Here is a 576,716-nt window from a genome sequence, read left to right on the forward strand (position 1 = left end):
AAAAAAACAAAAAGTTTGGAAAAAAGAGGTCTACAAGGCCTTTTATGATCAAACATTCAAACCTATTCCTAAGTGCCTAGCACTTGATTTGTTTCATTTTTGTCTGCACTTAAAATAGTAAGGCTTCCCCTTGTGGCTCAGCTGGTAAAGAATCCGCCTGCAATGCGGGAGACCTGGGTTCAATCCCTGGGTTGGGAAGATCCCCTGGAGAAGGGAAAAAGGCTACCCACTCCAGTATTCTGGCCTGGAGAATTCCATGGGCTGTATAGTCCATGGGGTCGCAAAGAGTCGGTCTCAACTGAGCTACTTTCACTTTTCAAAATAGTAAGCCTGAACATCACTGATGGGGATTTGAAACTCATTCGGTGAGGTTCCATACACTACGCTTTCGGAAGTTTTATTCCAAAAGGGCGAGGAGAAGAGAACTGCAGTGAACCAACGCTCACAACTTGGTGACCGCAGGATCACTGGGCGACGGCGACATTCTTGCTATCCAATCGCCGGGGAATCTGGAGCGAACGCTCTGGATTGGTCAGAGAAAACATCCCTCCAGGTTCATTCAAGGAGGGGCTTGGTGTGGGCGCGGCCGGCAGAGCATTTTGGCCAATCAGAGAACGCATGGGGGCGGGCTTGGCAGCAAGAGGGTGAAACGGAGCCTATCTGAAGGCGACTATCCGCCAATCAGATCCGCCTGTCGCTAACGGAGGGGGAGTGGCCTCCGGCGGCGGGTTCCCTACTGCTGAGGCCCAAGCGTGGAGGAGGTGGGGCCCCGGGGGGCCTGGGCGGGGCGAGCGGTGTCGGCGGCGGAGCCGGATACGGGCGGCGCCGCGGCCGCCGCGGCCCTGGGGATGGGCGGAGCCCCGGCCGCCAGTGCTGGTGGCCGCTGCGAGCGGCCGCCTCTGCTCCCGCGCGTTGCTGCTACCCAGGGTGGCGGTATGCTGGGGAAAGGGGTAGTCGGCGGTGGCGGCGGCACCAAGGCGCCGAAGCCCTCCTTCGTGTCGTACGTGCGCCCCGAGGTGAGGGGGCGTCGCGCCGGCGGGGCGTCGTGCTGGAGTGGCCGGGGCGGGGGGCGCCGGGAGCCCCTTCCCTGCCTCCGGAGGGCCGCGAGCGCTTCCTGTCCGTGTGCCGGAGGGGAGCTGAGCGGGATGAGGGCCCAGGGGCGCGCTGGGACTCCGGGCGGGCCCGGGTGGGATTCCCTGACGCGGGCGGGCAGGTGCTCGAGTGCAGGGCCCGCCTCACCGGGATACCAGGTGAAGGGGCCCTGGCCGGGAAGGTCCTGCGGCCCGGCTGGCTCCTGGCTACAGTAGAGGGGAGCTGGGGTTTGGGGCACCACGGGAGGGGAAGGGCTGGGGGGACTGACCACCTTCCCCCCACCCCCAACTCCGGGGACCTGCGTAGAGCTTGCAATCCCGGCGGGTGGGTCTGCCCTGCTCTCGGAATTTCTCAGTGAGTCTGTAGAGCTTGCTTATCTCAGCTGCTTGCTTCTAAGAGTGCTATCTGATGCCGCTGGCGGGATCCCGTGCCCTGCTTCCCGCTTCCCATCAGCACTCCTGGGAGAAAGTGGGGTCGGCCCGGCCTCAATCAGTGTCTATCTCGTCCTTGTAAATTCCCCTGTCGCTTCTTCCCTCTTTCATTTCACTCCCTCACCATCAGCCTTTCCACCTCCTTCTGGCCCTCCTCCTGGAGTTTTACTGTCAAGTTCATTCATTCATTCAAAAGATATTTTTTGAGCTCCTACTCAGGGCCAAACACTGTTCTAAACTGCTTGGGTTATACACCAGTAAACAGAACAAATATCCCTGTTCTCTGGGAGCTTATCTGAGGGAGAGAGGAGTAAACAATCGATAAAATAGATATAAGTAATTATATGGTATATTAGAAGTTGCAGGTGGGATAAGAACAGGGATTGACTGATGGCCCATGGGGCAAAGAACCTGCCTGCCAATGCAGAAGACACAGGAGACATGGGTATGATTCCTGGGTCAGGAAGATGCCCTGGAGGAAGGCATGGCAACCCACTCCAGTATTCTTGCCTGGAGAATCTCGATGGACAGAGGAGCCTGGAGGGCTACAGTACTTAGGGTCGCAAAGAATTGAACATGACTGAGTGACTAACACTCTTTTTTTTTTTTCAATTATATGGTGTATTAGAAGTTGAAAAGTATGGTGGGAAAAGAAAAGACCCGCTTTTCCTCCTTGCACATGGGGCATTTGAGCAAGGACTTGAAGGATGCTTGGGATCTGAGGGTAGAGTCTGGAGTATTGGAGGGCCATCAAGGAATCCAGTCCTGCAGAATCCAGTGAGGGAGGGGGATCCCTGAGTCCTGGGAGAGGAAGTTAGGCTGCAACTTGTAGGCCACGCGGAGCTCCTGATCCAAATGCCTAATGAGATGCATTTTCATTTTTGATTTCTGAAGGGCTTTTTTTCCCCTGCTCCTCTCTCAGCACTTTAATCAGCAAGGGGTGCAGAAGCATTGGCAAATTCTTGTGCTGTCTTCCCACCTCTGTAAAGCAGAGGCAGGTGGGCTGTGAGGAGAGGTGTTCATCAGGGAGTGCTTCTATAAAACCACCAGCGGCCTGAAGCCTTTGCATGTGTATCTTTAAATTCAAATGTGTGTCTTTTTTTCCAGTGCAGAGTCCTCTTCTTATTTTTAGTCCTAATTTTAAAATAAAAACCACTTCCTCTGTAAATGCTTGATAAGGAATCAGGGTCATCTTGAATATTCAGCAGGCTCCCCTTATAGTATTGAGGGTAAGTAATGTGGTCAGTTTCTCTTTGTGTCTTTTTGATTGAGCCTGGGTTGAAATGCAACTGATCTTTTAACCTTTCCTCTTTAGTGAGTTTCGACTGCAAGCGGAAAGTCTTCTGAAATGTGGCCAGAGCTCAAGAATGTTCCAATTTTTTATCCACCAAGCACACATGTTGTAATTAGGCATATTTTCCCTCTTTGCCCACAGCTCCTGATATATTTCCTTTGAGGGATAATTAGGGAAGGGGAGTGGGTCAACCCCAAAATAAGCCTGAAGTGGTCGAATTTTTCAGATCCTTATAGTTGGCAGTTCTCTTTCCTCGCAAAAAAATAATGCTGTGTAGACATTATGCTTCTTTGTTGAAATCTGTCTCTAAAAATATTTTGTGACAGAGGATAAGGCTCTGACCTAAATTGTCTATGAGTTTTAGAAGATAAAGGAATGAAGGAGTGAGGCTGCAATTTGTCATTAAGTATGATCTAGCTTTTGCTAGCCATTACATTATCGGAAATACGTGTGAGCAGTTTTGAGGTGTAGCTTTGTGTCTCTGAGAGCCCTGGGTCTGATAAACTCCTATTGGCTCACTTCATAGGAGTCCTTCTGAAGATTGTCATTCTGCTGTTCCTATTCCTTTCCCTCATATCAAGTTCATCTTTCGTGCTTTTCATGTGTGTTTTCCCATCACTTCCTTGTATGCACTTTGCTTTTGTTAGCTGGGAGGTCGCAATTTCTCACACCTCTTTTTGCTGGTAGATCACTAAGCCGCCAGAACAACCTTCAGGATGTAAGGTGCTTTACAGTACCTGTGCCCAGTGATGAACTTGTTCTTGACTGATCAGATCTTGTAAGATTTAACAGGATCTGTGTTCTGTATGCCAAAGAGGCTATTAAGAGTTAGCACTTTCTATCAAAAGCAGAAGGCTTAACTGGGTAAAAGTATTTGAAGATGATGCTTTTACACATAATGACTTTTTATTTTTCCTCTTGTGTTCAGAAAGGGTTGGCATTGGACGGCCTAAAATGAGAGATAGGAGTGTACTTCCTCTGTTAACATTGGATCTCTGCCACGGTAACTTGGCTCTTCTGTCACTGATTCTCCTAAATCAGTGAACGTGCAAGTTAAAATCTTGAACTGTAATTTAGGAACTCTGGTCATGTTTTGTAAACTCTGTCCAGAGGGTGGCACATCAATAAATTTGGTAAATGGGAAGTCGATGGGTTTGGAAGCTGAGGTGAACAGGAGGGAGAGAGCTGGGCCGGTCTTGGTGGTACCCAGTGGCTGGTACCTGAAAAACATGTCAGCACCTTCACCCCAGCACAGGCGCGGGCACACGGCGCCTCTGTGCACTGGAACCCTGGATGCTGAGCTCTGCTTCAGCGAGGTGTTCGCTTATAGTTTGGGTGCCGGCTCTTCTTTTCTTATACAGAAAACCCCTGTTTGAATTATTGTGATTCCAGAAACCATTAGTGTTCATTGTAGAAAAATAAGACAATGTAGATAAGCAAACTTTTTTTTTTTTAATGGAAAAATTGCAAGCTTGTTAGTGACTTGGAGTGTATCCTGTCAGATGTGTGTGTAGGGCATATATATATGTGTGTGTATATATATATATATTTTTTTAAATTAATATTATGGGATTAATTAATATGGGATTAATATTGCTGATCACATTATTGTATAATCTGCCCATTTCACCAGAAATGTATATTGTAAATGTCTTTCCGTGTCAATTGTCAACCTGTAACTTCTTTTTAAATTAGACCCCTTTCCCTCAACAGAGACGGACAGTGTGATGGGAGATGTTAGGTAGCACAAAGAGGCCAGGAAGGTAGTATGGTTTTAAAATGGTTTTCTGGTCAGTTACCTTCTCTGGTACCGAAGGACAACTGATTTCCTTTAGACTGTCAGTTATGTGCTCAGTTACCTTGAAATTGTAAGCTCTGGTTTGGTAATTCTTAGTGGTTAGAAATGCTTACTGTCTGTACCTGGCTGTTGCTGCTGCTAAGTCGCTTGAATCGTGTCTGACTCTGTGCGACCCCATAGACGGCAGCCCTCCAGGCACCCCTCCCCCCCCCCCCCCCCCGCCCCGTCCCTGGGATTATCCAGGCAAGAACACTGGAGTGGGTTGCCATTGGCCTTCTCCAATGCATGAAAGTGAAAAGTGAAAATGAAGTCGCTCAGTCGTGTCTGACTCTTCGAGACCCCATGGACCACAGCCTACCAGGCTCCTCCATCCATGGGATTTTCCAGGCAAGAGGACTGGAGTGGGGTGCCATTGCTTTCTCCGCTGTACCTGGCAGCTTGTATTAATAAATAAAGCACCACTGTGTGTGTGTGCGCTCAGTCGTGTCCAACTCTCTGCGACCTCATGGACTGTAGCCCGCCAGGCTCCTTAGTCCATGGAATTCTCCAGGCAAGAATATTGGAGTGGGTAGCCATCCCCTTCTCCAGGGGATCTTCCGACCCAGGGATCGAACACAGGTCTCCCACATTGCAGGTGGATTGTTCACTGCTGAGCCACTGGGGAGACCCCGTTAAATGGTGGTCCTAGGAGAAAGTTCTGACTTAATAAGAACGGGGTCTCTCGTGATGAGAGAGCTGAATAAACGCCTCGGGGTGCTTCTGTGTCGCCCTCTGAAACTAAGACCAGGAAGAATTCATTCAGCTTTGAGGGTCTGCTCTACTTGTGCCCGTGTTCGTGTGTTATGCCAAATACGGTGAAGATGTACTTTCTAGTTGAGTTTAGGTCAGTGTTTGACTTGAACGTACTAATAATAGTCATTAGTTACTTAGTTGTGAATTTTTAGAGTTGGAAGAGAATATAGAGATGATCCAGTCTGCCCCTGAACTCTTGGTCTGTTCTGTTGATGTGGAAATGAGGCCCCTTAGGGTTAATTGGTACAGTGCTTTTGTAGAGCAGGGTTAAGAGCTGTCTCCTGAGGCCAGCAGTGCCTGTGACTAAGCCAGACCCACAGGGGTTCAGGAAAGGTTTTACATAGATTTGAGGAGAAAGACAAGAGATATGAAGACTGAGAAAAGTCCAAAAAATCCAGATTTAAAAGCCAGTGCTTTTCATTGATTCCCCAAGGGAGAAGAATGCATCTGATTGCCTCTTCCTCACTTAGGGCCATTTCTTTTGGTTGGGGTGGGGGGAGTGAACCTGTGATCCTGTATGCTTCCCAGAGCTAGGACTGTGGGTATATATTAAAATTTAAAAAAAATTTTTTTACTGGTATTGATAAGGCACTTCTGTGTCCCAGAAACTCCTTATCTCATTTCATCTTCATCTGTCTTAATGCGGTGAATACTACCGTGACCTCTCTTTTTTGTGTCTAGACGTGCAAAGTGAGACCCAGAGAGTACCCTGCTCAGGGTCACAGCTGGCAAGGGTGGGTGCCAGGATTTAAACGAGGGTGATCGGACTTCAGGGCCATTCTCTTATCCTTCTGTTTGTGCATGCCGGGGATATCGTATGCCTCATTAACGATAGGCATGTAGGCATGCCTGGTGTTTGCACATGAGAGTGCTTTTTCCTATTCTCTAGCAGCAGTTTCTTACTTGGCTTTTGTTAGGTTGTCCACCAGGGGATCATGAGCAGATATGGGGCTCATTGGAGATATGATTAATTTGTTCAACAGATACTTACTCAGCACTGGCTGGTGATTGGCACTGTTCTAGATGTTGGGGATCCAGGACAGATGAAATGATTGAGATTATTTTTTGGTGGAACATGACAGTATTGGACTATTAATGCCAACTTTGATGACTTTGATGGGTCGATGACAAGAAGATATTGGCTTATCCTAAAACAGACCTCCTTCCTCAGTTCTAGCAAGAAAGGAATACCTCTGAAAGCAAAATCTAGATCCATTACTTTAAGATCCTGTGACTTCTTCTCCATTCCCAACTACTTTTTCTAAGGGCAGAATTTTCTCCTTGAGCTTTGAGATCATCGGTAGTGACTTAACAGGTTATTAAAAGACATGGAGTTCTTCCTGAAACGACCACTTTCCTAGCTGTGGCTTTAGCCTGATGGTCTGTGCAGAGCTTCCGCTTTTTCTCTGTTGCATGTGCTTCCTGCGGCATCTCCCTGGGTCCCTTCCAGCACCACACAGCTTCTGCAGAGGGAGCCCCAGAAGATGTCAGGAGGCTGAGGGCAGGCAGTCCTGCCTGCAGCCAGCCACAGCGGCCACTGCAACAGCCCCCATCGTGGCCACCACCCTCCTGCACCCTGCTTCTGTCTCTGATGTTAGAACCAGCCGTGCTCTTAGAGTCTCAGGCTGTGGGACACCCGTGCTTAGAAACTTAGAAGTTCTGGATCCTTCTCTGCACATGCTCAGCTGCATGTTTGGTGTCCTTTGACTACGTCCACAGGAAACCGTCCTGTGTGACAGTGTGTGTCAGAGAGAACTCAGTTTTTAGGGGGTCAGAAAATTTTCTTTTGTCACTATAAAAGATGTATACCTTATTTTTATGATAAAGACACTATTGCCGACTTTGGAAGTTAGGAAAATGAAACTACCCTTAATATATGCTACCCTAATAACCAAAGTGACTATTTCCATTTTTTTCTTTTAGTATGTCCAGGCTTGGTCTGTGTCTTAACACAGTTGCAATCACAATATGTGTAAAAATTTATAGCCTGCCCTGTGGTAGTCGCATTTGAACATGGCACCTCTGATTCCGGTCAGCAGAGCAGAAACTTAAGAGCTGTTTTTCCAGCAGGGAGCCACCCTCAGTTTTTCATGTGACTCCTTTTTTTTTTTTAAGTTTTATTTATTTATTTACTTCTGCACTGGCTGCACTGGGTCTTCATTGCTGCCTGTGGACTTTTCTCTCGTTGCGGTGAGTGGGGGCTGCCCTAGCCCTGGTCCCGGGGCTTCTCATGGCAGTGGCTGTTCTTGTGGTGGAGCGCAGGCTCTGGGGCACGTGGGCTCAGTAATTGTAATGTACAGCTCAGTTTCCCAGCAGCATGTGGGGTCTTCCCAGACCAGGGATTGAACCCATGTCCCCTGCACTGGCAGGTGGATTCTTAACTCCTGGACCGCCAGGGAAGTCCACACTTGTGACCTCTGATGCGATCTTTTGGAGACCGCGAGGAGAACAGAGGGTTTGCAGTTTTAATGAATCACTTAGAGTCAGCCTCTTGAGGTAGATTGGGAGGTAGGATTGAATCGGAATAATTCTGCCAACCTCTAATCTGCTGCCGCTTCGGAAGGAAGAAGAGGGGAGGTAGACATGGAGGGGGACTCTGGAGGGAGCAGACCTTTCCGAGAGCTCGAAGGGCCACAGGGCCTCCCCTTCCCCTAGGCACCTCTGCGTACCTGGGTCACTCTCCAGGGAAAGCAACCACTTGTCATTCCTCTGTCCTGCCACCTATGTGTGAGGCCAGTCCTGCCAAGCCTCAGTTGTATTTTTACTGGAAAAGTGGAAATAGTGACATCTGTCTTATCTGATAGGTGTATGTGAACAGTTATGAATCAGAGCTGTGATTGTGCACAGCGGGTGCTGCTTAGCAGAGAACTTGGTAGCTAGCTGGGTAACCTTCAGGAGATGTGGGCTTTCATTGTTACTGTTATTCAGGAGCCCCCTGGAGGGTTCCAGAAAGTCCTCAGTCATCAGTCTTAGAATACAGAAATCTTTCCCTAAGCTAAGGTGTTAATGACAGGGGAGTGTTTTAGTTGTGGCAGTTGTTGCCATGGCACCATGCCCGGAAAGTTTGCTGTGTGGTAACTTTCTTAGAGTGTTTTTCACTATCTCTGAAAGTTTCTTTTCCTCTTTTCTTATTTCCTTTTTACTTTTGAGAATGCTTTGATTATATTTAAAATTCCAGCCTAATGAGAACACTGAGTGGTTGGCTTTTTTTTCATTGTTAACATTTGGCCTTTGACATTTTGCTGGATTCATTCTGTGGACTTATTTTTTCCTCTCTCCTCATTTCTGAGTCTCTCCATCATAGGCCACATTTTGTGCATTTATCACATCTGGTCAATGATTTACCAAAGATATGAGTAAGGAAAATCAAATCACCTCTGGGAGTAATAATTCTTCTTTATGTGCTCCAAAGGCAGTAGCCAGATCGTTTGCTGTTTTGACTTTAAATGCTTCAGTCCTCGTACACCTGGCTGGTGGGTGGCCTTTCAGAGGAGGAGTCTAAGCCCTCACTTGTTCGCTTTCTGGGGAGAGGGTGGCTTCAGCCAGGAGAAAAGCAGGACTTGTGTATGAAAGCGCTGGCCGCAGGGGTGACATATTTTGAAGTCTGCCTTTTCCCTGGTGACAGATGGTCAGCCCCCGTTTCAGGCAGTGATCCTGAGCTGCTGGATTTTTTTGTTTGTTTGTTTGTTCTTGTTTTTGCTGAGAGGGTTTTTGTTTGTGTTTTTAAAATTCCTGAGAATGCCTTTGACGGGAATGGTCCCAGTTTTTTGGATGAAAAATCTCACTGCGTTCCTACCCTTTTCTCCATACATAAGATCGTATCCCTGTCTTACTTGAATCCCTTGAGGCTTCCCGGTGTGACTTCCTCTCTCTGAGCCTCCCTTTGTTTCTTCATGTAATGTTGGGTGCCCATCTTCCTGGCAGGCTTATTTTGAGCATGAGCAGAGACACCCTGTACGCCCAAACAATAACTTGAACTGGCAGAATTACTGAGTGTGTCGCTGCCATTTGCTAAGCACCGTGTTAGAATTAGGAATGAGAGAAAAAAGCAGCCTGTGTGCTCAGGAGGCCCACATTCCGCCGGCGAGATGGCACATCGACAGATGGCCACGATGCGTGGAGGTAGGTGCTGCCTGTTGACAAGTGCCTGGCGCTCCCGGGCACGGGGGAGGGCCCACTGCGGCCCCACGGCAGCATCTGGCCTCGTTGGGAGGCTGCGTGGGACTTGGAAGGGGCAGCGTTGACGTGGGCTCCGGTGTGGGGAGGAGGAGGCTGCAGGCAAGAGGGACAAGTTGGAAGACCCACAGGTGCGTGGGGACAGGGTGGTCGGGCCGTCTGTCTGCATCTCTTATGTAAGGTGCACGCGGGCGTGCAAGCGTGGCAGGTCCTGAAGAATAGAAGCCGGGGGTACCGCTGGGACCTGCGGTTTTCCCCTGTTTCTGTGGATGCTGCTGTTCAGGTCAGCCTGGCTCTTGGTGAGCCTGTAGGCAGCTTCTCATTTGCCCCATTTCCTCTTGCTCCAAGATCATGGAAGAGCTACTGCCGCAAGGCCTTCAGCTCCTTGCCAGCTCCTCTGCTGACCTAGCATCTATACATAACAGCCCTGGGGGGCTTCCCTGGTAGCTCAGCTGGTAAAGAATCTGCCTGCAATGCAGGAGACCCCGGTTCGATTCCTGGCTAGGGAAGATCCCCTGGAGAAGAGATAGGCTACCCACTCCAGTATTCTTGGGCTTCCCTGGTGGTTCAGATGGTAAAGAATCTGCCTGCAATGTGTAAGACCTGGGTTCGATCTCTGGTTTGGGAAGATCCCCTGGAGGACGGCATGACAACCCACTCCAGTATTCTTGCCTGGAGAATCCCCATGGACAGAGGAACCTGCTGAGCCACAGTTCATGGGGTCACCAAGAGCCAGACACAACTGAGTGACTCAGCCCAGCCCTGGAGGGGGACAAGGAGGGGCACCCGGAAGGCAGTGCCGTGTGTTTCTGCAGCTGCTGTTGGTCCCATCAGTTAGCTTAAATGATGAGACCGTGGTGGTCCCGTGACCGCCCCCAACCCCTTTCTCCTCTCTCTGTGTACATTCCAGCACTGCCCTCCTCACTGTCAGTGTCACGAGGGGTTAGGGCATGGCTTTGGAATTAGAGTTCTGCTACTCACTGCGTGGATTTAGGCTGGGTATGTAAGTTCTCTAAACCTCAGTTTCTATATGATGGAAATAAAGGTCATAGTATCCAGCTCATACCAGTGTCGTTAGTCTCAAGTGAGGCCCTCCATGGACAGTTGCTAACTAGGTACAACTCGGCTTGTAGTAAACGCTTAGAAAGTGTTAACTGCAGTACTTGCTGTTAAGTCTTCACCCCGGAAGTCGCAGCTGTGTGTCTTCGTTCGTGCGTTTTTGTCTTTGGCCTCTGGAGCAGGTCCCGATAATGGCCAGATTTGACCTGTGTTCCTTTTGAGCATCATTCTTCGCTCTGCCTCTCAGAGGCGTGAGTCTGGAGCCGGGGGCGCCATCCCTCCTGTGGGATCCTGCTGTACCCACAGTGGGCACCCTTTCCATCTCCCTCCCAGCACGGTTTTCTTTCTCAGCTGTTTCACGGATGCCCTCTCTGCCCTCCTATAACAGTATCTTCCCTTGTCTCGGGGCTTCCAGCGGGACCTGGGGTTTGGGCAGCGTGTTAGGTCCTGGGCCTTTGCCTTCAGTTCAGCTTCACTTCCCTCCCTCCCAGCTGCTGCCAGCACCTCTCTCGTTTGCTCAGTCCTGTGTGGTCCAGACCCAGCACTTCCTCTGATGCCCGGGACCACCAACCACAGCTGCTTACCTTACACAGGTTCTCCCACCTGCCACTGCTCCATTCCGAACCCCCCTCCCCTAGATACCCCTCACATCATGGCCAGGCTCCTTTTGGACTCCGCCTTGACATGTCATTTTCCTCTTTAAGGGTCTTTCATGCCCCCTGCCCCTTTCACTGGTCCGAACCTTAGCACCTTTCCCAGGCTCACCCAGATTCTGCCTGCTTCTGGTTTGTTGATAGAGCAATAGTTTGGATTCAGGAACCTTGGGCTGTGGCCATTTCTTATCTGAGTGTCCTCGAGGAAGCCTCTTCACCTCTTTGGGTCTCATTTCCTGGATTAGGCAAGTGTTTTTAAACATATTTTGTGCAAGGAGCTTTAAAAAAAAAAAACACCACATGGTTCTTGAACAACTTTTTCAAAACTCACTGTCCCCAGTCCTGCTCTAGAGATTCAGCTATGACCCCTGGGGGCGGGGGGAAGGGTGTATGTGAGTGGTGTGTGGGCGTAGGGAGTGGAAGGGGACCTGCAATAGGAACCTGCATTTTTTTTTTTAGCTCACTAGCATCTCTTCCTGCAGGCTTTCTTGAGAACTGCTGTTTCAGATGAAATCACAGAGGAAGCCCAAGCGTAGAGACAGACCAGAAGGGAGAGGGTGTGAGAGGTGCAGTGTGAAGGCCGCTGACCAGGCTGAACCGAGGGCTCCTGTCCTTCAGCCCCTGTTTCCTTCAAGCCTTTCCTCGTGACTGGCAGCCTCCTCCTTTGTGTCCGTGGTACAGGCTGGCTGTAGCTGTGGGTTTTGGTGGTGCCATCGAGCGTTTATTGTCTCCTCCTTTGTGCTCTGTGGCTGTGGCTCTTATTTCCCCAGCAGGACTGTAAGCTCCTCGAGGGCAGGGCTGAAGTGCCCACCACTCAGCGTGGCCTTGTGGAGCGCACGGTGGCTTCAGGGTGGGTGAATGGACTCAGGGCCAGGGCCATCCGGAGAGAGGCCGCCAGAAGGTAGCTGGCGGGCCCTTCACTTGGAGGTCGTGTTCACCTCTTCTGCAGAGTGAGCTTTGGGGGCCGAGCTTAAGAACTATGTGAGGAACTTCGGTGTGATCGCTGACTTGACTCTGGGTCTTTGTGCCCCAAGAGTCTGCTTTGGCAAGAGGTGTTTTGCCTAAAAATATTCCTTTTCACTGTCACTGTGGTGCTGAGGTTGGTAGACTGTTGCCCTCAGTGGATGCGTGAAGCCCAGCTGTTGCCCACAGTGTGTCTTGGGCCGCCCTTAGCTTCCCCAGGCAGCTCCTGAGCTCAGGCCCTGTCTTCTGGAATCGAGCCAGCTCTTTGGCGAGGTCAGCTCTGTGGGTTTTGAGGCTTACGCTGCCCGTGGGTCTCACCATTTCCTCTCTAGCTTGAGTTTCCCACCAGGGAGAATGTGATAAAGGGTTTGGATTATTTAAAGGCCTGGGGAATGCCTAGTAAGAGGGATCCTTGCTAAGAAGCCAGAGTCAACCCCCCGCCGCTGTGCAGTGGGTGATGAGCTGTCAGAACAGGTGAGGGCTTTACTGCGGGTCATCGTGGCGAGCAGTTCCTTTCTTCCTTCAAAAAAAAAATCTGAGATAAGGGGGACTAGCAGAAGATCTAAATGGGAGAGAAGGGATTTAGAATGACACATGAGTCAGTCTGGCTCAGCTGTTGTGGGTGGTGGTGGGCAAGGGCGCCGTGGGAGGTTGTTGCCTGTTCCCTGGCCCTGGAGACTTGTCAGAGTCGAAGGGATACTTGATGGTACTATTTTGTAATAAGAGAAAAGTTTAAGATTGTCTGCCTAGGGCTGTGGGAAGAACGGGGTGACTGCTCTAGGGTACAGGCAGCTTTGGGTACCTGAACATATTCTAGAGTTGACTATGGTGACAGGGGTACGATCCTGTGAGTGGACTGATAAACACCTTGATTTGTATACTTTAAATGGGTGAATTGTATGGTATGGTAGTTATGTCTTAATAAACTCTTATGGAATCACAGTTTATGAATCAGAATGACCAAACTTAGGGTCTGAAGTCTTGGGTTCTAGCTTCACCACCTATTTAGCGCTCTGAGCCCAGGCACATCATCTAACCTCCTGGAGCTTCACTGGTTTTATCTGTGAAGCGAGGATGAAAATTCCTTATGGGATTGTTGTTAAGACAAATGACACAGGGCATGTGAAAGAGGACATAGCAAAACCTCTGCTAATTACATATTTACATGTTTAAGTTAGACGTGTATTTTTGTGGATAATGGCTGTTTAGCCTGAAATGCTCCTGAGAGTTCCCAGCTCGCCCTGTAAAATGAACACTGCTTGTGGCTGAGAACTGATTTGCATGATGTGTAAAGAGCAGAGTCCTTAAAGACCAGGTCTCAAACTGCCTCATGTCTGTGGTCTGGGGCTTTGAGTCCAGACAGAGAACGTCAGTTCGCCTCTTACTGGATGTCAGATGCTGACATCGTGCTTTATTGTAACAGTAGTTGTTGCTTGTCTCCACCTGCCAAGGCAGTGTACTGTTAGTAGAGTTGAGCTGTGGTCAGCGGCAAAGGTGGTACCTGGTCAGGCTGGCTCGACGGGGTGCAGAGCCGTCTGTCCAGGAGTGGGGGGGCCAGCAGCCTTGGAAATCGGCTCCAGGAAACAAATCCTAATTTGATTTCTCCAGCTTCCTAGACTTCAACAGTAGGTAGACTCACTCAGTCTCTAACCTCCATCCTTAGTGATCAGGCTTCTGATTGAGAGTCTGTTTTTGAATATGCCCCTGCCCTACCGCTGAGACTAGAGCGTGTTTCAGGAAGCTAGCTAATAAGGGAGAGGTGTGAGGAAAGATCAGTAATACTTGCCACTGATCACGTACTTAGGTGGTAGTTTTTATTTATTTATCCCTAAGCTTTAAAATTTGAAAAAAAAATTTTTTTTTGTTTGAAGTATAGTCATTGTAGAATATTATAGAAGTTGGGCCTCCCAGGTGGTTCAGTGGTAAAGGATCCTCCTGCCAGTGGAGAAGACATGGGTTTGATCCCTGGGTCGGGAAGATCCTGGAGAAGGAAATGGCAACCCCCTCCAGTATTCTTGCCTGGGAAATTCCACAGACGGGAATCTGGCTGGCTACAGTTGATGGGCTTGCAAAGAGTCGGACATGACTGAGTGACTAAGCTCACACACACATTATAGGTGTACAACAGTGATTCACAATATTAGGTAGTCAATTTGAATAGAATTGTCTCAAGAACTATGTCTCAGATTAAAAAATATTTACCAGGATCAGGAATTGTATGTCTCTTTGTATTTTTTTATGCATGCTTTCAGTAGACTTTTATTGGCAATTTGCCATCTAGGAGCATATTAGTTGTTGAGGCTAAAAATACAAAAAGTACAGCTCCAGCCCCCATTTAGCATCACTCGATGGGGAGACAGACAAGGAAAGAGACTACTGCAGTATAAGAAAGGTTTGCAGAGGACGTGAGCTATGTGACAGTGGGTTGGATGGTGAATTGGCTGGGCGGGACTGGGGAGGGGGATGAGGGGCTCTGTGGGTGTGGGGCGGGATAGAGGCAGTGTGACGGTAATCAGAGAAGTGTGCAGTGTGCAAGGTACACCCGATGGTGGCTGGGGTAAGTGCCGCAGCCAGGGCGACGGGTGTGGATGGCTTCTGGAGCTGTTAAGAAAGCAGAGCAGACAGAAATACGAGAGGCAAGGGAGAGCTGAGAATGGCTGCCGGGCGGATGGTGGGGCTGGAGTCCAGAGGACCACAGGTTCAGGGAGGGACGGGGGAAGTGAGGAGCTGACTTAGAAATGGGAATTTGGAGGGTCCGAGGGCCATTCCAGCGCGAGCGGCCGGGAGGCTGTCTGGGGTCCAGCTCCGGATCCCTGAAGAGGACTCTGGAGTAAAGGTCCGTTTAAGGGGAGGAGGGCCATCAGCATGTGTTGCTGGAGAGTTTCCCCAAGGAGCAGAGGTCCTGTGAGGAGATGCCCAGAAGGGAGATGAGGAAGAACAGCCAGCGGGTTGGTTGTTTGGCCCGGAACTCATTTCTGCTGATTCTCAGGTCTCAGTCTGAATGGCACTTCCTGAGGGTAGCAGTCTCTTCTGGCCTCCCCTCCGAATGTGGTTAGGTGTTTGTGCGTGTCCCCGTGGTGGCCTGCCCGCCCCCGCCCCCGGTGTAGCATTGCACACGTGCCGTCATCGCTGCCTGCACTGCGGTCGGACCCCCATGCACTCTGGGGAGGGGGGGCTGTGCGCTGCATTCACGCCTTCTTTTGCTGGTACAGCAGGTACCTGAGAAAGGACAGTGTGATCAGGGAAAGAGTGTCTGAAAGGCCAGGGGGAGGAGACAGTGTTGCTGGGGAGGATGTGGTTGGCGGGCAGGCACAGAATTGTAGTGAAGGGCATGGCTCTAGGCAGGCAGGCCCAGGCTCAGGTCTCGCTTCACTTACCCTTGGTCAGCCTTACTCTCCTCATCTCTAAAATGGGAGCAGTAATGACAGTCAAGAGCTGTGAGGATTAAACGAGATGTGTAGAAAGAGAACCTTCTGACACCTTCGGTGTCTATTAATATGTTACTGGCTTCCCAGGTGGCACAAGTGGTAAAGAACCCGCCTGCCAGTGTAAGAGATGTAAGACACACAGGTCCCATCCCTGGGTTGGGAAGATTCCCCTGGAGGAGGGCATGGCAACCTACTCCAGTATTCTTGCCTGGAGAGTCCCCATGGACAGAGGAGCCTGGCGGGCTACAGTCCTTGGGGTCACAAGAGTCAGACATGACGGAAGTGACTTAGCATAATGAATGGATATTTATAGCACTGATTCCCTAGTTTTCCAGTTGTTATTTCTTTATGTGTCAGTTTAAATGTCTTGAATGCTGGAGTCAATTCACCGTCTTTTATCCCAGGCGTTCGGTGGTTAGCCTACCTGGAAGCTGTTTGTTGAAATCAGTCAGTATCCATTGGAGGCAGGTCCACCTTGCAGCTCTGAGGACACAGCTCGAGTGTTGACTCACCGGTTTCGCTCCACAGGCTCACTGCAGCCTTGTGCTCTCTGCCACTCCTTCTCAGAGACGAAAGTCTGAGCGATCAGGTGGACGCCTTTTAAATGCTGGACCAGCTGCGCAACAAGGCGGATGTACATAGTGCCACTGAACAGTGCAGTGGAATATAGTGAACATACTATGTTAACTATAGTTATATATATATATATAACTATTATATAATCATAGTTAACATAATTATGTTGCCACAATTAAAAAAATGGAAAAGGAATCCATGCTGGGCCAGCTGTGTGAGGTGGGTCCCAGTGGGCGTGCCTCTAGCAAGCTTGCTGGAGAATGGGTGGCAGTTCTCACATCTTGTCTGGCACGCAAGTGGCCACAATGGGCGTGCCTCTGGCTCAGCGCGGGGCGGGGCTCCTAGGCCACGTCGGGGCAGCAAGTCCTGGGAACTGCTGATTGTCCAAGCGCAGCAGGAACAGAGGTAGCTCCTTTTGATCTGTGGGGTAAAATGTACGGAAACCGGAAGACCTGCTGTTTGTGCCCCTTATCCCCTTTTAAAACAAACAAACAGGGAGCCATAGCATTGGGGTAAATATCAAAATAAGCAATTAACCAAAAAAACCCAACCTTGATCCCACCCCTCTGGCATAACTGCCCTCCATTTATTTCAAGCCGCTGTTCTGACTGAATTCAGGCCTCTCGGATTCCCGGGTTTGAAGACTTGGACGTTCTGTGACCAGCGCCAGCTGGCAGTCTCTGCTACTCTCTTGTGTCTAATAGCAAGCTCTGTCAGAACTCAGAGACGTGCTGCACAAACCACAGGGGCCCTGGTTAACACCCCATTTGTTGAAAATTTGCATCACTTTCCAATTGAGTTCCTTTCAGGGCCTGTGGCAGAGAAAAAAGTCTGTCAGCATAACTAGTAGAACCAGTTCTGCTTGATTGTTAAAAGAACTGTACTTTCCTAACCTTCTTGTCTTATACATTGAACATGATATGCAGTTGGGGTCAGTAAGGGATTTTATCCCACATGTCCAGCTCCGGAAATAAGGCTGTGGCCATTTGCTGATAAGGCAGCTGGGCAGGGAGTGTCACAGTTGAAGGGTCCTGGGCTGGAAGAAGCAGAGGGTTAAGGGGGAGCCCAGGGCCCTTTGCTGAAACCAGGTGACAGTTAGGAAGCTCCCACTGCTCCAGAGAGCAGGGGGAGGGTAGATGCAGCTGTCCCTGGACGCTGGTTGAACTGCCTGTGAGATCCTGGGAGGACACCAAGTCCATCCATGGTGGCTTCTGCCCTGCCTCTCTCACTGGACAGGCTTCACGACTTCCAGTCTTTCTGGATGAATATCATATGCGTGACAGTCTTCAATGGAATGTTCTTTCCAGTAACATGAGAGCATTTGGTGATGCCGCCCGTGTTAATGCCCAAGCCTAGATATTGTTTCTTAATCTTCCAAATGTTTCTCTGGGCCCTGCTGGAGTGGTTTAAAAACCTCTTGTTACTTAAAGTCATTATTAACTAAATTACTCAGTGAAATCTTTTGAGCACTTACTGTTTGCAAGGCCTGTTTTGGGGCTTCCCAGCAGCATTAGTGGTAACAAACCCGCCTGCCAATGCAGGAGACATAAGAACCATGGGTTTGATCCCTAGGTAAGGAAGATCTGCTGGAAGAGGGCATGGCAACCCATTCCAGTATTCTTGCCTGGAGAATGCCATGGACAAAGGACCCTGGTGGGCTACAGTCCATGGGGTCACAAGGAGTCAGACATGACTGAAGCAACTTAGCAGGCACATGTACACACACTGGATTCTGGGGCAATATGGTGAACAGAAAAACAGAGAGCCTGCCCTCAAAAGAGCTTATAAACTGATGGGGAGAGAGACTTAAATAATTACATAAACAGATGTGATACTGCAATTGTGACAAGTGCTAAGAGGGAGAGATACACAGGGCTTAAAGAACCTGATGGCAGAGAAGGCTTCCCAGAGGAAACGACCCTTGTCCTGAAGTCTGATGGGTGCACAGAAACTCACAGGGCAGAGAGGAGAAACATGCCACGCAGGGGCTTGGACTCCAGGCAGGAAGGAGCTCGGCAGGTACGAGAGGCTGACAGAAGGCCGGTGTGGCCGACATTCAGACTGAGGAGGAGAGTGTGGGAGACCAGGCTGGATGGGGAGGCAGGGACGAGGCTGTGCAGAACCTGGCGGGCGTTGTCAGGTCATTGTCCTTCTCCCAGCAGTCACCCAGAGCAGGCTGTGTCCTGAAGGGTCACGGCCCCTCCAGGGTGGGCGGTGGGTGCCAAAGGGGCAGATGCAGGCTGAGCAGTTGGAAAGCTGCTGCACTGGTCCACGTGGGAGACGATGAGAGCCTGGACTAGGCTGGCCCTAGTGGAGGTGAGAGAGGAGCATGGGCTCTGGGTGTCTGTAATAGGCAATACCAATAGGATTTGGTCCCAGACTGGATACTGAGGGTGAAGGGGAAGGAGGTGTAAAGGGGACTCCTAGATGACATGCTCTTGAAGGGAAGCACAGGGTAGCCCAGACCATACTGTGTTATTTGCCTTGGGACCTTTCCTGGAGTGTGGGACTGCACAAGGTTCTCACGGAACTCTCCAGGGTTGGTTGGAGTGACATTCAGAGACCTAGGCCTTGGAGGATGGAGTGGAATAAGTCCTAAGAGGTGATCTCTCAGCTGGTGTTGAGGAAGCCCCCGAGTTCTTCCCCACACAGCGGCCATTACTCCTGGGAGTAGATGTATTTTTTTTTTCTTTCAGCTTCTTTCCCTCTCCACAACAATTTGAGGCTCTTCCTGGGGCTTCCCAGGTGGCTCAGACGGTAAAGAATCTGCCTGCAATGTGGGAGACCCGGCTTCGATCCCTGGGTCAGAAGATCCCCTGGAGAAGGGGATGGTTACCCACTCCAGTATCCTTGCCTGGAAAATCCCACGGACAGAGGCTTCAGTCCATGGGGTCGCAAAGAGTCAGACACGACTGAACAACGAACACTTTGGGTTCTTTCAGTGATGCTTGTCTAGCAATATATTCAGTGATCTTCCTGTGCTGTTTTCCTTTTTTTCCTTCATTCCACAGAAGAAGTAATGTGGCCTCGTGTAAGAACTCAGGTTGAGCCAGCTATCAGGTTTGACTTCCACCTCCACCACATGCTAGCTGAGTGTCTTCACCTGCAGAGTGGAGGGAAGACTGGGTCTAAGAGCCCTCCCTCAAGGCTTGCTGTGAGGATTAAATGAGTCAATAAGTATAAAGCCCTTTAAACAGTGCCTGGCACGTAAGACTCTAGAAATGTTTGTTACTATTATATACCTCTCAGCCTCCGTAAGCGCTGGCCCTTGAGAGTAGCCGCTTTGATGTTCACAGAGTGGACACTTGTGATTTCTGCAGTCCACCAGCAACCCCTGAGTCACGATGGAGTAATTTGTGATGTCAGTAAGGAAGAGATTGTATTTTCTCATCCAGTTGTAAAGGTCAAGTTGGATAGCCTTTAATCACTCACCCAGTAAATTTGCCCAAGAAGACAGCAGCTTATTACGCGTTGAGAACTCAGCTTGATCAGGAGGAGGAGGTACACGTGGGAATTTCATTGTGTCCTGTAACCCTTGGTGCATCCAGACGTGGGCTGTGACTTATTGTTAACCACTTCCCCTCTTCTCCATTCAGCTATGCTCATTCCCCCAGGATCAGCAAAAGCAGATATTACAACTCTTGTTTCTCAAAAAAAAGAGAAAACACTTGGAAATATTAAAATATTATCTCCATATTTGTTAGTTCTTTCTGTGCTTTTCTTATGGAGTCCAAAAAAAGTACTATAAAAATATGTAGGCAAAGGAGCTGTAAGATGTGAGAACTCTCCATTCTCCATTCCCTGACTTCCCCACCTGTACAGGTGGCTTCGCAGAGAAAAGGGAAAATTTCACTTTTTTTCTAAGGAAACGGTTTCCTTTTCATTCCTGTTTACACAGCCTGATTTATTGGAGTCCCTTAGGTAGTTTCTCTTCTCAGGACTAGGTATATTTTGATTTCAGGGGTGAAGGGATGGTTGATGGTGATGGTGCTTATTTATACTGTTTTTGAAATGATAAACAGAGACAGGTTAGATATCAGTGATGTGGGTACTAGATGTTAGTGATATTAGCCTGCGGTATGGCTCTTTAAATTCCAGTGCGAAAATGCTTATATAAGTTTTTATTCTCAGTTTGTCACCAGCTTTCAGTAGCTTAATCTACTCTGTGTTTGTGTGTGATCTTAGTTCCCTTATCAGGGATCGAACCCAGGCCCACGACAGTGAAAGTATCAAGTCTTAACCACTGGACCACCAGGGAATTCTCAGTTTACCCTACTTTGAATAAACTCGGCAGTTGAGAAAACTCCTTTTCTCGCTATGCCTGAGCAGTCTCTTCCTCAGATGTGGTGTTCGCTTAAGGAAGCTGTTAGTTTACTCTTTTGGTCTTGTAAGTGGGTTCAGAGTACTTTCTATTGCAGAAGAAAAGACACCAAATGACCAGACCTAACTCATTGTAGAAAACAAGTCCTATTAATAGAAAACGGCCATTTCTTTTTCCATGACTTCAGATAGTCCTGTGTAGTCAAAGTCTAATGGAATTAGGATCAGCCTGGGTGTTGCTAATAGCAAGAGTTTTCTTTTCTTTTTTTTTTTTTTGCAAGAGTTTTCTGATCCACAGAAAAAAGAATTGAGAAGTATCCTAAGTGGAGTCAGTTTCGTTTAATGTGGGAAACAGGATTGACAAAAGAAACAGAAATTATTCTGCTCATGCAGAATCTTAAATAATTACAGCTCTTAAGTAGTATGTTGAAATCTTTATTTAATCATCAGAGGAAAGGAAGAGAAAAAGAAAGGAATCAAGAAGGACAGATTCTGCTCAGTCCAATAGTTGTAACAAATCTCGTTTACTGAATATGTATGCCAGGTGTTTACACCCATTTCTGTTCATAACCTCATACTAGGTTGTGTTGTTTCCATTCACACAGGAGGAAACCAAGCTCAGTCACATTAAATGTCAAGCCCAAGTTCATGTCTGTAGGTACCAGAGCTGGGTTTGGACTGTTGCCTCAAGTCCGTATTGTTTTTAATACATGCACAGAGACAAATTTGGAGAAACCAGGGGAAAGACAAAACTTAAATTCCTAGTACTATGCTGTTTTAAAAATACAACTCTTCTTTAAACAAAAAAAAGGTAAATTTTGTTCTGAGATAGACATGGGTTGCCACCTAATATGTAGCCACAAATGCATCTTCCCCCTCCAATTTTCTATTTTAGCAGAGAAAACAGAGTATTAAGTGTCCACTTTAGAGCAGTGGAGTGACTTGGAGGAAATAAAAATGTTTGTATTATGTCTCTTTAGCACTCGGTGCCAGATGTGATCAAAAGAAATTGTGTTTTGGAACCTTTAGGGATGTTATGTTGCCTCTTGGAATTTGCCCTTCTGCCTGGATGAAATTAAACTGAGAATAACAACTTTGGTTTTTGACTCAGAGCCCTTGTAAGCAGTGAAGGGTTGACGTGAACATTTACAAGCATCTGGCCTAGGAGAGCTTCATGGTAGAGACCCCCGCCCCATTCTTTTCAAGGTCAGTGGTCAACCTGCAGAGCCTTCCCTTCTTCCTTCCGCCTTTGCCAGGATTCTAGGTCCACCACACTTTTGAGATGTGTGCATCCTGAATATGAACTTGGTAAGACACTAGAGAAAACACTCTCTCAGAACCAATGGAGTGAAAACAACCAGGCTGCTTTGCAGTCTCTCAGCAGATTCTCAGGAGCACAGCTGACACTTGCCCTCATGTGCTTTTGTCCTCTATGAGCCAAAGCCTTGTACAGTGGAGTACAGTTCTTGTAAGGGAATTTTTCTAATTTGTTCTAATGAGTTTTGTAGCAGGAGAGTGGTTTTCTGTTACTCGCAATGGATGTGACCGTGTTTTTTCTTTTGTGGTAGGAAACTAGGAGACCATGTTTGTTGGAACACAGCAACAAGGAATGTGGGCTCTGGAGTTAGTCAGGGCTTGGGCTGAACCCTTGGTTAGTGACTTATTTTCCTATTAAAGGGAAGTTCCTGAACCTCTTTAAGCCTCAGTTTCTTCATCTGTAAAATGGAAGCAATACCGATTCTGGTGTTATGCGGATTAATGAGATACTTATGACGAGTACTTATCTGGCACATCATAGAGCTTAATAAATGTGACTTATCATTATAGTTAAACATGTGCAGTTGAAGTGGAAGCTGAGACTGACAGCTTGTGGAGGGCCTTGATTGCTGTGTACAAACTTGGACACCCCTGTCTTTACCACTCAGAAGTCTTTTTTCACTTTGGGATTTTCAGCAGTGTTTCTAATAGCTGAGGTTGCTGTATGGCCTATGTTTGGGGCAAGTAAAGCGGTTTACTTGTTTAGTCTTCCCTAGTGGCTCAGATGGTAAAGAGTCTGCCTGCAATGCAGGAGACCCAGGTTCGATCCCTGGGTTGGGAAGATCCCCTGGAGAAGGGAGTGACAACCCCACTCCAGTATTCTTGCCTGGAAAATCCCATGGACGAAGGAGCCTGGCAGGCCCCAGTCCATGGGGTTGCAAAGAGTTGGACACAACTGAACGGCTCACAACACCCTCACACAAAGTTATTTAGTGGCTTCGAGGCAAGAACTCACAGGCACTGGGTGGCTAGACTCCTTTTTGTTGAACACCAGCTTGTCGGCAGCAGTGTGTCTCTTACTGCATTATTCTGACCTCTCCTCCCCTCTGTCTGCAGCTGAAGGAAGTCTGATGAATAGTGGCAGCTTTAGTAGGAAGTCAAGCACTGTTAGGAATCTTGGTGGTTTTTTTTGCTGCCGCCTCTTGTGCTGAAATGTCCCGCACACTTCATGAGACATGTGGCTCCTCCACGACCTGGCTGCTTGGTCAGTGTCTGGTCAGCAACTTGTTGCCAGCGTCAGAATGCATTTAACATTATTCCAGAGAAGAGGAGGAGTCCCTACTCTTTAAAAAATATATTTATTTTCATTTATTTATTTGGCTGCACTGGGTCTTAGCCTCTGGATCACCAGGGAAGTACAAAGGAGTCCCTACTCTTAAAGTGAAAAATGTGTAATAAGCTTCTGGGGCATTTGAAAAAGACAAGGGTGAGTCTCCAGTTTCCCTTTTTCCACGAGGGGAGAAGTTCTCCAGTCCTTTCCTTTTTTTTCTCCGAGGAAATGCTTCTGGTAGATTTATCTTCTCCCCTCTGAGATCGTGGTGCCCTGTCGTGCCCATGTTTTAGAATGGAGGGCTGGTCTGCAGGAGTCTTCCTTTGCCGTTCTAGTGAGGGCGAGGCACCATGGACCCTGCCTCCTTTGAGAGCACAGTGACTGAGGCTCACTGCGCTGTCGTGATGTGATCATAAGGCAGGCAGTGCAGCTCTTGATTCCTTTCTCTTCAGTGGGCACCCCGAGGCCAGGACTCTTGCCCAGATGGTCCTGCTTGCTCCATAGGCCAGAACCCACCCAGGTTTCTGACTTAGTCCTGTGCTGTTACCTGAAGGACACTTGATGCAGATAGTAAACACCATGTGTTTAGTGCACTCCTCTGCTCAAACTCCTTGCTTCTCACAGCCCACAGGATAAAGCCCAGACTCCTTCAAACGGCCTTCTTGGTCACCATGTCTGTACCTTCTCTTTCCTCTCCTCCTCCCTCTGCTGGTCCGTCTGTTGGACTCCTGCACACTCCTTGTGAGCCACTTCCAGGAAGCACGTACTTGAACAGTCTGCCCTTCCCCCCCACCCTCTGTTGGTCCCTCTTCTGAGTCAGGTCCCCACTTCTGTGTTCCTGGAGCCCCCATCAGAGCCTTCGTTAAATCGTCATCCTATCGCATATGGCGGTACAGTGTGTTAGTATTGTCTCATCTCCCCAACTGGGCTGCGAGCTCCTGTTTACCTAGCACTTGGTAGAGATTCGTTCAGTTACCTTTGTTTCTTATAAATCTCCTTCTCCTTTTTCATGTACAAACCTAAATTATCTTTAGAAGCCTGGCATCCTCTGCTTTTATATACATCTGTACATAGGCTTCTCAGGTGGCTCAGTGATAATGAACCCCCTGCCAATGCAGGAGACGTGGGTTCGATCCTTGAATCAGGAAGATCCCCTGGAGAAGGAGATGGCAACCCACTCCAGCATTCTTGCCTGGACAATTCCATGGACAGAGAAGCCTGGCGGGTTATAGTCCATGGTGTTGAAAAGAGTCGGACACAACTTAGCAACTAAACAGCAATACATGTGTGTGTGTATGTATATATATTTGTGTGTGTATGTGCACAAATACATACACTGTACGACTTAGTTTGGAAATGACAAGGCTAAGAACATTATGGGATTTTTTTTTTTTTTTTGGCATGCAGTGCAGCACGCAGGATCTTAGTTCCTCTACTGGGGACCCAACCTGCACCTCCTGTAGTGGAAGCGGGAGTCTTAACCACTTGAAGTCCCGGGGGTGTTTTGTTTTTAAGGCAGTTTCTGCTTTACCTGGTATGTGGGAAGGGATAGAGCAAGGAGTAGTATGTGCCCCTACACCCTGAGAGGTCATGCAGGGATTGTGGGGGGAGCAGCTAAGGCACGCCATTCAGGGGGGGCTCTCTCCGCTTGAATAATGGCGAAACCCTGTGAGGCTTTACAGCCTGGAGGCCTCATACGTCCTCACCTAAAATCCACACAGTTGAAGTGGCAGGTGCTAGGTCTGGCGTGGTAGGAATACCAGTCTTACTTGTGTGAGACGGTGTCTCTGAAGTCGGTTGCTAATCCTGTAGCCCTGGACATACTGCACGTTGACATGTTGCATGACATGATTCCGTCATCTCTGGTTTGTCTGTAGCTGGTACAGTTGACCGAAGTCAGTACCGTTGGTGATGGTCAGCAGAATCACTGTAGCTAGCTTTGGCTCACAGGGGAATCTGTTATAAAGATACCGGTGTGATGCTTGGAACTGTGGGCCAGAGGCGTGGTTGGGCGTCACCAAAGCCTGGAAATCCTTGGAGAGCAGGCCAGAACTGCTTATTTGTTTGGGGGACGGTCTTTTGTCTCCACCTAGCTTCTTCATGTGTCTCATTCTCTACAGAACAGCTTTCTCTGCTGCCGCATATTTGTAGCCAAATCTACAAAGTCTGTGGGCTTCCCAGGTGGCGCTAGTAGTAAAGAACCCGCCTGCCAGTGCTGGAGACATAAGAGATGCAGGTTTGATCCATGGGTTGGGAAGATCCCTTGGAGGAGGGCACAGCAGTTCACTCCATTATACTCATCTGGTGAATCTGATGGACAGAGAAGCCTGGTGGGCTCCTGTCCATAGGGTCGCCAAGAGTCGGACACCACTGAAGTGACTTAGCACACATGCTACAAAGCCTGTAGTTGGAGTAGCCAGCTTGATTCACTTCTCTTAGCCCTTCAGCCAAATTAAAGGGGGAGATAAAATGATCAGCCACCTGCAAGTATGTCTGTCTGTTAGCTCACTCAGGTGGTGGGGAGGAGGTGGTTCTCTCCAGGAAGGAGATTAGGGGAGCAGGGAACAGTTGTCCAAGACAAGGGAGTTTTGGGTGGGACCATCCTGAAAGATGTCTCCTGATTGCCTTGTTCTTGGGATGTAAACAAAGGATTTCACTAACCATTTCAAGAATTGATGTACACAGGTAATTTGGGATAGTATAAAATCTTTAAATTGGAAGATGATACTTCTGTGGACAGCGTAACAATAAGGCAGTTTCTGTGTCCTGGCTTCAGTTTTTCAACTGAATTCCAAGCACTAAAGATGATTGCTAGTTTTCTAATAGCTGATTGAATTTAATGCATAGCTTTGCTTTCCTCAGACAAAGATGATAAACCTGTCAAAAATAATTGTGCTTTAGCTTAGTTCTTTGTCAATGACAGATGATGAAAACTCTCAATGAGAATTTTTAAATTACCAAAGCCACCCCTAACATTTACATATGCAAAAAACAGTCTCTCTTGTGTAACCTGGAGCAGTGTGTCAGAGTCATCTGGGGAGCGTTCACAGATGAGAGACTCAGCTGCGGCCCCCACACCCTGATTCCTCAGGCTTGCGGCGGGGCTGAGTGTCTGCGGAGGTGAAGAACAGGCTCCCCAGATGACCTGATGCTCCATAGCTTTGAGAGGTACTGCATCAGGGAGGCTTCATTTATTGGCGTCTCCTGGGATGGAAATGATAGTCATCTCCAAAACAGACCAGGCACAAAGCGGGTTCTCTGAAGACGCCATGACTTCATCCTTCAGCCTCAAGATGGGCTGTCTGGCCTCTTCCAGCCTCAGCTGTAATGTGGTTTCTTCTAGTACTGGGGGGCTTTCATCTGAATCAACAGATTTTCCAGAAACTCATACCACCCAGAAACTTCTACCCAAAACAAAATAGAAATACTACATTTTTAAACATTGACAGAACTGGTTGTGTTTTGTAGAATTTCCTACAGTCAGGATTTGATTGTTTGCATCCCCATGGTGTCATTTAACATGTTTCCCTGTCCCAGTGTTCTTGTAAACTGGTAGGTAGCAGCTCAAGCAGATGGAAGTTAGATATTTTGGCAAGAATTCTTCATAGGTGATGTGGTAGGTTGATGAGGGGGCCCAACAACATGCCTCTCTTTTTAACAGTTTTTGTTTTTCCCCAATGTTTTACTACATGATATTTTTTATTCTTTCTTTTTGTGGAAAAATTTGATTTTGACCCACTAAGTTGATTTACAACCCATTGATAGATACAAGCCCTAGTTGGAAAAATACTGTTATTGAGAGGGAGATGAGCTTGCACTTGGATACTTAAAAGGTGATATTATAGATGCCTGTAGAAGAATGTCTAACATGAACATTCTAGTATGAGGATAAATTGTTCTTAAAAGTAGTGAAAATCTCGATAAAGAAGTAACCCCCATTGAGTCAAAATTAACAGCCATTTATGATTGTTGTTTTGGTCCATTCATTCATTAAGGATTGCTAGTTATCTTTGAATATCTGGTAAACACTGAACCCTGGATAGAAGCATTTGAAAAGACATTGTTAATTGAGAAACGGTGAGACAGAACCTCGCCTTGGACTTCCCTTGGTGGTCCAGTGGATAAGCGTCTTCCTGCCAGTGCAGGGGACACGGATTCAATCTGTCATCCAAGAAGATTCCACATTCTGCAGAGCAATAAGCACGTACTCCCTAGAGCTCATGCTCTGCAACAAGAGAAGCCAGCCCACCGAGAAGCCCGTGCACCACGAAGAGTAGCCCCTGCTCTCTACAACTAGAGAGAGCCTGCTCGCAGCAGTGAAGACCCAGTGCAGCCAGAAATAAGTAAATTTTAAAAAAAAAGAACCTGGCCTTGATTCTTTACTAGAAATGATTGCATCCTGGGGCACTGTTGGGTGGTTTTAGGGAACTTAGAATGAGCAAATATGTTCCCAGCCACCTTTTCTGAGCCCTAGTGTGCTGCAGGGCTTCCCAGGTGGCGAAAGTGGTAAAGAACACACCTGCCAATGCAGGAGACATAGGAGACATGGGTTCGATCCCTGAGTCTAGAAGATCCCCTGGAGGAGGGCATGGCAGCCCGCTCCAGTATTCTTGCCCGGAGAATCCCATGGACAGAGAAGCCTTGTGGGCTACAGTTCGTAGGATCAGAGTTAGAGATGCCTGTAGCGACTTAGCATGCACGCACATGCTGCAGAGTGGATGGATCAGTATTGACTTGATATGTTCATAGCTTCCCGTTTTTACCTTCAAGCCCTTTACACAGGTCCATTTTCTCTCAGAAACACAGCAGTCTTCTTTAGTTTTTGATCCTTGATTCTCACAGGAGGAAGAAGGGAATCATTCTTGGGCTGTCTTCCATCCTCTCGCTGACTCTGTTTGAGCTGCCTTGCCTTGCTGAGGGACATCTGTTCCTGCATGTGGGCAGTGCCCATCCCTGCCCCTCCTAATCATTGTCAATTCTGAATCGTTAGTGTAATCCATTGAACTGACCTGTTGGCTTCTTTAGTTAAAGATACTTTAGGTACTTCCCTGGTGATTCAGTGGTTAAGACTTCTCTGTTTTCCCTGCAGGCAGCTGGGGTTCAATCCCTGGCTGGGGAACTAAGATGTTACATGCTGTGCTGCCAAAAAAAAGAACAAACCAAATGTACCTATTTTCTTAAAAGTTTTTTTTTTTTTAATTACTTTTAAAAAGCTATTAACACAGCATTGTAAATCAGCTGTGTGTACTGAGTTGCTCAGTTGCGTCTGACTCTTTGCGACCCCATGGACTGTCTCCCGCCAGGCTCCTCTGTCCTTGGTGATTCTCCAGGCAAGGATACTGGAGTGGGTTGCCATGCCCACCTCCAGAGGATCTTCCCGACCCAGGGATCAAACCCAGGACTCCTGCATTGCAGGTGGAGTCTTTACCATTTGAGAAATCAGTTATACTTCAATTAAAAAAACAAAAAACGCCTAGCTTGTCAAACAAAAAGCTGCTGAACGTGATGTTTTAGCATGTATTCTGAAAGTATGGCTTTATGTTATTCATTTGAGCCCTTAAATATATTACCCTTTGCTCTTCTCTCTTAGGAAATTCACACAAATGAAAAGGAAGCAACTGAGAAGGAAGTAACTCTTCACTTGTTGCCAGGTAACGGTCATGTTCGCGTTGTACCTCCTCGTGTGCAATTCAAAGCCAGAGATAAATTATGTCATTTCTAGTAGCACTATTTATAAACCCCTTTGTTTTCATCCAGACCGTGTGTCACAATAATGAGTTGGACCAGAATATCAAGGTCTTTAGTTCAGTAACCGCACACCTGGGACTGAGTGTTACAACATCTGCAAAGAATTTTTGTTTCCCCCTCCCCACAGCGGATGAAAATAAAGGTGGGAAATTCTCACCTCTTTGTAAGCAAATGAGGTCTTTTTTCAGGTTGCCTTACTTGACCCCATCAACCATTCTGGTCCCCATCCGGAAGATCCTGGTCCCTTCTAGATCCTTACATCCCACCCTGGTGGGGCTTAACCAACTCCCCAACCCTGGGCTGCCAGGGCTTGCTGTTTGTCATCACCAAGGAGACTGGATTGGTTGGATTTTTTGTTGTTGTTGTTGAGATGGAGGAGAGTGACTGTCTATAGTGTAAGTCGAGTTTTAATCATTTCTGAATTCAGAAACAAACTACTTGGTGGGGTAGCCTCTCCATATATGGGGCTATCCTGTGAGTTGTGCATTCAGTTCTTCTGCTTTCTTTTTTCCCAGCTTTTTTCATAAGTATTTTTAGGTACATTTCCCAAAACAATTGAAGCCTCATTCTGGTTCTTTTCATTTTATTCCCTTTTATTGGGACAATATGAATATGCACAAGTTTCTGACTGATCCGCCTTATTTGGTAAACATCAGAATCTCTAACTTTAAAAAAAAAAAATGTTTTTAAGTGTCAAAGGCTCTTCCCTATAAAAATGGCCTAAACTTCAATCCATATAACCTATTCTATTTCCTCTTCTTGGGTTACGGATTCGGAAGTTTACTTCTGTCTTCAGCTTAGTGTTAGGTACATTCTCGCATTCCCTGGACTCCTGACGTCTCGTCTTGGTGTGCAGCCCAGGTTTCCTAGATTAGATTAAGATCTTTCCCAGCTCGTGCCTCATATGACCCGAGACTTTGTCTGTCTGTACTGGTTGACGAGTGTGGCAAGGTCTCCAGTGCCTGACCATGGACCCATGTGGCTTGCCTGGCCTTGGGAGAGCTTCACTATTAAAGCTGTTTTATTTATTTATTTTTAAAGCTGTTTTACACCAGGGGTTGAAAGCACAGAAAGCCTTGCTCACATGCCTTCTACCTTGAGCTCAGCTAAGGCACTTTTTCTGAGACTATTTTAAACCCCAGTGAGGCCCTCATCACTTCATTGTTTTCTTCAAGCCTGGTGGTTTGAAGACACTGACCTATAGAGGGTGACCTCTCTGTAGAGGCTGGACCTGGTGACGGAGCCATCTTCCTGTATTTCTATTGTGTTTAACCGCTTGGAAGAGAGAAGAAAACAAGGTGAAACATTTTATGTGTCCCTTGATAGTCTTAGTATCTGAAATTCTTCTTTGTTTTCATATTGAAAGTTAGAATAGATGAATTTTGAGCCAAAGGGTAAATTTAAAGACATTGAAGGAAAAATCCAGAGGGAGATTTTAAGAAGAAAGTTGCCTATTGGATGAGGAGAAAATTCTGTTTTTTCTTGTCACAAAGTATTTACACTTAGGTGGGGTTTTTTTTTTTTAATTTTATACTTAGTTTTTCATTTCCCCTGTATCCTTCTTTTATTTTTCTATCCTTACCATCCAGCCGTCATGAGCCTCTGCGCTTCCTGCCTATCCCTAAATCCTCATCTCTTTGACTGGAGACGGAAGTTGTCTCTCTCTGTCACCAGGAAATACAGCTCTCATGCTGCTGGGCGTCTGCAGAGAGAGCAGGAAAGGTGACACAGTGAGAGGAAACACGCTCAGCGAAGAAAGAAAGGAAACAGGCTTTCTTTCCCACAAACCTCTGACCTCCCTTTTCCTCCCATCCTTGTCTGCGGAGCCAGACCGAGTGCGGTCATGCTGTACCCCCTGGGCCTGAGGAAGCTGCCCGAGAGCCCCGGGCCAGGCACACACCCGTCCTCTTTCCGGGGTGAGGAACGGGCACTCTCGCAGGAAGGGGAGCCCGAGAGCTACGTTCCAGAGCTTGCCGGCCAGCCCTTCCGGCTTTGCTCGCTTGGGTACCGCTTCTGCTCGGGTACAGAATGCCTGTTCAGGTCCAAGTAATAAAAGCACTGAGATCTGTGCCTGCCAGTGTAGCCTAGGTCGTTTCTACCCGTTTGGACACGTCCGTTATTCACCGTGAGAAGATAGGAGTGCCCCGTGTGAAGCTGTGTGTGAATCACTGATTTCCCTTCTCCGTGGGCCCCACTCTGCATTGTCTCCCCCGAGGTTTCGCAGCTCCCCTGTGCTGTGTTGTGGCCTGTGTCTGTCTGTGCAGGAACAGAGCCGGGGAAGCCTGTACTGCCTGCCTGAGGACTCTCAGGACGCGTTGTTTTGGTTTCCATCAGGTGAACAACTGCTGTGTGAAGCCAACACAGTCCTGAAGTGTGTCCAGGAAGATTCCTGTCAGCGTGGAATCTACGGGAGGCTTGTCTGCACAGACTTCAAGATTGCTTTCTTGGGCGACGATGAATCTGCCCCGGATAATGATGTGCGTGTGAGCTGCACCTGGCTGAGTTTGGGGTAGCACTGCCTCTGTGACCCCATTGTCCTTTTTTCCCAGCTTCTCAGTAACTTGCCCTTAATGCATGTAAACACAAAAACACAAAGGCCAGAGTCCTTCTCACCACTGACCTGCTCTTCCTCCTTGGGGATCTCCCTTCAGTGGGAGGACCACTCTGCAGTTCCACCAGTGCCTCACATCATGCTCACCTGCATTGGACCTCATAGGTTGACACCATCAACTTTTTTATTTTCTTCTGTATCTCAGCGTGGTACATCTCACTCGGGGGAATCACAGTTCCCCATGTTTTCTCTGTACTGAACTCTTCCTTAAATTTAGCACTAAGCTCAGTTATGAGACTGGTGCTGAATGCAGCACTTGAGTTTGGGTTTGTGTTTGCTCTGCACCCAGCAGCAGTGTTCTTGTGTAAGACTTGTCCCCCTTATGAAGACCGAGCAGAGGAGAGAAAAGGAATGTCCACACCCCTCAGAGCACACCGCGTGGTTATTGAAGCCGGCCGGCCAGGCCACGGCAGCATCTCGCTGCCTCACAGTGTGGGCCTCTGTGCTTCCACTGCGGTAACAGCCTCGTTCCTAGTCCTGTACAGAGATAGCTTTTGCAGAAATGTGACTCTCCCGGGGTTTTCTTCCTGCCCTCTCGTAGCTCTGTCACTCATCTGCATTTGGGTAGAAAAATCCGAACCTGCGTGCCACCTCCCAACACCTCTCAGAGCGCATGTGCAGCTGCCTGGCCTGTCGGCCTGGGGGCAGCCCAGGACTGACATGTCCCGCCCCGGTTTGAAAACGAGTGTTCGCAACATTTCTCACACACTTTGCTACTTCATTGTCCTTTTCCTCGGGATGTGACATTTCCCTGTTTGTTTAGGGCGTATACCTTTTCATTTATTTTTTCTTTAGTTTTATTGAGATAGAATTGACATATAACATTGTAGTAGTTTCAGATGTACAACATGATGAATTTGGGATATGTATATATTGTAAAATGATCATCACAATATGTTTAGTTAGCATCCATCTCTTCACATAGTTGTACAACTTTTTTCTTGTGGTGAGAATTTTTAAGATCTACCCTGTTAGCAACTTTCTAATGTACAGTGCAGTGTTACTAACCAGAGTCACCATGCTGTATGTTATATCTCCAGGACTTACTTACTTTATAATATAACCTAAGTTTGTACCTTTTGACCACCTTCACCCATTTCCCCCACCCACTTCTCATTTTTCTTAGTATGCAAGTTGGGGATAGTAATTCATTGTGCCTGTAAATGTCTAACAGTGCTTAGCAAGGAATCACAGTTCTTTCCTTTTGAATTTTTTAGGAAACGCAGTTTAAGAATAAGGTCATAGGAGAAAATGACATTACCCTCCACTGTGTTGATCAGATTTATGGAGGTGAGTATCTGTGTTCCCCAGGCCTTTGAATGTACAGCTTGTAATGATGGGTTGGTTTTGTTTTTTGGCCTTCTATAGTTTACTAAAATTTCTTCACCCATTTATCTTAAGATACCACCATATCTTATCTTATGGATGATAAAACTGAGATGTGAAGTGGCTTATTTGAGGAGGAGCTTATTAGCTGGAGAAGCATGGACTTAAACGTGAACTGTTCTTTCTAATACTCCACGGTGCCCATTACAGGCTAGGTGTTGGTCATATGTCAGTGTTAGCTATGCAAGTCTTACTTTAAAGGCTAACCTATAAAAGTCTGTTGTTCCACACTCAGCTGTCTCTTCTGCTGATTACACAAAGCCTCTCTTAGCGTCACTTCTCTATTTTGGTAGTCAAGGCTTTGTGAGCAATTATTCAGTAGCCATTTATGGAGTTCCCAGCACCAGGAAGTCCAAACTCAGGGTCAGGGTCAGGGTCAGGAGGGGCCCTAGCCATAAACCCAGGAGTCAGCTGTCCCAGGTCAGGTCCCTAATGATCTCCCATCTTTTGTAATCTCAGCTTTCAGAGCTGGGGTTTCTGCAGGAGTTGATTCTGCTGACAGTGGCAGGTCCATTTTGGTCTTGTACTTCCTCAGGAGGAGTGAGGAGCCCTGGCTGTTGCAGAGTCCCGGGCCCCTGCTGGGTGGGACAGGCCCCAGCTGGGTGGGATGGGGCCGTACTAATGGTTACTGAGAATATGGCGCATTTCCTCTCACTTTTGAGAGGCCTCCTTGAAAGTTAACAGTCTACCTGTTTCTTTAGCATTAACCTGTCTTATAGCATGATTTCCCGTCTTGATTTCATTGTTTTGCAGTGTTTGATGAGAAAAAAAAGACTCTCTTTGGACAGCTGAAGAAGTACCCTGAGAAGCTCGTCATCCACTGTAAAGACCTCCGGGTATTCCACTTCTGTCTGAGGTACACAAAAGAAGAGGAAGTCAAAAGGGTAACTAGTCGCATGTGTTTTTAGGTTTTATTTCCCATCAGGTTTTCCCCACTTACTCAGTTCTTGCTTCCACTGCACGAAGGTTGAGGGGAGCCTTTCACTCTGAAAAGTTGAAATTGGTTATAACGTCATGTGCTTCGATTAGAATTGAGAGAGAACTTGGTAGACCGGGACAATATTATCATGGCACATACAATGTTTAGTCCTTCGATTCATACCGTGTTTGTCCCCAGAGCCTTCAGAGGGTGGGAGGTGGGAAACCAGCGTCAGAAGGCAGTCAGGGAAGGGAAGATGGATGGAGCAGCTAGAAGCAGTCCCCTTCTCCCACCTCGAGAGCCTTTCCAAAAGCAGCAGTAGCGACCCCCAACTCCCAAATGAAGGAGTTGACATCTGGAAGGTCATGGTTGCATGTGGAGGGAGGTGGAGGTACATGGTCATGGGCAAAATGAGTCACCAAATGAGCCTGTGCTTTTGGTCACTTACTTAATCTGGTTGCTGCAGCAAATTGACATGTGTAACCGGGTGAACTGGTTACAATGATTATTGTAAGTTCCAAGGTTTCTCTTAAGATATTGAAGGTCTCAGACTTGCTACTGTCATGGTAAATGCATCCAGGGAAGCCTTTAGCGAGAGGCCAGTTTATCTGTTGGCTTTGGCTACAGTGAGTTATTAGACATTCTTTTTAGATATCCCCTTGATCTTTCAGGTAGCACGGGAGTTTGGTTAAAATAATAAACATGACTCTGGTATCTGTTTTGAGCAGGAAAAAGTGGTATAGATACGGAAAATTCCCTGAGAAGCAAGAAACTTCCATTTGAATGATGATTTTCATCATCTGTCCAAAATATACTTTTGTTTGGAGCTTCAAACAAAAAGCATGGTAGATTGAATTCCTTATCTTCTAGAAAGAAAGAAAGTGAAGTCGCTCAGTCGTGTCCAGCTTTTTGCAACCACATAGACTGTAGCCTGCCAGGCTCCTCTGTCCATGGGATTTTCCAGGCAAGAATACTGGAGTGGGTTGCCATTCCCTTTTCCAGGGGTATCTTCCCGACCCAGGGATTGAACCTGGGTCTCCTGCATTGCAGACAGACTCCTTACCATCTGAGCCACCAAGGGAAGTCTGTCTTCTAGAAGAAGATCCTTAAGGGCACAACACATAGATTGGAGTAGCTAAGTGTCTTGGTTATTATCTGATATCAGCTTTACATCTTTAGAAAGACTTCCCTGGTGGCTCAGACGGTAAGGAGTCTGCCTGCAAGGCAGGAGAGCCGGGTTCAATCCCTGGGTCAGGAGTATCCCCTGGAGAAGGAAATGGCAACACACTCCAGTATTCTTGCCTGGAGAATTCCATGGACAGAGGAACCTGGCGAGCTACAGTCCATGGTGTTGCAAAGAGTCAGACACTGAGTGACTTCACTTTCTTTTACTTTACATCTTTGACATGTCAGATTTTTGGAGTGTCTGAATATGGCACTTAAGTTTTTTTTAGCACTTTGTCTTTGATAGATTATGTCTTAAAAATTACCCTAGAAATTCAAAGCTCTTAAAAAACCTGACAAAATAGTTAGCATTCTGTTTGTGTGGCCTTATTCCAAGAGATAACATCACAGATACAGAGTTAGCATGTTGCTCAGCGGAGCCCATGGGCATTATTGAAAACCTAGATAACTTGGGTCTTGTCTCTCAGTGTTTACTTGCCAAAAGCATGACTGTATGCATTACTTGGTTCTTTTCTAGATTGTCAGTGGCATAATTCATCATACCCAGGCCCCTAAACTGCTTAAACGATTGTTTCTGTTTTCCTACGCGACCGCAGCACGAAACAATCCAGGTAAGCTTTCATCCTCAGGTAGGCAGGACCTTCCAGTTCCTACCTGCAGCTCTTGGGAGAAAACCCATCCATGGGTTTTTTCCCCCATCTTCTCTAGCAATGGGTCACCTCTTCCATGAGTGTTTGATTCAAATTTATTTTTTTTAAAAAAGGTTTCTGTTTCTTTCCCGTGATCTTTGTTGCTTTAACTTATCTTTTAGGTTTGTTTGCTTTTTGTGAGGGATTATTTGATGGGTTCTTATGAAAGACTAAAATCAATAGATTGTCATTGGAAATGTGAGACTATAGAGAAAGAAAGTTGAGACAAGTTTAAAATCACCCTTTCTGTCCCTGGGTTCTTTTTTCCACTTTAATATACTTGATTTCATTTCATAAGACCCTAAAAACTGTCTTGCATTCTAGAAAGTTTTTAAACAGCCAGAATATGCTTTATAGCAAATATTTGGGGATGGGGAATGGAACACTTGTACAGGAGAGAGCACATCCGAAAACCAGTTTGGTTCGAAAACTTGAAATTCCAAATGTTTTCCATTTGGTTCCCTGAAAAAGAGCAATCTTTTTAGTAAGAAACTGTGGTCATCTGAGTTAGTTATTAATAATGCCCAGTGTTGTACGGTGTTTCCACAGATGTTTGTCTTCATCCTTCTCTGGATCCCTCCGTCTGTTCACTTGCTCTTCCTGTTCCTTTTTTTTTTTTTTTTAATTCCAAATTAAATTTTTTTTCTTCCAGTTTGACTGAGATATAATTGACACAGCATGTATAAGTTTAAGGTGCACAGCATAATGATTTGATTTACATATGTCATGACATGATGCCCACAGTAATTTTAGTGAACATCCATCATCATACATAGACATGATATTAAAGAAACAGAAAAATTTTTTCCTTGTGGTGAGAACCCTTAGGACTTACTCTCTTTAACAGCTTCAATACATAAACGCACAGCAGTGTTAATTGTATTCGTCATGTTGTACATTACGTCCCTATCTTCCTGTCACTCTGAACATGAAGTTGGTGTTGACCGATCCTGTGTGCCATGAGCCTTTCTTCAGGGACATGACATGTTCTACCTGCACATATCACGCTTTGTGGAATGCAGAGTTGCTTTGTCACCAACTGCTCACTTGGTAAATATTTCTCGAATGCTTGCTATGGGTCAGCACCCTGGAAATATGAACAGGACTAAATCTCTGCCCTCTAAGAACATCGAGTCTCGGAATTCCCCGGCGGTCCAGTAGTTAGGACACTGTGCTTCCACTGCAGGGGGCCTGGGTTTAATCTCTGGTTGGGGAACTAGATCCTGAACGCCATGTGGCGCAGCCAGAAAAAGAAAGAAGAGCAACCAGTCGGAGTGTTGTGTGCTCTGGTGGAAGGGACTGGCCACACTGGGGATGGAGGGCTGTCAGAGGGCAAAGGCCAGGCCTGAGCTGCTGGTGGAGATTGTAGAGTATCCGAAAGGCACTCAGGAGTGTTTGAGGCAGTGGGACTGGCCTGTGCAGAGGTGAAGATATCTGGGAGAGTGGGCTGCATTTGGGGAACGGTGGTGATCTTGCAGAAAATGTGTGAATTTCCAGGTCTGTCCCTCCTGAGTTCAAATCTTTGTCCAACTGCCTAGTAGCCTAGACCCTGGGGATGGCACTTAACTCCTGGGGCCTCTGTTTTCTCATTTAAAAAACAGTAGTGTTAATGCTTCCCATGAAGGTTTTGAAGACTGTACATTGTTAAATGCACGGCACATAGGGTGCAGTCATTGACTGAGGGTTAATTGAGAGTATAACTGCTTATTCAGGGCAGATTCTGCCCAGAGAATTACATTGACATGAAAATGTACTTAGCACTACTAGTAGTCTGAACCTAAAACTTGTGCCTTCATGTAGTAAGTTCCTGTCTGTGAACCATCTTTTCATGGTAGCAATACGTGTACATGCTGATTAGCTGGGCGCTGGCTGACAACAGCGCGTTGCAGTATGAGCTGTACAAAACACAACCTCTTTGTTGATTGCTGTACTCCGTATAAACGTTTATTGTGTCTACATGTGAAAATCGTACCGTTTTTAGGAGCTCTGCCTCTCGCTTGTATCCTGACTCTTGGTCTGGACCAGCACAGGACGATATCCCAGCTCCCCAGCAGATGTCGATCTCTGTGCCAAAACCCTTACCTTGACTGACTCTGGCAGTTTCATTACCTTATGGAGCTTTTTTGGTGCCAGAATGTCCAAGCTATGTAGCATCTTGTATTCTATCCAAATTCCAGCATCCTTCTCTTCTCCTTCCAGCCTCCTTTTTTTGATAAAGTAAAGGTTATAACTGAGAGGTGCAAGGGGACCAGTTAGTTTTTATATTGTGTAGGGGTTTGTAGAAATAGGTGCTTTGCAACCTGAACATCTTTCATTTTTCTCAGGTTTAATAATTCACAAATGTGCTTTGGCTGAAAGGTCCTAAATGTTTATGACATGGCATTTTAGGGAAGAACTTATCTGTGTTGCTAAGAAAATGACCTAGTATGCTTGAATAGGAATATTGGTATTACTTATGTCTGTGGGGAAGTTTATTTGTATCTGTTAACTTTATGGAAAATTTTATGCTGCCTGGGTTTGAATTCCATTTCTACCATTGCCTAGCTATATGACCTTGGACAAGTTAATTGACCTCTCTGTGCCACTTCTGAATGAAGGAGATAATATTGCCTACCCTATAGGGTTGTGAGGATTGACTTATTACATGTAAGGTGCTCAGAATAGTGCCTGGCATCCTAAGTGCTATATAAGCTTCATTACTGTTGCTGTTTTTTAAAAATCATTGTTTGTATTATCATCCTTTGTACTATGATGTGGTTTTATTAAAAGGAGCAGGTGGGCATTTAATTTAATACTTTGTTTTCCCCAGACGGCTTGCTTTTTAAAGATGTGCACAGGTTGGAACGAACTGATCTGTGTGACCACCCAAGGGTGTTTTGGCGCATGTCACCCGCATCAGGCAGTGCTGTGGAGAGGACCACAGGCACACCTGCTGGGCTGCCTGAGCAGCACTCCTGGCCCCTTCCTCCTTGCAGGGAGTGGCAGGGTGAGGGGCGGAAGTGCCCATCACCGAGATGTGGCCCTTGGCCTATGGGCCCCGACCCTCAACGTGGCCATCTCCTTTGTCTGTGGCCTTCAGAAGCCAGGTGTCACACTGAGGACTCCTCTTCTTGGCAAGGAGGTTTCAGACTCAGGAATCTGACATGCTGTTCAAATGAGTTTGCCATCTTATGCACACATGGGTAGGGCTAAAAATATTTTATTATTTTAGCATTTGTGCCAAGCCAGTCTTTTAGTGCTTCACGGGATCTTTTTATGTTATATAAATTATCTCATGGTCAGATGACTCTAAATGGAGCTATAAATTACTTTTGCAAGGAATGGAACGAGAACAGCTCCTTTCCCCTGGTACAAAAAGATAGAGCCTCGCTCATAATTTTGGATGAATGACAGAGAGAAGGGAACAAGGTTAGGATGAAGCAGTGAGTTCATTCTGCAGGGATAAAAATGGGCCTTGTGGAGGAAGTTGGGGCCCAAGGAGCCACTTTCACAGCATTAGAACACCAGGGCTTCACGACAAGGTTTTATGTCTCTTTCCATTTGTTTTGTTAGCTACGGACCCCAAGAAGCACGCCATAATGTTTGACGCACTTCAGGACTGGTTTCGGGAGCTGGAGCGGACCAAAGGCAACATGAAGTACAAGGCAGTGAGTGTCAATGAAGGCTATAAAGTCTGTGAAAGGTAAGCTCTTGGCACCATGCGTTTCTTTTTGACAGATTTGTTGAGATTGAATTCGCGTGCCGTACCAGTTCGTCCACGTGAAGTGTGTCGTGGTTTCCGGTACGTTCACAGGGTTGGGCAGCCGTGTATGCTCAGTGGCCCAGTCAGCCGTGTCTGACTCCATGTGACCCCGTGGACTGTAGCCCACCAGGCCCCTCTGTCCATGGAATCTTCCAGGCAAGAACACTGGAGTGGGTTGCCATGCCCTCCTCCATCAGATCTTCCCGACTCAGGGATCCAACCTGTGTTTCTTACATCTCCTGAAACCATCACCCTGGTCAATTTTAGAACATTTTCATCATCCCCAGGATATCCCCATATCCCCATCCTCCCTGCCCCAGCCCTAGACCACCGCTCATCTACTTTCTGTTTCTGTAGGTTTGCCTGTCCTCAGCAGTTCACATAAATGGAACCATGTAATATGTGGCCCTTGTGCCTGGCTTCTTTCACTTAACATAATGTTATCAAGGCTCATCCATGTCATAGCAGATACCAGAATTTCATTCTTTTATTACTGCTGAATAATATTTCATGGTATGGGTATGCCATATTTTATTTATCCGTTCATTAGTTGAGGGACATTGAATTATTTTCATTTTTTGGCTATTGTGACTATGCTGCTGTGAACATGAGTATAAGGTTTCATATGGACGTATTTTCAGTTCTTTTGGGTGTATTCCTAGGGGTGAAATTGCTGGGTCATATAGTAACTATGCATTTAACCTTAAGAGGAACTGCCAGACTATTTTCCACAGCCACTGCACCATTTTTACACTCGCGTCCACAGCAATTGAGGGCTTCACTTTCTCCACATCGATACTGTGCTTTTTTAAGAAACCCTTAAGAGTAATGACAGTGTATTGAAAGGTAATAAGTGCTTTCCTGGTGGCTCAGATGGTAGAGAATCTGTCTGCAGTGTAGGAGACCTGGGTTTGATCCCTGGGTGGGGAAGATCTTCTGGAGAAGGGAATGGCAATATTCTTGCCTGGAAAATCCCATGGACAGAGGGCTACAGTCCATGGGGTCACAGAGTCAGACACAACTGAGTGACTAATACTTTCATTTTCACTTCAAGTGCTATGAAGAGAAAAGTAGATCAGGCGAGGGGCTGGGGCATGCCGGAGGTGTTGGTGGGAGGGTGGGTCAGGCAGAGGGGACAGCATGGGCGGAGGCCCTGAGGTGGGATTGAGTCTGGTGGTGTGAGGAACAGTGAGGGACCCAGGGGCTGGAGAGGACTGAGCAGGGGGCAGAGCGGTAGGGGGTGCTATCAGAGAGGAGAGGACCAGCTGGGTGCTGACGGCTGGGGAGGTTTCCAGAATTTAGAGCGCAGAGCGGAGGAGCTTGAGCAGAGAGGCGTGATGTGGTCTGACCTACATTTTTAAAGGATGACTCTGCATCACCCTTTTTTTGGAAACTTGAATCTTATCATTTTGGAACACACTCCTCAACACCCTGCTAAGAGTTTCCAAAAATCTATTTTTCTAGAGTTTCCAAAAATCTATTTTTCTAGAGCATTTCGTTCTGAGGGGCCTTGTCAGCAGATCAGTTTTTTTTTTAAATTAATTTATTTATTTTAATTCGAGGCTAATTATGTTACAATATTGTAGTGGTTTTTGCCATACCCTGACATGAATCTGCTATGGGTGTACATGTGTCCCCATCCTGAACCCCCCTCACACCTCCCCCCCCACCCCATCCCTCAGGATCATCCCAGTGCACCAGCCCCGAGCACCCTGTCTCATGCATTGAACTAGGACTGGCGATCTGTTTCACATATGGTAATATACATGTTTCAATGCTATTCTTTCAGATCATCCCACCCTCGCCTTCTCCCACAGAGTCCAAAAGTCTGTTCTTTACATCTGTGTCTCTTTTGCTATGTCGCATATAGGGTCATCGTTGCCATCTTTCTAAATTCCGTATTTATGCGTTAATGTGCTGTACTGGTGTTTTGTTTTGACTTTGATCAGTCTTAGACATTTATACGGTTAGCCCTCTCGTTAAGGCACACACCAGGGTGATGGTGGGGCGGGGCCTGCAGGACAAGTGTGGGATCACACACACGTCCCTCATGCCTCCTTGCCCCTCCTCACAGACACAAAGCGTGCGAAGGAAAAGCTAGTTAGAAGGAGGTCAAAAACCCCTGCTCCTCGGAGGTGATTTTTGTAATGTGATGTTGACAGTGAGAGAAGGCAGCCCCACTCCCAGGGTTGTTTTTTAAAATCCTGCCGCTTCCTGATTAGAGTCACTGGTGTTGGCATAGGTGTCAACACAGCAGAAATACACCAGGTAGAGAAGGTGGGCAGAGCAGTGTGTCGGGGTTGGGGTGGGGGGTTCTAATTAGTGGTCAGCGGGGAGGATGGAGCCTGAGCAAGGTTTGGTGTTCAGAGCACTCAGTGCAAACACACTCCCCGAAACTGCCCCAACCAGGCTCCCCTCCCCAACACCCCCCTTTTCTGCCCCATTAGAATGATACAGGAGAAGCTATGCTTTGGTTCACACCTGGGCCACGCGGTAGTTGCCTGCATGGTCTCGCCCAGCCACTCTGGCCCCAGCATCCGTGCTCCATGGAGCAGGTTGAGCAGGTGGATCCAGCAGGCTTCTCACTGTCCTCTCCCCTGCGTCAGTGCTCCTCACTGTGCATGACAGGGAAGATGAAACTTCTGACAGCCCTCCAAGGCCCTTCGTGGTTGGATTCCTGCCTATCTCTCAGTTTTCCGTGCACCACCCCTCCAGCCCCCGACCCTTCCCGTGGGCCTTGCCTGTGTGGTCTCCTGTCTGGGACGCTCCTTTCACTTCGGGCTGCGCAAATGAGTTACCTCCACATTGTCAGTCAGATCTCTGCTCAGGCGTCTCTTTTAGGGAGTCTTCCCAGGACTAGGTGAGGTCTTCTGGGAGGGCTTTCCTTGCACCATATGCCTGTCTCCCTGCAACTCCTCTGGCTTGGAGTTTATTTTTATCTGTAGGAGCCTGGCGAGCTGCAATCCGTGGGGTCACAAAGAGTCGGACATGACCGAGCACCTATTGCCATTTGGTTCATGTTTGTTTCCACAGCCCAGCAGTTCTGGGGAATCAAGGACACTGTCTTTATTCATCTCTCTACCCTCATTACCATGTATAGTGCCTGACTCATAAGACCCACTCAGTAGATAGGGGCCAAAATGAATGAACTAACACAAGCCCCGGTGGTTAGAGGAGGGACCCCAGTCAGCTTGGATAAGAATCAGGAACTGAGGGTCTACTTCACCTTCTCCTGAAAAGCCTTCCTCCTCCCACCTCCCTGAGAAGGCAGAGAAGGCTCCCGGCCCTGTAGGGAGTGTGTGACCCAGGAGCCGAGAGGCTGACGCTGCCAAGGAAGACACTGCTGCCCTGGGGCTGTTGCTCTAGGGGTTCCCTCACCCTGGTACCTGAGAGGGTCATACAACTTTCCTTGAGGAAGTCAGCTTGTGTTTGGAGAGACTGTTTACTTTGTCTTCAGAACTCATCCTAATGACAAAATGAGCACTCTCCAAGGAGGAGGGTGAGTTGCTTGTAAATGCTGGCAGTCTAACGGCAGAGCCTCCGTAGAGCCACCTCGAGTTCACTGGGACAGGAGGGGATGTCACAGACCCTACCCCATGGACTGTAGCCCACCAGGCTCCTCTGTCCATGGGATTCTCCAGGCAAGAATACTGGAGTGGGTTGCCATTTCCTCCTCCAGGGAATCTTCCTGACCCAGGGATCAAACCCGCATCCCTCAAGTGTCCTGTGTTGGCAGGCAGGTTCTTTATCACTAGCGCCACCTGGGAATCCCCAGTGACTGCATATAAACATGCTAATACACTGGATTCTGACATTTTCCCCCACTGTGGTGAAAGACTTTATAAGAAAAAATTAACTGGTTCACCAGCATTGTAAAATACTCACCCTCACCATAGTAGCGGAGGGCATGTAGATTTTTAAGGCAGTGTGGCCCCACCTCATGGGCCCCTGGGGACGGAGCTAAGAACCTGCTCATAAACGAAGCCCACAGGTGATTCTTCTGAAAGATTTGGGGAAAATCGGTCTGTTTGTAAGTTGCCGTCTAGGGCCATGCTTCTCATGGTTGACTGTGTGGCCCCGTCACCTGGGAGCTGGTGAAAGCATAGCTTCTGATTCTAGATGTCCAGGTGGGGCTGGAGAATCTGCTTCCTTCTAAGCACCATCATCCCCTGTGCACCCCTGATGTGCAGGAGCTTCTAGAACAACAGCTCTCATCCTCTGTGCACCCCTGATGTGCAGGAGCTTCTAGAACAACAGCTTTCATCCCCTGCGCACCCCTGATGTGCAGAAACTTCTAGAACAACAGCTTTCATCCTCTGTGCACACCTGGAGAGCTTTTACATCTCTGCTATTTAGTAGTTCTGCGTGCATCCTGGACACTGGGACTCTTTCAGTCTTCCCATGTGACTTTAACAGGCAGCTTGAGTTTGAAAGCTGTTGATCTGTGAAGAGGTTTTTGCGTCAGTAACAGCACCTGAAGAAGCCCACCCACTCAAGCAGACCTGAAGGAAATAGCCTGAATGCTTCAAAATCTCAAAAAGTCAAATAATTCTTCTAAGCTTTAATGGTTTGATGTGTTAATATCTTAGCCTCGACCTGTGGTTCTCAATCTGATTTTGCCTCACATATTATGGAAGCTTTGTTCTTTTTAATTACCGTTAAGAGTTAGGTTTTTTTTTTTATTGAAAACTTCAAACAGTATAGAAGAGAATTTGATGAATTCCTTTTACTCATCACCCAACTTCAGCAGTTACTGACTCATGGCTAGTCTCTATGCCTCTACTCCACCCCCACCCCCGCCCTTACTATTTTGAAATAAATCCTAGAGCTCATCATATTTCATTCATAAATATTTCGGTTTTACATCTCTAAGGATTAAGGACTTTTTATAAACATAATCATAAAACCATTATCACAATTTTCAAATAAGCTACAGACTCTCATACTGTTATCTTTTTCTTGCTTGTTTACTTGAAGAAACCAGGCCATTTGTCTGATCTTTTCCCTACAGTGTGGATTTGATGATTACATCACCATGGTGATGTTTAAACTATTGCTTCATCCCCTATGAATTGATTAGATCTAATGACTTGATCCCATTCAAATTCTGATCTCTTTAACTTGGAAAATCCATCTTTCCCATGCCCTGGTACTTAAGAAACTTACTTCAAACTAGGGGTGTGCACACAAACACCATCCGATTGTTTGCCATTGTAGTTTTTATACCATAGGCACCCTCTTCCTTCTCGTCCTTCCTTCAAGCTTTTTGAGTGAAAGCTTTTATAGCTCCACAATGGTAGAACTCAGGAGGTCTTTTTAATAGAAACCTACATCTCCTAATTAGAGGAAGAGATAGTGTCCCTGTATATCTCTGACCTCTGCAGCTCTAAAAACCTAGCTCTGCTACATCCTACTACTTGACAGGTTTGTTATTTTTAGAACCTAACTTTATTTTATTCTTTAGAAACAGAAGTCATACTGCTTGGGTCCCGGTTCCAGCTCCACGAATTCTTACTAGTTGTATAACCTGGAAAGGGCCTGAGTAGAGCTCTGTTTCTTTATCTGTGAAATGGGAATGAATACTAGTACACATACCTCGTAGCGTTAGTGGTAGGATTAAATGAATAATTCACGTTAAGTAATTAGAACAGTCTGACATACGGTAAGCAGTTAAACATTGTCCGAGCACTTGATAAAAACTGTCTGGGCAGTAGTCATCATAATTATTGGTTTTCATGTTAGTCTGACTCAGGTCAACACAGGTACTTATATTGTCTCTGTATGATGAGAAAGATCCCTCCCAGTTTCAGAATTCTTATACTCAGGAATTTAGAAAATTGGTATTGATGAACCTATTTGCAGGGCAAGAATGGAGACACAGATGTATAGAGAATGGACTTGTGGACACAGTGGGGGAAGGAGAGTGGGACAAATGGAGAAAGAAGCAGCGATGTATGTATGCTACCATGTGTAAAGCAGGGAGCTAGTGAGAGGTTGTTGTGTAACACCGGGAGCCCAGCCTGGCGTTCTGTGATGACCTAGAGGGGTGGGATGGGGGGAAGGGAGGGATGCTCAAGAGGGAGGGAATATTGTAAAACAACTTTCCTCCCATTAAAAAAAAATTTTTTTTAAAGAATTCATATACTGTTAGATATCAGATGTCCAATTCCCTTCATTTTATACATGAGGCAACAGACCCAGAGAGGTGCGGTAACTTACCTAGGGTTACACAGAATCAGAGGCAGAGCTGGGATGTGAACTCAGATTCCTGACTGATTTGGACAGAGACAGTTTATCTGCGCTGGTTCTTAACAGGGAGATACAGTCCATGTAAAGACTGTCTGCACAACTTCCTGTGTTCATCGATGGCGAGCATTCATATTTAATGAATTAACTCCGGTACTAAAACCGATGACATCTCTTTCCTCTAGGTTGCCGGCATACTTTGTCGTCCCTGCCCCTCTTCTTGAAGAGGACATAGCGTTCTTCCAGGGTCGTGGCATACCAGTAAGTGCACCTGGAAACCCTGAAAGCTCGGGTTCTCATTGGTCCGTTCTGGCAGATTATCCTACTTAAAGCCCTTGGCTTTGGTATTAAACAGTTTGTCCTCAGCCTGAGAGCAATCTAAAAATACCTTCAGAATTCCCCCAGAGGAGCCCCTTCGACAGGAAGCTCCCCGGGGACAGAGTTCTGAAGTTTTCCCAGAGGCCCTGGGGCTCTTAGCAGAGACATCTTTAAAGAGCTTTAGGAGGATTTCAGGCCCAGCTGGTGTGGAAAGCCAGCCTAATTTAACATCTAAATTGTTTCGAGGCTGAACCGTCCCCTCCAAGGGTTGTAGGGTTTCAGATCCTTTTCTGTCTCTCTGTTAATCTTGAATGGGCATGGCTGAGTTCCCGCCCAGAGACAGCGTGGAGACTTACTTAGTTTTCACAGAACAGACTGGGATGGGAGCCATATTTCACGTGTCGCTGATCAAAGAAAGCAAGACTCTGGCAGTTATTTCAGTTTCTAATTGGTGGTTGGGAGTTGCCAAGCCTGCAGGGAATTGAGTACAGAATGAGAATCACAGATAAATGCTGGGCCGAGCACATGGCTGGTGCCCCACAGAGGTCACTCTTGTAATGGGAGGTGAGGTATGTCAGCAGCGGTCCCAGTCCCAGCAGTGCGTGCAGGCTGGGCAGGCAACGAGTGTGGTCCTTGCGATGAGCCGGAGACCCTCTGCCTGCATGAAGGGCTGCCCGCTCTTCTGTGCCGGCCTGTTTGTGCCATGTGGGAGCATGGGCCTGATCTTACCAGGTGCCCAGACTTCTCAGGAGAAATCAGAGATATGGGTTTTTATGTGAGTGTTCCCTATTTCTAAATGTATGCAGCTGTTTTCAAACTCTCTGGTTTCAGAACTCTTTACACTCTTGAAAAATCATTGAGGATGTCGAAGACTTTTTGTTTATGTGGTTGTATCTGTTGATATTTGCCATATTAGAAACTAAAACTGGAAAATTGTTTAATGTTTATTTTAGTAATAAACTCATTAGATGTTAACATAAGTATTTCTATAATAAATAGCTATATTGTCCAAAACAAAAAGTAGGATAGTACTGTTGTACGTTTTTGAAAATAGACAACTGCCTTCTTTTATCCCCTTTCCTTCATTCAGTCTGTTGCGGTGTGTTGGGTGTGGCTGAAGTGTATGAAGACAATCCAGCCTTACACAGATATGCATTTGGGAAAGGAAGGAGTATTTAATAGCCTTGTCAGATAATATGATGGTACACAAAAAATTGATAAATGGTGGTTTTGTAAAGGTTAATTGCAATAAAGAATCTGAAAACATAATCAATGAACTTTTCATTCACTGCATTAAAATCCATTGGTCTGTCTTGTACTCTGAATGGATCTTAAAACATGCATGATTTAAAAAGCATAATACATTGGTCATTAAGAAAATATTAACTCACTAGGTTATGTTCAAATATTGACATGCTTTCTTAAATACAAATCACATTTGTTACTATCATCCCTATCTCATCAGAAAAGTCTTTGAATATTGGGAATTCATTCAACTAAAAAGGCAGAGACTAGTCTTCCAAAATTCTAATTTTTGCTGGAAAATTCAGCTTTTATCATTGGCAACAAATTGTCAGTTGTTTTCTTTGTTGTTGTTCAGTCACTCAGTCATGTCTGACTCTTTGTGAGTCAGCATTCTTCAATGCTCAACCTTCTTTGTGGTCCAACTCTCACATCCATACATGACTACTGGGAAAACCATAGCTTTGACTATCCAGACCTTTGTCAGCAAAGTGATATCTCTGTTTTTTAATACACTGTCTAGATTTGTCATAGCTTTTCTTCCAAGGAACAAGGAGCAGATATTTTCCTTAAAGTTGTTGGGTTTTGTTTTGTTTTTTTCTTCAAAATGAATGTCTGCCAGATACCAAAGTCAGAACACCCCTAGTTTGTCTGTCATTCACTCTTGCAGTTCCATGAAGATAGCACGTAGCTCAGCTCTCAGGTCAGTCTCACAGGTGCTTTTCCCTGAGACAGACACTTCCGTGGTTGGTTTCCACTCCATCACACAGAGTATAAAAGATATTAGTATTAAATATATTGTACACCATGGGGAATATAGCCAAAATTTTATAGTAAGTATAAATGGCGTATAACCTTTAAAAATTGTCCCTCTGTATTGTACATCTGTAACTTAATTTGGTACATCAGGTATACTTCAATTAAAAAGACCAAAAACAAAGGAGACTTAGCAAATAATGGGGGGATTTATCCCCTTTTTAAAATAAACAGGATCATCAAACTGATTCTTGTCTGTTGTCAAGTCCTTCATACGAAGAACCTGTGGCCCTTTCCCAGACAGAAATTGTACAGATAGTAATAGGGGAACTCATGTGTCTTCTGCTGAATTCCTATGAGAAGTCTCTCTCTGACCAAGAATGTTGCTTGCTTTCTATTTACTGTTTCAAATAGAGAAGGCCCTTTTGTGCCTGAGCTGAGAGGAGATGGTTACAGTTGAGCCCCAGTGGGGAAAATGAGCTATGGTTGGCTACTACCAAGAGCAGATTCTTTCTGCCCCAGGAGAGGAGATAAAGAGGATGAGAACACGTGACTTCCTAGAACCTGTCACCAGTCATGGCTTAGAGGGTCCCCCTTTCTCAGAGTGAGCCACACCCCGCAGCGGGCAGGAGTGCCTGGGCTGAGGGCAGAGTGTGACTCTGGAGAGGGGAGTAAGAGGGCAGCAAAGGGCCTTTGGTTTGTCTGTGTTGGAACACTTCTGCCTCGCCGGGAATCTCAGGCTCTGCGCTCGCTTTGGCAGCTCATGAGGCAGCTGTGTGTCCCTCAGCGGCTCTGCCTCCGTAGCTGGCAGTCGGCTCCCGTGTCCGCAGTCCTGCCTTCCCCTCACCTTGGCGCCTCCTCAGTCTCTCCACACAGATGTCCTGTGGGCACTAGACACCCAACACACCCAGTACTAATTTACCATCTTCCTCTGAAACCCCAAACCAGTTCCCCTTTCTGAGTGTAGTGCAGAGTATTGCCTGGATTGTCTGCTCATCTCCAGCCCAGGCTGCCGCTGGCATTCCTGTGTATGGTTATTATTTACGTTGCAGGTGACTCACAAGAGGATGCCCTCTCTGGACAGCTGAAATCCTCTCTGTTGACCTTTGACTTCTGGCCTAAAGGCTTGGTCAGCAGAGCAGGCTGGGCTTTCAGTTCAGTTCAGTTCAGTCACTCAGTCGTGTCCGATTCTTTGCGACCCCATGAATCGAAGCACACCAGGCCTCCCTGTCCAAACCCTTAACCAGACCTTTACACAGGCTCAAAATCCACAGCTGCTCCAACCAGCCTACCTTCTCCTCCGTTTCAGGTTCTACTGGCAGATGACATTACTTTGCCCCCAAATCACTTCTAATCTCCTTCTGGTCCTGTGCAACAGAACAAACAAATGAAACTCCCCCTGTCTCTAGAAAAATGCTTAAAACACTTGACTCTCTCACTTACAGGCAGTCACATGATTTCTTCCTCTGTTGCCCGCCCTTTGTTGTTCATTGAAATTCCCTTCTCCTGTGGTTTACCACATTCTGCTTCCTATTAGATTTGCAAATTTATTTCCCTTTTTGGAGTATAAAGCCCTCTGAAGGTAGACAACGTATCTTAGCCTTCTTTCCAGCTTCTCACAACCAAATTCAGTGTCTTGCATGTGCAAGTCTCTTATCAGTGTATGTTGAATAACCAGCTGTCCATTCTTTTTTTTTTATGTGATCCACATAAGTGGAGAAAACAGATTTATTCCCAATTAGATATGGGTGAGTCTTAGAATAAGTTCTATTCACCTAGGGTGGGTCTCTTTTTTTTTTTTTTTGCTGAAATATTTCTTTTTTTTTTTTTATCATCTTATTTTTTTTTTTTATTAGTTGGAGGCTAATTACTTCACAACATTTCAGTGGGTTTTGTCATACATTGATATGAATCAGCCATAGATTTACACGTATTCCCCATCCCGATCCCCCTTCCCACCTCCCTCTCTGTCCATTCTTTCTAGTTTGAACTTTCTGTAATGATGGGAGCTGCCCCCTTTGACCATCTCAGTAGAGGAGGGCCTTCAGAGTCATTGCTATACTGTGTGCAACTTGGGGAAGTTTCTCAGCCTCTCCATCCCTATTTCTTGTTGTTAGTAGGGCTAGTACTCATACCCGTCTGAGTGTGGTTGTAAGAATCAAATGACTTCACTCATGTAAAATCCTGAAATAATGAGCTTTACCCCAGCGATAGCCTTTAAGGTTATAGTAATAATAGCACTTATTATAATAATAACAGTAACAGTAATGATGATGATGATTTTATCATCATCCTCCAGGTTACCAGCACTAAAGCCAAGTCATAAGGTATAGTTAGACCATCAGTGAGTCTGAATGTTACTACTTAGACCTGAGGTGGTGGTGGTGGTGTTAAGACTAAAGCAGTCTTTTTTGTTGTGAGTATAACACATTGATTCCTTGGCATCACAGCGTTGCCTGTATTCAGGTCTTTCGTATTGAAGGTGTAATTTCCCTGTATGAATTTCATGGCCCAGCTTACCTGCCCTCTGTAAAGTGGATTACATCATGTCTGGAAAACCTTCCTTCTCTTCTGCAGATATGGTGTTGGTCCTGCCACAACGGATGTGCCCTCTTGAAAATGTCGGCCCTGCCCAAAGAACAGGATGACGGCATGTTGCAGATCCAGAAGAACTTCGTGGATAGGTCAGCACTGTTGCATATCTTGTTATCGTTTAGTTGGCTCGGTTGTTTTCCGGGAAGCTGGGAACAGTTCTTGGGAGTAAGTCCATTTCAGTTTCCCTACTGATAAAGCCCTCGAGTGCTGGGAATACAGCTCAGCGAGGTCGTTTTTAAATGGAAAAAGAGTCAGGATGACATGGTCCTGAAGTGCATCAACTGCATTGTATTGAGAGACACATGGCGGAAGCATTTAGGGGGAAGCAGCCTGATGGCTTTAGTATTGACAGTTGTCAAATTTGGGCCAAGGTATAGATGTCACTGTGCTATTCTTTTCTGGCATGTTTGAAATTTTTCAAAATAAAAAAGTTAAACGTTTTTATTCACCCCTAAACTGGATGAGTTTAAAAACAAGAAAAGGAGTGGACTTAGGAGTTAAATTGCCTTGGTTCACATCCTGGCTCTTTCGCTTATAAACTTGGTGGTTCTGCTCCTTGTCCCTGAGTTCCTGGCTCCAGTTGACCAGGAGTGGCCGCTGGGCAGCAGTTACCTCACTGGGGAGGAGTTGGTGGGAGCTCTGCACACAGATCCTGGTGCCTAGGAAGTGCTCAGGAGAAACAAACTTTCTGACTCAGGCCTGCTCTTTTAATCTCTCATTCCTTTCTGATACGTAGGATTTACAAGACTGTCCACAGGCCCCCCTATGAGACTGCTAAAACTGAAGACCTCTCAAGCAACTTCCTGTCCCTGCAGGAAATCCAGATGGCTTACTCTAAGTTCAAACAGCTGTTTCTGATAGGTGAGAAGAACACTGAGCCAAAACTCGCTGTCACCTGGAAAAAGACCTGCTGCATGGCTCGGGTGAAAGGCGATGCCTTGTCCCTGGGTTCCTCATGGTCGGACACAGCTGTGGGGGTGGGGGTCACAGAACAGAGGGGCCGGTTACCATGGGGCGGGCGGCCCTGGCCACACTTCCTCCCACCGTTTTCCCCTGGGCTCTTGTCCCGTTGCCCCTTCTCAGAGCAATGAACACAGAGCCACCCTTCTCCTCTCTTCCTTCCCTAGCAGTGAGCATTGGGCTTCTCCCTTTAGAAGTTGCAGAACTATGCAGTACCTGTATTCCCCAGTCGGTCACCTGTTGATTCTTTTCACTGCTTTTTTCTGGTGGCACCACGTGGCTTATGGGATCTAGTTCCCCAACCAGGGATTGAACCCAGGCCTGCAGCAGTGAAAGCGCTGAGTCCTAACCACTGTACTGCCAGGGAATTCCCTATTACCTTCACTCTTTTTTAAAAAAAGATATTTTATTCATAAATTTATGTGTCAAGCTGCACTGGATCTTAGTTGCAGCACACAGGATCTCCGATGTTCTTTGTAGCATGTGAAATCTTTTAGTTGTGCCATGCAGACTCTTAACTGAGGCGTGCAGACTCTGTAGTTGCAACATGTGGGATCTAGTTCCCTGACCAGGGATCGAACCCAGGCCCCCTTCATTGGGAAGGGTGAGTCTTAGCCACTGGACCACCAGGGAAGTTCCCTCCCTTCACTCTTTTTTTCAAATGTATTTATTTTTAATTGAAGGATAATAGCTTTACAATATTGTGTTAGTTTCTGCCATACATCAACATGTATCAGCCATTGACACACATATGTCCCCCTCTCTCTTTACTCTTGAATGCGTGTTTACCCTCTGAGATTTGTCACGCTTATTGGCAGTTTCCCAGCTTTTCCTTTTTGGCCTAGTGGTCTGACTTGGGATTACTCAGTCATTCAGCCAAGGTGTGTTGCATTTGCATTATACACACCAGCTATGCCAGGCATTGGAGACAAAGATGACTGTGACACCAAGGGAAACCAGTGTGCACCTCTAACTGGAACACACAGAAAGGAGAAGTAAGAAATTGCGTTGGTTGATCCAGGACTGTGATTCTCCACTTCTTTGGTTTCCATCCAGTATTGGCAGGGGTATCTGCCTTCTCACTGATTTGAGTTTGCAGCTTTCACATGCCATAGACTTTTGCAGCGCTTCTGTCTCCAGTTGGGTTGGGAGGTTGTGTCCAGTGTGCAGGATAACGTGTGTGTGTTTAAGACTCCAGTGGAAGCTAGCTCTCCCTTCAAGTTTCCACGGCATCAGGACATGGCCTGTTGCATCTTCCGCTTCTAAGAGCAGCAGGCTGAATGTTGACTGTGTCTGCCTAAAGCGTGTTTCTCTCCTTGTCGAGTTACAGAGTGACTGTGGCTTGGTAGACAGATTGTAGGGCACTTTTTTACTTGTGCAAAAAAAGTCTGGTTTTGACTACCACACTCTTCCAGAGGTTTACAGTTCAAAAGCCACTTCAGCTGAAGGCTTGAAACGCGCTTGACTTAAACGGCCATGCCAGTGAATAGCACAGGTTCTACAGCGGCATGTCAGCAAGCAGTGCCCGACTTCTTCACTCTGTTTCCTTTCTTTTCAGATAACAGTACTGAATTTTGGGACACAGACATCAAATGGTTTTCCCTGCTGGAAAGTAGCAGCTGGCTGGACATAATCAGGTATTTCAAGGCGTTGTTTTGCTCATAAATTTCACAGTTCCGTAAACCAAAGTAGTAAAGCAAACTGACAAATAATTTAACTGTTTTCTCTTTCACAGTTAAATATTCTTAGGTCACATGTTCTGTTCAGGGCTCAGCTGGATTTTACATTCGTTATTTATTATTTCTGTGCATGTCTGATCAGAATTTACGAATATGCTACCTGCCCACACAGATCTGCTCCTGAGACTACGGACCAGGGATGGGAAGGCTGCATAAAAGGGGGTATGGGACCCCAGCATTCTAACTGAGCTGCAGTGCTCACCTCCAGGGAGGAGGCTAGGGGTTGGGAAGGTGGGGGGATGCTGAGTTTTTCAGTTTTGTTTTTATTTTGGGGGGGAGGGGCGGTTGGTGACAATCAGGGATTTAACCTGCACTGTTGCAATAAAAGTACAGAGTCCTAACCACTAGACGGCGAGGGAATTCCCAGATGCTGAGTTTTTATTGAATACTTTTTTAGAAGAATTCTCTATCTTTTATGTCTCTTACATATTTAGGTTTTTTTTAGTATAATGAATGCCAATTAGTCTTTTTCATTTTGGGGATTAAGTAGAGATTCTGAGAGAACAAAACTTTATTCCCTGTCCTACTTCCTATTTTGAATAGCTTCTCTCTGTTGCCCTTAAACAGAGGCGAGGGCAGAGGGAGGCACAGAACAGGCACAGCACTGGGGTGAGAGCCAGTGAGAGAATGGCTCCAGCCCCGGGGCACCGCTGAGGACAGGGCAGGCCCCTCTCTCCCCTCGCTCTGCATTCTTCCTCAGACCCGCCTGGTTTGTGCAAAGGAGCCGCAGGCCTCCAAACCCTTCTTAGCAAATAGGTTTTGACGAGCCTGCTGCATGTCCCATAATTTGAATATATAATTGCAAGTATTGTGATAGATGCTGTAAAATAAGAGGCCCTTTCTTTCTGTGGGGCTTGTAGAGAAGGTGCACGTCCATAACCAGGTAAAGAGCCTGGGGGAGGCACCCCCGAGGCAGGGTTATCAGTCCAGAAGGTGGAGCTGCTGATGGTGGCAGCAGTTTCAAAGGGAATAGTGTGTCTAGAGAGACAAAGGGATTTTGGGGCACAGTGGGCCTTTCCAGATAGGCGGATACATTTAGCCAATGATCTTGAGTTAAACAAAATCAGCCTGTAGCACAGCCTCCAGATATAGACATTTTAGGGTCTTACTAGGACTCACTGCCACACTCAGGTATAAATCTGCAGTAAGAACAGTTTAGGAAACACCTAAGAGCATTTTTTTTACGTCCGACTTTGGAATTCCCTTCTGAAAATTATAAGTTTCTAATAAGCAGATGAATGTCTTGCAGTACCTGAATAGTATAAACAATAATTTGTTTCTTTTCTGGAGAATTTTAGTATGAGACAGTAAATGAGATGGAAAACTGAAGATCAAGTTAGACCACCTCTAAATTTCTTGTTGTTCACGATACCAAGCTCAGGATCTAATATCTGTTTTACTTGTCTCTCTCCTATATAGGCGCTGCCTGAAAAAAGCAGTAGAGATTATAGAATGTCTAGAAGCCCAAAACATGAACGTTCTTCTTTTAGGTAATACATTTAAAGCACAAAGGGTGGTTTCCTTTTTCTTCTACTTGGGGTTCTGTTTCTGTATATAGAGATTTATGTAAGTGGAATTGTCTTGTAAAAGGAGTGAGCTAGTGTAGAAATCCTTCCCATACCTTTTACCCTGACCTTGGAATCCTTGCCTTGGATTTCATTGTTATAGTTTAAAAATAAATTCCTTCACTTGGAACTTGGCAGACGTATTCGCAGCCCAAGAAGGAATTGTTTGGTATCTTTACCAAAGCTCACATTTCCTGATATTTTGGGGTTTTGTTTTATACTAACTCAGTTGAAGTTTGGATGTCCTTTTTTGTATGAAGAGACCCATGGATGGTCTAATTCTTATTTCTACATCTTTGTGTCTGACAGCTTTGTGCAGTTGTTGTAGAAACTGTGTGGTCCACGATTTCCTTTTCCTCAGTGGACTGAAGTTGCTGTACATGTGGACCGGACATACACACCCAGAATGTATAAGCCTCGTGCAACAAAGATTGTTGCTGGGATTGGTTAGATCTGAGCTAAATTGTTATCTGCTATTTTGAATATTTAAAGTTTCTTGTGGCCCCATGCTTTAAGCAGAGTGTCTCGTGCTTCCACACCCTCAAGCTTTTATCAGAGAGTGTCAGACTCCTGGAACTTAGCTTCTGTGAGCAGACCGGAAATGTGTCAGCCTGTGGCTTCTGTACCCTCTGACTTAAATTTTAGCATGTGGACTGAGCACTCCTACATATGGAGCTCTATGCTGCTGCCTTCTAGAAGTTTACACCCTATTGAGTTTGAGAGAGAGCCGGCATAAGGGTGTTATTGAAAAAGATCTGGTTAACAGCGGCCAAACAGAGTACCGAGTAACTGGTGAAAAGGAGGGATAAAGACTGGGGGCGCTGAGAAGTGCAAGTACCCAGGTCAGACTGCACAACCCCAGGGGTGTGCAGAGTGAAGTGAGAATGGTCAGCGGATGAGGCTGAGCTGTGCGTCACTCCCTGACGGACAGCGGAGCTGTGTCTTCTCTGAAATCTTACTCTCTAGCCACTCTTCCTGGGACTTGTAGGTGTACTGATAACATACTTCATACGCAAGAAGGAAGATTCTCTTGAAAACCGAAACTTGTTTCTAAAGAAAGACGAATATAAAAATCTGTTTCTAAAAAAAAAAAAAAATCTGTTTCTTCTGAACCCTTGTGTTCCCATAGTTTAGTCTTATTTTCCTGGAGGAGATATAGGAGCACAGTAAGCCTGGTCCTGGAGTGCTTCCTGGTCTCGGGGTCACAGGAGAGGTTAACAGTGCAAACACCTCCCTACTTAGGATTCATTCTGAAGTTTGTCTAACCCTGTGACTACCAGACCATCGTCCTCGTGGATGTTTTAAAATAGCAACTTGAGTGGCACTTCTTTTCATAAAGTAGAAACTATGAGGATGTAGACCTTGACTTTCAGGACTGTAAAACTCTTCAGACAAATGCCCAGATATAGACATATGTTGCTATTTGCTGTGAGTGATGGATGGTGAACAAGGACATGAGCAGAGTTTTCATCATGTGAGTTTTGTACCATCGCCCGAGGGGTGGACACGTGGCTTATCCTTAACCAGGGAGAGTTTCACCTCTAGGCTAGGCAGGCCCCTCCATGCTGTCAGACAAAAGTGGACGGAGCCATGGAGCTGACAATCAGAGAGCATTTTGGTGCAATTCAGGAATGTTACGCTTTCTCCGAAGCAGAGATAGTGGAGGAAAGGTGGCTGAGAGGCAGCTGAACCATGAAACAGTGAGTTCAGGGATGGTGATCCTGACGCCCCAGCTGAAAGGGTTTTAAACTTGGTCTGTGGAGCCCAGCAAGCCACCATACCTGTGCCCTCATTGTGTGGTGCATCTGACCCGCCCGCGTGCTGACACTGGGTTTGCTGCGTTGGGTCTATTCACCAGTAAGAAGTCCATCATTAGTGCCAGTGTGCGCTGGAGCCGGTGCCAGCCAGGCCAGAAGCGTTAGTGTCTCAAGCTGAACACGTTACCTCCTGCCACCAATGGCCCAGCCTTTTTGGGAATTAGAACTTGACTGTCGGGATAGACGTGGGTGTGGGGCCCTGCTTTCACCTGCACCCTCTGTGGCTCTTTTAACACTTGGTCCCCTCTTTCCTCTCTGCGCTGTTGCCCGGCAACCCCCTGCCCCACACACCACAGAGGACAACGCCTCCGACCTCTGCTGCCTCATTTCTTCTCTGGTGCAAGTGATGATGGACCCCCACTGTCGAACCATTTTCGGTTTCCAGAGCCTTGTCCAAAAGGAGTGGATCATGGGTGGGCACTGCTTCCTGGACCGCTGCAACCACCTCCGTCAGAGCGACAAGGAGGAGGTGAGTGTCCTCGGCGCGGACCTGGGCAACCTCGGGGACGCGGAGCCCTGTCTCTGCTTTAATACCTGCGCGGCGCACACCTTAGGAGCTTGTCAGGAAGGTGAGGGCAGGTCACTGGCCAGTGACTCTGCATGATCTAAACACTGGAAACCCTTCCCAGGGAAAAGGGATATTCATTAGCAAGTGTGTTCGGAGCCTTCTCTTCTAAATTGTGTGTCCCAAGGGTGTATTATAGTTCATGGTGGAAGTGATGTTGACTTGTAAAACTTAAATAAAAATGAACTTGGTGGAACTCCCACATTTTCTGCGAAGTTAGTCTTGGCAAAAAAATAAATAGGGTACAAGTTTCCCTGTACAGACAAAATAACGCATAGTAACAAGAAAATACATAATGATACATACAAAATACATAATAACAAGAAAATACATAATAACACAAAGTAAATTTCCCTTGCAATAAACCCTTTCAAAATAAAGCCCAGGGTTATGTGAGTGCCATCCATTACCCGGGCCTTCGCCATGATAGCTGCAGGCCTGGGCTTCTGAATTTAAGCACTGGAGAGATATCGAGACAGTTTTAGTGAAAACGAGCCCCCCCCCCCCCCCCCCCCGCCTGCAACTGGGATGTACTTGTCTCAGTTATAACTGTACCAACTGCTTTGACTGCATTGTTAACGACCATGGAAGAAAAAATGAAAACGTGAACTGTAATTAAATCACCTGCAGAGCTAACACATGCTAGCAGGGCGACTGGTGGTTTTTCTTCCCCCAGATAATAGGCCTGTCTGTCTGCGGTGCCGGACAGCTTGACACAGCGCCTCTGGAAACAGACCTGAGGCTTCTGCCCATAAGGGCTTGGTGTGTCCTGGCCAGGCCGCTCTTGCTGGGTCTGCACGTTTCTCTGAGGCCTGGTCTATACTCCTCCGTGTCCCATCAGGATGATGGTGAATACGCATCACCATTGTTCAGTCTTAGAAGGGACTTGCCTTTCTGAGAAACTAATTTGAAAGGTTGCTGGCACTCAAGTAGCAGAGAGTTGGTACTGTGTCGGGAAGAGGGTGTTTTTGCACATCTTGTGTAGTCTGTGTATCTTGAGAGCAGGGAGATGGACGGGCACCATGTCTAAAGGGGAAGGAACCCCAGAGCAGATCCGCCTGCTCGCCCAGGGCTGGGAGGAGTCACCTGTACTTTCTGAGCCCATTTCCCTGACTGTGCTGTGAGATTCAGATATTTTCCACTCTTGTCTAATGCCACTGAACGTAACATGACGTGTGAGATAAAGCTGCCACGTAGACCATTCTTCACATCGCAACATCAACACCCTGGAGTTTTGACGGAAAACTGGGCGGTCCAGTTTGCGATGTAATTGACGCAGCCCGGGACTGAGTCAAGAGCTGGACTGCCAGCTCCCGCCTCTCAGGACCTGCGTGTGAGACCTCAGCCGGGCCCAGGAGTGGAGAGGCCGAGACGTAGTCTGCCTTGTCCACCTTACAGGGTCACTGGTGACTGGAGGAGGAGCACTGGGGAACGACAAGGTGCCCTCAGAAGCTCCACTAAGAAAGAGCTTGCCTCTGAAGCTAATAAAAGAGGCCACCGATGGAAAAAAAAATCATTTGTGAAAAATGTTAGAAACTCATTTTTGCCGCTTCTGCTTTCTTTCCCATCCTCTTTCTCTTCTGAGCCCTCATTGTCAGGGCGCTGTGCATAGTCACTCAGTCTTTGTGACCCCATGGACTATAGCCCACCAGGCTCCTCTGTCCATGGGGATTCTCCAGGCCAGAATACTGGAGTGGGTAGCCTTTCCCTTCTCCAGGGGATCTTCCCGACCCAGAGATCAAACCCAGGTCTCCCACATTGCAGGCGGATTCTTTAGGAGATTTTCCTTCTTCATCTTGGGAATGTCTTTCACTTAGAGAGCTACTGCTGAGTCCTGAGCTTAATCCAAGGGGTGTGTGGGTTTTCAGGCAAGCATGTTTATCTCTGTGGTTGGGATGCAGTTGGGAATGGCAGTCACCTGGAGTGTGCTTCCCAGAGCATGCAGCGCCCAGGAGAGGCTACTCCACGGCTGTCGAGGTGGCTGCCCTGTACCCGGGACCGCTGGCTCCGGACCGCTGGCACCCCTCCATCACGTGTGTCTTGTCTTCACGTAGGCGCCCGTGTTCCTGCTCTTCTTGGACTGCGTGTGGCAGCTGGTGCACCAGCACCCCCCGGCGTTCGAGTTCACGGAGACGTACCTGACCGTTTTGTCAGACAGCCTGTACATACCTATTTTTAGCACTTTCTTCTTCAATTCGCCTCATCAAAAAGATACGAACATGGTAAGAGTCGCTCTTAGGAACCTGTGTATTGAAGAAGCCATGTCTAACAAGTAGGATGTAAGAGGAATGATGATGAAAATGATATTTTCTTTATAACAGTGATTACGCAGAGGGCCCTGTTCTGAGCGCTTTCTGGGTATTGATATGTAATCAAGTCCGAATTACTGTTATCTCTGAGAGTGAGTCACTGAGACAGTGAAGCAGTCGCCCTGGGTCACAGGGTAAATATTGGGGCTGGGAGCCGGTGTGAGAGCTGGGGATTAAGCACATTAAAAGTAGTCTTTGTGAACAGCTCAGATGCCTTCTCTTCCACTTGACGGATGCCTGGAGTGACTCAGAAGAGAGTGGAGGCTGACCAGGAGAGCTCGGCTTTCACTCTCCGCCTTAAAGATCTTTATAGTCTCCCTTGAGGCCCTCCTCCCGAGGCTTCAACCCTGCACCATCAGGGCTCCGACTAGCCATTTGGGGACCTGGGGTTTGCTGGAGCTGCCCTCCAGGTGGACCTTACCACATCTCACGGGGAGTGGGAAACAGCGCCCGGGCCTCCAGTCACATAGCCATGCTGCTCACCAGCCTCATGGCCTCAGGTGGTTCACTTCCGTTTTCCCAGCCTCCATTTCCCCAAAGGTAAATTGGAAAACTAGGAGCGACCTCATGAGGGTGTGGTGAGCGTGTGCAGCACAGTGGCCGGCGCAAGTTCTGGGAGTAACGTGTCCTGCCTCCTCCCCACCTAAAGCCATTGGTGAGCGACCACCGACGGCCGCAGCCTTCACGTGCGATGCCGCGGAGGTCTCAGCGCAGGCCGGCTGCGCCGTCCTGGAGCCTGTCTCTCGGCACTGTCTGCTTTCCTCAGCCCTCCCTGCAAACACTGTGACCTGTGCTTGTTTTGGCAGGGCAGGGAGAGCCAGGACTCACAAAGCAAGCCTTTGAATCTGCTCACCGTGTGGGACTGGTCCGTGCAGTTTGAACCCAAAGCCCAGACGTTGCTCACAAACCCTCTTTACGTGGAGAGGCCAAAACTGGAGAAAGCCCAGCGGAAAGGAACACATTTCAAAGTAAGATTTGTGCGTGTGTAACCCCCTCGTCTGTGCAGAGATCTCCTTGTCTGGAAGGATTACATTTAACCTGTGGATTCTGGGCACAGTTACAGAGTCGAGACTGTGATGGGCAGGTTGTCAGGGCCCCTGAGAATCCTTGCCTTCGGCAGATGCACATTTGTCCTGAGTGTCACTGGGGATGCTGCAGGGAATCAAGGGTCTCAGCCCTGCCCAAATGTGATTGATACGGCCGAGGGAACGCTGATCACAGTGTGGGTTTATGTCATCTGTACCAGTTCAAGTCTTCACTAACAAGGCCTCTCTTCATGCTAAAAATGGTGTTTGTGACTGACATGTTCTGTCAGGGGCCACAGAGCTCTGGCACAGCCACCTCCCCCCCGCATATTCTGTTGGAGCTGGAAGACAGCCATGGGCACCATGTGAGCAGATGGGCCTGGCTGTGTTCCAGTATTTAAGAGGCTGGCACGGGCCAGAGTGGGTCTGTGGGCTGTTATTTGCGGACCTGGGCTTAAATGACAAACATCAAATTATTTGGGTTTCCCTTTAGATATTTGTTCCTGATTTTACTAGTTATTAAAACTCCGACATTGCCTAGATGATGTATGATGTACATGGCATTTCTTGTTCTTTCTCCTGACTTGGGAGCCCCCCCACAAAGAGGAGAGCAGGGTGGTCAGTTATGGTCACTCGCAAGTCAGAGCATGTCACTGCCTACTCCACCACCATCTTTCTGATTCAGAAATCCTGCGGGGCTCCTAGGAGCCTGGCCAGTTCTGGTGCGGGAGGTGGCTCCATTCTAAAGGGGCTTGGGGACCCATGAGTCAATGCCAGCACTCACAGAAGGTGCCTCTGCTGGCTGCTGCTTCACCCCTCCGAGGGTCCTCAGGCCCTGCCTGGGTGTTCGCGCTCCTGGTCCAAGCTCTGTCCTGTCTGCGGGGCCAGAACCGCCTTGCGCTCCAGCACAGCCGGGCCAGAGGTCAGTTTCGCCGGTGAGCTGTGCCCCCTGGTGGCTGCACACACACCTCCCGCCGGGTCAGGATGGCCCAGCTGCCCCCACCAGAGGGGCAAGGGCCCTCAGAGGTCTGAGGGAGGAGGTGAAAGCTCTACCTGTAAGGCCTTTTCTCTGCCCAGGCCCCTTTTCTCTGAGGGTCCCTTCTTGTAGGTGGGAGTGGAGAACCTAAGGGCCCAGGTTCCAGGAGCTGGCCCGTGGGAGAGGCTTGAGCTGCAGGTCAGGGCATGTGAGGTTGTATTAGCTCCTGCAGGGCCAGCATTGGGCCGACGAGAACCTTTGAGGCCGTTGGGTGAGGGGTCCTGGTGTCAGGCTTGGGGCCTGTTGTTGGGGTACAGGCAGCCTTGGAGACATTCTGTAGAGACCAAAGAGCCGTAGCCAACCACAGCTGCCCTGGGAATGCCCAATGCGCTGCCCCGGGAATTACCCCTCCAGACCATGGGGTCCGCTCAGGTGTGGGGTCCCAGCCGCAGCCCCTGGCCTTGACCAGGCTACAGGGACACAGTGCTGCCCCCACCTGGCCTGTCCGGAGCGCTCCATTCACTCTGGGCTTGAGAGGAGGGCTTCCAAGACATGGAGGGCTCTGTTAAGAGTCCCAGCTCCGTCCGGAGCCAGACGGTGTGAAACCACACCTGGCACTTGGTAGCTGGGGCCTTTGTGGTTGACTTAACCACTGCGCCTTAGTTTTCTCATGTGTCAAATGGGGCCATAATGGTGACTCTTTACTAATAATGGGTGAGTGGTTGCATGTTAAGCACTGAGCATGGAACCCGGCAGGCAGTGACAGGCCCACCTGCCTCCCTTCCCCTGACTCACCTGGGTCACTGGGCAGAAGAGGCCAGCCCCCAACTCTCCTGCCCCCAGGTGGAAAGTCAGAAATCCTGGTCATCTCTGACTTGGGGTGTTGTGAATGGTTTTGCTTTCTACGTTATATTTTTATTGTTTGTTCTACACTTCTTAATAAGGACGAACCACTGGTAGGAACATGTTACAGAGGCCTAGCCCCAAAATAAAACTTCTGTCTCTTCTTATTTCACATGATACCTCAGGAGCAAAAGAGATGGGGGGAAACAGCTCCTCCTCAGATTTTTACCTTTATCTTCAAGCACCAAGGATCTGTTGCAACTGTCCTGACCATCCTTACAGCCCTCTCCCACTGCATCCCAAAATATAGCACCTAGCTTTGGCTGCAGATCAGATTCCTGAGGAGGACAAGCATATAGATGCTCTCAGCATCTTCCACCCTGTGCAGCTGGTCGACAAGAACATCCGGCCCATTTAGACAGTCCTCAGGCTTCCTTTGCTCCCATCTGTCTCTTTGTCCAAAAGAACCTTTCTGACTTAGGCTTGACCTCCCACTGGATGCCTTACCTCCCACCAGTTAACCCTGTAAGCTATTTCGTTGGAGCGACAAGCTCTTCAGGTCGTTGGCCCTGCTTCCTCACAGGTGTTCAGAATATTGTGGAAGCCAGGCCCCTAAGTTTCTCAAAGAAGAAACATTCTGCTCCCTTCACAGATGAATCGGCCTCATCTCCAAACTCCCCTGACTCATCATCTGCCTCTCTTGTTATTCACTTATTTATCAGCTGCGCTGGGTCTTTGTTGGTCCACCCTGGCTTTTTTCTAGTTGCAGTGAGTTGGGACTAATCTTGGTTGCAGGGCATGGGCTTCTCGTTGCAATGGCTTCTCTAGTTGTGGGGCCCTAGAGCCTGGGTATACTGTACTATATAGTACAGTATTCGTGGTGCACGGCCTTACTTGCCTCTTGTCATGTGAAATCCTTCTGGACCAGGGATCGAACCCATGTCCCCTGCATTGGCAGGTGAGCTCCTAACCCCTGGACTACCAGAGAGGTCCTCATCGCCTGCCTTAACTTCAGCTTGTTCTTCACGAGTGCTTAATACCCTGCGCCGGGTCTCGCCCATTTATTTAGCAACCGAGCGTGCATCTGATATGCTCATTGTGGAATAAACAGGCATCCCCCACCTGCCCACTGCCACTTTCTCTCTGTGTGTGATGGCATTGTAATGAATTTGCGTTCACAGGGCAGTTCTCATGACTCTTCTTAAAGTAGGATTATGCTTTTTTTGTTTGTTTTTTTGGATGGAAACAACCATCACTGTGCTCTTGGGCTAACCAAAGACTTTTTTTTATTTGTGTTTTCTCTCAAAGCATCAAAGACAACTTTCTCTGCCCCTCACCCAATCGAAATCATCTCCCAAAAGAGGATTTTTCAGGGAAGAAACAGATCACTTAATTAAAAACCTGCTAGGCAAGAGAATCAGCAAACTGATCAACTCCTCGGAAGAGCTGCAGGACGGCTTCCGAGAGTTCTATGACGGCTGGCACAGCAGGCCCCCCAGCTACCAGGGGCTGCTGCTGCCTCACCTTGAGGGCCCGGAGATCAAAGTCTGGGCCCAGCGCTACTTGCGCTGGATTCCAGAGGCCCAGATCCTGGGTGGCGGCGGAGTGGCCACCATGAGCAAACTCTTGGAGATGATGGAGGAAGTCCAGCGCCTACAGGAGAAAATTGAGGCGAGACACCATAGCCAGGAGGCCCTCCAGGCAGAGGCTGCCTCGCCACCGAGGACCTCGGGCCGCCTGTCCTCCTTGTTCCCTTTTGCGCTGCTGCAGCGCCATCCCTCCAAGCCTGTCCTGCCCACCAGCGGGTGGAAAGCCCTGGGAGATGAAGACGACTTGGCCAAGCGAGAAGACGAGTTTGTGGACCTAGGGGACGTGTGACTGGCCTGCTCGGTGGCGGTGAGAGAGGACCCTCGCAGGCTGGGACAGGAGGTTGGACATGTCTGCTCTCCACGTCGTTGTGGAGGGCAAGCCTGGGTCTTCTGGAAAAGAGCTGGTTCTCATTTCTCCCCACCCCCAGTTCTGAAAGACTATGCAGTTGACTACCCGTATTTGAGTATCATTGAAAGGAGTTAGCGCGTGACCTGTGAAACAGCTGTGGCCGGCGTCCTCTGCGTTAGCATCACTCGGACCCCACGGTAGCTACTTTACTACTTAGAAAGGGCTTTGGTTAGCTGTGCTTGGACGCTGTACGGTCCTCACATCTTTCCTGTGCCAGCGTGCTTTATCCAGTCGTCAGGAGTAGCGTCTGTCTAGCCCATCCTGGTTCAGAGCAAGTTCAGCTTTACATGGTGTGTGTGTGTGTGTATATGTGTGTGTGTGTTGGATTAACAGATTCAGACAGCGTTGTTAAGATGTGTGGCCTTCATTTCCAAACCGTAGCAGTTTTCCTATGTCCTCTTGCCATGCGTGTTACCATCCTGACGTTTCCGACCACCCTCAGACTGTGTCACTTTATGTGGGCGTGGGGGGCTGGCTCGTGGGCCGACAGCTCCAGGTCCCCCCCACCCCGCCCCACCACCAGCTGTGCACCGCTTCCACCATCCCTTCACACTCCCCGCCTTGGTGTACCTCGTCCTGGGATCTTGCTGCTAAGCCTGTGGGTCAAACTGGGGGAAATCTCTTAGGTTTGCCCAGAGGCGCCTCCATTCTTCCGGAGGCACGCAGTGTTTGAAAGAGGTTGCTTCGCCTTTTTCCAACAGCATGCCGAGGCTTCAGAGCGTCTGTGACCGCCGTCCTCAGGCGGTGTCCCCAGTTTCTGCTACCTTACAGCCTCATGAAGATCACTGTTGAACATGGCTATCATAGGGAAGCGGTCAAGCATAAGTTTCAGAAGTGATGGTGACCACATAGTACCTCAGTGATTTAAAAAGCCATAGAAGAAACTTGACTATGCCTGGTAACCTTCCTGGATCTGCTGTTTAAATGATCTATAGTTTTTAAGTGCCGGAAAAGCACACTTAAGTGAGGACCCGTTTTTTCATTCTCCGTGGAAACCTGTTCAGTTCCACAAAAGGAAGTGGGAAAAATGATCGCTCTCACGTCAGAATGTTCCCTATCAGAAGTTTGCCTTTTATACCTGTTTGCTCTCCAGTATGGATTCCAATTTGAACATTACCTGTTTAGAAAAGCTTTCAGTTGCTGAAGGGCAATAAGAAAATTTGAAAGTGTTGACAGAGGAGTCTCTGGGTTTGCACTGAATCGTCTTTTGTACACCACAAGAGATTGCTTTGCAGTCCTCCCCATGCCGTGTTGATGCTCAAGCCTCGTTGGTCTGTTCAGACGATGGAGATTGAGGGGAGGGCAGAATTTATGCATCTGGGGCCAAACACATGCCCAGTCTTGGTTGCCTTAAGAGTCTCACTAGTAAGGTCAGTGTAGGCTTGCAGTGGGGACTATAAAATGACCCTAATTCATTGGTTATGTTCTGTGGGCCTTCTTAAATGAGCACGAACCTCCTTTCCCGGCCCCACTGCCTCCCAGATACACTATGGAGTTAACTAGTTTTGTTACCATATTATAATGGGAATATTTATACAGTAGCCTCTTCAGTCTTAAGATCTTAGTAATTTTCATTCCAAAAATGCCCGGTGTGATGCTTTACACTCCATAAAGTATGGTTTAAAGGCACAAGGTCATGGCCCCTGTCATAGCAGTTGAATGTGCATTGAAATATTTTTCTATGATTTTTTAAAAGTAAAATTACAATAGAAGAATAAGCTGTTTTAACATGTAAGGTCATGACAGTTTATGTATTTATATCTGAAATGAGATTTCTATAAACTTGTATTTGTGTACAGGATTCTCAGTGGATTTATATATTGTGACATTTTTATTCAAGATTGAGATATGGATTATGGTTAACAGTAAAAGCTAAAATGAGATCATGTACTTTGTCTAAAATGCTGCACTGTGCACGTTTGGAAATGTATATTAATTTCCTGTATATAATATCTTGAGTTTGTTTATACCTCCAGGTTTTTACACTGAAGATAAACTAGCTTTAATTACATTAGAAACTTTTTTTTTTTAAAGGGAATAAGCTGTTGGGCTAAATCTGTATAAATGTGCTTTTTATTTTCTGGATGTTCAATGAAAGTTTATACTTGTATTTCACTGCATCGTATCTGATTGCAGAAATTAAAGCACAATTTACAATACTGTATTTGGTGTGGTTGGTATAACATGGTATAATTATTTTCATTTAGTCACTGTGTGTGTCGTGGTGGGGGTGGTTGATTGGTTAGTGGGTGGATGGAAAACTAATAACCAAATGGAGATTTAAAATTTCAGGAGGTGATAAAATACTATGACAAAAAATAAAATAGGGTAGCACCCTATAGGTGCGCTATAAGGAGGTGGCGCTAGTGGTAAAGAATCTGCCTGCCAGTGCAGGAGACATGAGAGACTCAGGTTGGAAGATCCATCCTCTGGAGCAGGCCATGGCAACCCACTCCAGTATTCTTGCCTGGAGAATCCCCATGGACAGAGAAGCCTGGTGGGCTACAGTCCATGGGGTCACACAGAGTTGGACACAACTGAGGTGACTTAGCATGCATGCATGCCTATAGGGTAAGTCAAGGGAGAGAGTTTTTTAATCCCTGAGATTAAATATCACTGCCTCTTTGCTTTTGTGGGGATATATAAAATGAGAATAACTTTGTCGATGGAAGGGGTCTGATGAAAGAGAAAAGCCTTCGTTTCCTGCCTCAGAGAGTAAAGCAGGCTGGCCTGGGTGGGATGGTGTGTACAAGGAGGACTTTTTCCTCATTCATTTGTTCAGTGTTTGTCTACGAGATTGGTTGAGAAGCTCTCTTCTCTGCCCTCTCCTGCCCGCGGCCCTCTCCCCTGGCTCTGCCCACCCCTCTGTTGCTGTGGGCCAGGCCTGTCACAGGGCCAGTTCCGAGCCATCCCTGGAACTCCGCATGCTCCCACTGCTGCCGCATTGCCCTCACGTGTGGCAGGTACTTGGTATTTGTATTAAACTCCCGTTAGAAGTTCTGGTGCATGCATGCTAAGTCACTTCAGTTGTGTCTGACTGTGACCCTGTGGACTGTAGCCTGCCGGGCTCCTCTGTCCATGGGATTCTCCAGGCAAGAATACTGGAATGGGTTGCCCTTTCCTCGTCCAGGGGATCTTCCTAACCCAGGGATCCAACCCACATCTCTTAGGTCTCCTGTATCAGCTGCAGGTTCTTTACCACTAGCGCCACCTGGGAAGCCCTGAGGTTAGCCGACTCCAGTCCTGTTTTCCACATTTGTTAACTAGCTCTTGGACTTGGGAGCACTCCCTCTCTCCAGGTTTTGCTTGTTCCTGGATTTCCAAGTGAGGGCCGTGGGGGACTGAGGGAAAGCAGGGCAGGGAGAGGAAGAGAGCATTTCCTTTCCCATCCAGTGTGAAACAGGACCGTGGGGAGAGGCGGCTCCTGCTGAGAACGGACTACCTGGCTCCCGTGTCACCTCCTGTCCTGGAAGGTGCGTGGACAGGCAGAGGGAACCTGGACTCTCGCTTGTTTTCTGAGCCCCTCCCGTGGTTGTGCTCACTGTTTCTCAGCAGGAGAGTCTCAGCTGTGCTTGGGCCCTGCTGGGCCCTAGGGCATTTGTGAAGCCCACCCCGGGGCAGGACCACTGCAGGGCCAGGAGACAGGGCCTTCAGTGACAGGTCCTTCCACATTGACCCTTCTAGCAACCATCCCCAAACATACTTGCTCTTAAAAATGTTAGATGGGGATGGGAGAGAGAAGGCCCTATTTGTGCCATGGGCTCCAGTGTAACCAGGTATTGTGCAAGGGTTTATATGGGAATTTATTGGCAATCAGGCTGGCCAATCAGGGTAACAATGAAATAACTGGTTAAGGGTCATTTATATATTGAACAGGAAAGTTATTTGTTAGAATGATGGTTCTGTATCTCTAAAAACAGACAACTTGGTCTATTTTGTGGTTCCGGCCCAGGTTCTTTTAAATTCTTTGGTCTTTAATCCTCCCATGACACCGTCTGCCTTTAGCAGTTTAAGGATATGAAGGTATGTAATCATATGGAAATACACACAGTTCTAACCAGTGGACGGCCAGAGAAGTCCTTGGCTTTTTTAAAAAATCTAGTTTTGCTGGTCAGTCCAGTGTTTGTTAAATTTTTAAAAAAATACTAGGTTTGAATATTCCTTTTGTGAAAAGCTGTGTGACATTTGTTTGTTTTAGTCTTGAATGGAGAACTTTTCAAATAATCAGAGACCTGGGGCAGGCCAGTGCACTGCTAATCCCCAGCGCTGAAAGGGCACAGGGCGTGCCATTCCTGGGCTGGGAAGGAATGCGGAAGGGCAACATTTTATCCCTCAGACTGACCTGAGGACCTTGGCCTGGAATGCACTGCCGCAGGGAGAGCTGAACATTCAGTTCAGTTCAGTTCAGTCGCTCAGTCCTGTCCGACTCTTTGCAACCCCATGAATCGCAGCACACCAGGCCTCCCTGTCCATCACCAGCTCCTGGAGTTTACTCAAACTCATATCCATCGAGTCGGTGATGCCATCCAGCCATCTCATCCTCTGTCGTCCCCTTCTCCTCCTGCCCACAGTCCCTCGCAGCATCAGAGTCTTTTCCAATGAGTCAACTCTTCACATGAGGTGGCCAAAGTATTGGAGTTTCAGCTTCAGCATCAGTCCTTCCAATGAACACCCAGGACTGATCTCCTTTAGGATGGACTGGTTGGATCTCCTTGCAGTCCAAGGGACTCTCAAGAGTCTTCTCCAACACCGTAGTTCAAAAGCATCAGTTCTTCAGCACTCAGCTTTCTTCACAGTCCAACTCACACATCCATACATGACTACTGGAAAAACCATAGCTTTGATTAGACGGACCTTTGTTGGCAAAGTAATGTCTCTGCTTTTTAATATGCTGTCTAGGTTGGTCATAACTTTCCTTCCAAGGAGTAAGAGTCTTTTAATTTCCTGGCTGCAATCACCATCTGCAGTGTTTTTGGAGCCCAAAATATAAAGTCAGCCACTGTTTCCACTGTTTCCCCATCTATTTGCCATGAAGCGATGGGACCGGATGCCTTGATCTTAGTTTTCTGAATGTTGAGCTTTAAGCCAACTTTTTCACTCTCCTCTTTCACTGTCATCAAGAGGCTCTTTAGTTCTTCTTCACTTTCTGCCATAACGGTGGTGTCATCTGCATATCTGAGGTTATTGATATTTCTCCCGGCAATCTTGATTCCAGCTTGTGCTTCCTCCAGCCCAGTTGCTGCCCTGCAAATAAATTCTTTGATACCATCTTTCCAGATTCCGTATATATGCATTAGTATACGATATTTATCTTTCTCTTTCTGACTTACTTCACTTTGTATAATAGGTTCTAGGTTCATCCACCTCATTAGAACTGACTCAAATGCCTTTTTTTATATGGCTGAGCAATATTCCATTGTGTATATGAACCACAGCTTCTTTATCCATTCATCTGTCGAGTCGATGGCTATCTAAGTTGCTTTCATGTTCTATCTATTATAAATAGTGCTACAGTGAACGTTGGGGTACATATGTCTTTTTCAGTTTTGGTTTCTTCAGGGTATACAGCATTCTATATCTTGATAAGCAAATCTCGGTGAAATTACATTTAAGCTGTGTGTTTCACTGTATTTAAATTTTGCATTAAGAGAATATTAAGCAAATCTTGAACTCTAGTTAATGATACTGCCAACAAATTATTAATGGGGAAATGCTCTGTTGTCTGCGTTTTACTTTCATTGGCACCAACACCAGGAGGGATTAATGGCTGGGTAGAGGGATGGACATGGCTGGATATGTGATAAAGTGAATAATAGTAGATAAAATGACAGTGATGTGATCTTGAGCTGGGTATGTAGGAGTACGAGTGTCCACAAAATTCTTTAAAACTGACTGTGTTTGGAAGTTTTCGTAATAAAATGTTGGATTTTGGGGACTTCCCCAGCAGTCCAGTGATTAAGACTCTTTGCTTCCAATTCAGGGCCCATGGGTTCAATCCCTGGTCAAGGAACTAAGATTTCACATGCCATGCAGTGTGGCCAAAAAGTGAAAAAAAAAAGTTGGGTTGTTTTGGAGGAGGCCATGCCTCCAGCATGCCGGAGCCGATTTCTCCAACCAGAGGCTGAATCTGTGCCCCCTGCAGTGGAAGTGTGGCATCTTAACCACTGGACCACCAGGGAATTCCATAGAAAATTTTTAAAACAAACTCTTCAAGAATTAATTCTAAACAGAGGGGGGAAAGGTACATAGAACTATATCAGTCTTTTATGGGAGAAGAGAAACTCTATCCTTATAAAACTACCTGGCCACCAGGAAGATACAATGAAACTCAGAGAAGTAACCAGAATGTTCATGTTCTCCCTACCTCCACCGCCCAGAGCCCCCTATTTCTGTTTCCATCATCTCTGCACCATCATTTTCTGTTGCCTGGATCATCATTCTAAACTCCTTTCTCTCTGCTTTTGGTCCCTTCTCTCATGTTGCCAGTGAATCTTCCTAAAGCAGTCATGTGATTTTTTTTTTTTTTTTTCTTTTTCTTTTTGACTTGAAAACATGTGATGGATGCATCCATTAGAACCCTGGGTTACAGTATCTTAAGACAAAAAGAGAGACTGTGAGTTTGAAGGTGGAGGTTAGAGATGCTGTTGGGTCTCTGTTCCTGAAGCCCATGTAGTCTTTTTTTCTTTTTTTAATTTGGCTGCTCTGGGTCTTAGTTGCAGCAGGTGAGTTCATTGCGACATATGGGATCTTTAGTTGCAACATGTGGGATCTAGTTCCCTGATCAGAGATCGAACCTAGGTCCTGCATTGAAAGTGTGAAATCTTAGCCATGGGATGAGCAGGGAATTCTCCCTGAAGCCCTTGTATTCTATTCTGAGCATTCTTTGCTGTTCTTAGGTCTGCACACCAGCTTTCTTGTCTTCCCAGTTGATGAAGTGGGATGAAACTCCCACAACAACTGTTTTCAAGAGACCAGTCAGATTGAATTGGAATCTTGGTCCCATTCCAGAGCCAGGACGGAGAGTCTAGGCCAGCCAGCTGTGGGGCGGGGTCTTACTGGGCCACTCCCCCCAGCTCTGAGTGTGCTGTGCGCTTGCCTGCCCAGCACAGATGCCAGCTATTCACTGCTTATTCATTGTGAGGCAATCATCTTTCCCTGTCAGATTCTCGAGTTTCTTCATACTATGAATGTCACATTTCTGTGTTTTTCTGCATTGACTGACAGCGGCCCCCATCAGGGGCTGAGGAGTGTGATAGTTAAGGGGTGGCCTCTCTAGAACCAAACTACCTGAATCTGAACCCCTGATTCACAACTTATGAACTGTGGGACTTGGCTGAGGGAGTTACCATCCCTCTCTCTCAGTAAAATGGCAGCATTCACAGAATCCATCTTATTGGAGCTTTGGAGGATTAATGATGAGTTCCTCTTAAGTGTCTATTACATAGTAGATGTTCAACAAATATTAGCTATTATTATGTGGTCATTTAAATACTTTATGTAAACAGAGGTGTGTATGTGTGTGTAAACTTAACCAGTAGCTATTAACATTTAAATACCCCAAACAGGAATCCAAGTTCCAAAGGTGGCTACGTAAGCACTTCAGATATTCAAAATCTACCTCCAAAGGTTTGCTGAGCATCTTCTAGCAGTGAGATGTGTCGGTACATGGGATATACTCTTGCCCCTGCCCACTGCTGATTTTCAGAAGCTACTGACTTAGCAGAAAAGTGTCACAATTATATAATGGCCAAATTGACTTGGATCAAGTCTTGACTTCAATTCAATCATTATATATATCAGGAGTTAAGATTTACTGGATGTTCAATAATAGTTGTACCTGGGGGAACTCCTCCCTGTTCCCTACAGTTGTATAGGAGGCTTAGGGTATATGAAGTCAGCCTGCAGTTTTTGGTTCATTGTGGCTGCCACCTAAGGTCTCTATGTCTTTGTTTTTTTTAATTAATTAGTTAATTTCTGGCTGTGCTGGGTCTTTGTTGCTACACGTGGGCTTTCCCTCCTCGTGCTGAGTGGAGACTACTCTTCGCTATGGAGCACAGGCTCTAGGGAGTATGAGCTTCACTAATTGCAGCACACAGGCCCTAAAGTACATAGATTTCAGTAGTTGTGGTGCACGGGATTAGTTGCTTTGTGACAGATGGGATCTTCCTGGACCAAGGATTGAACCTGTGTCCCCTGCATTGGCCAGCAGATTCTTAACCATTGGACCACCAGGAAATTTACTCGGTGGCTTAGTTTGGATTTACCCAGTAGCCAAGACTCTGAGACAAATGTTTGAATGCAACTTGTTTATCTGGCAAGTGATCCCAACTAACAGCGTCAAAGAGTGAGCAATTAAAAAAGGTTCACGTAAGTTACTGCAGTGAGCGATGGGGCCCAGCCCTGCCAGGAACCCTCTGAGAGACCATATGAACTTAGGAGGGTGTTGATTATACCCATATCTCTTTTTAAAAAACAATTTGTTTTCGGTTGCTTTGCATCTTTGTTGCTGCTAGCAGGCTTTCTCTAGTTGTGGCAAACGGGGGCTACTCTTAGTTGTGATGTGTGAGCATCTCACTGCAGTGGCTTCTCGTTGCAGAGCACGGGATCTAGGCACATGGGCTTCAGTAGCTGTAGCACACAGGCTCAGTAGTTGGGGCTCTTGGACCCTAGAGCACACTGGCTTCAAATAGTTGTGGTGTGCGGGCTCAGAAGTTGTAGCGTGTGGATCTGGTTGCTCTGTGGCATGTGTAATCTTTCCAGACCAGAGATTGAACTGGTGTTCATCCCCTGCATTGGCAGAAGGATTCTTATCTACTGTACCACCAGGGAGGTCCCCATATCTCCTTATCTTGCCTCACTCAGCATGGTCTTGTGAAAATTCCTCTAAATTAGGAGGTAAAGTTCCAATGCATTTTATATAATAGCACCTCAAAGAGCATCATAAAGGGCTTTTGTAACAACTAACCCTTTCAGCTCTCTCCTACCTCAAGATAAATTCCTTGATTTCTCCCCAGATTCCAAATGTGGGACTACCTGTGGCTCCCCTCTTGTTTAAGGGGTACTATGTCTATATATCCTCAATGCCTGTGGGCGTTTCTAAATGCCCTTCTTATTTCTACTAGGAAGCTGAATTTCGTTCTGCCCCAGAGCTTCTGGTTACAGGTTCTGATTTCCCAGAATTCTTGAATACTTGACCCACCCTGTCCCTTGCCTCCCAGGAAGTGGTGAAATTAAACTAGATGAGTATGTGATTCAATCCTTACTGTGAATTAGAACCTTTTGTTTAATTAAATAAAATCAAATAACTGTAGTGTTTTCAGTTCCCAGAGCACCCATACGTTCATCCAGTTCCAAGGCTCCCCACCAGCCTTTTCAAGTGCAATAACATTCTCAGACGTGCACCACTGCCCCAAATCCTCTGAGCTATGAGACACCAGGAAACAACAGCCAGAATTCAATAAATAAGTGTTTTGTGATTTTTTTAAAAAATTGAGCAAAATGCCAAGACATTAAACAGCCTCTGTTTATAGTAGGTGGTAAGAAAAATGTAATGTAACACATGCTATTTCTTGCCTGTGCCTAACCAGTTTGATCTATGCTTCTACTGTGTGAGCAGCTTCAAAATTTGTCGGTTTTCTTCGCAATAACATAGCACATGCCAGGGAATAAGGGCTCAGTGTTGTCGGCACAAGGAGAACTTATCCTGGACTGACTCAGGCAGAAAGGAGCCAAGTTGTCAAGACAAAGGGCAACTGAGCTCCATGAATTCCAGCCTGACACCCATGGCTGCTCAGTCCAGAGATACAGTCCATGGCTGTGTCCCAGTGAGCCGCCTTTTTGGGTACCCCTGTTCTTAGACCAGGTGGTTTAAAGTATTCATGACTCCCAGAGAGAACAGGCTGGGGAGAAGGAAGCTGCCTTTTCAGTCAGTTCAGTCGCTCAGTTGTGTCCGACTCTCTGTCACCCCATGGACTGCAGCACGCCAGGCCTCCCTATCCATCACCAACTCCCGGAGTTGACTCAAATTCATGTCCATTGAGTCGGTGATGCCATCCAACCATCTCATCCTCTGTTGTCCCATTCTCTTCCCGCCTTCAATCTTTCCCAGCATCAGGGTCTTTTCAAATGAGTCAGTTCTTCACATCAGGTGGCCAAAGTACTGGACTTTCAGCTTCAGCATTAGTCCCTCCAATGAATATTTAGGACTGATTTCCTTTAGGATGGACTGGTTGGATCTCCTTGCAGTCCAAGGGACTCTCAAGAGTCTTCTCCAACACCACAGTTCAAAAGCATCAATTCTTCGGCGCTCAGCTTTCTTTGTAGTCCAACTCTCACATCCATACATGACTGCTGGAAAAATCATAGCTTTGACTAGACGGACCTTTGTTGGCAAAGTAATGTCTTTGCTTTTTAATATGCTGTCTAGGTTGGTCATAATTTTTCTTTCAAGGAGCAAGCGTCTTTAGCTGAGAGTTTCTATTTTTGGAGGTGGGAACAGGTAGCAGCTTTATTGAGGTATAATTCACATACCACACAATTCACCCATTTAAGGTGTACAAAGCAATAGTTGTTAATATATTCACAGCTCTGCAGCCATCACCACAATCAATTATAGAACATTTCCATTATCTCCAAAACAAACTCTTACCCTTAGCTATCAGTTCCCAACCCTCATGAGCTGCCAGCCTTAGGCAGCTACTAGTCTGTCTGTCTTCATATATTTGCTTATTTTGGACATTTCATATAAACAGAATCATGTATGTGGTCTTCTGTGATCAGTTTCTCCCACTTAGCAGAATGTTTTCAAGGTTCATCAATATATATAGGACGTATCAGAACTTCATTCCTTTGCGTGGCCTAATAATAGCTTGTTGTATGGATATGCCACATTTGATTTATCTGTTCCCTAGTTTGGGCATTTCACCTGTTGGATGGGTCCATATCCATGCAAACCACTAAGTTTACCCATTCCTTAGTTTGGGTTGTTTCCGCATCTTCCACATTATTGACTAATGATGTTAGAAACATTTGTGCAAGTTTTTTTTGCAGACGTGTGTTTTTATTTCTCTTGGATAGGTATCTAGCAATGCAATGTCTGGGTCACATAGTCACTGTTTAACTATGTTTAACTTCTTGAGGAACTGCCAGATTGTAGTCCAGAGTGGCTGCACTATTTTATACTCTCCTCAGCAACTTATGAGGATCACCATTTCTCCACACCTTGCCAGTACTGGTTATTATCTGACTTTCTTATTTGAGTTACCCTAGTGCGTCTTACGGAGAAGGCAATGGCACCCCACTCCAGTACTCTTGCCTGGAAAATCACATGGACGGAGGAGCCTGGTAGGCTGCAGTCCATGATATCACTAAGAGTCGGACATGACTGAGCGACTTCACTTTCACTTTTCACTTTCATGCATTGGAGAAGGAAATGGCAACCCACTCCAGTGTTCTTGCCTGGAGAATCCCAGGGACGGGGGAGCCTGGTGGGCTGCCATCTATGGGGTCGCACAGAGTTGGACAGGACTGAGGCGACTTAGCAGCAGCAGCAGTGCGTCTTAAGTGGTATTTTTAGTTACATTTCCCTGATGACTGACTAACAATGTTGAGCATCTTTTCATGGACTTGTTGGTCATTGGTCTATCTTCCTTGGAGCTGGAAAAATGTCTATTCAGAGTCTTTGTTCATTTGCTAATTGTGTGGTCTTTTTGAGTTAAGAGTCTTTGTATGTTCTAGATACCAGCCCCTTATAAGGTATATGACTTGGTGCTGGCACAAACACAGACGCACAGATCAATGGAAGAGAATAGAATGCCCAGAAATAGGGTAAGGATTCAACTTCAGTGCATTCCGTGTGGATATCCATGCCGTGTGTGGATGTGTCTCCTGCTTTGGCAGGTGGATTCTTATCCACTGAGCCGCCATGGAAGCCCAACTGGTCTCTTTTTGAGGTTTCTCTTTCCATTCTGGCCTCTGGCAGTTGAGGTTCCTTTTAATTAGAGACATTCAATAGGATCCAGAAGTGATGTGCCTGGACATTGTAACCTTACTGTATAATTCTAACCCAATAAATACATATTGAAGAAGTTAATTCAGGAGGAGATGAATTTAGTCTAAATTTGGTCTCAGACTTGTTATAGTACTATGAAAGATTGGCTTTGATATTTATGAATAGAGCCATCACTGGAGATTAATAGAGAAGATAGGATTTTTTTTTTTTTATTGGAGTATAATTGCTTTAAGGTGACATAGTGGTAAAGAATCCGCCTGCCAATGTAGGAGACGCAAGAGATGTGGGTGTGATCCCTGGGTCAGGAAGATCCCCTGGAGGAGAAAATGGCAAACCACTCCAGTATTCTTACCTGGAAAATTCCATGGATGTAGGAGCCTGGCAGGCTACAATCTAGGGGGTTGCACAGAGTCGGACACAGTTGAGCACACACACACACATAATTGCTTTACAATGTGATGTTAGTTTCTGCTGTACGGCAAAGTGAATGAGCTGTATGGACACATATACCTCCTCCTTCTGGAGCCTTCCTCCCAGTCCCCCACCGCACCCCTCTGCATTGTCACAGGGCACCACCCGAGCTCCCTATGCTGTGCAGCGGCTTCCCACTAGCTCTCTACACGTGGTAGTGTATACTTGCCAATGCTACTCTCCCCGTTCATCCTGCCTCCCCTTCCGCCCCTGTGTCCACATGGCCATCCTCTATGGCTGAATCTCTATTCTTGCCCTATAAATAGGTTCATCTGTACCATTTTTTCTAGATTTCACGTATATGCATTAATATACAATATTTGTTTTTCTCTTTCTGACTTACTTTACTCTGTATGATAGACTCTAGATCCATCCACATCTTTACAAATAACCCAATTTTGTTCTTTTTTTCTGGCTGAGTAATATTCCATTGTATATATGTACCACATCAAGAAGATAGAATTTATTAATAGAGAAGATAGGAAGGAAATCCTCTCTAGTGCTATGGACCTAACTAGCATTGTTCAGGGAGGTTGTGGCTCCCAGTCCACACTCCCCATCATTCCTGGCTTCCCTCTGACTTTCTTCCACTGTTTTTCTCTCTGTTGCTCTGAAAGACTTGACTGCCTCCCAGGACTCCATGACCTGAACACTGGCTACCATTACCTGTTATCTTCTCAGGAACCTTTGCTCTCTATTTTCTGTCTCCCTGGTCCTTTATTTCAGGGAGATAGTCCTGGGCTTCCTTGGTGGCTGGGACAGTAAAGAATCTGCCTCCAATGCAGGAGACCTGGGTTTGATCTCTGGGTCAGGAAGATCCCCTGCAGAAGGAAACAGCAACCCATTCCAGTATTCTTGCCTGGAAAATCCCCTGGACAGAGGAGCTTGACAGGCTACAGTCCATGAAGTCACAAAAAGTTGGACACAACAGAGTGACTTACATGGCCCTTTAGTCCCTACTGATCCTGTCCATCAGTATTACAATGAGCCCCACTCTAGCTTATCTCAAAACAAACAAAACCGTGTCTTGATCCTATCTTCCTCCTCCATCTGTGCTCCCCACCCCCATGCCTGCCCTCCAGCACTGTCGCATCTCACATTCACTTCTCAGTACACCCAAAACTTCTTCTTCTTCTTTTTTTTTTTTTTCTTTTATTTTCTTCCTAGAAATAACTTTATTTTTAAAAAGTAATATGGAATTATATGAAAGGCAGCAAGCATGTAATACTTGAATAAGACAATTTTCTTAAAAAACTTACACGTAAGAAATGTGTATGTTAGAAATTTTAACATTAACAGAATGCATTTAGAAACATTACCAAGAATACAATTTGTAGCCAAACCTTTTTTGGTTTCTACTAGTAACGCTTTTTTACCACTTAAGTATGCTGCTGCTGCGTCGCTTCAGTCGTGTCCGACTCTGCGACCCCGTAGACGGCAGCCCACCAGGCTCCCCCGTCCCTGGGATTCTCCAGGCAAGAACACTGGAGTGGGTTGCCATTTCCTTCTCCACAAAACTTCTTTTTTAAAAAAAATTTATATATTTGGCTGTGCCAGGTCTTAGCTGAAGCACTCAAGATCTTCGATCTTCGTTGTGACATGCAAACTCTCAGTTGTGGCATGTGGGATCTAGTTCCCTGACCAGGGATGGAACCAGGCCCTCTGCATTGGGAGCATGGAGTCTTAGCCACTGGACTTCCCTTAGCCACAGGGAAGTTCCCAACCCCAGACTTCTAAGACTGTTATCTCAAGAACCCAGTGAGTTCTATGTCACCAAACCCAAAGGACACTTTTCAGTTCTCATCTTGTGGAGCAGGTAGGCGTGAGCATGACAAGCCAAGAAGGCGGAAGTGGGCATTGGGGAGGTGGCCATCAACACCCACCACACCTTGACTGACTCCCTCAGTGGCCGGCACTGTCAGCCATTTCCTTCTTGAGTAAATCTCTTCTCTTGGGCGCCATGATAATACACTCTCCTAGTATTCTTCCTACCCCTCTGGCTGCTGCTTCCTAGTCTCCTTGACAGAAATTCTTTCTTCTATCCTCCTCAGGTCCCTTCTCACTCTTAACCCTCTTCCTGGATAATGTTGTTCATTCCTGTGGCTTTAATCACCATGTGGATATGAATGACTCCCCAATCCTTATCTCCTGCCTCTACTCCAGATCTTTATCTCCTGCTTGCTACCCATATAGCAAGACTTGAATGTCTGTGAAGCACTTAGAACTCAACATATCCAAAATTAAACTCATTTTATTCTTTCCAAACTTGCTTCTTCTCCAGAGTTGTGTCTTCATGAATGGCTGTACCATTCACTTCGCTGCTCTGGATGTCTTCTTTCCCTGTTCCTTGACCCTAATTAAACGCAAGCCCTATGCAGTCTAACTACTACATGACTTCTGAATGGCCTTCCTCTTCTCTCTATCCTCATTGTCACCACACACATCTTAACCAGCTTGGGCAGCACCTGGACTGCTTTCTCAGTGTTTCTCATTTCGTCTTTATGGATGTTAATCTCCAAGTTGATCTCCACTCTGAAGCCAGAATCTTTCCAAAAAGTCAATCAAATCCAGTCACTTCTCAAGAACGTAAATTGTCATACAGTCGTGAAAATGTTGTTTATGAAGAGTATATTAATTGACACAAGAAAATGCTCACAACATCATCCTTAAGTGAAAAAAGCATGAATTTAAAACTCCTGTCAAATTTCTAATTTCCTTTACAAAAATGCAGGGAAGAGGTAACAGGAAAAATATTCCAAGATATTAGAAATACTCAGACTTGTAGAATTATTGGTCATTTTTTATTTTCTTCCTTATAGGCTTCCCTGATGGCTCAGACAGTAAGTAATCTGCCTGCAATGCAGGAGACCTGGGTTTGATCCCTGGGTCAGAAAGATCCCCTGGAGAAGGAAATGGTAACCCACTCTAGTATTCTTGCCTGGAGAATTTCATGGACAGAGGAGCCTGGCGGGCCACAGTCCATGGGGTTGCCAAGAGTCAGACACGACTGAGCGATTAACCCTTTCACTTTATATTTTAAATAATTTGACAATTGTTTCCATAATGAACTTGTGAATGAGTCAGGAGTTTTTCCCCCCTTTGGTTGCTAGAGATAGAAACTCAAATCAAATATACTTTAATCAGAGGGGGAAGTTATAAGAATCCTGTTGTATCTCAGAAACTAAATGACAGGAAACCAGTCCAGCCTCAGCAATTACTGGAACCAGAAATACAAACATGGCCTATGTTCTTTCTCTATCTCAGTGGCTTTCCTCTGTATGTCTACTTAGTTTCCTCCTTACTTTTCAGACCAATTTTCTCTGGTTCAAGTAAGAGAAAATGTAGTCCCTTGAATGCCCTGACTTCATAGTTCATGGTCATGGGATTCTTAAGACAGACAAGACCACCTGTCTCTAGATCCAAATCAGCTAAGGATTAGGAGTGTCCCAGCTCAGATAAGTGCACCGGTCTCCTGCAGACAGAGGCAGGATCATGGTGCACTAACATGGCGGCTTCTCTGCTTATCATGTGAATGGTGTGTATATGTGTGTGTGGTAGGGAAGGAATTGAGAAAAATAGTAGGTGGTTTGGACTTCCCTGGCAGTCCAATGGTTAAGACTCTGTGCATCAAATGCAAGGGGTGCAGGTTCAATCCGTGGTCAAAAACTAAGATCCCACATGCCATGCAGCATGAATGAAATGAAGTGAAAAAGAACAGTAGTGAAATGGAACAGGACCATATGGTCCTTGCCCCCCTCCACCATGTCCTCTGCCTGCCTATTGCTGGTGGACAACTTTAGTTAAAAAGTAAATTTACTCAGAAAAGTGAGAAATGCTGAAACAAAAACACTAAGGAGACTAATGCAGTCATTAAACATAGTCAAGGACCTTTAGTTCTTTCTCAAGGACTATAGATAATATTCTAAGCCATATCCTGTGAGCTGTCTTATAGATACCAAAATACCAGGTTGGAGAAGTTAACTACATGAGGACTGGACTGTACCCAGGACTTGAACTACCACAATTCCAAGAACTAACTGCAAAGAGATGAGAACAAGTGCTTGCCAGAACTAAAGATTAACTATACCAAAAACAACCAAGATGATGTTAGTCAGACCACTGATGACCAATTTGAAGATGACTGTTAGAGCTGACTGTGCTGTTTCTGCATGTTGCCCATCCCCGACTCTGCTTGTAAATGCTTTCACCCCCTCTTGTCGGGGTGGGGAGTCGGCCTTTGGACAGATGTCTACCACCCTTCCCCCACCCCCAGTTGCTGGCATCTGAAATAAGGCAAACTTTCCTTTCCACCAACTCGGCCTATTTACTGGCTTTTGAGCGGTGAGCAAGCGGAACCCCCACACATAGCTTTTGGTAACAGTAGGTATTTGTTTCCAGAAGGAAAGGAGCTCTGTATTTACAAAACAAAATCTTCACACCAAAATGAAATTTTATTAAAGTTAGAAAAAGTATACAGTATGATATGTTTTTAATCTCATAAACTATTTTCAGTAACTTCCTAGTGACTCAGTACTGACTTATCCCCCTTTCCTTTTCCCAACAGCTAAACACATTCCTGTCTAGCCTTCTCATGAATTCTTCCTGCTGGTCACTTACCCATAAAATGTACAGATTATTTGCTTCAGCCCTGTTATTTCTGAGAGGACAAACTCAAGCCCAGAGGGATGACATGACTCGCTGAGCTCCCCCAGGGGGTTAACAGAATGTCATCTTCACCTTTCTCGTCCACTGTGTTTCCTCTCTTCTACCCAAATCACCTGCCTTCATAAGCCCTCTCCACATCTCAACTTGTGTCTCCAAGACTACTCAGAGCAAAGGCTTAATTAAGAGTACAGCAAGCCTGACAGTCCCGTGGTATTATTCTCTATTCAGCTGCCTTTCCTAGACCTAAACACTCACTGGGAAAATTTGAGTCTTTTCCTGCACAGTTATTCTAACTCCCTATTGTTCAGTAGAGCACCCATAGGACAGAGGGCTTCCAAGGACAACCAGAGAGGATACAGGCACATTCTGAGGCAGGAGAGCTTCTTGCCTCTAAATGCTACAGGTTGTAGATCTAGGAGTCTAATACCTGAACACATCCAAACAAGGACATGGCTGTGGAAGACTCCCCCCAACTACCCTACCCCCGCGCACCAACCCCCTACCCCCAGGCTTCATTATGCATTCATTTGTAAAAAGCACACCACTGTATTCGTGGAAGGATGCAGGATGTTCTCCAAGTATGGACTGTCAGGCCTGGGTTGACTTGTTGGCCATATCACATGACCTAGATTATCCTATAAAGACAGGATGGGGGATATCTCAGATGGTCCAGTGGTTGAGAATCTGCCTGGCAATGCAGGGGTTGCGGGTTTGATCCCTGGTCAAGGAACTAAGATCTCACATGCCAGGGACCAACTAAGCCTGTGGGCTGCAACTGGAGAGTCCCTGCACTGTACCTAAAGATCCTGCATGATGCAGTGAAGGTCCTGCCTGCTGCAATTAAGACCCAACACAGCCAAATGAATGAATGAATGAATTTAAAAAGACAAGATGGTAAGAACAACAAGGATCGGGAAGAAGAAAATTACTCAGTGTGGCAGGCAGACTCTAGAATGGGTCCCAGTGGTCATGTCCTTGTGAATCTTCTCCCCCTGAGTGTGGGCTGGACCTAGTGACTCCCTCTGACAAATAGGGTATGGCAAAAGGGATTAGTAAGAAGGACTGTGACTTTCCTCTCTCTCTCTCTCTCTCTCTCTCTCTCTCTCTGTTTGGAACACTTGGTTTCTAGGGAAGCAAGCTGTCATTTTGTGAGCTATCTGTGGAGAGGTCCACATGGCAAGAAATTGATGTCTCTGGTTAATGGTATTGAGGACCTAAGGTCAGATAACAACCATGGGTAAGCCTGGAAACAGACCCTCCCTCCCCTAGCTGAATATTAAGGTCCAGCCCTACTGGAAACTTGCAGTCTTGCAAGAGAGCTTGAGGCAGAGCAACCAGCTAAGCCATGGCCAGATTCCTGATCTTTAGGAGTTATGACTGTTTCGTCATTTAAAGCTACCATTTGGGGATCATTTGTTATGCAGCAATAGTTGGCTAATACACTCAGTCAGAAGCTCTTTATATGGAGAACGAGTCATAAATTTTGTAAAATAAAGGCTACTTAGGGACTTCCCTGGTGGTCCACTCCACACTTCCAATGCAGGGTTGTGGGTTCAGTCCCTAGTCAGGGAACTAGGATCCCACATACCACACAGTAGGGCCAATAATAATAAATAAGTGAATAAAATATAATATAAAAAAAATTTTTTAAAGGCTGCTTACTGCTGAGCTGGAGACAGTCTGGATTCATAAGCTGAAAGAGAAATTTAAAGGGGAATGACCTTGCAAGAGCTGACAGATCTTTTTTAGTAGAACAGTTACTACAAATCTGATAAGAAATTTTGCCATATCCTTATCAGCAGATCACCAAGGAGTTCCTAGTTTAAAGTGTTATATGTCTTGCTTTTGCATGATGCTTTGGGGAACAAGGCTCTTTTTTAAGGAAATGAGTGTACATTATAAACTCTGATTCTTTTGGTCACTAAAATTGTTAAGTAAAATAGTTTTGAGTCTAATGACTAAATATTCAGGAAAATTGATTTTCCCCATTTTTCAGCTAACAGGGTTGGTTTTGGCCCATGGCAGCACAGTGCAGTGATCAAAGGCACAGATTCGGAATCCTAAAACTGTGTCAGTTTCAACTCTGACGATAGCTGGTGACTAGAGTTATTAGTTACCAGAATTACTAGCTCTGCGACTTTGGAAAGTTACTTAATCTCTCTTGACCTCACTTTCCCCATCTGGAGAGTGGAGATAATATGTTATCCACCTCAAAGGGGTTTTATGAGGAGGGCACAAATTAATAAAGTGGGACTTACCTGGCGATCCAGTGATTGACTCTGCATTTCCACTGAAGGAAGCACAGGTTCAATCCCTGGTTGGGGAACTAAGATCCCACATCTCTCGTTGCATAGCAAATAATAATAATTATTATTATAAATAAATATAAAGCAATTAAAATAGCATGTAACATATACTTAGGATTCTATAAGTATTTATGTGCTAGGAGGAGGCTGGAGAGGGTGTTGAGTGAACCAGTTTCCAGTAATCTGCCTGAAGAACACTGCATGATGATATGGAATTTAGGGCAGCTGATGCCTCCCCTCCAAATCTTGGGCAGAGTAGGACCCAACAGCTCATACAGGAGGTAAGTCATGCCTTGTCTGATTCAAACCACTGGAGAAAATGTGGTGGCTAGTACTTTACTTTTAGTCTTTTCCAATAAGTGGCTCAGTGGTAGAGAATCTGCCTGCAAATGCAGGAGATGCAAGAGACGTGGGTTTGATCCCTGAGCTGGGAAGATCCCCTGAAATAGCAATTGGCAACCCACTCCAGTATTCTGGCCTGAAAAATCCCATGGACAGAGGAGGTTGGTGGGCCTAATCCATGGGGTCACAAAGAGTTGGAAACAACTGAGCACAGAATAAAAAGTGAGAAGGGTACTTCATACAGTTAATGGATATTTTTTTCCCCATGTGCAATTCTACTGGCGGCTGCAAGTGGCAAGACCCTGAAGAATTCATGGCACATACACACACACACACACATACACACAAACATACCCTCCCCAACCTCTCTTGACTAAAGGTCTCTTGGCTAGGAAGAAGAGTTGGCAGAGAGCAAGGGATGGGGTGAAGCACCCCTCTCCTACCCATTGAGCTCCATGAGTGTGAGCAGAAGAAGGTGGGGACTCCACTCCCCAACAACCCACAACATTGATTTGGGGAATCTGAGCATCCCATGAACAAAAGGAGCCTGGCAGTCTACAGTCCATGGGGTCACAAAAAGTCAGACACGACTGAGCATGCACACACAAGAGTAGAAGAGGCCTATATGTCTCATGCCCATCTGTAACTTAGGGAAGAGGTGTGTTTCAGAGAAGTACCCTCAAGCCCACCCAGGGGTGTAAGAGTAGATGGTTAGGGGGGCCATGTGGGAAGAGATGCCTGAGGAAGAACAAAAGGATAATTTGGGAGCATCACAGCTCTTGCTTGGGCTTCCCTTGTGGCTCAGCTAGTAAAAAAAATCTGCCTGCAATGTGGGAAACCTGGGTTCTGTCCTTGGGTTGGGGAGATCCCCTGGAGAAGAGAAAGGCTACCCACTCCAGTATTCTAGCCTGGAGAATTCCATCAGACTGTATAGTCCGTGGGTTCACAAAGAGTCGGACACTACTGAGTGACTTTGACTTCACTTCACAGTTCTTGCTTAATGAAAGAGCATGGTAATGGGTCTCAGAATACGGTGGCTCTGGCTGGAGACTGAATATTGAGTGTTCTGAGAAGTCAGTTTGCCATGGGTTAGGCATGGCCCATGAATGTGGGTATGAACATGGTCACAATAAAGTGAAACTTCCTGATCATAAATAATGGAAGATAGAAGGGACCCCACTCAAAACTGTCCAAGAGAAGTTGGCCCCACAGGGCTAAGGGATCCATGGGGCCACAGTGAAGCTTGGGGGATACCAGAGCAGCTTTGCAAACGATGTTTTCTTTGTTGGTGCATTATTTAAAAAAATTCAAATGAGGGTTTGCTGCATTGGTAGCTGTAGGAGCTGCTACTGCTACTGCTAAGTCACTTCAGTCGTGTCCGACTCTGTGCGACCCCATCCCTGGGATTCTCCAGGCTAGAACACTGGAGTGGGTTGCCATTTCCTTCTCCAGCTGTAGGAGCTGAGTATTCCCTAAAAAGAAGATAGAGAGCATCATTGAAGGTAATACCTTAGAAGTATCTTAGTGGCTTCTTAACTGTCTCATAAAACTACTATTTCTTCATTGTCAAAAAGACAGAAAGGAAATGGAAGATGGGATCTTGTTTATAGCACATCACCTGTTTCTCCTATCTCTTCTCCCCCTGATGAGATGCTAAGCACAGTGGTGAGAGCACAGCAGCCAGTCCATGTCTACCCCTTCATCTCTGTTTCAGCATCAGTCCCGTTAGACAGCAAACTGATGCCCTCAATCTCATCTCTCTAAATGTTGATTCCTAACCAAACTTCCTATTCCCGAGATATGAATTTTAGTTCAAATTGCAATGGCCTTTTTAGGTTTATTTTTCTACTATAAACAAGCAAACAATTTTTGGAGTTAGACAATTTGAAAGATGCCTCTCAATAACAAGCAAACAAATAGACCACCTTTACAAAGAAACTTTTCTCATGGGGGACAGAAGACATCTGTGGCAACTGGAGTGGGACTATCACAGCTCTGAGGAATTATGGTTGAGGAAGAAAACCCTTCTTAGAATGGTAGGTGTATCTTTGATATAGCTAGATGAAATACTATAGTTTTACTGACATAATAGGTGGAATTCAATTCAGTTATGTCAGGCCCCAGAACAAAGGTTGACTTATAATTAGCTTTGCCTTTGAAACCTCCCACTGGTCTGACCTTTGTAAAAGGCAAACCACCTATTGGTTTTCTACCTCCCCTCCTCAACCCTTATTGAGATAAATAGATAAAAGTAAAACTGGTAAAACTGAGAAGAGGAGAGTGAAGAAGCTGGCTTAAAACTCACCTTTCAAAAAACTAAGATCATGGCATCTGGTCCCATCACTTCATGGAAAATAGATGGGGAAACAGTGAGAGACTTTATTTTCTTGGGCTCCAAAATCACTGCAGATGGTGACTGCAGCCAGGAAATGAAAAGACGTTTGCTCCTTGGAAGAAAAACTACAACACACCTAGACAGCATATTGAAAAGCAGAGACATTACTTTGCCGACAAAGGTCCATCTAGTCAAAACTATGGTTTTTCCAGTGGTCATGTATGGATGTGAGAGTGGTACTATAAAGAAAGCTGAGCGCCAAAGAATTGATGATTTTGAGCTGTGGTATTGGAGAAGACTCTTGAGAGTCCCTTGGACTGCAAGGAGATCAAACCAGTCAATCCTAAAGGAAATCAGTCCTGGGTGTTCATTGACTGATCTTGAAGCTGAAACTCCAATACTTCGGCCACCTGATGTGAAGATCTGACTCATTGGAAAAGACCCTGATGTTGGGAAAGATTGAAGGCAGGAGGAGAAGGGGAAGACAGAGGATGAGGTGGTTGGATGGTATCACCAACTTGATAGACATGAGTTTGAGCACATTTTGGGAGTTGGTGATGGACAGGGAAGCCTGGCGTACTGCAGTCCATGGGGTCAAAAAGAGTCAGACACGACTGAGCAACTGAACTGAACTGAACTGAACAGAAAACGGAACACCCCTGGTGGTCCAATGTCTAAGATTCCATGCTCCCAATACAGGGGGCCCAGGCTTGGTCAGGGAAGTAGATGCCACTTGCAGCAACAAAGACCTGGTGCAGCCAAATAAATACATATTAAAAAACCAAAAAACTGTTAAATAAGTAAAGCTGGTAAGCCAGACCCAAAGGCTGGCTATAGCTATGATTATCTTGCTGTTATCATTTAGTTGCTAAGTCATATCTGACTCTTTGTGTAGACCACCAGGCTCCTCTGGCCATGGAATTCTCCAGGCAAGAATACTGGAGTGGGTTGCCATTTCCTTCTCCAGGGGATCTTCCCAAACCAGGGATCGAACCTGTGTCTCCTGCATTGGCAGGCAGATTCTTTACCACTAAGCCACCTGGGAAGCCTGGCAATTAGATTTAGACTTGGCCAGGTGACCTTTGGAAGAGACAGTAAGATTCTAAGGTCATGAGGCATCAATTAGTACCACAAAGCAAATGTATCTGTCGGAGAGGAGTTTAACAGGATAAAGGAGTTAATGACTCTTCCAAGGGTTTATGCCATTCAGCCCAGACAGTCATCTACAGGGGCAGAAAACAGCTACTTTTAGCTGAAACCTTCTACATTCATGTTATAAGGTTTCTTTTATTTTAAAAGCATATATTTATAATCAAGTCTTAACTTTGCCCAAATAACTAAAAATAGTAGGGGAACTGAGAAAGGTAAACATATGTCAAGGCCATCTTTCTTAAGAAACTCTTGGGGAGACCAAAATTGCTTTCCCGTGGCTCATCTCAAATTCTCTGTCTTATTTAACCTCAGCTTCTGCAGAGCTCTATTTTCCTGTCACTGGAGTCTTCTGTTTCTTTAGGGAATAGCCCTTCTAGAGTTCCTCGGGAGCAGTCACTCAAAAAACAGTCCTTAAAGGCAGAGGAGAAAAGGATGTCAGAGACTATGTGAATGTTATGTCAACAAGAGAAATAAACCAGGACATGAGCTGCTTTATCCATGAGCCCACACTCAATCTGAGCTATGGAATCAATCTTCCAGAAACACTTGGCAGGCAGATGTTTGCACATAGGGGTTTCTCACAGCACTGTTGGGATAACGAACATTTAGAAATAACGTAGGTGTCCTCATCGTTACTGAACAGATTAAATTGTTTGCCCATACTGTGAAATATAGTACAGCAAAAAGAATGAGATAGAAAAGCAAATATTGTATATTAATGCATATATGTGGAATCTTAAATGGCGTATGTGATTTTATTTGCAAAACTGATATAGAGACACAGACACAGAGAACAAACGTTATGGACACCAACGGGGAAGCGGGTGGGTGGGATGAATTGGGAGATTGGGATTGACATATATATCCTATTGATACTATATATAAAACAGATAACTAATGAAAACCTACTGTATAGCTCAGAGAAACCTACTCAGTGCTCTATGGTGACCGAAATGGGAAGGAAATCCAAAAAAGAGCAGATCTATGTATTGCTGATTCATTTTTCTGTACAGTAGAAACCAGCTCAACATTCTAAAGCAACTATACACCAATAAAAAGTAATTTAAAAAATAAAAAGAATGAGAGAGAGTTAAACACACTGATATGGGGAGATTCTGAAGACACATTGTTATGTGAAAAAAGCAACATGCAGCACAATGCGTACAACACAACCCTTTTACATGAATCTGTATAACGTATGTGTATGTGTCACACGTAAACGCATAGAATGGGGATGGAAGGATGGGGGCCACACCACAGTCCTGGCTAATTTGGAGGAGAGATGTGAAAATGGGGATGAGGATGAAAAGTGCCCTCTGGAATTGACTCTAGTTTGAATCTTTTATCACAAGAATGTGTTTGTTACTTGTGTAATTTTCGAAAGATTGTTTGGTTCAGGCAATCTTCTAAAAACAAGAAGTACTAAACTCATTGAACTTCTTTGGCATCTGACTTCATCCTACCCACACCCGCTTTCGAGAGCTAAAAAAACAAGAGACAATTTCTGAGGCAGCTGCTCAAAATCAGCTGAAGTCACTTAACTGGCTTGTCTTTTTCTGTCCTGCCCTCACAGTTGGAGGGGTCTCACCCCATCTCTTGAGAGCTTCTCAACTTCCTTCTGTTCCAGACTGCCTCATGAACCTGCTTGTCTTTCTCAGTCAGACTGCTCCTGGCTCTGGTGTCCACCAATGACTTAACTTCCTGTTTAAAACCTCCGGCCTGTAAAATTAGGGTAGGGTCAACTTTCACTAAATTACTTGTTGAGATGATGGAGGCTGACAGAAGGTTCAGAGTTCTACTGGCAGTTAACAATTCCTCTTGATTCTTGGCTTGGTTGATTTACCTCAGAAAGAGGGAATTCCTATGAATCTGAATCTGTACCAGACTCCACTCTAGAGCAGTTCCAGCCAGGAGAATCCTTCCTACCTGGTGCTTCAGTTCTGTTTCTCAGTAGTGAATGCCCTCTCTTTCTCAGTCTCTATTTCTCATCTCTGCTCCACGTGGCATCAGCTGGGACGGCTCAGCTGGAGGCCAGAATTCACTTCTGGGACGCCTCACTCACATGGCTGGCAAAGTGTGCTGCTAACTGGGAGCTCAGCCAGACGTGTGGACCAGGGGCCTCTGTTCCTTTCTAGGGGGCCTCTGGACAGTTTAGACTGTTTGGATTTCCTCACAGTATGGCGGTTGATTCCAAGAACAATCGCCCTTAGAGAACAAAGCAGAAGTGTGTATTTATTTATTTATTTATTTTTTTAGAAGTATGTATTTATAATCTCCCTCAGAAGTTATGTGGTCAATTCCACCATCTCCTGAGGCTTTCCAGGTGGTACTAGTGGTGAAAAAAAAAAAAAAAAAAAACCTGCCTGCCAATGCCAGTTTATGAGGAGGTGTAAGCGATACAGGTTCAGTCGCTGGTTTGGGAAGATCCACTAGTGAGGGGCATGGCCACCCACTCCAGTATTCTTGCCTTGGAAATCCTATGGACAAAGGAGCCTAGAGGGCTACAGTTCACAGGGTCGCAAAGAGTCAGACATGACTGAAATGACTTAGCATGCACACACTAGTTGTTAAGGCAGTCTCAAATTCTACTCAGGTTTAAGGAGAAGAGCTATGGAGTCCCTCTCTTGATTGGGGGGCAGATGTAGGCCAGCTATTGGCCACAGATTGGTTTTGAGAGGTAGCAGAGAAGAGTTGATGAATGGATCTGAAATAACAATAGAATATAATAGCAGTTAAGCAATGCAGAGATGGAGAAACCGATCTTCCCAGGACTTCCTCAATCAGATCTTCTGTAGTTGGGTGATAATAAAATTTCTGAAACCCATTTCTTTTGCAAATGCAAAAAGAATAATAATTAAAAACCAAATAATTAAAATAATAAATAAATAAATAAAATAATAATTAAAAACCAAAACCGAAACCTACCTAATCAAGCAACTTAAACAAGGAAACCAAAGACCCCAATGTCAATATCAAATTTAGGATTATTTATTACTTTTTAAATTTTGACTTATTGGAACATCCCTTTCTTAGAAGAAGGAAATAGAGTTACTTACATCCTACTATCTTATTTATTAAGTGGGTCAAAATAAAGTTTTACTGGGATTTTGAGTTAAAGAAGACATAGTCATTATTAAGATTATTATGAATATTGCTAAATTACCTATTAAGATAACTTTCTTGCATTCTCAACTCATTTCGGTGGGAAGAAATAATCTAGTCGAAGTCATCATTTCTATTTTGAGTAGGTTAACTCTTGGTAAAATTAGTGTTTTGTATCTGAATCTTGTTTCATATGATTCATATGGTCAGTATGCTTTATTCAGAAGAGCTTTCCCTGTTCAATTCATGTGGAGTACTTTCTGAATTTTGTTTGTGAATTGATGGGAGGGGCTTTGTTGGGGAGAGGATAACAGAGTAGCAACAAATATGAAAGAAATGTTGTGGTAAACCTCAGGAAGATATTGTAAAAACTGCCACATGGTACTGAAGAGGTATCATGAGCTTCTAGGAAAGGGGCTACATAAATGCAAAATAATACCACAATTTTAACTTTTAAAACATGGGTAGGAGGACGTCTCTGGTGGTTCAGTGGTTCAGAGTCTGTCTTGCAATGACAGAAGACATGGGTCCAATCCTTCATTCAGGAAAATCCCACGTACCTTGGAGCAGCTAAGCCTGTGAGCCACCACTACTGAGCCTGTTCTCTAGAGCCTGGAAGCCACAGCTCCCGAGCCTGCTCACTTAGAGCCCATGCTCTGCAACAAGAGAGGTCCCCTCAGTAGAAGCCCTTGCACCATAACGAAGAGTAGCCACCACTTGCCACAACTAAAGAAAGCCAACATGAAGCAACAAAGACCCAGCACTGCCAAAAATAACTAAGTAAAAGTTAAAAAGTAGATTCGTGGTTGTGAGGGCCAAGGGAGTGAGTTTGGGAGCAGAGGGGAATGACTGCTATAAGTAGGTGCTTTTTCGGGTGGAGGTGATGAAAAAGTTCTAAAATGGATTGTGGTGATGGTTGTACAACTCTGTGAATACACTAAAAAACATTAATTTGTACAACTTAAATAGGTAAATTATATATATATGAATTATATCTCAATAGAACTGACATTTTGAAAAAGTATAAAATTGAATATAAATAACAGATACATGTATGCTTAGGTTTTTTTTTTTTTGCTTAGATTTTTTTAAAAAGTGCTATGCCACATAGAGAAACCTAATACATCATCTACTTGTTCACCAATGTGTCCTATTTTATCTCTCACATCATGTACTACTTTTTGTTAATTTTGTCTGTATCTTTTCAGGGCTTTAACAATACACATATAAACAAAATATGAATATGTATTCTTTTGTTCTTCACTTTCTTACAGGAAAGGCAGCGTATTATGTAAACCTTTCTGTTATTTGTATTTTTCTCTATACAATGTACATCAGAGATCTTTTCTTTTTAGCACACAGAGAACTTCCTCACTCATTTTCACAGGATATGGTCTTCCATTGTGTTAATCACTCTTCCATTGATGATCCATCAGACTATTATTTTCCAGTCTTTCACTTCTACATTACAATGAACAGACACCTACATGTGTCATTTCACACATGGTTTCGCCATGCTTTTGCCTACATGTTATATTTCCAAACTAATTGGTGAGATGGTTTTATTGGTGTACTTTTAATGTTCCTTCATTATTAATAAAGTCAGCTTTTTGTCATATTTAAGAGCCAACTCTTTTTATGGGAACGATCTGTTAAACTGTTGTGCTGCCATTTGCCATGTGTCTTGACTGATTTTTTTCATTCAGAAATCTTTGATTTTTATGGAATCGATTTTACTAATGTTTTCTTTCATGATTCTGGATTTTATGTGATAGTAAGAAAAGATTCTCCTTTTCAGTGTTACAAAAGAGTTCACCTACAGAGTGTTCATCTAAAACTTTTATGGTTTATTTACTAAATGCTTAGAAGTATTTATCAAAATAAAAATTTGAAAGAAAAAGGAAAACAACTAGCAATATTTAAAATGGACGTTTATTAAAAGAATAAACCTAGCAACATTTCAGACTAACATGCAAAGATATGTGGAGATAGTAGCTTATTTAAGCAAAGATCAATTAGCTACTTTAGCAATAACAAACATGAAATGCTGCTGAATCTTTAACCAGCTAAGAAATGCTCTGTATGTGAGGATGGATAGTTTGTAGTAGCTATCAGGTAAATAGCTTGCAGGGGTCTCTGTTTTGAAATTCACACAAGTCTAGAAAGGAAAAGAGGTGGAATCTATTTCCCCACTTGCTGCATCTGGGCTCACCTTTGATCAATAGAATGTGACAGAAATGATATTGTACAACATACGAGCTTTGTCCCTTCTCTGCCTCCTGGAACTCAGATGCCATGTAAAGACCAGGCCAGCCTACTGGAGACCTACAGCCTGCACCAATTTCCACAGATGCGAATGAGTCTGTGTTAAAGCAACCAACCCATGTCAAGCTGCAGTTTGACTCTTGCCATACAAGTAACCCCACGGGAGACCAGCAGAACAGCCCAGTTGAGGCCAGCCCAAATTGCTGACCCTCAGAATAATAATCAAACAGTTGCTGTTTTAAGCCACTATTTGGGGGACATGGTTTGTTAAAGAGCAATAAATAACTCATGTAAATGCTATTCTGAGGAGTAATGAAGAAAGAAAATAGATAACATAAAATACTGAAAGATAGGTTAGCCTTTCTTTATTAATTTGTTCAGTCACATACTCCATCTCTATGAAGAAAGGATTCAAGTTGGCTGTGCTGGGCAGACCCAAAGGTGATCTCCAGTGATCCCTGTTTACTGGTATTCATGCATTCATGTAATCTGTCCTCCTGAGTTTGGGCTGAAACTAATGACTGTTTCTAACCAACGGAATATGGCAAGAGTGTCGGGATGTCGTTCCCATGACAACGTTACATTCTATAAAACTCCATGACGTTGACAGATTCATGCTAGGCATTCTCCTTGTCGGCTTGATGAAGTAGGCAGCCACGCTGAAGAAGGCTATTCAGCAGGAAACCGCATGCGGCCTCTGGGAGCCAAGGGTGGCCTTCAGCCAACAGCCAACGACAAACAGAAGCCCTCAGCTCTATTGTCGTCTGGAAGTGGTTCTGTCAATAACCCAAGCAAACTTGGAAGCTGGTTCTTTCCCAGTTGAGTCTTCAGATGAGAATGCAGCTCAGCTGACATCATGATGGCCTCCCTTTAAGCCCCAGAGTAGAGAATCCAGCTAAGCTGTGCCTGATGCCAGCGCCACAGAAACTGTGAGATAATATTGAAAGGTTTTCTATTTGTTCTACAGCACAGAAAGCTAATAGAGCTACTCAGGAAGCGTCAGCATTCAATCCTTTGACTGGAAAGCAACCTCTGTTCCTAGAAGGAAAATTTGTGGTTTGTGGAAAGAGGGAGACATTCTTTAGAAGGTTAATTCTTCACAGCATTGTAAATCAACTATACTCTAATAATTTTTCCCCCCTAAGGGTCAGTTCATTCTATCAAACTGTGATTTATTTAAAATCTTGGATAAGAAAGGCATTTATTTTCCTGGTCGACTCAGGGAACTAAGGATAATTTATTTAGAGAAGGTAGGGCAAAGAACACATTAAATTTGTATATGTGTATAAGGAACTGTTTTCCTAGGTATCAGTAAGTAAGCTATTCAGATTCCATTGAGCTGAGAAAAAGGGAGAATGTTTAGTGCAACAGAAGGGTTCAGGATTATACTTAAACCTGAAGTAAATTCCAAGATTATAGGCTTCCCTGGTGGCTCAGACAGTAAATAATCTGCCTGCAATGCTGGAACTTCCAATGCTGTAAGTTCCAGAAAAACATATATTTCTGCTTTATTGATTATGCCAAAGCCTTTGACTGTGTGGATCACAATAAACTGTGGAAAATTCTGAAAGAGATGGGCATATCAGACCATCTGACCTGCCTCTTAAGAAACCTATATGCAGGTCAGGAAGCAACAGTTAGAACTGGACATGGACCAACAGACTGGTTCCAAATAGGAAAAGGAGTACGTCAAGGCTGTATAATGTCACCCTGCTTATTTAACTTATATGCAGAGCACATCATGAGAAACGCTATGCAAGTTGGAATCAAGATTGCTGGGAGAAATATCAATAATCTCAGATATGCAGATGACACCACCCTTATGGCAGAAAGTGAAGAGGAACTAAAAAGCCTCTTGATGAAAGTGAAAGAGGAGAGTGAAAAAATTGGCTTAAAGCTCAACATTCAGAAAACTAAGATCATGGCATCTGGTCCCATCTCTTCATGGGAAATAGATGGGGAAACAGTGGAAACAGTGTCAGACTTTATTTTTTTGGGCTCCAAAAATCACTGTAGATGGTGATTGCAGCCAGGAAATTAAAAGACGCTTATTCCTTAGAAGGAAAGTTATGACCAACCTAGATAGCATATTAAAAAGCAGAGACATTACTTTGCCAACAAAGGTCCATCTGGTCAAGGCTATGATTTTTCCAGTGGTCATATATAGATATGAGAGTTGGACTGTGAAGAAGGCTGAGCACTGAAGAACTGATGCTTTTGAACTGTGGTGTTGGAGAAGACTCTTGAGAGTCCCTTGGACTGCAAGGAGATCCAACCAGTCCATCGTAAAGGAGATCAGTCCTGGGTGTTCATTGGAAGGACTGATGCTGAAGCTGAAACTCCAATACTTTGCCCACCTGATGCAAAGAGTTGACTCATTGGAAAAGACCCTGATGCTGGGAGGGGTTGGGGGCAAGAGGAGAAGGGGACGACAGAGGATGAGATGGCTGGATGTCATCACCGACTCAATGGACATGTGTTTGAGTAAACTCTGGGAGTTTGTGATGGACAGGGAGGCCTGGTGTGCTGCGATTCATGGGGTCGCAAAGAGTCGGACATGACTGAGTGACTGAACTGAATTGCAATGCTGGAGACCTACATTTGATCCCTGGGTTAGGAAGATCCCCTGGAGAAGGGAATGGCTACCCACTCCAGTATTCTTGTCTGGAGAATTCCAGAGGACAGAGGAGCCTGGGGTAAAATTCCAAAAGGATTACTTTGGTCTAAAACTTCCAGTCATAGTAGAGATCTTAATAACTCAGAAGATTCCTTATCTCCATGCCAACAGCTTTCGTATCTGCCTTATAAAGACTAACAATTAAGGATTTAACTTAAAAGTTTGGAAGACTTCTACTGATCACACTGGATAGGTACTAAACTACCTGGTAAAGCCACGAAATCTTGCCTCTCTAGAATTCCAGGAAAAATGAGTAGGCAGTTGGAAAAATTTCAGAATTGTAAATTGTTTGATCCCATGTTATGCTGTCGTTCACTCAGTTGTGTCCCACTATTTGTGACACCATGGAGTGCAGTATGCCAGGCTTCCCTGGCATGTCCTTCACTGTCTCCTGAAGCTTGCTCAAACTCATGTCCATTGAGTTGATGATGCCATCTAACCATCTTGTCCTCTGTCACCCCCTTCTCCTCCTGCCCTCAAACTTTCCCAGCATCAGGATCTTTTTTAATGAGTTGGCTCTTTGCATCAGGTGGCCAAAGTATTCGAGCTTCAGCTTCAGCACCAGTCCTTCCAATGAATATTCAGAGTTCATTTCCTTTAGGATTGACTGCTTTGATCTCCTGGCTGTCCAAGGGACTCTCAAGTCTTCTTCAGCACCACAGTTCAAAAGCATCAGACCTTTGGCGCTCCGCTTTCTTTATGGTCCAACTCTCACATTCATACATCACTACTGGAAAAACCACAGCTTTGAATATATGGACCTTTCTTGGTAAAGTGATATCTCTTCTTTTTAATACGCTGTCTAGGTTTGTCATAACTTTTCTTCTAAGGAGCAAGCACCCTTTAATTTCATGGCTGCAATCACCATCTGCAGTGATTTGGGAGCCCAAGAAAATAAACTGTCACTGTTTCCCCATCTATTTGCCATGAAGTGATGGGACTGGATGCCATGATCTTCATTTTCTGAATGCTGAGTTTTAAGCCAGCTTTTTCACTCTCCTCTTTCACCTTCATCAAGAGGCTCCTTAGTTTCTCTTCACTTTCTCTCATTAGGGTGATGTCATTTGCATATCTGAGGTTATTGATATTTCTCCTGGCAATCTTGATTCCAGCTTGTGCTTCACTCAGCCCAGCATTTCACATGATGTACTCTACATAGAAGTTAAATAAGTATGGTGACAATATACAGCCTTGACATACTCCTTTCGCAATTTTGTATCAGTCCATTTTTGCATGTCTGGTTCTAACTGTTGCTTCTTGGCTTGCGTACAGGTTTCTCAGAAGGCAGGTAAGGTGGTCCGACATTTCCATCTCTTTAAGAATATTCCACGATTTGTTTTGATCTGCACAAACTCTTTAGCATACTCAATGAAGCAGAAGTAGATGATTTTCTGGAATTTTCTTGCTTTTTCTATGATCCAACAGATGTTGGCAATTTGACCTCTGATTCCTGTGCCTTTTCTAAAGCCAGTTTGTACATCTGGAAGTTCTCAGTTCATGTACTATTGAAGCCTAAGTTGGAAGGATTATTATGCTAACATTACCTTGCTAGCATGTGAAATGACTGCAATTATGTGGTAGTTTGAAGATTCTTTGGCATTGCTCTTCTTTGGAATTGGGCTTCCCTGGTGGCTCAGGTAGTAAAGAACCTGACCGCAATGCAGGAGACCCAGGTTCAATCCCTGGGTCAGGAAGATCCCCTGGAGAAGGGAATGGCAACCTACTCAACTATTCTTGCCTAGAGAATTCCATGGACAAAGGAGCCTAGCAGCCTGAAGTCCACAAGGTCACAAAAAGTCAGATACAACTAAGTGACTAACACTTTCACTTTTTTTTCTTTCTTTGGGATTGGAATGAAAACTGATCTTTTCCAGTCCTATGGCTACTGCTGAGTTTTCCAAATTTGCTGGCATATTGAATGCAGCACTTTAACAGCCTTATCTTTTAGGATTTGAAATAGCTCAGCTGGAATTCCATTACCTTCGCTAACTTTTTTGGTAGTAATGCTTCCTAAGGTCCACTTGACTTCACAGTCCAGGATGTCTGGCACTATGTGAGTGACCACACCATCGTGGTTATCTGGATCATTGAGATCTTTTTTGTACAATTCTTCTGTGTATTTTTGCCATCTCTTCTTAATCTCTTCTGCTTCTGTTAAGTCCTTACTGTTTCTGTCCTTTATTGTGTCCATCTTTGCATGAAATGTTCCCTTGGTATCTCTAATTTTCTTGAAGAGATCTCTAGTCTTTGCTGTTCTATTGTTTTCCTCTATTTCTTTGCATTGTTCACTTAAGGCTTTCTTATCTCTCCTTGCTATTCTTTGATCCCTTGAGAGCTCCTTAAACTATATAATTCTAGAATTTGTGTGACAGACTGTTACATAAAGAACTAAAAATATTTTTACAGTTTATCTAGTCTGTGTATTTCTTTGATGTTTATTTGTTTTCTTACTATAATCTTCAATGAAGTTAAACAAAAAAACCTTGTTCTACATTTGTTTAAAATTTTAAATCCTCATCCAAATTTATTGGTTAAAACTATGAGCTTATGTTTTATTATTTCAAAAGTATGTTTATTATTCATCACCAAAGAGCCAACTTGTTCAAGACATTTTGAATTAATAATTAAGAAGCCCCTATTACAAAAAGTACATTTTAAAAAAATCCAAAAAAATTTTTCTCAATAATACAGCATCTTGGAACATGCTTGTAATTCAAAGATCCCTACATTTTGTTAATAACAGATCTATTGGAATATAATCTACATACCACACAATTCATCCTTTTAAAGTCTATAATTCAGTAGTTCTCAGTATCTTCACAGAATTGTGCAACCGTCACTATTAGTTTTAGAACATTCTCATCATCCCCCAAAGAAACTTGGGACCCATTTAACAGTCATTCCCCATCCCTTTCTGGTCTCCCCAGCCCTGGGCAATCACTAATCCGCTCTCCATTTCTATAGATTTGCTCATTCTAGACATTTCCTATAAAGAGAACTGCACAGTATGTGATCTTCTGTGACTGGCTCCTTCAGATAGCATAAGGTCTTCAAAGTTTATCCATGCTGTAGCATGTATCAGCACTTGCATTTTGTTGCCTAATATTTTGTGATGTACATATAGTACATTTTATTCATCAATATCAGTTGATGTATTTGGGTTGTTCTGACTTTTTTCCCCCTATTATTATGAATAATGGCACTATGTATATTCACTTACAGGTTATTGTGTAAAATATGTTTTCATTTATTTTGGGTATATACGTAGACATGGAATTTCTGGGTCATATGGTAACTTGATGTTAAAACCTTTGCCAAATGGTTTTATCTTACAACAAGTTCTACTCGGGTTCCAGTTTTTCCATATTATAATACTTGTTAATATAGATTTTTTTTTTATTATAGCCATTCCAGGGGTGTGAAGTAGTATCTCATTACGATTTTGATTTGCTCTTTCCTGATGATATTGAGCATCTTTTCATTTGCTTATTGGCGACTCTTTTATCTTCTTTGGAAAGTATATACCTATACTTTGCCTATTTTTTTTCAGTCAGGTCATGTAGTTTATTATTTGGCATAAATGTTAGCAACCAAGGCCATGGTCCTGTTAAACATCTCCCTCCCCAGCCCTCACATCCCATCCCAACCCTGCTATAAAAACATAATAGAGCACAACAAAATACCACAGTTCAGTCTGAGATGGGAAGATAAAGTGGCTCCAACAAAAACAAGACCGAAACACAAGACACAACATCTTTGAACAGTTATACAAAAACTGCCATGGCCCACAGGGCGAGGGGTCAAAAGGAGACCTCAGATCTAGGGCACTCAGAGGTTCGGGACAGCTGTCCCTTCTGGCTACATCTTCTGGGCTCTGCTGCAGGAACAGGACAGGACGGCAGGTTGCTGAGGGGCTGGGCAGGACCCCTTCTCCCACTTTAAAGTTCAGGTCACTGACTGGAGTGTTATTGGTTGGGGGAGATGTCGCAGGCTCCTTCCAGAGAGAGAGACGCAGGGAGACAGCAGGGGCCCCAGCAGCTGCCCCTCCCCCGCCCCATGCCCAAGGTGGGAAAAGTTAGCGGAGTCCCTTCCTAGAGAGAGTTCATGGCCCCCAGGAGCCAGCATGCTTGCATTCACATGGCATAAAGCCCCAAGTTGACCGTGGTTATCAGAAAGCTGAGCGCGAGGACCCATCGCACAAGCGGCGCCTTGGAGATGATGCTGGGCTGGGGCTTCCTCCTGGACGCCTTGGTGGGAGTGGAGTCTTGCGCCTTGCTGACAGCTCGCCTGCGGAGGTCTGGTGTCCGCAAGCATTGTGGGGTCCTAGTCCTTGGCATTGTGGGGTCAGCAGCCCCTGCAACTCCTTAAACAGCTGCATGTTGCCTAGGAAGGCGGTCTTGGCCTCGTGCAGGATCCTCTGCCCCACCTTGGGGATCCTCTCGAGAGTGTTCATGCGGGAGCCGTACAACTAGCTGCTTGAACTCGGTGGCACCGGTCATGTTGGGGAAAGTGAAGAAGGCCAGGCCCTCCGGAGCTGGACAGGCCCAGGGCCTTCTGAGCGATCTTTCTGAGGACATGGCACCCCGGACGGGTCGCCCAGGTAGCGGGTGTAGGCGTGGGCCACCAGCAGCTCGAGCTCTTGGGGTCTCCGCACCGAGTGCTAGGTGGCCTGCGCATACGGGAAGCCCTCCTGCCCGCGGGCCCGTACCGGAAGGCCGCGTTCTGTTCCAGGGCGGCCCTGCGGTGCAGCTTTTCGGGGAGCTGAGGCGGGGCGTAGACAGGGTTCTCCTGGTTGTGTTCTATCTGCTCCTCCAGGGCCAAAGAGACGTGGTACCGAGACGCCATCACCAGTTTACAGCCGTCTGGGGTCACCCTCGCCCTTCTGACAGCTCTGCGGGAGCCCTGCATTCTTCTCCTGGGTGTGCACCTCCGTGGTGGCTTCCTTCATGGGTGTGCGTGCCAAGTCTCTTCAGTCGTGTCCGACTCTGCCACCCTGTGAATTGTTGCCTGCAACTCCTCTGCTCATGAGATTCTCCAGGCAAGAATACTGGAGTGGGTTGTTGTGCCCTCCTCCACGGGATCTTCCCGAACTAGCGATAAAACCCACGTTTCTTAAATCTCTTGCATTGGCAGGTGGGCTCTTTACCACTCGAGGCACCTGGGAAGCCAGGCCTCCGTCAGGGCCTCTGACTAATCCTGGGGTACGCTGTGGGCCTGCAGGTGCTCCATCCAGTGGCTGCCCTTGTTCTGGCTCTGGACTGGCTTCCGGGACTCTGCCTCTAACTCTCAGGTGGAGGAGGCAGGAGGGCGACTGTCTACTCTGCCTATTTTTTTATTTATTAAAAAAATTTTTTTTTCTCTGCCTATTTTAAATTGGATTATTTGTGTTTTTATTATTGAGTTGTAAGAGTTCTTTATACATTCTAGCTATAAGTTCTTTATCAGGTATATGATTTATAATTTTTTTTTTCCCATTACACCAGTTGACTTTTGATTTTTTTTTGGATGGTGTCCTTTGAAGCACATTTTCTTTCTTTCTTTTTTTTTGAAGCACATTTTCTTAATGGTATTCTTTTAATAATGTTCAATTTATCTCTTTTTTTGTTTTCTAATTTGGGTTTTTGGTCATATCTAAGAAACCATTAAAGCTCAACATTCAGAAAACTAAGATCATGGCATCTGGTCCCATCTCTTCATGGGAAATAGATGGGGAAACAGTGTCAGACTTTATTTTTTTGGGCTCCAAAATCACTGCAGATGGTGATTGCAGCCAGGAAATTAAAAGACGCTTATTCCTTAGAAGGAAAGTTATGACCAACCTAGATAGCATATTAAAAAGCAGAGACATTACTTTGCCAACAAAGGTCCATCTGGTCAAGGCTATGGTTTTTCCATTGGTCATGCATGGATGTGAGAGTTGGACTGTGAAGAAGGCTGAGCACCAAAGAACTGATGCTTTTGAACTGTGGTGTTGGAGAAGACTCTTGAGAGTCCCTTGGACTGCAAGGAGATCCAACCAGTCCATCGTAAAGGAGATCAGTCCTGGGTGTTCATTGGAAGGACTGATGCTGAAGCTGAAACTCCAATACTTTGCCCACCTGATGCAAAGAGTTGACTCATTGGAAAAGACCCTGATGCTGGGAGGGGTTGGGGGCAAGAGGAGAAGGGGACAACAGAGGATGAGATGGCTGGATGTCATCACTGACTCGATGGACATGAGTTTGAGTAAACTCTGGGAGTTTGTGATGGACAGGGAGGCCTGGTGTGCTGCGATTCATGGGGTCGCAAAGAGTCAGACACGACTGAGCGACTGAACTGAACTGAACTGAAGAAACCATTGCCTAATACAATAGCATGAAGATTTATGCCGTTTTTCATCTAAACATTTTATATTTTTAGCTATACATTTAGGTCTTTGATCCATTTTAAGTTAATTTTTGTATATGGTGTAAGGTAGGGTTTCCACTTTATTTATTGGTATTTATTTATTGGTTATTTCTGTACCATTTGTTTTGAAAAGACTGTTCTTTCCCATGGAATTGCCTTGGCAGCCTTATTAAAAATCGACTGACCACAAATGTGAGAGTGTATTTCTATTAACTTTTGTGAGAGTGTATTTCTAGTGTATGTGTGTTTTTTTTTTTTTAATTTTTTTTTAATATGTGTGGTTTTATATTTAATTTTTTATTGAAGTACAGTTGATTTACAATGTTGTGTGTGTGTGTGTGGTCTTAAAGTCTATTTTGTCTGATGGTTGCTGTTTGCATGATACATAGTTTACCACTCTATTTTTCCCAACCTACCTGTATCTGTGGCATAACAAAAGTACAAGTTCAGCGTCTTAAAACAACACACATTTATTATTTCAGAGTTTCTATCGGTCAGGAATTTGGCATAGCTTAAATCGATTCTTTGCTCAGAGTCTCACAAGGTTGTGTGTTGGCTGGGCTATATTCTCACCTGGAACTTGAAGTCCTCTTCCAAGCTCATTCATATTGTTGGTATAATTTGGTTGCTTTAGTTCTAAGATTGAGACCATCAGCTCTTAGAGATTACCTCTCTCCATAGGCAGTTCACAACACAGCTGTTTCCTCAAGAGAGTGTCTCAGCTGACTCAGGTCTCTCTGATTAGAGAAGAGATGGCTTCATTTTCAAGAGGAAGTGATGATGTCACCTGATTATGCAGACCCACCCAGGATAATCACTTTTGATTAACTCAGTGTGAATTTATTAAGGACCTTAATTACACCTGCAACATCCCCTCCCTTTTGCCATATTCTAGTGGTTAGAATGGGACTTCCCTGAGATGGTAAAGAATTCACCTGCAATGCAGGAGACCTGGGTTTGATCCCTGGGTTGGGAAAATCCCCTGGAGGAGGGAAAGGCTACCCACTCTAGTATTCTTGTCCGGAGAATCCCATGGACAGAGGAGCCTGGTGGGCTACAGTCTATATAGGGTTGCAAAGAGTCAGACACAACGGAGTGACTTTCACACACACGCACACAGTGGTTAGAAGTAATTTACAAAATCTGCTCCCACTGAAGGAGAGGGGAATCACACACACATGTAGATAGTAGGGCTGCAAGAATTATAAGGGCCATATTACAATTATGCCTTTGATAGATGGGAACATGGGAAGGAGCACAAATTCTCTATGTAGGTTCCTTTTATCCATTTTGATTTTTGAGTATGTGAATTTATTATCACTTACTCAAAAATAAAATTTTAGGAGACTTCTCTGGTCGTCCAGTGGTTAAGGATCTGCTTTGCAATGAAGGGGATGCAGGTTCAATCCCTTGTTGGGGAACTAAGATCCCACATGCCAAGGAGCAACTAAACCCAAGCACCTGAATTACTGAGCCCACCTGCCTCAACTAGAGAGTCCATGTGCCACAACAAAGCATTTTGTGTGACACAACGAAGATCCCATGTAAATAAGTAAATATTTAAAAAAATTTTTGTATCTTTGCATATGTGTCTTTGGACCTGATTGTCTCTTATGAAAAGACCACTTCGTGTAACTGTTCTTACTGTAAAATCATTACATCATTCTGAGGTTTTGGTTAAGAACATGGACTTTGGAGGCAGGCTGTGGATTTTGGGTAAGATACTTTATCTCTTTGTGCCTTTCCTGTAACATAAGGCTAATTATAGCACATAGGATGTTGTGAGAACTGGGTTAACATGCTAGTATCACTCAGATACTGCTGCTTGATAACACAAAATCTTAGTCACAATAACAAGCATTTATTTCTCCAAGCATCAGGCTTGCAATTTGCCAGATGTGCCTGCTTGGGCTGATTACTTAACTTCCCCCAGCTTGAGTTTCTTTGCAAAAAAGATAGGTGTGTCACTCTGGGATTCCCAGAAGGCAGGACCCAAGACAAAGGCTTCTGTGCTACTATTTTGTTACGGAGTCCGTCTCCCAGGAATGGGGAGCACAGGACAGAGGGATTGAGGCTTAAAGTGGGATAGCCATATTTAGAATGTGTTGTTGAGCTTGCTGTAGCTTAGTATCACTGAGAAGTTGTACAAACGATCTAAAAACAATCCATTAGGGAAGAGAAAGAACATTTATCCACCAGCTTGAACTGCTAACTCCTGAGCATTTGGAGGTGACCCACGTGGACATGAGGTATGGTACCGACAAGCTGCCCTGCAGGAAGCAGTTAAAGTCCATGCCTAACAGCAGCAGGACCTAATCTTCACCATTCTGCTGTGGGGTTTCGGGAAAGCATGCCTGGCACATTTCCAGCAGTCAATAAATAAATGGTCCTGGTTATTAGGAATATATATTTTGGTCCCCAAATAGAATTTATTCCTCTCTTCCTTCCTTCCTTCCTTCCTTTGTTTTTTCTTTCCTTCCTTTCCTCCCTTTTTCATTGTATAGAGACAAGGTGATTTTGAAGTCTACTTTGTAGAAAATAAGGAAAAAAATGCTAGGAAAACTTAAAAAAAAAAGAGCAATGAAGTTATGTAAAGTCTGAGTAATTTCAAAAGTATGATACTGTTGCATGAATAGACAATGAGCATATATTTTTGTGGACAAAATACATGTAGCTATCCACTGTATCTATTATAGTATTGTTTGCAATAACAAAGGACTGGAAACAACCTAAATGTCCATCAATAGGGGTGTGACAAAAAAACTTATGGTATGTTTATACAATAGAATATGAAGCAACTGAAAGAAATCACAAACAAGCTCTTAAGTACTGATATATTTGTGTGTATATGCCCAAGAATTTTAGTACCTGTGTGTGTGTAAGTTGCTCAGTTGTTTCCGACTCTTTGAGATCCCATAGTCTGTAGTTCACCAGGCTCCTCTGTCCATGGAATTCTCCAGTAAGAATACTGGAGTGGGCTGCCATTCCCTTCTCCAGGGGATCTTCCCGAACAAGGAATCAAACCTGGATCTCCTGCGCTGCAGGCAGATTCTTTACCATCTGAGCCACCAGGGAAGCTCTTAGTACCTATACTGCATAACAAATGATTCCAAACTTAGTAGCTGAAAACAACAAATATTTATTATTTCACTGTTTTTGAAGCCATTCAGGAATGGCTTAGCCTGGTGGTAGAGGTTCAGAATCATTAATGAGGTTGTAGTTAACACATTGGTCTTCCCAGATGGCTCAGCGGTGAAGAATCTGCCTGTAATGCAGGAGCTACAGGAGACTTGGGTAAGAAAGATACCCTGGAGAAGGGAATGGCAACCCACTCCAGTATTCTTGTCTGGAGAATCCCATGGACAGAGGAGCCTGGCGGGCTATAGTCCATAGTGTCACAAAGAGTCAGACACTACTGAAGGGATTTAGCACACATTCAGGGGATTCACTTCCAAGATGACTCACTCACACGGCTGTTCCTTCCCAACTAGGCCTCTTCGTAAGGCTGCTTGCATGTCTTCATGACAGGCGGCTGGCCTCCCTCACATCTCAGAGAGAAGAAAGGAGAACAAGGGAGAAGCTGCAAACACTATTGTCCTAATCTAAGAAGTCATGCATGGTCCTGCCTGCCACATTTAATTCCTTTGAAGAGGGTCACTAAGTCTGGCCCACACTCAAGGGGAGGGGAATTAGGTTTCCCCTAATCTGCTAAGGTATTTGAAAGTCACTAAGGGAAGAGAGGAACAACTGGGTGAACAGGGTCAGGGCTAGAAGGACGATTTTCACTGTATCTATCTTTATACTCTTTAAACTGTGTATTTGACTATATTTCTTTTAAAAGCAACATTTTAAACTATTTGCGAAAGAACTGGGAGGGGGAGAAAAAGAGGGGGAAAAAAAGAGTTGAACAGGATGCCAGTGAAAGAAATTAGTTGAAGTGAAATCGACCTTTGCCCAAAAAGATAGGAAATAGGAAGGGAACATTGTGCTCATCCTGCCCTCTTCTCCCCACCCTAGATTTAGCTTCCCACTTTTCGCGGCAGGGGGTGGTGGTGGTGGTGGTGAAGGCCAGCATGAGTTCTGGATAATGGGTTTGTGGAAGGAAAAGAACTCTGTAGCCAAAATGTTCCATGCTATGGTTTTACCGTGGGCGTATATCTCTTATTACAGTTTCAGTCCAGTTACATTCCTCCTACCTAAATCATTCTGAAGCCACAGTCTGTGGTCACTCCTGACTTTAAATAATATCGGATGGCATACAATGCCATTTCTGGATAATGTTTTATGTGTTAAGTTCCACTCTTCTGGCCTTCCAACGTCCTCCCCTCAGATTTGACATCTATGCTTTAACAGAACGTGCACAGTCAAGCACGCCAAGAGGATTTAACCTAGTAATTAAATTGAAAAATTTAATGTGTACAAAGACGTGGCGTGAAACCCAACAGGTTTATTGTCTCTATAAAAAGCTCGTTAAGGTCGACTGTACTGACCTGTGCAGTGCTAACTGTACTCACTGCGCCCGGGTTGGCAGGAGGGACAAAGTTTTAGAAACCAAACTATTCAATTTGTTCTATCCTCTCTCTTTATACCGTAATACACCTGGAAAAACTAAAAGTCCGCTTTCAGGATATTTAAACGCAGTTGCTCCTTCTGAAGGGTCTGGGAGTGTGGGCAGAGAGGGCGTTCTCTCCACGCCCCATCGGCGGTGAGCAAAGTCCTTCCAGTGTCTCACCGGGACACCGGACTCCAAGCCCGGCCCCCGCAGCCCGGGCCGAGGCCTACTCCGAGGAGGGTGGTGTCGGGGGTGCTGTGGGCGCAGCTCCAGACGGATCAGGGTTCGCCTTCGCGAGGCCTAGGCTGCCCCGATTCGTTGAGGCCTTTCCAATGTCTACTTTCAGCCCTGGCTCCTTAGGGGACACAGGGGAAGGCGGGTGGAGGAAGGACACGTCACGGGAGGCGGGCGCGGGCGATGAAGGGACTCCAAGGAAACGGCAAGGGCCGGGGGAGTCCCAGGGGCCCGGGAGCAGGGGTCCTTGACCGCAGGCCCTGGCCCCCGCCGACTCCTCGGCCCCCGGGTCCCTGCCCGCCGCTTCCGGCGCCCTCCGGGCCCGCCCCGCGCAGTCCGTGCCACATCCTCCAGTGACGTCAGCCGGCGCCGCCATATTGGAAAGGCGCCGCCGCCGCCGCCGCCGCCGCTTCTTCCTCAGCCGCTTCCTCCTCTACCGCCCCCGTCTAGCTCCTGCTGCCTCACGTCCGCGGCCACAAAAAAGATAGAGCCCCTCGTCCGCCCCACCGACGCCGGGTCCACCCGCTCCCCCTCGGCCCGTCTCCTCATGACTGCACCCGGCCCTGCTGCCGACGGACCTCTCCCCAGTGCCCGGTCTTAACACGGAAGCGCGGGTCGGGGGCCGCGGAGGGAGGAAGAGGGAGACCCGGCAGGTCCTGCGTCCCTCTCGGCCCGGCGCGGCGGAGCCATGACCTCGCTGACCCAGCGCAGCTCCGGGCTGGTGCAGCGGCGTACCGAGGCCTCCCGCAACGCCGCAGACAAGGAGCGGGCGGCGGGCGGCGGCGGCGGCAACGATGAGGACGACGCGCAGAGCCGTCGCGACGAGCAGGACGACGACGACAAGGGCGACTCCAAGGAAACGCGGCTGACCCTGATGGAGGAAGTGCTCCTGCTGGGCCTCAAGGACCGCGAGGTGCGGGCGCGGCGGGCAGGGCGGGGGCGGCCGGTGCAGGGCCCGGGCGCCAAGCGGGAGCCCGGCTGCTGGCTCCGCGCGTCTGCTCTCCGAGCTCCCGAGCTCCGCGCGCGGGAGCGCCCAGCTCACCCTCCCGCACTGAGTGCTTGGATTTCCCTTTCTGGTTTCTCAATCACTCCTTTCATTTTGACTCCGCGGCGGTCTGTTGCGTCCTCACTTTTTTTTTTCCGCGTGTTTAACCCGGGTAAACCTCAGGGTACAATTCCCATGGAGTGCAGGTTAGCGTGAAACACCTGGAACCACCAGCGCCCTGAACCCATAGGTTCTGCAGGTTTTAGGACCTAGGAGGGGTCCACTGATCTGCTGTCTGGGGGCTAACAAAAAAGAACAACTTAAGGTGTATTGTTTGGAAATTTTGAAAAATTTCCGTGAAATGGTAATGGAAGCAAAAGTTCTATTTTTCCTGTTAAAGTCCAACAAAATTCTAATGAAATCTGCAAATTGACTTTCTAAGTAAACATGCTTTGGGTGAGAGATTATTTTTATAATTTTATCATTTTTTCAGTTTTACTGTTCTCAAAAATTAAGTCTTGCAGTCTCAATGAAGGGAGGGACTTTTTCTTGGGGGTGCTTGAAATGGTAGGTTTGTGACTTGATGAAAGGCCTCAGCGTTTCGATAGATACGTGTGTTCTCACTTTGAAACAATTATTTTCACGCTTATACCTTGTGAAAATATTCACACATAGAGGAGTTGGGAAAAATGCTACGGTGGACACCTGTATACTCACCTAGGTTCTATAATTAACATTTTGCTGTATTTGCTTTATCATGTGTCTATCTGCAAAGTTGATTATTTTTAGAGACCTGCGGAGGGTGAGACAGATGAATGGATATTGTATAAATCATGTATGGTGAGGGGTCCCAGAAGCTTGTTATATCTCTCTGTGGAAACTACAGACAGCACATTTTGAGAGTCAGATACAAAAATATCTAAGTTTTTTTGTTTTTCAATAGTTTTCCCAATTCACAGAGATGGGCAAAAAAACTCCATGTTAAGACAACTTCGTCATCTTTCTCCAAAAGTTATCAGATATAGGTGAGTTTTGTATGGATTGTTTGTGGACTCCCGATAATTAGTAATCTAATGAGTTAAAGTTTACCTTGATGGAAATGTCTGGAGTATTTGTGTTATCTAGGTTTCCAGTTTGCTCAGGTCTGTCTTTTTTTTTTTTTTTGCTCAGGTCTTTCTGATGATCACTTGATGTTCCTTTGGCCACTAAAGGGACCCAATCTCTCTCTTAGTTCCTGAGTTATGCAACCAGGCTGTATATGAAATTTCTTTTTTCTCTTTGGAAAAACAAACTAGAGGTATAATGTCCTAGACATGTGATTTTGGAAAGTATTCTTATAAAAGATTCTTTCAGCTTCAAAGTTTAGAATCTTGGTAATAAACGTTTTTATCTTTTTCCTCTGGGACAAAAGTAACATTGTAAAAAATAAAAAAAAAGCGAAATGAAGAAAACAAGTCTCATCGGTATTCCTCAATGAATATCTGGTTTATAAGTTTTGAGACTTTTCTATGTGGATATATTCTTTGTGTAAAACTAAAACTTAAAAGCTAAACCAAAACTAGCTTTTGGACTTCTGAGTCACTGTAAATGAGAAATTAAGAGTGAGAAAGTACCTTTTTGTTTTTTTAAATTGTTACTCTGAATGTGGCAGCCCACTCCAGTATTCTTGCCTGGGGAATTCCATGGATAGAGAAGCCTGGCGGGTTACAGTCCATGAGGTCCTAGGAGTCCGAAACTACTGAGCGATGTTTAAGCTGAAGCATATTAACATGCTCTTTTCCCTTGATTGGTTTTCATGAAGGTAATCTAAAGAATTTATTTGTTGCAACTTAATAGTGCTACAAAATCTAGAAAATTTGAAGTTCTTTGGTGGCAGGTAATTGAGGCCATCTGTTGTGTCTGTGTCAGGAGTCACTATACTCTGCCATGTCATGGCCAAGGTCCAGACACTAATTCTGATCATTTCAGCAACCACAGAGGGAAGGAAACTTTTTTCCCTTTAGCAGGCAAGTTCATGGAATTGTGGTGGTGGGTGGGGTTGGGACTTTGCATTGCTTTATAAAGAGTTAGGTTTTAGGGATTAATCTGTGTTTCCCCTGGTCTTCACATCTTTACATATAACTAGCCCTGGCAACTCATGCATTTGTATCTTTGTCCTTAGGAGATCCCACCCTCTCTCCCACTCCCCCCTTCCTCCCCCTCCTGTCTTCTACTTGTATCATTTTTTTTAGGGGACAGTAATTACTCTCATGTAGGTTCTAGGCATTTATGCTTATTAATACTAGGTTTTAACTTATTAAATTTAATAATAGCAAATTCTAAATTTTAGCTGTAATATAGAGCTCACTTCTTTAACTTTTTATTATTATTTTTTTAACTTTTTATTATTTTAACTTAATATCCATCTTTGTCATAGCTGGGTACTTTTAAGATACTCAAAAGCTAAATTCAGAGGTTATGTTTGTCATTAATAATGGATACACTTTATATATTTGTGAGCTAACCTTAGATAGATAATAGTTGCTCAGTCCTTTCTGACTCTTTGTGACCCCATGGACTGTAACCTCTGTCCAGGGATTCTCCTGGCAAAAATACTGGAGTGAGTAGCCATTCTCTTCTCCAGGGGATCTTCCCAACCCAGTAATCAAACCTGGGTCTTCCGCATTGCAGGCAGATTCTTTACCATCTGAGGTACCAGGAAAGCCCTAGAGCTAACCTTACTTGAAATCAAAACAAGGAAAATTTTAAATAAATTGTGAGAGGTGAAATTAGTTCGATTTTAATTTTTTTTTAATAATGCTGAGACTAACGGCTTGTGAAAAATACTTTTTGTTGAATAATAAACCTACAGAAAAGTGCACGTGAATGTGAAGAATTTTCGCAAACTGAACACACCTGTTGAACCAACACCTACATCAAGAAACAGAACCTGAGCAGCTCTCCGGAAGCCCCACTTGATTTCCTTTCCAGTCACTGCCTGGTCCTCAAGAGCCACCACTTGTTTGACTTGAGAATTCCACATAGAGTTTCCCCCTTTTTTGTACTTTCATTTATATCTTTTGTAAAGCAAGTTTGTGACTTGCTTCTTGGAGGTTGTCATTTGTTCATTCTCATTTTATTATCAGCTTAACTTTTAGCACATTTACATGTACAATATTTTTAAAAATTGTTTAACTCATATCCTGAATCTAGTATTCTCCTCCTCGCCTGTTTACTGAACAGAAGGCTCAGCTTGCCTGCCAGTGAGCAGATGGTCTGGCTTCAGATTACCTATTAGGGATAACTATAAAGTTATCGTGAATTTCATCTCACATTTCTTTTACCAATGATTTTCCTTTCTGTCTTATTAAAACACAGATGCCTTGGCCCCTCCAGGGGTTTGATGCTCAATATAGGCAGAGGACATAGGTATTGAAGTAAATAAAGAGAAGCCCACAACAAGATGGCAGATAGGTTTATTTTTTATTTTTTTTTTGGCAGATAGGTTTAAACTTGAATTCAACTTCCAAATAATTAGCAAAGATTTCTGCAATCTCTCCTGTGTTTAAGAGGAAGAGACAGCAAACAAGCTAGGTGTGTCCCCCCTCCCAACTATTTGAATTTTCCATAGAGGCCTCCTATAGTCACTGTTTTCTGAATGCCTCTTTGAGAATTAAGTGAAATAACTGGTGTCGTATACTTTTAAATATCTTCATTCATGGAACATCTTAGTGCTTTAAAGTTGGATTTGTTTATATTAAATGACCAGGTATAATTTAGAGTGGAATGTGGAATAGCAGAGTGGAAGGATGTGGTGTAGTCTTTTTTTTTTTTTTTTGTCGTGTAGTCTTGGTCTGAGGTATATCCTTTGCTTTCCATGTTATTCAAATGCGCTGAGCCTCAGAGCTCTCTAAAATGGAGGCATAGACTTCTCCTGTAATTTTGATGACTGTTGTGGACATTTCTTGTTTTACCCTTCACTTTGTCTCTTAAGGTTTTATTTTGCCTGTAGGGTGTTCCCCATTGTATACATCCCTGGGATGCCCTATTGAAGCATTCACCCCTTCCCTTTTGTAGTGTAGTCAGACCTAGACTTGTCCAACCAGATGTTTTCTCCTTGGACTTTGGCTCTTGAGAGCAGAACAAGAGGCTGTGGGGGTTTGGGGGGACCTGTCAGTGGAGCGTCAGTGTGTGGGTAAGATTGTTCTCTGACTTGGTTGTTTCAGATTCCTTCTCCCTAGCCCTGTGGTGCTTGTCTTTTCCATCCTGATTTCCCAGGCATCTTTCAATTTTGTAAGCTTTAAGAACCTTTTTAAGTCCCTTTTTAGAGATTGCCAGAGTCAGTTTTTGATGTTTTGAATGCTTGCAGGTAAGAACCTTAATGTGCTAATTTAACGCTATATCTTGAAAAATAAGGAGATGCTTGAGCTGGATAATACACACTTAGGATAAAATAGTTAAGTTTAACTGAAATGATAGAACTGACTTTTGTGTGACTTTTAAATTAGCTCTAAAGAGTGATCCAAAAGTGTTCCATTTTTGTAGTTTCCCAAGGTTTCTACCTTGAAGTACAGTACTTATTAAGATGGATAACTTTTTAAAAATAATTCTCCTTCTGGTACATGCAGTAATACACATATCTGCATATCAAATCTGTTAGTGAGAAATTCATTCAATACTCAGTATTTAAAGATGTGTTAAGATTTTAGTAATTTAAAGCATAATAAACACTTCTAGGTTGTAGAATTTTGTTATTCCTTGAATAAAAATAATGTGCTGTTCATATTTTTGAATGATTTGAGTGATCATTTATTTTTTCAGTTGCATTTAAGAGTACACACGTATGAAATATTAGTTATAAAATTAGTTTTTGGAGTTCATTGAATCACTTGATTGTATCTTTTACATAAGATTTTATATTAGTGAAGTTACTTTTCTTCAGGGTTCTCACAGTTTGGCCAAAATATTCACTGATTCATTTTATATGTCATACTGACATTTGATATTTATTCATTTTAAACCATCTGAGCATTCCTGTATGGATCATTTGTGAATATCTTTTAGAATTACACTTTGAAGTTATTTTGATCAAATATTTAGGCATACTTTTTGACATTTAAAGAGATAACCTATTGCAGTCATTGTCTGCTCTTATGTAAATCTCGAAAGATTTACAAATACAAAAGATTTACAATTCCAAAAATGCATTATGCTTGTCCAGTTATGTTGTGTTAAACTTGACCCAACACTGCTTTATGTCCAAGCAAACTTTCAGCTTTGTATCCGCATAATTTTTCTATTAATCAGAGTAAATTGTGTCACTCAGAGTTGCTGTAATCTTTGTTGAGGGGATTTTATTTTCATGGGAGTGTCCTTTTGAAGCCGCTCAAAGAGATGGCTTGTCTTCCCCTTGTTTCTTCCATTTAAGAGTGACAAGTAACAAAGGAGAGAACCCGACTTCATTTTGAAATTGATGCCAGTGGCTTTAGGTTTCTCTGATCAAAGCTTGAAAGACTGCAACCTGTTTGAATAGTATTGTACAGTATTATAATCTAGTGAATCTTGAGGTTTTAAATTAGGTATTAAAGAGATATATATATGTAGGAGGGTGTTATTTTATTCATATTGTCTTACTAGTTGTTTGGTAAATCTGTGATCTGCAAGAATACAATTAATATTAAAGTACATTATTGCCAGAAAGAATGCTTCTGGTAAATATATTCTTAAGCTGAAAAAGTTAAATTTTAAATGGAAAAAAAAAAACACCTTTATTTTTAAACAATAAATTGTATATGATTTACATAATTTTTTAATAGAGAAATTCTTAAATTGGAGTCAAAGGATGGAATTTAGAAATTCTGTGAACATTCTGTAGTTAGTTGTATGTATTGTATGTGTATATTTTTCTAGAGAAAGGGAACATAGCTTTTGTGAGGTACTCAAAGCATTTAGTGAACCGGAAGCTTAAAAATGATCTAGTAGAGAAACTGTTTCTTTGTTTTAGTTTATTGTTTTGGCTGTGTTTTGTCTTTTTTTCCTCTTGAAAATTGACTACAGAAGGTTTCAGGTTTCAGGGTTGTGGTGAGTTGGATTTTAAGTTTGAAATAGGAAGCCAGCATTTCTGTACCTTGGTTATCTTGCTAGATGACATTTGCAAATTGTGTAACTACCACATACAGAGTTCTAATAACTTCGTGTGTTCATCATATGTTTATTGAGCTAAGCCTTTGATGAGGTGCAAATATTAGGAAGAACGTCTCTGTCTTCAAGCCCTTTTCATTTCAGTTCTCTGGGTCAAAACTCTTAACAGTAAACTAAAAAACTAAATTGTGTTGCTGTCATTAAATTTTTCCATGGTGAATATCTCAGCCTGGCATATAGCTTCCACACAATAAATATTTACTATACTTAGTAAAGCATGTATTTTCATTGAGGGTCATGTCATCCCTAAGGGAGAGAAAATTGGTTCTGGGGATGGTGATGAAAAATTCTTACTCCTTTAATGTATAAAGCGTAGATATACATACAGTATATAAACAGATCAGGTGGTGCTAGTGGTAAAGAATCCGCTTGCCAGTGCAGGAGACTAAAGAGATGTGGATTTGATCCCTGGAGAAGGAAATGGCAACCTACTCTAGTAATCTTGCCTGGAAAATTCCATGGACAGAGCAGCCTGTCTACAGTCTATGGGGCCTGAAAAAGTTGGACTCTACTGAGTGATTGAGTACATACAGTGTACCATCTTACCAAATTTTATGGGAGAGGATGTGGTTAGAGAAAAAACTCTTTGAGAAAGCTCCTTTAGGGAGAAGAAATGGGAAAAAGAAGTTGAGAAATACTGAAATAAATTAATATTGAAAATACTGAGTTTGTGCTTAGCTGAGGTTTAGATCTTTTTCTCTGATATGAATTTTTATTGTAATAGAATTTGACTAGTAGTTTGGTAGTAGGAGGAATAATTTTAGTATATTGAACTGTAGGGAGCCATAAGTTAAATTTTAAGACAAAATTATCCTTGTTGGTTGATAATTTGTAGGTAAAGTCTTTGTTCCCCACTCTCAACCCTCTGCCCTTTGGAGAAAATGGAATTAAAGGAGTGCATTTAAATTGCCAATGGTTATTATTATTATTATTTTCCATTTATTTTTATTAGTTGGAGGCTAATTACTTTACAGTATTGTAGTGGTTTTTGCCATACATTGACATGAATCAGCCATGGATTTACATGTGTTCCCCATCCTGATCCACCCTCCCGCCTCCCTCCCCACCCCATCCCCAATGGTTATTTTTACTCTGGTTTCATTTTCTAGTTCCAGTTTCTTACATGCAACTGTTAAACAGTTTTATACCATGTTAACAAAATAAGCTCAGAAATAGCATTTTAAGAATTTAGCTTAAATTTCAGTTCAGTCACTGAATTGAGCTGCTCATTTAATTTTTTTGTCTGTACACTGTTATAATGGAAACAGATTTAGTTCAGTCCAGCTATTGAACATCTGTGTGCCAGTGTCTTTGCTGGTGGTGAAGTTCCGGGGAAAATCCTCTTAACCTCAAGGAGCATCCAGTCTATATAGAAGACAGATTTGCAAGTGGTTCCAATAAAATGTTATTGACTTAAATGGAAATACGTTTTAAGTGTAATAGTGGATTCCTTGGATCAGGAATCAGAAGATTGCCATATTTCTTGACTTCTGGCCCTGCTGTTGATTCGTTAAAAGGGTTAAGATAAATGCTTTGGATTCTTAGACCTCAGTTTTACCCCCTGAGCACAGTGAGCCTGCTTTTGTGGGCTGTCCCATAACTTCTGAATTGTAGGGCTCCAGTGAATTGGCATATGTGCAAGTGCTTTTGAAAACTGCAAGGTGTTGAACAAATGCAAATGGGTAATTGCCTAGCCTTGAGAAGTGAATTAAGATTTATAGTGATCCTGACAAGTATTTAATACTTATACTGTTTTTATTATTTCTTAACCTTTTTGTGCTTTGCTGGGCTTAAGTGAGCCTTTCCTTCAAGTGCAGTTACTTATTGTGCTTGCTTATCTATGTGTTTGTCCTGAGCCTACAGTCTGGTTTATTTTTTGATAATCGCTGGCATGCTGTGCTGGAAAATGTGGACACCTGACGTACCATTTCTTACTTTCAGGTCGAATCCAGAGTCTTTCTTAATTCTCATAAGAAATGGCTGACTCTTCAGAGGCATTAGAAGCCTCCAAACCTCCAAAATGATAATATGACTCTAATGACAAGTAAAGTGGCTGATTCCTCCTCTCACTCCTGCATGCCCTCTGCTTCTTTGGGGCTCTTGCTCTTTTAAGTCTTGTTTCTTTTTCCTGCATCCATCCGTGTCCTCTAGTAACAACCACAGACTGGCATCTCAAGCTTTGTCATAGTTACTTTACCCATGCCTTTGTGGGTGGTTTCTGATTATAAACTTTGTTATTAGAAACTCTGCCTTCAGTAGAATTGGTATTGGAGGCCTAGGATTGGTGGTTTGGTTTTATTTTTAAATTTATTTTTCATTGGAGGATAATTGCTTTACAATACTGTGTTGGTTTCTGTCATACATCAGCATGAATCAGCCATAGGTATACACATGAGCTGACTCTTTGGAGAAGACCCTGATGCTGGGAAAGATTGAGCCTGGAAGGGGAAGGGGGTGACAGGATCAGATGGTTGGATGGCATCATTGACTCAATGGTCATGAGTTTGAGCAAGCTCCAGGAGATAGTGAAGGACAGGGAAGCCTGGTGTGCTGCAAGTTCTACCTTCTACCCCATCCCACCGCTTTAGTCTGTCACAAGATTTGTGTTTTTTAATATAGTTTCTTTAACTGTTTGGTGGGGGAGTGGCTTTTCTCTTACCTCCAGATTGCTTCACTCACATTTTGGAGGATGCCTTTGCCTCCTCTGTGGAACAGTGGCAGCCTTTGTCTATTCCTCTTACGATGGTTTCTTTAAAAGTCATCTTAATGGCTGGTAAGAAAGGGGCATTCTTTTGAAGAGAGGAGTTCCTCATGTTGGGCTCTTGTCTCGATTTAATGAGGAAAGGGAAAGTAGCTCTGTTATCACTGGTGGAATGGGAAGCAGTGCGCAGTGTTGTCGGGACTGGGGCAAGTGAAGAAGACCTGAATTGGGTGTGTCACCAAAGAGGAGTGTTGGAGATGGAAGGGAGCACTTTAGGAAGATAAGTTTTGAGCAGAATTTTAAATGAGATGTGGCATGTAACTTCATAGGAAACTAGCATTCTAGACAGAATGTTATGACGGGATATATATGTGAAAGTAAATAAATAGGATATTTCTCAGCTATTAAAAAGAATGCATTTGAATCAGTTCTAATGAGGTGGATGAAACTGGAGCCTATTATACAGAGTGAAGTAAGTCAGAAAGAAAAGCACCAATACGGCATATTAACGCACATATATGGAATTTAGAAAGATGGTAACGATAACCTTATATGCGAGACAGCAAAAGAGACACAAATGTAAAGAACAGACTTTTGGACTCTGTGGGAGAAGGTGAGGGTGGGATGATTTGAGAGAATAGAATTGAAACATGTATATTACCATATGTGAAATAGATCGCTAGTCCAGGTTTGATGCATGAGACAGGGTGCCTAGGGCTGGTGCACTGGGATGACCCTGAGGGATGGGATGGGGGGGGAGGTGGGAGGGGGATTCTGGATGGGGAACACATGTACACCCATGGCTTATTCATGTCAATGTATGGCAAAAACCACTACAATATTACAAAGTAATTAGCCCCCAATTAAGATAAATAAATTTAAATAAATAAATGGGAAAGTTATCCTTCTAGAAATGTTATTTTACACAGCTGAAGAAGAACATCTGAGTTGTTTAATAATAAAAAAAATAAGATATGAGGGATATTATGTGTGGAATAGGGAAAATGAGAAAACTCAGTACCTTTAAGCCTTTAAACTGATAGTGGAGATGATAGTGGAGAGAGTTGTTGCTTGTAAAGATAGCAGTAATGATGTAAACTAGATTTTTAGAAAGACATTTAAGTGAAGAAAGAATTGGTAGATGGAAAAGTTGGAGGCAGGAAGATTTGTAATAGGCTTGAAGTTACTAGAATTTGTGAAATTTGTTGCCTGGGTCTTGGATGAAGAGGGAATGAGACAGATCAGAAAGATAATTATTAAGGAAGAATTATTTGGATTTAATCACCATTAAAGCTTAGAGAAAAGATGATTGGTTTGAGTTTAAAGAACCAACAGGTAGTATACTGTTAATTACTTTCTTTTACAAGTCTGTGCTCATTTTTGAAAAAGATTAAGAAAATCTAGATTACAAAAGAGAAAAATAAAATCCATAATTCAACTTTTATTCCTTCAACAAACATTTGTGGAATGTCTGCTATACAGAAGGTATTGTACTAAGGCAGATAGATACATATATAGGTAGGTATATACATATGTGTGTAAATATATGTGTGTAAATTAAACACTGTGATAGTTACTGTGGAAGAAACTCAGAGGATGCTGTATGGGAATGGATGTTGAGGGGAGAGCATAGGGAAGAACTTTCTAAGGACATGACGTGAGACTCAAAGAATGAATAGCTGCCAAATCCAGTGAAGACAGACTAGTATGTTTCAAGGTCGTGAGGTATTAAAGAGCTTCGTTTGGTTTGAGGAACTGAAAGGTGGTTGAAGGCAGGAATGGAGTGATGGGGAGAAAGACCTGAGATGATGATAGAGTGCTGCAACATAGAGGCCTTACAAATCAGGTTAAGGACTTTGTGTATTAAACTGTGTGCAGTTGGGAAGCCACTGAAGGTATTGGGGAGTGGTATACCCACTATTTGTGTTATCAATAAAAAAAATTCTGTGTGGGGAAAGGACAGACACAGAACTTTTGGGGCTTCCCTGGTGGTTCAGACAGTAAAGAGTCTGCCTGCAATGTGGGGGACTCAGGTTTGATCCCTGGGTTCGGGAAGATTCCCTGGGGAAGGAAATGGCAACCCACTCCAGTATTCTTGCCTGGGAAATCGCATGGACAGAGGAGCCTGGCAGGCTACAGTCCATGGGGTCACAAAGAGTCAGAGATGACTGAGCAACTAATACTTTCATACCCACTCTTTATATTATCAATAAAAAAAAAGTTCTTTGTGGAGAAAGGATTGCACAGAGGCAAGTAACGGAAGTTGGGAGTAATATTTTGGTGTTAGATTATTTTTCCAGTCCTATTTTCAATGAGTTTGCCTATGTTTATTTAAAACTTAAAAAAAAAAAAACTCCTTCCAGTACTGGTTTGTAACCCCTTTTCTTTCTCTTTTTTAACCCTGTTTTCTTAATAATGCACGGTGACCACCTTCCCATGTTAGTAAATAAGGATTTTTCCAATGAGAAATAAGATGCTCTATTATTTGCTGTGACTGCATGACAGAATATATTATTCGATGTACCATATTTAATAGGGGTGTATTATAAATATGGTCGTGCTGTGGACCTTCATCCTTTAATTATTTTTCTCTCTAGTAGCCTGGAAATCACATTATTACTTTTTTAGGCCTTCGTGTTTGTAGCAGATTCTTCTGTATAGGATCTCCTCCTTTTCTTTACCTGGCAGCCATTTCTTACCCATCTGTTGATGCCCAGCCAAAGCTCTTTACCTAATCTCCAGGGCACCATACGTTGCGCTTATCCCTTTTCCCTGTCATTGTGTACACCTAGCACAGTGTCTAGAATGCTGTAGGTATATATGCATGTGTGATAGTCTGCTGGGGCTGCCATAAAAAAATACCAACAGAATTGGTTTAAACAATAAAAATTCCTTTTCTTACCATCCTGAAGGTTGGATGCTTGCATGATTGGCTTCTGGTGAGGTTCCTCTTGCTGTGTGTCAAGACAGACAGCAAAATCCCTATACTGTCTTCTCCTAAAAGCACTAATCTCATCATGGGGCTCCACCCCCATGACCTCTTCTCAACCTAATTATCTCCCAGAGGCTTTGTTTCCAAATACGGTCACGTGAGAGTTAGGCTTTCATTTTATTCATATCAGTATTACAATATTTATCACACTGAATTATGGTGTTTTTTTTTTTTTTCATTTTGTGCCTTGTAAATATCTTGGTCATCTCTATAACCTCTGCTTAGCAAGGTCTTGGTACTCAATAGGTGTTTCTTTAATTAAATTATATTTTTCTTATTTTAAAAAAATAGAATCGTGCAGAGGCCAACATCTAATAAGTAGTTTTATGGTGATTTGATAGAAAACTTAAATGCTTTTATTATTCTGTATGCTTTCCAAAATGTCCTCAACTTAAAATACTGACAATGTAACATGGTGGTCAAAGAACAGTATCTAGCCAGAGCACTGTAGCTTGAGGTTTAACTGCTGATAACCAGATTATACTTCTTAATTTACCTAAACTTCAGATTTTTCCATTGTAAAATAATGCTTTATTCAGTTATTGTAAGACAGTGATAATTTACATATATGAAAACAGCTTTGCAAAACTGTTTACTATCCAAAACCTTCATGCTTCCTAGGAAAGACTATGGAATTATGGTTAAATCTTATTAATAAGATACTGTTTTTAAATACACTTTTAAAAACTTTGCTAGGGAATTCCCTGGCAGTCCAGTGGTTAGCAGTCCGCTCTCTCACGGCTGAGGGCCCAGGTTTAGTCTTGTCAGAGAACTAAAATTTCACAAGCTGCATGGCATGGCCAAAAAAGAAAAATACCTTTGCTAGTCAAAAGTACATGCATTTTTCCCAGAAATCCTTTAAAAAATTCATTTTCTTGAGAGAAAGTCAGTTTCTGCTTACACTTTGTGCTCTGTGAAGTGAAATAAATGATGGCACGCACGGAAAGAAAAGTGAGTACTTCAACATCTCCATTTTCATGGAAGCTGAAAGGAAGCACTTGTAGATCACACATTAGACAGAACTTGGAAGACAAGACAGAATGATGGAGCTAGAACAGTTTCAGTTCCAACTTTGCCACTCATTAACTGGCAGGTTCCTTAATTCTCTTGAGCCTCAGTTTCATTGTCTTATGAAAATGGAAGAATAAATCCTACATAATTTGGTCTTGTAAGGACTAGACATGGTGCACATTGGGCTTCCCTGAAGGCTCAGACTGTAAAGAATCTTTATGCAATGCAGGAGACCTGGATTTGAGCCCTGGGTAGAGAAGATCCCCTGAAGTAGGAAATGGCAGCCCACTCCAGTATTCTTGCCTGGAGAATCCCATGGACAGAGGAGCCTGGCGGGCTACAGTCTCTGGGGTCACAGAGTTGGACACGACTGAGGGACTAAATAGCAGCAGCATGGCACATTTCAAATGCTTAGCCCAGTTTTAAACTACAACTGTCTGCACATTGGAAGAATAAAGGATTTGGGGAGGATATGTTCCAAATGTTAGTAGAAGTTCCCCGTGAGGGTGTGGGTGATGGAGGGAAGGGAAGAGATAGGGACTTTGCCTTCATGTAATGCTGTTTGAAAATTTTTTCAAGCAAGCAAGAATGGTTGAGATGTCTCAAGAGTGTGTAAGTCAGATGTGAAAAGTCCACTTACCAAGACAGTACACTTGAGAAATAGGTAGAAGAGTAACCTTTGAAAGCCTAAACAGGAGCTGTGGAGGAAAACGGGAGAGTGGAAATCGGGAGGAGGAGGGAATGTCAGCAACATTAGCTTTTGTGGGCTGTTATTCAAGAGAACTGTGTCCCATTACATGGGTTGGAAAGTGGTAGGGAATTTTTTTTTTTTTTCTTTCTTTCCACTATCAAGGAGTTTGGGGTGAATGGGAAGAAGATAGGGCCATTTTGGTGCTTGACTGTCTCTTTCTCTTGATGGACAAACTTGAGGGAGTTTGAATGCACTTAGGAGGGTGCTGCCACATAAGGGAGAGTTTGAAGCTGTTTTAGGAGGGCAGGAGTTGTGAGCAAATATACTTCTTGAGGTGGGAGAGAATGGGTAGCAGGGTTAGCCTTAGGCAGTTTTCCTGTCATAACCAGAAAAAAGGAGGAGTGTGGGCTATGAAGTTGAGTTCGTTGATACGGTTCATTCCTGGAAGTTGAGGTTGTGCCTGTCTGATGGTATTTACTTCCTGTGGTGTTAACTGCTGAAAATGAGCTGGGTTGAGATTTGAGGGAAATGGCAACCCACTCCAGTGCTCTTGTCTGGAAAATCCCATGGATGGAGGAGCCTGGCAGGCTATAGTCCATGGGGTTGCAAAGAGTCGGAGACGACTGAGCCACTTCATTCTTTCACACTTTGAAATTTGAGGGGAATGTGGTTTTGAAGCAGCTGCTCTGTGTAAGAGCTGTGACCAGGGAAACGTAGAAGGATTCTCCAGGATGGGTTTAATTTAAATCGATATGGCAAGATTTCTTTCTTGCAGTTCAGAAACACAGGCACAGAAAAAGAAAGTGGACAGTTGGATCAGTCCATTGGAGTTTTGGTAGGTGAATGCAATGGAAGGAAAATAGTTGCAAGTGTAACTATCAGCTTAGAAATTATCAGGAGTGTGTTTGAAGTGGTATGATACAGAGAACAGTACTTGGTACAGAATAGTGCCCAGTAAATGACTGTTGGAGTTGCTAGAGATGAGCGTGAGAATGGAGTGGACTGATGTGAAGAAGGGAGGAAGGCTCAGAATTGGGGTCTGCACAGAACGGAAGATGAGTCATACATAGATTGAATTCATTACTTGGATTGGGTTCTTTTTTTTTTTTTTTAATATTTATTTATTTATTTGGCTGCACCGGGTCTTAATCGTGGCACATGGGATCTTTAGCTGTGGCATGTGGGATCTAGTTCCCTGACCAGGGATTGAACTCAGGTCCCCTGCATTAGGAACACAGAGTCTTAGCCACTGGACCACCAGGGTAGTTCGTGGATTGGGTTCTAACAGAGTGGTTCTTGGGTTGAGACTGGTATCCCCATTCCTAGGGAATAGATTGGTCTTTAGCCTGGAGGTAGTGGTAGAATTCAGGGTAAAATGCTTGGGTGGGAAAAGTAATTTATTTTTAATGACCTTTAAATGAAACTTATCTACTACAGTTATAAACATTAGGCAAGCTGAAGTAGTACTAGTGATATCTGTGAGTTTGTCATTAGTAGAAACCAGAGATACTTTCATATCTTATTACTTTTATTTAGACACATTACATTATTGTCTGCTCATCACTTTGTTGAAATTACACTTGCCACTAGGGTTTGTTGTTTGGTGTACTAATAAAGAAGCACATCATTTCAGTTCAGTCGCTCAGTCATGTCCGACTCTTTGTGACCCCTGAATCGCAGCGCGCCAGGCCTCCCTGTCCATCACCAACTCCCGGAGTTCACTTAAACTCATGCCCATCGAGTCGGTGATGCCATCCAGCCATTTCATCCTCTGTCGTCCCTTTCTCCTCCTGCCCCCAATCCCTCCCAGCATCAATATATTAGCACAGATTTGTTTATTTTTAACACTTTGAATTTTATCTCCTTTGTAATCCTATGCATTTTATTTTATGCACTTAAAAGGCAGGATAGGGACTTCCCTGGTGGTCCAGTAGTTAAGAATCTGCTGGCCTATGTAGAGGACACAGGTTCAGTTTCTGGACTGGGACTCTGGGAAGATCCCTCATGCACAGGGCAACCAAGCCTCTGCGCCTCAGAGCCTGTGCCCCACAAAAGAAAATCCACCACAGGGAAAACCCGGTGCATTACAGCGAAGAGTAGCCCCATTCGCCCCAACTAGAAAAAGGCTGTGCACAGCAGCGAAGACCCAGCACAGCCCAAAATAATAAGTAAATACATAGTTTTTTTCTTTTTTTTAATGCCAGGATAAATACAGTAGTCTCTCAGTGTCCAAGGGGCATTGGTTCTAGGACCCTACATTGCAGGGGTTACCAAAATCCCCGGATGGTCTAGTCCCTTACTTAAAATGCTATAGTTTTTGCATATAACCTACACACATCCTCCTGTATCATCTGAGTCATCTTTGTTACTTATAATACTTGGTGTAATGTAAATGCTATATAAATAGTTGTAAAGACAGTGTAAATAGGGTCAAATTCAAGTTTTGCTTTATTTTCTATCTGTGGTGTGTTGGATCCTTGGGCACAGAGGGCTGACTAAATTTTCTCTTTTAATAAAGTGCTAAGTTTTAGAATAAGGAGTTAGTATTTTAGTGACTTTGTGTGAGGTGTGGGCTTTGTTTTTTTAAACTGTGATGTGTAGGTTTTTTTTTTTTTTTAATGTATTCATTGTGTTTCAGTCACTTGTATTTTTTTTAAAGGGAGCATTTAGAAATTTGTTCTCTGCACTGAATCTGTTAGCTGCGGCACAGGGATCTTTTAGTCTGCAAGCTTTTGGTTGAGTCATGTGGGATGTAGTTCCCTGACCAGGGGTCAAATCTCGACCCCTGCGTTGGGAGTGTGGAGTTCTAGCCATTGGACTGATAAGGAAATCCCAGTCACTTGTATAAATTGGTCCTGAATATTCATTAGAAGGACTGATGTTGAAGCTGAAAGTCCAATGCTTTGGCTACCTGATGCGAAGAACTGACTCATGGGAAAAGACCCTGATGCCGGGAAAGAGTGAAGGCAGGAGGAGAAGGGGCAGACAGAGGATGAGATGGCTGGATGGCATCACTGACTCAGTGGACGTGAGTTTGAGTAAACTCCCGGAGTTGGTGATGGACAGGGAGGCCTGGCGTGCTGCAGTCCATGGGGTTGCAAAGAGTTGGAGACGACTGAGCAACTGAATTGAACTGCGTAAATTACTCTTTTTTTATGTTAGTTTTATGTTTATGTTTAAAGTTGTCCCACCTTTGGCTAACAGGAATTCATTTCCTTTGGCTGCAGTGTTCTTTTGATATCACTTATTAACCTTTGATAACTTCTTGTGTTCTGGTCAACATCAAAATGCTTGAGACTCATCTTCCAAATACATACCCTGTTTCAGACTTGAGATCAATCTTCACTTTTTTTAAGTGGGTAATGAACCACAGTCTGGGTACTAGGTGTCCTCAGTATTATTGGGATGTCTTTGCCTCTAGGACTTTTCAGTACACAGACATAGAATATATTTTCTTTAGGGGATAGAACTAGCATTTGGGGGGAGGGAAGAATCAGTTCACATAGTTTTTGATTCAAACTTAACATGGATTTTTATTTCACTTATTGAATTTTATACCTGTATCTTTTTTCTCTTAATTTAAATTCTTGGTTCCCCAAAATATTATTTTTATTGGATTAGTTACTACATGTATTTAGTTTTAAAATAATAATAATGTCGGTATTACTACAAATTGTTTAATTCAGCCCCAGATTTCTTTGCAATACTTTACTAGGATGTACAGTTAAAATACTGTATTCTAAAGGCAGTTGAAATAGTTAATATTTCTTTGTGGCTGTATCACTAATTTTTGTGCAGTTAGATTAGTTCGTTTTCCTTCTTTAAAAATGTTTTTTCTGTTTTGAATATGTATAACTATTACAAGTTAGGAGTCTTTACTTCCATCATCCTTTCTACTTCATTCCTTCTTCTCGTGTTGGTCATTTTGAAAACTTAGTTTGGAGTTTGTTTTTCCAGTGTTTTTGTAGCAAAATTAAACATACTTGTTCTTGCCCCTCTCCCCCAAATACAAAAGATAGCCTACTCTATGTGCTGTTTGGCATTTTCCTTTTTATAGATTATATAGCCTGAGGATTATTTCATATCATTATATAAAGATCTTTTGTGGCTCCATAGTGTTCCATTATATTTATCTTCATATATTCGTTGTTTTTATTGAATTTATGGACTGTTACCAAGTTTTACTTCAGATAATGTCATAGTTAATAATCATATGCATTTATTGTTTCATATTTATGGGGATGTAGATTTTTCAGAGGAGATTTCTAGAAGTAGGCTTGTCAAGCTAAGGACACGTACTCTTTCATGATTTCTGTCAGGGGTGATAGCTTTTTTGCATTCCTAGCACAGTGTATTGGCCTTATCTTTGCCAATGGTGTCAGATATTTTTCGATTTTTGCCACTTATCAGATAAGCATTGTCTCATGTAGTTTTAAAAATTGTACTAAAATGTCCATAACAGAATTCACTGTTTTAGCCATTTTAAAGTCTATAGTTCAGTAACATTAAGGACATTCTCTTTGTTGTGCACCCGTCGCTACTGTTCATCTCCAGAACCTATCATCCCACACTGGAACTCCTTACCCAGTAAGTGACAGCTCCTCATTCCTCCTCCCACCTGCCCGGGGCAGCCACCACTCTGCTTTCTTCAGGGCTTTTGACTCCTCTAGGACTTCCCTTGTGGCTCAGACGGTAAAGCGTCTGCCTACAACGCGGGAGACCCAGGTTCCATCCCTGGGTCGGGAAGATCCTCTGGAGAAGGAAATGGCAACCCACTCCAGTACTCTTGCCTGGAAAATCCCATGGACGGAGAAGCATGGTAGGCTACAGTCCATGACGTCACAGAGTCGGGCACGACTGAGCCACTTCACTTCACTTCACTTCACTTCAGGCACCTCATAAAAATGAAATCATACAGCCTTTGCCTTTTTGTAACTGGCTTATGTCACTTAGCAGACCGGGTTCATCATGTTGTAGCATGTGTCAGAATTTAGTTTCTTTTTAAAGCTGAATAATCCTCTATTGTATGTACATACCACATTTTGTTTTTCCATTCATCTTTTTTTTCTTCCCATTCATCTTTTATAGACACTTGTTTTGCTTATTTTTGGATTGGTTTTGTTTTTCTTCTGTTATTTAAATATGTATTGTTAATGATAGGAAGCATCTTTTCATATGTTTAGGTCATTTTCATTTATCTTGTGAATTTACTGTTTGTATCTTTGCCTTTAAAAAATTGAGTATTGATCTTATTTTCCTTTTTTTTTTTAAATTTGTTGGCTGCATCATGTGGGATCTTGATTCCCCTAACAGAGATTGAGCCCACATCCCCCTGCAGTGGAAGCACAGAGTCTTAACTACTGGACTGCTAGGGAATCCCCTTGATCTTATTTTCCTTTAATTTTTAGGAACTAATTGTGTATTTGTGAGATGTATATGCATTTTCCTACGTTTCCTTTTGTTTTTTTTACTTTGTTGATGCTTTTTGCCATGGGTACTTTAAAAAAAAAAACTTACGTAATACAATTTATCCATATGTATTTCTTCTAGATTTTGAGCAGTAGCTGAAAGCTTTTCCACCCACCCCCTGCCCCCAAATCAGGTTATGAAGGTATTCACTCCAGTTTTCTTCTAGTGCTTTATATTGTTTCATTTTACATTTTAATCTGTCATCCATTTGGAGTTAATTATGGTGTGTAATATGAAGTATGGGTCCAATTTTGTTTTTCTAAATGACTATCCAGTAGTTTTTATTTTTTTAATCTAATAGTTTTTAATACTAATGATTAAATTGCCCATCTTTCCTTCTTATACTGAGTACCATCTACTTTGGAGAAATGTCTGTTTGGGTTCTTTGCCCTTTTTTTTAACTGGATTTATTATTATTTTTTTTGCTGTTATATGAGTTCTTTATGTAATTTGGATATTTACCCCTTACCAGGTATATGATTTAAGATAGCACGTTTATCATATACTAGATTTCAGTGTATTCTTGAGTCTATTTCTGGATTTATTTATTCTCTTGGTCTCTTTGTTCATGTACCAGTATCACATCATTTATCTAGAGGCTGTTGGTGAATCCCATAAATTCTGTTTCCATGTTTGTTTGTCTCAGGAAATTTTTTTAATTTCTCACTTAATTTCTTGTTTGATCAGTTTGATATTTAAGATGATCTCCGTGTCACGTGAAAACTGGAAAATTTTCTTGTTCACTTCTACATTATGTATAATAGTGCCAAGCACCAGTTTTTAGGTACCTTATTATAAATGGTTAAGCAGTTTGAAGAATACCCTTGATGATTGACCTGCAAATGCTTTTTCAGAGATTAAAATAGATCATGTATCCTGTTTTGCTTTAAGCCACATACCCCCTCAGGGAATTCCCAGTTGCTTAGAATCATACTTGTAGAATGCTTGAAGTCTGTCTTTTCATTGTGTAGATGAGAAAGTGAAGACTTAAGAGGATATGAAATGACCTGCTTAAACACCGCCCACCGCCCCACCCCCCAACAAGTTTTCTTGTGGCTATGGGCAACAGTCAGGTTTATCTACATCTGGTAGACTGATTCTTACATCTCAGTAACACTCTTTGAAGATAATTCAACTCCTCATTCAATTTCTTGTTACAGGTTTTATTCTGATTTTGTATTTCTTCTTTAGTTAGTTTTGGTAATTGCTCTTTATCCAGCAGTTTGAACATTTTGTCTAAATTGTTTAATTTCTTGGCATAAAGCTGTTTATAGTATTTCCTTATAATCCTTTACATTTCTGTAGGGTTGGAAATGATGTTCCTACTGTTTTTTTATCTTGATACTTCGTGGATCTTTTGTCCCTCTCCTTCCTCTCCATACACCTGTTTTAACAATCGATCTTTTTAAAAGAAACAAGCTGGCTTTATTGACCTTTTTCCCTCTTCTATTTTTCTGTTTTACATTTCATTGATTTCCATGCTAAGCTTTATCATTTCCTTCTCTTTGATTGCTTTGGATTTAGTTTGCTCTTTTCCTAATTCCTTAAGGTAGAAGATTAGGTTGTTGATTTGAGATCTTCTGTAATACAGATATTTAATAAAGCTGCAGATACCTTTCTAAACACTGCTTTAGCTGCATCCTGTAGGTTTTTATATTTTGTGTTTTCGTATTCTTTTAGTTCAGAATACTTCTTCCTGCCTTCTGTAGTTCTTTGAGCCATGGATTATTTCTCACATGGGGATTATTTCTCACATGGACATTTTTTGCATTTTATTCTGTTGTTTTAATTCTGATTTAATTCTCTTGGAGTAAAGCATTTTCTATGATTTCACTCATTTTAAATTCATTGATTTGTGGGCTGGCTTATGAGGTATCTTGGAAAATATTTGTGTGCTTGAAAAAATGTATTTTGCTGTTGTTGGTTGGAGTGTTCTATAAATGTCATTTAAGTCAAATTGGTTGATATTGTTGTTCAATGGTGTATCTTCGGTTGTTTTCTAATTGTATCGTATTGTTCAATGCTGTATCTTTGTTTTCTCTGTAGTTGTATCAGTTAACAGTGTGGTCTTCAACTACTATTACTGTGTTGTCTGTTTCTCCTTTTTGTTAGTTTTTGTATCATATATTTTGGGATTCTCTTGTTAGGTGTGTATGTGTATAATAGTTAAATCTTCCTGATGGCTAACTTTGTTATCATTATGAAACTTTCCCCTTTGTCTCTCTGTTTTCCTTATTCTGAAGTCTACTTTGTCTCATGTTAATATATCTATTCCAACTTTCTTTGGATTAGTGTTTCCATGGTTTTTAAGAAAATTCATTCTCTTAAACCTGTTTGTGCCTTTGAATCTAAACTGTCTCTTGTAGACAGCACAGGTGTGGTTAAATCTTTTATCCAGTCTGTGAGACTTGACCATCAGAGTATCTGACCTAGCCCACACATGTAATGTGATTACTGATAGAGTTGGATTTACACCGGCCTCTGTGCTCTTGGTTTTCTGTATCAGATGTCCTTTTCGTTTCTCTCTTCCTCTTCTACCATCTTCTTCTGTGTTAAATGGAAAAATAAAGTTACACTATTTAAATTTCCCTACTCCTCCCTTTCTTCCACCTTCCCTTCCTTCCTGCATACCTATATCCATTGGAGTTTTTTCCTTAGTCTTCTTTAAAGTAATACTCATTTAATTCCATCAAAATATAGAAACTTTGCTCCAATATATCTTCATTTACCCCTTTCCTTTGTTCATTATTGTCAGAAATATTACAAGTTCACATAACTCAATACTGTTTTATACTTACTATTTTATGCAATCTTTTGCTTTTAAGTGAGTTTTTAAAGTCAAATTAGAAAGTATATAGTCTTTCTTGTTCATTTACCTTTGTATCTAGCTTTTCTTTATATGGATTTGAAATACAGCCTGATATTAATTTACTTTCAATCAGCAGGACTTTTAGTATTGCTTATAAGGCAGATCTGCTAGCAACAAATTCAGCCTTTGTTTACCTGTAAATGTCTGGTTCATCTTCAGCTTTGAAGGGTGTTTTGCTGGGTATAGATTCTTGGTTGATAGTTTGTTTCTTTCAGCACTTCGAATAGGCTATCCTAATGCCTTTTGGTTTCCAGTATTTCTAGTGAGAAGTTGTCTGGTAATTGTATTGTTCCCTTAAATGGGATAAGTTGTTTTTTTCTTGTTGCTTTCCCAGAACATAATACATTCTCTTTGTTTAATGTCAGCAGTTTGACTGTGATGCATCTGGGTATCATGATGCTCTGGATCTTCGATGAATATTTTTCACCATATTTGGGGGAGTTTTCAGTTGTTTTTTTCTGCCTCCTCCTCTTTTTGAGATCTTGTCACTACTGGGAGGCTTGCTTGAACACTACTCTCTGAAGTGAAAGTGAAGTGCAAGTTGCTCAGTCATGTCTGACTCTTTGTGACCCCATGGACTATACAGTCCATGGAATTCTCCAGGCCAGAATATTGGAGTGGGTAGCCTTTCCCTTCTTAAGGAGATCTTCCCAACCTAGGGATTGAACCCAGGTCTCCTGCATTACAGGCAAATTCTTTACTAGCTGAGCCACAAGGGAAGCCCACTGAGGCTTTTCCTATTTTCTTCATTACTTTCTGTCTTGTTCTTTAAATTCAAATTCAGGTTCATTGACTCTTTCTCCTCTTGCATCTACTGTTGAGCTCCTCTAGGAAATTTTTCACTATAGTCATAGTGTGTGTGTGTGTGTGTGTGAGAGAGAGAGAGAGAGAGAGAGACGTATACACCCTGCTATATTTACTTATTTTTGGCTATGCTGGGTCTTTATTGCTGCATGCAGGCTTTCTCTAGTTGCAGAGAGTGAGGACTGCTCTCTGGTTGTGGTGCATAGGTTTCTCACCGTGGTGGCTTCCCTTGCTGTGGATCATGGGCTCTAGGCACACAGGCTTCTTTAATTGCAGCACTTGGGCTTAGTAGTTGCAAGTTGCTGGCCTTAGGGCACGTGGGCTTCAGTAGTTGTGGCACAGGAGCTCATTAGCTGTGGCTTGCAGGCTCTGGAATCTTCCCGGACCAAGGATCAAACCTGTGTCCCCTGCATTGGCAGGTGGATTCTTATCCGCCATGCCACCAGAGAAGTCCCAGTCATACTTTTTTCCTTTGGACAGGAAAAAAAAGACCTTTATTCCCCTATTTTCAAACAGATGGTTGCTAGTATAACATTTATGAGTTTTGGCAGATATAGTTTCCCAATTACTTTCATATAGTAACACAACTTGTATTATGCATTAACCACGAAAACAAGACGTTTTAACCTTTTCCCAAGTACATGAATGAATCCATCCATACTTCTTTCTTTCCAGCAATTTTTACACATGGTCATTAGTTTTTCTTCCTCTTTCCTCCTCCCCAGTTACTTTTGGATCTACTGTCTATACAGGAATTAATAATAGAGGAGGACGACAGTGATCTGTTTTATTCTTGGACTTCGGTTAAATCATTTCCTTAGGAGATACTTCATTTTAGAACTAGCTGAACATGTTTTACTCCAGGAATACAAAAGAAACCTAAAAGAAACTTTTTTCAATGAAGTATATAAAATAAGCATTAGCTCTTTTTTTATTTAAAGAATTATGGGAAATAAAAGGTTGAAAAAACAGTGGAAAAAATAAGAGTAATTATATTTTATGGTTCATTCAGCAATACGTTTTAATTAAAGAATTTCATTCTCTTAACTGATGTTCTATATTTTATGAATCATTTTTATTAATGAATCATTGTCCTTTTTCCCACTAATTCTTTAAATATGGTTTCCTTCAGTTTTTTTTTTCCCTTTAGTTCGTAACTCATTATTTGATAGAGTGCCCCTCAGTCTGGATTTGATGTATACGTAAATTATTAATGTGTCTCTTTGTGTGTATTTTCTTTTAAGGTTAATGATGTTGGGATTTCATTTGCTTCTAGTTAGATGAGTTTAATTGGAATGTGGCACTTGATAATCACAAGCCCTATTTTGCTGTCTGACAGATAGGTTCCTTTTGTTGATGGGACTGCTATTTGTTTTCAGTAAGCAGCTACCCTGTCACAATCAAACTTAGTGGTGTTCTAATAACAACTAAAGGTTACATATATGCAAATTTGAATTCCTTGGCCACGCGTAATGTTTTTTTAGCCTGTGATGAATCTTTTAGTTATAGTTTCTATACACAGACTTTTTCAGCTACCACTAATTTAATATTTCATTAAATTCCTTTTGGCATTACTAAAAGTTAGCTGCTTGCAAGAACGGAAATCTTTGCAAGTAACCTAAGATAAGGAGATACAGGTGAATCTCATGGGAATAAGGTTTAGAGGCACAACCCAGAGACACAGGCACACTTCTGTTAGGACGCTTGTCTCTGTCTCTCTGTGTGTGTCTGGGTCTGCCGTACATTGTGTGTGCTCTCATTTGTGCATATCTCTCTTCTATTCCTTTCTGTTAATCATGATTATCTGGTTGCATTTGTGCATAATGGCCAGTGACTTCTGAATCCACATAACCAGTTACATCTCTATTGTCCATGCTCACCTAAATGATGCAGCCTCTGTGTGCCAATTTCAGATTCCCAGGAGGAAAATTCTAACGTACCCATTCTGGTCCAATTAGATTTGGCAGAATACAGTCATCCCTTTCTATAAAATCTGTAGAGGGCAATTTTTAAAAGGTGAATGTGAGCCAAGACTGGTCTCAGGAGTACAACTTTTAGAGTGAGTTTGGTGCGTGTGTGCTGAGTCATTTCAGGCATGTCTGACTTTGTGACCCTATGGTTTGTAGCCCACCAGGCTCCTCTGTCCATGAGTTTCTCCAGGCAAGAATACTGGAGTGGGTTGCCGTGCCCTCCAAGGGATCTTCCCGACGCAGGGATTGAACCGTCATCCTGCATTGTCTCCTGCATTGGCAGGCAGGTTCTTTACTGCTAGCACCGCCTATAGTAAATCCCAAATGTTTTTGGAAACCTGATATTTTCTTTTGCTGAGGAAAGTCTGTGTAGAAAGCCATCTCTGAAACAGTGGTCAGAACAGAATTAAACCTTATATACAGATATGTTGTTTTTAATCATTTCATTTGGAAATACTTTGTGCATAAAAACAGAAACATGCACGTAAAATATGAAAACTGTTCTGTGTACCTTGTCTATATATTAACAACAGCTAGTCTTAAACAACAAAAGGCTTCTGGTTAAATATTCTGGAACTTGAAAATTGAATGATGAGAATTCAGTGTTAGCATATTTAGGGGCCCAGTGAGCATTTCCCTTTGAAATCCTCCCAAGTGGAGCCACCTGAGAAGAAAAAGTGGATCAGGCAAATAAAGACACAAGTAAATTTTATCTCATCGCTGAGAAAAAGTTGTGTTGGAGGTTGTTGCTTTTATCTGCAGTAATGTCAGGTTTCCTGTATGTATTCTCTGTCCCCTACATTTAGATCTTGGAACTGCCCACTGAGGGAAGGAGTGTGTCTGCAGAGCTTGTCCCTGGTATTATTGCCTCATTTGTTCCTGTGCCTTCATTCTTTCTGTTCTGCTCCTTGCCTCTGGGTGGCATACTATATGATAAAGGTCATATATCCCAATTAAGGTCACAAGCTTCTCGTGAGGTTTGGCTAAAGATTGGCCATTTGTCTGAGTCACGGATGCTGAGTGTTACCAAAAACGTAAGATTGATGGGAGCACTCTGTAGTCAATTTCGCTGACATTCTGTTGGGAAAGTTTGCATCTACTGGTTATCATTAGTTGTTACTATTAAATTTTGGTAAAAGGCTAGTAGAGGTGCTTTGAATTAGTTTCCAGGGCCTTCTGATTGCCTGCGTCTTGCATTCTAGTCTTGGTTTTGTTGAAGGCTTGGGCTTCCCTAGTGGTTCAGACAGTAAAGAATCTGCCTTCAATGCAGGAGACCTGGGTTTGATCCTTGAGTCGCAAAGATACCCTGGAGGAGGAAATGGCAACCCACTCCAGTATTCTTGCCTGGAGAATTCCATGGACAGAGGAGCGTGGCAGGCTATAGTCCTTGGGTTGCAAAGAGTTGGACATGACTGAGTGACTAACACACTTGTGAGCTGCACATTTCAAACGTGCCTGATTTGATTTTCTAGCATTTCAGCTCCCCAGGACAGCTAAATTAGGGTCTTCATGGGACCATCTGTTCTTGAATGTTTCCCCTTGTTTTGGACCCATGCCTAATGAAATCCTGTTTCTCTGGATTCTTGTGGGGGTAGTGTATGGTCCACCTCTACTTGGCATATCTCTGCCTCTTTCATTCTTAAATTTTAGAAATAGCTGATTCTGATCCTAATCTTATATGTGTAGGGCCCAAAAATATATATATATATTTTTTTGTGGTTCTCTAACCTCCATCAGGACCCAGAAGTTGAGTCTTCTGCAGTGAGTAGGGGACATCCTCAAGATCCTGTGGCTACTGGTATTCCTAATGCAGTGCTGCTGCTTTGTTACTAAGTTGATTGCCTGGCCAGTGGTTCTTCCTTCATGTGACCCTGAACTTTGAGTGCTAGTACCCTGTTTTTGGATTAAGCTAGGGTAGTCAAAGCTATGGTTTTTTCAGTAGTCATGTATGGATGTGAGAGTTGGACTATAAAGAAAGCTGAGTGCTGAAGAATTGATGCTTTTGAACTGTGGTGTTGGAGAAGACTCTTGAGAGTCCTTTGGACTGCAAGGAGATCCAACCAGTCCATCCTAAAGGAAATCAGTCTTGAATACTCACTGGAAGGACTGATGCTGAAGCTGAAACTCCAATACTTTGGCCACCTGATGTGAAGAACTGACTCATTTGAAAAGACCCTGATGCTGGGAAAGATTGAAGGCAGGAGGAGAAGGGGGCGACAATGGATGAGATGGTTGGATGGCATCACTGACTCAGTGGACATGGGTTTGGGTGGACTCCAGGAGCTGGTGATGGACAGGGAGGCCTGATGTGCTGCGGTTCATGGGGTCTCAAAGAGTTGGACACGACTGAGCGACTGAACTGAACTGCCCTTTTGACAGATATGGTATAAGATATTTCCTAGGGCAAAGACACATTCATGCCCTGAATATATAGCCATCCTGTTTAGACCACAGGTCCTTGGAATTGTTTCAGGAGTGGTGTTTTATCTGAGGACAAATCCCCAGGGTGGTGTGGTGTTACCTGCTCTGGTGAAGTCTTTTTTTTTTTTTTTTTTAGTTTTTTAATTTTTTATTTTTACTTTACTGCTACTGCTAAGTCACTTCAGTCGTGTCTGACTCTGTGCGACCCCATCCCTGGGATTCTCCAGGCAAGAACACTGGAGTGGGTGGTGAAGTCTTTTGCACTGAGAAGTCATGTAGATTGGTGGTCTGCCTAGATTTGGATGTTGAGTCAGCCAGTCTTGTACCAAGTTTTAAGGCTCCCAGTAACTGACAAATTAGACTCTAGTTCTTCATTCTACTGCTATGCACCTGTGAGGCCTGTACCACATGTCTGTTCTCTCTTCCGTGGGTTTAGGTTAACTCAGTAGCTATAATACTGTATTTCTTTCAAGATACCGTCTATTTTTAAATGCATCCCAATACCAGAGATACAACTTCTCCCCCTCAGTTTTATTGAGAAATAATTGACATAGTCACTGTATAAATTTAAGGTGTACAGTGTCATGGTTTAATTTACATTTGCAGGCATACCCTCTTTTATTGTGCTTTGCTTTACTGTGCTTCACAGATACCATATGTTTTACAAATTAAAGGTGTTTTAGAATTAGCAATAAGAAATTTTAAAACTAAGGTGTATACATTTTCTTTCTTTTTGGTTATAACTATAGTGTAGTGTATATATTAACTTTTATGTGCACTGGGAAACCATAACATTTGTGTGACTCACTTCTTGTGATACTGGCTTTATTTCTGTGGTCTGGAAACAATTCTGTGATATCTCTGATATTTACCAAAGCGAGGTAGGCCTGTATGGTGAAATGATTACCACAGTAAGTTTAGTTAGCTTCCATCATCTCATATGGAGACACTAAACTTATGTTTGGAGATCAGTGAAATGTAGTTGTAAGGTTAGCACTAGGGATTAAAAGATGGAAGTGCTCTCTAGCACTTGGCAGGGTCTAAGCTGGTGCCCCAGCTTCAGTGGTTTTGCTTGTATGTGTTGTGACATGGATTCACTCCACAATCTTGCTGGCCTAGGTCATGACCAAATTCAGTTGGCTCTTTCCAGTGTACTGCTTCCCTTCTAATATACTTAATTCTCAAGGATGGCATTGCCACCATCTTATCCAGTAAGATCATAAAATATTTTTGTTCAGCTCTGGGCTTCCCTCATGGCTCAATGGTAGAGAATCTGCCTGCCAATGCAGGAGACACGGGTTCGATCCCTGGGTCAGGAAGATCCCCTGAAGGAGGGAATGGCTACCCACTTCGGTATTCTTGCCTGGAGAATCCCAGGAACAGAGACTGGCGGGGCTAGAGTCCGTGGGGTTGCAAAAGAGTTGACATGACTTAGCGACTAAACAACAACTCCCCCTTTCTCTCCTGCTTCCAGCAACTTGCTTAATTCCTGATCATACTTTTATGATGTGGATTTTGGCAGGTGTCGTCAGCCTGGTTGGTATGGTTTTGGTGTCTTCATTGATCTTTGGAATATTGTGTATGAATCCTGGAAGCTTTGCTACAGAACTGTCCATGTCCATTTGTCTGTTTTCCCGTGTGAAGTCAATTCTGTTTAAGCATGTGTCTTTAATGTTAATGCCCAAAAGCCATTCACTAAATGTAAATCTTTAAAGTCCTGTTAAATACTCCATTTTGCTAACTTCTCTGGGTATACCTTTATTCTCAGGGCAGTTGAGGTGTATTTTGTTGTCTGCTAGCAAATGTAAGATTCTTCCCTCTCCCTTTTTTCTAAGGTGAAATTGATCATCATTTTAATTTTTATTGTTTATTGCTTTTAGCTGCACTGGATCTTTGTTGACCTCGTAGGCTTAGTTGCCCTGAGGCATGGGATCTTAGTTCCCCAACCAGGGATTGAATGCACACCCCCTGCATTGGAAGGCAGACTCTTAACCACTGGACTGCCAGGGAAGTTCCTAAGTTTCTGATAAGTACTCAGAAGTTTCCAGGCTGCAGAGACAGGGCATGGTCCTTTATTTCATCCATCACTGTCTTATGAGGTGTACTCTATTATTTATAGTTTGTAGAGGCTCACCTGGGCACTCCCATCTGTATGTCCAGGCCAGTTGAAGCCAGATAGCTATAAACTTTGATTTCATGTGAATCCATTTCTGGGCTTCCTAGAGCTTTAATTGTATTGGATGGATATACAAGCCGTGGATTTTACCTAACATCTGTAAGTTACTGGTCTTTTTAACTACTTAGCTAATCTCTAGTGATCTTAATTTAACCAGATCCCTAAAACTAAGTTTAAAAGAATCCCCTCAAATCTAAACAGTATCTGCTTCCCCTGCCTCACATTAAAATCTTCTTCTTTATTTTTTATATAAATTAAAATAATATTTATGTATAAAGTACTTGGTTGTTGTGGGTCTTCTTCGCTGCCTGGGCTTTCTCTAGTTGTGATGAGCTGGGGCTACTCATCTCTGGCGTGCGGGCCTCTCATTGTGGTGGCTTTTCTTGTGGCCCACAGGCTCTAGGCGTGTGGGCTTTAGTTGCCCATGGCATGTGGAATCTTCCTGGACCAGGGATCGAACCTGTGTCCCCTGCATTGGCAGATTCTTACCCACTATTCCACCAGGGAAGTCCGGCTCTTTTATTTTTAAACAAATCTAAAAAAAACCCAACCAAACACACACTTATTTGGCTGCATTGGGTCTTAGTTTTAGCATGTGTGATTTAGTTCCCTGACCAAGGATTGAATCTGGGCTCCTTCATCGGGAGTGTGGCGTGTTATCCACTGGACCACCAGGAAAGTCCCATAAACCTGCTTCTTAATGTTAATCTCCTTTTGGCTCCCTTAGTCTAAACTCAAATTTTCTCAAAGCCTTCATTCTCAGAAATGGTAGTAGCTTCGTCATTTTAAGTTGCTGTATCAAAAGTGAAGTCCCATGGACCATGATGGTCAGTCATTGTCTTAAATACAAGCTGCCCACTGTGACCTGGCAGAGTACCAAGACTGACCTCAAGAGAGTACCAGAACCCTAATTCTAGGCCCTCCTTTCTTCAAAGAATCCTTTGACCTGTTTTCCCTCCCACCAGAGTTGCATGTTACCTTATTCTGAGTCTTAAACAGTACTAGTGACAGCTGCTGATTTCTCTTCAGAATTTAGTACTCAGTGCTGAGTCTTGTCCAACTCTTTGCAACCCTGTGGGCTGAAGCCTGCCAGGCTTCTCCGTCCATGGAGTTCTCCAGGCAAGAATACTGGAGTGGGCTACCATTTCCTCCTTCAGGGAAACTTCCCAACACAGGGATTGAACCCACGTCTCTTGAGTCTCCCGCATTGGCAGGCAGATTCTTTACCACTAGTGCCACCTGGAAAGTCGAGTACTTTAGTAGTTGGCAACTCTTCATGGCTTTGCAATTTGGACAGACCCAGTTGTTAGCGCTCAAAGAGTGCCTGTTTTCACTTGAGTATTCCCAAATCCTTAAATATCTATCAGTCTCATTTTTCTGGCTTTTTTATTCACCTTGGATGTTTCCCTTAAATTTCTCTTGGGGTTGTGTGTTGGGAGGTGCTGGAATCTGATTGCTTTACAGTTTGTTATTCAGAGTACTAGGCATGGCCTCATGCCTAAGTTTTCTGATATATTCATCTAAATTTAACCTTGTGTTTTTATCCTAAATGGCATTGAACGATGTTCTAATTCTGCATGAGGCCTCAGTGGACTAGATTATTTTTCCTGAGCTTCTTCATTTGCCCATGTTATAAACCGCTATGATCTGAGCTTAACTGAATGGGTGAGCCCTGAAGTCTGAAAGGGCCTAATTAGCACAACTTAATGACTTCCAAAGTTATGTGTAAGAAAGTGGTGAAAAGAAAGTAAGTTCTTGAAAATCCTAGTTTAATAATGTATAGTACTTGTATTTTTTCAGTATTTTGATTTTAATTACAGAAAGATATGAAAGGTAAAAGGCACGAGATACAGCTTTGGCTAAAAAATACTTATTTTCTTGACTTCAAAGTAAATTAACTCTTTTGTTTTCTCTTTTTTAAATAGGGTTACACATCGTTTTGGAATGACTGTATATCATCTGGATTACGTGGCTGTATGTTGATTGAATTAGCATTGAGAGGAAGGCTACAGCTAGAGGCTTGTGGAATGAGACGTAAAAGTCTGTTAACAAGAAAGGTAAGAGGGGGCCTATATATATATAACATAGCCTTTTTGAATAATGTGCTGCCTAAAGATGAAGAATGTTTCTACTAATTTCTATTTTATTGAAGTATAGTTGATTTACACTGTGCTAATTTCTGCTATATAGTGAAGTAATTCAGTTATATGTATACATACATTTTTTTTTTTAAGTTGGAAGTTAAGTTTTATTGAGGACCTTACTGAAGACTGTAGCTCAGGAGACAGTCTCTTGGATAGGTCTGAGGAACTGGTCCTGTACATTCTTTTTTATATTCTTTTCCATTGTGGCTTATCACAGGATATTGAATAAGTTTGCTGTATTATACAGTAGAACCATGATGTTTTACTAATAGCTTTCAGAAGTTAAATTGATTTTAAAGTTAAATCTTTATTGAATCATGTTTCCATATCTTTTTTTTTTTTGCATCTTTGATTTTTTGGTTCTTTGTACATAATGAGTAAGGTAATTCATTGTTAGGATCATTGGCCGTTGCATCCTGCATATTTCAAAAAGACTCCCAAACTTTATTTGCTATTCCTGAAAACCATGATTTGGAAGACTTGACATACTACTCAAAAGGGATTACTGTGCAAATTAACTATCCATAGGCAATTGATCTTTTTGCCAGAATACAAATACTTTTCAGATCTCCTCCTCTCTATTGTTAAGGTCTGTGTTAATACAGGTATTACTGACTAGTTTCTAGAATTTTTAACTTTCATTTCAGCCTAAAATATTCAAGGCCATTTCTCTTCGTCTGTCATTGTTTCTTGGGGGATGTAGGGTGTTTCAAAACCATTTTTTCCATAATGCATTGTGTTATGATGAAATCCAAAATGTTTTAGGGTGAAAACTGAACATTTTTTGATTGATATACCAGACAATAATAATCCTATGGGAAAGAAAAGAATATATTTTTGAAAATTAGATACACAGTAGACACGGTATAGCAGAAAATACTCCTCATGGAGTATTAAAATTAAATCCAGTCATTTAAAGTAGAGTCAAATGAACTTGCATGAGATTAGTTTTGAAATTACTGTTTTAGATATTTGTCATAAAGCAGAATATAATTTTTATTTCCATTTTACTGTGCAACCATAGATTTATGGGGGACAAAAACCTTAGGAATTTTTAATTATCAGTGAAATATATACATTAATTACTAGTAGTAATAGAAATCACAAGTAATTTTACATTAATGTTATGGATCCCAGACCTAAGAAAAAATATCCAACTATACCCAGTTTATTGTAATCCTGACACCTGTCTCAAAATGATGGGCGTGTGGTGTGTTGAGACCAGATGGCAGTCGATTTCAGGAGTTAATGGAAAGTAAGAAGTGGTGGCATGACCACAGCATATAGATATACAACTTTTTATCCCAGGGCTTTTTATTTTTTCTTATTCTCACACCCTACTATAAGCATGGCCCAGAATAGCACTCTGCAGTCAAACTCTCTGTGATAATGAAAGTGTTCTTTATCTCCTCTGTCCAGTATGGTGGCCACTAGCCACATGTCTGTGAACTAGACACTTGAAATGTGGCTCATGCAAATTGAGACATGTTGTAAATAAAAACACACTGGCTGTTTGAAGACTTAGTGTGGAAAAATAAGAATGTGAAATAATCACATGTCAGTATTTTGGCCATGGTAGGTTAAATCAAATATGTTAAAGTTAATTGTACTTATTTTTCTTTTTAAATGTAACTACTAAAAAATTTAAAAATAGATTGGTGGCTTGTATTTCTGGCTCTAATTATATTTCCATTGGGTCATGTTGTCTCTGAAATAGATTCTGTATTTTCTTTAACCTTTTATAGCTCATTATTGACCAGAGACATATTAATACATTAGTCTTTTGTACCTGAACGTTACTGACTAGAGATGTTTCAATATTCACTTACACATCAAATCGCTTGCCACAGGGGTCAGTTTTTGCCAAAATCCCCCAGTCAGTAGTATGCTAAGATTGATCAAAGAGGAAAGGACATGCTGTCAATGCCAAGTTTTCAAGAAGCCTCCCATTTTAAAAATAGTGTTGTTAAATTTCATAATATTTTAATAGTTAACAAAGTATCAATAATATAACAAATTAAGCTTTGATATTACAGAATTTCAGCTAGAGATTTGTTTACCCAAGAGTGCTATGGAAGGCTTTAAAAAAACTAAAGCAGTGTAGTGTTTTCTTCTGTCATCCCCTACTTCTGGATTTTTCTACTCTTTTGCACCACACAGCAGGTAGGATCTTAGTTTCCTGACCAGGGGTGGAACACATGTCCCCTGCATTGGAAGCACAGAGTCTTAACTACTGGACCACTAGGGAAGTCCCTGGATTGTTCTGTTCTTCAAGTGGATTTTATATCCATCTTAGCTTAATGTTTTGTAGTATTTAAAATTTTTATGTAATCAAACCTATTGGTATTTTCAGGGTTTCTGCTGGTTGTCACAGTTTTAAGAAAACTTTCTCATTCTCTCAACTATATTTCATATTTAAATCTACCTTTTATTGTGGTATAAACTCTGAGGAGCCAAGTCTTACTTTTTACCTCTAATTTATTAGCCAGTTGTTTTAGTAATGTCTATTGAAAAATTAATTGCTCCAGTAATGTGAAATGTCACCTTTATTATATACCAAATTCTGATATGTAATTGAGTCTGTTTCTGTAACTAATACATGTTTGAAAAATGAATTTTCTGTATCAGATAGCCCAAGGTTTAGCAGTGAAGGGAATTGCAATGAGTATAAACTCTTCTACCATTTTGCTTTACTCATTAAGGCACATTTTCATTTATGTTGTATTTTCATTTATGATTGTGGCTAATCTGGTAAGGTTAAATATTGGATTTCCTTAATATGGAATTAATTTAAAATCTGAACTTTGATAACTGCATGAACACTTAGAGTTTTAAACATGGTGAAATGTTTACATAATTTTTTTTAATCTAAAGAGATCAAATAGATCATGTAATTCTTACTGATTACATTGTAGGTGATTTGTAAGTCAGATGCTCCAACAGGGGATGTTCTTCTTGATGAAGCTCTGAAGCATGTTAAGGAGACTCAGCCTCCAGAAACGGTCCAGAACTGGATTGAATTACTTAGCGGTAAGCTTCTGTGTGTAAGTTGAAAATTGAATTCTTGGAAAGATTTTTGTAAAAATTTAAAATCCTATTGAAAGGAACTTGGACAAAATAGCCACAAATTTGTTTAGTGGTAGGCAAACCTGAGAGCAGATTAGTTACTAAATGGGGAAAACGGTGGTTTTTAAAATTTCATCACCTTTAACGAGACAGCAGGTGTGACTGAGATTATGTATACTTCCTTAGAGCTCCTGTCATTCTTTGTCAAAATTATTTCATGCTATCTTATTCTGGATAGGCTAGGTTAAGCTGTGGAAACAAACAACCCTAAAACCTCAGTGGCTTAAAACAGAAGCTCATTTTTCACTCATACTGTAAATCAGTCACAGACCACTTCATTTTCACTTTGGCAGCCAGGCAGATGGAGCTGCCACCATCTGGAGTATTGTCAGTCACTAGTGTAAAGAGAAGAAAGGTATAAAGATCACCTGGGCTCTTAAATTTTTGCTCAGAAGTGCTGTGTGGTTCAGGCTGCATTGGTCAGAGAAAGTCACATAGCCTCCCCTAACTATAAGGAGACAGGAAGTGCAGCCATAGAAAGGAACAGCTCCCTGTTGATAGCACTGATGACTGCATTTATTTTAAAGCTGCTTGTATATTTGTCTAACCTGCTAGATAGTGAACTCCTTCAGTATAGGACCTGAGTTACCTTGCTCTTCCTCTCTACTATTATATAAAACATAGCTTCTATGTATATTTATGCTCATTTCATTTCATGTCCAAATATATTACTATTTAGAGTACCTTTCAAAAACATTTGGAGGTTATCAGAGATTAGTAATTAACATGATGTCATTTTTCTCACTTATCAATGGAATTTCTAAAGTAATAGTTTTATTATGAAGTTGTCTTTGTATCAGTAAAAGATTGTTTTGCATGTTTTTTGAAACATAAATATACATATTCCAAACCTAGCTGATAGAGCAATAAATGAGTACTTTACACTTCTGGCATAGTTCATTCTTCCTTCTTTTTGGTAAAGAACATAAATTTTCACAAGGTTGTCCTGGTAATTTTGAGAGGTTTTTTTGGCCCACACTATGGGAGAAGGAAATGGCAATCCACTCCAGTATTCTTGCCTGGAGAATCCCATGGACAGAGGAGCCTGGCAGGCTACAGTCCATGGGGTCGCAAGAGTCAGACACGACTTAGTGACTAAACCTCCTCCTCCTGGTAGATCTGTTGATAAATTTTCTTTTTACCTCATTGGGTAAGAGAAACGTTAATGTGGCCCCTTTTCTTTCTTTGTGCTTGTGATGTTGGTGTGGTGTTCAATTCCATTTTTTATTGTAGGAAATCTTAAATTAAAATTACTTTACCCATGTGATGAAAGTTTGTTTAGTTAAAACTAGGTACTTACTCAGCATGTACCAAGACTGTCACAGTGCTCAGAACACTGTCAGCCCTCTTTACATGAGCCTTCCACCTGTTTGGCAAACCATAGCTATTTACAGAGGCTCAGTGAGGGTATGAATAATTAAATCTATGTGTTAAAAATTAGCAAATATGATTTTTTAGATGAAAATAGAAGTGTTAATAACTTCTAACTGTACCCCGACAGATTATTTCTGCGTTCTCTGGAGATCATTGGCCTAAGCAGTCTTTGTGTCCTGCTTGTGTTGTACTGCCATTGTTGCCCCATTACTACCTCTGGTGTGCAAATTAGAATTTGTAATTAGATTATCAACTGACCAAAAAGCATTTCTTAAAGTTGTCATTAGCTTTTTTGGGAAGTAAGAGTGCTAAAGTTCTTTTTATGGTATATAGTGGGTTTTGCCTTAAGTCAGTGTTTTTGATATCCACTTTGGTGCAGCTTAACACTGTGGAGGTGTTTCCAGACGCTCCCTCCATCAATGATCTCTTTATCTTACATTGTATGTGCTAATGTCACATGGGGATTTGGTTCAATAATATATCTTAGACCACCAGATTTCCTTTGATAGTTTATATACTTGTAATGTGTACATGCTATGTAGGGAGTATGACTTGCAAAGAGTTTAATTCTTACCATTTAAGGTGGCTATATACTTCTTAAACTTTACATGTTAATGTAGCAGTTTATGCATGTAGCTTATCCAGTACTCAATTTCTATGATAATTGAACATGGTTTTCAACTTGAGCTGGTATGCACTCTTATCTGATTCAGGAGTGAAAGGAGGGCAGAAGTCTATAACTTTTTCTCAAAAGTAGTAAATATAATTAAGACTTCGTGAAACAGTATCCATGTAAGTTAGGAACTTGTGTAAACCAGAAAGCTAATACTTAGAAAGTGCCTTTAAAAATTTTTTTAAACAACATCCTGTGAAGTTTAGTACGGCCGTTAATGCCAAAATACTGTTACCTATAGTACTTTGGTTGCATTGATGTACAATAAGAATGATTAGTAATTTTAGCATAAAAGAAAGGAATCTGGAGTAGGAGAAAGAGGGAAAAAGCACATTTCTTTTAAATTAAGAAAATACCTTCTTCTGATCTAGTTAAAGTACTGATAGTTCAGTTCAGTTCAGTTGCTCAGTCATGTCCGACTCTTTGCGACCCCGTGAACTGCAGCACGCCAGGCCTCCCTGTCCATCACCAACTCCCGGAGTCCACCCACACCCATGTCCATTGAGTCGATGGTGCCATCCAACCATCTCATCCTCTGTTGTCCCCTTCTGCTCCTGCCCTCAATCTTTCCCAGCATCAGGGTCTTTTCCAATGAGTCAGCTCTTTGCATCAGGTGGGCAAAGTATTGGAGTTTCAGCTTCAGCATCAGTCCTTCCAATGAACACCCAGGACTGATCTCCTTTAGGATGGATTGGTTGGATCTCCTTGCAGTCCAAAGGACTCTCAAGAGTCTTCTCCAACACCACAGTTCAAAAGCATCAATTCTTCAGTGCTCAGCTCTCTTTATAGTCCAACTCTCACATCCATACATGACCACTGGAAAAACCATAGCCTTAACTAGACAGACCTTTGTTGGCAAAGTAATGTCTCTGCTTTTTAATATGCTGTCTAGGTTGGGCTTTCCTTCCAAGGAGTATAAGTGTCTTTTAATTTCATGGCTGCAGTCACCATCTGCAGTGATTTTGGAGCCCAGAAAAATAGAATCAGCCACTGTTTCCACTGTTGCCCCATCTATTGGCCATGAAGTGATGGGACTGGATGCCATGATCTTAGTTTTCTGAATGTTGAGCTTTAAGCCAACTTTTTCACTCTCCTCTTTCACTTTCATGAAGAGGCTCTTTAGTTCTTCTTCACTTTCGGCCGTAAGTGCATTACCCCAGAGAAAACAATTCTTTGGGAGCTTTAGTAGTTGGAGGAAGTGGAACTTGGTTTGGGCCTTTGAAGGGCAAAAATGAGACAGAAGAAAGTGTTCCTGTTCAGAAGGATAAGAAGAGGGCATGGTAAAAATTGGTAGGCCTGTCCTTACACAGCTAGGTCTTTTCTTGTTTCTGTGTTTTCAAAACCATGTATTGTACTGTATTGTTGAGGGATACATATGCATAGGGAGTCAGACTGTATGTAAAGAAAAAAGAATGATTAACTTATGTTGGTCTGATGGTTACCTCTGAGGCGGAGAAGACACAAGAAAAGCATGTAAAGTCCTGATGTATAATAGGAATGACTTGTCATTTCAGCATAAAGAAAGGAATCTGGAGTAAAGCTTTCTTCTTTACCTGGGGTGGGAGGTTGAATATCCAAGAGTTCATCTTACTGTTATTTGTGGTGTACATACTGTTGTTCATTCAGTTGTGTCTGACTCTTTGAAGCCCCATGAACTGCAGTACACCAGGCTTTCTTGTCCTTCACTGTCTCCTGGAGTTTGTTCAAACTCATGCACATTGATTCAGTGATGCCATTCAACCATCTCATCCTCTGTTGGCCCCTTCTCCTGCCCTCAGTCTTTCCCAGCATCGGGGTCTTTTCAAATGAGATGGCTTTTCGCATCAGGTGACCAAAGTATTGGAGCTTGAGCATCAGTCCTTCCAGTGAATATTCAGGACTGATTTTCTTTAGAATTGACTGGTTTGATCTCCTTGCAGTCCAAGGGACTCTTCAAGAGTCTTCCCCAGCACCACAGTTCGAAAGCATCAGTTCTTTGGTGCTCAGCGGTGTACTTATATGCCTGTTAAAACTACCAATTTTTAGACATTACTTATATATCTTGTTAATTAAAAATTAATAAATATATATGTTGGAGGCAAAGACTAAAAAGTTTATTTAAAGACTACTGTTTTGAGAATAGTTTTTTTTGCTTTCTGAAGTCTTAAACATGTAATTGATCAGTTTGGTCACAAGATGTCACTGGAGTGCCAAATTTATGAACACAGCTGCTTTTTTTGATAATATATCAAGGAAGATGGAAGGTTTTTTTTTTTTTTTAAAGATGGAAGTTTTTTATAGTGAAATTATTTAGGTGCCTGCCAGTGTATCCTTTTCACTGAAGTAATTGTTGGGCAGTGGAATATAAGTAACGTTTTAAAGAACTGCATAAACTTACCAGTTTCCTTCTTTAAAAAAATAAACTATAACATTTAAAATATGTTTATATAACTTAAAAGTCTTTTCACATAGTAAATAATTTAGGATGAATGACGATACGGATCACAGTAACATCTTTTAATCTAGAATTTTGAATGGTATTCATTCATCGGGGTTTTGTTACAGTGCATTTAAAAGATATTCAACATCTGCTTGGAATGAAGCAGCTAAATCTTTAGTGGACAGTATAGGTTAAACCTTTGGGCTGCCCTGGTGGCTCAGACTGTAAAGAATCCACTTGCAATGTGGGAGACCTGGGTTCAATCCCAGAGTTGGGAAGATCTCCTAGGAGGATGGTCATGGCAATGCAGTCCAGTATTCTTGCTTGGAGAATTCCCGTGGACAGAGAAGCCTGGTGGGCTACAGCCTGTGCGGTCACAGAGAGTTGGACACGACTGAGCGACTAAGCACGCACAGCATACATGGGTTAATAAACCTCTACTGTATCTTCTCTTCACTTATCCAACTCGCCTCCTCTCATCCCAGTTTATACTGTTGTCTTAAGCATGTTAATTTCAGGGGTAACTTTATTCTTTGTATTTAGCGTAATTTAGTTATCTGAAAATAAAAGGCAGAATTGCAAATCAACTAAAACAAAAATTAAAAAATAAAAAATTAAAAAATAAAATTAAACAAAAGGCCCAGTAGAGTAAAAGAGAAATGTCAGGATGCCAAGTCACTTTGACCACTCAGTTATTTTATTGTGCCTTTTTTGGAGTACTCAAAGTAGTGTTAAACAACATTTACATGTTACCTATACTCGTTCAGCTTTCTGCTTATGGAATTTCATTTTAAGAACATATCTAAGGAGATCTGAATAACATTTTTGTTGGCGTGAACACACAAGATTTGCCCTTTTCTAGGGAATTGCTTCAAAAGATGATGTCTGAGTCCTTTTTTTTTTTTTTACTTCCTCTGAGGCAGAAATGATTGCTGGTGAGAAGGTCCGGTCATAAATGGAACACATTATTTTAGGCTCTTTTCTTTTTTAGTAGCAACACTAAACTAAGCTGACATATTTTAGATTTGAGAAATCTGTCACATGAACTTTGTAAGCACTACTTGTTCTATTGGTTGCAGTGTAAGATTTAATTGTGGATAAGATGTGGATAAACTTTTTTAGCATGACTTCTGTACCATAGACAGTATGTTATAAACAGCTAATACCCATTTATTTCCAATGAGAGGAAAAAAGTCACTGTATACCAACATTGGAGGGATTCTTTTTTTTAGGTCTGCAAAGACAAAATCTGTGAGTTTCTCAGAATAATCTTAAAAATCTCCCCCACCCCCCATTATTTGAGAATAGATGGCCAAGATGTTTTCTGAGACCTCAAATACCCTCCTGATTGACTAGTGAGTTGGCAGGGAATAGTACTTCTTTGATAACTGACAGATTATTATAATAAGTATAGTTAATTACCCTTAGATTTGAACTATAGTTTTTTATGGGCTTTTGTAAATTTGGCTGTTGATCATATTATGTTTAATAGTTTAAATTTCCAAAAGTCATGTAAGAATGTCAGAAAACACAACCTAGCCAATTCTTGCCTAGTGTCTTAGGCTGCCTACCACGTGCCAGTGACATAAGGAAACAAAATGAAACCCAGACTCTCTGGTGAAAGGTAGAGCAGGCAAGCATTTATCTATCAGCGAGAACAGTGGGTTGGCACAACAGTGAAAAAAAATGAATACCATGACTAACTAATGTGTGCCCGCTAACATCAAACTCAGGTAACTTCTTATTCCTCTGGGCTCTTGGTTCATATTGTTTTTATGGCCTTATTTACATCTTATCCTAGCCAGTACTGTTAGTTTATATTATGAATCTTTTTCCCTTCACTAGATTTAAAATTTCTAGAGTTAGAAGTATGTCTTATTAATACTGCATCCTCAGTACCTCATATGATTTTTTAGACCATTATTAATAGGATAAATTCTAAGTGCCAAAGTGCTGGTTCTTGCACACAGGTAAATAATAGCTAATGTTTATTGAGAACTTATCTTGTGCCAGTCTTTATTCTAATAACTTGATATAGCTTTAACTTACTTAATCTTCATAATAACCCTTATGAGCTGGAAAGAGTTCTTTTCGTTGCTTTACATAGTAGATACAGTGGAATAGAGAAGTTTTGCCCAGGGTTGCACACTGAGGAGATGACCAAATTGGAATTTAGATCCAAATAGTCTGCCTCCAGAACTTGCTCTTACAACCTTGTTACTGTGCTGTAGTGCTTCATCAAGTTGCTGTTCATGGTTTCTCTTTTTTGTTTTTGTTAATGATTTTTTAACATTAAATGTAGGTGTGGATTAATTTAATACCAAAATTGAAAACAAGTAGAATTTCATTTATTATTGAGTTATATTTTTCTTTTGTACTGTTAAGTTTTAAAATCTAATAGGGCCCCAGATATATTTCAGCTCTTTTCATTTTTGAAGTTATCAAGAAAATTGAATGCAGTGATTATTTTTCTTTTTGTGGAAGCTGATTTGCCGTGGTTTTTTATTTGAAAAGTTTGTTTTCTCTCTCTCTGTATTTTTCTTTGTGTCCTAGCCTTGCGATCCCAGTTCCCCAACCAGAGATTGAATCTGCATCCCTTGCAGTGGAAGTATGGAGTCTTAACCATTGGTCCACCAGGGAACTAACTCCCTGGTTGACTGTTTTTGTTGATTCCCCCTGACCCATTAGTTTTGGGTCGCAAAACTGCTTCTTCACAAGACTAGTAGTTTTTGTTAGATGCTGGACATTGACTGCCACTTTGTTGTGTGCTGAATTTTGTTTGTCTTTAAAGACCATTGAAATTTGTTTTGCTAGGCAGTTACTTGTGGATCAGTTTGTTCGTAAGCTTTGTTAGGCTGGGTCTGGAATAGCCTTTACTGAAGGCCTGGTTTAGCCGTTAATACAAAGATGTGATCCTTTTGGAATTCTTTCTAAATGTCCTGGGTGTTCAGTGAGACCTTTCCATTTAAGCCAGTTGGCACTCAGCTTTTTCCTAGCCCTCTGTGAACTCTCGGTATTGTTCACCTTACAGCTTTGTGGTAGTGCCCCTGGCGCCCTCCAGCCCCCCCACCTTATTTTTACCTTTGTGGACTTTGTCATCTTAACCCCTGTGCCTTCGTTTTTCATCACACCTAAGTGAAAACACCATGTGGGTTTCTAGAGCTCTTACTCTGCATAGTCCCCTCTTTCCCAGGACTGCCTTGCATATTCCAGTTGTCTTAGCTTCCTCCAACTCGGATCTCTGCCTTTTTAACAGTGTGACTCCTTTGCTCTGCTTGAGATCTGCTCTCCTGCCTGAGATGTGCCTTTAGGTGGTAGGCTTGGGCAGTCGTAGGCTCAGGTTTCTCTCAAAAGATAAAAAGGTAAGTCCAAGATTGATTACTTAGTCATAGCCTAACACTTCTTTAGTGTTAAGTCATGGCAAAATGACTTGGAACACTAATATGGAGCTTTCTGTGACAATGGAAATGTTCTCTTTCTGTGCTGTCCATTCAGTAGCCTCTTGCCCCACTTGGCTAATGAGTACTTGAAACTGGCTAATAGCACTTGAAAGTGGCTAGGGCAGCTGAGGAGCAGAGTTGTTTTCCCTCTTTATTTATTTATTTGGCTGTGTGGCTTGCAGGATATTAGCTCTCCAATCAGAGATCAAACCTGGGCCCCCTGCAGTGGAAGGATGGAGTCCTAACCTTCGGACCGCAAGGGAATTCTGAATTTTTAAATTAGTTTAAATATAATAGCTGTGTAAACTAGGGTGGCCAAAAGATTCGTTTTTTTTTCCCCTATATGCTGGCACTAGTAGCTTTAGTTGCCTTTAACTTCATTTGAAACAGTTTTGTTAGATTGTATTGTGACAGCTGGTCATATCAGTGAGTACTTAAAAAAAAATCAAAATTGAATTTTTGTGTAGCCATTTTAATATTGAAGGTGAAGGAAAAAACCAACATTTTTGACATGTTACGTTTCATTTCAAGAAAGGGTAAAAACTGAAATGGCAAAAAAAAAAAAAGGTTTGTGCAGCATTGGAGAAGATGCTGAGACTTAATGTGTCAGAGGTGGTTTGCAGAGTCTCGTCCTGGAAATTTCTGTTGGGTGATGCTCCATGGTCAGGTGGCCAGTTGAAGTTGATAGGGATCAAATCAAGACATTAACTGAGAACAGTCAGTGTTATTCCACATGGGACATAGCCGACATACCCAGAATATCCAAATCAAGCGTTAAGAATAATTTGTACCTGCTTGGTTATGTTAATTGTTTTGATGTTTGGGTTCCACATAAGTTAAGTGAAAAAAACCTCTTGGCCGTTTCCTTGCATGCAATTCTCTACTGAAACATAAGGAAAACTTTTGGGTCATGAGAAGTAGATGTGGTACAGTAATGTGAAACAGAAGATCATGGGGCAAGCAACATGAACTACCAGTAACCACACCAAGGCTGGTCTTCCCCAAAGAAGGTGATGATGTGTATATGGTGGAGTTGGAAGGGGGGTCTCCGTTACGAGCTCCTTCTGGAAGACCAAAGAATTAATTCCAGCAAGTACTGTTCCCAGTTAGACCAGTAACTGAAAGCAGCACTCGACGAAAAGCACCTGGAATTAGTCAACAGAAAACGTGTAATCTTCTATCAGGATAACAGCATGTTTCTTTGATGACCAGCCAGAAACTGTCACAGTTTGGCCAGCAAGTTCTGACTCGTCTGCCATATTCCCTAGACATTGCACCTTCAGATTTCCATTTATTTCAGTCTTTATAGAATTCTTTTAACAGAAAAAAATTCAATTCCCTGGAAGACTCTTACTGTAAGAGGCACCTGGAACAGTTCTTTGCTCTAAGAGATAAATTTGGAAAGATGCAATTATGAAGTTGCCTGAAAAATGGCAGACGGTAGTGGAACAAAATGGTGAATATGTTCAATAAAGTTCTTAGTAAAAATGAAAATGTGTCCTTTAATTTTCACTTAAACCAAAGGAACTTTTTGGGCAACCCAGAGTCGGACATGACTGAAGCGACTTAGCAGCAGCAGCAATAGTTAATGACTGCTGTAGTAGACAGTGGTGCAGTGTTTTTTCCTCAGTATTATGAAATTTCAGTCTTACAGCTTTTGTATATAATAATAAGTGCATGTGGTTGATCTCTGCCGTGTCCCAATTTAGAATCTTACTATAGTATTTTTTTCAAATGACCCAACTAGTTACATGTTCATTGGAGATTGATTTGAAAAATACAGAAAATACAAGAAAGAAAATTTGTCACATAAAATCCGAAAAATAATCAAGATTATTTTGATGTATTTCCTTCTAGTCTTCTATAAAGAAAATAATTGTTTTTGTAAAAAATATTTGATTTTTAGTGTTTCTGTCTTGAAAGGGAATGTGCATAGACAGCAAGATTGAAATGATGAAAATGATTTGTCCTTTTGTAATTAGCTTTATATTATTTGTCATCAAAGAACAACATTTGCCTAACAAGCTTTCATAGCTTTATAGGCCAGGTATATGTAGCAGTTTCAGGAATGACATACTCATCAGGAAACTTTTTAACTCTTTTTCTCTCTTTGTTGCAGATTGGTGTTTAATAGGAAAGAAAGTTCATAGTTTGCTATTGGCTGCTTTTTGACAATAGCTAGAGAGAAGGCAAACATAATTTAATATTTGGCTTATTTCCACATTAGGGGAACTGGTTTGGAGACTTCTTTCAGTTCCGTCTTTTGAGTAACTGTTGTGCCTGAAAATCATTTGCCAGGTGCTTAGAAACCAAAGGCCTTGGCCCTCAAGGGGTTCATGGTTTAGTTGGCAAGAAAACAACTGGATTTTCTTCTGTTTCTCTGGAGGAAAAAATGTCAGATGTTACTGTTCATTTTAATGATACAGAATTTAATAAAATTAGCAGCTAATACCTATCCTTTCTAACTTCTGGAATCTTTTGTTTAGGTGAGACGTGGAATCCATTAAAATTGCATTATCAGTTAAGAAACGTGCGGGAACGATTAGCTAAAAACCTGGTAGAAAAGGGCGTGCTGACCACAGAGAAACAGAACTTCCTCCTCTTTGACATGACGACGCACCCCCTCACCAACAACAACATTAAGCAGCGCCTCATCAAGAAGGTACAGGAAGCCGTTCTCGACAAGTGGGTGAACGACCCTCACCGCATGGACAAGCGCCTGCTGGCCCTCATCTACCTGGCCCACGCCTCCGACGTCCTGGAGAACGCGTTCGCGCCCCTGCTGGACGAGCAGTACGATGTAGCCACCAAGCGGGTGCGGCAGCTCCTGGACTTGGACCCCGAGGTGGAGTGTCTGAAGGCCGGGACCAACGAGGTGCTGTGGGCGGTGGTGGCGGCCTTCACCAAGTGACCCTGCCCCGAACCACGCGTCCCCCTTTCTCTCTCGGGAACCAGTCCTTTTTCTTCTCGGACTTCTGGTTTTCTGCAGTTTGTACTTCCCACACTGTAATTGGCTTCTGTTTGATGAAATGGTGGGTGGCTTTTTCTTTTCTGTATGTATGCAGGATTCTGCTGGTACGAGAGGCCTTCCTCTTTCTGTTTTGAAAAAAGTTTTACTGCCATATTGGCATTCCATTCCTTGTTGCCATCCTCACTGTTCCCGTTTCGGGTTTCTGGTGTTCTTTGACTTTCAAAGTACCACCAGTCTCCTCACCTGCACATCTTTTGGATTACCTCAGGCTGAGTTTTTCCTGTATGTGCGTGTCCATCTAATGTTCTGCCTGCAATTCAGACAGAAGTCACAAAATGGCCTTTAACTCACCAAAGGTAAATATCTGTATCTATTGGGACATTTTATACATAGACCTCAGTTGAGATGTATACTTAGCAAATTATTTTTAAATTGAAATACACAGTAAATAATATAAAGTGCCCCTTGATTTTGCTTCCCATGTAAATCTATTGTATTATTACACTTGTTATAATTTTAACTATTAAGTCATAAAGGTCCAGTTGTTTCACACAGCCAGTTTGGGATGAGCTGCATTCCAGTTATGCTGTATATAGTTTGAAGTATATATAAATTGTTCGTTCTTCTGGCCACCCCTGCCCATCTTAGTATTTTGCAGGATTTAATTGGTTGTACACCTGGTGCCCCTTACTTGCTACAGTCATTATAATTTGGTGGCAAAATAGACCTCATCATTAAGGAGAGAAAAGATGTATGTCTTAATTGGTCCCAACATTTTTTGAGCTGTGCCATTCATGGTACTCTTTGCTTATGCATCTCCATTTTGGATTTTTTTTTTTTTTTGTCTTACTATTTTTATCATTTCTATAGAGAAGAGGCTTGTGACCAGTACTAATCTTGAGTACAGTTTTATCTTTTTCTGTCCACAGGTAAATTAATGTCTGCTCTTAAATATCTACTCACACTTTCTTGGGGGAAAACAATCAAATGTCAGTACTAGCAGATGTTGCATGTAAATCGTTAGCAAGTAATGACTACAACTCAGATGATTAAGAATTTTGTAACAGAAAGCTCTGCTATGTTTTAATTTTTATATACAATTATGATAATTAGCACATTCTAAGAATATAAACCTTTGCTTTTTAAAGTTTATTTTTACTATTTCTTTATCACTGTTTATTGGATCACCATTGGTTTCATAATGTAAATACTATATATTGAACAAATTAAATGTCAAATTTTTTATTACCATAGTTCATGTTACTAGTGGGGCTTTCAGGTGTTTAGAGATTTTTTTGGTTAACATTCAATGCAAAAGTACTAGATGGTGTATAACTCTAGAGTTGAGTTTTAAGGGATTCCCTAATATGTATACTATCTTTTTATCTAAAGTAATAAATAAACTATGATCTTGAAAGTGCCTGAATCAGAGCAAGCATGTTATTTGTATTTTTGTATTCTGAGTTTTGTGGCCTTAGAGTTCTTTCTGAAGAAGTTTTACTTAGCCTTAATGTAGTGTGGCAATATTTCTACAAAGGGGTTGGCAAAATTTTTCTTATTGGTTCAAATAGTAAATACTGATATTTTAGGCTTTGTGAGCCATATACAGTGTTGCAGCTACTCAACTCTGAGTGAAAGTTGCTGTAGACAGTACAGATAAATGGGTGAGGCTGTAGTCTAGTGAAACTTCATTTACAGAACAGGCAGCTGGCCATGAGCAATGGTTTACCAATCCCTATTTTAATTCACGAAAAAAGTCAGATTTTTCTGTCCATTAAAATAACCTCTTTTACCTCCAGACGATACTATTGGTGGTGATTAAATATAGAAGGTATTAATTTATTGTTTCTTCCCATAAAATGGATACTTGAAACTTACACCATGTCCTGGAATTTCTTTTTAGGTGAACATTTACGTTTTTCTCCTGAAAAGATTTTAAAGGTGAGGTACTCGATGTTTCTGAGGTCTTCTTGACTTCTGCAGCAGCATCTGTATTCTCACGCAAGGAGGAAAGGGCTCACCTGTACTTCCACCAGAGTTTGATTCAGAGCAGAGTGCCCCTCAGCTCTGCCTGTGTGTGACCCCAACTTCAGTATTTGCTTGTGTCTCCAGAGCAGAGGGTGTCATCTAGAACTCAGTTCTTCCACAGAAGGCTGCTGCTTCCAGCTGTCTGTAAGCAGGATTGGTGTGACTCCAGGGACCATGTTCTGTGTGGAAGGTGCAGTGTGTCCACAGGTTTCTGCCACTTGGTAAAAAGCCTTCAGATCCAAGAATCGGGGAGAGAGTTTTACTATAATAAAACTTAAATAGAGATCTGTTGTGCAAAGAATCTGCTGCATTTTGACTTCTTCATATGTTATTTAATTACTGAGTGTTCCCTAGAATAACCAGGTCTAGAACAGGGCTGTAACAAAAAGGAGAAAGGAAACTTAATGCATGCTCTATGCCTAGTGAGGGATTTTATATCTTGTTATGACCTCCCCAAACTGCAATAACTGTCTCATTTAATGAAGAGCAGGCTTGGAGAGGAGGGGTTGCCCAGTCTCACATTATCTGGTAAGTGTTTGAGCTTTTTAATCCTGAAGTAATTGAAAACATAATTGCATCCAACCATAATTTTTCCCTTCTTGTTTCGGGACTGGGAGGGGGCTTCTTTCTCCAACAGAAACAAAACAAGAATAGTGGGCATGCAAGAAGATCTCATGGTGGTGCAAAAGACAGTGATAAATGGATATCCCTACTTTATTCTGATATCTTGGTATAACTTACATGGGTTAATCTTTCAGGGATGAAAAAGTTGACTGTATGTTCTCAGAAGAAAGCATCATCATCGAATGTCAGTTGGCCAAAAAAACCCTGGCCTGCCAAATGAAGCAGGATTGGCTTGCGACTTCTGATGCATTCTGCTACTCAGTTCTTCCCATTATTTGTGAACAGCAGGACAAACCTTTGAATTTGGCCGCCACCTGAAGGGAAGCGAGAGCAGCTGGTGTGCAATTCAGTGGCCACATAGGACCAGTGAGTGATGACGTCCAGCCTGATGATGACAAGGATCCATGACTGCCACGCACGGCTCCTCTTGGCTCAGGAATGGGGAAGCCGCCGTTACAAGTCTCTGTGAGATATTTATGAAGTTTAATCCCAACTCAGTGGCCTCCATCTTAAATATGAACACTTAGGCTGTCAGATAGCATTGTTCTGTTTCGCTTTCATCCAGAACAAGATGACTGACAGCTGGAGGTAACTTCCAATTCATTGCAGCCCACTGGGTCCCAGGTGATATCCCTGGCTCTTGTAGCTTTTGTGCAAATGACACATAGTCTTTAGTAGCATCAAGTAGAGGTATTAATGTTTATAACCTTGCAGGCTACTCTTGAGAGAGGTACAGATGGTAAAGTTAAATTGGTATCCACACTTCCTCAGCCCAGTGTTAGAATTACGTAGGCATTCACTCCTGCAGAGCAGTTGTGTGCTAATTCCCACTAGCATCATATACTGCTGTGCAATTTACTTTTTGCACTTATATTACGGAGAACTTTAAGAATAAGCACACATCTTTCTTTTTAGTCATTTTTGGTTTCATGTATAACTTCCATTAATGGATATTTTGATTGTTCTCATATTTACTGTTCTAAGCAGTATTGTAAACATATATTTTCGTACATATTTTTATATTTTATTTCCATGGGAGGAATTAACAGATGTGAGTTTGCTCAGTTTGCTTGAAAATGTAAAAGATAAGTTCTCTAAGATCTGTGTTAATTTCCACTTCAAATAATGTGAATGCTGGCTTCCCTACACACTAGCTAATGCTGTAGAGCGTATCATCAATCCTGGTCTTTGCCAAGGTAATAGTAGAGAAGAATGATCAAATTATTTTAATTGTTGAAGGGTTGATTATTATTTACAACCTTTATTGGTAATTTGTGTTCTTTTCCTATGAGTTACCTGTTCATGTTCTTTATTCGTTTTTATAATTTAGGATATTGATCTTTTTACAGATTGGTTCACCAGGTTCACAGGACTTTCTATGTATTATGGATATTAACCCCTTGTGTCTATGATGTATTTTCCCCAGTGTTTGGAGTTGCTATATATGGTAAGTTTTTTTTTTTTTTTTTAACCATGTAGTAAAGTGTAAGGTGCAGTGCTCAAGCATGGAATCTGTGGAGACTTTATCATACTAAAGAGATCAGCATGGTGTTAGGTTTGGGAATATATATACACATATATGACTTCCCTTGTGGCTCAGACAGTAAAGCTTCTGCCTGCAATGCAGGAGACCTCGGTTCAAGTCCTGGGTCGGGAGATCCCCTGGAGAAGGAAATGGCAACCCATTCCAGTATTCTTGCCTGGGAGATTGCATGGACTGAGAAAACTGGTAGGCTACAGTCCATGGGGTCACAAAGAGTCAGACATGACTGAATGACTTCACTTCATTTTACTTCATATACATATATATACACACACACACACACACACACACACACACACACACACATACTTCAGAAAAATTTGGGATGTGTGCTAAGTTGCTTCAGTTGTGTCCAACTCTGTGAGCCCATAGACTGTAGCCCATTAGGCTCCTCTGTGCATGGGATCCTCCAGGCAAGAATACTAGAGTGGGTTGCCATGCCTGCCTCCAGGGGATCTTCCTGATGCAGGAGTTGAACCTGTGTCTCTTATGTCTCCTGCATTGGCAGGCGGCTTCTTTACCACTAGTGCCACCTGGGAGGTATGATTAAATGCAAGCAATATAAAAATCACAGAAATGCGTAATGTATGAGCATATGTATAGGTAAACATTTAATTTTATGATTAAATTATATATGAAAAATCTCATAGACAAATGTATAGGCTAATGGATTATTTTAAGGCAGTATGCTTGCAACCATCACCCCAGCCAGGAGATAGAACCTTGCTGGCTCTCCAGAAGCTGTTCAAGGCTTCCTCCCAATTACAGCTTCCCTGACCCCTAGGACTTCATAGACCCATTCAACTTCAGCTTCTTGAGCGTTACTGGTTGGGGCATAGACTTGGATTACTGTGATACTGAATGGTTTGCCTTGAAAATGAACATAGATCATTCCGTCATTTTTGAGATTGCACCCAAGCACTGCATTTCGGACTCTCTTGTTGACTATGAGGGCTGCTCCATTTCTTTTAAGGAATTCTTGCCCACAGTAGTAGATATAATGGTCATCTGAATTAAATTCACCCATTCCAGTCCATTTTAGTTCACTGATTCCTAAAATGTCAGTGTTCACTTTTGCCATCTCCTGTTTGACCACTTCTAATTTACTCTTTTACTCTCTCAAAGAGTCAGACACAACTGACTGACTGAACGGAACTGAATTTACCTTGATTCATGGACCTAACATTCCAGGTTCCTATGCAATATTGTTCTTTATAGCACTGGACTTTACTTCCATCACCAGTGACATCCACAACTGGGTGTTTTCGTTTTGGCTCCACCTCTTCATTCTTTCTGGAGTTATTTCTCCTTTCTTCTCCAGTAGCATATTGAGCACCTACCGACCTGGGGAGTTCACCTTTCAGTGTCCTTTCTTTTTGCCTTTTCATACTGTTATGGGGTTCTCAAGGCAAGAATACTGAAGTGGTTTGCCATTCCCTTCTCCAGTGGACCACATTTTGTCAGCAAATTTGGGAAAGGTCAGTTTTCCAGTCCAGTCCCAAAGAAGGGCAGTGCCAAAGAATGTTCAAACTACCACACAATTGCACTCATCTCACACACTAGCAAAGTAATGCTCAAAATTCTCCAAGCAAGGATTCACACACAGTATGTGACCCGTGAACTTCCAAATGTTCAAGCTGGTTTTAGAAAAGGCAGAGGAACCAAAGATCAAATTGCCAGCATCCATTGGATCATTGAAAATGCAACAGAGTTCCAGAAAAACATCTACTTCTGCTTTATTAATTATGCCAAAACCTTTGACTGTGTAGATAACAACAAACTGTGGAAAATTCTTCAAGAGATGGGAATACCAGACCACCTTAGAAATCTGTATGCAGGTTAAGAAGCAACAGATCTAGAAATGGAACAACAGATTGGTTTCAAATCGGGAAAGGAGTATGTCAAGGCTGTGTATTGTCGCCCTGTTTATTTAACTTACGTGCAGAGTACAACATGAGAAATGCCGGGCTGGATGAAGCACAGGCTGGATTCAAGATTGTGGGAGAAATACCAATAACAGATATGCAGATGACACCACACTTATGGCAGAAAGTGAAGAGTAACTAAAGAGCCTCTTGATGAAAGAGGAAAGTGAAAAAGCTGGCTTAAAACTCAGCATTCAAAAAACAAAGATCATGGCATCTGGTCCCATCACTTCATGGCAAATAGATGGGGAAACAATGGAAACAGTGATAGACTTTATTTTCTTGGGCTGCAAAATCACTGCAGAGGGTGACTGCAGCCATGAAATTAAAAGATGCTTATTCCTTGGAAGGAAAGTTATGACCAACCTAGAGAGCATATTAAAAAGCAGAGACATTACTTTGCCAACAACGGTCTGTCTAGTCAAGGCTGTGGTTTTTCCAGTGGTCATGTATGGATGTGAGAGTTGGACTGTAAAGAAAGCTGAGCGCCAAAGAATTGATACTTTTGAACTGTGGTGTTGGAGAAGACTCTTGAGAGTCCCTTGGACTTCAAGGAGATCCAACCAGTCCATCCTAAAGGAAATTAGTCCTGAACATTCATTGGAAGGACTGATGTTGAAGCTGAAAGTCCAGTACTTTGGCTACCTGATGCGAAGAACTGGCTCACTTGAAAAGACCGTGATGCTGGGAAAGATTGAGGGCAGGAGGAGAAGGGGACGGCAGAGGATGAGATGGTTGGATGGCATCACCGACACAATGGACATGGGTTTGGGTGGACTCTGGGAGTTGGTGGACAGGGAGGCCTGGCGTGTTGCAGTTCATGGGGTCGCAAAGAGTCGGACACAACTGAGTGACTGGACTGAACTGAACTGAACTCCTTGGAAGGAAAGTTACGACCAACCTAGACAGCATATTAAAAAGCAGAAACATTACTTCACTGACAAAGGTCCGCCTAGTCAAAGATACGGTTTTTCCAGTAGTCATGTATGGATGTGAGAGTTGGACTATAAAGCAAGCTGAGCGCTGAAGAATTGATGCTTTTGAGCTGTGGTGTTGGAGAAGACTCCTCAGAGTCCCTCGGGCTTCAAGGAGATCAAACCAGTCAATCGTAAAGGAAATTAGTCCTGAACATTCATTGGAAGGACTGATGCTGAAGCTAAGACTCCAGTACTTTGGCCACCTGATGGGAAGAAATAATTGGAAAAGACTCTGATGCTGGGAAAAAGTGAAGGCAGGAGGAGAACGGGATGACAGGATGAGATGGTTGGATGGCATGATCAACTCAATGGATACGAGTTTGAGCGAGCTCCGGAAGTTGGTGATGGATAGGGAGGCCTGGCTTGCTACAGTCCATGGGGTCACAAAGAGTTGGACATGACTGAGCAACTAAACTAACTAAGCAACTAACTAATTAACTAACTGAGCAACTAACTAAGGGTATTCTCTACCCCAACCCAGCCTGCGTCTTTAATAATTTTGTCATGTTTCAGTTTTTGTTTTATGTGTCCTTTTTAGTTTCTCTCAATCTGTAGGTTCTTTCATTTTTTTCTTTGTGGAGTATTTGTTAATGAAATTGGATCCCTTGTTCTTTTGTTTGGATTTTGCTGATGGTATCCACAGTGTATAGTTTGATGTGTTATATTGACTTTTGTACTTCCCGAGAATTATACCTTACATCTGAGGCTCCATCAGATTCTGGCTGGTTTGTGTAGGCACCTGTTTCATAGGTGGTGGTGTGTCCTTTTCAACAGGAAGCACATGATACCTCTCTTTGTGAAAAGCAACCTTGCTCTTCAGTCTTAGACCCTGTAATTTATGCAACCATGGGGTTACGTATGGAAGTACTTTAATTGCTCTCATTTGTTTATTAGCTAGAATAATATTTCTATAAAGAGAAACTTCATCTTTCCTAGAGTAGTTTTTAGTACAGTTCATAAAGGAAAAGTAAGAGAATTTCTACATTTTATTTACCAATTTTCAGAATAGAGTTTGTTCCAAAGCAATCTCCAAAGGTTTTCTTAAAGAATTAGTTTTCTTTAAGTATCCCAAATGTGGAGATAAACAAGCTTTTATATCATCATCATTTTCCTTGATGAGAAGTATTGTAGGATTCTTGATATGGAAAAGTAGAGCTGTAGCTTTAGGATGGAAGATAGAAAACCCTTGTAGCTCTAAATTCATCAAATAATTTTCAATCACAAGTATCAATGTAAACTTGTGGGCAGCTTTACATTTTCCTTTTTTATTGTGGTTAAATACCCGTAACATGAAATTTACCATTTCAGTCATACTTAAGTGTACAGTTCAGTGCCTCTACTTTTTGTAGTTATGCTGTATCTGTTTTGTAAGAACATTGTCATTATATACACTAATCTCTCCCTTTTAACTCTTAAGTCTTCAAGTAAATACATGCTTAATGCTCACCACCATTCCTTATGTCTATCCAGTCATCTTGCTTGTCTTGCTCATTTGTTAGTAGATTCTTCTGGAAGGGCTTGTGAGAATAGTATACTCTGGGTTTTTGTATGCTGATGAGAGTTTATCTATAGCCTTATTTGAAAGTCACTTTGTTTGGATAAAATGGTTGAGTCACATTTTTTTTTAGTATCTTAAGTATGTTCTTTTTGGCATAAAGCATCATTGTCAGTGTCTGGTTATAACATGATTTTCTTTCTCTCTCATGAATGCCTTTTTCTTTTTGCCTGGAGCCCACAGGATTTTTTCCCCTTGATATTTTGCCGGTAATATTACTACAGTATGTTTTGGTGTTGGGTTATTCTGGATCAGTATTTGCAAGTACATGGTGTGTTCTTTTAATACATAGTGTCAAATCTTTTTTTATTCTCAATTTCAGGAAATTAAAGTATTAATTTAATAGTTTTATTCCCTTGTTTAGGCTTTCTTCTTTGGAGATTGCTACTTTTTTCTGGGTCACTTTTGCTTGCGTTCTTTTTTTTTTTTTAGTTTCTATTTGTTTTTTGGCCAAGTATCACATGGGATCTTAGTTCCCTGATGAGGGATCGAACCTGCACCCCCTATATTGGGAGCACAGAGTCTTAACCACCAGACCACCAGGGAAATCCCTGCTTGGGTTCATTATTACTTACCTTTAAATGTTTCACCCTTTTTATCTTCTGTTTCTCTTAAGACATCTTATTCACTGTGAATGATTGTTCTGGTCTTTTCTGAAATTAATTTTTTCCCAAGTTTTAATAACCAGTTTCTGAATTTTTATAATTTCTGTTGATATCTTCATTCATGTTTTGTGTCATTTCCCTGATATATTTTAACTCATTTTGAGGTATTTTTCATTGGTTCCCTAGATATGTCTTTCTGTTTATGTACCTTTGTTTAGCTGTAGGGGTTATATTTGCTCCTAATGCTTTTTCTTTTCTTATGATAACTTTGTATGGGATTTGACCTAGATCATTTTCTATTACCCATTTTTATATGATTTTGCTTTCCCTATTTTAAAAGGGAGATGCAGGTCAGGATAGCTTTTCTGTGTTTATTGTCTAGACTTCCTTCTGTTTTCAGTTTAAAGAAACATGGCAGCTTGCTTTCTGAGATCTGATTCTGCTACTCTACCCGCCTTTGTCTGGACCTTCTTTTTTTTTTTCCTCTATTCTTTTTCTATTCAATTTTGATTCTGTTCCCAGTAGTTTCTCCTCAGTGTGGGGCATTGGCTAATCATTTTTTTTAATTGTAGTTTTATTTATTTATTTGCACAGCACATGGGATCTTTAGTTGCATCACACAAACTGTTAGTTGCCATATGTGGGGTCTAGTTTCCTTGCCAGGGTTTGAACCCAGGCTCCCTGCATTGGGAGCGTGGAGTCTTAGCCACTGGACCACCAGGGACATCCCAGGCTGATCATTTTTGAAAGTGAAAAAACTAGTCAAGTTTCAGGGGCCTTTATCCAACTGGTCTTCTGAGCTTCCCTGTTGATTATGAAGGTAAAGGTGTGGGGCTGGGGTGTGTAGCTTGGGGCTGTCACATGTCCTGTTGTTCTTTCCTTGCACATGATCTTTATTCCAGTGGTTTGGCTGTCTTTGGAAGAGGAGACTATTTTAATTATAGTAGCTTCCTGATGGTGTTGTAACAGGGCTAGTACCCAAGTTATTATGCTTTTTTGTTTATTTTTAAATTAAAAGATAATTGCTTTACACAATTTTATTGTTTTCTGTCAAACCTCAGCATGAATCAGCCATAGGTATTTGTTTGTCTCCTCCCTCTTGAACCTCCCTCCCATCTCTCCCCGTCTCACTCCCTAGGTTGGTACAGAGCTCTGAGTTCCCTGAGACATAGAGCAAATTCCCCTTGGCTATCTATTTTACACATGGTAATCTGTTTCCATGTTACTCTCTCCATACATCTCACCCTCTCCCCCCACCCCCCCCCCCCCACCCCCATGTCCATAAGTCTGTTCTTTATGTCAATTTCTCCATTGCTGCCCTGCAAATAAATTCTTTGGTACCATCTTTCTAGATTTCATATATATGTGTTAGTATACAATATTTATCTCTCTCTTTCTGACTTACTTCACTCTGTATAGTAGGCTCTAGGTTCATCCACCTCATTAGAGCTGACTCAAATGTGTTCCTTTTTATGACTGAGTAATATTCAGTCATATTACTAAATACGCCACTGCTTCTTTATCCATTCATATGTGGATGGACATCTAGGTTGCTTCTATGTTCTAGCTGTTGTAAATAGTGCTGCAGTGAACATTGGGATATATGTGCCATTTTCCAATTTTGGTTTCCTCAGGGTATATGCCTCAGAGTGGGGTCGCTAGGTCATATGGTGGTTTTATTCCTAGTTTTTTAAGGAATCTCCATACCATCTTCATAGTGGCTGTATCAATTTAAATTTCCACCAAAAGTGCAAGAGGGTTCCCTTTTATCCACATCCTCTCCAGCATTTATTGTTTGTAGACTTTTTGATGATGGCCATTCTGACTGGTGTGAGGTGATATCTCATTTTAGTTTTGATTTGCATTTTTCTAATAATGAGCGATACTGAGCATCTTTTCATGTTTGTTAGCCGTCTGTATGTTTTCTTTGGAGAAATGTCTGTTTAGGTCTTTTCCCCACTTTTTGATTGGGTTGCTTGTTTTTCTGGTATTGAGTTGTATGAGCTGCTTGTATATTTTGGAAATTAACCCTTTGTCAGTTGTTTCATTTGTTATTTGTCATGTTTTGTTGGATGATTTTTGTAGCCAATTTTGCTGAATTCTAATGGTTTTTAAATTGATATGTTTGTGTTCACATGTACTGAGATATGTCTATGCAAACTGTGTATTTTTGTTCCTACTATTTATACGTCTTAAAAAACTAACTGTATTGGCTTGTATCTCTAGAATGTTGTTAGTAGTCTAGTGTTAGTTGCTCAGTCGTGTTCAACTCTTTGTGACCCCATGGACTGTAGCCCATCAGGCTCCTCTGTCCCTGGAATTCTCCAGGCAAGAATACTGGAATGGGTTGGCATGCCCTTCTCCAGGGGATCTTCCCAACCCAGGGATTGAACCCAGGTCTCCCACATTGCAGGCAGATTCTTGACCGTTTGAGCTACTTGGGGAGCCCTAGAATGTTGTTATTCAATAATAATAATTGAACATCTGTGTATTTCTAACTCTAATGGGAATGATTCTGGAGTTTTCCATTAAGAGTTTGAAGCAGACTTTTTTAAAAAAAAAAGTCTTTCAAAAGATTTGTGTCCTACTGATATAAGAACTATGTTTATTAATTTCTTAATTTTAAATCATTCATGCAGTCCTGAATTAACATCACTAAAACTTGGTATTTATTATATTACTGTATCAGTAGATTCTATTGGCTAACATTTATAAATTTTTTGTCCATTTTCACTGTATTCTAAGCATTTTTCAAGTTCAGTTCACCTTCACTGTCACTGACTTGTACTTCTGTAAGTTGATTTGCTGCTGCTTGGATGACTTTGGGTTTGTGAAGGTGCTCAGTTCTACTGGATCTCATTTGATCTTCTCTTTTTTGGTCTTGTGCTTCTTAGTAGCCTCATTCTCTTTGAGTGAATTGAGAATATAAAAGTTTGTGTTTATAGTTTTCTTCTGATTCCCAAGGTAATCCTCCAAATTACATTCTTTAATCTGCCTATTGCATACTGTTTTAACACCCTCGCTCCAGCTTTCCTGGTTCTTTCATAAGAGGCTGTTTAACGGGGGAGGCAGGGTTCTGTTGAAACCTGACATTTGGTCAGTAGTTGGGTATTTCAGCGCTGTGTTTAAGCATCATTCAGTTCCTCCCTTAGGATGAGAAAGTTGGATACCAGCTGATTTTAATCTTCATTCAGATCTACCTCAGCTGCTTTGAGGGGATCAAGAGGAAGGGTGTGGCCCATAAGGGCTTGGGTGGGCAGAGGCTGAGTGGGTCAGTTGAGCCCTTTCCTTGAAGGAACCTGTGTGATAGGGGCTCCCCTCAGAGCAGACCATTCCTCCCCCGTTACTCCTGTGACCCGCTGAGGCTCATGGGGTGCCTGAGAAAATAAAAATGAGATTCAGCCTCTTCAGTCTCACCTTCTCTACCATTCTGTGGAGTGGAAATGGCTCCAATTCAGGGTGCTTTCTGAACTTTCTGGGGCTCACCATCTGTAATCCCCTTTCTTCAAGTTAAAAGGCTTTGTTGACATTCTTTACATTCTTCAGAACTCTCATTTCATACCATCTCTCTCTTCTTCAGAGAGAGTTGTATCCCATTTCATTGTCATTTTGGTCTCCCTTTATTGTGCATGGTGTAGCCTTCGACATTCATAGAATGGGTTTGTGGCTATTTCTCTTTGTGTGTGTGTGTGTGTGTGTGTGTGTGTGTGTGTGTGTGTGTGTGTGTGTGTGTGTGTGTGTGTGTGTGTGTGTGTGTGTGTGTGTGTGTGTGTGTGTGTGTGTGTGTGTGTGTGTGTGTGTGTGTGTGTGTGTTTCTATACTGTATTAAAACTCTCCCCCAGGGAAAGCTCTGCCCAAGTGTAGCAGTGGACTAAGCCAATCAGAACCTTACTTTTGAAGGATCTATGGACAGGCAGCAAGCAGCCTATACGTCCACAGTTCTGTGATACAGAGTGGGGCCAAAATTATTACAAAATAGCATTCATCAGTTTCTAAATAAATGGTGTGAAGAATTGAGGATACAGCTGGTGGAGGAAGAAGCAGGTCTGTAAACAGTAGTGGAGCCCTACAAGTGGGGGCACTGAGTGATGACCCATGATCCCCGAGTTCCTCCTGTCACTGAGACCAGGTCATATGCTGAGTCCTGTTCTGGGATTTCTGTGAGATGCCATCTTGCCTGCTTTCTTGGGCTACTCTAATTTGGTGTCTGCATCTGAAAACCAAAAGATCCTAAAATAAAGTAGTTGATTTTAATTTCACTCTGAAGTAAGATCCTAGATCACCCAAGTATTTGTGGGGAGAGGTAAATCAAAATGGGCAGGGTTTTTAGGAAAAATGAATAATGTAGTCATTGTGAAGGAGAGAAAAAACTGTGAATAGCATCCAATTGAGGCTGGAAACCCTTAATTTGCAGCATCATCATACTGTTTAGTTGTGAGATTTTTCTCTAGGAATTGGCATGTAGGCATCAAGAAGCTGGCTGGTTGAAAGGATCCTGGATCAACCTGGGCGAAGGTGCTGTGTGCCTAGTGTTCTACCATAGGGTCTAGTCTAAACAGAGAAGGGAAGGAACGCTGGGGGGAATGGTTTCTGAAGGTGAGAAAATTGACACTTGTTTAGGGATTAGGGGTCTTCCAGGTGGCACTTCCCTGGTGGCTCAGTGGTAAAGAATCTGTCTGCAATGCAGGAGACCTGGGTTTGATCCCTGGGTTAGGAAGATCCCCTGAAGGAGGGCATGGCAATGTACTCCAGTATCCTTACCTGGAGAATTCCAGGAACAGAGGAGCCTGGCGGGCTACAGTCCACAGGGTCGCAAAGAGTTGGTCACAACTGAAGTGACTTAGCATGCACGCTAGGGATTCGAGGCCTGTTGAAATTGAAGAAGCAGTAGCAGGAGAAAGGGGGTAGTAAGCTCCAGGAGGTTATAGAGGTGTGAGCTGTGTGATTTATTGATTTCAGAGGTGGAATAGATTTGAGTTTGTGTTATATCCTAGGTGTGACCATGGAAGAAGAGGGATTTGACTTCTTTTGTCTTGTTCCTCTTATGCATTCAGGTCATTAGTATTTCTTATCTTCATGTTGTAAAAGGTTATTCTATAGATGCAGAACTAAGACCACGAACAAGTAGTAAACAGTGTTTATTTTCTTAAAATTACTTTAAAAAGGTTGTTTATAGAGATGTGGATTTACATAACTTGGCGACAACATTTTAAAAATGTACAGGCTATTTTGTATTATTGCACTTACTCTTTCATAATATATAAGGCATTTTATTTTACATAAATAAAGGATAATGTATAATATCATACAACAGGTGTGGTGCCAATTAAGTCAACCCTAAAATTAAATGAACTGTGTATGGGAGGATAGAAATGAAACCCAACTTACTTCAACCTTCACGGTATATCCTTGCAACTACGATATACACATAACAAAGTTACTGTCATAGCTTATTGGATGACTGACTGACCAGCTAAAAAAACCAAAACAATGGAAGTTTTAGTAGGACAATACCATTAGTGTTCACGTCAGGAAGTGTGGGACTTTATTAGACTAATTAGAAATACAAGTCATGCCTTGGACACTGACAACAAGTAAATATCTTTCTATCTTAGGGTCAAAGTTTAGCTTTTGCTTCCTCAAAATCTAATTGTCGAATTCCATGGGAAGCCTTCTGGCGGGGTCCACTAGAAATAGCTGATGACTTGAATATGGTTCAGTGAACCAGAGGGCTACCCTCACACTTTTTAGTTACGAGGGTTAGGAACTCTTAGAAGGAGAGACTGTTTCATTGCTTCAGAAGCTCCTGTCACATGGACTGTGCATTTCTATGTAGGCACAGCTAGGAGAGTAAAGACAAAAAATTTTCAGCGTGGACTTCAAATCATCTCTCATTTAGGCAAGAAAGCAGAAGCCACAAAACTGACCCCAGAGACTTAAAAACAATCTAGCATGCACCTTGCACTGACTTCCTATAGTATCCTACCTGGAACTGTAGTAGTGAAAAGTAGAAGCTAAATTAATCAGGTCTTTCTAGCAAACTCGTGAACTACATTCCCTTTTGTATAACCTGTTTAAAATGAGGAATCTGGGCTCACACCAGCCAGATAACTCAATCCCATCTGAGAACCTCTCTGGGCCAGCACCACAGAGGTTTACTGGGATCAGTCACTCAGAAATAGGTGAATGAAAGAAATCGCCCACATGAAACCCTTGCGTCACCATGCACGCATGTATGCGGCTTCACCCGTATTCTCAGACTCAGTGGGCTGGTTTGTGCCACCGGAGCATTCGGCCTGTGACCACCCAATTCTGCTCCTTTACCTCGAAAGACTGACTCACCCTCATTCTCCATCTTCTGATTACATTTTAGTAAATGAAGCTGATGAAGGTCTGGGTCGTTAAGAAAAGGTACAGTGTGAGGAGAGGCCGGCCCTTTTGGTGACCAGGAACAGCAACATCGAATGGAAACAGTTACTACAAAGAAGCTGGTGCTTCAGAAGGAAGAGCAGCTGGAATGAGTGTCACAAGCAAGCGTGAGTCACAACTGTGTTCTGCTGGGAAACATTTTTGGCAAAAGAGAGAATTTGCAAAACAGGAAAACAAAAAGAGCAAAAACTTCAGTCACTGCAGAGCTAATGCCATTACACTCAGGTCAGGAAAATTGATCCAATGGTTAGAAATGTTACATTTCTTAAGCTTATTGAGAAAGGGGGAAAAAAGTAAAAAAAAGTCCTTTAAAAGGATTATTTTAAGCTCCTCTACTTGGATTACAATCCAAGGATACTAAAAAGATAATTGATTTCTAAAAATTTAGCTTAAATTAGTGGTTGGAGAGTACACAAAATATAAAAATGGAAACTCAGTGACAATGGTATTTTTGCCTGCTCTTTCATTAACCAGTCTTGAATTTCAGCATTTATTCAAGACAAGTTGCAAACTGGATGTAAGGTGCTTTCAGAGCTGGAACTTTCTGCTCATTCTAAGCAGCGAAGTTCATGGCTATTTAGTACAGTTTATCCAAACTGCATTCCTGTAAAATTGCCTTACGACGTACACTTTAGATCATGATCAATACTTCATGGTGATCAATAACTACCGATTAAACTATGCAGCCATACGTTGCACATTACACTCACTAAAAATACCACTTTCTGTATTTTGCTTTTTCATTTTTGGATAATTCCTGAGCCAACCTAACCATTAGGTCATAACTGATTCTGTTTGTTCAAGGGTCATGTTTTCCTTTTCAGGATAACAGACCCTTAGCTCCTCCCACTGAATGTGCCTAAAAGCATTCTGTCATTTACTTACAAAATTATATAAAACTAGTCCTTTTAGTTGTGACAGTTGTGTTGCCCTCAGACGTTGTCAGATCCCTAATTGCCAGGATTGATTATGTTGGGAGAGGTGGGAGGAAGGATTTGGAGGTCTCACTAAATGTTTCAAGTAAAGAAGGGCATGCCACATCTTGTGTCCCCATTAGGAAACATAACAGACAGGAGGGGACAGGCACTGGAACGAAGTGGACCCTCCCAGCCTAAGTGATCCAGGCAGAAGGCTTAGGAGTTCAGCTCCATGGCTGCTGCTTCACGTGTGAACAAAAAAAGCTGGGGAGTCTGATAGTCTTGCCCGTACCAGTGCTTCTCTGTTGTTTCAGGAACCCATTGTTTCAGGAACCCATTCTGATTTGCCAAAAAAGGAATTGAGAAAAGGCGATTCCAGGTTTAAAAAAAAAAAAAAGTAACAAGCACCGTTAGCGTCACTACCAGTGCTTGCTGCATGAAGAATCCCTGTGCTTTCTAATGACTAACTGCACAGGTCCCTCTGGGACAGCCTTCATGATATTCCAGGCATCGAAGTGCATCAGCCCCACCAGGGATTTCCCATTAATGGCCAGAATTTCATCTCCAGCTTCTATTGTTCCTGCTTGCTCAGCTGCACCACCTGTGAGAATAAAGACAGAATGATAGCTGGGAACATTCGTAATATATAGAATAAATTCCAAGTAAACTAAAAACTTTAGCTAGAAAAATCTCTAAACCATGTGCCTGCCTTTAATCTTAGGAGAAGGAAAGTTTTCTTAAAACAAGACACACAAAGCATATACACAGAAAAAGAAATGTGACCACATAAAAAAATTCAAATCTGTAACCCCTCCTCCCCTAAACATAATCAATTGACTAGGGGATGATATTTTCATTGTATTTAGTCAACAAATAGAATGGGGGTTACTCTTCAGCTGGGCTAAAGATCTCCAGATCAATAATCAACCCACCAAAAATCCAAATGACCAATAAAAAACAAGTTCAGCTTCTAGTTGTTAATAAATATTGGCTGATATATCCAACATGCTGAGAATTAATGAGAATTATATACTCATCAGTGACCCGCCTTTACTTATTAACAAAGCTTAACATATTTCTACATGAAACTCTGTTATGGCAAGTTGATGAGCTTTGGAAAAGACAGAGTTTGCACCCCCTTCTATATACTCTTGCACATAAACATCTAAAACAATCATATTAAAGAAATGCACGCTGGCTGTAGAGGCATCTTTTCATCTAACGTAAGAAAGGACATTGAGAGAGAAAAATACCTAAGTTTGAAAAGAATTTTCTCAGAAATGTTTAATTAGATCTCAAAACACTGAGCAGATAAATCTTTTTGTCCTAGATTTTTGAAAATCATCGTTATTATTTGATATCAATACATGTGAAATGATAGTTGACTATAAAGACTGACAGAATAAAAATATAGCTGGAAGAAAGGAATTTCAAACCAACTCAAGGACAAAACACTTCATGTGGTTATCAGAAAAGACATGAGCCCTCACCAATATCAGGCCTACAAAGAACAAGGAGACTGAATTCTAATCATTGCTTTCTCAAGATACACATTTTTGGAAGTCTCAAAGCACCGATGTCTGACAGACCCAGTTAACACTGTGTTAGCATAGTTCCTATTCTGGGAATATTAACTAAAGGCCCCAAGCAGGTTATCTGAAACCATAAATTTTCTGGGTGTTCATCTGAGTCTAAGGATATGGGGATTCCAACCAACCAAAACAGGAGGCTGTGAGTTAGGGGCTGTAGGCAGTCACACTGGTTTGGTCTCAAAGTCTGTGACTTCAAGCAGGTTAAGGTTTCTTGAAATTTCAGTTTTCTCATCTGCAAAATGGTGTTAACCTGTCTTGCTCCCTCACTAGGTTTTTACAAGGATCTAATGAGATGAAGCAGGTGAAGTCCTTGGTGAACCACTCAGCGCTGTGCACACCAGAGGTTGTGCCAGCTTTTGGACTTCTTATAAGCGAGAGAGAAGTAAACTTTCTTGTTTAAACTGTTGTTTTGGGTTTTCTGTTACCTGAGGCCAAAGAGAATTCCAATTTGATCAGGGTGTGTCTATTGAGGTTTTAAGAAAATATCTTTTAGAATCCTTCTATGCTTTTTTCCAAAAACGTCTGGCATAGTTTTTGTGTAGCACACTTTTAGGTTCTTTTCAGTTTTACTGTGCATTGGTAGCTTACAGTACTGAATGTACGCCTAGCTGTTTTTCTCATTCATTCACGGTTTTTGAGCTGGTCCCGGTTAATGGATATAGATCCTACTTGCTTCTTGAATTGCTGCATAGTTTTCCTTTTTATGGATGTAATGTATTTTACTCATCATTTTGCTACAGACAGAAATTTAAACTGTTTCATAGCTTCCAATTTAGCAAGCATTGCCAAATTTTTCCCCAGAGAGAGGTACCATTATATATACTTTTGCAAGAAAGTATGAGTGTTCTCCTTTCCCTACATCTTGCCAACACATCGTATTATGAGATTTCTTATTTATGGCCAACCTGATTTTAAAAAGATGATTCCTAGTAGTTACAATTTTCACCCAATAACTAATATTAGTTTGAGTATCCTTCCCTCTATTTGTTGACCATTTAGGTTTTAACTTTTGTCTATTTTCTGTTCATTTCATTTACCCAGATTTTCCCTTTATTTTGTATTTCTTATTGAATTATAGTTATTAGTATATTCTGGAATTAGCCTTTTGTTGATGTAAATACATTGCAAATATCTTCCAGTTGCTTAGATTTTTATGAAACTTTTTGCCATTTAGAAGTTAAACATTTTATATCTATGTATAATGTATATCATATATGTGTAATATAAATTATATACTTTTATGGTGTGTTTTTGTATGATATTTATGTAATTCTATTAGGATTTTAAAACAATGGTTATTGTTGATATACAGGAAATTCTTTTGCTTTTTTTGTATGTTGACTGTGAATTCTGCAGTCTTGGTGAACTGTTTATATTGGCTTGACATTTGATTCTCTTAGCTTTTTTCCAGTGAGGAAGGAAGAACATACAGTTTGCCAATAATGACAAACTACATTCCTGTACTTCCAGTCTTCATACCTCTAATCTTGTCTTATTGTGTTACTGATATTCTTGGTAAAATGATGAAAAGAGAAACATTTTAAAAGCAGCCTAGACAGTAGTAGTGATGATGTTCTACCTCGATGGCTGCTGCTTCACACAAGAGGTTACAAGTAATTATTTACTCATTTTTTTTCATCAATAAAATCCCTGACCTTCAAGAGAGCTTTTGGGAAATACAATATTTAATTCATTTATTATTCAAAGAATTTTTCTGTATTAGATTGATGCAAGAAATTGAATATTGCTGTATTGCTTTTAGTGTTTGGGCTGAAAGGCACAGGAAACCAAGATAAACAGAAAACCGGTATCCATTAAATTTTTAAGTAAAATAAAGGTAAGAAAAAAATCTTTGGGTAGAGTGCTAAACCTGAACAAAGAAACCAGCTTTACTGGTCTCCAGAAAGATTCGAGAGGAGGGAGCAGTATAATATTCAGAAATCCCTGAATGCCTTTTCCCAGGAATAAATCTACAGGCTTGCACACAAGAGCAGTGGCAAGGCTTGTCTGTGCAACAGGTGCGTCTTTCCCATCCTCTCTATCCACTTGCACAGTACAGTGTTCATGGATTTCTAGCCTGATGCTAGACAAGAGGCCAGGAAGATACCGGAACATCATCTTTGCTCTGCTAGAAGGAGACCTCAGGGGCACTCATCTCTCCCGGGGCTGCTTTTCCACTCTGGTGCTGCAGATGCCATGGGATTCCTGGGCCTGGCCTCCCATTCTCCACCTGGCTGCTGCTTTATCCGCCCCTGGTCTTTTGGCTCACAGGCCAAAAACACCTTATTGAGAGGTGAGCTTCTTGGCCGGCAGAAGCTTCATGTCCCGTGACTGGTCACAGTCACCCTTCACTGTGCGTGTCCTAAGCATCACCATCTTGCTGTTTCAGGCTCAGTCCATTCGTTATTCCATCATCTTCCTCTTCATTGGTGCTGCCTGTCTGATTGTAGTGAGCAAAAGCTGCAAATTTGCTGTGTGCTTTTTTAGGTTTTCTTATGCCTGAATATGCCTATTGTTTTTCAACAGTCATGACTTCTCCAAATATTTCTTTCTCTTTATCTGGCATTTCTCATTCTCCCTTATCGCTCAATACCCTTTTGTAATTTTTATCTCTTTATTCCCTTGTGCTGCAGTTTTTAAGGTTTCTTCCTTGATTTTTATAAATTCTCTCCATAAGGATTTAGTATATTTTTAATTCTGTTCATTAATTTAAATACAGTTTGACTTTCTTTCTGCTAATGGGTTTTTGTGTGTGTTTTAATGTATCTGCCTGCTTCTTCTGAATACCCTCTTGTTTCATGGATAGTGTTTTTCTGCTTCAGTTTTTTGATGGACTTTACTGTTTGTCATGTCTGTTGACAATTTCCTTATGTACTTCGTATACTTTTTTTTAGAGCTCTTGCTTATGAGTGCTCTTAAGAGTCAAACTGTCACGTTTTCCTTAACTTGGCTTTCTGTTTTAACTTGGCTGTCAAGTTAACACGTAAAGTGTTTTCCTGGTACCGTGCGTCTAGACATCACACAGCAGAGGCCTGGCTCCTGATTTGTGCCTGTCCTCTGCTTGCCCCAGGGACCGTGAGCAAACAGCCTGTTTCTGGCCACCCCTATTTACAGTTTGGGTGTGTGCTAGACTGCAAGAAAGTAAGATGGGAGCAGTAGATATTATTAGAATCACTGGTAAATATGAAATTTCTTCATACACTTAAATAATTCATTTTGTGATCATGGGCAGTCCCAAGAATCTCTTCAGATTCGTGAGCTGAATAAGTATACTAACAATATCAATATAAACATATTGTATATATGAATTCAGTATTGTAATATAAAATATTACACCTATAAATAGCATATGTGGGTATATATAAACATATCATTAGTATAATTATATTATTAATATAACTGTTCAGCTCTGGGACCTAGAGAGAGAGTTTTGAGAACTGTCCAAGATCATAAAATATACTGAGTTCACGAAGACACCTGTCTACTAACTATTTCAGTGATATCTATTGGCTCACATGTTACTTCCTTGAAATTTTAAATGAATATGACCTTGCCCAATGTTAAGTACCCCTGACTGGCAATGCTGATGGCATGACTTAGCTTGCTATGGAGCAACTGCTAAGGAGGTATGCCTCCTTAGCTTGCTGTATTCACATCCATGCAGCTAACAGTAAGTAACAACACAAAGACAGGAACATGGGGTCAGGGATACAGCCTCGAGGCTGGGGGCGCAGACACCAGAGCAGACTGCCTGGGTTCAAGCTGGGTTTGGCCACTGACATCGGTGTGACCTTAGGTGTCTGTGTAACCCCTCCGTGGGTCACTTTGTTCTTTTGTAAAACAGGGATGCTAACAGTACCCATGCTATATAACTGTCACGTGGATGAGCAACACGTGTGAAATGCTCATGACAGAGCTGACCCTGGATGTCAGACAGCTCCAGATGGAAGGCGCTGACATGCACAGAGAGAAAACAGGCACTGGGCAGTGGACTGGCTTTTCTAGGACATTACCTTTGTACACTCTCTTAACGAGCAGGGGCCCGTCTCCAGCCATGGATGACTTCCCTCCGTCCAGGCTCAGGCCCAGCCCGGCCGAGGTCTTCAGCACTTCCACGCACACAGCCTCGTGCGCAGCCATGCTTCTCCCTGCAGCGACAGCATGCGTTTGTAAAGCTGACGGCAGCAATCCGAGGCCCTGCCGGGCCAGGGACCCCCAGCGTGTTCCCCCAGCACTCTCGAGTCCTGTCCACCAACGTGAGGGTTGGCCTCCCCACCCCCGGAGCTGTGTTCCTGCCGTCCCCACCCCTCTGCTCGCCTGAGCACCTTCTGCCAGCACAGACATGGCACTGCTGCCCAGGCAGAAATCCCCACAGTCAGTGCACATCTCAGAGTAGACTCAAGTCACGCTTTGGGAATCAGATTCGATTTCCTGCCAACCTTGGCAGCTGAACATCACAGTCTGGTTCTGACAACCTGTGATACCCAAATGCCAGGCCTCATGGGAGACGTGGTGCTTCCGTCCTCCTCCTGTGAGGGGTACCCCTGCTTCTGGTTGTCTGTCTGTATCACACTAGCTGTCTTCATTGCCATCTCCTGGCTCCACTCTGGGGAGAGCGTTTCCGTGGTGATGCCAGCTCCATAGCAACAATCCTGTGCCTACTCTGTGTGCTGAGGTTTGTCTTGGGGGTCTGAATACAGAGTGTAAATTTGCCGTTTATTTCCCTTCCAGGGAAGGATGTCTGAGTTGAGTGGAAAGGGCACTTATTTGCTTGGGAGGTAGGGGAAGGACCACAAACAGATTAAACTGTCCACTTGGGGTTGGGGCCAAGGTAGCATCACCACCTTTGAATATAAAGGCCATTCCTGTGGTTTAAAGAAGGCCTTTGGACTTCCCTGGTGGCTCAGATGGTAAAGTGTCTGTCTAGAATGCGGGAGACCTGGGTTCGATCCCTGGGTCGCAGAGATTCCCTGGCAACCCACTCCAGTACTCTTGCCTAGAAAATCCCATGGACGGAGGAGCCTGGTGCAGGCTACTGTCCATGGGGTCACAAAGAGTCGGACATGACTGAGCAACTTCACTCACTCATTCCACATGGTCTGAAAGAAACTTCCTCACAGAGGGTGGGGCACCATTATTCAGTAGGTCATTTTACTTTTAGTTAAACAGGAAAACGGGCCCATACTGCAATCACCTGGGAACCTTAAAAAGATACTGGGCCCCCGTCCCTCACTCCACACTCACCCTCAGAGTTTAACTTAATTGACCTGGGGATTTCCTGGGCATCGGGATTTTAAAAAGCTTCCTAGGCACCTCGAACATCAAGCCCAAGTGGGCTGCAGTCAGTGCTTGATGAGGTATAATCACCTTATCATGGGTAAGGCATATTGGATCTGGTAGAGCCCTGGGCGGGGGGATCTTGAAGAATAGGAATACGAAGAAAGAAATTTATGCCCTGAACGTGCGTGTAGTTTGGTAACTCTGTTAAAGTTGGTTCAAGGCCAGATGCCCTGAAGCGGCTATAGGAATACTTAGTGATTATAAATTTCAGGACAGCCTTTTCTATATCTGAGTTCCTGAGTCTTACAAACTCTGAAAGCTGTTAGGACTGAGTGCCCAGTGGTTTCCTTTGACAGCTTAAATTTCCAGGATTGCACTGAAAATACACCAAACAAGGACTTCCCTGGTGGTCCAGTGGTTAAGACGGAGCACTTTCACTGCCAGAGCCAGGGTTCAGTCCCTGGTTAGAGAACTAAGGTCTCAAAGCCATGTGGCCCAAAAGAGAAGAAAACAAAGTACACCAAACTGCTGAGACAGTGCAAGGGCAAAGGTTAAGCATGACAAGATCTGGTAAGTAAGGTATTTGCCTGTCCTGGGAAGGGCTTCGGTTTCTAGAAGAATAAGAGCAAGACAGTGCAGCAGAGGGCAGACAACAAACACGCCCGACACCCTGGAGGCATCTGGACAGGAACAGTTTCTTACGTGTTCAGTGGAATCCGCGCCATTCTCGCCAAAACCATCACAAATAGCTCAGGCCACCGCAGCTGCTGAATTGATTTCTTACCTGTTCCAGGCTCGAGGGGGCTGGTCTTTCTGGACACCAAGCCCTTCCCGTTGGCTGTGGGAGGCTCCTGCCGGCTGGAGGGCCTGGGCTGATCACTCCCTTTCTTGATGACCATGAGGACATCTTTGTGCAGCTGTGCCTGGTGCAGAGCCTTCAGCACGTCCCCGTGGGCTAAGCCAGCCAGTGAGGCGCCGTTGAGGGACAGCAGGAAATCCCCTCGGCTCACAGTCCCTTCCTGAGAAGCCGCCCCCTGAGAAAACACCCTGTGGACCTGCGACAAGGAGAGGACAGAGCCAAGTTCACTTAAGACGTCCAGAAAAAGGGCCAATCTGTAGTAACATTTAAGTTTCTAATGGGAAGTTTCCCATGTGATACAAACACTTGGTTTACCAAAAACATTCCCTGTGAGAAAGAGGATTAATAACAGCAGCAGCAGCACCTCAATACAGTTTTATTCTTGACAGCGTCCAAAATGGCCCTTGGTGCTCCATGTGCATGCTCAATCACTTTAATTGTGTCCAACTCTTTGCGACCCCATGGACTGGCTCCTCTGTCCACGGGATTCTCAAGGCAAGAATACTGGTGCTCCATGGGGCAATAAGAAAAAAGATGAACAGAACCGGGTCTTGCCCAAGGAAGCTGACCTCCATTAGGGAGGCTTCTTGATTTCAGAGGCTTCTTGAGTGATATAAAAGTTTAATCTTGAGAAAGAACTGATTTATAAGCAAATGCAAGTTTTGGTCCATTAGTTCTAAGTTTCATCTTAAACCAATAAAATGTTTAGGTGAATATGAGGATGTAGACAACTGTTTGTATGTAGCATCATCTTAGGTCACTCGCTATGTGTTAAAAGTGCCTATGATTGTCAATGAAAACATTACGTACCACTTTCCCCACTTGGTTTTGGTGACAGGACCCCCCCCCCCCCCCCCCCCCGCATTCTTTGAACCAACTGACATGAATTCTGTGCTGATCAAGTTCTCAGGCTGCTGCACGGGTGACCCGACAGCATCTCCACAGTGTCACTTACCACAATTGATTTTGGCTGCACGTCTGTCCCTCCTGCCACACTGAATCCCAGACCTGAGCCTTCTTTTTTATTCAAGACTATGAAGCAAATATCTTCTTTGTTCTAGTGAAAAGAAACAGAAACCAACATATTTCTTGTGCCACAGTAAGGAAGTTTTGAACACATCCTCCCCACAGTACTGTGTGTGGGGCTTGTTACTGCTAACCTTGATGGTTCTTTAGGTGCCTCCACACGATATTGGGAGTGGAGGGCCCATCTCAAATACCCTGCATTCCTCCTGCGTGGTGCTTATGCGGAGTTTCAAGGGTCTATCTTATAGCTCTAGGACTAATGGGGAGGTCATATGAACCAGGATGGGGGCAGGGACATGGGACACTTATAAGCCATTCTCAGCACCAGATGGTGTGTTCCCAAATCTGATCATAGCACGTAAGTCAATCATGAAAGGAATTCTTTACAGTTTTCTTAGTCTACAATTGAGCAAAGCCCGTGTTGTCAGTAGCAGAGAGAAGTATAGGTGCCAAGACAGGATAAAGCACATTGAAGCCGTAAGTTTTACACCCCTTCAACCCCACCATGTTAAGCTCATTGGATTTTAGATACAAAGAATGAACTGGTAGTTAAAAAACACAGAAGTATTTTGAAAAATGGGAAGTACATATAAAACTGTCAACTCACTGGGACTAGAACATTCTTAGTAACTGAGTCCTAGGGTTAAATAACAGAAGACGTTCCTGTGTTTTAAGCATCAAAGGTACCTTGGAATAAGGATTTTAAAATAAAATTATTCGGGCTAATTATTCTGAATTTTGACTTCCTTTGCCCACATGCTAGATATGATTCAGCATCATTTTAAAGAGCTGTGTTGCTAGGTTTCCCATGAAGTAATTGATTTATAATCCATCAATTCAAGGTGTTCCCAAGCTCAGCAACAGAAAGAGAATAGAATAATAACCAGGCTGGCTGTGACAGAGAAAGTGAGAATGTTGAAAGAGAAGACCACCTCTTTGTTTTGCTGGGCAAAGAAACCAATATATAAAAAAACAATGTTTAGTATTAGTTCTAAAGAGTAATCCAGAGCATTTTTACACCCCTCTAAAGAGGTTCATTCAAACCTAAGCTGACACTGGAGTATCCAGCAGAACTTTGGGGGGCTGGGATGTTTACTTCATGGGCAAGTTCAAGCATATATACACTCAGACGCTGGTCACCAGAGAGGAGTGATGACTAGGCTTTCTCACAAAAACAGGAACATGTGGTCTGGGAAGTGTTCTCAGTGCAGCTTCTGGAAATGGGATGCTGAACTAGAAATACTGTTCAGATATTTAAATGCCTTACTGGAGCAAAGAAAATATTTAAGAAGGAGACTCTCCTGCATTCTGGGATATACCACCAAGATTTTAATTTATTCAGATTTTTTCTTGCTCTAGTTGTGTTTGAGGATACAAGTGTGCTAGAGACTGACTGCTAGGCTAAGTGTTGACTCTCCAAAAAGGTGAGCACAGCATCAGGGAAGCTAGATGGTCCTCAAGAGCTCTCCCAAGATCTGCACGTGTTGAAGTGTCAAGACTAGAGCTGTTTCCTGACTCTAAATCTCTCACAGCACCCTCCAGAGGCCACAGGAAGTCAGTACAACACGTGCAGATCACACTCATTGGAAAAAAAGCAAGGTAGTAAACTTCTGAAGATGACAGAGAAAGGACGTCTCTACTCACAGCTCCTCTCCAAAATTAACTGAAGACAATTAGAAAAAAGGCAAAAGCAAACTGCATTCTGATCAAAATTGGAATAATCTTCAACACCTGCTGGTGGTGAATATGGAACCAGGGTGAGGAGGTGAGGGAGGCCGGGAGATGACCCCAGGATGGCGTTCAGCACGCTGTCCACACCAGAGTCTCTGCTGTGTTTGTGGTCCCTGACAGTGTGCCTCTCAAGTGTGAGCTCGTTTGAGGCTTTTTGGTTTTCCCCTCATATCTAACACTAAAATGTCTGGAGCAAAGAGCCTGGCAAAGTATGAACCCACTGAGCCACCTTGATACAAAATCCAAGAGTAAGGCTTTCATGATTTGTAACAAGTCGATGAAAGAAGGGAGCGGATGGAACAGTCCCTCTTGCTGAAAGTAAAAAATGCTGTTATGTCTCAAGATGTTTCCTAACCACACAGACCAAACCAGGGACAGAGAAGCCAAAGGGAGTAGAAGCTGAAAGGAACCCTCCGCATCTCCTCTCCATTCTGGTTCATTCCATATTAGATGCCAATGTCACATCTGGGTACCCTTCTGGGTAATGTTAGAATTTCTGGAATCGTGTTCTCAGGTGGTATCAGTGACCAGGTATATTACCACTCAAGAAAAATTGTTCATATTTGCTTTTTTTCCTCTGGATAAAAAATATTCATTTATTTGGGTTCACATCTTAATGAATCCTTCTGAGAAATTAACATGCTTCAGAGAAGTATTCTGAATATGAACCCATGGTTTCTTTTGTTATTGTTTACTGTCACATCCAATTTATCGAAAGACTTGACTTGTAACGACTAATCTGCTTCTTTGAAGGTCTTGTAATTGGGGCCAGGGTAGGACTGTTAGTCACTAAGTTGTGTCCAACTCTTTGTGACCCTATAGACTGTAACCCACCAGGCTTCTCTGTCCATGGAATTCTCTGGGCAAGAATACTGGAGTAGGTTGCCATTCCCTTCCCCAGAGGATCTTCCAGACCCAGGGATCAAACCCAGGTCTCCCGCATTGCAGGCAAATTCTTTAGCATCTGAGCTACCAGGGAAGCCCCAGAGTAGGGCCACACAGCTGTTAACTCTCGTTTCCCCAGCAGGTGGCTCCCTTCACAGGCAGTTATGTCCACTCAGGTGGACGGAGGTACTTTTGAGATGGACAGAGGTACTCATGGCCATTCCCCCACCGTTCCAACATGCCGAGTCCTGTTGGCAGCACTTGCTGCAGACAAACTCCAGGTGGGGGGTGGGTGGGGAAGATGGTAACTAGTTGCTCCTGGCGGAGTAAAACACCAATCTGGCACTGAAAAATTCAAGACAAACAAGCTTCTGAAGCAAGCTGCAAGCACCCAAGACAGATCAGACTGCGCTGCTGAACTTGCCGCACGGGACTTGGGAGAAGGACTCTCCTGGGTCCTCTAAAGCTGTGGCACACGCCTGAGCACCGAGGTGGCAGCAGTCCCATCTTCCTGTGTTTGTAGTTTTGTTGTTTTTTTTTCACCCCCAAACTTTAAACTTTATTTTGTATTGAGGTATAGTTGATTAATAATGCTGTGGTAGTTTGGGGTGAACAGCAAAGGGGCTTAGTTCTACGCACACAGGGATGCATTCCTCCCATTTTCCGTATTCCACTCACCTCTGATTGTGCTTTCGCTTCCTGAATGAGAGTGAGGACAGTAGATCTGGACCCCACTGACGACAGAACGGACTGCAGTCTTTGCTGATCCCCTGCTGAGACCAGGAGTTGTTGCAAACTAAATAATATAAACATATTGGAAGAACGTTAAAGAAAAAAACTTCTCCACTGTACTAGGATGCATTAAGAATGATCTCCTTTCTACCACGTTGCAGGTATTTTCTGATTTTCATGCTCTCTTTTGGTCACAACTCCATTTCAAACTGCTTGAAGAAGCTCAAACGCTCAACTGAAATTTCATTCACTGCCAACAGCAGTGGGAATTCCTATGGATTCTAGGATCCCTCCAAGATGTTAGGGGACCAATGCTGAACTTGAACAGAAAATTTCAGACATATTAAATATTGTATAGGCTCCAGTGAAATATTTTAAAACATACTAGAAGTTTCCTGTTTGACTTCGGTCACTTTCAAAGGCTCCAATCCTCCCCCAATGGTCAGGTTTCCTCATCGTACCATCTCTCTCTCTTGCTCTGTGTTTTTACAAAGTGCCCTGTCCTACAAAAGCCTCTCTTTAGAGCAACATTTTGACAAACACTTCCCTGCAGGCACTTTATTTTCCAGTACTAGTATTAAAAAAAAAAAAAAAATTGGAGGCTGGAATAGAAAAAGGATGTTAGTGGGATTTATTCAGTGTAATCTGAATAAAGTCTGTCATTTAGCTAATTGTGTGTTGTTTCAGTGTTAACTTCTGACAAATGGACCATGGTTATGTAAGATGTTAACCTAAGGAGCAGCTAGGTGCGATGTACATGGGAAGTTTGCACTAGTTTTGCAACTTTTGTAAAAGTCTAGAACTAATCCATTTAAAAAAAAAAATTACATAAAAGGGGAAGAGGGGGACACTTACTTAACTGACCAACTTCTTCCAGAAGGCAGATCCTGGGTGGTCTCACCCACATCGTGGGCTGAACTGGGTGCTCTGGGGTCAGTGGCTTTGGGACAGGCCCTGTCTGCCCCATCCTCGGGGCATGAAAGGGCAGTGGACCCAGCGAGGCCCCCAGCAGGGGAGCCAAGCGACCTCCGGGGGACAATTTCCAGCTCGGTTTTGAAGAGCACGGCAGATGGTCCTGCTGAGAAGTCTTCGCTGCAGAGCTTGTCCAAGTCGGGCATGCTCAGGGCTCTCAGCTCCTGGAGCTTCGAGCGGGACAGAGGTGAGGCCTGCGTGTGACGCACCGAGGACTTGTTCCTCTTGGCAGGAGAGGCAGGGGTTGCGGTCGGGGCAGGGATGCCCGAAGGACCAGGTGGTCTCTTGGGGTCAGAGTCAGTGCCCTTGTTACGGGCGTCTGCTGGGGTCTGCCGAGAGATGGTCAGCATCATGCTGGACGGGGACTTGGTCATCGGGGGGATGGCGGTGCTGGCTTCACCTTGGCTTTCACTGCAGGAACTCAGGCTGCGTCTCAGCGACCTCGCCGCTGGGTCACTAGAGTGGCCGAGCGTCCCGGAAACCACACTGCCGGATGACCGTCTCCCGATGGGAGGCTTGGAACTCACTGATGAGAAGGGGGAGGCCCCGGCCTTGGCCACGGGCCGGTCAGAGTGGGCCAGGTTCTCGAAAGACTTGATCCTCTGCTTCACAGAGAAAAAGGAGGTGGGTTCATGGGGCCAGTTCTGCGGGGAGTAGTGATGTCTCCTGGTGACTGTGACTCTGTCTGTGAGCTGGCAGCTGGTTTCCTGGGCGGACAGGACATCTGCTTCGTCTGCTGTCGGAAGGTTTCCTGAAGTCTCCAGCAGGGGCTTTACGCTGTATACGGCCTGACCATTAGCCAGGCTGAGAACGGTGCCTCTGGATGCCTTGGCCTCGAAGAGGCCCCCGCTGGTGCCAGGGATCTGGCTGTCCCGAGGGGCACGCCCTGGGCTCTGCGGGGCATGGCCCTCCCGGCCAAAATGACTGGAGAACTGGGCTGGCATGGAGTAGGTCCTGGTCGCTGGCCTTGGCGTGAAGTAGGGATGGTCGTCCAGCACTGGGCCCGCTTGTGGGCTGTTCCTGGGCACCCCCAGGGCATCGGCCATCTGGCCGGGATCGGCCTTTCTAGCTGGCAGCTGCGGGGAGGAAGAGGAGGAGAGTCTTGCCAGGCTGACAGATCGCTGCTGTGCTTCCAGCTCCACCTGGGAGACCCGGGTTGGGAGTGAGGACAGGTGGTTTGGGGAGGACTCCCCTGGCTGGTGACAGAGCCCAACCTCACTCTTCTCCTGACGGTTGCTCTGGGACAAGAGCCCCCCCTGTCTGTCCCGCTCAGCTGGCATGTCACCCGATGTGCTCTTTAGCATCCTTTCAGAAGGGATCTCAATGATTTTCAGCTGCTTGGTTCTTTCGGGAGGCTCACCGGCAATTATTTTGCTTCTTTTGTCACCAGTCACCCCGGGCAGGGCAGCTTCTGCTGCGGAGTCCGTTTGGCTGGACGGGAACCGCTCGCCCTGCCCGGAAGTGGGGACCTCCCACTTGATGGCCGCTGTGGACATGCCGCTCCTCGATGCTGCGGGACTTGGTGGCCCCGGGGATGCCAGGGGAGCCCTGCTCTCTGGACCACACTTGGGAGGTCTGGTGGCAGCTGGGCAGCTTCGGTCGGGTTCCGCATGCACAGCCGGGTGGAGCCTACCATACCCACCTTGCTCAGGAAGGGTCTTGGGGGTGGTCACGGGCGAAACGAACATCCTGATGCTCGAGTCGGATGCAGAGGGCTTCAGGGAGCCCGGGGTCCCAGGGGGCAGCTTGGCCTCCACACACTGGGGAGACTGGGGGGCGACTGCGGCATTCTTGTCCAGCTCCTCGTGGTCAGCTGCGTGGAGCCGGTGCGCCGCCACCTTGGAGAGCATCCTATGGGAGGCCTGGGGCGAGACCAGGGCTTTCCTGCGCTCCGCACCCGCCGTCTTCCCCGTGTGGGCGGCTGGGGCCTCGGAACTGACTTTGCTTTTGCTTCTGACGCTCAGTCTCTTCAGCTTAGGACCGGCTTTGGGTTTCTGACAGTTACTCAAAAGGGTTTCCATGGAACTTTTCCCAGGCAGGTCTTTATTCTCAAGATTCAGCCGAGGAGGGGGGCTATCCGGCACAGGGGCCCCCTTCTTGTGGCTTGAGCTCAGCACCTGGGCCTTGGGGTCGGGACTTCTGGCCAGCAGCGTGGATTGTTCCGCTTCAGTTTTGCTCTGCGGATGCGTCCCATGATTGTTCTTATTTATCTCTTTAAACCAGGCCATGAGGGGCCGCCTGGAGGTGGCTTTTGGCTTTGGCAACAAGTCCTCTGGGCCTTGACCTCCGGAGATGTGCAGGGTTCCCAGAGCTGAGTCTCCGTTCTTGGGGACACACGCCCTGAAGGAGGCTTGGTTTTCAGCAGTGTGAACATCTGTTTCTTGTTTCTCAGGTGGAGTCTTGTCATCCAAACAGTCATACTCCAAACCATTCACCATGTTAGGAGAACCGAGGGTGCCTGGGGGGCTGGGGACAGGCCTGGTGCCCGGAGGAGGCTGGGTGGCTTCCCCAGAGTCCTCTTCACTCGGGGACCTGGGGTCTTGGGAGACCCTCGCATCCTCAGGCGGCTCCGCCTCCAGAGAGCTCATGTCTGACAGAAGAGGCGGCGGCTGCGGGCGGGTGGAGGTGCCTGGCACGAAGCGGGCTGTGTGGCCCGCTTCTGCCCCTACCTGGCTCAGGGCTCCGTCCCTGGGGGGCAGGGCTGCGGCGAGGGCAGGGCAGGCGGCCGCCCGGGTGGGAGCCAGGGCAGTGGCTGAGGGTCGATCGGGGGAGCCATCCGCGGAACAGATTTCCACCTGCTCCTCCTCCGACTCCGTCGTGTCTCCCTTGTGAGAAGGCTCAGGAGGACGGGGACGAGGAGGGGACCAGCTGTCCCGGGCGGGAGCTCGCGGGGCTTCGGTGAGCGACTCGGGGTCCGAGGACGAGTCCTCCGCGTCCCCGTACATGGACGAGAGGGACACGGACGGCTCGGTGCTGTCTCCCAGGCCTGACAGCGAGGTGCTGTCTTCGTGGAGACTGCTGAGATTCCTAGAGTAGTTGCTCAGAAAGCTTTTGTTCACAGTAAAATGTCTGTCGGGATTGATGGAATCCAAAACCGAAGGCTGGCCGGCCCACTGAGGGGGAGGGGCCGGACCAGCCGCCCCAGGCCTCCTTGGGGCAGGGGTCGGACTCCCCGAGGCTGGCTGTGGCCCCTGGGCAGCCTGCTCCCTGCTCAGCCGGTCCCCTTTCCCGGGGGAGGGAAGCCTTGCTCCAGAGGCATCCAGTTCCCCCAGGAGCCTGTCGATGTCTGTCACCGGGCAGTGCCCGCTCCCTCCGGGGCAGCTGGGCCCCAAGGCACCCCCACACACCTCCTGGGCCTTGTCACTTGGCGATGGCAGGGCTGGGCTGGCCTGCGGGGCGCTGGAAGACCCCGAGTCTGTTCCCTGGGGCAGAGCCAACCCCTGGCAGTTTCCGGGGACAAGGACTGCTGAGGTTTGCAGAGCCTTGGCGCAGTGACCCGGAACCCCCTCTTGGCTCTTCTCCCCGGTCGTGAGGTCCTGTGGCAGCCCAGCACCAGTCGGAGGTGCCCCCTCAGCTGTGGGTCCTGCTCCCCTGGGGGTCGTTGCCTTCCGGGCGGCGCAGGGCGAGCTGGCGTTGGGAGCTGCTCTCATCTCACGGAGGTCAGGATGAGCCGTTGCCATTGTCCCTGGGGAGGTGCTGTCCTCAGACTCGGGGATCCTGGGTGACTCTGGCCCTCCAGGGTCCTCAGGTCGCCTCGCTGGCCCTGTGTCCACCGAGGTCTGGCTGGGGTCAGGGTGAGCCGCCCCCTTCTGCCCTGGGGAAGGGAGAGGGTCTGGGGAGCCATCTGCTCCTGGGTGGAGAATAAAAAAAAAAAGTTGGAGTGGTGGGGAAAACACAGGGTGAAAGGTAAGAAAACAGAAAACTTCTCAATGAAAACAAGAGAATTGTAAACAGTCTCAATTTTTGGGGCTTTTTTAGAAAGACAATCCATGGCTTAAATGTAGGCCTGTTTTTGTCTCTAAAATTACAGAGTGTGCACATCGAACAAATGCCACCATGCTTTAGAGGCTCTAAAATAACTCAGCATGGATGGCAGGAGGACCTCTGCCTCTGCCCTTTCTGGTTATTTATAAGGACAAGGGGACACCAGAAATCCTGCACTTGGGTTTCTGTACACCATCTGCCCTCTGATGGCAAAAGCCACAGGAGTCAGCGGGCTGTTCTATTTGATTCCTTAGCTTTGGGTTGATTCTGCAATCAATTCAGTCCCCTGCACATTACATGGGGGTTTAGCCTTGTGCCTTGGATTAGGAGTCACAGAGTAAAGTGAAAGAGTCCCAGCAGGGAATTTGAGGGATTGACTACTCAGCGCAGGAGAGGAGGCTGATTCAGGGAGACGCGTGGCATGCTCCAGACAGATGGAAGCCTGCCCTGACCTCCAGCATGTCCTGACCAGGGTCAGGGGTGTGGGAGACTGAGGCAGTCAGATTATCCCGGGAAGCAGAGACAGAGGGCTGGCGGACTTGAGTGGGATTCTGGGGGGATCTCTGGAGCAGAAGCCAAGCAGGAGGAGAAAGGCAAGGAAGGAAAGAGAATCAAAGCAGAGAAGCCAGAGAGAGCGTGAGCTCTCCGAGGTGCAGGGACAGATGCCGCCCGCCTGGAAGTGAAGTCCCTCCACGTGCTAGGTCTGGAGAGCCACTCTGTCCTGGAGGCTCCTCCTCAAAAAGCCTGCACACACGTGGGCTAGTCTGTCCACTTCTGGCACATGGCATCTTACAATAGGCGGGGGAACGGGCAGAAAAAAGAACATTAGATTTGCACTTCCTTATGAACTCTGGGTCTGAGTGAGGGTAGAACAAAAACCTCAGTCACAATGAAAGTTTTTGCTTTGAGAAGCGCATCTCCCCCAGATGTTATAGTCATTCTGCATTTCCCATGCAGATCACCTTAACTGCATATGCCTTTCCCCGCTGAAGTTCCTAGATCAATAGTTAAGAACTAGTAGGACTTGGCACTGTGCTAACAGTTTCTGGTGCACTTCATTTCCCTCCCAACACTGTGACCGCCTGCACTGGGATGGTGGGGAACTGAGGCACAGGGTGGTAAGCAGCCTATCCAGGGTCAGAGAGTTCGTGGCCAGGGGTTCCCCAAGGATGTGGACTCCGCAGCTCACGCTGACCACATGGCCTCTGTGGGGACCACCTGATGGCAAGACCGGCTCATCAGGATACCTTCGGAGACCCGATAGCCTCCCCAGGCCCCCGCGGAAGGCCAGGGGACCAACACAGTCACACCCACCGCCTCCTTTCCTCTGCTCAATTTTTTTTTTTTAACTTTTTATTTTGTATTGGAGTATAGCCAATTAACAATGTTGTAATGGTTTCAGGTGGACAGCGAAGGGACTCAGCCACACATATACACGTATCCATTCTCCCCCAAACTCCCCTCCCATCCAGGCTGCCACAGAACCCTGAGCAGAGTTCCCCGTGCTGTACTGTGGGACTGTGTTCTTATCCATTTTAAATATGGCGGTCAGTGCGTACTTGTCCATCCCATACTCCCTAACCATCCCTTCTCCCCGTCCTACCCCCAAGCAACCGTAACCTGCTCAATCTTTTGAACTCCCTTCAGGATGACTTTCCTGTTTCTGCTGGTGCCCACTAGGAGGCTTCCCTGGTGGCTCAGGTGGTAAAGAATCTGTCTGCAATACAGGAGACCTGAGTTTGATTCCTAGGTCGGGAAGATCCCCTAGAGATGGGAATGGCAACCCACTCCAGTGTGTTTGCTTGGAAAATCCCATGGAGAGGAGCCTGGCGGGCTACGGTCCACGGGTTCGCAGAGCTGGACACGACTGAGTGGCTAAGCACGTACAGATGCAGGTGCCAGCTACAGGGAGAAGCAGCCACGACACCAAAGGAAGGGATGTATAGCTGTTTTTCAGATTGATTCACTCGCTGAGCAAACCCTAAAATTTTGTTAGCAATTTGGCTTTTGTGCAAAGTGTGTAATGTAAAAAGGTTTTACTGATGGAGATTAAATTACATGAAAGCAGTCCATGATGTCACCTTTCAAAATATCCATTCACTTGGAAAGCCCCCAAACGCCCAACAATGGGAAGTATACTGGCTCAATTATGGTGCCTTATGGGTTAGAAGGGCCAGCAGCCTTTACAACTGATGTCACGGGTGTAGAAGAGCGTGGAGGGCCTGGTGTAGCTTCCTAACCAGAGCAGGTTACAGGTGTGCGGATAATCTGACTTAGGGTTAGGGTTAGTGCTGAGGACGGCCTGCTGGGGCCAGCACCAGTCACACAGGCCTGGGAGCATCTTGCTGACCTCTTCAGGCTCCTCAGCTACTCTACAGATGCAATACATAAGAATTATTAATTTTTTGCTTCTCGGTGGAGGTTTTTCCCGCCATTTTTCAGTACATTTGATTTCACATAAACAGAGTGTTAAGTTTCTGAAGGGCAGGATATTCTTCTGTATCATCTTGTTCCTCATTCACTAAGGTACATATCACAAAATGAGTAAATGCTGGAGACTAGCTGAAGACAGACACCCATGAACTCTGGCCCAGTGATCTAGTAAAGTTGTTAAATGCAGGTAGCTTTTATCACTAGCCTATGAAGATCTCTCTCTCTCAAAATTTTCCCCATGTAACATTTTTATTATTTAACTTCTACTCTCCCATCCTAAAGCTTAGGAAGTGATAAAATAATCTTACCTGTCCCGAGTTGTTGCCCCTGCTTGGATGTGGCTTCAGGTAGGTTCTCTGTAGGGTGGCTGGTGTCTGGATGGGGCAGGGTACCACCTGGTCCCCAGTCAGTGGGGACTTGTCCATCTCCGACGGACAGCTTGTCCAGAGATTCCTGGCACAAGGACAACTGTGAGTCACTGTTAATGGCTTTCAAGGTTTTCTGCATCCTAATACATCATATACAGAGGAAAGCTGGTTTGGGAAAATTCAAGGAGCCCTGGACCAGAAGCCACAAGACCCAGATTCTGGGTTTAAGGTCCAACTAGAAATTTCACGGCCTGGTCACTCTTCCTAAGCATTAACTTTAAGATGTGGGTGATTAGCAGTAGTGGTGGTGGTGGTGTTAGTTGCTCAGTCGTGTCTGACTTTGCGACCCCATGGACGGTGGCCTGCCAGGCTCCTCTGTCCATGGGATTCTCCAGGCAAGAATACTGAGGTGGGCTGCCATTCCCTTCTCCAGGGTGATTAGGAAAAGGCAAATCAAAACCACAATGAGATAGCATCTCAACCCCTCAGGATGGCTTCAATCAAGAAAACAAATAACAAGTGTTGTGGGGCTTGCCTGGTGGCTCAGTGGTAAAGAATCCACTTGCCAACACAGGAGACATGGGTATGCTCCCTGGTCCGGGAAGATCCCACAGGCCACGGAGCAACTCAGCCCGTGAGCCACAACTACGAGCCCAGGCTCCAGAGCCCGTGAGCAGTAACTACTGAGCACCCACGCTGCAACTCCTGAAGCCTGCCTGCCCTGGAGCCCATGTTCCGCAAGAAGAGAAGACACCACGATGAGAAGCCTGTGCACGACAACTAGAGAAAGCCCAGGTGCAACAATGAAGACCCACCATAGCCAAAAAATAAAATCAATCAATCAATCTTAAAAAAAAACCCCAACATGCAGCATACAAAAGGCTACACAGAGGTAAAGCATTACTGTTATACTATTGCACTGTGATGTCCAAGACCCAAACCAGCTCCTCATTTTGGGAGTCATGGAGAGGAAGAATCTGAATAAATAAAATCAGCATTTAACGTTTCAAAACTGTACTTTAGCCAAGCGTCAATTACTTCATCTTCCTTTCTTCTAATACCTACTATGAAAGTTTTCTTTAAAATAACCTTGCTAAAATGTTAGATCAGATTTATTTGATATTTACCCTCTGAGTGAAGGAGTCATAAAGTGGCCCAAAGGTGGCAGCAGAGGAAAAAGAAGTGAAACAGATGATCATTTAGCTACTTTTGTTTAAAAAAAGAAAAAAAAAATCATTTAGTAAAATGTCAATTATCTGCTGAGGGAACTCAACAGTGTTCAACTCAGTGAATTTCCTATTTACTAATAAGGCATAAATGTGACATGAAAACAGTGGAGGAATCTGAAACTCAAGAGGTAGTGACTGTACGGAACTGTGAATGTAGCAAGTGCCACTCAACTCTACACTTTAAAATGCTTTGTTGTTCTGTCGCTAAGTCATGTCCAGCTTTTTGCGACCCCATGGACTGCAGCATGCCAGACTTCCCTTTCCTATACTGACTTTATGTTAAGTAAACTTCATCTCAGTTTTAAAAAGTATTAATAAAAACATTAAGAGACAATCTATTTTCCGAAAGAAAACGTCTCATTTTTTAAAGTTTCCAACATAAAGGGTAAATACTTTATGGGCAACACATTCAATTTTCTTTCCCATATAGTATAAATAAAATTTGGGAATGAGAAATTTTACAAGATAAGCTGAACTTCTGTACAAAAATTTTAAAAGGTGTTCGAAGTTCTTACTGAGAATACTAATTCACAAGTATAAGGCATTTTATTTTAATAGGTATAAATTATTATAAAAAAGGTATCTGAGTAAAATCCATGATTTGGCTTTATATAGTTATTCAAAATTTGTAATACCCTTAAAAGGAAGAGGTTTACCCATTAGCTGAACATGACATTTTAAAATGCATGTACTGCTGCTGCTGCTGCTAAGTCACTTCAGTCATGTCCGACTGTGCAACCCCATAGACGGCAGCCCACCAGGCTCCTCTGTCCCTGGGAGTCTCCAGGCATGAATATTGGAGTGGCTTGCCATTTCCTTCTCCAATGCATGCATGCTAAGTCGCTTCAGTCGTGTCCGACTCTGTGTGACCCTATGGACAGCAGCCCACCAGGCTCCTCTGTCCACAGGATTCTCTAGGCAAGAATACTGGAGGGGGTTGCCATTTCCTTCTCCAATACATGTACTAGTTGGAGGTAACAACAATTTTCAGAAGGAAAAAAAAGGTGTATGTTTCTACTTCTATAAGGTTAAAAACAAACCCTTCTGCTGAGATTAGCTTTTACAACTTTGTATTTTCTGCTTCTCTTTACGTGTATTATATGTTTGACAAATCACTTGAAAACACATTTTTATAAATACAGGCATAAAAATTGCACTTCACAGATACTGCATGTTTTACAGGTTGACGGTCTGTGACAACCCTGCATTGAGCGGGTATGTTGGTACCATTTTTCCAACAGCATTTGTTCACTTTCGTCATATTTTGTGTCTCATATTTTGGTATTTCTCACAATATCTTACAATTTTTCATTGTTACATTTGTTATGGTGATCTGTGATCAGTGATCTTTGATGTTACTGTTGCAAAAAGATTTACAATCCAACAAAGGCTCAGTTAACATTTTTTAATAGTAAAATTTTTGAATTAATGTATGTACATTATTTTTAGAAACACAATGCTATTGCACAATTAATAGACTGCAGTATCATGTAAACGTAACTTTTATATGCACTGGGAAGCCAAACACTTGACTGACGTTATTGTGACATCAGCTTGATTGCAGTGGTCTGGAACCGAACCTGCATTATCTCAGAGGCATGCCTGGGCAGCCTTATAAGGCATCTCAGATTCTCCGCTCTGAGTGAAAGTATTTATGTTGAAGAGACTAAATAATGTTTGTTTCTCTTACCCTCTCCTTGCTAAAGTGGAGGTATATTAAATTTTTTTTTTAAATGTGCAATTTGATATTCTGGGCCATTCTAACATACTGGTAAACAAGTAGAAACATAAACAATATTAACTTGCATTTACTGTGGTACATTATACGATTCTCAGTGAATGCATGCCCATTACTTCATGTGATACAACAAGGGTAGGAGTAGCTGTAATTATACATCATCACTGTGGAAAGACTGAAAAAATAAGGATCAAGCAGAACCTTAACCGCCAGACATAAGCACTGTTAACCTGTATTTGATAGTCACCGTGACTGTGTGAGATGATCAGGGAAGACAGCAATATCCCTATTTTACAGTCCAGACAACTGCGGTTCAGAAAGATCAGTAGCTTGGCGAGTTATTGCCTAAGTGACCACCGACTTAGTCAGTGGAGAAGCTGGTCCCAGACCCAGGGGTTTCCTGCATCTGCCTGGCACTGCCTTTCCATCATCAGCCACAGGCCCCGTGTATGGGAAGAGAGGGATTATATCTTTCGGCCGAATAATCTCATGACTCAACACTTAAGCACCTCCCCCCACCAATCTGGTGATATATTACTAGGCTCCCAAGCAGTTCGTGTGTTGAGATGAATGACTCTATTGAAAGATGATTCTCCAATCATTATCCTTTCTTTCAGGAAGATTACCTTATGGTTTACATCAGCGGTCCCCAACTTTTTTGGCACCGGGGACCAGGTTTGTGGAAGATAATTTCTCCACAGACTGGTGTGGAGGGGGGGTGTGGTTTCAGGATGATTCAAATGCATGACATTTATTGTGCACTTTATTGCTATTATTATTATTACATCAGCTCCACCTCAGATCATTAGGCATTAGATCCTGGAAGTTGCGGACCCCTGCTTTATAGCATGCTCCATACTCATTCATACAAGACTCACTGGATCCCAAGTAACTAAGAGAAATCAGTTACCTTCTCCACAGTTCCTCCTGGCTGATAACCAGGCACGGTCACTTGGACGGAACCATCCTGGACTTTCAGGTCTGGACCGCATGGGTCACTGGCTCCATCGCTCAGGTGTGCTGCTTCTGCGCTCCTAGACCTGGCCTCAGCCTCAGGCCTCTTGCGGTGTGGGCTGACCCTGGCCACAGGCTTGTGCCTGGACCCCAGGCTGTCGTTCTGCTGGAGGGAACTGGGGCTGTCTGTGCTCGCCGGACCCTGGGTGCCCGTCCCGGCTCTGCATTCCAGTTTGGGCGAACTCCTCGATCCTGACAGTTCCTTCCTCCCCGAGCAGCCAGGGCTACCCTTGGGGGCCTCTGATGGGACCAGCAGGCTGGCTGTGTGGGAAAGGGGGTCCCGCATGCCTCCTGAGAGGCTCTCCTGGAAGTCCAGCGAGCTGCCGAGGAGAGGCACCGAGGAGGCCTTGCTGACCAGTGTTTTCTTGGGGTGTTCCTCTCGGTGGACTCCTGTGACCTTGGAAGAGGCCACTGAAACGTGTGTAGCGTCGTCCTCTGTGAGTGGCCTGCTGGGACCCGAGAGGGTCCCTGGGAGGGAAATACAGTCGCCTTCGCCATCAAACTCTTCCTCGTCGCTGGCGTCATCATCAAAGCAGCCCACCCTCCTCTGGCGCAGGAGGGGGTTCCGGAGGACCTCTGGGCTCCCGGGAAGACTGGCTTGCCTGGCGATTGTCACCTGCTTGTGGAAGGGCCCGGAGGCCCGCTGGCTTCCGAGACACACAAGGCTGTTGGCCCTGGCTTTTCCTGGCTCCTTGTGAGCTGCTGGCGTTGGGAGAAGAAAAGTCAAGTGAAATAGCTTCCCATCTGATGTGGTGTTTTAATTTAACGTCCCCCCCCCCGCCCCCTTCTTTACACACGAGCATTTCCGCGTTCACAGATGCTAGGTGCACGCCTTCCTGCCACTGGTCACTAGGCATAAACGATACGTTTTCTTGGGATTTTCTTAGAGAACCAACTTTCTCCTCTCCTCTGCCTACTGTTTTTTCATTTTTTTTTTTTTCTAAACTTAACCTCTGGATTGTTCAACTTAAACATGTGTGCTGCCTAGAGACAGAAGTGTGTAACTTGTCGACATCCATGATGTCTAACACGTTACTGGGTTCAACCTAAATGCTGCTCCAAATACTCCCTGGGGGAGGATGCCCGGGGATCAACGAGCCCTGCACACCTGGACTTTCTTATCACCTGAGGTCCTTCCTTCACTAGCAGGAGGGAGCCGGGCTTGATTAATGGGGGCGTGAGTGCAGAGAACGTGGTGAGCTGAGCCTGAGACTACACATAATTTATAAACTCCAACCTGGGAAGGGAAGGAAAGCGTGGGAGCTCTGCAAACTTCGCATCTCGTTAAACGTAGTGAAAAATTACACGTGCTTCCGCCTTAGAGCGTTTCTATCAGAGCCTGGAGGAGGCACATGGGCTGCTCCAAACGAGCTAGACAGGTTCTCCTCTCCCTCGTCTGAGACAGGGGATTTTCTTATTCAGACATTAGAAATGAGCAAAAGGAAACCACACTGGTGGGAGTGAGGAGTCAATGCAGTTCACATCAGGTCATTATTTCAGATTGTACTGAGAAATAATCAATGAGGTCTTTTTAAAAAAAAAAAAAACAACAAAAAACCTATTTGATAACATCTGTCTCATATGTTCTAAATCATTCACTCACTGCTTTCTAAAAAGAATTAAGTTTATGATCTAGTGAAGGATTTGGTTAGGATTCCTCTAAAACATAAGGCCATCAGATTATCAGCCACGATTCAATGCCACAAATTCCAAGACTACACTGTATAGATAGCATCCCAAGGTGGGGGCAGTTTATCCTTCCACACTTGGGATACAGAACGTGCACCCAGCCTGTTGACAGCAGAAGTGGGGAGGCCGGTCACTAAGAATGCATTGCATTTTCCAAGATCAAACTCTGCCTTTCAGTCAGGGTAGAAAGGTGGCTCCTACTCAACCATGGGTGTGGTCTCCAGTTCTCTTTCCGCATCCCAGCACTGTGATGTATAAACCACTGTGACGTATAAACTCCATGACGTATATCATGGAGTCGGAAGATTCAGGGCTTACGGGAGGTGCCGGGGGGCTCCGCGGAGCTGCCGCCGCTCCCTGGAGGGTCCTCATCTTCGGAGCCGGCCACCATGAAGTCAGACAGCGGGCCTGGGGCATCATGAGCGAAGTACTGGGAGAGTTCAGATTCAGAAAGCAGGGAGTCCTGTTGAAGAAGGCAGTGCTAGATGAGGAAGACGCGCCAGAGTGGATCATTTTAAATAGTAATTGTGTCCCATCTTCCCGAAAGCACTTTGTTTTCATCTGCGGTCACTCAAAACAGCTGTGATAGTCAACGCCCACCTCCATTTACTTTAGGATCGCTAAATTAAACAATGAATGAATTAAAAGGCAATTGCTGCCAGACAATGTTTTTAAGAAATACGTTTTTGGCTGTGATCAGAAAAACCACAGCAGCAATGCGTCAACCATCCCAGGAAGAAGACTAGTGGACGAGACAGGAGGAGGAATTCCAAGCCACTGGTTCAGCCTACCGATGAAACAACAAAACAGGCAAGTTTGACTCTTGTTCTCTGATCCACTGGGTTTTTGAAACAGCCAGCTAAGAAAGATTCCTTAAAGTTGCAGATGCCCTCCCCAAACTGGCCCAGGCCCCTTTTATTAAAAAAAGGCAGGGGGGCAGTTATTTTTTCAAACTGTAGCTCAGTTCTTTTATTTTGTTGTTTTGTTCTTTTCCTGGATGAATATTAATAAAAGAAACTCACATTTATATACTTGTTCTCAAATGGACATTTCTGCTGTTTGCTGTGTAAAATGGCCAAGATGACTCATGGGCAGAAATACAGGTTGGACCCTGTGGTTTGATTTATGGGCTCCAGAACAAAGGTCCATATAGTCAAAGCTCTGGTTTTTCCAAAAGTCATGTACGGATGTGAGAGCTGGACTATAAAGAAAGCTGAGTGCCAAAGAATTGATGCTTTTGAACTGTGGTGTTGGAGAAGACTCTTGAGAGTCCCTTGGACAGCAAGGAGATCCAACCAGTCCCTCCTAAAGGAAATCAGTCCTGGGTGTTCTTTGGAAGGACTGATGTTGAAGCTGAAACTCCAGTACTTGGGCCACCTGATGCGAAGAACTGACTCATGTGAAAAGACCCTGACCCTGGGAAAGATTGAAGGAGGAGGAGAAGGGGATGACAGAGGATGAGATGGTTGGATGGCATCACCGACTCAATGGACATGAGTTTGAGTGGGCTCCGGGAGTTGGTGATGGGCAGGGAGGCCTGGCGTGCTGCAGTCCATGGTGCTGCAAAGAGTCAGACATGACTGAGCGGCTGAACTGAACTGAACCAGTTAGGCAAGGCAGCAAAGTGCCTTGTCTTGACTCACCTTTTTTGCAAAAGAAGGACTCTTCAAGGGGGTACCTGTTGGGGGAAAAAATTTACCATACTGTAAAAACAATGAAGTTCAAATCCTTAAAAATAGGCTCACCTTCTTAACAGGAAAAGGAGGAGCCAGACATATCAAACAAAACCCTCTCTGCTCAGTAGGCACGGAGGGGCCATGTGTGTGGGAATGGACGTGCATGCAGTCTATTGGGTACCCGTCCCACCTCCCAAGATTCTCCTCAAGCTTCAAGCCCTCAGATGCTACTGACTCCATGGTGATCCTATTAATAGTTGGAAGTAACTTCCTCTGCATTTCAGAAGTACTTTATACTGCCCATATACCAATTTCCATATGCATAATATAATTTAATTACAAGTGGATGCCTGTTCTCTTCTTCCTTGACTATTTACCTATCACTGATCGGGCCCTGCAGGGCTTAGCACTAGGATCCAGCAAGTGTTCAGTGATATATGGATATCACTGATAAATGGATTGAAGGATGAATGAAGAAAGGAACAGCACTCAAAAAACTCATGAAAGAAAGAGGGAGAGGGCTGAATATCTACCATAGTTTTTAGTTGAAGGACAAAAAGACTTAGCATGGAGATTTTAAATTATATTCCATGAACAAAAAGATTTTGAGTTTCAGGATCATAGCTTAGTCAAATCTTTTATAAATGGCTGAGTGAATATATTGGGATTATGAGAGGACAGCCTTCAGACAGCTCAGGAGAATGAGTGAGTTGAATAAAGAGTCCATTATGGCTGTGCCCACTTTCAATATATTAATTATGGATGCAAATAGTTAGGGTACTTCTTGGTTGCCAAAAAACCATACGCCTTCCTTTTCCTTTGGCAACCAGTAACTCACATCTCAGTTTCCTCCTGACATCAGTCTTAACATCAGTAATATCTCGAGTTCAGATACATCAGCAGAGTCCCTTGAGGTTCCCACTCTACAGGAAACATTACTTTTCCAACCTGGTACAAAGTTTCATGTTTTAAATTCATGTGCAATTCTTACTAGGGCAATCCTCCTATGACAGAACTTTCCACTTAAGGAGGAGGAAAATCATGATTTTTGCAGCCTGTTACCTTTCAGTTGAAACTTTTAATTCATATAAAGAAATCCCAGGTTTTTGGCTGGATTGTACACCGTGCCTACCGAAACAACTGGTAATTTGGTAGCGCTTCATTTCTACTTGGAATGAAGTAGAATTCATGTTCTACTTAACATGAATTGTACATAAACACCTGAAATGTTGCTAACTCATTTTTGCAAATTATCTTAAAGCAGTAGAAAAAGCGTGCATGGCTGGAGCTTTAATACAGCACATTAAATAACTGTAGAAATCAAAAGCAGCCGCTAAGGGAAAGCATGGAATCTCTTTGACAGCTACTTCTGCCAAACCCGGTAATTACCAAGACTCCAATAATACTGCGCAGGGGAGTGCCCCCAGGGGGAACGTAATGAGAGACTCTTCTGAATGTTGAATGAAGATGTGCAGTTACAGTACCTAAGCCAGGAGAGGAACTGGCCTCTTTGCTCTCCTGATAAGTGCTGCGTGCTATCACTTCATCCATTTCCTGCTCGGAAACCTGATTGTCAGCAGAAAGCACAAATTAGACCGTTTTATTTATTTATTTTTCCCCAATAAAAGTAGCTAGGACCAGAGTCAGAGGCTGAGCTCAGATAAAGAGGAAAATTGCAAGACCAAAGACTATGACCACCCTCTGAAGCAATAAACCAGGGCATATGAGTAGTTATTATATCCATTAACAGCTATGTTAATGGATTGCTTCAAACACTGGATTCAAAACCAGACCTTCAGTTGATATTCAAGCTCATGAACAACAGCATTCAATGCTGGTTACCAACAACATGGTTGACTTGTACCTCTCTCTGGAACACTCACTCCTCATTCTTTTTTTCCCTAAACTTAAAAATTTCAAACTTACATAAAATTTGCAAGAATAGCACCAGGATAGTATACTCTTCAACTAGACTCACTTTTTTTTTTCTTTAAACATTCCACATTCACACTCGTGCTTTATCTTCTCACACACACACAACTTTTTACTAAACCATTTGGGAGTTAGTTCCAGACATGATGACCCTTCACCTGTAAATAATTTAGTAAGTATCTCCTGAAAACAAGGACACTCTCTTAAATAATCTTGGTACTATTATCAAGTTCAGCAAATTTAACATTGATAAAAACGATAGTTGAATATACATTTCACATTCCTAAGACTATCCTTCAGAAACGCTACTCAAAGTGTGTCTTGAGGCTGGAAATAATTCACAGAAAGTTTAATGCCAGCCGGAGAGGAGATAAGGATTTTCCCTGAGAATGCAAATCAATACTCAGCTGCTTTCATCAACGTCTCGCGAGGTTTAAATGTCAAATGAAGTAAATAGTGTGCACAGTGATGTGACCGATTTATATTCTGGAGCAAGCTCCTTATCTGCGATGGGCCTTAGTGGACTGTCACCAACTTCTCTGCCTAGTAATGCTTTAGAGAAAAGGTTTTTTTGGGGGAGGGGTGTATTGGGCAATCCAGAATTCAAAATCCTGTCTATTTAGTCTCCTTTATATGTCTACTTATAATCCAAAATAATTCTGAGCCTTTGTCTTTCATGATACTGATAATTTGAAAGAAACTAGGCCAATCCAAACCCTCAGTTACAAGTTGTCCAATGGTTTCTTCATGCTTAGATTTAGATGATACCTTTGGGGGCAGAAAAACTACAGAATTATAAAAACAGTTTCTTTTTCGGTACATCACAGGATCAGTGTGTTTTGTAACTGATGATAACTCTGACCACTTGTTTAGGGTTTCAGCAGATTTCTCCACAGGATTTGTTGTGTTGTTGCCATTAATGAGTAATCTGGCAGGAAACAGTTTGAGACTGTTTTATCTTGCTTCCCAATATATTTCCACTCAATGGTTTTAGCATCATTGATTATTCTTGCTGAATCAGTTATTATAATGAAGTTTTCAAAAATAGTGAATTTATAATTCTCTTTTCCTTCTATATTTATTGGTGGCATGGTAAACTCATTGATTCCTCCATGCCCCCCTCCCACTCCACCAACAGTTGTTATCCATAACTGTAATTATTCATGGGAAGGTTTTAATTTTTTAAAATTTTCTTAATTTTTTTGGACTGTGCCACATGGCATGCAGGATCTTAGTTCCCCAACCAGGGATCGAACCTATACCTTCTGCAGTGGAAGCAGAGTCTTAAACCAATGGACCACCAGGGAAGTCCTGCATGGGAAGGTTTTTTAAAAGCCTGATACATGATGAACTATGAGATTATTTTAAAAGCAACTACAGGACTTATACAGTTTTTTTTTAAGAGGTAAAAATATTTTAAATGTAGGACAGGAATTCTGTGTATTAAAATAACATTTAGAATAAATAATATTTAGATAAGCACAGCGATCTGCCTTAAGAAGTAAATGAACATTTCTATACAGGATTCAGCATTATACTTTAACCTAACACATCAACCATCATCACATCAGGGCCTTTATGTAATAGTTTCTAATAGTCTTCAGAGGAAATAAAACATGTACACACATGCACGCAGACATATATGCATACTCCCACACATACCTTCATAAACCAAAGAGTAATTCTGTATAAATGAGCCATTAAAAATGGCTGCAGATTTTTCTTGACATTAGACTTTGAATATTTGCAATTATTTTTGAGTGGGAGAAAAATGGTTGGGGTTTAAAACAAGTGAAAGATTTCCTGGATAACTGTAATCACACTGAAAGCCCCAGTGTCAATTAATAATGGACCTCTATTACTTTCTTCTACTTAATGTCAGCTAGAATCTGCCACACGAGCAGGTCCAAATCTTAGCTTGTCTAGACCTGGAGAGTTTGAATATTCCAATTGGGCGGCCACTGCTTCAGTCTTTATGAGAAACAGAAGAAAAGAAAATCCTTGTGGTATTTCTCTTGGAACAACATGAAAACTGAGGAAGCACATACATTTAGTATCAAAATGTACCATTGGCATGAAATGTTGGGATAAGTGGTACAAAAATACATTAAATGTAAAATGGAATCTTGACCAAAAGGAAAATATAGTATGATGTTACATCTAAGAACACTACGTTTACCTAGGAGGAAACACGAATCCAGTCAAACAAATACTGAAATTTGGTTTCTTGAACGTATCTCCAGCACCATCCTGACGACCATTTTACCACGGCTAGAAACACGAGTCAACCCGTATGTTCCACGGAATCATAGACCACCAGTTGACCAGGATTGTTATGCTTTGCACTGGAATGCCATTTTGATGTTTGATTGTACTGGCAAATTAGGCAGATGCTTTGGGGTGAGATTAGGCTGACCAACAAATCACGACCTGTGTGAGGCTGGAATGGATTTTGAAGTCAGGCATGCCTTGAAGCCAATAACTGAAAACCATGGAGAACTTAATTTTCTCTAATGTTGCTGAGGGATGGGCTGGGTCAGCAGTCAGAGCTTGTTGGACTGTTTCCTAAGGTGAGAGGAGTGTGGCCATGAGGGTGTTGGAATCCAAGGGAGAACCCTGGAGGGAGAGAGTTGAGACTGTGAGGCAAAGCAGGGTTGAAAGTGTCCCAGAGAGAGCTAGGGGGACAGCAGGGGGACACAGGAGAGCAGATTCCGAGGGAAATACAGGACTATAGAACAGAAAGGAGAACCACAGGCAATGACAAGGAAAACAGATAAGTAAAGGTGGAAGCCGGATTTGATTTTCTATGAATGATATTTATTCAAGTAGCTTTTATGTAAGACATTTTTAAGAATTCTTGTAGGAGTTTCCTGGGTGGTCCAGTGGTTGGGACCTCACCTTCTGGTGAGGGGGAGGGTGTGTGTGTGTGTGTGTGTGTGTGTGTGTGTAGGTTCGAACCCTGGTTGGGGTGCTAAGATCCCACATGCCTCTAGGCCAAAAAAACAGAAGCAATATTGTAACTACTTCAATAAGACTTTAAAAAAAAAAAAAAAAGCTTGAAGACAACTGAAAACAACCTGGGGGGTGGGGGAAATAGCGGGGCTGAGTTTGAATCAGCAATCAATGTCCAAGCAGCTTGACTGACATTTCTGTCCCAAAGCAAGGCACAGAGTCACAGCTTTGCAGTGGGAAACCGGATGGTGAGCACTTCCCAGGTGGCGCTAGTGGTTAAAGGACCTGCTGCCAATGCAAGAGATGTAAGAGACGTGGGTTCGATCCCTGGGTTAGGAAGATCCCCTGAAGGAGGGCACGGCAACCCACTCTAATGTTCTTGCCTGGACAGTCTCACGGACAGAGGAGCCTAGTGGGCTGCTGTCCGTGGGGTCGCAAAGAGTCAGACACGACTGAAGTGAGTTAGCATGCTTAGCATGCAACTGGACGAATAACAAATGAACACTGCTGAGACAGTGAAAATGACCCCATAAAGTTACTGCATTTAAGAAATTTCAGGTGTGGCACATGGGAGAGCCTGCCAGGTCTCCTGGTACAAACTTCTTACTTGTCAACTAGCATAAGAGTCCATCCAGTGTAGCAGCCTGGGACCACTAAGGATGTAATCAAATAACTCTATGAATAATATCAAGGGGGTAGTAGCCACATGACAGGCATGGGAAGAGTTAATGGTCTAAATGAGCATTCTGAGTTGTTGAAAGGTCAGATTTTGTAGGGGGGCAGAAAAAAAGATTACCATGTTGAGACAAGCTGATTTAAGAGTTTTACCTGGAGTACTCAAAAACAACCAAAAACAGTTCTCAAAATGGGTTGAGTTGAACTTGCTAAACTGTCCTGTGGTTAGCTTAAAAAATTAAAAGCAGTCGTCTAAGGAGAAGAGATACAACCAAGTAAACAGCATGCATGCATGCTAAGTCACTTCAGTCATGTCCAACTCTGCAACCCCATAGACTGTAGCCCACCTCTGTCCTCTGTCCTTGGGATTTCCCAGGCAAGAATGCTGGAATGGGTTGCCATTACCTTCTCCAAAGTAAACAGCAGAGGTCCCCAATACAGGGGCTATGATTATCTGCAAGTTAGTATGGGGAACCAGGGTGACACTGATGCTGAAAGAAAATTAGTGGGCTCTTAAGCATTAATTACACAAGTATTTTGCTCAGGTCAAGGATGGCCTGGACAGAGCATCAATTTCAATGCTTTCTGATTTTCTGGATGCAGAAACCTGAAAAGGCTAAGTATCTCACCAGAGATCGAACAGCCAATAGGGGTTACTCGGAACCCTACCTTCCATACTTAGCACTCCCACCTTCCACTAAATTCACCAGTAATATTGTCAACATTTTCTAATAAAATGTTCTGTGTGTGAAGATGAAGAAGTCCAGATCAATAATTCATTTCCTAAGCGTTATCAGTTACCTTGGTCACTGGGTGGCCACAAGCTGATTCCCATCCCCAGCTGGGTGAACGGTCTCATCAAAGAGTCTGCATGGTCATAGGAACACGTGTGCCATTGCTACTGGACAAACAGCTGTCTTCCCATACTTAGGACAGTGTGAGATACTTCACCTTTGGATTAGGGTGCCGGCCGATGACCAGGCGAACAGGTCCTGGGGGGCATTTGCTCAAGATGGCGTGGACTTTGCTTAAAGCAGCATGGCGGACATTGACGGAGTTCACTTCCAGGATTTGATCTCCGCGGCTAGGGAGGATAACATGATCAACTCTCCGCAATAACAGTTAGCTTTTTACAAGACTTCCTTCTGGGAGTGGTTTATATAATACGAAATCTTTTCTGAATACTTTTAAGAAGCAAATGATATCCTTGCATCTTTGCATACATATAAAAAAGCAAAACCCTCATAAACACATTAGGTTTTAAACTGACAAAGACCATTATGGGTGTCTACCTGCATTTTCAGAAGTAGTAAAGTTAAAACTGATAATAAGGACAACAATGAAGGTTACTATTACTTGAACACGTATTGTAGGCCAAGTACTATAAAAAGAAATTTATGTAACAATGCTTTGACTAGGTATTATTATTCCTATTATGTAGATAAGGCCACAGGCTCAGAGAGGTCACCCAGATGTCACACAATGCTGAACTCAGGTTTGCCTACCTTCTGCTCATCAAGTGATAGTCCCTCGACCACCATCGGTTTCTTTTCCCCTACCATATTGAAATGATTATTGTAATATAATTTAAGAAGGAAATATCTGAAGCTCAAAGGTTACCCAATAATTTGTAAAAACATTTCAGATTTGAACAAATGAGAAATTGGGGACAAGATGCCCATTTTGACTTGAAATTATAGGGAGAGAACTCAGTATGAGAAAACAAAGAGTCTTTATGTGGGGTTTGAAGAATGGTCATTTGGCAGGCTCCAGACATATGGAACCATTCAAGAAAGAAACATCATCTTGGGATGTCATTAAAGGATTTTTTTCCTTGGGTTCTAAAAGTATATTTTCTTTAATGTACTTTGGATGATTTGCTAAATTTTTTTCGATATGGAAATTCACTCTGATGATTAACTAAAAACATAATATAATCTATTAACAGGGCCTCAAAATGGCAACCTCAAGGAATGTCATTTTGATAATTCCTCAACTGCTCAAGGACTTAAAAACTTAAGAGGGGAGAAAGATGATACTGTTTGCACAGTGCTTCATGAAATACGTGTACATTCTTGTGAAGTTTAGGTGGGCACAGACCCACTGCAATTACTATATAATAGAACACCGAAACCTCTCTTGTATAAACAGAATACCCAAGCTACAACTCAACTAGCCGAATTGAGAAATCAGACACGCAGTGATTTCAGACAGTAAGCATCTAGACATCACGTCTCAAAAAGGAACGAAACAACAGGAAAGGTTCGGGAGATTGTACTTAATAATAAAGGCCTCCTGTTCAAGGGCATGATCTTAGGACTCTCTTGTATCCAGTGGTTCTGAACCACTTTGAGTAGTTCCCAGCAGCTTATATGAATTCTATATAAATGTATATGAAAGTGAAAGAAAATATTTGGATAATTATAGGTATCTACATAGACTTGTTTTATGTCAAGTTTCTGAAACAACGTCTGAGTCCAAACAGAACAGAACTGGTAGGGGAAGCCAAGATCTGGAATTCTTGAACCAAATTTCATTTATCTTTTCATCTTTGGAGATGCTTTTGATTGTAATTCTAGCTACATGACTGCAAATAATATAAACATTTAGAATTTCACAAGGGAATGTAACAGGGCAGGTATCTTATGTATGTATTCACATATTCACAAATCCACCAGAACTCTAAACTCTCAGGTTTACAACCAACCTCAGATTGCTCTCCATCTTGGCCACTGATCCTGGGGCAAGGCTGTGAATGTAGATGCCTGGAGGGCTGTTTTCTAGGGCCAGGCAGCAGGCACCAATGCCTAAGCCAACTCTGGGCTCTGTGGGAGGCATCATTGAAAGAAAACAAAATCAAAAGAAAGAAAGAAAAGGAGTATCAATAATTTGAAACTGCATTAATGTATACCTTGACCAATAACCACTTAGTTTTAGACCAGACTTAGGATATACATTTTACTTTTCTTTGTCAGTGTGAGCCACATTCTTTTAATGAAATGAGTCTATGGCAGAACCAGGGGCTAACTATGGACTGTGAATTATTTCATGGTCCATTCTCTTCTTAGTCTGAAGGGTCTTCTTTAATCTGTTTTTGGAAACAGGCAGAGTCCCAGTAACATTTTCTATTATGGATATATAACTTCAGCCTTTCTTTTGCCTCCCATTGATTTCTAGATTATTCAGTTGTTCATCATATTTATACCAATGGAGGCAAAGATAAAAAGCAGTAAGATTTGGTGTTACCCAGGATTTTTAGTTACTGGTGTTAGCTATATTCTTAACTATATTCTTTCTTCTTGAAAATGTTATATTAGCCCTAGAATTCAGCTAGTCAGTGATGTTTTTATCATGAGTCTCTGACACACAGTGATTCATCCAGAGAGAGCTTTAAAAAACTGCGCTACTGTTAACTTTTCTTCACTTTAGTGAAATGACTAAGATCTTTCCTTTTGATCCTACTGTCCATTTAGAGAATGCCATATGTTGTTGGTAGCAGAATGTTCCAAAGAAGCAATTCATAGAAAAAGATATATAAAAAAAATGAACCCAAGAACAGATTACAAATTATGATTTGAGAGAATTTAACGGAATGAGGACAAGCTGGTATCACCTTTGTTGAGGGTTACTTCCATGACAATTCTGTCCTTGGGCCCTGGGGCCTTCCGACCCAGGGACGAACTGCCTTCATCGCTGCCCACTGCTGAGGTTCCCCCACTGGCATTGAAGTTTGGGGAGCTCGATCTGCTCATGTGTGTGGGTGTGGAGCAGGGCGTGAGGCTCGGGCTCAGTAACTTGGTGCGTACCGTTAAGACAAACAATCCACTCCGGATTTGCTGAGAAAACAGGAAGAAAGGCTAAAGCATTCAGGTTGTCCTTTTATCAAATGATGGGGAAAAAAAGAAACCAAACCCAAACCAGAATGAAATAAAGAAAGAAAAACAAAGATGATAAAGGAGGTCAATAAGAATGTCCTTACCTTAAAGGTATGAATGGCTTCTTGAAATGTCAAGCCCTTGATTGGTATTCCATTTACATCTAGGATTTCATCCCCTAGTGACCAAATTTGAGAATTACATTAACATCAAGCTTTAGTTTACTGGAATCTAACTGCTTGGTCAGTATTAAATAAAATACCATAAAGTCCCTGATTTACAAGTCTTTAAGATGAATTTTATTGTTCCAATCTACTCTCGTTAGCTTAGCTCCAAGGAATGTCACAAAATGGGACAATAAATGACATTGCATGTCATTCTGCGATAATTCTCTATTTTCACCTTTAATTAAAACAACTGTGGGAAGCATCAAGATCTTGCTCTCTTGCCACTATCCAGTATGATAATACATGTTCTACATTTAGAAATCAAACTACAAAGACTGAATTCCTACCCTTTTGCTTCAAACCCACTGGTGGAGAAGTACAAACACCCATAACATGTGCGAAGCCAAGCCTGTATTTTCAGGAAGATGTGGTGTATGAAAAGTGGCTTAAATGACAGAGACGAGCAAACACAGGAGATGTTATTTAGGAATGGCAGCCTCACATCTACATGCAGCCCCAGAGTCTAGATGCTTGGTCTTGATGGTGTTCAAGGGTCTCAGTCAGTAAGCTGGCAAGTCATTATACACTTCTATCTAAGAGATTGGTTTAGCCTAATATCACATTTCTTTCTCTCGCTCTTGCTCTTGTTCTCTTTCTCTCTCAAACTATCCTGAACTCATCTTCAACTCCAAGAAGGCACAGTCAGGTCATTTTTTAAGTTGTTGATAGTGTCTGCTGGGAACATCATAGAGCTTGGACATCCTCTTGACTTAAAGCTAGTTTCCGGCTTTGGACTCCTGTGTCCTGGTCTATTTTTTGGGATAACAGTTAATCAAAAACACTACAAAGGTGCACAAGATGAACCTTGCACAGCAGTATGGTACAGAAGAGGAACTCCCTTATAACAAAGTACAAAGCAGCCTATGAACACACATTTTCACCTCTCATGGACAGCCGATCCCAGGAGTGCACGGGGTATTCCATTAAAGGAACCCCGTACACGGGTTTAAAAAGGCAAGCAGTACCGAACCCATGTGTTATGTGCCTTTTCTGTAATTGTAATTACAGATGTTGCAAAACAAGGGAAATAATCTGTTTAAAAATCACCTGGAATAACCAAGACTCAACTAGGTGAGGTTTCTGGTTTGTTTCCACCTGGGAAAAGGGTAGAAACATTAAAATGATCGCTCATGCTCTTAAAAAATCTTTAAAGATTACTTAAAAGACAGATCAATTCAACAGGTTAATGGAAAAAAATCCATTCTGATGACCTCTATTTATTGTAAGTGAATACATACGAAAATATAGTATTTAGGAGAAGCAAGTGCTATTCACCTCTCCTGTCGATTTTTTTCCTGCCATTTTGCCCCATTCTACTAACACTGCAGGATGAATTTCAATCAAATGAACACATGGCACATCCATTATAAAAATGCTCCGCTAGAATTTTACATTGTTGGGAAACGAGACAGAAATACCACCTGGGAGTTAGCCCTTCCTCTGAGAAAGAAATAAATATTCTGCCATTAAAATGTGAAGCCTGGTCATGGCTTATCATTAGCACACAGACTTCTGGGATTGCTCTGCCTACAAAAAAGGAGTTCCAATTTATTCTTATCAGTTTAGAAGAAATAAGCTGGTTAAACACAACATAATTGGACCAACTGAACTGAACGGTCACAGCATTTTTGAAGGTAACTAGTAATAGTATGATTCCATCATTCCATGCAGGGAGTATATTAATAATTAGGAAGAGAAAAAAATCAGGATTCACAAACAAGTTCTGGGGATCTAAGGTACAAACTGGTGTCTGTAGTTATTTAACGAGACTGTGTTATATACTTGAAAATAGTTAAGAAAGATGTTAAATGTTTTTACCACGTGCACATACAGTAGGTCAATATGTGAGGTGATGGAGGTATTCATGAACATTGCTTGGCAATCATTTTGCACCTAAGTGTATAAAATTATCATGTACACCTTCAATGCACACAGTTATCAATTAAAAAAAAAAAGTGCTTGTCTAGTATGTTTAGGTGTGTCAAAAATGGTAGGTGCTATGGGGTTGGTGAAAGATGTTTATGTACTCTAGCCCCGAGCAAGAATGCACTGCAAATGCTCAGGAAATTTTCAAGGCAATTTCAAAGATCAAGGGGACAAGACAGACATTTAAAAACCCAAACAAAGATATCAAGCCACTTCTCACATAATGTCTCGTGTAATCCTCACAACAATTCTTCAAGGTAGGTATTCATATCCCAAGTTTACAAGAGAAAAAAGTGAAGCTTAGGTTACGTGAATTGTCCAAGGTCCTGAGTGAGTACTTGGGCTGGATTCAGCCAAGTCTATCCAACTACCAAGCCCAGAACCGTAGCCGCTGAGGCATTTGCTTCACATCTTGCCAGGGGGCAGATTCTCCTAGAATCAGAGGTCACTGAGGCCCACCAGGAGGTTCTCTCCTACCTTCTTTAAGTCTTCCATCCTCTGCAGCAGATCCATTTGGGAAAATGGTCTTAACAAAAATCCCCATCTGTCCTCGAATGCAGTCTCGACCTCCAGCAATGCTGAAGCCAAGGCCCTGGACGCAGAGAAGATGGGGGTCCAGGCTGTCAGTGCACTTCTTCACTGAGGGCACCCCCCCAGTGTAGTATTTAACTCAGAGTTGAGCTGAAGTGAAAGTGTTAGTTGCTCAGCTGTGTCTGACTCTTTGCCACCCCATGGACCGTACCAGGCTCCTTTGTCCATAGGATTTTCCAGGCAAGAATACTGGAGTGGGTTGCCATGCCCTTCTCCAGAGGGTCTTTCTGACCCAAGGATCAAACTTGGGTCTCCTGAATTGCAGTTGGATTCTCTACCATCTGGAGCCATGAGGGAAGCCTGTAGAGTTGAGTCAGTAGCTGCAAATTCATGTGTTCCCCTCACCATGACCCTCCTCAGATCCACTTGCATTATGCTAGCTATGCATTGTATTAAAGGCTGAAAAGTTTTAGGTAAACACATTAAATTGACATTTGACAATCTTTCGATCTCCAAAGATGTCAATTTCACATGGCTCAATTAATAACTCATAGCTGTGCAGGGGCCATATTTGTTTTATTCTTTTATTTTTGTATAATATCAAATTGATATCAAAATGGCTATTTTGATATTCATATAACAAATTATTTGCTTTTATTCCTCTTATGATAATGGAAATGCCATGAAATCCATTCAATTCATTTAGGGGGTATTCTCTGAAGTGGCAGGGTCCGATTTTCTTTCAGTAGTGGTACTACGGGGCATGTACCCCACACTTGATGGCGTCCTAGCTGCCAGGTGATGACTCCTGAAATTATAAGGGCAAAAAGGGTTTGATGATGTCACCTGCAGGCCCATGGGAAAGGATGCCAGGGTGTCCACTCAAATCTACCCAAAGGCCACTTAACTTGATTCTTCTTTATACCTTTTGCCTTATTTTATGTAAAAACAACACTAAAAAGGAATCATTTAAAATATATATACTAGCATTTACCTAGAGGGCAAAACAATACACATAAAAGAGCTCACCTTGCCCTTTTCTTTGTACAGCCCAATGATGGAGATGACTGACGGCCGAATGAGTCTCCAAGGAGATTCCACCTGAGTTGTGCTTAGTGAGCGAGTGGACTTCTTCACAATGTGGTATTCCTAAAAGTCAGCACATGAGGTCAGTGACTGTCTCACTTATCCTGCTGTGGTCCCTGGTATAAAAATATACTCAGATTTGGAAAACCTCAGTTGTCTTTTGTGTTAGATGGCCGTTGGCCTGTGGTCCATACCTGGTCCAGTGGGTTAAATAAAGCTGATTATAAAGCACACTGGAGGAACGGCCCCAACTGTGATGGACTGCCATGTCTTCTTTCCCCACATAAACAACCTAGGCTGCTCCTTCCTCGAGCCTACTCCACATATCCTACTTCTTGCTTTCTGGAGCAGAGTTAGGGACTGGAAACCAAGTGGCCTTGGAGATGTAGAATGACCATCCTCTGGTCAGGTTCGCCATTGGAAGTCACCCCTGCCCCCACTCCAAGTTCACAATCATGGTTAGAAAGTAGTTCATCATTTCAAGCTCAATTCACTCACTCAAAACTCAGCAAGCTTTTGTTTCTTATAAAACCCAAACCACAAACCCAGACAACTGTTATTCCGTATAAAAAAAAATCCCTCTGAGAGACTGCAGCAGCTTCAGCTCTGATCCCTCACATTTGGAAAATAAAATACGTTTCCACAAGCCACACTTTCCCTTCCTGGCACACAGCAGCTCAAAATCTTGATCTCTTTTCCCTTTCCATCACCCACCAAGTCCATGTGTGTAAGCAGTGTAGACCATTCATAATATAAACAAGAGAGTGAATGAATCTATTGCTAAAGCGCCGAGACAATCTAGCTCCTTGCTATTCTTTTTAGAATGATACATTTCTTAAATGACACAGATATTCTAGCATAAACAACAAAATCATTTCATGTTTAATATGAGAAAAGAGACACTAGAAAATAGTTTTTATCCTTAATCAGCATATTCTACATTCGAAGGTAGAAATGAGATCTGCTAATGATATTTTCATATTCCTGGCAGCTTAGAACAACTATATCTTGCAGTTTTACAAAATATCTGTCAGCTATGTTGGCCTCCCAGCCTCTGATTCATTAAAAAAAAAAAAAAAAAGATAATGGCTTGGCAAGGTTACCACCCTTTTACCAAAACTATTATGGAAATACTTTGGCCACCTAATGTGAAGAATCGACTCATTGTAAAGACCCTGTTGCTGGGAAAGACTGGCAGGAGGAGAAGGGAATGACAGGATGAGATGGTTGGATGGCACTGTTGGCTTGATGGACATGAGTCTGAGCAAACTCTGGGAGTTGGTGATGGACAGGGAAGCCTGGCGTGCTGCAGTCCATGGTGTCACAAAGAGTTGGACACAACTGAGCAACTGAACTACAACAACAATTATGGAAATAGGCAGGCAGAGACCTCAAATATAGAGGTTCATGTGCAGACTCACAAGGGAACTCTTTCTCTGATCAACAACCTCCAGCAGCGCCTTATTCCATCTGCCCTTCAGGAATCAGAGGCCAGCATGCTTCACTATTCCCCTGAAGAGTTTCAGGGGTCTCACTGCACTTTTAGACTTCTGTCATCCCATTTGGCAGCCATGAGCCACCTGTGGCCATCTATATTTAAATTAAGATACATTAAAGTTAAAAATGTATTCCTCAGTCTCTCTAGCCACTTTTCATGTGCTTAAAAGACACATGTGGCTACCATATTGGGTAGTATAGACATAAAACATTTCCATCACTGCAGAAAGCTTTATTGGATAGCTCTAATCTAGACAATACTTTTTAGTTGAGGGAGGGTAGGAGAGAGAAAGACAAAGAGAGGAGAGAGGAAGGGGCTTCCCTGTGGTTCAGTGGTAAAGAATCCACTGCCCATGCAGGAGATGTGGGTTCGATCCCTAGGTCAGGAAGATCCCCTGGAGTAGGGAATGGCACCCACTTCAATATTCTTGCCTGGGAAATCCCATGGACAGAGGAACCTGGTGGGCTACAGTCCATGAGGTCACAAAAGAGTAGGATGTGACTTAACGACTAAACAGCAACAACAAACCTTAAAAACTAATCAACAAAAGTGGAAGGAAGGAAAGAAAGAAAGGCAAATCCTGGGAGAAAAAGAAAAAGGCAGAAAAAAGAGGTCAGAAAAGAAAGAACAACTTAAAGAGGAAAACATAGCTGCTTCTTTAAAATCTTTCATTTTAAAGATTTCAGCTTGCGTTTCTTGGTTCCTAGAAGCCTGCTCTTTTGTTGTAGTTCAGTCGCCAAGTCGTGTTCAACTCTTTGCAGCCCACTGGGCTGCAGCACACCAGGCTTCCCTGTCCCTCACCATCTCCTGGAGTTTGGAAATAGATAATTTCCGGGTATAAATACAGTCAGGTTTCCTCATGAGTCAGTTAAGAAATCGGCACCTTAGTGCTGGACGTCCTTGGCCAGGACAACAGTAGACCTGCTCTCATTGTCTGCACTAACCAAAAGTCTGACAATGTGGCTCTCCGACGGCTACTTGATCTCCCCGTTGATCCAATCCCCATGGATCATGCTGCCCAGGACACACACTTGTCTCCAGACATGGGTTTTAACCAGGCCTCATGCAAGTTTTCTGCTCTGCTTTTTCTCACTTTTTCCAACTCCAGTTGCCCTTGGTGGATTCAGCACAAGAAAGCCTAATCAGCAGGGGCCTCTGAAACACGGGCACTTTCTAATTTTATTGGTCTGGCCAAACTCCCTGCACAGTGATTCTGGAGTATCACTGGGAACTAAATACCCAACCTCTTTGGGATTTAGCTACCCTATCCGTAAAAATGCGAGACACCCAGAGCAAGAGCCCAACCCAGACGACCTGAGCTAGATCTTCTAGAACTCTAATGCCTGCGTCTCCATACACTTAGGGCATCACAGCTATCACGCCCTCCTCTTCCCACCTCTGCTTCACTGAGGCCTGGGGACCCGATACCAGCGACTCCTCTCGAGTGCTCTGGCTGATGGTGCCAGGACTGGAAGAACACTCCGCAAGTTCCCAGAGACTGAGCCTGCTTCCGACTTGGTTATGAGACGCCTACCAGTGTTGACTGGGCTGAGGGTGATGAAGTTGAGGGGAGCCCCTGTGCAGGGTTACACAGGGTTAGAGTCCCGAGCTCTGGTGGGGACGGACTATGAACATCCCCACACCCCTCACCCCCTCTTCAGTCTCTTCTGACCTTGGCTGTTGGAGCCGTTACTGTGTGAGAGGTAGGATCCAGGCACACACCACAGCCACCCCCACCTCCCTCACGTGTCCACACCCACCTACCCACCAGGCTATGCCGACACACGACACACCCACTAAACAAGAGATGGTGGTTCACCACAGACCGTGAGGCGCCATTGTCTCCTGGCAGGGGAAGCGGCTCTCGTTTCCAAAACACACAGTAGAAGAGAATCGAGATTTTGAGATCCAACAAGGGATTGATTTTTTTTTCCCCTTCTTTTCTATTTCCAAATATTAAGCTGACTGCTCTCTAGCCTCCCTGGACAGACCTTACTGACTACACTCTATCTCTTGTCCTAAATACTTCTGGCCCTCATACGCAAACAGGTCTTCAGAACATGAAGCTCCTGCTGGCCTCGGAGAGAACAATTGAAAACCTGGAGACCCAGGGTTCGAAACATGCTCTTCTGCCCCTAGCCAAGTAGCTGTGACTGGATAAGAAAGTCAGGGGCTCCACAGTGCTGTACTACCTGTGATGTGCCCGTCGAGTCCAGCAGCTGGGGAAGGGAATGCTTCCGGCCATCTCGGGAGACCTCTAACATCCTGGCCCGGGGGTCACCATGTCGCACCATCAGTTCATTATATTCTTCAACAGACTCTAGACGGTGTACACCCCCTTGAAAAAACAGAGGGAAAACACGACTAGATATAGAATGAAGAGAATCTTATGAGCATGCACAGGTATAAACTTGTTGCATTTACACCCACATTCATGGTTGCTCAGATGGCCTGGTGGCCAATACTTTCAAAGCATCTGGCTCATCATGTTCTATTGTCAAGTTCTGCATGAGCTTGGTGTGTGTTGAGGCCGTAATGCCAGATTCTGAAGAAAGTGCTAGTTTTTGAAGTGCCCAGTTTGGATAAGGGGCAATGTATATATTTAATCCAACTAAGATGTAGCTATGGTTGATAAGACAATAAACAGTGGTGAGAATGCTATCAGCGGATGGCTTTTTAGTAATGGAAGAATATCACTTTGTGATTGGTAGTAGATGCTTGGGGGAGATGCTTTTTTTCATGTATAACAATGGACATTTAAACAAACTTTTAGTTAAAGTATAACTTACAGAAACGTGCACAAATCACTAAGTGTACATACCATTCCATGACATTTAGCAAAATAAACCTGTCAATAAACAACATCCAGACATAGAATATCACCAGGTCTCCAAACCCCCTTTTGTGCCACTAAACACTGCTCACCAAGGGTAGCCATTATCCCGACTTCTAACATCATAGATTGTTGTTGTTTCGTTGCTAAGTCATGTCCGACTCTTGGCTACCCCATGAACTATAGCCCACCAGGCTCCTCTGTCTATGGGATTTCCCAGGCAAGAATACTGCAGTGGGTTGCCATTTCCTTCCCCAGGGGATCTTTCTGACCCAGGGATCAAACCTGCGTCTCCTGCTTGGCAGGTGGATTCTTCACCACTGAGCCACCTGGGATGTCCAACATCACAGATTATTTTTGTCTATTTGATATAAATGAACACATACAACATGTTAGTTTTGAATCTGGCTCCTTATTCTCAGTATCTGTGAAATTCCATCAGGTTGTTGCATGCCAATAGACTGTTCACCCTATTTTTGCACACTATTTCATCATATAAACATACCACGATTTATCTATCCATTCTATTGCTAATGGACATTTGATTTTTTTCCAGTTTCAGACCTAAAATAAGGGTCAGGAAACATCTTTCTGTAAAGGCCAGATAGTAAATGTTTTAGGGTCTATCAGTCACAAATGGTCTCAGCATACATTCTTTGACTTTTTCTAGATGCACTAAAAATGCAGAAAGCATTTCTATCTGTGGGCCATACTAATACAGTTGCGGGTGGTAGTCTGCTGACCCTGATCTAGAATATAGTGTTAGACATTATGTGCATGTTGTACCTGTTGGATCTATCTAGAATGAGAGTGGCTGGGTTACAGGCATGCGTTCCCTTTCACCAAGCGGGATCATCAGGGTGCATTACAGCTTGTTATACTTCCTAGTGCCAGTCTTTCTAATTTTAGCCACTCTGCTGCAGTGGATAATAATAGTATTTCACTGTGGTTTTTCATTTACGTTTCACTAAGGACTAATGGAGATCAAACTAAAGGAGATGAAACCAGTCAATCCTAAAAGAATTCAGTCCTAAATACTCATTAGAAGGACTGATGTTGAAGCTGAAGCTCCAATACTTTGGCCACCTGATGTGAAGAGCCAGCTCATTAGGAGAGACACTGATGCTGGGAAATATTGAAGGCAGGAGGAGAAGGGGACGACAGAAGATTAGATGGTTGGATGGCAGCACTGACTCAATGGACATGAGTTTGAGCAAGCTCTGGGAGATGGTGATGGACAGGGAAGTCCGGTGTGCTGAAGTCTTTGGGGTCATAAAGAGTTGGACATGACTGAGCAACAGAACAACAAAGGACTAATGAGATTGAGCTTCTTTTCAAATATTCATTGACTGTTTTTCTTTTTTAAGATTGTAAACAGGCTGTTCGAGTCTTTTGCTCTTTTTTCCCTTATTCCTTTTTCAATTGGGCTACTAGAAAATTTTACATTTTTTTCCTCTGCTCATTCTTTTGTTGGGTTTTTCTCTGTTCATTTACAGGAATTTTATTTTTTATTATTAATATATTTTGGATATTAGTCCTTTGTGGAATCTATGTATTACAAATATCTTTTCCATGTCTGTGACTTTCATTCTTTCAGTGGTATTTTTTCTGATAAACAAAAGTCCATAATTTTAATGTAGAACAACATATAATATTTTCCCTTTACGTTTGGCACACGTGTATCTTTTTTAAGGGGCTTTCTTGGTAGCTCAGCTGGTAAAGAATCCACCTGCAATGCAGGAGACTCTAGTTCGATCAGTGGATTGGGAACACCCCCTGGAGAAGGGAACAGCTACCCACTTCAGTATTCTGGCCTGGAGAATTCCAGGGACTGTATAGTCCATGGGGTCAGAAAGAGTCAAACACGACTGAGCAACTGTCACATCTTGTTTAAGAAATCATTATAGTAATGATTGCTAAAGACATCTTTATCATACATAGTTTAGTCACTAAGTCGTGCCCATCTCTTTGTGACCCTGTGGACTGCAACACACCAGGTTTCCCTGTCCTTCACTATCTCTTGGGAGTTTGCTCAAATTTATGTCCACTGAGTCACTGGCTGAGTCATGACTATCTAACCATCTCATCCTCTGCTGCCCTTTTCTCCTTTTGCTTTCAATCTTTCCTAACACCAGGGTCTTTTCCAGTGAGTTGGCTCTTCACATCAGGTGGCCAAAGTGCTTCCAATGAATACTGTGGGTTGATTTCCTTTACGATTAACTCGTTTGATCTCCTTGCATTCCAAAGGACTCTCAAGAGTCTTTTCCAACACAACAGTTCAAAAGCATCAATTCTTTGGCACTCAAACCTTCTTTATGGTCCAACTCTCATATCCATGGATGACTACTAGAAAAACCATAGCTTTGACTAGACAGACCTTTGTCAGCAAAGTGATGTCTTTGCTTTTTAATACGCTGTCTAGATTTGTCAAAGCTTTCCTTCTAGGGAGCAAGTATCTTTTAATTTTATGGCTGCAGTCACCTTCAGCAGCGATTCTGGAGCCCAAGAGAATAAATAAAATCTGTTAACTGCTTCTACTTTTTCCCCATCTATTTGCCATGAAGTGATGGGATGGGATGCTATGATTTTTGTTTTTTGAATGTTGAGTTTTAAGCCAGCTTTTCTACTCTCTTCTTTCACCCTCACAAGGGAATCTTTAGTTCCTCTTCACTTTCTACTATTAGAGTGGTATCATATGCATATTTGAGGTTGTTGATATTTCTCCTGGCAATCTTGACTCAAGCTTGTGATTCATCCAGCCTGGTATTTCACATGATGTACTCTGCACAGGAGTTAAATAAGCAGGATGACAATATACAGGCTTGATGTACTCCTTTCCCAATTTGGAACCAGTCAGTTGTTCCATGTCTGGTTCTAACTGTTGCTTCTTGATCCTGCACACAGGTGTCTCAGGAGGCAGGTATGTTGATCTGGTATTCCCATCTCTTTGAGAATTCTTCACAGTTTGTTGTGATCCACACAGTCAAAGGCTTTTGCATAGTCAGTGAAGCAGAAGTTTATATTATGTACTATTTTAAAATAGGATAGTTTAAGGGACTTTACCTAAAAATTTTTATTTATTTTAAATTGAAGTATATTTTTATGTATGATATAAATTATACATGTATCATACAGTGTTTAACAATCATTAGAGATTATATTCCATTCATAGTTATTATAAAATATAGGTTATATCCCCTGTATTATCCAATATATCCTACATATAAAGCTATGTAGTTTACTTTGTACATAATAGCTTGTACCTCTTAATCCCCTACTCCCCCTCTCCTCTCCCTTCATCCTTCTCCCCAGTGGTAATCACTAGCTTGTTCTCTATATCTGTGAGTCTGCTTCTTTGTTTGCTATATTCACTGGTTTGTTGTATTTTTTAGCTTCTACATATAAGTGGTATCATACAGCACTACCTTTGTCTGTCTGACTGCTTTTACTCAGCTTAATACCCTCCAAGTCCCTCCATGCTGCTGCAAATGGCATCCTTTCACACCTTTTTTATGGTGGAGTAATATTCCACACACACACACACAAACACACCACATCTTCCTTATCCATTCAGCTGTTGATGAACATTCTAGTTGCTCCCATATTTTGCAACTGTAAGTAATGTTGTTGTGAACACTGGGGTGCATGTATCTTTTTGAATTAGTGTATTTAGTGTTTGTTTTTTTTTTTTTTTTGGATACATATACCCAGAAGTGGAACTGGTGGGTCATATGGTAGTTCTATTTTTAATTTTTTGAGAAACAGCCATCCTATTTTCCATTGTGGCTATGTCAGTTGACATTCCTACCAACAGTGTATGAGAGTTTAAAGTCTTTAATCTTAAATGATGGATCGATTATACTGAATGTAGTTACAATCACATTACAATGTTTACATTATGCACCATATATATGTGTATATTCATGTATATGTATGTATATAACTATATGTACATATAGATTCTTTGAAATACCAAATTCTTCTATTTAATATCTCAGTTGATGACTTAAAATTTTAATTTATTTAAAATTTCTCAGGAAGTTTTTCATGGAATAAAATAAGATGATTCTGTACTCTTTTAAAAATAATATATTGATGAGTTTTTAACAATGATGAAAAAAGTTAGAATGGTGCTGATACAGTTATATTATAATGGACATCACTAAAGGCCTGGTTTTTCAAAAGCTACATATTAACTTTGTGATACATATTTCAGGTTTTCAAACATCTGAAATTCCTTTGCAATCAAAAGAAAAATTTTCATTTAAAAAGATTACAGACCTAAGGCATTAACATGGATAAATCAAAAAATACCGAAGTTAAAAGGGAACCCTACTGGCAAAAAGGGAGGTATGAAGTAAAGAAAACTCTGGTTAGAATATCAGGAAAAATGTTCCATGAAATCACTTCAGTCATTTTGGAGCCAGACGGGCCAAAATCTTAGTGGAAATGGTTGGAACCTCTTTAGAGAACCTCCTTAATAATTCATGACTTAATAACTCATGGCCAGATTAATCTATTTTGGCATGCTTACTCATACGAACAAGATTTATTAGAAGAAAATTCCTTTTGAGCTGACAGGGAAGCACTTGCCATCAACAGAAGAGAAACCACATACGGTAGTGTCTGTAGATAATATACTGATATGTGAATACCAGAGTGACTCGCTTACGAAAATATGAAATAAATATCCAAGCTTACAGGACCCAGAAATTAGGAAGTGAGCACATTAAAATCTCCTGTATTCAAATGTCTTTAGACTGAACATATTTCAAAGCACTGAATGAAGAACCAATTCCTTAAGCCTCTTTAACATGCCTCCAAATTACTTTTCCAGTCTTATCTCCCACTACCTTGCTTGGTGAATTCATTGCTCAAGCCTGTGAATTCTCAGAGGGGAGCATTTGTCCTCCACCCACATCCGTCCCCAAACTGGGGAGCATATAAATATCACTTAAGTTTCCCCCAAGTTTGCCTGCACCATCACCTCCCATGCCAAGAATCTCCTCTCCCCCAATCTTTCTGCTGGACTGAATCATGGTTGTGGCTGGATTATTGTATCTTTCAGACAGCTGAGGCAGAAAAACAGTTGCCAAAAACTTCTCTAACCCATTTTTCCACCCCCATTGTCCCAAAATATTTCTCATGCATTTTGTCCCAAGTCTAGACCCTGGTTTTCCTCCTCTTATGTTCTGCCCAGTCCTGCCAGTGTACTGGCTTTCCTTCATCCTGCCCACTCTGGATGCCTCCCCCGGGCACCACAACTCAGAGAGACCTCAGTCTTCACAACTTTCGTGCATACTTCATCATGACCTGCAACTTGAGAATCTTCCTGTCTGAACCCATTCAAGCATCTTCCCCCCTTGAGAGTGGAATGAGAACAATGATGTGAAAATGACAACGAGGAATGCGATATTAACCATAAGAGTGATGACAGAGGCAGACACCACGTGGTGAGGGCCTATCGCAGCCACATTTTGGAACAGCAGTGCCATATGCGTTCTCTCTACTGGATCTCTCAACAAGGCCAACTTAGAAGGCACTCACATTGATGTGCACAATACATGTACATTACAACCCTCATCTTATTGGTGAAAAAGTTGAGACCCAGAGAAACCACCTGTTCCAGGTCACACAGCCAGTAATGGCAGAGCTGGGAACTGAATACAGCCTTTCCTGACTTCGTACACGTGCTCCTTCTACTATATTTCCTTGTCATGGCCTTGTGGAAAACACAGGAAGAGAAGGCGGCATGCATCTGTGGCAAACAATAGCCAGTTCTGGATTTAGTACTCAGTTGAATGTCCTGCATAGTTTAAATCAATAGTACGAACGTGGAAAGTCAAGGATCTGAAAGGTCATCAGCTAGGATCCCCTCCCCACATCATAAACCCCCAGTCTGGGGAATAGAATTCTCTCTATGACCCTCAGGAAGCTGAGGGGTGGTGGGAAGAACTCTTGAGGGCAGACTGAATGAGCGACCTTTGGGATCCCCTTAATTTCTCTGGTTACATCCATAAAATGAGGAATGTGACTACACTGGTTTCAAAGGTCACTGTATTTTCCTAGAACTCTTGTGAGCCTTCCCCGGGAACTGTTTATAAGGTGCTGAACAGACAGCTGACCTCAAGACCTCCTCCCCTGCCCAAACACACAGGATTTAAATGTATTCCTCTCAGTCGATCCTCGGGGCTGAAGGGGAGCTGGTCGTTTTCTCCCTGTGAGGACCATCAGCCTGACCTTTCTCTTTGGTCTTATTAACCTCTGGTCATTACACTTTTTGTTACAAACCCATGCCCTAATAGTCATATATGACACTACCTAATTATTCTGAGTTATAAATAGAAAGCAACTCATTTTGTTACTCAGGTTTTCTTGTTTTTAAATGGATGTATATTATCCTAAATCTACCACCTTACCTGAGAAGAATAGAGGGGGAGGCAATGTGGGCTGGAGAGGCTCTTGGTTGGCAGTCATAGACACCACCCTACCCCTCCACTGATGTGGGCAGCAGAAAGATGAAATTGACCTATTGGGGGGATGGTAACACACCAGGCTTTGTGCAAGGTGCCTTTATGTGTGCTTTTGTTTTGTTCCTATCTGTTCAACCTTTTCAAGTCGGGACTATCTTCTCCCGTGTTAGGTGAGAGAGGAAGTTTACGGAGGTTCAACAACCAGCCTGAGGTCACAAGGTAACTTAAGAGCTGATGGGTAAACTTGATTCCACCAAGCTTCCAAACTCTTGCTTTTCCTGTTAGACCGGATGCCCTTCACAGGTGGGTAGCCAAGGGGCAGTTTCACCATCAGACCAGCAGACACAGTGCTGAGGGCCCAAGCCAATCTTAGGGGCCCACAAAAATGTTTTAATTTCTTTAAAATTCAGGAGGAAAAAAAAAAAAATGAACATAACAGTAACTAATAGATGATAATGAATCGAGCTTGTACCTTTATATCAATCCATCCACAAAATATAATTTTTTTTCTCTCTTGTTTTGTAGAAAAAGTTTGTCGAGGTGAAAGTGCCTCAGACATTGTCATAAGAGTCACAATGTGTCCACACACAGTCTCTGACTTTCTTTCTCAGGGCCTAGGCCAGCTGCTAGGAAGATGTGCCCAGGAAACATCAGATCTCTTTGTTACAAAAGCTACAACTAAGTCCCACTGGCCCCTCCATTTAATTGAGATGCACATTTGATACTTAAAAAAAAAAACAAAAAAACCCCAGTTCTTTGCGCCAGGTTCTGGTGGGCCAGTGGTTTGGGGAATAGGTATGTTTGCTGGAAAGATAGGCCATCAGGAATATTCCACAGAGAAAGGGTCGCCTGAAGTAAATGAACCAAACACAACAGGAAATTTACATTTAAGCAGAGACAAAGAGAGATGTTGACATTCCCTTCATTATGACTCAAATGAAAATACTCATGTGGGCAGCCAGGCTGAAGGCAGTTATGCCTGGGGCATGCACCATCAAAAACAAAACAATTTGGAAGTTTTATGGAAAAAAGATGGTTAGATAGCATCACCGCCTCAATGGACAAGAATTTGAGCAAACTCCAGGAGATGGTGGAGGACAGAGGAGCCTGGCGGGCTACAGTCCATGGGGCTGCAAAGACTCAGACACGATTTAGTGACTGAACAAAAACAAAAGAAAAAAAGGCTCATCATGCTAATAACCTTATCTTCCCACTCCTGAGGCAGGGAGCTCCCAATCAGGCAGGCAAAGAGTCCACTTACCTGACAGGCGACTCTTGAGCTTCATCTTACTGCTGCCCTGTTTAGGACTTTCCAAGTTCCCCTTGGATTCCTCGGGGCCGCATGCATCGTGGGGCTCCTCTGTTCCAGGCATCTGAAATGCAGAGAGCACAGAGTTGACGAGAGAGGCCAGCCCACGTTCACTTATGCCATTTCCTCCAAGATCTTTACCTCAAGGCTCAAGGAGCATCAGTACAGGTGTCACATGAGAAAAAAAGTTCATGGGATCAAAGCACAGCCCTTCAGATAATCTGGAACCACAAAGCCTCATGCTGACAAGACAAGTTCCTCCTCAGCATGAATCTCACTACACAGGATAGAACCAGTTCAGTTCAGTCGCTCAGCCATGTCTGATTCTTTGTAGCCCCATGGACTGCAGCACACCAGGCTTTCCTGTCCATCACCACCTCCCGTAGCTTGCTCAAACTCATGTCTATTGAGCCAGTGATGCCATCCAACTATCTCATCCTCTGTTGTCCCCTTCTCCTCCCGCCTTTAATCTTTCCCAGCATCAGGGTCCTTTCTAAAGAGTCAGCTCTTCGCATCAGGTGGCCAAAGTACTGGATTTTCAGCTTCAGCCTCAGTCCTTCCAATGAATATTCAGGACTGATTTCCTTTAGGATGGACTGGTTGGATCTCCTTGCAGTCCAAGGGACTCTCAAGAGTCTTCTCCAACACCACAATTCAAAAGCATCAGTTCTTCAGTGCTCAGCCTTCTTTATGGTCCAACTCTCACATCCATACACGACTACTGGAAAAACCATAGCTTTGACTAGACGGACCTTTGTTGGCAAGGTTTCAAACTGGAAAGGGCCCCTGGGGTCATGCTGTTTCTTGAGAAGGAACATGAGTTTGAACGGACTCAGGGAGATAGCGAAGGACAGGGAAGCCTGGGGCACTGCACTCTATGGGGTCACAAAGAGTCAAACATGACTTAACGACTGAACAACAACAGGTCAACGGGATATTCCATGTGCCATATTCCTGTGAGAAACAAATGACAACCTCAAAGTGCTGTGGCTTCTGCTAAGCCCCACCAAGACTTCATACCAAAAGGACCTGCTTTTCTGTCTATAAAACCTTCCATTTCTTACAGAGGTTCTTTCTACTTTCTAGACGGGATGCTGCCTGATAAAAGAATTGCTGAATAAAGCCAATTAGATCTTCAAATTTACTCAGTTGAGTTTTTTTTTAAACACTCCTTAGTACTGATTAAATACCTTCCAGAATCAAGCAGCACTTAGGATACACAGAAATCCCATCATAATCAGCCCACGTCTGTAAACTGTAAATCCACATTACCAGACACCCAGAGGTGAAGAAGAAAGGATGACATTAAGACCCCTTAGCCATCCATCTGAGAAAAGCCCAACAAGCTATGAAATGCTATGCTTATTAGAGACGAAAAGGAGAGTTGAGAGTGTTTACAAAAACATCTGGAGGGTAAATTTACATGTACAAAACTTAGGAGACACACCAAACAAATGAGCCTTGTCATTTGAAATTGTATTTTCCTTTGAGGTTCTGGAGGAAAAAAGTCAAATTAATTAAAAGAGATAAGATTTACACTATGTATTTTAAAAAGAAATAGATGATATCCTTTACCACTCAGCAGTCATTGGAAAGCCATGTAATTATAATGTTAAAAAAAAAAAAAACCCTGAATTTTAACAGGTAATAAAAAACATACAGAGTATATAAAATTCAGTTTATGAAAATATATAAAGTAAGCAGTAAGAGTAATCTCCCAGGTAATCCCCATTTTACAAGGCAACTGTTTATATCTAAATCTAACCTGTTATATTAAAAATTTGGACGGTTCCCTCCTCCCCCACAAGTTCAAGTATCTTTTGGGATTAGAAAGGAGAAAAGAAAGGTTCTGAGAAATGAGGAGATGTAGGCAAATTGAGGAAGAGGCGCTGGGAAAAGAAATTAATCTTGATACATGAAACAAAGATAAATTTGGTGAATGCCTATTACAGTGTCAGAGACTGGCAGGTCTCCAGGTTTAAATTATGAAGTCAAGGCAGGAATGGAGTCCTGAGGGTGAGTTTAGAGAGTCTCTAGAGGGACACCTTTCCTAACACCAAATTGGGACATTAATTCCCACACAGTGAAGAAGCCGCCTTGTGGAGACATGCCAGGGTCTGGGGTGGGGGGGTGGGGGTGTTGCGGCGGTGGGGTAGAGGAGACATGCAAATAGGAATAATCCAGAGAGAAGCCTCAGGGCCTCTCCTTTGCCTGGCCTAAGAACTTTATGTAAACAATCTGTCTGCAGACTGTTAACAGCAATTACTGGAGAGAGAGTAAAATTCCTGGTTCATCCTGGTTATACCACGTGACCTAGGCTCCCAGCGATAGGTACTCCACAGTCTGCTGGGCATCACCTCTGGTGCCCATTACACGGGCGGCTTACGACATAGCAGCCAAGAGTCAGACCACCAGAAAGGCCGACGGAGAGGCTCACGCCGAGAGAGGAAAACAATCCCAGCCTACAGTTCCTAGACCCACGGGGTTTCCTCCTTCCATCCTCCCCTCCAGTCTTCTGGCACGGCCCCAGGTGTGCACACAGTCAGAGACATTCTGGAGACGACAGATGCACTCCCAGAAGGAAAGCAGCCTGCTCGAGGCGTCCCAGCTCCTTACAGACAGGGCTGCACAGTCACTTACTCTCCGGATTTCCAGCTTCATGTACTACCAGGCTACTTCCCGCCTCCAACTAGAGATGCTTTTCCGTTAAGTTAGGACTCTGAGTGATCAATATTGTATCATATAATTCATTCACCTCAGTTTTTTTTTTTCCATTTAATTTTCACAGCAGACGTGCCTCAAGGTAAATAATATTATCTCCATTTGACAGCTGAGATCTGAGACCCCTCCAAAGGAACACCCTTTTGTTTACAACATATACTTGGGATCTGGGCTTCCTTGGTGACTCTGTGGTAAGTAATCTGCCTGCCAATGCAGGAGACATGGGTTCGATCTCTGGGTCAGGAAAATCCCCTGGAGAAGGAAATGGCAACCCACACTAGTATTCTTGCCTGGGAAATCTCATGGACAGAGAAGCCTGGTGGGCTACAGTTCACGGTGTCAAAAAAGAGTCAGATACAACTTAGTGACTAAACAACAACAAAACTTGGACTCCAGGACAGATTACATGTGAAGAGTGTACAAAAAGAGTGGAGTGGAGTTTTATAAGAGCTTTTTTTAACATGCAGAATCTGAAGTCTTTATGATGCAAACATGCATGATGTAAACTCTTCTTGATTTCTAGAATCTGAGGAAGGTGGTTTAGCAGAAGGAACCACAGCCTTAAGAAACAGTATTTCTTTTTTTCAATCCTGAAATGCACCAAAGAATGAAATGAGATTTGGTTTCTATGATCTATAAAATATCAAAAGACTGTACTAGAGAAGTCTTACACTTAAGATGGTATGTTACATAATTACCAAAAGCCTACAGCTAAAAGTGAAAATCAATTAGGATGGACCCAGAGATATCTCAAAAGGTGGCAAAGGGCACTGTGATGAGCTCAAGGGAGAAGTGAAATCTTATGTCAGAACGCCCTGACTGTGTAAGAAAAATGTTCTGAATTTAAATGGAACCATTTCCTCTAACCATTTTCAGTAACAAAAAACTGGTCTGCCATAGTTTTAGGAGGCATGTAACTCAATGAACAGGAAGTAGGTTTCTTAGATACATTAGTTCCAGATTATCTTAGGAAGTAGCAACATACATAGTGCAGTTTGGCTACAGTGAGCTTCTCTCCAGTCTTATGACTATTGTCTGAAAATGTCCACACTCTAACGTTTGCTGTACTCTTTTTTTTTTTCCTTAGACACACAGAACAAATCAAACTGTTCTGGAAATGATGTCATCTTAGTTGTTCTAAAATAAAATGTGCAAAAAGTTCTCCTGGAAGGCCTGTGATTCAGAGAAACAGTTGATATAATCTATTATTCATCAGCCATTTCTAATTCATGTGTCATATAACAATGCCATTATATTAATGGAATGTAGTATAATTTGCCAATTTCCAGGTTACAGCCTCTCTGTTGGCACAGTTTCCCACACCTATAATCTATGAGATTCTATCTCAATGAAGAAGAATCTTTAGTGCCTGGTTTTAAAAGCAAGATGATAGGGCAGCATGTTTAAGAAACCAGTTGCCTGGGCTTATGTCTTGGTTGCACCAGTTAGCAGCAATCTAGGTACATTAATCAACCTCTTTGAGTTCTAATGCTGTCATTTGAAAAACAGGACTTGATGTAAGAGTTAAATGATACTAGGTTTCTGACTGGAGAAGGAAACGGCAACCCATTCCAGTATTCTTGCCTGGAGAATCCCATGGTCAGAGCAGCCTGGTGGACTACAGTCCATGGGGTCCCAAAGAGTTGGACACGACTGAAACAATTGAGCTTGCATGCATGCAGGCTTCTGATTAAAGATGGTAGATTTCCCTCATAAAGCCACACTAAAATGGTGATGAAGATTTTTTTTTAAAATGAAAGATATAATCCCACAAAGACAAAGAGAATAGAAGACAACCGTAACACAATTCTAGAAACCAGTACGCTAATGTATGGTCATAGAACCAATCTGAGAAACTGGAGCTAGAGAAAGCCCCAAAACAGCTCAGTTTGTACACAGACCATTCACGAAGGTTCAGGAGACAGATGAGCTCTGGAAGTGGAAACGAAGGCAAGGCTGAAGCTTTGGTGTAAGAAACATCCCAAAGAGTTGGAAGTGATAACACAGGTTAAGAGTGGCTCTGATTTTGAGGGTGAGTCCCAGGGGTCTAGACAAACTTTAGAGAATTCATAAAAGCCCAGGTTATGGAAGTGGAATAGAATATGGGCCTCTCTAATTCACCACTGCCCTGGTCCAAACAAAACCAACTTGCAAAGGAGGCACAGGACTAAGCTAGAATCTCCCCATTCCTCTCAGCTCCCAGGCTTACTCCAGAGATGCAGAAGGAAGGCTCCCAGCTACACCCAAGTAGCCCATCCCCCAAAGAATGTGGGAGAGTTCTTATCATCAGGCTGCTCTCTGTTCAGAATATTTGTTGTTATTCAGTCGTTCAGTCCTGTCCAACTCTTTGTGACCCCATGGGCAGCAGCTCACCAGGCTTCCCTGTCCTTCACTACCTCCTGGAGTTTGCTCAAAGTCATGTCCATTGAGTTGGTGATGATATCTAACCATCTCATCCTCTGTCTCCCCTTCTCCTGCCCTCAATCTCTCCCAGCATCAGGGTCTTTTCTAATGAGTCGTCTCTCTACATCACATGGCCAAAGTACTGGAGCTTCAGCTTCAGCATTCAGAATATAGGTATTTTAATCAGCAATTGTATAAACGTCTGTTCTACTCTCCATATGAGTTACAGGCACAGGAAATGTTTATAAAGTATAAGGAAGTTTACGTGTACTATAGGTAGTGACATGTATCATGCACATATTAGGAAAGCGCTGATGTTGCAGACAGTTCTTTGATTCTGTAAAGTAGCAGTGATAGTATTTATTTTTAAGGGGTTAAAATTACCTCGTTAATTATCTCACAGAGTTACTATGAGGATTAAATAAGAATTTGCTTGAGGGTACTAGTAGAATACCTAATTGTCTATCATAGGGGTATAGTGAAAGTTTAGTTGAAATAAACAAACAAACAAAACCAACCCTCAAGCTTTCTCCCCACCAGATGTCAGGATGCTTCTGGCTTTGATGATTATATTGACAGGTGAGTGCTGCGATTCATGGGGTCGCAAAGAGTCAGACACGACTGAGCGACTGAACTGAACTGAACCTGTTAGTGGTAACCACCTACCAACGCAGGAGACATAAGAGATGAGGATTTGATCCCTGGGTTGGGAAGATCCCCTGGAGAAGAAAATGGCCACCCACTGCAGTATTCTCGCCTGGAAAATCCCACGGACAGAGGAGCCTGGCTGGCTATAGTCCATAGCATTGCAAAGAGTCGAACACAAATGAAGCGACTGAGCACGCATACAGCAAGATTGTACCACTAGAGTGCAGAGAGACACATTTCAACTTCATACCTACAGAAAGGTAGGGATTTCCCTGGTGGTCCAGTGGTTAAGACTCTGAGCTGCCAATGCAGAGGGTATGGGTTTGATCCCTGGTCAGGGAACTAAGACCCCATAGGCCATGTGGTATGACCAAAAAGTGAAAAAAGAAAAGAAAGATAGCAGATTTAATTAATGAATAAAACAAAACAAATGAGCACCGAAAGAGAACATGCCACCTTACTCATCTCAAGATGAAAGAAAATTTCCACAAGGTGACTGCAAACCTAACAGTTGAGAAGGCAGTTTTATTTTTTATTTTTTTATTTTTTAAAAAACCACAGTTTATTTATCTTTTAGTTTTTCCAAAATTGAAAATATCAAGTCCTACTGCTAAGGAGAAAATAAACAAACAAATGAACAAAATCCGAGACCCCTCCCCCCTCTTCTCTTAAAGTCACAGAACACAGAAGGAACTGCAGTGGGACAGGTGGATGCAGAGAACCAGGAGGGAGAGGATGGCAAGATAAACTCCCCCAATACTTAAAAAGCTGTTCAACAGAAACTGTGATAAATACAGGACAATGCAAGACAAGTAAAAACAAGGAGCAGCAGTGACGAGAGGCTGTGTTGTAGATGTGGCCTCCCTTCCTCTTCTCTTTTCTCATCAGGGTATTCTAGGCCCAAGGCATGACTTGCCCCTTCCAGATCTAAATGTTGACTCCTTTGAGCCTCCTTCTAGATTTCACTAGAAGCAGTACATGAGGCACAGCCATTCTTTCCTCATACATCAGAAAAGAAACAATGGTAATTTTGCTTCCACCATTGTACCATGTGTGAATTTGTAAGGAAGATGACACCGAGCCAGGGAGTATCACTGCTTCTTATGTCTTCCAAGGCAGCAGAAATACCTCAGAATCTACCCGAGGCAAGAAAGCAGGAAAACTCAGACGGAGATACCAGCCCGATCAGCCTATCTCACGTTGTATCACTTACACCATTAGCAAATTCCAAGAACCTTTTCTTGAGTACTGCAAAGATGTATCTTAAAGAGATGTGAGGAAGGTCATGGCAGGAGGGTAGGATGGAGGACTGAATCTGCTGGTCAAGAGCCATGGTACAGGCAGGCAAAGATCACCGTGTACCAATGTCTTGGAAATATAGCTTTGAGACATCAAAGAATAAGATGTCAGAAGCCAACAATGTCCTGGCAGAAGGTGACAGGAAGAGAGAGGAATGAAACGGTATTTATTAACAGCGGAAGCCTCTGCCCATCTTCAAGAACACCTCCTCCCTTGCCATCTGGATGGGGCCATTGGCACGTGTCCTGGTGGGCCTGGAATTCCCCGAGTAGCTTGGTCCACACAAATGGCCCCCTAAACCCATACACAAATGGCAAAACTTCAAAAGAAAAAAAAAAAAAGGAAAAATACAGTTTCTATGTCATGTAAAATTTTCAGGGATTGGCTGTAGGAAGAATGGAGCTGAGGGCCAAAGTTCTGAAATTACTTCCTCTTTTTCTTGGGAGGCGCAGAGCTGTGTCTGGAACCTCGGTTAGAGCCTCGGCCTGAACTGTGCACAGATGCCTTCCTCTTCCGGCTCATACTTCGACTCTGTTCTTCTTCTTCCTCATAGCGGCTTTCACGGTCGGCTTTTCGGGCTTCTTCCTCCAGTTCGTCCCAATCCTTTCCACTCTCTTCTTCACTGCCCAATGATTCCTTGGAATAATCTGATTCTTCAGCTTCTGATGAATAATCTTCATCACTGTCCTCCTCCTCTTCTTCATAGTCTTCCTCTGAAGGATTAAAAGTCTCATCTTCGATTTCAGACTCGGAATCCCCTTCCTCAGCATCACTCCCCTCACCCTCAGGTTCCAGGAAAGACCAGCCACCTTGTTCAAAGAAGCCCTCAGGGTCATCAACAATGGTCTTCATAATTTTAGTCCAGTTGAGGGACTGTACGCCTTCTGTGTATTTTAGGTCACAGGAATTTAACCATTCCTTGATGGGGTCAAGAGAGGCAACAGGAATCGCATTGATCATTGTCACTTTCTTGCTGTAGTCCTTGTAGACGATCACCATGTCAAAGTTCTTCAGGTGAAACTGGACTCGCTCAAAGTGAATCAGCTCCACTTCATCCAACGTCACCACAAAAGGTGGCCATTCTGTAGCATTTACCAGCGCACTACTAGTAGGCTGAAGGAGGCAGGTACTCCTATAGGGAGCACCATTAAATCCCAAGTCCCTAAAAGGCACTTCAAATTCCAGTTCCTCCTTTGTTAGAGCCTCTACTTTTTCAATGAAATTTTTAAAGGCTGTTTTCAGTTTGTGCCTCATTTCTCTTTCCATCTGCTCAGCATAGAGGTCATCTCGGTCATGCATATGCTGATGTTTCCCCAAGTCTGTGGTGATCTCCCCGACTTCTGTGTAGAACTGCACATCTGTGTGCCGCTTCTTCCCAAACATGATGGCATTCTTGAGGTGAAAGTGCAAGACAATAATCATTTCCCCATCACATGGCTGGAACAAAGCATGCTTGATGTTATTGTACAAAATATCCACTTTGTCTCCTCGGACAGACGTGAAGCGAAAACCATTGACATGGGCCTCCAGTGAGCCTTGCATCCTCTTTTGGGCAATGTTTGGGCGAATGTACAGATCTTTCAGTTTGGGATTACTCCGGTTTAGATTGATCACCAGTGAATCTTGTTTCACAATGCCCTCCTTCTCTTTCTCTTCCGCTTCTCGAGTCTTATAACGCTTCTGCACTTCTTTTATAATTCGGAAAGCATTCTGAAGGTTCAAGGCTGGAACTGTCTGTTCTCCAGGTGCCTTCATATTTGAAGCTCGGTATGTAATTTCCTTGACAAAAGTGGCTTCTGGGTTGGGAAAGATGTTGCCCTCATTCCTGCCCAGAGCACTGCCTGGGCAATAGAAGTTGATTCGCAAGTAAGTATAATCTCCTTCCACAGACATACTTATATTCTTGATTGTGGCAATGTGAAAAGGTGTCGCAATGCCAAACACAGGCATTATTACAGTCTCGTATTTTTTATCAATATAGATCTTCATTTCCCGAATGTGTGGTTCCTTAGGCATCAAAGATGGGTTTTTATAGGACACATTAGATTTACGAGCTTTCTGAATCTGCTGTTCCCCTTTTTGTTCAGTTAATCGCCTCTTTGCTTCCTCATTGAGTTGAGCTGCCAGTTCTTTTTGATGGGCTCTTCGCTTCTCTTCTGCAGTCATCTCATTTCGTGTTCTTTCCGTAAGTAAAGCTGCTCTGGAACCTCTTCCCAACAGGTCCTCAGCTTCATCTTTCTCCTCTTCCTCTTCTTCCTCATCTTCATTCTTTAGAAAAATCCCTACGTTCTTCACTTTCTTCTTCACAGAAGTGAGAACGGTAGCTGGGCCATCCTCATCCACAAGCACTGTGTCTCCAATGAACAGGGCATAGGTTTTCTCTTCTGGTTTCTTCCCTTCCTTGTTAGTCAAATCTGAGAATCCCAAATTGATGCTGAAAACCATCCCTTTCTTTAGTTTGTACTGATTTTTACTATTAATTACTAAAGAACCTTCACGGAATTCAATGCCCATTCCAAACCCTAGGTTTTTGGTAATTTTGTTCAGCAGCTCTGGCTTCTGCTTTTTAACCACATCCATGACAGCATTATATACATCACATATCTTCACACCATGTCTTAGTTCCTTTAGCAGCTCCTCTTGCAGCTGAAGCAAAAAGTTGTAATTTTCTTGAACCTCCTGAGAAGGATCAACCATCAAAGTGCGAACAAGGTTTGAGCAGTAAGATTTGAAGCGAATACCCATGGCACAGGTAATGGCCCCAAAATGCATATGATTCTTGTCACTCACTACACTGAACTTGAGGTTATAGTTGCCACCACTCTGAATGATAGGAGGGTAACACATTTCCACAGTAGAAGGGTCTGCCCCAGCTAGGTATTTTTTCTCTTCTATGGCCTTTTCCACAGACTCAGCCAGTTTGCTGTGTCGAACTTTCTCATCTGCATCAACTATTTCCATGACTCTTTCCTTGAAGAATTTGTTGAAGACCTCAGAGGTGATGCTAGCTGCTTTTTTCATTAGATTGAGCTCTCCATCCTCCTTTACAGCAATGGGATAGGCCACAACTGCACTGATGTCTATTTTGTCAAAGCCCTCTTTGTTGAGGCAGTCATTCCAGCTCTTCATGAACTCTCCTGGAAATTTGTCTTTGCTGAACACTCCAATCTTCTTGCCATTCTTGCTTTCTTTAATGGCTTCAATCATTTTGTCAAAGCTGCCCTTGTTACTTTCATTCTTTTCTCGTACGAGTAGTGTGATGGCAGGGGCTCCGTTAGCATTCTCATTGCCCTTAGTGTTGGCAATCTGTTTCAAGAACTCCACTTTTTTCTTGCTGGCCATAAAGATGATTTTGTCATCACAGAATACCATGATAGTATCAGTTAGTTCATAACCAAAGAGCCATGTCTGTAAGGCAGTTGATTTGGCATAAACAATTTCTTCATCAACACCCACTGATACAACAATGGCATCAACATTGGCATACTCATCTTCTCCTTTCCTCCAATTGCCGTACAGTCTCTTCACTCGTCGATAATAAGCGTCTTTGTCGAGAGTTACAGCCATAGCCACAGACGCCGCTTCTCCTCGGGTTCCGAGAATCACGCGAGGTCCCGGCTCCGCCACCCTCTCTCGGCCCCGGAATCCCGCACTCTCCCCGAGAAGGCAGTTTTAAAGGCATGTGCCTGGAGCACTTAGTTTTAAAAAAATCAGGTTTGCAAAGGATACCATGGAGGATTTGAAAACACACTCTGGTCTTATAATCAGAATAGGAGCAGTGGAAGAGAGAATAGAGAGTACATAATGATTAACTAAAGGCAGAGATCTTAGTGACAGACGGGACAGAGGGAAGGGAGAGGAGACTGCGAAGTCAAGGGCAGCAGATGAATAAGGAAAAGAGACATGCCAGCTCCTGACTGCTAGGCTGCAAGTGGGCATCACAAGAGTGAGAGACACTGGTACTTTCTAGTGTAGAGGGGGTGTCTGGGACCTAGGAAACCCAACCAAGGGAGGGAGGCAAAACCACAGAGAACAGGATGCAGCGACTCCCTTTGGGGATCCCAGGCCTGGAAAACAATGAGAGATGTGATTTATGACCTGCAGATGAAGCGCTTGAACAAGACAACTTGGAATAGCTATTCCAAGAGAGATCAGAAGAATGTCTGGACAGATTCAAAGGTGAGGGGTGAAGAAGCCCAGGAAGAGTTAAAAAAAAAAATCCCTCAGTAAATTTTACAGGGACAAAGATTTTTTTTTTGACCCCGACAACAGTGGCCTGGAAAATAAATGAAATCAGGACAATAACCAAGCAAACAGGCATGTCAAAGGGGAGGCGGGCAGGATGGTAGTAAGCCAGAACTTGACGTTGGTCATTTCCTGGGTGGAATTAACCACCTCAGAGGTGGTGGTGGTCAGGATGTACTAGAACAATGCATACTTTAGTCAACGGGAGCCTCACTGATTCCAACACTTTTACAATGATGGGCCGCATACGACAGAACCTACAATAGTATTTTAGAAAAAATCCAAGTCAGAAAGCAACGGAGAGGTTAAAAAGGCACACAGATTCAGCAAGCAGGGCCATGAAAGAAGAAAGGAGTCTTTGATAGAAAAAAGAAAGGTTAAACAGAAACTTAAGTGAGTCTTTCCCAAAGGAAGGGAATGTGAACCACTGGAGGCAAATCCAATTACTGCCTGGCCCCCAAACAGAGTAGAAGGCAGTGTTGCGCGATCCCTGGAATATTCAAAACCTGAGGAAACACAGATCTCAAGAAGCAGGTGGCAGAGGTATTAGCCTTTACCAGCTCATGAGGACAGAAGCCTCACGATTGCTGATAGCAGGGCTGGTTCATGCATCTGCAGAGGGAGTTTTTCCAGCTGAGTAAGTTGGAGAGGAGAGACACACCTCCTGCAGGCTAAGCACTTTGATGCCAAGAGGTAGTGGAGATGGAAAAGGGAGCCCAGGACTGAAAATACTGGCTCCTGAGAACTGGGAGCTCTGCCAGAGACCCAGTTCACACACCCAATGCACTGGGAGACCTACGCATTCATCTTAAGGTCTAAATGCAGATCAAGAAGCTTTGGAATATAAAAGAAAGGCACTTTCAATAGGACCAGGTTGATTTTTCCCCACTCAGATTGAGAGGTAGATTCCTGCCTGTGGATTTAAGTTCATGGTCATAGACTCCAAACAGCTGCTATAGACTGACTGGCATCTTTTTAAGAAAAGCCAAGAATATTGAACTTGCTATTACTGAGTCTGTGCTATAGCCCTGGGAGACAGTTCTCCATGGTCTCTCCCATTTCCCTGTGGCTTGTGAACAGACTACCTGCCTCCTGAGAAATCTGTATGCAAGTCAGAACCGGTCATGGAAGTACAGACTGGTTCCAAATTGGAAAGGAGTACAATAAGGCTGTATGTTGTCACCCTGCTTATTTAACTTATATACAGAGTACATGATGTGAAATGCCAGGCTGAATGAAGCACAAACTGGAATCAAGATTGCCGGGAGAAATATCAATAACCTCAGATATGCAGATGACACCACCCTTATGGCAGAAAGTGGAGAAGAACTAAAGAGCCTCTTGATGAAAGGGAAAGAGGAGAGTGAAAAAGTTGGCTACAAACTTAACATTCAAAAAACGAAGATCATGGCATGCGGTCCCACCACTTCATGGCAAATAGATGGGGGAACAATGAAAACCATGACAGACTATTTTTTGGGGCTCCAAAATCACTGCAGATGGTGACTGCAGCCATGAAATTAAAAGACGCTTGCTCCTTGGAAGAAAAGCTATGATCAACCTAGACAGCATACTAAAAAGCAGAGACATTACTTTGCCAAGAAAGGTCTGTCTAGTCAAAGCTACGGTTTTTCCAGTAGTCATGTATGGACGTGAGAGTTAGACCATAAAGAAAGCTGAGCGCCAAATAATTGATGCTTTTGATCTGTGGTGTTGGAGAAGACTCTTGCAAGTCCCTTGAACTGCAAGGAGAGCAAACCAGTCAATCCTCAAGGAAATCAACCCTGAATATTCACTGGAAGAACTGATGCTAAAGCTCCAATACTTTGGCCACCTGATGCGAAGAACTGACTCAATGGAAAAGACCCTGATGCTGGGAAAGATTGAAGGCAGGAGGAGGGGACGATAGAGGATGAGACAGTCAGATGGCATCACCGACTCGATGGACATGAGTCTGAACAAGCTCTGGGGGTTGGTGGTGCACTGGAAAGCCTGGTGTGCTGCAGTCCATGGGGTCATGAAGAGTCGGATATGACTTAGCGAATGAACAACAACAATTGGTCCATTTACTCTTTGTTCATTTACATTTCATCAAAAAGTAAAGTACACAAGAGACATGCTGTTGAACAAATTCAACTTTCTTGGAGCTGACAGAGCCATATTTGTTCCAGTGGAAAACAGCCCAGTCTGCACATGCTGAACAGAACCATCTCTCTTCTCAGCACACAGCATGAAGAATTTCATTTTGGAGGTATTTCCAGGTAGTCCAGTGGTTAAGACTCCATGCTCCAATGCAGGAGACACGGGTTCAATCCCTGGATGGGGAACAAAGATCCCATATGCTGCTCCATATGGCAAAAAAAAAAAAAGACTCATTTTTATAAGGTGGAACAAAGTAAGAAATTGGAGTGATCAAAGGGAGTCATTAAGTACGTGGTTTTTTTTAACTCAAAAGGTCAAGTAAGTTTAAGTTTGGATGTTAATTATTTTAGATTTTAACAACTTTGGATTATGACTTGCAAGGGGTCTTAATTTACTGGTATTTTAATTATTTGAATATCATTATTATGTTGACATTTTATCTCATTGTAGAACCTTCTGAAAAGTGGCACTGGACGATGTGCCTATAAATCATTTTGGATGAGAAACAGCATCAAGATTGAGTTTTATCTTCTGGCAAATTTTAGTCTTTTGGAGGTGGGGGGCGAACCATCACTGCCCATGAGACAGGCCCCCTGGGTCCAAGTAAAAGTCTAGGACTTCAGAAATGTCCTGTAACTGCTGTCCAAAGCATTTACAAGGTCTCCTGAACACACTGTGACTAATACAATGCTTAACTTCTAAGTGTCATTTGTCTTTCTCAGCTAACTCTTGAAGCTTTACAAACATAGCATGCAAAGTATAGCTTTCATCTCCAACTATTTACATTGAGCAAGTACATCTGATTCCAGGGAAAACTGCAGAAAGAACTGGTTGCACCCAGTTCATGCCATGTTTTTACTGTCCCCAACACTTGGGGGCGGGGGGGGAAATCTGCAGATGTGACAGAAGACACCCAAGCTCCAAATCCCTGGGAAGCTGTGTTGGCTCATCCCCTGGGTCAGCATCTACAGACAGGGGATCGTGGTGATTTCTCTTTCATGCCTCAGTCACACTAAGCTTATTTTTAGGCTGCCAGAGAAAGCTCATTTTCCAAATCTCTGGGGCAGATGTTCGAGTGACCAAAGGAGAACCAGATGGCCATCAGAGAGGCCAGTGCTGGCAATGAATAACCATTCAGAAAAAAAGGAATCGGAACAACAATAAATCAGCCAAAAGGAGCAAGGAGCCTGCGAGTTGACTGCAGAAATTAAAACACAAGTCTCCCGCTTCACTAGGCTCGTTGCTTTCCAACAAAGAGACTAACTCAGGACTGAAGAGGAAAACAGTAAAACTGGAACATAGAGCTGCACCCCCACTCCCACCCCCATGCTCTGGTCTACACGGAGTGTCAGATGCAGCTGGGGGAGAAACAGCAGCTGATGTAAACCGAGGCGCTCAGGCTGGCTCCGCAAATGAAATAATATCGTCCTTGTTCTATCTGAGTCCATTTCCCATTTCCTTCCATTTATCATTCCCAAACAATGTGAACGGGCTTAACATGCTTCGTTGGTGAATACTTGGGTGACTCTCATGCATACAAATTAAGTTGATCTCGTGGTCCTTTTAGAAAGGTGGGGCAAAGAAATCACCCTTAAGGGCAGAGAAATGTAATCAGTCATTGGTCCTTCCCATGGTGGGCTTGTCTGTGTCACCTTCCCAAGGAGAGGACAGTGTCCTCCAGGGACTCTCAGTTCATCAAAAATAACAGGAGACGCAGATGCAAGAAGGAGGATCTGCATGTGTCCCTCCTTGGTATCAGTTTCAAATTGGGCAAGGTGGATCCAGACATTCTCTACAAAGCAGGGAGCCCTCACTCTCTCCATGTCCCCATGACCTACTGAGAATACTGGGGTCTGCAGCTCTTCTCTGGGTTTGTGGGCTGGCGAATGAGGGCAGACCCTTGGGTCATTTCTCAGCAGGAGCTGGCCTTGGACGCATCTCTGGGAGCAGCAGAATACTTTACGCTCAATTCCACAATGCTAAAACTGAGGCTGTGTGTGTGTATGTAGGGAAACCTCAAGACACACAAAAAGTAGATGGGGAAGAGCTATCAAAAAAGAAAGGTCTAAGAAGTAAACAGGAAGATTGGCAGGAAAGAAAATCAGAGATGAACTATCCGAAGTGCCCTAATGCGACTGCTGAGTCAAATCCAATTCAGCAGTAACAGTAAACACGCCGGAGTTCTCCAATGCCTTTTTTCTATGCAAACATTTTAGAGGAAGTCTTACATGATCCTATGGCTTATTGTCATAGAAAAAGGCTGTTTTAACTGGACATGCCTTTTAGGCAAGTTTTAGATAAACAGTAACTGGTCGTGTTGGCGACATTGTGGTGAGGTTTTGGTCTGCTGCCAAGTTCCAGGCAGTATCCTAAGGTCTTCTGCTGCCTCTTCCACTTCAATGGGAGCTGTACTCCAAGGTCCTTATTCTCCAGAAGTGGCACTGAATTTATGCTGATTCTATGGGGTATGTTTCTAAGGGCATGTATTTCTTAAAGAATGGGACTGGCAAGCTGAGACAGATTCTGTGGAGCCCGCATGCAGAGCAGCAACAGGAGACGCAGTCCTGAGCTCACATAGCATCTCCCACAGCTGGGGTCTGCGAGTTGCTGCCTGGGGGCCAGATCTGACCCCACACCTGTTTTTGTAAAGTTTTACTGGAACACAGTCATACCCATTAGTTCGCTTATTGCCTACTGTGGCTTTTGCACCATAAAGGCAGAGGTGAATGGCTGCAGTGGGAATGGTTTGGCCAGCAAAGCCTCAGATATTTATGATGTGGTTTTTACAACTGCTGACTGCTCATCTGTAGGAATAATTCATACCTTAGCCCTACCCACTGCCCCACTTTCATCCCTATCTGAAGTCATTGGGAACAAACTGGAGAATTTTTTGGAAACAACTTTATGAGTTGAAGGGAAAGTACTGACAAGCAAAAGCACTTTAAAGAAGCTGCTACTGGAGCCGAGGCTTACTGGCCTACCATGGTATTTCTTCTAAAACATCTTTGTCATCCAGGCTTTTATGGTTTTATCTTTAAATTTTGTTTTAGGACTTCCATGGTGGTTCAGTGGTTAAGAATCCGCCTGCCAATTCAGGGGACATATGTTCGATCCCTGGTCTGGGATGATTCCACATACTGCAGAACAACTAAGCTTGTGAGCTGCAACTACCGAAGCCTGTGTGCCCTAGAGCCTGTGTTCCGCAACAAGGGAAGCCACCACAATGGGAAGCCCATGTATCGTAACTAGAGAGTAGCCCCTGCTTGCCGAAACCAGAGAAAGCCTGCACACAGCAACGCAGACCCAGCGCAGCCAAAAATAAATGAATAAAATACATTTTCAATGAATTTCATTTAAAAATTATTCTGATAAGAAACTCATCTGAAGTAACAAAAATTCTCTTTTCAAAGTGCACATACTTTGCAAGTGTCACTGGGCCACAAATCAAACTGGTTTGATCAGATTACATTGTTAACATTTTTGATATCATTTTGGGTACGAGCACGTATTGCTTGCTTACTGATGTACAAGAAACGGGAAGGGTTTTGTTCATGTTTTGGCCTCTGTTGTTGGTGATGGTGGTTGGAAAAGGGGTGAAAACGGCCTGGAGAAGCAAAGAGCAGAAGCTTCTTGGAAGGATGCAACCTGTTGGGGAACAGAGGAGACCGTGGGTACCTCAGTGGGGGGGTTTAGAATAGAAATGAGGACACTGGGCTCCAGGAAACTGACAAGAGAGGGTCCAGCCAGGGAGGATGAGCAGATGACAGGAGGCTGGGAGGTTCAAAGGCAAACAAGATCAGGACTTCCCTGGTGGTCCAGTGGTTAAGAATCTGCCTTCCAATGCAGGGGATGCGGGTTCGATCCATGCTTGGGGAACTAAGATCTCACATGCCAAGAGGCAACTAAGCCCGCACACCTCAACTAGAGAAGTCCTTGTGTGCTACAATTGGAGAAAGCCTGCACGCCTTAACTACTGAGATCAGGTGCTCGAGAGTCTGTGCTCGGCGACAAGAGAAGGCCATGTGCTGCAACAAGGAGCCTGGGCACCGCAGTGAAGAGCCTGCACATGCAGTGAAAACCCAGCACAACCACAATAATAACAACAATCTCAAAGGTAAACAAAATCTCACTTGAAATACTGTTTAGGACCACCCCTGCTTTCAGGGAGAGGAAAAAAAAAAAAAGGAGAGGGGGAAGCAAACTCCCTTCTTGTTGGTAACCAAGGAGTTTTGCCTGCAGAGCCCAGCGCTACTGTCTGCCGGCTGGCCTTGCTACCTTCCTCCACTGACCGGCCACTGCTTCCTGCCTTTCCATCGTCGTGGCCATGACCCCTCCAGTCCAGGCTCTGCTGATGTCTCTGTGGAGCTACAGCAAAGACCTCTACCTCCATCTGCCTTTCTTCAGCCCAGCGCCTCCTCTACCTCACTGCCTGAGGAACCCCAAAACAAAAACTCTAGCCCTAGCACTCAACTCTAAAACCATCAATGAGAATACAACTTGTAAAATGAGCCACAGCTTTTTAGTGTGGAGCTAAAAGCAGGGGCTGAACATTTGCACTTAACTGATGATCTGCTGATCCCTGAACAAGCTTTAAAATCTCCTATTTATGGACCACTGTACATGTGGTCCAGGATGTCACCCACGCCTGTCGGTGTTCCTGTGAAAATCCTATGGAGTTTGCCAATTATCACCCTACCCACTGAGCCCTCCCCAACCCCTGGATGGAATGAGACATTCTTCTTCTATGTCAATATAGTACACAGCTCCTAAAGATTTATTACACAGAGTTGGTGAATATAAAAGTATAGAAATAACTGAAATACATTATGGGATATGTGTAACAAATACTGTGAGAGGGGAAGACTGATTACTACCTCTTGGTATTCCCCCAAACACTCAGCACAGCACTCAGCATGTAGATGGTAATGTCAAGCTCGCTACAGTCCAGTGTTGGCCGGTACTATGACGGGGATGCCTGTGAGCCCACATTATCAACTTCTGAGGTTGTGTGTGGTGTCAGTGGGAAGACTGTTGGGAAGAATTAGAGATGTCTGCTCTAGGAGCTGAAGAGGGGGTTTGTGGTACCAGGCAGGCTACCTATCTGCCACAGCTAGCTTAAAAGCTATTTGTGTTTCCGGGGGAAATAAATTTGAATATCAGCTTTACTAAACATCTCCCCCTTTATAAATCAGGAAGTGTCTTCTGATTTTTAAGTTCCAGAATGTGAGAAACAGACAAATGCAATTGGCAATCAGAGAAAGCACAGATGACAGGATGCTAGAGGGATTAGAAAACTCTCCGAGGAAGGAGGGCTGCAGAATCTCAATGGTCAAGAGTAGAAGGAAGGATATCTCAAGGCAAGGAGTAGAGGAAGAAGCAGAAAGGAGAGGCATGGTTTTTTTTTTTTTTCTGCAAACATCATTCATGGAGCTAAATCAGTACTTAACATAAAAAGCTAGGCAAGCAAAAGCAAGCAAACAAACAGCAAACAAAAAGCTAGGCAAGCAAACATGGTAACAATAGGGGGCGGGTGGGGAGAATTCTATTCATTTTAAATAGCTCTGCTTCTTTGAGAAATTTCTGCCCTGGATTCCAGAGAGGAACTTCTGATCTCTCATATTTTGCTTTGTATTTATTTCCAGGCTTTGTACTATCATGTTTCGTACAATGTGATGAAAAAATGGGAGGAAAAAAAAAAAGACCAGTTCCAAATCTTCCACTTCTCATAAAGTCTTCAAGTCAGGTCTGTTTTCTTTCTAGCATACAATGCATATTTGTCTAATTCATCTATGTCAAAGCGATTTTCCTGCAAAAGACCCAGCACGGTAACTGGAATTGAAACTAAGTGGAGATATTCTGCTTCTCTTAAGAGAGTGAGAATCTGTGTATCAGCAGCATCTCCATGTAAAATCTCAAAAGGCACATACATCTCACAGATTTCTGTTACCTTTTTAAAAGGCTCAACAAAGCTCATAAACAAATAAGATGTATTACCTAAGATACATGGTACACAAATAGGTCATATCATCCTGTTTTTCCCCCTGTGTAATTGCCATTATTTTGTCTATTTTAGTTTCATTTCTCAACTGCCACTTTCCTTCAATCTTAATATGTTCTACTTTACATTTTAATGTGCAGACCACAGACTCAAACTCCCAGTGGACATAGAAAACTAAATTAATAAGGATGATATTTCTAAGAGGAAAATTCATAATGAGGGAGAGGGCTAAAATACCATCTTGGAATACCTTAATGAATACCCAAAAAACTGGAACCAACTTACCCAAAATGATAAAGTCACTTCCTGACCCCTACGGTGTTATTTTCATAAAAGAAATTAATTTTAGGGCAAAGAAACTTTATTACATGCCCATAAAATCCATATTTTATTTCCACTGGAATTTGAAAGAATTTTTCAGATCCAAAGACAATAATAAAGTGCACTGCATACTTTAATGCGTATTTCATATAGCTCCACGCTGTGATGTCAACCTTTATAGATTGTATAGTCATCAGGCGCTCCCAACATAGGTTCATAAATTATAACTCTATGCTACTATACTAAAGTATACATACACTTTAAAACACAAAACAATCTAAAAAGAGAGAAAACCTATACAACTTCTTCCCACACTCCAAGGGACCATCTGGCTCCTCCCTCCAGCTCCTGCCAACCCTGCCCTTGAACTACTCTGGGGACCCCTTCGCTATGAGGCTGTAGAGAGAGAGAGAGACGTAGAGCGAAATCATGTCCGACTCTTGTGATCCTATGAACTGTATCCTGCCAGGCTCCTCTGTCCATGGGATTCTCCAGGCAAGAATACTGGAGTGGGTTGCCATTTCCTTCCCCAGGGGAACTTCCCAACCCAGGGACTGAACCCAGGTCTCCCTCATTGCAAGCAGATGCTTAACCGACTGAGCTAAGTGGGAAGCCCCAAAGCTAGTGAAAGTCGCTCAGTCGTGTCTGACTCTTTGTGACACCATGGACTATACAGCTCATGGAATTCTCTAGGTCAGAATACTAGAGTGGGTAGCCTTTCCCTTCTCCAGGAGATCTTCCCAACCCAGGGATTGAACCCATGTCTCCTGCATTGCAGGTGGATTCTTTACCAGCTGAGCCACAAGGGAAGCCAGGTTGAGGCTGTAGACTACAATATTTGCTTGTTTGTTTTTTTTTTTTTTTTTGGCTGCACCTTGAGACGTGCGGAATTTCCCTATCAGGGATCAAACCTGTGCCCCCTGAATTGGAAGCATGGAGTCTTAAACCACTAGACCACCGGGGAAGTCCAATGTTCGCTTTTCTATACAAATCACTTGGGCTGTTTACTTCCTTGAGAACTGCAAATTGCTTAGATGAAAATGCATCACAAAGCCAGGTAACAAGTTGGAACAGGCCCCAGAAAATGTGCCACGGGAATAAGCCTAACTCAAACTTCAGCAGTTTTCTGGGTAATGCATCCAGGCCAAGCAATTATTCTTATTTCCACTCCCCCCACCTATTCAGATAATCACTTCATCTCCTTAAGTAGGAAACCAAACAAAACAAAAACCACCCCTGAATTAAAATCTTATTTTCTTAGACCAGCGATCCTTGCAGCCTTGTCTGTCTCATGTTGCTCTGGAGATTCCAAAGACCACAATGAGCTTCACGCAGCCTTTTGAACGTGGCCTAAGCAACCTAAAGTGTTGCTTAAGGAAGATCTAGCTGCATTGAGATCTGCTACTTGGGGAAGTCTAGGGCCCTGAGGGGAAGGAGAGGGTCCGTTCACAGCTTGGGACAGAGGAGAGAAAAATACACAACTTGGGGGAATTATGGATCAGAAGGAGTTCCTGCCTGCTTGGGGCTGGTCAGGGGAACAATCCACCTCCTGCAATAACCACACCAGTCTACATCCCAGGAAATGGTGTCTGCAAAGGCAGTGAGAGCCAAGATGCACATGCCAAGTCTGTGTTCACAAAGGATCCAGTGTGGGCTTGGGGATCTGTGCTTCCAAGTTTCCCACAAGCAGCACAACCACCACAGCTTCTTTCTCTGCATCTCAAACTGCAGCAAGGACGGAGGCAGCAGGGAGCCTAAAAGTTCCTCTTATCTCAAGGCCAGGCACAGATCGGTACCTGGGCCGCATCCAGCCCCCAATCAGGAGATTCTTAGGAGCCCTGCCACTCTGTGGCACGCCTGGAAATTGCTATATGGCCAACAAAGGTGCTGAAGTTCCAATATGAAGAGCCACCTGATATGAAGAGCCAACTCACTGGAAAAAACCCTGATTCTGGGAAAGACTGAGGGCAGGAGGAGAAGGGGGCAACAGAGGATAAGATGGTTGGATGGCATCACTGACTCAATGGACATGAGTTTGAGCAAACTCCGGGAAATAGTGAAGGACAGGGAAGCCTGGTGTGCTGCAGTCTATGGGGTCATAAAGAGTTGGCCACGACTGAGCAACTGAACAGTAATAGTAACAACAAAGGTGTGTGGTCACATTGGCTGCTTTCTACAGTGGCCACTGTCTTTCAAAGGTTTGCTTTTTAAAATCTGGGTAAGCATCAGAATCACCCGGGAAGCTTCTGAAAACAGACCCCACTCAGATCTGCCAAATAGGCTTTCCAGGGTGGGACCTGGGGACAGATCAGCCTAAACTGAACCCTTCCTGTGCATTTTAACATCCACTTGAGCACGGAGATCCCTGAGTACATTTATGCTACACACAGCTCTTCCCTTCATGTGTTTGTGAAGTGCGTTCACCTTTTTGGGGCTTTCTGCTTTTCCCTCATTGCTGCCTTGGCTGTAACATGACTTGTCCAGTGGGACAGGTTTGTTCTCAGCGGAGCTCAGCGGTCTACTCTCTCACCATGAATTTCTAGCCTATAAAACACCAAGTATGGAGCAGCCACCCCAAGGCTCCTGGTGGCTTGACACTTTACACGACTGTGTACCAAAGCTGCATCTTTGAGTTCCGAGCTTTCTTCCCTGGGGCCTTTCTGGCTAGTCTTTCCACTGACATTTCACCACTTCACCAACTCGTTGGGGACAGGCAATCCTTTATGGTGGTTGGTTTATTTAAAGTTCCCTTTTCTAAATTCTCTTCCTAGCTGTTAGCAGCCTTCCAAGCTTAACCAAACAGAAAACGAGAAATCTACTCAGTTGTTAGGGCTTCCCTGGTGGCTCAGCTGGTAAAGAATCTGCCTGCAAAGTGGGAGACCTGGGTTTGACCCCTGGGTGGGGAAGATCCTCTGGAGAAGGGAATGGCTACCCACTCCAGCATTCTGGCCTGGAGAATTCCATGGACTCTACAGTCCATGGGGTCACAAAGAGTCAGACATGACTGAGTGACTTTCACATACACACTCACTTGTTAATGAGGTGGTTCCAGAGATATCGTACTTTAAGGAAAGGGACATTGTTCTCCCAATGCTACACTTGGAAAAAAACAATTTCTGTATCACTGATATTTGTATCCCAGATGGAAACTCCCATAAGGGAGAGAGGCAGACACAAACAGTAAATGCCTACTAGGTACTAAGTTTATTGAGAATTCATGGTGTGCTGGGCAGGACAGGCAAAGTCAACAGAAGGTAACCAAGTCTTATGGTGAAGAGTATACAGGGGTATTAAGGAAGGAGAGAGGGAATAACCATTCACCAGTCTGCCCACCTGTCCAAACACCCATCCATAATACGTACTGAGTCGACTGTGAATAAACCTGACATGAGGATCCCGTGGACCCTCCACTCATGGGGGGGAATGATATTAAATGAGCAGTCTCATGCATACATATGTCTTTACAATCTGTGATAAGGGTCATGAAGGAAAATATAGTATGTATTACAGGCATGAGGATATTTGCATCCAGGAAAACTCCCTGGAAGAGGTGAGTCCTGAAGTTAGATAAGGAGACTATTCCTGACCCAGGGGCAGATAGAGGACTTCTCTGAGCAGTAACTGCTACTGCTCTGTGCTCAAGGGACGTGAGACCCAGCACCAGAGCCCACTGCTGTGCATCTGAGCAGCCTGTCTAAAAACCCTGCACCTCAAGGCTTTAGGAAAACACAGTTGCTCCCCTGACAGAAAGCTCAGGGATATGGCTGATTCCTGTTGGGGTAGAGCAGAAGTCAGCACAGTATTGTAAAGCAATTATCCTTCAATTAAAAATAAATACATTTTAGAAAAAGGAATCCCCCCCTCAAAAAAAAAAAAAAAAAAGAAAAAAAAAAAGCTCAAGGAGCCCCGAGCCAGTGTTTCTCGGCATTAATAGTTTCACTCTGTGAAGATCTGGTTTTTCAGGCAGACCCTGGGACCTTCCTGCTTTAATACTAATCACAAGTTTACACACACTGCTCACTGTCCCTTGCATTAGCCTCTAAGTCTGATTCCCCAGAATGATCTAGCTCAGGCCCCAAACATCAGGCAGTCCCACTCTCTGACTCCTGTTAACAGCAGTGGCACCCTCACACACTTCAGTGAGAGTCCTCAGTGCCCAGGGAAACATTCACAAGCCAATTTATCAATTATTCAATGCAAATAAAACCCAAGAGCGCCTCTCCTTTTTCTCCATATATAAACATATTAATTATTTCATATATATATATAGCCCCCCACCTCCTCCCCAAAGATGCTGCCTTTTCCAAAAGACTGATTCAGTTTCTCACACCTCAGGGCTAAGCCATCAACAAACAGAGTCAAACACCCACATCAGACTTACAGAACCATGAGATCCAGTTTGGCTTGTCTTTCCTTTTGAAAGACGAACTCCTTTATTCCTTCTTTAACCTTAATAAACCCAAAGGTTCTCCAAGATTTTCCAAACCGGGGATTCCAAAAATGTTAGAGCTGATTCCCTTCATGCCAAAGGAAGCCGGATACAGGTCTGCTGATTGATGTGCTAAACAAATCTTCCCAGCAGAGCTCTAACAATTGCAGATTTGGCAGCAACAATCATTACTTCCATTTTCATTTTTGTTTGTTTTTGTTAAAAATATAAAAAGGGTAAGACAGGTTCCTGATCATTTAAAAAGGAGGTATCACTCATTCCACACACTGTTATGTTAAAACCCTTTTTCTACTCTTCATTTTGAAAACAGCCACTCTCTCAGAGGGCCAGATACATATTTTTCCTTAAAAATCTTATTTTAAAAAAGATGATCTGGATGCAGACTATTATATATAGGATGGACAAACAACAAATTTCTACCTTAAAGCACAAGAAACTATATTCAATATCCTGTGATAAACCATAATGGAAAAGAATATGAAAAATGTATGTATAACTGACTTTTGCTGTAAAGCAGAAATGAACACAACATTGTAAATCAACTGTGTGAAGGTGTCAGTCACTCAGTCGTGCCTGACTCTTTGCGATCCCAAGGACTGTCGTGCTCCAGGCTCCTCTGTGCATGGGATTCCCCAGGCAGGAATACTGGAGTGGGTTGCCATGCCCTCCTTTAGGAAGGAGGTATACCTGACTTCAAAAGTTTATAAATTTAAATATTTTCTTTCTCCTCCCAAAGAGACTGGGCTTCCCTGGTGGCTCAGATGGTAAAGAACCTGCCCGCAATGTGGGAGACCTGGGTTCGATCTCTGGGATGGGAAGATCCCCTGGGATGGGAAGACCCCCAGAGAGATATGTAGCAACAAATAAAGAGAAAACAGCAGATGCTAAATGCCAGGGAAACAGAGATTAGCAGGTTTGGGGGTGTGCCAGGGAGGGTTGTATGTATGCAGGTGTGTGTGTGTGTGTGTGTGTGTGTGTGTGTGTGTCTTTGTGTGTGTGTGTGTGTGTGTGTGTGTGTGTGTGTGTGTGTTTAGGTCTGCCAGGAGCACAGACAGAAGGAAAGGAAGCACAGGCGGGCTGGATCTGACGGCTTTATGTTAAGCAGTTGTGATTTTAAAGCCAGCGTGACTGAGACACCTTGAAGGACTTGAAACCGAGTGACGTGGTCAGACTCTCATTTAAAAATTGCCACTGTCAGGCAGAAGACAAAGTGGAGAAGACAGACTTGAGAAAGAATGATCGATCGGGTGAATCAGGACCATAGTTAGTACAGGGGAGGGGACTAGACTTGGCTATTTCTGAGACCAACCTGGAGGTTTTTAAGATCAGATGTGGTGGAGGGAGGGGAGGGAGGACCCCCTCAGTGAAGTCAGACCCCACTGAGATGGTGACAGTTATGCAAATAACTGTGGGATTTCACTGTCCCATCCCAGTTCTCTTTTTGCTGCCTTTACTCCTCACACTTGATACTCACCATATGGTTCTATTCTAAGCATGCATATGGCTCTATTCTAAGCATGGCTAGAGCTTTTTGAAGGGAAAATCTCATGGCTGTTTATTGCAGCCATGAAAAATAGATCACAGGGGTGCTCACTGCAGACCCTGAGCATGTGTATTACATTTGCTCCATTTAAGTGCTTGGGGTGTCCACAACTTGGAGGTGTAGAAGAGTCAAAGTCAGAGTCGAACTTAGCATCAGGTTTCATCATTATCTTCAGGGAAGTAAAAGGCTTTGTGACTTAGTTGATTAAAAGAGTACCAAGTTTCTTTCATCTAAGTGGTTCACTGGTGTTTAAGGATCATAAAACAAAGAGTCTTGGATTATAAACATAAAACTAAAAAATAATTATTTCCCCCACCCCCCTCAGTAGTTCAGGACCTTTACAAGGCCCAGCAGGAGATTCTGGGCAGACTGTGAAGTTGGGAAAATATCATGTGCTCACTTCCTGGCCCTGCAGGACTCTGTCTCATACCCAGGTCATCTGGCTTGAAACCAGAGCTCAAGAGAGTGGCTGACAGATGGTGGGCGTTTCGGCAAAGGTGACAAGCCAGGGAAGAAGGCTGGTATCCCTTCTCTGGGATGTTTTGTAAGGGGTGTGGAGCGGAAGGTGAGGTGAGGTGAGGGGTCTCTGGAGCACAGTGAAGGCAGAACTAACAGTCAAGGAAGGTCAGTGCTGGCTTCTCCACCAATGATAAGGGGTTCAAGATTTGCATTTGCGAGCTGGAGGTGACATGACGGAGAAACCCAGAAGTCAGCTCTGAAATAGGTGCTCTTGTGGGGGACTACTGCTCAGTCATTTATTTCTTATTAAAAGCAACCTGAAGTTTCCCAAATAAAGTGTGTTAGGACAGAACACTGAAAAGTCCTTTGGCAAAATTGCAGTAACAAGCATACACAACAAACATATACAACAAGATGTGATTAATTTGTAAACTTTTTAAGATAATGTTATTGGCAATGACAGGCCCCAGGCACTGCAGAAATGTAAATTAGCATAACCTCTCTGGAGAAAACTTTTAACGACGCAATTCTACTTCTACAAGCCATTGAAGCAAATAAAAAAATGAAAAATGTGCAGAGGGCTACACGGACAAGCATGTTCCATGAAGAATTCTTTATGATTTTAAAAATAAAATACACATGTGATAGATGTAAATGGAATTTTTGGTTGAAAATTAGTAAAATAAATTATGGCATATCCATGTTATAAAATATTAGCCATTATAAACCATGTTTCAGGGGAGATGTTTATGATTACATCATTAAGACCATAGCAAGCTTCATAAGTTGTTAATATAAGGTCAATTAAAAATATATATGTGCTTAAGAAAAAAATCAACTTGAAAAGCATAGCAAAATGTTAAATCCTACTATCTTTCAATAGTACGATTGTCAGTGACTTGTATTTTATTTGTGAGGTCTTCTTGGGGATGGGGAGACCAAAAACCACTTATATAGTAGAAACATTACTCTTGAAATTAGAACTCATTTAACTAATAATTTAAATTATGAGTTATGTTTATACATATATATTACAAAGATTGTTATTTAGTTGCTAAGTCGTGTCCAACTTTTTTGCAACCCCATGAATTGTGGCCCACCAGGCTCCTCTGTCCATAGGATTATTTCAGCAAGAATACTGGAGTGGGTTGCCGTTTCCATCTCCAGGGATCGAACCTGCATTTCTTGCTTGGCAGGCAGATTCTTTACCACTGAGCCACCAGGGAAGTCCATATTACATAAATACAATTATAAAAAGCATTATAATTTATAAAACTACAGTAAGTCTAGGTTATAATTTAAATAAAAGTATATAACATATAATACATTTAATATATGTCATGGGTAATGTTTAGAGCAGTATTTAGTGTAAAAAAGTTTCTAGACAATTCCTTGGATTTTTCAGCAAGAGATTATGAATTATGAAATTTTAAAACATGTGATTATAACCTCTCCATAGACTACTGGGCCACATACTCGCCCTGGCCCTTATGAGAGGAGGTGCAGGTGTGTTGCAGAGTTGCCCTCTCTTTACATTCTGAGCTTACTCGACTCTTCACTGGGAGCTGGCTGAGTAAGGCAGGGCGGTGGGATCGAGCCCTCCAGATTGTGGGCACATGAGGGGAAAAACTGTGGGCTGGAGAGCCATGTCTTCTCACACTGTTCATGGGGTTCTCAAGGCAAGAATACTGAGGTGGTTTGCCATTCCCTTCTCCAGTGGACCACATTCTGTCAGACCTCTCCACCATGACCCGTCGTCTTGGGTGGCCCCACACGGCATGGCTTAGTTTCACTGAGTTAGACAAGGCTGTGGTCCTGTGATCAGATTGGCTAGTTGTCCGTGATTGTCGTTTCAGTCTGTCTGCCCTCTGATCCCCTCTCTCTGTGCCTACCGTCTTACTTGGGTACTTACATACTGTGGGCAGTGGCCAGAGGACTGGAAAAGGTCAGTTTTCATTCCAATCCCAAAGAAAGGCAATGCCAAACAATGCTCAAACTACCGCACAATTGCACTCATCTCACATGCTAGTAAAGTAATGCTTAAAATTCTCCAAGCCAGGCTTTAGCAATACATGAACCGTTAACGTCCAGATGTTCAAACTGGTTTTAGAAAAGGCAGAGGAACCAGAGATCAAATTGCCAACATCCACTGGATCATTGAAAAAGCAAGAGAGTTCCAGAAAAACATCTATTTCTGCTTTATTGACTATGCCAAAGCCTTTGACTGTGTGGATCACAATAAACTGTGGAAAATTCTGAAAGAGATGGGAACACCAGACCACCTGACCTGCCCCTTGAGAAACCTGTATGCAGGTCAGGAAGCAACAGTTAGAACTAGACATGGAACAACAGACTGGTTCCAAATAGGAAACAGAGTATGTCAAGACTGTATGTTGTCACCCTGCTTATTTAACTTATATGCAGAGTACATCACGGGCTGGAGGAAGCACAAGCTGGAATCAAGATTGCCAGGAGAAATACCAATAACCTCAGATATGAGGATGATACCACCCTTATGGCAGAAAGTGAAGAACTAAAGAGTCTCTTGAAGAAAGTGAAAGAGGAGAGTGAAAAAGTTGGCTTAAAGCTCAACATTCAGAAAACTAAGATCATGGCATCTGGTCCCATTACTTCATGGCAAATAGATGGAGAAACAATGGAAAGAGTGAGAGACTTTATTTTGGGGGGCTCCAAAATCACTGCAGATGGTGACTGCAGCCATGAAATTAAAAGACGCTTACTCCTTGGCAGGAAAGTTATGACCAACCTAGACAGCATAATAAAAAGCAGAGACATTACTTTGCCAACAAAGGTCTGTCTGGTCAAGGCTATGATTTTTCCAGTAGTCATGTATAGATGTGAGAGTTGGACTATAAAAAAGCTTAGCGCCGAAGAATTGATGGTTTTGAACTGTGGTGTTGGAGAAGACTCTTGAGAGTCCCTTGGACTGCAAGGAGATCCAACCAGTCCATCCTAAAGGAGATCAGTCTTGAGTGTTAATTGGAAGGACTGGTGTTGAAGCTGAAACTCCAATACTTTGCCCACCTGATGCAAAGAGTTGACTCATTTGAAAAGACCCTGATGCTGGGAAAGATTGAGGGCAGGAGGAGAAGGGGACGACAGAGGATGAGATGGTTGGATGGCATCACCAACTTGATGGACATGGGTTTGGGTGGACTCCGGGAGTTGGTGATGGACAGGGAGGCCTGGCGTGCTGCGGTTCATGGGGTCATAGAGAGTCAAACGCGACTGAACTGAACTGAGCCATGTCTGGTTAGTAAGGTGGGGCTAGCAGAGTCAGGCTGGAGTTGAACAGTTTACTGGCTGGACTGCCACACACTCCGTACCCCTTCTGTGTGGAGGGTGACTGCTCTGTCAACCGGGAACGGACAGTGCTGGGGGGATGGGGGGAGGTCACAAGGAGGAAGGATGGGCAGGCTCAGAAAGATCTTGGCCTTGAAGGCTGGGCAGACAATAGTGGGAGGAGAGACATACGCTATTCAGACAGTTCCAGGTTTATCCAGAGAGCCATCTGTCTCTGTAAGTCACCCCTGTAGGGGCTGAAATGTAGATATCAGCCCTCTGAGGCTGCTAGGATATGGTCAGCTATGAGCCAGGGGCGTAACCATAATGTCTGTGGTGGATAAACCTAGTTAGATTTTGTTGTCATTTTTTTCATTAGTTTTAAATGAATGCTTGTCCTGTTGTTTGTTTTTAAATGTATTAAGTTATTTATAACCCAGCACCAGATGTACTGGCTAAATTCTAGGGATTCACTGGGAACCCAAACCAGACATCATGTTCCCACATCGCATGGAGTTCACAGTTAGATGGGAGAAACAGATTTTAATCAAATAAGCACAAATCTAAATGTGACAAGTAGTTCATGGGAAAGCCACATGGTCCTGGTATGAGAGCTAAGAGATTTAATACAGATAGGATATATTCTGGAGGGTTTCCCAGGTGGTGCAGTGGTAAAGAAATGCCTGCCAATGCATGAGATGAAGAGACGTGGGTTTGATACCTGGGTCAGGGAGAAGAGAAGGAAATGGCAACCCATTTCAGTATTCTTGCCTGGAGAATCCCATGGACAGAGAAGCCTGGCAGGCTACAGTCCATGGGGTCACAAAGAGTTGGACATGACTGAGTGACTGACTAACTCACACACACACCCCTTCTTCAGGATGTTTTCCTTTGTTTACTGGAAAGTTGTCTTAATGTGCTGATTTTGTTAGAACAAAACTCTTTACTGCCATCTTCCAGAAAACTGTCCTCATAAACACAAGAGCCTATGATATTTATGATGTAAGTGGTGTTCCTTTAGATGTGGTACCTTTGTGCAGTCCACAGCCTGCACAACCATAGTTTAGTGGCCTTGGAACTCTAATGATAAAAAAGAAAAGGAAAAAGTAACTTTTTCTTTCTTAAATTAATATATCATATTATAATATAAATAGTTATATATAGATGTGAGAGTTGGACTATAAAAAAGGATGAGCACTGAAGAACTGATGCTTTTAAACTGTGGTGCTGGAGAAGACTCCTGAGAGTCCCTTGGACTGCAAGGAGATCAAACCAGTCAATCCTAAAGGAAATCAATTCTCAATATTCATTGGAAGGACTGATGATAAGCTGAAGCTCCAATACTTTGGCCACCTGATGTGAAGAGCCAACACATTGGAAAAGACTCTGATGCTGGGAAAGATAGGAGGCAGGAAAAGAAGGGAACAGAGGATGAGATGGTTGAATGGCATCACTGACTCAGTGGACATGAAGTGAAGTGAAAATCGCTCAGTCGTGTCCGACCATTGGTGACTGTATAGTCCATGGAATTCTCCAGGCCAGAATACTAGAAAACTGGAGTGGGTAGCCATTCCCTTCTCCAGGGGATTTTCCCAACCCAGGGATTGAACTCAGGTCTCCCGCACTGCAGGCAGATTCTTTACCAGCTGAGCCACAAGGAAAGCCCAAGAATACTGGAGTCGGTAGCGTATCCCTTCTCCAGCGGATCTTCCTGACCCAGGAATCGAAGTGGGGTCTCCTGCACTGCAGGCGGATTCTTTGCTAGTTGAGCTACCAGGGAAGCCCAATGGACACGAGTTTGAGCAAACTCTGGGAGATGGTGAAGGACAGGGAAACCTGGTGTTCTGTAGTCCATGGGGTCGCAGAGAGTCAGACACAACTGAGTTACTAAGCAATAACAATTATATAAATGGGATAAGAGATACATTTTGTGTTGCTGTCTTCTAAGGCCTAATTACAAACAAGACTAACTTCCCAACGCTTACCATGCTGCCTAGGCTCAGAGCTACTGGCAAAGAGTAAGAGACCCAAATGGCAAAAGGAAGGGACCCTCCCCAGGCCTGGATGAATGGGGACCGACAGCTCACAAGGTTTTATACTAAATATGAGGTATCTGTAAGATGTGGGATACAAAGAGGAGCCCGCAGAGCTGCACTGAAACCACAGTAAACCACAGCCCTCCAGACTCCGCCAGACCACAACGGGGTAGGGGCAGCTCATGAGGGCGTGAAGGGTCACAGGCTGTTTGAGGAAGACCCACGAGCCAAGCAAAAAGTCCTCATTTCATTAAAACTGGGAGATACATCCATACACGTTCGCCTGAATGGGTTCTGTGTTATTTTAACATTCTACTTGCAACCAGACATCTCTCAGTCTAAGCTCAACTTCACAAGCAATAATTTTCAAACACTGTATCAAGAAATAGCAATAAAATCCTGTGTGTATTATTAGACACCCTAGAAGTTGATATATGCACTGAACTCAGTACCAATTGCTCTCTTATTTCCAGGGGTATAGAGCCAATTGTTTTTTCTTAAACGAAAAGTATTACCTTCATAGATTTTTCTGGCTGATTCTGACAAAAAAAATAAAAAAATAGAAAGATGCACTGTGGTTCTCTCCCATCCTGGTCTGGATCATAATGTCTATCTCAAGCTTTTATCTCTGGCCCTGGTACCCACGTCTTCGGCAGAACATCGTCCCGGCAGAGCATCCCGGCAGAGCGCAGGCGCACTTACTGCTCTCTGGACGGGAGATGCGCCGGTGCCTTCGTCCTCGTCTGGCTCCCGGTCTTCGTTGTCGGTCCAAGAGGACACGTCCTCTGTGGAGCTGGTCAGGTCAGGCAGACTCTTAGATGTCAGCCTCAGGAGGTCCTCGGCAGAATTCTCCTATGGTGAAACAACGAGAGGCCCATGAATTACCCTGTGATATCAAGGCCAAGGAAACAGCAGAGTCAATAGCGGGTGGTCACGTGTTCCCAATCCCAAGACTACATGGAGTATAAGTTCCACATTTCCAGGTGTGTGAGGTGAATCCACATGTCAGGGGTATAGGGCCAATTTGAACCTAGAGTTTTTTTTTTTCTCCTTGATGAATCAGTATTTCTTAACTGAATGTTTCTATGAGTAATCTAAGCTCCCTGAACTTAAGATCCTTCGATGCCCCCACCGTCTTACTTTCAGGATGTAGTTTAAACTCCCTCATTGGCAGGCCAACATCAGAGATTTGGCCTCTGCCCAGCTCTCCAAACTCACCTGCCTCCATTCCTCCCTCCAAGCCTCCCTTCCACCCAAGCCACGCTGACTTTCAAACATGCCAGGCTCTCCCCAGCCATGCTTCCTCTCTCAACTGCAGCTCCCCTGTCTAGACCACTCTTCTTCCCAAGACTAAGGCCTCTTTGGCCAAAGCTTGAGCATCCTCTCTTGCAAGGCTTCCTGGAGTCCCACCCTTCTCCTCTCATGTCCTCTACCATTTACCGCCTCGCTGTGGGTATGTAACTTATTCGTCTATCTCCCTTTTTGTCTGAGAGTTCCCCAAACCACATCGACTCAGTGCTCTGTCCCCAGGTCGAGCTCAGAGCTCAGACATCCACTATATTCTCCTCTCGCTCACTGCTCATCTCACAAGCCCCTGTTGGTTACAAAGATTAGATCATTTACTGAATCTCAATGAGAGTGGAGACTGATAATGTCTGCCACGAAAGCAGTCCTTGAACAACTTTTAAAGGACAACAGAAATACATGGAATCACATTCTATTAAGATTAGACTCCAAAGGGGGCTTCATCAACACAGCCCTTCCTTCCTAGACACAGATAAAGTCAGAATGGGTGTGCGGTGCAGGCGAGATCCATGAGGCCACGTGACAATCCCAAGGACAAATGAGGCAGGCACGGGAGCTGAGAGCTCTCCTGGGAAAGGACATGACACGCGAGGCCAGGGACCAGGGCTACAGGGCTGATCTGAGGCCAGAATGAAAGAGCAACGTGCCCTCTCCTCTTTCTGCCACACCAGCGGTTTCTACCAGGAAGGAAACATATGGAAAGTTTTGATCATCATATTCCTTGGGGGATGACAGAAGACAGAACAACAAAGAAGACTCAGCTTATAAAAGGGACGTTACAAACTACCAGTGAGTTGGCACCTGGTGAGTGACATTTGTTCCTAGTTTGATGCGGATTCCACTCCTTCAAGGTACCTGAACCTCATTCATTTTAGATCAGTAATTCGTGACTACTTTGAGACCTTGCCCAAGGAAAGGAAAAAGAGTTATTTGTGAGAAAGTGAGCTGAATCCTTTTCTGTGATGTCAATGCTGCTCAACTATTAATAGAAGAAAGCTTAAAAGAGTGAAAGTTCCAACTGTTGAGTAAATTTCACAACAGCCACAAGATGGAATACTCACTGTCATTAAAAATGTTGATCTAGAAATACATTTCCTGATGGGCAAAGAGCTCTTTTAGCGGGTTACTCAGTGAAAAAGCAGGTTAAAAATAATAAGGACCGTATTAGTAACAGATGTAATTATCATTACGTATTGTACCTGGATACAATACGAAAACCATAAAGACACATTTCTCCAAGTACTCACTGTGACCACCTACACTGTTTAGAGATCTTTATAGCTCATTTAATCTTCCTAATATCCCATGAAGCAGTTATTGATTCTCACTGTACAAGTGAGATTTCGAAAGAAGCACTAACTTGCTCAAGATACACAGCTTTTACAGGGCTGTGCTGGCCCTTGAATTCTGACGGGACTGCCTCCAGGTACACTGTCTCCTTGTGTTTGATTCCATTTAAAAGAAAACGTGTTCCTGTCTGGAAGGAAATGCCAGTTAGAGGATGGTACTATTGGCAATATTAGACATTTTATCACATTTTTCTTCTCTATACTTTTTTCCTGGGTTTTCTACATTAGATATAATGAATACATATTTCTTGTTAATAAAAACCAAGAGTGAAACAAAAAAGAGACAGTGCACAAGAGAAATCCGTGTTGCTATGCATGTACTTCCAGGAATATCAAGATGAACTTGGATATTCTGAGTTTATTCATTCAACAAAAACTTTCTAAGCTCCTCTCTTATACACAAATGACATACTGTGCAGGAACATGAGACATCCTTTCCAGAAGACAGTAACTGTTATATTTCTAAAACAATGCCTGTTAAGTTTTGTGACAAAGTGATGCTTATCTGCAATAATTTAGATTTTCTTTTTACTATTTCTGTATAGTATATATATGTATACTATATACTATATATACTAGTATGTATACTACAGTATAGTAATATACTATTACTATATGTGGCAAGTCAAAAGTTTTTCTTTCTTTTCTCTTTCTCTTCGAATATAAAGGCAGAACTGAAGTCTGTAGATGATTTGTTCTTTGGGATAAAGAAGAGGAACAGAAGTCAAGCAGTGCCTAACGATCAGGTGCTTTTTCTCCATGGATGAGCACCTTGGACGGAGCAGATTAAGTTCAGGAGCAAACAGCTGGCAGCTGCTGCAGCAGCCTATATTGCTTAGCTGTAGGTGAAGCAAATGGGAAGGAGGAGAAAGCTCTGAGGGCTGGTCAGCCTTAGGGCCGTAGATCTGGACAGATGGCCAAGAGTCAACAGATTGAAAACCACAACGGACTCCTGTTCCTCACCTATGGACGCTGCTCAGCCCTACAAAGACCTCAACAAGTGTCCCAAAGTGTCCCAGCCTCTGGCAGGAACACGTCACCTTGTTCTAACACCATGGGCTCTGGATTCCTTTAAATCTTGTGTGACTAAACGGCAGCATGAAAGTCTGAAGGCCAGTGGACCCAGGATGAAAGCTGCTTCTGCCACCCATTGCCTGTATGACCTCTGGACAGATTAACTTATCTCTTAGGCTCTAATCTCATCTTCTGAATGAAAAGAACTAATGGCTCTCTCCTGGGATTCACTTTAAGAATTAAATGAGACAGTAGGTATAAAGCGCCTGGCAACCAGTGGTACCCAGTACATGTGAGTGTCTTTCTTCAAGTTGATGAGTAATGTCTGTTTTAAAAAATCTCACAAGTGCCCCCTAATTACTAGTTTTACCCATGAGGGGTCGTTTTTTGTCTTTGTATTTTCTTTGTGTCGTTTATGTATAATGACTGGCATAGAAGAGATTTCTTTCCCACTTTCCAAACTAGCAGGAGAAAGAAGTCAGCCCAGAAATAAAGGTTTGGTGGACATGCTTTAATGCCTGTACAGAGCCCCCTGCGTGGTTAAGCTGCAAGCTTGGGGAGGTAGGGTGTGTGTGTGTAAGAACCAATAATGTTTTTCAAATTCCCACCACATCTGGTCAAATGAAGAATTTGTTTCAGCCTTTCCCTCCTTGTGGGATCCACTAGGCTGACCAAGAGCATCCCTGGCTTTGCTCCTGCCTCAACCCTAGGGAGAAGATCCCATGGCATCTCTGGGAGGCAAAGATGGGGTGTATGAATGGAGAAGGTCTCAATTCCTGCCTCCAGGGCTTCAGCGTCAGCTCTTCCTGCCAAGTCTTTGCCAAGCTCTGAATTCTGGCTGGAAGCAGGATTTGGGGTACATGGTATAAAGGAGACTTCTCCAGCTAGAATAATGGAGTGGGTAGCCGTTCCCTTCTCCAGGTGATCTTCCTAACTCAGGAATCAAACCCAGGTCTCCTGCACTGCAGGTGGATTCTTTAACAGCTGAGCCACCAGCGAAGCATAAAGGGGGAAAGTAGGTTTTTCAGATGACTCAAAATACTCACCTATTTATTAAACCCAGGAAGTGCTAGTGGTCAAGAATCTGCCTGCCAACACAGGAGACACAAGAGACACGGTTGGAAGGATCCCCTGGAGGAGGAAATGGCAACCCACTTCAGTGTTCTTGCCTGAGAAATCCCACGGATAGGGGAGCCTGGCAGGCTACCATTCATGGGGTCGCAAAGAGTCAGACATGATTCAGCACACAAAATGGGCAATAGACTGTGCAATCTAAGAAGGAATATATATAAAAACCTGTGGATGCAGGGTTCAAAAGTAGCATCAAGGATAACTGGGGGAAATCAGACATCCTGGCGAGAGCTATTGCTGGGAAGCATTAAGGACGGGGTGGTTCATACCAGTGCTCCCCTGAGCTGGAGCCAGGATGAACTGGAACGAAGCCCTGTGTCTCCACTGCACTAGACCCCGAGTCCGGAGGGTTCTCCCCTGGTCTCATGGATGTCACCACCTCATCAGACAATGGAGCAGAATGCAGACAGCCCTGTCCTTCCCTTGTCCCGCAGCTGCTGTCCCAATGCCTCTCTGCAGCGCTCTAAGGCTGCCGAGACCCCGGGGAGAGAGCAGATGGGGGTCCCAGACCTCAGCACGAGTTTCACATGCTCTGGTGGGTGGGGGGTGAAAGGAGCCCCAGCCTGAGGCCTCGTGAAGAAGAGGTGGCAGCCAGACAGAGGGCATGGCCAGACTCGGCATCACAGCAAGAGTCAGGGTCCTGACACTGTCAGCTGCATCATGGCCCCCTAGGAAGCTCTGTCTTGCTGTGTCATTTGTAAAACCGAGGAGGATGGGAGGGGGCATAGCTGGATAAGCAAGGTTCACAAGGCTTCCTCTAGCACCGACACTCTGTGCTGCCAGGGGTCAGAGCCCGGGCCTGCAGCCTGCCCATGCCACCCCAACCTCCTTCCGGCAGGTCCTGGAAGACACGCATCTCCACATCTCTCCCCCGCTCCTGCTTCCACATCTCCTTGGTTTCCCCTTGGGTCAGTTGCTACCCTCTCTATCCTGTCTTTTCTCCCATTCATCTCTTTCCCTTAGTCCTTGTGATGCTTTTTAATCCCCTAGACAAACCTATCGTGAAAGTTGCTCAGTTGTGCCCAAATCTGCATCCTAGTCCATGGAATTCTACAGGTCAGAATGCTGGAGTGGGTAGCCATTCCCTTCTCCAGGGGATCTTCCCAACCCAGGGACTAAACCCAGGTCTCCCGCGTTGCAGGCGGATTCTTTACCAGCTGAGCTACCAGGGAAGCCCAGATATACCTACTAATGCTCTTAAAGGATGGCAAGATGATTAAACGCCCTTAAGCTCAGGGACCCTTGTGGGCCTGCACTGCAGAATCATGGCTATTCGACTGGCCCAAGCAAAGCTGAGTATGCATGTGTTAGGGGGTGGGGGTGAGGGGGTTCATGGGGAGGGCTCACAACCAAATCTGCCACTGCCATTCAAAATATTTTACAAAACAAATCCACCTACCTTGCTGGCCACCACCAGCTGAACCACTCCAGTGGCTGAGCGAAGAATGGCCACAGCTTCCTCGTGGGAGAGCCCAACTAGTAAGTGACCATTGATTACCAGCAGCTCATCTCCTAAGGACAGTCTGCCATCCCTGAGGAAATGGAGACGGGAAAAAAAAAAAAATCCCTCGTCAAGATGTTCTAGGCTTGAGAAGGGCCATCTTCCTGGAGTTGGGGAGGGTTGTCAGAAGGGGACAGTCCAAAATGGGCTACAGAGGAGTAGGGAAGATGGGGACAGCTAGGGTGGGACTGTTCATCCTTCTGTCAGGGTCCAGATGCCCAGTTAGCAGAGCTAAGAGCTTCACGATTTCAGAGGGTCCCTTAGTTACAGGCACGATCGTAAGTTACCACCATATCCTACATCAATGTCAATGAAACACCTCCCATCCAGGTGGAGACATAATGGAGAGGAACCAAGAGCCCAAAGCTTTAGGATAGTTAAGTCTTTCTTTTCTCAATCCTACCTGCTATCCTGCCCTTGTGACTGAGTCATCAGCTGAGTCTCTGAACTGAGCCCCAGAAGAACGAAGGTATCCGAAGCTTGCCAGGAATCCTTCCCTAACCCAAGTCCCTCTCTCTCCCCAGGATTTCCTCTGTGGCACCTGAGACCCTGCACCTCATGCGTCTGTAATCCCTGCGCCCAAGAGTCACGGGGCCTTGCGGGTCAAGTCTCAAACTGCCTCCTTCCTCCTTGTGTCTCTGCCGCCAAGCTCCATAAGCAGACGGACGAACAGAAAAATGAACAAAGAAACTGCCTAAGTTACTGCTGTTGCAGGGAACAGACCTGGCGTACATCACAGGCATGCAAATATGTTCTCTTTGTTTCCTTTAAATTAACTGAATTACTTGGAGCTTCCTTCCTACTGGGCTGGAAGGAGGTCCAGTCACTACAGGGTCTGCCTGCCCTAAAGAGGTCCACGGGACAGACCATTATAGAGCACCAGGCAGGCCTCATCAGTTATGGGGGGGTCAACAGTTCTGTGGGTGCCAACTGAGCCTCCAACGGCCTGGTCTCCCACGATCTCAAAGCATCCAGAGGCTCTTCATCCCCACTGCTAAACATGAGATGGGGAATTGGGTGAAGCTGAGAGCCCCAAAGCCCAGGTACCACCATCCCCTCTGGAGGCTTTGCATTAGCACCCAGGATTTAGGGGTGGGACTCACGCTTGTCCCTCACACAGATTCACCCCAGTGTTTTTCTCTCCAGTCTATAGACTCTCTCCTCCTTGCTTTCTTTCAATGAATTAACCAACTTCCCTCTCCTCCTCTCCCTCACTATTTTCTCTCTCTGTCCTCTAGGGCATGTATCATTATCTTTTCTATGAATTTAGGCTTTAACAGAAGACAGGAGGCGTGAGAGACTGCTGACAATCTCTGCTTTCTGTCCTTCAAAAACCCCAAAAGCAGAGAAATGCTCAGAATCACAGTATATGCTTGAGATGGAAAGAGACGAGAAAGAGGGAAACCATGCAAAATAAGCACACTGGAACCTCAAGGAGGCATGAGGGTGAGCTCTCTGAAGGAGAGGTATTCAGGAATACAGGAGAACACAGTGGTCTGGGCCAGTGTCCTTGAGTTTACTTATCCACATCACCATCAAGACATCCACGTCTCTGTTCCTCTTGTTTTCCTCTTTGATCCCATCTTTCTCAGCTCCAGTTATTAACTAGAATGCCCCACATGTGAATTAAACACCCAGACACCCAGACACATACACACATACAGGCTAGGGGTGTAAGAAAATGGTGAGACCCATTAAAAAATGGCTCACTTGAAAAATGGATAAGAAGAGTTCTACGTAACCTCAGCTCTGGGCACAGGAATTTCCTAATTGCCAACTTTCCAAAGACCTAGGAGTAATGGGGAAATGGTTACCTGATGAGAATTCTTTAAAGCATCTATCCTTTGGGAAGTATGATGATGCTCTTCTGGATAAGAACTACCTAAGGTCTTAAACCTTCGATAATTACCACCACCCAGATAAGTGACACCTGAAGTTAATCTCTTCTCTACTCAGGCTAACAGGATCATACTTTCTAGTTATGGGACCAATGAGCATTGAACACCTTGATAATCTGTGCATTGGTCCTCTCCTCTGTATTCTGTTCTTCAAACCAAATACTTCAAGCTCCTTCAACTTTGCCTAATGAGATATGTTTTTGAGAGACCCCAAGGTCTTGGGCAGGGCATTACTGCTCTGGTTTGCCATTTCCCTCTTAGCATCAGGGTACCTGGGCTGAATACTAATTCTAGGCTGGAATCACCTCCCTCATCAGTGAAATTCCACCTTTACCCACTTATTCTATACAGATGGGCATCCAACATATGAATACACCCTATGGTGCTTTGCAAACAGTAGATGCCCTATGTATACAGGAGCAATCAGCCACATAGTAGGAGCTACCTTCCATCTCGGGACGGCTATCTCCCTCTGACTCAACATGGACTTCTTCTTTGACATGCTCTGCCTAAGCACCACCCATCTTCCTACTTCAGATGACTGTCTAGGTTAAAAAAGGAGCTTTGGAGTGTGAATGGTTTTTAGGTCACAAGGAGAAAACTCACATTTATTTTTCTCCCTCCACACCTGCATGACCAAGACACACGTGTTTACATGTGTATCAAATCTTGACAGACATGACGTGGCAGGTGGACTGTGGTCACGTTTAAACCCCATCACTTTCCCAAGTCATCAGCCACAGTGATGATGTGAAGGATGTGGTGTTTCACCATGTGGTACACTCTTTTTTTTTTTTTTAAATTTTTTAAATTTTGTTTTCATTTATTTTTATTAGTTGGTAGTACACTCTTGATAAGGAACCACGTGATATCAGCATCCCCAAACTCAGGATAACATTCACTTGACACTCAAACTGGACTAGAAAGAAATTTAATCCCTTCCTCGTGCAGTGGCCCCACCAATTAGCCACTTCCTGTGCCCAGAAGGGTATTTAATTAGAACTGCTCCAGCACCTTCCTCCTAAGCTGTAATCACCAGGCCTTTGACTACCCTCCGGCACCCGGGGGCAGGGGAGGAGAGGACAAGGAAGCAGAGAAAGGGGAGAGTTATCTAGTCACCTGTGAGCGGCACCGCCTTCCTTCACTTGGGTGACAACGATAGCGTGAGGTGAGCGCTTTGATCCTCGGCCTCCACTAACCTGAATTCCCAGCCCATCCGATTCTTTAAGCAGCTCCATCTTCCATATCCGGCCAACTTCCTCCTTGGAAGAAAAAGTGAGTACACTGTGAAGCATGTGGACAGACACGCACCATTGTCACAGGAGGGGTGGCTGGAGGTCGGGCCGAGTCCCATCACTTGTTGACAGACACTGCAGAGGACCACCGATGAGAAAGTTCTACGGGTTGGACCAACGTCTCGAGCAGCCAGTGCTGCCCAATCCAGTTCTCTATGACGGCAAGAGGATTCTGTGTCTGCACCATCTAACAGGACGGCTGCCAGCCACAGGTGGCTGTCGAATGCCTGAAATGTGGCTGCTGGCAAAGGAGACACTGAATGTTTTATTTCATTTTAATTAAATTGAATGAGCCACCTGGGGCCAGGGAGATGACTTTGGACAGCATGGCAAATGTGATGTGTGAATTCCCGGACCAGGATCCTGTTAAGTAAAGCTCTTCTGCCTGAAACCCAGATACCACTATGTGAGTAAACACTGGCTGTATCTGGGTTCCGTTTATTTACGACAGCTACTAATTAATAAAGGGAGATGAAAGGAAGACAGAGCCAGGAGACATCAATTAGTTTGAGCCAAGCTTTACCACTTAATACTTATGAAAATCACTTGAAGCCTCAAAATCTCAGTTTCCCTGCCTTTAAAGTGGGGATCATTATTAAAACTTCCAAGTCTGGTATTAGGATTAAATGTAACAGAAAGCAGGCAGCAATGCTCCTGACATCTAGTAAAATACATAATAAACGTTAATCGGTAACCATATGTGACTTACACACGCATAAATGTTAAAAACATCACATTGAATTGAATCTTAAACTTCCTGACAATATGTGAATGAGATCTTGGAGAAATCAAAATAGGAAATTCACTGGTGAATTTGTTATCAACTTCTACACACATTGGTCAATATGCTCTTTATAAACATTAAAAAATGCTATGACAACTATAAAAATCTATCCTTTTTATTTTACTTATCTTTTGGCCATGTGGGGTCTTAGTTCCCCGACCAGGGATTGAACCCATGCCCCCAGCATTGGATGCTTGGAGTCTTAACCACTAGACTGCCAGGAATTTCCCAAAATCAATCATTTTTAAAAACTAATAGAGGTCTGTAGGGCTTCCCTGGTGGCTCAGTGGTAAAGATTCTGCCTGCCATGTAGGAGACTTCCAGGAGATGCAGGTTCGATCCCTGGGTCAGGAAGATCCCCTGGAGAAGGAAATGGCAACTCACTCCAGTATTCTTGCCTGGAGAATCCCACGGACAGAGGAGCCTGGCGGGCTACAGTCTACGGGGTCACGAAAGTGTTGGACGTGACTGAACAACTAAACAACAACAAAAAAAGGTCTCCAAGTCCTCTGAACTGCTTTGGTTCCTTCTCCATTTGACTCCATATTCCATTCCAAGGACACAAACATACATCCACTGCACAACACTGGAGTTCCCTCAGACACTCGGCTATTCAGAGAAATGAAAGCAAAAGCTTCCAAAGTGGTTTATCTGGGAGGCTGACTTTAGGCTCATCCCAAAGTCCTTTTTAGTTCTAGGTATATAGGTAGGGATCCCAATGCATTTCTCAATTTATAAAGCAAAAACCATCTGCTTTCTCCATCCACCACGAAGGTCCAATGGAGCTGCTAAGGCCCAATACAGACAAAGCCATCATCTCTCCCAAAATAGGCAACCTGCCCATTCAAGCTGTTTGCAAAAGAGAAAAAATGTGAGGCATTTAGAAAATCTGAAGTGCGTACTGTCAGAAACTAAAATGAGGCTTTATGCAACAGTAAAAAAAACAGATGTGGAATGGTCACTGATGTGCAGCAACAGGAATGTCTAGGGAAATTATTAGCAGACAGAGACTTGTTGGGTCCTACTCTTTTCCAAGCCCAGGGCTGCTCACGGGGGCCCACAATTCCAGCAACACGCGGTGATGCCAACTGTCTCCTCCATCCACTGACCACAGGCTCATGAAGCCTGTCTGGCCAAATGTAACTTCAGAAGTCACTGGCTTACCACAGTAGTTCATGAACTTGTCAACAAGCCCTACATCATCCCATCATCTCACTTTGGACTCCCTGGGTTTTGGTTTGTTGCCTCTGACCTCTGGAACACCTTTCCTTCCCATTCAGGAACAGCCTTCCTGCCTTCAGAGTCTCTCACGGCTTTACTCCTTCCAAGAAGCCATCCTTGAGAATTACCACGAGACAGTAACTTTCGATACTTCCAGTACACGAGACTGTATGCCAGGTGGAGAACCAAAGAGCGCACAGGCAGGGCTGTGCTGATTAGCTGTTGTCTTGGAGAGCTGAGCATCCTGCATTTACACACAGGCCAGCCCTGTGGCTGCCTCCCTGGGCCTCACAGAGCAGGTAAGAAATGAGCACAGATGGTGGCCTGACTTTTTCTTTTCCCTTGGAAGATATCCCATGGCTCCTGGTGTCCTGAAAATGTGGGACAGTGTTCCTCTCTCTCCCAGTACAGAAAAGCTATGGAACTCTTTCCCAAGAACAGCAGGGACCATTATTAAGAGCCCAGATACAAGAAAATTCCTTCGGTTTTAGCCCAAATTAGTAAAAACCTATCCATCCCTATGACTAATTACACCATCATTTTCTCCCATCCTACCCTCTTTTGGCTAAACATAAGATGTTAGGTATGGTTCACAGAGGATGTGACAATACTGGATACAGTTTTAGTTCTTAAATGCTTTTTAAGGACTTGTGACAAGAAACATGCAGAACTATGATCATGGGGAAAGAAGGATGGCCTAAACATTTACCCTGACAGAGGAGTTAAAGACAGTATTCATTGAGAACACCCACAAACCCACTCCACACCCCTGCCCAAGATGCACACAACTAGTTGAAAGTAAAACAAAACCACATATCTAATATAAATGACTTCAGAGGGGGACTTCTCTGAAGGTCCAGTGGTTATGGTTTCATCTTCCAATGCAGGAGATGTGGGTGTGAATCCTGGTCAGGGAGCTAAGATCCAACATGCCTCTTGGCCAAAAAACCAAAACATAAAACTGAAGCAATATTGTAACAAATTCAATAAAGATTTTAAGAATGGTCCATGGCCACAGGAGGCAGGAATATACAATGGAGAAAAGATAGCCTCTTCAATAGGTGGTGCTGGGAAAACTGAACAGCTACACATAAAAGAATGAAATAGAACACCTCCTAACACCATACACGAAAATGAACTCAGATGGATTAAAGACATAAATGTAAGGTCAGAAAACTCTTAGAGGAAAATATAGGCAGTACACTCCTTGACATAAATCACAGCAAGATTCTCTATGACCCACCTCTGAGAGCAATGGAAATAAAAATAAAAATAAACAAGTGGGACCTAATTAAACTTAAAAGCTTTTGCACAGCAAAGGAAACTGTGAACAAGATGAAAAGACAACCCTCAGAATGGGGAAAAATAACTGCAAATGAAACAACTGACAAAGGCTTAATCTTCAAAACACGTAAGCAGCTCAGGCAGCTCAATACTAGAAAAACAAACAACCCAATTCAAAAAGTGGGAGGAAGACCTAAACAGACTTTTCTCCAAACAGACATATAGATGGCCAACAAAAACAAGAAAAGATACTCAACATCACTCATTATTAGAGAAATGCAAGTCAAAACTACAATGAGTTAGCAATTCGCACCAGTCAGAATGGCCATCATCAAAAAATCTACAAATAATAAATGTTGGAGAGGGTGTGGAAAAAAACGGAATCTTCTTGCACTGTTGGTGGGAATGCAAATTGAAATAGCCACTGTGAAGAACAGTATGGAGATTCCTTAAAAAAAAAAAAAACTAGGAATAAAACTACCATATGACCCAGTAATCCTGCGACTGGACATATACTCTGAGAAAACCATTAATGAAAAAGCCACATGTACCCCAATGTTAATAGTAGCACTATTTACAAACAGCTAGGACACAGAAGCAACCCACATGTCCATTGGCAGATGAATGGAAAAAGAAGTTGTGGTACATATATACCATGGAGCATTACTCAGTCATAAAAAGGAACACATTTGAGTCAGCTCTAGTGAGGTAAATGGACCTGGAGCCTATTATACAGAGTGAAGAAAGTCAGAAAGAGAAACAAATTTCATATATTAATGCATAAATACGGAATCTAGAAAAAAATGGTACTGATGAACCTATCTGCAGGGCAGGAATAGAGATGCAGACATAAAAAACAGACTGGCCACATGGAGGAGGGGGAGAGTGGGATGAGCAGAGACAGCAGCACTGACATATATACCATCATGTGTAAAACAGAGAGCCAGTGGGAAGCTGCTGCATGGGCAGAGAGCTCAACCTAGTGCTCTGTGAGGACCAAGAGGGTTGGGGAGGGGTGGGGGGTGGGGAGGAGGTCCCGGAGGGGAGGGGACGTATGTGTACTTGTGGCTCATTTGCATTGTTCTATGGTGGAGGCCAACACAATATTGTAAAGCAATTACCATAAATTAATTAAAATTTTAAATAAAAAGAATGGCCCACATCAAAAAAAAAAAAAAATCTTAAAAAGCTTCAGAGGGCAGAAATGACCAATCTCTAATAAAGCCCCTAATTATACTAGCCCAGAAACAGATCTCCTTTCTCACTTTTATCCAATAAGATGATTCCCCTGCCCTAACAGATTGTAGGAACTAAAAGGGGAGAATTCAAAGAAAATGATGCAAGTTTCCTCACCATGGAACTTCTTGATCATCTAATGAAGGGGTTGTGAGGAACACAAAGGAAGTCAGAAATAGGAAGCGGCAGATGCTATCAGTCTTAATTGTACAACTGTCGTATTAAATCTAGCTGCCTACAGATGAAAGCAGTGTTCAGATAAAAATAAAATCAGTGTCTAAAGTTTATTAGTCTAAAGCTGGAACTAGCCAAAACCCAACAGGCCAACTTAAATACAATGATATCAGGTATATTCCCAACTGTCTTCTTACAATTCCACTTAGATATCCACTACATACACTAGTACAGTCTCTCCTCTTCCTGGCTTTGTCATCTCAACGGGAACAGCAATATCATCGATTCAAGCTTAAGAGGATATGCAAACCAAAAACCCAAGGACTGTCTTTGATTCATCCTTCTATTTCCTATATTAAACCATAAGTGAGATCCGAAGGCTCTATTTGCAAAACAGATCCACATCCATCTACCTCTGCTCCTCTTCTCTGCCACCACCCTCATCAGTCACCAGCATTTTTAGCTTGGGTTATCATACTCTCCAATCTGGTCTCCATTTTTAAGTTTTACCTTTCACAAGCCACTAATCTCCATTACACATTTAGGATAAACTTTAAAGAAAAGCATCATGATGCATTTAACTTAAACCTTCTGACAGCTCCCCACTAGATACAGAATAAGGTCCACACTCTTTGCAATGGTAAACATGAACTTTTGTAATCTTGTCTTGTTCACATCTTTCACATCACCTCTTAGTCCTCTCCCTATCACTCACTATGCTGCAGTCTCTGCTACCAGAAAATTCTATCATTCCTGTCTTATGGCAGCTTCAGATGCTAGTTTCTCACCAGAAACATTCTGCCCCCAGATTCTACAGGGCTGCTCGTCTCCTGACACACAGTCTTCAGCTGAAACATGGCCTCTTTAATAAGGTCTTCGCTGACACCCAATATCAATTGGTCCCCCGCCCATGTCACTGCTGGGACATCTTTTACTTCACTCTGTTTTATTTCATTTATTGTACTTGTGGTCAGCATCTAACATTCTGCTTTTGTTTATGTATTTATTGCCTGTGGCCCCTTATATGTGATAAATGCCACAAGATAGGAACCTTGTCTCTCATTTACCAATGGATTTTCCAGCAGCTACAGAAGTGCCTAGCACATCACAATACTGCATAAATGTCACTGAATGAACAAACAAGAGAATGTTTACCATAATCTTAGGGGTCTTCAAAGTTATTGAGACTGACATTAAGAAGTTCGCCCAGATGGGAGACCTGCACGTTTGCCAACGTTCAGAGTGTGAACACAGATCCAGTTGTAGAGACGACGGAGTTCTGAAGCAGACACTGTCTAGACAGATGGCTTGGGCTTTTGCTTCCTTCTACGTTGGCTGAAAGGGCAGTGAGACTTTGTCAGTCTGTTGAGAAAAAGCCAAACCACGCAAAATTGGATGCTATGGATGTCTCTATTAATGTCAGAGTGCTACCCTTTCCTATAAACCGCCAATTACTGTGTGAGCTCACACATGCATTTCTCCACGAAGGCAAACAGAGGGATTTATTTACCAAAAACAGGGGTAGTATATTAAAGGGAGTTGCCGCAGCAGCATTTAAATGACCTCATCTGCTGGAACCCAAAATAAAATGTTACAACAGCATCTTTGCCCCAAATGTGAGAAGACACATCATCCAACCAGAATCTCACTGCAGTAAATGCTCTGGCTTCAACTGAAAACTTATTTTTGAGATTGTTTGCTTATCCCTTCTTACTTAGAATGATCAGTAAGACATGAAGACACACGTGATCATAATGTCAGAGTTGAAATTCCTCCATCAACAAACCAAAAAGCTCAGCTTGGAGGTAAGAAAACAAGCCCAGAGAAAGGACATGGCAGCCTGAGGGCCACAGAGCTGGGGATGGAAGAACCAGGGCTGGAACTCTGTGTCCCGTCTCTCAGGCTTGGGGCTCTCCTGTGCCTTCATTACAAATATCTATGAAGCACCTACAGGTGCAATGCACTGAACTGGGGCAGAGATGGCAAAGGCTCAGAGACAAGAGTGAGCATGGCATTTTGAAAACACTAATTCAGCCCAAATCAGGGAGAAAGAGAGCAGTGAGAATCAGGTGATGAAGGGCCTTATGTGCTATGTCAAGCTAAGGCATTTGGGTATTACCCCAAAGGCAACTGGACCACCAAATGGTTTCAGCTGCAGTGTGCATGGGAAGATGTGCTCTTTAGAAAAGTCCCTCTGATTGCAATGGGACAGTTGAAGGTGGGGTGAAAGCAGGAGCAGTGTAGACTACTGTGACCACAGGTGAGAAATGACAGCAGCCTGGCCCTGAACCAAAGCTGCAGGATGGGGCTCAGAGCAGTGGAGAGGATGGACATCCCCAAGGGAGCAGGAGTAGACCGGATTCAGGGATTGACCGGACTTGGTGTAAGGAAGAGGGTAGTTGTTGTTGCTAAGTCGTGTCCAACTCTTTGTGACCCTGTGGACGATGGCCCACCAGGCTCCTCTGTCTATGGGATTTCCCAGGCAAGAAACTCGAGTGCATTTTCATTTTCTTCTTCGAGTGAAGGCAGCATTCCAGCTAACTCCACAATGCCAACTGTCCCAATCTGGCTGGGTGAAGGCGTTTCCCAGGATATGGAATTGCCAGTGAAAAACCAGGAAAGTTCTGCACAATCCAGGGCAAGTAGTCACTAGCTGAATCTCAGGTTTCTGGCTCAGGCAACTCTGTGGATGGTAAGACCTGATGTTAGAATGGGCTTGGTGGTGCGGGAAAGCCATACATCCAGCTTCAGGCATGATGTGAAATACCAAAGATGGAGACATCCTGTAGATGGCTGGTAAAAAGCTGAGGGCTCAGAAGAGAGGTGAAGGCAGATGTGAACTTAGGAGACATTACCATGGAAGTATGTATGTTCACCCCATGACTGTGGGGTCTTCCTAGAAGAGGACCATCCTCCCGCTGCCTCTGCCAGATGCAAACATCAGGGACCACCCAGGAGATGTCCTCAGTGTTGACTCTCCTCCTGAGTTTCACACACTTTCCTGCAGATTTAGAGCTCGGGCAGCCTTTTTGAGGTCTCTGCTGAACCACTTACAGGAAAGAGGTCTGGCACTGCACGGGGTGGATTTTGGGTACCAGGCTAAGACTGCAAACGGATCCATAGACACACATGCCAGCTGGGAATTAGCTCTCCTGACAAATGGTAGAATTTTTTTTCATTGTTATGTGCCTAAGTTTGGTTGCATCCATTTTTACCATGCGGCATTACAAAAATACACAGTGTACATGTCACCTTGGGTGAGTAATGAGCTTTACTAGACAAGAGAGTAAGGAAGTCTGAATTAATTTTTTTTTTTTTGAATTAATTTCTAAAATTGCTTATCTATATCCTAAGAGATTCCTGGGCTTTAGAAGATGGGCCCAACTTTTGTATTTTTAAAAATTCATCTGTTTGCATGTGTATCATTCTGTGTTACTATTTTAAAGAAACAAGCCATACTTTAGAAGGAGATATTTGTTGAAATATTTACTATAGGTCCATTAAGGGAGTATAGAAAAGTAAAAACCAAGTCTGAGGATTTATTTTCCTGTAAGAAATAACAGTCTATGAAAAAGAAGTAGCTGACAAATAAAAATGGTCTGAATGATCATAAGCCTTGTCTGTAATTTATTAAGTCTCTGTAGATATATTAAATCATTAATAAAGCAGAAACGGAACAACACCGACATGTCTAATCTCCCATTATTCAAATAGAGTGGAATTTTCCCCCAAAGGCTTAAGAGGTAAATAGCTAATTTTTGTTTTTCTGGAAATTCCATTTTAGCATGACCTTGGGCTTATCCTGAAATAAAAATACACATCTAGCCATCCCAAGAACCTAAGCAGCCTTCTGTTAAGGTCTATTGGTCCCAGTTTGGGTGCCACCAAGATGAGGAGGAAAGCTGTAAAGATCCACTTCTTGTCAACATGATCAATCCCAGGCAAATGCATCTAATGAAGATACTTCTGGGGTTGCAAAGGGTACTGAAATATTCATGCCTGAAAAGGCGTGGGGCCCATTCTGACTTTTCAAGACCAAACGCACAACCCGAGGTCAATAATCAGTCTGCAGATTTAGACGAGTTATGAAGAATTCCAGACGACAAATTTCTCCTTTTAATATAGGCATGGGGCTTCAAAAAAAAAAAAAAAAAGTTCCAAGACAATAGATGAAGATTTGTTTTTTTTTTCACCTTTCATTTGTATTTTCCGGAACATTTGATGTTGAGTACAAAAACCAGGCAAAGGAATTCTGGTATGTGCAGTCTTAACAGAGTCTAATCCAGAAATGCAATTTTAGGTTACTGCTTTTAACTAGGATGAGCAGAGGATGGTACTCTCTTAAAAGTTTGGTGTGGCACTTTTTTCTTTGAAAATCATTCCATTATCCCCACTTTGTCCTAGGCCAAAGGACTTCTTTGGACTGTATATGAGATTCCACCCTAAACCTTTGGTACCTTAAACCTTCAAACTGAACCAATATTGCCCAACTTGCTTTTTTCACTTTAGGCTTTCTGCATATTCACAATCTAATCATCAGAAGAAAAAAAAAACATATCAAGATATAGTATTCATTGATAAGGAACATATTATAACATTTCTACTGCCCTTAATTTGGGGGAGAGGTGTATATTATAATCTTTTTATTGTTTTTAATCCTTTTAGGGGAGAGGGGCATAAAATTGGTAGAAAATCATTAATAGAAACATTTTTTTCTTCTGGTTTGTACATTTCATCTATAAATATACCTTCCCTGCGTAAGGCTTTATGAAGGTCACCCAGATCTTCAAATGAAGGAACACAGTCAGTCCCTTAAGACAGGTGTTATTTTGATTCTTCTCAACTCATTATGCAGATAGGCTACAGCTGCAGAAATATTCATGAGCTAGCCTTACTAGAAATTACATTTACTCCTACGGCACCATTTTCCAGACTGCAAAGCTGAACTTGATACTTCCTCTGTGCCCATTTTCCATCTTTCTAACTTCCTCTTTCATCCTTAGAGGGCATCTCCCGAGTCAGAAAAGGAACCAATCAGGAACCATCTCACTGGTTACTGCTTTGTTTAGGAACCAAGAGGCACCCCTGGCCAAGAGGGTTCTTGGAATGAGCACGCTGACCCTACAGAAGGTAACCTAACAAGAGGGTATTGGTTATAATGGGGGAGCCCATTTGAGGCTAGAAGTGTGTCTACTACCATTCAGAATAGACCACACCTGCTTTGCTTTTAGGTAAGACCAGCTCTGACCATCACAGCTGGATACCACTGTATCAGAGATTTCTACGAAGTTTCCAGACTTCACTGGAATTTCAGCAATATAGTAACACAATCCCCTGAAAATGTCACTTGTTTTGATGTGTTAAAAATAAAAGCAGACGCTTCCCTGCAGGTTGGACATCCTTCCTGTGTAATACTGAGGCTTGGGTATTTATGCTATCAGCAGCCACCAGGAATTCTTGGCCCTGCAGTGGCAATTCACTGGTGACAGCAGTGATAAATAATGATGCAGTTCAAGCCCTTTATCTAGGCCTCATACGACTCAAATTATACCACCGAAGGCTTGAATTTTCCACTTAGGATCACTTGACTAGCTCTTTATTTAAGTGGGATAAAATGACTTGGATTTTTTTGTTGTTATTATCATGTTCTCTGATCATTTATCTTAATAAGTCTTTTGGTATCCAAATGCAGGGTCATCTTAGGTGTATTTTCTAAACCGTAAACACAACTGCAAACAATATTTCATGGAAAATTCAGGTTCTACCGTCAAAGCAAACCTTACCCGTGCCAGGCAGTTGCTGGATTGGAAGTCCGTCTTCCCAGATTTTGAGAAGCGGCGTTTGTCATTGCTTGTGGGCAGAGTGGCATCTGTCTTTGGCACTCTAGGCTCTGTCTCTCTGTCCAATTCCGATCTATCTAGATGGGATCCAGCCACCTCCTTGAGCAAATCCGGGCCATTTTCTAGCTCAAAAGCATGACCGTTTCCCAGTCCAGGGTCTAGGCCATTGTCCAGCTCAGACACGGGGTCGTTGTCCAACTCACAGCCAGAGCTGCTCTTGGATTCTTCAGTGGCTTTGTGGGTAGAAGGCCTGGCAATGACCCCAAACTTTCTTGCTCTTTTCCCCTTTTTCACCGTTTGGTCCCCCAGCTCCAAGCTAGGTGTCTCTCCTGGTTCGGAGCTGTTGCTACTGTTGCCGTTATAAGGAGAATGGACTTGGTGCTTGAAGCGGCGTAGCATGATCAGGTAGATGAAGCCGCCATTCCAGCACTGCTCGGCCAGGTAACTGCAAGGGACAGAGAGGGGCCGGTTAAAACCCTGCAAACATCCTCCGCGAACAATGCAGTGGGTCGACGCATCCATGGCCCACACAGGACCCATGTGACTAACAGCCTGGCAGAGTGATTGAGGCACTAAGCGTCTTAAACAGGTTCCACACTCCATTCAATCTGCTGAATTGTTGATGCTGAAAATAACCCCCAAACAAACCAAAAAACCATCATGAACTGAAAAGGACTCATGGAAGTCCCCTACGAAGATCCTCAGAGAAGGATTTTTCTATTAACAGGGCCAATCCTAATATATTGTTTTTTTTTTTTAAAGATTATTCTCCATTTTGCTCAACAACTTGTTGGATCAGAATGATGTCAGCCTCCCATTCATATTGTTCTGATCGGACAACACGGCCAGTGTCCAGGGGAAATGTATAAATCAGACTGTGGGGGAATGTACAGTTCTGCTCTTGGGATCAAAAAATCAACTCCATGATACAAACTATTATTTACAGAATGGAAAAGCAACAAGGTCCTACTGAATAGCATAGGGAATGATATTTAATATCCTATGATAAACCATAATGGGAAAGAGTATGAAAAAGAATATATATCTATATTACAACTGAGTCACTTTGATGTATAGCAGAAATCAACACAATATTGTAACTCAACTATATTCCAATAAAATAAAAAAAAGCCACAGATTGGAGAGTCAAACTGAGGGAAAAAAAAAAAAAAAGAACAACCAGCACAAGAGGAACTCTGCCTCACATGAGTTAAGGTGAAAAAAAAGATCCTGAGTTGGGCAGGGTGGAGGGTCTGTATTAAGATGCAGCCAGCAGAGGAGCACCAGCCAATGTGTGTGGCATGAAATGAGGACCAGGTTCATTTCTTGGTATTGGTTCTAGTTTGGCTGTTCATAGAACACGTGAAGTCTCACTTCCTGTCTGGGCATCACATGAAGAGGAATACTAACAAAGTGGAAAACACGCAGACACAGGGCAGCCAGGATGAACATGGCTGCTGGAAACCATGGCAACCAGGAATAGTGGGAGGAAGGAGGGGTGTTAAGCTTGAGGAAGACAAGGGCCAGGCTCAATGGTTTTCACATGTATCTGAGGACCATCAAACATTTAGAAGCAGGAAATCATATGAGCTAATGCATGTGAAGCCTGACATACAATGACACCTCCAGATCTTAAAGAGTAACAGGAAAACATCAAGTGAGAAGAGTAATTAGCAGCATCCAGGACCAGATCATTAAAGTTTCACTAAAGAAAACACTTGCTCAAAGTCAGGAAGCCAGGAAGCCAGGCTGGGCTGGATCCCCCACTCACGCCACCAGAGATAAGGCAGCACAAACCCTAGATGAACCCAGGGAAATGCCTTCAACCATTGGAATCTTGCCACATTCTACACATCACTGGCTCCCAAGCAAAGAATGTCAACAACTAAATCCTTAACGAGTCAGACCCGCTTCCCTTCTTCATGCCCCACAAAGAGAATGCCTGGGGCTACATTGCCTACATTTTCAATTAGTAGAAAACAGAGAAATTTTCCAGTACACCAAACCAGCCTCTCTCCCTCCGTGTCTAAATAGCAGACCTGAAAGCTGTGGCAGTCGGTGTGTGAGAAAAGGACCAGGTCATAAGGAGAGACGACCAGCCATGTTTGAAACGTAGTTAAGTTCTGAGCCAAAGGCATATATTCCCCATACATAAAGGTCAGGGTATTGCAATGACAGTGACTGTCTAACCAAAGAAGAGAACAATTCTGAATTTTTGCCTTGAAGTAAAATGAGCAAGAGAGAAGAGTTCTCAGATATCAGCCAAAGCTAGTAAAAAAAAACTTTCTTTGGCTGCCGCCATCTTGGTTCCGCGTTCCCCGCACAAAATGCCCGGTGAAGCCACAGAAACCGTCCCCTGCTACAGAGCAGGAGTTGCCACAGCCCCAGGCTGAGACAGGGTCTGGAACAGAATCTGATAGTGATGAATCAGTCCCAGAGCTTGAGGAGCAGGATTCTACACAGGCAACCACACAGCAAGCTCAGCTGGCAGCGGCAGCTGAAATCGATGAAGAACCAGTCAGTAAAGCAAAACAGAGCCGGAGTGAAAAGAAGGCTCGGAAGGCTATGTCCAAACTGGGCCTTCGACAGGTTACAGGGGTTACTAGAGTCACTATCCGGAAATCTAAGAATATCCTTTTTGTCATCACAAAACCAGATGTGTACAAGAGCCCAGCTTCAGATACCTACATTGTTTTTGGGGAAGCCAAGATTGAGGATTTATCTCAGCAAGCACAGTTAGCAGCTGCTGAGAAATTCAAAGTTCAAGGTGAAGCTGTCTCAAACATCCAAGAAAACACACAGACTCCAACTGTACAAGAGGAGAGTGAAGAGGAAGAGGTTGATGAAACAGGTGTGGAAGTTAAGGACATAGAATTGGTCATGTCACAAGCAAACGTGTCTAGAGCAAAGGCAGTCCGAGCCCTGAAGAACAACAGTAATGATACTGTAAATGCTATTATGGAATTAACAATGTAACCATCTGAAAAGAGGACCTTTTTTTGGTGTTTCAAAAGAGTAACTGCAGCTGGGTTTGAAATTTGTACTGTTTCTATCATTAATAAAGTTATAGCTTCTTGTTGGATGAAAAAAAAAAAAAAACTTTCTTTGATCCTGGGCTATAAACCATGGCAATGAACTTACACATAAAAATCAGGTAGATGCAAGATCCTGTACAGACCCCAAGTTGTTCCATGAAACACAGTGAGATGAAAGGCGTTTCTAGGCATTTCTAGATGAAACACATTTCTAGACCTTTCTAGGGTCTAGAAAATGAACCCTGGTTCCAGCACCATTTTTCTACAATGTTGAGATTTAATTTTTGAATTGTGTACTTTTTTTCATACTGGATAAAATCTTTGAAAGGTATAAAATCATAAGAGTAATTAGCAGGCTATAAGGGTTTCCTTTGAGCAAAACACTACTATTAATCCAATATATATATTCAGATATTATGAAAAACAGGATGGGGTAGTAAAAACAGGACCAAGTTGAGAGTTAGACACCCGAGTTTTCATTATAGCTTTGGCCCAACCATGTAAAACAATGGTAATTACACAAAATTTTCATTGACAGATGAATGGAGAGACAAAATATGAAACCTCTGTACAGTGGAAGACTATTCAGCAATAAAAAGGAATGAAGTTCATGCTAAAACATGGGGGAAGCTTGAAGCATTATGCTAACTGAAAGATGCCAGGTCACAAAAGGATATGTATCATTCCATTATTGGACATGTCCAGAATAGGGAGATCCATTGAGATAGAAAGCAGATCGGTGGTTCCCAGGAGCTGGGGGTTAGGAAAGAAAGGAGAATTGAGACTGACCACTAATAGGTACAGGTTTTTTTGTAGGGAGGTGATGAAAATGTTCTGGAATTAGACAGTGGTGATAACTGCACAACATGGTGAATATATCCACTAAATTGTACATTTTAAAATGGTGAATTTTATGTCATATGAATTACATCTCAATTTTTAAAAAAACTAATAGCAAATGTAATAATACTGGGCAAGTTTTGAATTTTTTCTTTGAGTGGATGCTCCTTAAGAACACTCTCACAGAAGAAGAAATCAAGGCTCAAAAATATTAACTAACTTGCCCAAGTTCGCACAACTGCCAACTGGTAGACCCAGGTCTGTCTGCTTCCTAACCATGCACCTCCTCTGTGCAGTTCTGCTTCTTAAATCAGTACCATCTCTGGGCTTCAGCTTCCTCATCTGCAAAGTGAAGGTGTTAAAATGGATCATCTCTAAGTTGCTTTCATGTTCTAACTGTGATTGCTGGTTTCCTGGGAAGAGTTCCAGGAGTAGGAGAGCAAGCTATCCCAGTGTCAAGTATAAAACAAAAACCTAGAAAAACAGAAAACAGTCCCCTTATGTCCGAGTTACCCTAGGCCTCCAGGACATTTACCATCAATGTGAAAAAGATTTCACTGGGAGAGGCAACTTCTATCAAATTGCTTTTGAGACTCTACTTTTTGTTTTACAACTCTGAACAACTTGATGGATTATCCACAGAGACCTTCTACTCAGTACCAAGAAGGTCGGTCCACTGATTCAGAGTTTAAGATTTTGAATATCTTTCCCATCTCTGCTCTCACGGGCACTCCAAGAACCTTAGACTTTCCCAAGGCTGATGCTATTTTATTACTTGTGCAGGATCCACATTCAGCAGAATTACAAAGCAAGAGGAGTTTATCCTTAGTTTGGCACCATCTTCCAGTCCTTTCCAGGCTTTCTAATAATAAATAAGACCCTGACACCTTCAGGGAACTACATGACAGGTTCCTTTATTCCTTCCTGGACACTGCATTTTCTAAGGTCATCCTGAAGGCAAACTGTAATGCATGAATTATGGACACTGTAGCAAATTAGTGAAAAAGAGACTCTTAGGCAGTGGGCAACTTTCTTACAATTTTCTGAATCACCTTAAAGGTAATGCCACCACATCCCCTCTCTATCAGGTATTCAAATGACTTGCCTAACTTTTCCTGCACCTGCCTGGCTAATTCATACTTCCAAATCCCCTTTCTGTTCAGTAGAATTTTTACCCACCATTAGAATCTGTAAACTTCAAAGTCAACATTAGAGAAACCAGACACAAAATACAATCACGTGACTTAAAAAAATAGAAGGTCTCCTCGTCATTAACAACAGGTAAAATTAGTCTTCTACCATATGGTAGCTTCTCTATACCATATGATTATTTTTTGACTTATTCCAAAAATCTGAAACTGTCCTCTGGTATGTAAAATTATTCATTCAATTCACTTAAAATTTATTTTATTTTGACCATCCCAGGCTGGCCTTAAGACAAAGAGGAAAGGCCAGAAATGAGGGACTGAGTTCTAGCCTAGAACTTGTCTGACTAGATCCCTTCCTCTCCCTTTCCCTCAAAAAGTGCTTTATCCAAATGAAAGTTTGAGTACCTCCTCTGTTTCTGAATGCTGTCATAATTCTAAAGTCTGGGCTCTGCAGGAGTGAGAGCCTGAGAAGCGGTTGGCAGGTGAGACTAGATGCTTGGAGGAGCTAAAGGGATAAAGCTTCCTGGAGTTTGAAGATCAAGATGGATATGGGGCAGGAGATAAGAGGGGCAAAGACAGGAGAGATGCCGGAAGGCCAAAGACACCCATCATTAACTCATGCCCTGATTCTATCAAAAGAAGGCCAGAGGAAGCTGTACAGTTTTGATATTTGAGACTGTTTTGCCAAAGCTCTTGGAAGGAACGATCTCCAGGTGCCCCTGGAAATCATCTTGGGCCTCCAGCCACTGATCACTGATGTCTGGCACACAGTGTAAGACTATAGAAGTCTGCTGCCAGGCTGAACTGAGGGCACATGTGCGTGTAACTCAGGAACTTGGATCTTCATCGCAGGGCCCTGGCCTGTACTACAATGGTCTGTGTAACTCAGAGAACACATAAAAGGATTCTGGAACTTTTCACCAAACCACATATTCTTCATCTGAGTACGTCAGGTCTCCAGGACAGAAAGCAGGAGACTAAACACCGACTACAAGGAGATGTTTACAGACAAGCTATTCTATCAGGGGCTGAGATTTCTACAGTGAAGACAGCTACAAAGATCCTCTCTGTCTAACACACAGAACCAACCTCTTACCTCTCGCCTCAGAAGTAACAGGAGGCTGGAAAGCTGGTTGTGGCCCTTTGAAAACCTGCTAAGCCCAATTATTCCAGAGGGCTGTCTGAGGTTATAAACCTGTAGGTTCCCAGAGAACAATGGGCTGAGAGGAAATGTTAAATACATAGAGACTGATTTCCCAGTGAAGTCTTGGCTAGGAAGCAGAGGGAGGCAAGTTTGGACAGCTCTCCAAGAGGGGACGGGAAGATGAGAAACATCACTTCCTGGAGTCAGTTAGGAACCAGGGTCCCCACGGGCAGTCTTTCTCGGGTGTAGCCCTCCAGCTACCTTGAATTTGGGGCACGCTTTTCCCAGATTCCACAGCCCTTCCTAGAAAGAGCCGAACTTTCTTTGGGGGACCCTGAAGGCAGAATTTGGGGTCTGAATATCACGCTGAGAAGAGGGACTGATCCCTTTGATGCACTCCCAAGGCCCTTTCTGGAGAGAACTCAACGTGCTTCCTTGCTAGTTCACGGAGGGGAAAGGGAGCTCTGAGCAGATGGAGGAAGATGGGATTGGGCACCAAAGCAGAGCTGAAAATAGAACAGGGTCTGGGCTTAGCGTAAAAGTAACCAGAACACTGTATTCCAACTGCTGGGTGGCGGAGCTAACTGGGGAAGCCAAGTTTCACTCATTCTCACCTTCTCTCTTCAGCACAAATGCCTGGCTTCAGTGACTCTCCCCTTCTCTCTCTTATCTGAAGAATTTGCACAAATGAACACGTTCTCCTTATGATAAAATGTGTGTTTATTATAATTAATTTAAATTATTAATTACATTTTTTATTTATTTATGCCTCTCTGCACAGCATGTGGGATCCTGGTTCCCCGACCAGGGATCGAACCTGTGCCCCCCTGATTTGGAACTGCAGTGTCTTAAATCACTGGACCACCAGAGTAGTCCTTGTTTATAAGTTTTTTTTTTAAATAATAAAATTTGGACTGGCAAACACAGGTTGTAAGTGAAGAATCAAAATAGATACTTGACAAAAATTTTTTTTTCTGACCCATGATACAATGTTAGTCATTCAAACCCAAACCAAATTATCAGCTGCCAAACCTGTAACCACCACAGTAAAGGAGTGAAATTTAAGCCATAGTATCTACATATGAGGACAGAGGTCCACAGTGCTCTAGGGGAATTGGGATGTAGGGAAGAGGGGCAAGTATGCTGATCCTCTGGCTACTGCTCTTTCTATGAATGATAAACTGTCTTTCATTCCTGATCCAGGACTCTCCTGTCTTCTGCTGGCAGCACCCAGGAAACTGTGGCAGGCTAACTGGTGAGCTTACTAGTCAGATAAAATCATAATTCTTGACGTGTAGCAGAAGAATATGCCGATTCAGTTCATAATTGATCTTGTTCCCCAATCTTATCCAAGGAGCTCAGTGATATGAGTCTTCACACCAGTGACTAAGAAATAAAAATCAATACGCATCTTACATCAAAACAATATTGAAAATAAATCTTTCAGGTAGAATCAAACAGAGGTGGTATTATACTAAGAGGAGTTATAAAGAAAGTGGGTGTTTGAGACTTCGCGTTCACAAATACTGATTAAAGTCAGTGTATCAGGGACTTCCTCCTCAGTCTAGTGGCTAAGACTTTGCTTTCCAATGAGGAGGGGTAGGGATTCGATCCCTGGTTAGGGAACTAAGAGTCCATATGCCTCGCAACCAAAACACCAAAACATAAAACAGAAGCAATATTGTAACAAATTCAATAAGGGCTTTAAAAATGGTCCACATTAAAAAAAATCCTTGAATACTCAATAAAAAGCAGCTGAATCATACGATCCCTGAAAAAAAATTTTTTTTCAATTCCCATGCAAGAAGGTATCATTGATTTTTCGTATTTATTTTGAAAATTCACATCTCAAACTAACAAGATTGATTTAAATTCACCACTCTCACAGCAGAGTATCTCTACAGCAGGACACACTCCACACTTTCTACTCCAAGACAGCTTTCACAGGAAAGACCTAGAAGCATGGTCTTTGCATTCATGTTGTAGTAAGTTTACGTGAAGTTTTAGCTTTCCTCCAAAGTTTTCTTGTACCTCATTGTCTGCATGAATCAATAAAAGCAATTTTAAAAGCACTCATACACCTTTGGGAACCAGGAATTCAGAAGCTGAGTTAAGTAGAAAACACGTGATCCACAATAAGAACTGACCTTATAAAACATACTGCAGAGAAACTGCCCCACAACACAGACCCTCCAGGCTTCTATTTGCAAATGACTGCATTTCTTTATTCAATTACTGTGAGTGAATCAGAGTTTCTTATGACTATATGAGATCAACCTGCAGTCTATACAAAATCAAATTAGAACTCCAGCCACACAGCTTTTCTAACTCATCCTGATGATGTTGGTCACATTTTCCCTGGGCAGGGGGTGGGGGTGGGGGGGGAGGGCATGCAGGTGAAGTCAGACTTTGTTGTACATGAATGAATCAATTTCACCTCATGAGGAAATTGATGAGCTCAGACAGCACACATGGGAACTCCTTTCACTTCTTTTTCCCCTCATGACATACACTACTTTTTCTGCATACAGAATTACTACTTGCGCATTACAAATCTATTCATTCATTCACTTATTTAACCAACAGTTATTGAACACCTACTGTATGCCAGGCACTGGTTTAGGCATTTGGTGGGGTACAGCAGTGAAAAACTGACATCCATCTTTGTGCAGCTCACAGTTTAGCAGAGGCAGAGACAAAAAAAAAGACCTATTTAAATAATCATCCAAATAAATATTGAGTAGTATGTTAGAAGGTGAGACATGCTATGGAAAATAGAACATATTGAACAGGATAAAGAGGACTGAGCGCGCCAGGAGCTGCAAGAGGTGGATTGAAATTCTAATATGCATTAAGCAAACACTTGAAGAAGATGAAAGAGTTGGCCATGCAGCTGCCTGGGAGAAGAATGTTCCAGACAGAGGGAAGAGCCAGTGTAAAAGTGGTTAACTGGAAATGTGCCTGGTGCATGTAAGAACAGTGAGGAGTGGGCAAGGAGGAGGGTAACGAGAGACTAGGTAGGAGAGATACCAGGACCAGTTTCTGCAAGACTGTTGTAAAGACTTTTGTACAGAATGGGGAGTGGGGGATTCCCAAGTGGCTCAGTGGTAAAGAATCCGCCTGCCAATGCAGGAGACATGGGTTCGATCCCTTACCTGGGAAGATCTGGAGCAACTAAGCCTGTGTGCCACAACTACTGAGCCCGTGCTATAGAGCCCAGGAACCACAATGACTGAAGCTAAGGGCCCTAGAGCCCGTGCTCTACAACAAGAGAAGCCACAGCAATAAGAAGCCTGTGCACTGCAACTGGAGAAAAGCACCCCATGGCAACAAAGACCCAGCACAGCCAAAAACAAAAAAAATAAATAAAATAATAAAAAAAAAAAGAAAGAGCTAGTTCTTAAAAAGAATGAGAAGCAGTTCAGCTCTGAGCAGAGAAATCATGTGATATGCACTATGTTTTAAAACGAAGGCTCTGTTCCTGTGTTGAGAGTAGATTACTGGTAGAGCAAGGGTAGGAGTGAGACCAGATATTCAGTTAAGTGTGACAGAGAAGTTGGCTCAGTGCAGAGTAACAGTACCAGTGGTCAGAAGTGGTCAAAGTCAAGATCAGTTTTAAAGGTAGAGTCAGCAGTCTTTGCTCTTGGATCTGATGCAGGGTGTGAGAGGAAGACAGAAGTCAAGGATGGTGTCTAGGTGTCAGGCTTGAGCAACCAGAGGGATGCAGCTGTCACCACCTGAGGCTGGGAGAGTAGCTTCCTGTGGGTTGGGGCCATCTGACCTACTCTGATGCACAGGTCTGTTCTGGAGTTACGTTCTGAACATGTTGTTTGAGAGGCTCGTGTGGCTGCTGGGTGGGTGGCTGGACATCTGAATCTGGACACTGGAGCAGAGGACTGAACTGGAAACAGAAAAAACTGGGAGGCATCAGAGTACCAATGATATTTAAAGTCTCCTGAAGATAAATTCCTTTAGGTGGACTTTCTGAGGCCAGAGTTCTTGGTGAATCAAAAACACATTGAAATGTTTTGTATGTGCTTCCAATCTTGCCTCTGGCAAGGGGTATAACAAGTTAATCCCTTAATTTAAGACACTAGAAGCGTCTCAGAGAACCATTTGTCACTCTTTGTATTCTCTGCCAGTCTGCCAGTCAAGAGCTACCTCATGTTCCAATTTGTAAATCAGTAATGACAAGGGAATTCACTGAAAGGACTGATGCTGAAGCTCCAGTACTTTGGCCACCTGATGTGAAGAGCTGACTCACTGGAAATAAGACCCTGATGCTGGGCAAGACTGAAGGCAAAAGGAGAAGAGGGCAGCAGAGGATGAGATGGTTGGACAGCATCACTGACTCAGTGGACATGAGTTTGAGCAAACTCCGGGAGATAGTGAAGGACAGGGAAGCCTGGTGTGCTGCAAAGCCTGGGGTTGCAAAGAGTCGGACATGACTTAGCGACTGAACAACAATAACAAAAATGACTAGTGAGGTCAAAATCCCTGGCAGTCCTCTGATTTCTTTGAAAATTGCCTACTTATGCCTTCGTAAAGATCTTCACTTTTGTATCCTCATGTTCTAGCACAATCACAGGCATACATTAAGCACCATATACACACACAAATGACTGGTCAATGAAAAGATCCCTTCTGTTAAAAAAAAAAAAGACTTCTTTTGGTAAAATAATTTCATTGAGGGATATTTTATATCTCTTACAATTCATCCATTTCAAATGTACAATTCAATGATTTTTAGGAAATTTATCAAGCTGTGCAACCACCACCATAAATCCGTTTCAGAACATTTTCATCATCCTAGTAGATTCCTTTTGTCCTTTCAAGTTAGTGCCATTCCCGGCCCAGCCATCACTTTTTCTTATCTGTAGATCTGCCACTTCTGCATGTTTCATATAAATGGAATCATACAATACATGGTCTCCTGTGTCTTGCTTTTTAAAAGCAACTCCTTTTTAATTGACCCTCAGTCATCAGAATTTACCCTTCTGCATCTTCTGCATTTACACCCTACAAAGTTTCGACTCACACAAACATGCTCTTTTGAGAACATCTTTCTCCCTTTCCTTTGGATCATGCCCAATTATCCAATTATGTCAGCATCTCACCCATCCTTTTCCTTCACTTTATTCTGGGGAACAACCACCATTCCTTCCAGTTTAGGCCATAAAGCGCCTGGTAGTCTCTCCTACTTTCAGAGTTCCTCCCATGACTGCACTGAAGAGAAGGGGGCATTCTTTCCCATTTGGTCTCCTAGATTTTCCTTACTTTTCCAACACCATAAACTATGTTTTGAAAGGAAATAATCTCTCATTAACACTAACTAGGCGTAGAGTCCAAACACCATGCTAATGTAATACATATCATATGCTAATATAGTCATGTTACTCTGCATTTCATTTTTTCATTTTTATTTCATAACTGCATTTTAAATTTTCTCCATGTTATTGTTTTTCCAGGACAGATTACCAGGGTCTCATGAACCCAAAGTCTCTTTGGTACTTCTTTTGCCTGGATTGATGCTAAGGAAGCTTCCAGGTCTTTCTTCTGCCCTGCTCCCTGGCCAGTCAGAGACACTTATTTTACATCAAAGAGCTCTCTGCACTGACTTGCCCCTGAGAGCTGAAGATAGATCAGCTCTGAGAAACAGAAAATCCAAAGCGGCTCACTCCCTGTGACTCAGGTCTTACCAGAGATCCAACTCCCAGCCCTGCCTAGGGCAATTCATGCGCTTCCTCACATAACGGAGTTGCCCTTGGCCTTGCCTTCGAAGAGGCTGCTATTAATGCTCAAGGGTAACTGAAGCCAGACTCACATCCCAAAGACGATGCTCATTTATCTTCCAGACTTAGAACCACCGAGTCCTGAAAAAAACGCGCCAACGATGACCCAGGGATTGAGTTCCATACTGACGCTGCCACATCCCCCTTGTCCCTCCAGAGTGAAAGCTGCTGGAGGCTAAGAGAATTAGTGACACATATTCTCCCTTTCTGTCCCTCTTCCCACGAACCAACCACAGCTGAGTTCACAAGCAGCCAGTAACCCTCAAGCCCTCACAGTGCACCATTCAAAAGACACCACCCTCTTCGCTTCCCCAGAGGTGGCGGTAAAAAATGGGAGACTCTTGTGGGTCCCTGCATTTCTTGAAAGCACACGCCACTGCTCACACACCAATTCAAACGCTGATGAAATGTCTGTGCCCTCCACTTCCCTCCCCTTTCAGGCGGATCCAGCTGCATCTTGAAACAATTTCCCCAGTTTGTCTCAATCCTTCCAGGGTCCGTTCCATTGGCTTGGCCAGAGCCTGCCCCCACCTCATGCCAAGCCTGGTTTTATTTATGTCAAAACAGCTTCCATCAAAATCATGGGCTTCTTTTTCAAATTTCTTTCACTGTTTTGAAGTCAGCAGAGAAAAGATACTTAAACTGCAAAATGACTACCTCCATTAATGTGCTCTGGCTAATGCCTGGCGCTGTTCTCTCGAATCTCTTCTGCATAGTTTGCTGAGGGTTTTTTAAAATCTGATTTTTTGTTTTTCTTTCTTCTCTAAGGATCTCTGGCAGGCATGGCAGGGCTGAACAGGTCTCATAATTTACAGAGGTTCACGTAGACTGACTTTCTAAGTTTGGCAACATTCTTTTCCAAGCAAAGGGTGCTCCTTAGAAGCTGGATTTACTGGATATTTTCCCTGTAGTTTATCCATCTGCATGATCCTCAAGGCCTCTTCTTAGTTTGGAGGATTTCAATTACCAGAAAGCCAAATCAATAAAGTTCTGTCCTAGAAAAAGAGATAAGCCAAGTCCTTAGAGAGGCAGAGAGAACAATTTTAACATCTGGGCTTCCAATCAGTATAACTCTTCATGTGTTTGCTGACCAGTTCTGACTGTGACATCATTGACATTTGTGGCCTCTGGCTAATTATGCTTAAAGAAAATGCGTAGGCATTTTGTATTATCTACTGGGATTTTTTAAATAACTGCAAACTAAGCATTAAAGAAACCATATATTATTGGATACACAAGCATAAACATTGATATGAAAATGCAAAGCTTGCTTTTAATGGTGTGTTTATATTAGAAGTGCCAGAAACTAATACAAATTATAATAGACAAGGGGAATGGGTACCCGTATTGATTAAGTGTAACTATATGCTGTATACTGAGTTAATTGCACACACACGTCACCTTGATCCATCTTTTAGAGATGAGAAAATAGGCTCAGAGAGATTAACTTGCCCAAGGTCACTGAACTGATATAGGTAGAACTAGGATTTAAATTTCAATTTGATTGCAAACAAATCCAGGCCATGACCTTGGGATTTACCATGTGCCTCATCCTAATGTTGCTCATTATGACCAGGTTTGTTGTGGTTGTTCAGCCTCTCAGTCATGTTCGACTCTTCACAACCACATGAATTGCAGCACTCCAGGCTTCCATGTCCCTCACTATCTCTCAGAGTTTGCTCAAACTCATGTCCATCGAGTCGATGATGCTATCCCAACCATCTCATCCTCTGTCACCTGCTTCTCTTTCTGCCTTCAATCTTTCCCAGCATCAGGGTCCTTTCCACGAGTTGGCTCTTCACATCAGGTGGCCAAAGTACTGGAGCTTCAGCTTCAGCATCAGACCTTCCAATGAATATTCAGGGTTGATTTCCTTTAGGATTAACTGGTTTGATATCCTTGCAGTCCAAGGGGTTCTCAAGAGTCTTCTGCAACACCACAGTTCAAAAGCACCAATTCTTCGGTGCTTAACCTTCTCTACGGTCAACTCTCACATCCATACATGACTACTGGAAAAACCATAGCTTTCACTAGATGGACCTTTGTTGGCAAAGCAATGTTTCCACTTTTTAATACGCTGTCCAGGTTGGTCACAACTTTTCTTTCAAGGAGTAAGCATCTTTTAATTTTCACTGTCCACAGTGATTTTTGGAGCCCAGGAAAATAAAGTCTGTCACTCTTTCCATTTTTTCTCCATCTATTTGCCATAAAGTGATGGGACCGGATGCCGTGATCTTTGTTTTTTGAATGTTAGGCTTTAAGCCAGATTTTTCACTCTCTTTTTTCACCTTCACGACCAGGTTTAGATAAAGAAAAAAGGGCAGCAATGTCTATCTGCCTAAAAGGCCTCTCCCCATGTAAATATCATAAGGGATTCCACTTCAGTGGTTTGCTCACACCCAAAATAAGTCCCACAGAAGAAAAGGGCCTTGGGGAAAACAAGAGGTATTTTCAGACAGGCCCAGAAGAGGTGAGTGCTTGGGAGAAGTGAACTGCTTTCTTCTGGCGGTTGGAAGAAGCCAAATGCCCTCACCTATCTCTCCGCCATGAGCTTGAGACAGCCCTCAAAAGTTCTGGAGAAGCAGAAGCAACACTTCCTCAGATTGCCCAGAATCAGAGGTCTGGCCCAGAAGCCAGCCTGGGCCCCCAGGGCAGCAAAGGTCCAAAATAATGGCTAGCACAGGCTATGCCTCCAAGGGTGGCCCCTGACTCGGGGCATCCTGGACCACAGCCACCTCGCCAGGCTCCTTGCATCTCCTATGGCACCTCCACTCCAGACCAAGGCCTCTCAAGCAGACTGTACCCGGGACACCTCCCTCTTAATGATGAGCCGCCCCTACTGATGGCAGGCAGTCTGCACTCACCTTCTGGCTGTAAACAAGAGGTGTTTTAATACCACATGCATTGTTCCTGTGGATTTTTGTGGAAGATAATATGCTGTAAGGTGAGGCTGGGAGGGAAGGGGAGGGGCAGGCAAATCCCTGAGCTGAAGGGCCGCTCAGATGTCTCTTCAAGGAAGGACTCGCTGTCCAGCGGGTGAGGAGTGTCTTTTTAGCTCACGACCTCCAGCTGTGAGCTTCATCAAGGTTGTGCTCAGCTCTCAGGTCAAGGTCATGCTCTTCTGGGGGTGGTTCGTGGCCAACGGCAAGCCAGATGGGGAGATGAGGCCTGGCTGTTTCCACCTTGTGTGACTCCTCCGAGGAGCAAGCTTGACTCCAGAGTTCCCTGTGGGGCTGCCCACCTCTGTCAGGACAGTAGCCTGGTTGGTTCATGCCAGCTCCCCCTGCCCACACCTCCTCCCTCCCTATTTCTTCCACAGATGTTTCCCCAACAGGCATCTTACACTCTTAGCTCTAACTCAGCATCTGCTTCCTGGAGAACCCATGTGAGGGAGGGTGATATGATGAGAAGAACAATATGATATGATGAAAAGAACAAAATATTTCCCAAAAGGAGATGATGGGAAATGAGAGTAGCCAAAAAAGGCCTGTCAGGAATGGGAAGAACTCGGCTCATCTGAGCAGAGGAACAGCCAGCAGAGCATTCTTGAGAAGTCAAGTTGGATGAATGGCATTCACAAAGATTCCCTTTAAATTTGTTGGCTGGTAAAAGGAAAAGCCAACAGCAAAGAGCTCGTTTGGAGTGAGGCTCTCTTTACTCATCTCTAAACAGCATCACCAGAATTCACCCCAATATCAGAGTCAGATCAGACTTGGTTCAGGTGTCAGCACTGCCCCATGGGCCCTTGGGCAGGACACTGGACCTCACAGGCGAACCCTTCGGACTTATCGAGCTATGGGGTGGTTGGGAGGATTAAATGGGAGCCGGCCGGTTTCCGGCCTGGCACAAAGTACGCGTCAATAAATGTCAGTTCATCATGCTCTCAGAAATTCGCTAGGTGATCACAGGTCAACCAGTTCAGCCTGTCAGTGGCGAATGTCCTGGAGAGAATCCCCAGAAGGTGAACTCAGACAGGGGAGCTGTCAGAGCCGATTCTGGGGTCAGAATGGGGCAAAGAGAACCACAAATCAACTTGGGGTGAAAAGGAGTCCTTGGAAAAATCAAGTTTAAAAGACAGATAGAGAGAAAGGGACTCCAAACTAAAGATCTGAAAGAGGGGACTTCCCTGGTGGTCTAGTGGTTAAGAATCCGCTTTCCAATGCAGGGGACATGGGTGTGATATCTGGTCAGGGAACTAAGATCCCCCATGCTGTGGGGCAACTAGACCCATGCGCCAGACCTACAGAGCCCACACACTCTGGAGCCCTTGAGACACGAGAGAGAAGCCCTTGCACCACAGTGAAAGAGGCCACATGTCACAACAGAGACCTAACGCAGCCAAAAAACTAATTAATTTAAAAAAAGAAAGATCTGAAAGAGTAGGGCAAACATGCTTTAGATGCCAAGCCTCGCTGACCCCTGAGACAGAGAGGCGCTTTGAGGGTCTCAGGGATCTAAGTCATCCCAGCGGGAAGGATGCATATGTGTGTGTGGGTGCGTGCATGCGTGGCTGTGGGGGAAATTAAGCTCTGTAGACAACCAGCACAGCAGGCCATATTCTCTGCCAGAGAGAGGAGACAGATGCCTTTCAAAACACAGACCAGTGGTGGCCTCTTGTTTCGCTTCCAGGTCCATCTGGCCAGGGTCAGGCTCCCTTGCAACTCCCAGAGCGGTTGCAAGCCTTCTGGCCTGATCTGAACCCTGAGGGTGTTTCCAGAGGTCCTGGAATTGCCTCAGGATTCAGGGTGGAGTCTGCCGTCCCAACCAAGCTGTGAGATGGGCTGACCCCTGAATATTTCGTAAACCACACAGGTGGCTCTCAGTGATACAAACAACTGCCACAAATAATCAGACGCACGTGTGAGAAGTGACCTCCTCTCCTGGCATCCCATCCCCACCCCAACCCACCTTTCCAACATCTGTCACAGGTATCTAGACAACACCCTTCCCTCTGGTTCAGACGCCTCCTATAAAAGGGCCTCCTTCATTCTTCTGAGTCAGGAGTTTCAAAAGCCCAGCTATTTTAATATTAAATATTTCAACACACTCCAATGCCATGAGACCATCAACATTATGTTTTTTAAAATGTCGAGAGAGGGACTCTCTGCAGACACACGATTTCAACTCTGGGGGAAAACACCCCAGCATGAACAGCCAGCTCTGCCTTAGTATGAGGTGAAGCAGGTGTGGGTATTTGAGTCACACGCATGTTTTAGAATCTTAGGAACTCACTTCGTTACCAAGTGTTCTCAACAGGAAAGAGCTGGCAAACCGCACGCACCAGACTTGGAGCCCGCCTACTTAGAGCAAACGGAAAACATCCAACAACAAAATCAGAGCCATGGACTTGCTTGGAAAAATAAACACCCCCCCAAAGTTATTTCTCGACTTGCACACCAGGAAAGCATGATTCGGAAGAATTTGGAAGGGAGGAGAAACAAAAGCATTGACCAGAGGACCTTCTTGAATTTTTGCGGGGGGTGGGGAAACAAATGAGAGTTTTCCACGGTGGCACTGTGCCTTTTAGACTCCCAAACACTTCTCAAAGACGAAGGGGCATCTTAAGTCTCCTAGTTCCCCACGTGCTGTCCTGAGTCACTCAGTCGTCTCGACTCTTTGCAGCCCCATGGACTGTAGCCTGCCAGGCTCTTCTGTCTACGGGGATTCTCCAGGCAAGAATACTGGAGTGGGTTGTCATGTCCTCCTCCAGGGGATGTTCCTGACCCAGGGATTGAACCCAGGTCTCCCAAACTGCAGGTGGATTCTTTAGCTAGGGAAGCCCATGAAATACTGGAGTGGGTAGCCTATCCCTTTTCCAGGGGATCTTCCCAACCAAGGAATCAAACCGGGGTCTTCTGAATGGCAGGAGGATTCTTTACCAGATGATCTACCAGGGAAGCCCCCTAGCTCCCCCCATGCTGGAGAGCAAAGAGACAGGAGTTTTAGGAGGGCGGCAGCAGTCCCAGGCGAGGGGGCAGGGCACCCAATTCACCAGGCACTTAAAGGGCTTCATGTGGATTCTGGCAAAGACCCAGGAGGACATGGTGCCGACAAGGATAGAGGGTCACTCCATAACCAGGGGGTTTTTCTGCACCAGTTAACACTTTGCATCCTGAGTTATCTTCAAAAATTTCCTCCTGAAAGACTTACTTCAGTCTTTTAAAATTAGTTGCTACAGCCTCGAGAGCATCAAGATGAGATTTATTTAATTACCTTCCCTGTTCAAGTTCCTCCAAGGGCTTACATATTGGCACCGCCTGTTCTCAAAAGAGCCACCCTTCAAGCAAAAGGAGGTGATTCCAGGTAGGACTTAGAGAAAAGTTAACTTTGACAGAGGAGATCTGTGGGAAATATGAATATTGCTGTTTCTTAAAGAACTGATGGCTTCCCAGGTGGCTCAGTGGTAAAGAATACTCCTGCCAATGCAGGAGACCTGGGTTTGATCCCTGGATCAGAAAGATCCTCTGGAGTAGGAAGTGGCAACCCACTCCAGTATTCATACCTGGAGAACTCCATGGAGAGAGGAGCCTGGAGGGCTACAGTCCATGGGGTCGCAGAGAGTCATACACAATTGAGCACACACGCACAGAACTGAAAAGCAAGGTTCTCTAAATTACCACGCATGAAGTTTATAGGGTCCAGTTTCACTTGCAACACCTTCAAAAAATATAAATAACTGTGTGACTAAATCCCAAAGGACTTCTTCTCAGGCTCTTTTAAACGGCTGGAGTTCCAGGTCGAAGAGTCTACAAAGAAAAGGTTTTTTTCTTTTCTAAAGTTTAGATGTCCTAATTCTCACTCTTCCTCAGGCAGAGGTGAGGGATCGAAGGAAAAAGAGAGAAAAAAAAAGCAACTGAGAGGAGGAACAAATAAGAAAAGTGAGTTTTCATTCTTTTCTCAAATCCCAATAGGATCAATGAATGGAGCTGTATTTTAAAGGCCCTGCCCCAGATTTCACAACACAAAGAATTTCTCAGACAAATCCCAATCCAGCTCCTTGGGAGACTGTGGGGGCTAAAGAGAGAAAATACACAACTCCTCCCCTGCCCCTACCCCAAAGGTGAGGTCCCTGAGAGGCACTCCACAGCAGAACCAGAAGGGAGTCAGTCTGGTGCCAAGAACAGATTTTCTATGAAAATTAAGGAAATGATAGACGAGAATCTGGCTCAAGAACTGAGGACAGGCATCAGGCTCAGGGCTGACAAAGCAGTGAATAAGCAGTTGATTTCTGCCCTCAGAGCTTTCACAGTCAATCTGTAACTAATGTTTTTTGTCATTAATTTTTTTGGTAATTAATTTTTAAAATTAATGTATCAGTTATATAGTTAATGACAAATTATGTTGTTGAAACCATTTTATAGAACATGAAATAGTAATATATCAAATATTGAATTTATTCAATGTGAAAGTAAACGCTTAATAAAAACATTAATAAATAAAATCATAAAAGTTACATTTATATCCTACACATTTAAAAATAATCCTAAGTATATGAAGACTCTTCCACCAGAGGCACAGGTTACTTCAGAAGCTTCTGACAGAGAGACTGACCTGCTCTGGGGGTGGGTGTCCATAGGCACGTTTCCTCAGGAAGTACCAAGGGTCTAAGGTCCAGCACAAGTTAGCTAGGCTGGGAGCTGGCCAAAGCCTGAGGCCTGGAGAGATGGGAGAGGGGAAGGCAATCCAGGCAGAGAGGTGAAGACCGTGTTTAGGGTCCTGGGCCAGGAATCTGACTATGAGCTCCAGTTGTGCCTCAAACTGGACATGAAGTCACAGCAAGGCTCTGGGGTTGCACAGTGTCTCCCCCCAGCCCCCGCCCAAAATTCAAGTCTATGCAGAGCTTCAGAGTGTGGCCTTATTTGGTAACAGGGTTTTGCAGATGAAATCAGTTAGGTTTCCAGGTAAGAAACTTTGCAGCTGAAGGTGGAGGAGATCTATACAGCCAGCAAAAACAAGACTGGGAGCTGACTGCGGCTCAGATCACGAACTCCTATTAGCAAAATTCAGACTGAAACTGAAAGTAGGGAAAACCATTAGGCCACTCCAGTATGACCTAAATCAAATCCCTTGCAATTTACACAGTGGAAGTGACAAACAGATTCAAGGAATTAGATCTAACAGACAGAGTGCCTGAAGAACTATGGACAGAGGTTTATAACACTGTACAGGATGCAGTGAACAAAACCCCATCCCCAAGAAAAAGAGATGCAAAAAGGCAAAATGGTTATCTGAGGAGGCTTTACAAATAGCTGAGAAAACAAGAGAATCTAAAGGCAAAGGAGAAAGGGAAAGATATACCCATCTGAATGCAGAGTTCCAAAGAATAGCCAGGAGAGATAAGAAAGCCTTCCTAAGTGAACAATGCAAATAGAGAAAACCAATAGAAAGGGAAAGACTAGAGAGCTCTTCCAAGAAAATGAGAGATACCAAGGGAACATTTCATGCAAAGGACACAAAGGGGACAATAAAGGGCAGAAATGGTATGGACCTATCAGAAGCAGCAGATACTCAGAAGAGGTGGCAAGAATACACAGAACTATACAAAAAAGATCTTAATGATGTGGATAACCACGATGGTGTGATCACTTACCTAGAGCCAGACATCCTGGAGTGCAAAGTCAAGTAGGCCTTAGGAAGCATCACCACAAACAAAGCTAGTGGGAGGTGATGGAATTCTAGCTGAGCTATTTCAAACCCTAAAAGATGATGCTGTGAAAGTGCTGTAGTCAATATGCCAGCAAATGTTGAAAATTCAGCAGTGGCCATAGGACTGGAAAAGGTCAGTTTTCATTCCAACCCCAAAGAAGGGCAATGCCAAAGAATGCTCAAACTACTGCACAACTGCAGTCACTTCACATGCTAACAAGGCAATGTTCAGAATTCATCAAGCTCAGCTTCAACAGTGTGTGAATCGAAAACTTTCAGATGTACAAGCTGGATTTAGAAAAGGCAGAGGAACCAGAGATTAAACTGCCAACATCTGTTGTATCGTAGAAAAAGCAAGAGAATTCCAGAAAAAATCTACTTCTACTTCATTGACTATGCAAAAATCTTTGAATGTGTGGATCACAGAAAACTGTGGAAAATTCTTCGAGAGATGGGAATACCAGACCACCTTACCTGCCTCCTGAGAAATCTGTATGCAGGTCAAGAAGCAACAGTTAGAACCGGTCATGGAACAACAGACCTGCTCCAAATTGGAAAAGGAGTACATCAAGGCTGTATATTGTTACCCTGCTTACTTAATTTATATGCAGAATACAGGATGTGAACTGCTGGGCTGGATGAAACTCAAGTTGGAATCAAGAATACCAGTAGAAATATCAATAACCTCAGATATGCAAATGACATCACCCTTCTGGCAGAAAGTGAAGAGGAACCGAAGAGCCTCTTGATGAAGGTGAAGGAGGACAGTGGAAAAGCTGGCTTAAAACAACATTCAAAAAACAAACATCACGACATCCGATCCCATCACTTCATGGCAAGTAGGTGGGGAAATAATGACAAGACTTTCTTGGGCTCCAAAATCACTGTGGATGGTGACTGCAGCCATGAAATTAAAAGACACTTGCTCCTTATAAGAAAAGCTACGACAAACCTGGACAGTGTATTAAAAAGCAGAGACATCACTTAGCTGACAAAGGTCCGTCTGATCAAAGCTATGGCTTTTCCAGTAGTCATGTATGGATGTGAGAGTTAACCATAAAGAAGGCTGCTGCTGCTGCTAAGTCATATCAGTCGTGTTCGACTCTTTGCGACCCCAAGGACTGCAGCCTACCAGGCTCCTCCGTCCATGGGATTTTCCAGGCAAGAGTACTGGAGTGGGTTGCCATTGCCTTCTCCGAAAGAAGGCTGAGCACTGAAGAATTGATGCTTTTGAACTGTGGTGCTAGAGAAGACTCTTGAGAGTCTCTTGGACTGCAAGGAGATCAAACCAGTCCATCTTAAAGGAATTCAATTCTCAATATTCATTGGAAGGACTGATGCTGAAGCTTAAACTCCAATACTTTGGCCGCCTGACGCAAAGAGCTGCTTCACTGAAAAAAACCCTGATGCTGGGAAAGACTGAGGGCAGGAGAAAGGGACAACAGAGGATGAGATGGTTGGATAGCATCACCCACTCAGTGGACATGAGTTTGAGCAAAGTCCAGGAGCTGGTGAAGGACAGGGAAACCTGGCGTGCTACATGCAGTCCATGGGGTTGCAAAGAGTCGGACATGACTGAGTGACTGAACAACAACTAGATAAGAACATACTGATTTAGAATGAATCCTAAATTCAATAAGAGTGTCCTTATAAGAGTCAGAAAGGAACCAGGAGAGACCCAGAGAAGAGGGGATGTGAGGGTGGAGGCTGGAGGAAGGGGTCTACAAGGCAAGAGATGCTGGGGGTTATGGAAGACTGGTAGCTGAGGGACAGGCGGGGGATAATTTCCTCCTCAGAGCCCTCAGAAGTAACCAGCTATGCTGACCACTTGATTTCAAACTGCTAGCCTTCACAGCTGTGAGAAAATAGATTCCTGCTTGAAGTACTGGAATCTGTGGTGCTTTATTACGTAGTCCTGGGAACAAATGTAGCCTCCTCCCCTCCTTTTAGCTTTGCCAAGAGGTTCTGACTCTTAGATTTCTTTCGTAATGAGAGGCAAAGTTGTAAAACCTCTAAAATCTGCTTAAAATAATTCTTATCATGATTTGCACGGTATGACAAAAGAAATGTTCACATATTGAAGTATGGGGAAGTCATTCATTATGGCTCACATGTGAGTTGACCTGAATTTTATGCTAACAGCCTGGCTGTTTGTGGCCTATCAAGTATACATTATACATCGGCTTTAATTATTAAAGAAAAGGGAGCACTGGCCAGAAGTAAACAATGCCTGTGCAAAAATAAAGGTTAAATGCCTCCCTTCCTGAGACACCAATGCTGGTTCTCTTCAATGATAAGACTCTCTTCCTAGGTGCCAAGGCCACGCCGACTCACTCTGTATGTGCTGATTTCCCCCCCCCGCCCCAACTGTGAAGGAATCCCTTCAACTGTTTAGTATCCTTGACTTATCTGATGTTCTTTGTTCTGACAAGATATAAAACTGTGCTAAAAACCATGCTTCTCCAGAGCAGTTCCTCCGAGTTATATGAGAAGTTGTCTTCCGGACTATAGTCCTCAGTTTAGCTCAAATCAAACTGCATCCTATTCATTCATATCATAGATGGCTTACTGATTATTTTTGTCAACACTTAAAAACAATCTTTAAAAACATCAAGACAAACTTCCCTATTTCACAACTAATATGTATTGTGTCATTTCTTTGGATTAATTCATAAGAACAAAGATGATTTACTGACTCAAACTTAAATAATATACATCATTTTAAAATATTTAAATATATATTTTAAAGTACAGAGATACCTATGGTATCAAGAACAGAAACCAAGACAAAGTAAAACAAAACCATGTCCTGCCATTTAAGTCCTTGGATGTTTAGAGTTTTTTGCATTTGAATTGTATTAAATATTTTGGTTTGTTTTTCAAGTTATGATGTTTGGCATCTAGATAACAGCGAGAGAGAAATTTTCAGCTGCAACTGTAATCACATGTCTTCAAACAACACATCACAGGGGTGAATAGTCTTTAATAAATAGTAGCTACCTTGGATAGAACAAGAGACAGCTGTTATGGAGGAATTTTGATCATATGAAATGTAACCTAAAGATGCAGTGAACATCTTCTTAAAGAGAATCACTACTGTTACAGTCCTTGTGAATTTGAATCACCAGTGTCCCCTTATCCTTGCCATTCATGATTCACTAAAGGCACAAAGACAAAATAATTTAGGACCATGCAGTGGAAAAAACCACTGTGGTGGCTAGAGCACATCATCTGTGAGATGAACTGGGTATCTCAGTCCTAAGAACAATTGATTATTTTCCTGTTCAGTATCTGCTTTGAGATTCTCAAACCATCTTAGAGACAGGAATGATTAAATGATTTTCTTTCCCCTGACTTTCAACCATGCATTTCAAATTGACTCCAGGACCACCTTTAATAGCCTGAACTTCAGGAACGCCTCTGCAAACTCCAGGTAAATTCCCTGTCACAGGTTTGTGATGTTCGACCTCCTTGCCTCAGGGTGGGGTCTTGTGGTACAGTGAGCATCAGAGAGCTTGAACCACAGGTTGTTGATTTGCCTCTGGGTCAGAGCCAACAGGAACTACTTGTGTTGTCATTTCAGCCTAGACACAATTCAGAGGGTATTTAGAAAGCAAACAAACCCAATAAAGACGTCAATAAGTATTAGCCATGCTTCACTCAGATTTCTAAAGGACCCTAAACCTTGGAATGGACTCGTTTCCTCTTTGTCCTTTCTCCTAAGGCATCTGACAGGTGATCAGAGCACATGTTTTAAGTTGCTAGCCACCCCTCCATTTTCCTGAAGCACAGAATGGACTGCCATCTTGTTAGCCAAGCATGGACAGACATGTTACATAACAGAATCAAAGACTTCAGTCATTTGCATGGCTCAGGCCTCACCCAAAAGTTCTTGGGAAGGGAGGAGTCTCTATTTATACTTGCTTTAAGACATGCCTACATTTCTAATGGGTGCCTTCATCTAACAAGGCCGTTTTCCCTTCCGTATACAAACAAAGTTTCGATTTGCTGCTCACACCTATATATATAGGGGAGAACAGGGGGAAAGACCAAGAGAACAGTGTTAAGCAGTGTATCAAGGGACGGATAAAAGACCCTTCCCAACTGTTGTGTTGCACAATAGACAGGAAAGTTTAGTACCCTCACTGCTACTATTAATATCACCTTATTTTGGTGTAAGTCTTTACATCTTAGGAAAGTCACTATTAGCAGTTGTATCATCTTCTGTATCTGACCATTCCATACTTGTGAGGTGGGTAACAAAAAGGAGGTGGTCTCCAGTCTATAAGCTCAGGGACAGAGACGATGGAGCTTCATGGAGCCCATTTGGTCTCCTGGAGCAGAGCAACAAGAGAGGGTAATGCTGTTTTAGGAGCTAGCTAGACCCCGGCCAGAAGATCTTCCAGAACTCTCCCCGAGCCACAGAAAGGGGAGTGGGCTGGGTTAGCCCCAGGAGCCTATTGGTCAGAAAGGAGGTTTTGGAGCCTGGAAAACCTAGGTTCTGTCACTTACAGTTGTGTGACTTTAGAGCAAATTATGTTTTCCTTTTTGCCTCAGCTTCCTCATCTGAAATGGGTTGCTATGATAAGTAAGTGACATTTAGATGCAAAGCATGAGCCCAAAATACCAATACTTAAAAAATGTTCACAGTGATGACATTCAGTCTACTGGGCTACCTATGGAGAGACGTCAATTAATGACACGTTTAAGTCCCCACTGGTGAAGAGAAGGCACGAAAAACCTACATGCATGTGTTTTCAGTTGTGTCTGATTCTTTACAACCCCGTGGACTGTAGCCTGCCACGATCCTCTGACCATGGGATCCACCAGGCAAGAATACTGAAGTGGGTTGCCATGACCTCCTCCAAGGGATCTTCCCGACTCAAGGATAGAACCTGCGTCTCTTATGTCTCCTGCACTGGCAGGTGGGTTCTTTACCACAGGTGTCACCTGGGAAACCCAGAAACCCACATGGCGAAGATGAAAATGCTGGGCAACTGGACACCAGTCCCAGGGCCCTGGCCCATGTGATCAGGGAAAGTTGATTTCACTGTCACCTCAGGAGAGGCTGTCTACCTCCCAAGTAAATCAACTTTCTAACCTGGCATTCTACAGCATCACATGTGAGTCACCCTAATCTCAGAGTCTGGCCCCAGCAAGAAGGAGGTCTGTTTCCAGCCTGGATGGGAGAGAAGTTTGGGGGAGGATGGATACATGTGTATGTGTGGCTGAGTCCCTCTTCTGTCCACCTGAAAAGATCACAACACTGTTAATCAACTAGATTCCAATATAAAATAAAAAGTATAAGATAAAAAACAAAAAGAGGACTGTTTCAAAGGAGCAAGAGGGCAGGGGAAGTTCTCAGAAACATCTAACACTGTTGGACTCCTTGTTCTATCTCTTTCCAACCCCTAAAGAGGTAGATCCTCTCTGGAAGTTCCACAGGGCACAGATCCTGGCTATCCTCCAATGTCCGGCCCTGGGCTGATTACACTCAAATTGGCACTTGATGATAAAATGTTTTATGAGTGCTCCAGTGGTTTTTACTTGTGTGTCTTGTCAATCATATCAATTACCTTCAAAATATCAATAACCTCTGATACGCAAATGACACCACCCTTATAGCAGGAAGCGAAAAGGAACTAAAGAGCCTCTTGATGAAAGTGAAAGAGGAGAGTGAAAAAGCTGGCTTAAAACTCAACATTCAAAAAACTAAGATCATGACATCTAGTCCCATTACTTTACGGCAAATAGATGGGGAAACAATGGAAACAATGACAGACTTTATTTTCTTGGCCTCCAAAATCACTGCAGATGATGACTGCAGCCATTAAACTAAAAAATGCTCGCTCCTTGGAAGAAAAGCTATGATCAACCTAGACAGCATATTAAAAAAGCTGAGACATTACTTTGCAGAAAAAAGTCCATCTAGTCAAAGCTATGGTTTTTTCAGTAGTCATGTATGGATGTGAGAGTTGGACCATGAAGAAGGCTGAGCGCTGAAGAGTTGATGCTTTTGAATTGTGGTGTTGGAGAAGACTCTGGAGAATCCCTTGGACTGCAAGGCGATCAAGCCAGTCAATCCTAAAGAAAATCAACCCTGAATATTCATTGGAAGGACTGATGCTGAAGCTGAAGCTCCAATACTTTGGCCACCTGATGTGAAGAGCCGATTCACTGGAAAAGACCCTGATGCTGGGGAAGATTGAAGGCGGGAGGAGAAGGGGACAACAGAGGACAAGATGATTGGATGGCATCACTGACTCAATGGACGTGAGTTTGAGCAAGCTCCAGGAAATAGTCAAGTACAGGGAAGCCAGGTGTGCTGTAGTCCATGGGGTCACTAAGAGTCAGACACAACTGAGCGACTGAACAACTTGTCAATCAGCAAGACTGTGTACACTTTGAAGTGGGTGAGTGGCCCTTTTGCAACCTCTTATCCCTGCCTCCCCAGGCCCTCCTCCAGAATATTCCTAGGCACCCTCTAAGCCAACAGTCACAGTCCATTTAAGAGAATCGAATCCTTTATCCTTTGCATTAAGCAATAATGAGGCATGGTAGAGAAACGCATTCAGAATATCAACAAACAACAACAAAGCGATAATTTTCAAAACATTAAGAGAATTTTACAAAAGTACATTTAGACATGGTGCTACATTTTCTAAATGTGAATCACTGTTAAGTGAAGAAAGGGGTTTAAAAATAGTAATAGCTGCTATAATTTATATGCATATTTGCTGTGGTCCACACGCTGTGGTGAACACACTGAGAAAGTTACACAACTCGTGAACACATTCTTGAAAGAAAAAATGCATATGGTGAAGTATACAGAATAAAACATGAAAATCACTCGGTTGTATCACCCCAAAAACCATTCCTGTAACTTTCAACTTTTATCTTACAGTCATTCTCATCCATAAGTGTTATGGATTCTAACCCATAAGATCTGAATTCTTGAATTTCTAAGTCTTACTTAGGGGGCTTCAACACCTTAGCTAATATTCTCCTATTTTCTTCTAATACCCTTTAAAGACTGCATTTTTATGTTTATCTCTAGCTCATCTGGAATTTATTTCAAGTGGGACTCCTCTCTAAAAAGTTTTGTCTTTCAATAAAATCCACCAAACAGATTGCCTTCTATCCTCCAGTTTTGAAATGTCTCCTTTTCATGCACCAAATTTCCTGACACAGATGGGATATTTGGGATTCTCTGCTCTGTTCCACTGGTCCGTCCGTCAGTGCCTGTGCCATTCTGTTTGAATTACCAGAGCTTCAAAGTGTAGCTCACTGTCTGGTGAGAAAGAACACGCCTCGTCTTATTGTTCTTATTTTCCCCCAAATTTCTTGTCTTTCCACTCACTTGCTCCCTTTCCAGATAAATTTTAGTTCATCAGTTTAGGTCCCCCAAATCATCATTTTCAGATTTTGATGGAAACTACATGTATTTACAGATAAGATAGGAAGGCTGTATCCTTAAAAGGACTGTCTGTAGAGTCCATTTACCAGGTACAGGAACTGTGGTTATAAATACATAATCTGAACAACTGTTCTTTAGTTGAAGATATGACGAGTTAAGGTCACCCCCATTAGAAAGCAAATGGCTAATTCACCCAGTCAGCCCTAGCGGTCAGCTCTGAATCTTTAGAGCCAATCTCCATGCTGTAATCAACATCCCACAAGTTTTCAATTGAGGTTATGAAATCCAAGAAGGTTTTATTTAAAAGTTATTTTTACCAAATCATAACTCAAAAGGTAGACAGAGGTTACAAATTCAGACATTCTCATCACATAATTACTTCAAATCACCCTCTCTCTCCTTTCTAACCTGAATTTCAGAACTGCAGTGTTTATGATACAACTATATATCTCTTGGCATAGATATCTCAGAATTATTACCATAGATATTTAGTGGAACAAGTCCAATTTTAAACTGAAAACAGTACTTTAAAAGATTTTGAAATTCTGGCATCCCTGTTTATGTAATAATTACAATTCAATAAAAAAGCTATAATATTAAAACAGTGACAGATTTCCTTTAGAGATGCCTGACCAGATTTTTTCCTTAAAAAGAAAAAACAATAAACAGAAGGGTTTAAACTTGTTTTAAAGTGTAATAAGAGATAGAAACAAGATCTGTATTCAAAATAGACAAAAATCTAGTGCTGATGCTTGCGGGCAAAGAAAAAGAAAACATACATACTCTGTCTAAATACTCTTCATATTTTTTCAACATTTCAGGAAATACTATAAAGATAACAATCTAGCATGTCTGAAGTGTAGAGATCATACATGAGAATAACAGTTTCTCCAACTGATGGACTGTATTTGGCTGAGAATAGAGAAGAAACACAAAATCTCTTTTTCATGAGAAGTTACACAGACCTCTATCTGATGTAACAGCACATTCAAGGAATGAGTGGGTAAATCAACCATGGCTCATCTGTATAATGGAATACTACTTAACAAGGAAAAAGAAGGGACTATGGATACATGTAACAACATGGATGAATCTCAAAGGTATTATGCCAACTGAAAGAAGCAAGACTTAAGTAACTACGTACTATATGATTTCATTTATATGAAATTCTGGAAAAGACACAACAACAGAATGTATCAGTGGTTTCCAAAAGCTGGGGGTAAGGAGAGGATTTTACTACAAAGGGGTGCTTTTTAGCACGATGGAATGGTTCTCCATATTAAGTATGGTGGTAATTCATATGACTTCTTTTTGTTAGAATTTATAGACTTGAACAGCTAGAAATATCTTCCTTTAGTTCCTTTCTTGTTAGCATTATGTCTCAATTTTATTCTTTAAATGGAGTCCATTTAACCCTTTCTTTTGAGATTTGCTAAAGAGTGCAAGCAAATTATACTTCAATAAACTTATCATCATTATCAACAGTATTTTTGCAAACCAAACCCTGTCTTCCCACACCATCTTCCATCTATCAAAGCACAGCAGCTACTTATTTGCTTATAAAGAAAGGATTGACTTAATGAAAGTAAAGTGTACAAAACTCAATCTTCCTTACTGGTTTATGCTCTTCATTTTTCCAGTCATCTGGACATTCTCTATAGTGAATCAAGTTAACCATATTAAATGCTGGTCCTAGGCTCTTGGATTGCAATCTGATCCCATGAGACAAGTCTCACATAGTTTGAAACAAGTCTCACATAATTTCAGCCCAAACCAATGTGTTTTCAGAAACAGTCAACTGAATTTCATGACACAACCAACTAAAGGCACTGCAGTAGCTGACTGCGTTAAGAGCAGTATACTGCCCACATCAAAGGAAGGGAAAATCCTGTTCTGGATAAGGCTGAAGGTAGAGGGACTGATTCAGTTCAGCCATAAAAAATTTTAAGTGGCAATTCTGTCATGTGATAAGCAACTAACGAGACTAAGGGTATTACCCTGGAGAAGATGATAAGGCTGGGGGGCAGCGGTTAGGAAGGAAATAATGGCTTTACACACAAATACATAAATGGTCATACAAAGACAGGGGTAGACTTCCTCACGGTGGCCCACGTTATAGGATTAGTACTAATGAGAAGAAGATAAGGAGTGGAAGATATTTGACTTTATGAGACAAAGACTTTCCAAACACTCCAGGCTACCCCTTGATGCAGTGGTGCTTTCTGAAGGAGGAAGGTCACTGAGGATGCGGCAGGTGAGGTTTCAGGTTTGGTGGGAGGCTGGGTGAAAGGATTTACACAAACAGAAATGACCAACAGTAAGTCCATCACACTGAACTTGGTGGTCAACAAGCTATGTCACATCCAAGAAAGGATGGAGCATCTAGGTATTGAAAGAGAGGAAAGGCAGGAAAAAGGGAAGATGTGGACATGTGAAAAGATGGTGGAGAAACAGACGACCAACTGAAATGCATTTTGCCTGGTGGTAGGGAAGATGAACGTTTGCCTGGCTATCCAGCATCCAGTCATCCTTTGGATTCAGGACAAGTTCCTATTACACGGGAGGTGATGGAGAAGGCACACTTATTCTCTGTCTTCACTCCCAGACACCAGTCCACCAGTTTTCAAACTGTAGGCTCTTGCCTGACTTTGGAACAGATGAGATGGTTGGATGGCATCACCAACTCTATGGACATGAGTTTGAGTAAGCTCCAGGAGCTGGTGATGGACAGGGAAGCCTGGCATGCTGCAGTCCATGGAGTCACAAAGAGTTGGACATGACTGAGCAACTGAACTGACTGTCTGATGAAGACACAGGGATAGATGAAGGCTAGTCACAGGAGTCTCGTAACGGTGGTGGTGGCAGTGTGATGCCCTAAACATACTGTTCCTGTGCTAAGACCGTGGATGTGTTCTTGCTCATTCTTTTGAACCCAGATCTTAATTAACACTTCCCTTGGTTCCTGTGCTACCCAGTACTTTCTCACTAAATTTCACTTCCACTTAAATGAGATAATTGATTTCTATCGCTTACAACTTCAAAACCCTAACCAATAGGATCACACGGACTGGGTGGGGAAGGGGGGCTTCTAAGAGCTCGTTTACATCTTTATGCCATACATGAGGTTGAAACTCTTAACAAACCACACAGCTCCTAATATTGCTTGCATTTGGAGAACTTAAAAAAAAAAAAAGAAAGAAAAAATCAGGTTCCCTATCTCTACCTTGACCCTCTACCCTTAACTGCTTCCAAGATTCTCAACTACTAAATCAAGGCCAAGGGGGAAGAGGAGGAGGAGGAGGAGGGGACGGTAGAAGGTAGGAGCACATTCTTTCCTGCCTTGGGTTTTCTGGGCAGTTCTAATGCAGACTCTTAGCAAGCTGGCATTTGGGTGTCTAAGCAAATGAGAATGACTTGAACCATCGAACACAATTTGTATTACTAAAGACTTCTAAAATTCTCTTTTCAGACCAGATCTGAGCAGCTTATATGTATGTACAGGCTGAATCTCACCTCTGGCTCTTCTCGTTAGCACACAGGTCCCACATTCCAGTATTCTGGCCTGGAGGATTCCATGGACTGTATGGTCCATGGGGTCGCAAAGAGTCAGACACGACTGAGCGACTTGCACTTTCACTTTCCTCACACAAACCCTCCAGTGCTTCTACTGTGTATGCATGCCTCAGGGAATGAATTTCTCCTTCTCCCTGCCTACAGAGATCCTATTTATGCACCAAGGTCCTCTCCCATGAGCTCTTTCCCAGACACTCCAACCTAGGACTTTTCCATAGACTCTTACTATCTCAGAGCTACAAGGGTCCCCTGGGGAGCACAGGCCAGCTATGTCATGCCATTACATCAATACTCTTTTCATCAGAAGTCGTTTCTTACACTTGACTTCAAGGTTTCATTGTACTTCTACCCTGTCCACAGTCCATAAGTTTTCTTTAAGCAACTCCTATAGAGACATATTTGGTGCTTAATATCATTAAGGTTGACTACCACAGACTGATTCCCTCATTCTCAAGCAGTGCTTGCTATTTCTTAGGGAGAAAAAAGAAGCTTTATCCATTTTAGGCTTATCTCTCTGTTGGAACAGTTGCAGAAACTTTTCACAGATATTAGAATCTGTCTGGTTCTTCCTCTAGTCTGGAATGCAAGGTTGAAAACTCTGCCATTCTCAAGATGAAAAATCTTGAAGCATTTTCACCACTCAGAGCAGCAGGAGAGGCATGAAAGACAGTCCCTGCCTTCAAGCAGATGGGAAAACATCCTGTGACATGCACCCACTTGCTCACCCAAACGTTCCTGGCTCTGAAGCACAGCTGGAAAGTGGCCATTAAAGGGCAGAGGGTGTGAAATGATTCACTAATGGGCCATTAGAGCAGCTTTAATCAGGAAATTCAGAAGTGATGTATTTCTGTGAGAGTCTTGATTGTCCTCCCCTCTCCTCCAAGCAAGCCTTCCATTGGGTTATAATAGAATAAAGTATTTCTTCCACCTATAGTGATTCTATTTGGGCCACTCAGCAGAAACAAAGTCTCTGGGGGTAGCACAATAATATTGGTAATGATGAGACCATGCTATGAGTACATAATGCTTTGTATTTTTCTTCCCCAAAGCCCTTCAAATGCATTGTTTTGTTTGACTTCACAATAGGTTTGTAAGGGAGGCAGTTAGAATGATACGATACTCATTTTATAGATGGGGAAGTTGAGATATTGAAGGATGAAGTGTTCCAACAAAGAGCTGGGGTTCCTGGCATTCCAGGGGCCCCAGTGTGCCAGCTGAGGACACTCACATTTTAGTGCTCGAACTGGGGGACAAGGTTTGGGTTCAATGTGATCCTCACCCTGTGTATGTGGGCATCTGCTTATTGTTGCTCTACTCTGACAAGCTCAGAAACAAGGCCCCCAAGGCTGAGAAGAATGGGTCTTGTCAGGGAGCACAGAGCTTGTACTGGGCATGATCTTCAGATGTTAAGCTAGATGACACCCCTAATGCAGTCAGCCAATTCATCCACTAAGCCTCAGTTTCCTCTCCTTGAAAATGAGGGCTCCGGGTCTGAGATAATGGGTCAACAGCAGTGGTTTCCAAATTTGGCTGACTATAAGAATAAGCCTTTTATCTGAAGAAGAGAGAGGGAAAAAAAGAAACCATTTTATATGATGACAAATGTTCATTATGTGGATGATTTGAGCAAAAAAGAAAAGTACAAACAAGAAGGGAAAAAGCTCTTCAGTCACCATGACCCATGGTCACATCTGCAAACAGGTGGACGCCCGTCTGAGGGGCTTCTCTGCTCCCACGGGATGTCTGACAAGGACAACTCTAGACGCTCACCCGGAACTGGGGGGTGGGGCCTGGCAATCTGTATTTTATGAAAATGCCTCTTGGTTTGGGAATCAGGGGCATCCATACTCTCTGTCCCGAGAGCACAAATAGCGAGAAAGACCTAAAAGAAAACGAGAAGAAAGAAAGAGTAGTAACAGGAGGAGTCCCACTGTGATGGACTTGCAGCTGCAGAAGTCCTACCTGCCCCCTTCATGCACGCCCCCTCCTCAGAGAGGATCTACACACGGGGGGAGGGGGGGTGGGAAGCCAAGGACACCCAGGAAACATCTGGATCTGGTCCAAGAGGGCAGAGGTGGTTAGGGCCGAAGCACAACAACTGCTGGGTCACCACAAAGTGGGAGAGAAAGCAGGGAATAGAAACAGGGCGGGGGAAGAGAGGTCTTCAGGGAATCTAGTCAAGGTGAGCCCAAAGACTGAGGGAATCAGGGTGTGAATATCTGGTCTTATACGTGAGAGAGAACATGGAGTCTAGGTCCCTGGAACATTCCTCAAGACATAGTCCATACAAAGTCCTCATTTTCAACTACCTCTCTCCGGGGAAGATAGCACTAAGATGGCAGAAACAAGCGAACAAAGAAAGTGACAACACATTCAGTCACTGGAAGGATCCTTCCCTCATTAGGAATTAATAACCTGGGTTTTGGATGCCACTCCCCTGGGAGTTTGATTAGCAGGGGTCAGTCCCCAGGTATCTGATAGCCTCTGGTATATGAACAAAATTGGATTTCTGCACCTCTGCAGCCGCCCTGGGCTTCCAAGTAGCTCAGCTGGCAAAGAATCTGCCCACAATGCAGGAGACCCTGGTTCGATTCCTGGTTTGGGAAGTACCCCTGGAGAAGTGATAGGCTACCCACTCCAGTATTCTTGGGCTTCCTTGGTGGCTCAGACGGTAAAGAATCCACCTGCAATGTAGGAGGCCTGGGTTTGATCCGGGGTTGGGAAGATTCCCTGGAGGAGGGCATGGCAACCCACTCTTAACATTCTTGCCTGGAGAATCCCCATGGACAGAGGAGCCTGGTGGGCTACAGTCCATGGAGCTGCCAAGAGTCAGACACGACTGAGCAGCTAAGCACAGCACAGAAGCTGCCCTGTGAAGCTGCCCCCCGGGTGCAACACAGAAGTGGTTTCAGGGAGGCTGGCAGCACATCTTCAGGAGGCGACAGGTCAGAACAGGCCTGGGGTGCGGGTGGGGGTTCAGGGGTTAAAGACAGCCGCTCTGGCCACGAAGGCTCAATGACACTTCCCCCTCAAACGCTCCACCAAAGGACCTTTCTCCAATTTGTGAATGTCTCATGAGCATCTTACAAAGACATTCAACTTGCATCATCTAATTACACACTTAATAAATCACCCCTGGGGAGAGAAGAAAGCCACACGGTGTTCCTTGGAACACAGCACATAGCCACCACGCAGGCACAGGGATGGATGGTAATCTGCCCCCTGCCCGCTCCATGTGAGCGGGGCCCAGGCCACAGGCTGCAGGCAGGCATCACCTGGTGCACGTGGGACCCAGGAGACCCACAAATGACCCCTCACAGGGCCACAGCTTCAGCAGATTCCCGCTTCCCAGAGACACGGATCTCCCCTATGCCCCTCACCTGAGCTGTCTCCCCTTCACTTCACAGCCTGCCAGCTACTCTGGGCTCCCAGAAGACCCAATACAGGACACTTGGAGGCTGAAGTTTGTCCTTTGAGATTCTCCCCCTTTCCCTCTCCTGGGGCATCTCCTCCCACAGCCAAGTGTTACAATAGTTAAGCTATTGCCTACGACTAAGATGGAGTGAAATAATTAAAGGTGAGTGTGGAAGATGCAAGCTTTTCTTTGGATTACTGTGGGCCTCTGCCTTGCTACCCAGGTGGCACAGTGGTAAAGAATCCCCCTGCCAATGCAGGAGATAGAACAGATGCAGATTCGATCCCTGGGTGGGGAAGATCCCCTGGAGTAGGAAATGCAAACCCACTCCAGTATTCATGCCTGAAAAATTCCATGGTCAGAGGAGCCTGGCAGGCTACAGTCTATTGGGTCGTGAAGAGTCAGACATGACTGAGCGCACATGCGCGTGTGCGCGCGCACACATACACACACACACACTCTGAATTTGAGAAATGCAGACGTCTCGGGCCCCAACCCAGACTTACTGCATGTGTGCATACGTGTTCAGTTGTTTCAGTCCTGTCTGACTCTTTCCAGCACTATGAACTGTAGCCCACCAGGCGCCTTTGTACATGGGATTCTCCAGGCAAGAATACTGGAGTGGGTTGCCATGCCCTTCTCCAGGGGATCTTTGAGACCCAGGGATCAAACCCACACCTCCTGAATTTCAGGTGGATTCTTTACTGCTGAGCTACTGGGGAAGCCCAGACCTACTGCATAAAAATCTTCATTTTATCAAGATCCCAGGTGATTCATAGGTTAGAACATGCTCTACAGTCCTGGGTTATTTTTTTCCTGGTAAATGAAGATCTAAATAAAGATCAAATGGTTACTTTAAGACAGCTTTTTTCCTTTTCTTGCTTCCTTTCTTTTTTAAAAATATTTTTGTACCATGGGCCTCTGTCTGGTGAAGTCTCAAAATGATATTTTTAAATACATAAAATACCTAGGATTACAAAGAAAGCCAATTATGTTGAAATACAATAGCCTGAATATTTTAAAATGTACACTATCAAACCCATGTGCTTTTTTATTAGCACGTTAGGGATATCTATTAACAAATTAATTAACCGATTTTCAAAGGAGTAGTGAGTGTTTGATATCAAAAGATACCCACCCACAAATAGTGTGTACCATTTCTACTGGTGACAAAGACATGAGGACTGCAAATACTACTGTGCTTTGTTGTCTGCATCCTTTATTGAAGGAAAACACTACATCTGAACTAGAGTTTAGTGACAACAAGCATTTAACTTTCTTCCCTTCCAGGCTTACTGTCCCTACGCCCCCCGAAATCTATGAATAGAATCTAGGTTATTGAGGAGAGGACCTTACACAAAAGCAGTATAGGGAGAGATGCCCCATGTCTCTGATTCTGTTTGTCTGATCTTAGCTGGAGCACAAGCAGGTCAGTCACTTCCTTCTCGTATAGCTACTGCATTTGCCTTTCTGGCTTCTGTGAGCTGGCTTCCTCACAAGTTCCCACCGCAGAGCTAAACACTTCGATGTGTAATAAGTACTTCTGATCAAATCCCTTAAGTTGGGATCTAAATATTTCTGAAAGAGACATGCCGGGCTCCACTGTGAATACCATTACACAGAGCCACTAAAATAATCCCATTTTGTAGGAAGCTGCCTTCTTCATCTGCGTAGATACTTCCATACGAATGTGGATTTAATATAGATTACAGACACTGAGTTCTGAAACATTTCCCCTGCTCTGCCAGGGAGCCCGGGGCAGCTCCCTGTCTTCTGGATCATGAGCACCTTTCCAGGAGGGTTTTCTTGCCAAGAATAAGCAACACTTCCCACAGCCATGTCAACTGTGGTTCTCAAAATAAGATCCACTTTCAGAAAAAGCCAACATCGATTTGTCTCTGAATTTCGAAATTGTGCATCTAAGTTGGCCACACCGCTCCATGGGCTATTTTCCCCTCACACTAACCAAAATGCCGTGAAAGCAAAACGGGACCTAATGCAGCAGCCTTGGGGAGATCATTTGACACTCGGTTTGAACTCTCACAGAAAAGCTGTTACTACACAACGAGGCATTTCTCTAACAAAAACAGCTCATGTCAGTGTGTCTGAACCACAATGCTTACAAAAGAGAAGACAGACCTACACATTTGAGACAGTCTTACATAAAGATTTATGCTCAGAAACAGCTGTATTTCCAGATTCATGTGATCACTATGAATTAACTTCTAACTCTGACTTGCAACCCTTCACACACACACAGTCACTCATACTTAGCCTTTCTTTAATAGGTTTGCTCAGGGCTTCCCTGGTGGTAAAGAAGCCGCCTGCCAAGCAGGAGACGTGAGTTTGATCCCCAGGTCAGGAAGATCTCCTGGCAAAGGAAATGGCAACCTACTCCAGTATTCTTGCCTGGGAAACCCCATGGACAGAGGAGCCTGGTGAGCTAGGCTCCATGGGGGTCACAAAGAGTTGGGCACGACTGAGTGACTAAACAATAACAGGTTTGCTCACCTGAAAAAAGATGACTAAACCTTGCATTTTGAATGTCCCAATATGAGTAAGTTGCATCATCCTTATCTAGTTTTCCACCCATCGTGATTCAGGAGCTCATAATCTAAAGTAATGGAAGAAAAGAAAATAGTCCAGAAGCAGAGGAAACCTCACAGATTAGAGAGGCAATCTGTGGATAGTAAGAGTCTGTCATAGTAAATCACATCAGAATAAAATTGATTTTAAAAAATCAGTACTGTATTATTCACTGTCATGTGGCTTAGAAAGGTTTGATATCTCAGCTCTGAGACTGCTTAGGTTTCGGAGTAACCTGGAGGCTGCTGCTGGAGTAGATGAACTCATAGTTAAAAAAGATTAAAACTGATAATAGATCCTCTCTCCATTCTGAAATCCCAATGACAACAAATGTAATTAATTAAGCCACAGAAATGACTCATGTTTCTCCCAGTGAGAGTTTGAAATGACTCCACTCACTTTTAAGATGAGGTGTTAAATTGTTGTTACCATAAGAAACTCATTAAGAATGTCTAATTAGCCATAGACGCAGAACGTCTAAGGCCTCAGCATTTTGCAAATGGCAAGATCTCTACCACACAAAATTTGGTCGGGCCACCAGGACCCCAGCAAAACCCTCATGCGTTGAGACTTCCCCGGGTCCGTTTCTCAGTTTCAGGTTTCCATTCTCTTTTAACATTCTTTGACTCACTCAAGGGAGAAACTGAAATCAAGCAAGTTCGAGCCTGTAAAAAGGATTGTGCAAAAGACTCAGCTTTACAAACCCAAACTGCATCCTTCATTTCTGCCACCTTCTTCCCTGCAGTGCTCAGAAGTAATTTTCTGTTTCCCCCTCCAGGTCTTTATTGCTCCCTTGCCAAAACCGTCTTACATCTGCTACAATAAAATACCTGTGATACTTTTCAAAGCCAGCAGCTTCCTGCCAACAGTCAACCCTCTACCCCACAGACAGCCGTCTGAGAACTTCAGTCAAAGTGTTGCAAGCTGAAGGTGATGGAATCTGGCAAGTCCAAGGTGGGATTCCTTGGAAGACAGACCTTCCTCTTCCTGATAGAACTAACTGGTCAGCAGGAGAAAATAGGATTCTTTTGCTAAAGGGGCAGATATGGGAGCAGAAGGCAAGAGGAAAGGGTTGCTGCACCATCCAGAGCAACATGATAAATCCTGAGATTCATGTCATTTATAAGGTCAAGTATGGCACTTGTGAATTCCTTTCCCTTTCCCCCTGGCATGGGTGCTTTCATTCATGTTCTGCTTTGGGTAGGATTCTAAATTGTTCCTTGCAGGACTACTATATATATATATTAGTGTATATATATATATATATATATATATATATATATATTTTTTTTTTTTTTTGGTAGGGGAAGGGAGGACAGCTGGTAAGAATGTTTAAGTTTTTGTTAAAAGGGGAAGGCTTGATGTAATAAACTGTATAAAACAGGAGGCCATCTATCTACCATTCAGGGGGTAACCTGCACTTACTGGTTGGAGTCGTCTCACTGAAACGGGGCGGGGGTGGGGGGGTGGGGCGCTTTTCACCAAACTTATTCCCAAGGGCCACTCTCGCCTTTCCTTAGACTTGCCCTATTCTGTCAATTTCTAACATGGTTTTCATCTTTAAATTTGGGAAGATAAACAGTGTGGAAGCTAGAAAAGCAAAGAAGACGGTCCAAGAGTGTCTTGTATTAAGACTGCATGATAGGTCCCAAACCTCAAAACTACCAAAAATCTAAACCAGGGGGTGAGCTCTTTTACCAAAGGAGTTACTTTGGATCCTTCTAAGTGCAGACTTCTTCTGGTACATGTAAAACAGAGCTGAATTGCTTCTTCTGGAGAAGGAAATGGCAACCCACCCCAGTATGCTTGCCTGGAAAATCCCATGGACAGAAGAGCCGGGTGGGCTACAGTCCATGGAGTCACAAGGGTCCAACATGACTAGTCCGACACGACTAAACCACCACCATTGCTTCTTCAGACAGAGATTAAAAAACGGGGAGGATCTAGCATCCAGGATCACTGATGGGCCTGACTCACTGCACAGGGACCTCATATCTGGACTGAGACAGCCCAGGCCCTGCCCCACTTGAGGCCATCTATAGAGCCATGGTGTGGCTGCACACCCATGCACACCTGGGTGGAACAAATCGAGGGCCCTGGGTCAGACATGCCCACAGGGAGAGGCACACTCAAGCCTGCTCCTTTGCTAAACAGGGCACATGCCACGTCAGTGGAGGCGGACCCTCCACTTTGCTTTGTTGTTCACCGGCCATGGAGAAAAGGCAGAGAAGCTGTTGGGACCTTCAGGGTGAAAGAGATTTTATGCTACACTTCCTAGACTTTACTGCAGGAAATGTATAGAAATCAGGTTTGGAACTGAGAGGGTGCCTTGCCTACAGAAATTCTTAAGGAGTTCTTAACGTGTTGTTTAGTCACTAAGTTGTGTCTGGTTTTTTGTGACTCCATGGATTGTAGCCCTCCAGGCTCCTCTGTCCATGGGATGTCTCAGGCAAGAATACTGGAGTGGGTTGCCCTTTCCTACTCCAGGGGCTCTTTCTGATCCAGGGATCAAACCTGGAACTCTTGCACTAGAGGTAGATTTTTTACCACTGAGCCACCAGGGAAGCCCTCTTAACTTGTATGTGAACACAAAGTGATCTCTGACAGCCACTGAGATGTGAAATTGACTCCCGCCACTGACATGATCATTAGTTCTCTATCTCAGAATCATAACTTCTATTTGCTCAGCTGTTCCTCCCCTTTAGGTCTATACACTTTTGCAACCTATGTACACATCTAGCTTGGTCTTTTATTCTGTTCACCATCAGGAAAAAGCTTATGAGCAGAGGTCAGACTCTGGCTCTGTCCAGAGAACCAAAGAGAGCGGTGAACGGGCCAAGGTTGAGCCAAAGCACTTTGTCCTCCCAACATGCTATAAAAGAGGGGGCTAACTAAGGGCTGCTCATAGCTTGTGCTACACTTCAGCTCCTGATCAGACTTTGTCTCTTGAGGGGCCAGCTTGCTGCTGGGCTCGGAAGTGAAAAGGTCCCTCTCACTGCCTCTAGTGACCAGGTAGCTCTAGGTCTCTGAGCTGCATACCGCTTACTCACGCAGACGCCTTCTGAGAAACCAAAGCTGACCCTTCACCTCCACTGAGTCCGGTCACACAGACCACGCTGTCAAGGGTCAGTGTGATCAATTCCCTCATGTGTTGTGACTCCTGATTAACTGCCCTTCACTTGGGAAGCCCAGGCCTCCATTTGGTTGGCTTCCAGTTGAGTTTCAGCAGTTACGCAAATCAGATTTCTGACTGTGTCTGAAATTCTGGTGCATACAGGAATGGCAGGTTGCTTAATCTCTAAATTCAGAGCCAACCCCCTTTCTAAATACAGACAAAGGTGCAGCCTGGCTCACGTGGTCGGTTAAAGAACCCACCCTCGCCAGCTATGACAACCTGACTTATCAAGTGTACTGCCGCCATCTTGTTTTCTAGGTGCCAACTCCCATGGGCACCATATGTACACATTTTCATCCTTCCTCACTTGTTTTCATTCTGTCAAACTCGGCCCTACCCCCATTCTTCTCTACTGACAGCATCCAATTTCCAAATACAGGAGGCTAGATGACTGCAATGTCCTGGAGGGAAAAAAAAAATTATACCAGTGTTTTTCTTCTTAAACTACAACATTCTTATGAAAAAACTTTCCTTTGTTTCTGCAATCCACAGTAAGCTACTTACAAAGGTAAGCTACACATCCAGGCCTGCAGTTTTGACACAAGTTAAAACATGAACAAGGTCACTAGATTTTCCTCTTATTAGAAATGACATTAATAGTGAAATCCCATGCTGGGTCAATGAGAATCGCATGTTCAGGGGTCAGCATAGTTGGCCGAAAGTAAGCGTTCTTATAGCCAATAAGGAAACACTTCTAAATATGAGAAAACATGATATTCATTTATTTATTTTACAGAAAACATCTTTTTCTTTCCCCCAAAGTGACAACACCAAACAACTCAGACTGTACCTGTCTGGCCCAGCAATCAAATCTGCAAAAGGGGGGGAAAGGAAATCAATCATTTCTGAGTGAGATAGCAGAGTTCTGTTCCCCCCTCAGATTCTTTCAGTGGCATGTCTGCCCATGTGGTACCTACGCGTGTGTGGTATCTACTACTCATGGGTACCTACACCAGTGGGTTCCCCAATGAGGGGAGAGGGTGAAAATCCAACTGTAGACATAGTCTGCCTGACATTTCTTTCCTAATGTTTGGATCCTGCAGAAAATCCTCAACTTCCTGGCTCCTGAATCTCCCCTTTCGGAGGTAGTCATACCATCTAACACAGACTGAGACAGTAAAATTAGTTTCCAAAATGAACAGCTCATCTGAACTGCCAAAGATGTAATGAGCTGATCAACCCACTGGTCACCCTGCTTCTGAGCGATGTCAGTTGAGGTTGGCAAACATCTCCCTCATTGGAAAAGACCCTGATGCTGGGAAAGATTGAGGGCAGGAGGAGAAGGGGACAACAGAGGATGAAATGGTTGGATGGCATCACAGACTCAAGCAAGCTGTAGAAGATGGTGAAGGACAGGGAAGCCTGGCGTGCTGCAGTCCATGGGGTCGCAAAGAGCTGGACATGACTGAGCAACCGAACAATAATAGTCAACGGTCCATATTTTAGGTTTTGAAGGCCACATCTGTCTCAGTCCTGTATTTTTTATCTCTTGTCCTGTATTTTTTATCTTCTCTTTCCTTGAAAACGGAAACCACATTCTTAGCTCTGGAGCCATTCAAAAACAGGCTGGGGAAGGCTGGATTTGGCCCACAGGTCACAGTGTGACTGCTTCCAGAACAGACCCTAGGAAGGAGTCTGTCTGCCTGCCTGACTTGCCTTAATTCCCTGCAAATAGCACCTGGGACAGACTGGTGTGAAGGACGGGGGACCAGGGGGACTCATGCAAAGGTAGATGGTAGCAAGAGTGGGTGGGGGTGGAGAGGTGTCCTAAAGACCACAGGAGTGCCGCTCCCCCACCCATAAATAGGTCTAGCAGTGGAAGGCTGAAAAGTCAGAGATAAGGTTTGGGCTTGCCTTGACTAAGCACAGCCATCTCCCAGCCCTCCAGGCTTAAAATGCAAAGCCACAGGGCTTGGCCACCACAGGTTGAAGACAACAGTCAGCCAGTGAGCAGTTACCAAAGCAGCTCTCACATCTGCCTTCCCAGACACACCCCTGCGGCTAGCAGGGCATTCTCAAAAATTCCGAGGGTGCTGAACTTTTTCGGCTGGAATACAGTTGTCTGCCTGATTCTGACACTCCTGTCATGCTGACCACACATGCCACTTCCAACCTACCCCAGCTCAATTTCATGGCACTCTGACCACTTTAGTGTGGGGGAAATCTAGGTGCAATTATCCAGGCGCCAACCAGAAGCAAAGCCTGGAAACAGTTCAGAAGCCCAGGCTTGCGATGGTCTTTTTTTTTCTGTTCTGCTTCCTTATCACAAGCCCCAACGATGGAAAGGATGCTCTGAGATTCAGCTACAACTGCGGGAGCCACAAAACAGTCCTTAAATTATCCTGGCGTGTGACTGCCACGCTTGGCCCTCCCTGTTTATTTTCTGCTCCCGAGTATGAAGAGCAGCACGGTGACAATTTCTAGCCCTCTTCCCATCACATCACCACCCCCCCACCCCGACCGCTGCCGCCCCCAGGCAAATATTCAGGATCCACACTTTACTCTCACCATTCTTTCCAATTCCCTGACTGAGAAGCAGAGGCAGCCCGCCTTAATGGAGAAAACATTAGTGCATTCAGGCTTCGCTCTGGACCCCAGTCAATTTCTGGACATTTCACAGCTGTTATACATCCACCTCCTTTCTTACAAAAGCTAGTAAAAACTAGCAAGCACCTTATGAGCGCTGAAATATGAAAACACAGCAACCTTCAAGCCGGCAAATCAGTTTCTGGTTGGCTATCTTCAAAGTATTTGTTCTAAAACAGTGTCTGTAGCTCGTTGATTCTCTGTCAATTTTTAAATCACTTTTAACTTAAATGTTATATGATTTAGGGGGGCAAATTTTTTTAAGGCAACACCTACAATATAGCTGTCACTTGGTCATCAAACTAGTAACTGAGGAAATCTCTGGCTTGGGCATCATTCAGGCTCTAAGTCTGTTTCTTAGGTCAATATTATCTTCTCATTTCTCATACACTTAAAAAAAACAACAACAAAGAAACCTTGGAAGACGTGTAAGTTGTGTGCAGGGAGAAAATGAGACTCTCCTGGCCGCTCAGGTCTCACTCGCCTCCTACCTGCTTCAGGAGCTGACTGGGTGAGCGTCCTCTGCTGTCTTTCACAGCCGATGACACAGGACAGACTCCAAAGTGTGGTTCGCTTCATTTCCCTTTTCCATTCAGTTCTTTAAAGTCCTGGGTTATTAACTATCAACGAACCTGTGAACCCTGCCAGTGCGAGCTCCAACTTCCTGCCAAGTCCCCATACTTGCCGGAGCTCAGGAGTATGAGCTCTCTCTTGCCGTGTCTCTCTCTCCTCCCTCCTCCTCTCAGCTTCACCTCCTGAGTGCGATGGCCCCACCCACAGGACTCAGATCATTTTTCATTTATGAGTGCATCCTGCTAAACTGTTTGCAAGAGGACAAACCAACCCCTGCCCTTCCAGCATCGTGGAACCAGGCTTTGGTTTTCTGGGACCACGGGGGCATCCAACCCTGGCGGAGGTTACCCACACCTTCCTCCTGGAGCTGTCTGTGGATCAGTTCTTTCACCAGCAAAGGAAGCACACCTTGGTGATGGAGTTGAAATGGCTTCGTTCGACACACACCACCACCGCCCACTGAGAAGGGTGTACAATTTCAGGCCAAAGACAACCAGAAATATACTGAGATGTGTACTTCACGTGCTCCCCAAATGTGAAGCCAGCATAAGGGGTCCAGAAGCTTTCCCCTCAGTCACCTAAGAGTTCACAACAAACTATTTTACTTTGCATTTTCTTTCTTTTTTAAAAATTGTTTATTTTTAATTGGAGAATAAGCGTTTTACAATATTGTGTTGGTTTTTTGCCATATATTGACATGAATCAGCTATAGGTATACGCATGTCCCCTCCCTTGTGAACCTCCATTCCACCTCCCACCCCTCTAAGTTGTCACAGAGCATCAGATGTAAGCTCCCTGCAACAGAAAAATTCCACCAGCTCTCTAATTTTACACATGGTGATGCATATGTTTCAGTGTTACTCTCTCAATTCTTCCCACCTTCTCCTTCCCTCCCTGTGTCTACAAGTCTACTTTGCATGGGCTTCCCTTATGGCTCAGCTGGTAAAGAATCTGCCTGCAATGCAGGAGACCTGGGTTTGATCCCTGGGTTGGGAAGATCCCCTGGAGAAGGGAAAGGCTACCCACTTCAGTATTCTGGCCTAGAGAACTCCATGGACTAGAATCAGACATGACTGAGCGACTTTCACTTTCACTCTCTTCCTTCCTCCCTGTGTCTACAAGTTTACTTTGCATTTTCTATCAAAGGGCTAGTTCTTATCGTATCCAAATGGAAATAAAAATCAAAACTTTAAATAATTTTCCCATCATGACCTCCAGGCTACAATTTTCCTAATCCAACAGTACTTCTGTTTTCTACCGCAGGACACTACCAGCAAAACCAGAGATTATCAGCCAGCCCTAGAGACTGAATTTTATAGAAATGATTGGATTTTACTCTCTAAGGAAACAGAATGAAAAGAAACCAGGTTTCCATACATAAATCAGGACTTCCACTATGTGTAAAATTCACCTTAAATTCTGCAACTAGAGCAAAAAAGAGTCTTTCATGATCCATCAACCAAAGACAGAGGTCTTTAAAACCCTACAATCATCATGGCAGGTATGAGACTTCACAAACTGTTTAAATGGGAATAATGCTACTAAAATGCCAACCATTCTTCAGAAGCCACACTTGTCAGGAATAAAAGAGCAAATGTTGTCTGCTTGTTGCAATCACCACCATCTGGTCATGTATCTAGAAAACCCAGGAGGACTCTTGGGTTTTAGGACAATTTGTTTTTAATCTATTTATTCTTTTTAGAGTTTAATCACTATGGATCCCCCCAACAAGGAACACCGGACTGTCATAGCTTGTCCCAAACACCATGGGAGGAAGTTCTTCATTCTTCAAAATTGTTTTTTAAGTGTTTCATATATTTAAAAAAACGATGACTGACTGTCCCAGAAAGTCTGGTTTTCTATGTGTTGCTTGGTTTTGTTGTTTTTTATAATAAGATGGTTAAAATGTCTCCTAGAAAGAAAATGCTATATATTTCTGCACACACTCCAAATCAGGTTACAGTCATCCGAACACCTTAATACCACATCCATGGGAAAAAAAAAAAAAAAATAAGCCATCTGCCTTTTACAAGTGAGAAAAAGAAAAGTAAGATAAAAAGTCACGGGTATATACATGATGTTTCACTGGTGGGGCACAGAAAACTGACAGGAGGATTAGTGCCAAGTCTCCAAACCCAAACAGGGAATCCAGGGCCAGTCTGAATTTTCACATGCAGTCCAGAGGCCAGAGAGTTGATCATGCAGGTGACCACCTGGGACTTACCTTCCCTGTTCAAGGAAAGTAGTTTAGCTCAGAAGAATAAAATCGGTTCTTTAAAAAAATTTTTTAAAGAAGTGGGGGGAAAAAAGGACGTTAAAATTTTCTTGGCCCGTGACCAAGCCACAGTCCTAACAAAAGGTAAAATTTGCTTATAGAGTATTCTCTTCAGTATTAGTTTATGACATGTGCCAAAAATCTATGGCGGAACCAGTCATTCCACCTTTCTTTTGTCCTATTTTCTCAGCAAGTATGGATGATATACCACGCAATTTTGCTTTATGGGGAAATGCTACTACATTTACTCATAAAATGAGCCATGAAGCATGTACTAGAATGCAGCAAGTACAGAAGCCATCAGAAACATCCAGCCATCCAAGATTTCAGGGCAGATGAGTTTCTGGTCAAACTGTCCATGTTAAAGAGTCTGGAGCTCAAGAAATCTCTGGTGGGCCAGAGGTTAGGTCCACCGCTGAGGACCTGGGTTCAATCTCTGATTGGGGATCTAAGATCCCTCAAGCCTCAAAGCATGGCCAAATGAAATAAAACAATCAACTTCCGATGTCTGTTAAAGAAAAAAAAAAGCATTAAAAAAAGAAGAATCCGGAGCTCTGCTTCCATCTCACCCGCCATGGTTCCTGGGCTTAGAAGACCACGATACCCTCCCCTTATATTACCTGGGAGGTGCCCCATCTATTACTTAGTTGTACTTTCTCATTGGTGGGGATGTGGAGAAAGAGGCCCCAAGAGACAAGGGAACTTGCCAAAGTCAGGGCACATTAGTGGAAATACTGAGACTGAACAGAGATCTTTCAGATTCAAACTCTAGGACAGAGCTGGCTGGACAAAAACAACAGGCATGAGCTCAGTGATGGCTGTCCAGCTGGTAACAAAGTCCATCATGAGGACACACACGCTCCCGTGAGCCAAAGCAGAAGAGTCACAAATGAAGTATCAGAAGGACAAGGAACTCAGAAGTGATTCTCCAACAGAGAAAAGAATCCACAACACCACAAAAGCCTATGAACACTTCTGGGTACATACCCCAGAGAATCGGAAGCAGGACACAAAGGGCTATTTGTACAGTCACATTCATAGCAGCAACGCCTAAAAGGTGAAAGCAGCCCAAGTGTTCCCTGATGAATGAACAGAAAAACAAAACGTGTTACATATATAGAACAGAATAGCATCCAGCTTTAAAAAGTTTGGAAACTCTGACATATACTACAACAGAGAAGAACCAGGAGGACATTATGCTCAGTCAAACAGACCAATCACAAGAAGACAGATATTAAATGAGACACCGAGAGAAGTCAGATCCACACAGACAGAAGGCAAAATGGTGGTCCAGGGATGGTGGAGAGGGGAGAATGGGCAGTTACTGTTTAATGGGCAGTTTCAGTTTTGCAAGATTAAAGATGTTCTGGAGAAGAACGGGGTTTACACAACAATAAGAACATACCTTATACCACAGAAGGATACACTGAAAAATGGCTAACACTTTTCCATTAAAATTTTATAAATTTAGCCCAAATTTATATTACATAAACTTTATATTATATATACAGTTGTCCCTTGGCATCTGCAGGAGACCAGTTCCAGGACCCACCATAGATACCAAAATCCATGTACACTCAAGTCCCAGGTTGGCCCTCACATCCATGGATTTTGCATCCACAGATTCAACCAACCTCTGATCATAAACGTAAGTACTATATGTATCAAAAAAAGCTCACATAAGTGGACCCACATGGTTCAAACCCACATTGTTCAAGCGTCAACTATATTTTGAAAAAGCCGGCGGAATTTGAATTTTCTTTACAATTTCCCGTTGGTTAGTCATAAGGCTATCGGGCTTCATATTATCGAAGCCACAGAGTGAAAGGCTACCACTTGCCAAAATTCATGAATGACTTGCAAACACAGAAAGCACTCAAGTTTCCGTCTCTTTTTCCCATCCCCCAGTCAGAAATAGTTCACAGGGAATTATGAAAGCCAGTAGGTACTCCGTTTGTCTCCATGACCTGTGATGGGAGATGATAGTGATGCTGATGGGAACACCCTGCCGCTTGTGCAAGCAGGGACAGCTGTGACCTGGCAACTGAGAGAAGCAGCTCTCTTCCAACTTCCATCATCAATGCGGAGGGTTCACAAACACCCTTGAGAAAGTCAAGCTCTATGCAGCTATAATCTTTTCGTCTCTTCCACAAAGCCCTCTTAAGAGCTCACATACCCTTTTACCTCACTCCACTTTGGCAGCATATACAGATGCCGTCATGCTTTTTTTTGGTCCTTAATTATATACAGAACTGATTTTAAGCTGTTATATGTGTCCAATGAGACCCTACATTGCTGGTGGATAGAGCTTCCCAGCTCTCCGACCATCAGTTCTCAGCCTTCATCCTTGAGCTCTCTCCTCCCTCCTGGAGGACCAGGGTAGCTGAAGAAGCACAGGCATTTCTCTCTCTTTTCTCTTCCCTGGCTTATCCCTTCTACATCTATGGCAGTAACAACCAAGGAAGAGCCGCCAACTCCTCAACCTCCATCTCTCTTCAGAGTTTCAGACCCAGATCTCTGCCTACCTCCTGCCCAGATCCAACAAGATGTCTTTCAGGCATCTCAAACTCAGCAGGGCCTGAAATAAAGCCCATCATGTTCTGTCACCTGGTTCCTTCTCGTATACTTCCTCTTTTCATTAATGTCAATCCCCACTCACTCAAGAGCTCTTGAGAGGGTCTTGAACAGCAAGGAGAGCAAACCAGTCAATCTGTTAGGGGAAGCACACCAATTGAAACCGCCCACCCTGGGCAGGCACCTTAATAACTATCTGCATGAGTTGTTTTACGACAGGAGGTCCTCCTACGGAACAGGGAACTAATAAGCCTCCACCAACCAGAAGAGTTCAGGAAAAGTCAAAAGGAGACACCACCTGTCTGACCACCTCCCAGAATCCTTCTCTCTGGCATCCATCTTGACTGAACAAGGCGTGCACCACCAGGAAGGACCCTGAGTCAGAATGATTAGCTAAGGACAACCCGGAAACTAATCCCATCACCATAAAACCCGAGACGGCAAGCCATGTGGCAGAGCAGTTCGCCCAGGTGCCCTTTCCCAATAAAATCTCTGGCTTTGTCAGCACATGTGTCTCCTCAGACAATTCATTTCTGAGTGTTAGACAAGAGCCCAGTTTCGGGCCCTGGAAGGGGTCTCCCCCTTCCTGCAACAAATCCTCAAGGAAATCAACCCTGAATATTCATTAGAAGGACTAATGTTGAAGCTCCAATACTTTGGGCACCTGAATCGAAGAGCTGACTCACTAGAAAAGACTCTGATGCTGGTAAAGACTGCAGGCAAAAGGAAAAGGGGGTGGCAGATGATGAGATGGTTAGATAGCATCACTGACTCAGTGGATATGAGTCTTAGCAAACTCTGGGAGATAGTGAAGGACAGGGAAGCCGGGCGTGCTGCAGTCCATGGGGTTGCAAAGGGTCAGATACAACTTAGTGACTGAACATCTACAAAAGTCACTCAAGCACAGATGAATCATTGTCAGCTCCTCTCACATTTGGTGTGAGATCCTCTACCTCTTAAAATCTTTTACATGTGCCTTCCCTTGTATTCTGTCACAGTTTACGGCTTTGACTCCACACTACTCTCTCTTCCTCACTTGTTGATCCCTTTAATCTAACATAGTCTTATGTATTTACCATCGAATGAACACTGAGACATCCAATGGTAAACACATTAAGAGTGGCTTGATAATTCCTCATTGTGCTAATAAATTCTCATGCCCAAATAATAAAGCCAATCTTGATCTCCCTCCAGTGACTACATCAGGAAACATGTTAGCCGCTGCTTTTTCGTGTATCTGTGTTTGCACATAAGCCAGTGCCTTTCCCCTACAGGGAGGAGGAGGGGTTGCTACTGGCATCTACTGGGTAGAGGTCAGAGTTGCTGCCAAACTCCTAACAATGCATAAGACAGCCCTCTTCAACAAATGACAAATCAGACAGGTTCTTAAAGCCTTATATTATACTGTTCATTGTTATGATGATGGCTTCCCATTCTAGGGACTGCAAGCACAAAAGTTGTCAGGGTGCAGGAAACTGGAAGAGAAAAGCAGGTTAGGCAAAAGGCGTGTCCTTCCTAAAGCATTCTGATTCAAAATTCCAAAAACTCTGAGCTGAATCCTGCAGCAAAAGAGTGGGTTCACAGCTTCCGAGAGGCTTCTAAGCAGGGGTGGGGGATGCTCACCTTTCCGGCACTGGTTTCCTTATAAGTACTGGATCAATGTTTATTGAAAAGTTCCCTCTTATATTTCACTTCAAAACCTGGCATGCTCCCAGGTTCCAGTAAACAAATGGAAAAACAGGACAATACTCTCAACTCATATCTTTAACACAGTTTCACTGTCCTTTTGAATTTTCCCCTCAAGGATTCTTTCTTCATAATCTTTCTAATAACTTTAGCTTAAAAAAAAAAAAAAAAAAAACCACTCTATAAAGTACCAGTTTGAGGAGATGTTTTATGAGGGAAGGACTCCATTCTCAAATTTGTGTCCAAATCTTATGTTATCAACCAGTTCTCATTCCTGTCTTTTTATAACATAGCTTACTCATCAATAACAAGTGCTTTGAGGACTTTTTGAAAAACTTTCAGGCATTCTCCTTGGCCCTCCTTCGGTATAGAGCATTTTTTTGGTTTAAACTTTCCTTTGTGTGCAGAAAAGTGCCAACTCCCCCTAACTCAGTCCCCATTCTTCAGGGACTGGGACCCTTTTCTCTTTCTCATAGCTGGTCTCCACATCTCAATGGACATGGATACGCCGAAATTGCCCTAAAGTGTTCTTTAGGAATGAACTGCCCTGGATAAGGATGGATCAATGCCAAGGGAGTTCACATTGGGATAAGAAACTGCAATGAAACAGGAAGTGCAAGGTGGGGAACAGGAAGTGCAAGGTGGGGAACAGGAAGTGCAAGGTGGGGAACAGGAAGTGCAACGTGGGGAACAGGAAGTGCAAGGTGGGGAACAGGAAGTACCTGGATGAGTCCCAGAACCTGGTTCCTGGACAAGGACAGCCATCTCTTTGGGCTACTGGTCATCTCAGGTCAACTTTTCAGAATCAAGGCCCATTAATGAGGATTAGGTCAGTCCATGAAAAAAGATACACATGTTTCTTCTGGACATAGATGGAGAAAAGGACCAATCACCTCAGGGCAAGGAAAACCTAACTTCAGAGAAGCAAAACGCCTTTATGACTTGCATAAATGACCAATTCCCCCAGAGAAATCCGGAACAGTACATGCCCTCACATCAAGGCATTTACACCTTCCTGGCCTCTAGTGACCCACCAGAGGTCTTGGTTACCAGCTGAATCCAGCCCCATCACAACTTGAACTCACTCCTGTGAATCCTGCCCTAACCTGAGGACTCCCTGGACCAGGCCATGGGAGTCTGTGGTTGCTCACACTCAGAGAGGCAAAGGGAACAACGCACTTCCTTGGCCAATGTCATGGCCACCTGCAGCTGGAGATCTCTCTCTAACTCTTCTCCAGGCCCTGGCATCTCTAAGAAATCAATTTCAGGAGCATCCCTGCAGACAATTCCCCAAAGCTTCAGTATATGGTCTTATTAGTGTCCGTGAGATTAACTCTTAAAACCAGAATCAAAGTAACTAAGAACAGCCTCCTGGAACTTCCCTGGTGGTCCTGTGGTTAAGAATCCACCTGCCAATGCAGGGGACATGGGTTCGATCCCTGCTCCAGTAAAATCTCACGTATAATGGGTCAACTAAGCTCACATACTACAATCACTGAAGCCCTAGAGACCAAGCTTCACAACAAGAGAAGCTACCACAGTAAGAAGCCTGTGCACTACTACAGAGTAGCCCCCACTCACCACGAAGAGAAAAGCCTGAGCACAGCAATGAAGACCCAGCACAGTCAAATGTGAGTAAATAGATAAAACTAATGAAAAAAGGGCCTCCTCTAAGCATTTGGAGGCAGATGAGACTCTGTCTACATGAAAAGGTTCCCATCGGGGTGAGCAAGTGTGCTAAATGAAAAATGATGGATAAAAGGTAATGAGGATAAGGAATTCCAAGGGAGGTGTCATCATGGGTTGGGACAAGCAGGACAAACTTTCCCGAGGATGTGGGTCTTAAGTAAAGGCTGCTTCTTGGTTTTGATGTTTTTCCCACCATTTCACACTCCTCCTTTCACAGAGGAGAAGAAAGTAGGCTACTCCTCATGCTTGCTGCACCTGGAGACAATTGTGTTCCAGCCCAACCCACCTAACCTGGCATCATCACAGGGAACACAGCATGCCAGATGCCAGGCTTGTTAAACAGACCCACTGGAATGGACTGCTGCCAGCTAGGTTCAGGATCACACTGCTGCCCACACTGGCTTGGAGCCCATGACAAAGTCAACAGTCACAACTCCATTAAGACTCTACACAAGGAAACAAATATGGTGGGCTTGGAATCTCCCACTCTTTATATTTTATTTTGACTACATTGCTATTGTCCAGTAGTCGAAGTAGCCACTCATTTGGTTCTCAGAAACTGAAGGCAGGGCGGATGGATTGTTGTTGCTTAGTCGCATTGCTGTATCAGACTCTTTTGTGACTCCATAGACTGTAGCACACCAGACTCCTCTGTTCATAGGATTTCCCAGGCAAGAATACCAGAGTGGGTTGCCATTTCCTTCTCCAGAGGATCTTCCTGACCCAGGGATCAAATCCATGTCTCCTGCATTGGCAGGTGGATTCTTCACCACTAAGCCACCAGGGAAGCCTGTGTCGTAGATGGTTAAATACTCCATAATGACTCTGCTAAGCGAGGTACATCCTAAATGCACATAGACTGCAGGAGTGTATACACATTCTAGAAGGCTCAGAAGCAGGAGGCTGAGTTCTAGGTGGTTACCAACATCTGGAGAATAAGCTTAGCACCTTGCCAAGGTGCTAAGCAGTCAAGGGAAGCCGCTGAGCTATGCTTCTTCGATCACTTGAACAGAGTGTACACCCAATGCACGCCCTGCACCTGCGACCAGGCTGCAAGTGCATTTCCAAAGGGCTGGTGTAACCTGCATGAGCTGGAAATCTGTTTTTTTTTTTTTTTAAAGTGGTTTCTGTGACAGCCAACTCCTTCCCTCCCTGTCTGTCTTTTCTTCTGTAAGTTTAACAGTCTCAATGGAATTCCCCAAATTCCCCATGGTGCTCAGAGTTCTAAAGGTTTACTGCACCCCTTCTGTTATTTGCAGATCTCAAAATAATTCCTCTTCACAAAAATACACAGTCCCCTAAGCTTACCAAGTCTACGTTAGGATGAAAAATTATTAACTTTCCTACTCAAGTAGGGAAGGGTGGAGTGAAAGCCTTGGAGGAAGAAATCTATCAAAACCCACTAAATGCTCAACGACATGTTTGGGCTCAGCTGTATTTTGAAAGTATTTCTTGTCTTTACCAGGAAGACTCTTCTCTCAGAATCACATCTGGTTCTGCGGTGGTAGGAACTTGACTTCCCCAACCTCAGCTTTCAAAGTGCTAGTGAGGAAGCTGGGTCACGTATGGAAATTTCTTTCTATGAGCCTGCAAACAATCACTTATTTGTTCCCCACCCCCCACCCCCCTTTTTTCACCCACAAGAAGAATTTCTCTAAATAACTGGAGATTTCTCATGGGAATCAAGCAGTGGTGACTTCCAGGTCTCAAACTTATCTAAAAGAGTTCAAAAACAAAAGACACAATAATGTGCCTCGCAAGCCTATAACAATGCAAATTCTGGCAATGAGAACAGCAGCCAAAACATGTAACTTCTAGTACCTCTGTGGAGGGTGGCCACGGGGTAAAGTCTCTTTAGTTTGTATTTGCTCCACTAGGAATGTGTGGGCCTCCTAGCATTGACCAACTGAAATTTAATTGTAAGACCTATGAAAAAAGTTTGCATAGGGCCTTCATAATCTAGGGTTTCTCTGGTGGCTCAGATGGTAAAGAATCTGCCTGCAATGTGGGAGTCCCAGGTTTGATCCCTGGGTCGGAAAGATCCCCTGGAGAAGGGAATGGCTACCCATGCCGATATTCTTGCCTGGAAAATCCCATGGACAGAGGAGCCTGGCAAGCTACAGTCCATAAGGTCGCAAAGAGTCAGACACAACTGAGTGACTCACACTTTCATAATCTACGTAGCAAGGATAATATCAGACTCCAAAAGATACCAACTCAGTTCAAAAGCATCAAAAATTACTTTAGCTACAATTGTTTATGCAGTTAGCACTGATTTCAGAATGCCATCAACAGAGAACCATGCAAAGAAATAGAGGAAAACAATAGAATGAGAAAGACTAGAGATCTCTTCAAGAAAATTAGAGATAACAAGGGAACATTTCATGCAAAGATGGGCTCAATAAAGGACAGAAATGGTATGGACCTAACAGAAGCAAAAGATATTAAGAAGAGGTGGCAAGAATACACAGAAGAACTATACAAAAAAGATCTTAATGACCTGGATAACCATGATGGTGTGATCACTCACCTAGAGTCAGACAGTTAGGGCCTTAGAAAGCAGTATTAAGAACAAAGCCAGTGGAGATGATGGAATTTCAGCTGAGCTATTTCAAATCCTGAAAGATGATGCTGTGAAAGCGATGCACTCAATATGCCAGCAAATTTGGAAAACTCAGCAGTGGCCACAGGACTAGAAAAGGTCAGTATTCATTCCAACCCTAAAGAAGGGCAATGCCAAAGAATGTTAAAACTACCACACAATTGCACTCATTTCACATGCTAGCAAAGTAATGCTCAAAATCTTTCAAGCTAGGCTTCAACAGTACATGAACTGAGGACTTCCAGATGTTCAAGCTGGATTTAGAAAAGGCAGAGGAACCAGAGATCAAATTGCCAACATCTGTTGGAGCACAGAAAAAGCTACAGAATTCTAGAAAAACATCTACTTCTGCTTCATTGACTACGCTGAAGCCTTTGGCTGCATGGATCACAACAAACTGTGAAAACGTCTTCAAGAGATGGGAATACCAAACCACCTTACCTGACTGCTGAGAAACCTGTGTGCCAGTCAAGAAATAACAGAACCGGACATGGAACGGACTTGCTCCAAATTGGGAAAGGAGTACATCAAGGCTGTATATTGTCATCCTGCTTATGTAACTTATAGGCAGAGTACAGCATGTGAAATGCTGGGCTGGATGAAGCACAAGTTGGAATCAAGAATGCCAGAAGAAATATCAATAACCTCAGATATGCAGATGATACCATCCTTATAAGAAGAAAGTTAAGAGGAACTAAAGAGCCTCTTGAAAGTGAAAGAGGAGAGTGAAAAAGCTGGCTTAAAACTCAACATTCAAAAAACATAGATCATGGCATCTGGTCCCATCACTTCATGGCAAACTTTATTTTCTTGGGTTCCAAAATCACTGCAGACAGTGACTGCAGCCATGAAATTGAAAGACGCTTGCTCCTTGGAAGAAAAGCTATAACAAATCTAGACAATGTATTAATAAGCAGAGACATTACTTTTCCAACAAAGGTCTGTCTAGTCAAAGCTATGGTTTTTCCAGTTGTCATGTATGGATATGAGAGTTGACCATAAAGAAGGTTGAACACCGAAGAATTGATGCTTTTGAACTGTGGTGTTGCAGAAGACTGTTGAGAATCCCTTGGACTGCAAGGAGATCAAACCAGTCAATCCTAAAGGAAATCAACCCTGAATATCCACTGGAAGGACTGATGTTGAAGCTGAAGCACAATACTTTGGCCACATGATGCAAGAGCCAACTCATTAGAAAAGACCCTGAAGCTGGGAAAGACTGAAGGAAGGAGGAGAAGGGGACGACAGAGGACAAAGTTGGATGGCATCACTGACTCAGTGGACATGAGTCTGAGCAAACTCTGGGAGGAGGACAGGGAAGCCTGGCGTGCTGCAGTCCATGGGGTCACAAGAGTCAGACACGACTGAGCGACTGAACAACAACAGCCACAACGACAGAGCTAGATGCTTAACGGAGCAGGTTGCTAGCCCAGAGTACAGAATGGAATCTGCAAAAGTTTAAGGAACTTCCCTAAATCACAGATTGGGGGAGAGTGAGGATTCAAATTTCCACCTAAATCAGGTCTGTCTGTTTACAAATCCATTGTTCTTTCCTCTCAGGCACCAGGCTCTTTGTTGTTATTCAGCTGCTAAGTGGTGTCTGACTCTTTGTGACTCCATGAACTACAGCACGCCAGGCTTCCTTGTCCTTCACCATCTCCCGGAGTTTGCTCAAGCTCATGCTTAAAGAGAGAGATGGTAACATTTGAGATCACCCAGCATTCAACAAACCGTGGTTATAGTAATGCTTGTATAAAACCTATTCGCTCCACTCCTGTTTCTTCATATTTACGTTTCCTCTCTGCTGTTCTGGCTTATTTAGATCACTAGCCAAATTATACATGGCTTGTCCTCGTTCCACAAGTTCCTGGCTTAATTGAAAGTGACAAAGGGGACTCCGGGAAGGAAAGCAGAGTGCTCAGGGAAGGGTAGTGTTAAAAGACCCAGAAGTGAGAGCCGAGCATCCCCCAGAGGGGCTGCCAGCTCCAATCAGGCCACTGCTGACGTGGTAAGAGGAGGAAAGAGGGAACCACATGCTGCCCAAGGTTTTCCCTAAAGAGCCACACATAAACACTGACATGGAATCCTGTTGAAAACCATCCTGAGCATTCTCTGGGTAACTCCTCCTGTCACCAATGAGATCAGGGCTCCACCTCACAAGGGAACTATACTTTCCTTCTCAGGAGCACCAAGAGCTTCACCTGTTTTATTTTTCCAAATTATTTCCCGTCAGGTTAAGGATGACCCAATCCCTTTTTTACTGATGAAGAAATGGAAGAAAAAACAAATGTAAAGACCAAGGCAACCCTAGAAATCAAAGGAGAAGCCTGCAGCACTGTTAGGTATGCTGTTCAAAAGGACAGGTTATATCTGAGAGACTCGAGAATCCAGGGGAGCCATGGTGCATCTTTGTCCTTTCCAGGGCTTACTATCACAGTCCTTGGGGAGACTTCGGAAATACCCAGAATGACGCCCATGAATGATTTCCAGATAACTCTATGACTGAACTTTTCAGTTCCAGAAGCTCTGTGTCCTCACCCTAGCTGGTTCCACCTACAGAGGGGACACTGGCCACTGAATATGCCAGTAACCAGTTACCCAGCTCCATACCTCTCCCTTCAGTCTCAAGGGCACCTCCACTGAGCTCCTAGAAATTCCTTTCAGAACTTCTCTTTTCTCTCCATAAATCCTCCAATAGAAAGGGACCCCAATATATTTTTTTTGGTTGCACCACTCAGCACGCATTAGTTCCTAGTTCCCCAATCAGCCACTGAATCCATGCCCCTGCAGTGGAAGCATGGAGTCCCAACCACTGGACTCCAGGGAAGGCCCAGAGTGATCCTATTCTTGATTTCCTTCCTGGTTCTTTTTGGCCCTTGGTTTACAATAGTCTGTACCTGGCAGGCGGCAAATGACATAAACGTTCCAATCCTGTGACTTCCAGTTTCTCTGGGTCCAGTGCAAACTCCTGACTATGGCCACTGAGCCCTTCAACTGACTGATCCCACCTTCCATCCAGAATCCCTGGTTTCTTTTATCCTTCCCAGGGTGGTGTGTCCCCACACATAGGCTGCTGTGTCCCTACCCTCAGCCAAGGGGTAGTGCCTATCTTTGCCAACCTTTTACTTCGATCTTTCCCATGTTGGCAAACATTGCTGCTGAGTTTATAAAGAGTTCTGCACAAAATGGACTTCCCATTGTGACCATCAGCACAAGGACCCTCCATAAACACTGACTGATGTTGATCGGAGGTGCATACCTCTATCCTATTTCACACTCAGCTAAACCGCCCCTTCCCTCCTGGGGCTCCTGCACTTCTCCAGGCATCCAGACACTGAGTTGCATCTCCAGCCAAACAAAACCTTCTCACCCAGGGACAGCTGGGTGGGTGGTTTCTGCACCTGCAGCCCTCTACAGACGACAAAGCCTCCAAAGAACTGGCATCAACGAACACCTGGGGATCCTTGAAGAAAACAGCTGAACACGTGCCGGTCACAGCCTTGCAAAAGTGACACTCAAATCAGGACAAGCTCGTTCTAAAAATAGATGCACCTGAATGAGGATGGGGGAAGGTGTCAGAAGGTGCAGGAACCCACACTTAGCTCACAGGGCTCACTTGCTGGGCTGGGACAGCCAGTGCCTGGGGTGTGAAGCAACACAAAGGTGGCACAGGTGTGTTTGTTCACCTCTTGCTCAAAGGCAATCAGGAACCAGTTGGAGTTGAAATCAGGCCTCTGTACCTGACTGAGGGCACGGAGAGGCGCCCTCCCATCCCACACAACTGCAACGAGGTGGAGAGGCCAACCCCTGGGCCCAGCCAACAGTCTCTGAATGACGCCAGGGAGATGTGCCCACTTCAGGCAGGGCAACCACAGCTGCCAACACAGACACCAAGGTCCCAGAATGGACTGATTATGAAGGTTTTTTACTTTGCACATACACACAGAAAATGTCTGGGAAAACACACAGGGAAAAAAACCCAGCCTCCAAAAACCCAAACAGATTTTTTCCTTCCAAGGATAACTCTTTAGATGTCATGAGCATTTTTGCGAACAACGGGAGCATATAGTGGTCCATACCTTCTCCCTACAAGCCCCTCAACACGTGCACGTGGAGATGTCTTCAGCCCCTGCCATGTGGTGGTTTAGTCGCTAAGTCGTGTCCGGCTCTTGTGACCCCATGGACTGTAGCCTGCCAGGCTCCTCTGTCCATGAGACTCTCCAGGCAAGAATACTGGAGTGGGTTGCCATGTCCTCCTCCAGGGGATCTTCCTGACCCAAGGATCCCCAGGTCTCCTGCATTGCAGGCAGATTCTTTACTGTCCGAGCCACGAGGGGCCAACCTCCAATCAATTCTTCCTCAAAACAAGAGGCTCTGAATAAAACGATTTCTGAACAAAGCCCTGGTTCAAAGGTACACTATAAAAAGGAAAATTTCTCTGCTGACAGAGTGGAAAACAGGACCGTGCTCAGAGAAGGCCAAGTGTTCCTGAACCTGTCTGCATGCTGCTGGTCCTTTCATCTGTTTTTTCAAAACCATATCTGAGAATAATATTTGTTTCTACTGAAGATGAGTGTTGAAACAAAGAAAAATTAAAAATCATTAACATACACACACCGCCCCCCCCCGCCCCGGCATGCACACATGCACACACACAGACACACAACATAGATACTCCAGTTCACAGATCAGAGCCCTCACATCCTCAGCTGCCAGTCTGTGACACTCGGGCCTGTACACGGATCAAATGATGTGCTCATAATCCTTCAGGGTGTTTCTGTCAAACCCAGCAATGCCCATCTCTTGGGGAAAGAGTTGGGAAAGTTCGCCTGCCTCTAGGCCGAAATGTCTGAATATAAGACTCAGAGGATGATGGTTCACTCGGCTAAGAGCCCAGAGTATGAGCAACAAGGAACAGAGGAGACCCCCAGCCTCAGGGTTCCCTGCGGGGAACACCTGCTGACATAGCTCTGTGGCTGGTGACCTGGTTAACTAGGTGGGGAGCAAGTAACAAACAAAATCTAAGGAGACACGAGGCTGAAGCTGGTCTAGAAAGGGCCACATATAGTAGGCTCACAGTTATCCTTTCTCATGGCACGAACTTGACAGCTGCAATCGAAGAAAATCTGGTAATTTCAAAGGGAAATAAATTTTTCCAGGGGCTTCCCTGGCAGCTCCATGGTAAAGGTTCCGCCTGCCAATGCAGGGGACGTGGGTTCGATCCCTGGTCTGAGAAGATCCCACGTGCTGTGGAACAAGGCCCGTGCACCACTAGTGAGCCCACGTGCCCTAGAGCCCGTGCTCTGCGACGAGAAGCCACCGCCATCAGAAGCCCGTGGACTGCAACTAGAGAAAAGCCTGAGCAGCAGCAAAGATCCAACACAGCCCAAAGTAAAAATAAATAAATAAAATTATTAAAAGAAGAAAGAAAGAAAATCTTCCAACTAGAGTGTAAGCAATAGGCGGGTAGGTGCCATCTCTTCCCAATATCCCTTTGCATCTCTGCACAGTTCTGGAAACACCCAACTTAACTTTGTCGAGAAAGTAAAGGTATCCAGCAAAGGCCCCCCTAGTGCTTTTCAAAAAACTTCGCCTCTCTCCCAACAACCAAGCACATTTTCACTACTTGAGGCTTTCTATGTGCCCTACATTTTGCTGAACTCAACCTCTGTATATGCTAATCCCCACCAGGCTCCCTGTAAATATTTCATGCTGCCCCCACCTCCCTTACAAGCACTTGTCAGAATTACTGAGGCTGCTAGACTGGATTCGGGTTTGCTTCACCAGTTTTCTATGTCAAGAAGGGGCACTGTACACAGTGCAGGCTTGATGTCAACTGAACTTCCAGCTGGAGCAAAACCAACCTCTGATTTACTGCCTCAGTTTCTTCCTCTAAGGAAATGGGGTTAGCCATGGCACCAGATGTTACTGAGTTACACTCACAATGACCTCCATCCTCCAAAAATTTCAGTTTCCCCTGAGACACACAGCATCCACTTATAAAGTCTTCCTTTTCAAAATGAGATCAAACCAGTCAATCCTAAAGGAAATCAATCCTAAATAATTCATTGGAAGGACTGATGTTGAAGCTGAAGCTCCAATACTCTGGCCACCTGATGCGAAGAGTCAGCTCTCTGGAAAAGACCCTGATGCTGGGGAAGACTGAAGGCGGGAGGAGAAGGGGGTGACAGAGGATGAGATGGTTGGATGGCATCACTGACTCAATGAATGGGAGTTTGAGCAAACTCTGGGAGATAGTGAAGGACAGGAAAACCTGGTGTGCTGCAGTCCATGCAGCTGTAGAGTCAGACACCACCGAACGACTGAACAACAACACAACAATGGTGATTATTTTGAAACGTATAGAAAGATCAAACCACTATGTGGTGTACCAGGAACTAACATAGTGTTGTGGGTTAATTATACTTCAAACAAACAAACTCATGGAGAAAGAGATGAGATTTGTGGTTACCTGAAGTGGGGAGTAGGTGGAAGGGTAAGTGGATGAAGGCGGTAAAAAGGTACAAACTTCCAGCTATAAGATAAATAAGTACTAGGGGTGTAATGTACAAGATGACTAATATAATCAACACTGCTGTATGTTAAAAATGAAAGTTGTTAAGTGAATAAATCACAGGGAAAAGAATTCTTGATTAGAAATAAATAAAATTCAAAGAAACACATATATGCCCCCCAAATAGGATTCCTGTGTTAGGAACAGAACTTTTATTCATTTATTTTTTTCTTTTTATCTTTTTTAATGGAAGGATAATTGCTTTACAGAACTTTGCTATCCCCTGTCAAACCTCAACATGAGTCAGCCATAGGTATACACATATCCCCTCCCTTTTGAACCTCCCTTCCATCTCCCTCCCTATCCCACCCCTCTAGGTTGATACAGAACCTTTGATTGAGTTTCCAGAGTTATACTGCAAATTCCCATTGGCTATCTATTTTACATATGGTAATGTAAGCTTCCATGTTGCTCTTTCAATACATCTCACCCCCTTCTTCCCTCTCCCCATGTCCATAAGTGTATTCTCTGTGTCTGTTTCTCCACTGCTGTCCTGTAAATAAATGCTTCAGTACCATGGATCCAGCTTTAATACCAATGTCACAGCAACATAAAATCCAACTGCTTGATGTATAGAAGCAGGGTATACTCTTCGGATAATTCACGGTAGCAATAGTAGATTTCCAGAAACAGAATTTTTAGTGTGAATCACTGGGAATCAGTGAATTTTTGTCATTAGTTATTTTAATTTGTTTTTTAAAGATTTTTTTTTTTTTTTGATGTGGCCCCTTTTTAAACTCTTATTGAATTTATTACAATACTGCTTCTGCTTTTTGTGTTTTGGTTGTTTGGCTGCAAGGCATGGGGTGGGATCTTCACTCCCTGACCAAGGATCGAACCCGTGCTCCCTTCACTGGGAGGTGAAGTCTTAGTCACGGATTGCAGAGGTTAATAGTCAGTCACCTGTTGCTCTGGCTAAGCCATGAGAAAATCACCATGGGAAAAGAATCAAAGCAAAATATAGCAATACAGCATAACCCAAACAAATAAAAGTACATTGGCTGGTCAGTTGAGGTTGTCATGCCCTGCTAAGCTAAGGAAAAACATAGTGTGGACCTTGGAACACCGGATCAGTGCAAGTTTAGAACACTGCTTGTGCACACACTAAGATGTTTTCCCAAGGCATATGCGGGTCTATGACCTCCAGCTAGGTGATAGCCCTTGTACAAAAAAATAACAAAGATAGTTAAATAGGAGACGTGACTGGGGACACAGGAGGCTGACTTCATTGTAGCACAACTGATACCTTCTGCTTGCCAAGACACTAAATAAAAGTGATGTGGCTCCAAGGAACAGGGCTCTTGACCGCAGAAAGATGCTGACCCTTCTCTCACTTGTTCCTGTTGTCATCACAGGATAACTTCTGTCATCACAGTGGGACTCAAAGATGAAAGCCCTGGCTGAAGAGAGGGCCTCTGGGTGTGGAAGCACCCCTTCGCTAGCCCACTCTCCATGCCATCTCCACCTAGCACACCTGACACCCAAGGAAAGGCTTCTGCTATTAAAACATAACTTGGGAAAATACAGCTGTGCTGGATGGAAGCCCCCCATGGAGTGGGTTTCATTGTGGAGTTTAATAGTTTACCCAACTCACCGTTGGCTATACCAACTATAGCTGAAGAAGCAGAGCAAGGCAAGCAGGTCCCAGCACTCAGGGAGCAAAGTAGTGTTGCTCTGTACCCACGGAGGCACCAGGTATTGAGGACAAATGCTCCCGATCTGGTCCTGGTAGAGTGCAGTCAAGGCTGGAGCTTAAGAAAAGGAGGGGTTATGTGTGGCAGACATGGAAACTGGCTCATCAACCCCCATTGAGCAGAAAATCGGAAAAACCATATTTCTCAGAATCCCCTGCAGCCAGAGTGTAGGTACAGGAACTCATTCTCACCAACTGGACCTGGAGGCAGAAGTGGGCAGGGCTCACCCTCCGCAACCCAGCCTTGTAGTAAGAGCTGGGGAAGACCGAGTGGTGCTAGAGGTCTCTCCTGAGGCCCTGGGCCCAAGCAGGGAGCCGGGGCCACGTGCTTTTCCTGCTAGAACAGTCCTGCCACGTGGTCTGGCTCTCTTCCTGGTTCCACAACATCCAATCTTGACACTTGGTCCCTCCCAGAAATTCTGTGAACCACCTAACTAACATCCTTTAATTCATCCCCTTCTGCTTAAACTAGCTACAGGAATTTCTGTTGTTTGCAGCCAAAATCCCTGCCAGGTTCAGCAAAGGAGAAAGCAGAGAACCCAGAGGAAGCTGCAAGGATGGTGGAAGCTGGCTGGCACGGGCCATGGTGCCCACCTGCGCCAAGTCTGGGGCCTCGAAGCTCAGTGCTATGCACCCAGTGACACCATGGGGGCCATCCACAGCACATGGGCCATATAGCTGGGTGGACACCGGGTGAAATATCCAGCCCACTGGTCAGAATGGCCATCATTAAAAGGTCTACAGATAGCAAAACGCTGGAGAGGGTGTGGAGAAAAGGAAGCACTCCTACACTGTTGCGAGAATGTAAACTCACAAAGTCAATATGGGGAAAACAGTATGGTGGTTCCTCAGAAAACTAAAAATAGAGTTGCCATATGGTCCAGCACCCCACCTCTGGGAATACCCAGATGAAACTATAATTCAAAAAGATACATGCACCCCCATAGGGAAAGGAGTACATCAAGGCTGTATATTGTCACCCTGCTTGTTTAAGTGATACGCAGAGTACATCATGGGAAATCCTGGGCTGGATGAAGCACAACCTGGAATCAAGATTGCTGGGAGAAAAATCAATAACCTCAGATATGCACATGACACCACCCTTATGGCAGAGAGTGAAGAGGAACTAAAAAGCCTCTTGATGGCTGTGAAACAGAAGAGTGAAAAAGCTGGTTTAAAACTCAACATTCAAAAAGCTAAGATCATAGCATCGGGTCCCACCACTTCATGGCAAATAGATGGGGAAACAATGGAAACAGTGACAGAGTTTATTTTTGGGGGCTCCAGAATCACTGCAGATGGTGACTGCAGCCATGAAATCAAAAGATGCCTGCTCCTTGAAAGAAAAGCTATGACACACCTAGACAGCATATTAAAAAGCAGAGACATTACTTTGCTGACAAAGGTCTATCTAGTCAAAGCTATGGTTTTTCCAGTTGTCATGTATGGATGTCAGAGTTTACCATAAAGAAGGCTGAGTGCCAAAGAATTGATGCTTTTGAACTGTGGTGTTGCAGAAGACTGTTGAGAATCCCTTGGACTGCAAGGAGATCAACCCAGTCAATCAATAAAGGAAATCAACCCTGAATATTCATTGGAAGGACTGATGCTGAAGCTCCAATACTTTGGCCACCTGATGCAAAGAGCCAACTCATTAGAAAAGGCCCTGATGCTGGCTGGGAAAGATTGAAGGCAGGAGGAGAAGGGGACAACAGAGGAAGAGATGTTGGATGCCATCACCGACTCGATGAATTTGAGCATACTCTAGAAGATGGTAAAGGACAGGGAAGCCTGGCATCCTGCAGTCCACAGGGTTGCAAACAGTCGGACATGACCAAGTGGCTGAACAATTTTGTTCACATATATATAATGGAATACTACTCAGCCATAAAAATGAAATAATGCCATTTGCAGCAATATAGATGTAACTAGAGATTATCATACTAAGTGAAGTCAGTCAAAAAGAGGAAGACAAATACTGTATGTTATCACTTATATGTGGAATCTAAAATACGGCACAATGAACCTATCTACAAAACAGAAACAGATTCATAGATACGGAGAACAGACTTGTAGTTGACAAAGGGGAGGGGAAGAGGGAGAGGGAGAGGGATGGGCTGGGAGTTTGGGGCTGGTAGATGCAAACTATCATATACAGAATGGATACACAACAAGGTCCTACTATACAGCTCAAGGAAGTATATTCAATTTACTGTGATAAACCATAACGGAAAAGAATATTTTTTAAAATGTATGATATGTGTATAACCAAGTCATTCTGCTATACAGCAGAAATTGACACAACACTATAAATCATCTATATCCCAATAAAAAATAAATAGTAAAAAAAAAAAAAATCCCTCTCTCTCAAGTAATGAAGATGGAAATGAAGGTGATGAACTCTGAAAAACTGACTTAGATAACATAAAATGTGGCTCTGCTTTATAAACTATATGAGTAAGAAAGGGAATGTTCAAAATTAGAATATCATTTAAGCTTTAAATGGGATCTTAAATATGTGTGAATTAATAAAGTAGATATTAGAGATAAATGACTATTACATGTATATTGCTATATCATTAGTGTACTGAATGGTACGAAATATATACTATTTCATTTGCATTTAAGATTATGTATATTTATGTTGGTCAAAACCTTTTTTTTTTGCAGATCTATTGAGATTATATTCTACTGTATACAGTAAGGGCTTCCCTGGCAGCTCAGCTGGTAAAGAATCTGTCTGTAATGTAGGAGACCCCGGTTTGATCCCTGGGCCGGGAAGATCCCCTGGAGAAGGGATAGGCTACCCCTCCAGAATTCATGGGCTTCCTTGGTAAGCCATTCATGGGCTCAGATGGTAAAGAATTGGCCTGCAATGCAGAAGACCTGGGTTCGATCCCTAGGCTGGGAAGATCCCCTGGAGGAGGGCATGGCATCCCACTCCAGTATTCTTGTCTGGAGAATCCCCATGGACAGAGGAGCCTGGCGGGCTACAGTCCATGGGGTCGCAAAGAGTCAGATATGATTAAGTGACTAAGCACAGCATAGCATATAAAGTGAAAGAAAATGTGCTCATTCTCATTCCAATCAGCACAGAAAATATGAACAGATATTAAGAGTATCTTAACCATATGTCCCTGCTCCCCTAAGTCAGTGCCCTTATGATCCCGTTCTTGCTTTTTGCTTAGTTTCAAACAGCAATAAGCAGCATCAAACCATCATTAAAAATGGAGGAAGATGTAGAATATTTTCAGGCTTCTTAAATACATACAATCTTCAAAACAAATAAGGATGTTATACAATTGCTTGTTTCACCTGATACCTTCATTATGCCTTATTTTCTTGGGTGTGGGGTGGGTCTAATAGAACTCAACAAGAATAAGATTTTCTACATTCATAAAGCATGGAGCATGGAGCACAGAACATACTGTATTTCACACGGTCTTCTCTCACCTCTGCTTTAGGGGAAGTGGAGGATGAAGTCAGCTCGTTATTTCATACCATGCAGTCTCAGTGGTCCTCCTGAAGGAAATGGACCCTATCCTCGGCAGGCTTGTCAGCTGGAGCTGTATCGTGTCAACAGTATACAACGGAGAACCCAGCACTAAGCAGCAAGGCTCGAAACGCTAAGACATGACCACAACTAAACAGTCAACAAAGGTCTATTCCAACAAAATAAACCCTTCCTGCTGATCCTTATCTCACTTCTCTTTGTATCTGATTATAAAACCGTGCTAACCAAGTAGTCTACCCATAATTGGATTATTTGTACAGCGCTCCAAGTTCGGACATAATTTAAATACAATTCTTATTGGATATCTGACTATCCAAATACGGAAAAGTCTAAACATTCCGTTTAAGATATTGGAAGCAGCTTCTTAATGAACAGATTTCTCAAGTCACTGATGAAAACCAAACTATTTAGACATCAGTAACATATAGGATATTTTTCTTGTGTGGAATTTAAGTTAAAATTACCTCAATTTCACTCTTAGCAACATACACACTTAAAATCCAAGAACAGTCACTGAAGTTTCAGCCCAAGAATTGAGGGGGGGGGGGGGAAGCTGATATAAAACAGTTCAGTGGTATATCACAGCACCGTAATGAGAAAAGAGGATGACAGCAGATAACAACAGAAAAACCTCCATTCCACTTCCAAACTCTACTAACAAAAGCTAACTTCTCACAGATGGGCTACACCCTCCAGACTCTGAATGGGCTGTTCCAAGCCTTTCAAGTCATCTGAGATGTTCTGAATCAGAGCTGCCCCAAATCAGCAACATCAGAAGGCACTCAATAGTTGAATAAAGCTGTTCTTCCTCTGGGAAGTTCTCACAAGGGGGTCTAAGTCTGTCTTACAAAGACATGCGTCTGACCTAGAATAATATGCAGGGCGCCAGCATGGGGTTATATTTAAATGGTACTTAACAGGGGGAACTACTTGGTTGGAAAATGCAAACATCTTCAGTTGTAGAATTAACCAAACTCAATCCCAAAGGCGGAAAATACAAGCCACAAGCATAGAGGAAGATTCCATTACCTGTCTTAGAAGAGGAAGGAAAGCAACCTCAGCATCTTTGGGGTTTAGGTAGAGAAGGCAAGGTATTATCAAACCACTTAAACTTAAGCTAGAACACCTGCAAGGCAGAAGCGAGGTCTGTTTTGCATTCCTTCATCCATTAAGAAAGAAGGGACGGTGATGGGACATAGTCCCTCAGGTAAAAGCAGATCACCTGTATAATATCATAGGCTAATATAAAAGACAAGCAGAAACATTTAGTACGTGCTACATCTTTTCTGATACTTACTCTAACCTCAGTTATACCCAGTGTAATTCAGTGTAATTACACCCAGAATCGTTTATCTGTATCTTTCTGATAACACTCATCATCTACTATCTGGAGTTAAAACCCTTTAGGCTCAAGTTCCGTGTCTAATGGCAACCCGCTCCAGTATTCTTGCCTGGAGAATCCCATGGACGGAGAAGTCTGGTAGGCTACAGTCCATGGGGTCGCAAAGAGTCGGACACAACTGACTGACTTCACTTCACTCCACTCCATGTCTCGGCTACTGGGTAATGAAAACAGCAGTATTTATTGCTTCCTTCAAACAACATATTGGCACATTTACAAACACCGATTCATTTAAAAGGCCCGAGGTACAGAGATCTATTGATACTACATTTCCTTGATGTTAACTATGACCAGTTTTGCCCACAGTAAGCACTCAATAAATGTCTGTCAACTGAATGACTGATGACTAAATCAACTTTTCCTTGATTTTTAACATTAGTATTAATAGCTGATGTTATTAAGTTAACCCTCACCAACTTGCAACATGTAGAAAGTTAAGATGTAGTAAGCTCTTATTAATAACTAAGAAATGGGATAACAATGTTGAATAAGTATCTCATATACAAAAATAAACTCAAAATGGATTAAAGACCTAAATGTAAGACTGGAAACCACAGAACTCCTGGAGGAAAACAGGCAGAAAGCTCTTTAATATAAATTGTAGCAACATGTGTTTTGGATCTATCTTCTAAAGCAAAGGAAATAAAAGCAAAAATTAACAAATGGAACTTAACAAAACTTAAAAGCATCGGCACAGCAAAGGAGACCACTGACAAAATGAAAAGACAATCTACAGAATGGGAGAAAATATTTGCAAATGATATGACTAATGAGGGGTTAACATCCAAAATATATAAACAGCTCATACAACTTCAATGTCAAAAAGACAGAAAACCTGATTTTGAAATGGACAGAAACAATTCAAAAAGACACATGTACCCCAATGCTCACTGCAACACAATTTACAATACCCAGGACATGGAAGCAACTTAGACGTCCATCGACTGATGAATGGATAAAGATGATATGGTACATATATAGATAATGTAATATCAGCCATAAAAATGAATGAGTTAGTTGTAGTGAGGTACGTAAACCTAGAGACTGTTAAACAAAGTGAAGTCAAGTCAGAAAGAGATAAATATCATATATCAACACAAATGTATGGAATCTAGAAAAATAGGGCTGATGAACCTATCTACAGAGAAGAAATAGAGACACAGACTTAGAGAATGGACTTGTGGAAACAGCAGGGGATGGAGAGGCTAGGACAAATTGAGAAACTGCCATATGTAAAATAGATAAGTAGCAGGAAGCTGCTCTAACACAGGGAGCCCATCCTGGCACTGTGATGACCTAGAAGGGTGGAATGGGGGGTGGGAAGAGGCCTCAAGAAGGAGGGGATACATAAATATAATTATGACTGATTCCACTGATGTATGACGGACAACCACAACATTGTACAGTAATTATCCTCCAATAAAAAAATAAATAAAACTGGGCAGAAGATCTGAACAGACATTTTCCTGCAGAGGACATTCAGGTGGCCAACAGGCCCATGAAAAGATGTTCAATATTGCTAATCATCAGGGAAATACAAATCAAAACCACAGTAAGAGCACATCACACCTATCAGAAGGGCTATTATCAAAAAGAACACTAACAACAAATGTCAGCAAGGATGTAGATAAAAGAGAGCCCTGTACACTGTTGGTGGATATGTAAATTGGTGCAGTCACTGTGGAAAACAGTATGGAGGATTTCAAAAAACTAAAAATACAACTACCATATGATCCTTCAATTCCACTACTGGGATTCCACACTAATTCAAAAGGATACACTAACCCTAATGTTCACAGCCACATTATTTATAACTGACAAGACATAGAAACAACTTAAGTGTCCATCAACAGATGAGTGGATAAAGAAGACATGGTGTGTGTGTATACACACACACACAATGGAATACTACTCAGTCATAAAAAGAAGGAAAATTTGCCATTTGCAACAACATGGATGAACTTGGAGGGAGGGTGTTATGCTAAGTGAAGTGAGTCAGACATAGACAAATACTATATCACTTGTATGTGGAATGTAAAATACAACAAATTACTGGATACAACAAAAGAAACAAACAGACTCACAGATATACAGAACAAATTAGTGGTTACCAGTAGGAAGAGGTGGGAGAAGAGGCAATACAGAGAAGAGGATTGAGGCACAAACTATTATGTATAAAATAAGCTACAAGGATATACTGTACAACATAGGGAATACAGTATTTTATAGCAACTATAAATGGAGCATAACCTTTAAAACTATGAATCACTATAATGTTAACCTGTAACATATACTGTACATCAATGATATCCAATTTTAAAAAATATTATGATAAAGACTTATCAGTTATTTTGTTGCATTTTGCCAACTTGTTTTTTATTTGTATTTTCACTCATTAAAACAGACACTCATTAAACAGACACAATGAAATAAACACATTGCTTTGAAATATTCAAAAACATATTATTCACTAATTTGGAAGATTTTGCCTTTCCCAGTTATTCTCTTTTCACCCCTAATTTACATAATACTTTTTATGTTTGAATTGTAAGAGTGTTTTTCTGAATACAAGTCCCCCTATCAGATACATGATTTGCAAATATTTCCTCCTATCTTTTTGAACAAATAATGCTAGAGTAACTGGAAATTCACACACAAGGGAATGAAGCTGGACCCCCTCCTTACACCATACACAAAAATTAACATAAGATGGATCACAGACCTAAATATAAGAGCTAAAAATACATTATAAACCCCCCTAACAACTCAATAATAAGCAGATAACCCAAATGAAAAATAGGCTAAGGATTTGAGAAAATATACAAATGGACATGAAAAGATGCTCATCATTAGTCATGAGGGAAAAGCAAACCAAAACCATAATGAGATACAACTTCACACCCACTAGGATGGCTGCAATTAAAAAAAAAAGAAAATAACAAATGTTGGTGAGTATGTGAAGAAATTGGAACCCTTATGTATTGCTGGTGGGAAAGTAAAATAGTATGGCTACTTTGGAAAAGTTCAGCAGTCATTCGAAATGTTAAACATGGAATTATATGACCATATGACCCAGCAATTCTACTCCTAAGTATATACCCAAGAGAAATGAAAACATATGTCCACACAATGACTTATGAATGTTCACAGCAGCATGATTCAAACAGCCCCAGAGTGGCAACAACCCAAATATCCATCAACAGATAAATAGATAAAAGGTGGTATATATCCACAAGAGGGACTATTACTTAGTTATAAAAAGAGATGATGCATTGATAAATGCAACAGCACAGACAAATCTTGAAAACATTATACTAAGTGAAAGAAGCCAGTCCTAAAAGGTCACATATTGTATGATTCCGTTTATATGAAATAGCCAGAATAGAAAATTTGTAAGAATAGAAAGGAAATTAGTGGTTGCCAGTGGCCAGGGAGACTGGGGGCAAATGGGGAGTGACTGCTAATGGGTACAGGGTTTCTTTGGGGGACAAGAATGTTCTAAAGTTAGATAGTGGTGATGCTCACACAACTCTGTGTACATTAAAAACCATTTAACTGTACACTTTAAGTGGGTGAATAGTATGTATATTTAAAAAACAAAAATAAAACCCCCTGGGAGGACAGGTGTGGGCATGCAGATTCCCTAACACTCTGTCCCTCACTAAGGCACTTTAGATTGACTGAGAGAAGTGTCACAGGCCAAATTAAGAGCACCTAAAACTAATCTAGGTAACAAAGTCACCCATTCTTTTTCTTCACTATGTTTTTATAAACTTTTAAAAAATTGAAAGAGTTAATTTATCAATACAATGTTTAGTTTCAGTGTACAGCAAAGTGACTGTTACACATACATACACATATGTATTCTTTCTCAGATTCTTTTTCATTATAGGTTGTTATAAGATATTGGGTATAGTTCCCTGTGCTATACAATAGGTCCTATTTTATACACAGTAGTGTGTATCTGTTAACGCCACACTCCTAATTTCTCTCTCTCCCTCCCCCCTCCCAATTCCATCACCCCCTTCGGTAACCTTAAGTTTGTTTACTCTGTATGAGAGTCTATTTTTGTTTTGTAAATAAGTGCATTTGAATCAATTTTTTTAGATTCCACATGTAAGTGATATCATACAATGTCTGTCTTTCTCTGTCTGAAAGTCACCTGTTCTTACAGCAGTTAACCTAAATGCACAACATTTAATTACTCGGCAATAGAAAAGTTCTTAGCAAGGTCAGCTCTTGCCTCCAACTCCCCAACCCCTCTTCTAAACTGGCTTGTGTTGGGCGAAAAAAAAAAAAAAGAGAGAGAGAGAACATTATCAAACTATTTCAAAAACAATAATGGTGGCATTTGTCCTGGAAGATTTATGAAGACACGTTTCAGAAGAAAATCAATTAGCAATTTTTCTAAGCATGCTTGCTGGTTTTTTTTCCTCCTCCTCAACCCCACATCCCCACACAAACCTTGGGGCCCAGCAAAAACAAGGACATTCAGTTTACTTTCAGAGGTAGGGGGTCTACACAAGTATGTCCATTGTATAGATAAAGAAACAAAACTTCAGGGCTGTATAACTAGCTGCTGCTCAAGGTCATAATGAAGAGAGATGGCTTCAGGGCTCCTGAAAGCTCACATGTTCCTCTACCTAAGAAATAACTGAATAGCATTTTGAACATGAAACGCCTATTAGAATTATGGTCTCCAGTCTCCCCATTTTTTCCTCCTGCTCCCTCAGGCCAAGGCAGACAGATGCCCCACAACGGGAACAAAGTGGAGAGTGTTAAAGGCTGGCTGGGCCTGCAGCGTTCATCCCCACTACCTCGTCTCCCCTTCCTTTAAAAAACAGACCCGACCTCAGCCAGCCTGGAACTGACCCTCCTTCCAGGCCCCAAGCCCTTTGCCAGTCGCCTGCAGGTAGAGGAGAAAACTTGACTTCCATCAGCAGTAATCGGTGAGCTCTTTATAGTTCTGTTTACCTATAGATGGCTTTCTATAATATGAAGTAAATTCATAAATCAGTCAACATCTCACGTGAGCAGGAGTATTTCCTGACTGCTCAGTGTCAGCAAGGATCTCAGAAGGCTGGTACACCAGTGGAGTCTATCCTCATTCCCACCCCACCCCACCCAGGAATCTTAGCTGAGCAGAGCCACCAGAGGGGAAAATGGGAGGATACACAACCATCCCTCTCAATCACTCACTCTCTGCCATTCTGGAACTACTGGCAACCACGGTTCATTACATCATTTACTGTGTGCTTCATGCCAATGGCTTTACCTGCACCCTCTCATTAAACCCAGCAACAAATCTGAGTGGGAGGCTTAGTTATTATTCTCAGTTTACATATTAACCCACTTGGTGGAGCTAAATAACTCACCCAAGGCTACCCAGCCTGGATGTGGTAGAACATGATGAGATTCAGGACCTTGAAGCCAGTGTTAATCACAGAAGATGGGAGGTGCTGATCTTGACACTGGGCGGTCAATAGAAACTGACTTACCAGGACAATTCTAGAAGTCTGTAGAAAAAAGGCTCCACCTCTCCCTAATGTGTGTGTGCATACATGCTAAGTCACTCCAGTTGTGTCCGACCCTTTGTGACCCTATGGACATGAGTTGCCATGCCCTCCTCCAGGGGATCCCCCCAACCCACAGATCGAAACCCCGTCTATTATATCTCCTGCATTGGCAGGTGGGTTTTTGACCACTAGCGCCACCTGGGAAGCCCGCCTATCTCTAGGACTGACCCCAAAAAGCCATCCCACACGAGCTGGTTAGATAGTTCCCACACATTGGAAGGGAACATCAACATGGAGCTAGGAAGGGCTTGGCTGGGAGAGAGCTGGCTCACCAAGTCTCAGTGTCCGCACAGAATGGAAGATGGGGACTCAGCTTGAAGGAACCCCAGGGTAGAGCAACCCTTCGAAAGACTTTGCATCAAAGCAGTGAAGACCCCGCCTTCACCAAACAGCTTTGACAGGAGTGACCTGGAGGTGTCAAGCACTGGCTCCATCAGTTGACCTTTGTCCTTGGAAACTGGCTGGAGGGGCCTTTTCTGCTCCTCTTTTCCTAGGGCTTCACCACCAAGGATTTGCTGTCCTAAACCCTGACTTTATACCTGTATCTCCACACTTTTATCTTGGATCAGGTATTATGTGCAATTACCTACTGAACTGATAGAAAAAGGTTAAGTCTATGGAAGCAGCCAATGGAAAAACAACAGGATTTGAAGTTAACCAATTTCAAGTTCTATCAGACTATACTTGGGGGGATGGAGAGGGTACAATTTATTTTAGTTCTTCACTAAATAAAATGCCTATAACACAGTCAACTCCAGGGAGGGAACAAAAGTCTCCACCCTCTGAGAGTTAAGACAAAAGATAGATACGTGAAATTATTGTCATGCAAAATGAAAGATGATAGCATTAGAATGTTTTATATGCATCTCTTAATACTTAACTAGACTGTGATTTCTCTGTAGTTGGGGACTTCATGCATATTACTTCCTCATCTGCCCTAACCCCACAAAAAAGAAACCACTTTCACACCAACAGAAGGCTGCTCCATAATGCTGGGGGGAGATGAGGAGTCCTGCTGCTAAGTCACTTCAGCTGTGTCCAACTCTGTGCAACCCCATAGACGGCAGCCCACCAGGCTCGCCCGTCCCTGGGATTCTCCAGGCAAGAACACTGGAGTGGGTTGCCATTTCCTTCTCCAATGCATGCAAGTGAAAAGTGAAAGTGAAGTCGCTCAATTGTGTCTGACTTTTAGCGACCCCATAAACTGCAGCCTACCAGGCTCCTCCGTCCATGGGATTTTCCAGGCAAGAGTACTGGAGTGGGGTGCCATTGCCTTCTCCGAAGAGGAGTCCTGAGGTCAATGGTAATTGGGATCTCCCAGGCAACTTCAGTCAGTGCTTCTTCTGCATACACACCACTCTTGCTGACATCTGAACATCAGACAGCACAGAGGAGCTAACAGTGGTGTGAACCACACTCTGAGGGCTGAGAAGTAAAAGTGACCATACTGAGAGGCTGGGCACATACCATGGAGCAGCCCACAGATTCTTTAAAGGCAGAAACCTGGTTTTCAAGTTGTGGTAAACAACCCTGAGGCTCACTTTCCCAGAAGTATCTTCTAGGGCCCTCATGTATGCCAAAAATCATCACAATATTGTAAAGCAATAATCCTCCAATTAAAATACATAAATTAATTTTAAAATTTCAGGTGGGAGCTATTCCACTGGTTTAGGTGTTACTTAAAAAAAAAATAATAATAAGGGCGGGGAGCTTCCCAGGTGGCATTAGAGGTAAAGAACCCGCCTGCCAATGCAGGAGACTTAAGAGATGTGGGTTCAATCCCTAGACTGGGAAGATCCCCTGGAGAAGGGAATGGCAACCCACTCCAGTATTCCTGCCTGAAGAATTCCATGGACAAAGAAGCCTGGCAGACTACAGTCCACTGGGTCGCCCAGAGTCAGACATGACTGAAGAGACAGCACAGCACACACACAGCACATTTTAAAATATACGTATGTTTCTGCAGGAGAGAAAATATTTAATTCTGCTGTCTTCACACATGGTAATGTATAGGTTGATTTGAAAGAAGTTCAGCCTAAGGAAAAAAATCTTACCGGACATCCCACTGTACATCCATATGACATTCTTTTGAGTATTACTAACTTACGAACATAAAATCTTAATTGCTAAATCTTTCCGGTTGTAAATATTGTCGCAAAAGAGTTTTTTCCCTTAGTAATTGGCAAAATACTTTGTAAAAGGTTATTGTAATGAACAGTTTAGAAAATTCTTATGCTTCTCTAAAGATTCAAAAACCTTTGTTTGAAAATCATGGCTTGAATCCATTATATCCGGCCCTCAGAAAAGGTCTTGACATGTAGCAGGTGTTCACTAAACTTTTTCTGAGTAGATGGGTTTTATATGATTAGAGACAGGAGTTGGGCAAAGTCTACTGCTGGAGTGGGCAAGTCTAGGCAAGCACCAAGCTGTGACCGTGGCCAGCTGGGTTTAAGAAAGAACCACAAGAGAACATCAGATAGGGATCCAATGAGGCAATTAAGTCACCTAGGATGGACTGACTGCTCATTGTTACCACCAGGAAGCTGGGGACAACAAACCCCTTCCTTGGCCCATGGATGCCACAGTATGCACATACACACTATGCCCAGCATAGCAGGTGTTTTTTTTACAGTCAGCGCACAGAGGTATCCAAGAGAGAGCTAGAGGCAAACCTTGTCCCATGGAAAAATAGCAGGATTTGAAGTTTGGCAGCTCTGGATGCTGTCATTTACTGGGTCAGTGTCCTTGGGCACATTTCTTAAATTCCAACTTAGAGTCTCCTTGTTAGTAAAACAGACCAGATAGCCATGGCACAGCATTGCAGGATGGATTACACGGGAGCATGGCTGTAAAAGGCCCTGGCACAGGGTTGGTGGATAATAAAGCTAGTTGCCTGACTGGGGAGGGAGGCCACAGTCTGTTATCCACAGCGATGAAGAAAGGAGAAGCTCAGAAAGGGAAAGAGGCCTAAGGCCAGACCCTGCTGCTCAGGCAGGAACATAGGTCCCCTGGGAGGGGCTGCAGCAGACAGGAAGTGAGGTGAGGAAAGGCAACGCTGCCTTCTCGAGGGAGCTGTGTTTGTTTTGCGGTTGATTGAAAAACAAGAGGAAGGGGATTTATCACACGTTCATGTCAGTTTCCAGGCAGAATTTAAAGTCATTCCGCTGGCTCACGTCGAGAAGATCCTCTCTCCAATAAATCCCAACATCCCGGCAGAAGGCACACTGCTGAGCCAAAAGTGACCTGGCAACAGATGAGAGGAGAATGCAAGGTACAAGCATCTGTGCTACCGGTGAGGGGGACCAAGAATGAGGCGGCGATGACATAAGAAGCTCCGGAAGGCCTCTCCAGCTTTTGAGTTACCCTTTGGTTTGCCCTCTGGAACATTTTCCTCATCTGTCATCAAGGATTCATTGAACCCAGGATAGACCCATACTCAGAACATTGTCTCTCAATCCTTCAGGTCATACCAGCTCACCCCAAACTTAATTTCATGTTAGGATGAAACCAGAATAAAATGAAATCAGGATACACTACAATTATAACTATGCTATTATAAGAATGCATGTAGACAGGGGTCTGGAAAAGCTGAGAAAAGCAAAAGAGTTGACATGTATTGAGTGGTACAATTAAGGAGAACCTTCCTTTTTAACATTTTTAAAATTATTATGGTCTTATTAATGCAATATGTAAATGCTGAGAAGGAAAAAACATTAAGTCAGGAACAACCCACCTTCATCCATGTCACTTAGCCTATGGCAGCAGGTTTGACTGACATCACTGTTGAGGTCACGCACCTCGTCACACACCCCGTGATGCCTGGCTTTCCACCCACTAGAGAGCAGGCCAGATGCAGCTGTAGCCTGCCGAGGCTTGACCTCAGGGGACTGAAAGGCGCAAGACTCAATTTCTTTTGGTCAAAACTTTCCTGCAAATTTTACCCACATGCAGCACACTTATAATGCTCCACGATGATCTCAAACTAGACTTTCAGGGTCTATACAACTTTGTGCTAACAGACACCTAAATCAGCGTTTTCTGACAAGTCTGGAATTTTTAGTAGCTCTGCGGCACACAGACACACCCATATCCCTACTGAGGAACTAAGCAGTCCCCACTAGAGGGCTAACAGGATGAGAACCTGCACAGCCTGACTTATACCTTCGGACATAACTGATCACTTTACATTTACTCCACTGGAAAATCACCTGCATCCAGTAAAATTCATTACCCAGGACTTCCCTGGTGGTCCAGTGGTTGGGAATCCACCCGCCAATGCAGGGGACATGAGTTTGACCCCCGGTCCGGGAAGACTGCATATGCTGAGAAGCAACAAAGCCTGTGCATCACAACTACTGAGCCACGTGCCTCGAGCATGGGCTTCTCTATAAGAGAAGCCGCCACAATGAGAAACCCACGTACTGCAACTAGAGAAAGCCTGTGCACCGCAACCAAGACTCAGCACGGCCAAAAATAAATTTAAAAAATTCATTACCCACATATTTCACTTAAGAGTTTTGTTTTTTTTTTTAACACAAAGCACAGTCAATGTTGGACCAGATGGTAATTTGGGTATAAGATGATCTCGGAGATGACTCTTAGAATCTACTGTCTTTACCCATATGTGATTCAGCCAAAGCCTACACAATTAACCCCAAAAAGGACAAGTCACAAGGGTCCTCCTGCTCAACAGATGAAGGTTCAATAGTCTCAAGGTTCATTTGCCTCTGCTTCATTCTAGAAAATTCCCTACCCTCACCATTGCCTTGTTCACATACCTTGTTCACACCTGTTTTAGTGCTCGTGGTTTAGTATTACACTTGCTTATACATTTATCTCCCCGCCAGACTGTGAGTTCCGTGTGAGGAGTAACTAGGTCTTCTTTACTGTGAGCACCCCAGCTCCAGCCCATGCCTGGAGCACAGCGGATGCTCCATCTGCCCTGTTTTCCTTGTTTACATGATTCCAGCATGATTATCACTGCCCCATCACAGAAGTGCACTGGTGTGTGCGATAAATCCTATGACAACCCTGTCAATAAACAGTAGATAAATGCTACCTGATGGTTTAACGAAATTTGTGTGTTTGTTTTCAGAGTCATCTCCCCACAATCTATGCAGTTATTACAAGTAGATAGGCAGGTGGGTGGGTCGGTGGGAGGAGGGGGAGGAAATGAGTAGACTGACTCTGAGAAGCAGGTAATCCAGAAATTCATTTTATTAAGGATATGAAAGCATGATGTGCAGCTTTGTCACAGCAGATTTCCTTTCTAAATATCTAGACAAACCCTTGACAATACTTAAAGGGTTTTGTTTATCTGAGCACACCGGCACGGTGTGAGCCGGGATGAGGCTGGTTATGGCTCAAATGGTCTGGTGGTGGTGGGGACAGTCACACTGTCATTGAATCCACACCACAATTACCGAGAATCAGTGGTATTGGCAAGTGCTCACTGTTCCAACCCAGACGTCACTGCTCTGTGGCCCAGCCTCCTGCCTGCGAAGACGACCCCTGTCGACAGGTGCCTTCTTAGAAACAGGAGAATCCCCGAGCTTTTCTTTCAGTCCTCAAGGATGAGGTGAAGTAGCAAGAACCAGGGAAGGCGAAGATGAGGCTGGAGCTAATTAACGGACTCCGAGTTGACGGTCCTGGTTTACACAGCAGCATGGGGTATGTTAGTTAATCAGGCTGCCAGAAGCCCTGATAAAATCAGGATTATCCAAGTGTGTGCCATTTGTCCTGGGGTCTGGCCTCTTTACAGCGCATTAGGAATAGGAAACTAGAACCACAAGTCTCCGTGGGTCCCTCCCCATTTGTAATCACCACGGACAGGTCCAAGCAAAGGAGGCCAGGAGGGAGGGGAGCTACCCGACCTGTCTGGCCCATTTCCTCTGGTTCCAGAGAAACCCCTCCTTGGGTTTAAGGGCCCAGAGGGGTTTCCCAACTCTCCCTGCTCATTAAGCCGGTTTGATTTTAAAGGAAAAGATTAAGTACACATCCCACAGCCAAGATTCCAGATGTTAAGCAAGCCTTCCTTTTGTGGTTGGGGTCCCCTGCTAAGAAGTGCTTCTAATTAACATCTAATGCTGGGCTCCCAGGGGCTGTCAGAGGTGGGAGTTCAGGCACAAGGGCCCTGGCTCTAGTCCCAGCTTAGTTGTTTTTATTAGTACAAGATCTGAGCCCCTTCATTTGGCTCATCTGAGTCTCGATTTCTTCATTTCTTTCCTATGGGAGTAGACTATCTACCAAACGTCCGCCCTGTGCAAGCAGGCTGTGAAGGTCAAAGGCGATCACCTTGAGAGTTCTTCAGAAAAAAAAAGCAGGAAAGCCCCCTCAGAACTGCCCTGTCTAGCATGACACTCATATGTAAACTTCAGTTAGGGACTTCCCTGGTGAGCCAGTGGTTAAGAATCAGCCTCACATTGCAGGGGGATGTGGGTTCAATCACTGGTCAGAGAGCTAAGATCCCACATGCTGCGGGGCAGCTAAGCTGAAACAAAGGAAGCCCATGAGCCACAAAGAAGACCCAGCGCAGCCAAAATAATTAAAAAACAAATAAACAAACCTGAGCTAGTTAAAATGTAAAATTCGATTCATGGGTCACACTACCCACATTCCAAGGGCTCAAGAGCCGCACGTGGCTGGTGGCTACCCTACAGGCCACCTCAGATGGAGAACACTGCCATCGCCTGGAAGGTTCCATGGGACAGCCCTGCTCTCAAGCCTCTTGGAATTCTCACCGTAAAAATGTTAAGATCACTCCAGCCCTGTCGAACGCTCAGAAAGACACGGGTCCACATGTATTTGAATGCCTACAGAGAGAGAGAAGCCCTTTATTCCGACACAGGAGAGCCACAACCAGGCTCTCTTCCAAGTTCTTCAAAGAAAGCCGCAGAGTTTTTCTTCCCAACACATAAAACAGGCGCTGGCAAAAGAAGGGGCTTTTCTCCCACGGCTTCCCTGCCGGTTCCAGTCAGATCACCCTTTCAGACCTCATCTGTTATTTACACAGTCCTACTTTTTCAGAAAGCGCATTTTTCCAAACATCCTCTTGACAGGACCGTTAGGTCTGTGCAAATTCAGGGACCGTGAGGACCCAGCCACTTCATTCCCACCTGCTGGACAGGCCCTTCTACTGGCACCAGAAGAAGACCAACTCCGAACTGTGTAACAAAACAAAAGGACACAATACTCCCTGGGGCCAAGTGTTAAAAGCATTCCAAAGGAAAATAGCCCCAAACAGAAGCTCCTCCCCTCCAATCTGTTCCTCATCAGCCAAGGATTTATTGGCTCTTGCAGTAAATTAATCAATTGCCAAGAGAAAGTAAAACCGTGGCTCCAATGTAAATACTTGTTGGTAACAATCCTTCAATGTGACACTTTGGATTTCAAGTGGCTGGGTGGCCTTCCAAACGCCTCATTAAATGGCAACTTTATAGCATTAAGAGGAAAAAGCTCTGGGATTTTCCTTACAAATGTATAAATCAATCTCTTCAAAGACAAACAATAGAACAATTCACAAAATGTGTGTGATTGGGAGACACAAGGAGGAGGGTCCAGCGGACTGAGGAAGGATAAACTGAGAAACAGAGGTTGGCTTAGAGTTTTCCCTGTCTTGGTGCGTGCAGGCACCTTGACTCTGGACACTTCCGCTCTGCCCAGCATTTGTTCAGCCATCATCAAAGGGGACCCCTCTCCCAAACGGTAAGCTCCTAGGCCCGTGTGCCAGCATGTGTGTGTGTGTGTTCCATACCTACCGTGTCTTTGTTCATCTTCCTATCCTTCACAGTATTTACCATCAAGATTTCCAAGTTGCTGGCAATTAAAATCAGTCAAGCTAACTAATTTCATTCTGAATAATTAAGTGTTAAGAAAAGTTATATCATCAACAATTGATAATTGACAACCCTGTGTGCGAGCTACCATGGCAATGCTTGGAAAAAATACTGACCTTTTGCCCCTAAAATAATTTAACATGTTTTAGAGAGTGTAAACCAGCAAATTAAGTTTAACCCACAAGGAGACTGCAACCTTGAAAACCCAACCCTCTTGTTGAGAAAAGTTTGCATGGGCATCATGTGTTCATCCAAGTCCCACTGCTCTAAATGGACCGGAGCAGCTTCACCCCTGAATCCAGGCTTGGAAAACAGGTTTGTTACCCTGGGAGGTGCCCCAAAACCCCAGTGTGTGTGTGAGGTTCACCCCACTCCCCTCTGCCTTTCAGCTAAGTGGCCCTTCAAAGCTATGGCCTGAGTAGGCCAGTGCATTATAATTTTCCTTTAGATAAAGCCCTTAAAAAAATAATAAAACTGATGGCTGAAACCCAAAGAAGAGAAAGCCCTGAAACCGATCACATGTGGCAATCTTGACTGTGTCCTCCTAACTGGCAGTTCTCTGTATAACTACACTCAACACTGTCAGATTCCTATGGAAAATCATCCCCACGAGAACAATGGACAACTGATAGTAGGCACAGTGAGACAAGGGAAGCGAACTCTGCAGAACTCAGGAATGGTTCTTTTCTGCTGTTAATGCGGTTCCGATTGGAAAAGCTGCCATATCAGTGGCCTTCCTACATCCTCAAGACTAGTCCTCCATCTCAAAAAGCAACATGAAACAAAATCAAGTGTGCAGATTAGCAATAAATGTTGGAAGATTCCCAACATGGTCCTTCTACCAACACCCCAGGTCCCTCCACTGAGGAGAAATGTTTCCAGATTCAAATCTGTCCCAAGCATTTCTAGGAGTCATTCATTCTCCTAATACAATTCCTATTCTGTCATTGCCTTGTGCCCACCGCATACATCACTGTGCATGTGATCTGCTTCGGACGACTTAGAATCTAGCAAGTCCATACTCAAAACATCCGCCCTTCTGGACTTGCCCTGGTGGTTCCAGGTTCAATTCCTGGTGAGCAAACTAGATCCTCCATACTGCAACTAAGAGTTCGCATGGTGCAACTAAGACTCGGCACAGCCAAATCAAGCAAATAACAACAAACAAAAAATTCACCCTTCAATGAACACACAGAATTTCCAGAATGTATCAGAGTAGTCTGTATACAGAAATTCAAAGTAAGAATGAGTCCCATGTGTGTGTGCCCACGTATGTTAGACACTCAGTTGTGTCTGACTCTTTGCAACCCCATGGACTGTAGCCCTCCAGGCTCCTCTGTCCATGGGACTCTCCAGGCAAGAATACTGGAGTGGGTAGCCATTCCCTTCTCCAGGGGAGCTTCTCAAGCCAGGGATTGAACCAGGGTCTTTTGCATTGCAGGCAGATTCTTTACCGTCTGAGCCACCAGGGAAGCCCTAAGAATGAGTCCAGCACAAATCAAAGGACTAGACACAGAAGAGACATGCCCGTCAAAGCACTCACAGGGCGACAGCCTGGTCTGAAATCTGTCTTATACCAGCAGGCACCCACAAGGCCTTGACAGACTCTACTTGATGCATTAGTACCTCTGGGCTTGGTGCGTGGGAGCCCCTCCGTCCTAACACAAGAACTGAATTACACCCCCTAGGCTCGAAGGGCCAGGGACGTGGCAGAGGTCCCGGGACACGGCCCAGGGCCGACACTTCACAGCATCATTCACAGAAGCGGCTTCCTGCAGGGAGTGCGCTGGTCCCCGGCCAACCCACAGTTCTCAGAAGGGTGGAAGGGCAGAGGGAGGAATTCCTCCAGCTGGCAGATTCTCAAGGCGGGAGGAGAGAGGAAGGGAGTTGGGGCAAGGAGAGGAAGAAGGAGTGGCGGGGAAGGAAGAGGCCCTCGAGAGGCACATCCACAGCTCCATCTGTGATGGCAGATCAAACCAAGGCCAACTCTGAGCCCCTGCTGCCCTCTTAAGAGTCCACAGAGCGCAATGACACGCCCTAAACACTCCCGTTGTTAGCTGGTTGAAGTATGCACTCCTTCTGTATGTTACTCTGACTGTAGAGATAAGCCTTAATCTCCTCCTTAATTCCACTATTCCCCTGCAAAATAAACACTGTTTTCCATTTTTCATCTTGACCTTCTGGATGCTGCATTCACATACTTCTGTATTCATATGGGGGAAAATATCACTTATATACTGTCCTTTTCTCTCTACTGAGCGATACATCTTAGAGATCATTCCATCCTCAGGAACAGACCTACTTCATTCCCTGAAATTGCCACAAAGTATTCTACAAAGTGGACTTACTGTATTTTATTCATTCATTCTTCCACCGATGTTTCATTTTCCCAACAGTTCTGGAGTGGATATACAATCAGATCCAAGTGTTTCACTGGAACCCAATTCTAGAAATAATGTCACTGTGTCAGAAGACTTGTATGACTTTTAATAGACGCTGACAAGATCCCGCCACAGGTCTCCAGGTCTCCACCTTCACTCACAGGATGTTGATACTCCTTTCCCTAACTCCACCCTCATTTGATTCTATCATCCTTCTCACTTTTGCCTAAGCCTAACCTTAACCCTGGTTTTGTCCAGACTGGATGGTGGGCAGTATTGGGGGGTGGGAAACAAATCCCACTGCTTTAATTTGCATTTCTCTGAGAGATCAAACATTTTGTCTTATGTTTATTGGCCATTTGCATTTTCTCTTTTGTGAGTTATAAACTCTGCCCATTTTTCTTTTGGGTCATTTGCTTCTTTTTCTTCATGAATTCATAGATTTTTAAATATTCCATCTATTAATCCATTGAATTCTGTTTTGTACGCCTCTCTCAGTCTTTTAAAAACTTTGCTCATGGCATTTTCCCACAAACAAGCTGGTTTTCCGTAAACAAAACAATGGCTTCCACCTAGATGAGAGGGAGTTTGGGGGAGAATGGATACACGTATATGAATGGCTGAGTCTCTTTGTTGTCCACCTGAAACTATCACAACACTGTTAATTGGCTATACTCCCAACACAAAACAAAAAGCTTAAATAAAAATGCACATGAAAATCGTATTTTTAGGAGAAACAGTGGCTTCTAAACTGTTTACACTGCAATAGAATCTTTTCTCCAGTCCAGGGGAATCCCTGAAAGCAGACAGGCAACAGGAGAACTGCTCTGGCTGTGGCTGAACTGGACTCCTAAGGTCCCGCCAGCAACTCCATCCTGATTCTCAGGTTCTGAGGGATGCTTCCAAGAACAGAGCTTGAAGTTACAGGTTCAGTCCAATTCCCTCATGAAACAGAAGAAGAAATCCAGGATAAGAGGCACTGGAGGGACAAGTGCAAGGCTTCCTAACCAAAAGAGGACCAGAACTGAGGTCTTCATTCTGTTTCTCTGAACCCAGCACAGTCTTTAAATTACAGAAGGTAAATTAATTCCAGTGTGACCTGACAACAAAACTAGCTCTTTGGTATCTGATTCATTACTTTTCTCCCAGCCCAGAAAAAGAGTGTCAAATGCCAGTAAAATAAACAGATATTTCCACTCAAAAATGCATTAAAAAAAAACTTACCACTGCTTTCTAGTTACATATTTCTAAGTTAACTTCCTGTCTCTCTCCACAAGAAAAGAAGCTAAATGAAAACAGGGAATCCTTGTCTGTCTGTCTCAAAGATCCAGAACTGGGCCTGTCAAATTATAAGCCTCAACATACATTTACCTCCCAAACTATTCTCTAAGCTAAAAACAAGCAGAAAATGATCTGATTTTTTAAAATTTCAACTGCATTTATCAATGTAACCTCTAAGAGAATAGTTACCCGTTAGCAGGTGGCCTACAAAGTGGGATGCAGGAAGGAACCTCCAGGTCTCAATAATCAAATGGAATAATTGAGAGCAGTGCCATTGGAAACACACGTCCACCCTTTTCCTCCTTCCCCTTAATTCTTTGGGCTTCTGGTTGTTATGTTTGTGTTTTCTAGAACGTCGGGCACTTGAAGGTCCCTTTGTAAAAATCTCCCCAGAGATGAAGGCATTTTGAATCAGCTGAGTTCCATTCTGAAGTCTTTTTTCTCACCTGCTAAGTGCTAACTACCAACTGCAGGAACTCAGGGAGATTAAGATTAAGCATCTCTGGGACCCAAGTCAGGTCTCTGCTCTGTAAAGTGGACACACCTATAGGCCCTGCATCTTGCAGGTTTTCAGAGGCTTGCTGTCAATGCACGTCTGTTGCTTAGCTTAACGCTACACTCATGCAGTCACTGGAGTTTATCAGTTAAGGTGTTCTGCAGAGGAGTCAACTTTTAGGATGGGTGTTTGTATGCCCAGATAAGTGGACAGAGTTTGACTTGCTGTTCAGTCATTAAGTCCTGTCCGACTGTTTGCAGTGAGTTCAGCATCCCAGGCTCCTCTGTCCTCCACTATCTCCCAGAGTTTGCTCAAATTCATGTCCCTTGAGTAGGTGATGCTCTCTAACCATCTCATCCTGTCCCGCCCCCTTCTCCTTTTGCCTTCCACCTTTCCCAGAATTTGGACTAAACACTTTTAAATACAAGGACATGAGATGAGATGAGCCAGCGTTATTAAAAATTCACTACTAAGAGAACAGCACATTTACAGAACAAGTCGAATCCAGTCATCATGGTGAATACCAGACGGAGGTCGTAGAACTCCGAGACCAACTGCAGAGGGGAAGGATGATGGAGAGTCTTCAGTTAAATGCCAGCCTGCTGGTTAGAGGTCCCAGTCCCAAACCACAGCCAGCAGGCCACCTCCCACCTCTGTGTCTGCGGTTGGAGGAGCTCGATTTACTCGGATTGGCTGCGGGGGCATTCACAGCTTCCACTTGCTCCCCGGCAATCATCAAGAATGCGTTCTGGCCCAGGCCCACCCCTCCAGGGAACAATAACCATTTCATACATTGGTATTTAGTTACAGAGCTATGAATGCCCTATGGCCAATCAAAACAGGGTCCTAACAGATCAGACTTTGATCTTTGCAAATGAGGATATGGGCTAAAGCCACTCTGGAAAAGCTAAAAAGAGCTAACGTTCTGTTCAGGGAATTTTGAAAATGCTTGCTTCCTATCCACTGATACAGATGATTCCTGAAGCAGTGATGGGCGGTATCATAGAACAGAATGTGGACACACAGGCAATTCGTGTGTCCCAGAATTCTGACACATTTGAAAATATGTAAATAATAACAGAAATCATAATAAGACGGTTGGAGGGCATCATCGACTCAATGGACATGAGTTTGAACAAACTCCGGGAGACACTGAAGGACAAGGAGGCTTGGCGTGCTGCAGTCCATGCGGTCGTGAAGAGTCGGATGCAACTGAGCGACTGAATAGCAACAGTAACAGAAAAATGTGCGTCTTCAAATTGCCCAAAGCATGCCAAACCCTCACAGATTTAACATAAAATGTCCAGCATTACTCTGGTCTTTTAAAAATCAGGCACTGCTGGAGGAAGTGTGAGCAGTCTCAGAAGCCCATTTTTAGCAGAATTGAAATCAGATCCAGGGCTTGAATCACACACAGAGCAGTCTGGACACTAAAGGCACCTTTCTCTTCATCTCAGGAAAAAAAAAATTTTTTTTCTTCTTTATTTAACAAAGATACTGAAGATAAAGAGAAATGTTAAGCAGAAGAGCATTTAAAAATCTGCTTTGAAAAGAAAAGAATCCCCAATCCTTATAGCTGAGTATTTGCCTAGGCTAGAAGGGGAAGAGATGACAATTGAAATGGGGTATGAAACACCCACGGGTCAACAAAACAAGCCTGCCTCTCATTGAAATCAATCTGACTTTTCTTAAGAGCACTGGAAGGTCTTCCTCTCCTGCTAAGAAGAGACCCAGAAAAAAAGCTTTCAGAACAACTAGAGTTGCTCTCAATTCCAGCCTTGTTCTCTAAAGACACACAGCGTTAAGAACAATGTGCTGGGTCACACATGAGGAGAAACTTTGATTTTTTAACACCAACCTGAGCACTTTGCAACAGGGCTTAGAGTACAAACGGGTGGTCGCCCCCAGTGCATGACTGCGTGGACCTCGGGGTCCAACCATCACCTGCCTTCCTCAATGCACAGTGCCCCATCTATGCAATCACAGGAGGCAAGGGTGGGGGGTGCCAGTGCAGATACTTGAACATAGGATTCAGTCATTTTCTACCAAATTCCAGCAGAAGCCAAGGTTACTTAATTACTAGAGGTCCAGAAACCTCAGAGCAAGAAGGACCATTCAAAGTCTTGAAATTATCTTATTTTCTTCTGAGGGCCAGAAAAAAAGAATAAGGCTTTAAAGCAACATTCTAGGAAGCCAGGACAGGCTTCCTTGGTGGCTCAGACAGTAAAGAATCCACCTGTAATGCAGGAGACCTGGGTTTGATCCCTGGGTCGGGAAGATTCCCTGGAGAAGGGAATGGCAACCCACTTCAGTATTCTTGCCTAGAGAACTGCATGGACAGAGGCGCCTGATGGGCTCTAATATCTACCTCATGGGGTCACAAAGAGCCGGACATGACTGCATGACTAACACTTTTACTTTCAGGATGGTTGATGGAGACCCTGAGAAAGAATGGAGCTCTTTGTTCAGGACCAAGGCATAGGCCAGAGAGTACTTCCAGAGACTGGAGAAGGGGTCCAGAGATGCTTGCCCAGGCACCCGGACTCGTTACCACCTGAGCAATCTGAACGCGTGAGGTTCTGGGGTCTTGTAGATCTTATGAATCACAGTCATGGTATTTTCTCCTCTATCTCAAAAATTCTAGATTCCAGTTTAGCCTGCTATCAGGACACTAGCGCTAGAGCCCTAGATGACATCCTCATTAACGAAAACAGGCCTTTTAGCATGGTTCGTAAAGCAAATTTCATGAAACCACCTGCCTTTTGATCTGCATTATTATACTAGGCATGATCTTACCAGAAGTGATATGATTATAAAGCACATAGCACTTCAAAACAAACAATGAAAGAGAAAAGGTCAACTTTCTGATAAAGCACTAATAAGTCTGAACTAATAACAATTCTATGCTACATATCAGATTCCAAAACACCTAAAGTCAGAAAACCAGTAACAGGACTTCCCCCGTGGTCCAGTGACTGGGACTCCACACTCCCAGTTGAGGGGGCCCAGGTTCAATCCCTGGTCAGGGAACTTGAGCCCAATTGCTGCAACCAAGAGTTCAAATGCCACAACTAAAAGAACCGGCATGTCACAACAAAGATCAAAGATCCTGCGTGCCGAAACTAAGACCCGGCACAGCCAAATAAATAAAAATATTTTTTAAAAAACCACAGTAAGGCTATCTCATAGTAATAGTTAACAGTTACTGAAAGCTTAAACTGGGTCAGCGACACGTCATAATTCATTGAAACCTCATAACTTCCATGACTGTATATTACTACTACCTCCATTAATTATTTACTTACTGCTGTTACATCCATTTTAAAGAAATCTGAGGCACAGATAACACCCAAGGATGTTCAGATGTGATAAAACAGCTTTCAATAACTGTTGGAAGTCTGGTATAAGAATTCTAGTATATGTGCTGCTGAAGCAAGCACGGGTATCAGAATTCAATGGTCTGAAAAGCTGCATACACTGTACTTTTAAGTTTTGTTAAGAACTGGATTTGAGGCCATCCCTGGTTGTCACCCAGAACTGGCACCCAACTATCGGTTTTTCACCTTTATGTCCCCTGGCATGTAGCCCAAACCCAGAATCAAGGCTCTCTGCACCACATTATACTCAGGGAGCTTTGTGTCACAGTAATTATAAAGTGTACAATTCAAAACGGTAGTAAAGACTTGCAGTTTTTTTTTTTAAGAGTTATCAAGACCAACCTTCAAACAATCAGAACTGATAGGAGGATGCTGCAAGATTTCTGGAAACAAAAATCCAAATTCAAAGATCAACAGCATTCCTTTAAACCAGCAGTAACCAAACAGAGGATATAAAAAGAGGAAAAAACTGGCTTCCATGGTAAGCCAAACTATAAAGCAGATACACATAAATCTAAAAAGCAACTTTAGTAAGAATTTTTAAAACTTCATTAAAAGATAGAAAGGAAGATTTAGATTAATGGAGCAATTAAACTTGTTTTACTTGAGAGAAAGAACATTTTCAAGATGTCAGTATTACCCAATTAATCAATAATTTCATTGAAATTCCAAAATTATCTCAACAAGAATTTTAAGAAACTTGAAAAATAGTTTAATAATTATATGGGAAAGTATAGGAGTAAGGGCTTCTCAGGTGGTGCTAGTGGTGAAGAACCCACTTGCTAATACAGGAGGTATAAGAGACATGGCTTCGATTCCTAGGTCGGGAAGATTCCCCTGGAGAAGGGCATGGCAACCCACTCCAGTATTCTTGCTTGGAGAATTCCCATGGACAGAGGAACCTGGTAGGCTACAGTCCACAGGGTCGCATAGTCAGATACGACTCAAGCTACTTAGCACGCATGCATAAGAATAAGAATTTCGAAAAAAACAAAGCGGGTGAACTATATTATCAGATATTAAAACACATTAGAAAACTACAGTAATTGAGACAGTGTGGCATTGATGCAGGAATAGATACATGATCAAAATGGAATAGAGAGTCCTGAAACCAGTGTACATATTTTTAAGGACTGTATGATATACATAGGGTAAGAGCAAGCTAATCACTGTAATCCATTTGAAATCTGCAATCCATTTGAAATTTATTTTTAACCCATCTTCAATTTGTTTTTCTCTTTAGAGTGAGGTAAAGATCAAAGTATATATTTTCCACTTGAAAGCCAGAAAAATAAACCTAGATATGGAAATTCCTGGAAAGAAATATAGGGGAGGCAGAGAACTGTCTTAAAACAGGGAAGTCAGTTGAAAGATATGACTCCATTAACACAGCTTGAACTCAGGTGTCCCACATTGCAGGTTGATTCTTTACCAGCTGAGTCACAAGAGAAGCCTAAGAATACTGGAGTGGGTAACCTATCCCTTCTCCAGTGGATCTTCCCAACCCAAGAATCAAACCAGGGTCTCCTGCATTGCAGGCGGATTCTTTACCAACTGAACTATCAGAGAAGCATTTACACAGCCAGATCTCAAAAAAGAAAAAAAAAAGAGAATACAGAAAGCAAGATGCAATATGATACCACTTATGTCAATTAAAATACACATAAAGATGCATGGGTGTATCTATAAATATAGTATTTAAAAATCTAAAAGCTAGCCTGGAAGGAGATGCACTGAAACACAAGGTGGGGGAGAATTTAAGTTACGACTAATTTTTCGTCTAAGAAAAATCCTTAAAAGCAAATATGGCAGGGGCTTCCCAGCTCTTCCCTGGTGGCCCAGTGGTTAAGACTCTGCCTTGCAGTGTAGGGGACACTGATTCAACTCCTGGTCTGGGAGGATCCCGTATGTCATGAAGCAGCTGGGCCCATGTACCACAACTACTGCAGCCTGCATGCCCAATAGCCTGAGCTCCACAGCAAAAGAAACCACTTATATGAGAAGCCCATGCACCAAACTAGAGAGTGATCCCTGCTCTCTCCAACGAGAGAAAACCCGAGGGTAGCGGCAAAGACCCAGCACAGCCAACAAATAAATAAGCATTTTTTTAAAAAGCAAATATGGCAAAACACTATGGCAATTAAATCTGAATGGTGGGAATATGGACGCTTTTGCTAAAGATACAGAAAATGACACGATAAATTCTTTAAGGAAGAACTCTCAAACGTTAAATCTAGATCTTCTTTGTTAACATATCAATGTGAAGTAGTTTCTTGATTATCGATAGTCTTATTCTTCGAAATACAGAATAAAAATAGGGCAGATAAATAAATCCAGTTATCAATCCCAACTGTGATGCTTAATTTTATGTGTCAACTTGGCTGGGCTATGTTGCCCAGATGTTTGGTCAAACACTAGATGTTGCCGTAAGGGTATTTTTTAGGTGTGATTAAATACTAAATCACACCTAAAATTTGAATTACATTTAAATATTTAAATCAGCAAACTTCTCATGAAGATTACTCATAATGTGATGGAGACTGGCCATCCAGTCAGTTGAAGGCAGTAAAAGAGGCTGAGGTTTCCCAGAAGAGGACTGTCCTCAAGACCGAGACACAAATTCTGCCTAAACTTGCAGCCTGCTGGCTCATCTTGCAGGGTTTTGACTTGCCAACCCCCACAAGTACATGCACCAAATCCTTCTCTTCCTCTCTCTGAACATACATATATCCTCTGTACTCTGGTTCTCTGTACTCTGTTTCTCTGGAGAATGCTGACTAATACCAACACTGCAAGTTTTGGGGGCAGCCATGGTTTCTCATGATGTGTTTTATACAGAATGAGAGTTGGGCCAGAAAGAAGGCTGAGTGCCAAAGAATTGATGCTTTTGAACTGTGGTGTTGGAGAAGACTCTTGAGAGTCCCTTGGACATCAAGGAGATCAAACCAGTCAGTCCTAAAGGACATCAACCCTGAATATTCATTGGAAGGACTGGTGCTAAAGCTGAAGCTCCAGTACTGTGGCCACCTGACGCGAACAGCCGGCTCACTGGAAAAGACCCTGATGCTGGGAAAGACAGAAGGCAGGAGGAGAGGGAACAACAGAGGATGAGATGGTTGGATAGCATCACCGACTCAATGGACATGGTTTGAGCAAACTCTGGGAGTTGATGATGGTCATGTAAGCCAGGCATGCTGCAGTCCATGTGGTCACAAAAAGTCAGACATGACCGGGCAACTAAACAACAACAAAATGGTTTCTGAACTGAAACGGTCCACAGTTTCTGTAACATTCAAAAGGGTAGAAAGTCATGCTTTAGAGGTGACAGGGAACAATGACAGGCCAGTTCAGATGGACACCTTGGGATTAAATACATCTTGGGTATGTTTTCTAGGAAAATAGATCTCACAAGAAGATAAAGGTCTTCAGTAAGATGGCTTCTTGCTGGAGCTGTGGTTTTCCAGAGTTGAAACATCCCCACTGGCCTGTGATTACTTGTTGGCCGGGTACTCCTGGGGAGGACACGTGTCCACACTCTTACATGGAGGAAGAAGAGGGGTCAGAGGAGTGAGATCTAGCCTTCCCGTACCTGTGATATTTCCCAAGAATTCTCCTTGTTTGTTTCACCAAAAACACAAGTTGATAGACTGCCCAAGACTGACCGCTCTCTGCAGACTGCTTCTTCATGGATGAACCTCTGCTCACACCGTGATCAACAGGGTCAAGTGCTCTAGCTTCATACACAGTCCACACTCCTCATAATCTACTCAGACACCATGTATGCCTAGATGTAAGGGCACGTTGCTATTGTTGTTTAGTTGCTAAGTTTTGTCCGACTCTTCTGAGACCCCATAGTCTATAGTCCACGAGGCTCCTTTGTCCTCGGGATTTCCCAGGCAAGAACACTGGAGTGGGTTGCCATTTCCTTCTCCAGGGGATCTTCCCAGCCTAGGGATCAAACCCATGTCTCCTGCATTGGCAGGCAGATTCTCTACTGCTGAGCCACCAGCAAAGTCCGGATATAAGGCTATAAGAACCCCTAAGTATACCCCTTTGCTCAGTTTAGATCTCTTACTGATTTTAGATAAAATACATTTGAGCCATTTAGTGTTCTGTGTTTCTGATCATTTTATTTATTTTGGTTTGGCACCTGCAAACCAAGGAAGTTCAAGTAAGAAACAAGAATGGACTTACTGAAGCAATAATTCAGGGTGACAACAATATACATTATTAAAAAAACTTGACATCAATTTGCGTATCCTATGGAGTTAGAGGAGAACAAAGCCATCTCAGTGGAATCATGAGGTGAGCCCAAATAGAAGCAATCCCCTACTGTCCCAGGTGGTACTAGTAAAGAACTCGCCAGCCAGTGCAGCAGACAGAAGACATGGGTTCCATCCCTAAGTCGGGAAGATCCCCTGGAGGAGGGTACGGCAACCCACTCCAGTATTCTTGCCTGGAGAACTCCATGAACAGAAATGCCTGGTGGGTTACAGTCCATAGGGTTGCAAAGAGTTGGACATGACTGAAGTGACTTAGCATGCACACACCACTGTCCCAATCAGAAGAGAGCTGAAAAAACTGAAGGGTTAGATAATGCTAGATTTTTGGTTAAATAAATGTAAATGATAGACTTTAAGTCATTAGATGTAAAATTACATCTAAGATACTAAAAAGTAATGTTTAAAACATTTGCAAAAGCAATATAAGATATTAATATAGCAATACACATACTTATATGTGCAAGAATACCACATATTCAAACACTATGTAAACAGCATAGTTCAGTTCAGTCAGTCAGTTGTGTACCGACTCTTTGCGACCCCATGAATCGCAGCACGCCAGGCCTCCCTATCCACCACCAACTCCTGGAGCTTACCCAAACTCAAGTCCATCAAGTCGGTGATGCCATCCAGCCATCTCATCCTCTGTCGTCCCCTTCTCCTCCTGCCCCCAATCCCTCCCAGCATCAGGGTCTTTTCCAATGAGTCAGCTCTTCGCATGAGGTGGCCAAAGTATTGGAGTTTTAGCTTCAGCATCAGTCCTTCCAGCAAACAGCATAAGCTAATACTAATTTAGAAATATTTTTGGTTTCTTCCCACTTCTGACTCTCACACATCACAAAAACATTTATTCAATCTTCAGTGGCCTTTTTACACCCAAGCCTGTGATTACAGCTACTTTTTTGAGTTTTCCAAATCATATCCCCTTCACTTCCATGTCAGTTATTTGGATAACGTCTTGACTTGTTCCATTTTTAAATGATCTTTAAAAGTCTTGTTTACAAAGAAATCCAACACTTGTTACTGTGAGGTCAGATGCCCAGAAATATTACTAGAGTTTTTTTTAACCTTTCTTTAAAATATGATTTCCTTGGTTGACCTCTATAAAGCATCCAAAATCAGCACTGATGAAGGTCATTTGAGGCTAATGCGTGTTCCCTAAATAACACTTTGATGTTCAAAATAAAATAATTGTGAGATCTTTTCATGAGCATGAGAGAAGTTGTAAAGATATAAATATAAGACTGAAATATAAATTTCTTCATTTCTGATGATAAGCTTTTCTTTTGGAGGGGGGGATGCAGGGACCATGCTTTATATTTGACTTGGGCTCAATGAGGTAAATCCTATAGCTTCATTTCCCTCCCTGCCCCCCACCTGCCTTTCTTCCTCAGCAGAGTAGCCATGGTAGCAAGGTACAGAGTTACACCTGGACTTTCTCAGGTAGAGCTGGGGACTGCAGGGGAATCCACAAGGGTGAATAGAGAAGACCCAGAAACATGTGTCTCTTCCACAGGACAGAAGGGTCCTGCCACATGAGCCAGGCTGGGAGGCCACTGGTTTTCTGTTCTATCTTCTTTTGAAAATAATTTTTGCAGTTGCATTGTGAAGCCTTTAAGAGTGGCAAGAAAGGTACTTCTCTGGTGGTCCAGTGGCTAAGACTCCACGCTCCCAATGCAAGGGGCCCAGGTTCAATCCCTGATCAGGGAATTAGATTCCACATGCCACAAATAAGAGTTCACATGCCGCTGTGGGCTCCCCTGTGGCTCAGTAGGTAAAGAATACACCTGCAGTGCAGGAGACACAGGAGATGCAGGTTCGACCCCTGGGTCGGGAAGATCTGGAGGAGGAAATGGCAACCCACTCCAGTATTCTAGCTGGGAAATCCCATGGACAAAGGAGCCTGGCAGGCTAAGTCTACGGGGTTGCAAAGAGTTGGACATGACTGACAGACTAAGCATGCATGTCGCCACTAAAGATCCCTCGTACCACAACTAAGATCCAGCATAACCAAATAAATAAATAAAACAAACATTAAAAAAAAAAAAAAAGTGTGGCAGGAGAGTAATCTGCAGCCGGACGATGCCTGGGCAGCTGTGTGGTCATGACTCCTCCCAGACGCACCCTGAAGCTTTTGAAGCAGGTGAGACCCTTAGGGGCCCCAGCAGCAAGACACTAAGCTAAGCTCAGCTCTAGCACTGCCAAAGGCAAAGGGAGCCAGAGAAGCTTGCATGTAAGACAGAGAATTTTCTAGAACATTCTGAAGAAAGGCCTAAATACCTTGGGAGCATAAGTCGGCCGCTACAGGTTACCTATTTCAGTGACTGGAGTGGAAGGAACAAGGGGCAACGCTGTAAGCTGTACAAGGTATTGGTGCAACCCGCAAATTTCAGTTCAAAGGGGATGGATGAAGGAAGAGGAAAAAAAGGATAACAATGATAAATCTATACTGACAGTGTGATACTGTGACTTAAGAGTAAAAAATATTTAGTCTTTGCCCACTGTTCCTGGCATAGCACTCCTAAAACCCTTGAAATTTCCTACATGAGAGTCATAGGGGAATCTTAAATGTTCTATTCAGTCCTGGAAATAGTTTCAGAGCAATCAAAGTAAAATGAGTATCTTTTTAACAAGTCTCTTCCTTTTTAAAAAAAATTTATTATTTATTTATTTTGGGCTGTGCTGCATGTTTGCTGCTGTGTGGGCTTTCCTCTAGTTGCAGCAAGCAGAGGCGACTCTCTAGATGTGGGCCATGGGCTCCTCATTGCGGTGGTTTCTCTTGTTGCAGAGCCCGGGCTTAGTAGTTGTGATCTACAGGCTTAGTTGCCCTGTAACTTATGGGATCTTCCCAGATCAGTGATCAAACCCATGTCTCCTTTATTGACAGGAGGATTCTTAACCACTGGGCCAGTAGGGAAGCTCCTCGCAAGTCCCTTTCAATCACATCTGAGTTGATGATAATGTGGTGACTTCTGGAAAGTCCTTAAGGATGGATGCTGGTTGCAGGGGTGGGGGCGTGTGGCAGGCATGATTAAAAGGTTGGAACTGTCCTCCCCACCCCAGCCCTTGACCTCTGGAGAAGGGAGAGGCATTGGAAACTGAGTTCAATCATCAATGGCCAATGATTTCATCAATCGTGCCTATGTAATGAAGCCTCCCCCAAAAAACCCAAGTGGATGGGTTCACAGAGCTTCAGGGTTGGTGAACACCTGGAGACGCCATGCCCTTTTCCAAAATCTTGCATGCGCACTATGCATATCCCCATGTTGTGTCCTTTTTATAACAAACCAGTAATCCAGTAAGTAAACTGTTTCTCGAGCTCCATGAGATGCTCTAGCAAATTAAACCTGATTAATTAACCCTATTCGTTAATAGGAGTGGTTATGGAAACCTATTTACAGTTGGTCAGAAACGCAGGTGAAACTTGGACTTCTGACTGGCATCTGAAGTGCGGGTAGGGGGGCGGGGGACAGTCTTAGTGGCCTGAGCCCTTAACTTGTGAGATCTGACGCCACCTCCCGGGAGGCAGCATGAGAACGGCATTGAACTGGAGGACACCCAGCTGGTGGTCCCCCACCATACACACACACACACTGCTGGTGACCCAGAAGTGAAGAAGTGTTCAGAGACTACTCTGTATAACGTAGTTGAAAGCAACAAAGCTTTTCTTTACGAGGAGGACAGAGTAACGAAAGAGCAAACCCTGGGGGTAGGAACTCAGGTTTAGCTGGAGAGAGTGTTGCTAGAATATGGCTGATTCAGAAAAGCTACCTCCAGGGCAGCTGACCAAGCCTAGATTCTCTCCAGTAGACTTGGACAGGTTTGTCCCAAAGTAATACACTGGAAGGACTGAAGCTCCAATACTCTGGCCACCTGATACGAAGAGCCAGCTCACTAGAAAAGGCCCTGATGCTGGGAAACGCTGGGGGCAGAAGGATAAGAGGGTGACAGAGGACGAGATGGTTGGATGGCATAACTGACTCAATGGACATGAGTTTGAGCAAACTCGGGGAGATGGTGAAGGACAGAGAAGCCTGGCGTGCTGCAGTCCATAGGATCACAAAGAGTCGGAAATAAATGAGCAACTGAACAATACCTGGTATGCTGCAGCCCATGGGGTCAAAAAGAGTTGAAAATGAGTCAACAATGACAACAAAACAGACTCAGCACTTTCAATAGTTTGTAACAAGAAAGACAGGGATTTGTCTCCTTCTCCTTGGTTTTTCTCAATTCAGAAAAGTGACCTTTAACCCAAGCCTAGATTTATAACTGAGGAAACGACTCAGGGAAGTTGAGAGATAACAGTTGACAAAGCACATCCTGAAAGGAGAAGCAGCAAACCCAGCTCCAGGGGCCTGGGAGCTAACTGCATAAAGGGCTTTCACATTCCCGGCATGGAGATGAACTCTTCCTGTGCATTACCCCCATCCTTATCACCAACCTAGGAGGGATCAACATTCGCTATCCCCACTTTACAGTTGAGAAAACCAAGGCAGAGAAACTAATGCTCCCCAGAGTCATTTAGCAAGAATGCGGGCCAGCTGGGTTTAGAACGGCACTCCTCTGACAAGGTGTATTTGTAGAGTCAGAACTGAGGAGGTGATATAACACCTCATCCTAATTATGTACTTCTGGGTACGTCACTGAGCTGTGAGCCTTAGTTTTCAAATCTACAAAATGAGCACGACACAGCTTTCTGGAAGTGAAACCTTTTTTGTTAAAGCTGCCAGGACAAAGCCTGACAAACAGCAGGCACTCAATAAAGGCATCATCCCCTGCATCTCCATTCCTCATCTTCCTGAATCTAAGTCTTACAGGTGAGGTGTAGCAATCTATCAGCCTCCAGCTGATTTGCATATGGGAGAAAATGTAACACACAGAGAAAGAAACGCTAATTACTGACATTCATCTTATCACATGCAGACCTAGACCAATCTACTTTGTTTCTGTTCATGAAAGAAAGGGTTCTTCTTACCCATCCTAAACCAACTTTAAGCTGTGATTTAGTGGAGCCAAAGGTTTTTGATTTTATAGGGAACACCTTATACTCTGGTCCTTGTGCTAAATGGACTCACGAAGGGCCATCATCACAGAAGCAGCACCCATCAGCAAACGCCCTCTGCAAGCAGCTGAGCCTGACTTGGAGATCTCATCTCCCACGGACGAGGCCTGGGACTCTGGCTCCAATAACCACAAAACTTATAACTCACTTACCTAACCCAACCCCAGCACCTCGTACGCCCACATAAAATGCTGCTCCAAAGCTTAAAGTTGGTGAAGAGAGATGGCCAAGAGTGGCTGTGTGTTGGCCCATGTATTCCCCCAGCTGTCTACACGTGGGGCCAAGGTTGGAGCCTGGGTTAGAATCCACTGTCTGCATCCTATTAGGCCCTTTTATGAGCTCAGAGCATGACTATCTGGTTTGCATTTGCAACACATAGGGAAGCAATAAGGGACAGCAGAGAGGCTTTCTAAGGGGCACCTCGTGGAGGTTAGTTTTACCAGAGAGCACCTACGAGTGACCAGGCAGACTGACCTGGAGAGGGCTGGTTGAATGAAACCCTGGGAAGAGAGTCAAGAGTACCAAGTTCTGGCACTGTCCATTCCATCTGTGCTCTAGAACAAAGCACTGAACCACTCAGCCTGAGCTTCACCTAAAAAGGATGAAACTGAGTAAGATATACTCCGAGATTCCTTTTAGTTTGAAAATTCTGTTAATTTCAGCTCTTGATGAACCCCCCACTTTGAGAAACATTATGAACTCTGAAAATGTATTAATGCGAATACCTAGCATAATGAGTTGCCTATTGGTACCTGGTCGTTGTTCACTTCATAAAGAAATGAACCAGTGCTGACCAAGATAAACCTAGAGGGTATTTAAAAAAAAAAAAATACCAGTCATAGATACATTATACCAACATATGTACCACATGGGGCTTCCCAGGTGGCGCTAGTGGTAAAGAACCTGACTGCCAATGCAGGAGTAAGAGACGCAGGTTTGATCCCTGGGTCAGGAAGATCCTCTGGACTGGGAAATGGCAACCCACTCCAGTATTCTTGCATGGAAAATCTCATGGATAGAAGAGCCTAGTAGCTTTACAGTCTCTAGGACCGCAAAGAGTAGAACACAAGTGAGCAAACAGATGCACACAAATATACTACATACCTACATGCACACCTGTATGTATGTTATTATCTTACTTCAAGAGTTGCCAACTAAAAAAAAAAAAAAAAAAAGTTGCCAACTGTTGTTACCACTGTATGTACTAGACATTAGAAGGGAGAAGGCAGGATAGAAGAGTGTACTAGACATTACAGGGAGAAGGCAGGATAACCTAGTTCCCTATCCCTCACCATCTAATAGAAAAGACAGAAGAGACACAAGAATAAGATGACAACTCTTGAACAGGACAGGATATGATTCAAATTCAGATGTGCTCAAGTAAGTGCAACTGGTATTTTAGAGCCAGAAGTGACAATCGTGATTTTATATGAGAAAGAGGTGGATATATGGATGATGTCAGTCAGGGATCCCAGCAGAAAACCAAAGAGACACTCAGAAGGGTTGAACTCGAGAAAGTTATATATATACAGGGAATATTTGCAGGAGGGTGAAGCACCTAGAAGCTGGCAACAGCTGGGAAACTATTACCACCTACAGGCCTGAGGGGCAAGGGGAGGAAATAGTGTGAGTTGGAGTCATGAGAGCGAGCTGTCCATAAGAGTTCAGAAGAAATAAGCATTGTCAGGACCTTGACAAGGCTGAGGGGAGAGCAGTGAGGAGGATAAATACCCCAACACTCTTTCCTCCTGCCTTTTCATCCCCTGCCTGTACCTGTTGGCTGAACCCAATCAGAAACAGGATAATGGAGCCTAGATGTTATAATTCTGGACTCTTGGTCCAAAGGAAGGCAGGAAATGAACTGAGGGAGGAAGGAGAACATGCACACACACATATGCCCACATGCACAGACACTGGAGATGTATTAAAAGTGAAAGTGAACATGTTAGTCGCTCAGTTGTGTCCGACTCTGTGCGACCCCATGGGCTGGAGCCTGCAGGATTCTCCAGGCAAGAATACTGAAGTGGGTTGCCATGCCCTTCTTCAGAGGATCTTCCCGACCCAGGGATCAAACCTGGGTCTCCTGCATTGCACTCGGATTCTTTACCATCTGAGCCACCACTTGTCCCAAATACATCTCTAACGTAAGAAAAAGAAAAAAAGTCCAGAAAAAAAAAGATTTATCCTACCAAAGGATCTCATCATAGGATTAATCTAATTTTTAAAATTTATTTTTTAAATCTTTTTTTAGCCATGCCACATGGCATGTGCGATCTTAGTTCCCTGACCAGGGATCAAACCTGCACCCCCTGCATTGGCAGTGCCAAGTCTCAACCACTAGACCCCCAGGGCAGTCCCCTAATCTAAACAGTCTTCTAACAAATCTCAGGTAAATGTATACAAACAGAAACTTTTTAAATTGCAAATAGTTTCTACAAAATGCTCATATTGACATGTGATGTGTTTGTTTACTTTGGGTCTAACAAGGAAGTAAAGGCATCCACTGACCAGACAAAATTGTCTACATTCTTCCTTAACCCTCTACCCTCACCCACCCCCAGTTTCCAAAGATAAACTCCCAAGTTTGCACACGAACACATTTTTCCATTTATATTTTCTATCAGTTGGCAATTAAAACAAGAATCCCAGAGGTCAGCCAAAAGTCTTAAAAAACAAGTGAAAGAGTCGGATACATTATCTCTGGATTCAAAAGCGAAAAACGACATGTTATAAGAAACCACCTGGAAAACGGCACTTGGCAGGCGCCATTTCAGAGATCCGCAGTTCAAACGTCAACTCCCTGCCAACTAATACTTAGCCTTTACCAGAGACCCTCGGAGAAAGTTCTGGAAGTGTGGAGTACTGAAGTCTCTGTAACGCCATCTGCTTTTGTGCAGAGTTCCAGTGATGGTAACGGGAACCTGGCCCTGGGGTGAGGATCAGGACTGCTCCTCAGGGTGGCAGAGGGGAGAGTCATGTGTGAAGGGACGGCAGAGGAAGAGAAGGGTTAAAAGATGTCTCATGGTCACTTCCCAATTAGGGACCGCATGTCTGAGACTTCTCAGGACAAACTCAGTCTCAGATATCCTAGACCATACTACTCACATGTCCAATCCTGGGGAAACAAGTTACACAAATCATGGTGCTTTAACTTGATAGGGAAATATGCTGCTGTTAAAATTAATGAGTCAGTAATGACATGAAAAATCCTTGCATTTATTCACTCACAGTAACAGCTGAATCCCTATTGTATACTACAGATGGTGTAAGGGTGTTCTGGCTGTAATGATGAATTATATAGCATGAAGCATACATGCTATATAGCACAGAACCAGACTGCCAATGTCTGAATCTCTGCTTCACTCCTGAAAAGCTGGACAACCTTGAGCAATTTCCCTAAAATACCGTGTGCCTCATGTCATCTCCACTGTAAAACAGGAATAATAATGGTACCCTCTCCATAGGATCATTGTGAGGTTAAGTTCATAGTGTAAAGCTTGTAATAGTGCCTGGCACACTATGAAGTGCCCATCCTTACAGTCTTGGTTTGGTTAGGGATGCAGATACAAACAGGAACATGATGGTATAATGCTAAGGGCAATCAAGGCCTTCCCTTCGGGCTAACATTGAACTGGGAATGGAAGAGATCAGGAGGGCCTCCCATTCAGAAAAAGAGAAGAGCGTCATTGCACTTGAGTCAGACTGGAGAAAACTGGAACAGTCCATCGACTTCTTCCTGCATTCCACTGAGCACTTCCGGAGTTTATTTCATCTTACAAGCTTCCCCAAGTCTGGGATGCATAAAAGACAAAGGGTGGAAGACAGAGGAAATGATACCAAGTGTGCAAACAGGCCTGCCAGTCCCAACCACTGTAGTGGTGAGTGGTAACAAGCGCTTGGCTTGTCACAGGCTGCAGTACGTGGGGTGTCCTCGTGACCTCGCCATTTTAAGAACAGTCTTCATTTCTGGGACAGCCCCAAGAAGTTCTCTGGTTGGGACTGGCGAGCAATCTCCAAAGCAAAGGAATCCTCTTTTCCCCTCCAACTGTCTCATTGGTTATTCTTTCCTTTGAAGTTGGAAGAGAGAATAAAATTACTTTCATCTGCCTGGAAATCACCAGAGGAGAGAAGAATCCTCCCTGGAATCAGAATGAGGAATCAGGCAGCTCAGATCTTCCGTAAGGTGCGCTTAACTCCTTTTGGAAATGAGACGGCGTGTAGATCAACATCCACCTGTGTCAGCTTGGCAGTAAATGATACCAAACCCCGATTCCAAACGGCTTGAACAAGGAGGAAATTCATCATCTCAGAGGATGGGAAGAATGGAGAAATAACGGTGGCGCACCTTGAGGACACTCAGGGATCTGCTCTCTAAGGCTGGTGGCAAGATGTCTACAGTAGTTCTAGACAACAACGTGCCAAGAAAGCAAAAGGTTCATTTGTTTTGTGTGTCTTTTTTTTTGGTAATGAGCACACCTCCCCCAAGAAGCTCCACAAGAGACATTCCTTCACATCTCATTGCCCAGACCTGGATCACATACTCTTTCCTGTACACATCCCTGGGGTGTGGGATGGAGGTACCACAAATGAAGTGAACGAATCGTCTCACATAACGGATGCCACCAGGTCCACGTGACCACTGAGCCTGCAACAGGCTTCTGGCCAGGACCAAAGGAAGAAATGAACATGAATGTATTTCAGGAGTTAGCATGCTCTACGGTTATTCTCATAGATAGAACTCTGGTAAGCCACAGCTTCAAACCCATTCAGAAATGCTTCTGCCTGACACTCCACACATACCGAGAAGAATCACTGACCTGATGGAGAAGATGCTAACAAAACTGGTATAAATGCCTAAGAACCACTCTATCCAGGGCCTGGACATCTTTAATGATCACTGCTGAGCTGACAGTACATTGTGGCCTATTAGTATTCTGTCCCAAGGGGGCACCCGCAGCAGAGGAGTGTAAAAACAGAAGAACTGAGAGAAGGGAGAGTCACTTGCCAGTAAACCGTGATGGACTGAAATGAGAGAAAAGTTTTTTACACTGGGCGGGGCAGGACAGGTTCACTAAACTCTTAAAGATAAAAAGAAGAAACAATGCAACAAAATTTTGGAAGCTGTAAAGTGGTCTAACCCATGGTAACTGACTTAGCAGAGGGAAGAAAGCTGAAACCTAGCGCAGCAGGATAGGAAGCCTGGAAGCAGAGCTCCAGGGTCTCTGGAATTTGGGACACCAGGCACTGAGGGGGTCAGGGGCCCCAAAGCAGGAGAGCTGGCTGTGAGTCTGTGCCAGAAGCTGTCAGACCCTGGGTCGCCCCTCTCAGTCCTGGCTCCAAAGTGACTGCCTGCATTCTGCAACCTATTTCCTCTGCTGAATCAGAGCGACAGTGGACTCAGAGACACTTCCATGTAGCTGAGAAGGGGCGCGCTTAGAAACAGGGAAATGGGAGAAGGTTCCATACCAAATGCTGGCTTCCTGGTCTCCATCTGAGTCTGGCTCATAGAATGCAGCAGCCACCAATCCCCCTTTGGCATTGGGATTTCTCTTCAGCTTCCTTTGAGAGAAAGACCTTCCACCCACAGGTGGGAATCCTCCAATAAAATCCCTGAGCAGGATAATCCTACAGCTGGCCGCACATGTGACTCAACTGGGGTGCTCTTTGTAATCACTACTACCTGACCCCTAGCAAGATCCAACATCATTCAAATACTTGGGCAACTTAAATGGAAAGTTTACTGCATGCCAGGAATTGTTCCAGGTTCTAAAACACTGTACTAGGTGTTCCTTCTTGGAAAGGTGGAACTGATCCTGGGTGTCAGCTCCATCCAGGCGTGCAGACCTTCCAGTTAACTTCTCAGCAGTCAGTTCCAGGATCCTCAGACATTTGAGCAAAGCCTTTAACATGCAAAAGATTTCAAAACAAAAACTAAGAGGAAATCAGAGGAAAACAAACAGCACAGCAAGCGGAGGGACACTTCACAGAAACTGCCACTGTGATCCTTGATGAGAGTTGAGGGTTGAAAAGCTTTTCATCTATGAAACGAGAATAGGAGGTTATAAAAAGAAAATTTCGGAGATTTTTAAAAAGCTCTTGGAAATAAGAAATTTGATGACAGACATGGAAATTCAGTACATGGGTTGGAAGATAAAATGAGGAAATATCCCAGGAAGTAAAACTTTTTTAAAAAAGGAGAAAACATAGGGAAAAAGTAAGAAAATTAGAGATTCAATGTATGAGGCACCCATTTCAACTTAATATGTGTTCCAGAAGAGGACAGAAATCACTTTTTTAAATATTTCATAAAATAGTTCAGAACTCAAGGACATGATTTTCAGATTGAAAAGGTCCACTGAAAGCCAAGTAAATTGATGAAAAAAAAAAGACACAGCAAGGTGTACTGAATGAGATTTCATTACAGACAGAAAGGACATTACAAAGACAAGAAAATCTTTCAGAGAAGGGGAAATGATTATATTCAAAGCATCAGGAGTTAGAATGACAGTCATCTCAATGGCAATACTGAACCTGGAAGAACAAAGCTTTCCAAATTCAGGAACAGACTTCCAACACAGAGTTCATACCCCTATTAATCTAACTTTGAAGATCTCAAAAAACTTATTTCCCAGGCAGTCTTTCTCAGAACTACTAGAAGATGTTACAAGCAAGAGAGCAGAAGCAAAGAAGGAAGACACAGGTCTAAAAAAACAAGGGATGTCACATGAAGAGCAAAATGAATCCCTGCTGTGATAAGGAATTCCAGGATGACAACTGTGCCTCTGGCCCTGGCAGCAACTCCAGAGTGAAGGAGACCAGAAGGCTCAGCCAGAGGGATGAACCAGGTGGAACAAGACACGCCTGCTATTTAGAAACATGGGCAAAGTTGAAGCTCTTGTCTCTGGGGCACAGAAGCTGAGGTTGGTGAGGGGTGGGTCAAATAACTGCTGTTTCTATGTACAAGCCTTCTAGAAATACATGACTTTACAATTATGTCTATGAATAGCTTTAATAAGGAAAGAAGGGAAGCTCAGGCAATGAATCAGATTCCAGAATGAAAACCCAGGCAGAGATCAGGAGAACCTGCTTCTCTAAGCAGCAAAGGTATTTGGTGAAACCTCTGAGAGACAGAGAAGGAAGAGTTGATGCTAAAGGCAGCAAAGGCTGAGCACTTGGCAAAGTAGGCGAGACAAGAACTTGATGGCCCAGGAAACAGGCAGGAATGGGGTCACTCTTCCCCGTCAAGGAAACAATTCCCGAGTGTGACCTGCCTGAGTTACTGAGATTAGTAGGGATAGGGGATTAAAGGGAGCCGTGTGTGCCAAGCCTGTGGTTGGGCAACTTACAGAATAAAGAAGGCAAGCAGAAAGGCGGTTTGGGGACACCCTGCTGCTCTCCAGGCAGGCTGTCTTCCTTCCCCCATGGGTTAGAAGAGGTTGACTCTATCTCCGCAGACAATTACGCTCAGCTGCACCAGCTCACAGAGATCAAGGCTGAAAGGGCATGGGCAAGCCTGAAACCCTGGGTCTACACTGGTTTCCCTATCACTTTACCTGGTACATCCTGTTTCTGTTCCTTCTCTGTGTAGCACTCTCTGAGAACTTTTTTTTTTAGAGCCTGGCATAGGCCTGGTTTCCTAAAGCCCACCTACCTGTGGGTCCCAGAGGCAGTACAGGAGGGACAATGGGTTTGACCAGCAGCCCTGAAAGCAATTAACTGTAGGTGGGCCTTTTTAACACCTCAGTAAAAGAGTGCTGTGGCCTTCTACAGGTTAGTGAGATTAACCACCAGATTAGCATATGGTGGTAGGGAAAATCCCTTGTGGGTCTTTCTATGTGGCTCAGTGGTAAAGAATCCACCTGCCAATGTAGGAGACACAGGTTTGAGCCCTGGGTCAGGAAGATCCCCTGGAGTAGGAAATGGCAACCTGCTCCAGTATTCCTGCCTGGAAAATTCTAAGGACAGAGGAGCCTGGTGGGTTACAGTCCATGGGGTCGAAAAAAGTCGGACACAACTGAGCGAATAAGCACAAACACAGATCCCCTTGTACCTTTACAATTCATTTGCAAAGTTAACGTACAGTTGCAAAACAGTGAGTGAGTGAGTGAGTGAAGTCGCTCAGTCGTGTCTGACTCTTTTCGACCTCATGGACTGTAGCTTACCATGCTCCTCCAGTATAGGAATGCAAAGGCTAAAGGCTCAAAGTACTGTATTTTATGTGTATTTAAAGATACTTCTCTGTTAGAGTTTATGCCATCCCCCTTACGATATATAACTCAGTCTGACCTATTTTTATGAAAAGCATTTACTATTTACATTCACAGAAATCTATTCTCCCAGAAGTGGTTCCCAGGGTGACAGCTGTAGTTCCCTCCTCTTTTCCAACCCCATCTCATCAGACAAAATTTGACTTAATTTCACTCCTAGTGTTTACAAACTGCTTACAAGAGAGTTGCAACACGACAGAAAATGTCATTCTCTTTCCCCAAAGCCCTCATCTTTAAAACCTTTGATTTGTGGATGCGACAATCAAAACATTTTGTGAATTAGGGGTGGGGGAGTTGTCCAAGCAAGCTGTTTTAGTAGTTCAGGGCGAAGATCTATCCCCAAAGGCGATTACTTGAGGGATCATAAATAGTTCCTGCTGGCAGGAGCGGCAGCTATGCTGTACCCAGACTCATTCCCTGCTGGCCGTAGCGAGAAGCAGGGGCATGAGGGCAGCGTTAACAGATGCCCGGTTGCTGGACACCCTCTCCCGCTTCCTGGACTTCAATAGCACTGCTTTTCCGCGTGACTGTCAGGACCTTGGCTCTGGAGACCCCCGGACTTGTCCCTCTTTCCCCTCCACTCCGCCGCTCACACACACACACACACACACACACACACACACACACACACACACACACACACACACACACACACACACACACACACACACACACACACACACACACACACACACACACACACACACACACACACACACACACACACACACACACACACTCAGGGCGCCTCCTTCCGTCTAGTAATTGACAAACCAGTACCTCGTCGGGTACTCCTCCCAAGAAGCACAAACCATCCGTAAACACGCAAATCCCCCAAATGAAAAACAAGACACCCAAGGGGGTCTGCGAGATGAGCGCCGCGGGCGTTCGGCGGCGGCGGGTGTTTCTCCGAGGAGGCCGGGGCTCAATTTCCACACCCCCGCAGGCAGCCTCAGTCGGCACCCCAAAGCCGGATCGGATGGGGGACGGATCTGAGGTTTTTGTCTGCCAAAGCAGATTCCTACCTCCAGTTCTGAAGTCACCTTGGGGGGGCGGAGGGGTCTCCTCTCGACGTCTTCGGCGGAGGTTCTGTCCGGAGCAGCCGGCCCCGGGTAATCCTCGCTCCCGGGCGGGGCTCGCACGCCCCGGGGCCGAGCCGGAGCCTAATCACCTGCTGGGCGCGGGCGGGGCGGGGCGGGGCCGCTCAGCGCGCGCGCCCCGCCCGGGAAGCCGGCCCCCTGCGCGCCCCCCGACGGCCCTTCCGGAGCACGGTTGCCGCGGGGAGCCCCGAGCGCCCCGCTCCGAGCGCGGCAGGTCTGCGGGAGGACCCCCCCTCCGCCAGCCCAGCCTGGGAGGTTTTGAAAAGGACTGTAATGGAATCCCGGCTCGCCTCGACACTCCCCTGGCTCACTTGTCAAAACTCCACGGCATTCCAGAACCCCTTCCCCGGTCACTCCCCCCACCCCCACCCCCTTCGCAGTCGGAAAAGGAAACCGCCCCGGGGGGATTTCGGGGAGTTTGGGGTTTCTGATGCGGACACCTTTTGTTTATGTCAACTTGCTCCGGAGCTTCCAGCGGTAACTGGGAGCAGGTCTGAGAAGAAAAAAGCCCCACCCAGATAACCCTCGCCCGGTCAAAAGTTCTCCCTCCAGCCGCCGCGAGGAGCTCCAGCTCCCCGACATCAATTCATTTCATAACCGCTCCGTTTCATAATCGGCGGCAGCGTGGGTCCTTACTGGGGGTGGGGTGGAGTGAGGGGGCGCCCCACACCAGAATCACAACCATCGTACTGGGCAAGCTAGCAGGCAACTTTCCAGAAAGCTGCAGTGAGATTCTTTCTGCTGGAGAAACCAAATTTACCACTGCTGAATTACAATCGCCGGTGACTGCACGCCTGAAGCATTTCCTTTATACCTTTTCGGGCTCCCGCGCCCCTCCCGTCTTCTGCGGGGTTCAGTCAACGAGCCATCCCCCGGAGAGGCATGAATGGGCTCGGGCCGCGCAGACATCTCTCCAGCTGCAAACTGATGAGGAAGCCCGACCCACGAGGCTGAATTGTTTACATCACACCCACTGAGGGCTTCCTGTCTTAAATTAATGGGAATACAAATAAGACAGGAAAAGAGTGTTTGCTTTTCTTAGAGCAAGGGTGGGGGCCTGCGGAGGGGGGTGGGGTCGCCCCACATTTCATTGCATGAAGAGGTTGCTTTTCAAAACTTCAATTGTGTTCTATTCCTTTTTCCCACTTGGAACACTTGTTGAAAAGGAAAAGCATCGCTGTGCCAAACCTCAAACCATCAAGGAACTTCTGCTCAAAACACGTTTTCACCTGGCTTCGGAAGGGATCCAGGCCGGAGCTCCCAGGGGGAACGACAGATCTGGGGACCTCCTGTGGTGGAAAGGCACAAATCTCCCTACAGCCTGAAGCTGCGAGCCACACAGGCACACACACTCCACCCCACCCCATGGGGTTCATGCCAGAATCTTGCCCCCAGTCCTGCTCCCCACCCCTGTGTCTCTAAGCTATGGTTCGCTTCCTGGGTGTCCCACAGTTCTTCAATGGACAAATCTGGTAGAATTCAAAGCAATTAATTAAAAAGGAGCAGGCAAAAGAAAGCTTCAGTTCTCAGTATCATTATTGCCACTGGAAAGGGTAATGAGAGCCTGGGAGGGGCCAACCCATGTCCAGGCTCTCCTGGACATCTGCCCACTCTTGGAAGCAGCCCACAGAGCACATGGTAAGTACTGATCATAATCACCAGTCCATAATCACCAGTCCCAGTTGCTTCCTTCAGGTTGGCACAACAGCAAACCCAGAGACAGGCCTCCTTTGGAAATACTGGAAGGAAACAAGACCCCAGGTTAAAGTATATCTCAAGGAGGGATGGGCATTGCAGCCAGCAATGATGATGGAGGTTAAGAGAACAGTACATGTGCCCAGTAAGAACAAGCTTTCGCAAGCCAGTCCTCAAAATATTGCAATTCCTGGGTCAAAGCAAGTTAGGCTGATGATTTTAGGTAAAGCCAAGTGTATCAAAAGTCTCTAACAGAAAATGACTGCCTTGCAATATATTCTAAGGGTTCCACTGAATGTTAGCTCCTCCCCACTTCCCTTTTCCCTCTCTTCTGCCAGGAGGTGGTATTCTTGGTGGATTCATTAGCATATGTTTATGTGGCATCTCCATATCTGATAAATTTTATGGGAATTAGGTTCAAATTGAATAATCTTCTAATAATAATTTCAGAAGGGCTCCCTTTCTTCCTTCTGATTGCTTTCTCCACTTCCAGTTTTCTTCTAACTCTCTCTACTCCTTCCATCTGGTATGTAATTTATGATGTGCAAATCAATGCTGTTTAAAGGAAATCCATGATTTTAAGCATAATGCAAATAAATATTCCCTCTTCCCCCACCAACTCTGTGCCTAAGCTCAGTTTAGGGTGTGTATGTGCTGAGAATTAAAATTTGACCACATCTGTACAATATCTTAATTTCAGGAAAGCTTTTGAATGCATATGACATTCTCATCAACAAGCCAGAAGGATACGATCTGGTCTGTCTTTTCCTCACCGGGTTTTACTGCAGACTGGAAAAGAGATCAATGGCTCAGAAAACAAAAGGGTGCTTAAAACATGGCCTCCAATTTTACTCTAGCTCTGGTTTAAATAATACTTAAAATTGCTTTGAGCACACCCAGAGTCTACAAATAATATTAATTGCAGTGGGAATTACTGATATGCTAGGAGAATCCAAATTGGCTTCAACACATGAAGGAAATGTTTCATGATAAAGTTTCAAGTTCAGTGTGACAGCTGATTACAAAAGTAGTATCCTGAGGGTGATGATCAAATGACAGGCATAAAAGGGGCTTAATATCTAGATTGGAGAAAAACTGACAAAGATGTGAGGATCACAGCAGATCATGTTATTTAAAAGGAATCTGTGTGTTGTACTGATAAGAAATAAGCAATACAACAGCGGGGTGAATTCGCTTGGTGGGAGTCTGACATGAAAGGAAAGTATATCCCCATGTCTCCCTCCCCAATGATAAAGAATTTGGCAGCAGACAGACCCTTAATAGGATGGTAGATCCAGTCTGAGGCCCCTTATTTTAAGGGCAAAGTGGAGACACTGGAAAGGGTCCAGAGGAAAACCAAAATGATTAAAGAGAGAGAAAATAGAACCTATGAGGGAAGGTTAAAGGATTTGGAGTTGTTTAGTCTAGAGTGAAAAAGTGACTAAAGGCAAACTTAACAGTCTTCCCCTCCCATTTGAAAGGTTATTATAAAGAGGACACTGACCAGCTGTTGTTCATCTCTACAGAAGACAGAAGAGGTAAGACTCAAAATGCAACATTAAAATGTGGGTCAGACTCAAAGAGGACATGCTTGATGCTAATGGTAACTGACTTGACATTGACATCACTGTGCAGTCTTCACCTCTCAGGCTCCATCCTAGAGATAGGCTTCCATGTTTAGGCAGAAGCCAGGCTGGAGAACTCCTTTCCTTTGCTTCTAGGGCTGCAGTAGCCCTCATCACCCCATTAATGTGGGGGGCAGTGGTCCTAAGATCCATGTTCCCTAGGTCAGAAACGGTGCTGTGAGACTACAAGTCTCTCTTCAAACATATTCGCCCATGTCATCAGACCTTTGTTTATTGGGTCAGTGCAGTTCAGTCGCTCAGTCGTGTCCGACTCTGCAACCCCATGGACTGCAGCACACCAGGCCTCCCTGTCCATCACCAACTCCCAGAGCCTCCGGTGATGCCATCCAACCATCTCATCCTCTGTCATCCCCTTCTCCTCCCGCTTTCAGTCTTTCCCAGCATCAGGGTATTTTCCAGTGAGTCAGTTCTTCATATCAGGTGGCCAGAGTATTGGAGTTTCAGCTTCAGCATCAGTCCTTCCAATGAATATTCAGGACTGATTTCCTTTAGGATGGACTGGTTGGATCTCCTTGCAGTCCAAGGGACTCTCAAGAGTCTTCTTCAACACCACAGTTCAAAAGCATCAATTCTTCACCACTCAGCTTTCTTTATAGTCCAAATCTCACATCCATATATGACTACTGGAAAAACCATAGCTTTGACTTAGATGGACCTTTGTTGGCAAAGTAATATCTCTTCTTTTTATATGCTGTGTAGGTAGGTCATAACTTTTCTTCCAAGGAGCAAGTGTCTTTTAATTTCATGGTGGCAGTCACCATCTGCAGTGATTTTGAAGCCCAAAAAAAGTCTGTCACTGTTTCCATTGTTTCCCCATCTATTTGCCATGAAGTGATGGGACCAGATGCCATGATCTTAGTTTTCTGTATGTTGAGGGGTGGCTCGTTGGTCTAAGGGTATGATTCTCACTTTGGGTGCGAGAGGCCCCGAATTCAAATCCCAGACGAGCCCAGGTTATCCTTTCCGGTTTATTGGGTGGGTATCTCTAAAAATACGCTCAACTTCTGACACTGGTAAGCATATTTTATAGATGCAATCCTCTATATTGTTTCTATGTATAGGATATCATTGTTGTTTTTGTTTAGTCGCTAAGTCATATCTGACTCTTTGCAACCCGCATGGACTGCAGCCCACCAGGCTCCTCTGTCCATGGGATTCTCCAGGCAAGAATATTGGAGCGGGTTGCCATTTCCTTCTCCAGAGGATCTTCCCCACTAGAAGGATCGAACCGAGTCTCCTGCATTAACAGGTGCATTCTTTACCACTGAGTCACCAGGGAAGCCCCAGGACAGCATTTCCTTTTGTTTAATGAGCACACAAATATTAGTTGATGATGACAATGATAATAATAGCTGTGAATTAAACTCTTCCTACAATTATGTTGGGCATTGTGCTAGCTACTTTATGTAGGTTGCCTATCTCATTAATTTTTTCAGTATCCCTGTGAAGTAGATGTAATTATTAGCCTTATTCTAACACAAGGAAACTAAGTAACACAGTTAAGTAACACAATGAGGTTAAGTAACACAGCTGGTAAATGTTGGAGTCCCAATTCAAACCTATTTAATCTGACTCAAAAGGGTGTGCTTAACCACTACACTACTGCCTCTCCTTGATTAGTTTTAGCTCTTGGGAGGGAGGAAACATTGCAAAAGAAAGCACTTATTCTTGTTGGTGCAAACTGATTAAAAACCAAGTCTTCCACACATTTACATAGCCTGGGAAATATAGTTGTTTTTTTTCCTAGCATAGAGGAAGGGCTGACTTTGCCTTCTAATCAGAAGTATGCTTTGCTATCTCCCACAAAGCTAAAAATCTAATCAAAATCTATCTATATTTTATTAATAAGAAACACCTATTCATCTATAGTCTAATTTTGCTCTTAGTAGGTGTCTCATGACTGTTAAATGAACAAATACAAATGCATCATGACTTTGATGCTTTAAAGCAAATTGAGCTGAATTGTGTTTTTCCAGCATACTGGTGAACAAGGCTCTGGTGGGTCATTTCTATGGGCCTCTTATCAGATGTTCCCTAAGAGTCTTAAAATCCAACTGTTTCCTTTAATTCAGTATCCATGAGAAAGGCATATGTGAGTTACATTTTCCCAGCATCAAATGCTTTTAGATCAAGAATAGATTTTTAGTGGGGTTTACTGATTGCTGTTGTATATCAGCAATAGATGATTCATAAGTGAAACAGACATCAAAATGATTTTTAGAAAGGCAAACGAACCACACACAAAAAATTAAAAGCCTTGATCCAAATTACGGCAAAGGACAGATATTTTCCCATTAGGACAATTTATCCTGAGTTTATAAACAGAGAGGGGCATAATTACCCAAGTGTTTGTGAACAGATCCAAACCTTATGTAGTTATAAAAAGCTGGAGAGGGGAAGGAAGAGGAAATTCCCAGGAGAAGATCCCCAACCACATCCAGAGCCATCAGATCTCCATAAAATAAAAAGCCCAGCAGTGGTACCAAGTGGAACACAAGAAGAAACCTCAGGATTTTAACACAAGCCACAGAAATAGCTTTGAATTGTCTTAAAACTAAACAGTGACAATTCTATCCAATAAACTTTCAGCCAACACATGGGCAGAGGGGTGACTTACTGGCATTCCAGATGTAGTTAATAGAAACATGATGCCTAGAATAAAAAAGGTACTCAGTAAATGATGACTGAATGGATGGATGAGTGAATGAATGTCTGAACAGATGCTCAAGCTGCCTCTTTTCCTTTTGAATGAAAGATGTTGGAAAGATGTCTTAGATGCTTCAACCCCATAGCCCCCACAAAGATTTTGAGCCATTTGAACAGATCCTTCAGGAACAGCTCTAGAGCCAGACGCTGGTTTCTGACCCAAAGATAACCAATTTATGATTTTGCATGAACACTGGAAGGGGGATTGCAATACCTGTGGAACATCTTTGCAGGGCTTGATTCAAAACTCCCATTATTTACCATATAGATTCTAAACTATTTGAAGTCCAACAGAATCAAATACTAAGTAGTCAGCATCTTTTGAGCACTTAGTGGATGTTGGGTCTTGTTTCTAAGCCCTTTACATATTAACTCGTTAAATTCTTATTATAGTCTTAAGAATGTGTGCTAAGTCACTTCAGTTGTGTCAGACTCTCTGCGACCCTATGAAATATAGCTCCTCAGGTTCTTCTGTCCATGGGATTGTCCAAGCAAGAATACTGGAGTGGGTTGCCATGCCCTCCCCCCAGGGGCTTAAGAATATGTACTATTATTATCAACCCATCAAAAACAAAACTGAACCAAAAGATTACCTAATTAGCTCATGGGTCACACAGCTAGTAAGCAGAGGAGCTGGAACTCAGATTCCACCTGGAACCAGCACCTGCTCTTAATTGCTGTCTGATGCTACCTGTCCAAATCTTAACTCTTGTCACTGCTCAACAAAAAAATCACTATCCAAATTGAAATATTTATCCATAAATAATCAAAGAGCATTCTGATCTCTGCAGGATGCGATCCTTGACTTCCCTAAGGCACCTCTCTCCTGCATGCTCATATCACTTATTCTGTAATGAACACAACTGTGACTTGCCTCATAACACATCTCTCCAACTATTGGGTTGGCCAAAAAGTTCGTTCAAATTTTTTTGTACCATCTTATGGAAATACCCAAGCACATCCAATAGATCTTAAGTTTCTTGGAGTCAGGACTGTGTGTTGCAAGGCAGTCTGGGGATATAGAAGAATTGGGAAGATCTAGAACTAAAGTCCAAATCTCATGGGACTCTAGGTAATCATGTAACACTTCCTATTCTCATATTCAAACTATAATGTTTAAGGGCTTGCTGAAAAGGGGAGATTAAATGAGACAATGTATATGAAGGATACAATATGGGATGAGGCCTGATGTTGTAAGAGAGTGATTTTCAACCACCAGCTATTTTGACCCCCAAGGGACATTTGGCAATGTATGGAGATATTTCTGATAGTTACAACTGTGTGTGTGTGTGGGGGGGGGGGGGGTTGGGGCCCTATGGGCATCTAGTGGATAGAGACCAGCAGTACTGCTAACCATCCTAGAAAGCATGGGGCAGGTCCCCACAATAAAGGATTATCCATCCAAAATATCAGTAGCAAGAGTGCCAAGGCTGAGACACTCTGCAGCAAGCTATTAAAAATGTATCAAAAATAAAGATTTCCATTCTCTTCCCTTTCCTTATTTTTCACAGTACTGTGCTTATTGGAGGTATTCAGTAAATCTTTGTTGAATAAACCTTTGGATTGATGGGTAAGTGAGTATAGGAGTTCTAAGATACTTCACTGAAAACACTTGAGAGTGTGGTCTATTCATGGCAGAGGTTCTGGTTGGAGAAAGAAATGGCAACCCACTCCTGTATTCTTGCCTGGAAAATCCCCATGGACAGAGGAGCCTGGTGGGCTATAGCCCATGGGGTCACAAGAACTGGACACGACTTAGCAACTAAACCACCACGATTAACCTGGAACCAGAACCTTCAAATATCCATGCCCAATGAAAGGAATTCTGAAATAGACTCAATGTAATACTGGGGTCTGAGCCCAATGAAAGTGATCTTAAATTTGGTCCTAGGAGAGCTGGAGAACTAAGACAAAGGCCAGCTCTTTCTCACTGGTGGCTTCCCAAGTGACTTAGCTATTAGTCTGCAAATGCTCTTTCATCTAGTTCTATTCTCCACCCTAAAGATACAGTATAACAGCCAGAAGACCATGGGAGAATTTATTCAGCTCTCTACCCTAGTCAATCACCCACCCCTGCAACAACCACACACTACCTAGAGCTCAATCCAGTGAACTTTCATTCAAAACATGGATTGAAAAACACAGTGGAAGCAAAAAGGACATGTGGTCATTACTTGAAACTTTCAACAGGTTCAGTAAGATTGGTTGCAAGAACTGGAAACTCAAGAATAAAAGCCTACCTTCTGGGATACAGCATATATCACATTAACACAAACCGAAAATCCAAAAGATTCTTCTGTCTCCCATTCTGCAGACTGAGTGGCAACACCTACTTCTTAAGTTCTTAAGAATTTAAGAATTCTTCATCTTTTACAGTCAGAATCCATGAATGATTTTTTGTGTGACTGTATATGAGACAATCTAAAACTTAACTTGAATTTCTAGTCATCTTTAAGCTTAAGTACCTGAACTAAATTACCTGCCTGGGAACTATAAGAGCAAGATAGGCTCTTTCTTGCCTTGGGCGCCTGAACATATCTAGGCTGGGATTGATTGTCCTTTGCACTCTAACCACCTTCTGGATTCACCTTTAACCAATTCCTATTCACCTCTCCAGACATCACCTGCTGGGTTCCCACTCTGACCCTCCCCTGGAATGTGTATTGAGGCCATCTTTGCAGCTTCAGTAGCATCTCCACTGCTCATTCACTTGTCTGATTACCCTTATAGACTGTGGCCTTGTTTACTATTTTATTCCCAGAGCCTAGCACTGTTTCTGGCACATTCAGGTGCCCAATGAATAGTTGTTGAATGAATGAGTATAAAACATTCATTCCTAAAATCACTTATTGAGTGCCTACTATGAATCAGATATTGGTTTAGGCTCTGGGGAAACCACTATTACTATCTTAGTACTAACAAAAACAACAGTAAAAACTATTGTAGCTAATGTTTATTGGGCATTTACTGTGTACCGGGGATCATGCCAAGATTTTTTTGTAGTCTCTTTTAATCCTCCCCCTCATACCCACATGGCACATACTATTATTATTCCCACTGTACAAAGGAAAAAAGATGCCAAACCACTCCTATGGACCTTAATGTGAAAAAAATCTTTGACGTTTAAGTTCCTCCTGGTTTATTTACATGAGCTTAATTCACATCAACTAAGAAGAGCTAACCTGTGAATTCACTCAGGAGTTTTGCTGATGTCTGTCTCTTGCCTGGAAAATTCCTATCCATTCTTTATATCATCTGAGATTTATTTTAAAATATTTTGATATAGGCTATCAAGTGATGACAATAGTAATCTACACTCCAGAGGCCATCAGCTGACGTTTGAAGGGTACTTATCAGACTGCACCCAGCAGCACACATCTGAAATATCACTACCTAAATTTGCAGCGGAAGGTTCTGCAGTTACTGAAATGGAGGTTAGAAGTACTATTTTCCATCTGTGGAATGAGATAAATTGGTTAGAAAGGTTCATTAGAAAGGACAGACACCTCTGTCCTTGCCTGCTGAGCTGGAAGAATGCAGGGGGTACTGCTTCATCAGTGAGACTCCATGTGTGTGGGGTTCCCCCCAATTAATGGAGGATTCTGTTACTGGGTCTGATGATAAAGTCAGGTGATTCTAAAGTCAGAGGACTACTGCAGGCCCTTCAGAGTGAGCCTGCTACATGGGGCCCATAGGAGCACCTACAAGAACAGCAGGGGAGATGCTGCCAAACTTAATACAAGCAGGTAGTGGGACTACTTCCGCACTTTCTTGCTAATACCCGCTCTACCTGTGGCAGGAGGCAAGGACTTGCTCCCATGGTAACCTACCACCTACCTGGCCCTGAGGCCTTAGCATTCTCAGCCTTTCCTGATCATCAGAGGCTACTGATGTTTAACAAGAGAATCTGATGGTGTTGAGCAGCCAATTGCCTCAGGCAACACACACTTCCCTACCTTGGTCTCAAGAAAACCAGTTCATCTTCCAACACTAACCTCCCAAAGCAGGGGACACAGATTTGATCCCTGGTCTGGGAAGATCCCACATGCCAAGGAACAATAAGCCCATGTGCCAAAACTACTGAGCCCGTGCGCCCTAGGGCCTGTGCTCACATCAAGAGAAGCCACTGCAATGAGAAGCCTGTGCACTGCAGTGAAGAGTAGACCCCACTCACCGCAACTAGAGAAAGCCTGAGTGCAGCCACAAAGACCTAGTCGGGCCAATAAATAAATCATTAAAAAAAAAACCCACTGTGATGGCTCTCTTGATAACTCATCTCCCCTTAGGAATGCTGAAGAATCCCCAAGTTGCCTGCACGTGGCAGAGATCCTTTTGATAGACCCCCAATCACCTAAGATAATCTGGACAAGTCTCTTCCTAAACCCTGAAAAAGTCTAATTTAGCAAACAACTTTACTTAGGATATGACTTATTGAGCAAAGGGCCACACTAGGCGCTGAGAAAACATGAGAAGCACTGGCCATGGGTCCAGTGAGCTTAAGAGATGGCCACAGGACAAATAAAGCAACAGGTGGGGACTTCCTGGTGGTCCAGTGGTTAAGAATCTGCCTTCCAATGCAGGGCACACGGGTTCAATCCTGGTTGAGGAACTAAGCCTGCACACTGCAATAATGATGCAGTGCAGCCAGAATTTTTTAAAAAAGAAAAGTGGCCGAGAGGAGCAACCCCACCTCCAAGGAACACTGCGCGGGCGGAGGAGGGCCGAGAGGAGCTACTCCACGTTCAAGGTCAGGAGGGGCAGCCGTGAGAAGATACCCCTCGTCCAAGGTAAGGAGCAGTGGCTGCACTTTGCTGGAGCAGCTGTGAAGAGATACCCCACGTCCAAGGTAAGAGAAACCCAAGTAAGATGGTAGGTGTTGCGAGAGGGCATCAGAGTTCAGACACACTAAAACCATAATCACAGAAAACTAGCCAATCTGATCACAGGACCACAGCCTTGTCTAACTCAATGAAACTAAGCCATGCCGTGTGGGGCCACCCAAGACGGTCGGGTCATGGTGGAGAGGTCTGACAGAATGTGGTCCACTGGAGAAGGGAATGGCAAACCACTTCAGTTTTCTTGCCTTGAGAACCCCATGAACAGTATGAAAAGGCAAAATGATAGGATACTGAAAGAGGAACTCCCCAGGTTGGTAGGTGCCCAATATGCTACTGGAGATCAGTGGAAAAATAACTCCAGAAAGAATGAAGGGATGGAGCCAAAGCAAAAACAATACCCAGTTGTGGATGGGACTGGTGATAGAAGCAAGGTCTGATGCTGTAAAGAGCAATATTGCACAGGAACCTGGAATGTTAGGTCCATGAATCAAGGCAAATTGGAAGTGGTCAAACAGGAGATGGCAAGAGGAAATGTTGACATTCTAGGAATCAGCGAACTAAAATGGACTGGAATGGGTGAATTTAACTCAGGTGACCATTTTATCTACTACTGTGGGCAGGAATCCCTTAGAAGAAATGGAGTAGCCATCATGGTCAACAAGAGTCTGAAATGCAGTACTTGGATGCAATCTCAAAAATGACAGAATGATCTCTGTTCGTTTCCAAGGCAAACCATTCACTATCACAGTAATCCAAGCCTATGCCCCAACCAGTAACTGAAGAAGCTGAAGTTGAAAGGTTCTATGAAGACCTACAAGACCTTTTAGAATTAACACCCAAAAAAGATGTCCTTTTCATTATAGGGGACTGGAATGCAAAAGTAGGAAGTCAAGAAACACCTGGAGTAACAGGCAAATTTGGCCTTCGAGTACGGAATGAAGCAGGGCAAAGGCTAATAGGGTTTTGCCAAGAGAACGCACTGGTCATAGCAAACACCCTCTTCCAACAACACAAGAGAAGACTCTACACGTGGACATCACCAGATGGTCAACAACGAAATCAGATTGATTATATTCTTTGCAGCCAAAGATAGAGAAGCTCTATACAATCAGCAAAAACAAGACCGGGAGCTGACTGTGGCTCAGATCATGAATTCCTTATTGTCAAATTCAGACTTAAACTGAAGAAAGTAGGGAAAACCACTAGACCATTCAGGTATGACCTAAATCAAATCGCTTATGACTATGCAGTGGAAGTGAGAAATAGATTTAAGGCACTAGATCTGATAGGGTGCCTGAAGAACTATGGACGGAGGTTTGTGACATTGTACAGGAGACAGGGATCAAGACCATCCCCATGGAAAAGAAATGCAAAAAAGGCAAAATGGTTGTCTGAGGAGGCATTACAAATAGCTGTGAAACGGAGAGAAGTGAAAAGCAAAGGAGAAAAAGAAAGATATTCCCATTTGAATGCAGAGTTCCAAAGAATAGCCAGGAGAGATAAGAAAGCCTTCCTCAGTGATCAATGCAAAGAAATAGAGGAAAACAACAGAATGGGAAAGACTAGAGATCTTTTCAAGAAAATTAGAGATACCAAGGGAACATTTCAGGCAAAGATGAGATCGATAAAGGACAGAAATGGTATGGATCTAACAGAAGCAGAAGATATTAAGAAGAGGTGGCAAGAATACACAGAAGAACTGTACAAAAAAGATCTTCACAACCCAGATAATCACGATGGTGTGATCACTCATCTAGAGCCAGATATCCTGGAATGTGAAGTCAAGTGGGCCTTAGAAAGCATCACTACGAACAAAGCTAGTGGATGTGATGGAATTCCAGTTGAGCTATTTCAAATCCTGAAAGATGATGCTGTGAAAGTGCTGCACTCAATATGCCAGCAAATTTGGAAAACTCAGCAGTGGTCACAGGACTGGAAAAGGTCAGTTTTCATTCCAATCCCTAAGAAAGGCAATCCGAAAGAATGCTCAAACTACCGCACAATTGCACTTATCTCACACGCTAGTAAAGTGATGCTTAAAATTCTCCAAGTCAGGCTTCAGCAATATGTGAACCGTGAACTTCCAGATGTTCAAGCTGGTTTTAGAAAAGGCAGAGGAACCAGAGATCAAATTGCCAACATCCGCTGGATAATCAAAAAAGCAAGAGAGTTCCAGAAAAACATCTGTTTCTGCTTTATTGACTACGCCAAAACCTTTGACTTTGTGGATCACAATAAACTATGGAAAATTCTGAAAGAGATGGGCATACCAGACCCCCTGACCTGCCTCTTGAGAAACCTGTATGCAGGTCAGGAGGCAACAGTTAGAACTGGACATGAACAACAGACTGGTTCCCAATAGGAAAAGGAGTATATCAAGGTTGTATATTGTCACCCTGTTTATTTAACTTATATGGAGAGCGTTTCATGAGAAACACTGGGCTGGAAGAATCACAAGCTGGAATCAAGATTGCCAGGAGAAATATCAATAACCTCAGATATGCAGATGACACCACCCTTATGGCAGAAAGTGAAGAGGAACTAAAAAGCCTCTTGATGAAAGTGAAAGAGGAGAGTGAAATAGTTGGCTTAAAGCTTAACATTCAGAAAACTAAGATCATGGCATCTAGTCCCATACTTCATGGGAAATAGATGGGGAGACAGTGGAAACAATGTCAGACTTTTTGGGGGGGGCTGCAAAATCACTGCAGATGGTGACTGCAGCCATGAAATTAAAAGACGCTTGCTCCTTGGAAGGAAAGTTATGACCAACCTAGATAGCATATTAAAAAGCAGAGACATTACTTTGCCAACAAAGGTCTGTCTGGTCAAGGCTATGGTTTTCCCAGTGGTCATGTATGGATGTGAGAGTTGGACTGTGAAGAAAGCTGAGCACTGAAAAATTTATGCTTTTGAATTGTGGTGTTGGAGAAGACTCTTGAGAGTCCCTTGGACTGCAAGGAGATCCAACCAGTCCATCCTAAAGGAGATCAGTCCTGGGTGTTCATTGGAAGGACTGATGATGAAGCTGAAACTCCAGTACTTTGGCCACCTCATGCAAAGAGTGGACTCATTGGAAAAGACCGTGATGCTGGGAGGGATTGGGGGCAAGAGGAGAATGGGATGACAGAGGATGAGATGGTTGGATGGCATCACTGACTCGATGGACATGGGTTTGAGTAAACTCTGGGAGTTTGTGATGGACAGGGAGGCCTGGCGTGCTGCGATACATGGGGTCACAAAGAGTTGGACACGACTGAGCGACTGAACTGAACTGAACTGAACAGGTGTTAGTTACAGTGAAGTGTGGAGTAACTGCTAAGTCCATCAGGGACACCTAATTAGACCTGGAAGGTCAGGGAAGGCTTCCAGAAGACGTGACTGGAAGCTGAGCCCTGAGGATGAGCAGGCATTAGCACAATGAAGAAAAGACTCCAGAAAGAGGAAGTGCCAAGTGCAAAAGTCCAGAGTGCAGACAGGGGCTCTGTGCTCTGAAGACACAAAAGTTCAACATGGCTGCAAGTACTGTTGGCTGGAGGCAGAGTGAAAGTGAAAGTGTTAGTAGCTCTGTCGTGTGGGACCCTTTGCAACCCCTTGGACTGTAGCCCATCAGGCTCCTCTGCCCAAGTAATTTTCTAGGCAAGAATACTGGAGTGGGTAGCCATTCCCTTCACCAAGGGATCTTCCTAACCCAGGGATTGAACCTGGGTCTCCTGCATTTGCAGGCAGATTGTTTACCACTGAGCCACTAGAGAAGTCCAGGGTAGGCAGAGGGAGGAGAGTGGAAAACCAGACAGGGCTGGAGAAGCTGGACTTTGTGAGGCAGTCAGTAGCTTGGGCTTCATTCTTAAAAGGCTTTTAGCGGAGGAATGCATGAACAGATTTCCATGTCAGAATGATCACACTGGCTCCAGGGAGGCCAGCGGAATGGAGGCATGGAGATGGGTGAGGAATCCAGGCAAGACGAGATGGTGCCTGGCCTCTGGAGTCTCTGTAGGCCCACACTTCCCCTGTATCTCAGATAAAACTCCAGCATGGCTCTGTTTATAGCTCTCAGCCGCTGCTAGACTGTCAGTCCCTTGAGTGCAGAAACTGGAATTTACTCATCTCTGGAGCCTTAGTGCTCCCAGGTGATAAAGCTCTCAGTAAAGGGTTGGTGGCGCTTGTTGAAGGACAGAATTCCTTAATTAAAAAAATGATTTCCCTGGATTCCTCATCACCAGACCCCCACCACCACGCCCGCTGTCTCTACCATGACTGCCTGCACAAATCTCCTCAGCAACTACTGTACTTCTTTTACATTTGGTCACTCCAAGGCGTAGGCTGACTCTCATTTTACTTCTTGAAGCATAGACTTTGATTTTTCAGTCCTCACAGCCTTCAGAACATCTTACGCTGCCCTCTTCTCTCACTACAGCCTAGCTCATCCCGCCACTCCATCCAGTCAGGACTTCACACAAGTTGGGCTTAAAGTGCCCCTCCCCTACCATCTTGAAAGTTTCCCAGGGGTAAGCTCACTTATGTGGAGCAGCTACTCCCTTCCATATGATTTCCTAAATTCATCTCATTGTTTAAGTATAAAAATAAAATAGTCCCACCCTCTGCAAGAAGCATTCATGAACTCTACCAGGCTAACCTGGTAGAGAATTCCACCCAGCCTTAATCCCATTAATGTGTATTCCTGTCAACTGCATATGATTTGATGTTTTCCTTTCAAGGACTTAATAGCAAGTCCTTGTGTCTACCTGCCTTGCCTGTACCGTCAAGCTCCTACTCCGTGTTCCCCTTGCCCTGATCCCTGGACCAGCCAAAGTTACCTGGACTTGTTCCAGGCCACAGGGGTCTTCTATTTTGAACTGTTTGCAAGAACTCGGGCTTGACCAGGACAAACTCAGAAGCAGAAAACCCACTGTAGCCACTGCTCATCTCCAGGCCTGGACCATACCTCACCCTGGCCCACTGGCTTCCCAGCAGTGAGCACCGTGTTACCCAGAAGGGCTTCTTCAGACCCTCTATGTGTGTGCTCATTCACTCAGTTGTGTTCAACTCTTTACAACCCCATGGACTATAGCCCACCAGGTTAACTTTGGCCATGGGATTTTCCAGGCAAGAATACTAGAGTGGGTTGCCATTGCCTACTCTGGGAGATATTCCCGACCCAGGCGTTGAACCTGAGTCTCCTGCGTCTCCTGCATTGGCAGGTGGGTTCTTTACCACTGCGCCACCTGGGAAGCCCACAGATGCTCTAGTGGAATTAAAATGGGTAGTATCCTAGAGATATTCCTCTCCCTGGATGCCTTCATCTACTTGGGGCTGGTGCCCTTCCTTCCACAGGTTTGTGCTAATGTCACCAGACACAACACAGGAGACCCAGTAAAATTAGAATTTTAGGTGAAAAATGTGTACTTCTTTAGTAATTATTCCCAAATATTGTATGGAATTTTTAATTCCATAAATCAAATTTTAATTTTAATTTGACAACTTAGTTTGTACTTGCTACTCAGTTTTTAGAAAAATCGTATCTACTCTTAATAGGCAAATAATTATGCAGAAAACAAAACACATATACATTATTAAAACTTGGAACTCTTGAAAATATACTTTATGTTCTCTGTTTCTCACGCTCATGGACATCTCTTACAAGGACAAGTTTGCAAACATCTTTATAGCTCACTTGAAGTCCCTTGTCTCTGCCCAACCTTCCTCACTCAGCTTATAATTCTCTTCCCAGATCACTCTTTGCATCATTAAGTTCAGCCATTCTGACCCTTCTTCCGTTCCCAAGCAATTACCATTCAATCGAGGGCTTCACCTTGACTTGCTCTGTCTTATGATGACATATCAAAACATCTCCTCTTTACAAGTCAGTGAACCACATTAAGGAAACACTGAATGGCTAGTAAGTAGTTCCCTGAGTCTTACAAATTGACCTCAAGGATCAGATTCCTCTTCCGAACTGTCCCATGCTGTCTAACTCTAGGAAATCCATCCAGCAAATCAACTCCAGGACTCCAATCCTAGTTCTGGTCTGGTCTACCATTGCTCTCCATTAGCCAGAGAAGTTCCTAGTTGGGAAAAGCAAGGTATCAGATAAAACCCTGAACAATTTTCTCACACATGAATAAACTGGATTCCTCCCAGAGTCCCAGGGGACATCTTAACTGTGTTTAAGCCATGATGTTTATTAAATAGTGCCACAAAAAGGGCACATTTAGCATTACTCCAGGAGTGGAGAGTTTAACCCATTCATAAACATATGTCTAGGGGAAAGGACATGAAGAGGAGCTATAACTTTGCAATTAGTTTCCAGTTTGCACAGAGAGTAACTGGGATTGCAAGAGACTGTGGATAAAACTCAGATAGGGAACCAGAGTAGTAGTCAAGATCTGATGAGAACATTGGGGTACATGTTTCTTTCTGAATTGTGATTTTTCCCTGGGTAGATGTCCAGGGGTGGGATTGCTGGGTCATATCATAGTTCTATTTTTAATTTTTTTTTAAAGGACTCTCCATACTGTTCTCCATAGTGGCAGTACCAATATATGTTCCCATTGACAGTGCAAGAGGATCCCCTTTTCTCCACACCCTCTCCGGCATTTATCATTTGTAGATTTTTTGGTGATACACTCGTACGTGTAAAACGGACAGCTAGTGGGAAGCTGCTGTATACCACAGGGAGCTCAGCTCTATGCTCGGTGCTGACCTAGAGGGGTGGGAGGGGATACATGTGTGCAACAGCTGATTCACTTCGTTGTACTGCAGAAATTAACACAATATTGTATAGGAATTATATGCCAATTAAAAAATAAAAATAGATCTTAAAAGAAAATGATGAGACCTGGATGGTCCCCAAGTGGGCTGGTTAGGAAGGAAGGATATTAGTGAGATCAAGAAAGATTTATTAATATATCAAAGGGAAAAAACATTTTGAATTACCAGAAGGTCATCACCAAAGAGAGCCATGGTGCTAGAGAGGTAGATGATGTCATTGCTATTTACAACTTTCATCATATTACTAGGATTCTGATCAGTTTCCTCTATCACTTCATCCTCATGAGAAAGGTAAGATAGATAATTATTATACCCTCTTCAACTCCAAAGGAAAAGAAAGTGATGAGAAGGATTTAGGAACTTCAAGGGACACAGGTTTCCTGACTTCTGGTCCAGGGTGCCTTCCATGATGAGCAGATAGTTGTTACTGTGTTAGAACCAGCTCGGCCCTGGCCAGGAAGTTGCTTTCAGACTTATTTCAGTACTTCTGGAAGGACGTGCTGGGATTTCAGAGGCTGTGTTATAGTGAGCAGCCCAGGAAGAAAAACGGACCTGGGTTTGGATCCTGTCTCTTCTTTGCCAGCCTGGACGCTCATCTGTGTTTGGGTATAACGATGGTCATGGAGAAGAGGTGCTGTGAGCCATCACTGGGCTGACGTGTGTGGAGTGCTGGCACAGAGCTGCAGGAAGCACAGGTATTATTATTAACAGTGACTCTAACTGTGGGCTCAGGAATCTAACCTGTGTTCACATCTGTGCAAATCGTCACAAAGGTAGAGACGAAACTGATGAGAACTGGTAGTTCTTCAGAGCTACCAAAAGGCTGGTGGTGTTGCATGTTTTCTGAAGTGACAAGAGAAAGTTACAAGCTAATGATGGCTCCCATCTGTTGACTGCGCATGGTGTCAGACACTGTCATAAGCCCTTTACATGCACATCTTCATTTACTCTCCTATCACCCAAGAAATCAGGAATTGTTCTTTACCTCAGTTTGTAGTTAGGGAAACCTTGGTTTAGTGGGGTTAAGAAATTGCCCATTGTTAAGGATTTCATAAGTGATAGGATCAGGATTCATTAAGTTTACGCTCTTAAATAGACACAAGTAACCCAACCAAACCATTCTTTGTAGGGGTGTGTGTGTGCATGCATGCCTGTGTGCATTGGTGCTTATACTTTCAGAAGAAAATACAAGTATTAGCAGTATATATACCTTTGGGTAGTAGGATTACAGGTGGTCACTTTCTTCTTTTTGCTTTGATGAACTGAGTATGCACTGTTCTTATCGTTTAAAATATTTCATTTTGTATAAAAAAGGTAACTAATGAGAACCTCCTATATAGCACAGGGAACTCTATTTAATGCACTATGGTGACCTGAATAGGAAGGAAGTCCTAAAGGGATGGGACACAAGTATATGTGTGACTGATTCACTTTGCTGTACAGTGGAAACTAACACAATGTTATAAAGCAACTGTACTCCAGTAACAATTTTAAAAAGTAAATATTTTTCATTTTGATAACAAGTACAAACTTTGCAAATCAAAACAAGGCTTCAAAGATATAATGAAAATGACTACACCTTGGACACATATTGGGAGAGGAAAGCTCTAAATGGTCACAGCATTTTCAGGGTCCATTGTAATTAAACTTAGAAGGGTTTTTGTTTTTTTTTTCAATCAAAGAAAAGTGAAAGTTATTCGTATCTGACTGTGTGTGACCCCATGGACTATACAGTCCATGAATTCTCCAGGCCAGAATACTGGAGTGGGTAGCCTTTCCTTTCTCAAGGGGATCTTTGCGATCCAGGGATCAAAACCAGGTTTCCCGCATTGCAGATGGATTCTTTACCAGCTGAGCCACCAGGGAAGCCCAAGAATACTGGAGTAAGTAGCCTGTCCCTTCTCCAGCAGATCTTCCCACCCCAGGAATCGAACCAGGGTTTCCTGCATTGCAGGTAGATTCTTTACTAACTGAGCTATCAGTCAAAGAAGGCTTCAGAATAAAACAAACTCCTTGAAAATAAAAATTACATTCCTCTTTGCCACCTAAAAGCTCAGATTCCATAAGTCCTGGCTTTTGGGCAGAAGATCTGAGTTCTAAATCTTAAATCTCTTTATGATCTGAACATCAACGATAATCCAAAGATTTTTCAACTATTTACTCTAGAACACTATCAACAAGTTCTTAAATCTGTTTTGCTTTACTACATTTTCTCTTTGCATGACGATTTATAACTTATGAGCAAACCCCTTTTCTTCTCCGGTCATTACTAAGGATAAAATGATGAAAGATCCCCAAAGCAAACATTCATCTTTCTGTTTGCTCTGAACTCTGAAGTCTTCTTCCAGAGAACTGCAATGATAAATTAAGACTGTATCCCCTGAAAACAGAGCTAGTCCTCAAGGATGACCTCAGTGGGGGAGGAAAGGAATTAAAAGCAAATTGAAGGAACTCAAACATCATGACCTTTTCCTGTTTTCCTGCTGTCGGCAACAGTGCAGGAGATGTGAGAGAGCTGGTCCGCCAGTCCTCTAGAGCTGGGGCCCAGTCCTGGGTGAGAGATCCTGGGGGGTGAGGGGGTCCCCCAGGTCATGTGATCATGTGACCTGGAGGGAGATATTTCATCTACTAGGCTTATGCTTTCCCATCTTCAAAATGAGTGTTTCAGACCAATGCAGCATCAAGAATGCACAACAAAGACATAGTCTGGATTTTGAGGGGATGGTCCAGGGATGTGAATTCTGTCTGAAAACTCATTAGAGATTGTTATTACAATATTTATTATATAGATTTTTATTTGGGGGAATTAACTAAAATATACCTTTCCCCTTCTTTCAAAAGTGAATTAATTTACATATTTTAATAATTCTGGATAGACTGGACATCTTTTTCTAAAGGGAATTCCTAGAGGTGATCAGAAAATCTTTTGCCCATCCTTCTACTTTAGTCATTAAAGCACTATCATGGTGGGAGAAAGGAGGATTTTAGATTGAGTTGTGCAAATTTGCAAAAATCATGTTTGTTTTGTTTTTATAAAGACATTACTATTTGTTTATGGAGAAAAGACTGAAACAAGCTTCCACAAACACCACCAGGATGCTATTTTTTGTAAGTATATATTTCAATCTATTCTAAAACATGTAAGTCAGATTGGTAAATTGGGAATACCAATATAGAACGCCTTTTTGCATGCACAGCAAATTAAAAAAGCACATAACATATAATGCTTCTATCTATTTTCAGGTGGACAATTATGGAAATTCCAAATCTGGGTCCACTGGGGTTTAAGACTACATTCTCAATCACTGATGCTACTGCCACAAATAACCGGACTGATTCAGGTTACACAAACCTGAGACTTTCATTTTAAGAAGCAGTATTTATCTTATTCAACAAACATATACTGAGCTTTCATTATGTCTTAGGTGTTGAGCTAATCAGAGATGCCTACCCAACCCAAACCATGAAGCTCTGGCTTTTTTTCAGTGCTGTTGATGAAACACTAAATATCAGATTTAAAAATCACTGAAGGAGAAGATGAGCTATCTGTAAGTTCCCTAGATGAACTTCACCCCTTGGTCAGTAAGGCAAGATCCTTGGGCTAAAAGATAAACTTTTAAAAACATTAAATAGAGCAGCACAGAGAAGAAAACAGACCTTGCAGGGGTCTCATGCTGTAACAACTGCGTCAGAGATACCAGTGCCCACCATCCTATTGTGTTTCTTTTGGCCTGTGTACACTGGACAGACTCCAGCACAGAAATGATTTGAATTATCTCACTCTAAATCATAACACGGAGAGTGTACTTTCTTTGTCTCAAAAGCAGCTGAGACCTGACTGGGCTATCAGAGTTATGAAACCAGCAGACAGCTCTGAAGAGCAAGGATTCCTGGAGAGTTGAGGTTTTTTTGTTTTGTTTCTTTAATCACTGCTTACTTAAGACAACTAGTAACAGAATGAAATAAATCTCATAAAGATCTGTTTCCCACTCACTGAACTATTATTTTTCTCCACAAGCTGAGGTCACCCATCAGTTTTTAGGTTTGAAATGTCAAAATGAAAAAAGAAAAAAAACAAAAAATCAGGAATGAGCAAAATGTTCTGAGGAGCAGCCAGGCAGATGTCACCAAGTCACAGCTTACAGTCATTTCTCTGCCTTCTATTGCAGAGTCGAAAGATTTTTAAAGGATGTCCATAAATTCAAGAAATGTTCTGTCACTTCATCTTTGAGGCCTTGTTGTCATGAAATCACCCTTGTTAGACTCCAGGAACCCCTTTTAAGCTCAAGCTTTGACTCAAGAGGTGTATTAGTTAAAAACAGAGAATATAAGCATGTCCTATTCCACATCTTCAGACGTGGCAACCAGTGACTAGCAACAGAGGAGGGGCTACAGTTGCTCTAACTCAGAGGTCCCCAACCTTTTTGGCACCAGGGACCAATTTCATGGAAGATAGTTTTTCCACAGACGGGGCAGGGTCGGGGAGCAGGGGGATGGTTTGGAGATGATTCAAATGGATTACATTTATTGTGCACTTTATTTCTATTAAGAACATGAGCTCCACCTCAGATCACCAGGCATTCGATTTCGGAGGCTGGGGACCCCTGCTCTAACTGGTCACATTCTTCTCCAGACCTGGAGACCCTAGAAGAGGAGTCAACAGATAGAAGGAGATTTTTTCAGGTGTTTCCTCCTCCTGGCATCAAAGTCTGGCTTAGCTTCTGGTGCTTCTTGTTCCTGAAGTTCAGTTCAGTCGCTCAGTCATGTCCGACTCCTTGCAACCCCATGAACCACAGCACACCATGCCTCCCTGTCCATCACCAACTCCCGGAGTCTACCCAAACCCATGTCCAATGAGTCGGTGATGCCATCCAGCCATCTTGTCCTCTGTCATCCCCTGCTCCTCCTGCCCCCAATCCTTCCCAGCATCAGGGTCTTTTCCAATGAGTCAACTCTTTGCATGAGGTGGCCAAAGTACTGGAGTTTCAGCTTCAGCATCAGTCCTTCCAATGAACACCCAGGACTGATCTCCTTTAGGATGGACTGGTTGGATCTCCTTGCAGTCCAAGGGACTCTCACGAGTCTTCTACACCACAATTCAAAAGCATCAATTCTTCGGTGCTCAGCTTTCTTCACAGTCCAACTCTCATATCCATACATGACCACAGGAAAAACCATAGCCTTGACTAGACGGACCTTTGTTGGCAAAGTAATGTCTCTGCTTTTTAATATGCTATCCAGGTTGGTCATAACTTCATATTAAATGGAATTTATCATCCAGGAAAATGTCCTATAAATGTCCAACATGGCATCAAATTCTGCATCAGAGGCAGGAGAGGTAGACACCCCATAAACCTCTCCTCTTTGGGGCAGCCTTCATCTCTGGGCAAGGCTGCAGCCAGCCAGCTAACCTGACTTCCCCCTGCACCATGGTGCTCAACTGGCATCAGGCACCGATTGACAGGCTCAGGGCATGCCTCATGCATCACTACCATGGCCACAGCCCCACTAGGTGACGCTGTGTGCAGTCTAGCCTCATGGCCCTTCTCAGCTTCCACATCCGCTCTTCCTAGCTGCCGTCCATTTGGAGGTTTGTTAAGCTTCTCAGGGGATGTTGGTGAAGCACCAGCAACATTCTAGTTTAGTGCTACCCTCAGGGTCCAAGTTGAGGTGTTCATCAGACTGTCTTAGCACACACCGCAGTGACACCCTTAAGGAGAAAAGAAAGCAAGCCCTGTTGCTACAGTCTTCACAGGGGACTCTAGAGGGCCCAGGAAATTGGAACAAATCCACATTTCTCTGTCTACCTTTGTTTCTAGTGGTCACTTTCAAGTTATTGTCAACAAGGGTCTTAACCTTTCAATGAGTTCTGGGAGGAAACCAAATACAGTTGACCCTTGAATGACACAGGTTTGAACTGCAAGGGTCCGCTTACACATGGGTGTTTTTCTATAGTAAGTTCTCTGGTACTGGGGCTTCCCAGGTAGTGCTAGTGGCAAAGAACCTGCCTGCCAATGCCAGTGCGGGAGATGGAAGAGACACAGGTTTGATCCCTGGGTCGGGAAGATCCCCTGGAGAAGGGAATGGCAACCCACTCCAGTATTCTTGCCTGGAAAATTCAATGGACAGAGGAACCTTGTGGGCTACAGTCCATAGGGTCACAAAGAGTCTGACATGACTGATGCAACTTAGTCCACATGCACTCCGGTACTAGTGGAGTGATCTCTGGTTGGCTGAATCCATGGCATGCAGAACTGTGGATACAGGAGAACAGCATACAGATTTCCTACTGCTCAGAGGGTTGACGCCCCTAACTTCTGCACTGTTTAAGGGTCAACTGTATTCACCACACTTTGTTTATCCATTCATCCATCAGTAGATGAGTTGTTTCCACCTTGTGGCTGTTATAAATAATGCTGTGACAAACACTTTTGTGCAAATATCTGTCAAATCCTCCTTTCAATTCTTAAGATATATACCTAGAAATGGAGTTGCCAGTTTATGTGCTAATTACGTTTACACTTTTTAATGAACCATCATACTGCTTTGCATTTTTTATTTTACTCACAACTGACAGTAAAAAGTTAAAGAGAAGATACGAAACAATATATAAGTATATATTAGTTTGGACTCTGGAAATTTTGGCCTCTGTTCTCCTCTAAAGAACTCTTGTCTTCTGCTATGATGAAAAATTCCTTATAAAGACACAATTGTATTTTAATACTTTTTATTAGTTATTGCAAGTCCTTTATCTTCGTCCAACTTTTTCACTCAGTTTACAAGTTTTCCCAGCCTTGGTTATTCTTTGTATTAAGTTCAACCACCTTGACCCCTTTTCACTTCCCAAGAAATTACTCTTAAACATCAAATCACTGTGATTTACTGCATCTTGTTTTATCCTTCATCAGAACATCTCATTTTCTGCTGGCTAATGATCCATGATCATGAAAAACACCCAAAAGGATCTGGGTCCCCACCACCTCATAAATTGGTCAGGAAAAGCAAAAAAAAAAAAAAAACCTGCATAGAAGGATAAATTTCCCAAAGGCCTCTGAGAAACTGCTCCTCTACTTCACAAATCAGAAAGTTTGAACATTGTGCAAAATTCCCATGAAAACCCATCTAACTTTATCTGAAGTGATTCCAGCTTTCTATATTCATGTGGATGATCAAGTGTGTCTATAAAGTCTTAGGAAAAGGGATAGAGGAGAATTACCATCCTCCAAGGGGAGGATGGTTGTGATGATAGAAGAATTTTGGGAGGCAGGAGGAACTTGACAGAGATAAGTGGGTCTCCTAAGTAGGCTAATTTTTAAAAATTGAAAAATCAAGTTTAACAAGTGAAATAAGGATGCCATTAGATGAAATATGTTAAGGGAGTGGTTGGGGAATGAACAATTAGAGTCAAACAGTTGGAAAAAACCATGATGGTGCTGGAGAGGAAAGTTATTCTATGGTGATTAATACCATTTTACTCTGGTTAAGGGGGTGGGGAGGTGTTAATAACTGGTTATCGGTGTGAGAGGGCTCCATAGTACTGGTAAAGTTCTGTTGATTGGTTTGGGTGATGACTAATATAAAAATTCACCAGCTGAACACTTACCATTTGGGCCTTTCTCTTTATGTATATTATACTTAAATTTTTTTGGAGGAAGCATTTCTGGAATGATAGAATAAGGACCTCCAGAAATACATTTCTCCATAAAAACAATAAGACCACTGGAAAAAATTATCAAAAGCAACTTTTTCAGAACTCTGGAAATTAAAGGGTTGAAGCAGTCTGTTGTTCAGCTACCAAGTCCTGGCTGACTGTTTGTGACCCCATGGACTGCAGCACACCTGGCTTCTCTGTCCTTCACCATCTCCTGGAGTTTGCTCAAATTCATGTCCATTGAGTTGGCGATGCTATCTAACCACTGAAGCAGTCTAAGAAGCACTTACTCAAGAAAAATGGCTGAATCTCAGAAAACACAGTGAGTTGTGACATTTTAACTTATACATTTCCATCTCTTTCTCCCCAGCCCCCACAGCCTTGAAAACCAACAGCCTCACAATTATGGTAGCTGTGGAATCAAACAGCCTAGTAGCCCTGGGTCAGGGCAAGTTTGGAGGTTTGCCAAAGCCCTGTCCCCAGAGAACTGTCAATATTGAACAGTCTGATAGCTCGCTGAAAAGCTCCATTTCCAGAACTTAACTTTGATTTGATTCAGAGTTGACTCCCCAAGAACAGCCCTACCCCTAGGTCATTAGTTGAAAAGAATCAGTGACAAGTATTTAACATCTGTAGCTTCCTGAGAAAATATTTGCTAATCATATATTTGATGATAAAAGATTTATATCTAGAATATATAAAGAACTCTTACACTTTAATAACAACAAATAAAGGTAACTGATCCAAGTTAAAAAATGAGCAAAGGATTTCAACAGACATTTCCCCCAAAGATACACAAATGGCCAAAAGCACATGAAAAGGTGCTCAACATCATTAGTCATCAGGGAACACAAATCAAAATCACAGTGAAATACCCCTTCCCACCCACTAGAACGGCTGTAATAATAAAGGCAGACAATAGCAAGTGTTGAGAATATGGAGCAATTAGAACCCTCATGCACTGCTGGTGGGAAAGTAAAATGGTATACCCTTTTGAACCACAGCATGGCAGTTCTTCAAAAAGTTACACATACAGTTTCCATATGCCCAGCAATTCAGTGTCTAGGCACACCACACACCCCAAATTACTGAAAACATATGTCCAGTCAAAAACATGTACACCAATGTTTACAGTGGCATTATTTGTAACAGTCTAAAGTGGAAATGATCCAAGTGTCCATCAATTGATGGTCAAACAGATGTGGTACATCCATACTACGGAACACTATTTGGCAATATAAAGGAATGAAGTGCTGAAATATGCTACTACGTAGACGAACATTAAAAGCATTATATCAAGTGAGAGGAGCCAGGCACAAAAGACCACATACTGAAATATCCAGAAGCGGCAAATCCATAGAGACAAAAAGTAGATTAGTGTCACCAGGGGCTAAGAGAAGGGAGAAATGGGGGATGACTGGTCATGGGTATGGAGCTTCTTTTTGGAAGGATAAAAATGTCTTAAAAGTAGATATTGGTGATACTCAACTCTGTGAACATATAAAACCACTCAATTATACACTTGAAAAGTATAAATTTTATATGTAAGTTGTACCTTAATAAAACTGTTGTAAAGCAACAAAGTTTACTTTAATAATTCCTTAATGTCATTATAATCATACTATCCCTACACCAGGGGTAAAGTAGTTTTCTAAAGCATGGATGCAAGCTCCCATAAAATCAGGGACATGGATTGTATGGGGCTTCCCAGGTGCCACTAGTGATAAACAATCTGCCTGGCAATGCAGGAAAAGTAAGAAATGTGGGTTCAAACCCTGGGTTGGGAAGATCCTCTGGAGGAGGGCGTGGCAACCCACTCCAGTATTCTTGTCAGGAGAACCCCATGGACAGAGGAGCCTGGCAGGCTACAGTCCATAGGGTTGCAGAGAGTCAACACAACTAAAGCAACTTAGCACGCACGCACGGATGTCTTGTACACCAATATTTCCCCAATACATACAACCAGGACTAAAATATAGTAAGTGGTCAATAGATCTCCTTATATGAATAAAACAGTAGAGAGATTAAGAAACTGTTTAGAACCAGATTTCCCAACTTCTGATTCTTCCTTCCATAGTACAGAGGTATGGTAGACAGTGATATAATGAATAAGGAATTTGAGGTGACCTGGCCAGGATGCCAGGTACACTCCTTATTGGGAAATGGATATGCTATTTAAGATGGAGGTGCTCTCTTTGGAGACAGAGATGCTATCTGGGGGATGGCCAGTGATGGGAAGAGCACCCCAGCCAAAAAAATCTCAGGTCTTGGAGGCAGATAAACCTGGGCTCGGTTCCAGGCTTTGTTCCTTAGCAGGTATGTTTGCCTAATCTTTCTCAGCCTAAATTTCCTCATCTGTAAATGCAGATGATAACACACTGTTGGGTTGTTGTAAGAATTAAGTGAGAAGAGTATGTGTAATGCATATGGCTCATACATAACATTTAATAAATATTTTCATTGACATTGTTAACATCTAATGACCAAGCAGGTTTTTTCAAATACCTTATTAAAAAATGGAGATGGACCAGTAGTTGTTTTCATCTCTCTCAGAAGGGCCTGAACAAGGTGGAGGAAAACAATGAACTCCTCCCTGACCATGGCTCTTGCTCCCCAGCAGCCATCAGCCTGGCTTGAAACCAACACAGTTATCTCGAGTTATCTGGGTTGGCAGGGGGTGCGTAGTAAAAGATATGAAGTAGGGACTCTCTTACTCTTAGGAGAGAAAAGGTACACAGGCAATTTATACACATGTCAAACAGTTAGTCCTCCCTCTCCCCATTTTATGATGGTATCATGTTTAATTGCTTTTCTTATTAAAAGGAAATGTTTAATATATGGCCATAAAAATGCAAACTATATCCAGGTACATAGAGGAGAGCCAACAGAACCTGAATTGGTTCCTATCAGAAGCTGTTACCTCATTAAAATAAAAAAGCTTTCATTTTGCTTGATACAGGTTAATAACATACCTGTAGAAATACTAGAGAATATTCTATAATGCTGGGAAGACTTGTGACTGCTTAAGATTTAAATTATGTAAAGCAGTGAGCACAACGGCTGGCACATGGGAGGTCCTCAGGAAATGGTCACTATTATTTCCTATGCCCTCTCCCAGACACTCTCTGTGTAGGATGTGCTGTGAAATAAACAATGGAATAGTGCCCTCCAGAGGCTACTGGGATTCAACTCTGCTGACAGCTGAAAGTCTGGAAAGACCAAAGAGCAACTCAGTTTTGTGAGGACAAGGAAATCTAGTGCAAACAAGTCCAGTTAGGCACCGTGGGAACTGGTGCATGGGAACCACAAGTCCCCAAGACCCAGGAAGCGCCTGTCGCATCCCTCTCTCCCTGGGGACACTCAGCCCTGCCCATTTCTGCATGTCCACTCTGTGTGGCTCTAAAGGGACCAACTTCCTCTTGTTGTCTGCCCTTCTGTGACTTCAGGCATGTTGCTCTGGCTTTCCTTGGACAGGATTCTGGTCCTGAGTCCATTTGACCTTTCAGCTCATCTCACTTAAAGAGTGAAGCAGCTTGGTCTCTCACTGGCTTGACTCCAAATTTCCAGTAGACCAAAGTAATGACCAGTCTAGAGGTGGATGGTCAGTTGCTACTGGAGGTAGGGGTGGGTGGGTGGTTGAGGGTGTGTGTGTGTGTGTGTGTGTGTGTGTGTGTGTGTGTGTAGACAGAACCAGGGTCATTTGGTAGAAAACAGAATTAGCACATAGAGAATATACAGAATTCTGAGAGGCACTTTAAAGAGGCCACTTTTCTCATAACAATGAGCTAATATTTATGGAGCTTACCATGCACCATGTACCCTACAAGGAACTTTATAAGCATCATCTCATTTAATCTCCATTTAAATAATTAAATCTCACTTGAGCTTCAATACTTTGGCTACCTGATGTGAAGAGCCAACTCAATGGAAAAGACCCCGATGCTGGGAAAGATTGAGGGCAGGAGGAGAAGGGGGTGGCAGAGGATGAGATGGTTGGATGGCATCAATGAATCAACAGACATAAGTTTGAGCAAACTCTAGGAGATAGTGAAGGACAGGGAAGCCTGCTGTGCTCCAGTCCATGCGGTCACAAAGGGTTAGACATGACTTAGTGACTTTAACAGTAACGTTTTATCGTTCGACCTTCTTGTGAAATTTGATCCCGTTATCATCTCCCACCTTCAGAAGTAATTGCTGGTAACAATGGTTGTATATCTTTCAGTAATTTATTTGATGCACTTTATTCCCATTTTAAATACAAGGGAATTGAGGCTGAGAGAAGTACTGTATTATCTGATTAGGAGTGACAGCATTTTGTACATGTGAAATGATGAGTAAATGATGTAAGATGAGTAAATGAGTAAGAATGATTAAGTACTAAACTGTGTGTTGCCACTGTGTTAGTTTTCATTGCTGTGTAACAAATGCCCCACAGATGTAGAGGCTTTGGAGCTACCCCCATGGCTAAGCTTGCAGACTTACAGGTCAAAGGTACAGTACTGCACGACGGTGCTCTTTGCTTGGTGTTTCACGAGACTGAACTAGGTTCTGGCTGGTGCTGCCGACAATCTCATCTGGGGTTCAGGGACCTCTTCTGAGCTCATTGGTTGTTGGCAGAGTCTAGTTCTTTGCACTTTTAGGACAGAGGTCCCCATTGTCCTCCTAGTCGTCAATCATGGACTGCTCTCAGGTCCTAGAGGTTGCACCCTTCCATGGCCAGTTCACACCATGGATATCTGCTTTCCTCCAGGTCAGCTGGAGAATGTCTCCCTGGCTGCCCCTTCTGCTACCAGCCAGAGAACACTCTGCTTTTCAAGGGCTTGTAAGACTGGGTCAGGCCCACCCAAATAATCTCCCCCTCTTAAGGTCAACTCTTTATGACATACCTTATCATGGGAGTAAAATTCATCCAGTTCACAGTCCTGGGGGATGTGAGGATGTGTGCAAGGTGGGAGTGTGTGGAATCCTGGGGGCCATCTTAGAATCCTGCCTATTACCACCAGGAAAATAGATTTTGTGTGTGCAGGTCAGAAATGTTCCCAGGAGGTGGAGAAGGAGGTGGGAGGGGAATTGGCCTGGGCCTTGAAGGATGGGCCATACTAGAAAAGACAGTATTCTCCTGAGATGGCCTTAGAAACTCAACACCATGACTCAAGAAAATTTGGGAAAATTAATGGGTAACAATTTCAAACGATATTAGGAAAAGCTTCAGCACTGAGATGCAGGAGGAAGCCAGCACTACTAGATGTTACAACATGATCAAAATACTATGTGATGAGCATGAAAATAGATGTACGGGTGAGAACAAAAATAGAATATCCAGAAATAGAAATGTATGTATGTGTGTATGTGTGTCTATCACAATAAATCAAGCCTCACAACTTAAGAAAATGAATTCCTACTAAATGATATTTGGATAATTACACAGCAGTTTAGAAGAGAGACATAAAATTTCCACTATACATCAAAACAAATGTCAGCTAAATTAAATTTTAAATTATCAAGATAAATTTAAAATACAGTCGTGAAAATTGATAGAAGACAGTTTCAGGTCTTTGAGAAAGCAGCAACATCCTAAGATTAAAGCAATGAAAAGACAATTACAGGAGAAAAAAGCTCAAACTCATCCACAGAAACAGTTAAAATTTCTATACAGTAATAACAACTAAAAGATTTATTAAAAGATTAAGGGGAATTTTAACTGCAAAGGGATTAAGAAGATTAAGATCTTTATATTCAAATGCATGTTTCAGTGCTAAAGATTAGGACTCCAACAGATAGTAGACAAAAGACATGAATAAATGATTTACAAAACAGGTAAAATAAAATAGGAAAAAAAAAAAACTAAGGGGAAATAGCCAAATTCTCTGGTCAAATAAATAAATGCAAATTAAACTAATAAAAATGATTGATTTTTAATTAGCTTCATTAATTTCTATTAAACATAATTTTAAATCATAATACCCAATCCTGAATGATCCTGGTACACTGCACTCATACATTTTTGGTGAGAGTATAATTTAGAAAAGGCATTTGTGAAAAGCAATTTGCAAGAATGCCCTTTGACATAGTACCTTCACTTCAGAGAATCTGTCCTGGGAGGAAGATTCAAAAGGAAAAGTCCTGGTCACAAGCATTTTAAATATAGTGCTACACATAAATATTGTAAAAAAGGGGAATGACTGAAAGAGCATACTTACCTAAATTATTACTGATGACTATGCTTATCAAGACTTTTAATTTAGGTGGGTTGAGTTTGAAAATATTGTGGAAAGAAAGATAATACAGAATTCTGTACATAGTATAATTCAATATTTTAAAAGTATTCCTATGGCATTGGTGAAACTGAAAAACTGCACTTGTACATACTGTCAGTGGGGATACAGTTTAGTGTAACATCTTGGGCAAAACAATTTGCAATGATTAAAAAATAATGGTATTTCTTTGAGGATTCCACATCTAGGAATTTATCCTTCACTTAACCGTACATGCACAGTACACAGAGACTTGTGAACATAAGATTTACTGCAGAATTGTTGACACAGCAAAGGCTGTACAATGAAAATGCCCATTAGTTGGTGACCAATTAAACAAATCATATTAGAACCCTTTGGTAGAATATTATACAGCTGTTAAAAAGGAGAGAGAAACTATGTTCTTCTGATTGAAGTCATCTCTAAGATAGGTTTCCAAATTTAAAAAAAATTAAGATGCAGAATAGCATGGATAGTGTGCCCCTGTTTGTGTAAAACAGAAATAACACAGTGAACTTGGATATGTTTAGAGAATTCTTGGAAAGATACTCCTAAACTGGTAACAGAGTGGGGCCCTGGGGTATAGCTATAAACTAGAGAGTGGGGTCTGAATTGGGGAGAATTCTCAGTCACTGTCCTTCTCTTCTACTTGAATGTTTTGCCATGTACAAGCGTGACTCACCAATGGTAAAATAAGGTAGTCTGAAAATATATATATTGCTGATGAACGTAGATGAGATAGAAATAGACAAATCTGTTGAGTTAGGGTGGTAGGGCTACATTCGCTTGGTCACAGAATAAATATTAACATAGAAAAATTAAGTCAGTTGAGAATTATAGTAGTAGAATTGCAAGTCATTCTTTTCTTTGAAATGCCACTTCAATGTTATTTTAGTGTTGCCACTGAAATAAACAATGACTAGTGTGGGGAGAGGGACTGGGAGCCTGAAACATTAACTAATAGCTTTATAAATATGCTGCTGTGGAATGAATAAAAGGAAAAAGAATCAGACAAAGAGAGCTTTGCAAAATGGTCCAGGGAGCAAGCAGTTAGCAAGAGGAGTGAGAGCAGCAGGGCCATGGTATCTGTGCTCGGTGGGGCGGCTGAGCAGGACACCCCATGGTCAGAACTCAGGGGCCACCAGGAAAGCAGGTGTGGAGGGACTGGGAAGGTTTAGGTTCATGTCTGCAGAGCCCAAGGAAGCCAGCTCTCTGGAGAGCCAGTCAAGGAGGACTGCTGGGCCCTGGACTGATGGGAAACATTTAGATAGCACAAATCTCAAATGAGACGTTTCTGTAGTGGCTAGGGCTAACCTTTATATTGTGAGATGACTACTCTAGAATTCTTGACTTCTTATGCTCAGAAAAAAAAAAAGATACAGGCATGCACCCTGTGTGTGTGTGCATGCGTGTGTGCGCGCTCCATCACCAAGCCATGTCTGACTCTTTGCAACCCCATGAACTGTATGCACTGTAGCCCGCCAGTATCCTCTGTCCATAGTGGGGTGGGTTGCCATTTCCTTTTCCAGGGGAACTTCCCAACCCCAGGGATCGAACCCATGTTTCCCGGGTTGGCAGGCAGATTCTTTACCTCTGAGCCACTTGAGAAGCCCATACATACATAGGGTTGGCCAAAAAAGTATGGAAAACCCAAACACACTTTTTGGCCAATCCAATATATACATGTACATGTGTTTATTTATTAAACATGTACACGTACTAGTACATATACACATTATAAAACATATATGAAAAAGCTAAAATTTTAAAATATACACTTAATATGAAGTGCTTAATACTTAAAAATCTTTTTCACCTTTACTAAAATAAATTATACACAGTGAATATTACTTTTAGTTAAAGCTATATAGTTAAATATACTCCAAGGGCTTCAAAAACTTGGCTTAACATTTTGGAATGTGATAATTCACAAGTACGACTTTAAGTTCAAAATAAATGGATATTGGTTTTAAAGTCTGCCATAGCTGAAGCTACCTCTCAAGGACAGGGAGATCCAAATGGAAACAGTACATTAGTGGTAGCACGTAATAAAAAGTAGTTTTCATTTTGCAGCCCTATCCACCATTTTTGCAAAGGTTTTAGCTAAAATTTTGTGTTAATTTTCAACTTGGAGTTTTCTTTGCCAAGTTATTGGGAGGTACTGTTTTTTTAAAATAATTTTTAACATAAGTTTTGTAAAACTCTATGGAAGATTTAAAAAATAGAAAATTTTGTTCTCAAGATTTCAAATATGTGCCTATGAAACTTTTTGTTGGCATATATAACTGTTTGGCAAAAAAAAAGTAATAAGCATGGAAACATTTCCAAAAATCCATTTTGAAAATGCTCTTTCTATAGCATGAATTTCTTTCAAGTAGTAGTTAGTGCTTTGTTTTATTTTTAATTGGAGTGTAATTGCTTTACAATGCTGTATTAGTTTCTGCCGTACAAAGAAGTGAATCAGCTGTAAGTAAACATATATACCCTCCCTCTTGAACCTCTCTCCTACCCCACTCCCCATCCCGCCCCCCTGCCCAGGTTAAGACAGAACTGAGCTGAGCTCCCTCTGCTATATAGCAGCTTCCCACTAGCTATCTATTTTACACACGGTACTGTATATGTCAGTCCTACTCTCCCAGTTCATCTCATGCTCCCCTTCCCTACCTGTGTCCCCATGTCAGTTCTCTATGTCTGTGTCTCCACTCCTGCCCTGCAAAGAGGTTGATTTGTACCATTTTTCTAGGTACCATACATATGTGTTAATATACCATATTTGCTTTTCTCTTCACTCACTATGACAGACTCTAGGTCCATCCACATCACTACAAATGACCCAATTTCATTCCTTTTTAATGGCTGACTAATATTCCATTGTATATATGTACCACACCTTCTCTATCCATTCATCTGTCGATAGACATTTGGGTTGCTTCTAAATACTTCCTTATTCATTCTTTCAATATCATTTTTACCTTGGAAAGACAGATTATGTGTGTGTGTGCTTGCATAAATAGCCTCCAGGAAGCAGGCGATTGAAAACCACTTGTTCATAGATAAAGTGGGCAAATTTGAAACAACTGTCTTTTTTGTAGAAGGAAAACACTGCACGCAATCTTAAAGTTGGATTATTCTAAATGCTTTGCCTCAAGATGAACATCAGACCTCTACAGAGTAAAACATTTCTGTGGTCATTCCCCATCTTAGTACAGAGAAGAATAAAAATTCTACTACTTTTAAAAGTCTTCTTTTTACAAAATTAACCAAACTGATGACATTCTTTAGCATTTTTGGCACTTCTGACTTTAGCTTCTTTGCTGTCTCAACTTTCCTAGGACCAATGCAGTGAATCACTTTCATGTTCTGGCCTATTTTTGTAACCTTACCCTGAATTTAAAATTTGAATCAAAGCAGCTGTTACCTTATATAATTTCTCCATAAAGCATTATTTTAACTAAAGAAGTCATTGCCTTTTGAAAATATATCTTTTCTGGTACCTCTCTTCTTTAGTGACTCACGAGTAAGTAGGTGTCCTACCGCATTACTGAAGCAGAACCAAGCAAATATCCTTATTTGGAACATGTAAGAATCAGGGATACTTTATTTCCAGCCGCACAGAAAACTGCCACAAGGCAAACTGTTTCTTTAAAACTTCAGCAAGGTTTCTGTGCACCTACCAGCAGAATTTGCTGACAAAATCAGGCATTTTATGGTATAGCTATATTGTTTTCCATATATTATTTTAGCTCTTTTTAAATTGCATCAGTAAGAATGAGTGTTTTCCTCATGGCATGTGACTTTTTGCCGTAAGCAATTAAGTAAAAAGAAATTCCAAAGAGGCTCTTAAAATATTCAGTTTAGTAAAATTCTGGACTAGATTTAGCACTGCATAATTTTTAACATTGCTAAAACATTTAACATTATTTGTATGCATGTGGTCGATATTTAGATTTTAAATATCTTGCTAATTATCATGGCCTTATACCATCATTAGGGATTATCTCAAGGCACAATCTATGCTTATGGTGAGGTTTCTCTTTAATAGCAGAGGCTGGAAATTTGTATTTCACATAGTCTTTCGAAAGCTTTGACCTATAATTTTTTTGGTCTGATTTCTTGTCAATCTGAATAGATTGTCATTGGTTTAACTTATAATGTGGTTGAGCACATATCAGCAGTAAAGCAAGGGACAACCCAGCCATTTTCTTATGGTTTGCTTGCACCTGCATTGATTATTTTTAATCTTCTTTTTTAGCCCCTCAAGAATTTTAGTTTATCTGTTCATTTGGTAAAGTTAATTTAAATCCAACAAAATACATACTTTAATTCATAAGCCTACTTCTCTGAGTGAGCCTACATAAGCTACAGACCCTTGAACTGAGTTAAAAGTGAATTAACCAACGAGCAGGCCTTTGTGGGTCATGACCTCTTTCCTCAGGATACGTCACATAACACACACGGGACCCTCCTAGGGTCTGACATACAGATTAAGGACGCCAATGTCAACTCATATCTAAAATATTAGCCAAGCTCAATTTCTTATTTTTTTTAAGATAAAAATATATCCTGAGAGGTTAATAACTTTTCCCCTTCCCCCATGGATCTTCTCATTCCACCTGGATGACACCCTTTCTCGAGCAAGAACCATTTCCAGTGACTGCCACTGATGCCCTCTCTGCCCATTCTGCTGGGTCAGACAAGGACCTCCCAGCAATGCACATGTGGACTAAATAAAACCCTTGAGTCAGGGAAAACCCTCCAGACTTGCCGTGCAGTTTGACAGAGACCTGTACTTAGTGGAGCTTGAGTTTTTAAAGATACCTACTTCCTCTTCCCTTGATAATAGTTCAGACCTCCTTCAGGGACACTTGTGAAAATATATCTGTGACCCCAAAGGTCAAAAGTTTCTTAATAAATCCCAGCCCCATTTAAATGGACTAGCCTTCAAGTCCAGCTTAAGGGCACAGCAAACACACACTTCAGCTTGGGAAAGAGCCCAGCCCACCATCTCCCTCTGCCTCCCCCAGACCCGGAAAGGCTAAATTTAAGTCCAAGAGATGTTATAAATGATAGAATCATTCTTTTTCTGGTGGGATAAGCCAGCTAGTTAGACTATCGCTGACACCCCTGCCTCCAGCTGTCTGAGACCCAGAGGTACAAAAGACCCAGATACTCACACCTTTGGGTGTTGCTCTGTCCATTTCAACATTGGAAAGCCCCGTCATCCACAATGCCACTAACAATGACATCGCCACATCATTTATTTAAATAGCATAACTTAACTCACACTCTCAAAATCTTTGGAGAAAGACAAAGAAGAATCTCATGAAGACATCTATGTAGCTTTTGAAAACCCATGTTTTATGCTGTGTGCTTAGTCACTTACTTGGTCATGTCTGACTCTTTGCGACCCCATGGACAGTAGCTCACCAGGCTCCTCTGTCCTTGGGGCTTCTCCAGGCAAGAATACTGGAGTGAGTTGCCATGCCCTCCTCCAGGGGATCTTCCCCATGTAGGGATTGAACCCAGGTCTCCTGCATTGCAGGCCAATTCTTTACTGTCTGAGCCAGCAGGGAAGCCCAAGAATACTGGAGTCTTATCCCTTCTCCAGGGCATCTTTCCAACCCAGGAATTGAGTCAGGGTCTCCTGCATTGCAGGCGGATTCTTTACCAGCCAAGCTACCAGGGGAGCCCCATAGTTTATTATAAATTGCAAAAAACATACACTGCACATATACACGCATGTGTCCTGATAATATCAGATTTTATTGTCCCCTATGAGAAGGCAGCAACCACTAGGTGGACCCCAAAACACAGGGATTCAAGTCTTTGAACCTCTGGGCTTGGCAAACAGGTCCTAATTAGAGACATCTAAGCCAGGCCATGTGGTCATCTGTCTCTGTTCCAGAAGACCGAAGAGCGACAAGGGCCGAAACCAGTGCTGAAGCTTGGACAATCACCTTTAGAAAAAGAAAACCTCTTGAGGGCATCTGGTGCTCAAAATGAGAGAATAAAAATATTTATCACTTATTTAATATCTGGACATAAAATGAAGTAGGAGTCAAAATTCTTGAAAATGGCCCCAGAGTGTCCAGAGAGAGAAGGATATGAAGTCAGGCTGACAGCACTGTGGTCACACTGAGATGCTCCCAGCATTTCTTTCCGTTTCTGGTTTACAGTTACGATTCTCGAAAGTACAGCTAAGAGTTTCAAAGCAAGTGTCTCCAGGAGAATACTTGGGTTTTCCATCTCCCATGGTTGAAATCAGTCCCCCAGTAGCAGCTCTGATGGGGCTACCAGGAGAAGCAGGTTACTGGGCTAAAGTTAAAGAGCATCCCTGAATGGAACTCTGCAACCTTACCTCTCTTTAAATCATAGAAAGTGGCTCTTTTAATGTAATCTCTCCCCTCACAAGAACAGACCCAGGGAGGGGATACAGATACATATAAAAAATTATGACTGATAGATCTAAATCAGTATAATTATATAAATATGTATTATTTTAATATATATCTATACAAGCATATAAATATCATATAATATACATATAAAATATAAAATTATAAATATATAAAATATAAATAACATATTTATATGTATACTATATATATTTATTCACATTGTAGTATGGCAGAGACCACTACAACATTGTAAAGCAATTATCCTCCAATTTAAAAAAAAAAGAACAAATAGACCTTGAAAATATGCTCTGTAAATGGCCCTGGAGTTACCTACAGGCTGTGATTGAGGGTGCACAAAGATGCTAGGCTTCTAAAGGAACCCACCCCATTGGCTTTGCCTGCTACGCACCCTCCCCTGAGGCTTTCTGATTCCAGGAGACTTGAGTTGGGCTAGGGATGGACAACTTCCCCCGACCGTCACCAAGAGCTAAGCACGAGTGGGTTTATCAGATCAGCTACTTGTCTACTTGTAGGGGACAGGGGAAGGAAATGGCAACCCACTCCAGTGTTCTTGCCTGGAGAATCCCAGCAACGGCCGAGCCCGAGCCTGGTGGGCTGCCGTCTGTGGGGTCGCACAGAGTCGGACACGACTGAAGCGACTTAGCAGCAGCAGCAGGGACAGGGGCTGAGTGTAGTGGGGAGGGGTTGCCCTGGGGGGAGCCAGGATGGGCCACCTCTTGGGGGTAGCAAAGGAGATCAGGCACCCAGAGGAGGGGGAGTGGTGCTTGAGGCACCTTCTGCTTAGGGATGGCTCAGATGTTCCCATTCTAGAAGAGAGCTCTGAAGGCTGAAAACATCCTAACGGCGCAGCTGAGAAACCCACACAGCCTAGTAATAAGCTTGACTAAAGCTCCTAGCGCCATGCCTGATTTCAACCACAAGGTGGCAGGCGATGGCAGAGGATGGTCCACAGCCTTGCCCAGAAAGCCTGTGGAAGACCTGAGGGAAAGCCCAGTCCAAAGGCCATCACTTACACACTGATGAAGCTGCTAAGAGTTAAACTCTTGTTGAGAAGGAAGGTTTTAGATGTAACTACCATCTGTTTAGAGAATGGATGTAGAAATATGCAGAAAAATGTGATTTTCAATTTGTATCTTACAATCAACAGTAAAGTGCAAAAAAAAAAAAAAAAAATCTAATTTCATTGGTTACTATAGCGTTGAAGAAAAAGTTCTAGAATTTGAGTCAGAGGCCCTGAATTCTGGTTCTTTCTCTTGACCCCAGGAAACCTTCTCCCAGAACCTCAGTTTCCTGCTCGGTACGATGAGAAAATAGGACTTGGATGAAATCTGGGCTGCCTTCCAGAAAGCATGACATGACATGAAGCAGCAAGCGGGGCAAGCAGGCAGAGAAGAATGAAGTGGGCACAAGCGTAAGGCCCTTGCAGCGCTCCATTGACGCCGCAACCTTGGGGAATGGGCTGTTCCACTTGATGTAGTTTCCAGATAATTGAATTTTAAATGCTGAAACTTGTTTTCCTTTTAACCTTCCGTAATGGAAATCTCTCAGAAGTGTATTACACGCTTCTCTGGCTCCTTAAACGGCAAACTGAATATAATTTAACCTTTCCTGGATGTTCTAGGTCATCAGAATGACTACCTCTTACTATATATACAGTCTCCAATAGAGCACTGGGTGCCTATGGGCATATTCAGGGAGGCAGGAGGACCCTTGTGTGTAATGGCCCCAGAGACTACATTATAAAGCTATAATTGGCAATTCTTCCTTCCTGCAGTCTCCTACATCACTACCTGCAGTCATTTCTCCAAGTAACACCTTCTAGCAGCCTCCTGACACTCTGTTTAAAATCTGCTATAACCTAGAGAGAACTCAGGGTTGCCATGGGTAACCAGAGTCTGAGCTTGTAACAACCCTAAATTTAATTTTACACACAATTTAAAGGCAGTGGTACTGAGCTGAAGGTTACCTCTGGCCAGGGCTGACATCCAGCTAGTCAGCCCAGGAGTAGTTCTTCTGTCTCAGTTGGCCAATCGCCCTGAGCTCCCCAGGTCCTTCTGCCTGCGCGGGACCCTGGTTCCTCTCTGTGGACCATGTATGTATCTCACACCCCAGTAACTCAAAGGTGCGGTCTGGCCCTGAGGGGCTCCAGGACCCTTTCCTGCAGGCACCAGCATCGTTTCCTACCCATGCCATTACAGGTCACTCAATGTTTGAATATCACCCTGATTTCTGGGTTGAAGATTACTCTCCTTGCATGCTGAGCAAACTGCTAAGCGTTTTAGGCTCTTCTCTGACCTTCAAGGGCTTCCCTGGTGACTCGGGTAAAGAATCCACCTGCAATGCTGGAGACCTGGGTTCCATCCCTGGGTTGGGAAGATCCCCTGGAGGAGGGCATGGCAACCCACTCCAGTATTCTTGCCTGGAGAATCCCCGAGGAGCCTGGCGGGCTATAGTCCATGGTGGCGATGCAAAGAGTCCAACATGACCAAGCAACTAAGCACGCACATGGATGCTGCCCTTCAAACTCAAAGGCCTTTTCTTAGTTTAGGCTGTGCCCTGGGTTCAGATTGCCTGAGGCCAACCAGGAAGGATGTGAAAAGCTACCTTTGACTGAACATCTACATGTGCCAGAGGCCTATTCAGGACATCAAGTAAATCTTCTTATCTCACCCACTAAATGACCCCGTTGGGGAAAGCATCAGCCTCCGTGGCTGAGGTCACTCACCCAAGCGGCCAATAAGTGGGTCTAGAAGCCAGATCCGCCTCTCCCAGGCCCATGTTCTCTGCACTGTGCCCTGCTCATATTTACTAACAGTACAAAAAAGTCCAGTTGAATTTGATACCCTGAAAAAATACATTTTCAGTGGAACATGGGCCCTTTTACTTTTCAGAAAAGGCTACTTGTTTTTGTTTTGGTGTGTGGGTTGTATTTTAATTAATTCCACATCTTGTTACCAATTTGGAACAATCTGTCCTCAGGGAACAGATCTGGTTTACTTATAGAAAGCTAGGGGAGGGAGGAATGGGGTGGGGAGGGAGGGATGGGGTTTGGGGGGAGGGACTAGGGTTACAAAGTATTCCTTGTAGGAAATAATGTAAAAAAAATCTTCCCAGTTCTCCCTTCACCAAAAAGATATAAATAGAACATTCCAGAAAACCTCATCTTCCCCAGAGTAGGTATGATAGAGTTGCAAACAAAAGCTTTCCTCCATGTGTTTACCAGCCATGCCTGCAAGATGTGGCATGTGATAGCACCCGTTACTGGTACCCCTTCCCACCTCAGAAAGTTCTCAGAAAGTTCACTCCACCATGACACTGTCACGACTCAAAAGAATGAGGGGTTCCCAGAGCTACATGGGGAGCCTGGAAGCAAACTGCAAACCTTGGGAGTGTCAGTCAGGGAGAGAGCAGAATGGGGTCTGCAGTCTGGGGATAAGTTTGGGACGCTCTCAGGTTAAGCTCTGAAAATGGTTCTAGGGGTGCAGACGGGTGGCAGACCCATGGCTGAGAATTCTCTGCTCTTCCTGCAGGGATGATCTTTCCAAACTGACCCTAAACTAATTTTTAAAATAAGCCAACCATGAGCTCATCTTCTACATTTTGCACCTGCTCCGCCCACACTTAACCCACACACAATTTTCAGAGTGTCCTCTTCCAAAAACATCCACAATGCTCTGAAGTTTCCAGAGTGACCTTGTCAGGGAGGAAATTGCTTGAATAACTGACCAGCCGTAGGTGACAGGGTCAAAATATCATGTGTGTTAGTTTGCTAGAGCTGTCACAATAAAGTACCACAAACCAAGTAGCCAAAGCAACAGAAATTTGTCTTTTAGTTCTGGCACTAAAAGTCCAAGATGAAGGTGTTGGCAGAGCTACACTCCCTCTGAGTATGGGAGAAATATCTGTTCCATGTCCCTCTCTTGTTGTTCAGTCGCTAAGTACTGTCCAACTCTTTGTGACCCCATAGACCCTATAGAACTTCTTAACTTCTGGTAGTTCCTTCTCTTGTGGCAGCCTGACCCCAACCCTCACATGGCATTCTCCTTGTGTGCATGTCTGTGTCCCCAGATCTGCCTTTTATATAAGGATGCTAGTCATATTGGACCAGGGGCTGAACCTATTCATTCCCATAGGGCCTCATCTTCACTAAATATATCCATAGCAACCCTACTTCCAAATAAAGCCACATTCTCAGGTACTGGCGAGGGAGGAGGGTAGGACTTCAATAGTTGAATTTGGAGGGGCATGACACATAATTCAACCCATAACATCATCTAAGGGATTTTTGAATTCAACATCAAGCTCAAGATAAGGGGCAGAATGGCTTGCCCAAAAGTGTCCCTCTTGTTATAATTCCAAGTAATATTCCAACTTATCATGTTGGTGGGGGGGTAGGGAAGTTAGTGTGTTAACACCTGAAATCTGTTGCCTACAAGTAATGGTGAATATGCAGTCACTGAGGGGGCTGTCTGCTGAGGGGGAGAGAGGTACATTGGGGTTTCTGCAGAACCAAATTCCTACTCACCACTTTTTTAGGACAAAACCTATATAGGTATGTGGGAAAATTTAGTGTTGAAGCAAACAGTTACAAAAAGTGAAAAAGGATATCTTGAGAACATTCAAAACCCTTTCAGCCCCTTGACACTTCATCTCAAAGTGCTTCTAGTCCTAAAGTTCAGGCTAGACATAAGTTTGCCAAAGGAAGTTTATATGAAAATTGAGTTCCTTTCTTAAGACATGGTAGGGGAGAGCAGGGAGCGGCTTCTGTTTTCCTTGTCAATTTGGAGTAAGTGGAAGGAAGCCTTAGAGTTTGGTTCTTGTCACTTACTGCCCTTTTTGTCTACGATTATGTCGAGGAGGTACGTTGTGAAGCTGTAAACCATCCATGAAATGGAGCTCCAGATGGCATGAAGGGCCCGAGTATAGGTCTGGGCAGATTTGAGGTGGTACAGAACAGGGTTCAGGGGCATCGATGGTGGTGGCCGCTAGACTCAAGTTCACATTTGGTTCTGCCTCTTTCTTGGGTGACCTTGTGTAAGCTACATGCCCTCTCTGTGGTCAAGGTTCTCCTCTAAAGCTGTGCTTTATAGAGTTGGGCTCCTGTTCATGCTCAGTCACTTCAGACTCTTTGCAAGCCTATGAACCGTAGTCCACCAGGCTCCTCTATCCATGGAATTCTCCAGTAAGAATACTGGAGTGGGTTGCCATTTCCTTCTCCAAGTGATCTTCCCAACGCAGGGATCGAACCCTGGTCTCCCACATTGCAGGCAGATTCTTTACCATCTGAGCCACCGGGGAAGCCCTTATATAGAGTTGTAGTAGGTATTAAATGACAGTGGCGGTAGAGAGTCCCTAGAGCCGTAACTGCTCAATAAATGGCTTTTGTTATAATTATGCCAGAGAACTAAGGAGTCAATCTTGAAAAAGCAACGCAGTCTTTTTCTCTCCTGTCTTGTGAATGTCCTGGTTGTTCTGGGCACTGGGAGACCAGGACTCCAGGAGCCCTTGTCTCATTGCCTGATTCACTTTTATAATTCCTTGAAGACTAAGCAGAGGGTTTTGGCCTTCTCCTTTCTTCTATGCCTATACCTAAGGACCTCCTGGGTAGACTTTCTTTCACCTAGCCCTTCATCACCTGGCGTATACACAACAGCCCCTTAGAGAAGGGAATTTCAGAGCCGTGACTGCTGCCCAGTGAAAAACTCATGTTTGGAGGATTTACTCCCTTAGCTATGGAAAATATTCAGAGCCCAGCACACTGGCTGTACCCTCAGTTCCTGTATTCTTGATGCTCTGGCATTTGGAGACTTGATCCTGGAGAGACTGCCCCTGCTATCCATCAGGGGCAGCTAACTCCTAGAGCTAGCAAACAACTCTCTTGAGGAGTGTGCCTTTGATATCAATCATACTAACCAATTAGTCCAGAGCTCAAATCCCAACTGTCTCTTTTATCCAACTCTCACACATCAAGCCTGGAGAAGAAATGGCAACCCACTCCAGTATTTTTGCCTAGAGAATCCCATGGACAGAAGAGCCAGGCAGGCTACAGTCCATGGGGTCACAAGAGTCGGATGCAACTTAGCAACTAAACCACCACCATCACCACCACATATCGTCTCTATTCCCCTGTCTAAATTAGTCGGGGTCAGGTACTGGACAATCGGAGACCACCCCTATAGCTCAGAGCTTGCCGAAATTACTAAAACTATCCTATCCTAAGGTTCCTCAGTGTACCTACCACGTCTCACCCAGTGTTTCCCTTGAAACCCTCATAAAGGCTTTGGGCCCTGTTTCCCCTCCCACCCTCAGTCTCCTGACCAATGCTGACCCTATGGCTCTGCATTGTGCCTCCCGCCTCTAGGAATCTGGGGTATAAACTCTCCCTTCGTGACAGTTGTTCCTCTGTCTGCATGTCTTACCATACTGGACTAAAAAAATCCCAGGTGCATCTTAGAACACCCACAGGCCTGTTTCCTATTTCATGAGTCTGAGCAAACTCTGGGAGACAGTGGAGGACAGGGAAGCCTGGCATGCTGCAGTCCATGGGGTCGTAAAGAGTCGGGACATAACTGAGAGACTATACAACAACAACAAAGAGTGTCATTGTATACCTGAGGCCTTCGGCCACACCAGATGGTTTATGCTAATGTGATCTCTGGTGGGGGCCTTGGATCACGTGGTATTAGTTTGACCTCTGGAAGGGCTGGATACTTAGTAACAAAGGTCAGCTACACAGGCATGGGGTGTCTAGGTGACTAACTAACCCCCAGTAAAAACACCAAGACTTGGGTGAGCTCCCCAGGACTCCCCAATACTCCATATACGTTGTCACACATTGTTGCTGGGAGAATTGAGTACTTCCGTATCACTCTACCAGGAGAGGACAACTGGAAGCTTGCTCCTGGTCTCTCCTGGATTCTGTGCACCTTTGTTGATTTTAATCTGATTCCTTTCACTGTAATAATACTATAACCAGGAGTATAATAGCTTTTCTGAGTTCTGTGAGTTCTCCTAGTGAATCATAGAAGCTGAAGGTGGTCTTGGGGACCATAATTCACTCAAGAAACAGCAAAACAGTTCAACCATAACTTACTGCCATGGTAAGTGGCCACATGGGTAGAAAACAGAAATATGTTCATTGAGATGAGATCCAAGGGGATCTTCCCAGGATGGGGAAACTGCAGGGCGGTGGTCTAAAGACATTTCTCAGCATCTCAAGAGGCTTCTGAATTGTGATTTGGTGGCAAAGGTCACAGGGACAGGCAGGCCCAATCTATGGCCTTCCGATTGGAGGTAAGATGCTGGGTCTAACTCAATGTAACATTTCTCATCCTCTTATCATGTACTATTTCTTTTCTTTCTTACCCCAAGTTTCGAGAAAAAAGGAAAAACTCTGAGCCTGAGTCTTCTAAGAGAGAATGAAGCAAAACAAACATATAAATACCGCAAAATCTCTAGAGTGTGTAGTTTCCCTCCATGGGATAAATGCTATTGGCTTCTCACCACAGGAGGGCTAACAGCCCTCAGCATCAGGCATCAGTGAGCCACAGGGGTCCCACATCCGCCCCCACACTGCCAGCTGATGCTCCCCGACTCACCTGGCCCCACTGACATCAACGCCGACCATCAGCTGCCCGTTCAAGGAGAGGATCTCGTCCCGCAGGCGCACCTTCCCACTCTTCCCGGCCGGGCTGTTCTTCCTCAGCTCCGTCACCCAGATGCAGCCCACATCCAGCACAGGGCCCTGGTGGGTTTTCCTCTTCTTGCCCCCTCTGCGCTTTTCTCCATAGTCCCCGAACACAGGGATGTTCCCAAAACTGAGGCCCACAGTCTCCGCGTCCCCCAGCTCCTTGGTGAGGTACACGGTGCAGATCTCCATCCCAGGGGGGCTGCGGTCGGGCTGGACGGAGCTCTCGTCCACAGCGAAGTTCAGCCTGATGTACTCCTGCAGTTTCTGGATGGCCGCCTGGCAGAGGCGCTGCTCCGGGCCATCCCCGCCCTCCCTCAAGCTGTTCTGCAGCCACTGGTAGAGCAGGGGCAGGTGCAGCCCGGCATTGTCCTGGGTGATGGGCATGGTGCTCACTCCCAGGCGCCAGCATCATGAGAGGACCTGCTCCTGAGGGCCGGGCCCCGCGGGGCCCCACGTCCCTCGGGAACGCGGGCTGTCGTCTGCTTGGCCTGCGTTCATGGTCAGGCTGGCAGACAAGCCTGAGGAACTCCTCCTCCAGTCCAGGCTGTTTGCTTTGGCAAGAGGAGGATGGTTCACAATCAGAGCAACAGCGGAACAATCGCTGGGCCCAGAGCGTCAATGAGGAAAGGAAGGAAGTGTCCCGCCAGTGCCTGCTTGGTTCATTTCACAGTCGGGCTTGTGCGGAGGACCTGGAAATGAGGTGTTCCTCCAGCAGCGACAGGGTGACCTCCCCTGGACTCGTTCACACCTGGGAGGGGAAAAACAAAAAACTCCTGTTACAGCAGTGAGCCTTCTGACATAGAACACACGGCAGGAGAGCATTACAGAAGAAGGGTGCTTGCTTTTTGAGTCAGGAACCTAGTGCCCCTCCCCATCCCATTGCTGTGTTCCCTCCACCCCATGTGAACATGCACACATACACTGATACAGAAATACACGCACATGCTGTCATACAGAGATGCACAGATGCACATGGATACACAGATGCATGGTTGTACACGTGCACACACACACTCATGTAGAGATGCACACACACAGACATACTCAAACAGAGGTGCACAGACACACACAAATACACAGAGGCACACACCAAAACACAGACACACACAGATAGATGTACACACAAATGCACACATAGATGTATACACATACTGTCACACAGAGATACACAGGCACATAGAGATACACGAATGCACACAGAGGTACACACAGAAACAGATTCACACAGATGTACGCACAGTTGCACACACGCAGACATACACAGATGCATGGATGCACACACACACACACACACACACACACACACCCTTCCCCCAGACAAGAACACTCTGAAACGCTGACCTTCCCCAGGACATTTCCCTGATCAGTAAGGAAATGAGATAACTTTTGCCAGGACAAGTCCCATCAAACTCATATCCACCCCGGAGGCTGTGTGACAAGACTCCCTGGAAGACTGCAGAGGGGTGCTGGACATATTGGAGAGCTCACATTCCCAGGAAGTTCAGATCTATGTCCATTTGCCTTGATGGGCCCCAGTGCATGCACAAGAGGTCTCTCCATTCCAGAGCTCTGCCCGACAGTACGACCAAGAGGAAGAGCCGGGAGGGAGATGCGGCTCTCCCCCAAACCACTGTTAGTCCTAAGCTTAGCTGGGGTCCTGGCTTCATCATGTACATTCAGACAGAATCATGTCTCTTTACAGCCTCCAGCTTTTAGTCTCCTCTCTTCTTTTTCTCTGGCAAACTGTTGAAAGCAACCTATGTGAGGCCAACCCCAAAGCTGTCTCCTGCAGAGAGATGTTTCTCCAGGTTTCTGGATGAGCAGCCCTGACCACTCCTTGACTTGTCCTGGGTATGTGGCTCACTCAGTGACAGACTCCCCAGGCTGCATGTGGCTACTGCAGGCTCCTCTGCGAGGCTGGCAGTGATATCCCCTTTCCCCTCACCTCCCCCTGCCCAAACATGCAGAGTGCCCAGCACAAAATCCATTCCTCCCAGTGGAAGGTTAATTGAACTCCCTGGCCAATTCTCCTTCTCCTCCAAAGAGATTTTCACCTCCATCCTCTGTAAACACAGAAAAATGACCCCTTTCAGTCTCTTCTTAGAACTTCACTCTCAGCTAGAGAAAGTCAATATAAACCGTGCCATCTAAGATGGAAAACATTCTCAAGCCTTCTCAGGAAGTGATTTAACAAGGAATAATAACAAATGGGAGAGGTGTCAGAAGCCATGTCAAGAATAAATGACCTTATTCCTCAGGAACCGTAAAGAAACTTCTAGTAGAGTAGGCTGTGAGTTTCCAGGGAACTGAAATGCCAGCTATTAACTGGTTCCTTATAAATCAAAAGCCTAGTAAATATCATCTACATAACCATGTGCCTATTAAAAAGAAAGCAAGATCAAAGAAAAGATAATCCACATATGGACAAAAATAAATTTATTTGGCCCAAATAAGTAACACCTCTCACTGAATAGTAACTCCACACAGACATATTGAAGTCTTATGAATAAATCAAAACATTTTCCATCAGGCTGAACAACTCTTAGGAGTCTCTGTTTCCTCATCTGTAAAGTGAGAAAGTTGAGTTAAATGATCTCTAAGACTTTTCATACGCCACAGAGAGGTTCTCAAGCACAGTGACAATGTCTGGTTCATCAATACACTTCCCACCCCACACAGTGTCTGTCACCTTGTAGACTCTCAATAATTTAAAATATTTTTTAAAGGATTCTTTAAAATTAAAATTTTGATGGTGATTCAAGGTGTTAGTCACAGTTCAGATGGTTCCATACATGTGAAAACAAGAGTTAAACCTATTGGGTTAGATGTTCATTTGGAAAATAAGTGATTGAAGAGACACAACAGAGAATTTTTCCCCTCGATGTCAGACTGTATTTATGCAACACGCATTTAGGGCTTCCCTTGTGGCTCAGATGGTAAAGAATCTATCTTCTTAGGAGGATTGCCTCGAGAAGAGAATGGCTATCCTCTCCAGTATTCTTACCCGGGAAATCCCATTGACAGAGGAGCCTGGTGGGCTATACAGTCTATGTGGTCACAAAGCGTTGGATGTGACTGAGCGACTAATGCGTCCACTTCTTTTCCACTTTTTTCAACATGTATCTAACATATGAACATATACTGAGAACCAGACCTTGAACTTGGCACTGGGAATATATTGTCAAAAGGTAAATTCCCTGTCCTGTAGGCATTCATAGTCTAGTGGGAGATGTGTAAATAAATGAAAACTTGCCATGAAATTAAAAGACGCTTGCTCCTTGGAAGAAAAGCAAAACCTGTACAGCATATTCGGAGAAGGCAATGGCACCCCACTCCAGTACTCTTGCCTGGAAAATCCCATGGATGGAGGAGCCTGGTAGGCTGCGGTCCATGGGGTCGCTAAGAGTCAGACAAGACTGAGTGACTTCACTTTCACTTTTCACTTTCGTGCACTGGAGAAGGAAATGGCAACCCACTCCAGTGTTCTTGCCTGGAGAATCCCAGGGACGGCGGAGTCTGGTGGGCTGCTGTCTATGGGATCGCACAGAGTTGGACACGACTCAAGTGACTTAGCAGCAGCAGCATACAGCATATTAGAAAGCAGAGACATCACTTTGCTGACAAAGGTCTGTACAGTCAAAGCTATGGTTTTTCCAGTAGTCATGTATGGATGTGAGAGTTGAACCACAGAAAAGGCTGAGTGCTGAAGAATTGATGCTTTCAAACTGTGTTGCTGGAGAAGACTCTTGAGAGTCTCTTGGACTGCAAGGAGACCAAACCAGTCCATCCTAAAGGAAATCAACCCTGAATATTTATTAGAAGGACTGATGCTGAAGCTGAAATTCCAATACTTTGGCCACCTGATGTGAAGAGCTAACTCATTTGAAAAGACCCTGATGCTGGGAAAGATTGAAGGCAGGAAGAGAAGGGGTGACAGAGGATGAGATGGTTGGATTACATCACCGATTCAATGGACACGAGTTTGAGCAAACTCTGGGGGGTAGTGAAGGACACGGAAACCTAAAGTGCTGCAGTCCATGGGGTCGCCAAAAGTTGGACACAACTTAGCAACTGAACAACAACATTGATCTTTGTAATACATTACATTTGAAAATTTTAACAACTTAGAGGAAAAAACCTTTTTTTTTTTTTGCTCTTTGTAACTCAAAAGTTGTTAATTAGTACATTGGCGGTGAATACAGTTGATTGGCTCAGATTGGATCATTTTTCCATCAGGAGTCCATCCATCAGTTATGGCCAAGGAGGTGCGGTCACAAGGTGTCAACACGGCTGCTGGGAGTCCACCCTCTGGACAGTGGAGTTTTCAGAAAAGGAAAAATGATTTCAAATGTACAGACACCGTCAAGAGACTTGTTAATCTTATTGAGGTTATTCATGGACTACATAACCTTTCAATTCTTTACCTAAAACTTGGAATTTACCAGTAATCTTTCCAGCTCCCTATTTGATCAACTCCTTTTGTGGGTTTTTCTATAAATAAAGGGCATAGAGGCATTCCCATCCACTGCAACGATCTAAGATGACTTGGGGCATATGCAAAGACACACGCTCTTACAATGCTACTGGGAGAAATGTGGTATGTTCACAATATCCCATGAAACAATCCAGCACTAAATAGCTCAGCAAACAGAGTGCTGACACAGAGAAGACACAGAAGTCTGCCAGTCATCACAAATACCAACATCCCTCCATGGCTGATATGTGTTAAGGTCTAAAAGTTCATCCTGAAGATCGACCCATTTTAAGAGGGAGCAGAATTTGTGGACTTGGGGAGCCACTGCAAGAGTGCAGTTCGCTTGTATCTACCATGCTTAATTCTCCAATTAGTTTCCCATCTCAAGCAAACAGCTGTGATAATTTAAATTAATTTTGAGTAGCTTGAAGCTGACAGCCTTAACATTCCAAATAAATGCTTCTGTCCCTGAGTTAATTTATTGATATGGTATTAGAATCCACCACCGTTCTTGGATCCCCTTTGAGCTAAGCCATGTATTCTCAGCAGGGTGACATCATTCACAAAATTCAGAGATTATAATGGTTAATGCCTCCTTCTGCTATGATCCTCAATCCCACCTGACACTTGTTCTGTAGCATTTGTGTGAGAACTGAAATTAAATTAAAATTTTCCAGTGTGAGAGGAGGAGGCTAATAATGAAAAAAAAAAAAAGAAAAGAAAAGAAAGAAAGAAAAACAACCCTGAACTGAGTGAAACCAATCATCTGCCCAAAGTCACAGGCTCAGAGTCACATGAGACCCAAGGCTAAATCCTGAACCTAGGTCGGGATGTGAAGAGGTCTCTTGGCTTATTCAGATCTTGCCTCAAAATCTGATTCACACTGGGCTGTCCTGTACCAACACTCTCTTCCAACTGTTCTGGCTTCTAAACGTTCTCCTATTCTGACCTGGCTAAGTTAAAATTCCTCCACCTCCATCTAGCCTTCCTTCCTACCAGACTAGGTTCCTCTTTTGACTTTTAGAAAATGCTCACATTTTACAAGGAAACCAATGTGGATTAAATATTGACTACTGACTTATTCAACAGAGGTTCAGTGAGTGCCCATCATGTGCTGAGCCCAGAGCAGACGACACTCCCACTGAGCCTCAAGAAGCTTGTGTTCTGAGGAAGGCGCGTTGGTAAACATGGAATACAGTAAGGTCACATGGTGGTTAGCACAGTGAAGAAAACTGCAGTAGTGTCAGAGGCCCTGGAGGACCGGGTATGGGAGGGGATTAGAAAAGGACCCTGGGGAAAAGACTTGGATGAAGTGAGAGATGGAGGTGAGAGAATATCTGTGGGAAGGCTGTTTTTGCTGAGGAACCCCAAGTGCAAAGACCCTGAGGTCAGAGCCGGGAGAGAAAGGACTGTTGGCTACAAGGAGGTGGGGGGAAGTGTCCTCAGTGCTGGCTGCTTCCTCCCTGTCTGCTCATTCTCCCACAACCACCCTACAAAACAAGGACATCCGTTTTACCAACACGGTCTACTGACCAATGTTTTCTAAGCATAACCATGTATCAGACACTGTTCTAAATGAGCCCTTTCCACTGATTCTGTTATTTAATTTCACCAACATTACTGCAGGGAGGTATTGTTAGTCTGCAGTTTTTAAAGGCTCAGAAAAAAAGAACAGAAACAGAGAGGCTAATGAAATGCCTGAGCTTTCACAGTGAGTAACAGAGCCAGGACTAGAACCCAGCCTCGTGGGCCAGGGCCTTGCTCCTCTCTACATTAGTACCTCCTTGCCTGCTCCTGACAACCTCGCCCTTTTGCACTTGCACCAGACTCACCCAGGCACCCAGCCTGGGGATCTCTGCCCCACCGCCATTGGACCTCCTAAGATCAACAAGCAGGTGAAGTCAGAAGCTGTGGCTGTCTACCTGATGACCCTTCTCTTTCTTTCTGTATGCTCCTGGGTGTGGTGATGTACCCATCTACCCAGCCTCTCTTGGAGGAGATACAAAGAGCTCTCCAACAGTGCTCTGGCCAGTGAGATGAAAGTGGAAATTCCTGGGTGGGGTTCACAGTGGCATTCCTTAAGAGCAGACGTGGAAGGAAAAATAACCTCCTGTGCTGTTTAATCAGGGCTTCCCTGGTGGCTAAGTGGTAAAGAATCCGCCTGCCAATGCAGGAGACGTGGGTTTGATCCCTGGGTTAGAAAGATCCCCTGGAGAAGGAAATGGTAACCCACCCCAGTATTTTTCCTGGGAAATCCCACAGACAGAGAAGCCTGGCAAACTATAGTCCATGGGCTCACAAAGAGTTGGATATGACTTAGATACTTAACAACAACAACATGTTGTTTAATCACTATTATTTGGCTTTTTCAAAATCCAACAAATTAGCTGAATTAAACTCCAAACAAATGCACAGTGTGGTACCTAAAAGTGGGGAAACTAAAAGTAACAGAAGCTGGACTTCCCTGGTGGTCCAGTGGTTAAGACTCTGGGTTTCCACTGCAAGAGGCGTGGGTTCAATCCTTGGTCAGGGAACTAAGAGCCTACATGCTGGGCGGTGTGGCCAAAAGATAGAGAGATGGATAAATAAGTAAAATTAAAGTAACAGAACCTAAAATGTGGAACTTGATAAGCAAGGGAGGGAGGGAGGCAGATGCCTAGGACTTAGATACTGTGGGCTGAAAAGGTGCCCCTCGATCTTCTATGAAGTATTTGGTCCATATGGCAGCTGCTATGCAGTGGAAAGTCACACATTTGTTGACTAAAGCTGTGGTGTTAAAGAAGTTGGTAGGAAAAATTTAAAATATTGGTGGTGCTTTTTCAGTTCTAGCAAAGTCCTGAGTTCTTCAACTCAGCTGGCAAGTGAGATGGGAATAAATACTGCTCTGTTTAGGAAGGCATGCTCGACATTCAGCCTGCAATCTGCTGCCTGTGAGGCCCGCACTTGGACCCTGGCAGGGGGCAGACAGTCTGCTTGATTAGAAAGGGGTGGGTGGTACCCTATCAGACAGAGGTCGTAAGGCTGCTGCCAAGGGTGTGATCACCCACTGGAGGTCACTGTTTCAGCAATGACCAGCAGCATACATTATGTAGCAGACATTAAGCAAAAGTGCAGGGACATGGGCAGAACTCATAAACTAGAAACTAAAGGAAACAAGTCATCAGGAATTGGCCTGAAAAGTCTACTAAGTTTGGAGGGAATTTGGAGGGAACTCTACTGTCAAAAGACCCCAGTCTGATTTGCAGCCATTTTCCTCCATAAGAAGTAGACTTGATGATGTGTGTAGTCCTGGAGAAGGTGTCCTCCCCATGCCCATCCCAGAAGTGGTCTTGGAAGACAATGAATGATGAATAACTCCTAGAGAGAGGCAAGGGTCATAGAGGGCAAGCAACAGGAGTTCTTGCCACTGGAACAAGGCACTGTCACTGCTACGAACAGTGACTGCTCTGTTTTCCATACTTCCTTTTATATAGCAGATTTTTAATTGTAGCTATTTTATATCTCCCCAGTACTACAGGTTAGATGTGTCACAGCTCAGTTGCAAGGAGTTGTATCCAGAACTTATGGAGAGGACCCTACACCCCCCACTCCCAGAAACCCAGGGCTCAAATCTCGCCAACTATATGAGGCTTCAGAGCCTACTCTCTTGATAATAGAGAGTCTATCCCACATACAGAAAGAAGGGTATGCTGAGGAGTCAAAGGAGAGGAGTGAGGCTAGTTGCCTACACAATATTCTTTCTCTTCTCTTTCCCTCTAACAGAAATCCATCTGTGTTTGTAAGACAAGTGCCCACCCAAAAAACTGTATTTCTTAGTGTTCCTTCAGAGAGGCGTAGCCATAACTATATAGTCTTGGCCCATGAAATTGTTGAGCGGGTCTATCAGAGAGGTTTATTTTTTTTATGAGAGTTCTTCTCCCTTTTTCATGCTTAAAATGCACATGTGATGACTGGAGCTTTAGCAACCATCCTGTGACCAACTATAAGGCTTCCTTGAGCAGCTGTACCAATCCTCAATTGAAAGAAAAATGGGCTGCTATCTTATTTAAGCCCTGTTAATTAGACACTCCATTACAGGTAAACAAAAGCCCTAATTAATGCATTGTTTTAATTCACTCTTAACTCTCAGATTCAAGGACCAGATATAATCCTGAGTCTTTAAATATCAGCCCTGCTACTTCGTCACTTTGGCACAGCAGCTGTTATTAAGTTCCTACCTTGATTTGGGGCACCTGTCACCACCATCAACAACAACAACAAACAGGATGTGTTTCTGTCTGTTAAAGACCTAAAAGCACATATGATTACCACTGTGCAGCCCCAGGCGTTACACACAAGCCTACAGCTGATTGAGAAACATTATAAATACAAATGATTGTGACACCTTTAGGTCGGCTTATGTTTTGGAAGACCAGGATAGTGGCTAATTTTTAACTATCTACATGACTGACTTCAGTTCAGTTCAGTTGCTGAGTTGTGTCTGACTCTTTATGACCCCACGGACTGTAGCACGCCAGGCCTCCCTGTCCATCACCAACTCCCAGAGTTTACTCAAACTCATGTTCATTGAGTTGGTGATGCCATCCAACCATCTCATCCTCTGTTGTCCCCTTCTCCTCCCGCCTTCAATCTTTCCCAGCATCAGGGCTTTTCAAATGAGTCAGCTCTTCACATCCAGTGGCTAAAGTATTGGAGTTTCAGCTTCAGCATCAGTCCTTCCAGTGAACACCCAGGACTGATCTCCTTTAGGATGGACTGGTTGGATCTCCTTGTAGTCCAAGGGACTCTCAAGAGTCTTCTCCAACACCACAGTTCAAAAGCATCAATTCTTTGGTGCTCAGCTTTCTTTATACTCCAACTCTCACATCCATACATAACTACTGGAAAAACCATAGCTTTGACTAGACGGACCTTTGTTAGCAAAGTAATGTCTCTGATTTTTAATATGCTGTCTAGGTTGGTCATAACTTTCCTGCCAAGGAGTAAGCATCTTTGAATTTCATGGCTGCAGTCACCACCTGCAGTGATTTTGGAGCCCCCCAAAATAAAGTCTGCCACTGTTTCTACTGTTTCCCCATCTATTTGCCATGAAGTGATGGGACTGGAGGCCATGATCTTTGTTTTCTGAATGTTGAGCTTTAAACCAACTTTTTCACTCTCCTCTTTCACTTTCATCAAGTGGCTCTTTAGTTCTTCTTCACTTTCTGCCATGAGGGTGGTGTCATCTGCATATTTGAGGTTATTGAAATTTCTCCTGGCAATCTTAGTTCCAGCCTGTTCTTCATCCAGCCCAGCGTTTTTCATGATGTACTATGCATATAAGTTAAATAAGCAGGGTGACAATATACAACCTTGATGTACTACTTTTCCTGTTTGGAACCAGTCTGTTGTTCCATGTCCAGTTTTAACTGTTGCTTCCTGGCCTGCATACAGATTTCTCAAGAGGCAGGTCAGGTGGTCTGGTATTCCCATCTCTTTCAGAATTTTCCACAGTTTGTTGTGATCCACACAGTCCAAGGCTTTGGCATAGTCAATAAAGCAGAAACAGATGTTTTTATGAAACTCTCTTGCTTTCTTGATGATCCAGCAGATGTTGGCAATTTAATCTCTGGTTCCTCTGCCTTTTCTAAAACCAGCTTGAACATCTGGAAGTTCACAGTTCATGTGTTGTTGAAGCCTGGCTTGGAGAACTTTGAGCATTACTTTACTAGCATGGGAGATGAGTGCAGTTGTGTGGTAGTTTGAGCATTCTTTGGCATTGCCTTTCTTTGGGATTGGAATGAAAACTGACCTTTTCCAGTCCTGTGACCACTGCTGAATTTTCAAAATTTGCTGGCATATTGAGTGCAGCACTTTCACAGCATCATCTTTCAGGATTTGAAATAGCTCAACTGGAATTCCATCACATCCACTAGCTTTGTTTGTAGTGATGCTTCCTAAGGCCCACTTGACTTCACATTCCAGGATGTCTGACTCTAGGTGAGTGATCACACCATTGTGATTATCTGGGTCATGAAGATCTTTTTTGTACAGTTCTTCTGTGTATTCTTGCCACCTCTTCTTAATATCTTCTGCTTCTGTTAGGTCCATACCATTTCTGTCTTTTATTGAGCCCATCTTTGCCTGAAATGTTCCCTTGGTATCTCTAATTTTCTTGAAGAAAACTGAATGGCTATGTATGAGACAGAACAAGAATCTGAGTCAGTCTTTGTTTTCATGCAATAAGGGTTGATTGTACCGGGCACTGTGCTAGGCCAGAGAAGAGATGATGACCAGCCCTGCGGTAGCTATGATCTGCTGGAGAAAGAGATTGCTGAATACAGTGTGTGAAGGGCCATGAAGTGGCACATTTGGGGACACATAATGGATTCTGTGGAAATTGAAGCTTTCCAAGGTCTATGCTACAGTTTTAGGGGATGAGAGAGATGTTCTTGTGCAGGTGAGAGCCAATTCTGACTCCATGAAATATCTGTTTCTTTGATTTTCATGTTCGTTTTTCATTGCTTTTGTCATTATAATCACACACAATGACCTGTCCCAGGGAACCCTGTCCCTCTGCCTAAAGAAGTTTAAAGAAGTTAACACAACCCTTCCTGAGGTTGGCCATTCCAGGAGATATCTGCAAGAAAATGTCTTTAATCGCTCAACTCCTCCCTCTCTCTGCCCTATAAAAGAACCTGGCATCCAGACCCCTGACAAGATGGCTATTTTGAGACATCAGTCTGCCATCCTCTCTGTCATTGTATTCCATGCCTCAACACCTTGCAAAAGGTGCTGAGTCATGTGTCTGACTCTTTGCGACCACAAGGACTACACAGTCCATGGAATTCTCCAGGCCAGAATACTTGAGAGGGTAGCCATTCCCTTCTCCAGGGGAATGGTCCCAATCCAGGGATCGAACCCAGGTCTCCCACATTGCAGGTGGATTCTTTACCAGCTGAGCTGCCAGCAAAGCCCAAGAATACCGGAGTAAGTAGCCTATTCCTTCTCCAGGAGATCTTCCCAACCCAGTAATCAAACCAGGGTCTCTTGTATTGCAGGCAAAAAGTGAAAGTCACTCAGTCATGTCCAACTCTTTGAGACCCTATGGATATACAGTCCATGGAATTCTCCAGGCCAGAATATTGGAGTGGGTAGCCATTCCCTTCTCCAAGGGATCTTCCCAAACCAGGGATCAAACCCAGGTCTCTCACATTGCAGGCAGATTCTTTACCAGCTGAGCCACCAGGAAAGCCCAAGCTTAACAACTTGTCTCTTAGTTAACTGGCCTGTTGTGTGGTGAGCAGACCAAGCTTGAACTGGGTAACATTCTCAAATGATTATAGAATCATATAGAAGGGCTCTCATGTCCAGTCCTCAATTAGATATGAGAGGAATGCACATCAAGGCAGGACCACAATCCTTCAGTTTCTGGGTCTGATGACCCTCAAGGGGTAGGATAAAAGGAAAAAAAAAATGAATGAAATGAAAAAGAATGACCTGGCAGCTAGTTTGAGAATCTAGTACTTGAAGATATCGTATGTCCTAATTCATGGACTATTTGTCCAAGCTTTTCAAAAATTCATGAAACATCATGAATCTTGTCTCTCAAGATAAGTGTAGGAAATGAAAAAAAAAAAGTGTAGAAAATGACAGACTGAAATGAATATTATAAATTATTTCTGCTTTCAAAAATGTATCTCTAAATACATTTTAGGTACTTCTAAAATGTATCTCTTGTGGCTTCGAATACTGAAACAAGTTTGTGTATTTGCAGTTTAAGATTGTTTACTCAGAATGTCAGGATTTGGGCAGTTCTGGATTAATTATATATTTGGAATGTAGGCATCTAAATTCTGAAAGAGCACAATGATGGGGAAAGAGGGCATTTATTTGGCAAGGTACACATTTTTGAAATTGAATGCCAAAATCTTGGCTCTCTGTGCACCACTGCCAAACAGAAATACAGAAACAGAATTATGGAGAAGGAAAGAGTGGCTTTATTTCTTTGCCAGGCAAAAGGGGAACACAGTAGATGAGAACCTCAAGACCTGTGCCCACCAACCCCCTAGTAAATAGGGAGGTTATATAGTCAGGCTTCCCAGATGGCAGAATAGTAAAGAATCAGCCTGCCAGTGCAGGAGACGCAATAGACACAGGTTCGATTCCTGGGTCAGGAAGGTCCTCTGGAGTACGAAATGGCACCCCAATCCAGTATTCTTGCCTGGAAAATTCCATGGGCAAGGAGGAGCCTGCCAGGCTACAGTCCATGTGGTTGCAAAGGGTCAGACAGGACTGAACCACTGAGCACATATACTCAGAGAGGGGAATGTGATAAGGATCAAGGCAGTAAAAGTCCTGCATTCTTTTTCCTGCAAAGTTTCAAAAGGGTAGGGCTGCTGACAAGATCAGGGTGTCTTCAGGGTCTCAATGGGCTTCCCTAGTGGTTCAGTGGTAAAGAATCTGCTTGCCGGGCAGGAGATGTGGGTTTAATTCTTGGGTTGAGATCTCCTGGAGAAGGACATGGCAACCCTCTCCAGTATTCTTGCCTGGGAAATCCCATGGACAGAGGAGTCTGGACGGCTACAGTTCATGGGGTGGAAAAAGAGTTGAACATGACTTAATGACTAAATAACAACAAAAACAGGACCTCAAGGGATCCGGTCTCCTAGTCTTGATAAGCCTCTCTGGTCCCTTTAGTCTTGCCTCAGGTGGTTTCATGGCTGCTCCTCTCTTGATTAGTAACTCTTCTGCTCTTTAGAACTCAGAGAAGGTCATGGAGGCTGGAGTCTTAGTATAAGAAATGGCAGACAAAATGACCTTCATGCCCGGGAGTCCTACAGGGCCATGCTTGGCATCAAAATAGCAATTCAATACTTTGAAACAGTTGCTATCTATTAAATGTAATGAATGAACTGAGACTTTTGTGTTGGCAGCAAGACTATCCTGTGGTTACTGTGATTGCTCATTTTAATATGACCATCCTGTCCTCTTTGCATGGATTAGGCAGCCATGATGCCACCAATATGCAGATGACATGCCTTTAGATCAAGTCGCTGTCACCTACAAATTGGAACTCACCAAGGGCATTGCCAAAGACTGAACAACAAAAGCATTTGCCATCTGCCTCTAGGAAATTGAACCCCCTGCTGTATAGCTGTTGACTTTCAACAACCTGGAGCGAGTTCAGGGTGGAGTGAGGCACTCTGTGCTCCAGGGAATCTGGTGGGACAGGGCTTTAAATAGTTGGATGTTTTTAGAACAGATGTTATGATCTCAATCCTTGCATCTCCTCACATCTAGTTCAGTTCAGTTCAGTCAGTCAGTCGTGCCCAACTCTTTGCGACATGGACTGCAGCACGCCAGGTCTCCCTGTCCATCACCAACTCCCAGAGTTTACTCAAACTCATGTCCATTGAGTCAGTGATGCCACCCAACCTTCTCATCCTCTGTTGTCCTCTTCTCCTCCTGCCTTCAATCTTTCCCAGCATGAGGGTCTTTTCAAATGAGTCAGTTCTTTGCGTCAGGTGGCCAAAGTATTTGAATTTCAGCTTCAACATCAGTCCTTCCAATGACTATTCAGCACTGATTTCCTTAAGGATGGACTGGTTGGATCTCCTTGCAGTCCAAGGGACTCTCAAGAGTCTTCTCCAACATCACAGTTCAAAAGCATCAATTCTTCTGCACTCAGCTTTCTTTATAGTCCAACTCTCACATCCATACATGACTACTGAGAAAACCATAACCTTGACTAGATGGACCTTTGTTGGCAGAGTAATGCCTGTGCTTTGTAATATACTATCTAGGTTGGTCATAACTTTTCTTCCAAGGAGTAAGCATCTTTTAATTTCATGGCTGCAATCACCATCTGGAGTGATTTTGGAGCCCCCCAAAATAAAGTCTGCCACTGTTTCTACTGTTTCCCCATCTATTTGCCATGAAGTGATGGGACTGCATGCCATGATCTTTGTTTTTTGAATGTTGAGCTTTAAGACAACTTTTTCACTCTCCTCTTTCACTTTCATCAAAAGGCTCTTTAGTTCTTCTTCACTTTCTGCCATAATGGTGGTGTCATCTGCATATCTGAGATTATCAGTATTTCTCCTGGCAATCTTGATTCCAGCTTGTGCTTCATCCAGTCCAGCTTTCTCATGATGTACTCTGCATATATCTAGAGAAGCACCAAATCCCTTCATGGTAACATCAGATCCTCATGACTAACAACAAACCTTTTGTAAAATGAGTCTGTCATGGTATTGAACTCCCCCTTCACCAAAACCGTATATATTGACTTTCCCCCACTGCAGCTGGGGAGCAGTCTCTCAGAGCTATCTGAGGTGCTGCCTCCTGGGCTGCAGTCCTTACTTTGCCCCAAATAAAACTTAAGTCACAATTCTCAAGTTGTACATCTTTTTTAGTCGACACCATGAACATATAGCATGCATATAATAAGTTCCTCAAGCTCACTGGATTTATTCTTTTTTAATGAGCACCTTACAGTTATTTCTTTCAGAGCAACTGTACTTTTTTAGATGCTTCTAGTGTTTAGACTTTTGGGTAAATAATCTTACTATATTTAAATTTTTAGCAACCAATTGCATAGAATCTGACCTCATTGTTAATTAAAAACGACTCAAGTATTTTCTAACAATCAGTGATACACTCTCCCATTGTTGTTGTTCAATTACCCAGTTGTGTCCAACTCTTTGCAACCCTGTGGACTGCAGCACACCAGGCCTCCTGTCCTTCACCATCTGCTGAAGTTTGCCCAAGTTCATGTCCACTGCATCAGTGATGCCATTCAGCCATCTCATCCTCTGATGCCCTCTTCTCCTTCTGCCCTCAATCTTTCCCATTGGCTAACTGTAGGTCCCCAGGCAAGTCTTTTAGCATCTTTGGGGCTCAGTTTCCTTATCTGTTAAATGAGGCAGTTCTATTAAGTTTCCTTCCAGTTCCAGCACCTTGTTGGACATTGGAGCTGAGTTAGCAAGTCGGATAGAGTTGCTAGCTTCATTAAGAAGCATGTATACAACACATGGAAGTTTTAAACTGCTGAAAAGATAGGCCAAATTGCTTTATCAGATTTTGAGTGTTTGCCAAGAGAAAGGGGGGGCGGTGCTGGGTGGTTTACATTCACGTGCTTGTAATCACAGTTCTTACGGAAGATAAGAAGAAATATAGCCTACTGAATAAAAGCTCCCTGGAGCAGCAGAAAGAACCAACTTTCAGGAAGAGGGAAGGAACTTGCCTGGGATGGGTGGGTGTGGGGCATGAGGGCCATGGAACAAGAGGAAATCCGGTGTTTCCATTGAGGACCTGCAGACTTTCCAATTTGGCAAAAGCTTAAGTTGTGCACAGACCAGCCTCTACTCCCTCCCCTCCCAGACTGCTTGCAGGAGTCCAGGCTGGAGGGCCTGGTGCAAGGACAGTATCCTCAGAGGAAACCAAGAGATCACAGAGCACAAAGGTTCAGCCCCTGTGCCTCTCTGAGAAGCAGCCCCTTTTCCCAGGCTTCACTGTGGGAAAGGTTCAGACAATGGTCATGAGAAGGCAAGTCAACATCCATGGAGTGACAGGAAAGGAATCCTCATTTGACCTCTCGCAGGCAGAACACCAGAATTAAGGGAAGATTGTGAAGGCATGTGATACACCAGTCCCTGGGCTCACAATGACCCCCAAGGCTGTTCGTGCGCCATCCCGGCCTTTAAAGGGCAGTGAAACCAAGCAGGAACCTATGGGACCCTCCAGCATACAAAAGCCTTTCCGTGTCCCCAATTCTTATTTGCAGGGAAAACCCATCAGCCTTCTAGACCTTCCCTGAGTTTCAGAGGGCAGATTCAAACAGTTAATAATTAGAACAATAGAGTCACAGGACTCAGAGTTCCTCCTGAAGAAACATACATAACAATCTGATAGAAATCTCTGAGTTCTCCTACAGGAACTAGGGCCCCACCCAGAGGGAGGATGGGAACTTCAGGCTGAGTACAAGTCAGGACCCCAGACTGGTTGGAACCAGAAGGCTGATGATTTAGATTCCTAGAGCACCACCCAGGTACCTCCCCACTGACCAATCAGAGGAAGGTCATATGCCCCACAGCCTTTAGACTCTTTTGAGCATGAGTCACCCATTCTCCTTGCTTGGCCCTACAATAAACTGTTCTCGCTCCAAACTCTGTCTGTGTGTGTCAGGCACACGAACTTGGGTTCAACAACAGTGGGTGTGTTTCCAGAATTGCCCCAGGTCTTTACTCAAAACCAGCGAATCCCCGTCTTTAGCAGGAGCTAACATAAATCTTTATAAGGGCTTCTCTGGTGGCTCAGATGGTACAGAATCTGCCTGCAATGCGGGAAATCCAAGTTTGATCCCTGGGTTGGGAAGATCCCCTGGAGAAGGGAATGAATGGCAACCCATTCTAGTATCCTTGCCTGGAGAACTCCATGGACAGAGGAGCCTGGCGAGCTACAGTTCATGGGGTTGCAAAGCATCACACGTGACTGAATGACTAACACACACAACATAAATCTTTAAGTTAAAGGGTCTAGAGATAAGACCAACAACAACAAAAAAAACAGATGGAACCAGCTGGGACCAAGATGGTGACCAATCTGACCTCCAACAGACCTTGAGTCTCATCATATGTTAACCTTACTATATTAGCATGTGAAATTGAGTGTTTCCTGCCATGTCAGTAAAAAAGGATGTCATAGCCATCAGTGATTTCGGGCCTCCAAATGTGAATTTCTGAGCCCTGAGAGTGCCCAAAAAGGAGAACAATGCCTGCAATCCAGCAGCTGTCCTTTGCAGCCACTCTAAGGACGTTAAAAACCAAGAAGCAGGATGCTGGCCTCAGATAGCTGAGATGCATATGAAAGGAATGATTTCAGTAAGCCCAGACACTTGCATCTTCCCATTTGTAGAATAGTGCTAAATTCCTTAATTTGAGATATCTGGCTTTCCTTAATTAACAACAATCTTTGATGTGAACATCATCTGAAGACTACTTGCCTCCCTTGTTGCAAACTTTTGTCTAACCTGATCCTTCCCCAGCCCCAGAACCCACCCCCCACCATGGAACATCTCCCTCCCAACCCCCAACAATTCTCTCAGGGTCACTTTGAGAACCTGTCTTGGGGGTTTGAAGTCCTAAAAATTCCCACCAAATAAAAGATAACTTTCAATTTCTATGTGGTGACTATCTTTTAAGTCAACAAGCATATTAAATGGACATTAAGAATCAGAAAAAAATTAGTAAGAGGGTGGCACTCCACTACTTTCAGAAAGCCCTACCCCTTCTTTGGTAAGACTAGTGTATATGCCTCTCCACCATCAGCCTCACTCCTCTGCCTTTTGTCTTCATTCTTGAAAATTCAATCTCTCGCACCACATGGATGAAAAGTTCATCTGTGAACTTAGTCCCCTTTCTCCATTGCTTAGCCACTGAGTAACACTTGTGCTGTGTGGATCTCAGCTTCAGTTTCGTTATTCAGCTGCTTGAACCAGGATGGGAAAAGAGCCCTCTGCCTGGCAGGGAAGAGAGCCTCAGCCAGGCTAGGGCCTGAGCAGGGTCCAGAGGACTTAATTCCATAACAGGAGAAAAGTGAAGTAGAGAGAAAGTAAGACCAAAGGTTGTAGAAATGGAAAGGAAACAAGCCGGAAGTCATCGAATATTCACACTCTACTCTGGGCGCGATGGCCTTGGGGAGAAGCCTGGCGAAATGAAGAGGTGGGACCCCCTGTCTAAGATCCTGCCGATGCTGGGTCTGTGTTAACGTCCAGGGTCATGTGCACGGTTAAAAGGTGTGGCTGGAGAAAGCCACCTCTAGGCCAGGGAGACACCACCAGGTGAGTCTGATCTTGGTCAACCTCCCACCATCCATTTCTTCAGGCTCCAAGGCTCGGAAACATGAATTCTGTGAGCACATTGGAAGATACGGACATACAGTTCCCAGCAAGGATGCTCATTTATTAACTTTCAGTTGGAAAGATAGTTATTAAGTGGGCAGGATGCTTGCATCAACCTGATCAATGCCTGTTTTCCCTGAAGGCAGGAGGCAGAGAGGAAGGCAAACTTCCGAACAAGGGGAACCAGGTGAGCATAGGAGGACTCTCCTGCTAAGGCACTCTTTCCTGCTCCCACCTGCTCTTAGACAAGGAAACTGTCCACAGAGCCAAGACAGTCCTTCCCAGCATCTGAAAAGGTATCACTCACATCTGGCTCCTGGAGGGTTTTTTCCCTACTCTCTACACTAACTACAGCCCTTCGATTTACACCCTTTTCTCCCAACCACAGAGTGGCTTCCCAGGTGGATCAGTGGTAAAAAATCAGCCTGCCAAGCAGGAGACGTGCATTTCATTCCTGTGTTAGGAAGATGCCCTGGAGGAGAAAATGGCAACCCATTCCAGTGTTCTTGCCTGGGCAATCTCATGGACACAGGAGCCTGGCTGGCTACAGTCCATGGGGTTGCAAAAGAGTCAGATACGGCTTAGCAACTAAACTCCTAGCCACATACCACAACATCAGTATGGTATGATTTCTGTTTTTTTAATTATGAGTGAAATAATATTTTAGTCCATCCTCCCCAAGATTCCTGTGATTCTATGTTTTTATGGACAATTTCCTAACTTGGGTATTCCTGAGACTGGCTGTTCAACTGTGTATGATGTAATTTACTAGTTTAATTCTCAACATAGAAATTTGTCTTCTTTATTTCTAATGTAAGGGTTGCAGGACAGGGGTCTCACTGTTGCCCCCAGGAACCAAGGAAACCTTCCAGATTTAACCAAACTACAGGGGGGTCATGAAGCCATCACTCAGCAGGCCCTCCACAGCACAGCTGTGATCTGCCCAGACTAGTGCGTGGGAGACCTTGGGCGAAGTGAGGGCAGGAGGGATGGAACCAAAATCACAAGGAAAAAACCAGGGGAGTCAATGTTCTCCTCATTGCCTTGACCCAGAGCCCTGCTGAGGAGCCTTATGCTGCTGAGATTCCAGACGGCTTGAGCATTTCCCTGAGGCCCAGTGGCAGCATCCCTGCTCCACAGATGGGGGAACAGATTGACGAGGGACCTGTGATTCAGTCGGCAGGCAGAGAGCTAGGTGTCCATGATGTCACTCGCAGACTCTCACTTGGGAATGGAAGCAGGTTCTCAGCCATCAGGCAGGGCCTCTCGCCAGAAAAATTGGAACCAAAAACTCCTTTGTGATTCTCTGCATTGGAGGATATATTTTGGGAGACCTGTAGATGGCTGGGTCCATTACGGGTTTAATGTTTCAGGACAGTAATCTAGTCTCCCCACAGCTAAGCCTGCAGAGATACGTGCTTTGGGAAAGATGCTCTGAGGTACCCTGCTGAAGTGGGGGATTATCAAGATTAGCAAAATGCCCATTACCTGCCACCCACCACGTTCCACTGAAGCACTTCCAACACGCTTTAAGCATCCTGGTCATTCCCTCTGCGAAGCTGAGTACGTGCCAAGTCAGACTCTAAAGGAATCCTGTGAAGATAACTGAGGACCTGTTCTCAACTTGAAATCACAAGTCTCTTTTCCTGAGGAGGTGATTAAAAACTTGGCTCACCTCCCCACGCAGACACTCTTGCCCACTGTCTGGCCGCCCCCTGCCGTGGACTCTGCTCTCTCCTGCTCTGTCTTGTTACCATTCCTGTTCTCTGCTCTCCAAGTCTCTCTCCATTTTGCCTCACACCCAAGTTCTTTCCCATGACTCTCACGACCAGAAAAGAAATGGAAAGGAAGATGCCTGTGCTCCTGAGGTTCTTGGGTTCTACAAGGTAAACAAGATTAAGCCAATGAGCATTCCTCAGGGATGAATCATTTGTTCATTCACTCATACTTTTAACAAATATTTATTGACTATAATAAACAAAGGGACTCCTTATCCACAGGAACTTAAAATCTGAAGTAGTCTTCCGTAGCTGGGCCCAGTGTCAGAATCACTGGAAGCCACGGTAGTTTTCAGATATCTGCATTTTTAACCAGTGAGAGTCGCTCAGTCGTGTCCGACTCTTTGCAATCTTATGGACTATACAGTCAATGGAATTCTCCAGGTCAGAATGCTGGAGTGGGTAGCTGTTCCCTTCTCCAGGGGATCTTCCCTATCCAGGGACTGAACCAAGGTTTCCCACATTGCAGGCGGATTCTTTACCAGATGAGCATGAGGGAAGCCCAAGAATACTGGAGTGGGTAGCCTATCCCTTCTCCAGCAGATCTTCCTGACCCAGAAATCGAACCAGGGTCTCCTGAACTGCAGGCGGATTCTTTACCAACTGTGCTATCAGGGAGGCCTTATCGAGCATTTCATGAAAGCCCCCTCATTTCATTTTTAAGAAGTGTTTCAGGTAATTCTGAGGTAATAGTGCCTTGAAACTATTTGTTGAGTAGAACAAGAGGTTCCACTACACCGTGACTCAGAATGGGACCACGGGAAGAAAGTCAACCCCATCTAGATGTTTCAGGAGCCCCCTCGTTTCTTATCCATGTAGGGATGCTAGATTTAGCAAATAAGAATATATAGTATGCCATGAAAGGATGCTATCATCACTGGTTATTAGAGAAATGCAAATCAAAACTACAGTGAGGTATTACTTCACACCAGTCAGAATGGCCATTATTAAAAACTCTACAAATAACAAACACTGGAGAGGGTGTGGAGAAAAGGGAATCCTCCTACACTGTTGGTGGGAATGTAAATTGGTGCAGCTACTACAGAGAACAGTATGGAAGTTTCTTAAAAAATGAAAAGTCTAGTCACCATATGATCCAACAATCCCATTTCTCCTTGCAGTCCAAGCGACTGGGATCTCCTTGCAGTCCAAGTGACTCTCAAGAGTCTTCTCCAACACCACAGTTCAAAAGCATCAATTCTTTGGTGCTCAGCTTTCTTTATAGTCCAACTCTCACATCCATACATGACTACTGGGAAAACCATAGCTTTGACCATATGGACCTTTGTTGGCAAAGTAATATCTCTGCTTTTTCATATGCTGTCTAGGTTTGTCATAGCTTTTCTTCCAAGGAGTGAGTGTCTTTTAATGTCATGGCTGCAGTCACCATCTGCAGTGATTTTAGAGCCCAAGAAAATAAAGTCTGTCACTGTTTCCATTGTTACCCCATGTATTTGCCATGAAGTGATGGGACCAGATCTTAGTTTTTTGAATGTTGAGTTTGAAGCCAGCTTTTTCACTCTCCTCTTTCACTTTCATCAAGAGGCTCTTTAGTTCTTCTTTACTTTCTGCCATAAGGGTGGTGTCATCTGCATATCTGAGGTTATTGGTATTTCTCCCGGCAATCTTGATTCCAGCTTGTGCTTCTTCCAGCCCAGCGTTTCTCATGATGTACTCTGCATAGAAGTTAAGTAAGCAGGGTGACAATATACAGCCTTGACGTACTCCTTTGCCAATTTGGAGCCAGTGCGTTGTTTCATGTCCGGTTCTAATGTTGCTTCTTGACCTGCACACAGATTTCTCAGGAGGTGGGTCAGGTGCTCGAGTATTCCCATCTCTTGAGGAATTTTCCACAGTTTGTTGTGATCCACACAGTCAAAGACTTTGGCATAGTCAATAAAGCAAAAGTAGGTGTTTTCTGGAATTCTCTTGCTTTTTCTATGATCCAACAGATGTTGGAAATTTGATCTCTGGTTCCTCTGCCTTTTCTAAATCCAGCTTGAACATCTCTGAGTTCTCAGTTCATGTACTGTTGAAGCCTGGCTTAGAGAATTTTGAGCATTACTTTACTAGCATGTGAGATGAGTGCAATTGTGCGGTAGTTTGAACATTCCATGGCATTGCCTTTCTTGGGTATTGGCCAAGTGTGTAGTACATCTTAATATATGGTTAGATAGCATCACTGACTCAATGGACATGAATTTCAGCAAACTCTGGGAGATAGTGAAGGACAGGGAAGCCTGATGTGCTGCAGTCTATGGGGTCTCAAAGAGTCAGACATGACTTAGTGACTGAGCAAGAACAATGCAATATTTGGGACATACTTATACTAAAATTGTACTCATTGTTTGTCTGATTTTCAGGTTTAACTAGACATTCTGTATTTTACATGGCAAACCTATACCTACCCCATCTCAAAGTGAAGATCTTAGAGTCTTTGACCTGCATGCCTCCTCTGCCCTACGTGAATCAGTCCTACCCAGCATCTCTGCTCCTGCCTCAACAGGCCTGTCACTTCCTTCAGGATGCAAACACCACCCATGGGCCAGGGCCACCCACACTAGGCAGGCAGAGTGAGTGAGTCAGCCCCAAACCACAGTTCATCACGCTACTCAGGGAAACTTCTCTTCCCGGCTCCCTGTCACCTCACCCTCTGGTGTCAGGTGCCCAACCTGTTACTCCCAGACTAGATGCCTTCCTTGAAAGCCCCTACTTGCCTGAACTCTGTAAATACTGGTCCTCTCTGGCCACCTGACCACTCGTCCCATATGGAACAACTGTGTTGTAAAGATGAAAGGAGACAAGGAAAAAAGAGAATTTTGATGTAAACACAAGAACTACTCTACCTGTGATTGTCAAACCATGGTCTTACGACCACAATCTTGGGTAGATTTACAACCATGACTGCTCTGATTTTATCAGTTCATTTATTTTTCTAGGTTAGGCTTTATTTGAATGCAGTAACTAAAAAACTGAAAGTCACTAGACTATACAGTTGGCAACCAACTCTGTGGCTTGTTTTGAGTTGGAGGGGGCACAGCTGACTATCTACCCAGCATCCATTCCTTCTTTTTCACTCCCTAACAGAATTCTGATTTTGTTCAGGGATTCATCCATAAAGTAGGTGCCTCAGCTCTAAAGATGGATCTAACTGATCATTGGTAACACCCTCCCCTGGCCAGCAATGGTTTCAGGAATGGGCAGGTGACCCAATACTGTCATTGAGTCATGAGGTGAAACTTTCCAGGGGTCTTCTAGAAAACCTCACCTAACTCCTAAGACAAAGTGCCAAGAAGTGCTGGTCCCTCTTCTTCCTCTGGATACCATCAGGACTCGGTTGGATGGCTAGATTGATGTTGCCATCTTGATATTAGCCTGAAATGAAGCTTGATGCTGAGGAAGGCAGAATGAGAGGGACAAGAGAACTGGGACCTTGAAGACACTGTGGACACTGGAGAACCACTGAATATCCTTCCTCTTGAAGCTGGTTTGGATGGGATCCTTACTACTTGTGTATGCACTTGGAGCTTCTATTAAAAGGGAATGTCGAAGGCAGACATTTAAAATTCTTAGATTCGCAGCAATAAAGGTGGATCACCTGTCCCTTCTTCCATCCAAAGGGCAGACATTTGCTCATCCTTATTTGTCTATGAATATTGCCCACAGTAGGAGTGGAATTGATTAGCTTTCCCTTTTCTATGAGTTTGAATAAAAATAGCTCTAGTTTAATGTTTGTTGATGAACTGTTGAAAATAAGTTTACTCCTCCCTCAGGTGAAACCTCCATATTTAAGCATCTTCAGATCCACAAGAAACAGCATGTGATGTCTGAAGTGACATACATTTTTCTCTGGAGCATAGGCAGAGGCCAGAGTCCCTCAGGCATCTTTAAGGTGCTGAAACCCACAGCTCATGAGCAGAGCTCTGGGCCAACTATATCACACTCTACTCTTAATGTCCTTGACTTTTCCTGCATCCTTCACCTCCTCTGAGTGTTGAGCTAGCCCCCTGGCTTGGGGCTCCCACTTTGTAAACTCTACCCATGCTGCTTTCTCCTGTTTCAAGCATTTCCATAAACCTATACATCAGTTCTTCAGAAGAGGGCTGACTCTGGGCTGTTGACTCTGAAAAAGTGAGTGTGCTTCTCAGGGATTCCAAAATAGTACAGTAAAGCCACTAGAAACTAATGACATCTTAAATCCACCAGCAAGGACACAACTAAAGGAGTGAATGGCTCCAAGCCAGGGGCTCTTATTTGAATATGGATAAGACATAGACACAGTAAAGGAGGAAAAGAAAATACAATATTGGATTAATCATGGACACTAATAAAAACCAACACATGAAACTGGCAAGAGGATAAAAACAGACATACCAAAGCGAGGCCAATTCATTCCATAAATATTTACTGAGTGCCTACTACCCTGTGCCAGGCATGACCACAAGTTGCTAAAAATACAAACTAAGTTCTGTTTCTGCCCTCAAGAGATCCCCAGTTTTCCTAGGGACAGACACATAAATAATTTAAGATAAATCTTAAAGAATGAAAGAATTCACAAAATGGGAAGTGGGGGAGGTAGGAGTCATATACACAAGCCAATTCATATGGAATTCTCAGAGTAAACACGCAGGCTTTGTATTCAGGCAAAAAAGTGGTGGCATAGAGAGAGTGGGGGCTGGTGGGTGAGGCTGCTTGTGTTTGACCTTCCCTCCTGTTCCAAGGAATTTGACCTTCCACACGTAGCCAATGGATTTTGGTTGTTTGGGGGGTGAGTGGGGGGCTATTTATATAATTATTTAGGCAAGGAAAAGATATCACCAAATTTGTGATTTCATTCTAAAGAAGTATCAATATGCAAAAACGTTCACTAAAATATGTGAAGAAGAAGTTGTTTTGAATATTTTCATTTCTAAACAATCTCTTTGAGGGATATTCACAAAAATGATAACTGTTTTTACCTCAAGGAAATTAAGTCCATGAGTGGTTTTTCACCTTTGAACATCTGCATTTTTTAAATTCTTGTGAACATATATTACGTTAATGATTTTTAAAATGTGTGTGTGTGTTTAGAGATATGGATGGCATTTTTATAGACTGAGACTAGCCATCAGGAAGGCCTATTACAAGACTGTCCTCATGGTTCAGGTGTGGTATATGAACATCTGGATCAAGGCAGGGGGGATCAGGTGGGAGTGGCTTCTTAGGCCAGAGGCAGAGTTGCCCAGTCTAGGTGACCACTTGGTATCAGGTTGGTGGGGAAAGGGATAAAGGAGTCAGAGATGACCCCCAAGGAATTGGACAGACCCGGGGCTAGAAGAAGTCAGGGTTCGACTTCTTCCTTCATTGACTCAATGGACATGAGTTTGAGCAAACTCCAGGAGATAGTGAAGGACAGGGAAGCCTGGCATGCTGCAGTCTATGAGGTCATGAAGTGTTGGACACGACTTAACAACTGAACAACAAATATTCACACTACAGAGGTGGAGGCCAAGGTTAAGCCTTCCCTTCATAGAACTGCAGCAATGGTCTCCCACTGGCCCATGGCCCACTTACAACACCCCACTGCCCACACCTACCCAGTCTTACCTGGAAACTCCCTGTCTGAACTCACCAGACCTGCCTGGGAGAGCCAGGTTTATTATCAGAAGCTCACAAAGCTCAGCCTCTTTGAAGGCAATTAAAACTCCAGTGTGGGAGAGCTTTGGCACCAACTATTTTTTCCACCTAGCTGACTCTTACCATAGATGTAATAGTCCACCAGCTCAACGTGGAGCCAAGTGGGAGATGAAAACACCCTCTGCTGCTGTCTGAGTGCAGCCCTCCACTCCCCCTGCCCCTTGCAATTTCCCAAAGCTCCCATTCAACAAGGAAAACATGGGCTTGATTAGTGGGTTTGACATGGGCCAAACAGTTGCAGTCCATTCTCATCTGACAGACAGGAGGAGCACCAATTTCCGTCCAAAAAAGAAAAAAAAAAAAAGAGTGACAAGTCTAGAGCTGAGCTGGCTGAGCTGAGGAGAAGGATTGCAAAGGAGAAAATTGCCTCCATTAAGTCAAATCCGTCCTGGGAGGATGGGCTGCAGAATCAGTTCCAGGTCACCATTTGCATGATCACATTAATCTGTCTTTTTTTTTTTTTCCAACTACATTTCTATTCCTGCCACCTAATAAAGTTCGGGTCTACTCCCCACTCACATAAGGATTGCCAGAACATGAGAAATAGGCAAATTCTAACTGTAGGCACCATTTACAACTAGTGGCATAGAAAGTGATCCAGCTCTAAATTCCAAAAAGAAAACAGTACTGTTTAAAAAAATAGGTAATTTGATAAAGACAACTTTCAATAGTTTAAGCATCAGGACTTTTGCCCTATATTGTGAGGGAGGCGAGACTAATTAGAAAACAAAACTTGGTCAGTGGTGTGCTCTTGCTGATCCCCAAAAGCTGAATGGTAAATTACCAGGAATTTTGCAAGCTGGTTGACATCACATTGGTAGTTGGAAATCAGCTATGGTGGAAGCACCTATACCACGGAAATTGGCAAATGCTCTAATTGTGACGGCCTCTCCTCTCAGTTCAGTTCAGTCGCTCAATCGTGTCCGACTCTTTGCGACCCCATGAACTGCAGCACGCCAGGCCTCCCTGTCCATCACCAACTCCCAGAGTTTACTCAAACTCATGTCCATCGAGTTGATGATGCCATCCAGCCATCTCATCCTCTGTCGTCCCTTTCTCCTCCTGCCCCCAATCCCTCCCAGCATCAGGGTCTTTTCCAATGAGTCAACTCTTCGCATGAGATGGCCAAAGTATTGGAGTTTCAGCTTCATCATCAGTCCTTCCAATGAACACCCAGGATTGATCTCCTTTAGGATGGACTGGTTGGATCTCCTTGCAGTCCAAGGGACTCTCAAGAGTCTTCTCCAACACCATAGTTCAAAAGCATCAATTTTTCGGTGCTCAGCTTTCTTCACAGTCCAACTCTCACATCCATACATGACCACTGGAAAAACCATAGCCTTGACCAGACAGACCTTTGTTGGCAAAGTAATGCCTCTGCTTTTTAATATGCTATCTAGGTTGGCCATAACTTTCCTTCCAAGGAGTAAGCGTCTTTTAATTTCATGGCTGCAGTCACCATCTGCAGTGATTTTGGAGCCCAAAAAAATAAAGTCCGGCACTCATAAAACATTTACCAGTACAGAACTATGATCCTCTTTTAATTTAAAGGTCTATTTATATACACATTGGTGTGTGTGTGTGTGTGTGTGTGTGTAGGAGAAGGCAATGGCAACCCACTCCAGTACTCTTGCCTGGAAAATCCCATGGATAGAGGAGCCTGGTAGGCTGCAGTCCATGGGGTTGCAAAGAGTTGGACACAGCTGAGTGACTTCACTTTCACTTTTCACTTTCATGCATTGGAGAAGGAAATGGCAACCCAGTCCAATGTTCTTGCCTGGAGAATCCTAGGGACGGCAGAGCCTGGTAGGCTGCTGTCTATGGGGTCACACAGAGTCAGACATGACTGAAGTGACTTAGCAGCAGCAGTGTGTGTGTATGTAAAAAGCCACAAAGTAAAATAGCTAAAATATTAACTGTATTAATTCCAGGTGATGTGACTAACAAGTTCTTTTATCTTCTTTTACTTTATATTTTTCCTACAGTGAACATGTATTCTTCATATATTAACCAACCTTCTGGCAAAAGAAGCAGTTCCTTTCCCTTCAGAGCTCTCTGACTCACCCCCTTTCCTCTCCTTCCTTCTCTTTAAATTTCCTCCTTCTCTGACCTCCTAGGTTTTTATTGCCTGCGTAGCGTGCTGCTGAAATCCCAAACTACTCCCCTACTCCCAGGCAGGCAGAATGCCAAGTAATGAGGCTAGGTGAGTGGGTGTCGGGCTCCAGGTGCATGGAGCCCAAACTCAGCCACGGTTGAGAGGGCGGGGGCACTGGCTTCTGCCCTGGGCACAAAGCTGGTACTGGTGATTTAACAGAAGAGCAGTGACCAGCTGGGAAAATCAGCAGTCTTGGCCCAGGTGACCCCACGCTCTGTAGATAGGACCACACCACCCCTTCAGGTATTCATATCTGCATTCACTTGCTGCATACTGACCATTCCAGTAGATTTACGGAGCAGGGTGACCACTCTCAGAGTTCACAGCTAGTGCTTCACTGTCTCCTTGCTATGGTTGGGTGTTCTTTCAGTTTATCAGACATCAACCCAGGCACGGAGAGCCCAAGTGATTTGCCCAAAGTCACTCAGCCTGGAGCAGAGCTGGGACAACAGTCCAGGTATTAATATTGAAGCTCAGGTTTCCCCCCTTGATTATATCAAGTACATCAGAAGACTCTGAATTTCTGACTGTATATATTTTTGTTTTTTTAAAAGGAATTTTGTGAATATATAGTGTAAGGGATTTTATTTATTTATTTTTTACCAACTGTGTAGTTTGAATGAAACTTGAGCTCCTGTTTTGGTGTGAGTAAAGAAGTCTAAGACAGACTTTTTGGATAAAGGAAAGGGGCTACTGACCCCTGACCCCAGCGGGACTTGGTTTTGGAACTTGAACTTGGTCTCTGTAGGAAGGTAAGATGCTACCATGTTTTCTCCTACTTTCTAATATTCCTTGTTTGAGAGACTTTTGAGTGTGGGGTAAATGCTGGTATTACTGCTGGTGTTGCTTCTCCACCACTTTCACTTTCTAATCCCACAGACTGGGAATCTCAACACCCACCTGCTGCCTCCAAACTCCCCACCTCCCACAAGGTTAGAGGGCTTGGTGCACAGAGGGCTCCCTAACACTCCGCAAGATCTCTTCAAGCAGACAGGGGACAATGTGTATGTCCACAGTGCAGTCCAGGTTTGGTTGAGGGCCTCTTAGTTCTGGTTACACAGCTGGCCTGCAGAAACTTCTGGTTGGCCTGTGATTGGCAGAGAGACCAGACCCTGTGAAGAGGACTCCTTCCAAAATCAGGAGGGGGCTGCCCTGCAGGCAAAAGTGTCTAGAAACCTATGAGCAGCTTTAGAAGAAAGGCAGTGCTGATTTCAAAGTCTTGTTGACCAACCTGTGGGCTAGAAAGGATTTAAAAAATTTATCCGATATCTTTTCATGCAGTCCCTGGGAGGTGAAGGAATCACCATGATATTTAAGACAGGGGCCATGTATTTGGGGCTCTGGTACCCAGTCCTGCTCCCCTCAGTGCCAATTGGAGCACACCCACTTTTCTTTTGATGTACATAGGGTTTTCTTAAGGACTTCCCGATAGCTCAAACGGTAAAGAATCTGCCTGCAATGCAGGAGAGACCAGGGTTCAATCCCTGGGTTGGGAAAATCCTCTGGAGAAGGGAATGGCAACCCACTCCAGTGTTCTTGCCTAGAGAATCCCATAAACAGAGAAGCCTGGTGGGCTACAGTCCATGGGGTTGCAAAGAGTCAGACACGACTGAGCAACTAATACACACACGCACACACACACACACACACACACACACATACACAGGGTTTTCTTATCAAAATCTTCTTTATAGAAAGGGTTACAGTGCCTTAAACACAGTAAGTTTGAAAGCTAACTCCTCTAATACAACCACATTGTTAAAGAGGTTGAAGAAACTAAGGCCCGACAAGACAAAGTTCAGGCAGAAGTGAGTGGAAGAGTCAGGTCTTTCCACTCTACCCACAGCCACTCTTGCTTCAACCATCCTTTGACTTGGCAGACTGTTGACCTTGGCTTCATGAAGCACTCATGTCTTTCTGGTCTACCACAGCCTTCGCTCTTGCCGGTGAGGAAATGATCTAATCATTTTCAATTTTGGATCTGGCTCCACTACCTGCACTTGCCTGCTTGTTGACTTCGATTTCCTGTCTGTGGACCCTGGCCAATCCAACAGCAGACCTGCCAGACTCTTACCTCCACATCCTCTGCCTCTCCACACAATGCAAATCTACATCAACTTTGGTGGTCCTGGGAATTGCCAAAACACCTCCATTGACCTGGAAGGGAATAGACTATAATCAACTCAGTGCCCTACACCTAGTCTGCCCTGACTCAATAAGCTTAGGGATGACAAGATAGCTATACACACATGATAAACACCAAAATATACTGCAGCATCCACCCACAGACTGAGACCCCCCACCAAGAGTTCTGAATAGTTACATGAATAATAAAAAAGTCACAGATAATCCCTATATCACTCTCTTATTTCCTCTTCTGTCAAATACACAGTGGCAGAACTTCATCTACTGTCACAGAGAGTCTCAATTTATGAACAACAAATACTTTAAACTCAAAGATTATTCCCAAGCAGTCTCATTAAATCGTGCCTATTTGTCACAACCAAAGAATTCTTCCCTTTGCAAACTGCATCACTGCAGCGTCTCCTTTAACAGCAAGCTTCTCTAATGATTCAACCATGCACTCTTCTTTACACACACAAAAAGAAACCATGCCAAATTTTCAAGGCCACAACTCCTGCAAAAAATGAGGTACAAAAAATGAAAACAGTAGGCAAGAGAAAGTGAAAATACAGAAGACAAGACCCAGAACTGAGGCCACTGACAGCATATTTGCCTTTGTTTTCTAATCCTGAGAATCTAAGAAAGCTGCAGCTGCAGCAGAGAAACTGGCCGGGTTTGATACTTTGGACATAAAGCATTCCTCCGAACGCAAGTGTGTAGAGCTGTCTGACCCACTGCGTTTGGCTCACATCAGACGATTCTGGGGTGGCCATTGCTGTGAGTGCCTCTCTCAAGGAATCTGACCCGGTCCAAGGAATCCCAGAGCCCTAAGGATCAGGGCAGTTAGCGCCTCCTCTGGGTCTTCAGAGTAGCCAAGCCCTGTTCACAATTTCTAACCCACTGACGGACAACTACAGTCAGTGAACTAGAAATGGCGAGTGCCTCCTGGGTTGCCTAAGACCAAAATCACTCAGGATGAATCCCCCAGCCCCAGACAAGTCCCCCAAACACTGTCTTCCCATCCAAATGGCAACTGCCAATGAATCTCTCTGAGGCACACACAAGGGATACATCCATTGGCTCCATCCATTCCCTGTGGCTCACACATCTCACAGAGCCCAGTCTGGACATACTTTCTTCCACCCTGGGGGAAACTCAACCATGTGGATGTGGTGTCAGACCCTGGGGCCTCTGACACCATTGCTTGGTCTTAAGAAGCTGCGATAAAACTAAATCATCTGACACTTCTTCTTCATCCTCTTTTTTCTTTCACAAACAGAACAGGCTCCAAATGTGACCTACTTTTTCTTTCTTTGTGATTATGCAAAACTCACAAAGCTTTTCTTTGAGTCTGGCTAATATTTTCAGTGACATGCTTTTCATCTTTTGGAAAAGAGGAGTCCACGTCAGCCTGCCAGAGCACATAAGTCTTGGTGAAATGACTGAAGAGGTCAGATGTGTTACAAGGACTTCACTGGGGGACCCGTAAGAGACTTCACGGAGCAGAAGGGGGGGGAAAAAAAACAACAAAATCCAGATCCAGTTTCCTGAAAGGCATTAGTACTTTGTCTGCAAGTTTTCATCAGCAAGAATCAGGACGTTATTGATGAACCAAGTGACTCCAAAGTTCCTCACCACAGCCCGCGTCCTATGACTGTGGACTCTGGCCCCCCTGGAGCCTTGCCACACTCCCCAGACCACTTAGGCACTTCCCAAGCTCTGCATTTTGCATTAAAAATGGGCCTCTCCCAACTTCTCAGGGGATCAGAACACAACAGGGTTTTAAAATATCAGGAGGAACAATTAAAAAAATAAAAGCCAAGCACCTCACTTGGGTAGAAACCTGGCTCTATTAGTCAAAATTAAGTTGATATTAATTTTTTTTGCCCTATTTTTAAACTCCAAGGCTGTGCACTTCTTAACGTCTGATCAGCTGTCCTTTTCTGATCTTGAATTTCTGAATTACAAAGTCTAGTTGGAAAACATTTGCTTGGTGATTTTAGAAATGTCACCACTGGTCCAAAATCTGCCCCTAGGATTCTGATCCAAAGCTTCCCTTTTATCCTCAGTGAGGTGAAACAGAGCCTGATAAATGTTTACTGGACAAATTGCTCGAAATAGAAACAGATTCGCAGCCTGGGGAGTCAACTGTATTTGCTTCCATCCAGGTTAGTTCAGCTTCATGCCTCATCCAGGCAGCCCGGTCAGCACTGACTCAAACACAAGCCACTCGAGTCTGAGGGGTCTGGAAAATCACTGTGTCAGGGAGGGACTCACCAGCCACATCTGCCCTCAGCAATGTGAGGACCCAGATTTCAAACCCATTGAACATTGCATCCCGTGTAGATTTAATTCCATCTCCACTACTGTGAAACAGTTCACATTCCTTCATTCTGAAAGCATTTACTCAGCACCTCTGGGGCAGTGCTATGCTCAGCTAATACAAAGATGAACACAACGGGCACTGTCCCCATCTTTAGAGAACTTGTGACAGTGAAGATCAGGATTGCAAGTGTTACAGGAGGGAAAGAAGAGAGCGCTATTGGTTCTCAGCCTCTCAGTCTCCCTACTGGTGGTGCTGTTAGTCAGTCGGTCACGTCTGACTTTTTGCGGTCCCGTGGACTGTAGCCCACCAGGCTCTTCTGTCCATGGAATTCTCCAGGCAAGAATAGTAGAATGGGGAGCCATTCCTTTCTCCAGAGGATCTTCCAGACCCAGGGATTGAACCTGGGACTCCTGAATTGCAGGTAGATTCTTTACTGTCTGAGCCACCAGGGAAGCCCTCGCTACCTGTGGGCCCCTGTGAAATGTCCAGCCTGCTACCCACCCCTGCTCAGCACCATCGATAGTTCTCCACGCACCTGTTACAGTTGGCAGGAAAGACTTGAGAGCAGCTCAGCAGTGTACCTGTACACTTGGCATCAATTGACCCCCATCATTGTTTCAGCCCTGACCATGCTTTCAGTTCTAACCGCCGAGCCTCATCTATCTCTTACTAGTTCTCATCATAGCATCTGGATATAGCACCTCCCTGCCTCTTGCCATGATGGCTGGAGTGTGTTGCAAGCTGCCTGCCAGCCCGTCCTTCACTGCATTCCACCAGCCTTTGGAGACCCTGGTGCAGCTGTTGCCTGAACCACGGCCAGCCATTACTAGATCCCTGTGATATGAAACCCTGCCCACCTCACCTAGTAGACAGAGACTAACTCTAGGACCTGGTTCCGTGCTGCTAGTACCAGCTACTCTCTTGCCGTTGGCTGAGCCAAGCCTTTTGGAGCAGTGAGAACTCAGATGGAAGCACTGATCACACAGGTGAAAAGCAAGGCAGGTAAGGAAATCACTGTTCCAAAGGAGTGGATCTGGTTGCTCCCAGCATATTACTCTGCCTTCAAATATGTCACCAAAAAATATTTGGCAGGGGATTTCTCTACCCAAAATGCGACAAAGGAAAAATGGCTGAATAACAGTTGGCATAAGGGACCTGGATAAATCCTCTCAAAAAGTTTGGGTTAGGAACAAACCAGGGAACAAGATAGGAGCCATGACCTCAGGCTCAAAGGAGATCATGCATGGAAAAGCAAGTGCCCACAGGAGCACCCTGAGCCTGTAGGTAGGCTCTACACGGCGACACTGCCCGGCTCTGCACCGACTGGTTGGCGGCGTGGCCCCAGGCATTTATTTCATCTCTTTGGGCCTTTTTCCTCATTATTAAAACTGAAGATGATAAGGCCACTTGAAACCTTAAAGTAGTCCTCCTCTGACTTCAAGCTGGTGGATGGACCTTTTATTAAAGCATAATCAACATGGGTCAATATCTTAAAAAAAAAAATCACATGGGAGAGAAATGAATACAAGACAGCGAGTTACCTAGTTTTGAAAAATCAGCTGAGACAAAGAAAGGTTTGAACTGAGGAACAGGTACAGAGCAGCCAGACATGTTCTACTCAATGTTACAAGAGCCAGCAGACTCAAGAGGGTTCCATCATCAGATACATTTGAGAACTGCTGTCTACTGCATACTTTTCTTAGAGGCATCGTTCTTACTGAGGTCTCTGAGCAGTCCAGTACTGTGGACTTCAGTTTAAGGCTTAAACCAGAGCTGTTAAAGCTTAGCTGACCATGGAATTCTTTTTTATATTTATTTATTGGCATCATTCAGAGTGCATCCCACCACTGTCAAGTGATTTTTTTGGTTTCCCTGGTGGCTCAGATGGTAAAGAATCTGCCTATAATGCAGGAGACTCAGGTTTGATCCCTGGGTCGGGACGATCCCTTGGAGATGGGAATGGCAACCCACTCCAGTATTCTTGCCTGGAGAATCCCATGGACAGAGGAGCCTGGCAGGCTACAGTCCATAGAGTCATAAAGAGTCGGATATGACTGAAATGACTTAGCATGCAGGCATCATTCAGAAGTGGACATCCAAGTTTCAGGTTGTGGGATATAGTATTATAAAGGTGTTTTTTTTTTTTTTTTTTCCTCTCTAAACATAAAGAAGCAAAATCCAACCAGGCATAATCTTAATTTACCATTTGGAAGCCTGAGCAACAGCTCACAGCTGGATACACATTCAAGGTCATAGCTGGCCTCAGCCTTCTCTTCCTTACTCACTGACCCTTGGGTCACTGCAAAGATACAGTCCAGCTGGGTGAGGCGGTGACCTCTATCTTCACCAGCCATTTCTTATGGGGCCTCAGGACACACAGGATGCTGTCAGCAAACCAACCAACACAGAACTAAATCATGGTGATGTCTTCCTGCCTTGGGGACGTGCCTCTGCCTGCTCGGAGACTGCTCAGGGACAGTTAATTGCTTTTCAGCTCAGGCTACACAGCTTTCTCACATCCAATATTCCCCAGGGTCATATTTTCTCAGGCTGCATTTTTCAGAGTATAGGGCAGTAGGAAGAGGAAAAAGGAGTGAGGGCGAGCAGTGGTGGGCAGGAAACTGCTTTTTATCTTCATTGTGACTTAAATTACCATCTTCCAAATCCTTCAGTTAAAACAACAACAAAAAAAGAAAAAACACCTCTTTTCTCAATTTTAGCTTTTGGGTGTAAGGTTGAAGTTTTAAGCTCCAAACAAAAGGGAAGTGTGGCCACTAATTCTGTAGGAGGAAGAACAAGCATCTTCCATGGAGGGTAGGAGGAGCTTCTTCTCCGGGTGCTGATATGACAGTGAACAGAAGTGTTGAAGGAGAGGACAGCAGGTGGGCCACCTGGAACTCTGGGACGTGTCTCCTTAACGCTTCCGTCTTCAGTACTCCAGAGTCATACCGTCTCCCTTTCACATTTTGCTTTTCAGTTGCTAAGTCGTGTCCGACTCTTTGCAACCCCATAGACTGCAGCACACCAGTCTTTCCTGCTCTTCAGTATCTCCCGGAATTTGCTCAGACTCATGACCATTGAGTCGGTGATGCCATCCAACCATCTCATCCTCTGTCGCCTCCTTCTCCTCCTGCTCTCAATCTTTCCCAGCATCAAGATCTTTTTCCAAGCAGTCGGTTCTTCGCACCAGGTGGCCAAAGGAACGGAGCTTCAGCTTCAGTATCAGTCCTTCCAATGATTATTTAAGGTTGATTTCCTTTAGGATGGACTGGTTGGATCTCCTTGCTGTTCAAGGGACTCTCAAGAGTCTTCTCCAACACCATAGTTCAAAAGCATCAATTCTTTGGCATTCAGCCTTCTTTATGGTCCAACTCTCATATCCATACCTGACTACTGGAAAAACCATAGTTTGACTAGATGGACCTTTGTCGGCAAAGTGATGTCTCTGCTTTTTTTAATATGCTGTTTAGGTTTGTCATAGCTTTTCTTCCAAGGAGCAAGCGTCTTTTAATTTCATGTGAGGCTTCTACTATGACCCATTACACATTGATCTTTTGTTTTATTATCAGAGGGAGGCCTCTTTTCATTTATTTTCAAATACTTTGAAGATTTATTATGTCTTAGTTGGCCACTCTCAACCTGCAGTCACATGACCAGCCTCAATGCAGCTGGTTTTGTGTCTACCTGGGTTGCAGGCACTTCTTGAACTGATTTGTAGATTTTTTAGAAAGGGAATTGGTCCATGTACAGTTGGTGAGTGGATGTCTCTCTAGGGCAAGCAGAGTTTGAGACTTCCTATTCTGCCATCTTTCTGACGTCACTTCCTCTCCATTGCTCAGTTTCCGTGTTCCTAATTTCACATTATATCTAAGAGAACACATGTCATTAAGATTCATATGACTTACTTGCCAGAGTAGTTCTTTCCCTCTAAGTTATTTCCCTCCAGTGTGGCTTGTGAATGTCACTCTCTCTTTGTAGAGGTGGTTATTGTTAAGAATCACGAGGTTCTTTATTTTTTTTGTCTGCCCTAAATAGCTGATAAGGGCAGAACTCCATACCTGCAGTGAATGATGGACTGCATCCTGGGGACTGGCCAGGAAGACTAGGAATTGCTTTCCTTAGGAAGCAGTTCAGGTTGACAGTCCAATACCAGAGAGTCAGTGGGGACTGTAACCCTTGTCATGAGGTGCTCTGTGGGCAGGAGCTGATGCTGTTAAGTTTCCTCCTGGTACTAAGAAGTACTGAGGCCTATTCTCAGAGCCTCTCAGCTTCCCAGAACACAGATAATGACATCTCAGTCACTGCCTTTACAAACCAGTAACTCTTATTCAAACAAAAAAGATATTTCTGATTTCTCATAACTCCCTAAGTGCTTAAAAAAATCACATTCTTAATTACCCGCTCTACTGAGCCCCACCTTGATTTCACATCAAATTATTCCCAGTTTGCTCATTGCTGTGGGGAAGTGTGTGGCACAGGGGTGGGGGCAGGAGAGGAGGCTGAAAAATGCCTATAAATGTCAGGCCAAGTTTAAACACTCCAAGTGGGAAAGACACTAGAGATAGCAGACTGGATTATCTCTCACATTCAGCCCTCCATTTACAGTCACCTCCCTCCCCAATCCTGATTTATTTAATGCTTCCATCTAATGAGCTTTGATTTGTGGCCAACAATTGCACTCAGCCAGCTGTACTCAAAACAACCAGGACACATGGCTTCTATCAAAGTTGTTGTGCGACTGTGAACTGGTTCAAATGTGGAGTAGTCACCTTAAAGGGAGGGAAAGGCCAATGCTGGCACAGACATGCTGGTAAATTTGGAAGGTAAGTCAGGCGTTAGAGGGAGTCACTGAGCAGAAAGGCAGATACCATGAAGGTACTGAAGTTGTGACTCAAGCTTGGGCAGCTGAACAGGTGGCATTTGGCCAAGGCTTGTCCTCTCCGTTGATCACCACTGTGGTTGCAGTCAGACCAACATCACAGAGAGCTGGGTCTTGAAGACTACTGGAGGTTGCCTCACCGGGTCAGCCCCCTCGCCCTCGAAGAAGCACCTGGCTGTGAAACTCTTACAGAAAGAATTAGTCTTGGTCAAACACATGTGGGTGAGGATGTGGAGAAACCAGAACCCTCATACATTGCTGAGGGGCAGGTAAGGTGGTGCAGCTTCTGTAGAAAAGTATGGCAATTTCTTGAGACTATAACAGAGAATTACCATTTGTATTTTGAGGTATATACCCCCAAAGAACTGAAAATGGGCATTACATAGAACTTGTACATGGATGTTCATGGCAGCACTGTTTACAATAGCCAGCAGGTAGAAACAGCTCAGATGTCCATCAACTGAAGAACGAATAAACAAAATGTGGTATGTCCATACAGTGGAATATTATTCAACAATTAAAAGGAATGATACATGTTACAACATGGATAAACCTTGAATACATTATGCTAAGTGAAAGAAGGTGGTTACCAAAGACCATGTATTGTATAGTATGATTTCATTGATATGAAGTATCCAAAGAGACAAATCCACGGATACAAAGAGCAGATTAGTGGTTGCCAGGAGTTAGGGAGGGACTGCTTAATGGGAGTGAGGTTTCCTTTTGGGATAATGAAAAAGCTCTGGAACTGGACAGCAGTGATGACTACACAACTCTGTGAATGGACTTATGTCAGTTTAAAATGGTTAAGCACTTTTATGCTCTGTGTATTTTACCACATGCACACATAAAAGAATTACTCTTGGCCAATTATGCGCCTGCCCTACCCTTAGCTTTTGTTCTGTGCTTGCTGGTGCTCACCTCTGATTTTGCCCTTGGCCAATGCTTCTTGGACTCCCTGTGAATCTTAGTCTGGATATTGTGCCAGTGATTTCCTACTGTCGGATCCTCAGTATGGCCCCAGCCTCCACTTGCTCACATGGGGCCTTCAGCTCCTGTCTCACCCCAATATACAGCTAAGAGAATGTGGTTACCACTTCAATCTGCTAAATAGTACTGCTGCTAAGTCAGTCTGGTGGTTACACAAAAATAAAAGTAGAGTCTATTCTATTATTCTGTTCAAAACTTAAAAAATTAAAAACCCTCAAGCCCCATGACAGATATCCAGAAGCTCTGTCTGAATGTTAATTGGCTACGGAGCCTCAACATTAACAGCTCACAAAGTCTCAGTTATCTTTTGGTGTCACAAAAATTTTTGAATGAGTTAACTTCTTTCGACCACCTCCAGAAAGTAAGAAACTGCCTATTAAGTCAGTGGGCATGAATTGGTAGACTCTTAATATTCAAGTGAACTGTCTCCTGTAACATTTAACCAATTGACATGAGATGCAGGCAGTGAACACATGGAATCCCATTATATCCTTGTTTACAATCCAGATGTCCAGACACCCAGAGATTCTGGCTCAGGAAATCTCCATAAGGTCTCTTTGGCTCTTATACCTGAACCTTTAACGTCTGCTTCAAGCTTTTTTCTCACAGTAAATATCAACTTGGCCACAAACTTACCCTCCATCTTTCCCAGAGCTATAGACCCCAATGTCCCCTTGCAGCTCCAAACCCTCCCTAGGTAGAGGTCAGATGGGAGAAGGTACCAGCCATAGTCCTGAGCCCTAAGCTCTTTCCTTTTCCTCTCTGAGACCTCTCGTGCAAACTTCAGCATCACATTTCCAATCTTCAGGACATCTCTAATGGGATGCTCTGACAAATCTGGCCTTAGACATGCCTCCCTCTTTTCCCCACAAGCATACCAACATTCTAATTATTCAAATTCTGGGTGTTGTCTTTACTTTCTCCTTCTCTTTTATTTCCCCACATCTATTTCTTTCCTTTAGAACATTTCTCAGACTCTTTTTTTCTGGACTCTCACTGCTACCACCCATTTGGGAGAATCTGACTTCCTTCTCCCCACCCTGCAGTCAGTCATCGGGCTAATAACCAGACTGCTAGCATACTGCTGCTCTTGTCATTTTTCCATTTTGGTGGCTTTTCCTTGTGGTCACTTTCCTATGTTATCTTTATAAATTAAGAATGTACAACATCACATTTGAATTTTCCACCCTGGCATTCAAGACTCCTGACAAGTTGGCCCCATCTTATCACCCGACAGCTCCTACACAGCACCACCCTGTCACCCCACCCTACTGCTGATCACACCACCAACAGAGTCAACACATTCCCAGCCCAGAGCTTCTGCTCCACCGCTGGCTTCTGAAATGCCCTTCCTCCCCCCTCTGCTGTGCCATTTATTCAACAAATGTTAATGCAGCCACTGTGCACTGGAGACAAAGTGCTTAGGACACCTAGGTGGACAAAGGAATGATCCCTTGGGATCCCTTGGGACATTCACATTCAGTTGCTCTGTCCATATCTTCCCCACTTTATGCTTTGATATCTAGTTCCCCTTTCTTGCAAATGTCTTCCTGATAACCCTAGGCATGTCCCATTTTTTCCCTATTTTTACTGTTCATACTACTTGTTGCTGATATCCTATGACTCAGTTCACCAGTGTATATTGTCTTATATTGCTCTCTGATTATTCCTCTAAGCCTGTTTCATGGAAACTGCTGAAGTTGGTTCACACCTTTAACTGTGTTTGGTTCACCTAGCATGCTGCTTGCACATTTCCTAAGAATCACTTCCAGTGCATGATGGATGCTCAGTAAACATATGCTTTAAGGAAACTGTGCCTGAGTTCAACATAAAAGCCACCACTTCAGTGGCACTTCATCCATTAAGGGCAACCCTCCTCTACCTCAGCTCTGCTTTCTTAAGGAGATTAAATATTGGCCAAGAAACACCCTGCCCGCTCTTCCCTCCTGCTTCACCTAGAGCAAGACGCCCTCAAGTCTCTCCTGGCAGAAGCCTGAAAATGCAGGAGCTTCCCAAGTGACTCAGTGGTAAAGAATCAGCCTGCCAATCCAGGAGACCTGAGTCTGATCCCTGGGTTGGGAAGATCCCCTGGAGAAGGGAATGGCAACCTACTCCAGTATTCTTGCCAAGGGAACTGAGCAACTAAACAACAATAAGATTGGACAAGGCTGTAAACTATATCTCCTCTTGGAAATTCAGGATGCATTTACTTATCTTTGATCATGTTTTTTGTTTTTAGGCATCGGAATGAATAATAAAGACATGGCCCCTGCTGTCACCCAACTTAACCAATTAATACTTCTGAGAAGCCCTTCAGTAAAGAGATTTTGGGTTTGTTCATTTGGATTTTCCCAAACCTTATTCACTAGAAGCACCTACAACATCGTATGGACCATACACTGGGGCTTCAGGTGAGAGGGCTAGCCAATCAGGCTAAAACAAAGTCTGGGGTGAAAAAACAAAGAACTGATTTTTTTTAAACTTCATATTAGGAAGCTTTGCTCCCCTGGAAGCCTCACTCCCCTGAAAGCCTCCTCAAAGAGCCTGGTGAGTGTGCACCAACAGCTGTTCAAACGCATCCTTGTTAAAACGCAGTGTGGTTATTAGTAGGGTAGTCCCAGCTCACTCAGCAGCTAGTCACGCTGTTCCCTCCCAGGCGCCCAGAAATAACAATGGGGATGACAGAGTAAGAAGGTGGGGGAGTGGGTGGGCACAGACAAAGGGAGGTGGGAGCTGGTGACTAGAAGTTCTGACTGTGGGGGCTTGAGGATGGTGGGTTATAAGGCTTGCTAAACGGGGTTAGAACTGGGGCTAAGCAAATGGCTCAGAGAGTGAGAACCTACTGGAAACGGAGGAGGAGGAGTGGGGAAGACAGTCAGGCGGGACCAGGAACAGACTGTAATGAGAGAACCCATGGGGAGCGAGGGGAGGTGGAGGCTGCTTGGGAAGAGCAGAGTTCTTGCTCTGACAGTTTATTACTCTAGCAGTTTTATAAAGATTTCTTTCTTTCTTTTTGATGTGGGTCATTTTATTTTTTGTCTTTACTGAATTTGTTACAATATTGCTTCTGTTTTATCTTTTTGGGTTTTTGGCCCCAAGGCACATGGGATCTTAGCTTCCTGACCAGGGATTGAATCTGCACCCTTGGAAGGTGAAGTCTTAACCACTGGACTACAAGGGAAGTCCATCGAGCATTTTGTTTTTAAGGTAGAGACCATACACTTTCCATATGTTAGGAGGAAATGGGTAAATTTTGAAATGGACACATTTATCTACCTGGAATACCCTCTCTGCCCTTCTGCTGTAGGAGAGAGAAGATAGACAAAAGGATGGAAGGGAAGGAGGGAGGGAGGGAAGGAGAGAAGGAAGAAGGCAGGCAGGGAGGAAAACTTTTCCAAAAATCACATTTTTGGAAGACTCAAAATTAGAGGATTTCCCAGTTGAAGATGACCATGGGATTGTATCAGGCAGACCTGTCCAGGGCCCATGTATAAGAAGGCATAGCCTCCCAGCGGCCATCACCTTCTCGTCATGTCCCCCGTCCCCAGCCCAGGCCACCCTTAGGCAAGTCACACCTCCAGACCAGAGCCGGATCCCCAGCTCCACCATCCCCCACCTCTACCGTCTGAGCTCCGGGGCTAGACAGGTTGCCCTACCCTGCCTCCGCCTCCCCCGGAAGCACCCCAGGTCTTGCTCTCTCCAGTGTGGCCCACGCGGTTGAAGGCAGGTTGCCTTCCAAGGTGCTTTGAATCATTCACTGACTGAATGAGATTTGCCGAGCCCGCTAAGTGTCAGGCTCAGAGAAGATAATGAAATACAAGTACCTTAAGCTTCAGGCCCTCAAGAAGTTTAGACTCCACTGTGGGTGAGAACAGGGGGGGGCACCTCCCAGGTGAGGCGCCTGCGAACCCAAGGGGGGCTTGTGGACAGAGCTGCCAACAGATAGGCCAACAAGACTCACCAAACAGATGAGCCCCCAGACTGGGCAGTGACCGCTGCAAGCAGAAGGGACCTGACATGTGGGATGAATTAGGGAGACAGGCAGGAGCTGGAATGAACAACGCAATAAAAACAAGAGTTAATTCACCCTCAGAAGCCAGAACACTTCATAGGGCATGAGGTTGGGCTGATGGGCCCTGGCTGACCCCTTCTCCTGATGTAAGGCTCCCAGAAAAACCACAGGCCTGCATGACCGGCGGGTCCTCGGGTGGGGGGTGGAGAGGAAATTCGAGACAGAGTCAGGACTGATCTCGTGCACATTCAGGACATGGAATCTCTGATGCTTTGGTTGAACCGCCAGTAATATCACCCTTGACCGTTCTGTTTCATGTTGAGACTTTTTCCTAAGAAGGTGCTGAGTGTCACGTCAGCCAATAGGCCGTCCTAGCCCCTGGGAACTGCCATTAACATAGTCTTAATACACTGGAACCTGCTGACCCCTGTCACCCCTGATTTGACATAAAAGTCTAAAAGGCATACAGGGCTGCTTTTATTTTGTTTTTTCATATTTGCTTAATTAACTGGGTTACTCATCACACTGAGGATTCTTCCAACTCCTCCCCCCGAGGGACACTGTGTTTTTTTTCTCTTGGCCACCCAGCTCCATGGACTTGTACGGAGTCCCCACTCCCATCCATGTCATGTGTAAGGTCACCACAGGGACCGCCAGGACCCAAGCCGGCGAGCAGGTGTGGAGCATGGCCCTCTCACTGCGGACTTGGGGTCTGGGAATCGTTTAAAGAGCTCCCTGCAGGGGGCAGCACTGAGCGGTCAGGAGCAGCAGGACGGTGTCCAGGCAGAGCCACGGGGGCCCAGTCAGCCCTGCGTCCACAGACCAGCCCTGTGAGCCACCTGGCTGTCATCCCAAAGTCCACCTGGATTCCTCTCCCGTTCTGATCTTTAGGCCTTGTTGGCTCCATGAGCTGCCCAACATCCTTTCAATAAATACTTTTCCTGCTTCAAGCATCCAGAGGAAATCCGTTCCTCCACCAAGCACTAGGACATCCCACCACTGACCTGGCGGCAGCCCCTTGGCATGCCCCGGAGCCCACGTGGGCCAATGGCATGGCCGGTCAGCGCTGACACGAGGTCTTCTCCAGTTCCTCTCCCCCTTCCTTTTATCTAATTGCCCAGCAAATAGTAAGGGAATATGATAATGAGTAAACGAAATGGCTATTGCCTTCAGGGAGATGACAGCCTTTCTGTAGCTGGACTTTAGAAAAACTCTGAAAGTTTCTCAACCCCCATCTTAACCTCGAGCCTCATTCCCAAAGGTCTCTGATGTCAACGGTAAGCACGTGACCTTGAGCTCCGCACAGGCACATGCAGACACACGCCAGGTCCCAGAGGCACCCTGCCGACTCTCCCTGCAGTGCTTCACCTGAACTCATCTTTTACTGCCGACCTTGCCTTTCCCCATCAGAACTAACCTATTCCTGTCCCCTTCCCGTACAGCCCTGGGGCCATCTGAAGGTCTAAATTACAGACATTAACACCTTAGTGGCCTGCAATTTAATAGTCATATTAAGAAATCTGAAGTCAACAGTCTTCTGTACCTAATCTCTAGACCTGAAAATCTGGACCCTATTTGTCAGAACTGGAATCACTGTGGGCAGCTGTTTACACCACGTCCAGCTCTTCAGAGCAGTCAGCAAATGACCTTGTAGTCTAGCCTGCTATGCCCAACCTTCCCCCTCCTCTCACTGCACAGCCAGCCAGGCTATCTTCACCAGCTGCTAAAATCTGCCACTCATAAGCTGTTATTCCGTCTCACAGAGAGACTGGCAAATTGTTCCTGGAAACAGGGGGCGGGGGCATGGTTTCCCTTCCACTGAGTCTATTATTCATATTAGGTTTGGTCCTACTTTGAGAGAACAAAGCCTGTTAACTTTGGTTGTCCATTTTCACCTACAAAAAAATACAACACACCACCTAAAGATTAAGGAAAATAAAAGAAAGCCATATAGATGGCTAAAGCTACTGATGCATGAACTAGGAGCCTCCGGGATCATATGTTGTTGTTGTTCAGTTGCTGTCCCCATGGACTGCAGCATACCAGGCTACCCTGTCCTTCACCGTCTCCCAGAGCCTGCTCAAACTCATGTCCACCGAGTCAGTGATGCCATCCAACCATCTCATCCTCTGTCACCCCTTCTCCTCCTGCCCTCAATCTTTCCCAGCATCAGAGTCTTTTCCAAGGAGCCGGCTCTTCACATCAAGTGGCCAAAGTATTGGAGCATAATATGCTCAAAAGAGGGGAGGAGGAGGCAGAATATAGCTGTCTGATCAGCTTTTTGCAGGTGATATTTGGACAAAATAGGGTATTCTACGTGTACTACCTTCAAATTCTGCTAGGACCACTTCCTCCAAAACGCTGGGGCAAACAGCCACCGCAGACTTCCAAGCCCAAAGAAACTTCTTCAGGGTTCATGTTTCCATTTTTACCCCCATCCATTCTTCCCATGTTATAATTTGCTCTTGTCTACAACAAAAAAACCATCTAGAAATGGTAGTGGAAGCCAAGGCAGTTCAGACCCCCAAACAAATGAGGAGCTGCTTGTCATTGATGGTGAACTAGACCACAAGTTCTGAACGTCTGTGGTTTGTCCATAGGGTGGACCCTGGGAAACCTCCAAAGGGCGGTCATCAGCTGGCCACGGGGACTGCTAGCCTGTCATTGACTGTGCCGCCTGTAATTTACAAGCAGGACACTCCACATCACACAGCACCAGCATCCTTCTCTGTGCTTTTTATAACACAAATGCTGAGTTTTCGCTGAACCAGCCCTTACTCGTCCAAGCCTCAGTTAGTCTGTTGTATAACATATGTAGATTGGTATTTTTATTGACTTCTGAAATACACCAAATGTTGTCCAAGGAGGAGTTTGGTGTCATTTCACAGAAATGCTTAAGTCCTCCATTACAAGCACTGGAAAAGGACTTTCGTGGTCGTGTAATTTAATCTACTCATCTGTCCGATGCTTCAGAAATGAGGCTAGGAGAGTTGAGTATTTGCAGATCACTCTAAGAAGACTCATAATCAGAATCCTGTTTCTCTGATTTCTGAACCAGAGGTCTTTTCACTTGGAGAGACCAAAATATAACATTTAATCTTTTAAAGGCATGCTTTATTGGCCATGGCAAAAGAAAATGGAAAAAAGTTACTTAAAACACAGAAAGAAGCTAGAAGCCAGATGATAACCAATTAAGTTAATATACCTTCTCAATTAAGCCCTCTACACAGAAACCAAACTGTGGAATTTGCATTCCTCTGCTCATCTACTAAAAGAATTCCTAATGCGCTGTGGAGTGACCCAAAGGTGAAGAAAGAGAGGAAAAAGGCAACAAAGAGCCTTGAAAGTCCAGCCTCGGACCCCTATGCCCAGGGCACAGAGAAAATGCCCGTCGACTTGCCTCTCCTTCAGTGACCCAAGGCTACAGCGGGCATTGGGCCTCCTCACCCCTGTGGTCCATAGCAGGATGGGGTGGGATTCATAGCAGGACTCAGGTCCCTAACAGCTGTCTCCTTCTGAAGAAAGATCATAGAGATCGATGAGGGACTGGTTTCCAAGGGCTGCCAGCAGAAGCTGAAAGGCACTACATTAAGCCCAACATCATTATTATTAAACCTACAATTTAAAACCAATTATGCTTCGCAGAAGACTGCAGCCTCCATTTAAACCACTCCTGGAGGAAAATAAAAAGCCCGTTATACAGAGTTCAAGGCAAGCTATAGAAGCGCTTATGTCACACGAAGCTGGGACTTGGGCACAAATTAATAATTGTAACCCTGGGGTTCCCACTCAGATGGAAGCAGGACAATGGAAAGCAAATGCTAAGGAATAAAAACGAGATGCAAACATCCTCTTTTCTAATGAAAAACAGCTAGATGTCTTTGCAATTTCAAGATAAATTTGCCTATTTGCCTGAGTGGGGAAAAGTCTGACATAAAAGTCAGAGATCCTAAGCTGGTAGCCAGGCCCTCCCAATGGTGTTGGCTGGTTAAAAAAACAATAAAAACAAACACCCAAGGCAGGGTGTGGGGGATCATTTGCTAAACATCTAGGAATCAGGGTTTTCCATGCAAAAATTCTGAATTTGAAGCTTCGCTTGATGAACCAGGTTATCCAGGAACACTGTGGCAACGACCGTCTAGAGCCAAGGCTTGGCTGTTTCAACTTGAGATGGATGGATGGATCAGCACATGCCCTCTTGTTCACCCCAGTCTCCACCACTCCCTATTGCCTCCCAAGAGAGACCCTGTATCTATTGCCTCTTATCATCTTTTAAAGGGTGACAAAGAAAGTGAAATCTTCCTTACAATGGCATCTTTATCAAAAATGTTCTTGTGCTAGTCTCACTTCATTTATTTATAGTCTCCATATGACATATCTTAGACATTTGATTGCTTGATTCCTGACCCAAATCTTCTTTAGGAAATAAATATCCTGCAGTTGCTGAAAGTGAGTCATAAAGGAAGTCGATTTCAATTTGAATAATATTTACCAAGTGCCTGCTGGGTTCAGGAGACTGCACTGGGCCCTGGGGGAGGGATTCAAAGAGAATTAGGGCCCATCATTTCACTGTGGGCATTCCGGCTCAAAAACCCTGGAGATGATGTCATAAGAAAGGTATAAACCACTGTGGGGTTCAGAGGCAGCAGAAACCACATCTGGCTGGGACATTAGGAAAAGCTACATGGAAGAAATAGCACTTGGAATGGGCTTTGAGGAAGGGATGGCGTTTTGACAAGTGAACAAGGAAAGCAAGAGAAAGCTGCTTAAGAGAGAACAAGGTGAGCATTTGCAAAGGCAGAGAAACACCCGCATATACCCAGAACAAGGAAGAACACTCCCCCAACAATGTATAAACTTGGAAATAGAGGGGTTGGGCTGTTGAACTTCTGGGTTCTGTTCCCACCTCCTCCCCCAGCCCAGCTCCTGCAGAGGCGGCATCTTAACTCCCTGATGACAATTGAGTGAAGCAGAGGGGCAACCCTCACAGAAGTCTTCTGTAATGAGAACACCCAAACCACGCCCCAGGGTGCTGATGCCATGGAGTGGGGTTAGGGCTCAAGGTCACCAATCAGCAGCTCCAGCTGCTCCTGGACTCTATAATGTAATGCAGCTGGGACACCAGGCCTGCCAAGGGCCTGCCCAATATGTAGCATGTCCTCATCAAAAGGAAAACTGACAAACAGGGAATTAACAAACATGAATTTAGCATCATCCTTCCATCAAGCTGCTGATGTAAAAAGTCTTAGAATTGAGTCTTGACTTCCCATCCTATCCCAGCTATGCTCAGAACCCAAAATCTCTACCTTTAAAACACACTGAGTCCAAAGTCTTCTCATTATCTGTACTGATGTCACTTCAGTCCAAGTGCCCAAGCCCTAGTCCCCTGCAAGAGTGTCCCACAGGTCTCCTTACTTATGACCTAACCCCACACACTCCATCCTGTATGCTGGAAGAAAGGCAGTTTGATCATGTCACTCTTCTATGCAACACACTGAACAGCATCCAATCATACTCAGAATAAAATCGAAGTCCTCACAGTGGCTTTCACAGAGCTGTATAACCTTATTCCTAACTATCTCTTCTCCTCATCAGCGGCCCCACCCTCTTCACTACAGCCACAATCATTCGGGTAGCTACCGCGTCCTTTGCAAGTACCCAGCAGCCCTCTAGGGTCTTTTCCAATGAGTCCAAAAGACCTCCAGGAACACACTGGGAACAGTGACCCACTTGTTCTTTCTTGAATCCAGCAAAAATGCTCCTGCCCCAGGTCCTCTGCACTTGTTGTTCCCTCTGAGTCAGGTTATCCAGGAACACTGTGGTGATGACTGTCTACAGCCAAGGCTTGGTTGTTGTCTACTTGAGATGGATGGAAACACAGATGGAAACAATCTCTGCCTTAGATGCCCACGGATCCCCACCTCATATTGCTCACTCAGCCCTTCACAAATACCCTACCCAGAATGGCACCCCTAATTATCTAGCCCCTCACCCTTCTTTGGTTGCTTTCTAGCACCTGTCATTAGCAGAACTGACTTTATTTATAAATATATTTGTGCACCATGTTTAGAGTGTATCTACTCCACTAGAATGAGGGCAAGGTCTTTTATCTGTTTTGCCCACTGTAGCATCCCTCAGATCTAAAGAAATATTTGTACATCACAACTGCTCATTAACTACTTAATGAGTGGCTGAAATAAGGGCTAATCTGTAGGGCCCACAGGAGCAAGTAACAGTCAAAGTGTTAGTCGCTCAGTCGTGTCCGACTCTTTGTGACCCAATGGACTGAGGCCCACCACGCTCCTCTATCCATAAAATTCTCCAGGCAAGAGTACTGCAGTGGGTTGCCAGTAGCTGTCAGAAAAGGAGGAAGCAAGGATGAGCCCCAAGGCGAAGGTGAGGCTTAAGGGATAAGTTGGGCTTCAAAGGCCACCTGTTATGAAGATAAAGGCAAACGGGAGCAAAGACTTTTTCAAGTGGGGAAAACTATGACCCAGAGTGTGGAAATGGGATGTGGCATGGAAGGGGCTGGAGAGGGCAAGCTGGCCCATGTGACCCTCAAAGTCAGCTCCTGGGGGACTCTTAGCTGATGATGGATAGGAAGGTCAGGATCAGTTGCTTTCAAAATCACTTGCTTGGTCAGGGCTTCATCTCCAGAAATCCTGATTCAGTAGGCCTGGGAATGGCCCAGGAATTGGTATGTCTAGCAGGTTTGATAAACCTCTATGGAGAAGACTGCGATCCTGAAGATAAACACCATCAGAGCAGGATGCCATTTTTCTACAGAACACTTATCTCCTTATTCCCTCCATGAGTTTCTCCTGGAAGGGGGAGCCAGGGGCACCACGGTGGGGAAAAGAGGAGTCTTGGGCCTGGGGACAGACTACAGGGAAACCAGGGACACTTAGTGGAGGGTGGGGAATGCAGGTGAGCACTGAGGAGATGAAGACACTGGACCCACACTTTCTCCTTCTTCACTCTTGAATCAGCTGGGCTTGATGAGACAGATGCCTACCCCACATTTACAGCCAAGTTAATTACTTAACCTTTCTGAGCTTTGTTTGCTCATTCACTCACCTGACACATGGAAAAAACCAAAAACTAACCAAAATTCAGTGCTGAAGAATTGATGCTTTTGAACAGTGGAAATGGAGAAGACTCTTGAGAGTCCCTTGGACTGCAAGAAGATCCAACCAGTCCATCCTAAAGGAAATCAGTCCCGAATATTCACTGGAAGGACTGATGCTGAAGCTGAAACTCCAATACTTTGGCCACCTGATGTGAAGAACTGACTCATTGGAAAAAACCCTGATGCTGGGAAAGATTGAAGGCAGGAGGAGAAGGGGATGACAGAGGATGAGATGGTTGGATGGCATCACTGACTCAATGGACATGAGTTTGAGCAAGCTCCAGGAGTTGGTGATGGACAGGGAGGCCTGGTGTGCTGCAGTCCATGGGGTTGCAAAGAGTCAGACACGACTGAGTGACTAAACTGAACCAAAACCTGCAAACCTACTATGTACTTCTGGTCTAAGCCAAGACATGTACAGGTCAAGCATCATTCCTGCCCTTGGTTCCATTAGGAGACAGATAAGCAAGGAAACAACTTCAAAACAGTAAACCCTACCTCACAGAGTTATTGTAAGCATTTAAGAGGTAAGTATAAATTAAGGGTCAACACAATCACTTTGATCCACTTGCTTGCTTAGAGCTGCCTCTAATTTTAATAGGTTGACAAGGGACTGGTGCATCCCAAGACCAAGGCTGAAAGTGAAAGTGTTAGTCACTCAGTCGTGTCCGACTCTTCGAGACCCCATGGACTGTAGTTCACCAGGCTCCTCTGTCCAAGGGATTCTCCAGGTAAGAATACTGGAGTAGATTGCCATGCCCTCCTTCAGAGGATCTTCCCGAACCAGGGATTGAACCCAGATCTCCTGCATTGCAGGTAGATTCTTTACTGTCTGAGCCACAAGGGAAGCCCAAGACCAAGGTTATCCTGTTATTCCAGGTCTGGGAACCATTATCCCAGAGGCAGTGCTAGAGAGAGATACAGACCAGGACAGTCAACCCACACCAGACACTCTCAGGTGCAGTGAGCCCAGCCCCCTGGGATTGCAAGGCACAGATAACCTAACACCTTCTCTGAGTCTTTTGTTTCAAGCTTCGCCCCAAGCGAGTGTGTGCTCAGAGCTGCTGATGAGCAGCAAAATGGAGAGATTCAAATTTCATCCTCTTTTAATTTTCCCACCCACCCCTTGCCAAAAATGCCTACATGCAGTGAACAGCCTACGAGGAAAGATGGCCAGAAGGCGGGTGGCAGGAGAGAAACATCACAGATTCTACTGCCGGGGGGAGTCGGGGAGACCCGCAGCCTCCGCAGACCAGGAGCGAGGGAAAGCTCCAGGAGCCCTGCTCCATCTGGGCCTCGTTTTGGCTTTCCGAGCAGGTGTGGTGTTATATCTTACGATTATGTGTTATATTTCGGAAAGGGGTGGGGGGAACCATTTCTACAGCAGTGAGATGGGGACTTCCCTGGCAGTCTAGTGGATAAGAATCCACCCGCCAATACAGGAGATGTGGAAGGAGAGGTGGGCTACAGTCCATGGGGTCGCAAACAGTCGGACACGACTGAGCAAATAAGCACAGCCCAGCACAGGGAACTAAGACCGCATAAGCGGTGGGGAAACGAGAGAAGCCTGCGAGCTCTACAACCTGAACACCACAACCACAGAAGCCTGCACGTGGCAATGAGAAGCCCTTGTGCTACAACGCAGAGCCTGCACAACACCAGAGAGACCCAGTGTGATGGTCACTGATCCAGTCCACCCGCCCACCTACAGAAAGAGGAGAGGGGTGCAGAGAGGGAAAGGGACATGTCCACAGTCACCCCGACCATTTGTGAGAAAGTCAGGTCTAGAACCCAAGTCTTCCGACTCCAACACTCTCATCTCACACCAAGAACTAAAGTAACCACCACCTTCAATAGCAAATGTATTGGCTAAGCACATTATTTGCCTAATCAAAATATCTTCATGCTCCATCTGGGAAATGAAGCTAGCACTCTCAAGCAAGACCCATAACTTACCAGGAAAATGGCCAAGCAGACATTTCCAGCAGGAAATCTCTGCAGTCAACTTCCCATTGTATCACTTTAAATTTGTGACTTTGGTCCCACACAGCCTGAGTTTATTCATGGTAACCTAAAGAATGGGCACCTTTCTTGGGAATAAATGTATATCCAGAGTTTTAACAAAGGAAAAAATACATAACATCCCTAGGGAATCCCAGCTCTGTCATGCTCAGTACCCTGAGCTCCGCCGTCATTGACCCTCAGCGTGCAGGCTGTGGGGTGGGCACTGTGCTCCATGGGAGAGCATGGCCAGCCAGCTCAGGTGCAGGCTTGTGGGATGGGGTTTCTGGAAAGCTAGCCCTCTGAGGTCAGGCTGTAGGGCTCTTCACATCCCAGGGAGTGAGAAGGCACAACCTTGGCATTTGGAGAAACATAACGAGTAGATGGACTTGATGTCTCTGCCATTGGGAGGAGTGTATGCCATGACCTGAGACCTGCCAGTATTGGCAGAAGAGTCCCCAAGCCACAGAGCTCTCACTGGGAGCTCCTCTGCATACCGTGTTGAGGACAAAAGGAGGTGGGTGCATGGGTCACTCTTTGTCAAGTCTGGAGGACTTGAGACAAACATGCCCCAATCAGAGGGCTCCTTGGAAATAGGGCAGAGCATAGTGGAAGGTGGGGGTGCTTCCCAGGTGGCACTAGTGGTAAGGAATCCACCTGCCAAGGCAGGAGACGTGGGTTCAGTCCCTGGGTCAGGAAGATCCCTTGGAGGAGGGCATGGCAACCCACTCCAGCATTCTTGCCTGGAGAATCCCATGAACAGAGGGGTCTGGCAGCCTACAGTCCAGGGGGTAGCAAAGAGTTGGACATGACTTAGTGACTCATCTTGCCCTGGTAGCCCCTGAAATGCAGGGGGAGGATGTACAGGCAGGAACAGCTTTCATGAAGATGGCAATGAACAAAATATCATAGGTTCATGTTTACTCTTGTTGTCTTGGGATAACAGCACCCCTTTTCACTTTTGGAAGTATCCTAATTTGATAAAAAAGCATACGGGCACCCTAGTCAAAGGGCCCTTTATGACATACTTTTCCAAGGGTGATTATTTAAAATTCCATTTTTGAATACCATCTCATAATCTATGCCAAGGATGACAGACGGCTGGCACACCAGGCCCTCCCAAGCCCCTCCCCATGACAGACATTGCTAATGGATCCCAGCTCTCCTTCCTTCTGATCCCAGCCATAGAATCTTCTCAGAACAATCCTCCTGATGGCCAAGGAAATGAATTGATTCCCGAGTTGATCCTGCTTTGCCTTTGCTGGTCTATACCTCATTGGTTCAGGAAGCCACTCATGAGGGCTTCCACTTCCTGAGGCCATGAAGACACAGCCGCGAAAGCCTTGCCCTGGCTGTACATAGGCATTTGTCTTGGCCAAAGCCAAGGCTATTCTTTGATTCTGCGGGGAGGGGAGGTGGATTGGCAGTGACTCTGGCCCAGGATGCCAGGAATCCAACCAACAAAGTCTGACTTCCAAGCAGATCAAACCCGCTAGGGCCCCAAGGCTCTATTTACAGCCCTACATGTGGTTGCTTATGTTGCTCTGAAGCACAGCCCCTGCAGCCTCCCGTGGCTTCACGATTAAGTTTCCCTAGTTTTGTTTTTCTTTTGTTTATCCTCCTAGAGTTGGTCTATGGTAAAAGGAACAATTCAGACAAATTCTGCTAAAATTTCACATACTGTTTCCTAGACCCTTTAGTTCTTGGTATTTGGAAAAAAAATTTCATTAACATTGTTGAGGAAACACCTCACTACAAAAGTATACAATGAGCATTACTCCGAAAGTGCAAACATTTACTAAGGACATGAGGACATAAGTATAGACCTTACAAATTTGACCTTACAAAGACCCCTTTTCCTCCTAACACAGGAAGGCTGAGAGGCTAATGGCACACTCTTCTAAGAACAGACAAGACTTTAATGTGTGTGGAAGTGTGGCTAGATCAGCCGTAGATGGCCACAGTGAAAGGATCAGTGAGGGTGGTTTTGGCTGTAGGTCCAGTGAGGCCTGGCAAAGGATGTCTCAGGTGGTGTGTGAGAGTTTCCTGGAGAAGGGGGACTTCTAAGATACACTTTATTGTGTATATATGTATAATTTAATTTATCTATTTATGGCGGTGCTGGGCCTTTGTTGCTGTGTGGACTTCTCACGGCAGGGGCTTCCCTTGTTGGAGAGCACGGGCTCTAGGCACACAGGCTCAGCAGCTGTGGTGCACCGGCTTGGTTGGTCCACGGCATGTGGGGTCTTCCCAGATCAAGGATCAACCCATGTGTCCTGCATTGGCAGGCATTTTCTTCACCACAGAGCCAGCAGGGAAGCCCAGACCTGTTTTATTTTTTCAGCAAATATTTATTGAGCACCTACAGTGTATCTGATACTATTCTAGATACTGAGAATAAACCAAAAAATAAAACAGGCAGATAAAAGTCACTTTCTCCCTCTGTAGATCTCTATCTCTTACTCTACCACCCCCCACAAGTATTAATAGCATTTTTATGTGGATGGTGGGATAACTGGTCTATATTTCCATTTTTGGTCCATCTATATTTTCTGATTTTTCTATGACAAATATGAATTTCTTTATTCATATAAGAAATACTACTTGAAAATTAAATAGTAACAAGAAAACACTGAACATGAGCCCCAGAAAGAGGCAAGACAAGGGGCATCCAAGGGACACTTGGGATCTGTTCACTTGAGTGATGAAGGTGGGGACAAGGGCAAACTGGGACCTCACGAAGCCTCAGCCTGCAGACTTAGGGGTACACCAGGAGGAGATGGAGCCAGGAGCAAAAATGACACACACTAACACAGGGTTTCTTATCCTACTCAGAACAGAATTTTTTAGTACTACTAAGCTTTTCAGTAAAGTTCCTTAAAACCCCCAGAAATCATTTTAATAAAACCCTATCCTCAATAATTACACATACACCAAAAAGGGACAAAGAGAACACAGTTTTTACAATAAGAGTCTTTCCTGTCCAAGCTACAAAGGGGAAAAAAGTCTTTTCTTTTCTTTTTATTTTTTCTTCAGAATTAGCATCAAGATATCAAGCATTGGCAAAGAGAATACATGTCAAAAGAAAAAGGATTTTATGACTCATTCAAATAACATCAATATCAAAGGTAATCTTGAAGTAAGTCATTTTCTTCCCTTTTTTATTTTTAAGGTGAATGGAGACCTTCTCTTGGACACCAACGGTGATAGAAAGGACTTTTTTTTTTTGCCTGGTAAGAAAGTGGCTGACCTTCTCCTGATCCCTCTCTGTTAGTGGCTGGTAAACATGGATGAGGCAAGTCCTGCCCTGGTTTTGAAAGAAACTGAACTAACAACTCTGCCCAAATCTCAAGGAATGGATATAATCTTCAGTACATGCATGTGATTTGGAAAAGGAAACCACTTCTTTAGAGCAAGGTGAAGTGAACCAACAAGCCTTCAACAGGACCCTGCTTTACAGTTCAATTGTGGCAAGAAAAATTCCACCTATGGATTCTTCAGGAAGGAACTACCTCAGAAAGCTCCAGACACACCCAGCCCTATGGGCTTCGGAGGTCAGCCCTGTATTATATTATACCTGTATAATGCTGCTACCATGTTAGTAAGAAGTTGCTTGTGCTTGGGGTTTTAAAATAGACAAAATTAAAGCAAAAAAATGAAAAGACCAGGACAGAAAAACTACACACTTGATGTCACCTGAGCCACTTCCTTGAGCTGGAAATACTGATTGCATGTCTCACCCTCCATACTCTCAGCATGCACAGTCATTGTCTGGGACAGCAAACTACCCATCAGGTACACCTGGCTGTTCCGTTTCTTCCTTGGGAAGAAAGGAAGGAACAGAAAGAAAGGAAGCTTCCCCCATTGCTTCAGTATCTGAGACACCAGTCTCTGGCTGAGAGTCCAACAGAGAATGTGCCTTTTAGGAGTGCTTGCTGGGGATGGATGAAGGGACAGGTAATGTTGCTAAAATGAAAAACTTGTGCCGTAAAAACCTGTATGGATGCCACTGGGCCTGCCTTTAGAAGAGCCATTTACACCTCCTAGCAGTTACTTCAGCTGTTCATTCCATGAGTGATTTACTCTCTGTAAAATGTTAGGTATTGTGCAGGATATTGGAACATAAAAATATGACAGAGTTCATACTCTAGTTGAAAAGAAAAGACAGGCAACAATAAGAAGAATATAATCAAGTATGAAAACATGTTATACAGACTCACAAGAGGTTAAGATCGATGGACGGATGGCAAACTCACCAAGGGGAAAAGAATTCTCATGTTATTCATCCTCTGGAGGGGAAAACTGACTGGCTAGCCTAAAAGAATATTTGGAAGACTTTCTAAACTGGCTTGGAGGCTCAGCAGTAAAGAATTCTCCTGCGATACAAGAGCCCCAGGGTTGATCGCTGGGTCGGGAAGGTGCCCTGGAGGAGGGAATGGCAACCCACTCCAGTATTCTTGCCTGGAGAATCCCATGGACAGAGGAGCCTGGTGGGTTACAGTGCACAGGGTCACAAGAGTTGGACACAACTTAGTGACTAAACCACGACCACCACTAAATTTGTATATTAACATATAGCAAAGAAATTACCAGAGAGATAGGCAGATAGATAGATAACAATAAAGCAATAGAAACAGTATCATTTGATTCACAGCTTCTAGCAGAAGCTGATTAGTCAAATACCTTCAGAGGTCAAGCAGGTGAATCTGATCAAACACCTATGTTCCGAGTATTTCACACCCATCTTTTCCCTTAGGCCTTGGGGCAATCCTCTTGGAAGAGACAAATATTATCCCACTTCAATTAAGAAGCAGAGAGAGAGTCTGGCAAGTTATGGCTCTGCAAGTTTATGAGTTTGGCTAAATTTAGTCACACAATCTGCAAATGGTAATGCAGACTCAGGGAGAAAGTTCTGTCTTCAAGGCCCCAGCCCCCATCACCACTCCCCTCTCTCCCCATGGAGATGTGGCGCCAAGGGCTGGGCCAGGTGCATACTGAGGCCTGGGCCCCTCTGACAGTGAACAGCCGCTACTGAGCTCTAGCAGATGGGTGCCTGCCAGAAAGCCGGGACCCAGAGGAGTACACAAACAAACTCCCACAACAATGTGAAAGCTCTTGATTTTAAAATATTGACAACAAATTTGATCCTTAAAGGATGAAAAATAAGCACTCTGCAAACCCAACAAAACCATCTGCCAAGAGCTTCAGCCCACATCCCTGCAGTGGGCAACCTCTGCTGTCCGTTGTGCCAAGGCTCATCTCACGTACGTGGTGTCACTTTTCACATTAACCTTGTGAAGGAATTATGGAAAATCTGATGGAAAATCCCCGAAGGCTCAGGGAGGGGGGATGACTTTCCGGCAGACGCACCTGTTCTCAAGCAGGAGGCCTGGAGACTCAACATCCAGACCCTTGGCAAGCGAAGCCGGGCCCCCCTGAGCTCTACCACACTGGTCAGAGCTGCCACCCTGCAGCCTGCTGGAGGAAGCTGTCCTTTGATTTACAGGCTGTTCCCTTTTCCCTATGAAAATGTAACTGTCCACAGGCAAGGTCATGGGTTGAAGTATTTACTGGTCAATGAAACTTGCATTTAATAAATAAATACTTGAGGGCTTCCCTGGTGCCCTAGTGGTTAAGAATTCGCCTGCCAATGGGGGGGGTCATGGGTTTGATCCCTGGTCTGGGAAGATCTCACATGCCACAGAGCAACTAAGCCCATGCACCACAACTACTGAAGCCCGCTCACCTAAGAGAAGCCACTGCAATGAGAAGTCTACTCAACACAACTAGAGAAAGCCCTTATGAAGCAATGGAGACCCAGTGCAGGCAAAAATAAAGAAATAAATAGATCTTTAAGACAGTGGGAGAATAGGCCTTGGGTGGTGGCATCATGAGCAACAGCAAACACCAGGAGAGCACATGCACGGGCATCACTCCCAGAGAGAACCGGCAGTGAGGTATCCACTCGTCTCCCAGGAGAGCAGGCCATGAGAGAAACCTGGAGTACCTGATGGTTTTCCCCAGACTCTCAGCTAGCAAGAGGGGGATATTTGGGTGAGAGCTCCAGTATTCTGACTGCAGGTTAAGCTTTCTCTTTTATTTTACCTGCGGCCACCCTCTTTTTATCACAACAGACTAAGCTCAGAGCTGTCCTGATTTTGCAGGTCTTCATTGGAAATCACTATTGAGCTATGGATGCCTATGTACAAGACCCCAAGAAAATTCTCAGAGATTTTCTTAAAAAAATAAATTCTGCCTCTTAACTGAATCAATTTGCATTACAAAGTGGAGAAAATACAGAAATACATAAAGAAGATAAAGTCCCCACAATCTCACCAATCAGAGACAAGTACAATTTTGAATTCCTTCCAAAGTATGCGCGTGCCCATGTGTGCATACATGTGTAGTATTTTGTGCTTAATTGAGGTCATACTCTCTATTTCATTTTTAGGCTTGTGTTTTCACTTATTATATCTTAAACATTTTACCATATCATTGTAATCCTTCAAAGACTGATGTTTTAATAACTGTGCAGTACTATAACAAATGGATCACCATAATTTATTTTACTAGCTTTATATTCCTGGGAATTTAGATTATGGCTAATTTTTTTTTTTTGCACCATAAAAGATGCTCTGATGAATATAAAATTATCTCTAATTCCAATTAGTCCTTCAAGATGTATTTATAAGAAAGGAGTCTGGGGTGACAGGGCATGCACCTTGCATCTCTGTATACATATTGTCGACATGCTTTCCAAAAAACTGTAGCAATTTACATTAAAATTATGTCATAAACAAGATCCTTGTCCCTTGGTCTTCCTGCACTTCACAAACAACTGCTCTTCTGAAGAGATGGGGGTCCCTCCCCTTGTGTATCTCTGAATATGTAGGCAATAACTACAGTTGTGTTCCTCCCATTAAGCTCTTATTTCATTTCACTTCATTTCTCACTAGTAAATGAACAGGCAATACTTGCTAAAGGAGGCAAAAACATACTTTATTGTTTCTCTCTGGTAAGGAGGCTCCAGTGAAGTTCTGTGAAACAGCAGATCTACCCCAATCACATAAATCAAGATGAACAGGCCCGAAGGAAAAGCATTCCATTTGAAATGGCAGCGGTGGTTTAGAGCCGTGTGGCCAAAATGCCCATTAGCTGTTTGTCAGGAATATTTTTAGAAAGTGCAGAACAAGACTGTGATGAGAAACAGGGCCACAGTGTCCTCGTCTCCCCAGGAATCTGCCTGCAGCCCTCAGAAGCTGGCCTGGGATCAGCTGTGCTCCCTGGGCTGACAAACCTGCACACACACCCCAGTGAGCATTAAAGGCACAGCGGACGGAGCCTGGACACACATCTGCTCAAACATCCCTCCCGGGAGCCATCAAGATTTCCACTTAGAGCAGGTGAGGAACTCCTGTTCTTAGACTGTGCGGACGTGAGAAAGTTGGAGGTGAAAGTTGAAGATCCCAGGATTTCCCTGGCAGCCCAATGGCTAAGACTCCGAGCTGCCCCTGCAAGGGGCACGGGGTTTGATCCTTGGTCAGTGAACTGAGACCCCCACGTGCTGTGGGGCACAGCCAAAAACTAAGTAAATAAAAATTTAAAAAATAATAATAAGAGTAAAATTAAAAACTAAAGTTGAAGACCCAATCTATGGTGATGTAGACTGTTATTTCTCAGCTCTCTGAATTGATTCTGGGGCAGGAGTGGGGGGAAGTTCCATGATCTAAATATATCATAGATATCAATCTCTAACATTCCTTTTCATTGCTCTTCTTCAGGTCTGCAGTTTTCTAGAGTGAATAAAACTTATGGCAGAACTATGTGACCTAGAGCAAGTCACTTAATCTCTCTGAGTCTCAGTTTCCTCATCAGAAAAGTGGGCCAATAGTAATGTCTGCCTCATGGGGGGGGCGGGTCTTGTGAAATTAAACAAAATAAACCACATAAAGCACTCAGCAGAACACGAGTCCTGTAAGATGCTCTCAGCGAGTGTTACTTTTAATACTGAAGGTCATGCTATACTTCAAAGGCAGCTTTATCCAGCTATAAATTATTGGCATATTTTACTTCTGGAAACCACAGTTCGCTGGCCTCCCCACCAGAGGAAGGGAAAGGAAAGAAATGAAGCCTGGAGAGTCGCATTTGCATTACTTGAACCACTCCTGTAAGCCACATAATAGGAAGAGAAATTTGCAACAACCACTAAAAATGAAATTATTAAATGACCTATGGCTATTTCTGTCCCCATTTAGCAGCTTTCAGAGGATATGAGGACACGCAAAGGATGCACGTTTGCATGAACCCTGCCCTTGCATCAGGACATCCCTCTGATTCTCTCCCCACCTCTTCCAACAACTGCAGTCTGTCCTGAAGTTCCATGAAACGGCTAAGCTTCTCCCAGCCCCAAGGGGTGAATGCCCATCCTTGGGTAGGGCAGCATCAGAGACCTGGGTCCAGCCTCACCCTACCACTGACTACACAAGTCATTCCCCTTGTGATAAAGTAAAGTGATGGAACTTGGGGTCATCTCTAAACTTCTTAGTGATGAGACAGTATGTGGCTGTCTCCTCATAAGCAATTTTAAGATTGAAAAAAATTTTTCCCCTGTGGACCTTGTGAAAAATCTCTTATATTGTAGTTGCTCATATCAGGGTAAGCAAATGAGTCAAGAGGGTTGAACAGTGAAGTTGAAACAAGGTTACATGACTGCTGGTAGACTTGTGAGATTCAGGGCAAGAAAAATCTGCATCAAATTAGGTCAAGTCAGGTTTCACTGAGGGGTTCCCCACAGTCATGCTCTGTAATAGGCCCCCATGAAATACCCAGGAGCCCACTAACCCTGGATGGACTGCCAGGCCGACACAAGCAGTGACAGGAAGATAAGCCCAAAGCAAGAAACCTGTTCACTATTTCAATGATAACCTTTTGTTTATAGTTGACCCTTGAACAGCATGGGGGTTGGGGTGCCAGCCCGAAAATGCAGCTGAAAATCTGCCTGTAGCTTTTGACTCACCAAAAACTTGACTGGAAGCCTTACTGATAACATAAAGAGTCAACTGACATTCATTTTATGTGTGATATGTATTATATACTGTAATCTAATAATATAATAAGCTAGAAAAAAGAAAACATTAAAAGATCTTAAGGAACAGAAAGTACATTTATAGTACAGTACCGTATTTGTCAATATGTTGTCAATACATGTCAACCATTCATGTCATCTGTTTTCAAGATAAGTCATCTGTTTGTCAGTACCTACCTTAATATTGTCTTACATAAAACACTGTTGATGTTACACATATTATTAATATTAGACATCAAAGTGGAAGGATGATGTGAAAATTCCTATTGATTTACAGGTATAATGATTCATGTATTGACAACCAAGAAATAGCAATGTGATTGCTTCATGGTAGCCTAGTATAATCTATGTGATTGCTTCATGGTAGCCTAGCCAATACACTAATGAATAAATTGTTATAAAAATTTTATGGCATACAGTATTATATTAATAATATAATATTGGAAACACTGTTCCTTTTTTTTTTTAAAGCTTATCTGTGATAACAGGCTGACACACAGTTCTTCAATTAGGAGAGAGAGGCATATTATATGTAATGTAATTCTTTGAAAGCAAAGTTATAAAACAGTAGGAAAACTAATACATTGTTAATCTATATTAACTATCACTCACTTTATGCCTTTGTAAGGAAAGACTGCTGCTGCTGCTAAGTCACTTCAGTCGTGTCCGACTCTGTGCGACCCCATAGACGGCAGCCCACCAGGCTCCCCCATCCCTGGGATTCTCCAGGCAAGAACACTGGAGTGGGTTGCCATTTCCTTCTCCAATGCGTGAAAGTGAAAAGTGAAAGTGAAGTCGCTCAGTCGGTCCGACTCTTAGTGACCCCATAGACCACAGCCTACCAGGCTCCTCCATCCATGGGATTTTCCAGGCAAGAGTACTGGAGTGGGGTGCCATTGCCTTCTCCGAACGAAAGACTAGTATCTACATATATTTTATGCATTCATGACATATATAACTTTTTCTTAATATTTTTTGCTATTTCTAGGCTATGTGGTTCATAAGATTGTTTTGTTTTGTTTTGCAAATCTCCAAAAAAATTTCCAATATTTACTGAAAAAAATCCAGTAAGTGGACCCATGTAGTAGTTCAATCACACATTGTTCAGGGGTCAACTCTACTTATGATGCTATCATAAATCATCAAATGCTTTATTGAAGAATATTTTTCACCCAGTGGATAGCTAGCTGAAAATCTATAGAAAAAAATACAGCTGAAAATGCATAGCAAAACATAAGATATAGCAAAACTGTTAGAATCACTTCCATTTTAGATGATTCTGATTTAATGCATTCCTCTGCCTCCCAGACAAGACCACCTTAAAAATTTTATTTCTAAAACTGCCACCTTAGGATTCCTTGTGTACTCTACAATTTGGGATATTTGAAAATACAGAATTTACATAAAATGGGTAATGGGAGGTCGTTGTTGGGACTTTCTTGGTCATCTCCAGCAGGCTGGTAAGCCCCCATCTGGCTATGTGTACGCATCTCTTCTACTTCTGTCTTCTCTACACAGAGAAGGTCATCAAGAGCCAAGAGCCAGAAGAATGGAAGGAAGCAGTGACCAGTGACCGCACTAAGCGCCCCCCACACCGTCTGAAACTGTGTGAGCTGTACCAACACAGCTTTGGCACGAATCCCCTTCAGCTCATCCCTCCATGCAACCAGCGATTTCTGTAGTCCCCCCAAGTGTCTCCATCCCCAACCCTCACAATTTGGAGCTGCCACTACACTCACAGGAGCTTATGGAGAGACTCGGTGCTACAGTAGAAATCAAATTTGGACAAGTATATCTAATAGTTCTGAGTGCTCATGAAATAAATGTTTCCATCAACAGAATCCTTGGAGGCAAGGGACAAAAACTCAATGAGAAGAACAGAAGGAAAAGGGAATTTATGAACACATACAGATGAAAAGTCCATGGGGAATGGAGATAGCTCTCAACAAGCCTGGATCCATACACATACTCACTAGGAGTCTTGACTTTTCTGTCTTCTGGGCTGGCTTCACCTCCAGCTGGTACTCTGCACGTGGCAGCAAAGACAGTCACCAGCAGCAGAATCTCATGTGTTACCAGCTCAGAACCTCCAGTTGAGAGCTCGTGCCTCTTGCCCAGTGGTTCTGGCAAAGGTCCTGGGATGGACTCTTGTCTGACTTAGATCATGTGCTCGTCACTTAACCAGCCTCTCAGTTACACGCTGGCTCCTGGAGCTAGAGGGTGGGACAGGCCACCCGCAGCACATGGACTGAATGAGGAGGGGCATCCTCCAAAGGGAGGGCTGGGGGAAGGATGCCAGAAAGAGAGAAACCAAAATGGCCCCGAACAGAAGCCTCACCAATTGGAACCATATTCACCCCAGGCTTTGTTCTCAATGTGGTGCCTACACGATCCTACTTGAGATTCTGTTAAATCACAAAGAGTTGCTTCTAGTCAAGAGTCAGAACACACTCAGTTCCTCAGGACAGCCCGCAGGCTCCCTTCCAGGCACTGCCTTCCTCAAGGTAACCACTCTCCTGCTTCTAACACCGCAGGTACAGTTTGCCTGCTGTTACACTTCATGGAAACAGCATAGTATGGAATGGGCTTTTATGACTGTGCACTTCCCCATCTGTGTATTATACTGGAGTAAAGTTTATTTTTTAAAAAAGAGCTGATTAGGACATTTTCCCTACTCTACCAACATCAGAAACTGTGCAACTTTCAAGGACTTTCTCAGCTTTTTCAGAAACGGCCTTGTCTCCAAATGAAACAATCTCTTTGATAGTGAATTCTTTCGGCATCTGCAGTAAACCACAGGTGGCCAAGGTCGCCGGCAGCGGGGCCCATGAGAGGGGCTCACCACTCACTTTGGCCTCCGGCTCCTGCAGAGTCTCCCGGCCTGGGCTCTGTCCTCTCACGGCCAGGCGTTTGGGAAGACCCTTTGCTTAACTTTGCATCTGGATGGTGGAGGTGAACAGAGGGCAGCTGTCAACCATGCAGCAGCCTGCCAGTAAACCTTGAAGGTTCGTGGGCAGAAGAGAGGCATGCCATTGCTGGGTGACTCCAGAGCAGTGACACAGGAAGCCCTTAAAGAATGACGACGGTTCCAAACTCTCCCCCCGCCTCTCAGTACTGAAGCTCATCTGTGGATAAACCCCAAGAGTTTATGGATTCCAGGTGAAAACCTCTCTATAGGCAGAACTACAGCAAGCCAACAGGTGACACTGGCCACGCTTGAGAGATAGAGTGCCCCTTGGCCCTACCAAGTAGCACAACATTATAAATTATGCCAGCAGGGGATGGAGGAGCTTCTGTAAAGTTTGTTATACACAGACTTCCTGGAATGGTGAGAAGAGGGATTAAACAATCTTTAAAGCTCTTTCTAAGGCTCTGATTTCATGATTCTAGTAAAGGGCCTTTGTGTGTGTAGTAGTCACTCAGCTGTGTCCAACTCTTTGCGACTCCGTGGATTGCAGCCCACCAGGCTCTGCTGTCCATGGGATTTCCCAGGCAAGAATACTGGAGTAGGTTGCCATTTCCTTCTCCAGGGGATCTTCCCGACCCAAGGATAAACCCAGGTCTCCTGCTTTGCAGGCAGACACTTAACTGTCTGAGCCATCTGGAAAGCCCAAATGCTCTTTAATGGTCCTAAAAGCAGACATGGGGCTAGACCATCAAAACCAATGCTTATTTCTCAAAAAATTAAACATGGAATTACCATGTAGCTGAATAATTCCACTCCTAAGTATTGATATATACCCCCAAAGAACTGGACCCAGGTATTCAAACAAATACTTGTACGTGAATGCTCACAGCAGCACTATTCACCACAGCCAAAAGGCAGAGACAACCCAGATGTCCCACGACAGATGAACAGATCAACAAAATGTGGTATATCCAGGCAGTGGCATGTTACTCAGCTTTAAATGGGACTGAAGCTCCATTACATGCTGCAACAGGGATGAACCTCAAAGACATTACGCCACATGGAAGAAGCCAGATACAAAGAGCTACAAACTGTATGATTCCACTTACATGAAACACCCCGAAGAGATGAATCTATAGGCAGAGAGCAGACCAGTGGTTTCCAGGGGCTGCAGGTGGGGGAGGGTGGGGTGGACGGGAAGTGACCAATGGGTACAGAATCCCATTTGGGGAGACGATGAAGATGTTTCCAAACTAGAAGGAGGTGACAATGGCACAATATTATGAACTTACTAAATGCCACTGAGTTGTAATCTTACATGAATTCTACCTCAATAAAAAAAATAAAGCCAATGCTGAGTGAGCAGGCTCTATGCCGCCCTGGGCCCCCAGGTTGTCTGGCAAATGGGGGGGGGGCCTATCATTCTAGGCCTCCTAACTGGGCATGCCCCCACCCCAGTCACTTCTTGAATTTGGAAATTTTAAAGTAAAAGAACAACATCATGAACAAAAACACCAGCCACCCTGAGAAGGCTCTGTGGCCTCTAACACCCAACCTCCAGGTAGAAACAGAAGAAGCAGATGTAAATCAACCACTTGCGGACCAAAATGGCAAGCGTTTTCAGCCTGAAAACACCCTGGGAGGGAGCACAAACAGGTTAGAGGAAGGATCTCCCCTAAATGCCAAATAAAGCAAAGGAATCCCTTCTAGTCCGATCATGGTTCACACAGCCTTGACAAGACATAACAGTGCTGAAGGCCTCAAAACCAACTACCTCATTCAGCCAAGAAATGGCTGGGTCAGAAGAATCATCACCCAAACACCCACCCACTGTCCCTTTAATCAAACCCTCTTTAGCCTTCTAGAACCAAGAATGCATCAACATAATCCAGATAACCAATGGATCCTCAGGTTTTAAAATGGTATAAATATAAAGAATATAAAGAATTTCATGGTCCTTCCCATGATAGAGTTGGTGACTTTCTCATCTTGAAACTCATTCCAAGACACTCCTGCAAACACTGATCCCTGAGGTCTGTTGTATAGGATGACCACTCAGCCATTTATGAGGTAGAGATTTCTCCCCCACCCTGACCCCGACTCCTGTACCTACGTACATATGTACACACACACACACACACACACACACACACACCCTTATCGGTGGCTTGACTTCCTGGAGGAATTTCTTTCTTAGCTGAACTGTCCTCCTTATCATAGTGGGAGCACCCCTTGCCTGTGGTCCAGCTGAACAGAGATGCACTTGCATTGGACTCACATGGCTACCCCCACCCCCCCACAGGTACCACAGTTAGGTCCTGCAGAAAGAGCAACTGACAAGAGTGGCAATACAATTCAAGTGTCTTGTCAAAACAGCTGCTCCTCATGGTGTCTAAAATTAGAGGGCGAACAAGAAATCATTCATCCCCAGTGCTGACTTGTAAGGGAGAATTTCCATTCCTTAAGAGGAATGAAGAGTTTTTACTCCTCCTCAAGGAGATCTTACTAGAGGTACCTAGGAATGAAGAAGACTCCCAGAGCAAATATTTATTAAGCATTAACTCTGTGTATGACACTTGAGATAGAAAGAGTAACAAGATACACTGTCCTCTTAGAATGTATAATCACTTTGAAGGGAGATGCCACACATATTGAAAACAGATACAACCATTTTGTAAAAATAACTCTCAGGTGAAAAGAAATTATTCTTAAATTGACACATGGGTTAAAACAACTGGGGAGAGTGAAGCCTTAACCTGACATTGCTTCCAGTGGAAAACACAGGCCTTGAAAGAGGAACAATCTGAATTTGAGTAACATCCCCATGCTGCACATACTGTATGACCCTGAGAAGATACTAAACCTTTCCAAGCCTCACTTTTTCCATCTGTAATATGGGTATCCTGCTGCCTATTTTTCAGGGTGGTTGTGAGCATTCAATAAGAAATAAAGTTAATAGGACATGAAAGATGTGCATTGTATGATAGCTATGATATAAATAGCACATGACAGAGAAATAAGCCCATAACACACTAAAATAGCTATGAATTGGTGGCTGAGTATGAAACATGCACTATCTAACTTAATCTTCCCAACATTTTTATTAACCATGTCTGACTCTTTGTGACCCCATGGACTGTGGCCCACCAGGCACCTCTGTGGATGGGGATCCTCCAGGCAAGAATGCTGGAGCGGGTTGCCATGCCTTCCTTCAGGGGATCTTCCCGACCCAGGGATCAAACCCAGGATTCCTGCATTGCAGACAGATTCTTTACCGTCTGAGCCACCAGGGAAGCCTTAACCATCTTATAAATTATTTCATAAATTTAATTTCATAGACCTTGCATTTGATAAGGCAAACTAATCTTTGCAATCAAGAAGAATGAAAAAAAAAATCTCTGAATTTTCCTAAGCCAGATAGAAGCTATAATATAAGCAGTATCGTACGAGGTGTGGCCCCCCAGCATCCTCTCCCCAACGCCGTTAGCAATTGCCATGGAGCACCCCCAAACAAGGTGCCCAGTCAGGTGACACGTATAAGCACATTTGTGTTCTGTATTCAGCTTATAGTACGTTCCTCCTCGGGATTTCCCTGGTGCTCCAGTGGTTAAGAATCCACTTTCCAATCCAGGAGATGAGGGTTTGATCCCTGGCTGGGGAATTAAAGTCCCATACACCTTGAAGCAGCTAAGCCCGCGCATTGCACCTACTTCGCCTGCGTGCCACCACCAGAGAGTCCATGTGTTACAGCGAGAAATCCCTCATGACACAACAGAGATCCCACGTGATGCAACTGAGAGCCAACGCAACCAAGTAAATATTGTTTTAAAAGTACATTCTTCCTCAAAATTCATTGTGTCTATCCCATCTATTGGACAATTACTTACCTCAGAGCAGTGGTTCTTAAAGAAGGGGTGGGATTTGGGGTCCTAGGGGCCTTTGGCAGCGTCTGGAGACATACTTGGTTATTAACAGTGTGTGTTTGTGTGTGCATTGCTGCTGGCATCAAATGCATAGAGGCCAGAGGATGCTGCTGAGAGTCCTACAAGGCCCAGCACAGACCCCGCCCCCTGTAAAGACTATTACTCCCCCCTGCCCCGCCACCCCCCCCCCCCCCCACAGTAAGCCACTGAGGTTGAGAAAACCCTGCCTTGGGGCAGAGAGAGGGAATCTTAGATTTCCCTGTAGCTGTAACACCTGCCGAGAGGTAGTCAGAAACCGTTTCCCGGTTGATCTTGGAGCAGGAGCCCAGCTTCATGGAGTGCAGCCTTGCATATTTACAGCAGGAAACAGTACTGGAGGAAAGAAGGATTTTAATCAATCTCACTTCAGAAGGGCCCAAATGACATCTCACCAAAATGAAGAAATATAGCCCCAGTCAAATCTATTGACTGCCAAGGTCAATGCCTATTCTTTACAAGGAAGTACTCACTTGGCTCTTTAGTATCGGAATGGTGATATTTTTGCATTCTGGACCACAGCAGAAGTCACACAGCAAAGCCTTATACAGGATCGTCACCCCCAGGTTCAGTCCCTTGCCTGCCCTGCACACTGTGATTTAAGGGGTCCACCTGATATACTGAAGGCGCAGAAATTGTGGGCAGTCAACTTTTTTTGATCTGATTCTCCTTTCTCCAAGTCAACCCTTCTCGTCCTTAATGACACCTACCATGATATCATTGAAAGGACTGATGCTGAAGCTCCAATACTTTGGCCACCTGATGTGAAGAGCCAACTCCCTGGAAAAGACTGAGAAGCCGGGCCAGATTGAAGGCAAAAGAAGAAGGAGGCGACCGAGGATGAGATGGTTGGATGGCATCACCAACTCAGTGGACATGAGTTTGAATGAATTCCAGGAGATAATGAAGGACAGGGAAGCCTGACTTGCTGCAGTCCATGGGGTGGCAAAGAGTCGGGTGTGGCTTAGTGACTGAACAATGCTGGGCAAACTCTACTCTTCCACACTGGTGGTGGCAAAGGAAGGCACAGATGTCACCTCAATGGCCTGAAAGAGAGCCTGTAGCAGGGACCTCGGCTCTCATTCTGTAGCTGAGGAAGGGGAAGTTTGAGAGAGAGTTTTGCAGTTCTATGTGGGTTGGGGGTCTCCAAAGCTGAACTTCTGTCTCCGAGTCCAACACTCTTTCCCCTCTGTACATACTGAGGGGAAGCCTGTGGCCGCTTGATTTATTGCCTACCTACCAATCATCAGCAGGGAGCAGAGACCTGTGAGATGGGCTGGTCTCTAAGCAGAGGGAGGATGAAATGTGGGTCACCCTATTCAGCTGCTATAGCTGAGCACGGGGTTGGGGAGCATAAGCCAGTGAAGCCTCCAGCATCTGGTACAGGTCAGGGGTGGGGGGGAGGCCAGGCAGCCTATCAGAGGCCTGAGACTGATGATAACCTCCCAGGAGGAGCGCACTTCTCAAAGACAGGGCAGGAAGCGTTCTGGCAGAGGGCATGAAAGCTCTGGATTGCTTATTCCCTCATGAAACATTGACTGAGCACACAGGGCCAGGTGCTACAGATACAGACAGAACAAGGCAGATAAGACCCCCATGTCCTAAGAACATAGATTCTAGGAGGAGGGAGAGAGGATAAGTAAACCCCTCAAAAAAATAAAATAAAATAATAATAATAATAACAAGAATCTATAATAAGAAAGCGCCAAGTTAGGGGGAGCCACCATTTAGACAAAAGATTAGGGAAATGCCCTTGGAGGAAGCGCCATTTAAGTCGAGACCTAAAAGATTAGAAGAAACTAACCCCCAGAGGGGAGAGCAGGAGGGTGTGGGGCAGAGGCAAGGGTCTGTTGTCAGAACCTGAGGGCACCGAAAGGGCAACCGCTATGGCTGATGGCAGGAGAGGGGGCATGGTATGCAGCCAGCCAGGGTCCACCATGGGCAAGCAGGAGATGGAGGTGCCTTGCTTAGGACTGGCGACAGGGCACAGGAGAAGCAGACAATCCAAGATGAATATGGAGGCAGAGGCGACAGGACGTGCTGATGGAAGGGTGTGGGGTGAGGGAAGCAGGAAGGAAGCTGAATGCTAGGTTTCGGCACCAAAGCCATTAAGTAAGTGATGCCATTTACCGAGATGGGAAAATGCAGAAGAGGAACAGATTTAGGGGAAGGAGAGCTTGTATTCCAACTCTCTAAACCAAACCATGGTCTTAAAAATATCCTAATTCTTAGCCTCCTTATTATTATTAAATAGTTATGACCAAATACAACATTCAGTTCAGTTCAGTTGCTCAGTCGTGTCCAACTCTTTGTGACCCCATGAATCACAGCACACCAGGCCTCCCTGTCCATCACCTACTTCCGGAGTTTACTCAAACTCATGTCCATCGAGTCGGTGATGACATCCAACCATCTCTGTCATCCCCTTCTCCTCCTGTCCCCAATCCCTCCCAGCATCAGGGTCTTTTCCAATGAGTCAACTCTTCACATGAGGTGGCCAAAGTATTGGAGTTTCAGCTTCAGCATCAGTCCTTCCAATGAACACCCAGGATTGATCTCCTTCAGGATGGACTGGTTGGATCTCCTTGCAGTCCAAGGGACTCTCAAGAGTCTTCTCCAACACCACAGTTCAAAGGCATCACTTTTTCGGCACTCAGCTTTCTTCACAGTCCAACTCTCATATCCATACATGACCACTGGAAAAACCATAGCCTTGACTAGACGGACCTTTGTTGGCAAAGTAATGTCTCTGCTTTTTAATATGCTATCTAGGTTGGTCATAACTTTCCTTCCAAGGAGTAAGCGTCTTTTAATTTCATGGCTGCAATTACCTAAGGCATTGCTATTGACTTACTTTTTAAGAAATCTAAGATATGGAAAGTGGGAAAAAATTACAAAGCAGGTGTAATTTAAATTGCATTGGAGATTTCCTAAAAGGTAACATATAAATAAATAAATATACTAATCAAGGGACTGTACTTTCTACTTTAGACTTTCTTTATTACTTTTTATAGCAACATTTTCTTTTTTTTTTTTTTTCTAGAAAGAACAAGCTACTCCTTTGATGTCAGGTTTCGTGTTTCCAAAATGCCTCTCTGAAAATGCACAGCATATTTCCTCCTGGAAGCCATAACCTATTAGGACATATGAAGGGAGTGGAGCTGGGAAGGGAAAGGACACAAGCCAAGTCGATTCGGCAGACAGCCCTACACAGGATGCCTTGAGCGCTTTCCAGCCAGCCCTCACAAGAGACCGCCACTAATGCTTTCAGATTCCAATCTGCCTTTTCTTCTTGCTTCATCAGTTCTTATTTTTGCAATGTGACACACTTACTGTGGAGGTATGTTTAAAATCAGAGAGGAAGCATCTTTTTCTTACTTGGCTCCAAGCTGACCCCCTTTTGCTTCATCCCATCAAGATAAACTTAGTCATCAATCACCTCCTCCAGGAAGCCTTCCATGACCATCCCAGGCTATTAACAACTTTTTTCCTGATTTCCATCATACCATAGGATATCTTGACTATAGCTCTTATCCTGTTAATTTTTGAATATATATCTGTTTCCTCCATTTTATGGGGAGATTAGAGGGGACACTTTCACACTTCTTGTTTGAAAGTGGAAAAAGTGAAAGGTCTAGTCATTCAGTTGTATCTGACTCTTTGCAACCCCACGGACTGCAGCCCACCAGGCTCCTCTGTCCATGGGATTCTCCAGGCAAGAATACTGGAGTGGGTTGCCATTCCCTTCTCCAGGGGATCTTCTCAACCCAGGGATCAAATTCAGATCTCTTGCATTGCAGGCAGATTCTTTACCATCTGAGCCACAGGGAAGCCTGCTTTTTGTCTACCTGGTGTTTTTTGACATTTTTCCTATGTGTACAGAATTTCCCATTGCATGATTTTATAAATCTTTAAGGTAGAAGGAAGAAATTTGTTTTCCCAGTTTCCCTCACCAGCGATGATACAGGCACATGACTTGGGCTCTGCCAACTGGATGTAAGAGGCAAGAAGCATTGGCTGCTTTGTGGAAGCCACTTTGGCAAATGCGGCTGCAGACATCCAACTTTCAGAGACACCAATGGCAGAAAGTCCTAAAGCAGTGTCTTGTGCTCAATGTCAGCCATCAGTGCCCATCCATCAACAGGGGCAGAAGGGCCTCCACTGCAGCACTGCATTGCCCAGGTGGGCTGCTTTGCTTCCAAGCCAACTTTGCCTCTGTTGGAGCTTCTTTAATAAATGACTTCTCTGCTTAAATCAAGTAGAGTGGCTTCTGCTGCTTGTTAATTGATAACTGAGGTCCTCAAGGCAGGGCTGGAATAGATTCATTTCTCTATGACTCCTGTCTAGTGATGTGTTATTTATATCCCCCATCCACCTACCAGAATATTGATGTAAGCATTACTGAAGGTGCCAGATCAATTGTGCTGAATAAATGAAGAAATGGATGGAGAAGTCAGACAGCAAATGATTAGCCTCTCAAATTCCCATTCTTTCAGTGATCACTGAAGAGTATTACTCATCCTGTAAGTCTTCTGTTAATTAGAGAAGACATACAGGAATGTTGCTTTCCATAGTGATTCTCAAACTAGGCTCCTCTGGCATATTGGTGGTTTCCATTGCTAACACCGAAAAATAGCAAGTTTTTCCAATTACATATAGGAAATTTATTTAGGACATGGGATTTTGTCAGTTTCAAGTTTTCATTCAGAATGTTTTCAAACTCTGGCACCTGCTACTGTTTTGTCAGCAAGTACAGTGGATGAAAAAATAATTGAGTAAGTAAACAAACAATGCAGCAAAAACTCAACACTGCTGGTCTGCTTAGTTCAACAATTTTCCTCCCCCTCATGGCCAGTTTTTTCATTGGGACTTTAGATGGTAAGATTAACACAGCATCCTCTTTCCTGCTAATAAAGGTATTCTGAGTTTACGTAATGAGTCAACACAGTATTGAATGGATTGAATGGATTGCACTGACTCACAGTCTTGGCCACCTGAACATTTTTGAGAACTGCAGGTCGAAGAACCTGCCATGGTGCTCTCCTTCTGTTACAGGCTGAATTGTGCCCTTCCCAAATTCGTATGATGAAGCCCTAACCCCCAGTACCTCAGAATGCCGCCCAATGTGGAGACAAGGCCTTTAAAGAGATGACTTAGTTAAAATGAGGCCATCAGAGTGCTTCGTGTCCTCATAAGAAGACATTTGGACACAGCAGAAAGGGAGCCACCAGGAGCATGCAGAAAAAAGACCATCTGAGGATTCAAAGAGAAGAGCGTCCTCAGGAGAGGCCAAAGCCGCCCATGTGTTGATCTTGAACTACCAGCCTCCAGAAGTGTGAGCAAATACATTTCTGTCGTGGAAGCCCCCAGTCTGTGACATCTTGGTACGACAGCCCTAGTGAACAGACACAAACTGGAGTCACAGACGCCCAGTGGGAGCTGCCCGGGGCTCCAGGCCCAGCTCCTGCTCCTGCCTCAAAGGCTCTTTGCACCCCTAACCGGGAAAGTGGAGCAAGCATCACCACCGTGCTGTGGCGTGCACACGCTGTCCCCGTGACTCACCAGACTCCTGACTCACAGCCCCATTGGAGAGCCACCCTCTCCTTATACACAGTGTGCCCTCCTTTCTGTGCTCTTTCGCGGTGGCACAAACACCCTGGAGAGGAGTGACCTTTAAATTCCACGATCGTGACTGAGTTGCATGGTCAGTGGCATCAGGCCCCTCTGGGAGGCCCAGGGGGCACGCGGACTCAGGACCAGGAGAGATACACAAAGGGAGGTGAGAGGGGCCTGGGACAAACCGTCTACCTCAGGATTGTGTCTCTGGCATTGGGCTGACTCCAGGCCCAGAGACAGTGGTTTCTGGGGCAAACAGAGCATTGTAAAAGGGAGCCTCTGGGGTGAAACAGATCACCAGTCCAGGTTGGATGCATGAGACAAGTGCTCAGGGCTGGTGCACTGGGAAGACCCAGAGGGATGGGATGGGGAAGGAGGCAGGAGGGGGCAGGGGGCAGGAGGATGGGGAACACATGTAAATCCATGGCTGATTCATGTCAATGTACGGCAAAAACCACTACAATATTGTAAAGTAATTAGCCTCCAACTAATAAAATTAAATGGAAAAAATGAATAAATAAATAAAAGGAAGCCTCTGGGCAGATAGAGCCCTGGTCAGGGAAGAGGCCCCCACCTTACCAGCCAGACCTCCCTCCTCCACCGGCTAGGCCTCTTGGAGGGCTGGGTGGAGAGCACTGGTTTTCTTTCAGTGAAGCCACACAGTGTCTCTCTTTGTAGAGACAGAGGAGAAGGGCCAGGCTGGACGATAGCTTTAGAGGAAAGAGTGGGCAGAACCTGATGGCTGGAGGGCAAAGGGATAGGGAGCTGGGGACAGGGAGGAGATGGGTCGCTCGGGTTTGGCCTTAAATGGCCAGGTGACCACGAAGTCATTCTCTGGTAACAGGGACTCTAAGGAGAAGTTCTGGAGATGACGGTTAACTTTTATTATGGCAAATATCATGTTATAATAAGCATGTGTCCCCTGTTTCAACTAAGCTGGATACTTCTTGAGGTTAGAGACAGCGTTTCAGGCACAGAAGACAATTATGTCTATGACACTGTAAAGACAGCATTTCAGGCACTTCTCCACACTCCAGGCTGGAGTCCGGCACATCCACTCAGCATTTATGTAATAACATAAATGCATCCAGGGCTGGACCAAGCACAGAGCTAGCTCCAGAACTGTCAAGGCCAGACACGCAGCTAGCACTCAATACATGTTCATTGTCTCTTTGGGTAAATATTTTGAAGAATGGCATATTGATCATACTTTCGTTTTTTCTGTACTCTTGAGGCTCTGGCATCTGGGGGCTTGATGGCTTGGGAGACACCACCCCCTCCTCCCAAAATTGGCCAGTGCCTAGAGATAGCAAACCACCTGCCTTGGAGCACACTTTTCATATGCAAACCAACCAATCTAGAACCCATATCTCCCAATTATCTGCTTTTTCAAACTCACACATAACCCCTGCTCAAATCACCCAGGAACCTAGTCACTCCAGTTGTACCAAACAACTTTGAGCATTCCCTAAAGCATAGTGCCCGCTGAAATTATTCAACTTAGCCAATCCTAAGCCTACTTACACTGCCTCACACAATCCTTTCCACAAACAGCACAATAAAGGATTTACCCACACTTCCCCTTCCCTCTCCTTCTGCCTCTTGACAAACCCTGGTGCTTCCCGTTGTGGTTCCTTGAGGAGTGGACTGCCTTCTGTTTCCAGGGATCTGTGCATTTAAATTCCCACCACAACCGTCATTTCTGTGTCTGCATGTCTTACCATGTATGAGTAAAGCAAATCTCGGGTACATTTTTAAACAGATGGCTAAATGTGAATAAGCATTCAGTAACTGTAAATTAACAACCAATTCTTTCCAAGCAGGGCAAAGTACATCTTCTTCAAAAGAGAGAAAAGAGGTGTTAGTTCTATATATCATCATGTTAAAATTGTAGGGAAGTGAGAGGGGAAACTAGCTTTGGGACAGAGATGGGCCAGATCCAGGCAGTCTCCAATCGAATGTAAGGTTGGGATTTGGGACAAGAATGAAAAGCAAGGAAAGCAGAAGAATGCTTTTTCACCAAAACCTCTGCAGAGCCTTGCACAGGCTGGGAAAACACACAGAAATCCTGTTAACACTTTCTGCATCAAACCCAAGACCCTTGCTCTTCAGGAATGACTTTATCCAAGCCATGGCAAACCAACAAAGCAAGGAGACAAAGCAAGCATCCCTTTCATGATGTTTATTTCTTAATGATGCTAGCAGAAGCTTCCATTAATCCAGGGAGATGACATGAGATCATGAGTCCATGAAGCATGTGGCAGAACATCTGGTATCAAGCAAACCCTCGGCAAATTATAGCCGTCACTGCTGATGTTCCCAGCAACTAGCAAATCGCATTCTCTGGGTGGCTTTTCTAATAAACAATATTTATATGACCAGTTATCAAAAAGACAATAAAATGAAATTCATGCCACATGATGGCCGGGCTGCACATAATTTTGTCTTCCTTTGATGATTCATTTGATGATTCACAATATACTTGAAGACCTCACCCTTAACACGAACTGCCTCTGTATCTTAATAATCATAAGACCTATTCTGATTATTTGTGGTTCCTGGATGTACACAAGGTGACTCAGCAGGGATGCTGGGGACCACAGAATCACTGGACCAGGCAGAAGTGTGATTTACCCATGGGGCCTCTGCAGACCTATGACCCTTCTCAGGGATGCCAGCTGGGTGTGAGTTTATCTCCAGGGAAAGACAAACCTCATTTCAAAGAAATGCTAACAAGTCCTCTCTACTTGAGACCTGAGAGGAACAGACAGGAAACAGGTGTCTAAGAGCCCTGCTCAAAATTGGATATTGACTTTTTCCTCCTCACTCTACCCACCCATGGATCAACCCAGGTTCTAAAGAATTAGATAATTTATTAGAAATAAAGTAACATAAATTATGAGGTCTGCTTCTTCATTAGGGATTTTTATGTGCACAGATGAATCCAGACAGCAATACACAACTCAAAGGAATTCTGCCAAATCCACTTTCTCAGTTTTGAGCTCCAGATACAGAAGCATAAGCACCTGATAAGCACTAACCCTCCAGAGACAAGAAGGAAAAAAGTCTTTTCTTGGGAGGCATGAGGTTGAAAAACAGGGAGGCTTAACCACCCCCTTCCATTCCCACAAGACTTCCAAAAGCTCCTCTCACCACTGCCATCACACTTTTCCCTTTTCTGCAGTCTTGACACCCCACCCCACACCCCATTCACCTACCAGAATGAGGACTTAAGCATTTTCAGACTGATAATTCAAACAGGCAACAAGAAGGACCAAGGGAGCTTAGATACACATGGAAGCTGTGGACATGTCATCAGGAATTACTTGTGCAGAAGCACAGCTGCCCAACAATCTCAGCCCGAACCGGCACCTGGGGGCATGTGGCCGACAGCTGTGCTCTGGCCACAGCTAAACACCCTTGTTTCCAAGCCAGACAGACTCTCCTGGCAAAACCCAGAGCTGAGCCTGCGGGCATTAACCCATTTCCACCACTGAAAGGCTGTTCACAAGGAAATATAGATGCAATATATTCAAATTATCTCCTGATGCTCATCTTTAGTCACTACCATCAGGAGAAATGCCAGCTTACTTCTTGGGAGCTATAAGAAAGGATACCAAGGCATAGAAGAACCAGACCTCGACTTCGGTCATCTAATAGCCTAATTAGGAATCATTAGTATGCAGATGAAAAAGTAATTAACAACACACGGTGGGATCCAATGGTACTGCAAGGTCAGCCTAAGTTAATAGAAATCTAGGAACTAAGGAGGACCAGCAAAGCTTAGAAGAGGCAGGCCTTTTAGGCCAGGAAAGTTGCAGGCAAACACTGAGAAGGAGGTCCTTCACAGTGTGTGTGTGTTAAAGAATACACCTGCCAATGCACAAGATATGGGAGACACAGTTTGCTCCCTGGGTCAGGAAGACCCCCTGGAGGAGGGCATGGTAACCCACTCCAGTATTCTTGCCTGGAGGATCCCATGGACAGAGGAGCCTGGAGGGCGATAGTCCAACGGGTGGCAAAGACTAGGACAGGACTAGCTACTGAGCGCGCACACGCGGAGGAGACGAGCCCTGCAGCTGTGGGGCATGTGGGAGAGCACATGGCAAGGTCAGAGGCCAGTTCAGACTCCTGTCTCCTTGCGGCAAGGGCACAGCGCAGCCAGACCCATAGAGAGAGTAAATCTCCACGGCACAAGCGACGCCCTCCTCCGTCCACACCCAAGGCAGACGTGACCAATGCATCACAGCACTGAGCCTTCACTGGTCTCAGAGGCCCTGTCGACCCTGTGTTCCAAGAAGCACCAGTAGTCAATCAGAGCTGGCACTCCTGATAAGAACCGTTTCTCCCTCCCTGAGAGGGAGTGGGGTAAACTCTGGCTGGACATGTCCAGGTAACTGAGTCAGGATGGCCTGGAAAGAAGAGGAAAATAGCAGTCATTACCTCTCACTCCTGGAGCCAGAAGGAGGTTTGATCCTGAGGGGCAGTTATGCTGACAACCAGAGGCCCTCTGGGCATCATTACCCCTGAGGTGACCCTAGGATCCAACGATTCCCAAATGTGCCCAACAGACCTTGTAGTAGTTTCTCCCCAAAGACAACCACCTTCAATTACTTCCCTTCCTGCACACACATGTTACTTCTCTATTGACAGGCAAAGTCTACCCCTCCATCCCTTTGAATCTGGGCTGCTCTGGGACTGCTCAATGGAACACGGCAGAAATGGCACTGTGCCAGCTCTTTTTTTTTTTTTTTTGGAAAGGAAGACATAAATGTATATATAAATGTAAATAATTTTTTTCATAGGAAAATCCAAAATGATATATACGTATATAAAATACCCTCAGAAATAAGAAAAATTTGCAAAATTTGTTAGATATAGAATCAATATAAAAAGAAACTACATATTAATATATTAGTAAGCAGTTAAAACCTTCTCCAATAATACAATTCCAATATAATAATCATATATTGATACTAACATTTAAAAATTTTAATCAGAGTATAATTGCTTTAGAATGTTGAGTTAGTTTCTGCTGTATACAGCAAAGTGAATCAGTTACATGTATAATTATATCCAATCTTTTGAGATTTCCTTCCCATTTAGGTCACCACCACTGGGTCAGTTTTGGTCCCAATCTTTAAGAGGATTAGGAATTTTCTCTTCCCCCCATCCCAACTCTTTCTCTGTCTCAGGAGCCCAGAGCTGTCACATCAGAAACCTGGTGACCACATGGGGAGACCAGGTGGAGAGGGAGAAGCCTGGAACTGTCATGGAGGAAGAGAGAGAAGACAGCACTCCAGGGCCCCAGCTGAGCCCAACCTTGCAGCTCTGCCCTGCCAAGGTCTTGACACCAGAGGGAACCCTTCCTAGACCATCCCAGCCATGAATTGAACGTCTTACCGAAGAAGGATCCAAGTCAATGCCACGTGGAGCAGAAAACTGCCCAGCTCAATTCTGCCCAAATTCCTGGCCCAAAGAATCATAAACAATAAAGTGATTGCTCTCTTAAGCCACTAAATGTGGAGTGGATTGTACCACAACAAGAGATAACCAGGATTATGTGTGCCCGGGCCCCACTCCACAGGCAGCTGACGCACCCAGGGCTCTGGGCTTCAGCTCTGTTCCCTGCACGTCCCCTGGGCCTGACCACATCCAAGACAAGTCAGGGCCCTGCACTCTGGAGCAAGACGCCACACTTGGGATCACCCACAGCCCCGGCCTCAGCTCCCCACCCACTTCTGCCCTTTAAGTCAACGCATATGACTTCTAAAGGACCCAAGTTAATCACTGACTTCAAGTCTCCAAAGTTCAACTGTTGCCCGATCATTGTTCTTTTAAAAAAAAAACAAAAACATACAACGGACAAACCTCTCCTCCTGAGCCTGGTGCCTTTGAGAGCTGCAGCTTCGGCTATGGACTGGAGAGCGTGTGAGTTCAGATCCACCAAGAAAAGCCTGCAGGTCGACTGCGGATGACTCTCACCTGCTCCAACCACGAGGAGTCACTGAGCAGCCAGGATGTACCTGACCTACTGAAGCTCAGCACCGCCCCTGGTGCCTCTGGTAGCAAATCTGCCTGCCAGTGCAGGAGACAAGGGTTCGATCCCTGAGTTGGAAAGATCCCTTGGAGGAGGAAATGTCAACCCACTCCAGTATTCTTGCCTGGAGAATCCCGTAGACAGAGGAGCCTGGCTGGCTTCAGTTCATGGGGTCACAAAGAATTGGACATGACTTAACGACTAAACAACAATGGCTGTAGATGACCTTCACCTGCTTGAGCCACGGGGTCATCACGCAGTAAGGAATCACCTGACCTGAGAAGCCTCCATGCTGCCCGAAAGCTCACAGGGTCCAACCAGCTCCCTGGGCAGAAGGCCTCTCCTAAAGAGGAAACGTGGCTTTTTCCGGGTCAAAGATGAAGTCAGCATAGGCAGCCAGACACCAGGTCTGGTCAGTCAGTCCAGGGGTGACCCATGACCTCTCTGTACAGATAGCCTTGGGAAAGAGGACTTCAGCCTCAGGAAAACACTTCCTTTGCACACCCTCTAGTTTATGGTGGCCTCTGCACCATACTTTAAATTACTCTTGGTTTAAGGAATGTGTGCACAGTCAAGGACAGGCTTGTTTCCACTTCGGGGCCTGTCTCTAAGAGTTCTAGGAAAATTGTACCAGAGGTATGGACACAAAGGTCCTCTTTTCTATATCTAACTCTTTTTCCCATCCCCTGACACACACACATGGGTTATCTCAGGTACAGTGCATTTTCTGGTTTAATAGTGTTGCATGGACTCTGCCTTTCAACTAGGTTGAATTGCATACTCTCGCAAAGCCACAAGGGTTGGCCCCTGCTAGTTCCTGTTCTAACATAAAGGGAGGTAAATCTAGATCCCTCTAACCATGGCCATCTACTGATGGGCATCCTGCAGGAACCCTGAACCTGACAATGACCTTGGCTGTTCTGACCCCAACTCGAATACTGTCTTGGAGGCCTCCCTGAGAGACTCAGCAGGTCGGAAGGGCTCCTTAAGCAATAACTATTTTCACAAGGCATCGCTGGAAAGGGTTGCTTTGATGACCAATGATGATGCCCTGCATGCCAGATGCTCTCTTCTGTGCTCTGCAAATGAGTTATCTCCTTTAATCCCCACAACAATCTGATGAGGGAAGCGCTGCTATCTCTATTCTTTATAGACGATGAAACTGGCACTCAAAGGTGTTCAGAAACAAGCTCAACTGGAAAGTCAGCTACAGAGCTGGAATTTGGACAGAAGTTCAGCCAGCTCAAAGGTTCATGTTCTGAACCACCATATTGCATGGCTTTATATGTATATAAATGTATCTCCATACGGTTCATTAGTGTAATTCATTTCAGACATATAAAACCATCACCCCTATGACAGTCTCAGAGTGATATCCGGACCACAGAAATACAGTCCTGCAACCAAAGGGGAAGCCCAAATAGTTTGCATCCTTTTTTTTTAAAAAAAAACTAAGATATCATTGATATATAACATTATGTTAGCTTTGGGTATACAACACAATGACTTGGTATTTGCATATACTATGAAATGTACTTCATGATCTTTACGTGTATTTTTTTCAAACATTAGGGAGGAATTTCCTAGATCATCACTATGTTCCCTAGAATCTCCTTCTTACCTCTAAGCCATTTTCTTCATATGCTGTTCCTGTACTTCTCCAAGATTTCCCCCCAAATCTCCTTCCCCAGATACAAAGAGAACTCAAAGAGAGCAGCCGTTACTTTGTGCAGACTCTTCCCAAAGTGGCTCATGTTTAACCAGCTTTTAAGGAAATGATGTGATGTAGTTAAAAGAGTTAAATTTTCCTAGGTCTTATTACTGCCTAAAATGTCATGAATTTAGAAGATGGAATCAAATTAGTACAATTATTCCTATGGCTTCGTGGAAAACACCATGGAATCCCTCATATCTTATCGCCATAATCATTTTAAAATAATTGGTGAAAACTGCCCAAGCCATCAGGACCCAGATTAGAAAACGAAGGTTGAAAGGAGAAGATCCAGGCTGAGGGCTTTCCTTAATGTCTCATCAAGGAAGCACGAGGTTAGGCCTCAGCTGCAGGTGACCCTGATGTGACCTTGGCCTGATGCCCAAGTGAAAGCCCAGACTCAGGCCCACCATGAGGCACAATTCTAGGGGAAGGACTCTCGCTCTTCGGAGTTGATCAGTACACACCCTGTACACGGCAGCACAGCTTCACAAATAAATAATGATTTTTGGAGACACCTTTTCCTCTTATGACAAAACAGAGCCATCAATTTCGCTGTAAAAATAGATTCAGGGGCTACAGAAGTTAGTTGAGAAACAGTAAACATAATCCAAGCCCAGAGGAGCCAGAGAAAAACATATACCCAGGCTCCCGCCATGTGGCCCCTCCCCCAGGACACCAGTCCCCCATGGCCATTTATGGTTGGGACCAGATGCTATAAATGAGGGGTATGCAATGATTCCTGCTGTCCCCCACCATCTACCCCACGATGTACAATTTTAATTTATAATTGTGGGTGAGTTATATTTGTGCTCAGAGTGAAGCAGGAAGGGGCCATAGTTGGGGGTGGTGGTGAGCGGGGTGAAGGGACTTAGATAAATAGTTTGCAAAAGATATGGTGAAAAATGCCAGACCAAAATTGAAGAGACTGAACTGTAGGGGAACGCCCTTCCCTGCCACCCAGCCCACATGGTCACATCCCCCTGGGGATGAGGGCCGCTGTGGGCCACTGTTGCTTCCACAGAGGAGGTGGGACAGCTCTCGGATATGCGGGGACACCCTGACAATATTTCAATTCTCTTCTGAAAATGAAAAACTCCAGGATAGTTAGGTTTCTCGGAACTAAAACTCCCAGCAGTCACCTTTTCAGTTGTGCAGCATTCACCTTTTCCAGGTTGCTGTGAGTTGATCTTTCTATAGCGGATGTATTAACTAGTCTGCTCCAGCTACCATGACAAAGTACCAGACTGGGTGGCTTGAACAACAGACGTGTTTTCTCACAGTTTTGGAGGTTAGAAGGCTGAGATCAAGGGAGGCACCTGCCTTGTACACGGCTGTCCTCTCACTGTGTCTTCACGTCGTGGTCTTTTCTTCCTGCATTCTCAGAGGGGAGAGGGAGCTCCCTAAGGTCTATTTTCTCTTGTAAAGGCTTCACCCCATGACCTCTTTTAAACTTAATTACCTCTCTAAAGACCCCAGCTCCCGGGATTTCCCTGGCTGAGACTCCGAGCTCCCAATGCAGGGGGCCCGGTTTCCATTGCTGGTCAGGTGAATAAAGATTCTGACTATGGCAACTAAGACCCAGTGCAGCCAAATACATAAAAACACATTAAAAAAACAAACAAACAAACAAAAAAACCCGATCTCCAAATAGTCACATTAAGGGTGAGGGCTTCAACATACAAACTTTGTAAGGACATTATTCAGTCCATAAAAGTGGGTTTAGGTATGGGAAAGAGGTCGTGGGATTACTTTGCTTTGAGGTAAATCTGCCTTCTGCCCAGGCTCTCTCTCACAATGCTCTCTGCACAAGTCAGGAGGTTCCTCTTCACTCACCCCATGTCTACATGTCAAATGTGCTTCTCCCACTCACCAGCCATCCCTCTAAACCACTGCCCAGGGCTGTCCTGCTCCTTGGAACAGAGCCCCCACTTTCCCCAGACATAACCTGGTCAAAATCTGTCCCCACCACCTGCTAATCCTGTTCTTTCTTTATCGATTGAAGTCATTTCTGAACACATTACCTACCCTACGTGTTTTGGCAGCAAGGAAGTTCAGAGTCAAAACTACATCTGATCACTGGAAACGTACACAGGGCAAACATCTTAGCCCACCCTTTCATTCATTCCTTAAGTCAACAAATATTTAGTGAACAACTACTACATACAGTCATTCATCCAGTCCTGTGGGATCCATGAGCAAACAAAACAGGCAAAGAATCCTTCCTTCATAGAACTTACATTCTTCCTGTCCATTTTTTCCCCTTTGCCCTGACTGCATCTGTTTTTAAAATATTTATTGTTCTGTGACTATGTCAATCATATTCTATTTGCAAATATTCTCAACCTCATACTGTAAAAATCTATAATCTTATTATACAGTGTATTTTTTGCTCAAATTGCTTTTCAGAGTAAATAGGTAGGGCCATTGTAAGGAATAAATTAGATGGTATAGGAAAAGTCTCAAGCACTTGTAGAGGTTGAATACAAGGTAGCTTTCTATCTTTTAAAATCCCCGATATACTTAAGACCAATCTCAAATCTCTTCTCTCTCCAGGAGTCATTAATGACACCAGAAAATGTGAGGATTTTCCCTTCTTTTACTAATTTCCCTTAGTACATAGTCATTTATTGCATAGTTTGACACCTTGTTATATTCTGGCATAGATTATTTTCTCATTCATTCCTATGTATAAATCAGGCTTCTTTAGGAGAAGACTGTAAATTCAATGTATGTTCTTAATCCACACAACTCAATCTAGATTTCCGTAAGAGATGAAGTAATGAGAGAAATTCTCGCTCCCATTTTCACTCTTTATTTTACCTTTAAAATCTGGCCCTCTTTACAAAACAACACCCAGTTCCTTAATTAGGGTGAGGGGAGTTTTTCTGAATTTAAAAAGTAATTTGATTTACATTGCTACAACACATCCATCATTGAATGTGGAACAAAAGCAGTGATACTTCAAACAAAAGAAACATTTCAAGTAATTAAGAATAAAGGACAAGAATATTACTGTGTTTTCTATAGAAGGAAAAATCTGCCAGTCAAAAGAGCTGAGACAAAGAGCACTGGTTAAGTCGGTTGTGATGTATTCATTGGATGGAGTTCTACGCATTCTTTTAGAAAACGCACCTGAAAGAGGCTCTTTGATGAAATGGGAAGACACACACCATGTGCTATTGGGCGGCGGGGAGTGGGGCATGGGAGCAGTATTCAAAACTGTTAGCATATAGGCTCAGTTTTAGAAATATTCTATTTATATATCTACAAAGACAGACACAAAAGATAAAAAGAAATGTCTTAGAAAATGAGCAGTATCTATGGATGGTGAAATAATTGCTGAAAATTGACTTCATTTTTTTTTTTTTTTTTTACAGATATCTCTTTTACCATCAGGGAAACAAGAACACATGTTGTGTTGAAAACTGAAGTTAAAGAAGGACTTGAAGGCATCACTTTAGGGACCGGTATTGTATTGAGGGCTTCCCAAGTGGTTCAGTGGTAAACAAAACAAAACAAAACAAAACAAAACAAAAAAAACACCTGCCAATGAAGGAGACACAAGTTCGATCCCTGGGTCAGGAACATTCCCTGGAGGAGGACATGGCAACCCACTCCAGTATTTTTGCCTGGAGAATCCTGTGGACGGAGGAGCCTGGAGGGCTGCAGTTCCGGGGGATCACAAAAGAGACATGATGACTACAGAACTCGCAACATGTTGTATTGGGGAACCTGAGGCTTGCCTGTCATCCTGTGTGTGGGGTCAGGCCCTTGCCCCTGTTCCTGGCATTCAGAAAGCAATGCTGGAAGTAATAAGGGCTACATTTCTTTTGAAACACCCTGTAATTTTGGCTTTCCACAAAATCCAATGGATATTCTTGACAATTAAAGCCAAAATTTCTCTGGAAAGTAAACACGAGTACTCCGTCCTTCCATTCAGAAAGGATGAAGCCCATTGCTATTCCACAGATGGGTGGAGCTGAGAAGGCCAGCTGGTAGCCAGTGGTCATTTCCAAAAGAGAACAAGAGGGGGAAGGGCAATCCATCTGAAATAGAGCAAAGGCAAGGGCACAGGCCATCCTCCTGCAGACCCCCTCCCCTGGCCCAGTAGAGGAGAATTCATAGCAGCCCTTCAACATCCCGCCTCATTCCTCCAGCCAACATCCATGTCAGTATTTTTAACAAGGCATAAAACTTGTGATTCTATTAAAAACACATGTCTCTTGTTTCAAAGCATGGTTAGCAACAGCCACCGACATTCAGTAAACACACCATCAACCAGGGGAACACACTCATTGAACTCCAAGTCTCAGATTCTTATTATACTTTTACAAAGCAACACAGGATCTTCTGGCTGGAATAAATTTTGAGATCATCTCTTGGGCCTGCTCTCTGGCTTCTTGAGAAGACTGTTCAATCTGCTGAAAGACAATAACTATTCCCAGTTTTACTATTTTTCACAGAGAGGAGAGAAGATGAGTAGGGCAGAATTTTGAAAACTGGGAGAGAGGGAGGGAAGAGAAGGCTGATGAAACTACAGGGTGGGCAAAAAATTGGGATGCTAAGTCAGCTTCTAGACACACACTTGTCAACAAGAAGTCCCCATTCAAGTAAGGGTTTTGCTTAGACATTGCATGGACTGGATGTTTGTGTCCCCTTGAAATCCATTTCTTGAGGCCCTCGCCCCCTAGGTAATAGTTTGGAGGTGGGGCCTTTGGGAGGTAATGAGAGTTAGATTAGGTCATGAGGGTAGGGCACTCATGACAGAATTAATACCCTTATAAAAAGAGGAAGAGACATGAAGTCTCTCTTTGTCCCCTCATGCACCAAAGGTCACATGAAGACACTAAGGAGAAGATGGCCATCTGTGAACTACAAAGAGCCCTCACCAGGTTCCAAAGCTGCTGGCACCTTAGTCTTGGTCTCCCCTGCCTCCAGAGTGAAGAGTGTTAGCCACTCAGTCGTGTCCAACTCTTTACGACCCCATGAACCGTAGCCTGCCGGGCTCCTCTGTCCATGGAATTCTCCAGGCAAGAACACTGGAGTGGGTTGCCATTCCCTTCTCCACCCAGCCTCCAGAATTGTTAGAAATAAACATTGTTTAACCACCCAGTCTATGGTATTTTGTTATGGCAGCCCAAGCTGAGATAGATAACCTTTTAAAATATAGGAAGATTTTAATTTGCTGAACTCACTAGTGAAGAACTTGGGCCCTGACATTAGACAAACTTGGCTTTAAATGTGTTTCCCCACTTAACAATTCTAGTAACTTAACTTGTCTAAGACTTAGTTTTCTCATCTATACCACAGGGATAACAAGGATGCCTCCTTCATGGGATGGCTTGAAGAGTAATATGAAACTAACAGAGGGCACGGCCATGTAATGTTTCATAACCCTCTCCAATCTCGACTCCAGAAAGGCTGCAATAAAGCTCATGAAAAAGTCAGTAAGAATGTGTAAACCAAGGCTGGGACAGAGAAAGACTGGTAATTGGCCAGCAAATAATGGAGAATTGACTGTATATCTATGAGCTGGAGTTTCTGTAAGAACACAGGCCATATATCCGCTTAGCAGCCAGTTTCACGCACACAAATCACCAGGCTTTTAAATGCTTTCCCTCAAATCCTGACGCTTGGGGCGGAGGGAGAAGAAGGGAGGGAACCTCCAGATCAGATATTTTAGACTCCAGGAAAGGAAAACAGGAAGCTTTATTTATCTGGGCTCCCCAGCTTGCTAATTAACTTAGGACTGGAAACTATTCTCACGTGTCAATGCCTGCACATCTTCTCATTATTAGAAAAACATGTGCTCATTATCCCCACGGTTTCCAAACAGGAGAGAGGGTGAGGGTTACCATTCTGGATGCAAATGTGTGACATCAAAGCTGCTTCAGGCACTGTTGGTCTGAGCAGAGTAAGGGCTTCGGGGAGATTAGAACAGGTATCGGTTTTTCTAAATAAAGCAGGAAGAAGACTTTTATCTTGGAGGCTTCAGAGGGATTGTGAGCAGAAAGACACCTGTGTGTAGTCCTGAGATCAGCTGTTTGATTCGTCAAGAGAAAGCTCTTACCCTAAACTCTGCCTCTTTTCCGCATATAGCCCAGGCTTCAATCACCGGGCACTTATTTATAGAGGACCTACCCTGTGCTGTGTGGTGAATCAGACAGTAAAGACTCTGCCTGCAATGCAGGAAACCCGGGTTTGATCCTTGGGTCAGGAAGATCCCCTGGAGAAGGGAATGGCTACCCACTCCAGTATTCTTACTTGGGAGCATCCCATGGACAGAGGAGCCTGGTGGGCTACAGTTTGTGGGATTGCAGAGTCAGACATGACTGCGAGACTAACACCACTGTGTGCTGAGTACTGGGTCTGTACAATCAGACTGGGGGACTCAGGGCTCAGAAGGCAGGTGGCTCTGGCAGAAGAAGCACTCGAGTCTCAGAGGCCGTCTGAGTGTGGCCTGGCTACAGTGTCCCAGAGCCCTGGGAGGGGACAGGAGCCCACACCGAGAGGATGCCTAGCTCCTAACATGGCAGGAAGATCCCCTCCCTTCCTCCACCCAGCTTCAGATGATCAACCCTCCAGGTGTACCCACATCTGAAGGGCTTCCTGGGATGTGGCGCTTCCAGTGCTGGGGTGTGGGACAGTCATGGCAAACTAGGATGAGCTGGTCACCTTGCTTAAGTCCCCTGTCTCGCCCTTCTCCCCCTTGGCCAGACAATGACTTGACTCTTCCCTCACTGGGAGGCTGGTACAGAACAGCTTACAAATACTGGAGGGGAGAGGGCTCACTTTCCTTATCTGTAAAATGGGGATGTTGGGGACACTGTCAGGGTCTCACAGGGCATGGAGCCACCCTGGCTTGAATAAAGCACACAGACGCACGCGGCAGGGTCAGCTGCATCCAGGGATTGACAGCTGGAGGCTGGGTAAAAGGAAGCAGGAACACAGGAAGGGAACGAGGAGAGGGTGACCAAAGCAAGGCCCTCAGATCCTACATGTCCAGGCTTTGGGAACTGTCTGTTTAGCTCATGCTCATCTCAAACTCATCCTCCCCCTTCTATCTCCCGAAAGGCCACACTGTCCACCTGGGTCCCAGACAATCATGTTTGCTTTCTTCATGTCCTTCTGTCTCTGGACCTCCTTGTGTGGAGTCTTCCTTCCAGTCTCTCTCACATCTTGTTCCTCCAACCCAATCTCTGTCCTACTAGTATTTGGGTCAAATAGTTTCCCTGCTGCAAAGATTCCTGTGTCCAGCTTGTCCCCCACCAACCAGCCTCCACCCCGAGGCCACAGTGTGGTCTTTCTAAAACACGGAGCTGATCCTCAGAATCCATGGGGATTGCACTCAGACTAGTCAGTGGATCACCCACCCTCCTTTTTGATCCAGCACTTCTGAGCCCCCCCAGATTATGTCCTTCACCCCCCACTCTCCACTCTCAATTTTGGCCATGATGGACCCTGTGTGGTTTCCTGAATCTCACGCTGATTCACACCTCTATACCTTAGAAATTCAGCTCAAGAATGACTTCCCCTGGGCAACCACCCCCACCCCATCTTCATAAGGCCGTTTGGGGTTGAGATGCTTCTCCTTCCGGCCCCAGCCCTCCCTCCCACAGTTCCTACCACAGTGAAGGGTATTCACTTGTCTTTCTCCCCTATCAGATATAAATCCACGGAAAGCAGGCACATCCTATTATTTTTCCTTTCCACCCCTGAGGGCAGCTCAATGCTTGGGGCACACCAGTCACTTGCAAATATCTGCTGAATGAGTAAATAAAAACCAGCAGCCTCATTCATGCAACATAAAACCAAAGCCCAAAACAGGCTGGTGTTCGGGAGTCCCATCTTCTCCACTGAGAGAACAGAGAATACTCTAAGTGGAGACAGATCCTCTTTCCACCAGCCCAGCCGTGGCACAAATGCAAAGTGGGGAGAGAGGCTGATGCAGCAAGCAGCTTGGGCTTGGGAGGCAGGTGACCCCGGGCTGCCATCTGTCTCTGCAGGGGGTCCTGTGGGGTCCTGGGCACTTGCCTGACCTCCTGAGGTTTGGGTTACTCTTTTTTCATACGGGGATAATGATAACCCCCACGGCTTCCTAGGTGGCACTAGTGGTAAAGAACCTGTCTGCCAATGCAGGAGATGTAAGAGATGTGGGTTTGATCCCTGGGTTGGGAAGATCCCCTGGAGGAGGGCATGGCAACCTACTCCAGTATTCTTGCCTGGAGAATCCCATGGACAGAGGAGCCTGGAAGGCTATAGTCCATGGGGTCACAAGGAGTCGGACACGACTGAATCAACTTAGCACACACACATGCAATGATAACCCCCATCGCTCTGCTGTTGTGAGGAGTAAATGAAATTACGTATGTACAACTGTTAGCACTTGGCAGACACTTAGATCTGGTCTCACCCAGCCCCCTTCCGGCCAACATTACCCAAGCGGAGTCAGAGCCTAACAATATCTGTGCTCCTAACACACACAGGCAGCTCCTGCTGGTGAGACTCTGTCTGAAAAAACAGGGAAGGAGGCAAAGACTTGATTCCTAGACTGAGAGCTTGGGAGGTGCTGGACACAACTCAGGGCACTCTGACTGAGTCCAAGGTCCTCCAGCTCCCAGATGGGACACAGAAATCACCGAGGCCTCCCCTCACTCCAGGCACCTGGCAAGGTCTTCATGTCGGCATCCCTTTCCCCTCCTCCTCGAGAAGAAAGAGAAACCGAAGAAAGTCTGAAAGAACACAGGATATGTCAACAGTGGTAACTACTGGGGACAAGATTCCAGGTGACTTTAAATCATCTTAATATTCTTTTCTATTTTCTAAACTGTCTATAGTGAATTTCTTCTACTGTCTGAAAACATTAACAATGTCCTGGTTATACTGAAGTTTCCTGAGTCCCAGGTGAGTTATGCCCCTGTGAGCACAATTAAGCTCTAATAGCCAGTCCTGTTCTGGAATCTCTGACAGAGGAATCCAGCACGACTCTGTGGCCTGGGGATGAAGGATGCTACAATGACTTTAGAACCTTGGGACTGGAAAGCAGAATCGCTGTAGCCTTTGAGAGGTACCTGAATAAAACCTCCCCCAGTGTAGGCCAAGGCTCATTTAGGGAACCACAGTTGTCTCTATGGCTGGTGCTCCTGGCTAAGAGGATCCCAGGGCAGAGACATGTAATGAAGAAGAGAGAAGGTGATGCTAAGACACTTCATAGAACAGATTTCCAGGGAAATTCACCTTTGTTAAAAGAAAGCAGTGAGAGAACCATTGTTGTTGAGATGCTAAGTCGTGTCTGACTATTTTGTGACCCTATGGACTGGAGCCCACCAGGCTCCTCTGCATTTCCCAGACAAGAATACTGGAGTGGGTTGCCATTTCCTTCTCCAGGGGACCTTCCCAACCTTGGGATCAAGCGCTCATTTCCTGCATTGGCAGGCGGATTCTTTATCACTGAGCCACCTGGGAACCACTGTAACTTGCCAAATTTCATAACGGGTCTTTGGGGCTTAATTAAGAAGTGGTGTGGAAGAACTCTTCCCCTGGTAAAAAAAAAACCCCTTTACTGTACCTGGGGTTTGTTCATTCCTTAGCTAACTCACTTATTCATTCATTCACTCACTCATTCATTTGTCAGTCACTCATTGAGTTCTTCTGGGTGCCAGGGACTGTGTCTGTGGGGCAGTATGATTAATAAGACCATCTTCCCATCGTTCTCATCATCACCACCACTCAAGAGGAAATTTTAAGGAATAATAGTGGTTGGGCATTAGTTTTGCTCAGGAATATGGAAATGAAGAGAAGGACAAGCAGAGACAAGAGAGCTGGCAGGAGAGAAGAACTCTGAAGAAGAGAATCAAAAGATGTCTAAGTAGGATTTTGAAGACATTATGCCCCTCTGCCTTCCCCATGAAAATCCTCAGTAAAATTCATACCCTTCACCAAATGCTTTCAGAGTGGGACTGGGCAGGATCTCAGCTGAAAGCAAAGACAGACTAAGGAGGCCCAATCAGGTCTTTCTCTTATACCCAAATAAAAAATGCTGTCCTTGCCCTCGGCGAGCCTGCAGTGGGAGGGACCCTGCAAAGACATGAGCCCCTTAGGTGTTGGGTGCTAAGAAGGAAATTGCCAGGGCAAACAGGTACAAAATTTAAGGGGCTTCAAAAAACTCAGTAATCAAGACACAACCAATGCAGTAGTTTGCAAAATCAAAATTAGCGCAAAAATGCCTGATGAGCAAAATGTCACAATTTTAAATAAAGACAGATCCATGGAAAGCAATGGGGTTAGGGAGAAATCAACGAGACTGAGTCGTGCAAGGCAGGGTCAGATTCTTCCAAATGCTGACATTTGGTTCAAGGTAGACTTATTTTGCATTACATTTATTTTGTTAAAAACAGTGATTAAGATATCATTCATCTTGATGACTGTGTTCTTTGGTGCCCTTATATTTCTCACTCTGGCCAGGCCCTAAGAGAACACCTGGGGAGGAGGGAACAATGGCCTGAGAGGCCAGAAAATGCTTGCTTTTCTGAGGACCCAGCATTCGAGGTGGATTCTGAAGAATAAATGGAGTCTAACGTTCGCAAAAAAAATTAAAATATAGGCAATCTAGCCTAAGGGCACAGCCCATGGGAGAGTGTGTGTGCTTGAGGAAAGGACCGCCAGCAGCACATACCTGGAGTTCCCTGTCCCGTTTCATCTCTGGGCCTTGTACTCCTCACAGGTGAAGCTGCAGGTTGAACCAAGTGACCACTGGGTCTGTCGGTTAGCATGTATGGAGCAACTCCTACAAGCAGGGTGGCCAAGATTTGAAAATATAGAAAAACACAGAAGATGTGACCCTGTCCCCTGAGAGTTCACATCCAGCCAAGACACTTGATGTCATTTCTGGCTCTTCACAGTCTACGGGTGCTGTTTTTGCTTTTGACATCTGAAAATGTAACCATCGTTACAAAGGCATTATTTAGGAATTGCCCACATGATATTAAAAAATAAATATTCAATTCGATGCAGTGACAGAGTGATGACCTACTTCCAAAAGGGCTTTCACAGGTGAGATCTCCTTTGCTCCTTTCATTCACCTACAGACTGAAGCGCTCTTATCTCTTACCTTCCAAGAATCAGACGCTCAGTGTTTAGTGGCTTCCTCAAAGTTTTCAACCGTAAGAGCAGAAGTGGGGCTAGAACTCAGGCTCCTAACTCCCGTCCCTTCACTGATCTGTGTAGGGGGAATGAGCGAGCAGAGTGGAGAGCAGCTTTCCCCCAATTCCACAGAAACTTTGCGGAGAGTTTCAAGCTGAATCCTGGCTGCCCTGACCACACACACGGGCCACTCCGGTTCATTCTGAGCTCTCTGCTGAGGGTGAAATCGACAAGCCCCAAAGCTTCATCAGCGAAGGAGACAGAAAAGAATGTTTTCCTCACTCTTCACCGCCCCCTCCAGCACCCACCTACAGATTCAGCCCCCGGGGGGAACCAGAGGGCCTGGAAACCTCACGTCCAACCACATTAACTGCACAGCAGGCCCCTGTCAGGCGCATCCTCTCCACCCGGGATTTCACTCTGCACAGCAAGGTTCCTGCCAGATCCGAAAGCTGCCTCTTCCCATCCTGAAATTAAAAAACAACATGCCACCAAACCTAAGCCAAGCAGGGCCCTGAGGACGGCAGCAGCCTGGCTGGGAAGAGTGCCATCCCGTGCGGAGGAGGGGTGATGGGGGGTGAAGTGGGGGAGACGCCGCCTTCCCCAGCCGGGACCTGGGCAGTGCGTGTCGCCATCGTCCATCCTGCATGGCTGCTCTCAGCAGATCAGGGCCCTGGACAGGTCAGGATGCGGAAGATGAGGTGGGCAACCGGCCTGAGGAACGAAAGGCACAAGGCCTCCACGTTCTGGCTCACGGGAGCTGGCCCAGGAGCCCAGCAAAGCTGGGGCAGAAGGACACAAGGGTGTCAGAGCTCCGCATAGAGAACAGTCTAGGATGCAGTGACCAGGTCAAGCCAGAGACCAGGCCCCTTGGGCGCCACCCTTGACCACCCCTCTCAGGTCACCTAGACTTGTCAGCTCCTCTTTACTGCTCTGTCTTGTCACTGTCTCCATCACCATCATCACCACCCCAAGTATGGAGTGTGGTGGGCTCCTCACAGTGCTGCCCAAAATGCTATATCCACATCCCAGTCCTGGGAGCCTGTGCTGCTGCTGCTAAGTCGCTTCAGTTGTTATGTGACCCCATAGACGGCAGCCCACCAGGCTCCCCTGTCCCTGGGCTTCTCCAGGCAAGAACACTGGAGTGGGTTGCCATTTCCTTCTCCAATGCATGAAAGTGAAAAGTGAAAGTGAAGTCGCTCAGTCATGTCCGACTCTCCGCGACCCCATAGACTGCAGCCCACCAGGCTCCTCTGCCCATGGGATGTTCAAGGCAAGAGTACTGGAGTGGGTTGCCATTGCCTTCTCCGGGGAACCTGTGAGTGTTACCTTATTTGGAAGAAAAATTTGTGTTTTCACAGGTGATTTAGTTAGGGATCTTGAGAGGAAGCTCTTAACCCCGACCAACTGAGTGGGCCCCTAAATGCAAACCACATGTGTCCTTACAGTTGCGAGGCAGAGGGAGATGAGACAGAGACCCACAGAGAAGACACCGAGGAGAGGAGGAGGCCGGGTGACCGCGGAGGCCGAGGCTGGAGCCACGGGGCCACAGCTGAGGAACGGGGGCAGGCACCAGAGCTGCAAGGAGCGAGGGAGGACCCTCCCCCAGGACCTTCCGAGGCGGCAGGGCCCCTCCCACACTTTGATTTTGGACATCTGGCCTCCAGAACCGGGAGAAAACAAGTGTTTGTGGTTTGAAGTCGCCCAGCATATGGTCCTTTGTAACGACGGTTCCAGGAAACGAGGATGCCAACACCACGCCATCCCCACCGCCTCAGCGCCTCCTGAGCACATCCCGGGCACGGGCTGGCCGCGACTCCGTGAGTTATTTCCATTTAGCAGATGAGCAAACTGAAGCGTCATGATACTAAGGATCGTGCCAGGGTTGTCTGGGGCCCAGCTGAAACACGGCCCCGCCGCCTGCTCTTTCCAGCTAGGAGACCACAACCGCTCTTACAGCGCCTTCCTTGCAGCCGCCTCAGAAGCTGCACTAAGGAGCTGAACACATTTTCAATCCCCAGTGATATTTTTACCAGAGTTATCTCTGGGGCTTGGCCCGTTCCAGGAGCCGGGGGATGACTAGCTCTGGGGCGGGGAGACATCGTTTCAAATGACTTGAGTGTCATCCCAATGAGTTTGCCAGCACCAACATAGCTCCGAGGGGCCTGTGGGAATTCCCCGTTCTCCCTCCTAAGGAAGGAGTTGGAAAGCAAGACCCCACCAAGAGACGCCTCAGCCTTGACTGTCAGAGCAGAGAAACAGATCAGGACTCCTGCCCTCCTTGGGGACAGAGATGAAGGCACAGAAGGAGAACGTCCTAACCTGCCAGCAGTCTCCCTGCCCCAGAGAGCAGAGCCTCAGAGGAAACTCCTGAGTCTCTTCTCTTGGAACAGAGAGGAGAACCTCAGAGGTCAGGGTGAACTCCCTTTCAGGAAGCTAAGGATGCAATCAGCCGCGACAGGCTCGCAGAATCCAGTCTGAAGGGGCGGGAGTTGAGGGCCCAATTTCACACCAAAACCTTTAGCTTGTCTCCACAGACTCACCACATACATGGGAAGGGCTGGCCGGCGTGACCCATGGTTTTGCTTGAACAGCAGTAAACCTTTCGGCTGGATCTGGTTCCACCTGGAAATGGGTCCGGACAAGCCCATCCTGCAGCCTAGACGCCGGGCCATCTGGTTCCTAGGCCGTGCACAGAGCAGCGGCCCCCCAAGGCTTCCAGTGCTGCTGCCCGGGTAACCAGAAATGCTAATTACCACAGGCAGGCCCAGAAACTCAAAGAAACTGCTGTCAGAGAGCTCTGACTGGCTGAGACCTGGCTCCCTACTCCCGGCTTGCTCAGAGGAAACCCCACTTCCTCAAGAAGAGCAAATGTTAAGTCCAGTTGACAGTACATCCATTCAACCTTCACGGAGGCAAAAAGAAAAGGGGTGGAGGTGGCTGGAGGTAATTCCCACATTAGAGTGCTTCTCCTCAGCTTCGAGGTGTAAGAAGACCACCTTCTGGTCCATCCCTTGGTGCCCCAGCACCCATCCTAAGCTGCCTGGTAGGGAAAGTGCGCCTGTGGCTCAAGACACAATCCCTTGGGTTTTGCCACAGTGTATGTGGTGGGGGGCGAGGGGTGTAGGGGGAGGTCATAGGAAACTCCTTAGGTCATGGAGCTGTAAGAAGCATGGATCATCAGCAAGTCCAAGGTTCTGGCATGTTCTATGTGTAACTGCAGAGTCTCAGAGCATGGGACCTTGGAGGTCAACCAATTCAATGGCAGTCAATCCAGTGGGAAAGAAAGACCAGCCCTGCACATCCCTTTATTGCCTCCCCAGAGGACTTGTTCAGTCTCTCCAGGGCCTTTGCCCTCCAGGCGCACAGCTCCTGTTTGCAGCTCCCAACCCCAAAGGGCTTTGCGTTTTTGTAAGGCTTTTGGCAGAGAAACATTGCCTGATCTGAACTGTCTTGAGCCCATTTAGAGTCTTTCTCCATCCTCCTCTTGTAATAGTCGATGTTTTCCTGCCAAAATATCAATTCATTTGATTACGAGTGGGGTCTGATTACTCCAGAAGCATGTAACACTTCATGTGCATCACTTGACTTTTCTAAAGATCAAAACAAACAAACAAACAAAAAAAGCTGAGTTCTGAATAACACCTGGCCCTGAGGATTCCCTAAGAAACTGTGGATGTGCAGTTCCTAGGTTGGATGTGTCCATGCGCTTCCCTGCCAGACCCCGTCCATATCTCCTGTACCCCATCCTGCTGTGAGCTCACCTGTACTCAGAAGCCTTTCTTCCTTTCTGCATTAGATCTTAGTCATGGCATGTGAGATTTTTAGTTGCAGCATGTGAACTCTTAGTTGCAGCATGTGGGATCTAGTTCTCCGACCAGGGATCAAACCTGGGCCCCCTGCATCATGAGCACAGGGTCTTAGCCACTGACCATCAGGGAGGTCCCCACGAGCCTTTCTTGAAACTTGGTGACTTTGTTTGGACTTACTGATGCACTTCTTGTGCATGTGTGAGTGTACCATTTTGTCTATTTTTATGTCTCAAATGAATTCCCAAATGGATTAAATTCCCTCTGGGATCTAATACCCGGTTTGGGTCCCCATAAGCCTCATTGCACCAACTCCTCAACCCTGTGCATGGTAAATGGGCCAAGATCCTGAGTGTGTATGCCCCTGCCACATTGATTCCTCAATCCTAGACCCCTGCAACGGCAGGCATGAGAAGACTAGAAAAGTCTAGAAACAGTAAGAAAATCCAATAAGGTAGCAGATCACAAAATTAATATATGAAAATTGTTAGTGTTAGCATATACAAAAATAATAGTTTGAAAGATGCAGTGGAAACCAATACCTCCATTAAAATTTTTTAAAAAATTTTATATTAGAGCATAGTTGTTTAACAACATTGTGTTAGTTTCAGGTGTCCAGTATCTTTGCTTTTAATAGAAACTAAAAAAGATTTTTTTAGGGCCTTCCCTGGTGGTACAGGGGCTTTCCTTGTGGCTCAGCTGGTAAAGAATCTGCCTGCAATGCAGGAAGCCTGGGTTCGATCCCTGGGTTGGGAAGATATCCTGGAGAAGGGAACAGCTACCCACTTCAGTATTCTGGCCTGGAGAATTCCATGGATTGTATAGTCCATGGGGTTGCAAAGAGTCAGACACAATTGAGTGACTTTCACTTTCACTTTTACCGGTGGTCCAGTGGTTAAGAATCTGCCCTTCAAGGCAGGGGATGAAGATTCCACCCCCTGTCAGGGAATTAAGATCCCAGATGCCACAGAGCAGCTAAGCCTGTGCACTACAACTACTGAGCCTACACACTGTAGACCCCACGGGTCACAAGGAAGTGCCGGCAAGCTGCAACGAAAGATCCTGAATTTGGAGACTATGACCTGATACAGTCAAATAAATAAAATTTTTAAAAGATTAAAAAATTTTTTTGATATATTGATATTTGATAGCATATACAGATATAGATAAATATATATGTATTCAACGGGCTTCTTAAGTAGTGCTAGTGGTAAAGAGCCTGCCTGCCATTGCAGGAGACACAAGAGACTAGGGTTCTCTCTCTGGGTTGGAGAGATCCCCTGGAGGAGGGCATGGCAACCCACTTCAGTATTCTTCCCTGGAGAATCCCATGGACAGAGGAGCCTGGCAGGCTGCAGTCCCTGGGGTCGCAGAGTCAGACATGACTGAAGTGACTTAGCATAGGTATTCAATAAGAAACATGCCTGACCTATTAGAAGACAACTTTTAAACTATTGTTAGTTTTTTAGTATAATAATGGTATTGTGGCTATATTTTAAAATAGCATCTTTGTCTTTTAGAAATACACATTGAAACATTTATAGATGATAATAATGTCACTGATTTGTTTGAAAATAAGACAGGGGAGGAGTGGGAGTGGAGAGTAGACATGGCTACAGGTTGAGTGAGACAGAGATTATTTGATGGGTACAGGAAGGCTCATTTCACTGTTCTCACTACTTCTGTGTATGATTTAAATTCTGCATATGAAAAAATTTAAAAAATCTATTGAAGGACTGGAAGAAATTTTTAAGTTTATAAAAAAGGCTTGCTTACTTTTAGACGAAAAGGTTTGATGATTTTTTTCTCAATTAATCTACAAATTTAATGTGAATCCAATTAAAATAGCAACAAGGAACACTTTTAGAAAATACATATATAATAGCTAGGCAAGTTATGAAAGATAAGGGGGGTTGAGGGGTTAGGGCAGAGCAAGCCTGGTCTCGCATACGTGTTTGCTCAGTCACTTCAGTCGTGTCCGACTCTGCGACGCTATGGACTGTAGCCCGCCAGGCTCCTCTGTCCATGGGATTCTCCAGGCAAGAATACTGGACTGGGTTGCCATGCCCTCCTCCAGGGGATCTTACTGATCCAGAAATCGAATCTGCATCTCCTGCATTGCGGGCAGATTCTTTACCCACTGAGCAACCTGGGAAGCCCAAGCCTGGTCTTAGAAGCGCTCAAACTTCTTATGAAGTTGCCAACAATGAAAGCGGTTGAGCAATGGAGCACATACAGACAGGACAATGGTGCAAAATAAGTCTCCAGAAATTGGCTCAGGTGCCTGCCTGCTGGGCACTATTCAAGATGCTGAATAACTACAGAACAGACAAAAATTCTAAACTAAATTCTTTGAGACAACAAATAAGAAAATTCACATAGTGATAGTGCTGCAGAGAAAATAAAGCAAGACAATGAGATGCAGAGCTGTGAGGGAGATACTTGTGTTAAGATCTAAGGAATCGACCATGACAAAGATGCTTGAGAAAAGCCCATTCCAGGCAAAGAGGAGAGCGAAAGCATACATTGTAAGGTGGAAATGAGTTTCAAGTGTTCAAGAGACAGAAAAAAGATCACACATGACAGGAAAAGAGGCCAGAAAGACAAGCAGGGGCCAGATCCCATAAATCTTGCAGGGGCTGGTGAGGAGGCTGGATTTTAGTCTAATTGAGATGCAAAACCATTAGAGGGTTTTAGTCTGCAGATATGATCTGATTAGCAATTAAAAAAAAATTACTCTGGCCACTGTGTAGAGCAGACTCTCTAAAGATAAGAATGGAAATGGAAATGCGATTTCAGTTTTCCCCAGCAATGATCCACCCAAGAGGCGATGTTGGCGTAAACTAAATCAAAGTGGTGGACATGTTAACAAGAGGTCTGATTTGGGACACGATATTTACCTAGTGCCAGTCTGCAGATTGGCTAGAAGTGAAGGAGGAGAAAAAGGAAAGGAACCTTAATCCGTATGAGGATTATGTACGCTGGTTCTCTGGTCTGAGTCACCAGGTGGAGGATGTTGCCACTACTGAAAAAGAGCAGATGAGCAGGAGCAGGTTTGGCAGTGATGGTAGTAAATCACAGACTCTATTATCATCTCTCTCCCTTGACACACCTATCAGACATCCAAGAGCTGGCAGCAGGCTGGTGGCTGATACACAAGGAAGGAGTTCAATGGTGGAGATGTATATTTGCACATAATCAGCATAAGACACAGTGAGCACAGCATTTCAGATCTATGGGGGACACACAGTGTTTGATAACCAGTGTTACTGACCTTGCATTTGGGGAAGAAAAACCCAAATGAATTCCAGGTTCAAGCTCAGGACAAAACAATTTCCAAATGGGTGAAAAAAAAATTTTTTTAAACATTGATGAGCCTACATGGAAAGTGGCCCTTCTGTACTGTTGTTGGGAGGGTAAATTTGTGCAACCTTTCTTAGGGACAATAAGGCACTATATTACCAAATTCAAAATGCATGTTTTCAGACTTCCCTGGTGGTCCAGAGGTTAAGAATCCACCTGCCAATGCAGGGGACACAGGTTCAATCCCTGCTCCAGCTCCGGGAAGATTCCACATGCTAGTGGTCAACTGAGCTGGTGTGTCCCAACTACTGAAGCCTGCACCCCTAGAACCCAGGCTCCACAACAAGAAAAGCCAAAACAATGAGAAGCCCACACACCACAACTACAGAGTAGCCCCAGCTCATGGCAACTAGAGGAAGCCCGTGTGCAGCAAGGAAGGCCTAGAGCAACCAAAAATAAATAGATCATTTTTTAAAAAAAAAAAGAAGTTGAGGATCCAAAAACCTCTCTTCATTAAAAAAAAAAAGTGCATGTTTTCTTTGTTCCAGTAATCCTATCTTTATTAATCTATCCAACAGATACACATGGAAGAAACTGTGTGTATAAGGATCTTCATTGCAGTAAAAAAATTAAAAACAAGCTGTGTGTCTCAACAAAGGACTGGTTAAATAAAAGATTATAAGTCTATACAATGAACTACTTTGCAGATGATACAAAAGGTGAAGGAAATCTTTGTGTGCTGACCTCGAACCATCTCTGAGACACATTCAACCAAGTACAGAACCTCTGTGTTTTATTACCCTTCTGTGTAAATATGTGTATGTTTAAGTATAAAGGCTTTCAGTTTCAGTTTTTTATCATTCTGCACTGTTTGAATTTTAAGCATGTATAGTTTTCCATTAAAAAACCACCAAAAGAGATTATCTGAACAGGGAAATTATCAGTCACTTTTTTGTTTTCTTTATCCTTCTGTGTATACTTTTTAAAAAGCAACCTAACAAGTATAATTAGAATAAAAAACAAAAACTTCAAAGAATATGGTTCCACAGCCTACCCTCTAAAACTGTAGACAAATCTATTTACATCTCCATGAAAATCTTATGACCTTCTTTTCCAAGTTTTTTTTTTTTTTTTTTTAGCATTCTGCTCTAACAAGTTTTGTACCTTCAGGCTCTGTTGGAAGCAGCCTGTACCCAACGCCAAGCTGTAAAAGTTGCAGGGGAGCCACAGAGCTGCCAAAGAGGGTGTTTAATGAGCAAAACTTAAGAGTTGATGCAAATTGCTGGCAAACACCAGATGGCAGGGGTCAGGCGGGAGATCACCTCCAAGAGATACAGTCAGAGCATAGGTCAGGTCCAAAGGAAGATAAAGGACTCCCATCTGATTAGAGAATGGGAGAATATCACGGGACTCCCACAGCAAGCTGCACACTTACGCAAAATCAGGACAAGGGGTCTCTCTCTTTCAGTTCACGGACGAGGGATGGGAGGTGGGGAAAGGCAGGAGCAGAGGATGCAAAGGAATCAGGCAGCTTGTGGTGGATATGGAGTGTCTTGGCCTGTGTGAAATTTACCTGCGGTGCCTCTGAGGCTTAGCTGCTCTGAAATCCCAAAATATCTGAGCTGTGTACACACTGGGCCGTAAAATTAAGATTGTGCTAGTTCTATTTAACCATGGAGAAGAGAAAAAAAAAAAAAAAACAAAAACAGAATTCAATTAAATGGTTATTGAGAATTTTGAAGGGAAAAGGAAGGCACCCAAATTAGTCCTTATTTTTACATTTCGTTACCATTACACACCTTATTTAAATACAAAGTTAGTAGTGTTAGTTAGTACTAGGCTTATTTGTTGAAACAAAGCCTTGCTTTCAACAGAAAGTGAGAGTGTAGCATTACACCTCTCCCAAGTGAACACCTTTATAGGAAACTAAGACCACGGCATCTGGTCCCATCAGTTCATGTCAAATAGATGGGGAAACAATGGAAACAGTGAGAGACTATATTTCGGGGCTCCAAAATCACTGCAGATGGTAACTGTAGCCATGAAATTAAAAGACGCTTGCCTCTTGGAAGAAAAGCTATGACCAACCTAGACAGCATATAAAAAGCAGAGTCATTACTTTGCCAACAAAGGTCTGTCTAGTCAAAGCTATGGTTTTTCCAGTAGTCAGGTATGGATGTGAGAGTTGGACTATGAAGAAAGCTGAGTGCTGAAGAATGGATGTTTTTGAACGGTGGTGTTGGAGAAGACTCTTGAGAGTCTCTTGGACTGCAAGGAGATCCAACCAGTCCATGCTAAAGGAGATCAGTCCTGAGTGTTCATTGGGAGGACTAATGCTGAAGCTGAAACTCCAATACTTTGGCCACCTAATGAGAAGAGCTGACTCACTGGAAAAGACCCTGATGCTGGGAAAGATTGAAGGCGGGAGGAGAAGGGGATGACAGAGAATGAGATGGTTGGATGTCATCACTGACTTGACGGACATGAGTTTGAGTAAGCTCCGGGAGTTGGTGATGAACAGGGAAGTCTGGTGTGCTGCAGTCTATGCGGTCACAGAGAGTCGGACACGACCAAGCGACCAAACTGAAACTCCAGAATTGAACTGATAGGAATTGGGGCTGCAGGAAAGCCAAGGCTGTCACTAAGGCACTGAGACCTCCCAGGGCCCTGCCTATGAATATAGTACTTTGGCAGAAATAAATTTATTTGCATTGGCCTTAAATACTCAAACTTAAGTGACCACAGTCATCAGAATATCCCATTCAAGCACTGACCCCTGTCATTGCCAAAGCTAACCTTCACCCTCTGGCTAAGCCTGGCTAGCTCTCCCCGCCCTCCTCCTCCTCGGTCATACAGGAAATGTGGAACAGCTGCTTTAGTCCATCACTCCTACCTCTGACTCTTCCCTCCTTTGGTTTAACCAGTCCTGGTTCCTTTCAACTTCCCTCTTGGGTCTAATTTTCCAATCATATAATTATCTCTGTGGGTCGTAGGGAGAAGATGACATGTGGTGTTCCAAAAAGATTACATCCTTCTTTTAGTCCTATACTCTGCATTTTCTGCCCCTGGTGAAAGAATCTAAACTATGTCACTCCAATAGATTTAGTTGGAGTAAGCATCTCTCTAGCATTCTTTCTTGTAAATGTACCATTGCCTTCTTGGGACCTGAACTGCAGCTCAGGGGAGCTGGGTTTGTGAAATGGAGTTTCTATATTCATCAAAAACATCGTATGCCTTGAGAGCAACAGGGAACGGCCACAAGCTGACGTGATAGGAAGAGAGAGTTTTCCAAACACTAAATTACTCAAGCTTGGCCACACTATTCCACGGTCAGAAACAAGGATTCAAAGTTTAATGAGGTCAAAATCATCCAGAAAGGAGAACTGAAAAAAATATACACTCCTTGATTCAAACAGTTGTTTAAAAATTAGCTTCTAAATATTTCAAAAATAATTTCTAATCAAACATTTCTTAAGGTGAACTTTTTATTATAAGGACTAACTTTTGGAAAGAGTTTTACAGTTTTGAAAACTTCCCACATAGCATTTTGTAATACGATATGGTAGGAAACCAGTCAACCCTAAAGGAGATCAGTCCTGGGTGTTCATTGGAAAGACTGATGTTGAAGCTGAAACTCCAATACTTTGGCCACCTGATGCAAAGAGCTGACTCATTTGAAAAGACCCTGATGCTGGGAGAGATTGAGGGCAGGAGGAGAAGGGGATGACAGAGGATGAGATGGTTGGATGGCATCACTGACTCAGTGGACATGAGTCTGAGCAAACTCTGAAAGATAATGAAGGACATGGAAGCCTGGCGTGCTGCAGTCTATGGGGTTGCAGAGTCAGATGTGACTTATCTACTGAAGAATGCTGGGCAAATTCTACTATTTCACACTATGGTGGCAAACGAAGGCACAGTCATCACCTTGATGGCTGTGACTGAGCAACTGAAGAACAACATATATTATATATGCATATACAATATATTATATATGTATATAATATATACAATATATTTTATATGCATATACAATATATGCATAATATATATATGATATGAGGAACACAAAGTTCAGTTTTAGTTTCTCGAGGTCATAAAACCAATAAAGTGAGGTACCTGGATACAAATCCAAGCAGAACCATGAGTCCTGTGGGAAACCTGTGATCACTACGATGTGAAATAAGTTGATACCATCTGCTGTTCACAACTCAAGATGATACATGACAGCCAAGTTTTAGTTGTGATTAGAAAGGAACCCTATATTTCCTATAAGAGAACCCCATAATCAATGCAATTCATTCTGTTTTGCCTTTTTAATGCCCTGACACACTGTGATGTTAAAGGTGTTACTAAACGTACTGGATAGGCTCCTGGAACAGATAAAGGACATTAGTGAAATGTGAATCAAGTGTGAGGTTTAGTTAACAGAAACGTGCCATGTCGGCTTCTTGGTTCTGACTAATGGCCCACGGTCATGTAAGGTGTTAATAATGCGGGAACCAGGATGAAGGGTATACAGGAACCCTTACTATCTTGGCAATGTTTCTGTTTGTCTAAAATTACTCCAGAATAAAAAGCCCATTAAAAATAAACAGATGTTATAGGTATCAATAAACCCACAGTCTTAAACCTTTAATGTTTATCACATGTTAAAGGAAGGAAACAAGTAATTTTCCAGGCAAGTGCTCCATATTCAGAAGCATTTAGTGATAATGTGGCAATGAGCTCCATTCATGGAAAAAGCAAAACCATTTACTTGTAGAGTGGTAATTATTTTGCAGGTGTTGACCTTGAGGGCAAGAAGACTGGGGAAATCCCGGGTAGGAGCTCAGAGGTGGCCAGTGCCCCCAGCTGACATCAACTATAGCCAGAGAAGCCAAGGCTGGCTACAGAAGCGCAGGCCAGTCGCTGCGGTGCATCTCTGTGAACTGCAGGAGCAGGCTGCCTGCACCCAAAACAGGAGGTATTTACAAACCAGCCGGGCCTGGCGCCTAGTCAGGGATTTCAAGGACAAGCCCACAGCGTTTCCAAAGAGTAGCCGAGACATAAAGCTCGCAGGTCCAGAAGAGAAGCCTGGCAGCCTCAGGCTGCAGAGTGACAGGGTCACTCCTGCCCGCCCATGTGTATTCACACCAGGGTCTGGTCACAGAAACGGGACCAGCAGGGAGGTCAGTTCCAGGCAGGATGGGAAGATGTGTCTTCCTGAGGCCGACACAAATGGGGAATAGTTAAAAAAATATACATATTGGTTTTCAAGTACACTGTTCCTCCCAATCCTCAGGAGGCCGAGTTCACAGCTAGCCCACTCTACCACCCACTTGCAGTCAGCCTCAGAGTTTGTATTTGGACCCAGCACTCTTCTGTTTAACTTCCCCAGGAGATGGATGGATGGAAGACTTTCTGTAGCATTGTCTGCAAAGCCAAAGTTTGCCCATTTTCAACACCTGCTCTACTGCTTCCATCTGACAAAAGCCTTTGCTGTGAAGGGAAGCTAGAGTTACCATCAGACTTGTACCCAGGATCCAGGCAAATGCTGATGTCAGGCAACCAGTGAAGGGTCTTTTCCTCTCCAGATGTATCCTCTGTTGAGTTCTTCCCCAATGCCACAGGTGCAGGCCTTCCACCAAAACCACACAAGCAGAGCCCAGAACGAAGGAGACCTCTGAAGCTAATGGAGCTCCTCTGTAACCAAAAAGCCCCTGATTTTGTTGACAAATGCCCCTGATCATCACTAACAAGCTTCCTGACTCCAAATCAGGCAAAGATGCCCACTTCAGTAAACACTGTAAAGCACCTTAACCAATCACCTAACACTAACCTTCCAGCAGGAATTTTCTTTATCTTGAGGCTGTAACAATTGGCTATTAACCCACAAAGACTGTCAGCTTTCCCTGGCCTGTCAGGAGCTGTTGGCCCGTTGCACTCGCAGTGCCCACGTTATCTCTTTGTTCTTAATAAATGTCTGCTCTTTGTTCTTAATAAATTCATTCCCTTCTGAAATGCCCTGTGTCTGGAAATTCTTTTCCAACTTGAGTTCAGACTGCCTCAACACCCTCCACTTGGCTTTTCCATGACATCTACTTCAACAGTGAATGAATGAAAGAATGAGTGAATGGGGATTGGCAAGTGTGAGGCGAGCAGAAGTAATGCCATGGCAGGCAGCTTAGATTAGGAGTAGGCCTTCCTACTTCTGGGTGGTAAGATTATCAGGCCACCTGGATACAACCAATCAGCTTAACACTGATCACTGTTTGCCAATTAGGAACGGGGCGGAAACCCCCGGGAAAGTCCCGCGTGCGCGAGCAAACTTGTAATCAATCCGCTTAAACCAACTACCAACGGCATGTGCTCACCCTATAAATTTGTGTAACAGCTTGGGCTCGGGGCTCTCTGACCCCCGCACCACTGCGTTGGATACGGCAGGAGCCCTGACTCTAGTCAGCAATAAACTTCTCTTTTTGCGAGTTGCATTGTCTTGGGGGCCGTCTCTCTTCCTGCTCGGGAATTCGGACATCGGGCATAACAGCAGGTTTTCTCAATCACTTTCCGAATACAAAGCATGTCATAAACGTAAAGCACTCCCTGTCTGACATCTAAGCAAAATGCTATGGAAGACACTTTTTTTTTTTGAAGACATTTAAAACCTGTAGAGCTGAACATTTGGGGGATGCTAATATTTGAGGATTTGATCAAATTCTACATATCTTGTGCTTTTATGTAAATTTAGGTATTCCACAGAGCTCTTGAAGGTGGACTGACAATCCATGGTTGGTACAGTCTCAGTACTATGAGATCTGAGAGACTTAATAAAAAGAAGAAACTTCAAAAATCTAATATCTGTTCCTGAAAGGAAGTAGATTAAAAATAGATTGGGTGTGTGCTAAGTTGCTTCAGTCATGTCCGACTCTCTGAGAGCCTATGAACTGTAGCCTGCCAGGCTCCTCTGTCCAGGGAGTCTCCATGTGAGAATACTGGTTGCCACGCTCTCCTCCAGGGGATCTTCCTGATCCAGGGATCGAGCCCACATCTCTTAAGTCTCCTGCATTGGCAGGCAAATTCTTTACCAGTAGTGCCACCTGGGAAGCCCTAAAAATGGATTAAGCAGCCATAAATACACTAAATTTCCAAAGTTTCAGCCCATTAGTTGGAGGTCAGAAATAACTGCTTTCTCATTTGCTGTTGTCATTTAGCCACTAAGATATGTCCGATTCTTTTGCCATAGCCCACCAGGCTTCTATACCCATGGGACTTCCTAGGCAGGAATATTAGAGTGGGTTGCCAGTTCCTTCTCCAGGGGATCTTGCCAACCCAGGGATTGAACCTATGTCTCCTGCATTGGCAGGTAGGTTCCTTACCTATGAGCCATCTGCGAAGCCTCTTTCTCAACCATAGAAAGATTCTGTTTCATAGGGATTTGTTTTTCACGTATGTGTGCTCAGTTGTGTTCGACTCGTTGCAACCCCATGGATTGTAATTCACACCAGGCTCCTCTGTCCATGGGATTTTTCAGGCAAGAATGCTGGAGTGAGTTGCCTTTTCCTCCTCCAAGGGATCTTCCTGACCCAGAGATCAAACCCTAGTCTCGTGTCTCCTGCATTGGCAGACAGGTTCTTTACCACTGAAACACCTGGGAAGCCCTATTTTATAGGGACGCCACAGAGTAAATTAAATAAGCTTATGTTTACAAAGCATGGGGACAATGCTTGGCACATAGTAGGCACTGCCTAAGCACTAGCTACAAAAAATACCATCCAATCCAACACAATGCCCTACCACGTGATACAGTGATGAGTATCTTATCAGATCACAGTGCCCGCCAAGGCACATGTGACGAATCTCAGTGTCCTTCTCAGAGACAGCATCTCTCAAGATGAAAGAGCAGCTGCCTAAAACCTACTTGTGAAAATCCTCCGCTTTTGAGAGGGAGACTTTTGAAAGCATAAGCTACTGGAAATGTCTCTAAGTATAAGCTTCTTTGCAAAAAATGATGTTTTGCTTTCCACAAGAAAACTTGGGAATCTGTGCCAATCCGGCATGGATACTTCATTCAAGAGCAAGGGAAGTAAGAAGCACCTGTAAAGTCTTCTTAATAGGAAGACAACTTGGGTCATTATGACTCCCACACAAGACAGGAGAGCCCTTCTTGGTTAGTTTGATAGAGGGCGCTTTATAGCCAGAGACCACCATCTCGCCCATTTCTCTGACTCTCAAACAGTCTGGCAGGACTAAACATGAACACCATCAATGTCTTAAAAAAAAAAAAAACAACAAGAAGAGTTACCTAATTAGGCAGGACCCTCTAGCTAATTCTCCCTTTGACATAATTGAAAAGCAAAACCAAGATTAAGGCTCCCAGACTATAGGGAGTGCTGTGATGCAGGGTTGAAGCTCCAGTGGTGGGGTGTGGGGGGGCGCGGTGTTGCCAGCACACGGCCCTTGGCTCTCAGGGACTTGCCCGCAGCAGCTGCTTCCAGTGTGGGGCATCCGGGCCTGGCTCCTTGATCACAGCTCAGGACAACTTCTAAGGGCCCTGCTTGTCCAGAGCTCATGGGAACTGCCCACATCCTTGGTTGAACCTGCATAGCAGCCCAGCTTCTCCTTCCATCAGACACACTTCTACCCTGCCATCAGAGTGTCCCATCATGCGAGATCCCCCGCAGGAAATTCCTCCATGCTGTTACCCTCCCAGGGAATCCAACCCTCAGACCAATACACTCGGGCTCAGGGTGAATGCCTGTTCACCATCTTTCCCACGTGTTTTTATAAAGAGCTTCAAGGTATAACTGATTCACAACAAATGACATGTACTTAAAGCATATGGTTTTTTAATGATTACTTTTAACTTACTCCATCCAGTACCCTTGCCTGGAGAATCCCATGGACAGAGGGGTCTGGCAGGCTACAGTCCACGGGGTCGCAAGAGTTGGACACGACTTAGTGACTAAAACCAACTACCATATATCCATGAAATCATCATCACAAGTAAGGAGAGTCTCACTGATGGGCCTCACACAAGTGGAGGGTCTCGCAGACAGTGGTACAGCACAGAGTAGTGATTTGGTACCTTCTTGGGCTTTAGACTCCCGAAGTCCCAACTGAATCCTCCACACCTCTCAGCTCTGACAAGAAGGGAGTGTCACTTGACCTCTCTCTCCACCCTCCTTCGTCATACCGAGGCCACAACGGCACCAACCTCAAAGGACTGCTAAATTGATTAAGTGAAATAATGGAAATAAAGCTCACAGGATGCGCCCTCAACAAATCATAGTCATTAATGTTTTATGATGATGATTCCTCAATGTTTCATCCATCACCAGACTCATTCCCTCTCCAACGTCCATATTTCTTTAAAAGGTCCCATCATCACCTTCTAAGTTGTCCTCATTCAATGCATCCAGCCAGTCACAAAGTTCTTTGCATTCTTCCTCCATTCCCTCCCCCTCCCATAGTCGCCACCCTCATCCAGACTGCTATCATCTCTTCCCTTTGCTTGTATAACTGCCTGATCCAGTGGCTTATAGACAACTGGATTTCACAGGCCAATAAAAATTTTACAAATTATTTTTGGAACTAAAGTATTTCTAACTACTTTTGGCCAACAAAGAAACTAAATATCATTGAGGAATAGCATAATTTAATTCATAGCAAGACAGTTTAACCTCTTCTAAAGTAAACAGAACCTGGGTATAAAATAGAATCTTATACCCAGGTGGCACTAGTGGTAAAGAACCCACCTGCCAACGCAGGAGACGTTAAGAGACACAGGCTCAATCCCTGGGTTGGGGAGATCCCCTGGAGAAGGGAATGACAACCAACTCCAGTATTCTTGCCTGGAGAATTCCATGGACAGAGGAGCTTGGTGGGCTACAGTCCACAGGGTCACAAAGAGTCAGACATGACTGATGCAACTTAGCACACACACAAAGTAAACAGAAGAGCATAGAGCTCTCTTTTTAAAATGAAGAGGTTTAGCTTTAAAAAAAACTCACTGTCTGGATCTGTTTTTCTCATTTCTCACTAGACTGACAGAGGCTCCCACACCGGGCACACCTGTCATTTCACAGAGAGAAACAGAAAGCCTGTAGGTCTAAGTCATCTTCTTGACTGTTTTAGTCAGCTTGGGCTGCTAGAGCAGAACATCACAGACTGGGTGGTTTCAACAACAGAAATGTATTCTCACAGTTCTGGAGGCTGGGAATTTCAAGGTCAAGAGGCCAGCCTATTTGGGTCCTGGTGAGGATTCTCTTCCTGGTTACGTTTCCACGTAGTGGCAGGGGGAAGAGAGCAAGCCAGCTCTCTCACATCTTTTAAGGGCACTAATCCCATCCTGAGGGCTGCACCCTCATGACCTAGATACCTTCCCAAGGCCCCATCTTGAATACCATCACAATATGGACTAGAGCCTCAGTCCATAACACTAACTAATCTCCCTTCTCTCTATCCCACACAAGTCCTTCCACAATAAGCCTGATGCACATAGCCTTCCTGCTGGAAACCCAAGCATCACATCCTACTGTCTGGTTAAGGATCATCTAACACAGGGCTCCGCCAGTGGCTCATTGGTAAAGAATCCGCTGTAGAACAGGAGACCGCCTGTAATGCAGGAGACCCAGGTTCAATCCCCGGGTTCAGTCCCTGTCTCGGGAAGATTGCCTGGAGAAGGAAATGGCAGCCCACTCCAGGATTCTTGCCTGAGAAATCCCATGGACAGAGGAGATCGCCGGGCTACAGTCTATGGGCTTGCAAGAGTCAGACACAACTGAGTGACTAAACCAACCCTAATGTCTAATACAACATGCCAAGCTCAGCTGGAAGGAGTCCCCAGTGTAGCAACTTACACTTTTTAAAGCTTGGGATGCATTCTCCCATAGAAATGTGGACACATGTGTGGAGAGAACCCTCACTCCCAACCTCAAAACAGTCTGTACTGAAGGGAACACAGTCCTGTCCTCACAGAACCAGCCGTCACAGGTAAGGAAGCTGCTCTGGACACTTGAGATGTCCCCGTGGGGATCTCAGTCACCCCTATTTGGAGACCAGCATGGCAGTTCCCAGCTGCCCTTCTCCTTCTTCCACCCTTGGGTGGCTTTTTTGGGTGACTTTGGGTGACTTTCCCGGTGCAACAGCCACTTGTATTTCCCCATACTATCTCAAACTTTCTCAGTGAAGTGTGGAGAAAAGGTCTCCTAAGAATTCTTACTGCTACCAACAATAAGAAATAGACAATGGCTAAAAATAACAACGGGCAAGGTGACAGCATTTCTCGACATCTACAAAGGGCTCATCGCCAGAGTAATTCCTAGGTTCAGTGCTATGTAAAGGGGCGGCGCCCCCCTCTTCCCAGCACCAACCGCCTTAGGCCTTCCCTGCTCCATGATTGCAGCTTCTTCTTTGGCTGAGAACCATGCTTTAAACCCCAGTCCCCAGACACTATCTCCTCTCAACCTCCTAAAATTGCAAGCTGGCACACCAGGGCTTCTTACCTTCCATAAAGCAGGCTCCCTCTGAAACTCAAGTTAAAAAATAAATAAATAAAAGACTGGGGACTTCCCCAGTGGTCCAACGGTTAAGAATCCACCTTCCAATGCAGGGGGTGTGGGTTTGTTCCCTGGTCAGGGAACTAAGATCCCATATTCTGCGGGGCAATTAAGCCTATGCATTGTAATGAAGACCCTGCAAAGCCAAAAAAAACTCAAAAGGGCAAAGTGGGCCCTTTGAGGACTGAGAGGACCTTAGTGAGACCCATGTACGCAACAAAGGCAAACTCAGATCTGCTATCACTCCAAGAGGAAGGCTAACTCCTCCCAGACAAGGACAAGAGACCCCTGGGCTGGAGGAGGGATTGGTGGGGGAGGGGAAGGCAGCAGCCACAGCTTTCATCAACCTGGGGAAGTAAGAGGGGCTGAGAGAGACTGGCCAATCACAAGCAATTGCAGCAACACCTTTGAGCCTTTGGGTCCAACCAAAGCTCTTCCCTCACTGGAGTGTGGACTGCTGCTACTCAAAGCATGGTCCCCAACCGGAAGTAACAGCATTACCCAGGAGCTCAGCAGAAATACTCTCAGGCTTCTCCCCAGATCTACTGAATTAGAATCTGCATTTTAATAAGATCCTTTAATTCATATGTACAGTGAATTGAGAGGCAGTGTTTAAGAGCATTTTCATCAGTGGTTCTCTAGCTGGGGAGATTTTTGCCTCCAGGGGTCATTTGGTAATGTGTGAAGACATTTCTGGTTGTTACTACTGAGAAATGCTGGGCTTCCCTGGTGGCTCAGATGGTAAAGGATCCTCCTGCAATGCAGGAGACCTGGGTTTGATCCCTGGGGGGGAAGATCCCTTGGAGGAGTAAGTAGCAACCCACCCCAGTATTCTTACCTGGAGAATTCCATGGACAAAGAAGCCTGGTAGGCTACAGTCTATGGGGTTGCAAAGGATCAGACATGACTGAGCAACTAACACTCACTCACTGAGAAATGCTGCTGGTATCCAGTGGCTAGAGACGAGGGATGCTGCTAAACATCCTACAGTGCACAAGGCCGCCCCCGCAACAAAGAATTATCTGGTCCTAAATGTCAAAGAAGAGTGCTGGCACTGAGAAACCCTGATCTAGGTGAAACAGGCCAAGAGGAAGTTGGATGAGAGGTCTTAGAACTTGGCTACTCCAAGTATGGACTGCAGCATCAGCAGAGTAGCAGCATCAGCAGAGGAGGAGGGTGTCAAATGTAAAATCTCTAACCTGACCCCGTAACTGTGGAATCAGAGCCTCCAGGGGTGGGGCCCAGGTATCTATATTTTAACAAGCGCTCCACGTGAACTGTATGCAAGCTTTTCCTACTCAAACTCTGCACTGAGAAGTATTAGTGAAAGCCATGGATTCATGCCTTCTGGATGGCTACCAGGAAAGGTAGGTTCAGCCAGGGTGGCGACTCGTCCAAGATTTCCCGCCAGTAACAACTGCAAAGAAGGGCCAGCTCTAGTGGATGTGGAGGGCAGCAGGACTGACCTCAGCTTCTTTGCTACACAACTTCAAGACAATGGCTTATAGGCTCTAGCCACTGCTGGGCCAGGCCACGGTCCTGATGCTGACCACAAGAGTCTCCTGGAATGACAGGGTGCAGAAAGAAGGAGAATTCAACAACAAAGGCCAGGCAACACTCAACATGGCATTTCCGTGTTATGCCAGAGCTATGAGAATAAGGAAGATGCTGGTGATGGGGATCTATATTTAATATGCTCTCAGCCCTTCAATGTCACCTCCTCTGGAAAGCCTTCCCTGATTTCCCACAATGGAGTCATCATCTCTTTTTTGCCATCCTCCATTCATTGTGTTCATCTTCCCACTGTCCTGTTGTTCGGTGAATTCTAACTCCCCTACCAAGAGCAGGGTGAGTTCCTGAGGACAGGAATTATACTGGAGCAGATGTGGTCACAGCCCCTGGCCCACCCTCCCTGGAGATCATCTGAAAGTGAAAGGGTTAGTCACTCCGCCATGTCTGACTCTTTGTGACCCTATGGACTACAGCCCGCCAGGCTCCTCTGTCCATGGGATTTTCCTGGCAAGAATACTGGGGTGAGTAGCCATTCTCTTCTCCAGGGGATCTTCCAGACCCAGGGTCTCCCGCATCACAGGTAGATTCTTTACCATCTGAACCAACAGGGGGGCCACCCACACAGTCCCATACTTGCCCTGCAGTTCTTCTGTATCCCTGCCTGAGGGAAGTGCCAGGGTGTTTATGAAGGAATGAGTGGAGTGGAAGTCAGTGAGTAAAGAACCCAGCATTCACTTGGCCATTTTGCAGGGTGTTCTGCTCAGTCTCGTATTAGAGACCCACGGAGGGACTGAAGTCCTGTTGTCATGGCAATAACCACCTTGCAAACCCTTTGTCAGCTCTCCTTCCTTCCTCTCGCACCTCCCCTCTCCCCACCACAATTTCTGCACCCAAATAAACTTCCTGAACCCAAATCCTTGTCTCAGGGTTGGCTTTGGGGGGAACCCAAACTAAGACAAGTATTTTGCTCACTGAATCCCCACTATTTAGCCACCTCCCTAACACAGAAAATGCTCACAAAAATAAGTATTGATGGAAGTTAAATGGAAGTACCCATATGCCTGGAAAATCCAAAGACAACAGCAAGCAAGGAATGAGCAACACCGCCACTGATGGCCTGGGTGATATAATCCAGAAGAACGTATCTACATTTCTTCTCCTAAAGTTTTGGTTAAAACTCTTAAAACAGTAGTTTAAAACAATAGTCTTCTGACTATGCATACGTGCTATGTCGCTTCAGTTGTGTCCGACTCTGCGATCCTATGGATTGTGGCCCTCCAGGCTCCTCTGTCCATGGGATTCTCCAGGAGAGAATACTGGAGTGGCCTGCCATGCTTTCCTCCAGGAGATATTCCTGATCCAGGGTTTGAACCTGCATCTCCTGCATTGCAGGTGGATTCTTTACCGCTGAGCCACTGGTAAGCGGAGGGAAGCCCTCCTGACTATAGTAACAACTTAATCTTTCATCACCATGTACAAAAAGAGGAGAGCTCAGAGGCTTGGAGTTCTAGCTCTGGAGTTCAATAGAACTAGGCTCAAATTCCTGGTCCTAAAACCTTCTAAGTGACCCCGGTCTTAGTACATCACCTATGAAAGGGGGATAATAATAGTACCTGCCTGCAGGGTTGTGTGGGGAATTTAATGAAATAAAAAAATCTATTGAAGGATTTAGTATAGTCCTTGCCCAGCATAAACCCTCCAAGCACTATAATCCTCTCATCAGGGTTGCATTGCCCATTTTAGGCAGGCTTCCTGTCACTCAGGTGACAGATGGTTGCAGAGTGCCAGGAACATAGCAGACACTCAGCAAACAGTTACTGTAAGAATGAGAAAAGTGCTGATCCAAGAGGAGAATATTAAAAACCTGTAAAAACTCCTTCTGCTAAAACTCCTGGAGGAGGAACGGGAATTTTTCCTGTTCATTAATCCCACCTCTGTTACAAATTGTGTGAACTTAGGAAAGTCACTCAATCTGTCTGAAGTCCTCCAGGCACTACCTGTGAAGCTTAGATTCATATTAGATCATTTCTAAGCCCCTTCCAGGCCTTTACTGGGAGACAAAGTAACTCCCAGGAAAGGGCGGCAGAGCTACTTCACAGCTGGGGGTTGGACAGGGAGCTGCAGGCAGAAAGATGTGTGCTCAGTCTCAGCATCTGGACACATGAGCAGGATAATCCTTCTTTGCGGGGCTGTCCTGGGCATCGTCGGATATTTAGCAGCATCTCTGGTGGCTCAGACAGTAAAGAATCTGCCTGCAATGTTGGAGGCCCAGGTTCGATCCCTGGGTTGGGAAGATCCCCTGGAGAAGGGAATGGCTACCCACTCCAGTTTTCTTCCCTGGAGAATCCCATGGACAGAGGAGTCTGGCAGGCTACAGTCTATGGGGTCGCAAAGAGTCAGACACGACTGAGTGACTAGCAACACACATACTGTCAGTTACTCACTAGGTGCCTCCGGCACCACCAGGGACAACCAGAAATGTGTCCACACATTGCCAAGTGTCCACTGGGGCAAAATCTCCACTGAGGGAGAACCCCTGTGGTACAGGTTTGCTTTCCTCCATGAACTATGGAGCTGCAAGGCCCTGCGATTCAGCCCCAGCCCCGCAAGGAGGAGGTGGGCCTCTAACATGGCTCCCTTGCCCCAGATAACCTGAGTTTATTTTTATTTTTGAAAAGCCTCCTTAACCCCCAAGAAACTCCCGAAATGCTGTGACTACTTCTCCCCACTTGTCCTTCATTCTCCACTGCACTTCATTAAAAAGCAGGCCCTTTGGAAATAACCAAGCACTCACTGCAGATTTTGAATTATTTTGTTTTCCCCAGCCTGTCATTAGCCATATTTGCCCGCAAATAAGATGGATGTTTTTAAAGCTCATCTACTTGCAACCCTGGAACATAATCCCCTCCCGGGTTATTACCATCCGTTTATGACATTAGGAACAGCAGGAGACCGAAACTCCGAAACCCAAATGATCTTGACATGCAAATGCGTCATGAAAACCCAACCACAGCAGAAGATTTCAAAGGATTTATTAGCACTGGAGCCACCATTAACTAGACAGAGCCGAGGGATTTTCCAGGCGATGGTCGGAGGGGCCGTACAATAGGCCAATTAGACCCAAAGTCCTCTGTTACCTCAGGGCAAGCGCCTGCCGGGCGGTGGGCAGCACCAGGGTCCTGAGGACAGAAAGGAGCGGTTTTATATTCCAGCAGCGTCCAAATGGCTTTCTCCAAACAAGGTTGTCCGAGTTCAGTTCCTTCCTTTGCACCAGAAAGCAAATTCCTGTAAAGACTGGAAGCCACACCTAGGCATCTGCCTGTATTTAGATCGCAGCAATCAAAAGGACCCTGATGCTGGGAAAGATCGAGGGCAGGAGGAGAAGGGGATGACAGAGGATGAGACGGTTGGATGGCATCACCGACTCAATGGACACAAGTTGGAGCAAACTCCGAGATAGTGAAGGACAGGGAAACCTGGTGTGCTGCAGTCCATGGGGTTGCAGAGTTGGACACGACTTAGCGACTGAACAACCACCAAAAAAAAAGGTAATTCATTGGAGAACTCTGCTCTCCCAACACACTTCCCTTACCTTCCTGGGCAGAGAGGTGAAAGTCTCCTCTAGTAGCGTCACCCCCACTGTCTCCTGCCTGCTGGTGATCTGCAGTGCCCCATCCCGGCTACGATCCCACTGCCACCAGCCCTCTTGGTTTTCCTCCTTCAGGGTCCATAGATGTCCCTGCCCTCGGATCAGGACCTGGCTCTATTCCTCATTTCTCAGGCCTCTGCTCAAACATCACTCTCAGGGCAGCCTTCCCCACCCACATGATCTAACCAAGTTCCCTCCATCACTCTCCAGCCGCTTAACCTTCTCTATTTGTCTTCAAGAAGCATATAGTCCCTGAAGTTATACTGCATATCCATTCATTTACTGGTTTTATGCCTGGCCTCCCCCCTCCTAAAATGTGAGCACTCTGTGGGGCAGAGGTTTTGAAGGCCTTGCTCATCTCTGCATCCCTGGTGCCAAGAAGAGTGCCAAGCAGGTGCTTCTGTTAAGTATTCTGGGAACGAATGCAGGTCTGTACTCGGTTGACAAATCACAAGAAACAGAATGGACCACGTGGGAGGTGGAGAGCCTCAGGGTTGCTAGACAGCTGCTAGTCACGCTCTGCTCCATCCCAACTCAAAGATTTACTTCAGACTACGGATTCTTTGCCTTTGGTTTCTGTACCTAAGGTTATCCTCCCATAATATATTGATCCAGCCCGGGGCTTCACAAAAGTGAGCCTTCCGACTGGAGTGGGGAAGTCCAGAGAAACAAACAGCATTCTGGAAAAAAAAAAAAAAAAAAAAAAACCCATGGAGTTGACACAGTGTCCTTCCTAAACCATCCTGCCAAGATTTTTTCCTAAGCACCCAGCTCTCAGGTCTGTTTTAGGTCACTCTGATGGTAACCTCAACAATAAAAACAGCCTCATAAATGCAGGATCAGGAGGCCCCTTGCATGTATGAACCTGTCAAGTTAATCACAAGAGGCACTTTTCCTTGAGATCATTACAAATAATTAGGATGAAAATATTTTTTGAACAAGGAGATAAGTCCAGCTGCAGGACAAACATGTTCATGTCTTACATCCAAAAATTAAAACCCCATGTTTCTTTGTAAGATCCGGGGCCTGTTGGAACAGGAAGATGCATTCCATCATTGCTTCAATCCAGGAAGGTTCTCCACTCCCTCCGGCCTCTGCTCAGAGACTCAGGCTGGCGGCGTAACCATCTCTTTGTGCTGCTACAAGGATGCTCCCCCAGGGAGGGCCTCTACACTGACTTGAGTGTCCCACCTCTTAACCAGCATTTGGGAAAATTTCTCACCTATTCTCTAGAAATCAGGCCTGAGAAACAACTCCTGAAACCTACCAGCAGTAATGTAGTTTCCTGAACAGAGGTGGCCTGGAAGCCCCCTGCTGTCTCTCCACCTGCAAAGAGCCGGAGCTCTCAGATCCAAGTGATGGGAAGGGTGTGAAGGTCCCTGCCTCCCTCCCCACTCATCTTATGGTCCCCTTACCTCCCTTTCCCCCTCAATGCTCCTTGATCCCCTGAAGTTTATACCACATAAAACAGCCAATTGATTAGGCGGAATGCCTTCCTGGGGGCTCTCAAATCCCAATAAATAAAAATCTCCCAGCTTTGCCTTCACACAGAGCTTGATTTGGTGGTCCAGGAAAGGCTTCTTGGGAGAAACACCTTGCAAATCTGATGGAATATTAAGTTAGTAAGGGAAAGGGGCAAGGTGAGGTGGGAGAAACGTTCTAGAGAGAGGAAAGATTGTCACAGCGGCTAACATCACCCTAATACACATGTGCAGGGGTGTGAGAGATACAGACAGTGGCACATTGAGAACTGAAGCCAGGCTCAGCAGGAAGAGAAGAGACAGAGAGAATAAGCGATGGCTCCTTCCTGTACCCTGATCCCAGGTCAGGTGCTTCTCTTCTGTGTTGGAGTAGTAATCCTAAACACTGCCCTCCACTAGAGTACTTATCAGACAGTAGCACAGGTACCACCTAAACCCTGAAATCCCACAGAGTCCCCTTCCACCATATAGACTCATCATGGCCACCTATTCCAGCCCCCTTTGCATCCACACAGGCCCTGTGGTTAGTTCTCACCCACGGGATGTACCACTTTCAAACCAAGACATTTCAGAGGAATGTCTGCCCCTTTCTCCTCCCCCCAGTGAGGGGCAGAGTGTACACTTTAGCTCCAGGAAACTGCAGGACACCAGATGGAAAGAGTGCGGAGACCTGCCTGCTGACCAAGAAGTCTTGCATAAGGCTGTTAAGTGGCAGAGAAATAATTCTGTGTTATGTTTTAAACACTAAAGCTTGGGGGTTCAATTGTCACAGCAGCTAACATCACCCTAATACACAGATTAGGTAGCATTTACTTGTTTAATTGTATGTAATCAAGAGTCAGACATGACTGAGAAACTGAACTGAACTGAACTGAATCTCTTTTTGGTGATCAGTCAGTTCTGTCACTCAGTCGTGTCCAAGTCTCTGAGACCCCATGGACTGCAGCACACCAGGCTTCCCTGTCCATCACCAACTCCCGGAGCTTGCTCAAACTCATGTCCATCAAGTTGGTGATGTCATCCAACCATCTCATCCTCTGTCATCCCCTTCTCCTTCTGTCTCCAATCTTTCTCAACATTAGGGTCTTTTCCAGTGAGTCAGTTCTTCGAATCAGGTGGCCAAAGTATTGGAGCTTCAGCTTTAGCATCAGTCCTTCCAATGAATATTCAGGACTGATTTCCTTTAGGATTGACTGGCTGGATCTTCTTGCAGTCCAAGGGACTCTCAAGAGTCTTCTCCAACACCACAGTTCAAAAGCATCAGTCACCTCTTGGTGATAGGAGCCCCTGTTATCAGCACCCAGCAAAAGGTGGATATTAAACAAACGTTCTTTCAGTGAAAAATGTTTATTTAATCGTTCACTTGATTAGAAGGAGGGCCTTCCCAGAATCCCTCAAATCCCTGAAGACAGAAAACATCTTACTTTGCCATAGGGCCAGCACACACTCGGGTACTTACTCACACATACAGATACCTGCACGCACACACCCCTAAACATCCACACCAAAGCCACAGACAGTTCATGGCCAAACCTGCCCCAGCTGTCTTCTGATTCATATGACAGCAAAGACCATCCTAGGAACAACCTTCCCGAGATTCTGTTCCCCACCGTGGGTATCATACACAGCCAAATACCGCAAAAGAAAATTAGACTAGGAAAGAAAAAGTCATCATGAAAAATAGTCCAGATTTCTCATGATCTCACCCGTGAGTCAGATTTGCATTTGGGATAACAACTAACCAAGTAGACCAGAACAGTCTGTCTGCACGATGTCAGCCTGCCAATTTCAACAGAGCAGAGAGGGCACACTCCTTCAGTTGGCTTAAAAGGACAAATCTAGTGCACTTGTTTATTATTTTTTTTTTTTCTTTCAAAATTCCAAGGTGGAACAGCCTCCTGTTTAAAAATAACTCTCTTGGAAATCAAACTATAATTTTCTTTTAACTGCTGATTGCCAAGTACCTGCATCTTTCCATTTTGAGCAGTAGGGAGAAATGTCCTACAGGAGGGTCTTTGCTGTGTGACACTCAGAAAGCTGCCTAACCTCTCTGGGCCTAGATTTGTCCATTTATAAAATCTCAGATTAAAACAGATGATCTCTAACAGTTCATGGAAGAAATAATTGTCAGTAGAAGGGAAACTGAATTTTTCATGCCTTGGAAGCTTTTTAATATTCACAGAAATTATTCCTGACAGAAGAGGGTATTTTTGATGGGTAGCTTGATTTAGAGGAGTTTATTCATTTAGGACAGAATGTGAGCTCCAAGGCACTACAGACATGAGTGGGTCTTTAGCGATGAGAGACAGGAATGGATGATTGTTCTCAAGTAATAGGCAACATGTGGAGTACTGAGCTATGACTGTGTGTCAGGACATTTTCTTCTTTAAGAGATAAAAGGGACTTTAAGAATCATTAGACGCAATTGCTTCATTCCAAGTGTGAAGAATCTAGGATCTGGAACTAGACAGCAGCAGTATCTGAACTAGAGCGGAGTGTTGGCTGCTGGTCAATTATTCTTTTCACTCAACCTTCCCCATCCTGCTTTGCACCTTTCACAATGACAGCAGCTATGATTTTGTCACTTGAAAAATCTCTCTGGAAAAAAAAAAAAGCATTGAGAGAGACGTTGGTTATTCTATTGTTGCTGGATTTTATTTCCTCAATCCTTGCCTAACCCTCCAGCCTACAGATGAAGAACTCTGAGTACTCAAACAATAAGGTTGGGATCAGGTGAAAGATGAAGAAGTAATCATATACCTTAGAGCGTGTAAGAGGATAAATGCTCCTCAGAGCTCTGGGGAGGGCAGCTAGCAAGGCCCACAAAAATATCCACTCACAGGTTATCTGCAAGGCGAGTCTCTATAGCCTGGATTTTAGATCCTCAACTCAACCGTCATCTCTGAGCCCAGGTCCTGCCCATGTACTGACCTAGACTGACTACCGCTCACTTTGATGTTTATCTGCTGTTTTTATCAGTCTTCTGTTTCTCTCCAGGACATGGTATTAGAGGCAAAAATGAAAATGTAAATATTTGCTTATATTCTTTCTCCACTTCAAGCCAGTCCCTCCCTTCCCCAGATATGCAGCATCTCCTCCCTTTCTTTCAAGTTCCTAAAAGAAAACCCAGGATTTCTCTTCAGCACTGGTCACCCAGCAGGTCAGTACTGTGGCAGCAACACAGACCGTCTGCATCTGGGACCTGCATGTCATTACAAACCATTCTAAGTAAATGGAGGCATTAACCCTGTCTCATTTGCTCCTTCCCAAGACTGGGAAAAGGGCTTCTCTGGTGGCTCAGCAGTAAAGAATCTGCCTGCCAAGGCAAGAGACTCAAAAGTGTGATCCCTGAGTCAGGAAGATCTCCTAGAGATGGAAATAGCAACCTACTCCAGTATTCTGGACTGTAAAATCCCATGGACAGAGGAGCCTGGTGGACTACAGTCCATGGGGGTCACAAAAGAGCCAGACACAACTTAGCAACTAAATAACAACAACGAAGCCTCTAAGAAATGGAGGCGGTGGCCTAGGAAGAAAATTGCATTTGTTTATTAGGATTGCTCATTATAATGATAAAGCATGTGGAGAAACGGAGGGGAAGGTTAATAGACTAATAAATATGGGGACATATTTAAGAAAAATTTAAGTTTCAAATTTATTTAAGCTCTGAATCCAAAAAGAGCTCCTTTCTATTAGCTTCAAAGGTCTACCTGCTCTGTAAGCTGACTACACTCTACTGACATCTGTTTCCAATACCGAATAGAAGGAGGCAGCTTCACACAAACAGTGGGCGGTGGGGACACAAGTCAGCCCTGGAGGCCCGTCCCTAATACCGATCACTCAGCTGGATCACCTTGGGAAATTAGCTGACCCTCAAGCTTCTGATTCCTCATCCGTAAAATGGAGCTAATAATCTACTAGGAAGCAGAAATGAGAGGCTGTGGACAAAGCAGACGGGAAAAATGTATCAGCTGCTGAATTAAACCTCAGAGCTGGTAGAGGCATTAGAAGTCCCCCAGCCCAGCCCTGTAACAGTCCTCCAGCCTCCCCGCTCAGTGCCTGCAATGAAGGAAACTTACCACCCCTCAAGGCAGCCCATGCCACTTTGAGGCTCTAATAGTTAAAAAAAAAATCTTCCCAACATGGAGCTGTCTCCCTTAAGATCCATGTCTCCCATGGATCTCTGTCCCTTACTTCAAATGTTTTGGCCTTTGTTCTGGCTTCTGGATCCAAAACAAGACTAAGTCTTAGCAGTCCTACCCAGGAAAGCCATTAAAATTATTTGTTTGGCCACCCTCTGGGTTAGAGTTGCAAACCTCCCATATGCAAGTATACAGAACCACAGAGAGGTAAGGGTGAGTTCGGATTTCTTGTCTGAGGGCTGGTTGAGGGGGTGCCATTGACCAAGACAGGGAATGGGTAGGGGTTGTGGAGCCAGGCTCAGATGGCAGAGGCGACGAGCTCAGTCTGGGATGTGATGCTCTGGAGTGCCTCAGAGTCCCCAGATGGAGGTGGAAGTGAGGCAGGAGGTAGATGCCCCCACCTCCACCCCAGGGTAAGGCAATTGGAGATTCATTCCCTATGGACCGAAATCTCAAGATGAGAACAGCAGGCCAATTAAGGGATATGGCTAGGCCCTATCCAGACCATATATTTCTCATTTTCAAAGTCAGGAGACCTCCCTGACCACACATGCGCCATGCACAGAAAGCCTTCCTGGAGGTCAAAGGGGAGTGATGCTAAGCTACCTACAGGCCTTTGTGGTAGGATTCATCTTGGCTAAGAGATGCCTGCACATACATAGAAGGATCCTGAGATATACCAAATATGGATGGTGAACCAGGCAGATCAAAGTGATTGGCCAAAGGAAGAAATGCCCCATATAAGTGATTTAAACTGCCATGAGGGGGTAACTGAGGGACTCACCCCACCCCCAAGCCTGCCCATGTGTTTATCCACACAGGCTGTACTCTTTTTTTCCTCTGAATAAATACTTTCTGTCTTTGTGGGAATTCTTTTCTGCAAAGCCGAAGGGCCAGTGCCCTTGTCACTGACCACTGCTCTGGTGGCTAGGATCTGGTGCTCACCCCCACGAGTCAGCCTCAATTTCTTGTTGGGAACCCAAGCCCTGCTCCACACTGTTGCAGGCCAAGGCCACCTGAGGTCAGTAGTAGGCACTGGACAAGGAGCTCAGGAGGAGGCTGGAGGCTGAAGGTACAGATTTTGGAGCGATGTGTAGATAGTGGGTGGCTGAAGTGGAAAATGGGGCTGAAACGGCCCAGAGAGGAATGAGAACATCACTGCCTAAGAGGTAAAGAGCAAACCAACCAAAAAGGAAGGGGAAGTCAAAGTTGTTGCAAGAATAAATGAAAGCACTCCATGGAGAGCAGCTCAGCGAGAAGAGTAAGACCAGGCAACCGTTAAAGAGGTAGGAAGAATCCACAGGAGTGGGAGCAGAGACGCTGGAGAACAGTGCTTCCTTAAGGAGACACTGGCCAAGCAAATGAAGCACTGAAACATCTCCACTGGATTTGGAATTAGAAGCCCATCAGTTGTCACCAGGGACTTTCAATGGAGCATTGGGAATGGAAACCAGATTGCCTGGTCCATTGAGGGATCAATGAGAGTTGAAAGAAGTAAAAACAGCCAACACAGACCAAATCTTCAGGTAATTTGGCTGTTAAGGATATAAAGGCAGAGAGGACTTAATTAAAGAGGGGTGAGGTTTGCACATGGTAGAGAGGAAAGTCTTGTAGGCGGGGGAGGGTAAAAACAGAGGGGAAAGAGCAGGCTGATTAAGCGTGATTGTTAAGCTGAATCTGAGGGAAATGTTCAATAAAAGGAGGGATATTCTCTCAGGCAAGAAGGAAACAGCACAGGTTGGAGGTGGACAGATTGTAAGCGAGGGAGCAGGACTGAGGGAATTTTCATGGATTCTCTCTGTGAAGAAAACTTTAAGGTTTTCTTGAAGGGAGGGAGAAGGTCTCTAGGTTGGAGTTTGAGGGGGAGGGGGAGAGGTAGTGCAGGCAGTGGGGGGAATGGCAGGGAAGGATGATGGGGGTCCTGTGAGACTGTCCACCTGCCTGCCGGCCTAGGAGGATGATGATGAGTTCAGAGGCCATTATCCTGCAGGTGTGCCAATCAAAATACATGGTGGGTTTTTTTCTCTTTCACAGAAATCCTCAGCAGTCAGGACACAGGGGCAGAAAATGACAGTGATTGAACTTATTTGGTGCAGGGATTTTGGACGGTGAGGACAGCAAAAGGAAAGAAGATAGAGAGTTTAGAGTATTGGAAAAGGAGTGAGTGAAGCGATGGTCCACAGGGTCATGGGATGAAAGGGAAAGGACTTGGAAGGCACCATCATCTTTCCTGAAAATCTTTCCTACCAGCTCTCGAATCTTGGACCCTTGCTTCTGAATATGTCACTTTACACCACGTGCTGCCCGGAACAGCGCACAATAGTCTAGATGTGTGGGACCAGAGCAGAGGCTCCACACTGCTTCTGGCCCCTCACATCTGGGATTTACATTTATTTAATAGTCACATCAGACTGTTGGTGCACACTGACCACCCAGTCAAACGAACTGCCTAAATCTTTTACAAAAAGATCGTTATGATAGCAGATTCCTGACTGTCCTGTAATAAATGCAGTTGGCTTTTCAGACAGCAGTGAAGGACCTTCACTTGAGCCCTTGGCTGATCTTGCAAAATGTGGCCTATCCTATATGTCATTTTAGATTCTGATTCCGGTGTGAAACGAGGTCACTGTGCTTCCCGGATCTGGGTCATGAGCAAATGGGATAAATGTGTCATCTGCATCTTTATTCAAGTCATCGATAAAAACACTGAACAGCAGTAGGACAAATCCAATGGCAGAACTGTGTCAGACTCTCACTGCCAGAGCCCTCTCTCTGGATGGACATCAATCCGTCAACCTCTTTGCATGGGCATTTAGCCAGTCAGCTACAAATCACCACACTGCACAACTGTCCAGTCCACCTTCCTCCATCTTGCCTACAAAGATATCACAAGGGACCATCCAAACACCTTGTTGAAAAGTCCAAATTCGTTATGTCAACAGCTTTCCCATGATGTACCAATCTAGTAACCTTATCCCCAGTGGATAAAAACACAATGCCCTTTTCTTTGCTGTGTCTTATACACCTAATACCAGCTGGAAATTGCTTTATGACATTTTACAGGTTTATAACATTTCCCGTCTCACCATGACATCACTTTCCCCCAATCCTAGGGCTTCAAAAGGTCACAAAGGTGTTAAGACCTTAGTTTCTAAACCTTCCTCCTACTCCCATAGATCAGGTTACCTGATCTCCCAGCCTGCTGGAATGAAGAATGTTAGCCTGAGAATGAGACTATAACAGAAAAGCCACCATTTCAAACAGAGAGAGGAGGGCTCTGCATGGTGCTCTTGTCTCAGAACTAGGAGACAAGGAACTCCAGCCAGCAGTTCCCTAAAGGGAGCTTAAATTTATTTCCTTGAATCTGATTTCGAAAATAAAGGCAAATGTGATTATATCTGAGCTTTCTTGGGTATGTCATTTTCAACCACGGTACTGCAATCCTAGATTCTAATTCTTATAAGCTATGTATTTAGTTGTTTATGAGATGAGAAAGATACAGATCAATAATGTGTGCTGTGCTGTGCTGTGCTGTGACTTCAAGTCATGTCCAATTCTTTGCAACCTTATGGACCATAGCCCACCAGGCTCTTCTGTCCATGAGATTTCCCAGGTAAGAATACTGGAGTGGATTGCTGTGCTTGTGGCTCAGATGGTAAAGAATTTCCCTGCAATGCAAGAGACTCAGGTTCAATCGCTGGGCCAGGAAGATCCCCTGGAGAAGGAAATGGCAACTCACTCCAGCATTCTTGTCTGAAAAATCCCATGGACAGAGGAGCCTGGTGGGCTATAGTCTATGGGGTTGCAAGAGGCAGACACGACTTAACAACTAACACTCCTCCAAGGGATCTTCCTGATCCAGGGATTGAACCCACGTCTCTTCTGTCTCTTGCATTGGCAGGGGGGTTCTTTACCACTAGCGCCACCTGGGAAGCCCACAGATCAACATAACCCAGAGTTAAAAAATGCCAGAGAGCTTATGAAGGGTACAGTCCCTAATTATACCAACAGTGACACACCATCCCCTTGGCAATGGGCCTGAGAAGCCACCAATGCATTTAAAAAGGACAGTGCTGGGGATACAAAGAGACAAGCAGTATGGCCAAGAGCCTCAGAGCGTTTACAGCCTAGCCTGGGAGAGCTAAAACCAAAGACACTTTCACCTGAAGACTCACCAACCAGGGCAGCATGTGCTAGATGCCAAGAGAACATGCCAGGCAGCGTGTATGCCAGACGTTCTAGGAGAGACTGCCAGCTGGGCGGGGGGGGGGGGGGGGGGGTGAGGAGAAACACTCTTCAAAGGGAAGGCGACTTTGCCTGGGTCTTACACGATGGACAGAATTTAGGCAAGGGGTTGGGGGGCATTCTGGGTGCAGGGGTGTGAAATAAATGCATAGTCCATGCAGACAAGAGGAGTTAAGCTGGACCCAAATTCCCTCTCACTTTTCAAATACATTCACGGGGCAGTGGTTCCAGGACTGCCGAGGATACCAGGATCAGAATACACTCAAGTTTCTTCTAGAAACTGGCATAGTATTTGCATATAACCCATGCACATTCTTCCCTATACTTCAAATCATCTCTGTGTGCTGTGTACTTCGTTGCTCAGTCATGTCTGACTCTTTGTGACCCCATGGACTGTAGCCCGCCAGGCTCCTCAGTCCATGGGGATTCTCCAGGCAAGAATACTGGAGTGGGTAGCCATGCCTTCCTCCAGGGGATCTTCCCAACCCAGGGATCGAACTCAGGTCTCCCGCATTGCAGGTGGATTCTTTACTGTCTGAGCCACAAGGGAAGCCCAAATCATCTCTAGACTACTTATAATACCTAATACAGTGTAAATGGTTATAAGTACAATGTAAATACTGGTAAATTCAAGTTTTGTTTTTTGGAGCTTTCTGGAATTTTCCATCAGCTATGGGCTGAAGACACATGCAGCTATGTTCTGCAGACACAGAACCCACGGATACATTGATGGTGATAGCTGAGAGTATAAAGAGAAAAGTCCAGTGGGGAAATTAACACAGAAAACACTTAATTCAGCAAGAGGGGGGTTTGTGCCTCCAGGAAAAAGTCAGCAAGGTTATGCAGGGATGAATGTCCACTACATTCCTGCTAAGAAGATGCTCTGATGAAATTTTTACACATAGCACAAACTTCATTAAAATCATCCCCTGAAATTTAAGTCTAGAGACTAACGGACTTTCTAAGAATGAACAACTTATGCCCAGCTCCACATCGGAATGACCCAGAGAGGGTTCAGAAAATATCAATGCTGGTGCTCATCCCACCAATTACATCACAATCCCCGGGGGCATCAATACTTAAGTGAAAAATACCATTGGTTCTACCTCATTCTCTCAACAGATTGTTTCCTGAGTGCCTGGTGTATGCCAAGCCTTGTTCTCAGTGTTGAAGATATGAGTCAATCACATAGGCTCCCCTCTTCAGAAAAATAGCCTCATAAATTTTTCATTGCAGCGGTGCAGAGCAGGCAGAAAAGCAAATTGAGTCAGTAAAATATATGTTTAAAAACTGACAAGGTGCAAAGGAGAAAATAAACCTGAGAAGGGGGATATGAAATCTCAGGCTGGGGCAGGGTGGCACGAAGGCTTCACTGAAGGCGACATTTGAATTGAGACCTGAAGGAAGCAGCAAGTCAGCGACGTGAAAGAAGAACCTGTCAGAAAGAGGGAACAGCAGGTGCAGTGGCCTTGAGACAGAGGTGTGCCAGGGTGGTGTGGGGCTTGAGCAGAGAGGGAGGGAGGGAAGGGCCTGGTAGGTTAAATAATGAGTTTGGCTTTTACTCTGAGAAGTTTGAACAGAGCACTAATATGATCTGATCTGTATTTTGAATCTGGAATCACTTGGCTGCTCTGCTGAGAATATGCCATACGGTGAAATGGAAGAGGTAAAAATCGAGCAGCGCCTAAGAGCCCACTTGAGAGACGAGGAACCAGGGATGAAGAGAGGCGATGTGGGATGGTCAGATTCTGCGTATACACTAAAGAACTAACTGAAGACAAAGTATCTGGAAGGGGAAGGGATGGGAATCAGAAACTTACTTTTAGACGTTAAAGTCTGAGATGACTATTATCGGAGGTGTCAAGTAGGCAATTCTATATGCAGGTGGCACAAGATGGAGATACAGTAGTGTGAATTCTTGGCTGATGGATGGTATTTAAAGCCATGAGAATGACCGACACCACAGATAGTAATCACAGAAAGAAAAGACAAGTGCGAGTAATGAGTGCTGGGCCCTTCAGCAGTGAGTGGTCAGGGAGAAGAGAGAAGGCAGTCAAGAAGTTGGGGAAGGAATGCTGGCTGGTGAGTGAGGAGGAAGGTCTGTACAGTATGGTATGCAGAGAGCCAAGGGAAGGATGCCTTTCAAGGATAAAGCAGGGATGAACCGTATGTATGATCAAACGCTTTGAAGGAGCAAGGGGAAGGCTGAGAATTAGCCCTTAGGTTTAGCAATGTAGACGTCACTAGCGACCTTGATAAGAGCAGCTTGGGATGCACAACAAGGAGGTGAATCACTTCTCTAGAAGGTCATGTTCTTGGACACAGCTTAAAACACACTGAATGCCTGCCTTCCCTAATAGAATGTAAGAGTTCAGCACATAGTAGGTCTGTATCTGATTTACTGAAGAGATGCCTCAGGGCTGTACAAGTGCAATGCTCATGAAATCACCTAAAATGATCAGTGTGTACAGTGGAAATCTTTTCATTTGGAAAAATGTTGTGAAGGAAAGATAACTCTCAAGACACTTACATCAGAAGATTCATCTTCCCATGCATCTTAAATCATAACTAGCATGCCTCAGACTTCCTAGCTCTGCTATTAGGTGATAAATTTCTGAAGGGCAGGGCCGTTTCAGGCTTCAGGCTTCATGGATTACCTGTAGGTATGACCTGAAATATGTATTCCAGATTCTTCTCCCCACGCAGCCATGCTGATCTAACACCAGTTTCATTCATTTAAAAAAATCTTTATGCAGGATCTACAATAGGCCTGAGTCACAGCACCAAACAAGACGTGGCTTCTGCCTGGAAGAACTTTCCAGTCTAGTTTCTGACCCACTGCTGACATCAACTCAAGAAGTGGTTCTGGTTTCACTTTGGACTGTGGTTCATATTCCCAGCCACAGATGATAGAGCACAACATAACATCACCCAGATTTACATAGGCCTAGAAATATATCCAGGAGTAAATATGCCTAAAGGGTTCTTAGCCAGTTCCAAATCTCCATCAAAAGCAGCGTTCAGGAAACTCACCATGTTCCTGAGGCAATGCTGTCTCCATTGTTTCTCCTCCACCCCCAAAGTTAGTTAAATAATTTGATGGGATTGGTAATTCTAGTAAGCATAATTTTATTTATTTTTATTCCCCATGCACTGAATATGAAGTGTGTATATCTTTTCTGTATGTATATGTGCTAAATAAATACTAGTTGGATGAAAAAGGGGGAAGAAGTTGATTTGCAGCAGTGAGGACAAAGTACAAACTCTAGGAGAGAACAGAGCATCGCTGACCATATTACGTCCTTCAAATGTCTGCTGAGCTTTCATAGTTTTCAATGGTTTTATGGGAAGCTACCTACATTCTATCTGCATGACCGCTGTTAGCAAAGTTTACAGGCTGGGTCAAGAGGAAGATGGGGAGTAGCAGTTGAGAAAGAGTTAGGAAAAATAATAAGACCGACTATCCCAGGGTGCAGGTTCCAGCATGGATTTCAACCAGTGGAAGTCCAGGAACACTTCTTCATCCAGCAAATGAGAGCTGTGGTGGTGGTGCTATTCTACCTCCAAAGAGCACATACAGTTGTACCTGGGCTCCATTCTGACTACCCATCTGCCTGTTAGCACAAACAGTGAGCAGCTCCTCTTCAGTTTATGATTGAAATAAAGGAGACTGCTAATGAGTGACAGTTTACACGCACAACCCTCCGGGCAGAGTTCTGGTTACCATAACAAATCCCACTCATGATGGCAGTGGCAAAGCGCATGACGTATCAAATGGCCAGAGTTTTGCTTCCCTGCAGGAAGGCAGCTATATTTGCCAAATACACTCATCAGCCACTATAGTTCTTTCTACAAATAAAAGCCCAACCTACATCTGTGGGTCTTGGCCATTCTCACAATTACTGAAAGAGTAGCTTCTCGTCTGATGTTTACTTATCAGGATGCTGATGTAATTCTCAAGATGGAACTTACTTTTAAAAAGAGGTCCAAGAGCAGGGAAGGAAATAAATAGCTGCTTTCTAATTTCTCCCAGTCTGCACGATTGGCAGAAGTTCCTCTGAGCCCCACATCCTGGCAAGAATATATTCTTTGGCCTCTTCCATGACTGGCCCAAAACTGGTGACAGAGAAATAGACCAGTGTTTTAGCAAGACCCAATGCAGAGGGTCTTGCTATCAACCAATCTAAAACCGGAGTCCATGTTCTCATCCCAGGGTTTTATCCACTGGAGGAGACAGGGAGGCAGAAAAAAAAAAACTACAGAAAGGTATATGAAAGGAAGACCAGGAGGAGGATGATCTCAGGGCTTCTTGTGAAGGCAAATTCCACCTTTGCATTCTTCCTATGAAGACGATCAGGATGCAACCTGGTCATCTCTGCCTTTCCTGTAAGTATTCAAGGAAGAGGGTTTAAACCATTAATTCTCCAGATGGATCTGAAAACGTCTTGAGCCTAAATTCCTAAGTGGAGAAAAAAAGAAATGAACTTCTTAACTGCTCAAGCTTAAGCCCCAGGGCCAACTTTTCAGGGAAGTAGTATATTGAGAATCTAAGTAAGTATATTTCCTCCGTGTGTTTTAACAATCTGTGTCCTGGGTTTCTCAGCAGAAAAATTAATTAGAAAACTCAGAGTTCTACAGAGATCCTGGGCAGTCCCTGCTTCTCAGAGACTTGGTGGAATAATGGGGGAAGAACACGGGCTTAGGAGACAGCGAGATTTGGATTCAAATTCTTGTTCCAGATCTTAACAGATATGCAACTTCAGGCAAGCAATTTAAACTTTCTAAGCCTACTTTTCATCACCTGGAATGTAAGGATAACTGGGATCCGTGCCTGGAATGTAATAAGCGCTCTATTTGTACAAACAGCTATTTACTGAGGGCCTACTGTATACCAGGCGCTGTCGTCAGCACTGGGGACACATGAAAAGCACACTGGCCCTGCTTTGATGGAATCTACATCCCAACAGGTGAGATAAACAACAAGCAAATGGAAAAACTTTATTTCTAATGAAACAAGAGTAACAAGATACAGCACCTGGGGGATGGGGTCATTTTAGATTATATGACTGCGGGAGAAGAAGGTCTCTGAAGGTTTGGAGGAAGAAGCTTCCAGAAAGGGGTAAGGCATTCCTCCAGGATAGAGACCGCTATGTTCCAAAAAGGACAGCGTGTCTGGGCACAGAAAGTGACAGCGCAGAGTGGGAACACAGGACGTCACCTGAGAGGCAGGTGGGAGAAATGGACCTGAGTGATATTCAACTGGCAATGAGAAACCCCCTAGCTGAAGTTGCAGAGTGACTTGACTTGACTTGTGTGTTAAGAGCCCCTTCTGGCTGCTCTGAGGAGAAAGGACAGGGGGGTCAAGAGTGCTTTTCTGGGGAGACCCAGTTAGAGGACCACGGCAGCAGGGCTTCAGGGACAAGGGGCAGCGGCCTCAAGTTGGAGCCTGCGGTGGAAGTTGGGAGCAGGAGACGGATTCTGGAGGAAGGCCCAGCAGGACTCACACACTGACCTGGTGAGTGTGAGGCAGAGAGAAGAAAAAGAGGTAGCTTCTAGTTGAGGGAATGAGCCCCACAAGGGGATGGCAGTGCCATTTACTGAGAAGAGGGGAGAAGGGAAGAACTGGCCTGAAGGGGCAATCTCAAGGCTTCCATTTCAGTCCTGCTAGGTCTAAGCACCCATGCTCTACCCAGGTGGGGATGTCAAGCTGGCAGTGGGCATGTGGGTCTGGAAGTCAGTAAGCTAGAGACATACATTTGGGAGGCAACATCACACAGATGGTAGATGAGATCTCCTCAGAAGGGAGACTAACTAGAGAACAGGACCCAAGGTCAAGTTCTGAGGCAACAGCATAAAAAAATGATTATCTGTTGATGTTGGTATAATTCTCATTATGCTGGTAAGTAGAGTGTTGATCAGTTACTATTATCAGCATCTTTTCACCCATCCACCCATCCTGCCATCCGTTCATACCATGAACAATCAGGGGAGCACATTTACTGAGAGGCAGAGACGACAGATGGTCCCCCAACTTATGATGGTTCAACTTAAAATTTTTCAACTTTCAGTTCAGTGTCCTACTCTTTGTGACCCCATGAACCGCAGCACACCAGGCCTCCCTGTCCATCACCAACTCCCAGAGTTTACTCAAACTCATGTCCATTGAGTCGGTGATGCCATCCAACCATCTCATCCTCTGTCGTCCCCTTCTCCTGTCTTCAATCTTTCCCAACATCAGGGTCTTTTCAAATGAGTCAGCTCTTCGCATCATGTGGCCAAAATATTGGAGTTTCAGCCTCAACATCAGTCCTTCCAGTGAACACCCAGGACTGATTTCCTTTAGGATGGACTGGTTGGATCTCCTTGTAGTCCAAGGGACTCTTAAATAAGAGTCTTCTCCAACACCACAGTTCAAAGCATCAATTCTTCTGCGCTCAGCTTTCTTCACCATCCAACTCTCATATCCATGCATGACTACTAGAAAAACCATGGCCTTGACTAGACAGACCTTTGCTGACAAAGTAATGTCTCTGCTTTTTAATATGCTGTCTAGGTTGATCATAACTTTCCTTCCATGGAGTAAGCAAGCGTCTTTTAATTTCATGGCTGCAATCACCAACTGCAGTGATTTTGGAGCCGAAAAAAATAAAGTCTGCCACTGTTTCCCCATCTATTTGCCATGAAGTGATGGGACTGGATGCCATGATCTCAGATCTTAGTTTTCAAATTTATGATGGTACAAAAGTGATACCCAGTCAATGGAAACCACACTTTGAATTTTAATCTTTTCCTGGGCTAGTGATAAGCTGTTATGACACTCTGGGAGATGTCATAACAGTGGCAGTGAGCTGCAGCTCCTGGTCAGCCACGCGATCACCAAGGTAAACAATCGATACACCTACAACCATTCTGCACTCTTGCAACCATTCTACTTTCAGCATAGTAGTCAATAAATTACATGAGGTGTTCAATACTTCAAATAAAATAGGTTTTGCATTAGATGATTTTGCTCAATTTTAGGCTAATGCGTGTTCTGAGCACCTTTAAGGTACACTAGGCTAAGCTGTGATGTTTGGTAAGTTGGGTGTATTGAATACATTTTTGACTTCAATGATATTTGCAATTTTACTATGATGAGTTTCTTACAGTATGTAACCATATTGTATTACAGGGGCTTCCTTTGTAGCTCAGTGAGTAGAGAATCTACCTGCAATGCAGGAGACCTGGGCTCAATTCCTGGGTCGGGAAGATCCCCTGGAGAAGGAAATGGCAAGTACTCCAGTATTCTTGCTTGGGAAATCCCACGGACAGAGGAGCCTGGTGGTCTACAGTCCACAGGGTCCCAAGAGTCGGACGTGACCAAACCACCACTACCACATCGTAAGTCAGGGAAGATCTGCAGTTCAAGAATACAAGCTCTAGAGCCAGACTGCTCTACTTAAATCCTGGTTCCGCAAACTCCTGTAACCTTGGAGAATGTGGCTAATCACAATACTCCATCTGCAAAAGGGCACACAGTGGGTTAAATGGTGACTTTGAAAAAGACCTGTGAGCATGACCTTATTTGCAGATATAATTAAATTAAGGATCTTGAAATTAGATCATCCTGAAATATCCGGGTGGCCCAAAATCCAATGACAAGTGTCCTTATAGGAGACATGTTAGACAAAGACATGCAGACATAAGAGAAGACACGAGTGCACAGAGCAGAAGGTGGTGTGAACAGAGATGGAGACAGGAGTGGGCCAGCCGCAGGGGTGCTGACAGCTCCCAGAAGCCGGAAGAGACCAGGAAGTCTCCTCCCCGAGAGCCTGCAGGGGGAGCATGGCCCTGCCGACACCTGACTCCAGACTTCTGACCCCCAAACTATGAGAGAATAAACTTCTGCTGTTCTAAGCCACCAAGTTTGTAGTCATTTCTCACAGCAGTCTTAGAAAACAAACATGGGGATGATAACAGCGTGAACTTCATCGGATGGTTATGAGAATTAAATGAATTAATACATTTTAAAGTGTCCAGAACTATTCCTGCCAACTAGGGAACATTCAAACAACGTTCATTTAGCTTCATGTACTGAGTGTCATGTCAGATACTGAGGGCTTCCTTGGTGGCTCAGACAGTAAAGAATCCGCCTGCAATGCAGGAGACCTGGGTTCGATCCCTGGGTTGGGAAGATCTCCTGGAGGAAGGCATTGCAACCCACTCCAGTATTCTTGCCTGGAGAATCCCATGGACAGAGGAGCCTGGAGGGCCACAGTCTACGGCGTCACAAAGAGTCAGATACGACTGAGCGACTAACACACACACTCTGAGGAGTGTGGATTCAGAAGTGTATGAAGAAAAGGGCCGATCATCTTCAGAGACCCTCAAGAGATAGACTGTGCCCAGGATGCTGAGCAGGTGAGGGGCCAGAAGGTGAGAAGGGTGCTCAGGTGCCGTGGGTAACTCCCGGGTGCCAGCGCCTGAACGCTGCTCCCCAGCCATCACCATAATGAAAACAATAAGCCTCACATCTGCTCAGGTTTTGAAAGATGAGTAGCAGATCCAGAGAGGAGTTAATGCAATCCTTTCCAGCACCTTCCACTCCCTGAGCTGTCTCACTGCCTACTGTCATGAGAATCTGTGCTGATGGGGACACTTGGAGCACATTTTCTGGGGACAGCTGTCTCTTCTGTCAGCCTAATGATATTGGGAATAACGGTGATCAGGGCGGGGCTGGAGTGGAGAGTGGGCAGCAGAAAACTGGAGGAAAGCGATGCCAAAATTATATGCTGAGTGATTTTGTAATAATATTTGCACGGTTGTGTTAGCCTTAGAAGTTAATTTTCTTACCAAGAGACCCATACAGCACACCCTAGTTTTATCCCAATCTCTATAAAATACACTGTGTCAAAAAGGGGGGTTGGGGAATCCAAGTGAAACACAGCTGAAATCAGACATTTTATAAGTGTCCATTGGCCAACATGCCAAAATGTAAAGAGTTTGTTGACATCTGACTTTATTAAAATTGGCTCCATCGTCATCTTCATGGGTGTAAAAAAAGAAATGCTCAAACACCAGAAGAGATTTTATAATTATATGTGATCACCTGCATTGCAAATATAAGAAGTGTCAGGAACCACTTAATATTCTTCAGAGGTGAGAGCATCACGGGGTGTTCAAACTTGTTTACACCAACCCCAGACAGCATGGCTAACAGAGAAAGGGTCTTGTGGAATACCGAAATTGCAACAACATCCCAAGATTCATAAACAGGACAAGCAAGTTCGCATTAGAAGGCATCTAGAGAGCGCTGGAGGGCTTCCCTGATAGCTCAGTTGGTAAAGAATCTGCCTGCGATGCAGGAGACCCCTGTTCTATTCCTGGGTTGGGAAGATCCGCTGGAGAAGGGATATGCTACCCACTCCAGTATTCTTGGGTTTCCTTTGTGGCTCAGCTGATAAAGAATCCGCCTACAATGAGGGAGACTTGAGTTCGATCCCTGGGTTGGGAAGATCCCCTGGGGAAGGGAAAGGCTACCCACCCATTCCAACATTCTGGCCTGGAGAATTCCACAGACTGTATAGTCCATGGGGTTGCAAAGAGGTGGACACGACTGAGCGACCTTCACTTTCACAGAGCAGTGGGGGTTTCCCAGGTGGCGCTAGTGGTAAAGAACCCGCCTGCCAATGCAGGAGACGTGGATTCACGGGTTTGACCTCTGGGTTGGGCAGATCTCCTGGAGGAGGGCACAGCAACCCACTGCAGTATTCTTGCCTGGAGAATCCCAAGCACAGAGGAGCCTGGTGGGCTCCACAGGGTCACAAAGAGTCAGACATGACTGAGTGACTTAGTATGCATGCATGCACACATGCAGAGCACTGGCCTTTGCTGAAAGGGACAAAAGAGCTGGTGTTTATTCCATCTTCCTCCCCAGGTATCCCCAGCAGCTCATCAGGGGTGACAGCAGTCAGACAGGGCCCCCAGGGAGCCAGTCTCCAAGGCACTGTGTCTCTTCCCACCACCTCCTCTAGACGCCCAGAGGTCTCCCCTGTCAGGCAGACTAGTGCCCCCACCCTCTGCTGAGAACATCCTGATCCAAAATTACCCTTCCTCCCAGCCTCCTCCCGGCAGAGCTTGTATTCCTGCAGTGGGCACGTCTAGCCTCGGAGAGGGCTTTGGATTTCATGGCTCTTGGGTATGGGAGGAATCTTTTCTGTACTGCATCCGTGCATCTTTATGTTTAGTGAAGCAGGATGATGAACCCTCGGAAGCCAGAGCGTATGTGTTTTAACTCAGACAATTGAGTTAAGGTGGCAGTGTTAGCTAAGGTCCAGCGCAGGCAAGGCCAAGTGCTAGAGGTATCAGGTGCTGACAAAAAGGGAAACCATGAGTAGCTCATCCAAATCTACTTCCACTCCTGCCAAAGCCCTCCAGGACCCCAGTCTGGAGCTTCATTCTATTAAGGGCCACACACACACCATGAAAGCCCCTCTTCAGGAGGCTGCTCAAATGCCACGGGTCCATTCTGCAACGTGCTAAATTTACTTCCACCTGATGGCAAGGGATTAGATTAGGTTCCTTCAGGGATTTGCAAATCCTTCAGGGCATGTGTTTTTTTTTTAATCCTCATGTGGATAGCTAAGCATTTCAGGCTGCTTAAGGCAACAAAACTCCCCCTATCTCTCTGCTATTATCTCATCTAAAGCCTCGACAAAATGAGTCCTCTTTGTTTCCCAAACCCTGCTTTTCCCAAAGCCCTTCTCATGCTAGAGTGTTCGATGAGCCACAGAAACATTTTAAAACCCACAAGCAAATAATCTAAGAAAAACTCAATCAGCCAGATGTTCCATGCTCGCTGGTTTCATCAGATTGCTTCATAAAGAGAGTTAATTCTGAAGTTTCTGATTCTCTGCGAGTTAACAGACCAGTCACCATTCACTCAGTGTATTTGTGTAGGTAGTACGTGCACCCCGAAGCCAGCAGCTCTCAAAATGGGGACTGTTTCCCAGCCCCAGTGAGAATGTGGGATGGCAAAGACATTATTGGCATTGGAGAGAGGGCCCAGCCAGGGGCAGGCCTCTTCCCAGAGCTGGAAAGACTTAAGAGACAAATGTGTCTTCTCTGCACACTTAGTGCCCCAACAAGCCAGCTCTCGACTTGGCCGCCTTATCAGACCACAAAGGGCCTCTTCAACAATTGAGTTCTCAAACCATAAATGCTCCCAGTGTTTTCTTGAACACATTTGTAAATAGAATGCTGAGCTCTTTAAACCAGGGGCCATTCAAGTCTAAATCTGATGCCCTACCTGGTTCAAATCCTGTCTCTGCTCAGAGCTGCAGAACTCTGGGGCAAATGTATTCTTTCCCAAGACCAGCCTTTTTTTCCATTTCTAGAAGATGGTTATTATAAAGATCAAGGATGAAAAAGTTTTAAATGCCATAAAAGGATCTATCATTTTGTGTGGAACCTATGCATAAGCCTAACTGACAACATAATCTAGACACAGACTATCCAGTTGGAAAAATAAATCAAGGATAATCTGAGTACATATTTTTATACTTCTCTTTCCTTAAAAAACATTCTGCACATTTTCCCCAAATATCATTTAATTTGGCACACATCTATTGAGTAATTCCTAAATCAAGTTAAGCGCTCCTTAGCCTCCCCTCCTTATGAAGGAGTGAGAATATTTATCTAATCTTTCTAAGTATAACGACAGAGCCATTAATAAAACCAAGGAGGGTACACAGACTGTGAATTCCTCCTCACTCACCTGCTTCTTGCCATTGAAAGACAATGGTTCCCAGATTGAGCAACTTAGACTGTGATTCTAGCCCTGTGTAGTCCGCTAGTCGCTAAATCGTGTGCAAATCTTTGCGACCCTAGGGACTGCAGCCCACCAGGTTCCTCTGTCCATGGAATTCTCCAGGCAAGAATACTGGAGTGGATTGCCATTCCCTTCTCCAGGGGATCTTCCCCACTCACAGATCAAACCCGGGTCTACTGCATTGCAGGCAGATTCTTTATCGTCTGAGCCACCAGGGAAGCCACCATATGATTCTAGCTCTGGTTGTACTGAAATGAGGTGAGTTTTCTGCTTTTCTGGGTCTCAGCTTCCTGGGATGCAGGAATTAGCAAATCTGAAAGTACTGCCCCTTTCAGAAACCACTGAGGAGAGGAGAGACCCTCCAGGATCCCCCTGCTTTGGGCCCTGCCAACTTCACCATCGCATCAGAGAGGGCGTGATAACATCTTTCACCCAGAGAGAGAGAAAGCTCCTGCTGGGTCTACTAAACAGTCCTGCCTCTGCTTTCAATTGGGCTGTCATTGACTCTGGCGAGAGGTTCATCCACTTCTCAACACACCCTCATGGAGACCCAAGACATCCCAGGTGTTATCACTGAGACACATGCATATCTCAGTATCTCTTTTTACTCCTCCTAAGAATAACCCTGAAAAATAGCTCTTCTCCCAACTTTGCACATGAAGAAACCACAGCTCCAAAATTTCAAAGCATCTGGCCAATAAGAGGTTCCAGCCAAGTCTGTAACCCCAATTCCACAATCCCTCCTTTCCCTCTGGGCTGTCTTTGCCGGTGCCAGGAGCCAGGTTCATCACCTGGCCAAAGTGGCCTGTCCCCCAAGCTCCCAGCCTGACACGGTGGCCTTCTGGTTGTCAGCGGGCATCCCTTCTCTTTTACCAAGGCTGACACTCCCCTCCGCGGCGGTGCAGGCTCCTCCAGAGCCTCGCCCCACCTCTGCTCCTCTCCTACCTTCCAGGGAAGGCAGATGTCAGCTCTTTTCTTTCTCTGCACCTGCTCCTGACGCTTCTGGCCTCTTCCTTCCCGAAGACTCCATTTCTTGACTCCATTCTCTCCCACTTCTCTTTTGTTTTCTAAACATGCCTGGGGACTTCCCTGAATAAACCTTCCCTTACACCTTAAAACTTACCACCTCCTCCAACGAGTCTCCTGTTATTTTCAACTGGCATGCTTCCGGATTCAGCATCTATGCTCCCCACTTCCACTGCCTTGGCAACCACTCCCTCCTTCGTCCCTTGCAAGCTGGCCGCCACGGGCACCCTTCACACATGCTCTGCTCAGTCTCTGTCGGTGGCCGATCCCCATCCTCCTCCTGAGACGCTGGCCTTCTCACACATTCCTGGCTGCACTGTCCGCCCACTCTCCTCAGGAGACTGCCTGCTGAGCAGCCTACTTGGTAGTTTGGACACATTTCTGAGGGCAGAAGAAAGAGGTTAAAAACTGTCAAGTCTCCAAGTCTGTCCTGTTAATGGGATTCAGCCTCTCCTTGGGCTTGCTCCTCACCTTTTGTGGGTTTGTCTTCTTCGGGATGCTTCTCCTTGTGGACAATGCAGAAAGAGGAGCCTGGGGCCACCTTCCAACAGGAATACCCCCTTTCCTCCCCCCACCCATAGTCTGAGTCACTTGGGCCCACATGATCTAGGCCAGCGAGTATATACCGTCTGTGTTATCTTGTGCAGCCCACTAGTTCTGGAACTTTCAAGCCGGAGTTGGGACGATACCCTATAGTACAATCAGCTGGCACGATGGAGTTGGGGGGTGCTGGTATCTGGAGTGTAGATTCTGTCTCTCTCCTTGTCCAGCCTGAGAAAGTTGGTGGGGGGGCGGGTGACAGATTGGTCGAGGCCTTTTCTGGGCATGAATGAGATAAGGTTCTAAATAAACAGGCCCAGGACTTCCCTGATGGTCTGGTGGTTAGGACTCCGTGCTTCCAAAGCAGGGGGCACAGGTTTGATCCCTGGTTGGGGAACTAAGACCCCACATGCCATGCAGTTTGGCCAAAAGGAAAAAAAAGAAACAGGCCCAGGCAGCATGATGAATGTGCAAAGGGGGCTCTGTAGGAGTGATGGACAAAAGGCAGGACTGCTTTACATCTCCTAGGAGAGGGAGAGGCAGAGAATTCACAGAGGAGGAGGCTTTGAGTCGGATCTTGAAAAATAAAAACTGTTCAGCAGGAGGACCAGGGGAGAAAGGATATTCCAGGACCTCGGTTTCCCACTACCACCCAGAAGGACAGCAGCACAGAGGCTGAGAGGAGGACAGGTCAGGAGCAGTATAGCATGTGTGTGTGTGTGTGTGTGTGGGACATGGCAGGAGACAAGTCTGAAGATGGGCAGAGGACTGGGAATTCATCCCACAGGTCCTGGAAGCCGTGGATGGGTTTTACAAGTGGAGGCCATCAGTAGACCTTTGAGACTGATTAAATGTGGGAGAAGTCAAAAAGGAATAGTCTGAAAGGATTTCTCCAGGTTTCCGGTTTGCTGACTGTTAAAACTCTAAACCCCTCCACTTCAGCCAACTGTGTATTCTGCCCCTCACCTGCAGGTGACCTTTGCTTCTTCTTTACTCCCAGTCTAAGCGGTGCCCATACTCCAAGCCCATCTCTGATGAGCCTTTCCTTTCTTCCAAGCCCGCTGCCACCCACCAGCTCAGACCTCCAATACATTCTGCCCCCATCTTATTACCATAAGCTCACCCGGCTCCTCACCTCTCACTTCTCCCCAGTCCCAATTCTTCCTGCAAGAGAGCAGACTAAAATCATCCTAGAGCACACAGCTCCTTCATTAAGCCTGTCAGATCCCCTCAGTCAAAAATGGTTTCTTTCTCCACCATCCTCCCAAAATGTTCCATCAGGATCATTCTTCAGGCACTTTACTCATCAGATCATCCCTTCATCCCATCACCCAACAAACATGGGGTGTCTATACCTGCCACATGGGCACTGGTTTGCATAGAGCTCTCAGTGTCCATCTCATATCTCCTGACAGACTGAAGCTCTGACAGGAAGGAGGGAGGCTCTGTCACCTACGCACGTCCCCAGGAACCTCCAAGCCCCTGCGCACAGCAAACCACCAGTACTCCAAAAACGGCTGAACTGAATGGAGAAATTATGATGTTTCCTTAAATAGTAAACTGCCTTAAGTGCATGCAAAATCAATTTCAATGATAGAGACTTAGAGCAGAATTCAGTATTTTTCCAGGATCATATTAACTATGTTAGTTAATTCAGTCGCTTCATAACTATGTATGTTAGTGTCAGTCGCTTCAGTCACGTCCACCTCTTTGTGACCCCGTGGACCACAGCCCACCAGGCTCCTCTGTCCATGGGGATTCTCCAGCCAAGAACACTAGAGTGGGTCAGCATGCCCTCCTCCAGGGGATCTTGTTGACCCGGGGTCGAAGCCACGTCTCCTGCCCCGCAGGCGGATTCTTTACCTCTGAGCCACCAGGGCAGCCCTAACTATGTTAACTATGTTAAAGTACATTTATGCACCTTACATGGGGCTTCCCTGGTGGCTCAGAAGGTAAAGCATCTGCCTGCAATGCGGGAGACCGGGGTTCAATCCCTGGATCAGGAAGATCCCCTGGAGAAGGAAATGGCAACCCACTCAGTATTCTTGCCTGGAAAATCCCATGGACGGAAGAACCTGGTAGGCTACTGTCCATGGGGTCTCAAAGAGTCCAACAAGACTGAGCGAATTCACTTTCATTTTATGTACTTTACATGGTTCTGATTCTTCTTTTCTCAGCACCTGCCACTCCCTTACTCCTACATCTCACTCTGCACTCCGCCCCCCCACTCCTCACCACTGTGGTTATTAGTGGAGCAGCAGGTTTGGGGCCCATTCTAGTGGAAGAAGGAATTGGGGAAGCTAAACCTACCACTTGCAGGCAACGGTATATTCTGGGACACTCTATTCTGCCCCCACAAGCAGACATCTTACACCACATCTGCCAGCCTGTTCCTACTTGACCCCCCACTCAGAAGTCACAGACCAGAAAAGCTAACCCTAGAGTGGGTAGAAAACCAGGTCCTTAGAGCCCAAGCTCAGAGCAGACTGAGTTGGGAAGGCCTCGCTGGGGAAGGACCAGCAGCATAGAAGGTCCAGCGGGGGCTCTTGTAAAAGCAGACCCAGAGTATGAGTTTCTGCAACTGCCTCCATTATGATTTGTCAAGGAAAACACATCCATCCAAAGTGCTTGGCCTCTGTGAGAGGCAAGTGTGGGTCGCTCAGTCGTGTCTGACTCTTTGCGACCCCACGGACTGTAGCCCTCCTGGCTCCTCTGTCCATGGAATTCTCCAGGCAAGAATACCGGAGTGGGTTGCCATTCCTTTCTCCAGGGCATCTTCCAGACCCAGGGATCAAACCCAGGTCTCCCACATTGCAGGCAGATTTTTTTTTTTTTTTTTTTTACCATCTGAGCCACCAGGGAATCCCATGGTGGCTCAGATGGCAAGAGGCTGCGCAAGATGCAAGAGGCTGCTCCTTTCCCCAGCACTCCTCCACCTCCAGTCCCCGGGCACGTCTGCAGCTGTGGAATGCCCTCGTGCCTGCCATTCCAGCCTGTGCCAGACCTTGTCCTTTTCACACTCCAGTGTCCCCTTATCAAGGTCTTGGCACAGATCAGGGCTGCTGAGGACAAGCTTCTGGAAACTTCAGCCAGGGACCCTAGACCCTCCCGCACCCAATTCAGCACTGCAGTAAATCAACCAGCCCAAAGATCTAAAACCTCAACGCACATCGGAGAGCGAGAGAGAGAGAGAAAAGAGGAGAAAGAAGGCCAGGTTTGCGGAGGACCTGGACTTCAGCAGGAGAGAAGGCCCAGCAGGATTTTCCCAACCGCAGTTCCCCATCTCTCTGGCAGAAGCCAGTACCTCCCAAAGATGCCCTTGCTCTTCGCGCGCCCTGCCCTGGCGCCGCGTGTCTCTTCTCCAGGCAGGAAGGGGGCAAGTGATGAGTAGGCGCGGGAGGTGCTCAGGTGCTGCCTTGATCGCCAAGGCAGCACCTGAGGCCAGAACACCTGAGTACGTCCGCCCGAGAGGAGGGGACCTGGCGATGGCCGGGGGCTGGGGATCCTGGGCGCGCGCCCAGGCAGGGGCTTCAGGCCCTGTCCTGAATGTGGCCGGCAGTGCGTCTCGGGTTGTCCCCGCTGTCCCCAGACCGTTCCGTCGGGCCCTCTTCCCGCGGCCGCGTCCTCCCTGCCCTGGCCGGATGAACCCGGAGTTTGCACCGCCCAGTGTGGGACCGGGGTTCCGCGCCCCTACTCACCGCCTGCCTGGGGCTGGGATTCCGGCACCTGGATTTGTCACTAAACTTTCCTGGGCGCACGAGATTTCGGGGGTGCCAAGCCTCACCCCTCGCCGCCCCCACCCACCCGAAGCCCCACGTCCCGGCCGCAGCGGGACGGTCGCCTCACCTGCACGCGGCTCGGCGGAGGCTGCTCCTCGCGCGTCCGGACCCAGGCGCCGCCCGGTGGGTCCCCACGCCGCTGCCGCCACCGCTGCCACCGCCGGTGCCACCGCCGCGCCGAGAGCCGCCGCGCCGCTGCTCGCCCGCAGCCACCGGAGGCGCAATCCCGGGCGTCCCCGGCCCGGCGGGTCCCCGCCGCAGCCACCTCCCGCGCCCCGCTGTCCCGGGCCGCACGCACCGGCGCCGAGAGCCCTCTCCAAGCCCGGCTCTCCCAGCTGCGCGGCGCTGGGGCTCTGCCGAACCTCCTGGATGGGCGGGGATTCCCTCCCTCTGGTAGATTCGAGGGGCGGGAACTCCCTTCCTGGACTGACAGGGACGGGGGGCGGGGATTCCCCTGCAGGAATGACCAGGTGGGCGGGGATTCCCCCGAGCCCCGCACTCCCGCGGGCAGAGAGTCCCTGCGGGTGAATTCGGAGCACCCCCCCCCCCCCCCCGCCACCCCCACCCGGGCGCTGGCTTCGGAAATCTGGGTATCCTGGGGAGGAAACGATGGAACGAGATGGCAGCTCAGAATTTCCAGATGGCGGGGCTTGGGGCGCCATCTAGGTGGAAGAGCGGGAGCTAGGGCACTGGAAGTGGCCTTTGCACAGCACTTTTCACGGCACTGAGAAAAATGCCAAGCGCTGTATAAATCAAAAATGAGTCGGAGAGGCCAAAGGAGACGGGAGGTGGGGGGAAGGACTAAGCCACCCCAAGCCACCCTTGGCCTCTGGTCTTTGGGATACCGAAGTTAATTGAACACTCGTAATAAGAATTTCAAGAATTTCAGAGGAACTTCTTGGCACCTCAGAGCTGCTTAATCCCCCAGTTAAACCACTCAAAGAAATACTCAAAGTCCCGTGGCCCCGGGGTGGTGGTCATGTTGAGAAGGGCCAAGAGCCCCTGCTGAGTGAACTGTGACAGTTAATGCCCGCTGCCCTCAGCCTTGTTCCAGGTCACTCCAGGAACAGAAGCCTCTGGCTTTTCGGATTCCTCATTCTCGTGGATTTTCAGGAAGGCCTTCAAATATTTTTTGGTTCTTTTTTTGTCATCCTTGTCATTCTGCCTACCACAGGGAGAGGGTGATAAGAACATAATAGGGAGACTGCATAGCTCTGCAAATTAAGCTCCCTTAAGAGGAAAAAGCTGGTCTTTTTCAAGTGCTAGCAGATAAGAGTAAAAACATATGAAAAATTACAAAACCTGGGATAATGAATAGTTGAGTAATGCTTTTGACATTTTCTGCAGAGCAGTAATTGGAAATCTTTGCTTTGGGGGGATACAGATGGGTGGGGCAGGGAGTCGCTGCAGCTTTGCCGGGCAAGGCAATAAGCTCTGGTCTCTTGGAAGAGCAGACAGACATAAATCACCTGCAAGGATTCTGCAGAGCTGTCCTGCAGCCTCAGAGGCCATAGTGGCCCCAAGTCATTTTGAGATAGTGTATTTGGCAGGGGGTAGGGTGGGGAAGTACTTGAATTCAGCTGGTGTGTAGCATTTATAATTACCAGGTCAGTGAGATCAATGTCTGTACAATCCAAGCTTCATGGATTATAAGCAATGCAATCTTAGGCACTCATAGTTTCTCTATCTGTACATAAAAAAACTACCCTTCATGCTGGGGTTTTGTAAGGATCAGCAGTAACATATTGATAGCTAGCGACTCAGCATAGCATTTGGGAGGTGCTCGATGAAATGGCAGCTATTACCTAGAAAGGTATCATTGGAACACCAAAAAAAAAAAAAAATCCATCTAGAATCAAATAGGACTGGTGGTTTCTGTTTGGTTTGCAGTCACCATTCTGTATTCCACCACTCTCTTCCTATTACATGAGCCATGACGGGGCAAGCCACGTCTCCTCTGCCTCTGTACCCAGCGCCTATCTCCTTTAACACCACTGAAAGTTTGCTGAATAAGTCAATATGTACATGAACTTATCATTCAAACCATAAGCACTACTGTCCCTTACCCAACCCATTCCCAATCCCTGCATCCCAGCCATGCACTCCTCACCTGTAAATTGTTTCTTCTGCCAGAAGGACACTCCCCACCTCCTATGTCTGCGGAACTCCTGAAGAGGTTAACATTTTCTCAAGGAAGGCTTCTTTTCTGCGAGCGGCTAATATCACCTTTGTCAGGTTGCATGAAGTTGTAGAGATCAGTGATCCTTCTCACACATTTCCAACTTGTGAGTTCCTGGAGGTAAGAGAATGTAGATCTTATTGTTTGTGTTCCCCAAACCTAGCACTGCTTAGTGTCCAACTCAACAGCCATTCAACAAATATCTGCTGAATTAAAATGAATCATTCAATATATAGACCTATATGATATATTGTCTGCATGATGTGTAGGCATAAATATTATATGTGCATATGTAATATTTTATCATCTGTCTCATTCAGACATGGTTCCACTGACCAGCTGAAAATACATACTTTTCATTTCAATCACTTTTTGTCCGATATTTTCCAGATAGATTCTGGCAAGTTCTTGCTTGCTAATAATAGCTCACCTCTCAAGGGGTCAGTCAAACGGATGGAAATTTTGTTTTGCCCTTGCAGTCTTGCCAATTTGGAAAGCTCACAATTGAGGGCATTTATTTTCCAGTGTTTGAAGATCAAAATGTAAATTTTTCTGCCCCCTTGTTAAATATTTAGTCAGAGATTAGCATGTCTAACCAAGTTGCCGTTTTAATTTATTGCTTATAATATACCTGATGGGCAGGAGGAGGTTGGATCTAGAAAACCTAAGGTTTAGGGACAGACAAAGATTAAAATAATGACCTAAGGGGGGAAATGTATGATCCTGGGCTACAGTCATGTCAGTGATAAGGTAAAAGAATGCAGCTTTCTCTGGGTGAGTCTGAGTGGATTCCTATGGACTATCACGGCTTTGGTTTACCTCTGAGCTTTCCCCTCTATGAAGAAGAATCTACCCTCACCAGGCAGCTGGAATAAAATTGGATGTTTCATCACCAGCTTATATGAAATCGTGAAGATTGTTTTCCATCTTTCCTCTTCAGTTGTTCTTCCAAGTATGTTTCCAGGGGGAAGGAGGAGGAGCCTTAGTTAACAACTGGCTTAATTCCCTGTTTCCTCCCAGCCTCTGTGGGTTCATTTGATCTCCAGAACCGATTCTAGCTTCCTGTTTACCTTTCTTCTGCAAATTCCTGGCTACTAAATCTTTCATTTCTGAACTCACCTTGGAATGAGCCATCCCAAGGCCAAGGAAGGGCTTAAATTTAAAGAACCATGATAGTAAAACATTAATTCAGCAGATCTTAATCTGGAATGTGTTTAAGGCACCCCAAAAGATTTGAAAATTTGAATCTGGCCTCGTCCCCGCCACGCCCCCACCCCCCGCTGTCCCCACCCCAGACCATGTACGCTGAGTCTGTGAAGGGGCTCTGGGTACTGAATTTTAACCAGTACACCAGTGACTGTGACTTAGGTGGCTTCCAGAAGACACTTGTAGAAACACTGATTTAGAGAGACTTTAAAAATGGAAGGGAGGCCAAGTTAGATCACATTCTAGTATTTGGTCATAGTGGTGATAGATTTTATTTTAAACCTAGAGGAAAAATTTGCAATATTTATTCTGTCTCAGGCCAAATCTTTGGTTAGTCAATACACAGAATGGGCCTACATTTGATGCATCCTATTTTAAAATACTTGTTTGGGGGAAAGGTTTAAGTATCTGTCATCCCATGCCATGCATACTGAAAATCAGGTGTTTAACTGTATCCATGAACACAGCATTAGAACTTACACAATTGTGTTTTGTTATTTTCAGTGTTGTAATAATCATACCACATGGGCAGACTTTATTATTTTCTCCTGGAGGAGAAAACACGGAATATATTATCTCTCCTTCTATTTATTTAGGTGGTTAAATGATCCGTGATTTTATATCTTTGATTCAGCCTTCCATTTATACTAAGTAAGTGTTGGTTGCCAAGGTAATTTTTTTACAGTTTTTGGCAGGAAAAAAATAATTTATACACTTGCAAGTATAGACCAGATATCCTTGTTACTGTCACAATTTATACAGATGATTCAATAATTCTGTCCAGTGCTGAATCCTGTCACGTGTTTAGGGCACCAGGGAAACAAGGCTACTAAAAGAAACAGAGGAAGGGAGAGAGGTAAGGCTTTGATGAAGGTTACCAGTATTTTGCAACCAGCATATCTAAGGAAAAGCTATTTTAGTTCCATATATACATAGGTTTTGTTTTATAATGATTTTATTTTGATTCACACAAGAGACAGGATATGAGGTTCTTCTTGGGTCTTAGGGTGTCTACCACCTTGGCACAGATGTAAAAGATACTTTCCCTCCAGAAGTTGGGAGCTTGTGTTCCTCTTTCCCTGTTCCCACCTTGTTGCAATTCAGTCAAGTCACTCTGTATCTAAATTTGTAGACTATTTAGGTAAGATATTTCCCGGCTTCTCATTTTGTACACAACACATTCTCATTCCAAACTCCTAACTCCCCTGCTGATTGCCTCCCTTGTTCTGTTCTGCTCTGCTTACTTATGAAAAGGCATCGTTCTAAGTCAATCAAATGCTATTTTTACTCCTTCCTCAGATACTTCTGCTTCCAGATATCTTCACTTAATAATCACCCAAAAAAGCAATTATAAAAATAAATATATTGCTAGTCTATGTCTTCTGTTTTCTTGTTTTCTTTTTCTAATTTTACGTCTTTATGTCTCACTGTCTCTTTTGCCAGTCTTAGCACCTGTCTTGACTGGAACAGCTAAAATGGACACGGAAATAAAAGGCAGGTGGCATGGCGATCCACCCCAGTATTCTTGCCTGGCAAATCCCCATGGACTGAGGAGCCTGGTGGGCTCCAGTTCATGGGGTCGCAAAGAGTTGGACACAACTGAGTGACTGAGCATACACACACAATGATACCCAGCCTAAGAAAGCAACAGAGAGGCAGCACCATGTTCTGTGACCAATCACAGTAACACAAAGAGGTTCGGAGCAACCTCCCACAAGCTTCTCTACAATGGAATAATAACACTTGCCTCTGAAGGTCTCATTAGGATCTTGAGTTCCCAGTAAGATCATGGATGCAAAAGTACTTTGAAAAAATTTAAAGATCTTTTCAAATAGGAGAAGGTGAGAGCAACACTCTTTGAATGGCGATTTTGGTCTGCAGTTGAATGTCCATGAATAAGATGCTTTACGTTTCATCTCATGGTACAGCAAGGATCACCAAGGGTGGTTGATAAGGCTGTCAATAAATCATCATTAATGACTTACTTTCTTGATGTATGGATTAGTGGGCCAGACCTAAGAAATACATTTTGTGTGTCTTCTGTATTCAAGAGCAATGAACCAGTCAGTGAAGTTCCCCAAAAGTAGAGCCTTTGCAGATATGATATAGTGAACTTGAGAAAGCCAGAGCCAATGAAAACACCCCATTTTCCAAACATCACCTTGTGCTAAGTCACTTGAGTCGTGATCCACTCTTTGCAACCCCATGGACCATCGCCCACCATGCTCCTCTGTCCATGGAATTCCCCAGGCAAGAATACTGGAGAGGGATGCCATGGCCCTCTCTAGGGGATTTTCCCGACTCAGGGATTGAACCCGTGTTTCTTAAGTCTCTTGCATCAGCAGAGGGGGGGGTCCTTTACCACTAGCGCCATATTGGAAAATATGAAGAACATCTTCATTTTGTTTGGTTTTAGCAAATGTTGAGTGACTCCTTCCTTCTAATGGCCCATCTGAGCAGGTTCCTCATAGGGCTGTTGCTTGAAAAGAGCCCCAGGGATCATAGTCTTGGTTGGCTTCTATTTAAGTCACGGTGCCTTCTCATTTCTGATTAATAGAACACTGTTTAAAATAACATTAAATGCCCATTTTCTCAATTTGTTAAAATTTCTCATGAATCCAGGGAGAAGTGAATCATCTTTTCCACTTCACTGTGTACTTACCAACAAAGCAAATAACCTAAATTTCAGTTGAATAATTTGCTTTTGTAACATAGACAATCAGACCATCTGGAAATAAGGAGAGGAAAAGAAAAAAGAAACCCACGAATGAATGAAGGCCAAACACAAGATGACAAGATCTCAGAATTCTAGAGCCCAAAGGAGACTTGTAGGCATCAACTTGCCCACTTGACTCTCCTAGAAGTGCTTCCAATGGGGATGCACAGCATACTTTGGAAAGGCAGTGGAAAAAGATCCTGTGGGCTTGGTGGGGTGGCTGCTTTTCTGCCCATCATTTCAGAAATGCTAGTTCTATCTATTGCATAATATAGAACACATGTTTTTCACAATCAAGACACTGTGTCACAGGACTGTGGGCTCTGAGGATAGGAAAACTGACTTTAGGACTTGAGTATCCATGTTTCCTTGTCATTGAAGAGTGCAAACATATCTTTGTCTCAGGCCAGAGCAGAGGAAATATTCTCCAATGAAGACAGCAGACTTATAAATTAATTCCTTATGATAAATACCAAATGCTCCTTAAAGAATGATATTTTTCTTATTAAAGTCTTTCGAGGCATCTACCATCAGTCAGAATGTCATGGGGCTTATCAATATTGTATCTCCAGCATGAA

At 44.2% G+C, this 576,716-nt stretch overlaps 4 protein-coding genes, 1 long non-coding RNA gene and 2 pseudogenes across 6 annotated transcripts; 4 read left to right on the forward strand and 3 right to left on the reverse strand.

The window, feature by feature from the left end:
* Positions 1-839: 839 nt before the first annotated feature.
* On the forward strand, positions 840-66,567 carry MTMR12 (myotubularin related protein 12). The gene is made up of 16 exons (XM_061129276.1): positions 840-1,016; positions 28,760-28,820; positions 31,252-31,394; positions 32,746-32,818; positions 33,668-33,798; positions 35,536-35,629; positions 39,260-39,389; positions 45,881-45,956; positions 50,589-50,695; positions 51,343-51,467; positions 53,125-53,203; positions 54,725-54,795; positions 56,984-57,156; positions 59,307-59,474; positions 60,368-60,529; positions 63,714-66,567. Exons 1-16 carry the CDS (start codon positions 849-851, stop codon positions 64,281-64,283), a joined length of 2,331 nt encoding a protein of 776 aa, XP_060985259.1. The 5' UTR covers positions 840-848; the 3' UTR covers positions 64,284-66,567.
* Positions 66,568-99,861: 33,294 nt separating this feature from the next.
* On the reverse strand, positions 99,862-100,957 carry LOC133046802 (heme oxygenase 1-like; annotated as a pseudogene).
* A 6,352-nt stretch (positions 100,958-107,309) lies between these two features.
* On the forward strand, positions 107,310-154,737 carry GOLPH3 (golgi phosphoprotein 3). Its single transcript, XM_061129282.1, has 4 exons — positions 107,310-107,814; positions 139,096-139,227; positions 142,230-142,344; positions 152,833-154,737. Exons 1-4 carry the CDS (start codon positions 107,590-107,592, stop codon positions 153,255-153,257), a joined length of 897 nt encoding a protein of 298 aa, XP_060985265.1. The 5' UTR covers positions 107,310-107,589; the 3' UTR covers positions 153,258-154,737.
* A 2,541-nt stretch (positions 154,738-157,278) lies between these two features.
* On the forward strand, positions 157,279-172,547 carry LOC133046452 (uncharacterized). Its single transcript, XR_009690510.1, has 3 exons — positions 157,279-157,416; positions 168,948-169,110; positions 171,783-172,547. It is a non-coding gene; the product is annotated as an uncharacterized LOC133046452 (long non-coding RNA).
* PDZD2 (PDZ domain containing 2) lies at positions 167,694-427,696 on the reverse strand. Of its 2 annotated transcripts, none has more exons than XM_061129279.1 (24): positions 427,221-427,696; positions 273,989-274,490; positions 263,331-263,473; positions 260,212-260,344; positions 254,716-254,865; positions 222,398-222,509; positions 214,023-214,168; positions 210,276-210,395; positions 209,193-209,307; positions 206,667-206,740; positions 206,301-206,523; positions 205,395-205,512; positions 203,639-203,771; positions 198,613-198,694; positions 197,096-197,130; positions 195,771-195,915; positions 193,660-194,462; positions 189,723-189,867; positions 182,881-186,847; positions 181,972-182,089; positions 178,607-178,708; positions 177,577-177,847; positions 175,526-175,660; positions 167,694-170,521 (listed from the first exon to the last, which is right to left on the reverse strand). In XM_061129279.1, the coding sequence occupies exons 1-24, from the start codon at positions 427,694-427,696 to the stop codon at positions 170,340-170,342; spliced, it is 8,430 nt and encodes a 2,809-aa protein (XP_060985262.1). In that variant the 3' UTR covers positions 167,694-170,339. The 2 variants fall into 2 exon arrangements, with proteins under 2 accessions (XP_060985262.1, XP_060985264.1); XM_061129281.1 differs by lacking the exon at positions 427,221-427,696 and adding an exon at positions 381,568-381,697 and having other exon boundaries at positions 193,660-194,465.
* On the reverse strand, positions 229,666-233,169 carry LOC133046449 (FACT complex subunit SPT16-like). The gene has a single exon (XM_061129278.1). The coding sequence runs from the start codon at positions 233,081-233,083 to the stop codon at positions 229,940-229,942; it is 3,144 nt and encodes a 1,047-aa protein (XP_060985261.1). The 5' UTR covers positions 233,084-233,169; the 3' UTR covers positions 229,666-229,939.
* On the forward strand, positions 276,350-277,128 carry LOC133046706 (nascent polypeptide-associated complex subunit alpha-like; annotated as a pseudogene).
* Positions 427,697-576,716: the final 149,020 nt, after the last annotated feature.

Source organism: Dama dama, chromosome 25 (assembly GCF_033118175.1).
Source record: "Dama dama isolate Ldn47 chromosome 25, ASM3311817v1, whole genome shotgun sequence".
In the NCBI taxonomy this organism is placed as follows: domain Eukaryota; kingdom Metazoa; phylum Chordata; class Mammalia; order Artiodactyla; family Cervidae; genus Dama; species Dama dama.

Coding starts and splice junctions, on each gene's coding strand:
- MTMR12 (XM_061129276.1), top strand. CDS start 849: ATGGGCGGAGCCCCGGCCGCCAGTGCTGGTGGCCGCTGCGAGCGGCCG. Junction 32,819..33,667: donor TGTTGATCAGATTTATGGAG/GTGAGTATCTGT, acceptor ATTGTTTTGCAG/TGTTTGATGAGAAAAAAAAG. Junction 60,530..63,713: donor GGAAAGGAACACATTTCAAA/GTAAGATTTGTG, acceptor TTTCTCTCAAAG/CATCAAAGACAACTTTCTCT.
- GOLPH3 (XM_061129282.1), top strand. CDS start 107,590: ATGACCTCGCTGACCCAGCGCAGCTCCGGGCTGGTGCAGCGGCGTACC. Junction 107,815..139,095: donor TGGGCCTCAAGGACCGCGAG/GTGCGGGCGCGG, acceptor TTTTTTAAATAG/GGTTACACATCGTTTTGGAA. Junction 142,345..152,832: donor CTGGATTGAATTACTTAGCG/GTAAGCTTCTGT, acceptor TCTTTTGTTTAG/GTGAGACGTGGAATCCATTA.
- LOC133046449 (XM_061129278.1), bottom strand. CDS start 233,083: ATGGCTGTAACTCTCGACAAAGACGCTTATTATCGACGAGTGAAGAGA.
- PDZD2 (XM_061129279.1), bottom strand. CDS start 427,696: ATGCCCATCACCCAGGACAATGCCGGGCTGCACCTGCCCCTGCTCTAC. Junction 214,169..222,397: donor GCTCAAGAGTCGCCTGTCAG/GTAAGTGGACTC, acceptor TGTTTTTTCAAG/GGGGTGTACACCGTCTAGAG. Junction 175,661..177,576: donor CCCCCTCGAGCCTGGAACAG/GTAAGAAATCAA, acceptor CTGTCGCTGCAG/GGAGAAGCATGGCTGCGCAC.